At 47.3% G+C, this 430,945-nt stretch overlaps 5 protein-coding genes, 6 non-coding genes and 1 pseudogene across 22 annotated transcripts; 3 read left to right on the top strand and 9 right to left on the bottom strand.

Moving 5' to 3' along the window:
- Nucleotides 1–589: 589 nt before the first annotated feature.
- On the bottom strand, nt 590–3,746 carry RPS8 (ribosomal protein S8). Of its 2 annotated transcripts, none has more exons than XM_007978996.3 (6): nt 3,651–3,746; nt 3,115–3,221; nt 2,484–2,583; nt 1,512–1,687; nt 1,173–1,302; nt 590–754 (listed from the first exon to the last, which is right to left on the bottom strand). In XM_007978996.3, the coding sequence occupies exons 1-6, from the start codon at nt 3,652–3,654 to the stop codon at nt 645–647; spliced, it is 627 nt and encodes a 208-aa protein (XP_007977187.1). In that variant the 5' UTR covers nt 3,655–3,746; the 3' UTR covers nt 590–644. The 2 variants fall into 2 exon arrangements, with proteins under 2 accessions (XP_007977187.1, XP_007977188.1); XM_007978997.3 differs by having other exon boundaries at nt 1,150–1,302.
- LOC119626447 (small nucleolar RNA SNORD38) lies at nt 872–940 on the bottom strand. Its single transcript, XR_005242611.1, has one exon. It is a non-coding gene; the product is annotated as a small nucleolar RNA SNORD38 (small nucleolar RNA).
- Nucleotides 1,390–1,458, bottom strand: LOC119626448 (small nucleolar RNA SNORD38). The gene has a single exon (XR_005242612.1). It is a non-coding gene; the product is annotated as a small nucleolar RNA SNORD38 (small nucleolar RNA).
- LOC119626449 (small nucleolar RNA SNORD46) lies at nt 2,665–2,768 on the bottom strand. Its single transcript, XR_005242613.1, has one exon. It is a non-coding gene; the product is annotated as a small nucleolar RNA SNORD46 (small nucleolar RNA).
- LOC119626437 (small nucleolar RNA SNORD55/SNORD39) lies at nt 3,308–3,387 on the bottom strand. The gene has a single exon (XR_005242591.1). It is a non-coding gene; the product is annotated as a small nucleolar RNA SNORD55/SNORD39 (small nucleolar RNA).
- A 9,868-nt stretch (nt 3,747–13,614) lies between the features above and the next one.
- Nucleotides 13,615–41,706, bottom strand: KIF2C (kinesin family member 2C). Of its 2 annotated transcripts, XM_007978998.3 has the most exons (21): nt 41,509–41,706; nt 40,496–40,590; nt 34,527–34,628; nt 34,312–34,360; nt 31,455–31,577; nt 28,665–28,787; nt 27,784–27,884; nt 26,741–26,836; nt 25,607–25,661; nt 25,353–25,515; nt 23,974–24,064; nt 23,650–23,713; nt 23,480–23,571; nt 21,991–22,133; nt 20,820–21,024; nt 20,602–20,712; nt 18,998–19,065; nt 18,530–18,635; nt 18,323–18,436; nt 13,876–13,999; nt 13,615–13,727 (listed from the first exon to the last, which is right to left on the bottom strand). In XM_007978998.3, the coding sequence occupies exons 1-21, from the start codon at nt 41,576–41,578 to the stop codon at nt 13,645–13,647; spliced, it is 2,178 nt and encodes a 725-aa protein (XP_007977189.1). In that variant the 5' UTR covers nt 41,579–41,706; the 3' UTR covers nt 13,615–13,644. The 2 variants fall into 2 exon arrangements, with proteins under 2 accessions (XP_007977189.1, XP_007977190.1); XM_007978999.3 differs by lacking the exon at nt 28,665–28,787.
- Nucleotides 41,707–49,469: 7,763 nt separating this feature from the next.
- Nucleotides 49,470–49,585, top strand: LOC119626543 (U5 spliceosomal RNA). The gene has a single exon (XR_005242695.2). It is a non-coding gene; the product is annotated as a U5 spliceosomal RNA (small nuclear RNA).
- A 5,715-nt stretch (nt 49,586–55,300) lies between these two features.
- ARMH1 (armadillo like helical domain containing 1) lies at nt 55,301–107,287 on the bottom strand. Of its 4 annotated transcripts, XM_007979007.3 has the most exons (13): nt 107,105–107,287; nt 91,311–91,434; nt 89,714–89,941; nt 82,648–82,716; nt 81,585–81,751; nt 77,753–77,949; nt 74,700–74,784; nt 56,797–56,919; nt 56,649–56,721; nt 56,369–56,498; nt 56,198–56,275; nt 55,840–55,921; nt 55,302–55,766 (listed from the first exon to the last, which is right to left on the bottom strand). In XM_007979007.3, exons 3-13 carry the CDS (start codon nt 89,917–89,919, stop codon nt 55,651–55,653), a joined length of 1,326 nt encoding a protein of 441 aa, XP_007977198.1. In that variant the 5' UTR covers nt 89,920–89,941; nt 91,311–91,434; nt 107,105–107,287; the 3' UTR covers nt 55,302–55,650. The 4 variants fall into 4 exon arrangements, with proteins under 4 accessions (XP_072863475.1, XP_007977197.1, XP_072863474.1 ...); XM_073007374.1 differs by having other exon boundaries at nt 55,301–55,766; nt 55,840–56,275; XM_007979006.3 differs by having other exon boundaries at nt 55,301–55,766; nt 56,649–56,919.
- Nucleotides 59,066–59,182, top strand: LOC119626544 (U5 spliceosomal RNA). The gene has a single exon (XR_005242696.1). It is a non-coding gene; the product is annotated as a U5 spliceosomal RNA (small nuclear RNA).
- Nucleotides 107,288–107,456: 169 nt separating the features above from the next.
- Nucleotides 107,457–127,886, top strand: TMEM53 (transmembrane protein 53). Of its 4 annotated transcripts, none has more exons than XM_007979002.3 (3): nt 107,457–107,647; nt 121,768–121,889; nt 127,179–127,886. In XM_007979002.3, the coding sequence occupies exons 1-3, from the start codon at nt 107,587–107,589 to the stop codon at nt 127,827–127,829; spliced, it is 834 nt and encodes a 277-aa protein (XP_007977193.3). In that variant the 5' UTR covers nt 107,457–107,586; the 3' UTR covers nt 127,830–127,886. The 4 variants fall into 4 exon arrangements, with proteins under 4 accessions (XP_007977193.3, XP_037854529.2, XP_007977194.3 ...); XM_007979003.3 differs by lacking the exon at nt 107,457–107,647 and adding an exon at nt 107,804–108,233; XM_037998597.2 differs by lacking the exon at nt 107,457–107,647 and adding an exon at nt 108,278–108,664.
- A 2,733-nt stretch (nt 127,887–130,619) lies between these two features.
- On the bottom strand, nt 130,620–377,849 carry RNF220 (ring finger protein 220). Of its 4 annotated transcripts, none has more exons than XM_007979016.3 (14): nt 377,107–377,849; nt 167,975–168,107; nt 159,516–159,561; nt 155,891–155,992; nt 150,215–150,257; nt 147,017–147,060; nt 146,445–146,577; nt 137,570–137,666; nt 137,284–137,370; nt 137,089–137,144; nt 136,877–136,955; nt 132,591–132,699; nt 132,371–132,445; nt 130,620–131,637 (listed from the first exon to the last, which is right to left on the bottom strand). In XM_007979016.3, the coding sequence occupies exons 1-14, from the start codon at nt 377,729–377,731 to the stop codon at nt 131,566–131,568; spliced, it is 1,701 nt and encodes a 566-aa protein (XP_007977207.1). In that variant the 5' UTR covers nt 377,732–377,849; the 3' UTR covers nt 130,620–131,565. The 4 variants fall into 4 exon arrangements, with proteins under 4 accessions (XP_007977207.1, XP_007977206.1, XP_072863477.1 ...); XM_007979015.3 differs by having other exon boundaries at nt 146,939–147,060; XM_073007376.1 differs by lacking the exon at nt 377,107–377,849 and adding an exon at nt 365,675–365,814 and having other exon boundaries at nt 146,939–147,060.
- A 20,768-nt stretch (nt 377,850–398,617) lies between these two features.
- LOC119626285 (U6 spliceosomal RNA) lies at nt 398,618–398,718 on the bottom strand (annotated as a pseudogene).
- Nucleotides 398,719–430,945: the final 32,227 nt, after the last annotated feature.

A 430,945-nucleotide genomic window follows, 5' to 3' on the forward strand; every position in this document is an offset into this window, starting at 1 on the left:
CTCAGCTACTTGGGAGGCTGAGGCAGTATTACCTGAGCCCCAATGTCAAGGCTGCAGTGAACCATGATCATGCCACTGCACTCCAGCCTGGGTGATGGAGATCTCAAAAAAAAAAAAAAAATTCTAAGTGCAGATGTCAAGCAGGTCAAGACTAAAGGTAAGCATTTGACAGGACAAGTTTAAGTCAAAGTGACCCTAGGAAACCAAGTAAGGCAGAAATCACTGTTAATCTTACAGTGGATGCAGGATCCTTACAACTTTTTAGAAGCAATATAGCCTGAGATTCTAATCATGACTCAGTCAGCACAACAATATTGCCGAACCCCAAGGTTGGGATACCCCCCTCATAGCCTCTGCCACATCCCTATCCCCACCAAAACGTGGAGAAATGTTCCCACTATAGACACAGCCCACGTAATAAATCTAGCCTTCAGGGACATGGAGTTGAGAACAGGGACTTTACAGTGTGGTGAGTCTGGATCAGGACAGTAGGAGGTAGAGGTAAGGCAATGGGTTGCAGCCACCCACCCATATCAGTTTTGCAGGGCAAGGACATAAAGCAGACAGTCAAATATTCAGGCAACACAAATAGGGGAACAGAACAACAAACACCTTTATTACACGGGTGAAGACAAAACGAGGATTTATTTGCCTTTCCGGGCCTTGATTTTCCTAAGATAGAACTCCAACTCTTTGCCCTCTAGCACATAGCCATCTGCTCGGCCACACTGTCCCGGCCTGGAAGCAATGCACGCTGGAAGAGAGTAGGTGATCCTTAGCACCATGACAAGGTGGCCCCACCCAAACCTCTCCACCCCCTTAAGAATCTCTGTGGGTTTAGGTAACCTAGGGGCAAGCATGAAGCCAGCTGTCTCCTCAGACACACTTTATCGTCACTTACTGTCAGTAGCAGAACTGGACAAAGTTTTCATCACTGAGACAGCCCCCTCAGCCTGGGAAGGGACTTCCCCAAATACTAAAACTCCAAGCATGGACCTATGCAGACTCTTCTACCCAATGCTTTCCATTTCAACCTCACATGAATAGGACGGTGAAATGTTCCCCTTTTTGCTCACAGCCTGTTATTGGTGAACCCTTTAGACCGCATGGCTGGCAAAGGACTTAGACAAGGGAAAAGTGACTCCCCACCTCCAACACAACAGCCTTCTCACCAAGAAGCTTGCCCTGCTGGAACTGCTCCTCCAGGAGACTACTGATTTTGGCATTCTTTTTCCTTTCATCATATTTCTTCTGAATTTTTTTAGATCGTTTTTTGTTTAAAATCTCTTCTTCCTCAGGAGTCTGAAAAGGGGATACAAATTTATGAGCTCAAGGAAGGCAGGCAGGCCTTGGGAGCCTTTTCGAACCCTGCACACCCCAGTGCTGGCCTTCCTCAGCCTAAAGGCTCTCATCTCTCTCCCTTCAGTAGCAGAACTGGACAGAGTTTTCATCACGAGAAGGCTGGAGTCAGGCTGCCCTTCCCACAACCCCTACAGAGAAGTAACACGCACCAGCTTGGCTCCCTTCTTGCGGCCCAGGGGCAGTGCGTAGTGGGACTCGTACCACTGTCGGTACGGTGTGCTGTCAATAAGCACGATGCAATTCTTCACCAGAGTCTTGGTACGGACCAGCTCATTATTAGATGCATTGTAGACAACATCGATGATCCTTGTTTTACGAGTACAACCTGCTCACAGGAGAAATTTGGCATCAAGTAAACTGGAGGACAAATGGCTCTGGCACACTCCTCCAGGTTCTTCAGCCCCATGAGGCCTTAAGAAGAAATAAGGGAACGCCCAGCCTTTACAAGCCATGGGGCATCAGTTCGTCTTCCATAAACCCCTAACCCACGTTTCTAGTGATGTTTGGCAACCAGTCTTTATCAGCCCCAATCTCTCAGGCTGCAGAGTTGAGAGATCACAGCAAGTCGGGCACAGTGGCTCACACGAAGCCAAGAATTTGAGACCAGCCTGGCCAACATGGTGAAACTCCTTCTCTACTAAAAATACAGAAGTAGCCGGGTGTGATAGCGCATGCCTGTAATCCCAGTTATTTGGGAGGTTGAGGTAGGAGAATCACTTGAACCCAGGAGGCGGAAGTTGCAGTGAGGCAAGATCATACCACTGGCACTCCAGCCTGGGCAACAGAGACCCAGTCTCAAAAAAAGAGATTGGAGGAGGACAGCCTGGGTGGAGAGAACTTCTCCAGCTACCTTAAGATCTTTCAGCAAGAAGAAACTTCAAATGCCTTGGTCTAAGCCACAGACTACCTGCTAAAAGCACTTGAATCTTTTTTTTTTTTCCTGAGAGGCTCACTCTGTTGCCCAGGCTGGACTCGAACTCCTGACCTCAGGTGATCCGCCCGCCTCGACCTTCCAAAGTGCTGGGCTTACAGGCACCAGAGCCACCGCGCCAGGCCCACTTGGTAAATCTTAAGAAGGTTTAGGTGCATTTTCCCACCCACTCCCAAAGGGCCTCACTTACACTCTGAGCCCCAGGAGAAATTCCCTACGTCCAGCCTCAGGGCACGGTATTTCTTGTTACCTCCCCGCACACGGACTGTGTGGATGCGGCGCGGGCCAATCTGGAAAACACAAGGTTACAGGAACTAGGTTACCAAGGAGAGCAAGGCAGGAAAGGGAGAGGGACCGCGGCAGGAAGGAGGCAACAGTCAGTGTAACTATGACAAGTCCTTGCATTGGCAAGTGGCACACAGGTGACCAAGACGGCCACAACCACGCCTAAGGATTCTTTTTCATCACCTTACTTGCCTCCAAGAGGAAAGCCTGACCCCAAATGCTGAAAATTAAGCCTCTGTTAAAAAAAATCCAAAAGACTAGGATTCTATTAGCCGAGGTGCCACCCTCTCCAGAAGCTCAAGTCCCCCACACAGTATCCTTCTGAGACCCTAAGCTCCAGGGTTGGGGGCCTGAGGCAGCATTCCCTCTTTTGTACTTACTTACCCGACAGGTAAAGGGGGAAGGACACCCAGGCCCTAGTACAGAGAAATCAGAGCCCGAGAAAGAACGCACAACTGTCACACGGAGAGGCCCGAGCACGCTGGAGAGCCGGGGAAGGCGACCTCCCGGGCAGACAGGCCCACGCTCGCACCCACCTTGGTGTTGGCAGCCGGGCGCCCCAACTCATACTTCCGCTTCTTGTGGTAGGGCTTTCTCTTGCCCCCGGTTTTGCGGCGCTTGTGCCAGTTGTCCCGAGAAATGCCTGCATGTGGAAGCGGGGAAGGAAGCTTAAGCCACTGTGACTCGGTGGTAGCGACTCGCCAGCTCCCGACCCCCGCGCCGGCAGGCCGCACGCTCAGCTCTCCAAGGTTGGCTTCCCCACCGCGCACTCGGGAGTATGCAGCATTACTGAGTCGTCATCATACACGTGCGGCCCGGCCGGGGCCTCCTCCGCGCGGCAGCCATGTTAGCGCCGCTTGGAGCCTACAGCCCGCGGCCCGGAACCCGGAGTCCAGAGCCTTCGCAGCCCCCAGAGAGGGGCTCGGCGGCCGAAACCCGAGGGCCACCACTCCTTGTGGCTGTCCCTGGCCGGGGGTCGGGGCGCCTGGACTCCTCAGTAGGCTGTGAAGCAGGATGGGGCCTGATTGAGCTCAACCCCCCATCACGCGCCTAAACGCAGAGCGACACTCACCCATCGCTCGGCGCTGGCTGGAAAGAGAAATCGCAAAGATTCACGGTACGGTTTGTAAAACGCTGCCCCGCCCCTTTACTTTACGCTGTTTCTGAGCGCCGAAACAACGTCGGGCGACTAGACTTACGTGTTTGCTGCCGCGCCTAGAGCCACGAGTCTGGGAGGCTCCCGCAGGCTGCCTTCATCCGCAGACCCTAACCGACCCGCCTCCGACCTTGGGTTGGGGGAAGGGGGTCTGCGGCGTCGGCAGATCCGGGCGTGTTGAGACTAGTTTCAGAGGCTGCTGTGGTCGTTTAGGATGAGATGTGGGTGCGGCTGCGTTGAAAAAGGGTGGAAGGCAATGGAGTTGGAAACGACTGTGGACTTGGGTTTTGTTTTGAAGGGTTTGGTGGTAGATTGGACATGGGGATTGAGGGAGAGGGTGATGTCAAGGATTCCTAAGATTCTCACTTGATCAATTGAATAAATATTGGAGCCACTTACTGAGATGGGGTAGGCTCCTAAGGTAGGAGCTGTTCTGGAGACGTTCATTTTGAGATCTTGCTAAGTCATGTAAGTGGGAATGACAGGTAGGAAGCTGGTCATCCTTATAAGGGACCTGCACTGAAGATGTTTTGGGAATCGTTGGTTTATAAATACCACCAGAATGAACGGAACTTAGTATAAAGAAGGCATCAGCTAACTTTTCTGAGCTAGAAGAATATATATATGTTTTTTTTTTTTTGAGACGAAGTCTCGCTCTGTCGCCCAGGCTGGAGTGAGTGGCGCTATCTCGGCTCACTGCAAGCTCCGCCGCCTCCCGGGTTCAAGCCATTCTCCTGCCTCAGGCTCCCGAGAAGCTGGAACTACAGGCGCCCGCCACCACGCCCGGCTCATTTTTTTTTTTTTTTTTTTTTTTTTTTTTTTAGTATTTTTAGTAGAGACGGGGTTTCACCGTGTTCGCCAGGATGTTCTCGATCTCCTGACCTCTTGATCCGTCCGCCTCGGCCTCCCAAAGTGCTGGGATTACAGGCGTGAGCCACCGCGCCCGGCCGGATATATATTTTTTAATTAAAAAAAAAAAAAATTTAGGCCTGGCGCGGTGGCTCACGCCTGTAATCTCAGCATTTTTGGGAGGCGGAGGCGGGCGGATCACGAGGTCAGGAGTTTGAGACCAGCCTGGCCAACATGGTGAAACCACGTCTCTACCAAAAAAATACAAAATTTAGCTGAGCATGGTGGCGCTCACCTGTAGTCCCAGCTACTCAGGGAGGCTGAGGCAAGAGAATCACTTGAACCCGGGAGGCGGAGTCCAGCCTGGGCAACAGAGCGAGACTCCATCTCGAAAAAAATTTTTTTAAAATTTTTGTGGGTACATAGTAGGTATATATATTTATGGGGTACATGAGATATTTTGTTTCAAGCATGCAGTGTGAAGTAAGCACATCATGGAGAATGGGGTATCCATCCCCTCAAGCATTTATCCTATGAGTTACAAACAATCCAATTAATCCTAGCACTTTGGGAGGCTGAGGCGGGCAGATCACTTGAGGCCAGCAGTTCGAGACAAGCCTGGCCAACATGGCTAAATCCCGTCTCTCCTAAAAATACAAAAGTTAGCTGGGCGTGGTGGCAGGTACCTCTAATTCCAGCTACTTAGGAGGCTGAGACATAAGAATTGCTTGAACCCAGGCGGGGCGTGCTGGCTCACGCCTTTAATCCCAGCACTTTGGTAGGTCGAGGTGGGCAGATCACCTGAGATCAGGAGTTCGAGACCATCCTAGCTAACATGATGAAGTCCTGTCTCTACTAAAAATACAAAAATTAGCTGGGCATGGTGGTGCTTACTTGTAATCCCAGCTACTATGGAGGCTGAGGCAGGAGAATCGCTTTAACCAGAGAGTTGGAGGTTGCAGTGAGCTGAGATCGCACCACTGCACTCCGTCCTGGTGAGAGTGAAACTCCGTCTCAAACAAAACAAAAAAAATTAGCCGGGCGTGGTGGTGGGCACCTGTAATCCCAGCAACTCGGTTGGGAGGCTGAGGAAGGAGCATCGCTTGAATGGGGAAGTGGAGGTTCCAGTGAGCTGAGATGGCACCAGTGCACTCACTCCAGCCTGGGTGATGGAGTAAGACTGTGTCTCAAAAAAATAAAATACACAATTAAGTTATTATTTATTATAGTCACCCTGTTTTGCTATCAAATAGTAGGTCTTATTTATTCTGATATTTTATTTTTGTATCCATTAGAGATCCCCACTCCCCCCCACCCTCCCACTAACTTTTCTAGCCTCTGGTAACCATCCTTCTACTCTCTAGAGGTCCATGAGTTCAATTGTTTTGATTTTTAGATCCCACAAATAAGTGAGAACATGCGATTCTCTTTGCATGCATGTGTTTCTGTGCCCAGCTTATTTCACTTAACATAATGACCTCCAGTTCAACCCATGATGTTGCAAATGACAGGATCTCATTCTTTTTTATGGCTGAATAGTAATCCATTGTGTATATGTACCGCATTTTATCCATTCATCTTTTTTTTCTTCTTTTTGAGATGGAGTCTTGCTCTGTCACCCAGGCTGCAGTGCAGTGGCATGATCTCAGCTCACTGCAACCTCTGCCTCCCAGGTTCAAGGAATTCTGCCTCTTGAGTAGTTGGGATTACAGGCATGCGCCACCATGCTTGGCAAAATTTTTGTATTTTTAGTAGAAACAGGGTTTCACCATGTTAGCCAGGCTTGTCTCGAACTCCTGACCTCAGGTGATCTGCCCAACTCGGGCTCGGCCTCCCAAAGTGCTAGGATTACAGGTGTGAGCAACCATGCCCAGCCCCATTCATCTTTTTTAACTTTAATTTTTTTTGAGACAGTCTTGCTCTGTCACCCAGGCTGGAGTGCAGTGGTGCGACGTTGGCTTGCTGCAACCTTCATCTCTCGGGTTCAAACTATTCTCCTGCCTCAGCTTGCCAAGTAGCTGGGGTTACAGGTATGGGCCACCATGCCCAGCAAATTTTTGTATTTGTAGTAGAGATGGGGTTTCACCGTGTTGGCCAGGCTGGTCTTGAACTCTTGACCTCAAGTGATCTGCCCGCGTAGGCCTCCCAAAGTGCTGAGATTACAGGCATGAGTCACTGTGCCCAGCCTGATTTCCTTTATTTTGAGCATATACCCAGCAGTGTAGGAATCTCCAAACTATTCTCCATAGTGGTTGTACTAATTTACATTCCCAACAACAGTGTAGGAGGGTTCCCTTTCCTCCACATCCTCGCCAGCATTTGTGATTGCCTGTGTTTTAGAAATAAGCCATTTGAACTGGGGTGAGATGATATCTCATGGTAGTTTTGATTTGCATTTTTCTGATGATCAATGATGTTAAGTACCTTACCTATGCCTGTTTGCCATCTGTATGTCTTCTTTTGAGAAATGTCTATTCAAATCTTTTGCCCATTTTTTGATTGGATTATTAGTTTTTTCCTGTAGAGTTGAGCTCCTTATATATTCTAGTTATTAATCCCTTACAGATGGGTAGTTTGCAAATATTTTCTCCCGTTTTGTGGGTTGTCTCTTTACTTTGTTGATAGTATCCTTTGGTGTGCAGAAGCTTTTTAACTTGATGTGATCCCATTTGTCCATTTTTGCTTTGGTTGCCTGTGTTTATGGGGTATTGCTCAAGGAATTTTTGCCCAGACCAATATCCTGGAGATTTCCCCCAATTTTTTTTTTGTAGTAGTTTCATAGTTTGAGGTCTTAGATTTAAGTCTTTAATCCATTTTGATTTGATTTTTGTACACATTCAGAGAAACTTTCCTAGCAACAAACTATAGTGTAGTCTTTAAAGTGTAGTCTTTAACATTTCTTAAAAAGAATATATAGGAGGCCAGGGGCGGTGGCTCACACCTGTAATGGCACCCTGTCGGGAGGCTGAGGCAGGTGGATCACGAGGTCAAGAGATCAAGACAATCTTTGCCAACATGATGAAACCCCGTCTCTATTAAAAATACAAAAATTAGCTGGCCGTGGTGGCGTGCATCTGTAGTCCCAGCTACTTGGGAGGCTGAGGCAGGAGAATCACTTGAACCCAGGAGGCAGAGGTTGCAGTGAGCCAAGATCACGCCATTGCACTCCAGTCTGGCGACAGAGCAAGACTCCGTCTCAAAAAAGATAAAAATAAAAAAATGTAGCAGCCAGGCATGGTGGTATGCGCCTGTAGTCCTAGCTACTTGGGAGACTGAGGCTGTAGGATTACTTGAGCCAGCAATTCAAGGTTACAGTGAGCTATGATCATGCCACTGCACTCCAGCCTAGGCAACAGAGCAAGATCCTGTCTCAAAAAAAAAAAAAAAAAAAAAAAAAGAGGCCGGGCGCGGTGGCTCAAGCCTGTAATCCCAGCACTTTGGGAGGCCGAGATGGGCGGATCACGAGGTCAGGAGATCGAGACCATCCTGGCAAACACGGTGAAACCCCGTCTCTACTAAAAATACAAAAAATTAGCCGGGCGAGGTGGCGGGCGCCTGTAGTCCCAGCTACTCGGGAGGCTGAGGCAGGAGAATGGCGTAAATCCGGGAGGCGGAGCTTGCAGTGAGCTGAGATCCGGCCACTGCACTCCAGCCTGGGCCACAGAGTGAGACTCCGCCTCAAAAAAAAAAAAAAAAAAAAAAGAAAAGAATTGACCTAAGCAGCCTCTCCAGCTGCCTTTAAAAAAAAGTAATAATAAAATAATAAAAAATAAAAGAAATACAAGAAAAAAGCATAGGTCCAAGGCTTTAGGAATGTCTACATTCCGGCCGGGCGTGGTGGCTCATGACTGTAATCCCAGCACTTTGGGAAGCCAAGGTGGGCAGATCACCTGAGGTCAGGAGTTGGAGACCTGCCTGACCAACATGGCGAAACCCTGTCTCTACTGAAAATACAAAATTAGCCAGGTGTGGTGGCACACGCCTATAATCCCAGCAACTCAGGAGGCTGAGGCAGGAGAATTGCTTGAACCCAGGAGGCAGAGGTTGCAGTGAGCTGAGATCGCACCATTGTACTCCAGCCTGGACAACAGCAGCAAAACTCCATCTCAAAAAAAAAAAAAAAAAGGAATGTTGTCATTTCAAGGCCAGATAGAGAAAAACAGCTGGTAAAGGACACAGAAAGAGAAATTAGAGTGGCTAGAGGAAAGCCAGCACAGGGTGCTGCCATAGCTTAATGCTGCTGTTAAATGAGGACTAAAAAGTGATTATTAGGCTGGGTGCGGTGGCTCACGCCTGTAATCCAGCACTTGGGGATGCCGAGCGGGTGGATCACCTGAGGTTAGGAGTTCGAGACCAGCCTGGCTAACATGGTGAAACCCCATCTCTACTAAAAATACAAAAATTACTCGAGTGTGGTGGTGGACGCCTATAGTCCCAGCTACTCTGGAGGCTGAGGCGGGAGAATCGCTTGAACCTGGGGGGCAGAGGTTGCAGTGAGCCGAGGTCACTTCACTGCACTCTAGCCTGGACGACAAGAGCGAAACTCCGTCTCAAAGGAAAAAAAAAAAAGGTAATTATTGGATTTAGTAACCTGAAAGTCCTTGGTGATATTGGCGAGAGCAGTTTCTGTGTAGTACAGTGGGAAAAATCTTGAAATAGACTGGGAAGTTAAAAAATCCAATGTATGTAGACGATTCTCTTGAGAGGTATGACTTTAAAGGGGAAAGAGAGAATTAGGTTGTTGACTGGAAAGGAATGTAGAGCAGAAGGGTAGTTTTTTAAGGGAGTAAACTGATGAGTAGCTTCTACTACACTTGGCTGCAGATCCTGTGGAAGAAATTCTCTTAACGTTATCCCTTCTTTTTTTTATGTGATGGAATTTTGCTCTTGTTCCCCAGGCTGGACTGCAATGGCGTGATGTTGGCTCACTGCAACCTCCGCCTCCCGGATTCAAGTGATTCTCCTGTCTCAGCTTCCTGAGTAGCTGGGATTATAGGCGCACACCACCATGCCCAGATAATTTTTGTATTTTTAGTAGAGACAGGGTTTCACCATATTGGCCTGGCTGGTCTTGAACTCCTGACCTCAAGTGATCCACCCACCTCAGCCTCCTAAAGTGCTAGCAGTACAGGCATGAGTGACAGTGCCCGGCCTATCCCTTCTTTCTTGTATCTTCAACCTTAAATCTAAATTCCTTACTTGGGCCTAGACAACCCCAGTGTTAGGCCTCTGCTTATCTCTTTGCTTATTTCCTACCTCTCCAATCTCTCGCACGGCCCTGCTGGTCCTGCCTTAAACCTTCAGGCTGTGCCTCAGGCCTTCTTGCTCTGGCAGGAAATGCTCTTCACCCAGGTCTTAGCATGGCTCCCTCCTTCAATTCATTCAAGTCTGCTCAAAATGTCACCCCTCTACACACACTGGGAGGCCTTTTCTGAGCCTGTTTTTTGTTTTGTTTTGAGACGGAGTTTTGCTCTTGTTGCCCAGGCTGGAGTGCAATGGTGCAATCTCGGCTCACCACAACCTCTGCCTCCCAGATTCAAGTGATTCTTCTGCCGCAGCCTCCCGAGCAGCTGGGATTACAGGCATGCACCACCATGCCCGGCTAATTTTTTTTTTTTTTTTTTTTTTAGTAGAGATGGGGTTTCTGCATGTTGGTCAGGCTGGTCTTGAACTCCTGACCTCAGGTGATCTGCCTGCCTCAGCCTCCCAAAGTGCTGGGATTACAGGTGTGAGCCACCATGCCTGGCCTTTTTTTTTTTTTTTTTTTTTTTTTTTTTTAAATTTTAGACACAGGGTCTCATTATACTGCTCAGGCCAGAGTTCTGAGTCTGCTTTCTAAAGTAGCGACACTCTCATCTTTCTCTACCCACTTACTACCTATCATTTGTTTACATGCACATTATCTGTTTTCTCCACTGAAATACAATGTACACAAGGGTAGAAACTTATTCACTGCCATATTTCTAACACCTATACATAGAATCATGCTTGCTATTTAATAAGTCCTCAATACTTTTTTTTTGTTTTGGAGACGGAGTCTCAGTCTGCCTCCCAATCTGGAGTGCAGTGGCGCGATCTCGGCTCACTGCAAGCTCCGCCTCCTGGGTTCATGCCATTCTTCTGCCTCAGCCTCCCTAGTAGCTGGGACTAAAGGCACCCACCACCACGCCCAGCAAATTTTGTGTGTGTGTATGTGTATTTTTAGCAGAGATGGGGTTTCACCATGTTAGCCAGGATGGCCTCGATCTCCTGACCTTGTGATCTGCCCGCCTCAGCCTCCCAAAGTGCTGGGATGGCATGAGTCACCGCGCCCGACCTTTTTTTGTTTTTGATACGGGGACTGGCTCTGTCGCCCAGGCTGGAGTGCAATGGTGCAATCTCAGCTCATTGTAACCTCTGCCTCCCAGGCATAAGCCATCCTCCCACCTTACCCTCCCAATGAGTTGGGACCACAGGCACATGCCACCACGCCTGGCTCATTTTTGTATTTTCTGTAGAGATTGGTTTTTGTTTTTTTTTTTTTTTTTTTTTTTTTTTTTTTTTTGAGACAGCCTCGCTCTACTGCCCAGGCAGGAGTGCAGTGGTGCGACCTCAGCTCACTGCAGCCTCTGCCTCCCAGGTTCAAGCAATTCTTCTGCCTCAGCCTCCCGAGTAGCTGGAATTATAAGTGTGCGCCACCACATCCAGCTCATTTTTGTAGAGACAGGGTTTCACCAGGTTGGCCAGGCTGGTCTCCAACTCCTGGCCTCGTTTTCCGCTCATCTTGGCCTCCCAGAGTGCTGGGATTATAGGCGTGAGCCACAGCACCCAGCCAAGACTGGGTCTCATTTTGTTGCCCAGGATGGTCTTGAACTCCTGAGCTCAAGCAATCTGCCCACCTCGGCCTCCCAAAGTACAGCACTCAATAAATATTTAAATCTACTCACATTGTATTTACTTGGTTTTCCCAGGTTTAATATAGCATATTAATGGAGTAAAGGAAGAAACAAAACCACATGATCACTTCAAAACACAGAAAAGGCATTTGACAAAATCCAATACCCTTTGGCGATTTTTTAAAAGACTCAACAAACTAGAAATAAAAGTAAACTCCTGGCGTAGTGCCGTGGCTCATGCCTGTAATCCCAGCACTTTGGGAGGCTGAGGCGGGCAGATCACCTGACATCGGGAGTTCAAGACCAGCCTGACCAATATGGAGAAACCCTGTCTCTACTAAAAATACAAAATTAGCTGGGCGTGGTGACACATGCCTGTAATCCTAGGAGGCGGAGGTTGTGGTGAGCGAAGATCACGCCATTGCACTCCAGCTCAGGCAACAAGAGCAAAACTCCATCTCAAAAAAAAAAAAAAGAAAAAGAAGGTACCCTATTATAGTCAGCCCAGGGCCTGTTAGATTCTGTGAGGTTGAGGCAAGGAGTCTCCCTGACTGAGGGCTCCCTAAACACACATTTGGTTATATGGTTCCTAGCCTTAAACCTTTTAGCGATGCCTCATTACCATTCATACAAAGGCTGAATAAAGCACTTAACTTGCTGGACAGGGAAGGATCCAAAGGGAAACACCAATTTGGTCTTGAAGAAAAAGTCTGCCCAGTGGACTGAAGGCCCAGTCACAGGGCATGAACAGTTTAGGAACCGGAGAACTCTATAATCCATGTCATGGAACATGGATTATCGGAATGGTAATGAGGTTGTTTCTGTTTTTTGAGACGAGTCTTGCTCTTGTTCCCCAGGCTGGAGTGCGATGGCACAATCTCAGCTCACTGCAACCTCCGCCTCCTGGGTTCAAGCAGTTCTCCTGCCTCAGCCTCCTGAGTCGCTGGGATTACAGGCACCTGCCACCACAGCCGGCTAATTTTTTGGATTTTTAGTAGAGACGGGGTTTTACCATGTTGGTCACAAACTCCTGACCTCAGGTGATCCGCCCACCTCAGCCTCCCAAAGTGCTGGGATTACAGGTGTGTGCCACCACGCCTGGCCTTTTTTTTTTTTTGAGACAGAGTCTTGCTCTGTTGCCCAGGCTGGAGTGCTGTGGCAGTCTCGGCTCACTGCAGCCTCCACCTCCCAGGTTCAAGCAATTCTCCTGCCTCAGCCTCCTGAATAGCTAGAACTATAGGTGCGTGCCACCATGCACTATACCCGGCTAATTTTTGTATTTTTAGTAGAGATGGGGTTTCGCCACGTTGGCCAGGCTGATCTCGAACTCCTTACCTCGAGATCTGCCCGCCTTAGCCTTCCAAAGTGCTGGGATTATAGGCGTGGGCCATCACGCCTGGCAGCCATCTTCCTTCTACTTAAGAGTTCCTGTTCCCAGGCCTAGTAAGCATCTCATAGACATCAAACAAGTCACAGGAGTCTTCAGCTTGTCATTGGAATTGTAGGCGTGGATATGGCCTCCTGGAAGTACCGAATTAGTACTACCCAGAGGCCAAAGGTAGTCATGTCCTTAGTCCCAGAAGGCTCAGACACATCCCAGGCCCTTTCCACACACTTAAACAGCTAATTTATTTTCTTCTCTTTATTGTTACATACAATGTATAAACACATAAAACGGAAAACAGTAGGGATCCTCTTGGATCTCTAGGAAGACAGTAAGGTAGAAAGTCATCTCAGAAACATTTTTTTGAAGTACAAGACATTCAGTGCTCGGACCAAAGAAGGTTTAGAGCCAGCAGATAGCTGGACTAAAGGCTCCCTCTCTCTCCCCAGAGCCAGGACAACCCCAGGGAGCTCTCCATTAGCAGCCAGTCCACACAGGCAGGATGCTGTGGAGAAAGCTCTATGCTGAAAACATTCCCCTTGATGGGAAGAAGGGCAACACAAAAGGGTAACTAAGAGCTCCTTCCTCCCACGAGGGCGACAACTGAGGAAAAGAAAAGGAGTGTTCCATGTCACTCGGACCCCTCCCCAGCTGCCTTGGGCCCAGATGCCCCCATATGTGGCGTTTACCAGAACCTGTCCCAGCTCAGACCCTGCCTAGACCCACCAGGTGCCCAAAATTCTCTGGGGAGGGCCAGGGAAGAGGCTGGGTGTCAAAGCAAACAGATCTTTATTTGCAGTCATCACTGGGGCCGTTTCTTGCTGCTTATTTGTCTGCTAGCCTGCTCTTCCAGCTGCATGGCCAGGCGCAAGGCCTTGATGACATCTGGAAGAAAGGGGTAGTGGTATATATGGGGTTAGTGAGCGTCTGAGGAGCCCCCATTCACTCAAGGCAGAGCTGCTATCACTTGCAGCTGCCCAAGAGCCAGCAGAGGCCACCATCGTCCACCTGCACCCCATCCAGCCACACTCACCTCGCAGGGCCGAGAAATGCTTGGCTTGCTGGGCCAGAGCAAATTCCGCTTTGTTCACAAAGGTCTCTAGGTCATAGTCCGGCTGCTCAGTCATCTCAGAGAGCTCAAGCCAGTCTGGTCCTTGCTACAACACAGGGAGGACCTTGTCAGTTCAATAACCATTTAGCAAATCATTCCTAGGGTCCTAACAACTGCAATGCAGACACCTGAGCAAGATGCCTTACCTCTGGTCCATGACCCATACCCTGCCTGTGCACCCTCTTCCCAAGGAAATCTTTAGCTTGAATTCACCCTCTTCCTACCCCAAGCTTCTTTTTTCTTTTTTTTTTTTTGAGACGGAGTTTCGCTCTTGTTGCCCAGACTGGAGTGCAATGGCGCAATCTTGGATCACCACAACCTCCACTCCCCGACTTTAAGGGATTCTCCTGCCTCAGCCTCCCAAGTAGCTGGGATTACAGGCATGTGCCACCACGCCCAGCTAATTTTATATTTTTAGTTGAGACGGGGTTTCTCCATGTTGGCCAGGCTGGTCTTGAACTCCTGATCTCAGGTGATCCACCAGCCTCAGCCTCCCATAGTGCTGGGATTACAGGCCTGAGGAACCATTCCCGGCCTCCTACCCCAAGCTTATCCCCATCTCTTATATCAAACGAATAACATCATTGGTCCTGATGCCCAAGCTAGAAATTTGAGTGATTTTATTTTTATTTTTTTTGAGATGGAGTCTCACTTTGTCACCTAGGCTAGAGTGAAGTAGCGTGCAATCCTGGCTCACTGCAACCTCCGCCTCCCAAGTTTAAGCGATTCTCCTATCTCAGCCTCCTGAATAGCTGGGACTGCAGGTGCACGCCACCACACCTAGCTAATTTTTTTTTTTTCTTTGAGACGGAGTCTTGCTCTGTCACCAGGCTGGAGTGCAGTGGTGCGAACTCGGCTAATTGCAAGCTCCGCCTCCTGGGTTCAAGCGATTCCCCTGCCTCAGCCTCCCAAGTAGCTGGGACTATAGGTGTGTGCCACCACGCCCAGCTAATTTTATTTTAGTAGAGATGGGGTTTCACCATGTTGGCCAGGATGGTCTTGATCTCCTGACCTTGTGATCCATCCGCCTTGGCCTCCTAAAGTGCTGGGATTACAGGCATAAGCCACCATGCCCAGTCCAAGTGACTTTATTCTTTCACTCTACTTGTCACCAAATCCTCCCCAATTCTGCTCCCTAAATGGTTCTTTTTATTACATTTTTTGCTGCTCACACCACCTTTGGGATATTTATTTATTTTTATTTTTTGTAGAGATGGGGCCATGTTGCCCAGGCTGGTCTCGAACTCCTGGGCTCAAGTGATCTTCCTTCCTTGACCTCCCAAAGTGTTGAGATTACAGGCATGACCCACTGCACCTGGCCAAATGATTATTTTATTTTTGAGACAATCTTGCTCTGTCACCCAGGCCGGAGTGCAGTGACACTATCTCAGCTCACTACAACCTTTGCCTCCCAGGCTCAAGTGATTCTTCTGCCTCAGCCTCCCAAGTAGCTGGGATTACACGCACCTGCCACCATGCCTGGCTAATTTTTGTATTTTTAGTAGAGACGGGGTTTCACCATGTTGGCCAGGCTGGTCTCGAACACTTGACCTCAGGTGATTGCCTGCCTGATCACCTGATTCCTTTTTTTTTTTTTTTTTTTTTTGAGACGGAGTCTCGCTCTGTCGCCCAGGCTGGAGTGCAGTGGCCGGATCTCAGCTCACTGCAAGCTCCGCCTCCCAGGTTCACGCCATTCTCCTGCCTCAGCCTCCCGAGTAGCTGGGACTACAGGCGCCCGCCACCTCGCCCGGCTAGTTTTCTGTATTTTTTAGTAGAGACGGGGTTTCACCGGGTTAGCCAGGATGGTCTCGATCTCCTGACCTCATGATCCGCCCGTCTCGGCCTCCCAAAGTGCTGGGATTACAGGCTTGAGCCACCGCGCCCGGCCCTGATTCTTTTTAAATAATAAATATACGGCCGGGAGTGGTGGCTCACGCCTGTAATCCCAGCACTTTGGGAGGTCAAGGCGGGTGGATCACCTGAGGTTGGGAGTTTGAGACCAGCCCGACCAACATGGAGAAACCCTGTCTCTACTAAAAATACAAAATTAGCTGGGCATGGTGGCGCATGCCTGTAATCCCAGTTATTTGGGAGGCTGAGGCAGGAGAATTGTTTGAACCTGGGAGGCGGAGGTTGCCGTGAGCCATGATCGTGCCATTGCATTCCACCCCCAACCCCAAAACAAGCAAACATAAAACAACCAGTTAATAGGCTGAGCATGGTGGCTCACACTCATAATCCCAGCACTTTGGGAGACTGAGGCAGCCAGATCACTTGAAGTCAGGAGTTCAAGACCAGCCTGGCCAACATGATAAAACCCCATCTCTACTAAAAATACGAAAAATGGCCGGGCACAGTGGCTCAAGCCTGTAATCCCAGCACTTTGGGAGGCCGAGACGGGCAGATCACGAGGTCAGGAGATCGAGACCATCCTGGCTAACATGGTGAAACCCCGTCTCTACTAAAAAATACAAAAAATTAGCTGGGCGTGGTGGCGGGTGCCTGTAGTCCCAGCTACTCGGGAGGCTAAGGCAGGAGAATGGTGTGAACCCGGGAGGCGGAGCTTGCAGTGAGCTGAGATCCGGCCACTGCACTCCAGCCTGGGCGACAGAGCGAGACTCCATCTCAAAAAAAAAAAAAAAAAAAAAAAGGAAAAAGAAAAATTAGACGGGCATGGTGGCAAGCACCTCTAATCCCAGGTACTCAGGAGGCTGAGGCAGGAGAATTGCTGGAACCCAGGAGGCGGAGGCTGCAGTGAGCCAAGATTGCACCACTAAACTCCAGTCTGGGTGACAGAGTGAGATTCTCTCAAAAACAAAAACATATATAGAGAGAGTACACATTTTGGGGGGTACCTTTTAAGATTTTGATGCTTGTATATCTAAATGGTTCGTGAATCTCATGCCCTCATTCCAGTCCCATGAACACGGACACAGCTTGGTCTAGGCACTAGTTTTTCTCTCTTTTTTTTTTTTTTCCCGAGATGGGAGACAATCTTGCTCTGTCACCCAGGTCGGAGTGCAGTGGCACTATCTCAACTCACTACAACCTTCGCCTCCCAGGCTCAAGTGATTCTTCTGCCTCAGACTCCCAAGTAGCTGGGATTACAGGCACCTGCCACCACGCCTGGCTAATTTTTGTATTTTTAGTAGACACAGGGTTTCGCCATGTTGGCCGGGCTGGTTTCGAACTCCTGACCTCATGATCCACCTGCCTTGGCCTCCCAAGGTGTTGGGATTACAAGCATGAGCCACGTGCCTGGCTGGCACTAGTTTTTCTTGAACCCTTTCCAACAATCTCCTAACTGCCTCTACTTTTGCTTTTCCCAAGCATCCAAACCAGGTTCCACATGGTGACCATATGATATATCTAAAGCTCTGACATGCCCATGTCACCACTCTGCTTAACACCCTCCAAAGGCTTCCACTGTCCTCATGATGCAGTCCAGGCCTGTGACCATCTAGAAGGCTCTTTAGCATCAGATCCCTGCTGACCTGTCCATAGCCTTAATTACCCTCCATCACCTGTTCATTCCTTTTGCTTTGACCACAGTAAGCCTCTCATTCATCCTGAAAGTGCCATGTGCTTACAAAACTCTGTACCCCTGAGCACTCCAGGAAGGGGAGGACAGGCCTGAGCACTTACTCTTCACAGTCCCTCCTCGGTTACACCTGCCCCAAGTTCTTCCTTCCTGCTCTGCAATCCTCTGAGCGCCCCACCATTAGGACGTAAATTCCTGCTCCCGGTCACTTCCTCTTCCACAGTAGGGATTACAGTAGCAGGGGCACCTACCACTTACTAAACCCTGGCCACACACTGGGTACTGTGCTGATGCTTTATAAGCATATTACTGAACCCTCAAATACAACCATCCTACCTTGACCATTTCAGAGATGCAAAAACTGAGGCCCAGTGAAGCTAAATGACTTTCACAAGGAAATCAGCTTGTTAATGGAAGAGATAGGATTGATCTCAAGTCACACCCTTAGGGCCTATTACCTATACTTCATGTTTTTTGGCTCTTGGATCCAGCACAAGAGTTGCAACATTCACCAAAAAAAACAAGAGAAGATCCCTGCATATGGATCACCCTTCAAATCCTCTATCAGGAGCATGGAGGAGAGACTAGCTCTGGTTAGCGTGATGTCAGAAAGCCTACGTGTGCCAACCTGCAGAAGGGGTTGTGATAATTAGAAGAACAGCTGGGTTAATAGGCAAAGCATTAAAGAGTGCTGGTGTAGAGGGCTGCTTCTTGCTACCCTAATGTGAACACCTGTGGGAACAAGACCCAGGTCATGTTCTGGGAATGGTACGGAACACACTGAGGGCCGTGCTGCATCCAGTTCTCTGGCCAGGGCCAGCTGCCTACCTGTATGATCTCCTTGAGCTCTTCCACAGCCCTCTCCTCCAGCTCCCTGATCTGAGTCATGGCTTCATTAAAGCTGGACATCTGGGAAGACAGTTCCTCCTCTTCCTTGGATAACTGAGAGGGTCAAAAAGAAAGACAATTGTGTGGCCAGTTGCCACCTCAGCAGGCCACACTTTCTGTCTTGCTTGGCCCCATCCTGGTCCTTACATTGCCTGGAATCAGCGCCCCGTTGGAGCAGGCTTCCATCTCTTCTGTTTCCATTTGAATCAACTGCTCTCCACTGGGCCCACTGTGGGGGCTCAGCTCCTTGACCCTGAGGAAACAAGGAGGTCTCAGATCCCACAGCAGCCCCCTTGGTACTCACCACAGGAGCACGGTACCACCCAGACTTCGAGGCTTGAGGCTCCAAGGGAATGGAATGGCAACCTTGCCTTCAGCCAGGAGAGAGTAAACTAAAGCTGGACTGGAAAAGCCCCTCACCCTGCTGACTCCCCAGCAGGGCCCAGAGAGGACTGGGACAGACCTAGCTTCATGGCTGAACTCCCAAGTCCCAGGTTCAGCATCACAGAGGAGTATACAGTAGGCCCCGAGGCCCCAGAGCCTCCTCCCCTCTCATCACTGCTCTTCCCTTGCCCAGTCCTGTTCCCCATCCCACCTAGTTGTAGGTACTAGTACCTGTCTGCATATCTCAGTGTGTTTAAAGTATATTCACAGGAGCTTATGCCCGGTGAGATCGTGGCAATCTGCAAAAGAGGGATGGGTGATTAAAGGCTGAGAGGCACAGTGAGGATGCTAGATAGCCTGCCCCCGAAGGGCCTCCACTCGGAGAGTTTCTTCAAGCTTCGGAGACCCACATGGTATTGATGGGAGGACTCATTTAGCACCGTGCTGTGCTAGGCCACTTGCCTCATGGGCATTGCAAATTAAGATGCCTCAGACTTTGGTTTCCTACTTTCAAAGACACATCTAATTATATTTCACTTCATTATTCCTTTACTGAGACAGTCTTGCTACCAAGGTCCTATCTTTTCTTTTTTTTTTTTTTTTTTGAGACAGAGTCTCACTCTGTTGCCCAGACCAGAGTGCAGTGGTGCGATCTTGGCTCACTGCAAGCTCCGCCTTCCGGGTCCATGCCATTCTCCTGCCTCAGCCTCCTGAGTAGCTGGGACTACAGGTGCCTGCCACCACACCCAGCTAATTTTTGTATTTTTTAGTAGAGACGGGGTTTCACATTAGCCAGGATGGTTGTCTCAATCTCCTGACCTTGTGATCCTCCCGCCTCGGCCTCCCAAAGTGCTGGGATTACAGGCATGAGCCACCGCGCCCAGCCCAAGGTCCTATCTTTTTTTTTTTTTTTTTTTTTTGAGACGGAGTCTCGCTCTGTCGCCCAGGCTGGAGTGCAGTGGCCGGATCTCGGCTCTCTGTAAGCTCCGCCTCCTGAGTTCACGCCATTCTCCTGCCTCAGCCTCCCGAGTAGCTGGGACTACAGGCGCCCGCCACCTCGCCCGGCTAGTTTTCTTTTTGTATTTTTTAGTAGAGACGGGGTTTCACCGTGTTAGCCAGGATGGTCTCAATCTCCTGACCTCATGATCCGCCCGTCTTGGCCTCCCAAAGTGCTGGGATTACAGGCGTGAGCCACCGCGCCCAGCCCAAGGTCCTATCTTAAAGCTCTGTGGCTTCTGCTGGAAACTTCAGTTCCCTTAGGCCGAGGGATAATGCCTTAGGTCCAGGGTTTAGAGCTTAGTCAGAAAATCCTACCTTCCTTATGAAAAAGGCCCCTACCCAAAGGGTAGGGGAGAATATTCTCGAGGGAAAGGATGGCAGATCTCACATACAAGGGTTTGGGGATAAAACAGGGAAGAGGAAGTCATTCAAGAACACAGCTTTATGATCCAGGCTATTTCTATTTTCTAGGCTGGGAGCCAATAAACCTGAGGGAAGCCATGGAAGAAACAAGGACTTCCCTTTCCTGCTGACCCAAAGGCCCATCTTCTGAATTCTGGAACCCCTTTTTCATCCAGTAATGGAGGAATGACCCCTCCCAAAGCAAGAGCTGCATCTACACATCTTAAAGGGAATAGATCCCTTCCTCCCCGCTTGGTTAGGCCACAAGGAGGCTGGTGCATTAAAGCAGGATCTGGAAGCTTAGTCACAGTAGAGCCTGGAAACACAGGCAGCCGGCAGTGCTGAGCTTCCTGCCCAGGGACAGGACTAAGTGTCTCTATGGAAGGCAACTCTGTCTCCTCTCGCACCATCACCTTCAAAGTGAACCTACTCACCATGCAAGTCCTAGAGTTCTCCCCAATGAAGGAGTCCCTCAGCACCTGTGTCAGCTTGCTCTCACGGAACGGGGTGTGAGCCTTGTTCTGTCCCAGGGCCCTGATGCACTCCTGTGGGGGCAGCAGTAACAACTGAGGTCCCTTCTTTCCTTGCACTGACCCCTCCCCATCCCTTCCCAGCAGCTCTCCCGGCCAACCAGCTCTAGCTGCCCCACTACCTTCAGGGCTAAGAGACTCTTGTTGATTTCTGCGCCCTCCATGCGGGTCTGCCGGTCAGCACTGGAAGTGTCTGCACCTCGCTCATTCCCTGCCAGATCTACCAAAGAGAACTTGCCATGCATTTTCCCTTTAGCTCGAAGAAGAATCTGGAAGCAGGCGTGGGAGCGGGAGGAATTGGAGTTGGCAAATGTCTGCCCAGAGGTTCTGTGGTAAAGAAAGGTTATGAGATTCTGTGGTCACCAGCCCCTAAGGCACCCAAGTCCACAGAAGTTCTCTAGGAAGGGCAGGACACAGGTTAGGAGGCGAAGAAATCCTGTGTCTTCCTGTCCCAGGCTTCCATCTTGCTCTCCCTGGGTAGCAATTCTCCCTCCAGCTCTGGACCTAATACATTTTCCTGGCAGCCAAATTAGTACTGGATTCTGGACTAGGGAATCTTGCTACCAAGATCCTATCTTTTCTTTTTTTTTTTTTCTCCTTTGCCAGACCTGGAGCCCTAGAAGTGGGAGGATAAATTGCCTCTGCTACAAAGGGCCCACAGGGAAGGGGGAAGCTGTCATGAACCACCTGCCAGAACTTGAGGACCCTGTAGAGGGCAGCCCCCTCCCTGGGCCTCCATATCTGCCTAGCGCTCCACTGTACCAATATCCACAGCCCTAGTGGAAAAGTGCTCCCCTACTTCTGTGCAGAGGGGGTATGAACCCATTACTCCCAGCCCAGAACAGACCCAGAGCTCCTGACTTCCACCACAAAGGGAGGGAAGAGCAAGGAGGAACCCAGAGAAGCCAGGAAGCATGACTTTGGGGTAACGCTTTGACTTGTTCTTTTTATTTTTTTGAGAGTCTCGCTCTGCCATGCAGACTGGAGTGCAGTGGTGCGATCATAGCTCACTGCAACCTCGAACTCCTGGCCTGAAGTGATCCTCTTGCTTCATTTTCCCAAACTGCTGAGATTATAGGTGTGAGCCACTGTACCCGACCTGACTTGGTTCTGATTAGCCTCTGGCCCTGGGGTCATATGTCTTATAGAGACCCTATAAAGCAGAGGCCTTCGCAGCCCTTACCAAACTGGGCAAAGCAGCACTCTGTGTAAACAGAAATGTGCTCAGAGTTAGACTTTACTCATGAACCAGACATGAGACGGTCGCTCCTTCCCCAGCACCAGGACTCTGACCTGCAGGCGCTGCCCATGTCGATCATCTTAATGACGTCATCAGCAGAGTTAACCAGGTGCTCCTGCAGCCCCACCACTTGCACCTGTTGCTTGCCGTCCTCCAGCACGCGCAGCTTGGCCTTCTTGTTGAGCAGGTCAAACAGCTGTGCCAGGCAGGGGGAATGAGGCTAAGGCCACTGGGCACCAGGCACCCTACCCGACTGCTCCCTCCTACAGAGCCTGCCCAGCTCAGACAAGAGCCAGCAGCAGGAAAGGCAGAGAACATGAGATGATGGATGTCAGCCTAGCAGAGGGCAATATACTTGGGATCTAAGCCGAACTGCCTCAGTTTACTGTGACTCTGGTACCTTACTAGCTGTGTGAGCCTGGGCAAGTTAATAACCACTCTAGCCTTGCGTCTCATCTGTAAAGCCGAGACAGATAGCGCTTAGAATAGCACATAGCTCCTAACATCTTTTTTTTTTTTTGAGACGGAGTCTGGCTCTGTGGCCCAGGCTGGAGTGCAGTGGCCGGATCTCAGCTCACTGCAAGCTCTGCCTCCCGGGTTTACGCCATTCTCCTGCCTCAGCCTCCCTAGTAGCTGGGACTACAGGTGCCCACCATCTCACCTGGCTAGTTTTTTGTATTTTTTTTGGTAGAGAGGAGGTTTCACTGGGTTAGCCAGAATGGTCTCGATCTCCTTACCTCGTGATCCGCCCGTCTCGGCCTCCCAAAGTGCTGGAATTACAGGCTTGAGCCACCGTGCCCAGCCTAATATCTTCTTATTATTATTTTGAGACAGAGTTTAGCTCTTGTCACCCAGGCTGGAGTGCAATGGCACAAGCTCTGCCTCCTGGGTTCAAGCGATTCTCCTGCCTCAGCTTCCTGAGTAGCTGGGATTACAGGTGCCCACAACCATGCCCAGCTAATTTGTTGTGTGTTTTTAGTAGAGATGGGGTTTCACCATGTTAGCCAGGCTGGTCTCGAACTCCTGACCTTAGGTGACTTGCCTGCCACAGCCTCCCAAACTGCTGGGATTATAGGCGTGAGTCACCACGCCCAGTCCCTAATATCTTATTAATGATAAATATTAGCTATTTTTATTATCTAGATCCCACTCTAGGGAAAGCAACTCTGTAGAAGCACACAGTGCATACAGAGAGGGGTGGAAAGAGATATATGGGGGTGCGGAAAGGGAAAGAATGAATATGAGACTGAATGTGCACAATCAGGGAAGACAGGATGAAGGAAATAGGCTGAGGGAGGTCAGGACACACACAGGCAAACCTGGCACCTGAGAGGGGGCCCTGAGGAGTATTCTTGCCATATTTGTTCAACTTAGGCGCCATCTCACCATCAGATGAAACCCCCTACATGTGCATGCCAGGGCAGAGTGGCCCATCAGTGGCTTGACAGCTAATAGGTTTTTGGCTTCAACTTCTAGCCAACTTCAAGGTTTTAAAATGTGCTGGGTCCCAACAGTGTAAACAAGGGGCTTCCCACCAGCTACCTTCCCATTGTAGATCTCGAAGAATGTCACATAGACTTCCAAGCCCAATTTCCGGTAGCAGGGTTGATTCTTCAGGAGGAAGACGTCCCGGGCTGAGGGAGAGAACCTTGCTAAGCAAACAACATGCCTTTTTGCTGCCCAACCCTGAAGCAGCAGTACACAGTACTTACAGGCCATGGCATAAATCCCTTTGGATGCATTCTGGGCTTTCCCAGAGAGGTCTCCGCCCATAGTCTGCAAAGGGAAGGGGTAGACGACCATGGAAAAGGGCCGTTGGCCTAGGGCAGAGCACTACTGGCCCATCACCACAGTGGGCCACAACAAAGCCAGAAGGCTGGACCTAAAGCCCCTCCCTGTGTCTGACATGGCAAGGCCATCTGGTGATGGGGCATCTGCAACAAGGGGCCTTTCTTAAGAAACTCATGGTCTCCTCTTACAGGGAGCCAGGGATGCACAATGGAAAGGCTCTTTCCCTGCCAGGCCTCAATACTCACATGTGTCTTGCCACTTCCTGTCTGGCCATATGCAAAACAAGTTGCTTTTCCACCTTCAAAGATTGTCTGTACCAGTGGCCTTGCTGTGAACCTAGAAGAGGGATAGAGTATTTGTATCTGTTCCCAAAATGTGCTCCTTGGAACATGTCCTGCCACGCTTTCACTGCAGAGTTCTCAGGGTCGATTCCTCCTTCTAAGAATAGCACTCCTCTCTTGCCTCAGTGATCCCACCTGACCCCAACCCCACTTACAAATCTAAATACTCTTAGCAAACTGGCAGTGGGATGGGGGTTGGGGGATCCCTGGGCTGACTACCCAGGAGCAAGCTGATGGCCCATACTCTAAGTCATCCAACCTTTCCTCTGACCCTGGAGACACAGGATGAAAGCCTAAGCTCAGCATCCAACTTCCAGCAGAAGAGACACTACTGGCTGGGCATGGTGGCTCACGCCTGTAATCCCAGAACTTTGGGAGGCCGAAGTGTGTGGATCACCTGAGCTCAGGAGTTTTGAGACCAGCCTGACCAACATGGTGAAACTATCTGTACTAAAAATACAAAAAATTAGCCAGGTGTGGTGGTGCATGCCTGTAATCCCAGCTACTTAGGAGGCTGGGGCAGGAGAATTGCTTAAACCTGGGAGGCGGGGGTTGCAGTGAGCTGAGATCTCACCACTGCACTCCAGCCTGGGTGACAGACTGACTGAGACCCCGTCTCAAAAAAATAAATAAATAAATAAAAATAAAATAAATATCCCTATGAGGGTACTGGGTGCTGTATTAGAAAGAGCAGATCCGGGGCCGGGCGCAGTGGCTCATACCTTTAATTGCAGCACTTTGGGAGGCCAAGGCGAACAGATCACCTGAGGTCAGGAGTTCGAGACCAGCCTGACCAACAGGGCGAAACCCTGTCTTTACTAAAAACACAAAATTAGCCAGGTGTGATGGTGGGCACCTGTAATCCCAGCTACTCAGGAGGCTGAGGCAGGAGAATTGCTGGAACCTGGGAGGCGGAGGTTGCAGTGAGCCGAGATTGTGCCCCTGCACTCTAGTCTGGGCAACAAGAGTGAAATTCTTTCTCAAAAAAAAAAAAAAAGCAGCAGAGCAGATCCCAGTGGACAATGAGATGGCTGCATAAGGCACAGGAAGAACCCCTGGAGCCTGGCCAACCCTGCCTCAGCATATAATGGGTAATACCTCATTATTCAGGATCCACTCAAGGATGGGCGACTAAGCTGCCAAAGGGTATGACGCAAAGAAAACACAGAAGCGAGGAAGAGCCTCAGAATTCAGCATGTCTGTGAGTAGCGTTACCACCATGTCCCACAACAAAAAGGGTATGGAAGGGCACAAGGAGGGAAAAATGGATGCAAGGGACTAACCTGTAGACAACTTCATTTGAAGCTGTTTCATCAAATGCAAAGTCAAAGCAGAATGCTTGGTTCTCCAGATACTTTGTTAAGTCCACTTTCAACTTGGGTTCATGTACCAAGAGGAGACACTTGCTAGGAATGGAAATCACATCAATTTCCTTCTTGGCCAGTTCTGCAGAAGGAGAGTATTTCAGGGGGTGCTCCCTGGAAACAGAAGGCCCCTTAGTCAGTCTGAAGCCTCTTCCTGACTGAACAGGACTTACCTTGCTTATTCAGTGGGCGTTTCCTAACACAGACACATATTCTGTGCTCTTCGATCTGCAAGTGGATGAGAGGAGGCAACCAACAGCAAAGGGTCAGAGCAATTTCAAAAGCAAGCTTGTCCAGAACTTCCACCCCTTCCAATCCCATGTCTGGCCCAGTCAGAGGACAAGGTCTAACACTAGGACCCCTGCATCCTCCATTAGATACTCCAGAGCACAAGATGAGAGCACTGGATTTTGTTCCCATTTTTCTCACTCTGCTGTCTACAGGAGTTTCAGCGCTGCTTTCATGATTCTTACTAATGCAGGAATCTAGCCAACCTACGGTAGTGGGAGTGGAACCCAGTTTATAAAGATCAGACCCCTCCCATGCGGGCCTCCCTAGCTTCAGCCCACCAAAGGATATTAAAAAATAACCTCGGCTGGACATATTGGCTCACGCCTGTAATTCCAGAACTTTGGGAGGCCAAGGTGGGCAGATCATGAGGTCAGGAGTTCGAAACCAGCCTGGCCAACATGGTGAAACCCCATCTCTACTAAAAATACAAAAATTAGCTGGACTTGGTGGCACATGCCTGTAATCCCAGCTAATGGGGAGGCTGAGGCAGGAGAATTGCTTGAACCTGGGAGGCAGAGGCTGCAGTGAGCCAAGATCATGCCATTGTACTCCAGCCTGGGCGACAGAGTGAGACTCCGTCTCAAAAAATAAAATAAAATAGCCTCTGCCAGGCACGGTGGCTTACACCTGTAATCCCAGCACTTTGGGAAGTCGAGGCGGGCAGATCGCTTGAACCCAGAAGTTCGAGATTGGCCTGGGCAACGTGGTGAAACCCCCATCTGCCAAAAATACAAAAAATCAGCAGGGTGCGGTGGAATGCATCTGTGGTCCCAGCCACCTGGGAGGCTGAGGTAGGGAGGATCACTCAAGCCCAGGGAAGTGGAGGTTGCAGTGATCCAAGATCGCACCACTGCACTCCAGCCTGCGTGACAGAGTGAGACCCCATCTCAAAAAAAAAAATAAAACGCTCAAAGGTGAGTAAAGATTCCTGCATGCCCTCATTCCTGTGAAGAGAAGTTGTCTATCCCTCAATTGTACACTTATTCAAGAAAGAGAAGTTCTTTAGATGTACTTACAGGATCAGTCATAGTAAGCGGATGACATTCCAAAGTAGCCCGAAATTCTTTAATCATTCGGGCAAATTCCCAGTTTGGAAAACTACTGTCATACTCCTGGTTTGAGACGAGAGTGAAAAAGGGCAGACTGTTAAGATATAAGTGCTCTCAGACCCCTATGCGGCAGCAGCAATCGCTCTTTGCTCACCACCCTTCACAGTTGTCAAAGTCCCCGCCCTGGCTGTAGGTTGAGAAGCCAGGTACAAAGCACTGGGGAAGAGACTGGCAGAGGGGCCTAAGCATACACCAAAGCATGCTAGAAACTGGGACTAGGGCCAGTTCCACATTTTAGGAGGCACAGCAGCAGACTGGGCTACCTAGAAGCAATGAACCCAAATAAGGGGACTATACTGCAGTCCCTGCCCTCCAAATGCGTACAACTCGGGGGAGGGTGGGAGAAAGCAGACCAATTATGCCCTACAGCTCCTCTGGCCATCCTGCCATGTGAGCATGTGATGGGCTTGCTTACTAGACAATCAGCATGAAATATTCCTCATCTAAGGACCTTCAGAAACATTTCTGAATTACTTGTTCTCTGAATCCTGATAAACCAGTTAAATTTCCTGGATATCAGAATTGGAGCCTCAGAGGCCAGATGCAATGGCTTATGCCTACAATCCCGGCACTTTAGAAGGCCAAGAGTTCCAGACCAGCCTGGGCAAAATAGCGAAACTCTGTCTCTACTAAAAATACAAAAAAGTAGCTGGCACACGCCTGTAATCCCAGCTACTTGGGAGGCTGAGGCACAAGAATCACTTGAACTCAGAGGTGGAGGTTGCAGTGAGCCGAGATCACACCACTGCACTCCAGCCTGGGCAACAGAGTAAGACTCTGTCTCAAAAAAAAAAAAAAAAAAAAAAAAAAAAAAACAAAAAACAGGTTTGGGGCCTCAAGAACTGGAGCCTCAGAAATGCTGGGGCCCAACTGTATCTCGGCTGCGTGTAGGGTTTCGGTTAAGGACAACTGTCCAAAAACCCTTGCCCTAGGCCTCCCAAGAAAGGTACCTGAGCTCGTTTCATTCTCATTTCAGAGTTCTGGGCCTTCTTCTCTTCTCGCTTGTTCTTCATTTTTTCCACTTCCTTCACAATACATGATTTCCTCCGAACTACAAAAACATTAAAAAAAAAAAAAAGGAAGCCCACTGTTACCAGTCTAAGCCAGCCTGCTTTTTTCTGAGTACTGGGCCTTTCCCAGGGAGAGGCCTTCTCTAGATCCTTACTCTTAAATCACTATATGCAAAAAGAAGTAATAGATGTGACTCTTGGGATGGACAAGTCCACAAAGTAGTGGCCTGGCCAGTGTGAAGTCAAATAGTGATAACTGTACTCCAGTTCTAACCCAAGCTTTCCCTAAGCATCTTAGCTACTTTCTCAACAACCACAGAGGTGAGACAGTTCTTGTTTTTTTGTTTTGTTTTTTTTCTTTTTTTTGAGACGGAGTCTCTGTCGCGTAGGCTGGAGTGCAGTGGCCGGATCTCAGCTCACTGCAAGCTCCGCCTCCCGGGTTCATGCCATTCTCTTGCCTCAGCCTCCCGAGTAGCTGGGACTACAGGCGCCCGCCACCTCGCCCGGCTAGTTTTTTGTATTTTTTAGTAGAGACGGGGTTTCACCGTGTTAGCCAGGATGGTCTTGATCTCCTGACCTCGTGATCTGCCCATCTCGGCCTCCCAAAGTGCTGGGATTACAGGCTTGAGCCACCGCGCCCGGCCAGACAGTTCTTGTTTTGTCTTGATAATGAAAGACTGATTCCATGGCCAAAGGAAAACATGCCCCCATGTGACAAACAGGGCTTGAACTCAGGTGCCAAGGTAAGCCAGGTTTAGGACGGGATGTTAACTATCTGTGCCTCACTAGAAACAGAACAGCAGACAGCTCAGTGTGTCTACCTGAGTTCACAGGGTTTGTAGAAGAGCTGCCTCGGATGGAATGGACTTGCTCTTCCACCTCCTCGCTGACCATCCTCAATGGTATTTCAGCCACTGCGGGGCAGGAAGGCCTAGGGTGGGCAGCTGTAGGGGAACAAGAGTCACTGGAGAAGCAGGTAGGTATACCACAGGCATCTCACCTGAGCCCACGGCCCTGGTTATGGGCCGGGAGAGTGACCTGCGTGCTCAGCAAGGCTCTTACAGTATGTGCAGAGCTTGTACTTTTCCCTTCAGCTCAGCCCACACTCTCACCCTGACCACGTTTTCCGCAAGGGCTGGCTCCTAGGGTCAAAATATCTTAAAAGGTATGTGAACAGTTCAGTATGGGCTTTGACATGAAGGGAAAAGCCTCTGAGGACATGAACTCTTTAGACTTCACCCAAGCATGGGTTCTCAGGTCAGGCCAGGTCTGGTCTTAGGGAGAAAAGTCAGGCCTTTCTGACTTCTCCCAAGCCTCAGGAACCCAGGTGGTTAACAGGAGCAAAGACTGAAAAGCTAGGGTGACGGGGAACTGGGGAAACAACTAACCAGATTGATTCAATACAGAAAGGTCCAATCCACAACACCTCATTACTTCCCATACTTGGTCATGACCCATTCATTTACTTTCATCCTATTAGAGCTAAATTTGATATATGTAAAGTGTAATGGTTGTGTGTCTTACAAAATTTGCATCTGCTTTATATAATCTATTAAAGACTGACAAACAATTCACATTAAAAATTTTTGTTTATATTTACTAATTTTCCACACCTCATCTGACTCACTTAAAAAATTTTAAAATTGTGCGAACCCGGGAGGCAGATCTTGCAGTGAGCCGAGATCACGCCACTGCATTCCAGCCTGGGCAACAGAGACTCCGTCTCAAAAAAAAAAATTTTAAATTTAATTTATATAGGCTGGGTGTGGTGGCTCGCTCACACCTGTAATCCCAGCTGGGAGGCCGAGGTGGGTGGATCACGAGGTCAGGAGATTGAGACCATCCTGGCTAACACTGTGAAACCCCATCTCTACTAAAGAAATACAGAAAAATTAGCCGGGCATGGTGGTGGGTGCCTGTAGTCCCAGCTACTCAGGAGGCTGAAGCAGGAGAATGGCATGAACCCGGGAGGCGGAGCTCACAGTAAGCTGAGATCGCGCCACTGCACTCCAGCCTAGGTGACAGAGCGAGACTCCGTCTCAAAAAAAAAAAAAAAAAATTCAATTTATATAAAGTACAAAAAAGGGCCGGGCGCAGTGGCTTATGCCTGTAATCCCAGCACTTTGCGAGGCAGAGGCGGGCAGATCACGAGGTCAGGAGTTTGAGATCAGCCTGGCCAATGTGATGAAACCCTGTCTCTACTAAAAATACAAAAATTAGCTGGGTGTGGTGGTGTGCACCTGTAGTCCTAGCTAGTCGGGAGGCTGAGCCAAGATAATCACTTGAACCTGGGAGGCAGAGGTTGCAGTGAGCCGAGATCAAGCCATAGCACTCCAGCCTGGGTGATGGAGCGAGACTCTGTCTCAAAAAAAAGAAAAAAAAAGTATAAAAAGAGGGCCAGGTGCGGTAGCTCACACCTGTAATCCCAGAACTTTGGGAGGCCAAGGCAGGCGGATCACATGAGGTCGGGTGTTTGAGACCAGCCTGACCAACATGGAGAAATCCTGTCTCTACTAAAAAGACAAAATTAGCCGGGCATGGTGGCACATGCCTGTAATCCCAGCTACTTGGGAGGCTGAGGCAGGAGAATTGCTGGAACCCAGGAGGCGGAGATTGAGGTGAGCCAAGATTGAGTATTGCACTCCAGCCTGGGCAACAAGAGCAAAACTCCATCTCAAAAGAAAAACAAAGTACAAAAAGAAGGCTGAGCACGGTGGCTCACGCCTGTAATCGCAGCACTTTAGGAGGCCAAGGTGGGCGGATCACTTGAGGCCAGGAGTTCGAGACCAGCCTGGCCAACATGGCAATACCCCATCTCTACTAGAAATACAAAAATTAGCCGGGCATAGTGGCACATGCCTGTAATCCCAGCTACTCAGGAGGCTGAGGCGGGAGAATTGGTTGAACCTAGGAGGCGGAAGTTGTGGTAAGCCAAGATCATGCCATTGCACTCCAGCCTGGGTGACAGAGTGAGACTCCGTCTCAATAAATAAATAAATAAATACAGAAAGAAAAAAAGCTAATTAATGCTATTAGAAGTCAGGATTATAGGTACCCTTGAGGGGATTAGGAGCTGGAAATGTGCCCAACAGGGACTTTTGAAGTTCTGGTAATGCTCTGATCATATTAGTTATGAGTGAGTTCTGTTTATGAAAATTCACTGAACTTAATGCTATGTGTACTTAGACCTTAGACTCCTCAACTATGTCAGAGGGCTTCTGCCCAGTCTTTCACCACTTGTGAAAGACTGATTCCATGGCCACAGGAAAACATGCCCGCATGTGAGAAACAAGGCTTGAACTCAGGTGCTTTGAAGTACTGGTAATGCTCTGATCATGTTAGATACATAAGTGTGTTCAGTTTACGAAAATTCACAGAACTATGTACTCAATGCTATGTGTACATGTCTGGGTGTATGTGTGTGTAATGTTTCAATTAAGTTTTTCAAAAAAGAGATGATTTCCAAATAAGCAAGCCGTGTTGGTAGGGAAGGAGCAGACCAGTTCTGAAGCTGGGGGAATAGATGAATCTCAGGATATTCTAGCACAGGGACCAAGCAATGTGCTTCAGGGCCTCAAACATGGCAGGTGTGGGGCACTTTCGTTACTCACGAGGAACTGAAAACTGCTTGCGGGTGTTTGCAGCTGCAGGCAGCTCCACCTCCATGTCATTCTCCTGAGCAGTGACGCGAAGCTCCGAGACAGTGGACATGCGAGCGGAGCGAGTTCGAAGACCTGGAGAACCGAGAGCAGTAGCCAGTCAGTGCTGCATGATCTGGAGGGTGGTCAGGGGCAAACCTCCAAGTTTTGTACAAGGTGAAATTGGTCCCAGCCACCAGGAAAGGGGCTCACCAACTTCCCATATTCCTTAGAAAGGAAAAATTAGACCAAGTACCAGTACCCCCAAATTGTGCAAATTTTGTCCACATTGTGCAAATCCAGGAGCTCCTGAGGGCAAGGATATCTCCCACAAAGAGCATCTGTCTTGAGTAAGTACAGGGACCTATAGCTATCTTGAAAACATTTCTGGAGAGAGAGAGACCTAATCTAAGTCCTTGAGAAAAAGTATTATTATTACTATTTTATTTATTTATTTTTTTTTTTGAGGAGTTTCGCTCTTGTTGCCCAGGCTGGAATGCAATCTCGGCTCACTACAACCTCTGCCTCCCGGGTTCAAGCAATTCCCCTGCCTCAGCCTCCCGAGTAGCTGGGACTACAGGCATGTGCCACCACATCCAGCTAATTTTTGTATTTTTTTTTTTAGTAGAGACGGGGTTTCACCATGTTGGCCAGGATGGTCTTGATCTCTTGACCTTGTGATCCACCCGCCTCAGCCTCCCAAAGTGCTGGGATTACGGGCGTGAACCACCGCGCCCAGCCCATCTTTTTCTTGAGACAGAGTCTTACACTGTCAGCCAGGCTGGAGTGCAGTGATGCAATCTTGGCTCACTGCAACCTCTGCCAAAACCAGCTTCTACCGAGTTTCTGAGTATTGCAAGTTCAAGCTGATGGCTATATATAATCCATATCTTGAATTTTTACAATCTTCCTGTTTCCCTAATGATTTTATTTTTTATTTTTATAATAAGATTGGGTCTTGCTATGTTGCCCAGGCTGGTCTCAAACTCCTAGGTTAAGCCATCTTCCTGCCTCAACCTCCCAAAGCACTGGACTTACAGGTGTGAGCCATTACATCTAGCCCCAAATGATCTGTAATTTTTTTTTTTTAAGACCGAGTCTCGCTCTGTCGCCCAGGCTGCAGTACAGTAGCACAATCTCCGCTCACTGCAACCTCCACCCCCTGGGCTCAAAGAATTATCTTGCCTCAGCTTCCTGAGTAGCTGGGATTATAGGTGCCCGTCACCACGCCTGGCTAATTTTTGTATTTTTAGGAGAGACAGGGGTTTCACCATGTTGGCCAGGCTGGTCTCAAACTCCTGACCTCAGGTGATCCACCTGCCTAGGCCTCCTAAAGTGCTGGGATTACAGGCGTGAGCCACACCGCGCCTGGCCAGTTTTTTATATTTTTAATAGAGACAGGGTTTCACCATGTTGACCAGGCTGGTCTGGAACACCTGACCTTAGGTTATCTGCCCACCTTGGCCCCCCAAAGTGCTGGGATTACAGGCATGAGCCACCTCTCAGGGCCTTAAAGACTTTTTTTTTCTATTAAAATGAGCTGTGTAGCTGGGCATGGTGGTGTGTGCCTGTAGTCCCAGCACTTTGGGAGGCTGAGGCAGGAGGACTGCTTGAAGCTAGGAGTTCAAGACCAGCTTAGGCAACAAAGTGAGACCCCCCATCCTAAAAAAAAAAAAAAAAAAGCTATTGGCTGGGCATGGTGGCTCACGCCTGCAATCCTGGCACTTTGGGAGGCTGAAGCAGGAGGATCCCTTGAGGCCAGGAGTTTGAGACTAGCCCAGGCAACATAGTGAGACCTTGTCTCTACAAAAAAAAAAAAAAAAAAAAAAAATTAGCCAGCTGTGATGAGGCACACCTGTAGTCCCAGCTACATGGGAGGCTGAGGTGGGAGGACTGCCTGAGCCCAGGAGTTCAAGGCTACAGTGAGCTATGATCATATCATGGTATTCTAGCATGGACAACCAAGTGAGACCCTGCCTTTGAAAAATAAAAAACAAAAAGCTGTGGCAATATCCTTTGAGGACATGAACACGGAATGGGACTGCTGCGAGTCCCAACTCTCCTGCATTCCCTTGTGGTACACCCAGCAAGAAAGGGCCAGCACCACAACAGTCAGGCCCAAGCTTGCAATGGCCTCCACCCAGGGCCCCCAGAACCTGAAGCTCCAGCCACGTATTCTGGGAGTCCCTGAGGTAGCTGGATCCTTTTGCGGCAATGATGACCCCTAGACCTGGAGAGCTGTGCAGGTCACCAGCCTTCAAGGTACAACTGGCTTTAAGCTGGATCTTTTGGGAAGCTTACCCCCTAGAGTCACAGTCTATCATGTCGTCAAAGTAGGTTTTCACAGACTACTTCTGCAGAGAGAGCCCAACCGCCTAAATCACCAGGCAATGCTGTTATTCTCTCCAGCCCCAGCCATCCCTCTCTATAGTGCCACCAACTGTACTTCTAAACAACCCACAGACCTAGTGTCTCCCTTTTTCAAAGCCTCTTTCCAGGGCATACTGTTCCCCTGAGGAGGCTGAGCCCTGAGGGAAGAAAACAGGCCTACCAATGGCTGATTCCCACTCTCCTTAGCATCAGGCTCTGGATTATACAGAAAAGGTTTCCAGGCCAGGCAGCATATTTCCTAAATGCACCAGGTCTCTTAAAGGTTGGCCTGATAGCTGTAGGTTGGATTCTTCCTCATAGAGAAAGAAGCTTGGAACATAGGCAGGACTCAGCCTACATAGAAACCACCTGCAAAAGAGGAGCTTCCACAACTCTGAGTCCTAGAAACATAATTCCTGACACAAATTCGATGACAGTAAGCTAGTAGAAATCCACTTACTTTCTTTTGGAGCAGGAATTTTGGAGTTGACGGATCTCCGTTTTTGTTTCTGAAAAACAAATCAAATTGTCACAATATATGGCTCTTATCAATTCTCAAGGGCCTATCCTGGGCCCATGTATTATGCTAAAATGCCAGACAATCAATCAGCAAAGAGCCAATAAGCAAAGTGAATCCTCTGGGGCACTGGCTGCAGCCAGATGACAGGCACCTACCTGGATTGTTACATTTTCCTGCAGGGGCAGATTGTCCTTTGGATGTAAGGGAAGAAGCTGTAAGAGTTCTGGGTTTATTGCAGCCACATCATCAAAATCAATCTGCAAGGAGCAAGTAAAAGTTTCAATGAAACAACATTGTTCAATCCAAATACATTTCTTTTTTCTTTTCTTTTTTTCTGAGACAGAGTATCGCTCTGTCACCCAGGCTGGAGGGCAGTGGCATGATTTCGGTTCAACGCAACCTCCGCCTCCTGGGTCCAAGCAATTCTCCTGCCTTAGCCTCCCGAGTAGCTGGGACTATAGGCGTGTGCCACCAAGCCCAGATAATTTTTGTAGTTTTAGTAGAGACCGGGTTTCACCATGTTGGCCAGGATGGTCTCAACCTCCTGGCCTCAGGTGATCTCCCCACCTCGGCCTCCTAAAGTGCTGGGATTACAGGTGTGAGACACTGTGCCTGGTCCCCCCAGGCTGAGGTGGGAGAATCGCTGGAATCCAGGAGGTGGAGGTTGCATTGAGTTGAGATTGTGCCACTGCCCTCCAGCCTGGGCGACAGAGTGAGACTCTGTCTCAAAAAAACACAAACACATTAAAAAAAAAAAAAAAAAAAAAAAAAAAAGTCGATAGACAGGGCTACCCCTAAATTCAAACTTTACCAGCTTTAAGTTCCACTAAGTATGAATAGCTATAAAACAAATAGTTACTCCTTAATAATGGTTTACCATCTAGATGGATATGGGTTTCTGATTTCCAAGCCAATGGTAGACGTCAGTGATGAGAATGAGGTGAAGAGGAGGGCAGACAGGCAGGCAAACTGTTGGGTACTCCACAGCAGATCTAGGCCACTTGGCTCCCCTGCTGTTTTGCTAGGCAGTGAGGTCCTGCTGGGCACAGCCCCCTAAGCACCTCTTGCTGGCTGACACGGAGGAGGAAACAAGTTCTAACTGTCTGGTGAGAGTCCAGTGGAGGCCCTTTAGGATCTTATGGGCAGGGGCAAGTTCCCGACAGCTGCTACCTAACCCTAAGACTACCTACATTTTCTTCTGGGCCCAGAAACTTCTTCCCCAGTTATGGCTTCCTGCCCATGCCTTACCTATTTCCTGTTGATGCCTGCAATGAGGTCACAATTCTAAGTTTACATCATCAGAGTCCTGCAATCCTCCAGGAACAACTCAAACTTCACCAGGATAACTTTACAACAGGTTCAGACATATCAAATTTGTCCCAACTTGTTATTTGTATTTTAAAATGTGACAGAGCTGAAGCATGTACTCCAGGGTGAGGGCTTTACCGCCTAGATACGAAACCTGCAGTTATTAGCTGCCTATTCAAGCATTTGTTAGGCACCACGAAGACAGCAGCCTGCAGGGGGAAAGTAGTCAAAGATGAATTACGACATATGTAGGCTGGGCACAGTGGCTCACGCCTGTAATCCCAGCACTTTTGGAGGCTGAGGCGGGCAGATCACCTGAGGTTGGGAGTTCGAAACCAGCCTCACCAACATGGAAAAACCCCGTCTCTACTAAAATTACAAAATTAGCCAGCTGTGGCGCACGCCTGTAATCCCAGCTACTCAGGAGGCTGAGACAGAAGAATCGCTTGAACCCGGGAGGCGGAGGCTGCAGTGAGCCGTGATAGCGCCATTGCACTCCAGAGCAACAAAAGCAAAGCTGTCTCAAAAAAAAAAAGCCAGGCACGGTGGCTCATGCTCATAATCCCAGCACTTTGGGAGGCCGAGGCAGGTGGATCACGAGGTCAGGAGATCAAGACCATCCTGGCTAACACAGTGAAACCCCGTCTCTACTAAAAATACAAAAAATTAGCCAGGTGTGGTGGCAGGCGCCTGTAGTCCCAGCTACTCGGGAGGCTGAGGCAGGAGAATAGCGTGAACTTGGGAGGCAGAGCATGCAGTGAGCCAAGATCGCGCCACTGCGCTCTAGCCTGGGCAACAAAGCGAGACTCCACCTCATTAAAAAAAAAAAAAAGGGATAGAATCACTAAACGCAAAAGCTGGCAAGCACTTCAGTAATCACACTTCTATCCACATTTCTGGGACAGCCACAGACTATTGGTACACATCTCCCCCATTTCCAACCCCTAAACTACAGAGAGCATAAACAACAAAGAAAACCAGTTTTTTGTTTTTTTTGTTTTTTGAAACAGAGTTTCACTCTTAGCACCCATGCTGGAATGCAGTGGCGTGATCTCAGCTCACTGCAACCTCCACCTCCCGGGTTCAAGTGATCATCCTGCCTCAGCCTCCCGAGTAGCTGGGATTATAGGCATGCGGCACTATGCCCAGCTAATTTTGTATTTTTAGTAGAGACGGGATTTCACCACGTTGGCCAGGCTGGTCTTGCGCTCCTGACCTCAGGTGATCCATCCGCCTCGGCCTCCCAAAGTGCTGGGATTACAGGCGTGAATCACTGTGTCCAGCTTTTTTTAGACGGAATCTCACTCTGTTACCCAGGCTGCTGGAGTGCAATAGCGCAATCTCAGCTTGCTGCAACCTCCACCTCCCGGGTTCAAGCGATTCTTCTGCCTCAGCCTCCTGAGTAGCTGGGACTACAGGTGCCTACCACCATGCCCGGCTAATTTTTTTGATTTTTAGTAGAGACGCAGTTTCACCGTATTGGCCAGGTTGGTCTTGAATTCCTGACCTCGTGATCCGCCCACCTCAGCCTCCCAAAGTGCTGGGATTACAGGCATGAGCCACTGCACCCCACAAAAAACAGAGTTTTAAGCCTTGCTCTGACAATCAGCTGGTTCTCATGTTGATAATTCAGGGTGAACATCCCAGGAGAAAGGAATAAGCGTGTAAGGGCAGCAGGGAATTAGGCACAGTCACAGAGCAGTAAACCATCTCATTTGCCAGGTGATAGGATATGTGGAAGAAGAGTGTGTGGTACAAAGAAAAAGGGTGATTGGAATCAGAGCTCAAGCCAGGCGCGGTGGCTCACGCCTGTAATCCCAGCACTTTAGGAGGCCAAGACGGCCAGATCACTTGAGGTCAGGAGTTTGAGACCAGCCTGGTTAACATGGTGAAACCCTGTCTCTACTAAAAATACAAAAACTAGATGGGTGTGGTGGCAGGTGCCTGTAATCCCAGCTTCTTGGGAGACTAAGGCAGGAGAATCGCTTGAACCTGGGGGATGGAGGTTGTAGTGATTGGCTCACTGAGGGAGATCGTACCACTGCACTCCAGCCTGGTGACAGAGTGAGACTTCGTCTCAAAAGAAAAAAAAATCAGAGCTTGAAAAGGCCTGAATGTACCATTAAGAAGTTTGGATCTTATTCCAAAAGCAGTATTTGATCTGAGGTAAGACAAGGGATATATTTCTGAACAAACAACAAAAACAAAAAACGAATCACAAAGGACTGATAATAGCTGGCTGAAAGGAATTTTAGGAACCTCTTGATTCTTTAGCGGCAGATAATGGAAAGTATTCAATCCTTTTATTTCTCAAATATACCACCTAAATATCTACGTACTATGCTAAGCAAACTTTTTACATGTTTTATCTTTTTTACTCATTTTTTTTTGAGACAGGGTCTCACTCTGTCACGCAGGCTGGAGTGTTGTGGCTCACTGTAGCCTTGAACTCCTGGGCTCAAGCAATCCTCCTGTCTTAGCCTCTGGAGTAGCTGGGACCACAGGCGCAAGCCACTATGACTAGCTAATTGTTTTTTATTTTTAGTAGAGATGAGGTCTTGCTGTATTTGCCCAGGCTGGGCTCAAACTCTTGGCTTCAAGAGGTCCCCCTGCCTCAGCCTCCCAAAGTGCTGAGATTACAGGTACTGTGCCCAGCTACATGTATTATTTTATTACGCTCCATGGAAGAGGGTCCAAGAGTCTGTCTCCTTCACCTCTGTATCCCTAGCACCCCATAAGTGTCCAGCATTTTGGAAGCAGTCCAAAATATCTGCTGAGTAAATCCTCACAACAACCCTGTGAGGTAGACATTATCATCATCCTCACTTTATAGATGGGGAAACTAAACTTCGAAGAGGGGCAGAAACATGCCCAAGAACACAAAGCAGTGGCAGAGCCAGACTAGAATCCAGGTTTTCATACTCCTGGCCCAGTGACCTTTTCACTACACCACAATGCCGCTAGAACAGAAGTGTCTTAGTCACGGTGCTCTCCTCAAAATCCCCACTGCCTACAGAAGAAAACCTAACCAGCTCAGTGCCAGACATGAAGACCTTTGTCTCCTTTTTCAGCTGTTTTGCTGCTGCCAAGCATCCTGGGCCCTGCACTGCTTGTGGCCGGCTTCTTCATGGTCCCTATGTGTGCCATCTTGCTGCTTCAGCTAAGCCTTCACACTCCACTCTCCAAGCCCAGCCCATTCTCAGAAAGTTTCCACCTCTGAGCTGCTCTAGCAATGCTCATCTGGGCCATTCGTCACAAGTTGCCTTTTGTTATTTGGTGATTCAGAAACGTATTTTTGTCTCCTCAACCAGGTTATTGATTTCATTCACCTAAGTGATATCACAGATAGTGTACATGCAGAACCTAGCTTGGGCAAGCAAAGTTTTCTAAAACCTAAAATTTTGTGCAGTTTGCTTTTTCTTTTTTTTTTGAGATGGAGTTTCACTCTGTTGCCCAGGCTGGAATGCAGTGGCGTGATCTCAGCTCACTGCAACCTCTGCTTCCCGAGTTCAAGTGATTCTCCTGCCCCAGCCTCCCAAGTAGCTGGGATTACAGCCCTGTGCCACCATGCCCAGCTAATTTTTGTATTTTTAGTAGACATGGGGGTTTCACTGTGTTGGCCAGGCTGGTCTCAAACTCCTGATCTCAAGTGATCCGCCCACCTCGGCCTCCCAAAGTGCTGGGATTACAGGTGTGAGCCACCATACCAGGCTACAGTTTGCAGTTTGCTTTCTACAGACATACTAGAAAACGATTGATTGCTTCAATTTAGAATGGACCAGACTAAATAAAATCCCAATGCATCTGGAAGGGGACCATTCTTTTGACAAGTCCTTATTCTGTCACCCAGGAGGCTGGAGAGCAGTGGCACAATTTCAGCTCACTGAAACCTGTGCTTTCCCAGACTCAAGCAATTCTCCAGCCTCAGCCTCCAGAGTAGCTGGGACCACAGGCATGCACCACCATGCCCGGCTAATGTTTTTTTGTATTTTTTGTAGAAATGCGGTTTTGCCATGTTGCCCAGCCTGGTCTTGAACTCCTCAGCTCAAAGCGATCTGCCCGCCTGGACCTGCCAAAGTGCTGGGATTATAGATGTGAGCCACTGTGCCCAGCCAAGAAGACCAATTATTTTTTTTGAGGAAAGTTCTCACTCTGTCGTCCAGGTCAGAGTGCAGTGGCTCGATCATGGTTCACTGCAGCCTCAACCTCCCAGGCTAAATCGATCCTCCCACCTCAGCTTTCCGAGTAGCTGGAACCACAGACGCAACCAACCACACCCTGCTAATTTTTTATTTTTTGTAGAGACAAGGTCTCAACATTTTTCCCAGGCTGGTTTCGAACTCCTGGGCTCAAGCAATCCTCCAGATGAGGCCTCTCAAAGTGCCGGGATTACAGGCAAGAGCCACCGCACCCAGCCAATTTTTTTTTTTTTTTTTTTTTTTGAGTCAGATTCTCACTCTGTCGCTCAGGCTGGAGTGCAGTGGCACAGTTTCGGCTCACTGCAACCTCCGCCTCCTGGGTTCAAGCAATTTTCCTGCCTCAGACTCCCGAATAGCTGGGATTACAGGCTAGCACCACCATGACCCGCTAATTTTTGTATTTTCAGTAGAGACAGGTTTCGCCATGTTGGCCAGGATGGTCTCGAACCCCTGACCTCAGATGATCCACTCGCCTCAGCCTCCCAAAGTGCTAGGATTACAGGCATGAGTGAGAAGAGCACAGCATCAGAAACTAGGCTCTCACAGATTCCACTTCTGCACAGATCCTTTATGTAGGAAGGCATTAAATGTGGTAGAGGAATTCTCATAGAACCTACCTCTTTGCCCTTTGTGGCACCTCCTTCTGCCCATTCCACTGAAACACAGGATTTCTCCAAGTTCACAGTCCTTACATTGGCACTGTGAATTAAACCTATAAAGTATGAAAAAACCAGAGTTACCCTCTCTTTCCTGAGAGCTTCACTTTTAGGATTCCACAGAGATTCCCAAAGTGGAGTTAACCTGAAGGAACAGGCAGCTGCCTTTAAAAAACAAACAAACAAAACTAAGAGAAATAAATCTCCTGAGCTTCACCTTTAGAATATCCACAGTGAGGTGGGTAGGGGACAGGTTTTTAAATTGAGCTGCATGGGATAGGGATTCACCCCTACTCAAAAGAGAGCCTACAAAAAAAAAGAGAGCGGGAGCCTACAGAAGAGAACACACAAAAGTATGTTTGAGCAGAGGATTCCCTAAAGCCCTTAGATGAACTTTTCCTCAACATAGCATTAAGGATCTGGCCCTCTTGGGGTTTTCCTAACTCACTTCTGGCGGTCATATCTGTCCATTTCCCTAATGACACGGGTGTTAGACGTGCCAGAAGTGCGGTAGCTGCTTAAGCAAAAGAGAGAACGACTACAAGCTGCTCAAGAGCAGGGATCTTGTCTGTCCCGTTAACCCTAAGTCCCAGTGCCTGACATACTGCAACTGTGCAATATTATTCCAGAGTAGAGGGGCCAGGAGACAGAGGTCCCCATAAGAGCAGGGCATTTTCCGGGGAGAATTTTGGAAGGGAAGTGAATTTAGAAGCCCCAACTTCCCTGGGTCTACCAGCCTTGGAGAAGGTCCGCCCACTCCCGGAGGACAGCGAAAGGGACCCACGTCCGGCGCAGACTCTCACCCCTGTGTAGGGAAGAATGACTGCCAGTGCAGAGACCAGGAGTTAGTGCGTGTGAAAAGGAGGGAGGGAGAGAAAGAGAGTGAGAGCCCATTTGTGTGTCTGGGGAGGGGCAGTAATTTCAGTCGTCTCACCGCTCACGAGTCCCCTTGACCTAGGGACCCCGCTCCTCACCATTACTGCGTTGGATCTTGATGGCGAGACCGGGAAACAGGCGGGCCTGAAGCGACGAGTCCATGGCCATTCGGAGGGTCAGCAAGGAAAAGAAACGCGCAATGCCAAGAAACCTCAATTCCGCTAACCCTAGGAAGTCTTAACGCCGCGTAAACCGCCGCAGTTTAAATCCCGCGCGCAAGCGTCCTTAAAACGTCATCCCGCTGTCCCCGCCCTCGCTTCCGCCGGTCAGCGGCGCCCTGCGGAGCCTTGGGGGATACGCAGTTCCGAATCGTCTTCCGACGCCCGGCACCGCCCATGCGTCTGGCCACACCCCCGAGCGCTGTGCCTCCTGGGAACTTTGGCGCTCCGCGGGGTCTGGGGCTCCCGCTTCTTGGTATTGTGTTTGGTCATCTTGTACAGCCGGGTTCCCGAAAACTGGGAAACTTCGGTATGTATTTCAGAGTGAGGGCTCTGGAATCCTACAGATATGGGTTCGAATCCTAGCTTCTTCAGTTGCTAGTTCAATGACCTCGAGCAAATTGGAGACTTGGCCGGGCGTGGTGGCTCACTCCTGTAATCCCTACACTTAGGAAGGCAGAGGTGGGAGTGATCGCTCGAGATCAGAAGTTCGAGACCAGCCAGGGCAACGTAGCCAAGACCCTGTTCTCTAAGCAAAATAAAACCACAGGTTAGAAACTTGACTTAGTTTTTCTTATTGCACAGTGGAGAAGCATGTTTCCTCATTCAAGGAGTTACGTATAAATTTCCAGGAAGACACGATTCACCAGATATTTATTGAGTGAATGTCTACCACGTGCTAGGCATGGTACTAGGAAATGGAGATAATAGTAGTCAACTAGACACACAGTTCCTGTCCTCTTTTTTTTTTTTTAATTAGAGACAGTGTTCTTGCTGTGTTGCCCAGGCTAGTCTTGAATTCCTGGGCTCAAAGATCCTCCCTCCTTCGCCCCCCAAACTGCTAGGATTACATATGTGAACCACGAATTCCAGCCTCCTGTTCTTGACGATCTGCCTGCCTCAGCCTCCCAAAGTGCTGGGATTACAGGTGTGAACCACTGTGCCTGACCAGGAAAGGTCTTGTTTGAAGAACTGATGGCTGGAAGGCAGTGGGGGAGAGGAACATCAGAAGAAGTTGAAGAGGTGGGCAGGGGCAAAATTATTGAGCATCTTGTGGCCTGTAGTAGTAATTTTGGCTTTTATGCTAATAAGAAGTCATTGAAAAGTTTTAAGCAGGGGACTAAGAAGATCTGATTTACATTTTACTTTTTTTTTTTCTTTTGAGACAGAATTTCACTCTTGTTTCCCAGGCTGGAGTGCAGTGGCGTGATCTCGGCTCACCTCGACCTCCACTTCCCGGGTTCAAGCAATTCTCCTGCCTCAGCCTCCAAAGTAGCTGGGATTACAGGGATGCGCCACCATGCCTGGCTAATTTGGTATCTTTAGTAGAGATGGGGTTTCACCGTGTTGGTCAAGCTGGTCTTGAACTCCCGACCTCAGGTGATCCACCCACCTCTGCCTCCCAAAGTGCTGGGATTACAGGTGTGAGCCACCGTGCCCAGCCTACATTTTACTTTTATGTCAGTCAAACTTGCTGTTGTGTGGAGAGTAGAGTTGAAAGGGGCAAGACAGAGTGCAGAGAGCACTTAGTAGGCAAGAGATTATGCTGGCATAGGCCAGGGTAGTGATACTGGATTGGAAGTTCGGCTGAGAGAATTGATTCAAGATACCCCATGTTTGGGAAGTGAAGTGAATGGATTTTGCTGATGGATGTGAATGACAGGGGTGGTCATGGATGACTCCTGGTTTCTGGCTAGAGCACCTGGCTGGATGATGGACCATATACTGAAAAGGGAGAGTGGGATTGTGAAGGAATGAGTTGGGGGTTAAGTCCAGGGTTTCATTTTGTTCATTTTGAATTTGAGATGTCTACAGGACATCTGAGTGTAGGTGTCAACTAAGCAGTTGGATGTACAAACTGGGAGCTAAGGTAGAGGTCAAAGTGAGAGATTGAGATTTGGCAGTCTGCGTTATGTAGATGATATTTGGAGTCATGAGCTGAATACTATCTAGGAAAAGAGCATAGATGGAGATGAGAAGAACATGTATACTTAAGCCGTGGGACTTGCCAATATTTTGAGGTAGGGCAGGGGAGGAGGAGCCAGCAAAGGAGATGGGATTAGGGTGGTTTGAAGGGATGAAGAAAACAAAAGAGTTGGGGGCAGTTCCTTAGAAGTCAACCGATGGAATGAAGAAGGTGAAAGTAACTCTGGAGAGCTACTCAGAGGCCAAATAAGATGAGGACATTTTAGTATCCTTTGGATTTATTAGCACCTAAGTCATTGCTGACCTTTTGCAGTCTTGGTGAACTATTGAGGGTGAGAACCAGACTAGAGAGACAAGAATAGATGGAATATTGTTTAGGGATATGCTGTGGTTTGAATGAGTCCCCCAAATTTCATGTGCTGGAAACTTAATCCCCCAATTCATATATTGATGGCATTTGGAGGTGGGGCCTTTGGGAGGTAATTAGGGTTAATAAAGTCATCAGGATGGGGCCCCACGATGGAATGGTAGCTTTATAAGAAGAAGAGGGACTTGAGCTGACATGCTCTTGCCCTGTCATGATGTTACACTGTCTGCCATGTTATAATGTAGCAAAAAGGCCCTCACAAGATCCAAGCACCATGCTCTTAGACTTCTCAGCCTCCAGAACCACGGATGAAATAAATTTATGTTCATTATAAATTACCCAGTCTCCAGTATTTTGTTGTAGCAACAGAAAATGGACTAAGCTGGATGCAGTGGCTCATACCTGTAATCCCAGCACTTTGGGAGGCCAAGACAGGCAGATTGCTTGAGCTCAGCAGATCCAGACCACCATGGGTGACACAGTGAGACCCCTATCTCTGCAAAAAATACAAAAATTAGCTGGGTGTCGTGGCACGTGCCTGTAGTCCCAGCTACTCAGGAGGCTGAGGTGGGAGGATCACCTGAGCCTGGGGAGTTCGAGGCCACAGTGTGCTGTGATCGTGCAACTGCACTTCAGCCTGGGGAACAGAACGAGACCCTGTTTCAAACAAAAAAAAGAAGGTGGGCCAGCCGTGGTGATTCACACCTGTAATCCCAGCACTTGGGGAGGCTGAGGCAAGAGAATCACTTGAGGCCAGGAGTTCAAGACCAGTCTGGCCAACATAGCGAGACCCTATCTCTACTAAAAATACAAAAATTAGCTGGGTGTGATGGCACACGTCTGTAATCCCAGCTACTCAGGAGGTTGAGGCACAGGAATCGCTTGAACCCAGAAGGCGGGAGTTGCCAGTTGCAGTGAGCTGAGATTGCACCACTGCACTACAGGCTGGGCGACAGAGACTCTATCCCAAAAACAAAACAAAACAAAAAAACAGAAAAAAGGCCGGGCGCGGTGGCTCACGCCTGTAATCCCAGCACTTTGGGAGGCTGAGGCGGGTGGATCCCGAGGTCAGGAGATCCTGGCTAACACAGTGAAACCCCGTCTGTAATAAAAATCCAAAAATTAGCCGGGTGTGGTGGCACATGCCTATAGTCCCAGCTACTTGGGGACTGAGGCAGGAGAATTGCTTGAACCTGGGAGGGGGAGGGTGCAGTGAACTGAGATTGCGCCACTGCACTCCAGCCTGGGCGACAGAGTGAGACTCTGTCTCAAAAGAAAAAGAAGGTGGCCAGGAGCCAGTTGTGGGGAGCCTGTGACTGCAGCCAGAGTGGAAGAGGGTCAGATACCCTGACATGCGGGGGAGGCTGAGGGAGAGCTCTTTAGTGGTGCTCACCATTGACCCTTCCTCCACATGCCACTCTTACCCCTCAAGGCCCTTGTGGGTCATTAACTGCCCCATTGCCACTATGAGGCAGAAAACCAGCAGCACTGTCTCAGCGCCCTAGCCTGGCCAGGTAGGAACAGACCTGACTTTAAACATAATCCAGTACCTCCTCCTATACTATGTATCCTGGGTTCTGGGCTATAGTTTTCCCCTGTCACAATCACTGATGCCCCCAAGGTGATGTGAAGTCAAAGGGGGACACATTTGCAATAATAGGAAAACGACAAACTGAGAAACTAATTTTTTTTTTTTTTTTTTGGGACAGAGTCTCGTTCTGTCACCCAGGCTGGAGTGCAGTGGCGTGATCTCAGCTCACTGCAAGCTCTGCCTCCCAGGTTCAAATGATTCTCCTGCCTCAGCCTCCCAAAATGCTGGGATTTTTGTTTTTGTTTTTTTTTGAGGCGGAGTGTTTTTTTGAGCTGGAGTGCAGTGATACGATCTTGGCTCACTGCAACCTCCGCCTGCTGGGTTCAAGCGTTTCTCTTGCCTCAGAATCCTGAGTAGCTGGGACTATAGGTGCCCACCACCACACCTGGCTAATTTTTTTTTTTTTTTTTTTTTTTTTGAGATAGAGTCTTGCTCTGTCGCTCAGGATGGAGTGCAGTGGTGCAAACTCGGCTCACTGCAAGCTCCGCCTCCCAGGTTCACACCATTCTCCTGCCTCAGCCTCCCGAGTAGCTGGGACTACAGGTGCCCACCATCACACTTGGCTAATTTTTTTTTGTATTTTTTAGTAGAGACGGGTTTTCACCGTGTTAGCCAGGATGGTCTCGATCTCCTGACCTCATGATCCGCCTGCCTTGGCCTCCCAAAGTGCTGGGATTACAGATATGAGCCACTGTGCCCGGCCTAATTTTTGTATTTTCAGTAGAGATGGGGTTTTGCCATGTTGGCCAGGCCTGTCTCAATATCCTGACCTCAGGTGATCCGCCTGCCTCAGCCTCCCAAAATGCTGGGATTACAGGCCTGAGTCACCACATCTGGCCAGAAACTGGTATTACAGGAAGCAGAATTAATAGATCTGACAGTCTGAAATAAGCATAATGGGCTGGGCATGGTGGCTCATGCCTGTAATCCCAGCACTTTGGGAGGCTGAGGCAGGCAGGTCACTTGATCTGGCCAACGTTGCGAAATCCCGTCTCTACTAAAAATGCAAAAAATTAGCCGGGCGTGGTGGCGGGCGGGCGCCTAATAGTCCCAGCTACTTGAGAGAGACTGAGGCAGGAGGATGGCGTGAACCCGGTAGGCAGAGCTTGCAGTGAGCCGAGATCGCGCCACTGCACTCCAGCCTGGGCAACTGAGCGAGACGGTGTCTCAAAAAAAAAAAAAATCTGGTGGAGTTTGTAGTCCCCATCTCACTTGACCATTCATTTGACATAGGTGACCAGTACTTTCTTTTTTTCTTTATTTTTTTTTTAGTAGTCCCAGCTACTCGGAAGGCTGAGGCGGGAGAATGGCCTAAACCCGGGAGGTGGAGCTTGCAGTGAGCTGAGATCCAGCCACTGCACTCCAGCCTGGGCGACAGAGCGAGACTCTGTCTCAAAAAAAAAAAAGAGAGTCTTCTGCCTCAGCTTCCTGAGTGTCTGGGACTACAGGCGCACGCCACCATGCCTGCCTAAGTTTTGTACTTTTAGTAGAGGTGGGGTTTCACCATATTGACCAGGCCGGTCTGGAACTCCTGACCTGGTGATCCGCCTGCCTCGTCCTCCCAAAGTGCTGAGATTACAGGCGTGAACCACCACACCCAGGCTTTTTTTTTTTTTTTTTTTTTTTTTTTTTTGAGACAGAGTCATATTCTGTCGCCCAGGCTGGAGTGTGGCGGCACGATCTTGGCTGATTGCAACCTCTGCCTTTTGAGTTCAAGGGATTCTCCTGCCTCAGCCTCCCGAGTAGCTGGGATTACACACGCCCGCTACCACGCCCGGGTAATTTTTGTAGTTTTAGTAGAGATGGAGTTTCACCATTTTGGCCAGGCTAGTCTCGAACTCCGGACCTCAGGTGATCTGCCTGCCTTGGCCTCCCAAAGTGCTGGGATTTTAGGCACCTGGCCTGACCAGCCCCTTCTTGCAACTTTTTTTTTTTTTTTTTTTTTGAGATGGAGTCTCGCTCTGTCACCCAGCCACAACGCCCGGCTAATTTTTTGTATTTTTAGTAGAGACGGGGTTTCACTGTGTTAGCCAGGATGGTCTTGATCTCCTGACCTTGTGATCCGCCCACCTCAGCCTCCCAAAGTGCTGGGATTACAGGCGTGAGCCACCGCATCTGGCCCCTTCTTGCAACTTCTTTCTGCCCTTGGTTTGTGCGCTGGTTTCCCTCCTGCCTTCCTCTTCTCCTTCACATGCTCCTTCTGCTGCACCTCTTCTTTATGTCCCTTTTCTCTTGGACCTAGCCTAGATTTTTTTCTTTCCTTCCTGAGTCATCTGGTCTGGAGTGGGGTCTCATAATTTGCATTTCTAAGAAGTACCCAGGTGCAATAGGTGTCTTTGCTAGGGATCCCTGAACAAAGTGCCACAAAACCGGTGGCTTACACGACAGAAACTTGTTGTCTTGCAGTTCTAGAGCCCTCATCTTAATATATTACATCTGCAATGATCCTTTTCCAAACAAAGTCACATTCTGAGGTGATGGGAATTAGGACTTCAATATATGAATTTTGGGGGTGGGGTGGAGGTGGGGGACACAATTCACCTGTAACAGGAACTGATGCTGATGATGCTTTAAAACACTAATCTGGTCAGGCGCAATGAGTGGCTCACGCCTGTAATCCCAGCACTTTGGGAGGCTGAGGCATGAGGATCACTTGAGCTCAGGAGTTCTAGAGCAGCCTGGGCCACACAGCAAAAACTTGTCCATATAAAAAATACAAAAATTAGCTGGGCGTGAAGACACATACCTGTAGTCCTAGCTAGTTGGGAGACTGAGGTGGGAGGATCACCTGAACCTGAGCCTGGAGATCGAGGCTGTGGTGAGCCATGATCCCACCACTGCCATCCAACCTGGGTGACAGAGTGAGACCCTGTCTCCAAAAAAAAACCACACCAAACAAACAAAAAAAGCACTAATCTGATCATATTCTCCTTTAAAGCTTTTCAGTGACTCCTCATTGTCCTTAAGGTAAATCCAAGTTAGCTTGGTATGGAAGGTCCATCAAGATGTGGTCCCTGTCATTTAGCCACTTGCCCTGTCACCACTTGGCTCACACTGCTTAGGGTGTCCCTCTGCCTAGAATGTTATCACCACCCTACTTCTTTGGATCCTTTCATGCTTGGCACGTGTCACTCACTGAACATTCTATTATCAGCGCTCATCACACGTGCCTGTCTCCTAGCACAGGATTTCCTAGTACTCAATAAATTTTTGGTAAATGACTGTGTGAACACAATTATTTTAAGGCTCTTTTTTTTTTTTTTTTTTTTTTTACTTTAAGTGCCAATTATAAAATAAGGTCACTTTTTTTTTTGACAGAGTTTCGCTCTTGTTGCCCAAGCTGGAGTGCAGTGGTGCAACCTCGGTTCACTGCAACCTTCACCCCCTGGGTTCAAGCAATATCTCCTGCCTCAGCCTCCCAAGTAGCTGGGATTGCAGTCATGCACCACCACGCCCGGCTCATTTTGTACTTATTTTTTTTTTTTTTTTTTTTTTTTTTTTTTTTTTTTAGTAGAGACGGGGTTTCTCCATGTCAGTCAGGCCGGTCCTGTGCTCCCGACCTCAGGTGATCCGCCCAAAATAGTCACTTTCTAGTTAGACCAGGTATCTATAGTTCTGAAAATCTGGCTTCTGCTCTGTCCCCTGGTGGTGGCCCAACGCCTAGAAAAAGTAACGAACTATTTAGGGTATTTCTGGAAACCGGGGGGGGGGGGGGGGGGGGGGGGGTGGTGACTCAGCGTCATTTACATACCCACAATGCATTGCACACAGAACACGTCCTACTTTAGAAGGAGATTCTCCCTTTTTTCCCCTTTTTCCTTTATCATAAAAACGAAGCTCCTTTCACACAATTGTCTGAGATAAAAACAGAAGTCGCTAGCTCCTTTGGGTTAATAGTAACCATTGCTAATCTAGTAGTGACCGTCACCCGAGGACTGTGTGCAACAATGGCCGGGTATACTCTGGTTTCTCTTCAAATCGTATAAATCTTTCGCCTTTTACTAAAGATTTCCGTGGAGAGGAACAATTCCGAGTCTTAAACTAATTTTTTGAGGTCCCACGTTTGTGGGACTAACTAAGAATGTTCAAAAGTCAGACAAAGACCTATTTGTATACTATAACATTCTTGAACCTGTTTACTCGTTGTTGTGTATGAAGTGGCATTTCGTTTTTTCATTAACGTTAGACCGTAGTGTTATTCGAGGTGTCACTTATTTTTTTGTAAATGTAGTTTTACTCTTATTATCTAGGGTGGAGAACAGTGACTAATCTCTGCCTCCTGGATTAAAGAGATTTTCCTTCCTTAGTATCCTTACCACATTGGCCAGGCTTGGCCTCCCAAAGTGCTAGGATTACAAGCAGGAGCCACCTTGCCAAGATTTAGTGTTTTTGTTTTGTTTTGTTTTTAATTAATTCTAGAAACAGGGTCTCACTGTGTCATTCAGTCTGGAGTGCAGTGGCACGATCATAGCTCACTGCAGCCTTAGAACTCCTGGCCTCAACTGATTCAAGCACCTCGGCCTCCCGTGAGCCACTGCTTCCCGCTTGGCCAGTTTAGTTTTTAAAGGTTTTTTATTTAAAAAAATTTTTTAAAAAAGTTATGATCACTTTAGCCCAGTGGTTCCTAGATTTTTGGATTTCCCAATTATTAAAATTTCCAGAAAAATTCCGGGGTACTATTTTTTACCATTATACAAAAGAAAACATTTCAAGACTAAAAACTAAAACCAAATGACAAAAAAAAAGAAAGAAAAAGAAAAAAAAAAGACTAAAAACTGAAAATGACTTGATCGCAACGTAAAGGACAGGAAATCCAGCCTGACACGGTGGCTCACACCTGTAATCCCAGCACTTTGGGAGGCCAAGGCGGGTGGATCACTTGAGGTTAGGAGTTCAAGACCAGCCTGGCCAACATGGTGATACCCCGTCTCTACTAAAAATACAAAAGTTAGCTGGGCGTGGGCACGGTGGCAGGCGCCTGTAATCCCAGCTACTAGGGAGGCTGAAGCAGAATAATCGCTTGAACCCGGGAGGCGGAGGTTGCAGTGCGCTGAGATTGCGACATTGCACTCCAGCCTGGGCGACAGAGAGACTCTGTCAAAAAAGTAAAATAGGCCGGGCGCGGTGGTTCTTGCCTGTAATCCCAGCACTTTGGGAGGCCAAGGCGGGCGGATCACGAGGTCAGGAGATCAAGACCATCCTGGCTAACACGGTGAAACCCCGTCTCTATTAAAAATACAAAAAAATTAGCAGGGCAAGGTGGCGGGCACCTGTAGTCCCAGCTACTCGGGAGGCTGAGGCGGGAGAATGGCATGAACCTGGGAGGCGTAGCTTGCAGTAAACCGAGATAAAAAATTAGCCAGGCGTGGTGGCGCGTGCCTGTAGTCCCAGTTACAGGAGAATCGCTTGAACCCAGGAGGCGGAGGTTGCAGTGAGCCAAGACCACGCCACTGCACTCCAGCCTGGGAACAGAGTGAGACTCCGTCTCAAAATAAATAAATAAATAAATAAATAAATAAATAAATAAATAAATAAATAAAGGAAATCCATTTAACTTTAAAGAAAACATAACAATGAAACATATATATGTATAGTTAACTCTTCTCTCCTCTGTAGGTACAAAAAAAGGAAAGCTGAGGCTTAAAATAAGTTCGGGGAAAGCAGAACTGCCTTAGACTAACAATGTCAGGGCTGGTGATGCCCTCTTGTGGCATCCTGGAGAATTACTGCCATCTGACTTCATTTCCTCGGACTTGGAGGGACTATTCCCTCACAATACCTCAGTCACTGATTCATGCATGCCAGGCATTGTCCTAACAGTATCCCTGTCCTCGTGGAGTTTACAGTCAGGTGGAGGACATACAATTAATAAACATAATAAGGTAATGCTGTGGAAAAAAATAACAGAGTAAGATGGGAAGGGAGATGATGAGTGTAGAGAGTTGTAGTGTGCATTGCAATTTAAAAAGAGTAGGCCTTCTTGTAGAGTTGAAGAGAGGTAGGGGAGTGAGCCATGTGGATATATGGGGTGAAGTTCTAGGCAGAGTGAACAGTCAGTACAATAGCCTTGAGACAAGAGCTTGTTTGCCAATTTTTTTTTTTTTTTTGAGACAGAGTCTTCCTCTGTCACCCAGGCTGGAGGGCAGTGGCCTGATCTCGGCTCACTCCAAGCTCCGCCTCCCGGGCTCATGCCATTCTCCTGCCTCAGCCTCCCGAGTAGCTGGGACTAGAGGCGCCCGTCACCACGCTCGGCTAATTTTTTGTATTTTTAGTAGAGACGGGGTTTCACTGTGTTAGCCAGGATGGTCTCGATCTTCTGACCTCATGATCCGCCCGCCTTGGCCTCCCAAAGTGTTGGGATTACAGGCGTGAGCCACCGTGCCCAGCCTGTTTGCCAATTGCAAAAAAAAAAAAAAAAAAAAAAAAACAGCAAGGGAGTCCATTGTGCCTGGAGCAGAGTGAAGGAGAGACAGAGGCAGAAGAGGGAAACCTGAGCACCCAGGGCCTTCATTCAGCAAAGTGGGGAGCCCTGCAAGGTTTCAGCACAGTGACAGAATCTGAAGCTTAAAAGGATAACCCTGGCTGTCATATTAAAAAGAGAACAGGTATTGACCAGGCACGGTGGTTCACGCCTGTAATCCCAGCACTTTGGGAGGCCAAGGTGGGCAGATTACTTGAGCCCAGGCGTTCGAGACCACCCTGGGCAACATAGTGAAACCCTATCTCTAAAGTAATAAAAATAATAATAGGCTGGGCCTGGTGGCTCATGCCTGTAATCCCAGTACTTTGGGAGGCTGAAGTGAGTGGATAATTTGAGGTCAGGAGTTCGAGACTACCTTGGCCAACATGGTGAAACCCCGTCTCTACTAAAAATACAAAAATTAGCTAGGCGTGGTGGCAGGAGCCTGTAATCCTAACTACTTGGGAGGCTGAGGCAGGAGACCTGCTTGAGCCCAGGAGGTGGTGAGTGCCAGTGTGCCTAGATCATACCACTGCACTCCAGCCTGGGTGACAGAGTGACATTTCATCTTAAAAAAAGAAAAGAGAAGAGGAAGAGGGAGAAAAGCAGAATAACGTTGCAGAGAGATGATAGTGGCTCAGCCCAGAATATTAGCAATAGAGGTAGTGAGATATGGTTGGATTCTGGATGTATTTGGAAGATAAAGCCAACAGATCTAATAGATATGGATGCTAAAGACAGACATCAAAAAGCACTCCACTATTTTGTTTTGTTTTATAGGAAGGATGAGTTGCCATGAGTTGAATGGGGGAAAGTGGCGCAAGATTAGGAGTTCAGTTTTAGACACAATGAGGTGGAAATATTTTGCTGGAAATAGAAATGTAGGAGTCATTGGCCTATAATGATACTTAAAGTTCTGAGACAGGATGAAATCAGCAGGGTGTAAAGCCAGATAGAAAAGAGACTCCAGACCAGGAGCCCTGCCTCACTCCAACTTGAATGAGACTGAATTGAAGAGGAGAAATCTTCAAAAGAAAAAACAAGACTATGCACACTCAAGCCAGGCACAGTGGCTCATGCCTACAATCCCAGCACTTTGGGAGGCCAAGGCAGGAGGATCACTTGAGCCCAGGAGTTGGAGACCACCCTGGACAACATAGTGAGACCTCATCTCTACAAAAAAAGAAAAAAAAAAATTAGCTGAGTGTGGTGGTGGCACACACATGTAGTCCCAGCTACTCCGGAGGCTGAGGCATGAGAATTGCTTGAGCCTGGGAAGCAGAGGTTGCAGTGAGTCGAGATTGCACCCCTGCACTCCAGCCTGAGCAACAGAGTGAGACCCTGTCAAAAAAAAAAAGAAAAAAAAGGCTGGGTGTGGTGGCTCAGGCCTATCATCCCAGCACTTTGGGAGGCCGAGGCAGGCAGATCATGAGGTCAGGAGTTCGTGACCAGTCTGGCTAAGATGGTGAAACCCCATCTCTACTAAAAATACAAAAATTAGCTGGGCATGGTAGTGCGCGCCTGTAGTCCCAGCTACTCGGGAGGCCGAGGTTGCAGTGAGCTGAGATGGTGCCACTGCACTCCAGCCTAGCGATACAGCAAGACTCTGCCTCAAAACAAAAAAACCCAAAAAAACAAAAAACAAAAAAACAAAGACTATGCACACTCCAGCCCCTCCTGGAAGAACCTACCTTTTTCCAGAAATCCTCAACCCAGTCTCCACCTACCTGCCCTAAGAACCCTTAAGATCTCCCCTTTACCAGGCCCCTCCCCCTGGGAGAAGGTGCTTGGAGCATTAGCTCCCCTTCTCCATTCCTATGATTCAAGATTTTCTTCTTGGTGACTTTGCAAGCTGGGGACCTCCGGCTAGCAATGCCCTACCAGGTCTCACTCGCCAGGTTACCTGCTGCAGGACATGGCCTTTACTTGCTGCAGGAGACGACCCACCCACTCAGCCCACTTGGCGGAGTCTAGCTTAAGCACTGGTTCTGGAGTTCTCATCCCACGAGCCCAAGAAGAATGAGGAGGCACTGACAATTGAAGAGTGAGCAAGGTGGGGTTTTACCGAGTGATAAAACAGCTTTTGGTGGCCTTGGGGGGTGGTCCCCCTACCTGAAAGTGGGAAAGTTCCCCTAATATGGCTGAGTCCAGTGCTTCTATGGGCTCAGAATGGGGGAAGGGCAGGCCATAGGTAGTACTGGAAAAGGCAACATTCAGTTGGTTAAAAGACATTATTCAAAAAGAATCAATCAGGAAAGGGTAGACAAAAAGAAACAGAAGTTCTCATTCTGGATTGTGGGTTTCATCCAGGACCAGCAATTGGTCTTTCAGACTTCAGGCTGTTTTTGACTTGAAGGTGGGGTTTCACTGGGCACCCACCCCTATCTGCCTAGGCATTCGGCCTCCTCCTGTTGCTGTCTCCTAGATCAATGAATAAAGCTTCTGCTGTGCTTTATGGAACCTGGCCTTGTTCTGTTGGTGCAAATGGTACCAGGCATGGAAAGGACCCGTTAGGATCAAATGACCCCCTTTAATTTAACAGCCGGAGAAAAACCAGGTGGGCAGGGTGTTCTGGAGGGACCCAGGGAGTGGAGGGGAGGCCCTCTATTCAGGCTATGCCCTTGAACCTTCCAGGGTGTTGGTGGCCCTTCCCTCTGGATCTGCTTTTTTTTTTTGAGAAGAAGTCTCGCCCTGTCGCCCAGGCAGGAGTGCAATAGTGTATCTTGGCTCACTGCAGCCTCTACCTCCCGGGTTGAAGTGATCTTCCAGCCTCCTGAGTAGCTGCGATTACAGGTGTGTGCCACCACACCCGGCTAATTTTTTATTTCTTTTTTCTTTTTTTTTTTTTTTTGAGACGGAGTCTCGCTCTGTCGCCCAGGTTGGAGTGCTGTGGCCGGATCTCAGCTCACTGCAAGCTCCGCCTCCCAGGTTTACACCATTCTCCTGCCTCAGCCTCCCGAGTAGCTGGGACTACAGGCGCCCGCCACCGCGCCCGGCTAGTTTTTTGTATTTTTTTTAGTAGAGACGGGGTTTCACCATGTTAGCCAGGATGGTCTCGATCTCCTGACCTTGTGATCCACCTGTCTCAGCCTCCCAAAGTGCTGGGATTACAGGCTTGAGCCACCGCGCCCGGCCTTATTTTTAATTTTTTTAGTAGAGACGGAGTTTGACCATGTTGGCCAGGCTGGTCTCGAACTCCTGACCTCAGGTGATCCACCTGCCTCAGCCTCCCAAAGTGCCAGGATTACAGGCGTGAGCCACTGTGCCTGGCCTGTTTTTGAGATGGGGTCTTGCTTTGTTGTCCATGCTGGCTTCCAACTCCCGGCCTCAAGAGATCCTCTTCCTTCAGCCTGCAGAGTAGCTAGGATTACAGGTGCAAGCCACTGTCCTAAACTTGGACGTGCTTTTTAACTTGAGGAGCACAGGCACCACCACCTGTCATCATAGCTCTCACTTGACCTCCCTCCCCCTCCACACACACAAAGAACAGACAGGTATCAAGGCTGTTTATTGACTCTTCACAGCCAGCGGTTCTCCCTCTGCCCTTCTGGGGTGCCTAATCCCCGTCTCCCCCCCTGGAGCCAAGTGGAGTGGCTCTGAGCTTGACCCCAGATGCCTTCCTCTTGCCAGGCTTCCCTGCCCCGCAGCCTTGGCCTTCCTGGTTTGCCACAGGGGCTGTTACTCCTTTGATTCCACATCCTCCTTCTCGAAGTGTGTGAGGTAGGCCATCTGAGCCGAATCATGCGAGCCATAGAAAATGTTCATGTTGTAGGAGCTGCCATGGAGGCGCAGGGCTGCAGGCAAGAAAGGCGGACATGAGGCTGTGCAGGCGGCGCCTGCGCCCCGCTTCCTTCGTCCCACACTCACCTTTGGTAACATTGACTTTGTTGGCCGCCAAGATGTCTGCCTGAATGCTGTCTAATTTCATGTACAAGTCCTCAGCGTTGCTCTGAGGACAGGAGCAAGGGGGACCCGGCTGGGGTGCCAGGGCAGTCTGGACTTGGAGTTGGGCTTGGCAGAGGGATGTTGCAGGTGGGGGGCGAGTTGGCAGCCTGACCGAAAGGGCAGGAAAGGGAACAGGAAGGTGGCGGGTGGAGGAGCCTAGGCCAGAGCAGTCCCTCCTGCAGCTGGTGGCCAGGTCCACTCTGCATGTGGAACGTTCCAGGATGGGGACTGTGTGAAGGGGCACCACACTGTCCGAGTCGCCGTCTGAGGGCGCACTTACCAGGAAGAGCTGGTAGAGTTCCTCTCCCATGCCCTTGCGCACGTGCTCCGCCACCAACGGGAACATCTGCACGAAGCACTGCGCCGCGCGGGCGGGGCGGCGTGACTGCGGGGGCGGCGGGACGGTGGCTGCCGCCGCCCTTCCCGCCCCCTCGCTAGCCGCAGTGCGCACCTCCAGCGTGAGGCTGGCCAGCCGCTGGCTGTTGCTGTGGTCCATGTTGCCCATGGCGGCCATTAGGCCGTGCACCACGTGCAGGTACAGCAGCTCCTCGGCGATGCTCATGTCGTTGCGTGCCAGGACCCTGGGCCGGGGGATTCGGGCTGGGCAGATGCCCTGGGCTCACCCGGCGCACACCCCCGCCCACCCGGCGCACAGCGTCCTGAGCGCTCCCGGGGCCCGCGGGCAGCGCCAAACCAGGCTTGTGGCCACCCACTACCCTCTGCCCGCTTACCCGATGGCCTTGGCGGCCGCGGCCTGCTGCAAAAACATCGGCAGGCTGGGGGCGAGCTGGAGAACCGAGGGGTCTGAGGAGGGGGCGGCCGTGAGGCAGGAGACCCCCCTCCCTTGGCCCAGGCAGCCCCATCTGAGCAGGTCCCTACCACTGAGGATCTTGGCCTGCAATTTGGAGGTCTCCTTGACCGACGGTATCAGCAGCGCCACGAGGCCCTTGAGCAGCGCCTGGCGCACATCGTAACCCACCAGGTCCTTGATCAACTCGATGGCTGGGGAAGGGCAGAGGTGCTGGTGAGAGGCCCCAGGCCCCTCCGCCACCGAGGAAGCAAAGAACCCCGTGAACCAAGTCGCCACTCGTCACTGTCCTCCTCTCGACCTTTTACTGACCAGCACTGTGCAGGGCGTGGGGAAGCTGGGAGAGCGAACCTCAGTTGAAGAGCAGGAGGCGGGGGCTGAAGGGGGAGGAGGAAGGGTTGTATGGTGAGTCCACCTGTCAAGGCGGCCTAGGATGTCAGCGCTGGAGGCTGAGAGGCCCCAGAGAGGTGGACCTTCGCCTTGGAGGAATCCAGGTTCCATGGAGGAGGGAAGTGCTGGGTCTTTATAGGAAGACAAGATGGAGAAAGACAAGGGGTGAGAGGGAGACAGAGAAAGTGGGTGAGAGACTTGTGGCAGGAAATGAGAAAGGGGACGCAAGGTAGGCACTCCTTCTAACTATCGTCGAGCCCTCTCCACCAGGCACGCTGCCAGGCTTCCCATACAGCATCCATGGAAGCTCTCCAGAACCAGATGAGGTTCACTTCCCCGTTTTACCTTTGCCAAAATTAGGCACAGAGAGGTAAACCACTTTGCCTAAGCTACACAGCTAGGAAATGGTGGAAGCAGAAGGAGGGGAGGATTTGGTTAGGAAGGAGAAAGGGACTAGAATTTATGGAGGGCATTTCCTGCAGGCTTTCCTGTAGATATTTTACAGGCGTTCATTCAGTCCAGCATTCACTCAGCCTTTTGGCACGGCTGCATGTGAATGCCTATCGTGCCAGGCGCGGCATTGGGTGTTGAAGATACAGACTGAATTCATTCATTCGACCAACCCTCCGTAAGCATGCACAAACAGGCAGCGATGATATGGTGACAGGTGCTGTGGAAGGAGTCAGTGGTTGGGCTGTGGGAGCACCAGAGAAAATCGGCAAGGATTGAATGTTTTTGTAAAGAAGAGAAAGGAACTACAGAGGTAGAGGGGGCAGGAGGAGATGCTAAGGCAATGGCACACCAGCGTAAATGCTACCCTTTTTTTTTTTTTTTTTTTTTTGAGACGGAGTCTCACTCTGTCGCTCAGGCTGGAGTGCAGTGGCACGATCTTGGCTCATTGCAACCTCCACTTCCTGGGTTCGAGAGATTCTCCTGCCTCAGTCTCCCGAGTAGCTGGGATTACAGACGCCCGCCACCATGCCTGGCTAATTTTTTTTGTAGTTTTGGTAGACACAAGGTTTCACCATCTTGGCCAGGCTGGTCTTGAACTCCTGACCTCGTGATCCACCCTCCTCGGCCTCCCAAAGTGCTGGGATTGCAGGCATGAGCCACCGCACCTGGCAGGTAAATGCTACTTTTTTTTTTTTTTTTTTTTTTTTTTTGAGACAGAGTTTCACTCTTGTCACTCAGGCTGGAGTGCAATCCCTCACTGCAACCTCTGCCTCCCAGGTTCAAGCGATACTTCTGCCTCAGCCTCCCAAGTAGCTGGGATTACAGGCGTCTGCCACCACGCCCTGCTAATTTTTGTATTTTTAGTAGAGACAGGGTTTCACCATGTTGGCAAGGCTGGGCTTGAACTCCTGACCTCAGGTGATCCACCTGCCTCGGCCTCTCAGAGTGCTGGGATTACAGGCATGAGCCACTTCGCTGGCCTTTTTTTATTATTATTATTTAAATTTTACTTTTTTTCTGAGACAAGGTCTTACTATGTTGTCCAGGCTGGTCTTGAACTCCTGGGCTCAAGTGATCCTCCTACCTCTGCCTCCTAAAGTGCAGGATTATAGGTGTGAGTCACTGTGCACCCGCCACTGCTACTCTGAACACATGTGGCAGCTACATGGAAGATAGAACTTGACTACCAGCTCAGTAGTCAAGTGCCTCTCTCTCTCCATTTACCAGTAAGATAGAGGGTTTAGGGGAAGTCCTTGTTCCCCACTCAGCTCATTTGCATCCCAGAATGCAATGTAGATATGATAATTATTACCAGGGTTATCTGCTTGAATAATAATATTTAAAAATTTTTTTCTTTGTCAGGAGATTTTACCCAGTGAGAAATGTTTAGGACAATTTTCTAGAGTGGAAGAAAAGCTTCTGTCTGCGGGTCCAAAGGCACCGTAACTGTAGAGGGATCAGTCAATATCAGGGATGCCAGGCACCAGGGTAGTAGCTATGCTCTGGTTTCTCTTCATAACGAATAAATCTTTCGCCTTTTACTAAAGATTTCCGTGGAGAGAAACAATTGTGAGTTTGCTGCTAAATTTTTTGAAGCCCTGTTTAGGCAGGGCTAAGTATCTAGTTTGATAAAAACAGGCATCTGAATGTGGTGTTTTATGCTTCTTGGTCTTTGCATTCTGGGAGGATGGAGTGGACCTACTAAAATCTAATTTAGTGTGTTGGCGGTACAGCCAATCCTAGTTACTTGCAGTTCTGGGGTAGGTTAAGGGTTTCACTATGTTGGTCAGGCTGGTCTCGAACTCCTGACCTCAAGTGATCCACCTACCTCAGCCTCCTAAAGTGCTGAGATTACAGGCATGAGCCACTATGCCCGGCATGCTTTGCCTTTTGATGCTGTTAGTTGCTTCGGGATCAGCAAACGGCCTCAACTTTGAGGGCTGGCTTACCTTTCTGGGTTCTCAGCTTCCCCTGGATTTTGGTATGATAATTCTTCATTGTACTGCTCTCCAATGCTATTAATAAGACTACATTTTTTTTTTTTTTTTGTAGATATTTTAGTAGTTCCAGGAGGGATATTTGTTGAAATTGCCCAGCCCACTATGATCAGAAAGATAAGTCTTCTTTTTTTTTCCTGGAGATGGAGTTTCACTCTTGTTGCCCAGGCTGGAGTGCTATGGTGCGATCTTGGCTCACCACAACCTCCGCCTCCCAGGTTCAAGCGATTCTCCTGCCTCAGCCTCCCGACCAGCTGGGATTACAGGCATGCACCACCACGCCCAGCTAATTTTTTGTACTTTTAGTAGAGACAGGTTTCTCCATGGTGGTCAGGCTGGTGTCTAACTCCCAACCTTAGGTGATCCACCCACCTCCGCCTCTCAAAGTGCTGGGATTACAGGTGTGAGCCACCATGCCCGGTCCAGAAACGCTTCGTATGACCAACCAGCCACTGCCGTTGGGCTGCCTCTTTCTTCCAGGTCTTCCAGGGTAGCCCTCGCAATCCCATCTGCCCATCCTCTGCAGCCTCTGGTTGCCCAGATGTGGTCCTATTTTGGAATCAAAGGCCCAGCAACATTGTGGAGGGAAAGGGACAAGCCCCGGGAAGGTGCAAAGCACTCAAGCTTCCCTGGCTTCCCCCAAACACTCTGATCTGAATAGAATGGCAGACTGGACAACTCTGGCTGCGTGGCAGCCGCAGCCTGCACTGGCTGGTGCCTGAAAGTGTTTCTCACTTGTTCTACTATTTGGTTTCTTCCCTCTTCTTGAATTGGTGCAGCTCATTTTTTTGGAGCCAAGTGGCCTGGCCCCTCATGCATCTGATGACACTTGGCTTTGTTGCCTGCAGCACATCCCTCATTAGTAGTTGGGCTCTTTCCAGACACAAGCTGGCAGCATGTAATGCCAGGACATCCTGGGCAAATGTCTGCCTATGCCCAAGAGCTCTTCCTGCAGCGAGACATGACTTGGTGGACATTCAGGGTAGAAACGAATGGGTGAAGATATTTTTATGAAAATTTCCTGACCACAAATAGCATTTTCTGCCCATGTAGAACCAAATACTCCAGGAGACAAACGTCTAGTTCTGACTATTCGATTTACACTAAATGCTTAATCTTTTGCTAATTATGTATTTGTAACACTTGGAGCTACTTGGAAAAATGAAGATTTATTCACTGAATCGTTTTTGACTGAGTTTTAAAATTCACAGCTGTGACTGTTTATACCCAAAGTGAAAGTACTGGTCTCTGCCCAAATGTCTTCACAGGAACCACAGCCAGCTACAACTCTTCATCTATCGTGCCAGTTACTACGAAGGGCAATTCCTTCAGAAAGCAAAGGACAACAAAAGACTATCTTTGGCAGCTTTGCCTAAAGCCTGTGGTGCTGATAACACCCAAATGTCCTAAAGCTGAGCAATCACTGATTTATTCATTGATTCATTCATTTAACAAAATTCTCATTGAGCATCTTGTCTGTGCCAGGCCTCTGGGCTTGGGCTATGAAGAGGACTAAGATCTAATCACTGGCCTTAGGGACATCACAGCTGAGTGGGGGACACCAATAGGGAGACTGGCATTTATGATGCAGTGTTATCAGGGCCATGGGAACACAAAGGAAGCCAGGCTGGTTGATGGAGTGGAGATGATAGGGGATGGAGAATCAGGAGAAGGATTCCTTGGAGAAGGTGATGCTTGAATTGGCAAAACCATGGGGAGAAGGGAGGGGCTGGATTGTAGAATGTGGCAAGTGCCATGTTGGATAGTGCCATGTCACACTTGTGGCCAGGCAAGGGAGATCTGGTTGGGAAATAGGGATGCTGGGCCATGCATCAGAGCTAAGCCTGTGGAGGTGGGCCAGCTCCATCTTCTGAGGGGCTTTGCATGTGCCAACAACCCAATACAGCAGGTATTTTTCTCATCTTTCATTTCAGAGAAAAGGAAGGCTCAAAAAAGTTGGGTAGCTCGCCCAGGATGAGATAGCTAATAAGAATAGTTTTGATTCCAGGCCAGGCGCGGTGGCTCATGCCTGTAATCCCAGCACTTTGGGAGGCTGTGGCGGGTGGATCACAAGGTCAGGAGTTCAAGACCAGCCTGGCCAAGATGGTGAAACCCCGTCTCTACTAAAACTACAAAAATTAGCCAGGTGCAGTGGCAGGCGCCTGTAATCCCAGCTACTTGGGAGGCTGAGGCAGAAGAATCTCTTGAACCCAGGCGGCAGAGGTTGCAGTGAGCCGAGACTGCGTCACTGCACTCTAGTCGGGGTGACAGAGTGAGACACTATCTCAAAAAAAAAAAAAAAAAAAAAAAAAAGTTCTGATTCCAAAGCCCACATTCTTCACCACTAAGCTCTACTGCCTCCACTCTGGTGGTGGACTAGGAAAATGAACCATGTGTGGGTGCCGTACTGGAGAGATGAAGATTGGTGTAGAGGCCAGTGCAGGTGAACAGTATGAAGACCTGAATTACAGCAGTGGAGACAGAATAGAGAAGAGGGAACAGATCTGAATATTGAGGAGTTAGAATTGACTGGTCTTGTTAGAAGTTGGTTGAAGGTGGGAAGCAAAAAGACATAACAATTACCAATATTTCTAGCCTGGGTAGATATTTCACTGAGCTGCCAAGGATATTTCACTCAATATTTCACTGAGATTGGGACCTTGGAGAAGAAAGGCTTTGAAACTGGAATATCAGAAGTCCACTGGTGACATCTGAGGGGAGGTGTTCTGAAGGCAAATGGACACACGGGTCTAGAGCTATAGAGAGGTCACTCAGCTACTCTGTCCTCCACCCATAAAATGGGGAAAGTAATAGTGTCCACCTCCTTGGCTTGTTGTGAGGGGTAAGTGAGTAAAGATCAAGGGCAGTACCCAGCATAGAGTTAACACTCTATAAAGGTTAGCGACTATTGTTTCTGTCATCAAGGTGGTAGGTGGTAGGTGGTAATTAAAGTTGTGGGGTGGACGAAGTGCCACAGACAGCAAAGAAGGAGAAGAGGACCTGGGGTTGAATGCTGGAAAAAAAAAAATTGACACCTAGGGGACTGGTAGAGGAATGGGAATGTATAAAAGACCAAGAAGCAGTTTCTAGAGCCATAGGAGGAAGCCAGGAGAGTACGGGTTCGGGAGGGATGAGAGTATTCAAGGAGGAGGTATCATCAGGAGGGTTTGAATGTTTGAGAGTTCAGGCCCCATGAAGCTGAGGGGATACTCTGTGGGGCCCATGCTCATGCATTTGACAAACAGGGATTGAGCTTGTGCTAGGTGCAGTGCTGGTGCTGATGAAACAGCAGTAAATGAAACAGATGTGACTGGGTGCAGTGGCTCATGCCTGTAATCCTAGCACTTTGGGAAGCTGAAGCAAGCGGATCACTTGAGGCCAGGAGTTCAAGACCAGCCTGGCCAACATGGTGTAACCCTGTCTCTGCTAAAAATACAAAAATTAACCAAGTGTGATAGCAGGCGCTTGTAATCCCAGCTACTCAGGAGGCTGAGGCAGGAAAATCGCTTGAACCCGGGAGGTAGAGGTTGCAGTGAGCCAAGATTGTGCCACTGCACTCCAGCCTGGGCAACGGAGTGAGACTCCATCTCAAGAAAACAAAAGACAGGTGTGAGGTGCTCGCCACTCACACTCCATGGAAACTTTATTGGTGCAAGAGACACATTCATTCCTCCAATCCAAAGAGGAACTTTGGAATCCTCAGCCTATCAGCATCAGAGGAAACCTCAGCAATCAGTTGTCTGATCATCTCATTGAATAGATGAAGAAACCAAGAATAAATGACTTGCCCAGGAAACCACAGGGAACAAGAGACAGGGCTGTAGCAGCAGGCTTAGTATTCCTTTGGCAGAAGGAGCCACAGAAATGGCATTGTATCTGGGAACTGTGGATATTCCATGCAGCCATTTCCAGGGTGCTAACAGCACTGATGTTTTATAATTCTTTGCTCCCAGAGCCTTGCAAAACCAGGGTTCCGGGTCTTTCTCTGCAGGTCCAGACAAGACTGCCACCTACTGGACACCTATGAGAAATGCGCTTCCTTATAGAGGTTTTGGTTTTTTTTTTTGTTTTTTTTTTTTTGAGACGGAGTCTTGCTCTGTCGCCCAGGCTGGAGTGCAGTGGCCAGATCTCGGCTCACTGCAAGCTCAGCCTCCCGGGTTCACGCCATTCTCCTGCCTCAGCCTCCCGAGTAGCTGGGACTACAGGCACCCGCCACCTCGCCCGGCTAGTTTTTTGTAATATTTAGTAGAGACGGGGTTTCACCGTGTTAGCCAGGATGGTCTCGATCTCCTGACCTCGTGATCCACCCGTCTCCGCCTCCCAAAGTGCTGGGATTACAGGCTTGAGCCACCGCGCCCGGCCCCTTATAGAGGTTTGCTTCCTTTTCCAGCAGGGCACTAGCATGAACGTGTTTGGCATGTTGCACTGCTGTAAGAAACAGACCAGTCAGGCGTGGTGGCTCATGCCTGCAATCCCAACACTTTAAGAGGCTGAGGCGGGAGGATCGCTTGAGCCCAAGAGTTTGAGGCTGCAGTGAGCTGTCAAGCCACTCAACCCCAGTCTGGGAAACAGTAAAACTGTTTCCAAAAAAAATAAAATAAAATAAGGCCGGGGGCAGTCAAATCAGCTTGGGCCACATCGTGAGATCCCATCTCTAAAAAAAAATTTAAAAAATTAGCCAGGCATAGTGGCATGTGCCTGTAGTCCCAGCTGCTTACTTGAGCTCAGGAGGTTGAGGCCGCAATGAGCTGTGCATGCGCACTGCACTCAAGCCTGGGTGACAGAGTAAGGCTCTGTCTCAAAAAAAAAAAAAAGGAAGAGACCAGTGTCAGGCATCTTCCTGACATTCTGTAATTAATTCTGTCTCTGTCTCTGATTTCTGTATACCCTTCTACTTTTTTTGAGGCGGAGTTTTGCTCTTGTTGCCCAGGCTGGAGTGCAATGGCACGATCTCAGCTCATTGCAACCTCTGCCTCCCGGGTTCAAGCGATTCTCCTGCCTCAGCCTCCTGAGTAGCTGGGATTACAGGCATGCGCCACCGTGCCTGGCTAATTTTTTATTTTTAGTAGAGATGGGGGTTTCTCCATGTTGGTCAGGGTGTTCTCGAACTTCCGGCCTCAGGTGATCGGCCTGCCTTGGCCTCCCAAAGTACTGAGATTACAGGCGTAAGCCACCATACCTGGCCCCTGTTACCTCTTCCCCCTCTCTCGCGGAGACGGAGCCTTACTCTGTCACTCAGGCTGGAGTGCAGTGGCACGATCTCGGCTCACTGCAAGCTCCGCCTCCCAGGTTCATACCATTCTCCTGCATCAGCCTCCCAAATAGCTGGGACTACAGGTGCCCGCCACCACGTCCAGCTAATTTTTTTGTATTTTCAGTAGAGACGCGGTTTCACCGTGTTAGCCAGGATGGTCTCGATCTCCTGACCTCGTGATCCGCCGGCCTCGGCCTCCCAAAGTGCTGGGATTACAGCGTGAGTCACCGCGCCCGGCCCCCTGCTACCTCTTTAACTACAACATGTTCAAAGCCCAATGTTGAAACAATAAAAATATCTTTTATGCACACCTTTTGTTTTTAAAGTCAGGCAACAAAGTAACTAATGTATGTGCTATGGTGGTATTTTTATTGCTGGATCAAGAATTACTATGGTGCGGCCGGGCGCAGTGTCAGAGCCTTCTGACTGCTGTTCAGTGAAGCTGTACAGGACAGGTGGCCTCTTATACAGCAGGAAAGGCTAAAATTACTGCCCATGTCAGCTGAGAAGTACAAAGCAGGGCCAGGTGCAGTGACTCACGCCTGTAATCCCAGCACTTTGGGAGCCTCGGGCGGGTGGATAGCTTGAGCCCAGGAGTTGGACACCAGCCTGGCCAACATGGTGAAACCCCATCCCCACTAAAAATATGAAAATTACCCAGGCGTGGTACCATGTGCTTGTGGTTCCAGCTACTTAGGAGGCTGAGGCACAAGAATCTCTTGAGTCCCGGAGGTGTAGGTTGCAGTGAGCCAAGATCACGCCACTGCACTTCAGCCTGGGTGACAAAGAAAGACTGTCTCAAAAAAAAAAAAGGCCAGGGTCAGTGGCTCTTGCCATTGCACTCCAGCCTGGGTGACAGAGTAAGACTCCATCTAAAAAAAAAAAAAAAAAAAAAAAAAGTGTAAAGCAAAGGCATCATGTTCTATAAGGCAAAAATACTAGTTTTAAAACGAGATCCAGATGGTGTGGTGGCTCACGCCTGTAATCCCAGCACTTTAGGAGGCTGAGGCGGGTATATCACCTAGGGTTAGGAGTTCGAGACCAGCCTGACCAACGTGGTGAAACCCTGTCTCTACTAAAAATACAAAAATTAGCTGGGTGTGGTGGCACATGCCCGTAATCCCAGCTTCTAGCTTCTTGGGAGGCTGAGGCAGGAGAATTACTTGAACCTGGGAGGCAGAGGTTCCAGTGAGCCAAGATCACACCACTGTACTCCAGCCTGGGTGACAGAGCAAGACTCCATCTCAAAAAAAAAAAAAAAAAAAAGAGAGAGAGATCCTGATGTATTTGCTTAACCATGTGAGGGGTATGAAGCTAAGAAAATATAATTTTAAAAATATGGTTTACTGTAATCTTAATAATGTTGTCTTTTTTTTTTTTTTTTTTTTTTTTTCGTGGTTCCCAGTAGCTGGGACCACAGGTGTGAGCCACCATGCCCAGCCAATCTTTGTAGTTTTGGTAGAGACAGAGACAGGGTTTCATGGAGTTTCACTCCTGTTGCCCACACTGAAGTGCTGTGGCGCGATCTTGGCTCACTGCAACCTCTGCCTCCCAGGTTCAAGCAATTCTCCTGCCTCAGCCTCCTGAGTAGCTGGGATTACAGGCTCCTGCCACATGTCCGGATAAGTTTTGTATTTTTAGTAGAGAGAGGATTTCACTATGTTGGCTGAGCTGGTGTCCAACTCCTGGCCTCAGGTGATCTGCCCGCCTTGGCTTCCCAAAGTTCTGCCTTTGGGATTACAGGTGTGAGCCCCTGCACCCAGCCAGGTCTCAAACTCTTGGCCTCAAGTGATCTGCCCGCCTCGGCCTCCCAAAGTTCTGGGACTACAAGGGTGTCCTTGGGTTTTTATTAGATTCTCAAAGCTGGTAAAAATAAGGCAAGTCTTGTTCTCCTCATACTGAAGACAGAACAGTGTGGTGGTGAGGGGATGGGTGCAGGAGGCAGACTGCCTGGGTTCCATCTACAGCTTTCTCACTTATCATTTTGAGACTGTGGACAGGTTATTTAATTGCTTTGTGCCTCAGTTCCCTCATCTGTAAACTGGGGATGAAAATAGTACCTACTTCACAGAGTTGTTCTGAGGAATAGATGAGATCATAAAAGAGCTTAGAACGATGCTGGGCACACAGTCATTGTTGGTCACTAGTAGTAGTTATGAGTTAACATCACCATTAGTATTACTGTTGCAACAAAGCTCTGTGAGAAAAAGGACTTGTTTCATTTGTCACTATACACTCAGTGCCCACCCCAGCCAGTGCCATTCTTTTTGAATAAGTAAATGAATAAATGAGAAACTTAAATCATTGAAAATGAAAACAACAAAGGACATTATCAAGAAGGTGAAAAGAACCTACAGAATGGGAGAAACCATATATTTGAAGAGCACAGAAACTAGAATATATAAAGAACTCTTACAAACCAACAACCAAAAGACAACCCAATCTTAAAAATGGAAAAAAGACCTGAAACGACATTTCTCCAAAGAAGAAATACAAATGGCCAACAGGTCTATGAAACAAGTCTATGGTCAACATCCGTATTCATTAGGAAAATGCGCTTCACATCCACTAAGATGGCTATAACTAAAGAATCTCCAGAATAACAAGTGTTGGTGAGGATGTGCAGAAATTGGAATGCTCACATATTGCTGCTGGGAATGTAAAATAGTACAACTACTGTGGAAAACAGTTTAGTGGGCTCCTCAATGAGTTAAACAGAATTACCATATGATCCAGCAATTCCACTCCTAGGTATATACCCCAAAGAACTGAAAACAGGTACTCAAACAATTACATGTATGTGGATGTTCATAGAAGCACTGGTTCACAATAGCCAAAAGCTGGAAATAGCCCAAATGTCTAATAATGAATGAATGGATAAACAAATTGTGGTATATACATACAATGGAATATTATTCAGCCATGACAAGGAATGAAGTACTGATACATGTTACAATGTGGGTGAACCTTGAAAATATTATGCTAAGTGAAAGAAGCCAGACATAAAGTCATGTATTGTATGATTCCATTTATGTGAAATATATGGAATAGGTAAATCTATAGAGACAGAATGAAGATTGGGGCTTGCCAGGGACTGAAGGGAGTGGAAGGGGAACAGATGCTCGCTGAATTCAGGGTTTCCTTGTGCGGGGATGAAAACGTTTTGGAACTAGAGATGGCGGTTGTACAACACTGTTAATGTATACTAAATGCCACTGAATTGTTCATTTTAAAATGGTTAACTTTGTTATGTGAATGTCATCTCAGTTAAAAAATGTGCTTTTATGAAGAAGAAAGAAGTAAACCAAATCTCTGATTAATTTCTAGATCAATCATACCTCTTAGAATTAGAATTAGCTATTCTCCTGCCTCAGCCTCCTGTGTCGGTGGGACTACAGGCACATACCACTACCTAAGTAACTTTACACAGCCAAGAACTGAAGGAAATTAACAATGAGGTTCTTGCCACCACCAGTCTCTCCAGGTTTCAGGGGGCCAGGGGAGGAGGTGTCACACAGTCAAAGCCTTGTCTATGTCTGTTCGGTTCGGTCAGTTATGGCCACTGTTTCCCTGCACTAGCATCTCTAGAGGATTCCACTGTGTTAGTGCAGTAGTTTGCTCAGCTACAAGCCCCACTGTTGTACTTTGGGGCTGAAGAACCATACTTTCAACTTTGATATTAATATATGAAATGATAATTTTATTAGCAAGTCAAGTTAATTCCAGGTTCTAGGTCAAGTAGACAAAAATTGTATTCTACAAATGACCACTTTCCAAATTTGTAAACAGTTCAATTTTACTATTAACTTATTTCTTATACATATTTGTTAGCATATTTTCAGCAATTTTTTTTTTTTTTTTTTTTGAGATGGAGTCTCCCTCTGTCACCCAGACTGGAGTGCAGTGGCATGATCTTGGCTCACTGCAACCTCTGCCTCCTGGGTCAAGCAATTCTCCTGCCTCAGCCTTCCTGAGTAGCTGGGACTACAGGTGCGCACCACCACACCCAGATAATTTTTTTTTTTTTTTTTTTTTTTGAGACAGAGTCTTGCTCTGTTGCCAGGCTGGAGTGAAATGGCATGATCTCAGCTCACTGCAACCTCTGCCTCCTGGGTTCAAGCTATTCTCCTGCCTCAGCCTCCTGTGTAGGTGGGACTACAGGCACATACCACTACGCCTGGCTAATTTTTTGTATTTTTAGTGGAGACGGGGTTTCACTGTGTTAGCCAGGATGGTCTCGATCTCCTGACCTCGTGATCTGACTGCCTCTGCCTCCCAAAGTGCTGGGATTAAAGGCGTGAGCCACAGTGGCTGGCCGAGATAGAGAAAACAGGAAGGACAAGCTTTGGGAAGAAAATCAAGAATTCTGGCCATAAATTTAAGATGTCTGTTAGACATCCACATGGGAAGCCACTTAGGGAAAAAGTATACAGAGATGAGAAGGAAGAGGGTGACCTAACAGTCTTATAGGGAAATAGGAGAAACAAGCAAAGGAGACTAAGGCAAAACCAGACAGTGGGAGGAAAACTTCTATCACAGAAGCTAACAAAAGAAAGCGAGGGAGTGATCAACAGGGTTGAAAGCAACTGGGAGGTAAAGTAGGAAGGAAATGGTAAAGAAATGAATAGCTGGGGGGCAACTTGGGGTCAAGGAGGGAGGTACATCCCTAAATGCTATAATTTTACCTTTTTTTTTTTTGGTACATGTCTTTTAAATCTCTCTCTCTTTTTTTTTTTTTTTTTGAGACAGAGTCTCGCTCTGTCGCCCAGGCTGGAGTGCAGTGGTGCGATCTCGGCTCACTGCAAGCTCCGCCTCCCGGGTTCCCACCATTCTCCTGCCTCAGCCTCCCAAGTAGCTGGGACTACAGGCGCCCACCATCTCGCCCGGCTAGTTTTTTCTATTTTTTAGTAGAGACGGGGTTCCACCATGTTAGCCAGGATGGTCTCGATCTCCTGACCTTGTGATCCGCCCATCTCGGCCTCCCAAAGTGCTGGGATTACAGGCTTGAGCCACCGCGCCCAGCCTTTTAAATCTCTTTTAATCCATAAATTCCCAAAGAGGGGCTCTTTTAAAAATGGAAGATAGAAAGCATATTTGCACGTCAATGGAGATGGTCCAGCAGAGAAAAAGGGAGAGGTGAGCTACAGAAGGGAAGTGTTTGAGGGAATGTGCTTCAGAGAATAAGCAGAAGAGGCGGCCTGTGATAGGAACTGGGGACACTTTCATAATGGGAAGGAGAGTAGAGGATGTGGCTAACCTGACTCACCGGTCAGGCAGGTTGGTAGATGTGGTGGGGGAAGGTGGCGTTCTTCATGAAAAAGGAGGTGAGGCCACCAGCAGCTTCCTCCACCACTGACACCCACTGCAAGATAAACAATCGCCAGGCCCCCTAAGCCTCTCCGCCTCCTGTTGTCAGTGGACACTGCCCTCAGGATGCCACTTCCCCTGTAGCTTTCTCAGGGGAAGGATGCCAATAACCCTCCACTCTGCCCCACACACATGCCACATGGGAGTGGAGTGGGCACCCCCGACCCTTCTCCTTCCAAGACATTCAGTTTTCTCCTTCTCAATGCAGACAAGCAAACGCAAACAAAACCCCAGTGTCTGGCACAGTTCTTGGCACATCACAGATAAACAGTAAATATTTGTTTAAAGAAACAAACCAAGGCCGGGCGCGGTGGCTCACCCCTGTAATCCCAGCACTTTGGGAGGCCGAGGCGGGCGGATCACAAGGTCAGGAGATCGAGACCATGGTGAAACCCCGTCTCTACTAAAAATAGAAAAAATTAGCCGGGCGCAGTGGCGGGCGCCTGTAGTCTCAGCTACTCGGGAGGCTGAGGCAGGAGAATGGCGTGAACCCGGGAGGCGGAGCTTGCAGTGAGCCGAGATTGCGCCACTGCACTCCAGCCTGGGCGACAGAGCGAGACTCCGTCTCAAAAAAAAAAAAAAAAAAAAAAAAAAAAAAGAAACAAACCAATCCTGCCCTTTTGAGATCAGTCCCTGTCACCCACTAAACTCTTCTCCCCGCAGTCACTCAGGCTCCTCTTGGACACAGGCTGCTTCTCCGTGCTGACTGCTGTCAGCATCCTGGGGCTTCACTCTGGTTTTGCAATTTGGTATACGCAAACTCAAAGAAATTACTCTCTAATCCTTCCCGGTCACCCACTGTTTAGGATCACATGGAGGACCCCGTGGAAACTTTCCTTCCCTCCCTCGGGCAGAGTTTCATTGGAAACTGAAGGCGTGCGAATTTCTTCTCTCTCTCAACTTCCGGTCTACGCGGACCATATGAAACAGTGCCCTCTAGTGGGCAATTATTGCATACGCATTCTCTACATTTGGAGTTATATGAAGACTATTTTGAAGCGCCTGGTTAAAATAATAATAATAATAATACATTCATTCAACAGACTTTTTTTTGTGCGCATCTGTTATGAGTCTGGCATATCTGAAATGACCTTGAGGCACGTAGTTTCACTGTTATCACATGATCCTATAACAAACCAAATGCAGTCACAGAGTCGCGTTCCCACTGCCTCTTGCACACTGTTAGCTGTTACTGAATAAATGCAGAAGGACTGGAACTTAGGCCGATATTGGAAGAAGCTGTGGCCGGTTACAACTCCGGAGGACTTCATCAGCATAAGAGGTTTTGTTTTGGTCGGGTGCAGTGGCTTGCGCTTGTGATCCCAGCCCTTTGGGATGTGGAGGCAGGAGGATCACTTGAGCCTGGGAGTTTGAGGGCAGCCTGGGCAACAGAGGGAGACCCCATCTCTACAAATAATTAACTGGGCATGGTGATCTGTGCCTGTGGTCCCAGCTACTTGGGAGGCCTAGGTGGGAGGATGACCTGAGCCTAGGAGGTTGAGGCTGGAGTGAGGCATGACTATGCTACTGTGCTCCCACCTGGGCAACAGAGGGTGAAACCCTGTCTCAAAAAAGAACAAAGATTTTTTTTTTTTTTTTCACAGACTTCTACTGAGCACCCATTATGTTCCAGGTCCTGAGTTGGAATAAGATGAATCAGACCCAGTACCTGCCTTGGAGTTGCTGGGAGGTCTGGAGGAGAAAGGCATAGAGGCGAGTAATGACTAATGCAGTGCATATGTGCAGTACTCACTCACTTGCTCACTCATTCACTCAACAAACATGCAATGAGGACCTAACACGCTAGGGCTGTGCTGAGGATATAAGGATAAAAACCATGATGGTTGAGCTGAAACTGCACACAGCCTATGTAAGGGGAAGGTACCATTTTAGAGAACACAGCTCTGATGGAAGGGGGCTAAAGGGGGGGGCAGAGTGGTTCAAAGGAAGAAGGGCTGACATTTGGGCAGGGATTGAAGCCAGGGTCAGGGAAGGGCTTAGAGAGGCAATGCTTAAGCTGAGAAGTGATGGATGGATGAGGAGGAGAGGGCATGTTTGCCACACAGAGGTGGGTTGGGGAGAGGAAGGTCTCAGTGCTACCCAATCTAGTCTTTGGGATCGTTTGATTAAGCTTCCTAACATGATTCTACTACCAGGTCATCCCCTTGCTCCAATGCCAGTGACAACCCTCTGGTGCAGGGTCTGACTATTACTTAGGTCCCTGTACCACTCCACCCCTTCACTGGCAACTCCTCTCCAGCCAGGACACTCTGCTCCAGCTGCTAACAGATTTTAGCATAGCATTATTTCTCAACATACAAGGCCCACATATGCACACAGAGCTTTCAGGGGTCAAAATATACAAAACTGACAATGTTACTGAAGGAATAATATGCCTGACATTCAGTTTAAGCACTGCTGCCCCAAAATAACCTAGGTTGGAAGTGGCCTCCAGAGCTTTGTTGATCTTCCCCAGGATCTCACTTGTGTACCTGAACCTCAGTGCCTGGCTGCTCCTCATGCTCTCCTCCCCAGGCTTCCTGAACCTAGGGCTCAGCCTGTCATCCTAGACACAGGAGTCCCTATCCCTATACTAATGCCCAGACCATTCCTGATTACTGGGCCTGTCTGTCCTGGTCTCTTGGGCCCCGCCCACTCCGACATCCAAACGCTACCTCATTCTCCTCACCAGGCAGTTCCCTGTGCTGTCCATGCTCTCTTCCTGGGGCTATGTACCCAGCTGGACCAGCACATTCTTCTTTTGTCATTTGAACCACCCCAAATGCCTCCTAATTGGCCTCCAGCCTCAAGTGGCTCCCTGTGGCTCTGGCTCACCTGGCATAGCACCACCCAGGCCATCTTCGGAGGCACTGCACTCCCTCAGCCCTCACCTGTGCACAGCTCACTTTTCAGTGGCTCCACGCTGCCTGCTGGAGAGACTGCCACCTACCCACATGGCATTCAAGGTCCCCCTCCATTGCTCCTAGCCTACCTTTCCTAGACCTTTACCATCCCTTTTCTAAGTGACCTACCCATTATTCCCAGGACACACCTTGCACTTCCCTGTCTGCCTTCCTTTCTACCATCCCCCTTTCCTGAACGACCTCCTCTCCTCCTTTCGACCTTCCCAAATCCTCCCTATTGTCCACAGCTCAGTTCAAACACCACCGTCTCGGTGAACCCTTCTTTAATCTCCTCCTGTTGAAAATAGAATCTCCTTCCTCTGAACCACTATAGGAAAAGGGAAGGAAATTGTATCGTTTAAATATCTGCCATGCGCTATATGTTAAAAGCATAAACTTTAGAGTCAGGCAGATCCGGCTAGAATCCAATAGCTGTGTAACCTTGGGAGGCATACTTAATCTCTCTGGGCTTTATTGCTGTATCTTGAAAAACATAAAACTACATATCTTTACCATTCATTCATGGAAACATTTGAATACCTAGTATGTACCAGGTTTTGTACTCTTCTGGTTATTTTGTTGTTACTGTTGTTGTTTTGTTGTTGTTGTTTTGAGACAGAATCTTGCTCTGTCGCCCAGGCTGGAGTGCAGTGGCGAGATCTCGGCTCAATGTAACCTCCACCTCCTGGGTTCAAGTGATACTTGTGCCTCGGCCACTCTAGTAGCTGGGATTACAGGCACATGCCACCACCCCCAGCTAATTTTTTTGTATTCTTAGTAGAGACGGGGTTTGCTGCGTTGGCTGGGCTGGTCTCAAACTCCTGGCCTCAGGTGATCTGCCTGCCTTGGCCTCCCAAAATGGTGGGGCTACAGGCGTGAGCCACCATGCCTGGCCTCTTATGGTTATTTTGAGAAGTAAATGAGGTGATGTATGGAAAGTGGCGGGCACACAGAGGTTCTCAATAAATAGGCCGGGTGCGGTGGCTCATGCCTGTAATCCCAGCACTTTGGGAGGCTGAGGTGAGAGGATCGCTTGAGGCCTGGAGTTCAAGACCAGCCTGGGCAACATAGTGAGACCTCGTTTCTGCAAAAAATTAAAAAGTTAGATGGACGTAGTGGTGCACACCTGTGGTCCTAGCTACTTGGGAGGTTGAGGAGGGAGGATCTCTTGAGCCTAGGAGTTTGAGGCCACAGTGAGCTATGATGGCACCACTGCACTCCAGCCTGAGGAGCAAAGCAAGACCCTGTCTCAAAAAAAACCCAGGAAAAACAACCAACCAAATTAATACTATGACTATTCAGTTTAGTTTCTTAGAAGAAGGACATTCCTCAGGGTGATTTCTGTTTAACCAGGAAGCACCACATAAGACTGGGAGCCAGAGTCAGCTCTGGACCTAGGCAGGTTCTTGCAACCATTCAGGCACCCTAGGCACCCTGTGGCTGACGCAAGGCATAGGTGTGACTGACATTTTCTGAACCAGCGTCTTCCATCTGCCAAGGCTGTCCCAGACACTCCACATCAAGGCTCTTTGTGACTAAGAGAAAGCTTTTGAGAGCTGTTACGCCTGGCTCTCGGTACCCCTTTCTGCAATCTGGAGTAGCCTCCCTACCTTCATACTGGACTTCCAGGTGCATCGTGCCCAGCACCTTCAGCACGCAGTCCACGATGCTGGGGTGTGTGGTCCCAATGATTGACTGACCAGACAGACAACAGGACAAGGTGGTTAGTCTTTTTTTTTTTTTTTAAGATGGATTCTTGGCCGGGCACGGTGGCTCACACCTGTAATCCCAGCACTTTGGGAGGCCAAGGCAGGCGGATCATGAGGTCAGGAGATCGAGACCATCCTGGCTAACAAAGTGAAACCCCGTCTCTACTAAAAATGCAAAAAATTAGCCAGGCGTGGTGACGGTTGCCTGTAGTCCCAGCTACTCCGGAGGCTGAGGCAGGAGAATGGCGTGAATCCGGGAGGCGGAGCTTGCAGTGAGCTGAGATCGCCCCACTGCACAGCAGCCTGGACGACAGAGCCATTTCAAAAAAAAAAGATAGATTCCCACTCTGTCACCAGGGCTGGAGTGCAGTGGTGCGATCTTGGCTCACTGCAACCTCTGCCTGCCGGGCTCAAGCGATTCTCCTGCTTCAGCCTCTGAGTAGCTGGGATTACAGGTGCCCGCCACCACGCCCGGCTAATTTTATTTTTTTAAGTAGAGTCGGGGTTTCACCATGTTGACCAGGCTGGTCTCGAACTCCTGACCTCAAGTGATCCACCCATCTCGGCCTCCCAAAGTGCTGGGATTACAAGCGTGAGCCTGTGCCCACCCAAGCTGGTTCGTCTTTAGATCTTGTCTGCCTGGAAGAAAGGAACTTCCAAACAGACTTCCAAACAGCCAGGCGCCTGGGTGAATGGGGGAGAGGAAGGGAGGGCAGTGGTGAGTCACTGGGCCTAGGCTGAGGCTGCCACTGAACTCTCTAACTCAGGAGGCATTAAATGAGGCTACCTGCCAGAGGTGCAGGAACAAAGCTGGCTACTCTGACTGGGGGAGAGAGGACACAGGGCAAGGAGAATGGAACTCATCCAAGATCCTAAAATCTTCTCTTCCTCAGGAACCTCATCCCATCAGACAGCCCCTTTTTTCTCTCTCTTCAAACTTTACCCATGCATTGGTTCTTTTCTTTTAGCATTAAACATCCTCAAGCTCATCCATATTTAACATCGTCCTTCAACTCTGTCTTCTCCTTTGCTATTGCTCTTTTTTCCCTTTACATCTAAGCTTCCCAAGAGAAGCCACTTCTTCATCCCCTATTCATCCTTTGACAGGCTGCTGTGATTTAATTTTTCCTGCCATAGGCAGTCTCCTAATTCACCAAAACTTTTCCTGCTGGGACCATCTTTCTATTCTACCCTTACCAAAGCTCCCTTTGTTGCATCTGACCCAGCTGATCATGTCCTCCTTATGGAAACTCTTTTCCCTTGATTTTCCAGCCCCATTTTTTCTGTTTTCCATCTATCACTGTCATTGCCCTTTTTCTTTTCTTTTCTTTCTTTCTTTCTTTCTTTCTTTTTCTTTTTTTTTTTTTTTGAGATGGAGTCTCGTGCCAGGCTGGATTGCAGTGGCGTGATCTCAGCTCACTGCAACCTCCGCCTCCTGGGTTCAAGCAATTCTCCTGCCTCAGCCTCCCGAGTAGCTGGGATTACAGGCACACACCACCATGCCTAGCTAATTTTTGTATTTTTAGTAGAGATGGGGTTTCACCATGCTGGCCAGGCTGATCTCGAACTCTTGAACTCATGATCCGCCTGCCTCGGTCTCCCAAAGTGCTGGGGTTACAGGCCTAAGCCACTGCACCCGGCCCTATCATTGCTCTTTTTCAAAGAGGCAGAGTGGTATGTGGAAAGAGTAAGGACTTAGGAGAGGGCGGATTTAAATTCTCGCTTGGTAAACACCTTTTATTTATCATGTGGCCTTGGATAAGTCACTTAACACACTTTCCTGAGCTCAGTTCCACCATCTTTGAAAAAAGGGAGAATAGTATCTGCCTTCATCAGGTATAGTGAAGACTAAGAGAGAGGGTGTAGCTACGCCCCTAACACAGTGGCTGGCATGTATGAGGCACTTAAGAAATGGGAACTGCGGAAATAAGATAATAATGATAATCTGATCTGTTTTTAAAATTGTTTTAGAGACAGGATCTCACTCTATCACTCAGGCTGCAGTACAGTGGTGCCATCATAGCTCATTGCAGCCTCAAACTCCTGGGCTCAAGCGATCCTCCCACCACAGCCTCCTGAGCAGCTGGGACTATAAGCACATGCCATGGCAGCCAGTTATTATTATTTTTGAATTTGTCTTTTTTTTTTTTTTGGGACAGATCTCACTTTTTTGTCCAGGGAATACAGTGGCATGATCTTGGCTCACTGTAACCTCTGCCTCTCAGGCTAAACGATCCTCTGAACTCAACCTCCCAAGTAGCTGGGATTACAGGCGTGTGCCACCACGCCCAGCTAATTTTTGTACTTTTAGTAGAGACGGGGTTTCACCATGTTGGCCAGGTTGGTCTCAAACTCCTGACCTCAAGTGACCCGCCCGCTGCAGTCTCCCAAAGTGCTGGGATTACAGGCCTGAGCCACTGCACCCAGCCTGATGGTTCATCTTAAAGCCACTTTTTAAGCCTCTATCCCCTCTTTACTAGGCACAATGTCTTCATATGCTCACCATGCCCCAAATTTGGTTTCACTTGCATCCAAGGGTACTGTCTGAGAGAAGGGCAAAAGCCAACAAGGAAAAAAAAAAGCCTTCCCCAGCACTGGAGATCTGGCCTCTTCACTTACATGCTGTCTACAAATGCACCATTATTCTTCCCCTATCAAATCGACTCCTTTAATCTTTTCTACAGCCCTTTCATCATCCTTGTTGCTTGTCTCAACCACTTTTAAGTCTGCCAACATCTTTCTGATCCTTAAGTAAACAGGACAAATCACTCTGCTGGGAGGCATGAACTCTCTGCCCTACCTTGGCCTTCTGGAAGTAACACTGATTGAACAACAGACATGCAGTGGGAGGCTGAGCTCCGTTTCTCATGCCTGTGTGGAGCGCAACTGCGGAAGGTAATTGTAAGATTATTGTATCTGAATCAGAACCACAGGAGCATGCAGCCTTGGCTCACCTGGGCAGTCCTGAGAGTCTGCAGGGACAGCTGCTGGGCTTTGGGGGACTCGCAGGGCAGCAAAGCTATTAGACCTTTATACACTTGATTTTGGTACTTGGGATTGCCGTGGACCAAAGAATCCAGCAGAACCTGCACTTCCTCCTGGGTCTCTTCTGACTTAGACTTTGCCAAAAATTCTGCTATGGATCGTACACCTGAGCAAAGAAGAGAGGAAATTCTAAATTGGAAGGGCTTTATGAAAATAATCCCCACCCAAGATTACATAATATGAATAGGATTAATAGCTCTTCAACTAAGCCTGTTCACCCAAAGCAAAACTGAGGCTTGGTTCTGATGTTGCATCACTGTCTTGTTTACCTTAAAGCTATGTGGCTTTCAGCATAGGCATGTCAAAATCTGTGTTTTAAAGTTTAAAATGGCTCTGCACAATTTACAAATAAAACGTGCATTTTTTATTGCTATATGATAACCCTTTTTTTTTTGAGCTGGAGTCTCTCTCTGTTGCCTAGGCTGGAGTGCGGTGGTGCGATCTTGAATCACTGCAACCTCTGCCTCCTGGGTTCAAGCGATTCTCTTGCCTCAGCCTTCCAAGTAGCTAGGACTACAGGCGTGTACCACCAGGCCCGGCTAATTTTTGTATTTTTTTTTTTTTTTTGAGACGGAGTCTCGCTCTGTCGCCCAGGCTGGAGTGCAGTGGCGCGATCTGGGCTCACTGCAAGCTCCGCCTCCCGGGTTCACGCCATCCTCCTGCCTCAGCCTCCCGAGTACCTGGGACTACAGGCGCCTGCCACCTCGCCTGGCTAGTTTTTTGTATTTTTTTTTAGTAGAGACGGGGTTTCACCGTGTTAGCCAGGATGGTCTCGATCTCCTGACCCAGTGATCCGCCCGTCTCGGCCTCCCAAAGTGCTGGGATTACAGGCTTGAGCCACCGCGCCTGGCCAATTTTTGTATTTTTAATAGAGACAGGATTTCACCGTGTTAGCCAGGATGGTCTCGATCTCCTGACCTCGTGTTCCGCCCACCTTGGCCTCCCAAAGTGCTGGGATTACAGGTGTGAGCCACAGCGCCTGGCCATGATAACACTTGTATAGCACTCAGCAGTTTGCAAAATGGTTTTATGAATACTAACTCACTTAATCCCAGAAACCATACCAAGAGGAAGGTGTTACTCCCACTTTATGGATGAAGACACTGAGGCTTTGAGAGGCCATGGGGTAGACAGCCAGGAGAACCTTGATGAGAATGCAGGGTGGGAAGTGCTTTGGAAAAGGGAGATGTGAGTCGGGTGCGGTGGCTCACGCCTGTGATCCCAGCACTATGGGAGGCCAAGGCAGGTAGATGGCTTGAGTTCAGGAGTTCGAGATCAGCCTGGCCAACATGGTGAAACCCCGTCTGTATTAAAAATACAAAAATTAGCTGGGTCTGGTGGCACATACCTATAGTCTCAGCTACTGGGGAGGCTGAGGCAGGAGAATCACTTGAACCCAGGAAGTGGAGCTTGCAGTGAGCCAAGACTGTGCCACTGCACCCCAGCCTGAGCTACAGAGTGAGACTCCAACTCAAAAAAAAAAAAAAAAAAAAGAAAAATAAAAAGGAATATATAGGGGGTGGTATCTCTTTTACATGCCTCACTTGGAGCACTTCATAGATTATATTACAATTATTGAGCCGGGTGTGGTGGCTCATGCCTATAATTCCAGCACTTTGGGAGGCAAAGTTGGGTGGATCGCTTGAGCTCATGAATTCGAGACCAACCATGGTTAACATGGCGAAACCCTGTCTCTACTAAAAATAACAAAGATTAGCCAGGCATGGTGGTGCTTGCCTGCAATTCCAGCTACATGGGAGGCTATGGCATGAGAACTGCTTGAACCTAGGAGGCAGAGGTTGCAGTGAGCTGATATTGCGCCACTGCACTCCAGTCTGGGCGATAGAGTGAGACTCTGTCTCAAAAAAGAAGAAAAAAAAAAAACTAGATTATTTACTTTTCTCACCAGACTCTAAACTCTCTGAGGACAGGGACTATATTGTATTCATTTCTGTATCCCTAGCACTTGGCATATATCTACCACACAGTAGGTATTCAATAATTTTATTTCAATTTTTTTTTTCCTTTTTTTTTTTTTTTTTTTTTTTCTGAGACGGAGTCTCGCTCTGTCACCCAGGCTGGAGTGCAGTGGCGCAATCTCGGCTCACTGCAAGCTCCGCCTCCCGGGTTCACGCCATTCTCCTGCCTCAGCCTCCCGAGTAGCTGGGACTACAGGCGCCGGCCACCGCGCCCGGCTAATTTTTTGTATTTTTAGTAGAGACGGGGTTTCACCGTGTTGACCAGGATGGTCTCGATCTCCTGACCTCGTGATCCTCCCACCTTGGCCTCCCAAAGTGCTGGGATTACAGGCGTGAGCCATAGCGCCCGGCCTCCTTTTTTTTTTTTTTGAGACAAAGTCTTGCTCTGTAGCCCAGGCTGGAGTGCAATGGCGCGATCTCAGCTCACTGCAACGTCCAGCTTTGGGGTTCAGGCGACTCTCCCGCCTTAGCCTCCTGAGTAGCTGCCATTATAAGCACCCAGCTAATTTTTTTTGTATTTTTAGTAGAGAGGGGGTTTCACCGTGTTAGCCAGGGTGGTCTCGATTTCCTGACCTCGTGATACGACTGCCTCTGCCTCCCAAAGTGCTGAGATTACAGGCGTGAGCCACTGCGCCTGGCCTAATTTTTGTATTTTTAGTAGAGAGGGGTTTTTGCCACATTGGCCAGGCTGGTCTCAAATTCCTGACCTCAGGTGATCCACCCGCCTTGGCCTCCCAAAGTGCTGGGATTACAGGTGTGAAGCACTGCACCTGGCCTTCCATTTTATTTCTTGAGTTATTCATAATTCAATTTCTTTTTTCTTTTTTTTTTTTTGAGATGGAGTTTCACTTTTGTTGCCCAGGCTGGAGTGCAATGGTGAGATCTTAACTCACTGCAACCTCCGCCTCCTGGGTTCAAGCAATTCTCCTGCCTCAGCCTCCCAAGCAGCTGGGATTACAGGTCCCCGCCACCGCACATGGCTAATTTTGTGTGTGTGTGTGTGTGTATATATGTGTATATATATATATATATTTTTTTTTTTTTTTTTTGAGGCAGAGTCTGGCTCTCTTGCCCAGGCTGGAGTGCAGTGGCCGGATCTCAGCTCACTGCAAGCTCCGCCTCCTGGGTTCACGCCATTCTCCTGCCTCAGCCTCCCAAGTAGCTGGGACTACAGGTGCCCGCCACCTCGCCCAGCTAGTTTTTTGTATTTTTTAGTAGAGACGGGGTTTCACTGTGTTAGCCAGGATGGTCTCGATCTCCTGACCTCATGATCTGCCCATCTCGGCCTCCCAAAGTGCTGGGATTACAGGCTTGAGCCACTGCGCCCGGCCTTTTTTGTATTTTTAGTAGAGACGGGGTTTCTCCATGTTGGTCAGGCTGGTCTCAAACTCCCGACCTCATGATCTTCCCCCTTCGGCGTCCCAAAGTGCTAGGATTACAGGTGTGAGCCACCGCGCCCGGCCTCATAACTCAATTTCACAAAAGATATTGGGCCACAGCTCAATAAATCTTTGAATGGATGCCTGAAACAGGATATATTTAAAAAGGAGAAGTATTTCTAAAACCACTACTGAAAAATGTGACCAAATGATGAATCAGGAGAATCATAAATCTGGGTTTTCTAGTGGTGACATGAACAGGAGCACAAAAAGCTTCCTGTTCAACCAGTTCTATGATGTGTTTTTCCTATAGCAGTGGTGGGTTCTGCCACCATTTCATTGAGGTCCCTAGGGAAACACATCTTGTCATACACAGTACCCACCATAGCTTTCACAAATGAGCTCCTTGTACGTCCTGCCAGAGTTTGCAATAACCTGAAGTAGTCTGACAGATTCCTTCTTGGCCTCCTCCTTGATCTTCTCCAGCCCAAGTATTTCCAAGAGTGTCAGGACACCTCCAACCTCAAGAAATTCTATAAGGTACCGATTACTGTCCAGAGGGATAGAAAAGTAGAAATAAGGCTCTTGTCAAGTTCCTTTGCACTGAGCTTTCAAAGAGATCCCAAGGTCCCCTTTCACATACTTTGCCCTCCTATCCAGGAAATGTCCATAGGTCAAGTGACACAAGAGTGTGGAAATTCTTCCTTCCAGCAGGAAATGCTGGAATTCTATACTAGGGACAGTTTTTGGTTTTGCCATTCCAGCATCTCTTCTCCTTCTTCTTGTAATACCACCTCAACTGTCACTTGGGGAATCACCCCTCTGCCTCTCATGGGCCATGTAGTTTTGGTGGGGTGAGGAGGTGACAGGGTATGTCACCCTTCTGACTGCAGAAGTTGGTTTGCGGCTGGGCATGGGACCTAAATTGATCCAATGAGGCTCAGAGCCTGGGACTTTCTTGGGAAGCTGTGGAAAGGATCTGCTCTGTTTTTGGTGTGTCTAGAGCTCCTGAGGACCACGGCACACAGAGGTCTATGAACACAGAGGAGAAGATACAGAAATGGGGAAAAAGACAGAGAGGGAGGCCAAGTACTGATGACATTGTTTGAGGCTTGGATCTAGTCAGGGCTGAAATGTGTATTTCTACCCTCTGGGCTTTTCCAGTTAAGTGAGCCAATAATTTTTCTTTTTCTAAGTCCAATCTGAGGTGGTTTTCTGCAGTTGACAACCAAGAGAGTGCTGTCTAGTGAAGCGCCACTGGAGAGCACGGGATGGGGGAGCAACTAGAGCAGGAGCCCTGTGGACATTACCTCTGGGCCCATCTCGAGAGCTACGAGGAACCCACTGCTAACAGGAATCCGTGGCCCTGGGTGATGTGAATGCCAAGGACATCATGAGCCTGAAATGCCACTGAGACCCCCAGAATCACGCTAGAACAGAACTCACCTGCTTACAGCTGATAAGAAGATGCCAATGGACCTGAGAAGCTTTTCTAAACATGAGTCAGTGACATAGCTGTATGACACGTTAAAGAGTGACTTTCAGGGTGGTTTTTCACACAGAAGCCAGAGTCTGTGCCTAATTTCTGGTACCACCCAGGGTTCAGGGTGGCCAAGTAGCTGAACTGTGCCCCTTTACCCTGAGAGGGGCTACCAGCTGAAGGGGAAGTGGCAATACACACAGGATGCGGGGGAAGGGGGTGCTGGCTGTTCACTGTTCTCCAGGAAGCTCCTCTGTGGCCGTTCAGCCACCTTGGCTCTTATAGGCTCTCTAGGGAACAAGGAGGCTCTGATGAATTAAGGACCCTTGGAGAAGGCTGGGAGTCAATATCCCAAACCTCTCTAAGCCGTGCCCGTTGCAGCCTTGGTCTCAGCATAGTTCATGACTTTGTGCCTCATTCTTAGATTTCCCTAAAAAGAACCAGCTTCATCATTAATTCTCAATTTTTGTACTTGTTCAAAGTTTTACACTGGAGGTCACTATCCTTATGAAGAATTGGCTTCCTAATAAGAATAATAGGAGATGGTGGAAAAATTAAACTCTGATTTAAACCAACCTCAGTATTTAATGTTATTTTTTAATGTGAGTCTTTGCAAAAAGCCTCATTATAATCAAGTATCCAAAGCACGCATCAGCTCGGATACAAGGTATGAAATCAAGCCACAACAGAATAGGAACCAGTCAACAATTACTAGGCTCATAACACATCAGAGGCTCTTAGAACACTTAAGAAATTAGCTGAAATTATTGCAGCTCATGGAGGATGACTGAGAGCTTCCAAGGCTGATAAAGGCTAATGTAATGGGTTGGAGGTAATGGTGCTTTGTTTGGGCGGGGGGTGTGTGAAGCAAATTATCTCTGCTGCACCCTGGTTCCCAGGATGCCAATAGAAGTAGAGACAGATTGGCTCATTAGGAAAGGCTCTTTACTGCAAAAATAGTGTTTGCTCTGGAGCCAGGCTCCCCTGCCTGTTGCCGCCATAGCTGGGGCCAGGCATCAGCCCACGTGGTGGTCTTTTTATTCCTACATTGTCCCCACCTTGCTTCTTCAACCTCTGCCCCGTTCCTGCCTCAGTGCATTTTCCCCTTTTTCTTCAGGCTAGGCTGACAAACTTTTGTTTTTGTCACCTTCTGTTTCCTCTGTCCTGGGCTACTCTTTTTTTTTTTTTTTTTTTTTTTGAGAGCGGGTCTCACTCTGTTGCCCAGGCTGGAGCACAGTGGTGCAATCACGGCTCACTGTAGACTTGAACTCCTGGGCCCAGGAAGTCCTCCTGTCTCAATCTCCTGAGTAGCTGGGACTACAGGTACGTGCCACCACGCCCCGCTATTTTTTTTCTGTATTTTTTGTAGAGACATGGGTCTCACTATGTTGCCCAGACTGGTTTCAAACTCCTGGATTCAAGCAATCCTCCTGCTTCAGCCTTCCAAAGTGTTGGGATTACAGGCATGAGCCAGCATGCCAGCTTTATTTTTTGTTTGTTTTTTTCTTCCTTTTTGTGGAGAATGGAGTTTTGCTATGTTGCCCAGGCTGGTTTTGAACTCCTGGGCTCAAGCAATCCTCCTGTGTCTGCCTCCCGTAAGTATTGAGATTACTGGCGTGAGCCACCACACCCAACTAGTCTTGTTTTCATAGTCACTCACTGTACATATTTCTGGTCTACTATTTCCAGGAATTGGTTCCAGAACATATTGTTTGAGTCCTGGATCTAGAGAACAGGGGATGAAGGAGCAATGTTGGGGCCACAAGGTCAACAGTAGCTAACAAGTACCAGCTCCTATTGTGTGCGGGGCACTGTGCTAACTGCTTTGCTTGCATTGTCTCATATAATCCTCACCATGGCCCTCCAGTGGGTGCTATTAGCATTTCCATTTACTTACTGAGTAACATGAGGTAACAATCTCAGGTCAATAACTTGTACAAGGTCCCACAGTGAACTGCTGGAACCGGGATTTGAACCTAGACAGTCTGACTCCGATTCTAACTCTTACTATTAGGCTTTCTGGCTTGTAGACAAATGGATGGAGGGGGCTTTGCAGATGAACTCCCAGTGTGGTGTCGCAGGTGGAGCTGTGGTCTGCATGGTTCACTGAGTAGGAGACACGATGGTGTATAGGCTTTCGGACAGACACCGGGTTCTAACCTTATCTCTACCATTTGCTAGTAAATTACTCGACCTTTTCAAGGCTCATCTTTCTTATCTATAAAATAGAATAATACCAATCACCTATTAGGCTGGGTGTTAGGCCCAAATGAGATAATATTTGCACAGTATATAATTTCAGTGCCTAGAACATAAGAAGACTCAATAGGGTGGGCCCAGTGGCTCGTGCCTGTAATCCCAGCACTTTGGGATCCCAGCACTGAGGAGGGTGAATCACTTGAGGTCAGGAGTTCAAGACCAGCCTGGACCACATGGTGAAACCCCATCTCTACTAAAAATATAAAAATTAGCTGGGCATGGTGGCGCATGCCTGTAATCCCAGCTACTCAGGAGGCTGAGGAAAGAGAATCACTTGAACTCGGGAGGTGGAGGTTGCAGTGAGCCGAGATTGTGCCACTGCACTCCAGCCTGGGCAACAGAGTGAGATTTTGTCTCCAAAAAAACAAAACAAAACAAAACAAAAGAGACTCAAAAAATGGTAACTAATTTTATCATTTAATATGCAAATCCTTAGTTTTACTGATCTATTCTGAAAGTTCAAGGTTGGGAAAAGGGTTTAGGCTTATATGGGACTTTGTGGTAGTCAATTTTGCAAAAAATAATGATGCTATGATGCTATTATATTGACTTGTTTTCCTCCAAAATCCACCGTAACTGGAGGGCTGAGTAGGAGAAGTCGGTTTATTAATTCAAAACACTGTTATCACCTCAGGCAGTCTATTTTTTCTGTTGTATGACAAGGTTGCAAAAGGTTAGGGAATTATGAATAATTCTAGGTGTAGAACACTGATTCTACAACTGTTTAGTAAAAGCATGGTTCATTCATTTAGTAAGCACTGACTGAGTACCCACTAAATGTTAGGCACTATGATTGGCACTTGAGAAGTGAAGAAGAATGATGTAATGCCTAATGTAATAAGTGCAATGACCAAGTAAGAAAAACACAGAATGCTCAGACACACTGACATTTCAGTGGGGGATTGGAGTGGGAGAGATCCTGCAATAGCAACTGAGAAATAGCGGGAGAAGGTAGAAGAGAGGACAGCTGAAGAGGAGGCAGTGGTCAAGCAAGGCCAGGACTAGGGTGAGGTGAGGGAGACACTTGCCTGGGGTCTGAAATTTAAAGGGGCACCAAAAAACTCAGTTATCAAATGATATTTCAATGCGCTATTTAAAATAATCAAATTAATATTAAGAAGTCCATGCAGCCGGGCGCGGTGGCTCAAGCCTGTAATCCCAGCACTTTGAGAGGTCAAGGTGGGAGGGTCGCTTGAGCACAGGAGTTTGAGACCAGCCTGGGAAACAGCAACAGCAAGATCCTGTCTCTACAAAAAATAATAAAATTAGTTGGGGGTGTGGTGGTGCATGCCTGTAGTCCCAGCCACTTGGGAGGTTGAGGTGGGAGGATGGCTTGAGCCCGGGAGGTTGAGGCTGCAGTGAGCTGTGATGGCACCACTGTGCTCCAGCCTGGGTGACAGAGTGAGAGTGAGACTCTGTCTCAAACAACAACAACAAATCCATGATGAGATGAATAAGACATCACAGTGTTAAACAGACAGGATCTGACCCTGCACCTGTACGACCCTGCCTTGCTTGTCTCACCCTGTGTGACCCTGCCTTCCTCATCCCACCCTGTACAACCCCTAGTCATTTCACCCTGTGGCCAAATGGAAAATATTGTCCCGTAAGACAGGGAAGAAAAAAAGTCTTGGCAACAAAGCTAGGGCCTTGGTTAGGGTAGTGTCATGGGTTGTGGGGACAGGAGCCAGGTTATAGGCAGCAATGTTTCTCAAAGCATAACCCGTGGGCCACTGGCACTCGAGCCACACAGAGTACTTGTTAGAAATAAGGGTCTGGGGTTCCACCCTCAATCTACTAAAGCAGAACCTTGGGGGTGTGGGTGGATAGGTAACTGGTAATCTGCATTTTAAACCTCTTTTATGCACAATAATATCTGAGAACAGACTAGGTATGATGGCTCACACCTATAGTCCCAGCACTTTGGGAGGCTGAAGTGGGAAGATCACATGAGGCCAGGAGTTTGAGACCAGCTTGGGCAACATAGCAAGACCCCATGTCTACAAAAATTTTAAAAACAGAAAAATTGGCCGGGCGCAGTGACTCAAGCCTGTAATCCCAGCACTTTGGGAGGCCGAGACGGGCAGATAACGAGGTCAGGAGATCAAGACCATCCTGGCTAACACGGTGAAACCCCATCTCTACTACAAAAAAATACAAAAAAACTAGCCGGGCAAGGTGGCAGTTTTAGAGAATGGTTCACACCATTCTCCTACCTCAGCCTCCCGAGTAGCTGGGACTACAGGCACCCGCCACCGCACCTGGCTAATTTTTTGTGTTTTTTAGTAGAGACGGGGTTTCACCATGTTAGCCAGGATGGTCTCAATCTCCTGACCTCGTGATCCGCCCACCTCAGCCTCCCAAAGTGCTGGGATTACAGGCATGAGCCCGCGCCTGGCCTATTTATTTATTTTTATAGAGATGAGATCTTGCTCTGTTGCCCAGGATGGAGCACAGTGGTGTGATCATAGCTTACTGCAGCTTCAAACTCTAAGGCCCAAGCGATCCTCCCTCCTCAGCCTCCCAAGTAGCTGGGATTATAGGTGTAAGCCACTGTGCATGGGTCAAGGAGGGGGTTTAGAGAAGGTGAGAGGGTTCAGGCAAGGAGAGAAATATACAATAAAAGGGTCTGAGATAAATCCGTAGACTGCCACGGGCACACAGAGCAGGAATATCCTCAAATCTACCTATAACTTGAAGTATCACCTTGATGGTGACCAGATCTGTCTCTAGCCTTGACCTGCCTCCAGGGATCCTCAGCACAGACATCTCAAACTCAACATGTCCCAAAACAAGCTTATCTACCCTCAAACTTACTCCTCTTCTTATGTTCTCTTCCACATAATGGCACTCTATTCCCCTAGTTTACTAAGCCAGATATGTGACACTCATCTTGTGGCATATGAGTGAAGATGGATATATGGGTATGGAATAGTTGGATATATAGGTATGGAACTCTGATTCAAGAGAGAAATTTGGGCAGGGATACTTATTTGAAAGCCCTCATACAAGTGTGGTGTTGAATCTTGACAACGAGCTAGTCTCTCAGGGAGAATCTGAGAGTGAGTACAGAAGAGGGATGACAATGGAATCCCAAGGAACAGCATTTAAGGGGTGGCTGAAGAAGGGCGGGAAATGCATAGAAACCAAGATAATCGGTATCACAGAAACCAGGAGTGTTTTGAGAAGTGGGAAAGGTTGACTGACAAATGCCACTGAGAGGTCACATAAAAGGACTGAGGATGCAGTCCCTGGGTTTTGCAACTGGAAAAACGTGGGTAATCTTAGCAAGACCTGCATCAATAGAGTGGGAGGCACGGAAGTCAGATGGCAGTGAGTGGAGAAAAGGGAGGAGAGGAAGTGGAGACAGAGAGACTCAACAACCTTTATTTTTGTAATTTAAAAAAAATGTTTTGAGATGGAGTCTGTCTCTGCGGCCCACGCTGGAGTGCAATGGCGTGATCTTGGCTCACTGCAAACTCTGCCTCCCAGGTTCAAATGATTCTCCTGCCTCAGCCTCCTGGGTAGCTGGGATTACAGGCGTGTGCCACCGTGCCCTGCTAAGTTTTGTATTTGTAGTAGAGACAGGGTTTCCCATGTTGGCCACGCTGGTCTCAAACTCCTGACCTCAGGTGATTGCCCACCTCCGCCTTGCAAAGTGTTGGGGTTACAGGCATGAGTCACTGCACCCGGCCCCTCAGCAATCTTTTCAAGAAGCTTCATTGGGTGCGGTGGCTCATGCCTGTACTCCCAGCACTTTGAGGTCAGGAGTTTGAGACCAGCCTGGCCAACATGGTGAAACCCTGTCTCTACTAAAAATACAAAAATTAGCCAGGTGTGGTGGTACATGGCTGTAGTCTCAGCTATTCGGGAGGCTGAGGCAGGAGAATCGCTTGAACCGGGGAGGTGGAGGTTGTGGTGAGCTGAGATTGAGCCATTGCACTCCAGCCTGGGCCACAGAGAGAGACTCTGTTTCAAACAAACAAACAAACAAACAAAAAAAGAAGCTTCGCCATGAAGGGCAGAAACTGGGGTTGGGTGGAATATAGATTTGAAATAGGGATTCAATTTTACTTTTTAAAGTAGAAGATATTTCAGCATATATAAATGCTGAAAAAATGCTGGTTATGAGGCAAAGGTGAAAGCTATAGGAGAGAAAGAATAAGGAGATAGGAAGGGGTTCAAGTGCAGTACAAATAGAGGATTAGCCCTAGACAGAAGGTATACCTACTTCAACTCTGATGGTAGCAAAAGAGGTTAGGGGTGAGAAAGAAGATACAATCGTAGGTTGGGAAGACAGGAAGCTGAGAGAGTTCTTGACTCTAAGGATTTTTTTAATCACCTTTTTTTAACACCAGATGTCCTGTTCTAAAATATTAGAATCAAGAGAAAACTCCTTTGACAATCTCCTCTCCTTTTCATTTTTGAAGGTTGCCTAATTTTTTTTTTTTTTTTTTTTTGAGACAGAGTCTCACTCTGTCACCCAGGCTGGAGGGCAGTGGCGTGATCTCGGCTCACTGCAACCTCTGCCTCCCGGGTTCAAGTGATTCTCCTGCCTCAGCCTCTTGAGTAGCTGGGATTACAGGCACCTGCCACCATGCCCGGCTAATTTTTGTATTTTTAGCAGAGACAGGGTTTCACCATGTTGGTTAGGCTGGTCTCGAACTCCCTGACCTTGTGATCTGCCCACCTCAGTCTCCCAAAGTGCTGGGATTACAGGCGTGAGCCACTGTGCCCGGTGCCTAATTTTTTTTTCTGTTCGGCAAAGGATACGTGATTCTAAGTGAGGTGGTCAAGCGTACCAGGAACAAACTGGCTCCCTGGGAAAACTCCTGCTCCAGTTCAGGGGCAGTCTTGCCTTGGTTGGTTTCAATAAATTTGTCAAGGATGTGACTCCTTGCGACTTTGCCAGCATTGTCCCACTCCTGTAAAAAACTTAAGAGCCTGCTAATTGCTGCCTGTTCCTTTATAGAAGTCATGATCAATCAGTCCTGAAGTTGGCTACAGAGGGAGGGAAAACAGAGAGGTTACCAGAATATTTAGAATCACACAACTCCATTATTTTTCTAGCAATCAACTGAAGGCAGGGTGTGGCTCTATCATACACATGAGTGTAGTTATGTGCAAAATATACTCTAGGACTGGACATCTGCTGGTTGAACAGGGAGGCTCTAGCTGGAGATTCTTAATGGGATTAAGAATATCAATGTGCTAAATGTCTGCTCTTTAAGAACTAAAATTTTAGCTCTTTGGCTTCTCTACTGATGCCAGCAACTAAAAGACCACAGCATCCAGCTGAGATAAAAGTGCTTGCTAAGGCTGGGCGTGGTGATTCATGCCTGTAATTCCAGCATTTTGGAAGGCCCAGGAGGGCAGATCACCTGAGGTCAGGAGTTTGAGATCAGCCTGGCCAACATGGCGAAACCTCGTCTCTACTAAAAATATAAAAAATTAGCTGGGCGTGGTGGCAGGCACCTGTAATCCCAGCTACTTGGGAGGCTGAAGCAGGAGAAATCGCTTGAACCCGGGGGGCAGGTTGCAGTGAGCCGAGATCGCACCACTGCACTCCAGCCTGGGCGACAGAGTGAGACTGTGTTTAAAAAAACCCAAAAAACAAAAAACAAAACAAAACAAAAAACCCAAAAAAACAAAATCTGGGCCTCTCTTGTGGCTTACTTCATACAGGGTCAGAGGCTTGAGGTCTTGAGAGACATGGCCTCCCTCTTACGCCAATCACCTAAGTTAAAGTGCTCCTTAACCTTGTACCTCGGGCTTTTACACTAACTCTTAAAAACAACTTTAAAAAAAGTTAGTGGGAAGAAAACGTTCCCATTCCATAGTTGGATTAATGGGCTGTGGTTTGTAGGAGTCTGTGTCCTTGGGAGAGTGTTTTCAGTGGGGGAGGGAAGGTTTAAGATAAACCCGTTTTCCAAAAATAGTTGTGATTGAAAGTGTTATTATCCATAACAAATGTTAGTGCTGATGGGAGAGAGGCATGTGCGATTCTTTTGTCTAACAGACAAGTGAAAGTCATATTTCACATTATCATGGGGTTTTCTGTGATTTACAGAATATTTGTGAAACATTACTTGCAGGGGCCATGATTGATATGGAGAGAACAGCTTGTGTGTAGGAGAGATGTGTATTTCACGAAGACTGTTCAACATGAAATTTACAGTCCCATAAAGTGCTTCTACATCTTCGCCAGAGATCTAGTTAAAAGGACTTTACAGTCTGAAACATCCTAAAATTGATTCTAAATTAACGTTTGCTCACATGTATTTGAGATATTGATGGGGCCCAGCTATCAGAATTTTATTAGGAAGCAATAATCTGAGGCATGCGGAGACAGACATACATACACACCAACCTCTACTGCTCCCCAGAGGACATGGGATGTGTGCTTCCAGAAGGGCGTCCACACAGCCTCTGGGATGGAGACAACCACGAAATCTAGCTGGACTTAAGAACCAGGTGAATGACTGCAGACCAACCTAAACACAAAAATGAACAAAGCCCCTCATGGGATCATGCATCAATCACTGTGAATGCCATTGCAGTCCTAAGTCTTAGAATAACTTAGGGAGCTCTGGCTGCCTTCAACGGCCAAACTGACACGAAGAAAATGGGGTGAATATCTGTTCTAGACCCCAGGGAGGTGGGCTTGAGACACCACCACTAGCTTTATCAGGCAGGAAAGCATCCTGTGCCCCTACCCTGCCTTAAATGGACCATTTCTAGTATCAAAACTCAATGTGCTATTAGAGATGCACCCAGTGATTCCAGGACACCAAAGGCAGGGAACTCTAAGCAGGGCACTCCACATTATGGCTCCTCCATGTTTCCTTGGACCTCAGTCTCCCCTATCTTCTTTGAAGACAGGAAAAGAAGCATCAACAAATGGCAGCTTTAAAAGTCACTGTGATGCAGCTGTAAATCTTATGTATGTGCTGAAGGCCCATCATACGGCTCTGTGTAAGGTACCATGGGAGACGCAGAGATGAATACGGCACTGCAGGGCCCTGGAGGAGCTCCTACGCTTGGGGGAGAGTGGAAGAACATGAGATGTGGAGTCAGACTGGGTTCAAGGCTCAGCTCTGCCACTTGCTATTTTGAAAAAATCAAATAGTAATAGCACCTGCCTCACCCTTTGCTGCCCTCCAGTCTCTCCTCACAGAGGCCACTTTAAACTCTTTTGGCTATTTCTTCTGCTGTTTACCCTTGTATTTCCAAATAACGAGCTTACACTACTTGTTATGGGCTGAACTGTGTTTTCCCCAAATTCCTATGTTGAAGTCCTAACCACCAGTACCTCAGGATGTGGTTGTAACTGCAGCTATGGTCTTTAAAGAGGAAATTAGGCTTAAACTATGTCATTAGGGTGGGCCCTTATCCAGTATGACTGGTGTCCTTATAAGTGGTGATTAGGATACAGACACACAGAGAGAAAACCAGGTGAAGACACAGGGAAAAGATGGCCATCTGCAAGCCAAGGAAAGAGGCCTCAGAGAAAATCAACCCTGTGACAACTTGATCTTAGCTTTCCGGCCTCCAGAACTGTGAGATGATGAATTTCTGTCATTTAAGTTATCTAGTCTATAACACTTTGTTATGGCAGTTCTAGCAAACTAATACACTGCTATCATTCGATGTATCAACCTTAGGTAATATTTATGTATTTATCATTCTGGCAGTGGAGGAATTAGGTCTTCATTTTTTTTTTTTTTTTTTTTTGAGATGGGGTCTCACTATGTTGCCTGGCCTGGAGTGCGATGGCTATTCACAGGTATGATCATAGCATACTGCATGCAGCCTCAAACTTCTGGCCTCAAGCAGTCCTCCTGCCTCAGCCTCCTGAGTAGCTGGGGCTACAGGTGCATGCCACCTTGCCCAGCAGAGGAATCAGTTTGATTGCTCCACTCTAGCTCCCATTTTTTCTCTTTCTATCCTCTAACATAATTTGCCACACTTTACAGTTCAATCAGTAGGGTTTACATTATTATGATTACTATTTTATGAGATGCAGTCTCACTCTGTCACCCAGGCTGGAGTGCAGTGGCATGATCTCGGCTCACTGCAGGCTCTGCCTCCCAGGTTCCTGCGATGCTCCTGCCTCAGCCTCCTGAGTAGCTGGGACTACAGGCATGTGTCACCACGCCTGGCTAATTTTTGTATTTTTAGTAGAGATCGGATTTTGCTCTGCTGGCCAGGCTGGTCTCAAAATCCTGAGCTCAAGTGATCTGCCTGCCTCAGTCTCCCAAAGTGCTGGGATTACAGGTGTGAGCTGCCACGCCCGGCATATTAACATGATTGATCAAGTAAATAAACTCTTCACTCAAGTAGCAAACTACTATTACATTTTTTTCTTACAGTTTGGTTTCATCTGGAGTTAATAATTGTCATTTTGTTTTTTCTATTGTTTGGTTTGAAGTACCAAGGGCTATTTTCTTCCAAATGTTCCAAATATGTAGTGATTAGTCTTCCAAATGTTCAATTCGTAACTGATTAATTCCATCTTTTCCTGGAAACCTCTGTCCCACAGATCTCTTTCTACTATAGTTTAGACTGGTTGCTCACTAAGGCTGGTATGTAAATGTCGTCCTGGGATTTCCTCTTGCCGAGTTTTTCGATGGATGCCCATTTCCTGGCTCTCACATCTTCTTCCTTCTTTGTGTACTCCCTCGTTTTGTCCTGGAAGGTCTAAAAATATCGTTTTTGACATGTTGGATTGGCTGGGTATATAACTCCGTATTAGAAATAAGCTATCTGGTCTGGGTGCGGTGGCTCACGCCTGTAATCCCAGCACTTTGGGAGGCTGAGGCAGGCAGATCATGAGGTCAAGAGATTGAGACCATCCTGGCCAACATGGTGAAACCCCATCTCTACTAAAAATACAAAAATTAGCCAGGCGTGGTGGCACGCAACTGTAGTCCCAGCTACTTGGGAGGCTGAGGCAGGAGAATCCCTTGAACCCGGGAAGTGGAAGTTGTAGTGAACCAGATTGTGCCACTGAACTCTCTGGCACTCTAGCCTGGTGACAGAGTGAGACTCTGTCTCAAAAAAAAAAAAAAAAAAAAAAAAAAGAAAAGCTATCTAGCCAGATGTGGTGGCTCATGTCTATAATTCCAGTATGTTGGGAGGCTGAGGCAGGAGGATCACTTGAGCCCAGGAGTTTGAGACCAGCCTGGGCAACACAGTGAGACCTCCATCCCTCCACCCCCAAATTAGCCTGGTACAATGGCACACACTTGTACTTTCAGATACTTGGGAGGCTAAGGTGGCTGAGGTGGAAGGATCAAATGAGACCAGGATGTTGGGGCTATAGTGATCTGTGATCCCAACACTGCACCCCAGCCTGGGCAACAGAGCAAGACTGTGTCTCAAAATAAATAAATAAATAAATAAATAAATAAAAGCCTCCCTCAGGTTCACCCTCCCCAGTTGCTGTTGCTGATGAGAAATGTGAAGTCATTCTGATTCCTGTGCCTTTGTCTATTTTTTTTCACTCCTGATGATTTTGAAATCTTTCTGAAGTTGTATGATGATATGCTTTGGTGAAGGTCTTTTTTCATTCACTATAGTAAGCCCTTGGTGGGCTCTTTAAATCACTGTATCCTTCAGTGTTTGGATATTTATTAGGCAACTAGTCTTCTCACTGGGGAATTCATAAACATCAGCCAGTGGAGGGTCTTTTTTTTAACCCCCTCATAGAGATATCAGGGTCTCTGGAGAAGACCTTCCTACTTTCCCAGGGAGGGTGAGAGAGTAGGGGTGCTATGACAGACACCTTGCCATGGCATGTTGGGAGTCAGGTGGGGGAAGGGCTCACGCAATGCTGTGTGTAGACCTTCCCTCTGCTGATCAGTTTTCCACTCGATGTCTCATTCCTGCCCTTCAAACTCTGCCTGAGGTCCCTGTGCAAGGAGGCCTACAGAGCCCAACTTCCTTCCTCTTCATGCAGCAAGAGAGTTGAGAGTCATTTCTTTCTCGGCGGTTGAGGCTCTGGAGTGCGGGCGAAGTGCTCTGCACACAGAGGTCAGGGAATTCCCCTAGGCTGGGCTCCATACCTCATTTCTGACCTTCGGTGGTAATTTGTACTTTCAATCATTAAGCCTCTTAGAGCTCAAACTGGCTGAAATGGCTGGTTTCTTGTTGGTAAGCTCCTCTTTTTGGCACTTGCTTGCAATTTCCTCTGCTTCAAGTCGGTTAACCTCCCTGCGCCTGCCTTCTACCTTCCAAATATTTGTTGAATTCTTTCATCTCCTGTTGCCTTCTTCTGTGAACTTTTGTGACTGAATGCCTTTTTATATTTCTTCAGCGGGGTTATGTCACTGAGGTTTTTGAGAAGTAGGGGGAGATAAAAGACATTAAGTATATTTAGTTAAGAGCCTCCAGCCATGTATTATTTATCTCAACTTTTCTTTAATAGTAAGCTTGATGAGGGTAAAAAAAAAAAAGACCCATTAACTACCATTTAAAAAAATAATTAATGAGATGAAAACAATGGAAAAAAGAGCAAAATGTGTCAATTTCAAGAGTCAGTTGCTGGGATAAATTTTGTATGTAAACTTGTTGACTGCTAAGGAAAAAGGGATGTTAGCTGTTTTTCCTGGTGAAGGGAGAAGGAATGAAGGCAGGGAGAAGAAACTGACATTTTTTGAGTACTGATTAAGAGCTATCCATACACCATACTCTCTCTCTTTCTCTCTCTCTCTGTGGTTGTTTTTGTTTATAGAGATAGGGTCTCTCTGTGTTGCCTAGGCTGATCTCAAACTCCTGGCCTCAAGCTATCTTCCCACCTTGGCCTCCCAAACTGCTGGAATTACAGGTGTGAGTCACCACACCCGGCCTATATTCTTTGTTTTAATCCTCTTAAGATCCTCATGAGGTCATCATTATCCACAATTTTCAGATGAAGAAACTAAGGTTTAGAAGGGTTTGCTCATTTATTGAAGGTCTCAAAGCTAAATAGGGATAGGAATGGGATCTGTATATAACTCCAAAGTCCAGGGTTTCCCCCACTAAGCCAAGGGCATGGATCCTGTTCTCCTCTGTGCTCCAAGGTGTCACCAATAATCTCTTGTTGTCAAATTTAGTGGTTAGCTCACCGTCCCACCATGCTCGGTCTCTGATGGATTGTGAATGACTCTGACTCTTCTCAGAACTCTTTCCCTAACCCCAGTCTCCCCTGGTTCTACTCCACACTCTCTGAATCCTCAGTTGCCTTTGCAGGATACTGCCTTTGCAGGTCGTTTTCCCATTCTCAGTTCTCTTGTCATGCTTTGTAATCCCTGGATGACCTCATTCACCCCATCACTTCAAATTACATCTCTAGGCACACGACTCTCAAATCCGTCTCCTCAGTCTGGGCCTCCCAACTGAGTTCCAGATCTCTTTATGTACTTAAGTGACTGGCAGACTCTTCACTGGTATGTGTCACAGGCTCCTCAAGTCAATGGGTCCCAAACTGAGCTCATCAACTCACACCTGCCCCTTGCCCTGTGTTGGTCCTATTTCAGTGCTTGGGTCACCACCCTCCTAGCCAGCCAAAAGTTGTCTTTGACTTATTCCTCTCCCTTGCCCTCATCTGAACTGTTGCCAGCTCCTGCCAACTATATGTCCTAAATCTCCCTGAAATCAGTCTATCTATCTTCACCTCCACTGCCACTATTTTAGTTTCACACCGTTGTTCCTCATATGGATTACTGCAACAGCCTCCTACTGGTCTTCAGGCTTGCCCCAGCCTAAACTCCATGGTGATGTGAGTTTTTTTTATTTTTATTTTTATTTTTTTGAGACAGGGCCTTGCTCTGTCACCCAGGCTGGAATGCAGTGGCATGATCATAACTCACTGCAGCCTCAACCTCCTGGGCTCGAGTGATCCTCCCACCTCAGCCTCCTGAGTAGCTGGGACTACAGGTGCATGCCACCATGCCCACCTAATTTTTATATTTGTTTATTTTTTGTAGAGGTGGGGTCTTGCTTTGTTGCCCAGGCTGGTATCAAACTCCTGGGCTCAAGCAATCCTCCTGCCTCAGCCTCCCAAAGTATTGGGATTACAGGTGTGAGCCACCAGGCCAGACTTTGATGTGAGATTTTTAAAAGTACAAATCTGACAGATTACCCTGCTTCAAACTCTTCAATGGTTCCTTACTACCTGAGGATACAATTTCAAATATTTCAGGCCAAAGAATTTCCATCTAAATTCGGCCCCAAGTGAAACTTGACACCCCACCCCACCCTTTCCCTTAACCCATGCTGCTGCTTCTAAATCGGGAAGGGGGCTGCCCACTATCCTACACCACAAACACCATTCTCTAAATCCCTACTACTGTTCCTGAACCCTTCCTCCTCCTCTGAGGTCAGGCCGTCTGTCTTTCCCTTTCTACCTTGCCTCAGTGCTGATCAATGACTTCGACACGTAAGCCTTCCTGCTTCCTGTTTACTCAAGAGCCACTAGGCAATTTCAACATCAGTGTGCTCCATCTTTGTAATTTGGGTGGCTAGCATGGTCTCTGGCAAATCACGGGCACTCAATAAGTGTTATTTAAACTGACATCCAACACACTGTGCTCAGAATGTGCACTTTAATTTCCTTAGCTCTGCACATTAATTAATTAAACAGATTCCCTGGTGCCAACTCTGAGCCAAGCACTGGGCTTGGGATTGGCTAATGTGACAAACATAGACCTTGCCCTCAGGTGCTTACAGACTGCCAGGGGAGAGAGACAAGCAAAAAGGTGATTTTAATGAACAGTGGAGAGCGCTTTGATGGGATATATCCCAGGTTCTGTCGGCGCACAGAGGACAGACATGGAATGCAGACTCCAGCGACCTCCAGCTTTCACCTCCAACCAATGCAGCTTTCACACCCAAGACCCACACCCCAAATCTGTGACTGGCTAGCACCATCCCACCGGTGAAGTCTACAATTCCAAGCTCCTTACCTTCCCACCTCTTCCATCTATTCTCAGATGACCTACTTTTGGGTTTAACAAAGAAAGTTACAGGCCATTAGGTAAGAATGCCGTCATACTCCTCTTCTTTCTTCATCTCTATTCACACCCATCCTTCTCCTCTCCTCTAGCCGTCTACCAGAGCTCTGCATCCATCATCCACCCTGCCTCCTCAGGGCCCTCATTCTACTCATTACTCCTGCCTCCCTTGTATCCTCAACCCCTCTATTTAGGCATTTTTCTTGTTAGCCTTGATTTTTATCTATCTTTATTATTATTTATTTGTTTATCAATGTATTTATTTGAGATAGGGGCTCACTCTGTCACCCAGGCTGGAGTGCACAGCACCATCATAGCTCAGTGCAGTCTTGAACTACTGGGCTCAAGCGATCCTCCTGCCTCAGCCTCCTGAGTAGCTAGGACTAAGGGTGTACACCACCATGCCTGGCTAACTTAACAAATTTTTTAGAAACGGAGCCTCACGGCCAGGAACAGTGGCTCACGCCTGTAATTCCAGCACTTTGGGAGGCCGAGGCGGTTGGATCATGAGGTCAGGAGATCGAGACCATCTTGGCTAACATGGTGAAACCCCATCTCTAGTAAAAAATACAAAAAATTAGCCAGGTGTGGTGGCAGACGCCTGTAGTCCCAGCTACTCCGGAGGCTGAGGCAGGAGAATGGCGTGAACCCAAGAGGTGGAGCTTGCAGTGAGCCGAGATTACGCCACTGCACTCCAGCCTGGGCAACAGAGCGAGACTCCGTCTCAAAAAAAAAAGAAACGGAGCCTCACTATGTTGCCCAGGCTGGTTTGGAACCTCTAGCCTCAAGCAATCCTCCCACCCTAGCCTCCCAAAGTGCTGGGATTTGGGGATTATAGGTGTGAGCCACCCACTGTGCCTGGCCTAAGTTTTGCCTATCTTTAAACAAAAATAAGCAAAAACGAAGACAAAAACCTCAACCTCACATTCTCTTCATCATCTCTCTGGTTTTCTGACTTCACAGCAAAGCTTCTGAAAAACAGTGTTCATACTCTTTTCTGTTTCCCCACTGACCATTCTCTCCTCAACCTACCACAGCTGGGCTTCTGCCCCGCCACCTCCCTTCCATCACGTTAGCCAACGTCTCCGGTAACCTCTGAATTGCCCAGTTCAGCGAGGATGTCTTAGTACTTTGCTTATTTGTTCCTCTTACTGCAACAACTAATATCATTGACCATTCCTCTTACTCAAAATGCTTTCTTGCTTGACACCTCTTTACCATGGCATCTTCTCTTGGTTTGCCTAAGTCTCTGACTGCTACCTCCCTGCATTATTTGAGTCTCTGGTGTCACATTATATTCTAAGTCCTCAGTAAGTTGCCTCATTAAGACATTCAGACATGACTAGGAATCCCTCTGCCCCACCTCCAACCTCACTAAATTCAACAAATAGTGACAAGTATGTCCCATGCCTTATCCTAGGCCTTTGGGGATAAATGTAAAAAAGACACAGTCCCTGCCCGCAAGTATACAGTTTGAGGGTGGCATAGAGCCTTGTAAAGAGGTGATTTCAATTCCAATAGCGTGGCAAGTGCTGTGATGGAGTAGGTACAAGACACTCGAGAATGAGAGAGAGGGACACCTAACCTGGCCTTGGTTTGGGTGCTGGCTGCAGTGAAGGGCTTTCCAGAGGAGATGGCATCCAGGCTGAAAAGCAATTTGCAGCTATGGAAGAGGTGAGGAAAGTGTCTTTTAGGTAGAGGGAATCAAATCTGCAATGGCTCAGAGGTGGGAGTGTAGGACACAAAGAATTGCAAGTGGGAGGCAGTAGAGACAGTGGTTAGGAACACAGACTGGTTTTGGATGATCTTCCACTTCCTGGCTATGTGACCTTAGGCAAATTACTTAACCTCTTTAGGCTTCGGTTTCCTTACTTGTGAAGAGGTGGTAATGTTTCATAAGGGTCAATAAACTATCTAACATGTCGAAAACCCTCAGTAAAACTTAGCTCTTATTTTTATTATTGAGGTTGCTCAGAATAGCTGGAGCACAGTATGAAGATGGAAGCAGCAGGAGGTGAGGCTGGAAAATCAGGCAGAGGCCAGAGAATGAAGGGCCTCATATGCTGGCTGCAGGGTTCACACTCCACCCTGAGGGCAATGAACAGGTCCTGAAGGGTTAAAGCGAGAGGGACAAGAAAAGACTTTGTTTTACAAATATCTTGACTATAGTGTAGAAAGGGGATCGGAAGGGGGCAAGCTGGAGGGGGGCACCAGTTAGGAAGTCATTCCTACGGCCTTGCCAAAGATGCTGATGATATTAGGGTTAGAGAGAAGTAGAAATGTCACACAGTTTGAACAAACAGGACCTGGTGACTGACTGGCTGTGGCAGATGAAAGACGGGAGGAATCAAGGAGGATGCCTGGATAACTTTGCTTCCAACTTCACAGAGAATATAGGGACCAACAAGCACAACCCTCTCCTCTTAACATCATCATATCAGCACCCACCCTCTCCGTGTGCGCTAGATTCTGCCCCATCTTCAATCTTCCCATCTTCCCTGATTCCTCTTAAACACTTGCTCAATTCCCACCAACTCAAATAAATATACAAACAAAGCCATCCCCTAACTACTTTTTCCTTAAGCTTCTACCCTTCCTACTTGCTTCACTCCCAAATTTCTCCATTAGCTCACTGTGGCCTACTAGATAAAGTCTAAACTCAATATGACACTCAGGGCCCTTCAAAACTTGGCCCCAGCTGGGTGCTGTGGCTCACGCCGATAATCTCAGCACTTTAGGAGGCTGAAGTGGGTGGATCATGAGGTCAGGAGTTCAAGACCAGCCTGGCCAACATAGTGAAACCCCATCTCTACAAAAAATATGAAAATAAGCCGGGTGTGGTGGCATGCACCTGTAGTCTCAGCTACTCAGGAGGCTGAGGCGCGAGAATCACTTGAACCTGGGAGGCTAAGGTTGCAGTGAGCCGAGACCGTGCCATTGACCTCCAGCCTGGGTGACAGAGTGAGACTCTGTCTCAAAACAACAAACAAACAAACAAACAAACTTGGGCCCAGTCTAACTTCATCTCTAGTCACTTCCACATTACAACAACCTTGCACTCTCAACTCCCCAGGCCCTTCCAGGGCCCTCTGCATCTCAGTGTTGCTCTGCAATCAGGAATGGCCAGGTTCCTTTGGGGTTTGCAGTTCTGGTCCCATCCATGCCACCTCTTCCTCTACTATGCTGTAAAACTTACCCATCCTTCCCACTAGAGTGTGAGTTCCTCAAGGGCAGGAGTTGGTCTTCCCTGTCTCTGTGTCCTTAGGGCCTGGCATAATGCTTGGCACAAAATAGATGTTGAATAAAGGCTCACTGAGTGAATGTGTGAAGAAATCAGCCAGCTCCTGTTGAGATGGTTAGATCTGAATGTCCATGATATGCAGGTCCATAAAACTACCAACTTCCCAAAGCTGCCATGTGCGGAGTGGCAGAATCTCCATCCAAGAAGGCCAGTGCAAAGTCTATGAGGTGTTTTACAGCTATGACAGGAAATAGCAATGTCAGCAGCGGTGTCATCTTTGGACACTAAGGACAGGGATTCAGTGCCATGAACGGTCAGTTAAATTGTAATTGGAGTGAACTGTTCTTCTGCAAACCATAATGTTATTTAGCTGCAGCCAAATGGCATTCAAGGAGGGGAGAAATTTTTTTGAAATGTCAAAGAAATTATTTCCAATTTGGTGCTCACAACCAGAGACTCTAATGATCAGTAGAAATGAGAAGCAAACAAATTAGCACTAATGGAAAATGGCTTTTGGAAAAGAGGATTTAATTTATAGTCAACTGATCATGGCATGCAGCATGCAGTAAAAGTCAGCTTCACCAGCTTGGTCATAAGAACTGGAGCACACATGGAATGCCAGAGAAAAATATATGTATGCCATCATGCTTATTGGGATCTCTCTGTAAGTGGCAGCCAATTAAAATAGTCATTATTTTACCTCAGAGAGAAAATGGTGTGAAAAATCAAGCACGCAAAATTAAAAATCCAGATTAGGAACCTCAGTCCAAATTGGTTTGTTCGTGGCCTTCTAACCTTGGCAACGTCTTCTGCAAGGATGACAGACCTACTTTGTCTTCAGCCCAGACTGGACTCTTTGTTTTTAATTTCCTCTCCATCTTCAGAGGTGATTAATAAATCTGGACTCATCCATAAATCATTTCTATAGTGGCCAAATGGTTCTTCTTCATGCAAAGAAACTAAAATCACACAATCTCAAAAGCCCCAGCTCTCACGCTAAGCCAAAGGTCCTTAGCAACAAGCGAAGGGGAGGTATTAAAAATCAAGAGGTCAATAGGCCTTGTTTCTAAATAAAATTTCCCAGAGGGCTTCCCCAACCCCCTGAAATCAAAAGACACCTTCTGAACGCAAGAGGCCTCCAAGGCATGGGTTGCCAGCCTGGCTCACTGTCCCCAGATGGCCTTGGAGACAACAAGCGAGTCACTGTCTCCTATTCCTGTAGGTTTCACATGCAGAATGAGACAGGCCTTCTCCTTGGGCTCCCATCCCTGACTCCTCACTCTCAGTTCTCCATTCAGAGACAGGGAGAGAGAAACATTATCTCCTCAAACTTCCAAACAAGGTGTCCTTACTTCTCTCCCAGGGGCATATGCACTTCAATTTGTCACTTCCTTCTCACGGACCCTCTTCTGCTCCCCACTCATACCCTGACAGACACCCCTACCCCTGCTACCCATCACTTCCTGGTAGACTCCAATCTGCCCCCATATTTTCGTTTGTTTTTTTTTTTTTTTTTTTTTTTGAGACGGAGTCTCGCTCTGTCGCCCAGGCTGGAGTGCAGTGGCCGGATCTCAGCTCACTGCAAGCTCCGCCTCCCGGGTTCACGCCATTCTCCTGCCTCAGCCTCCCGAGCAGCTGGGACTACAGGCGCCCGCCACCGCGCCCGGCTAGTTTTTTGTATTTTTTAGTAGAGACGGGGTTTCACCATGTTAGCCAGGATGGTCTCGATCTCCTGACCTCGTGATCCGCCCGTCTCGGCCTCCCAAAGTGCTAGGATTACAGGCTTGAGCCACCGCGCCCGGCAGCCCCCATATTTTCCCCACATCTTTCCATTTTCTCCATCCTCTCCCCACAGGAACTCCTTTCCCCCATCTCCTTCCTATAAAATCCTCTGCCTTCATCTTCTCCCCACTTGCTTCATCCCTACCCACAGCCCCTACTCTTCTCCCCAGACTCACTTCTGCCTCCAACCCCGCTCCACAGACCTTCATCATCTCTCATCCTCTCTCCACAACATGTAACTGGCGAGGTCAACCACACTCTCCTTGCCCCTTCACTGCTCTATGCTTCATCTTCCTTGACCCATTTCGCAGCCTTCCTTCCCTTCCCAACCTTTTTACTCTGCTCTTGAAAACCCTTCTTCCCAATCAGCTAAGTCTTCTCCATTCTCAGCCTCTCCAGTCACCCGCCCACCTCCAGCCTGCATCCAAAGCTGGCTCTACCCCAGGGCTCCCCTTCTGCAAGGCCCTCCTGGTAGAAGCTGTTTAGACTCTTAAACCCCCAGGATTTCACGGTTAGGAGGGGGCCTCATGTCTCCTTGCCAAAGCCCAACTCAGTTCCTTATTCCACCTCCTTCTTGTAAAAGACCTTACTACTTCAAGGGTCATACCATTTAGCTGTCTCAGCCTTTGCCCCTCCTCATGCTGTCACCTAGAGACTCCAGAAAACCTTGCTCTACCCATCAAAGACTGGTACCTAGCTCACAGGCATCCTCTTCCCTTCCCTCCCCTCAAGTCTTCCTATCATCCAGGGGGAGTTCAGTGGCCACGTCAGCATCCTGACTGTCTCCTGTACTCCACTTTGGCCCCTGACTCCCACGGCCACACCCTGGACCTTGTCATCACTGGAAACTACTCAAACTTCATTCTTCCACTTTCTGATCACAACTTTCTCATTCAGTGATCTCAGATATGGATTCTCTGACTTCACTGGGACCTCTAGTCCATACATTCTTTTTCACTCTCCTATCCAGTTTAGATACTAAGGTCCTTCATTTCAATCACTGTTTTGCCACAATCTTCAACTTCCTTGTCCTTTGTCCTTCCTTCCATCTATCCACCCGGTAAAACTCAAACCTAGATCAATTAAACTAACCTCTCTGTACCCACCACTAGGTGGTTGAATGTTGTTGACGGAAAAATGCATATTACACAACCTTGCAGACCGCTGCTCTTGAAAATTGACGGTCACTAACCTCAACAGGGCCATCATAACTGCCCAGAAATCTGTTTGCTACCTTAGTCATCTCACTGCCACTCCCCACTGCGGATATTTCAATCTTTCTCTGCTCTTTTCAATCTCGCACACTATCTCCAATCCCACTCTCACTGGCTGATGTCATGTTCTTATTTGACAGAGAAAATGGAAACCATCAAAGAAGAATTCCCTCAACTTCCTGTCACCAAACCTACCAATTAACCTCAACATAATGCTTCCCTTCTGCCACAAAACAAATATTCCTCCACCCTTCTAAGTGAATTTCTTCACCAACACTTTGGTGAAGCCTTTTTTTCAGGGGCACCATTCTCAGTTATCTTCTTTCCCTTATAATTTTATCTTTTCCCCTCTTGCTGGATCCACACCAACATTTCTCCCATCCGAATAAAAACCTGCGTTTCCTTCTGGCTATTGCCTTCTTTTTTCTTCTAAATAGCCAAGCTTTCTGAAAATGTATCTTACATGAATCTTCACTTCCTCAATCCCATCTGCTTCTCAAACCGCTGTAATCTGACCTCTGCTCCTATCACTCCACTGAAACTGTACTTGCAAAGGTCACCAACAACTTCCTTGTTTCTACATCCAGTGGATTCTTTCAGGCCTCATTTTACTTGATTAGTCATAAGCCTTCAACATTTTCCTTCCTTGGCTTCTGAAACACCACATTCTACTACTGATCTTCTTACCATTTTGGACACTTCATCTTGATTACCTTTGCAGGTTCCTCTTCCTTTGCCAGACCCTCAAACTTGGGTGTTTCTCAGGGCTCTGTCCTAGGTCTCTGCTGACTCTACACTTACTCCCTGGGCAAGCTCAACAAATCTATTGGTGTGGCTGGCATCTATAAGGTCCCAAAGACTCCCACATTGCAACTTCCAGTTAGACTTATCTGGCAAACTCCAGTTAGGCATATCCAGTGGCCTTCTGGATACCTCCACTTGGATGTTCCATTGGCACCTCAAGCTCACCATGCCCAGAGCTGACCCTCTCCTAAAAACCCTGCTTCCTCTCCTTCCTGTTTGCCCAAACCAGGAATCTAGAAGTCATCCTTCATTTCCCTTACTTCCCCACACCCAATCAGTAACCAAGTCCAGTTTTTTCTTGCTGTAGGTGTCTAAGGAATTCATTCTGCCCTTTCCATTTCAGCTGCCACTCCATGCTTTATGCTACCATAATCCTTCCCCACTACTGAAACAACCTCCTAACTGGTCTCCCTCCTTCTCCCAATCCCCAATTCAGTTCCTGCACTAATCTTTCTTTTTTTTGAGAGGGAGTCTCGGTCTGTTGCCCAGGCTGGAGCGCAGTGGTGCGATTTTGGCTCACTGCAACCTCCGCCTCCTGGATTCAAGCGATTCTCCTGCTTCAGCCTCCCGAGTAGCTGGGATTACAGGCACCCGCCACCATGTCCAGGTAATTTTTGTATTTTCAGTAGAGACGGGGGTTCACCATGTTGGCCAGGCTGGTCTCAAACTCCCGACCTCAGGTGATCTGCCTGCCTCGGCCTCCCAAAGTGGTGGGATTGCAGGCATGAGCCACCTTGCCTGGCCCCCTGCACTAATCTTTCTAGACACAAATCTGATTGTTACTCCCCTGCTTAAAGCCCTGCAATGACTCCCTGCCGTCTTAGTGATAAAGTCTAAGCCCTTGTGCTCATGGGTGTAAAATGCATTGGAAAATTTTTACCATCAGCAAGATCTACCTGTAAGCACAAAGCTGAGCTTGGCATCAAAGACTCTCCAGGATCTGGGTCTATTTTTCCAAGGTTCCCCTCACATGAGTCTCTAGCCTGGCTAGAGGATGCTTCATGTAATTTCTGGCACATTCACCTCTTTGAGCTCCCGAAGGGAGTCTTTTTTTGTTTTTGAGATGGAGTCTCATTCCGTCACCCAGGCTGGAGTGCAGTGGCGCAATCTCGGCTCACTGCCACCTCTATCTCCCGGGTTCAAGCTATTCTCCTGCCTCAGCCTCCCAAGTAGCTGGGATTACAGGTGCCCACCACCATGCCTGGCTAATTTTTGTATTTTTAGTAGAGATGGGGTTTTGCCATGTTGGCCAGGCTGGTCTTGAACTCCTGACCTGAAGTGATCCGCCCACCTCAGCCTCCCAAAGTGCTGGGATTACAGGCGTGAGCCACCACACCGGACTCTTTGTTTTGTTTTTTGAGACAGGGTCTCACTCTGTCACCCAAGCTGGAGTGCAGTGGCACAATCATGGCTCACTGCAGCTTTGACCTCCCCGACTCAAGTGATCCTCCCACCTCAGCTTTCCAAGTAGCTGGGACTTCAGGCATGAGCTACCATGCCTGGCTAATTTAAAAAATTTTTATTTTGTAGAGATGAAGGTCTCACTATGTTGCCCAGGCTGGTCTTGAACTCCTTCAAGCCATTCTCCCGTCTTGGGCTTCCAAAGTGCTGGGATTACGAGTTTGAGCCACCGCGCCTGGCATACAGAGTCTTTCCCCCTCCCTATCTCTAAAAGTCTTTCAAGACCCAGCTGAAGAGCCAATCACACTGCCAGAAATGCCCCTTCTCTGATTACGAGCTCCTCAAATCCTTACTCTTCTGTAGTATTTATCTCACATGCAGAATCAGAGTTGCTTCGTGCATGGTTTCTCTCCCTCTCCCGTTAAGATATGGGAGAGAGAGGGCCAAAGCTTGATCCTCACTAGGGTCTAAGGAACCTTATTTAGCCCACCCAGTCTCTGGCACATAGTATGTAAATATACTGGCACACAGTATGTAAATATAGATAAATGCAAGAAAGTTGCACTCCCAGCTCCTCGGTGGATCCTATCAACAGGGCATTCTCTGAAGTCATCAACTGAAGACTGCCTCCCATCCATCCATCCATCCAACCAGAATATGCCTCGACCCCACTGGGTGGAGGTTGGGTCGGCACGCGCCCCCTAGGCCGTTTTGTACGGTTTTCTACCTCCAGCCCTCGGAGCTGCGGCTGGTAGAGGATGGCAGAGGTAGCTAGACGATGCAAGTCAAAGGGCACACGCTTCCGCCGCGTAGGACAGGACTCTGTTCGGACGAGTGACTCTGCCCATTCCCAGAATACAGCAAGTCTCCAGCCTCCTCTTACCTACATAAGAGGGTGCGGACTTTTCCTGACCGGCGCCCCGGCTGACCAATACCTAATCCAGATCAAGCGAGTTAGCCAATGGCTGCGGGCCAGTAATAGGGGCGGGGCACGGTTGCTAGGGCCGAGCTAGTGGGGTGAGGCGAGAGGCTCTAGAAGAGACTTGGTGGTTGCTAAGGCGGGAGGTCACAGAGCGCGGCGCAGGGATTGGGCCGTGTCGGGGGAGGTGTGTGGTGATTGGGCGGCGCCCAGGAGGCGCCCGGGTGAGGCAAGGGTGCGCAAGCTAGAGTTCCGGCTGGAGGCCCGTGCTCGGGGCCGGCGCCTTCACCATGGGCTCGGCAGAGCTGGACTACACCATCGAGATCCCAGATCAACCCTGCTGGAGCCAGAGTATGGAATGAGGGTTGGGTCCGGGCGCGGGGAGGTGACCTCATGAATCCGTGGGTTGCGAGCGCAGCTGTAGCCCCGCCCCCCATGCGGCCCCGCCCTCCCGCGGGCCGCCCCCTCATAGGGTCCGGCAGGTCCTAGTCTTAGAGAGGCTCAGAGAGCCCCGCCCCTCATAAGCCCCGCCCCAGAGTGTTCCTCCCTGGCGAGCCCCGCCTCTGCCCCGAGTCAGCTGCTCGCTTGGGACCCCTTTTTTTTTGTCTTTCCTGTCCGGGGTGCTCAGGTCCATGCCCTTTAATCACTTATCATAGCTGAAGGCTGCCGAAAGCTGGATCCCTTCTGATTCCTTTGTTTGGGATTGGGCTTCCCACATCTAGCCTTTCTTCGGCGGTTATGGCTATCACTTATTATTTTCCCGAAGGCGTGGAAGGGGGGCCTCGCGGGGTCACCGATCCTCGCAGAAGCCCGGGACTCAGAACCCTTAGCCGTCCCTCTCCACTCTTCTTGGCAGTGGTTAACAGTGCAGTCTCTGACGTCAGGTAGAACTCGACAGAAATCCTGACTCCTTCCTTTAGGAGCTGGATGACCTTTGGTAAGCTACCTTCTCTAAACTTCAGTTTCCGCCTCTGCAAAACGGGGATAGGGATAGTAACTTTCCTCATAGGGCTGTTGGGGCCATCTGGAGATTGTGTAAAGGGCCTGGCATGGAGTGAGTTCAATAATTGGCATTTACCATCAGCATTGTTTCTCTCCTTACGTTAAAGAAAGACATGTAGGAGGCTCCACAAAATTAGTAGACTTGACAGCAGGCCCGCGTCCATGACAGTGTGAGTAGATCGGGGCCCAGAGAGTGGAAAGTTTGGTTTCTGTGGGAATTCTAGCAGAAGGGCCTTGAAGTATGATCAGCCTGAGGCCAGCGTATCCCTCACCTGCATTAGTCCAGCATCGCCTTCACGCCTCCTGTCTGACTGCCTGCAGCCCAGCCTCCTAAATTGCTACCACAGTGATCTTCCTAATGCAAAGGTTTGATCTTATGCTCTGCTCTCCATAAAATTTAGCTCCTTCAGACCTTCCCAGACCCCTCCTGTAGCATCTCATGTTCTTTGGTTGGAGTCTAGGAGAGGGCAGCCCTTAGGCTCCCACAGAACAGATGGCCCCAGACCAGCTGTTTTCCCCTAGAGCTGGAGCTGTTGGCTTAGCACTTTTGGGTTTATAGATGTAAAAATACTTAAGACATGTTTTGGCGTCAACAAGCCATGAAGTCAGTTAATATTATTTCCTTTGGAGCACTTTCGGCAGCGAAGGGCTGGAGCTGCCTTCTGCACGGCCAGGAGGGCAGCCTGGTGGTCCTGGTTCGCATTTCAGCTCCACGTCCTACTAGTTATATGTCTTTGGCAAGTTGTTGAACCTGTCCGAGCCTCAGATTCCTCCACCGTGAAATGGGAACAGCACTAGTGCCTGCCTCCTCGTTGGATTGCAAGGGTTACGAGGTAGCGTTTGGATGTGTGTCCCTGGCACAGTGCAGGTGCTACTATTGCATTGCTTCCCCTATGGTTCCCCCTCCGCCCCCCTTTCTTTTTTTTTTTTAAGAGATGGAATCTCCCCTGTCACCCAGGCCTGAGTGCAGTGGTGTGATCCTATGTCTCCCTTTGCTGTTCCAGGAGGCTGGGTCTTAGAATTGGAAGAAATCTCAGGGACTGTTTTGTCCTGCATCCCTCTGTTGGCATGAGTGCATTCCACTGCTAGCCGATCGTTCCCTGAGGGGATGCTTCTGCCCAAACATCCTAGCCTGTTGGAGGCAGCTGGGATTGTTAGAAAGCACTTCCCTTTCTTGAGCCACTGTAGGCCTTCCTGTCATTTCCGCTCTCAGTTCAGCATTTGCTGTGTCCTGGCCGTGGGATTGTTGTTGGCGCCTCAGAAGTGGCTCACATGCCCAAGGAGCTGAGGTTTTGGGGAGTGGAGTGAATTTATAAGCAGGTGGTTTCAAAATGATGTGCTGACTGCAGGGCTAGAGCATTGTGGTGGGAACGATACAGAGCAAGGAATCTCGCTTCCTCTCTTCAAGAGGACGGCTTTGTGCCTTCACATTTCCTCCAAGAGAAACACTTCCAATGCCTTCAGTTGTTTCTTCTCCATATTGCTCCTCCTGACTGGCTTTAATTCATCGTCCTTGCCTCTCACAGTGCATGCTCCAGAGGTGAGCTAGAGGCTGTCAAACCCCTCAGAAGGAGATCACGACACTGTGGTCCCCTGCATCCGTTTGCTTCCTATCTGTAGAGCTTCCCTCCAGGCCAACATGGCCTCATAGAGTGATAGTCTTTTGGAGCCCAGAGATCGTCTGTCTTTAGCAATTACTGTTTAATGGTGGAGAATTGTGTAGGACAGTCATATTTCGTTTTTGAAATTACTTTTTAAAAACTTTTTTTGTTTTTGAGATGAGTCTCCCTCTGTCACCCAGGCTGGAATGCAGTGGCGCCGTCTCAGCTCACTGCAACCTTCGCCTCCCAAGTGCAAGCAATTCTCCTGTCTCAGCCTCCCAAGTAGCTGGGACTACAGGCACACGCCACCCTGCCTGGCTAATTTTTGTAGTTTTAGTAGAGACGGGGTTTCACCATACTGGTTAGGCTGGTCTTGAACTCCTGACCTCAGGTGATCCACCCACCTCAGCCTCCCAAAGTGCTGGGATTACAGGCATGAGCCACTGTGCCCAGCCTTTAAAAACTTTTTTTTTTTTCAGTTTAAAAAAATTTTTCATTTTCGTATAGGGAGACAGAGTCTTACTAGGTTGCCCAGACCGGTTTGAAACTCCTGGGCTCAAGCAAGTCCTCCTATCGCAGCCTCCCAAAGTGCTACGATTACAGGTATGAGCCACTGCGCCTGGCCTGAAATTACTTTTCCCCTGTATTTGAAAATCAAAACCACAGAGCCCATCACTGCTGTGAGCTGACAGAGAAGCTGATGCTGGCACATTAGCTAGCTGGAAGGCAGCTGCAGATCTGGGGTCATTCAGAGCCCTGGGCCTTGTAGGTCAGGCTTGGCAGCCCAAAATCCTCCTGCTGGGAATCCTACCAGCCAGTACCTATGGCTGCCCATGCTGATGGTCGTCTGCCCAGGCCTTTGCTAAAGCTGGTGCTTTGACCCAGAATCTGCCTTCCCTCTCTTTTTCTCAGGCCAGTGATCCCCTCACTCTCTCAATACCCTCTCTTACTTCATTTCATTTGGAAAGGGTCTCTCCTGGGGCTCCCATAAGCACTATATATTCCTGTTGTCGTGTTTTTGATGGCTTCACTCACTGTCACTGGGGCCTGGGAGGGATGAGGTGCCAAGTGAGCTGAATGGAATCACTTGGCAGCACCGTAGGCCCAAGCCAGAGCTGCTCTGACATCCCAGGCCCAGGCCGTGCCACCCCTCCTCCCATCCAGAAAATGGTCAGCCAAGTCCCACCTAGATCCCTTCTGTGACTTGCTCGTAGGCCGGCAGCCTTCTAAAGGCACCATGTGGCTCTCATGTTCAGTAAACATAAAAACATAATTCATTCGTAGAATTAATGGGGCTGGGGCCCGGGCCTGGGACAAACATTTTGCTCTTAGAGTAAACAGAAGGCCTTTTTTTTTTTTTTTTTTTTGAGACGGAGTCTTGGTCTGTCGCCCGCGCTGGAGTGCAGTGGCCGGATCTCAGCTCACTGCAAACTCCGCCTCCCGGGTTTACGCCGTTCTCCTGCCTCAGCCTCCCGAGTAGCTGGGACTACAGGCGCCCGCCACCTCGCCCGGCTAGTTTTTTGTATTTTTTAGTAGAGACAGGGTTTCACTGTGTTAGCCAGGATGGTCTCGATCTCCTGACCTCGTGATCCGCCCATCTCGGCCTCCCAAAGTGCTAGGATTACAGGCTTGAGCCACCATGCCCGGCCAAACAGAAGGTCTTAAGGGGATCACAGAGAGCGGACGTGAGGGGACTTTTGCTCCCCAGGTTTTACTGTGTGCCTTTTTTGCTCACCACTGACTGAGATCAAAGAAATATAGACATCATCTTAACCCTCAGGAAGTCGTCACGGGCACCCAAGAAACAGTGCTAAAGGGTCTGGACCACTATGGTGGGCCCTGTGGTCGGGGAGGCTTCCTGGAGAAGAGCAGCCCAAGCTGGACCTGAAGCTTCAGGAGGGCTCACAGACCCCCGGTGAGCAGCAGAAAGTGCCAAAGTCAAGTCCACGGCCATACCACCTTGAACATGCTGATCCAGAAGCTAAGCAGTGTTAGGTCTGCTTGGAACTTAGATGGGAGAAAGTCCAGAAGTAAAGCCCTGAGGGGGGACAGCAAGTGGCTGGAGGGAAAAGGGGCCTGGCAGGAGGCTGCGCTGTGCTTTTATGGGTGGAGAATGAGATGAAAACCTGAAGAACTGTCATGACGGACAGACGTCAAAGACCCAGGCAAAGTCATTTGGGATTTGATCCTTGGCTTGTCTGCAAGGACCCCAAAGGCCTTTTTTTTTTTTTTTTTTTTTTTTTTAAAATACAGAGGAGTTGTGTTTATTTTTGGAATCATTATCTCTTTTCTTTCACCTCTAGATAAGAACACTTTCTGGCCAGGCGTGGTGGGTCATGCCTGTAATCCCAGCACCTTGGGAGGCCGAGGTGGGCGGATCACTTGAGATCAGAAGTTGGAGACCAGCCTGACCCATATGGAGAAACCCCGTCTCTACTAAAAATACAAAATTAGCCAAGTGTGGTGGTACATACCTGTAATCCCAGCTACTCAGGAGGCTGAGGCAGGAGAATCGCTTGAACCCGGGAGGCGGAGGTTGTGGTGAGCCAAGATTGTGCCATTGCACTTCAGCCTGGGCAACAAGAGCAAAACTTTGTCTCAAAAAAAAAAAAAAAAAAAAAAGAACCAAGTGTCTGCTGTATGCCAGGTGCCAGTGCTGTACTAGACTCTGGATTTGAGATTCAGGCCTCTTCGCAGGCCTCTTTCTCTCCGAGTGTCTGTGGTACTCACACTGTTAACCATGTTCTATCCACATGCCAGGCCCACCAGGAGCTCCTTTCATTATTTTATTCATCCTCACAACCACCTTGTGAAGTAGGGAGAACCCTTAATCCTGTTTTACAGATGAAGAACAGACGCTCGTGGGGAGGTAAAGTGTCTTGCCCAAAGTAATTCCAGATCTCAGCTTAAGAGCCTTACTCCAGAGCTTGTGCCTGTCGAGATTTCAGTTGCCATTAGGAGGGGCTGCCTGAATATGATGCCATTTCTAGGAAACAATTAGGGACATGCACAAAGAAAGGAGTGTCCATTAAAGTATTTTTATAACAGCAAAAAATTGGAAACAGCATCATATCCAATAATGGGAGATTTGGTCACCATAAATTATGAAACATTCTATAGCCTCTCTGAAGCCACTAAAAGTAATGGTGTAGAAATATATAAACTGACAGGGAAAAATGTTCACAATATATTGCCGAACAGAGGAAAGCAGATTACAAACAATATGATTCCAATTTTATTAGATACTCATTTTCTACTTTTTCTACAGTGAGTATGCATTACTCGTGAAGTAATAATAATTTCAATTTATTGAACTCTTTCCTTCTGCCAGGCACCATGCTAAACCCTCTATAGCTATTATCCTATTTAATTCTTTGTATCATTATCCCCATTTCACAGATAAGGAAATTGAAGCTTAGAGAACTTGATTAAAGTCTGTGTCATAGTTATTAAGTGGCAGAGGCAGAGATTTGAACTGAGATATGATTTTGTACAGTATGTACTCTTAGATACTATGCTACTCTGCTCTGCTCTTCTTTTAAAAAGTAAATAAAAAATAAAGTAATTTGGCTGGGTACAGTGGCTCACGCCTGTAATTCCAACACTTTGGGAGGCTGAGGAGGGTGGATTGCTTGAGCCCAAGAGTTTAAGACTAGCCCGGGCAACATGGCCAAACCCTGCCTCTGCAAAATAATACAAAAATTAGCTGAGCATAGTGGTGCTTGCCTATAGTCCCAGCTACTTGGGAGGCTGAGGTAAGAGGATTACCTGAGCCTGAAAGGTTGAGGCTGCAGTCAGTCGTGACTGTGCCATTGCCCTCCAGCCTGGGCAACACAGAAAGACCTTGTCTCAGAGAAGAAAAAAAATTTGGTTTAAATATAGGAACTATGAGACACTAGAAAGTATTTCTGGGTAGAGAAATACCCAGTAGAGAAAATTAAGAATCTTTTAATTTTTTGTGTTTTATTTTATTTTTATTTTTATTTTATTTTTGAGAGGGAATCTTGTTCTGTCGCCCAGGCTGGAGTGCAGTGGCGCAGTCTCAGCTCACTGCAAGCTCTGCCTCCCGGGTTCACGCCATTCTCCTGCCTCAGCCTCCGGAGTAGCTGGGACTACAGGCGCCCACCACCTCGCCTGGCTAATTTTTTGTGTTTTTGGTAGAGACGGGATTTCAGTGTTCGCCAGGATGGTCTCCTGACCTTGTGATCCGCCCGCCTCGGCCTCCCAAAGTGCTGGGATTGCAGGCGTGAGCCACGGTGCCCAGCTTTTTTGCATTTTGAAAAGATAACATAGTTTCTATTTTCATTCCGGCTTCCAAATAAAAAAGTACATGTTGTGCAGCAGACCCTTAAGCCTTATCAGCCCTTTCCTTTGTCTTCCCCGCATGCCCCTGGGATATACACAATCTAATTTGTGCTTGAGTTTTATGACTTGAACTGTTGTACAATATATGTATTTGTAATTCTTGCACTATCTGTGTCAGTGTTATTTGTTGAGAAATTCTAGAGGACAGGGAGCTTGTGAGATTAAATTGTTTTGTGGGGTACTCGAGAAGTGCAAGGGTTGAAAAGAATCCTTCCACATTGCTGAGGGGCTTCTGGGCATCCCTGGCCTTTTTGACTTCCCAACTGCTTTTGACTCTGCTGGACCACCTACCCTGTTGTTTGAGATAATATTTTAACTCTCATTGCAGAAGTTATACATACTGATTTTAGAAAACAGGAAAAAAAATCATGAAAAAGAAATTGCCTCTAATCCCAGAAATAATTGCTATTAATATTTGATGTATTTTTTTCTGTGCATAAAAAAATATGTGGCTGGGCGCGGTGACTCACGCCTGTAATTCCAGCACTTTGAGAGGCTGAGGTGGGCAGATCACCTGAAGTCAGGAGTTCAAGACCAGCGTGGCCAGCATGGTGAAACCCTGTTTCTACTAAAACTACAAAAATTAGCCAGGTGTGATAGTGGGCGCCTGTAATCCCAGCTACTAGGGAGGCTGAGGCAGGATAATCGCTTGAACCTGGACGACAGAGGTTGTAGTGAGCCATGGTGGCACCACTGCACTCCAACCTGGGTGACAGAGTGAGACTGTCAAAAACAACAACAAAAAAAGTGTGTGTTTGTGTAGTATGTGTGTGTATGGGGTATTCTGTTATGATATTGCTTTATAACTTGTGTTTTCATTTAATGTATTACTATTATTTTTTAAAATAATAGCATTATTGAGAAATACTTTATATACCATAAAATCCACCCTTTAAAAATGTGCGCTTCTGGCCAGGCGCAGTGGCTCATGCCTGTAATCCCAGTACTTTGGGAGGCTGAGGTGGGAGGATTGCTTGAGCCCAGGAGTTCAAGACCAGCCTGGGCAGCATAGTAAGACCCTGTCTCTACAAAAAATAAAAAATTAGCCAGGCGTGGTACCGTGTGCCTGTAGTCTTACCACTCAGGAGGCTGTGGTGGGAGGATTGCTTGAGCCTGGGAGGTTGAGGCTGTAGTGAGCCGTGACCTCACTACTGCATTCCAGCCTGGGTGACAGAGCGAGACCCTGTCTCAAAAAAAAAAACCAAAAAAACAAAAAAACAATTCACTGGCTTTTGGAATATTCACAGAATTGTAAGAGTATCACTGCCATCTAATTCCAAAACATTTTCATCATCTGAAAAAGAAACCCCATTCCTGTTAGTAGTCACTGTCCATTCCCTCCTCCTCCCAGCCCTTGGCAACCACTAATCTTTCATTCTCTATGGATTTGCCTATTCTTGATATTTTATATAAATGAAGTCATATAATATGTGGCCCTTTGTATCTGACTTATTTCACTTAGAATGATGTTTTCAAGGTTCATGCATGCTATCACATGTATTAGTACTTCATTCCTTTTTATGACTGAATAGTATTTAATTGTATGGATGTATCACATTTTGTTTATCTATTCACAGATGATAGGAGAAATGTTTCCACCTTTTGGTTATTATGACTGCTATGAACATTCATGGGCAAGTTTTCATGTGGATGTATGTTTTTAGTTCTCTTGGATATATCCCTAGGAGTGAAATTGTGGGGTCATGTGGTAACTCTACATTTAACTTTTTTGAGGATCTGCCATACTGTTTTCCAAAGTGGCTGCACCATTATGCATTTCCACCAGCAGTGTATGAGGGTCCTGGTTTCATCCACAACCAACACTTGTTTATTATCTGACTTTTTAATTATAACCATCCTGGGTATAAAGAGATACCTCATAGTGGTTTTGATTTTGGTTTGCCTAATGGCTATGATGTTGAGCATCTTTTCATGTGCTTATTGGCCACTTGTAAATCTTCTTTGGAGAAAGACCTGCTTAATATATTCAGGTCCTTTGCCCATTTTTGAGTTGGGTTTACTTTTTGCTGTTGAGTTTTAAGAGTTTTCTCTATATTCTGGATATTACTCCCTTATAAGATACATGATTTGCAAATATTTTCTCCATGCTATGGGATTTTTCTTTTTTTCACTTTTTTTTGGATTATGTCCTTTGAAGTAGAAAGTTTTTATTTTGATGAAGTCTCAGTTTATCTCTTTTGTTTGTTTGTTCCTTGTACTTTTGGTGGCATGTCTATGAAACTGCTACCTAATCCAAAGATTCACTCCTATGTTCTCTTCTAACGGTTTTGTAGTTTCAGCTCTTACATTTATATCTGTGATCTGCTTAATGTATTATTGAATACTTCTCTATGATTTAACATTTTTCTTTCTTATAAGTGGAATTACCAAGTCAAAGATTGCATGTTTTTTTTTTGTTTGTTTGTTTGTTTGTTTTTTTGTTTTTGAGATGGAGTTTTGCTCTTGTTGACCTGGCTGGAGTGCAGTGGCGCAATCTCTGCTCACTGCAACCTCCGCCCCCTGGGTTCAAGTGATTCTCTGCCTCAGCCTCCCGAGTAACTGGGATTACAGGCACACACCACCTTGCCCATCTAATTTTTTGTATTTAGTAGAGACGGGGTTTCACCACGTTGGTCAGGCTGGTCCTGAACTCCTGACCTCAGGTGATCCACCTGCCTCAGCCTCCGAAAGTGCTGGGATTATAGGCTTGTGCCACCGTGCCGGCAAAGATTGCGTGTTTTTGAGACTTCTTGTGACTGTTTCCTCCTGTCATTTCTACCCCTCCCTATCTGTCTCTCCACTGCTCTGGTTCAGGCCTTCGGCATCTCTTGCGTTGAATTTTATGGTAGCCTTCCACCCGTTCCTGATGAACCACTGTCAGTGCAGCGTGTGTTAAGTGTACTGGTGTGGTGGTGGGTGCTGTGACAGTACAGAGGAGGGGCACCTCTCTCAGTCTGATGGTTTGGGGTAGGGGGTGGTGAGAAGGGGTTGGGGAGGGCATCAAGGAAGGCTTCCTGAAAGTAAGCAGTGAGCTGACTCTGTAGGTGGAATGGGCATTAGCACAGCATGAACATGGAGCATCAGCATTGTGGGCTGGAGAGCAGAGAGCATGCGCAAGGTCGCGGTGGTGGAGGCGGCAGAGCACACTGGTCTGGAGAGTGGGCGCTGCCTCTGCTGCTTCCTGGCTGTGTGCTCTTGGGGGAAAGGGACTTCCCGTCTCTGTGTTTTAGTTTTCTCATCTGTAAAATGGGGATAGTAATAGTAGCTAACTCCTAGGATGGTTGCAAGACCAAATGATGCAGCATATATTGAAGTTGTGGCTGGGAGAAGCAGGCAGATGAGGTCATTTTGGGGTGTCTTGATGTACAGGAGGCAGCCGTGTATGCAGGTTTGGAGCTGAGGTGATAGAGATGGTTTTGTTAGCTAGAGGGCTGGCTAGAGTAGCGGATACAAGCTGGTCTTTAGAGTCAGACCACCTGAGTTTGGATTTCAGCTTCACTGCTTGTTAGTTATGTGACCTTGAGCAAGCCATTTCCTGTGTGCCTCAGGTTTTTGTCTGTAAAATGAGAATTCTTGCTCATAAGAGTATTGCAATTTTTTTTGTTTTTGTTTTTGTTTTTAAAGATGGAGTTTTGCTCTTGTTGCCCAGGCTGGAGTGCAATGGTGCGATCTCGGCTCACTGCAACCTCTCCTCAACCGGGTTCAAGTGATTATCCTGCCTCAGCCTCCGGAGTAGCTGGGACTACAGGCATGCGCCACCACGCCTGGCTAATTTTTGTATTTTTAGTAGAGATTAGGTTTCTCCATGTTGGTCAGGCTGGTCTCGAACTCCTGACCTCAGGTGATCAGCCTGCCTTGGCCTCCCAAATTGCTGGGATTACAGGTATGAGCCACTGCACCTGGCCTTTTTTTTTTTTTTTTTCCTTCATAATAGGGTCTCATTCTGTCACCCAGGCTGGAGTGCAGTGGCATGATCTTGGTTCACTGCAGCCTTGATATCCTGGGCTTAAGCTATCCTCCTGCCTCAGCACCCTGAGGAGCTGGGACTATAGGCATGTGCCACCTTGCCAAGCTAATTTTTGTAGAGATGAAGTTTCGCCATGTTGCCTAACCTGGTCTTGAACTCTTAGACTCAAGTGATCTGCCTGCTTTGGCCTCCCAAAGTGCTGGGATTACAGGTGTGTTGTGAATAATAAATGAGTTGATATGTAAAATGCTTAGAATAGTGCCTGACCTATCATGCTGTGTGTGTTAGCACTTTTTGCTGGAGAAGTTTGTAATGGTTTAGGAACAAGGTATATTTGATTGGTTGTACAGGATTCTGTTAAGTCTGAATAGAGTGGGAGATCCAGCCAGGGGCCAAAGTTTTCAGTGCCTCAAAGTTAGCTGCCAGAGGCCTGGAGATGTCAGCAGCAGGATGGGAAGAGGGTGATATCGCCAGTAGAATAAGTTAAAAAAAGGGGAGGAGTTTGTACAAGAGGGTGGAAGAATCATGATCCTGATGTGGCAGTAAATAACAATAGCAACAGCAATTACTTTTGACCAGGCGCGGTGGCTCACGCCTGTAATCTAGCACTTTGGGAGGCTGAGGCGGGTGGATTGCCTGAGCTCAGGTGTTTGAGACCAGCCTGGTCAATGTGGCGAAACCCCGTCGCTACTGAAAATAAAAAAATTAGCAAGGTGTAGTGGGCACCTATAATCCCAGCTACTCAGGAGGCTGAGGCAGGGGAATCGCTTGAACCCGGGGGGCGGAGGTTGCAGTGAGCCAAGATGGCGCCACTCACTCCAGTCTGGGCAACAGAGTGAAACTCCTTCTCAAACAACAACAACAAAAGCGTTTTTAAATGAGCAGGGCATGGTGGCGTGTGCCTGTGGTCCCAGCTACCCAGAAGGCAGAGGTAGAAGGATCGCTTGCGCCCAAGGAGAGTGAGGCTGCAGTGAGCTGTGATTGTGCCACTGCACTCCAGCTTGGGCAACAAAGCGAGACCATGTCTCCAAAAATAAAGAAATCAATAAAGAATATTACAGAAAGCTTGGGCTATGGGAGTAGGCAGTCTGTCCAGGGTGCCAGTATTCTGAGGGTTTCTTCACCTTCATGGAGGATGAAGAGTCATTCCTGCCTGAGTTGGTAAAGCCAAGGTTGCCAGCAAAACGGAGTTACAAATCCCAGCCTCAGGAGGAGGGGCAATTGGGAGGCCCAGCAGCAGCTGTTTGACTCCCAGCTCTGGCAATTGGGAGTGCACCATCTCAGCTGGTGGGGGCTGGCCTTGACATCCCGTGGCCGCCAGGGGGGATGTGACCTCCTTTGGTTGCTTTCTCTGTATTGGCGATAAATCCCAAAGCCCTTTGCTGGTGTCTCGGTGGTGGCACGTGGGAGAAACCCTGTAGGCAGGGGAAGGGGAATCTGTTCTCAGAGGGCTGCAGAGGTAAGGGAGCCTCCCAGAACAGGGTCTTGGAAATCGAGTTACTGGGTCTTGGAGATGGAAAAGCAGGTTCAGACGGTAGCTGCTGATTACCCTCCCTGAGACCGCCACAGCCCAAGCCTCGTGGGCAGATCATACCCAGCAAGGTTGGGCTGGGACCCCACTGAGGCCCAGGGCCTTTCCACCAGAAAGGCCAGTGCAGGTGAAAAGCCATCTGGCAGAAGATGGGGACACTAGGCTGAGAAAAGTGGTGAGAATATTTGGAGCTGCTTGAGATAGACCTGTGGGACTGTCCCTCATCAGAGGCCGAGCCAGCAGCCATGGAGGCCGGGAGGGCTGGCAGGTGTCAGCAGGGGACTGAGGCTTTGGCAGCTTCTGCTCCAGGCTGAGTTGCAACCAGGCCTGGGACCCCCACCGCTGCGGGCAGTTAATCTCCGAAGGCCGGAGTCACCACCACTAGAGAGCAGGAACATTGAACTTTTCAATCACATTAATTTCCACAGGAAATTGTTGTCTTCCTTTTGTCCAAAGGTTAGTGATTTATATTTACCATCCTCTTAACTAGCCTTGAAATTTACTGTTGCCAGGTCACCACCGGCATCCATAAATTTCAGGGTGGCAGCTGAGCATATCCAAGTGGCTTGGTCCTTGGAAGGGTGCATGCCGGCCCTTTTGGGAAGGCAGATTAACTGGCTACAGACGGTCCTTGTACAGAAGTCCCCCTGACGGGGTGGGTATTCACTTGGCAGGGGAAATGAGATGAGGTCTGTTTGACAAGGTTTCAGGGAGGCTTCGTTAAAGGCAGCCCTGGTGGTGGTGGCGGCTGGCTTGTGCCTCTTAGCATATCACCAGCTGTGGATGGGGTGGCAGCACAGATGGTGCTGGAGTAGTTTAGGGTGGGGAGCAGGGACCAGATTCCCAGCCCTACACTTTGCTTAGACAAGTACCTTAACCTCACTCTGCCTCAGTTTCTTCATCTGTAATAAGAGGACCTGCCTTAGAGTATTGTTATAAGGGTTAAGCCTCAATAAATATAGGCTGTTGTTATTCTCTGGCAGGACAGGGTAGATGGCTTGGTACAGGTCAGAGTCAGTCAGCCTCATGTCCCTGCCTGCACTGTCCCATCCATTTCTCCTTTTAAGACTTTCTTCTTCCCAGGAGGCTGAGGTGGGCAGATCACTTGAGGTCAGGAGTTCAAGACCAGCCTGGCCAACATGGCAAAACTCCTTCTCTACTCTAAAAAAAAAAAAAAAAAAAAAGGCTGCACGTGGTGGTGGGCACCTGTAATCCCCCAGCTACTCAGGAGGCCGAGGCAGGAGAATTGCTTGAACCCGGGAGATGGAGGTTGCCCTGAGCTGAAATCGTGCCACTGCCCTCCAGCCTGGGTGACAGAGCAAGACTCCATCTCAAAAAAGACCCTCTTCTTCCATCTGCTCGTGGAATTAGAACAGGGGCTGGCAAACTTTTTCTGTAAAGAGCCAGTCAATATTTTAGGCTGTGCGAGTCACCTGATCTTGTTGTAACTACTCCACTCTGCTGCTCTTAGTGTAAAAGTAGCCATAGACCCTAAGTAAATAATAAGTGTGGCATGTTTCAATAAAACTTTATTTGTGGACACTGAAATTTAAATTCCATATAATTTTCATGGGTCACAAAATATTCTTTTGATTTTTTTTAACCATTTAAAAATGTGAAAATTATTTTAGCTCGCAGGCCATCCAAAAATAGACAGTGGACTCAGTTTGACCCTGGGGTTGTAGTTCGCTGAACCCTGGATCAGAAGGTGAAAGGGCATGGAGAAGGTATTTACTTTCCTCACTTGGGCTGTCTTCAAGTCTCTAAAGAAAGGTGCTCTTGTGTTGGTTTGTCCGGTGACCCCACGGTGCCTCCTGAGAGGCCGACAGAAAGGAGCTGGAGCAGCATGGGGTGGGAGCTGGTGCACATGTGTTGGCAGGATGCCTGGGCCTGGCACCCGTTGGTTCCCTGCCTGCAGCAGCCAGAGTGCTGCTAGCTCTGGATTGGGCAGTCACCCCTGCCCCCACCCCAGCTCTGGTGTTGACAGTCCACATCTGTGTTTCAGAGAACATCCCCAGCCCAGGTGGGAAGGAGGCAGAAACTCGGCAGCCTGTGGTGATTCTCTTGGGCTGGGGTGGCTGCAAGGACAAGAACCTTGCCAAGTACAGTGCCATCTACCACAAAAGGGTGAGTACTCTGGTGCCCTCACCCCTGAGCTGCCGTGAGGGCTGACCACCTTTGAGGCAGGCCTGGGAATGGCTTTAAGAAGAGCCTGTGGAGATCGAGACCAGCCTGGCCAACATGGTCAAACCTCGTTTCTACTAAAAATACAAAAATTAGCTGGCATGGTGGTGCGTGCCTGTAATCCCAGCTACTTGGGAGGCTGAGGCAGGAGAATCGCTTGAGCCTGGGAGGTGGAGGTTGCAGTGAGCAGAGATTGTGCCATTGCAGTCCAGCCTGGGCGACAGAGACTCCGTCTCAAAAAAAAAAAAAAAAAAAAAAGAAAAAAAACTGTGAGGAAGGCCATGGGGTTATAGGGACTTGGTGGGATTATCCCCACTTGGCTGCCAGCTCTGTGGCCTGGTGTGACCCCTTTGGTCTCCTGATGGCTTCCCCTTCCTTCATCCCTGCATCCCACAGTGGGCAGCCCACACTTGATGTGCCTCACAGTTGTGGAGTTGGCCCAGGCTCCCGTCCCTGTTAACTGGCTAGTGCCTCTGCGGGCAGCAGGAGCTGGGACTGGGTGTCTGGGCATAGCTTGTACTCCCAGGACCTCCTCCTTTCCCACCAGGTGAGTTTCTGTCTTGTGACTGCCCACGGCACCTTTCACATTCCCAGACTAGTAGGGCCTCTTGGAAAAGAGATGATGCTGCTTCTCATCCAACCAAGAGTTGCATATAGAGACTGTGGTAACTGCAGAGGGCCTTAGCAGGACCTGGTTATATTTTGGAAGCCTCTCTCACATCTTGGGCCTCCAACTCCACCCTCCCCTCCCCAGATCTCTCCCCAAAACAGCCTCCTGCCCGGGTACCCATACAGACAGCTCTGACTGCCAGCTGGAAGCCCTGGACTGAGCAGTGGGGGGCACCTGGGAGAAAGGCCAGCTGAGCCCCCTTCCTCTTGGCATCCCTCCACTCACTCATGTCCACATCCCACCTGCCCGAGGTGTGTGGTGGCCCTGGAATGGGAGAGGGATTGGGGGAAAATGTAGTTCTGGGCTTGAAGCCTCTCCCCAGCTCCGAGGCTGGGGCTCTGGTGTACCTTTTACAGACAGCCTCACTCTGCGGGCAGTTTCAGCTGCTTCTGAGTCCTGCTCACTGGGCTCGGCCTGTCTGGCTTCTTCATTAGCCTGAGATCCTTGAGGGCAGGCAGGGGACCAGGAATAGTCAAGTGTGGCTGGGATGAAGAATGAAGGGACAGGTACCCGGCAAGAGGTGGGGCTTGGAGGGGGTCCTCAGGGGATTTAAGCAGGGATGTGATGTTAGATTCGTGAATCAGAAAGTCTCTCTTGGCCTGGCGCAGTTGCTCACGTCTGTAATCCCAGCACTTTGGAAGGCTGAGGCAGGCAGATCACTTGAAGTTAGGAGTTACAGACCAGCCTGGCCAACATGGTGAAACCCCGTCTCTACTAAAAATACAAAAATTAGCCGGGCGTGGTGGGGCACACCTGTAGTCTCAGCTACCAGGGAGGCTGAGGTGGTAGGGATCGCCTGAACCCGGGAGGTGGAGGTTGCAGTGAGCCAAAATCGCACCACTGCACTCCAGCCTGGTCAACAAAGCGAGACCCTGTCTCAAAACAAACCAAGTCCCTTGCTGCAGAGTAGCGGGGAGATTGGAGGGCTGGAGCTGGAAGCCAGAAATGAGTTCAGAGGGGCTTGCCATGATCCAGGGACAGAGGGTAGTCAGGACCTCGGGGCTGGGAGTGTCAGTAGAGGTAAGGTGATGGACTGAGGAGCTTGTCAGGAGGTAGAATGGTAATTTAATGAGAGACTGGGCATGGGCACAGGGATAGGGAGATTCCCAGGTTCGCCAGGTTTCTGGCTGGGTACCTCCTGGGAGTGTGTTTTTTGAGACAGGAACACTAGAAGAGAATCCATAGGCTCTGGAGTGGATGAGATCCCCCAGGGAGTGTGTAGAGGGACAGAAGAGGGACCTAGGACAGTCGTGAGGAACCCAAACTTAATGGAGTGGAAGATGAAGAGGGTCCTATGAGGAAAGGAGGAGTGGCTAGAGATGGATCTGAAAACCCAGGAAGGTGTGACAGAATCTGCAGAAAGAGTCTTTGGGAAATGGGTCATTGTACAGGGCGGGAGTAAAGATGCTATTTGGGCAGAAGGCACGAGGGAGAAATTAGATGGAGTAAGATCCCAGAGAAGGCAGATGTGTTGAGGTTGCAGGGTTGGGGGAGGGGTAGTCTTGGAAAGGAAGACTTTCCAATAGGGAGGACAGGATGAATGTAGAGAAAAAAAAAGTCCAATCCAAAACTCTAATATTTTATTATTTAAAAGAAAACAGGGTGGATGCTGTGACTCATGCCTGTAATCCCAGCACTTTGGGAGGCTGAGACAGGAGGATCACTTGAGCCCAGGAGTTTGAGACCAGCCTGGGCAGCATGGTGAAACCTGATCTCCACAAAAAAATTAAAAAAATTAGCCAGGCACGGTGGTGCATGTCTGTAGTCTTAACTATTCGGCAGTGTGAGGTGGGAGGATCACCTGAGCCTGGAAAGTTGAGGCTGCAGTGAGCTGTGATTGTGCCACTGGACTCCAGCCTGGGTGACAGAGTGAGACCCTGTCTCAAACAAAACAAGCAAAACAAAACAAAATGAAAACACCATGTTCCAGCACCTAGAGATGATCTCTATTTACACTTAGTGTATATCCTTCCAGCTTTTTTTGGGGAGTATATATTTTCTTTACCTACATGAGACCTATTGAATGTACTGCTTTGTATCCTGCTTTTTTCAGATCATGATCTCTACTTTCTTGTTTCATCTCATGTAGTTTCCAGTCCATATTCAGATTCCCTAATTGTCCCCAAAGCATCCTTTACAGTGGATGTGCCCAAACCAGGATCCAATCTAAGATCATACATTGCATTTAGTTATTTTGTTTCTTCTTAAGGCTCTTTTAAATCCAGAACTGTTCCCCTCCCCACCTGATTTTAGATTAAATGTCTTGCTCTGTCACCCAGGCTGGAGTGCAGTGGTGCAGTCATAGCTCACTGCAGCCTCAACTCTTGGGCTCAAGTAATCATCCTGCCTCCAGCCTCCCAAGTAGCTGGGACTGCAAGCATGCACCACCACGCCAAGCTAGTATTTTTTCTTTTCTTCTTTTTTTTTTTTTTTTTTTTTTGAAATGGAGTCTTGCTTTGTCACCCAGGCTGGAGTGCAATGGCGTGATCTCGGCTCACTGCAACCTCTGCCTCCCGGGTTCAAGCAATTCTCCTGCCTCAGCCTCCCAAGTATCTGGGATTACAGGCGTGTGCCACTACACCTGGCTAATTTTTCTATTTCTAGTAGAGATGGGGTTTCATCATGTTGGTCAGGCTGGTCTCAAACTCCTGACTTCATCATCTGCCCACCTCGGCCTCCCAAAGTCTTGGGATAACAGGCGTGAGCCACTGTGCCCGACCATTTTTTTTTTTTCTTTTTTAGAGATGGGGTCTCACTATGTTGTCCAGGCTGTAGAACAGCCCCTTTTTTTCATGTTACTGACTTGAAGAGACTGGGCTGCAAGATATTTCTACAAGTGTGTGATTCCAGATGCTGCCAGGGAGAAACATACAATGGGGACTGAAAGGCCTCTGTCGGATTTGAGCATTTGGGAGAATGTGGGTAGCCTTAAGCAACCTCCTCTTCAGAGTCTTGGGAGGGATGCTTAGGCACTCCAGGGCTAGGAGGTCAGGCGACTGATGGCAAGGTACCTCTGCTGACCATCCCTGTTTAGCCATGGGTCATTTAACTACTGTGGGCATACGATTTTCTCCTTGTTACTACCACGTCACTAATTACTGCTGCTATTGGTTGAGAGTTTACTTTGTGTCAGGTGCTGCTTTGGTCATTTGAGATACATTTTTTTTTTCCATCTAATTTTACCCATAACCTTATGAGATGGGTGTTATCCCAGTTTCACTGTAATCTTATAGATGGGGACCCAGACTCAGAAAGTAGTAAGCCAGCCGGGCGCGGTGGCTCAAGCCTGTAATCCCAGCACTTTGGGAGGCCGAGACGGGTGGATCACGAGGTCAGGAGATCGAGACCATCCTGGCTAACACAGTGAAACCCCGTCTCTACTAAAAAAATACAAAAAACTAGCCAGGCGAGATGGCGAGCGCCTATAGTCCCAGCTACTTGGGAGGCTGAGGCAGGAGAATGGCGTAAACCCGGGAGGCGGGGCTTGCAGTGAGCTGAGATCCGGCCACTGCACTCCAGCCTGGGCGACAGAGTGAAACTCCGTCTCAAAAAAAAAAAAAAAAAAAAAGAAAAAGTAGTAAGCTGTTCCTTGTTCTTACTATTGATACATAGTGGTGCCAGGAGTTGAACCCAGACCTGTCTGACCCCAGCACTCTCCAAAGTCACATTCCCCCTACAAAGGGTCCTTTGTCTCTGGAACAGGAGGATGAGAGGGGATTAGGAGCCAGGCATGGTGGCTTTTCTAACTGACCTAGAAGGGGACCTGTGTGGAGACTGTGGCACCCTTGGCCCAGGCATGAGGAGCATAGAAGCCTACAGGGAGTTTGGGCCCAGATTTTAGAATTTGGGGAACAAGTGTTTACTGTATTTGGAATTTCAGAACAAGTATGAGGAGTGATCCCAGGCCTAGGAACCAGAGACATTTGGGTGTCAGGTCCCTGAGTCCAGAGAGTATGGACCCTGTTCTTAGGAGTCTGGGAGAGAGGGAAGGTGACAGTGACCAGTGATGACAATGATGTGGGTCTAGCTCAGAAGTGGCCTCTGGTGGTCAGGGCTGGGGCCTGCAGGCCACCTCTCGGGTACTGGTCTCATGGGGGTACTACTTGTGTCTGGGAGGCAGGGACAGTACAGATCTGAGGTGCTGAGGCAGGGTATAGCCAAGCAGTGAGGCCCCGCCCCAAATGTGCAAGGCTTAGGATGGGAGGGTGGGGTGCAGACAGGAGGGAACCAGAGTAAAGACACTTCCTCTTGTCAGCCCAGATGTCTCCAGTACATGCTTCGGGCTCTGGGCCTCAAATACCACTACAGGTCAAGAAGGCTTGGCCAGCATAAAGCAATTAGTCCAAAAATGGGCCTTGAGTCTACCTTCCCCACCCAGAAGGCACCTGTGTCTGTGGGCGGCGAGCTGGCGGGCTCAAGCTGAAGCAGGACCCAGAGCATTGCTGACTCTGTGGGCCCATGGCTTATGTCCTGCAGGCTGGGGTTGCTGGGCCCCTCTGACCTTAGCTTGTACCCACTACCCCCACCTCATCTGTGAGGACTGACCGGGCCTCTCTCCCCAGGGCTGCATTGTAATCCGATACACAGCCCCGTGGCACATGGTCTTCTTCTCCGAGTCGCTGGGCATCCCTTCACTTCGTGTTTTGGCCCAGAAGCTGCTCGAGCTGCTCTTTGATTATGAGATTGAGAAGGAGCCCCTGCTCTTCCATGTCTTCAGCAACGGTGGCGTCATGCTGTACCGCTACGTGCTGGAGCTCCTGCAGACCCGTCGCTTCTGTCACCTGCGTGTGGTGGGCACCATCTTTGACAGCGCTCCTGGTGACAGCAACCTGGTAGGGGCTCTGCGGGCCCTGGCAGCCATCCTGGAGCGCCGGGCTGCCATGCTGCGCCTGTTGCTGCTGGTGGCCTTTGCCCTGGTGGTTGTCCTGTTCCACGTCCTGCTTGCTCCCATCACAGCCCTCTTCCACACCCACTTCTATGACAGGCTACAGGACGCGGGCTCTCGCTGGCCTGAACTTTACCTCTACTCAAGGGCTGACGAAGTAGTCCCGGCCAGAGACGTAGAACGCATGGTGGAGGCACGCCTGGCACGTCGGGTCCTGGCACGTTCTGTGGACTTCGTGTCATCTGCACACGTCAGCCACCTCCGTGACTACCCTACTTACTACACAAGCCTCTGTGTCGACTTCATGCGCAACTGTGTCCACTGCTGAGGTCATTGCTCCACCTTACCTCTGCTCCAGAAATAAATGTCTGACGCCTCCCCACAACCTGCATCTGTGGGGCACTCTTCTGGTTCAACTCTCTGTAGCCCTTTGGGACTTTGCAGTCCCCTAAGTAGAAAATTCCTATGGGCCTGTCTCCTGGGGGCCTCCGTCTGCTGGTGGTCTGCTTACCACAGAATCCTAAAGGGCAGGAGTGCCTGGGCATGTGTCTGTGGGAGCCCTGTAGTCATTTGTCTTTGGACGAGCGCAACAGTCAGGCTGCCGATTCCTGTGGCATGCAGGCTGGAAAGGTTGACAAACGGAGGGGGTTGTTGAGGGTGAGCCCTAGTTGATTTTTTAAAATTTAAACTGTGGTAAGAACATTTAACATGAGACCTACTCTCTTTTTTTCTTTACTTACTTATTTATCTATTTATTTCGAGACAGAGTCTCACTCTTGTCACCCAGGCTGAGGTCCAGTGGTGCAATCTCGGCTCACTGCAGCCTCAACCTCCCAGGTTCAAGCGATCCTCCCACCTCAGCCTCCCAAAGTGCTAGGATTACAGGTGTGAGTCACCACGCCTGGCCAAGATCTTCCTTCTTAACAAAATTGTGTGTACGATACTTAAAATTTAAGAGACTGTGTGCACAGCAGACCTCTAGAACTGAATAGTCTTGCATCTTGCATAATTCAGAACTTCATCTTGCGTAACTGAAACTTTGTGCCTGTTGCCAGAGTTGAGTTTTGATTCCTTGAATGGAAGGTGAGCTTTGTGGGGAGATGTCAGAGGGAAGGTATCTCGGTCAGGGGTAGCGTCAGGCTGCGGATAGGGGCTGCGGTCTTTGCTCCAGCAGGGCGAAGCCCTACAGTGTGAAGTACCATCCACATGGGTCCCACTTGGCAGTTCGCTCAGAGTCTGAGGTAGAAGCCAGATGAGGAGCTAAGGATGCAGAGGTTAAGGGCCTGCCTGGCTCTACCACACTTTGCTAGGAAGCTGCTGGATCTGGGAAAGTTGCAAGCTGAAAGTTGCCAGAGAGTGGGGGGCGGGAAGGCAGCAGCACTGTAACAGGAGTTGGGACGAGCTAACTCCCAAGCCCTAAAGACCAGAACCAGGGTAAGGGGATTTGGGGCTGAAATAGCAAACTCCTTCATCTCCTGGAAGGGAGACCCACTTAGATACTCTCTAGGCAGGAGAGGTGAATTCAGCCTGATAGTTCAGTATCATTTATCAGTCTAGAAGTCACTACTGCACAATGTTGCCATGTAGTAGGTGTTCAATAAATATTTGTTGATTGAGCTTACCGTGGTGATCAAGGGGCTTAGGCGGTAGTGAAGGAGATGGCTAGAAAAGCTCTGGATGGGAGCTGACTCCTGATATTCTCAGGGATGATGGACCCTCTGTCCCCAGAGCCACGTTCTGTCTGCATCCCATCAGTCCTTGGTGAGTCCCCACTATGGTGGTGGCAGGGATTCCCATGCTGTGTGGCTGCATTCCTAGCCATGGCCAACAGGTGGCAGTGCAGCCTGTGCCATGAGACAGCTCAAGGCTCCCACAGCAGGGCGGGCTTCAGCGGAATGCCCTCACTCTGGGTTAATGGCCTCCTTTAGAGACCATATGGCCCCCAGGGTGGTGGTAACCAGCCATCAAGGACCTACTGAGTCCAAACCTGTGGGAGGGGAGAGTAAAGACATCAAAGAAGTCGGCCTGACAGGAACTGGGCATTAAGAGCCTCCTCTTCATCTCTCTGTTGCCCTCACCTACCCACTCTTCTCTTCCAAACCTGTTTCTTTCCCAAACCCTCAGCCATCGCTTGACAGAGGCTGTGTACATTCCTGGGATCCCAGGATCCCTGTGTTCAGGATATTGGGTGCCATCAAACTGGGTGAGGGGCTGTGAAGGGCCTTTGCTGTGCTTCATCTGGGTGCAAGGGGTGGCAGAAGCTACCAACTGGACCCAATTCTGAGGAATTCACTGTGGGTATCCCAGAGAAAATGGGCAACTAAGGCTGGGGATTTGGGCAGATGGGCCTGGTGAGCAAGGTGTCAAAGCAAGTCTGGAGTCATGGGGTTACTCTGGGGCCTTGACTGTTTTTCTCCAAACAGCTTTCTGTTGTGGGTGAGGACTTACATGTAGCTTTGAGCACATCTGAGCACATTTGAAGCTGAGCTACCTCACTGGCAGTTGGGAGCTGTGGGGGTCAAAGTGCCATCTCTCCAGTGCTAGCTGCCCAGCCTCGGTTCTGTGAGCACACGGGAGACTGAAGGTCCATCCTGGATGATAGGGTTTCCATTCTTTCCATTTGAGAATCTAGGCAGTAGCTACGCTGGGATGATGGTCACTAGAGATACATTTGGAGAATAGAACAAAAGCCTGAGAGGCAGATAGGGTGATCCCACTGTGGTCTCTGGTATGTTTTAGGGGACTAGAAAGGGATAGAGGCCTGGGGCTTGTTTGTACCAAGCTTGTGGCCACTCCTGCCCTAGGTTGGGGGATAGAACTTGCATCCCCTCTGTACCCCCAAGCTCTGACCTCTTCTGTGATTAATGAGCTGACGATTCTGCATCAATAAAGAATTAACCTAGAGCCCCTACCCATCAATAGTCAGGAGCCCAGATCCCCAGCCCCACCCCCATCCAAACCAAATGCTGCAGGGCCCCAGAGCAGACCAACCTTGCAGTGTCATACACCTATAGCTAGGTCCTTTCCCCCATCCTGCCGCTAGGAATTAACCCCCTAACTGCCTCAGCCCACCTCCCCTAATTAGCTCCCCCACCTCCCCACACAACACACAGGCAGCAACTGTTTATACTGGTTTAATCCATGTCAAATGTAGTTTACAAAGGGAAAGGACAAGTACCTTTGTATAGAATATACAGACACAGCATCACACCATAGGGCCCACGGGAGGGTCGGGGAGACGACACTTTTTCCCTGGGAAGGGCAGCTCTAATCCCAGAAATGGTTCTCAGCAGAGGCTGGGTGGCCAGGAGCACTGTCTTCCAGTCCCCCATCTCAGCCTCTGCTTCAGCTCGGTTCCCGTTTCCTGCTTCTACCCCCCAACTCCTTATAAAGAGTCCCATGAGCTAAGACTAAGGAGAGGATCATGTCCCTTGGGGCATGTGCCCCACGTCTGGGAGAAGAAATATACACCACTGAACACCGAGCACGTGGGAGAGGGAAGGGACACCACGGGAGAGGGAGAGGCAGGTACCCCAAGAGGTGGATGAGCCGAGCCCCCAGCCAACCCTGAAGGAGGCACTGCTTCCAGGGGTTCTTAAAAAAGAAGAAAATCATACAACCAAAGGGGGAGGGGACAGGTAGAGGGCGAGGAGTTGTCCCATTTATACACAACATTGTAAACATACACGGTCTATATTACATGTGCTTCAGTCTGGTGTTTGCATGTCTGTCTGTCCGTCTGTCAGTCTGGGGGCTGCATCTCAGGAGCCATGCCCCACTACTCCCCCAACCCCCACCTCCCTGCCCTACCCTGGGAACAGAGCTGGAACAGGTATGGCCCCCAAACCATAGGTGGGAGCCAGCAGGTAGTGCCTGGGCCACAGCCTCTACTCTGGCTCCAGAGTCCTGCGTGTGTAAATGTGTGTGTGTACGCATGTGTGAGTATGTGCATGTATGTACATGGGGAACCTGTGTGCAAGTATGTACAAAGGGAAAGGGTCACTGTCACAGAGGCTGGGGGCAGGTGGGGCTGCTGGAGGCGAGGCCTGCCTGGGGCAGATAGCTCACAAGTAGATCCTCCGCAGGTCTCCGGGCGCTGTGATCGTGTTGCACTGAGGGCAGAGCTTCTTGGCACCCTGCAGGGAGAACAGGGAGGGCTCTGGTCTACACAATGTGCCACGTGTGCGCATGCGAGCACCTGGGCCTGCAGCCATGTCTCTCTGCACCAGTGTGTGCTGGGACCTTGGTCCTGTCAGCACAGGCTGGGGATGCATAGGCAGCTTCTGTGAGCAGGCAGGCACGCTCCTGTGTTGGGGGGATGCCAGGATCAAACCGCCTGGCCAGCCCCGCAGCAGGAGCCCCGGTAATGAGAACAAGGCTGGGTCCAGCTGTGGCAGCCGCAGCCCTAACGAGATTACACGCGGCCTTTGATCAGGACACAGAGCCCACGTCCGAGCCTTTTATTGCTGTCTCCGGGCGACATTTTAATGGCTGCTCCTGAGCGAAGAACAGGGGCAGGAGCAGAAGGAGCTTAGTAATGGGAGGGGGAGGGGCCAAGGCCCTGGTCCTGTTTACCTACAGCCAGCCTCCTCCTGACCCTGGGCCTCACCAGTCTGTGTGATGCAGTGGACCTTCGGGGGGCAGGGGGAGGGGAAGGGAGAATGCAGTGAACTCATGGAGGGGGAGAAGTTCCTAAACCTGCAGTGGGGGAGGAGGCAGCGAGCCTGGGGGTAAATATCCTGGGGGTAAATATCCTGTTCTCCTTTGCCCCATGCTCCCCACTCCCCCCAGGCAGGCTCAGGCATAAGCACGGACATCTGGGCAGTGCCCGGAACGGCCTCCCATTCCCCGACCCCCATGCCACCTCACCAGGGTCCGCAGCCAGCACTCCTCGCAGTGCACGTGCCAACACTGGATGGACGTCAGGGGCATCGAGTACGAGTCCTAGGGAGGAGGGGGCAGACAAGGGGTCACTCTGAGGCAGGTCCACCCTCCGAAGAGCCCAGAGCACAGTGCGGAGACCCTCTTCAACTCCCCCAGAGGGCGCAGAAGCCTGACCAACGGAACCCCTAGGTTCTTTTCTACTCACCATGCAGATGAGGCATTTGTAACGGTCCCCACGAGATAGCTGCCGTTCAAGTTCTCTGACCCGAGCCTTCAGAGCCTCAAACGTGGTCACAGCTGAATCTTCGGTGATTCTGTAAAAAGGCAGGCATGGGTGGGTGGCAGGCGGGCATCTCCCATTCGCACCTCCAGCCTACACCTCCCTTGAATTCCAGAACCAAATACATAAATGTCCCCTAGGCATCCCTGTCTGCCCCCTTCCTCTGATAGCCCGAATCTGCAAATTCCACATTCCAGAACTAAACTCCTCACGCTCTCTGTTCCTCCATTCCCATCCGGATGAATTTTTACACCACAGATACCAGGGAACCGTTTCCAACCACTCCTTCGCAGTCTTCCCAACAACCCAAATCTGTCCTCTTTCCTGGTATCTCCAGTGTCTCTCCACTTCTTTCGCCCCTCACCACCACTGGTCCAGGCTCTCAGATGTCTTGCACCAATTCCTCCACTAACTTTTTCCAGACAGCCTCTCTGCCTCCAGGCCCCTCATCTCCATTCCACTCTCCCAGCACCTAGAAGAATTTATGTTCTCAAAGCGAATCTCTCGTGGTGTGACTTCCAACATTCCAATGTCCCCCTCAGAGTAGAGCTCCACCACACCCCTTGGTCCAGTTCCAGCCCGCCGCACCCCTGAGGACCTTGCCATGCATTTTATGCTCGACTGCTACGTGTCACCACCCATGCCACCTTTTTCACTGCCTTGGCCTCTGCACTGTGATCCCTCTGCACCCCCTCGCCTGACTCACTAGCTCTGCCTCATCATTCAGACCTAGTTTTGTTCTCATGCCCTCCCAGAAGCCTTTTCTAGACCCCCGAGCCAGCACTGCACAGTGGCTCTCACAGCCCGGTGTGAACTCCACCACAGCAGTGTAAAGTTCCTGAGTGTGGGTTCCCTGAGGGTGCGCTGCTCACTCCACCAATACTACGGCCAAGAGCCCCACCTCAAGCACGGGGCACGAGCAAACACCTGCTGAAGAAAGGGCCCGTCCAACCTCCAGGGAGTGGGGGAGAGATGCAGGGACTGGGCGGGTCCCACATGATCTAGGTCCCTTTGCCACAGGCTGGGCCTGCCTCCAGGGCTCCTTGTTACTTTCTAGGCATATCAGATGCCCTGGTAGTCCTGTCTGTGGGCCAAGCCCTGCACCAGAAGGTCCCTCCTGCATGTCCAGGACTCCTTGGGCTGCACTGCTGAACAGGGAATAGCTAGGACTCTCTCAAGGAACCTTCCCGCCCTCCTAAAACAAGTGAACAGGACCCAGGGGAGCTCACAGAGGGAGGAGAATGCTTCCTGGAAGACTAGAAAAGATGGTGTAGGAGATTGGCCTTAGGGAATAATAATGATAATACAAATAAAATAGCTAAAATTTATTAAGCACTTACTAAATGCCAGGGATTGTACTGAGGGATTGATAATTATTATCTTATTTACACCTCACAAAAACCCCATGAGAAGATTCTAATATCTCCGATTTATATACAAAGAAACTAAAGCACAGAAAGATTAAGTAGCTTGCTCAAGGTCCCCACAGAGTCAGGGAGATGGGATTCAAACCTGGCAGACTGATTCCATGATCAACTAATACCTGTGTGACTGACCATGACTGTACCGGCTACACCCAGGAGGAGGGGCTTCCAGGCCAAGAGAACAGCAGAAACAGAGGCCAAGAGGCCCAAGATTCCAGTCTGGCTAGAAGGCCCGTGTGTAGGCAAAGTGCTACAGTGAGAAAGGAGATGGCATGCAGGAGGACCTGAAATGCCACACCTGAAGGAGCTGAAGTTTATCTCACGGACAGCAGGAAGCTGCTGAGGATGCTGGAAGAGTGGGGTATGAACAGCTCAGGTTTCACAGATGTTCTCAATCAGGAAGCAGAGGCTGGACTGAGAGCAGGGGGAATCATAAGGGAGGTGGACTTTGGGCAAGGACAGTCTCCTGGGGGCACCTGTTCTGCAGTTTAGGGGAGACAATCAGCTCAGGAAGCTTGAGAGCTTACAGGTGGTCTGTCATTGCTGGATGTGAGTGGTAATGGGAGTGCAGGGAGGGTAGTGGTCACATTTCATGGGCAATAACAAACTTCAATCTCTGGCCTTTTTCCTCTGGGGAGCTAGCAGCAACACAGAGCATGACTCCTTAGTGGCTGTGTCCCTGTATCAGGGACACTTAAATCCATCACCCTAGGGTCCATGATTCCCTCTGCCTTGCCTCTTCCCACAGATGCCAAGAAAGGCTCTGACTCGTTCCTCCTGGAACTGGCTGATTCCCTGGGGGCTTCCATTTATCCCTCTCGTTCTGGAGGTCTTTACTACCCCTTCTCTCGTCACAAGCCCTCAAACAGCAGGCTCCTTCCCTGGCATTTTGCACAATGTCATATGTGCCATCCCCATCTGGATTACAGGTAAATTCCTGATAAGGAGACAAGGATTTGTAGCTGTGCTCCCTTCCACTCCAAGGACTAAGCTGAGAATTTGCCTAGTCCTATATGGTTATGTCAAAGATGGGGAAACTAAGGCCTGCAGCTGGGGGCAGCCTACCCCAGAATGGAGAACTAACTCCCAAACCTCAAATCAGAGAACTGGAGCTGGAATGGCAAAACGGATGAGGCCAGGAGAGAACGAAGTCATTTCCCATGCCATCTCCAAAAGCTACAAGGCCACACTGAAGGCCAACAGCCAACTCCAGAGCCTGCCTATCCTGGGTGTGCTCAGCACACACCTGCCCTCCAATCTTGGCTCTGGCGAAATACCCAAGCCTCCAACCCCTGGTCCAGGCTGGCTGTGAGCTATTCCTGAGCCCCTCCAGGGCACGGGGGGTGGGGAGATTCTTGGCGGAGCCATGGCATCCTACCATTCCTTTTCCCTGCGTAGTAAAACAGATCTAGGGCAAGAAATAGAGAAATCTTGGGGACTGACGGGCCCCAGTCTCAGCAGACCCAGAGCCAGTGGAGAGCTCTGCACGTGACTGAGCCAGTCTCCCACCTCATCATAGAGATCCCTGCCTATGGGTGCCTGTGCTCACACAGGTGGGACAGAAATCCTGGCTGCCCCCAGCCTTGGGTGGGTTGTACCTTCATGGAAGCCACTGGCTCTGCCCCCACCTCCCCCTTGGGCGCCATCCCTGATTAATGATCGTGTCTTTCTGATTTATGAGCAGCCCCTCCAGACGAGGGTGGGTGCCCCTTACAACCCCGCCCGCCCCGCTCAGCTGGAGTAGGAGAGAATTATTAAATAAACATCCATACGTCATTCCTCCCCCCCACAAGCTGGTTGCACCGAACCCGTACGGCCCGCTCCGGCGCTGACACGGAGCAGCTGCGGTGATTCATGGGCAGCCGGGCCCTGCGCCGCGGCCCATACATCATGCCAGCAGCACTCGCAGCCCCGGCCGAGATAAACTGATCAACCACAACGGGCTGGAATGAATTTATGACAACACAAAATGGAGGGAAACAAATGGGAGGTGACCCTGGGCCACCGACCCGGCCCTGCACCGGCCTGCAATCCACTCTCCTGGCAGGAGGCAAAGATGGAACACTGGCCCTGGAATGAAGAGGCTGCCTTTTAACCCCAGGCAACCTAGCCTGCAGTCAGAAGGTGGAGTGGGTACTGGAGTTAGGCAATGACCAATGGCAGCAGCACCAAGCAGCCCAGACTGGACAATGCCATCTCCTGAGGCCAGAACTGGCTTTCCTTGGGCTTCTGGGAAGTCAGGGAGATGCCCAGCTGATACTAAATCTTTGTGGTTCCCGGGGATCCGGGCCAGGGATTGCCCAGCGCTGGGCGAAGTGCTAATGGATCCCTTTTCCTCTGCCAGAGAACCCAGGCCAAAAATTCCTACCAGAAGTGATGAGACCCAATGTTCCTGCCTAAAACCCACTGCGAGTGCCACCCGGGACAAGAAAAATGAAACCAATTTAGCTCCCGATTAAGAAACAGAAACTGGAGATGAATCAAGTGCGCCGGCTGGGCTGGGCGGCCATACATCACATTCCCCGGGTGGAGGCCGCCACAGCGGGCAGGCAGGCGGGCGGACTGCTCCTCCCTCCGCCAAGGCTCCCGGGGCCGTGGCCCAGCGATCAATTCACAGAGTCACGCTTAGCACCAGCTGGGCTCCACTGCCGGCTGTGTGCCCAGGGCAGCAGCACTGAGCTGCACTTGGGAGGGCCAGAAGCCCTGGCAGCAGGCCTTCCTGCTAGCAAAGGGCCCCTCCTCCCACTGAACTGCGGTCCCAGGGCCCCCTCCTGGCCAAACACTTACTTCTCGATGTCGCTGTTCTTGCAGGTCTTCTGCATGGCCTCCTGCTTGCTGCTTTCACCATTGCTGGTGGATGGCATCTCTGCTGGGACAGAGGGGCAACTCATACTCCGGCCAGACTGGGCAGCACAGGTGAGGGGTTGGGCTTGAGTCAGTCACCACCATCCAGGGATACCCCGTCTCCCCCATTACTCCTAACCTGGGGCAGGACTTACCGTCATTGGCCCATTTAGAGAACTCAGGCGTGATGCGTGTGCTGGGAGGGCCGCCACTGGAGGAAAGGAGGGAGGAAGAACAAAGTGAGGCCTGAAGGCGGGCAGGACAGCCCTGAGGGTCAGTACTGGGTTGACCCCTGCCTCAGGGCTTCTTCTCTCTCTGCTCCACCCACCCAAGCCTGTGCCCACACTTGCTTTAGGACTGCACCCCGGAGTGCCTCTCTCTCCTTGGCTTCACCAGGCTCCTCGCCTGTGCAGGGGATGACATCAGCCTCTGTATATCTGGCATGGTGGTCAAGGACAATGGATCCTAGTTTGCAGCAGGCCATGCGGGTTGAATCCTCAGGAGAGCATGCCCCTCCTGGCCAAAGCTGACTCTGGCCGGGGGGGTGGTGCAGGTGAATACCACAGGAGCTACTTTTCTTATTCCCTGTGGCCTGCCGCATAAGCCCCACCAGCACCCACAGTGCTCCAAGGATACTGTGGCTTCCCATACTCCAAAGTGTCATCCCCATCCACATCCAAGTCCGCATCACTGTCCGGGTTCTCTTTGCCGCTGCACATGATGAAGCCAGAGCCTGTGGGAAGCAGGGTGTGAGGAGGGCCTGCGGACAACAAGACTAGGCCGAGGGTGCCCCTCCTGTTGCCTGCAGGTAGTGGTTAGGCTTCGGACCTGTTAAGGCCCAGAGGGAAACCTGGGCCTGGAATATATAGAGCCAGATACTTCAGTGCCCCTGACCCTGACATTTCAGGCCCTTCACTCTGCAAACCTCATCTTTCTCTGCCACTGCATGCTGCTCCAAGTGGTCTCTGCTCATAAACTAGCCCGTTCATACATTATGTCACGTCCTTGGGGGACGCTCAGCCCCAGGCCTGCTGTCCACCTATCTTCCAGGTCTAGGAAGAACAGGAAGAGGACAGAAAAATTCAAGTCTAGGAATTTCACAGGAAAGGAGTGGGGCCTCCCCCTATGCCCCATTATCCAGCCTGACAAGTCCATCGGAGGAAAGAACGGGCTGGCTAAGGCCAATCAGAGCCACAGAGTGGGACCCCCCGGCCAACATCCTGATTTTGGCCGCGAGGTCCTTGCCAGCAAAAACACCAGGCAGCTGTTCAAATATTTGGTGTCTGAAGCGCCTGACATTAATTATTCATCTCCACCTCACTCAGCCCAGATTCCTGGACAAGTGCAGTTATAAAGGGATTAAGAAGGGACAGACGAGGGAGGACAGGCATGCACACCTACTTCTCAAAGCAGTCCATGAAGGCAACCAGGCTGAGTGGAAGCCAGGCCATGGGCCAGGCAGGCGGCTGACCCCTGAGGTGCATCTGGCAAGCCACGGGTGGACTCTCAGCTCAGGGGGAGGGGCGAGCTGCTGGGGCTACACCAGGCCTGCTCACCTGCCAGGTGATCTCTCTGTCATCCAGGACCACCCTTCCTGATAGCCCAGGGTCAAGTGCTATAGAGTTGTTCCCCCAGCTCCCCACTTCCTCCCAGTGGGTCTCAGACCACACCTCACTAGCCAGCACAGCCCTGCAGGGACAAAAGAATGTGAGACTCTGTGGCTACTGGGATCAGCAAAGAAATACTTAAAGAAGTGAGGAAGCAGCTCAGTGTCTGCCCGATGATTTCAGACATTTCAGCTTGTCCATTCTTTCCTCTCAGGTCCTTATACTCTCATTAGGATATGTCTTGTAGGGAGTCCTCAGGCCTCTTATCTGTTCCCTCATCCTGCTTACCACTGAGTTCTGACCACCTTTCCTCCTGCTCCAAAACCATCGATGGCTCCCCACTGCATGCACAACCAAGCCCAGGCTCCTCAGCCAGATCCATGAAGATCTGGGTCCATCTATGTCTTTACTCTTGCTCTCTACTAATTCACTCTGTAAAACCCATGCATGTAGACACACAGGCTGCTCACCAAACCCCAAACATACCCTGTATATCCCACTCTTAAGACCCCTGCTCATGCTATTCACTCCATCTGGAATGTTCTCCATTTTTTAAGCCCTGAAAAACACTGAGTCTTTATCTTTCTCCCTTCTACCCCACCAGTCTCTGGTCTCACAAAGATACCACCAAAGGTAAGCAGCACCGCGAAGGAAAGACGCCGGGCACAGCCTGGACTCCACCTCTCCCTGACAGTCCTCATTTGCCCTCTACCCTGAGGCACTGACACACTTGAGGCAACAAGCAGGTCAGCCGCAGGGCCATTAAGCTGAGAAAACACCAAGTTACAGCTCTGTCTCCTGTTCACAGCCAGGTGTCCTGACAAGCAATTCCCGCCTTGTGGGTGAGTGGCACCTCTATAAACCCTCTGACAGTTTGGGAGACAAACTCCACCATCAATCAGAATGTAGCTATCAGGTTCACTTACAGCTTGCGGCACCCAAGCCCTGCCAACCCCGCTTCCCCAAGTACACGCAGCTCAGCAGCTGGCCTCACATCCTCTGCTCGGTCTGGCCCTGCCTAGCCCTGCCTTATAAGTGGAAAGCAGAGAACCCTGGCACCACATGTGAGCCCGATACGGCTCCATGGCAAAGCAGAGAAAACAGGGTACCCCAGGCCGGGCACGGAGGCTCACGCCTGTAATCCCAGCACTTTGGGAGGTCGAGGTGGGCGGATCACAAGGTCAGGAGAGCGAGACCATCCTGGCTAACACGGTGAAACCCTGTCTCTACTAAAAATACAAAAAGAAATTAGCCGGGTGTGGTGGCCCGCGCCTGTAGTCCCAGCTACTCGGGAGGCCGAGGCAGGAGAATGGCGTGAACCCGGGAAGTGGAGCTTGCAGTGAGCCGAAATTGTGCCACTGCACTCCAGCCTCGGCGACAGAGTGAGACTCTGTCTCAAAAAAAAAAAAAGAAAACAGGGTACCCCAAAGCTGCCAGGAAAAGCTCCAGCTTCTCAACACAGAAAGTAGCCCTGTGGCCTGAAGTCCTTTTCTCTGCAGTCTTACTGCCCACCATGCCTGGCCCAGAACTCATACTCTAACAGAGCTACTGTGGTCTCCCAAATCCTCTGTGCTTTCTCATGCCCCCATGCCTCCACACCTCCTGCTCTCTGCCTAGAACTTTCTCCCTCCTGGTCTGCAATACACAGGCCTGCTCCTTTGGCAAGTCTGACTCAGCCCAGCCATGCCTCCTACCATCAACTCAGTGCCCACACAGAGCAGCTGCTTTCTGAATCCCTGCTAAAGGAAAGAACTCACACCTCAACGCCATTCTTTCAACCTTTATTGGGCTTATCCTCTGGTTGGCTCCATGTTGAGAACAGAGAGCTTCAGGACCTGATCCCTGTCCTCACGGTGCTCTGCGTGGTAGATGGGGCTTCCCAGCTTCTTATACACAGGTGGCCCTTCCCTGGTGTCCACCCAGACTCCTGTGTAACTCCAGAATCATATTTATCACCACATATTGTCACTGTCCCTCACCAGACTGGAAGCTGCAAGGGTCCCAAGTGTGACTCACTGTTGTGATCTCAGCAGCACCCAGCAGAGCTGGCTGGGCTGATGGCTGGTGCCACACAGCACATCCCAGCAGTACTGGCTAAACACTGGTGACACTGCTGTATTAGGTACTAGTTAGCTGGTGGCCTGGAGAAATCTCTCAGGATACAACTTTCCTTATCAGATCCCAGGTCCCAGCCGGGCAGCAGCTTTCTGTTCCTCTGGCCAGTCAGGCAGGATGGACAGCACGACACACTTTCTTTGCCAAAGAAAAGGCCTCTGCCTCTGGTCTGAGCCATTCACTCTGACCCTGACCCCATCCTCCAGCTAAGACAGATGTTGGGAACCTCTCCCTACCCCCACAGGTGTTCAGAACAGGCTGCTGCCAATTTCACTCTTATGCTGCCCCAGCCTGCTCCAACCTCTTTCCCAGCACATTAAACTTTATTTTCTTAATGAAATGTCACTTGCTGACTTCTGGCAGAATCATAATAAAAAGAAACGGCCATAAAGCCGTTTTATGCAGACAGCACCCCCGCCAGCTTGCCCCCCCCCCCCCCACTTGGAGAGGAAGGCTCCACAGTCGTTTGATGTTCTCAGCTGCTGGAATATCCCAAGCCAGTACTCAGAGGCAAGATGGCACAGACAGCTCCTTTCCAAGTCTCTGGCTCCTCTTCCATGTAGCTCCAGGGATAACAGGCAAGCTGCCACTCCTACTGCTGCTATCCAGGGAAGGAACTCAGCACCCAGGACCTCCAAGATGGCCCAGAGTACCCTTCAGTCACCAGGGAGGGCCCCTTGCTACGGTTCTGCCCCACCTTAAAGTGGTATAAAGGCCTGAGCCCCCACCCATAGGCAACCTAAGCCTGATGGTCAATGATACCCAGCAGGGTGGTGCCAGAGTTGCCCATTCCTGGCAGGGTGGGCAGTGCAAAAAAAAAAATCCTTCTCCTCACAGTGAAAACTTAGCAACAAAGAGGGAGAGAGTTAAGTGCAGAAATGAAACACAGGTCTACATTTTATAAAAACAACCCTTCTCCCATAAACTCATTTCTTCCTGGGTTATTGAGAAGGGAGAAAAAAAAAATCAGTGTTAATTTAATCAATTGATCAGATGATCGATTGAGAAACTGGAGATGCCCGTTTACCGGGGATAGTATCATCCTGGAACCTGAAACCACAAAAAAGGAGGCATCGATTTCCTCACCTGCTGCTCCCAACAAAACCAGAGCCCAGGGAGAAAGGAAAGTCTCGGGGCCCTCCAGAGGCCTGCGCTCTCCAACACGGAGGGCAGGGGCAGCAGCTTCCGGCGAGTTTTACACTGGAATTAGTTACAGATGCAGTTACGGTGTCTTGTGTAAACGCCATCGATTGGGGAGCTGACAGTCTGGGGAGCTGCGATGCGGGACAATCAATCGGCCTGCAGTGTCACCTGCCACCTCGCTGAACAGTTGACAATGCAATTATCCAGTGTGGAGGCAGGGAGTTGGCGTGTGTCAAACGCACTTAGCCACTTTCCGGGCCTCCTCGATAACGCGTTTCACTGCCTCACGTCAGGAGAGACGCAGAGAGACAGACGCCGTTTAAAACCATTGATACTTGCTCCTTCTGCCTGTACTCCCTCTGTCCTAGCTTAACAATTATGTTCCAAAAGGCGATTAAATCCCGTCAGTTGCCACAGGGGACAGAAGGTGCCTTGCTCCTTGCCACGTCTCCTCACCCCTCCCAACAGGCGACAGAGATAACTAAAGGTGGTGGGGAGTCACAAGGCAGCAGCACAACCCTCTCCACTCCAAGACCGCCTCCAGCAGTGTGCTGTTCCAACACCTGTCACTGACTGGACCAGGAGCAGAGCTGCACTGGGGGACATTTTTAGCACCTGGGGCTCCTTTCTTTTGAGAACCAGCACACCGAAGGAGGCAGCAGCTAGGGCAAGGCCTATGTGCCCATGCCCTGGGGCTTACAACACCTCTTACCCCCTTGCCCCATACTTCTGGCGCTGAAATTTTATCAAGAAATAGCCAGATAAAAGATTTGTGCCAGGCTGGGTGTGGTGCCTCATACCTGTAATCCCAGGAGGTCGAGGTGGGCGGATCACCTGAGGTTTCAGGAGTTCAAGACCAGCCTGGCCAACACGGTGAAACCCCGTCTCTACTAAAAATACAAAAATTAGCCGGGTGTGGTGGCACACGCCTGTAATCCCAGCTACTCGGGAGGGAGGCTGAGGCAGGAGAATCTCTCGAACCCAGAAGGTGGAGGTTGCAGTGAGCCAAAATTGTGCCACTGCACTCTAGTCTCCAGCCTGGGTGACAAAGTGAGACTTTGTCTCAAAAAAAGAAAAGATTTGTGCCACAGCTGCTCTGCCTGTTTGCTTCACGACTTCTCATCCAGCTACTTGGAACCGGCTTAAATGTAAGGAACTCATGAAAGATAAGAAACGCCGCAGGACAGAGACCGTGCACTGCTGACTGTCTTAACACCCTTCTTCTCCCTACCCACTCCACCTGTTTGGTTCAAAGGGGCTTCATGCTGGATTTTAGCAATGCATTCACCTCCAGGGCTTAAAAGATAGCTGCAGCCTTCCATTTCCTGTGATGCTTCCTGGGAAATTCCTCTATCTCACCACTCTTGTGACCACATCATTGCCACCTTATTTGAAACCAATCATTCCCATGTCCTCCTTCCAGCATGTCCCTTCCAGATATGAGGAGCTCTGGGCTCCCCAATGCAGTTGGGTGAACTCTCACTGGCAACCAACACACAGGAGGGACCACAGCTCACCACTGTAGGTCTCTTCTCCAGGATCCAGGAGCTGGATGGAGGACAGGAGAGGAAAGGCATGGCTCCTTAGTCACACACCTCCATAGACTACAGGTGGAAGCAGGCTTGTCTTAAGGGCTGTATAGTTAGGTTCCCCTGTAGTCTGCTTCTCTAGCCTAGAAGCCCCTTGCTTGGCCCAGGTTTGGCATGGTACCCAAGAAAAACATCTTTTCTCCCTAACTGCGGATCTCTTTTAATGGAATGTTCATGGCGCACTAGGTTCTGTGTGCTGCCCTTTATGTAAAGAGCAGTAGCAGGTTAGAAAATCTGTGGTTCTGAAAGGACAATCAACAGCTTAGGCACACAGCTTAAGTACTTCTTCTAGAATTGGGAAGGTCAGAGTGCCTCCTAGGCAGCAAAAATTCCTTCCAACTTACTTGAAGTAATACCTATTTCCTTTAGTCTTTTCAAAAATCTATTTCCAGTGGGACCTACCTCAGTGCTCGCCTGCTCTGTCTGGTTATTTTGTCCTAAAATACCAATCCGAGCACTCCCAGGCCTGAGATATCTGGGAGCTCCTCCTCAGTAACCACAGGTCCCCATCTCTAAGGCCTGTTGCCCTCAGCCAAGTGTCTCCACCGAAACTCTTGCCTGTTCCCTGCTTCCCACAGCAGATTACATTTGAGGTAACTGATCTGATCCATAAGACCAACCCCCAGGGGCCTGGTGGGAAGCTTTGCTGAGGATGACCAAGGGGCCCTAGTCTGGGAGGAGGGATGGGGGTGATCGGATACAGGAACTTATCTGCAATTCTTCACTTCTTTCATATCTAACAAGGACAGCAATCTCTGTTCTGTCAGCACGCACAGCGCTGTTTAAATGGGCCTCGCCACTCGCCTGCTCATCCTGCCTCTGCCTCCCTCTCTCTGAAGTCGGCTGGGCAGCTTCTTCAGCTGGCGTTATCACTCCCTCTAACCGGTCTTGGCAGGCAATCTAATTCCTCCTGAAAAGGTCACCGCCATTTTAACTGCCTTTCAATCACATTAAGCACGCGCTGCCCGGCTTGCGGCCCGGCCCGCCCGGCGGGCGATCAATGCGCTGCACTGACACCAGCCCGCCTGGCGGGGCCACACCCAACCCCCCAAGAGTTGGGGCCTCTCGGTCCTGGCCAGGGAGGGTAGGCTGACAGATGGCCAGCTTTTGCAGACAGGGTTTTGGGGGCAGAGGCAGTAGGGATCAGCCAGGGCCTCCCTTTGATAGTCCCCCCACCGAGGAGCCTCAGCCTCCTCCGCTCCACTGCGCCCCGCTCTCTGCCTCATGGACCCCGCTGATCTCGCTGTAAAACAGCCTTTCAAGTCTGCCTGTCTTTTGACTGCACTAAGCTGTTTAAGAGGCGGCAGCAGCTTCTATCAGGAAAGCTGGAGCAATTCTCTGCAGATAAAGGCACCTCCGGCCCCTGTTCCCTCTTCAAGTCTCACTCTCATTCTCGCTCTCCAAATCGCTCAAAGAAAAGCCCCCTTTGAACTCCCCTCAGGAATTCTTGAAAGGAACAACCTCACAGTGTAAACACTCAGGGAAAACGGATACCCGCCCAGGGCCTAAGAGCCCCTCACACTGCTCTGCAAGTGCATCCCGGCACAGGGGAAATACTCTTGTCAAATCAGCAGGCCCTTCGCAGCTTTATCCTCCGTAAGCCCTGTCTGGTGCCCAGAAGCCATCAGGTCCAGGTCTGTGCCAAGGAACCTAAGAAGTTGCCACAGCAATGGAGGACATGAGCAGCTGCAGCTGCCAACAGCGCTAACCAGAGCGGCATGCTGGAACTGACCCTATGTGGCTGCCACCGAACACCCATGTGTCCAACTCACAGGACAGACAATCGTCAGCTCTGCTGCTCACTCTTCTAGGGCCTCAGACACTCTAAGGCTCCAGTACAGGATGAGTGAAATGGCAAACTCACACTCTCCAGCTCCGGTTCAGGGAGACAGTTTGATCTGACTAACCTTCCTGATTTATGTTTTGGCTTGCCCCCAAACACCTGGGTAATGTGAGAGACGCCCAGAGGCATAATGTCCCATCTGGGCTCTTAGCCCCTTCGTGGAACCAGTCTGCACTGGACGGCCCTGCAGAGACCACTCCTCAGCATCTGCCCAGGTAGCGTGGCCCCATGGAGGCAGAGAACTTCTTCCCAGCTGCTGTGAGATTCCCCAGGGACCATACACAGCAGTACTCCCAAAGGTGTTGCCCAGAGAATGAGAGGCAGACGGGAAGCAGATTGGCTCACTTAATGACCACAAGCTGCAGTACCAGCTGTGCTCGTGCACAGAGAGAAGAACTGGAGGCCAAGAGGCAGACAGCTCCCCTTTTCCCCTGCCCAAGGCTGGGGAGTTTAACAAGTCACTGACCCTGGGCACCCAACCAATTCTGCTGTCTGACCTGGTCGGGGGTGCCAAGCCTTGCTCCTCCAAGGAGCTGGGAGGGCACTGGAGATGGGCAGGGCCCTGCATACTCCTTTGCAGCAACTGGGGAGAGCCCAGGGGAAGGAGGGAGCAGCTGGGCCCAGGCCCCTCTTGCTTCAGGGCAGAGGGCGCCCAGGGAGAAGGGATGGGATCAGAGCTAAAATTAGATTCACCAATGAAGCTCATGGGAGGTCAAATTTTGCCATAACTCACTCTCTCCTCTGTAACTGATTTCCCTGACATAGGGCTGAAGAGGAGGAGGAAAATCCAATGTGTTTGCCTGGAAGCCCTCAGGGCCCCCAGTGCTGGAGGTGTACAGCAGGTTGCTGGATTCTCATTTATCAGCCTTAAGAGGGATGGAGTGATAAATGCATAACCGTCCCTTTAATATTTTATGCAGGTGCTAACGCGGCTTGGCTGTCACCTTCAATGCATCACCCGAGGCTGAGAGCCCCCCTCGTCATTCCTAGCTTGCAGCCTCACAATTCCATTTCCCCACCCAAATACATCCATTTTAATATGCACATCACAGGCAGGCAGCACGGTCACAAAGGAGCCCCACCAGCAGCAGTCCCCACGTGGTGGAACGGATGGATGACCAGCCACCAGCCTCGGCCTCTTGGCTCCCAACAGATGGATACCCAGCAGAGGCCTGGCACCAGAGTGCCACTGTCTATGTGTCAGCTGCTTGTACCTCGGAAGCCACCTTCCAGAAGAGTGGTGGCCCGTATCCGCTTCTGCCCACACCATTCATACTCCTCAAAGCGGTTGTTGTTCTCATGCTCGATGTCCACAGCATCATCCTCAGCCATGCAGGAGCCTTCCCTCTGTGAAGAGCAGAGCAGGATCATGCTGGGCCCAGGCCATCCCCACCTGCTCCCCACAGTCTGCGACGAAGGCACAGCTCTAGCCCCAGCTGTGGTGCGCCAAGTGGGCCCTCAGCTCTAGGGCTCCTCTGAAGCAAACCAATTTAGAGGTCAAAGACCTGGGCCTCTTCCCAAATTTTCCACTGGAGCCCAAGGAGGGAATGAGTGAGAGTGAAAGCAAAGGGAGAGAGCAGTGGACAGAAGTGAAGAAGCTGCTGAGACCACATGGAGACCCCAAGAGCCCACAGATTCAGGGGTAGTCTGCAGCTAGTGTCAGGGGAAGGGAGTGGGGAAGGAAGGTGGGTGGTGATGGCCCCTCTACCTTAGAAAGGCAATGCTCCACATGCCTACTCATCTCCTGCTCCGATCCTGCCAGGGGGCGGTTGCACAGGGGACATACCTGCCCTTCATCTTGCTTCCTCCGTTTCATTTTCCCAATCCGAGCTGCACGGGGGAACCGAAAACAAAGCACAGAACAAGCAGACGGTCACTGCAGCCCCCAAGGTCCCAGTGGAGCTGACACATCCTGACCTCTTGCCAAGCACTAGCGTTTTTATTCAGTGCCTGATCTGGCCCTCATCTTGAAGTACCTCCTGCTCCTTTGGGGACTGGGCTTTGCCAAGAGCACCTGGGGAGGAGACTGGTGCTAACTAAGCCAGTGAGTAAGTCTACTCTTTGGCCACAGCTGGTGCAAGGTCTACCCATACCTTTACTTGCAGTGTTTAGTAAGAGTCCAATGAGCAAAGACACTCCATGTTGCTAGGTATCTCTCCAGAAAGCCAAGACCATGAACTCTTTTGGTGTCGGGAAATACAACTCTAAAGAGTATCTCTTGGCTAGAACCTAACCCCTCCAGTGGCCTGACTTGGCCTGCTGTTCACTCATCAGCTAAATCCTCTTTTGTTCCTGTGCCAAGAGCCCTGAGGTACAGCTCCTAGCATCCCACCTAGAATCTTAACAGGAAGAATTTCTCTGAGGTCCACTAATCCCATTTCACAGAAGAGGAGACTGAGGCCCAGTCACAAAGGTAAGAGGGTCTGGGTCAGACTTTTGGCAGCCAGGTCAGAAGGCTCAGGGAACCCTGAGAAGGCAGCCCTTATTGTGCCCACCCGAACCTGTTCCATCATTTCTAATCAGTACAGAGGGGCTGGCAGGCCCTAGAGGCAGAGGGCTGCCTGCCATGTTGTCCCGCAGGGGGCTCAGTTCCAAAGTGCACACTGCAAGCCCACAGCACTGCTAATTAATGCTGAGCGATGCAATCATTTCTAATTAGCTCAGTAATCCCTCTCTGTAGCCCTCCTGTCACTGAAGCAGGAAGGGGTCAAAACAAGAAACTCTGTTCCCTCTAGTCCCTTCCAGAATGCCACAGCAGGATCAGAGATGGCTACTCTGGGACCAAACTGATGGGGAGGCGGGAGAGCCAGCCAAGGAGGGAAAGGTTCCCCAATGCAGGGCCAGGAAGAACTTTCTCATGGACAGTGACCCTGACAGGAAGTTCATGAATGCAATCTAGGAGGGGGACACAGGTGAGAGCTGCTATGTTACAATTTAGAGCTTCTACTGTGTGTCAGGCTCATAGCCAAGTACGTTACCCAAGGTAGCTCATTTACTACCTCTTGCTGAAGCTAGATTGCATTATCCCATTTTAACAGATGAAGAAACCCGAAGCTTAGATCAAGGCACGTGTCCAAGTAGCTAAAAAGTGGCAAAGGCAAGATAGGAAACCAGGCTTGACTTCATAACCTAGAATGCCCTTCTGTTCCAAGGGGACCCCCTAACTGAGCAGCATCAACAAAGACTGGTCCCAGTGAGTGTGCTAGAGCTCCAGCTCCTGCCTGTTGTGAGCCTGAGGCAGGGAGCTACTCCAACTCCAAAACAGAGCGACCCCAGAAAGACCCAAACCAAAAGGAAAGCTACCATCCTGCCAGAACTGGGCATGGAGTTTGAGAAAACTTGGTCTGTAGCCCAGTCCATCTCTTCAATTTCCTGTGTTTTCACTATAGGTGACATGACTGTGTCCTAGTGCCCCACTTGACTTTATGCACAAAGATTGAGAACTCTTCACTTTGGCTGCCCTAACTCTTGGAATCTCAAACTTAGGTAGCCTTGACACCGTAGAGCCAGGGCTGGGATGGACAATGGACGTGAAATCTCAGAAAGGCATAGAGCAAAGGACCCTGAGAGTTTTAGAAGTGTAGTATGGAGCAGTGTGCCAACACAAAGCTTCCTCCCTACCATGCCTACACCAAGAGAATGCCTCCCTGGGTAAGAAGGTGCTGATGATACCACAATGTTCGATGATTAAGGAAACGAATCTCATGGAATGGTCAAGAAAAGCACGATACTGGACGTGCTCCTTGCTCAGGACACACAGGCCAGCAGATGATCCCTTGTAGTCCCTGGAAAGCACCCTGATGGACTGGGCTTCATCTGGAAATTCTCAGAGAAGGCAGGCAGGTTTGGTTTTCACCTTCCCATTCATCTTCTAAATCCTGAACTAAGCTTACCAAAGTGTAGTAGGGAAAGTTCTGTTCTCTATCCAGAGGCTACGTATGAGTAGGAAGAATCAAAGCATTTGCCAAGGAGGTAGCATGGTGTGGTTGGAGAAACACGGGCTTTGGCGGGAAACAAACTTCAAATGAATCATGGCTCAGTTACATCCCAGCTGTGTACTTTTAAACAAACCACTTTCACCTCTCAGAGCCTGTTTTCTTATTCACAAAAGGTGTGTAATACTCCTCTCAGAGGTGTTGTGAGAATGGTGCTTAACATGGCGCCAGCTCATCATGAATGTTCTCCCTTTTCCAGACCAGGGCTCAGCCTGGCAGCAGAACCCACGTGGTAAGAGCTGGGGATCTTGAACTCCATGGCCTCTCTCACTTACCAGCTGGTCCAGAGACCCTAAACCCCTTACAGTCACCCCCCAGATACCACACCCCAGTAAGCACAAAAAGCTAGGATCGTTCAATTGTATTCAGCAAACAGGAATGCTCTAGAGGTTTGCATCCAAAAGGGGGGCTGCTAGGTAGTGCATACATGGCCTGCTTTCAGAGAAGGCCTCTAAGAGCTGTCGAGCCCACGCTGATCACCTTTGTGAAATGTGGGCCGACTGATAACTCAAAGAGCCCTGGGATGAGTTAGTTCCTGTTGCCGTGGGAACTCCAGATCTCACTGTATTGTCAAGTCTCAGCAGAGAGGCTGTATTCACACTACTGGGCACTGATTAAAAACTGGAAGAAAAACATTCTCAGCGCCCTGCAGGTTTGTATAGTGAGGTCCCAGCAGTTTGCAAATTCAAAGCTGAGCTCCCGAGTAGAATTGTGTAGCTCGTTCCTCATTCTCCGGCACTTATTGCCCGCCCCCCAGGGCTCTTCAGGGCCTTTAGAGAGGTTTGGGCAAGGGCTGGGAGCCATACCTCCATTAGACAGACGGGGAAACTGAGAGCGGCAGCTTTGGTTTGCACATACTCAGGCGCCGTGACTGCGAAGAAGCCAATGGGCCCCAAAGTCGAAGAGACCCAGGCAAGCCAGGAGCGGCAGGCAGTGAGGGAGGGAGGAGGCCGGGGGTGGGGCGGAGGGAGGGGCCGGGCAGGACTCACCATTCAGTCGGGTCTGCCGGTTGGCTCGTACTCGCAGAAAGGTCTGGGAGAAGATCGCGGGCAGATGCAAGAAAAGAAAAGAGAGCGTCAGGCGCGGCCTGGAGTCCTGACCCCCGCCCCAGCACCGGACCCCCAACCAAGCCTGCTCCGCCCCAAACAGCCCGTAAACAAACCTACTTCCTCCCTCCCGCCGGCCCCTCTGCTCCTCCGGCCGCTCCGGGCTCTCGGCATAGCCGCCGGGCGCTGCTCTAACGGGAACCCGTGGCCGCTGCGCGGTGCCGCCCCAGCCCCGGCCTCCGGCGCTCTGGGCCCCACGGCCGCCCGGCCGGCGAGGGCGGCGATGCGGGCGGATTCCCCCCGGCTGCCCGGCGGCGGCGGCACCTCAGCTCCCAGCGGCGGCGGCGGCCATGTTGGCCCTGATCACGTGATCTGCCGCCGTCGCGCGCTGGGGGTGAAAGTTCACTATGCGTTGCGGGGCGGCCGGACAGAGACCAGGAAGCTGCCGTTTGTAGTCCGGTAGCAACCGGCAGAAGCCTCCCCAGGGTCCCTCCCACCGCCCGTGAAGCCTACCAACCCCAGCTTTAGCGGCTGCAAAGTCCTTCCACCCCCCCCTCCACGCCCCCTCCCGCTGCGGGGCTCCTTTCGCCCCACCGCCGGGCCCCAGCTCCCACCTCCTGTGCCTGCCTTCCGCGCGGCTGCCCTTAGGGCAGAGGCATCGCGTTGGGCGCTTTGCAGGGGACAAGGCGTCGGAATTCCCGATCGTCCGTGGGCGATCCCCGCCCAACCCCTAGGCCACCCAGTTTTGTTATCAGACGACTCCCGACATGTCAGCTGTCTGCTGCACGGCCCCTGGAGCTCCCATAGGCGCTGCATACCGACATGGCCAACATTAAACTCAGTATCCTCCAAACAGAGGCCTTTCTTTTGGGTTCCCTATTCAAAAGAGGAAGCCATCATCTACTCAGGTGTGCCCACGGAGTAAAGTTGAGAGTCGCCCTTGACCCCACCTTCTCCATCCCTCACACTCAGTCCTTTTCTAGATCCTCAAAGTCTACTTTGAAAGGTCTCTAATTTTCTCATCTCCACCTCTGTATCTCCTACTCATCCTTCCTGGTCTGTAACTGAAAAATAGCTTTGCCTCGTGTAAGAGTACATTCATCTCTGCACCATTATCATAGCTTGTGTAGGTTTTTATCAGTGGACTGACCACTTCAGGGTTGGGGCCATGTGTGAGTTATTTGGGTGAACCCAGAGCCCAGCATGGTGCTGGGCATGGGCAAGTCAGCCCTGAGTTTTTTTCCATGGTTGTACCTACCTTGGTTGTCGTTGTGCTCCAGTCATACATAATCTTAGGAGCTTTCTAAATTTGCAGCTGTTTCCCGTCTCATCTTTTGGTCTCCAGCTTCTCTCTCTGCAACCCATCCTCCACACTACACACAATGTGATCCTTCTATTGGACAAAATGAACCCTCTCTTTCTTTAAATCCTTCAGTGGTTCTCCACCAAGATCTGCAACCTGGCATATAGGCCTGCCCTGTCTGCCTCGCCAGACTCTTCTCCCACTCCTATTCTCTCCCTTTACACTCCTGCCACTCAGCTTTGCAGAGCTAACTGTAGCTCTTTGAGCACTCCATGCTCTGGACTCCAGGCCAGAGAGCCTCCATGGCCTCCAGTATCCCCTGCTTGGTTAACTGTTGTTCATCCTTCAGGACTCTGGTAAGACTTAGTTCTGTCCCCCAAGCCTGGGTTTGATGCCTCCTCTGAGTTTTCGCAGTTCCACTGCTTCTCTTTGATCATGTATATTTTGACTGTTCGTTTACATATCTGTCCCTTGTACTTGGGAGGTCATCTCTAGCCATTTACCCAGCACAGTGTCTTGCATGAAAGAGACATCAGTGGGAAGGGGAGAAAGACTTTATAAGCCCTGAGCCCAGTGATGGGTTGGGAAACAATCTCGGATTTAGGGCCAAACAGACTCAAGTTCAAGTCCTAATTCTGTTACTTGCAATTTATATGTTCTTAGAAAAGTCACTTCTTTCTAGGCCTGTTTCCTTGGTAATAGATTGGGGATGATGAATACAGTTGCTATGAGGTTTAAGTGAGGTAATGATAAAGAGGGTTAGTCAGTCAGCAGGGGCTAAGTAAATGAGAATTCAAACTGGAAACCAAGGCTGGGCACGATGGCTCATGCCTTTAATCTTAGCACTTTGGGAGGCCAATGCAGGAGGATTGCTTGAGCCCAGGAGTTCAAGACCAGCCTGGGCAATATAGTGAGAACCTGTCTCTATAAAAAACAAAACAAAAACCCAGAAACCAGTACCCCCTGCTTTCAAGGCCTAGCTCAGTGACTTTAAAAATCCAACATAGCTGAACAACTACTACATGCCAGGCCTTGTGTAAAGAGCAAGGGACAGGATACCCAGCTAGTCCCTGGATTGCTTTCCAGCTTCATCTACTAACTTTCCTTGCATTCTACTTTCTAACAAAACCAAACTACTGGTAGGTCCCCAGATATATCATTCTGTTACACCTCTATGTTCTCTGTACATAGTGTTGCCTTTATATCTGGAGTAACCTTTCTTCCTTGTCTGCCAAGTGAACTTCTATTCCTTCTCTGAGTCCATTTTCAGTCATTATCTCCTGTGTGAAGCTTGCTCTGATTTTCCCTTCCTTCTACTGTAGTATCCTAGAAACTTATTCTTTATTATTAATTTTTTTAAAATTTTATATTTTTAGTAGAGACAGGGTTTTGCCATGTTGCCCAGGCTGGTCTTGAACTCCTGGCCTCAAGCAATTCACCTGCCTTGGCCTCCCAAAGTGCTGGGATTACAAGCATGAGCCACTGTGCCTGGCCCCTAGAAACTTATTTATACTCCTGTCATAGCACTCAAAACACTGGACCGTAATTATCTATCTGCAAATCTAACCCCTTGAAGGCAAGGACACAAAGCTGAGCATGAGTGAGTACTAGATAAATGTTTGAGTAAAGGAAGGATAAGACAAGGTCCTTGCCTTGGAGAAACTCCAAGTCTAGTGGAGTCAAATTCATTGTGAACGATTAAATACGGCCAGAATTATTTGCATCTTCTCCTATCAAGAGCTGCCTTTCCTCATCCCTTGATTATGGGCTAGCTTTGTGACTTGCTTTGCTTAATAGAAAGTGGTAGAAGTGATGTGTGAGTTCCAGATTCTAGGCCTCAAGAGGCCTTGTAGCTTTGGAATTTACCTTCTTGGTGTGACACTGCCCTGAGATTGCTAAGAAAGAAAGCTATTGAATGTACTGGAGGATGGGAGGCCACATGGAAGAGAGCCAAGACACCCAATCTCCCAAACATGTGGTGAGGCCATTTTGGACTTTCCAGCCCAGCCTGTCCTCTAGGATGAATGAGCTCCATGAGTGAGGAAATGCCCACTCAACCCACAGCATCATAAATAATGAGTTGTGTTAAGCCACTAAATTTTGGGATGTTTTGTAGATAACGGAAACATACCTAAACAGGTGATCACAATGTAGGGTGACAGGGGCAATAACCAGGACACACAAGGGTCATGAGATAGCTCATCCAGAAAGGCTTCCTGGAGGAGATGATATTTGGGCAGGATTTGGAAGGATAAATAGAAATTTGATGGAGTGGGGTAAAACAGTTATGTTAGAAGAAATAGCATGTGAAAAGATACAGAGGCAAGAAAGGAATGTGTCATCCAGGGAGTGGTCAGCGTTAGTTCAGTGAGCATAGCCCATAGGATTCATGGACAATATTTGGAATAGAAGCTGGACATATAGGTTGAATCCGTATCACAGAAGGCCTTGCTGCCATGATAAGGAGCTTCAGCTTTATCTTGTAGAATACAACGTAGTTTGATTTGTCCTTTAAGATGTGTGCTTAGAGTCTACAACAGGGTCTTGGGTCTTAACCTGGGCTTCAGAGATCTCTAATTGGTACTGGGATGGGCTCTAGAGCTTTCCTAACCTCCTGAAATTGTATATATAATACTGCATGTGTGTGTGCCTGTGTGGTATATAAAAACACATGTGTATGTTTTTAGGCAAGAGAGTCCATAGCTTTCCTCATAGTCTCTAGGAGATAAAAGAAATACTGACATTTGTGGGGAGGAAGGTGGGTCAGGGAGTTGAGGCATTATTGCCTGGTGGATACTCTTCCTGGTTGAACAGATGGCAAGGTGCATGCCATGAGTGCAGTACAGAGGACAGGCCTCTGAAGGTGGGGCTCTGTCTGTTCCTCCGGACCAGAATGCTCTGGAACAAAGCCTTGTCTCTGTTCCCTCTCAGATCAGAATTCCCTGGGGTCTGGTCATTTCTCTGCCTTGAACCAGGGTTGTCTGGATTGGGGCAATGTCTCCCAGGGGCTTATTGGGCTTCCTCTCTGAAACTGGGGTTCCTTTAGAGAGAGCAGGGATCCCTTCCCAGGGCTTGCACTTGGGCTCTGCAGTTTGAGTCCCATGTGAAGGCATTCGGTGGAGTCTGTCCAGCCGTGCTGGGCACTCTACTCTCCAAGCTCTGCACCCTGTGCCAGGCCAGGCTGTGTCAGCTGTAAGGAAGGGGTGCAGAGAGAACACCTTTCTGTAATTCCCATTAGGGGTCAGGTGTGCCAGCAGGGCCCCTGGTTCTCTACCCCAGCTTACAGGTCCCTGCAGCCCTGTTTTTCCACATCAGATCAGGGCTCTTCTTCCCTTCTCACACTGCGCCTCCCTGAGAAGCCCTGGTGCCATTTGGACAAATGTTCCTTGGAACAGGAACTGTTTTTTTTCATCGAACGGCTCTGGGGGTCTGAAAGACAGGGCTCTGCCTCTCCTTAGACAAAAGTTTTGGGGGAAGTTCTTTGTCCTTCCTACTCCAGAGAAGGTCCATCTATAGCTAAGATGCTACCCTTAGGCCCCTCTGCTATGATCTTGTAGGACTGTGTGATGACTCCCTTCCTATTTGCCCAAGACGCTCATAGGCAGTGTCCAGGGTTGGCGGAATTGAATGGCTATTTGCTTAAGGTATCATGCTATTTCTTTTTTGTTTTTGTTTTTTGAGACGGAGCCTTGCTCTGTCACCCAGGCTGGAGTGCAGTGGTGTAGTCTCAGCTCACTGCAACCTCCGCCTCCCGGGTTCCAGTGATTCACCTGCCTTAGCCTCCAGAGTAGCTGGGATTATAGGCACCTGCCACCATGCCTGGCTAATTTTTGTATTTTTAGTAGAGACGGGGTTTCACCACGTTGGCTTGGATGGTCTCGAACTGCTGACCTCATGATCTGCCTGCCTTGGACTCCCAAAGTGCTGAGATTACAGGCCTGAGCCACTGAGCCCGGCCAGTATCATGCTTTTGAAGTCTGAAATCTTCAGGTGATTCTGGGCTGTGTATCTGGGTCTCTTATGAAACCAAACCCCATAGGATACTTCCTGATGGATGGAATGATTCAGAGGTGCTCAGAACCCATGGAGCCCATGTGACCTTGGCATCTCTCCCTAAAATCCATCTATTTAAGGCCTATTCCCTGACACCTATGCCTCCTGAGTTCATTTAGGGGCACTGGACACAGAGGGAACCAAACCCAGTTCAGGCCTCTCCTGTGGCCTGCGGAGGAGAGGAGGAGTTAGCACCAGGTAGGCTCTTGAAACCTTCCCCCAGGTGAGCTTGCTTCTCATGGCCACCCACCACCCCTCCTCACCTGGTATCTGTCTGAGTGGTGGAGGTCATCGGTGGCAGATGAGTGGGGTGATGCCGTTGGAGACTCTCCTTCCCTCTTGATGGAAGCAGACAACAGGAGGGACTGGAAGAAGAAAAAGGACATGTGGCCTCAGGCCGAATGAGACCTACAGTCAGTCTCTAGAGTTCCCAGTTCTGTGGCATTTTGGGGAGCGAGGCAAAGAGAAGGAGGCTGAGGGACAGAAAGACCACTCTTGAGATTCTAAAGGCATGGGGTCAAGTCCTGGGAGTGTAGTTGTGGGAGAGCATGGCTTGGTTTTAGGGATGGGTGGAGACCCCCTGAGGGACCCTGCTTAGGCTAATCTCTGCCCCAGTGGAGCGAGACTCCCAGTCCACTCCCAGTAGGCTGAGACTGTATATGTTTTGTTTTCCCTTGGAGAGCAGAGACTCTGGGATACCCATGAAGCGTTGGGGGTAAAGCCATATACCTGCTACCCTGCCTGCCCTTAATACAGGCTGATGGCAGCCCCACAATAGAGACAGTAAATTAAATAGCATGTGAGTTTCCCACGTGCAGCTAGGGATGTACACTGGTCCACTTATCCTGGTGCTACAGTGATGATCCCAGCAAAAACCCCAGCAAAACTAATCCCCCCATGTCAATCTTGTATGGCCTCTTCTACATACGCCTGCAGTTTAGATTAATAAACTGTCTGCTTGAAATTGTGTGCAAGCACCACAATTTGAAATACCACATGGCACATTCTGCCTGAGAGCCAGCTCTTGCCAAGGCCTGTTCAGCTGCAAACTGGGGGCCTGGAGGCCTGAAAGCAATCCATACTTCCTCCCCCCACCTTCTCCAGCCTGTACAGCTCTGAGCCGGAAGCACACAATTCCCTAGGAGTCCTCCCCAGCTTAGAAAACCACGCCAAATCGCCAGTGACAGCCCAAAGAAAGCAATTTGGGAAAGATGGAGCAGCCATTTATCCTTCATCTCCGGCTGAGCCTTAGGATGTGACCCGCATGCGGTGGCCATGCTGCGCATCCTTAGGCTTGGACTGGAAAGGGCCCTGGAAAGGGAAGGGACAGCTGCTGGTCTGGCAGGGCTCCCTGACTTGCCTGTACCCCAGGAGCTGGAGGAGAGAAGAGGCTGGAAAGGGCCTGTGCAGGATTCTCTGCAACGTGGAGCTCCTTCTTCACCCACCCAAGCCCGGTGGGAGGCCTCGTGGGTGACCCAGCCCTCAGCTCAGAGAGGAGGTGCTCTCAGGCAATGTTCTTCTCCTTCTCTGGTCCCAAGGAAGATGCTAAGGAGGGGGAACAGTGTGGGTCACCCCGACCTTCGGCCCATGAAAAAGCCCCTGTTTGTGCGCCTTCTCTCTCTCTCTCTCTCTCTAGGTTAGAAGCCCTGAGAGGCCTCGGCGTTACACCTGGGGCAAGCGGAATAAAAAAAGGTCACTGGCGCTTTTTAAACATGGACCAAAAAGCAGTAAAATGTGTTTTGAAAAAAAAATCCCGGCATTAAATCATGACTTTTTGCCTGGTTCTTCGCCTCATTAAAAGTGGCCTTTTGGAAGGTAAAATTATCATTGTAAGCGATAAGATCTTTAAGAAAATAATTCACGGCTTCTTCACCCTTTAATATGATAGCCGCCACCGGCTAATTTTTTTCTTAATGGCAACGAGGCCATCAATCTTGTCTAAGGCCCCCTCGTCCTCTCCTCCTCCTCCCTCCCTCCTTCTCCCTGTCCTTTCAGTCTCTTGTTTGAACCTTCTCTCTCTTGCCTCTTCCACTCATGACCTGCTTCCCTAAAGCCTAGGTCAAGGCAGAGAATAGACCCTGAACTGTTCAGCTTTGGGGGTGTGGGCATATATCTGGAAGTGGGTGAGCAAGTGTCCCTTGTCTCTGTGTCTGATGGTCAGTATGCCTGTGTCTGTAGTTTCAGGACACATGTTTAAGACTTCCTATGTCTGTATTGTGACCTGAGTGTGTGTGGGTCTGCATATGTGGGGAGCTAGGGACGGAGGTAGATGGTGTCTGCCAGGGGTTTGTCCTTAGAACACAGGCCTCACTGATGTCCAAGTCCCCAACCCTGCCAGCCATGCTCAGGTGTCAGCTGTCACCTGTGGTAGCCGACTTGGAAGCTTGTCTCTGACTTTCCTGAGCCACACCATTACATGCTGCAGGCTGGTAACCACACCATTACATGCTGCAGCTACCTCACAGAGGTAGCTCCCTACCTCTGTGAGTCTGCAGCTGCCTGGCACCCCTAGCCTCCCCTTTCTCTTTGGGGCTTTGCCTCCTTGGCCAAGGCTTACACCCACCCAAGGCTGGGCTAGGCGCTCTGCTCCTCCTCTCCCAGCTTGCTCAGGTGAGCAGTTTTCTAAACGAAGGTACACGATCCATTCCTATACCTTTGAAAGGCTTGCAGGGTATTTGGGCCTACCCCATGGAGGTGATACTTGTCACTCTTTCTCCTTTCCCAAAACTGCCCTTTTAGAGGTCACCAGTCACTGCCAGACTTCTAAATACAACAGCCCCCTTCTCCAGTCTTTCCCCATTTGACTGCTGACCACCTGATACATTTAGAAACTTTCTTCCTTAGGATCCTGAGATAACACACTCTCCTGTGCCCCTCTTAACTCACTGAGCTTTCCTCCTCTGTCTCCTTCCCTGCTTCCTAGACCTTATCTTGATACCAAGTGCAGGAGTCCCCCAGATTCTCACCTTTGCCTTTGCTCTAATCTCTCCAAACACTCTCCTTCACTGATTCCACCCTTCCCAAATCTTCCATAGTCATTCCTCACTTCCTATAAAATGGGCTAGGGGGTGGCCTCCCATTCTGAATAATTGTGGGAGAAAGGATGCAGCCTTCTACTGAGGAATGGGGAAGGGGATACTCAGTGAGTGAGGGTTTGGTTCTCCCCATATATCCATCCCCTCAAAACCACCTTTGGGTAAGTAGTACCCACGGTGTCTGTGGCCATCTTTGGGGAGTTCTTGGTACAAATTTCATTGTGCAAAGGCCTCTTGGCCCCTCCTTTAAGCCAGATTCTTGCTCTTCATTTTCCCTTTCTCCATCTGATGCTTTCAAGTCTTTCTCCCACAGGGTTTGTTCAGAGAGGCAGACTGGTTCCCCAGATGAGTCCAGCCTCTTCCTTGGCTCCTTGTTGCCCTCAGGACAAAGTACACACAAACACACACACACGCACACACACACACACCTGCACACTCATACACCCCTGTGCCCCCATAGTCTGGCATCTAGGGCCCTGCACTATCTTGACCTGCATTTCTTTATTTTTCTTCGTCTGCTATAGCTCACTTTCTTCCTTTGAGTCTTCCCACCCTTAGTGTCTGGGTCACCCACATCTCCCAGGCCATTCTTGGCTCTGACCCCTCTCCCGGCTGGAAGAGGAGCAAGTCAGATGAGCACACTCTCCCTCATGCACAGACCACACACACTTAGACACACGCGGCGCAGCCCTAGGCCTCAGGATGATGTTCAAGACCTGGAGATTGTTGAGGATATTAGAAAAGCTGGAGATAGTTGAGGATACTAGAAAAGCTCCTTTTTCTCAGGAGGAACCAGTTCTGGATAGGCCTAGGTTAGTATGGGCAGGAGGAAAACATGTAATTGGCCACCTACCTTGGGGGTGCCTGGAGCCATGGCATCCTTCAGAAGGGAATTCTTGCTGCCAAGAAAGAAGAGAACAGGGTAACCATTCTACCTGCCGCCCAGGGCATGCAACGGTAGAGTAGCAAGAAGACCCCAGAGACAGAGAAGGCATAGCCAGCCTAGCCCAGCCCAGCTCCGCCAAGCTCCACCCAGTCCTTTCAACTCCCGTGGCCTAGCCTAGCTCAGCCTCTCTCATGGGCCAAGGGCTAGTGGTGGCCCCTGGGAGGGAGACACAGACACTAGGCATGGTAGACTTCCCAGTGGATCTGAAGAAAGGGACTTTACCTGACTCCTTGTATCAGCCCTGAAGATTCTGCCTGTCCCCTTCTCTCCACCCCCGTCCCTAGCCCGCTCTTAGCTCCTGTGGGATTGGGGTGATGGAGCTGACATGGCTCTTGTCAATTCTCCCTCCAACATGCTGCAAACTGTGTTAGGCCAGGAATGATCTCCCCCTGATTCAATTTGTCAGCCCCAGGCCCTCCGGCATCGGGCGCGGCAGGCAGGCAGGAGCTGGGCCCTGAAATATGGTGGGCGGCTCAGAGCAGGCGGGGGCTGGGGTGGGAGGTGATGGATGGGCTGTGGGGGAGGCGAGGACTGTGTTTAATAACAAAATTGGTATGCAAGGCCACATCCCGCGCTAAGCATGAGTGATCCAGAGCCACAAAGTATTACAAATCCCCACTAAACAGATGCTGACAATGGAACAAGACGTATCAAATCAGATCCACTTCAGAAACATTAATATCCCTGTTCCTGTCCCTCCCTGCCTGCTGCCCCCACTACGCTCACCACATCTGTGCTCGCACATTCATGTGCGTGCACTCACACACACACACGCTCACAGAAGTGCTGGCTGATGAATGCACGGAGGCAGACGCAGCCCATTCACATAGGGTCCCCGTACAGACACACATATGAGCTATAACGTACAGCACACCCGCAGATATACCCAGAACGCACAAGAACACACAGACACACATCCAAGGCAGAATGCACGGGGCACATAGGGACTTAACGAATGTAGACATAAGGAACATGCACAGATGAGCTTAGACACCCACAGACATACCGGACATGCCAGCAAAAGCACAGTCAGATTTGGATGCAGCAGTGACTCTCAATGGGGGACAGGGGAGAAGGGGAAGGGATGTTTGCCTGCCCAGGGAACATCCGGCAATGTCTGGAGACATTTTTGATTGTCAAAACTTGAGTGGAGTGGGGGAGGTTGCTACTGGCATGTGGAAGGTAGAGGATGTTAAACAGCCTACAGTGTACTGGACAGCCCCTCACAGCAAAGAATTATCTGACCCCAAATGTCAACTGTGCCGAGGTTGAGAAACCCTAGTATAAAGGTGCACACATATACATACCCACAGACTTCCTATAATTCTGCCAACAGGCACAGATACAACCAGTCACACCTGGAGACTCAAACACACATACAGATGCACAGGGCCACAGAGGCGTATTCCCAGACACATGTCCATACAGATTCATGGTCCGGCACAGTGGCTCATGCCTGTAATCCCAGCACTTTGTGAGACCGAGGCTGGTGGATCGCCTGAAGTCAGGAGTTTGAGACCAGCCTGGCCACCATGGTGAAACCCTGTCTCTACTAAAAATACAAAAATCAGCTGGGCGTGGTGGCAGGTGCCTGTAATCCCAGTTACTTGGGAGGCTGAGGCAGGAGAATCGCTTGAATCCAGGAGGGAGAAGTTGGAGTGAGCCGAGATTGCGTCACTGTACTCCAGCCTGGGCGACAAGAGTGAGACTGTGTCTCAAAAAAAAAAAAAAAAAAAAAAAAAAAAAAAGATTTACAACAGCCACACAGATTAGATGATAGCTGCTCATGTGCACAAGTCCAATAAACACATGCATAGATATGGACACCTGTGTGTACCAACACACACCCAGATGCACATGTACCCACAAATGTAGACACATATGCACACACACACATAACATATGTACATCCCAGTGCAGGGGCCACCAGGCCCAGCAGCAGAGTGAGGCCAAGGTCTGAGTGTAGAAACATAGCTGTCACCCAGTCTAATCACACAGTGGGGGCATCACAGACCAGGAAGGCCAGCTACAACAGGTTCCATTCAATTATGTTTTGCTCATAAATGGTTCATGCCAGCCCTGATGTAGGCACTGGGGATTCAAGGAGGACACGGAACTGCTTTTGAGAAGCAACTAGTTTTTGAGTCTATGGCTTTTATCATTTGTTCACTCCTTCATTCACTCAGTAAACAAATACTACCATCACCATTTCTGGTACGGAAATGAGGCATCTATTGTACAACATCATGCTTGCTCTGCCCTGGCCTAGGATATGAGTATTATCTCCAGTTGGATCAGGTGACAGCAGAAAAGGAAGGAATGAACAATGATTGTGCACCCACTGTATGTGACAGGGGCAGGCCTTAATATATGTTATCTCATTGAAACTTCGCAAAATCTCTACAAAATTGACTACCAGGTCAAATGACATTTATATGGTCACACAGTCCGTGGAGGGTTTGGGATTTGAGGTGGTGTCTGGCCAAGCCCACAATGCTGGCTTTTAAATGACCATGCTGCCTCCATAAAGACACCCAGGGCTTAGAATAGAGGACAGAATCCAGTTATTTTTCTTTGCTTGCTGTGTGACTTTGGGGAGGGAACTGCTGACTCTGGGCTTCAGTTTGCTCTGCTGGTGAACAGAAACGGCGACATTCAGGGTCAGAATGTCCAGCCTGTCACTTGGTGATCCACTCCTCTGGATCTTTTCCTAGCAACACTCTTTGCTGTCCCTTGCATTGGATTGGTACTAGCTGAGGCTCCTTGCCTCTCTCTGAGCAAGGGACCCCTCCCTATCTTCCCTCCAACAACCTGATTACCTCCCAGTGTGCTTGGCCACCCAGAGGCTGAGCAGTCTGCTGAAGGGCCTGCCTCATAGAAGAGAGGTCTGAGGCCAGCAGCTGTAGGCAGCCTGGCTCCCGCCCAGCCCATCAGCTCTGCTTTCGTCCCTCCCTATTTCCACAGCCCGCCCCCAACGATTTCCTCCCTTGCTCAGTCACTCGCTGCCTAGTGATCCATGGGTTTTAAATTATAACTGGGACCCAGGAAACGCGTTCCTAAGTACAATATTCATGGGCTGGGCTGACACTTTTAATTAAGGTGATTTACACTGAATTATCCTTGGAAATAAAGAAACGGTGTGCTGCCCGGGAATAAACCATCATCACCAGCCGCCTTTGTAAGTTACACTTCGTTTTAATCTATTTGGGGAATTGTTTATCTAGTTCATTACCCAACCAAACACCGAGGCCGGCCTTAAATAAGGCTTAAGTGGGGGTGGGGGCACTGCCATCTCCACACCCCGCCTCTCCTCTAGAGTCACCCAGCCTCCCTCTGGCTTCTTTCAGGCCTTTTAAAGTGCTGGCCAGAGAGCTGGTTTCCCAGCTCAGAGGCCAGATCTTGAGTGGCTCCAGAAACCTCCCAGAGAATATCTCTAAGTTCAGGCCCCACCAAGCCAAGCCCCACTTTTGTGCTATCTCTCCATGCCCAAGGCTCCTTCATCTCTCTGGGTGGAAACTCCTGCCTGAGGGCCACTGGGAAGTCTGGGGGCCAACTCCTTCCTCCGCCCCCACCCTTCAACCTCCAGCCCCCATCTATTTATGTCCCTGTCTGTCTCTCCACACATCCAGTCCCTCCCCCATCACCACCCCAGAGACATCTTAGGCTGAGCTTGCCCAACATCCCTTCCTTCCCTCAGACACTTGCTTCTCTGCTACCATCACTCTCGCAATCATCCAAGTTAGAAAGCTTCCTCCCAGTAAGCACCCCAACTAAGTCCTGTGGCTTTTTCCTCCACCCGGTCTCTCGTCATTCCCTCTTCTGCATCCCCACTGCCCTGGGTCAGCCTCACCAACTTTCCCCTGGACCCCAGCCAACCTCCTCCCTTGCCTCCTGCTTCTACCCCCAATCCACACTCCACACTGGCCTCACAACCATGCCCCTCCCACTTGTCTCTCTCTGACGGAGCTTCACCCTGGCTCCTGAATGTTCAGCTTACTCTCCACCCCATCAAGGACGTCCTCCAGCATTGAAAGCCCTCCACAATCTGTACTCCATCTAACTTCGCCCTCCTTGTTCTACCTGGCCAAGTTCTGGGGTCTAATGGAGCCCCTGTGAAGAGGCTGAGAAGGGGAAAGATAAAGGATGGGGTGAGGGAGAGAGTGTTGGCACAGCCTCTGATCTCAAATGGAAAAGTGTTTGGAAAAGTGTAAAGACTTTGCCAAAGGAAGTTCTGACTACTCTTCCTGTAAGTGTCTGTGCGCCCATGTACCTATGTACCCATGTACATATGGGAATGACATCCATGGGACAAGACTTCTTTCAGGGTGTGTGTGTGGGCACATCTCTGTGTTGGAATGGGTGTGTGTGTGCACTTGCGTGTCCTGTATATGTTTGTGCCTGTGTCTGAAGCACAGCCAGCCCTGGCTCTGGAGCTGGAAGGTCCCTGCTTCTCTCTGTGAGCCCCTGAGTGTGTCTGAAATAGCAGCCTGCTCCTAGTGGGGTGTGCTTTGTGTTGTTGGGCAAAGGGAGGCAGGAGGCAGAACACCAGGCCAGTCTGAAGAGCCCCTTAGGAAGCAGTCAAGTGGAGGGGGAACATGTCCAGGTTGATGGAAGGCACTTGGCGGCAGCATCCACAGACTCAGGAGCTGGCTAAGCTGAGGAAGGCCAGGGAGGGCGAAAGAGGCAATGGAGGCAAAGGCAGGGTAGGAGAGGAAAGGGGACGGTTGGAAGCCAGAAGAGGGAGGAGCCAGTAGGGGAAAGAAGGGCTGGGGCAGAGAGGAGATGAGAGGGGAGGAGGGAGAGCTGGGGAGGAGGCCTCCAACCATGTGCCTTTGGTCGATGGGGCTGCCTCATGTGGGCTCTGCCAGGACCCTGGAAGTGAGGTACACACAGGCTCTGCCCTCCTACGGGCCTCAGTTTCCCCATCTGTGAAATGCCTGGTTTCAGGCCCCTCTGCTCAGGGAGCTGATGGTGGGGAGTGGAGAGGGGTCTCAGGAACCCGTGTGCCAACTTTTCCCAACCTCCTCTGCTGTCTTGGCTTCCCTAGAGCGGGTAGGGGCGGGGCAAGGGCAGCCAAGGCTGGGGCCCTCCCCGCGCTCCCCGCTGCGCGGCCGTCAGCCCGGAGGGAGCTGACACGCTCCTTGGGAATTTATCACACACCCAATTACAATGTTAATTGGCAAGTTCCTGAAATCAATTAATTCGCAAATTTTTTCCAATTAAAAATCCAGATAAATCACGAGGGCGGCGGCGGGCCGGTCCAGCCCGCAGTCCGGTGGGCGCAGCGGCCGCAGGGAGGGCGGGCGAGAGAAGCGAGGGGAGGGGGCGCGGGCGCGGCTGCCCTTGAACGCCTTTGCCGGCCGGTCCGACTGTCAGCGCGCCGGGCGCGGCGGGGCCGAGACAGATAAAACCATCGACCCGTCGCCGCCAGCGCTTCGGCTTTATCGATCCGACGGGAATTTCACTTGCTGTGCAGATCCCGCTGTCCGGCTGTCAGACACCCGGTTGGAGGGGGGCGCGTGCCGGGGGTGCAGGGCGTGCACAGACGGAGGGGGCATGGGCGTAGGGGTGCTGGGCTGGGCCGCGACGTGAGGGGTACAGATGTGGGGATGCAAGACATAGCGCGAGAAGCATGGAGCTCGGGGTAGGGAAATGGACACACGGATGCTCTGGGAGGATGTGGGGGATGAGGGGCTTGTGCAGGGTCGTGGGTGGGTGTGTGGAACAAGGAAGGCTGTTGGCAGAAGTGCATGCCCTGGACATTGCAGGTGTGGAGCACCTGGGACTGCGCTGTAATGTGGCCCTCACCGAGGAGGCAGACAGAGAGCTGGGGGCCCCCATTCTCCAGGCCCTTAGGGGGCACACTGCTTTTATAAGGCTGGGCAGGCTCCTCTATCCTCTGCTTCCATTCTCTGACCCTGTTAGGAGAAGTCCTCCTCTGGGAGCAAATTACACAGGACCCCTCCTGGACAGTCAAAACATGGAACTCAACTGCAGAAGGATTTTTTTTCCCCCACTTTCTGCCACTGGCAGGCCAATCCCAGGCGTATGTGGGAAGTGGTGGGGATAGGAGTGATTAAGAGCATGGGTACTGAAGTCAGATTACTTTAGGTTTGAATCTTATCTTCATCACTTACTAGCTGTGCAACCTTAGAGATGTCACTTAACTCCTCTGCACCTCAGTTTCTTCCTCTGTAAAAAGGGAGCAATTATTATCACCTACTTCAGAGGGTTGTTGTGAAGATTAAATAAATTAATGCAATGTAAAATACTCGGTGCATAGTGAGTGTTCAACAAGGATTACTATTATTATCACTAGTATAGTCTTCTATGCCCATGGATTCTTGGATACTCCTCCCTTCAAGGGATAGAGCTTCTAGAGCTTAATTCTTCTCCCCTGAGAATAAGCTGGACTTGACTACTTGCTCCTAGTGAATAGAATAGAATAGAATAGAATAGAATAGAATAGAACAGAACAGAAGCAACACTGTGTGATTTCCCAGACTATATTATAAGAGTCACTGTGGCATCCTCCTCAGTCCTCTCTTGGACTACATGCTCTGTGGGAAGTCAGCTGCCATGTCATAGGGAAATTCAAGCTGTCCTATGGAGAGACCCACATGTGGGGGAATTGAGGCCTCCTGCCAACAGCCATGTGAATGAGCATCTTGGAAGCAGATCCTGCAGTCCCAGTCAGATCTTCAGATGACTGTTGCCTTGGTTCACATCTTGACTGCAGCTTCATGAGAGATTCCCAGCCAGTAGCCTCTACTACCCACAACCATCCAGCTAAGCTGTTCCTGAATTGATGACCACAGAAACTGAGATAATAAATGTGTGTTGTTTTAGCCGCTAGGTTTTAGGATAATTTGTAGCACAGCGATAGATGACTAAATATTTCTTCCTTCAAAATTCAGCTCAGGCCTCACCTTCCTGAGGAAACCTTCTGTGCTCTGTGCTGGGTTTGGTGGCTCCTTGACACCCCCCAGCTCCAGTTCTTCCCGTAGAGCAGTCTCCATCCCTCCGGGTTTGTACTGCCCGACCCTCCCAACCCTCATGCTATGAACTTTCAAGGTCAGGGACCATTCTGATTCACTATGGGATCCCCTGCACCCTGCATGGGGATTCGGTTAGAAGGTAGAAGGAAGGAGGATCAGTCAAGTCTGATGACTTAAACTGAATAAGGGTTGGACTAGGAGGAGCGGGGCAGGATGTCCCTCAGTAGCAGATTATATTGTCCAAAGACGGCTGCAACCATATCTTCCATCCCACATATGTTTCTACAATGTGACCTTGCCAGTCCTCCCATCAAAAGGGGGGTGTATGTCCCCTCCCTTTGAATTCTGGGTGGTCTAATACTGCCTCGATAAATAGAATACAATGGAAGTGAGACTCAATGACTTTCAGGCTAGGTTATAAAAAGTGATCCAGCTTCCATCTCATTGGCTGGAACATTTGCTTCTGGAGCCCAAAGCTGCCATGCAAGAATTCCAACCATCCCGAGGTTGGCAAGCTATGAGGAAGCCGAGGCCACATGGAGAAGCCCTATGTACGTGCTTTGAGTCTAGCTTCAGCTGAGGTCCCAGCTGATAGCCAGCATCAACCCCCAGACATGTGAGGGAAGCAGCCTCCACATGACCCAGCTCCCAGCCACCCAGTCTTCCCAGCTAAGGCCCCAGACATCACGGAGCAGACATCAGCCATCTCCTCTGTGCCCTGTCTGAATTCCTGACCTCACAGATTCCATGAGCACAATGAAATGGTTGCTTTAAACTGCTAAGATTTTAGGTAATTTGTCACACCTCTCCTCTACTCTTTTTGATAACCTGGCTCCTCCACCAGGCCTTGAGGAGGCTCAGCCCAGTCCTTCAGGCAGGGACAAGGGAGGGAGGCTGGGGGTGAGGTGGGGTGGGACAGTAGGGGACACACCTGAGCACATTCTCCAGATTGTCATCTTTCAGACACTGAGATTCATAGAGAAGGTAGTGCCCACTCCCCTGGAGGGAGTAGGCTGTACTTCTGAGGGGCCTGCCAGGCCTAGGACCTGCTGCTTTTATTCTGCTGTGAGGCTCAACATGGCAGTGCTGGGCCTGTGGCAGTGGCTCACCCCTGTCTAGCTCCTCTCATGTTCTCTTTTGAGGCTGGGGACTGCAGGGTCACTCTCCTCACATCTCCAAAAATAGAGCAAGAAGAGGAAAGTGGCTTCATTCAGCGGAAAGATCTGAGGATTGAAACAGAGTTGTGGAGAAGGGTGGCAGGGTCCTGTCTTCTCCCGAGGGGCTGGGGTATGGGCCAGGCGGCTGCTGCTGGGATCCGGGGGCCAGAACCTTGCCTCCAGCAGGCAGGCTCCCTGGCAGGTGGCTTACCTCGAGGGCAGTTGGGCTAGCTGCTCCAGTTCCTGCTCCATATGCTCCTGCAGCTCACTGGGCCTCAGCAGGACCTGGCAGATGGGGCAAATTGGGGCCTGGCTGTCGAACAGTGCTGCTGCTTTCTTTTTACCTGGTGAGGGGAGAAGAACAGACAGACACGTAAGCTGGGCTAGTCCAGGACGCAGACCCAGCATCTCAGTCCTGAAACCCGAGCCTGCTGCTGTCTTCTAGGGCTTCTAAGGGTTTCAGAACCCACCAGCACCCCTCTTCCTTGCAGCTCCAGAGGCTGTGCCCATGAATGGTACCTCCTCAGCCAGCCACCCCTCTCAGAAATCTATTAGGACACATCCCCCATGGGATGTCTATTTTTTTTCTTTTTTAAATTAATTAATTAATTTGAGACAGAGTATTGGTCTGTTGCCCAGGCTGGAGTGCAGTGGTGTGATCTTGGCTCACTGCAACCTCTGCCTTCTGGGTTCAAGTGATTCTCCTGCCTCAGCCTCCTGAGTAGTTGGGATTACAGGCGTATGCTATCATGCTTGGCTAATTTTTGTATTTTTTGTAGAGATGGAGTTTCATCTTGGTCAGTCTGGTCTCAAACTCCTGGCCTCAAGTGATCTGCCAGCCTCGGTCTCCCAAAGTGCTGGGATTACTGTGCCTGGCCTTATTATTATTATTATTTTTAATAGAGATGGGTGTCACTATTTTGGCCAGGCTGATCTCGAATCCTGGCCTCAAGTGATCCTCTCATCTTGGCCTCCCAAAGTGCTAGGATTACAGGCATGAGCCACTGCTCCTGGCTGGCTGGGATGTTTAAACGCCTCTCTTGCCACTCCTGGGGACAGGCAATGCTCTGTAGCCTCTGCTTACAGGTGTGAGGTTGAGGAGCCCTATTAATTTAGAAACATCCCTGCATATCCATGGATGCTCTGACTGCACAAAGGACTTTAGTTTGAGCCCAGATCTTCCTTCCTTCTTCTTCTTCTTCCCACCAGTTCCTGGAGGGGGTCAAAATCAGCTTTCGGAAAGATAAAGGCCATGCCAGTGATGAGCAAGATGGTTGCCTAAGTAGGGTTGCCAAATTCCACACAGGATGCCCAGTTGAATTTGAATTTCAGATAATGAAATTTTTTTTTAGTATAAGTATGTCCCAAGTATTACATGGGACATACTTATTCTAAAAGTTATTTATCATTTTTCTAGAATTCAAATTTACCTGGATGTCCCATGTTTTTATATGCTAAATCTAGCAACCTTGTACTTGAGGAAGCCTCAAGTTCAGGCTGAGCACAAAATCCACCTCCCTTTGACACCAGACTGAGGATGATTACGGCTCCCCTGGATGCCCAGATAAGAGGCACCTGAGGGCTCAAAGGAAGAAGGAATTCATTTTGGGTGTGTGTTTTGAGGACTGGAAAAAAGAGAAGGCTTAACCAAAGAAGTGAAATTTAAGCTGTACCTTAGAAGTATATCAGGCAAATGAATGAGTTAGTGAATAAGTTGTGAGTTCCTTGTGGGACAGACCATTTCTTATTTATCTTTATATTTATAGACAATTTATATCAGGTCTGGCATAGCCTAGATGCTCCATGATGAAGCAAGAGAGAGGAAAAGAGAAAAGGGGAGAAGAAAGTTGGGAACAAAGAACAGACTGTCCTAGAAGCCAGATAACCTTCACAGGGCTGGGACAGCAGCTCCAGCCATCCAGGAGGCTCCAGCCTGTGTGGCAAGGTCTCTGAGGAGGGGAGGAAGTCCTACTGATCAGGTGGCTGTGCCTCGGATGCTCAGGGGACAGCTGGAGGGAAGCTGTGAGTAACAGCAGCAGATGTGGCCCAGGTGTGGGAGGTGGGAGACGAGGCGTCCAGTCTCAGCTCTGCTTCTACCTTCAGTTAGCCAGAGAATCTCACAGGTGAACAAGACCCTAGACATTCTCCAGGCCATTATCTTTACAGCTAGGGCAACTGAGGCTCAGAATGGGACACAGACATTTGTACTCAGCTTTTGATCTCATTACTTTATTCACTCAGCAAACATGTAACAATTATTCTGTCAGGTATTATTCTAGGAGAAACTGGAGCTCAGAGATAAATATAATGCATCCTTGGCCTTGAGGAGAACACAAATTAGTAGGAAAGGCAAAAAGAGAGCCCATGACTGCAGTCAGTGCTGGTGAGAACTATGAGGAGGACATGAAGGATTCGTGGGAAGGTGGGAAGGGGCCAGCAAGGTTGGCAGGATCTGTGGGCAAGGTGACGCTCAGCGGGAGGCACAAGGAGTGAGTTAGGGAGTTGATTGGTTGTTGGAACAGATAATTGAGGCAGGGGCTGGGGTCTGAAGGGGGCAATGGTAAGAGAGGAGAATGGAGAAAGAGGTGGATCCCAGACATGGGGTCTGAGCTGAGCTGGACATATCAGGGGTTCAGCCCCCGTTAGCCTGGTATACCAAGTCTGGCTCTTAGGGGTTCCTGGAGCCCAGATGTCTCACTCCAGGCCTGGGGACCAGGTGTCAGCATTCCCACATACCTGTACTCAGTTCATCTGCTTTGCTGCCACAGGGACATTCTACTTTACTGAGCTTGGCCCCAGTTTTCCTGTCAGGGACAACAGGCCCTCTTCCTGCCTCCAAGCTTCAGGAATAGCACTGGCAGGGATCAGCAGAGGGACTCTGCAGCCTCTGCCCTCCAGCCCACCCCCATTTTCTCAGGGGTTAGAGTGGCAGGTGTCAGCATGGCCATGGGCCCCCTGTGTCCCTTCCCCCGCTGTGTTCTCTATAATTTTATATTGAGACCTGTGGTCATGACGTGGGTTTTACTGCACTAACGACATGGCCTGCCCAGGTTTAATGACAAAATCCATACTCTGGCCCTGGGCCTGCTCCTCGTTTGCATAATTCCCAGAATACAGCTCCCTGAAGCTTTTGACCTGGGCCATTACAGTGGCCATAAAACGGGCCATAAAACCGCTGGGGATGGCCAAGAGGAGGGGGCTGTGGTCTTGCTGGGGTGGAAATGAAGCCCTCAACCCCATACTCTTCCTACGCTTGGGAGGAAGCATCCTTTGGCTCTTCCTTTCCACAGCTCCCAGAATCTGGAAGTCCTTTTCAGGCTGGCGGGGCCCCTGGAATCCTTAGTCCAGCTGCCCATCGGACGCAGGAATCCCTTTTCCAACACTGCTGGCAGCACCACAGGTGGGCAGACCAAGCCCACCAGAGGCAGGCTGTCAGCAGGCGTCCTCTCGAGTGTTCCTCTCTCCAGCTGATGACACCCCCAACCCCCAAAAGCCAGCCAAACCCTTTTGCCACAGGTAGGTCTAGGTCATGTAGGCCTCGGTTGAATCCTGTCCCTCCTCAGGAGGCTTTGCTCCCTCAGGAGGTCAGGAGCCGGGCTGAGCAGCATAGTGGGGAGATGCAGGAAGCACAAGGGGATGGGGATGGGGACAGGGACTGGGATGGGCTGTCAGTGCTAAAGATGATGAATGGGGGAGGTGACACGGGAGGCCCAGTGTTATCAGCAGAGGATGGCGGGTGCGGGCGCTCGCCGTTCCTGCTAATCCCCGGGCGCTGCCTCAGCCCTTGCACTGATAACGAGGAAATGGGACTGACAACAATTTTTAGCTGAGAGATTCTTCACCAAAATGCCAGGCGGCCGGAGGTCTGACAGCGCCTGATTGAGTGTGTGAGTGTGTGGGGGGAATGCCCGCAGCCCCCTCCCTCCCATGCAAAGATGGATCGCTCATTCCGCCTCCCGTCCACATTCATTACCGCACCTCCCTCCCCACCGCCCCAGCCACGGAGTGCCTGCCACCTCCACTTCTCTGCTTGCCGCAGGTATCCCCACAAGCAGGAGGAGGGCACGGAGGGGAGGGGCGCTGACCCCATCCTCAGCCTTATACAGGGCAACTCCAGCTCCAAGAGCGGAGAGGCGACTCTGTAGAGGCAGGGGCTGGGAGTCAGGGGAATCAGGTCCCAGCCTGGAGGCTCCCTAAGTTGTATGACCTCCAGAGAGTCCCTTTTCCTTGCTGAGCTGCTAGAATAGCTTTCCTGCTGGACAACAGTGAGGCTCCAACAGGGAGTGACTGACGGTAAGCTGCAAAGGACAGGCCTGTTGAGGAGGAGAGGAGAGGTCATGCCAAGGCAGCCCTCTTCCTAGCTTGGACCAGGCTCCAGCCGGCCCAGCCCTCTCACCTCGAAATGAGGCCTCAGATACCTGGGGTCCTAGATCAGCCCTCTGCTGCCCCCCTCTGTTGGGAATGGTTGACCGTTGGGAACAGGCAACTCAAGGGCCGGCACAGCCTGCTCCTTCCCGGCCATCTTCCACAGCGAAGCCTGGTGAAGAACTGGACATATAGAGGCCGGGGATCTCGTTCAAAGGGAAAGCCCTCCCCTCCTTGACCACTCACCCACATCTGGCCTTGCAGTTCCCCACCGTGTGATTGCCTCTCTGGCTTGGCCTGTTTGGTTTTGCCCAGTTCTGCTGCATGAGAGTTCCGTTCTCACCTCTCTGCTTGTCCAAGCAACAAATCCCATCTCTATTATCTTTTCTCTACAGACCACAAAAAGCATGGCTTGACTGCCTGGTGTCTGATAGGGATGAGGAGGGTTGAAATGAGGGTGAGGGTGACTGTAATGACAGATGGCCATGGAGGCTGGGGCTTTTAAGAGTATGTGTGTGGGCATATGTGTGTGTTTATCTGTACACATGTGTGTCCTACTCCTACCCCTTCAATGGAAGGGCTTCCATTTCCTAGTGAACAGGAAACAGGAACTTCAAGCAGAATTCAACAGAGCTGCCTCTTGCTAGCTGTGTGACCTTGGGCAAATCACTTAATGTTATTGAGCTTCATTTCTCCTTGTGTGAAATGGGGAGAATGATATCTAACTCCCAGGACTTCTGTGAAGATCCAGTGAAATCAGGGCTATGTACAAGGGAGGAGTCATTAGTGCCTCCAGTAACACACTGGCAAAGTTTGTTGTTTGTGCCAATATCCGCCCCATCCTGACACCTGCCCTGCCTTGCCTGTATCTGGCCTTCTTCCCTTCTATGATCCAGATCTTTTACCATTCAGTAGGTGCCCTGGTCCTAGCTCCTCTGGCCCCCATGGAGTTCCTTCTTCCTATCCATCATTACCCATATATCTGTTTATTGGTTTATATGTCGGTGTATCCATCTGTCCATCCAACTATCATCTATCCATTATCTGTCCATTTTTAATAATAACTGTCTATCAAGTATCATTATATATTTGACTGTAGGTCAGTACTACACATGCTTTACTTCATTAATCCTTACAGCGGTTCCGTGAGGTAGGTGTTACTGTCTCTATCACACTGATGAGGAAAATGGGGCTCAGAACAATGTGGTGACAGCTAGAAAGTTCAGAGCAGGGATTTAAATCCAGGTCTGAGTCCATATCTGAACAATACCCAACTACCTACCTACCTACCCACTCACCTAGCCAATGATTAAATATGACTCCACAGATGTTTACTGGATGCCCACTAGGGGTCGCTATAGCACAGATGCCAGACAATGAAGACAGGCACAATCTCTGCCCTCAGGGAGCTTAGGACCTAACTATGGATGGAAACATGAAACAATTGTCCCCAGAGTGGTCTTAGGAAAAGAAAAGTACATGGGGCTGTTGTGGTGGCTCAAACCTGTAATCCTAGCACTTCGAGAGGCTGAGGTGGGAGGATTGTTTAAGGCCAGGAGTTTGGTCAGCCTGGGCAACACGGTTTGACCCTGTCTCTACAAAAAAATTAAAATATTAGCCAGCTGTGGCGGCATGTGCCTGTAGTCCCAGCTACTTGGGAGGCTGAGGCAGGAGGATCGCTTGAGCCCAGGAGTTTGAGGTTGCAGTGAGCTATGATCGCACCACTGCACTCTGGCCTGGGCTACAGAGTGAGACCCTGTCTTTAAAAAAAAAAAAAAAAGTACACAGAACTAGGGGAGTATATCATCTGGTCTGGAAGGTGAGGGAAGTGACATTCAACGAAGGCTGAAGGATGCGTGGGAACCAGTCAAACAGTGATTGTGGGAAGTGGAGCTCTAGATAGAAAACAGCACATTTGGCTGGGGGCAGTGGCTCACACCTGTAACCCCAGCAATTTGTGAGGCTGAGGTGAGCAGATCACAAGGTCAGGAGACCGAAATCATCCTGGCTAACGCGGTGAAACCCTGTTTCTACTAAAAAAAAAAATAGCCAGGTGTGGTGGCAGGCACCTGTAGTCCCAGCTACTTGGGAGGCTGAGGCAAGGAGAATGGCGTGAACCTGGGAGGCGAAGCTTGTAGTGAGCCAGGATTGCGCCACTGCACTCCAGCCTGGGTGACAGAGCAAGACTCCGTCTCAAAAAAAAAAAAAAAAAAAAGAAAACAAAAAGAAAACAGCACATTAGAGCACATTAGAAGGTACACAGGAGAAAGAGCCTAAGTGAGGAATCAGAAAAAGTCCAATGTGGCTGGAGCAGACACAGTGAGTGAGGGGCAGAGTGCTGAGGTATGATGATAGAGAGGGCACATCCTGGAGGACTTTTAAACTACATTAGTGATTTTGGTTATTATTTTTTTAACATACAATGAGAAGCCATCAGAGAGTTTTAAACAGGGGAGTGATATATCAGACTTGCATTTTAAAAAGATTATTCTAACTGCAAAGTAGCCAGTGGTCTAAGGGGCAAGAGCAAGTGCAGGAAGGCTATGTAGGAGGTTATCTCACTAACTCAGGGGAGAGACGATGGCAGCTTGCTCTAGCATGACGATGCTGGAGATGAATAGAGGCAGATGGATTGGACATGGAAGTTAAGGGACAGAAAAGAGTTAAGGATGACTCCCAGGTTTCTGGCTTGAGCAACTTCTAGATGGTAGACCATTGACCAACTTATGGAATGGGAGGAGGAGCAGCAGGCTTGATAAGGAAGAACATGAGTTGAGTTTTGGATGTACTTAGTTTGAGAAACTATTAGACATCCATGTGAAAATGCTGAGTAGGCGCTGTATGGGAGCTAGAGCTAGAGTTCTAGACCCGGGAGACACTGACATAGAGAACCAGAGCTCACCACTGTGTCCTCTGCCTGGAACAATGTCTGGCATATGGTAAATACTCAACAAATATTTATGGAATACATAAATGAATGAAGTTCAGAGTAGGCAAGATCACCTAGGGAGAGAAAATACACTAGGAAGAGTATCTGGAATAGAACCTTGGTTTACAGTTAGAGGAAGTTTAAAGCATCAAGGACTAAGAAAGAAGAGCCAAGAGGTAGAATGAAAACAAGGAAAATGTGATATCATTGAAGCCAAGAAAGGAAGAGTTTCAAGGACTCTACTGTCCTCAGTAAGGTCAAATGCTGTTGAGAGGTCAAGAACACAAGGCATGAAAAGTGGTCCATCCACTCATCTTATCCATAGCACAACCATCTACCCTCCAGTTCATCCACCTGTCATCCATCCAAACCACCTAATTACTCATCCACTCTCCCCTCACTCAGTCCCTTCCTCCTTCTCTTAAAACTATGATTGGCGCTTCTGCTGAGTATGGGACAGCAAGAGTTAACATGCTGACAGATGGCATTTTTTACCTTCAGTCAATATGAACGAGGCCCCAAGACTATGATTCCAAACATCTGGATTTCATCAATATGTGATCTGTCATCGTATATTGGCATTCCCCAGTCTCCGGGCCAGAGCAATGTGGCTGGTTTTATTAATACGTCAAATACATTATCCGTGTAATACACTTGTCTGGCTGGGGCCTCCCGCTGGGGCGGGGCGGCGGATTTGAATGTATGATGAATCAGTTTGCATTACATGTTCGTAAGTCATCATTTGTCAGGATTAATAGGCATCCCTGGTTGAGGAGGTGGGGGTAGGGCGGGCAGGGGAGAGATATGTATTTAGCTGTGGCCCATGCTTTCCTCTGGTGCCCAGGGATGTCCTGGGAACAGCTGTGCACCCTCTTGCCCAGACCCCAGCGTAGTTGCCGGTGCTTAAGGGGCAGATGTGACATTTTCAGCAGTTCCAGAGTCACTTGGAACCCAATAGGCCTATTTGTTTCTGCTTTGGGCTTGCTAAACAACCAAAAAGGATAGGACAGGGGTTAGTTGCACAAGCTGGCTAACTCTTCCTCATCCTTTAGGATTCAACCTAGAGTTCCTTCCTCCACATGGCCTTCCCGGACTCCCCCAGACTGTATTGGGTGCCTCCTCTGTGTTCCCGAAGCCTCTTGTGCTACTTCTATCACAGCACTTGTCACAGTTTTATTGTTGCCTGTTATGATTCTGAGGGCAAAAATTAACTTGTTCCCTGCTATAGCCCCAGCATCTAGCAGAGGGCATAGCCCAAAGTGAGAGAATAGTCAGAGTAATAGTAGAAATCAATAAATATTGTTTGAATTAATGAGTAAGTGATCACTGACCTTGCTAAATCCCCAAAGAGGCAGATGCCAGCTGGGAGATGCCATGGAGTTCTTCTCTCATTCCTTGTCCTACCCTGACTCTGGTCTAGTCTGCTCATCCACCCTTCTACATATGCTTTTCTTTTCTTTTCTTTTCTTTTTTTTTTGAGATGGAGTCTCACTCTGTCGCAGGCTGGAGTGCAGTGGCATGATCTCAGCTCACTGCAACCTCTGCCTCCTGGGTTCAAGTGATTATCCCACCTCAGTCTCCCGAGAAGCTGGGACTACAAGTGCCCACCACCACGCTCAGGTAATTTTTGTATCTCTAGTAGAGATGAGGTTTCACCATGTTGGCCAGGATGGTCTCCATTCCTGACCTCGTGATCCACTGCCTCAGCCTCCCAAAGTGCTGAGATTACAGGCATGAGCCACCGTGCCCGGCCCCTATATATGCTTTTCTTTATCTGCTCTTCTTCTTTCTATAAGACATGTATAGACCCTCTGACACAGCATGAGGTCCCTTACATGTGACACACATACCTAGATATAATATACAGGTGTGAAACATTCATACCTACGTACCCTTGCCATCTTTCCTTCTCCCTCCATTCTTCCTGCAGAAGCTCCGACTGGCACTGCCCATTCCACATGGCCTCCTGCCAGCTCCAGGTACAAGAGCCTGATTCCTATTGTAACGCATGCTATTTACTGTCTCTAGCAATAGAGGGTGCCTGGATTGAGCCAGACATGGCTCCTGGGTGGCCAGTGGCAAACATCTGCAAGACAGCCAGGTGAGGTCAGTCTGTGGACAGGTTTAGGCTCAGACTTGGGCTCGAGCTGGAGCCAGAGGCTCCAGGCCAAGGCACAAGCAAGCTCACTGAGTCTTGGTCATAGAAGCTAAACCCTTGGCCCCACGAGCCTTTGTTCCAGCCAAAGGCACCAGTCAACCTGTTCAGAGACTGGAGGGGCTTCAGGGGCCACAGCTGTTTCACACCCATGACCTTGGCTATTTCAAACATAACCACAGCCTCTCTCCTCTTGCGGAGCTACAATTCAGTTTCCCTCCTTCTTTAGCTAATAACTTCCAGACAGCTCCCTGGGCTGGGCTGGGCCAGTGGTGGGTGGGGCAGGCAGGGCCTCGCAGAGTTCCCTGGGATCAGGCTTCAGAGACTACAGTCAAGGGCCTGATTCTGGAAAATATCCGCATGTGGACCTGCACATGCATCCTCTCAAGTGTCTGGACACATGCCTGTGCTGGCACTGGCACACACAGGTGCTCACACGGTGTGGGTATTTTTTTGCATTTAGACAAACACCTGAGCACCTATGCATATGTTCAGGTGTGGACCCACTATACCTGCCTATTCTCCCTAGCCTGCCCACACACTCCACTCTCTCCCATGCCTTCCTTGCCATGCAGCCCAAATGCTAAGACTGTACTGTTTAAAGGAAAGTAACTTCAAGTGTGCTTTACCCCCTGCTGGTTCTGACGATGGGCTTATAAAAATGAAGTGGGAACCTCCGCAGCTGTGGGCAATAAATCCTGAGCTGCCAAGGAGGGCAGTGTTACCTGCTTTCCAGGCTGATGGGTGGACCGTGGGGGCACCGATTACAAGTGCCTGCAGGGCTGGATGGGCAATGGGCCAGCTGCTGGCCTCAGGCACTGCCTGCTAGCACATCCCAGGCCAGCTGCCTCCCTCACACCTGAGGGGTTAAGAGACCCAGAACCCTAGGGAGGGAACAAGGACTATGAGAGCAGCAGAGGGAGGTAGAGGAAGAGAAGGGCTGGATGGGGAGAGTGAACAGCCAGCCACGTGCTGCTAAGGCTGAGGGGAGCCCTCGCATCTGGAGATCAATTAGCATCAATTACTGACTTCATTTAATTGTCGTCCAAGATGAATTTGTCATTTTTAGCTGGGAATTAATGGGAGACCTTCACCTCTCCCTGGCAGCAGCGGCGGAGCCAACAACGGTCACCTCAGCCTCCCAGGAGCTCTGAATCCTGCTTGGGTCTGGGGCCAGACTTGGGCAGGCAAATAGTGGGGCTTCTGCTCCCTGGGCGAGCTCTGGCCTGGCCCACTGTAGCCTGGGGCCAAGGTGGGGGCCGTGGGTCCTGGGTAGCAGTTCTTTGCAGCCTCTGGCTTCAGCCAGAAATTAATTTGTTGGGCTGAGCATGTTTACCTTTTCCCAGCAAAAGCGAGACAGTAAACAGCGGACCGGCGGCTGAAATTGAATTGATAACTGCATCAACGTGCCAGATAACGCCTAAAATAATACGCCGATAAGGAAATTCGATTTGATTTGCTGCTGCGCATCAGATTGGCCCCATCTGTAGCTGCCTGTAATCATTTTCAATTGCGTTGGGAAACCTTATTTGTCCTTAAATATTTCTGTCATTTTTCATTGCTGGCGACAGATCCTTGGGCAGGTGGCAGGGTGCGCTGCCTCTGTGGGCGCAGGGCGGCGGCCCGAGGAGGAGGGGTGGTGTGGACTCGGAGAGAAGGAGGCAGGGAGCAGGCAGCCGGGCGGTGACAGCTGTTCCTCCAATCAATCACGCTGTCGACAGGGAGGGACGACTGGCTGGCAGAAATTGAGTTTGCCTCACAGGGGACGATTGAGCAAATTAATAGCCCATTAGCCAAGCAGTGACCTGAGAAATGAAGGTGCAGGGGTTCCTGCTCACTCAGGCCGGATGGGGTGGGGCAGGGCAGGGGAAGGGTCTGGGGAGGGGAGAACTAAGGAGGAGTGTGGGAAGAAGAGGAATGGATGGATGGATGGGATGAGCGGTATGTGTGTTGGGGGTGGATGAGATGAGCAGTATGTGTGTGTGAGGTGGAGTCAGGAGTCAGTGAAGGAGGAGAGACATCAAGTTGGGGAAGGCAGGCTAGAGATGCAGGCAGTTCTGGGAGGGATGCGGTGGACAGAGGGTAGTGGTGGAGATGGCTCCGACTGATGTCTCTCCACTACCTTCCCAGCATGACCTCTGGGACACAGGACCATGCCAATAAACTCCTCTCCATCTGCAGTCTCTAGATATTCCCTTTACTTCCTCTACTCATTTTCCCCGGAACCTGGAGATGCTGCCACTCACTTGCGGTCCTCTCCGGTGCAGGCTTTTTATTCTCTCAACCCCATGCTCCTCAGGCCAGAAGGTGGGCTCAGTGTCTTCCAGCTCATTGCCTCTCCACCTTCTGGACTCTTTGAGGTCAGTTACCTACCATTTTCTACACTCACCCAGGACTTTCACACTTGCCTCTCTCCCACAAGCCCATCACTGTCCTGACCTCCTCAGCTCCTATCATTTTTTCATGTACTTGATTTCCTCCTGGAAATCCTTGTCATCAACCTAAATAGGACCTGTGATGGAACTCCCTCTCCCCTAAGCCCTCTCAAAGCCTTGTACCCATTAAACTTGCTCCTCCCTCTTCCCTTCTCCCAACTCCCAAGCCACCACATACTCATGGATGCTAGCCCAGGCCTGTTGTGCACCTTCAACACCATCTTGCCAACACACTCAACTTCTTACTTCCTTTGCCTTCTCCACAACCCAACTATTCTCCTTTTTGTCTCAGACACGCAGGCGGCTAAGCACAGTTGGGGAAAATCACAAAACCACGCGGATATGTGCCAATAAAAATTCACAGTTTCCAATCTCAGCACCACTAAGCAATCCTTTTACATGCTGTTGGTCAGCTCCGTCTCCTCTTTCCCAGAGACAATTCAATAATATTTTACTATCTTGAGCCGCCTCTCCATCTCCTGTCCCCCTCTCTCTGCTAGGTGGCCTTGCTTCCTCCTTCACTCTGAAATTTAGTCCTTAGGCATGAATTTCCTCAGCTTATGGATCTACTCTCACCTCCTTGCTCCCTCCAGTTTCAGTGGAAGAGGCATCCTCCTACTTTAGCCTAATCTCTTCTCCTGGGCTTCGATCCCAATCCTGCCTATGTTCCCTGGGAAAGCCGCCAAGTTCTCCCTCTCTACTGCATCTTCTCCTTCCCTTCCTCATGCTTCCCTCCATCAGCATATCAACTCCCGCATCTCTCCCATATTACAGCAACATCAGCCTCAACAACCCAGCTCTCTCTTCCATATGGCACCCTTTTACTAATGGCCTTTTCTTCTCCTTCTCTTCTCACCTAAGATGTTCCAAAGACTTGCTTGCTGTCCATACTCTTTTACCTCCTAACCACTTCTTAAATCATCACAGCCTGAGTTTCATCCCCACCATTCTATGGAAACTACTCTCAATGAGGTCCTTGGTGATCATCCACAATAGATACTCCAGTTATATTTATACATTAGTCCAATAAATATTTGTTGAGTGCCTTCCATGTGCTAGGCAATATACTGGGGTCTAGGGATACAATGAGATCCATGTCCTTATGGAGCTCACAGTCTAGTGAGAGAACAGATGCAATAAAATACTTGTACAATTGTAAAATTGCAATTGTGCCAAAAAGAGGTCGACATTGCTGCGGGAGCCTGTAATATGGAGATTTGCCTTGTTCAGAGAAACCTAGACAGGCTTCCCTGAGGAAGAGTACACAAGCTGAGGTGTGATAGATAAGTACTTGTTGAAGAGATGAGGAAGAAGGGAAGTGGTAACACTAATCAAATGCTTACTCTGTGCCAAGCACTATACTTTTTATTTATTTTTTTGAGACAGAGTCTTGTTCTTGTCGCCCAGGCTGGAGTGCAATGGTGTGATCTCGGCTCACTGCAACCTCTACCTCCCGGGTTCAAGTGATTCTCCTGCCTCAGCCTCCCGAGGAGCTGGGACTACAGGTGTGTGCCACCACACCTGGCTAATTTTTGTATTTTTAGTAGAGATGGGGTTTCGCCATGTTGGCCAGACTGGTCTTGAACTCCTGACCTCAGGTGATCCATCCACCTCGGCCTCCCAAAGTGCTGGGATTACAGGCATGAACCACCACGCCCGGCCTAATCCCTATTTTGTAAGTAAGGGAACAGAGGCATAGAGAAGTTCTTAGCTTGCCCATGGTTACGAGGTAAGTGGCCGTGTGGGACTTATGTAGTACCACAGCCCCATGCATGCTCTTAATCACGCTATTCTGCTGCCTCTGATGTTAGCTATTGCCCTTGTCATCATTCACTTCTCCCTCTCTCCGCATTCTATGTGTGATCTCTGAAACTCTGGTTTCATTCCCTCAGCCTGTACCTCCAATCTGAGCCACGTACAACACTGCGTAGAAGATGCTCTGCTTGGATGTCCCAAAGGATCTTTAAGCTCAACACGTCTGAGATGGGACTTACCTTCCTCTAGGCCTGTCCTCCTCCTGCTTTTGGTTTCAGTGAACGGTACCACTATCCAGAGACCTCCCTAAATTGAGGTCTTAACTTTTACTCTTTACTCCAGTCTCTACATCCAGTAAGTCAACATCTTACCTGTTTTTTACCTCCTAAGTACTGGTCAGAACCATCTTCTTTTCTTCATTGCCCTAGTTCAAGCATCTTCATATTCAGTCCCTACTCTTAGGTCTCCTTATGTATTTCTCTCCCCGCTAATCTATTCCATCCCTACAGTTACAAGGATCTTCCTAAAACACAAATCAGATCATATCATTCAGCTGCTTAAGATCCTTCCCTGGCTCCCAAAGCCACAGCATACATTCTGAACTCTTTATCTTACAAGCCCCTCTCCAGCCTCCTATCCCATCCTGTAATAGTGTGTGCTCTGCCTGGACAAAATGTAGCTCTTCATCTGGCATTCTCACTGCCAATAATGCTCATGCCCATGCCATCATCTCCCTGTGGGCAACTTTTAACTGTGATTTATTCCTTTTTTATTTTGAGACTGGGTCTCACTGTGTTGCCCATGCTGGAGTGCAGTAGCGCAATTACAGCTCACTGCAGTCTCCACTGCTAGGCTCAGTGATCCTCTCACCTCAGCCTCCTGGGTAGCTGGGACTACAGGCACATACCACTACACCCAGCTAACTTTTTGTAGAGATAGGGTTGGGTCATGTTGCCCAGGCTGGTCTTGAACTCTTGAGCTCAAGCAATCCATCCACCTTGGTCTCCCAAAGTGCTGGGATTACAGGCGTGAGCCACCGTGCCCAGCCGTATTTATTCTTGAAGAGCACACTCAGACAATGCTTCCTCTTTGAAGCCTTCCCTGATAGTTAATTACTCTCTTTTTCGTGCTATGTTCCGCATATGTCTATATGTCTATTATTGCATACATCATATAATATTGCAATTATTTGTTTATTCATCTGTCTTGTCTGGGAGATTCTGAGCTCTTTGTTTTATTTATTTATTTTTTACTGCTCCTTGTGGAGCAGGGCTACCCCGTAGGCAGTGTGCCCAGAGTAGCTGATACTGAGCTTTTTGAGGGCAGACAGATTCTCTGATTCATCCTGGGACACTCAGGACCCTAGGCATAGGGTCTGGCATAGGGTGGGTATTAGTAACTGTTGAATGATTCAGGGATTAAGTGAATGGGAGTGAAGGGCCTGCAGGAGAATGCCTGGAAAAAAAGAGAGGTGGGGTGGGGGAAGTGTGAGGGTGAGAGAGATGGGAACAGGGGAAGGAAGGCAATTGAGGCAATGCTGAAAACTTCTTTTGCTTAAATGAAGCCTTGCTTCATGGTCAGTAAGAGTCAGAGGCCCCAAGAGTGTCAAAGTGTAGAAGCTCTCAAAAGACAGAAGCTCCAGAACCGCTCTCCTTACCAAAATATTAAGTGTTCATAGACCCGGTGGGAAATGGGTGGGCAGTGACCGTGTGAACATAACCAGACAGCAAAATCCCATGCCTAGAAACACTGACAGACATGCACACGAGGACAGACGGCCAGTCACATGCTCCTAGAGGGTCCCCAGCAGCTCCCCTATCCCAGAGCCCTCTGCAGGCCTCTCGGTGGGCCCGTGCCCCACCCGGAACCCCTGGGCTGCACGCTTTCTCTCTCTCGCTCAGCAATTTCCCTACCCAAGAAAGCTCTAAGGGTTTCAATTACCGGCGTGTGGGATTTAGTGCCCTGGGCTTCTCTGACTGGAGGAGATTTATTTGAAGGTTTAGTGTCGTGGAGAATTCACGTCTTCACTCCCAGGAGCCCAGCTTCCGTCCTGAGCCCCTAAATCAGGAACCAAGATGGGCTATTGTCACTTACCGCATTAGCCTCGTTAGCGGACCAGGAGGGGTGATTAATAGCAATGCACACACAGCCATCCTGCTCGCTTGCAGCTCCTGCTGCTGCTCATGACCTGGGGAGGGGTGGGGACGAGCTGAACCTACTCCAGAATAACTGAGGACTCTGGGCTTAGCCCCCTCCCTGTTTCCCCCTCCCCATCACCAGGCAGGAAAGTCCACAGGACCATTCAAGATCTGGAGACAGTTCAAAGATTAGCAAGTCTAGCCAGAGAGAGCACATCTGGAGGCCTGACTCTTGGAGCAGGTGGGCAGGGGGCGTGAGGGGGCTGGTTTCAGGATACGTCCCAAAGTGTACACCTGTGTTCGAGAGAGAACGAGAGAGAGAGGTGGGTGGGGTGGGGTGTGAGGAGACAGTGGGGGGTTGTACGTGAAGGAGGCAGACAAGTGTACGTTTATTTCATTTCCCAAACACTCTTTGAGACTGGAGATAGCGCACTGAGGAAGACAGACAAGGGCACTGGGAAGAGGAGGTGTGTACATGAGAGAAAGAGGTCCATGTAAGTCTGAGAAAGACCAAGAAGTGTGCAAGGAGAAATAAAAAAGTGTGGCTGAGAGAGGGGTGAATATGTGCGTGTGAGAGGCTTCTATGAGACAGAGAGGTGCGTGTGTGCCGGAGCCATCTGGGAGATGTTCATGAGAAACGGTGTGTGTGCAAGAGTGGGTGTGGGAGAGGGGATGAGAGAAAGGGGTGCGCCACAGACGTGTTGTGTATGAAAAGAATGTGAGAGGTGTGGATGAGAGGGAGGGGCACAGCGTGAGAGAGGGAGGTGAGAGAGGTTCGTGTGTGTGTGTGTGAGAGAGAGAGAGAAGGGCGTGTATGTATGTTGAGACAGAGAAGGATGTGCATTTTCTGTCTTGTTTTCCTTTGTCTCTTCAAATTGTCCCCTCCTTACCCCTTTCCCCCTCAAAGTTTTTGAAGCCATGCTAACCTGGGTTTGAATTTCAGTTCTGGCTACTTCATTCATTTATTTATCTACTCATTCACAAAATTATTACTGAGCATCTGCTAGCTTTTACCTTCCTGTGCCTCCTTTTTCTTTTTTTTTTTTTTTGAGACGGAGTCTCGCTCTGTCGCCCAGGCTGGAGTGCAGTGGCCGGATCTCAGCTCACTGCAAGCTCCGCCTCCCGCGTTCACGCCATTCTCCTGCCTCAGCCTCCCGAGTAGCTGGGACTACAGGCGCCCGCCACCTCACCCGGCTAGTTTTTTGTATTTTTTTAGTAGAGACGGGGTTTCACCGGGTTAGCCAGGATGGTCTCGATCTCCTGACCTCGTGATCCGCCCGTCTCGGCCTCCCAAAGTGCTGGGATTACAGGCTTGAGCCACCGTGCCCGGCCTCTTTTTCTTACCTATAAAAAGAAGATAATAATTATACTTGCCTAACGGGGTGATTAGGATACCTTGGTGGTATAACTTACATAAAATGTCTCGAAAGGGCACAGAATTTGGAGCTAGATGCACTCTACAGCATAGCGTCTGGCATGCGGGTCAGGAAATGGTAGCTACAGAGCTGCGGCTCCTCTGCCAATCCCTTTCTCTCTTCTTTTTCCATCTCCCTTACCCTCCTTCCTCCCTCTCTCCCACGCTCTTGTTCTCTCTCAATCACAGCTGAGCCACAGTATTAATTATTAGAACCAATTGACTGTTTAGACTCTGATGTTTTAACTAATCACCACTAATGGCAGACACTGGTGGGCAATCACATTCATTTAGTTCTTGGGCAAACTCCTCATAGTTGAGAGCAGACTAGAGGGAGGGGATCCAGCAATAACTGGCATTTGGCAATGATGGGAGGGGAGGCTCACTGCTGCCCAGAAAGAGTCCCTTCTCTCCTCCCCGGGCCAGCCAGGCCACTTGGGATGGGTCTGCTGAGCCTTGCCTTGGAAGTGCGTCGGCTTCTTTCCCTATCTTTTTTTTTTTTTTTTTTTTTTTTTTGAGACTGAGGGAAGTGGTAACACTAATCAAATGCTTACTCTGTGCAAAGCACTGTACTGTTTGTTTGTTTGTTTGTTTGTTTTGAGACAGAGTCTTGCTTTTGTCCCCCAGGTTGGAGTGCAATGGCATGATGGCTCACTACAACCTCTGCCTCCCGAGTTCAAGCGATTCTCCTGCCTCAGCCTCCCGAGTAGCTGGGATTACAGGTGCCTGTCACCACACCCAGGTAATTATTGTATTTTTAGTAGAGACAAGGTTTCACCATATTGGCCAGGCTGGTCTCCTGACCTCAGGTGATCCACCCGCCTCAGCCTCCCAAAGTGCTGGCATTACAGGGATGAGCCACCGCACCCAGCCCCTTCTCTATCTTTTTACTTCTCTGCCCTTTGGCCTCAGTCTCCCCTTTTGACTTAGAATTCTTTTATGGGAGTCTCCAGCAACCACCACAGTGGAAATATCCTACCTGCTCCCCTTCCTTGAGTTGCTTTTTAGTTGTTGTCCTTCCTAAAAGTCCATTTCCAGGAAGAGTCATGTAGACAGAGGTTCAAAAATCTTTGCTCCTTGGCCGGGCGCGGTGGCTCACGCCTGTAATCCCAGCACTTTGGGAGGCCGAGACGGGCCGATCACGAGGTCAGGAGATCGAGACCATCCTGACTAACATGGCGAAACCCTGTCTCTACTAAAAATACAGAAAAATTAGCCAGGCGTAGTGGTGGGCGTCTGTAGTCCCAGCTACTTGGGAGGCTGAGGCAGGAGAATGGCATGAACCCGGGAGGTGGAGCTTGCAATGAGCCGAGATTGCGCCACTGCACTCCAGCCTGGGCGACAGAGCAAGACCCTGTCTCAAAAAAAAAAATAAATAAATAAATAAAATCTTTGCTCCTCACAGGGCATCTGCTCGATGCTGGTTGAAATGGGAAGCTGTACCCTGTCCATTCTGGCTGAGGGTTTCAGTGAAGAGAGCAGACAAACACATGCTCAGTACTGCTGAGCCTGGGGAGAACGCTAGGGCTGGGGATGTGACCTGAGCATCATGCCCCTGAGAAAACACCTGCTTACTGATCCTGCCTTCTTCACACTGAGGCCGCAGAGCCCCAGTCTGCACACAGCCCTGCTCTGCACTGAGTCCTGGCCCATCCTGTACCTGCTCCGCTAGACTGTCCCAGGGAGCCAGATTCCCAGAACTCAGGAATGCCAGCTTCAGGGTGCAGGACAGGCTGGGCCAGATGGACCACAGGGCTTGGGCGCCCTGGAGGAGGTGATCTAGGTGCCTGTGGCCAGTAGGTGTCGCTGTGGCTCCAGCACTGGGAGGGGGTGTTAGGCAGGGGCCCCGGAGCCGGTTGAGGTGCTGGGTGCCCCTTGGCCTCCCACTCCTACCTCAGGCCTTCCTTCAGGCAGAGCCTTCACCAGGCTTCTCACACTTTAAGTGTGCGTGGAACACTTGGAGGTTAATCTAAAACACAGAGTCTGATTCAGCAGCTCTAGCGTGGATCCAAGATTTTGCATTTCTACCAAGCTCCTAGGTGAAACCAGTGCTGCAGGTCTGTGGATGCTCTTTGAGTAGCAAGGTCCTAACTAAACAGCCCCATAGTGGGGAGGCACTGGCTCTGCTGTCCTCCAAAGCCCATCTTCACCCTCACTCCTATGTCTTTAAATAAGGCCCCGAATCAGAGGCCAAGGGTAGAGCCCCTCTTTTTTTCTGGAGATGAGCTTAGCTAGACCAGCATGAGTTGGGCAGTTTCTAGAGAAGCTCTGAACCTAAACCTAACCCCAGTACTTTGAGCCAACCCAGCCCTACCTCCTAGCCCAAGCCCTAAACTTCAATCCAGTCCAATCCAAATTCCCCAATTAACCCCAGTTCCCAACGGGCTGTTGATTGCTTCAGTCCTGCCCAAGACCGAACGCCCCCTTAGCCTCTCGACAACCTTCCTAGTCCTCTACCATACTTTCTTCTGGATACCAGCCTGAGCCAGGGCAGTGGGGTATTAGGGTGTGGGGACACATGCCTGGATCAGGCTCTTAGAGGACTCAGCAAGGGAGCTCAGGGATTGCCCCAGACAAAGGAAAAGAGCAATTTGGCAGTCTAGTTGAGAATAGGCATTCCCCAGACTCTCCCTGTAAGGCCATTTCTGTCGGGGAAAGGAGTTCTGTCCCTGCCTTACCCCATGTGGCTCTGCTCTGCCTGATGGGCTCCATTTCCTGGGATGTGGGGAAGGCTGGGAGGAAGCATGTCCATTAGCCCAGCCCCAAGTGCAGGTGAAGGGGGTAGGATGGAGGGAGCGAAGGGAGGAGGAAGGAATGAAGTAACAAGGAGGGAGGGGGGCAGGCAAAGTGCCTTCCAGGGCTTTTCTTTTCAAATCAAAGTTTCTCTTGGGGGTCTTTCACCTTCCTTTTTCTGTCCGCTGCCTGGCCCTGCTGGGTAGTGCAGAAGCGGATTCCTGCAGGGGTGGTAGGTTATTCAAACTGGACTTTAAGAGTTTATCCCTTTTTTTTTTTTTTGAGATGGGGTCTCACTCTGCTGCCCAGGCTGGAGTGCAGTGGCGTCATCTCAGCTTACTGCAACCTCTGCCTCCCAGGCTCAAGTGATTCTCCTGCCTCAGCCTCCCAAGTAGCTGGGATTACAGGTGTCCACCACCATGCCTGGCTAATTTTTGTATTTTTAGTAGAGACAGGGTTTTGCCATGTTGGCCAGGCTGGTCTCAAACTCCTGACCTCAAATGATCCACCTATGCCTCGAAAGTGCTGGGATTATAAGCATAAGCCACCATGCCCGGCCAAGAGTTTATCCCTTTTAAGTCTCATATTTTGTGATTTTTAAGTAAGAGTGCAATTATTTTATTTTATATCATTTAAAAAATTTTTTGAGACAGGGTCTCACTCTGTCACCCAGGCTGGAGTGCAGTAGCGATCCTAGCTCACTGAACCCTCGAACTCTCGAGCTCAAATGATCATCTTACCTCAGCCTCCTGAGGAGCTGGGATACAGGTTTGTGCCACCATGCTCAGGTAGTTTTTATTTTTTGTAGAGATAGGCTCTCATAATGTTGCCCAGGCTGGTCTTCAGCTCTTGGGCTCCAGTGATCCTCCTGCCTTGGCCTCCCAAAATGCTGGGATTACAGGCATGAGGCACCACCCCTGGCCTGTTATTATTATTGATATCTTGTGATATTTAGCACTTTAGATATGAAACATTTCTTTAGATAGGGAAAGGTAAAACTTGACTGAGGTCACGTTGGTAGAAAGCTTAAAAATGAAACTTTGGGCTCCTAATAGTCCAATGCTGTGTTCTGACTCCTACACTGAAAACATCTGGTCAAAGTAATCCTTCTCAGGACTGTGATAGGACAGTGAGTCTCATCTCTTCCTGCCCTCTGCAGTCTAGGGCACGGGATGGTACAGGGAATAGGGCTTTGCCAAACAAACTGGTGGGTCCCTGTGGGCTGGCTCAGGCTTGGGTCTGTGTTGGGAGAGAAGGTTGGGTACAGTCTGCTCCTGGATCTGTTCTGTGCTGCCTACTGGGCTTCTGTGACCAAAAGAGAAAGGTAGAGACACCATGGCAGCTCTGGGCCCATCCCCCCATCAAAAACACCTTCCTCTCTCCTCAAGCTTGTATCCTCATTTCTCTCCACATGGCATCCCCCTCTACTCCCACTCCCTGCGTCCTATCCTTGTGGCTCCATCATAGGCAGAATGCCAGGGCCAGGGCTGGGCTGACATAGGGAACAGGAGTTAGGCAAGGAGCCTGGGAGGGCAGAACATGAGCTTTGGCATCAGGAAAACCTGGTCTTGAAAGCACCTGGAAGCATGGCTAGCCATCTGTCTTTGGGCAAATGGTGTAACCCATCTGACTCTTCTTTTCCCCACCTAGAGACTGAGGATGACAATACTCACCTCCCCCTTGCTTTAACAAATGGGTGAGAGGAGGGTGCACCACCTGAAGCACAGGGACTTGCAGAGTGGCTCTCAGCATGCCTTCCTGCCCTGGGTGGGGAATCACAGAGCAGCTAAGGGCCTGCGAGTGCAGGGGGCCTGGGCTGCCAATCTGGGAGCCTGGGGGAGGCTTTGCCCACAGGCTCTCAAGTTCCTCCTTCCAGGAAGGCCTGGCCCTTCCCCAGGCACAGTGGTCAGTGGCCAGCAGGACAACACAGGCCTGTGTCATAAGGAAGGCAGCTGCGTAGGGGGTTGGGCTGGATGTTGTGTGCAATAAGGGCCTGAGACAGAGGGGCAGCTGGGAGGCCTGGCCAGGCACAGCCTGTTACCAGCTGCGCAATGGGCCTCTCTGCCCTGCCACCACCAGCTCCCCCTAGCTGAAAGGTGCCAGTCCCAGGCTCCCTTGCTCTCCTAGCTCTTGGTTCTAAGCACAGAGCGGGGCTGCAGGAAGGAATTCGGGGAAGTATACCACGACTGAGGCTGGGTCGGCTCGAGGCAGCGCCTTCTCTCCGCCCTCTCTCCCTCTGTCTGTTGGTCTGTTTCTCCCTTCCTTCTTCTCTCATTCCTTTCATTTTTATCATATCCTCTTCCAAACGTAGTCCTGGAACACACTCAAAGATTGTGGGCCAGTACTCTGGGGGTGTGGAGGAAGGAGTGAAGCCCAGGCTCAGAAGCTCACAGGATGGCGGATGGCTTGAGTACCTAAGATACTACTGTGAGCCTGACGTGAGGAGTAAGGAGGAGGAGTAAGGAGGAGTAAGTCAGGGCTCGGAGGTGGAGAGGGCGTCCTGGAGGAGAGAAGTCTGGAGTGTCAGATGGCAAGAGAAGGAAGAGTGGAGTGAAAATTAAGACAAAGGCCAAGAGGCAGCCCAGCAGGGCTAGTGTGGCTGGAGGAGGAGGACAGAGGAGTGAGAGGGTCCAGGCTCTAAAGGTCAGTGGGGCCTCCCATGGGCCTTCTTTCTGCGGGCGTTTCGGAGCTGGGAGGACTAAGAGACCATGTTGTTGTCCCCTCCATATTTAGACAGGAAATTGTGGCTTGTGACTAGAATATTCCTTTGCAGAAGGACACGCTCTGGCCATGCCTCTAACCACACCCTAATAAGCCAGGGACTGGCCCAGCACAAAGCAGCTGCATCCTTAGACATGGCAGATATAGCTGGAATTACTGACCTCACTTAATAAGAATAAAACCGAGACTCAGAGAAGTCAAGCAAAAGATACCTGAAGTCCCACTGCAAGTGCATAATGGCTCTGGGACTTGAAAGGGCTTAGATTCCTTAGCAAGGCCTGCAAGGGCATTGTGCGTGGACCATGGGTGACTTGCCAGCCTCCTCTCTTGCTGCCTCTCACCTTGCACACCACTGTCCTGGTCCCACTGAATTCTTTTGGTTTCTCAAATGGGCCTTTAAACATGTTGTTCCTGGCCGGGTGCGGTGGCTCATGCCTGTAATCCCAGCACTTTGGGAGGCCGAGGTGGGCGGATCATCTGAGGTCAGGAGTTCGAGACCTACCTGGCCAACATGGTGAAACCTTGTCTCTACCAAAAATACAAAAATTAGCTGGGTGTGGTGGCGGGCGCCTGTAATCCCAGTTACTTGGGAGGCTGAGGCAGGAGAATCGCTTGAACCCAGGAGGCGGAGGTTGCAGTGAGCTGAGGTTGTGCCACTGCACTCCAGCCTGGGTGATAAGAGCGAAACTCCATCTCAAAGAAAAACCAAAAAGCAAAACAAAACAAAAACCATGTTGTTCCCTCTGCCTGGAAAACTATCTTCCAGGGCTCAGCTTCAAGGTTAACTCTTCTAGGAGGCAGTACTATTAGAAGAGTCTGGCTAGACTGTGTGCCCTCCAGCCCCCAAGACTTCCCTAATTGTGATTACACTTTTACTTGTCTATTTCTTCAGCAGGGCCTGGCACAGTGAGTGACGTCAAATGAATGAATGAGTGGAAGGTGAATGAATCCTCCCCAGCCCCCCGCTTCCTACTCATCATTTCTGGTATCAGCAGCATCCACTCCCCATGGCCTCCTGAGTAACAGCACTGGGCATGGAGCTGGGCTGAAAGAACAGAGTCTGCAGGGGCAAACACTCCGGGGAGGGGGCACCGGACACAGCAGAGACTCACCCAAGTTTAGTTCAATGCAAGACCTAGCCTAAAGCAGGATGTATTCAGGGCCCTACATATAAGGCCACTGTTGAACCGTGAGAGCTCTGAGGAAGCATGGGGCTCCTGCAGGCTGGGAAAGTACCACTGAGAGGAAGCCCCTTGACGGATGGAGAATACTCAGACCATAGAGAGCACAGGACCATAAGCTTGGGAGCAAGGACACACAGTAGCAGCAAAGTTGGACGCAGGAAGGATTTCAGCGCCTCCCTGGACTTTCCTTGCCCAGCAGGGCCTGGGCTGCCCAGCTCACCAAAGGGCCTCATGTGAGTGATTGCCTGGAAGGCTGGTCCTTCTAACATGCTGAGTGAATGAGCTGGGATGTCCTAAACCACACCTGTGAATCTTGGTACCAGCCTGCTCCCTGGCTCAGGGATCATCACAGAAAATGCCTTCTCTGAAGACTATACCTGGGCCAGCATCCGCACTGCCACGGAGCCACACACATCAGCCCTGCTGTGCTCTGTCCATCCCTGGCAGTGCCTCTGTCCCCATATCTGGCTTTGCCTTGGGCCCATGACCTTCACCCATTTTTCCTATAGCGTTTTGCATCTTAATTTGCATAGGGCCCAGAGCCTTCTCACCTCCCGTGCAGCCTTAACTTAAACCAGCTGATTGTGTGCACCCCTTCTCCCTGCCTTATACCCCCAGACCACGAGCACACGGAGTCAAGGAATCATATTCTTTGTAGTCCCAGCTTAGGTGTTGTTTAAAATATATATTAACTATTGATAGAGACAGAGAAATATAAGACACAGGGGATGAGGGTTTTGCCTCTTTAAGCCAGTTTTTCCATGTAAAATGGAGACAGTAATTCCTACGACCTGGGAATCCTGTGAAACCTAAGTGAGGTCAAGACTGTCATGACTCCACCTTTAGGAGGTGGATAGTCTTGTTATCCCTATTTCACAGGTAAGAACTCTGGGGCTCAGGGAAGCACGGCGACTTGCCAAAGGTTGCACAGCTGGGAAATCGAAGGTTGGGATTCAAATGAATGCTTCTGGCACTGTCTCACTGTACAGCTTCCTGGGGAAAGTGAAGTTTGGTGGAAGGTGTAAGTCATGTCTAGAAGACAGATATGGCTTCTCATCTGACCAGCTGGGTTTAGAGTTCACCCTGCAGCTCACAGCTGAGCAGGGCAAGTCAGAAAGGAGAAACAGTGGGAAGGGGCATGCCCCAGCACCAGAGGGCCCCTCAGGGAGAAGATGCAGCCCTGCCCTGGGAAGCCTGATCAATTCTAGGAGAGGAGGCCGGCCTCAGGCCCATGACAGGCAGGGTGAGGGTTGGCAGAGAAGTACTTCATGGCAGGAGAGGCCTGAGATGGCGGAGTCCGAAGGTGGGAGAGTCACCAGAAACTACGGCAGGAAGGAGTTCACCCCGGCCCGGGTAGTCACTCCCTGAACCCCAGGTAGGGGTGGGGTGTGGTCACCTGCCACCCTCTTCACACCTGGGCTGGGGCCCTGCTCACAGGCAGCCCTGAGCTCCAGCCACCTCTGTCCCCTGGCCCAGCAGTTGGCCCAGCTGGCTCACCTTCTCAATCAATACCGTGCTCTTAATGGGCCCAGCTACCAGCACCAACCAGGGGCATTAAATGTTAATTATATCTATTTGGATTTGAAAAATTTTATTACTCGAGTTAATTATGGTTGGAGTCATAAAAAGGTTTCAGAGTGAAAGGGCTGCCTTATTGGGGCCACTTTCCCCAAGACAGATTGGAAAGGCAAAGAAGAAATAAAAGCATCTGGCTGAGAGGGCGGCCGCTCCACATCCACCAGGCTGCGCGCGCTGGGCTGAGGACTCCGAAGCCTCCAAGGGAAAGGCCTGAAGAGCAGCTTGCCTACTGGCCGTGCTGGTGCCCGGGATGCAGGACAGGCCTGTCCTGGCAAGGCAGGTCTGCCGCTTGGCAGCCCCAGCAGGAGTGATGCGGTCAAGTAGAGAAGGGCTCCCTGCCAGCGAGCCTCCGTGGAAGCTGCAGTCCTGCTGGGAACAGCCTGGCTCCCAGAGACCAGGATTGCAGGATATGCCCAGGGCTCCTCTCCAAGTGGTCCAAATACTGGGACCTCCTCCTGCCCAGCTCCACCCAGCCCTGCCTGATTGCTTCCTGCCAGCTCCGCTTATGATTCATGGGCCCGACCTTGGGCTATAAAGTATTCACTCTAGCGCGTATAGAGGCAGGATTTACAGCCTCGGGGTCAGTGGTAGGCAATGACACACACAATAGCTGACTCACAAGGGTGCCCCATCCCCAGCCCACACATAACTCTCCCTTGCACACACAGGTACACACACACATCTGGACATAGCCACAAATGCACACTCATGTCACGAGCTATCTCACGCACGCATCTGGTAATGGGAGTTCATTTGTAGAGCAAGCACTGTGTCTAAGGTGCTTTTCAAGCATTTGTCTAATCCTTTTTTTTTTTTTTTTTTTTTTTGAGGCAGAGTCTCGCTCTGTCGCCCAGGCTGGAGTGCAGTGGCCGGATCTCGGCTCACTGCAAGCTCCGCCTTCCGGGTTTACGCCATTCTCCTGCCTCAGCCTCCTGAGTAGCTGGGACTACAGGCGCCCGCCACCTCGCCCGGCTAGTTTTTTGTATTTTTTAGTAGAGACGGGGTTCCACTGTGTTAGCCAGGATGGTCTCGATCTCCTGACCTCGTGATCCGCCCGTCTCGGCCTCCCAAAGTGCTGGGATTACAGGCTTGAGCCACCGCGCCCGGCCGCATTTGTCTAATCCTTAACGCTGCTCCTGTAAGGCTGGTCCAAGCCAGAGCTACTCATTTTATAGAAGAGAAAACAAAGGCTCAAGCAGGTTAAGTCATCTGAACACATGAGCCCTAGAAGAGAATCAGCCCTACAGAGAACCCTGATACCCATCTGTTGGCCAGGGAAACTAATACCACCAAAGAGCTAGACTACAGCAGCCCGCAGGGCAAGACAGACCATTCCACACCCCCTCCCTCTTCCCTGTCAAAGGAGCCGAGGCTAGCACAGAGGGGGTGGGAATGCTCCCCATCCTTGCCACCCCCTCCTTGCCACAAGGTGATGAAGAGAAGGGGGAAAATGCCTTAAAGAAGATACAACAGTGGCCGGGCACAGTGGCTCATGCCTGTAATCCCAGCAATTTGGGAGGCTAAGGTGGGCAGATCACCTGAGGTCAGGAGTCTGAGACCAGCCTGGCCAACATGGCGACACTCTGTCTCCACTAAAGATATAAAAATTAGCCAGGTGTGGTGGCGGGTGCCTGTAATCCCAGCTACTAGGGAGGCTGAGGCAGGAGAATCACTTGAACCTGGGAGGCAGAGGTTGCCGTGAGCCAAGATCGCGCCACTGCACTCTAGCTTGGGTGACAGAGCAAGACTCCGTCTCAACAGAAAAAAAAAAGAAGAAGATACAACAGTGGAATTTCAAACTACACCAACTTTAAAAACAACAGAAGGAACTGCGAATTGGGGGGAATTTGCCCATGTTGTTAAGGGATGAACTACCCATCCAAGGGCAGTTGAGGTGTCGCTGGTAGAGACTGGAGGGGGACAGTATTTCATATATAAACTTTTAATCATCATTGTTATGATGCAGTTACTGGGAACACCATGTAAAAGGAGTTAGCCACTCCTCTCTTCAGCTTAATATCCATTGCCTCCACTTGATTTTCCATCTTCCCTCAATTTTCAGAACTTTTGTCTTTTCTCCAAAACCAGTGCCTACTGTCCCTCAGAGTCACTTCTCTCCATCCTCAGTAGGGACCCTCCCCTCGCGGTATTCCTCTCGCTCTTGCATTTTTGCCGCGAGAGTGGTCCTTTCTCCTCTTTGTGTGCAACTGTCTCCTAAAAGGGCCAACCCTTCCCTGGACCTTGCCGCTTCCTCTATCTCCTTCCTTCCTTCTGCTTCTAGTCTGCCTCCGAGAACAAGAACCTGCACCTGTCGCCTCATCTCCTTCCCCACTGTCTGGGATGGAGCTCTTGTTGCTGTCCTGGCATCATCCTCAGTAGTTCCTTGGGTCCCTGGAGCTGTGACCCCCTCCTCAGGCATCTGGGGCTCTTCCCCGGCGCTCCTGTCCTCCTTTCCACGCCACCGTCTATCCTCACCTTGTCCCTCATGTCTCTTCCACTGACCTGATGCAGGGACCTTGTCACTCCTGTGCTCTTTGCTCTTAAAGAATTTATCTTTTTACCCTCTTGAACGTCAACTTTCCAGGACTCCCAAACCTGCCTCCAATTTGATGTCTCCCCTGAAAGCCCATACTGAATTGTCAACTGCCCAAAGGACATGTCCATTTGGACTCTCCACTGTCACCTCCAGTGAAACATGTTAAGTCAGAAATAATTATCTTCTCTTCAAAACAGCTCCCTCTCCACCACCTCATTTCTTCTCATTAAATAACTATTCTGGTCACCTAGACTCCCCAAACACAGAACTACTGATTAAATTATTACATTAAACAAATGTTTTCCAGGTAACTACCCTATGCAAAGTCCAAATAGCACAGGGCAATGGGGGTAGAGGTGGGAGGCAGGAAGAACAGGGAGGCAGCCTGATGACAACAGAGAGTGAAGGTTTTGGAGTCAGGTAGATTTGGATTGACAGCCTGGTCTGCTGCTTGCCAGTGTATGATGTTGGGCAAATTGCCTAAACCAAACATAGCCAGAGCACCTACTGTGTACCATGCTGTGACCTCAAGGTCAGACAATCTCACAACAATCTTCCCAACGGTGCTATGATTATCCCATTTTAGAGATCAGAAAAAGAGAGAAGTTAAGGAACTTGCCCAAGGTCACACAGCAGAGCCAAGGTATGAACCCAGGTGGGCTGGTGGAGGCTGTGCTTATGGCCACTGTACTATGTTTAACTTCTCGGAGTCTCTGCTTTGTTCTATTTTGCTTACTCTTATGTCACCAGCCCCTAGGATCCCATTAAATATCTGTTGAGTAAGAGATGACACACAAACACATGACTGAAATGCATCTATTGGATTTGACAGTTTGAAATTGTTGCTGACCTTGGCAAACGCAGGGTCAAGAGAGAGGTGAGGACTTAGGTGGAACAGCCTGGTTAAAGGAGTGATGGGAGGGAAACAGTGCAGACAGATGTCAAGCATGGACACCGTTCCAGAAGTTGGAGGGAGGAAAGAGAGGGATTGGCGTTCTCAGGAAGCACAGGGTCTGGATAAGGATTATCATGTGTTTTTCTTTTTGGTGTATGGAAGAGAGCTGGAGCTCCAGGAGGGAGTATCGCTGCTGGAGTCAGGCTTCAGAGGGACATAAGGAAATGGGATCCCAAGTGCTAGGAGAGGGAACAGTTCCTGCTCGTGAGGGACATTAGTCTACTGGAGAGAGAGATGGGTTAAACAGACCTGGGGACGAGAGGCGCTTTAGGAAACCCCCAGGAGCTGGGGATTCAGGAGACGGGAGAGCCAGGTGACCTGGTGGGTAGACATTTGGGCTTCTCTCCTCTGCCTTTCCCCAGGATGCATGGTGACAGCTCAGGCAACCAGATTAGAAATGCTACTTCTGGGCTGGGCATGGTGGCTCACGCCTGTAATCCCAGCACTTTGGGAGGCTGAGGTGGGCAGATCACTTGAGATCAGGAGTTCAAGACCAGCCTGGCCAACATGGTGAAACCCTGTCTCTACTAAAAATACAAAAAGTAGCCAGGCATGGTGGTAGGCACCTGTAATCCCAGCTACTTGGGAGGCTGAGGCAGGAGAATCGCTTGAACCCTGGAGGTGGAGGTTGCAGTGAGCACAGACCGCGCCACTGCACTCCAGCCTGGGCGACAGAGTGAGACTCAGTCTCAAAAGAAACAAAACAAACAAAAAAAAGCAAAAAGAAATGTTACTTCTGGCTGTGTCAAGACAAGCTTGGGGAGCAATTATTGCGCTACATATACCCGAGCCCCAAGTTCCAGTACTTGCAACTACTGAGGGACAGCCAGCTAGGGTCTCCCCACCATCCTGACAACCTTCAGGGGAGCCAACTCCTATTTCCAGAGCTGGAGCCAGCTAAGCTTTCCTGAGTGAAGCAATAAAAGGGGAAAATCAACATCCCAATGATCTTGTTTATGGTGCTAAGTAAGCTGTACAGCTTAATCCCTACGAGGTTAATGAATTTACGACTTGCTTTGGAATTTGACAAGGGCTGTAAAAGAGGAATGAACCACGCTCTGGACAGCTCCTTCCCAGCGGCTGCTAGGGTTGGACTAGCTTGACCTGCCCTGATAAAGGAGGGGCGAAGACATAAGTGGTGGGTTCATGGCCAGTTGTCTGGGTTCTGAATTGAGTGAACCAAAGGAAGGACAATCCAAGGGCCAAAGGACATTTCCTGTAGCCCTCTGGCTAGGTCAAGTTGAGCAGCCTGGGCTGCTTGAGTTGGAGTTCCCAGGTTTTCAGGTGACCTTGGTGTCTTGGGCAAGTCATTTAACCTCTCTGAGGTTGTTTCCTCATCTGGAAGAGACATGATGCTATGGTGTAGCTGTGAGAATGTGAGAGAATGCATGTAAAGGAACTAGCATTGGGTTTGTATATAGTAAGTCCTCAATAAATGTTAGTGGTGGTAATTATCATTTTGTTCTATCTTAAATCATAATTTGCTGTCTACCTGCCCATACCCCCACCATTTATCCATCCATTCAGAAATTCAATAAATCTTTACTGAGAAATTAGACTGCATGCCAGGCCCTGTGTCAGATACAATTTGGAGTGAGAGGCACACACCTTAAAACACATTAAAAAGAAAGGAGATCGGTGCTGGGAAGGAAGGACGTACAGGTTACCCTGAATGCACAATGAAAGAAGTGGCTGAGCCTGCCTCTCTAGTCTAAGCCAGTTTTGAATAATGTCTTCTACTGATAGAGCACTTGGCACATCACAGAACTGATGTGCTTTGATTCTTGAAATAATCCAGTAATGACCACATTTTCTAAATCAAAAATTAGAATCCAGTGTGACTACATGGTATGGCAATAGGTCAAAACCTTTGGAATAGGCACAGGTTAGAAAAGCTGGGACAGGCCGAGACGGGCGGATCACGAGGTCAGGAGATCAAGACCATCCTGGCTAACCCGGTGAAACCCCGTCTCTACTAAAAAATACAAAAATCTAGCCGGGCGAGGTGGCGGGCGCCTGTAGTCCCAGCTACTCGGGAGGCTGAGGCAGGAGAATGGCGTGAACCCGGGAGGCGGAGCTTGCAGTGAGCTGAGATTCGGCCACTGCACTCCAGCCTGGGCGACAGAGCGAAACTCCGCCTCAAAAAAAAAAAAAAAAAAAAAAAAAAAAAGAAAAGCTGGGACATGCTGAACTTCATAAACAGAGAGGGCAGGGATTTATCTCTGTTTGAACAGCTATGAAAATGAAGCTACAATTGTCAGTGGGAGAAGTGAGGCTTCATCCCATTCATTCACTGATTACTCTGTGAGCAGCCAAGGGCAAGGACTGTGCTGCTTATTTCTGGGTACATGGAGCCTAGCACAGAACCTGCAGAGATTAGGGCCTCAATAAATGTTTCTCACATGAATAATGAATCTTTGTATAAGTATATATATATCTGCTTCTGGGAGCAAAATTCCTCAAAAGAGAAACTGATATTCATCATTCTCTCTTTTTCCCCTCCCATATTCTCTTGAAAGTGTTCTGCCTGGGATTGCCAAGGGTTCCCTTTTTGCCAGTTCTGATGGTTAAGTCTCAGTAATCCTCATCGGACTCCATGGGCAGTGACTTGAGCTCAGTAGATCACTCCCTTCTTCTTCTTCTTTTGAGACGGAGTTTCACTCTTGTTGCCCAGGCTGGAGTGCAATGGCATGATCCAGACTCACTGTAACCTCCGCCTCCCAGGTTCAAGCGATTCTCCTATCTCAGCCTCCTGAATAGCTGGGATTACAGGCGCCTGCCACTATATCTGGCTAATTTTTGGTATTTTTAGTAGAGATGGGGTTTCACCATGTTGGCCAGGCTGGTCTCGAACTCCTGACCTCAGGTGATCCACCCGCCTTGGCCTCCCAAAGTGCCTTTTTTTTTTTTTTCCTGAGATATAGTCTCGCTATGTTGGCCAGGCTGGAGTGCAGTAACGCAATCTTTGCTCACTGCAATCTCTGCCTTCTGGATTCAACCAATTCTCCTGCCTCAGCCTCCTGAGTAGCTGGGATTAGAGGCACCCACCACCATGCCCAGCTAATTTTTGTATTTTTAGTAGAGACAGGGTTTCACCGTATTGGCCAGGCTGGTCTCAAACTCCTCACCTCAAGTGATCCACCTGCCTTGGCCTCCCAAGGTGCTGGGATTACTCAATGATCCGCGCCTGGCATCACTCGCTTCTTCTTGAATTTTTTACTGGGCCTTGGGCACATCAGTCCCCTGTTTCTTCCTGCATCGCTGGGCACTCGTTATTTTCTTTGCTGGAGGGCCCTTCTTTTCCCATCCTTTAAATACTGGACGGCAAGAACAGACATATAAGAGGGGTGCATGGGTGTGGGAGTGAATCCACACTGCCGCTCAGGAGCAGGACCCCCGCTTTTGTGGGCTGCCAGTTTCTCAGCCTTTGCCTTAGGGTGCATCTCTTTCCCGTTCCCCTCATCCAAGCTTACTGGCTTCTTGGTTTCCAGCTCTAGTGTTTTCAAAGTCTTCTCTCTTCCTTTGACTGTCCTCGTTCTTCCACTCTGCAACTAGAGTTCTTCTGTGATCTGGTCACTCCCATCAAACAAACCAAGAGCCCAAGGATCTGAGAAGCAGCTCCGTTTAGCTGGTAAGGAAGTAACTTCCCAGGGTGAGTGCTGGCCAGGCCGCATGTGGAAAGTCGGGCAGGCATAGATGCTGGTGCTGGCGGGCCCTTCTCTTGGCCACACCAACACCAGCATTGACACATAATGCCCATTCCCATGGCCCTGGCTAGTGGGCACAGCTGCTTCACACCTAGAGATGAAACCCGAGCACACAAAGAACATGAGAATGGAGCAAGAAGACCAGGCTTGAGTCCTAGCTTTACCAAAGAGGAAGGAATAGAGAACACCAGCAGATCCCAGGTTCCAGTCAGGTCCCCAGAGGAAGGCCCAGGATCCTGCCCACCCCTGCCCCCCAGGCCTCTTTCTTCCCTCATGTCCTTTGCCACCTCTTTGCATCCACCGTGTCCCTCAGCTCTCTCTCCAGAGTCCCTCAAATATCCCTCTCTGCCAAAGAATGATCGTCTTAGGAAAAACACTGAGGGTTTGGTCCGGACTTTCCGTATCCCATGCAGACCTGAAAGCCATGGTTGCCTGGCCAGGGGTCTCATTTTTTCTGGAGACCACCCTTCCCTACTCCCCAGGCATGTGTGGGAAAGAGCTTGGCCAAAGTAGGAATTCCCTGGTCAGCACCCTGGGGAGGCCCTTTGCTCTCCAGGGAGGGTCCCTGCAGGCTCTACCTGTCCAACTGGCCCCACTGCAGGGGACAAGCAGCTGGGACCCATCCTGCAGGCGGAGAGGCTGAAACAGGCTAATGAATCCTGATGGGAGAAGTGACCTTTTCCAAATGCCACATGTCATTGGATTTTATATCACACAAGGACAATGTGCCATGGGTATTAAAATCGTTTTTCCAATAGTTATATATGTGTGTGAGTGTGGTGTAGAGTCCGTATGACGAGAGGAAAATCCTAATGAAGATGTCATCAAATGAACCTTCTCCAATTAGCACCAGACAGGCAGTCCTTTAGGACACTCCCTTTCTCAGCCAAGGCTTGGCCAAACCTCAGCTCTTAAGCACAGATGAGCCTTTCTCCCACGAAGTTTCCCTGGACCAGACTCTGGCTCTGGGCCAGGCCTTGACTCCACTTCCTGCTCTAGGAAGCTCTATTCAACATCAAGGGAAGAGCAAGGCCTGGAGAAGGCAGCCACACAGCAAATGGAGGTCCTGCTGCACACAGGCCCTAGGCATGCTGCTCTTCACTCCTCAGTCTCATGGAGAAGCTGGAGGATGCTTTGGGAAGGAGGGACACACAACCAGCAGAGCAGGTCAGGCGGCAGGTGTGGCGCTCAGCAGCTTCCAGAGCTCTGAAGGCTGGGAGAGGCTGGGATTGGAGCCCAGAACCCCAGACTGTTCTCTATAAAGCCTCAAAGGGTCTCATGGTCTAGCCTGTCTTCACAGTCTTCCTAATAGGTGGCCTGCCCAAACACCTCCAAGGCCAGGAGGCTCCAGACATCCTCGGGCGGCTTTGCTGCTCTGGGGAGCTTCGGCTGTTTAGAAAGTTCACACACAGCTTGAGCTAAAATCTATTTCCCTGGAAGTTCCACCCACTGGTCTGTGTTTAAACTCTTGGGCTCAGACAAAAAAGGTTTGATCTCTGTCCCACACAATAGCCTTTTGGAAATCTAAAAACAACAATAATGTCCCCTGGAGTCTTCTTTTCTCTAAGTTGAACATTTCTAGTCCATTCAATGATTTCCAACATGACCCGATTTCAAATATCCTGACCCACAGGCACTCCAGTTCTATTCCGCTGAGAATGTTAGGCCCGTTTTCCATTGTCATGGTGGGAAAAGGGGAAAAAAGCACAGCATCTGGAGTTGGAGGCCCAAGGTTCAAAATCCCAGCTTCATTATGTAATAGCAACGTGAATTTGAGTAAGTTTCTTCATCTTTTTGAGATTCAGTTTCTTTATCCTAACACTAGATGAAGGGACAACCTTCTCCATGGAACAATTTCTTCTTCCTTTCTTTCTTTGTTTTACTTTTATTCTTTTTTTTTTTGAGACGGAGTCTTGCTCTGTTGCCCTGGCTGGAGTGCAGTGGCATGACATGGCTCACTGCAACCTCCGCCTCCTAGGCTCAAGTGATCCTCTCACCTTCGCTTCCCAGTAGGTGGGACTACAGACGCACACCACCACACCTGGCTAATTTTTTGGTATTTTTTATAGAGATGGATTCTCACCATGTTGCCCAGGCTGGTCTCAAACTCCTGGACTCAAGCTATCTACCCACCTTGGCCTCCCAAAGGCTTCAGCCACCATGCCTGGCCTGGAACAACTTCTTTAGGGCATGGTCCAAAGATAGGTCAGGACCTCAGTGGGGACTTACTTAAGCAGAGGAGGTCAGCAGAAGTCACAGTATGAGGAGAGGAGCAGAAAGAATAAACGATATCCACAAATAGCTGGTTGTCTCAGATGAGTGTCCAGAACCAACTGTCCCAAAGTCCTAGCAAATAGCTTTAAGTACACAGTTTTCCCCATTCTTGCCCTTTACATATAGACAAACAGGCTCAAATGTAAGAGGTTGCTTGCCTCAGTGATGGAGCCACTCCGTTCTTAGGCCCCATGGCGCCAGAACTCAAGTGTCAAAGCTCAGACTGGGGGTCCAAGTCCAGGGAGAGATTAAGATCTAGCACTGCAGCACTTACTAAAGCAACTAGTGTTGATTTGTTGATTTCCATCAAGCCTCCCTATCCTTTCCTTGCTCAGACTCCTCAGTAGTCTGGGTCTGAGTCTTGGTCCTACTGCTCAGTGACTGTGTGATCTTGGTCAAGTTACTTAAGCCCCTCTGCCTGCTTCTTCATTTGAAATATGCAGTTAGGCTACCCATCTCTGGGTTGTTACGAGGATTGCATGATTTTCTTTCTTTCTTTTTTTTTTTCCGAGACGGAGTCTCGCTCTGTCGCCCAGGCTGGAGTGCAGTGGCGCGATCTCGGCTCACTACAACCACTGCCTCCTGGGTTCAAGCGATTCCCCTGCCTCAGCCTCCCGCCCAGCTAGTTCTTTTGTATTTTTAGTGGAGACGGGGTTTCACCGTATTAGCCAGGATGGTCTCGATCTCCTGACCTCGTCATCTGCCCGCCTTGGCCTCCCAAAGTGCTGGGATTACAGGCTTGAGCCACTGCACTCGGCCTGAAGATTGCATGATTTTCTACGTGGAAAACAGAACAAAGAATGTTGGACACACTGTGAGCACTCAATAAATATTAGCTACTGTTGTTATTCCACTCTCAGGACATTTGTGAAGATCAGGGATGCTAAACAATAGACACGTGTCATTCTTGGCAAACTATCAGGGTCTGTGGTCTACGGGAGTGATTAGAGTTGTTGATCAGTGTCTGTTCTCCCAAATTGGACATTGTCCTCTAGGTGGATCTACCGCTAGCCTGACAAGTGCAGAGTGGAACAGAACTCTCTATCCCCTGAAGTGTTCTGGGATCCGAATAATAGTAGATGCATGGGGGCCCATAGCACCTGCTGACTTCTTCTAAATTTACTATCAAATAACTCCCAGAGCTTCTCTTCAGCTTAGCCTTCCTTCCCTTGGCATGGACTCAAATTCAAATATTTATCCCACTGGCCAGGCGTGGTGGCTCATGCCTGTAATCCCAGCACTTTGGGAGGCAGAGGTGGGTGGATCACTTGAGGCCAGGAGTTTGAGACCAGTCTGGCCAATATGGCGAAACCCCATCTCTACTAGAAATACAAAAAATTATCTGGGCGTGGTGGCCCACGCCTGTAATCCCAGCTACTTGGGAGGCTGAGGTAAGAGAATTGCTTGAACCCAGGAGGTGGAGGTTGCAGTGAGCTGAGATTGCACCACTGCACTCCAGCCTGGGAGACAGAGCATGACTCTGTCAAAAAAAACCCCAGAAAAACAAAAAAACAAAAAACCCAGTTGCATTAATCTGGTTGGAAGATTCTACCCATTGTCTGAGCCACTTTGGGAGGCTGAGGTGGGAGGGTTGTTTGAGCCCAGGAATTCAAGACCAGCCTGGACAACATGGTGAGGCCCTGTCTACAAAAAATCTAAAAATTAGCTAGGAGTGGAGACTGAGGTGAGAGGATCACTGCAGTGAGCTGTGTTCACGCCACTGCACTCCAGCCTGGGGGACAGAGTGAGACCCTGTCTCAAAAAAAAAAAAAAAAAAAAGAAAAGAAAACAGAAAAAAAAAGGCATTTGACAGAACATTTCAAACCCAGGTGTTGGTGAAGATGTAGATAAACTGCGACCCTCACTGTTTGTTACTGGGAATGTAAAATGGTACCGTCTCTTTAGAAAACAGTTTGGCAGTTCCTAAAAATATTAAATGTAGAGTTACCATATGGCCCAACAGCAATTCCACTCCTAGGTATAAATCCAAGAGAACTGAAAACATACATCCACACAAAAATGTATATGTGAATGTTCATTGCAGCATTATTCATCATAACCAAAAAGCGAAAACAGCCCAAAGGCCCTTCAACCAACGAATGATAAATAAATTGTGGTAGATCCATACAATAGAATATTATGGTCATAAAAAGGAGTGAAGGAATGACACATGCTCCAGCATGGATAAACCTTGAGCAAATGCTAAATGAGAGAAGCTAGTCACAAAAAACCCACATATTGTAGGGTTTCATTTATATAAATGTCCAGAAGAGGCAATTTATAGAGACAGTAGATTAGTGGTTGCCAGGGGCTGTGGAGGGGAGGATGAGGACTCACTGCTAATGGGGTTTCTTTCAGGGGGATAAAAATGTTCTAAAATTAGATTATGGGTATGGTTGCACAGCCCTGTGAATATACTAAACACACAACACACACATACACACACACACACACACCATCAATTATACAGTGTATGAATGATACCTTAATAAGGCTGTTAAATTCTTTTAATCAGGCATCTACTACATGCTAGACAGTAGCAGTGGGTCTAGAGGCTTGGGAGAAAGACTAGGGAAGGGAATGTTCCCTAAAATGAATGATTCTTGAGCTTAGTCCTTATGGATGAGAAAAACTGGGCAAAGAAACAGAGGTAAAGGATGCTCAAGAGAGAAACCACAGAGCAAAAATCATGAGCTCTGGAGTCCGTTGGCCTGGATTCCAGTCCTAAATATCACTTACTAGTTGTGTGACCATGGCAATTTACCTAGCCTCTCTGTGCCTCATTTCTTCATCTGTAAAATGGGATAGTTATAGGATAGTATGTATAGTTAGAGAGTGGTATAATGTAGCACGATGAAGTGAACCAACATATGTAAAGTGCTGAGAATAGAGGCAGATGCATAATAAGGTCTTGCTAAATGCTGGTTATATTGTTTATAAGGTACTGCTACAGCACAATTAGCATGATGAAGTGAACCAACATATGTAAAGTGCTGAGAATAGAGGCAGATGCATAATAAGGTCTCGATAAATGCTGGTTATGTTGTTTATAAGGTACTGCTACAGCACAATTCGGGGTTCATAAAGGATAAGACACAGCACAAAGAGAGCTGAAGATGGAAAGATAGATGGTTATCAGATCATAGGGTGACTTATACGGGGGCAGAGAAGCCTGGCCCTGAACAAGAGGAGGTAGACCACCAGGAAAGAGAGAAGAGGAGAAGAAAGGGTTTGGATGGAACTAAAGGGATAAGGCTCAAAGTTGGGGGGTGTCACATACCGTGGTTTTCTAGATAGGGCAGGAGATGCGAGTGAAGGAATAGAAGATGGTCGACACCAAGACACAGATGATTTGGAGGACAGGCATCTGCAGTGGGACTGGTCTGCAGCGTCTTGTGATTTTGTTCAACAGCTCTCAGCTATGCACATGGAAGTAGATAATAGCCATGCTACAGAGTCAGGGCGTTGCCAATTAGTATTCTAGAAGGACAGGTACAGAGGAGTTGAGAAATATTAGTAAGACAGTTCAGGGTGACAATCATGGGGCTGAGTCTAGGTACAGAAATAAGTGAGCAGGGTATGCTGATATACTGGGAGAAAATGTTAGAACTGGGTACTGGTGGTTTTGATGAGGTCAAAGAGGAGGCGTTAACTATGTATTAATTTATTCGATTATTCGTTCTCCCGTGAAAACAACATTTATTGGAAAGCATGTGCCAGGGATACGGGGAGGGGGAAACCTGACAGAGACTGCCCTCGCCTGCTCTGGTGGGAGGGGTAGGAAATGTGGTGGGAACACGCATGTGAGAGAAAGGAAAGCTGAGGATGCTAGTGAAATTCTCAGCAGGACAGTTTTCACCAATGACTTCAACACTTTTTTTTTGAGATGAAGTCTCATTCGTCACCAGGCTGGAGTGCAGTGGTGTGATTTTGGCTCACTGCAACCTCTCCCTCCCGGGTTCAAGTGATTCTTCTGCCTCAGCCTCCCAAGTAGCTGGGACTACAGGCGCCCACCACCATGCCCAGCTAATTTTTGTATTTTAGTAGAGCTTGGGTTCCACCATGTTGGCCAGGATGGTCTCGATCTCTTGACTTTGTGATGCACCCACCTCGGCCACCCAACGTGCTGGGATTACAGGCGTGAGCCACCACTCCCAGCCCGACTTAAACATTTTAAATAGCTTCCTGTTGTATTCAGAGTATATCTAAACTTCTCGCAATAGGCTCGAAGGCCCCGCCTGTTCTGGCTCTTTCCTGCCTCTCTGACTTTCTCTTGTGCTGCTTTCCCCTTATTGCATTCTAGCTACTCTGGCCTCCTTGTCAGGTCCTTAATCACTCCTGAGGTTTTCATGTCTTGGGACCCTTCATGGCATGTTTGACTCCATCTCGTCCATGAGTTCTCAGCTCAAATGTAACATCAGGGAGCCTTTCTGCGATCATCCTACGTAAAGTAGTCTGTCCTACCACAGATTTTTTTTTTTTTTTTTTTTTTGAAATGGAGTTTTGCTCCTGTTGCCCAGGCTGGAGTGCAATGGTGTGGTCTCGGCTCACTGCAATGTCAGTTTCCCAGGTTCAAGCAATTCTCCTGCCTCAGCCTCCCGAGTAGCTGGGATTACAGGCGCCCACCAAGACGTCCAGCTAATTTTTGTATTTTTAGTAGAGATGGGGTTTCATCACGTTGGCCAGGCGGGTCTCAAACTCCTGACCTCAGGTGATCCACCCGCCTCGGCCTCCCAGAGTGCTGGGATTACAGGCGTGAGCCACCGTGCCCAGCCCCACAACTCTATCTTACCATGCTATTTATTTCCTTTGTGGTACTGATCACTCCCTTAACTATCTTGTATCGTTTCATGGTCTGTTTCCCACTTCTAAAGCAAAAGCTCCTTGGTAACAGGGTTTTGTTCGTCACTCTCAAGTGTTGAGAACACAGAGTAGGTGCCTACTAAATATGTGTCAAATGAATGAATGACATAGGATCAGGGATGGACACATAAAGTGGTGATAAAGGTCACTAAAGTTGAGGTGGTCAAGACCTGAGAATCTGCTTTAGATGGCAGAGGGGAAAAGCTGCAAGGAGAGGTGGCAGTGGGGAGAGGGGAGAAGCTGGGATGAGAGGTGGCAGCAGGTAAGGAGGGGGTGCATTGCCGTTTGGGGCTGAAAATACTGGAGAAGGCTGCAGGGGCTTGTACTTGGGCAGTGGCCGAAGATGGCTGGGATGTGAAACCTGGTAGGAAGACAGTCCTAGGGTTTCACGTGTAACTTTGGTATCAAGATTATTGCAATGTAGAGCGAACTTGCCTATGAGAGCCAGAGTGGGGGTATCTGAGCCAATGTTGGACAGATTGTCTTGACTATTTGAATCTGCTGTATCAGCCTCTGCTCTGTGTTCTAACAAGACCTTGGATATACCTCTATATATACTTGGCAAATGCTCAATTCCTTACCCTCCTGTCGGCTCCTGGAGCCTGTCCCCACTTGTCTGCAGTTTCCATCTTTGACCCCTTTCCCAGAAGTGAGCCTAGAGTAGAGAAGGCAAAGTGAGTTGAGTTGAGGTGAGAAGAGAGGAGATGAGGTAAGGAAGATCACGGAGACTTCAGCTTGGCCCAGTTTAACCAAGCTAGCCTGGCCCAGCCCAACCAGACCCACAGTCAGCACAGCAATTGTCCGGCTGAAATAACAAGTCAGAGACGAAAAAACTGGCTGTCCCTCTTTGTTTACTCAGCTTTTTTCCCCCCTTTTTCTTTGGACAATGCCCTGCTGGGCTGGGGCTGTCCTGCTGGGTGGTTGCTGGGCTCCCCTGCCAAGATGGAGCCCAGCTGCTCAGCTGTTTACAAGGCAAATCCGGTTTACACTGAGGCCCATCCTGTCCTGGCTGCACTGGGGAGCTTCAGTCACAGCCCAGCCACTGGCTGCTCCTCGCCCAGGGCTCCCCAGTCTTAGGCTGGGGGCACTAGAATTGGGAGGGAATCCTACATGCCAGGGAAAGCATCAGCCTCAAGATGGAGTGAAAACAGTGTAAGATCTGGTCCCGCACCCAAACTTCTGCCCTCAGGAGCCCCAGAGAAAGGAGAACTGCTGGAATCCCATGGTTTCCATCTCTGTTCTTTCAAGTGGTGAACTTATGACAACAAAGTTCACCAACAAATTTCACTCCTCCTGGCCACCCCCTATTCTCCCTGGTAACTAAGGTCTGGGAACTAATCTCTGCTTTATCTACCACTATCCCCTACAAACTGCTATAAGCATCAAAGAAAATTAAGTGTATGCACAGACTTGGAAAGCATTTGTTGCTCTGATGAAATAATGTATGCTAGTTCACCCAAGTGATCTATGGTAGTTCACCTGAGTGAAGTGGTAGATCACCCAAGTGATCTCTACGGATGAGGATCAAGTGGCTAGACTGGCAGTTGCTCAAGGGCAGGGACCATGTCCTTGTCGACTTGGTGGTCCCAGGGCCCATTATGGAGCATGTCGCTCAGTGGAACACAATTATTTCATTTACTAAACAAATGTTTCTTAAAAAGCTTGCAGACTAGTGGGAGAGCAGGCAATAAAAGCACAATGATCCCTTTGATATACTGATTTTTTCCCTTTGGATAAATATCCAGTAGTGGGATTGTTGAATTGCAAGGTAGTTCTATTTTTAGTTTTTTGAGAATCTCCATATCATTTTCCATAACGTCTGTACTAATTTACATTCCCACCAACTGTGTGTAAGAGTTCCCTTTTCTCCACATTCTTGCCAGCATCTGTTACTTTTTGTCTTTTTAATAATAGCCATTCTGACTGGGTAAGATGGTATCTCATTGTGGTTTTGGTTTGCATTTCCCTGGTGATTAGTGATGTTGAGCATTTTTTCATGTACCTGTTGGCCATTTGTACATCTTATTTTGAGAAATGTCTGTTCATGTCCTTTGCCCACTGTAATTGACACCCATGTTTATTGCAGCACTAATCACAACAGCACAGATACGGAATCAACCTGAGTGTACACCAACAAATGAATGAATAAAGAAAATGTGGTATATTATTTAGCCTTAAAAAGAATGAAATCCTGTCGTTTCCAGCAACATGGATGGAACTGGAGATCACTGTTTAAGTGGAATAAACCAGGCACAGAAAGACCAATACTGCATGTGCTCACTGATATGTGGGAGCTAAAAAAGTTGATCTCATGGAGGTAGAGAATAGAATGATAGTTACCAGAGGCTGGGCAGGGAGTGCGTGTGATGAAGAGAGGTTGGTTAATGGGTATAAATATACAGTTAGATGGAAGGAATAAGTTCTAATGTTTGATAGCAGAGTAGGGTGACTATAGTTAACAATGATGTATATTTCAAAATAGTTGGAAGAGAGGACTTGAAATGTTTCCAGTACATAGAAATGACAAATACTCAAGGTGATGGAAACCCTAAATACCCTGATTTGATAATTGCACATTCTATGCATGTAATAAAATGTCACATGTGATCTGTAAATATGTACAAATATTATGAGTCAATAAAAAATTAAAAAAAAAAAAACAACGCAAAACAACAACAAAACCACAGCGAAAGCAACAATCCCATAGGGGTCAGCACAGGAGGCTGAGGAAGCACAGAGGAATCACCTCACCCGGGCTGGAGGTCAGGGAAGGTTTCTCAAAGGCAGTGACATCTAAGACACAGTAAACACACAGGTGCTTATTAAACAAAGGAGGAATGAACGTGCAGAATCCCCTAATGGCAGCGCAGGGGCAGGCTGACCTGGGTGCTCTCTCTTACTCCTTTACCCTCACAAAATAGTACTGAAGGGACATGGATGCAGCTGGAAACCATCATTCTCAGCAAACTATTGCAAGAACAGAAAACTAAATTCCGCATGTTCTCACTCATAGGTGGGAACTGAACAATGAGATCACTTGGACACAGGAAGGAGATCATCACACACCGGGTCCTATTGTGTGGGGGTGGGGAGGGATAGCATTAGGAGATATACCTAATGTAAATGACCAGTTAATGGGTGCAGCACACCAACATGGCACATGTATACATATGTAACAAACCTGCACATTGTGCACACATACCCTAGAACTTAAAGTATGTATAAAAAAAAATAGTACTGAAGGGTCAGGCTTTAGGCTCTTCGGCTTTGGGGCTGGTGAACTGTCTGGGTCTGGCTTCTCTTAGTAAATGTATTAAAGACTCACAGTGAAGCCCTGAGAGGCTTTTTCTATGTTACCCAGTCTTCTTAAACTGGAGCACAGAAGGGTGTAAGAAGGTATACTTATAAGTTGCAGGAAGCACAGGATAAACACGTGTTCTAGACTTTCTCAAGGGGAAGACATTTAAAGCTTAATTTAAAAATATGACCTGAAGGACAAGTAAGAGTTAGCCAAGTGAAGTGGGATAGGGCAGAGGTCATTCCAAACGGAGGGCAGAGTTTAGAAAAAGGCCCGCCAGAGGGCAAGACCTGTAGGAAGAAGAGCATGGCCCAGCTGGGAAATCTGAGTATTATAGTATTTTTAATTCATTCATTCATTCATTCATTCATTCGTTCGTTCATTCATTCATCCATCCATTCATTTATTTAGAGACAGGGTCTCACTCTGTTGCTCAGGCTGGAGTCCAGTGGCATGATAGCCTTGACCTCCCTGGGCTCAGGTGATCCTCCCACCTCAGCCTCCTGAGTAGCTGGGACTATAGGTGTGCATCATCACATCCAGCTCATTTTTTTGGGTATTTTTTGTAAAGATGGGGTTGTGCCATGTTGCACAGGCTGGTCTCGAACTCCTGGGCTCAAGTGATCCACCTGCCTTGGACTTCCAAAGTGCTGGGATTACAGGTAGGTGTGAGCCACCACACCCAGCCCTGAGTATTACAGTATGATGAGAGGGAAAATAATTCTGAGGGGACATAGGGATGATTCCAGAGAGGTAAGCAAGGGTTAGATGATGTAGGGCCTAGAAAGCTCAGATTTTTGTCCTGTTGGAGACATACTTCCATGAAATCAACTACCATCTATAGTTTATTAGTTCCAAAATTTCTTTTTTTTTTTTTTTTGAGACAGAGTCTCGCTTTGTCGCCCAGACTGGAGTGCAGTGGCCGGATCTCAGCTCACTGCAAGCTCCGCCTCCCGGGTTCACACCATTCTCCTGCCTCAGCCTCCCGAGTAGCTGGGACTACAGACGCCCGCCACCTCGCCCGGCTAGGTTTTTTTTGTATTTTTTAGTAGAGACGGGGTTTCACTGTGTTAGCCAGGATGGTCTCGATCTCCTGACCTCGTGATCCGCCCGTCTCGGCCTCCCAAAGTGCTGGGATTACAGGCTTGAGCCACTGCGCCCGGCCTAATTCCAAAATTTCTATCTCTACCCTTGAGCCTCTCTTGAGAGTATCAGACCCCTCTATCCAACCGTCAGTGTATGTAAACTCATTAAACTCAAGCTATCTGATATGAACTCTCCTGATTTCCTTCTAGGCTTGCTCCTGATCCTCCTTCAGGCCTCTGCTCCACTCCAGGTCTGCTTTCCATGATGCCCACTGCTAGGTTTCCTTCTGTAGGTTCTGATCTCTTCTCTTCTTTCTGGCCTGGTGTCCTCATGGACTGATAGCTCAGTCACAACCCCTGGGCTGTCCTGATCCTGACATCTCTCTTTTCTGGATGCAGCATCCCATGGGCAGGGCCCAGGCAAATCTGACCATGCAACTCTCCTTCAAAGCCTTCAATGAATCCCCATTATCCTCAAGATAAACAAGAAGTAGTTCAAACTCCTTGGCACCCAACGCATAGTGTTCTAGTGAAGGGTAAATGAGATAATGCATGTGAAGCAGCTGGCACATCGCCTGGGACATTTTAGGCATTCAATTAATAATAGCCATTATTACTCTTATAATAATTATATAATTTATATCATATCATTTTCATATTATAATTATATTATAAGCTCCCCCTACCCTGTACCACATTCTGGCACCTGTCTTTCTCTTCAGTTCTCCTATGTGCTTTCTTCCTTGAGGGTCTTGAGAACTTCTCTTTCAGCTCTCCACATCTTTATCCATTTCATTCTACGTGATTTCCACCTGGAGGATCCTTCCCTTCATGGTTTACTTGGTGAACAACATCCTTCCTCATGGGTATCTCTCCCCAAGTAGAGTAACAGTACAAAAATGTAGAGATAAACACTTCTCTTAGACAACAATGGTTACTTGTATCGAAGAGAAGAGACACAAGCATGACCTGAATCCTTAGCGGCAGCAGCTGATGGCAGATATCAAAAGCTACCCTTGAGGCAGTGAGTCACAGACACTGGGAGAGCTGAGAAGAGGCTGGGCCAGAGAAGACCTGCCTAGGGGAATGGCTGGTTTTGCTGCTACAAAGGCCAACAGGTCAGAAGGAGGTAGAAGAAGCAGTAAATAGGATATTGCAATGTACAGAGAGAGATTCACTTTGTCATTGAGTTCACAAAACATTATTCAGCACCCAATTTGTGCTGAGCTTTAATTATGAAAGAGGGGCTTTTCACTTAGCGAAGACTCAGATGAGTAAACAGGAATTACAGAATCACATGATGAATATCATAAGAGCAGTGGCGGGGTGCCATCGAGGCTGGGTTTCAAAGAGTCCCTTCCCTCGTGAATTTCAGGGTACAATCACATGCAATAAACATTCAAGAGCACTTGCTCTGTGCCAGGCACTGTGCTGGGTGCTGAGGACACAGAGGCTATGAAGATGAATGAGATGATTTCTGCCACCTAGTGGGAGGAGACAGCTATGTTTTAAAATGCCACAAAGGTAGTCAAATATCACATGTCCCCAGACTGCCTCCTCTTCCATTTAATGTGACAGGAGTCGTTATCATCCAATTCCTCAACTAGAAGCCTGGATATTATCTCTGACTCCAGGATTTATGTTCTAAATTAACCATAAGACATCCTGTAGAGAACGGACTGGAGGCAGGGAGACCTGCTGGAGGCTGTCCCAGCCACTGGGGTGAGAGATGGCATTGTGGCCTGGACCAGGCTAGGGCCTTGGAAATGGAGGGAAGTGGACTGATCTGAGAGCTCTTTACGGGTAGGATGAACAGAATTTAGGGATTGATTAGATGGAGGTCTGAGAAAGGAAGAGGAGTAATAATCCCAGGTTTCTGGATTGGGTATTTAAGATTGTGGTGTCATTTAATGAAATAGGAGCTAAAGAAGGGAGAAAAAAGTTATGTTCCATGTTGGACATATGTGTGTTAGACATACGACACACGGGGAGATGTCCTGTAGGTGGCTGCAAAGTGAGTTGGAAGCTCAGGAGATTGATTCGGATTGAAGTTAAGATTTAGAAGCTGCTGGCATATGGTGTAGCATTTACATGGAAGATCGTAAGATCACCGCGATAGAACATGTGCAGACAAAAGCAGAGCAAAAACTCGTTCATTTATTCAAGAAATGTATTGAGCACCTACCATGTTCCAGGCACTAGAAATCTAACAGTGAATGTAGAATTTACCTTCTACTGCTGGAGTAGACAACCAGCAAATAAAGACACAGCGGTATGTCAGGTAGGCACAGGAAAAATGAAGGAAAATGAAGCCGGGTAAAGAGATGCTGAGAGGGATAGCAGGTGCCAGGAAAGGCCTCTCTGAAGAAGTGCCATTTGAGCAGATATTTGAGTGAAATGAAGAAAAGAGTCATGAGAATCTGCGAGGGAGAAGTGTTTCAGGTAGAGGAAATAAGTTCAAAGGCTCTGATGGGGAAGGTACTCAGTGTATTCAAGGAACGATGGGGACAATGTGGTTGTGGTAGAGAGGCCAGGTGGAAGAGGGGCCAGACTGTAGGGTCTTGTAGGTTGGGAGGAGGACACTGGATTTTATTCTGTGTGATAGAAATGTCTGGAAAAGTTTGGAGCAGAGCAGTAATATAATCTGATTTATCTTTTTTTTTTTTTTTTTTTTTTTGAGATGGAGTCTCTCTCTGTCACCCAGGTGGTAGGGCAGTGGTGTGATCTTGGCTCACTGCAACCTCCGCCTCCTGGGTTCAAGCAATTCTCCTGCCTCAGCCTCCTAGGAGAGTAGCTGGGATTACAGGTGCACACCACCATGCCCAGCTAACTTTTGTATTTTTAGCAGAGAGGGGGTTTCACGATGTTGGCCAGGCTGGTCTCGAACTCCTGGCCTCAAATGATCCACCCGCCTTGGTCTCCCAAAGTGCTGGGATTACAGGTATGAGCCACCGCACTCGGCCTGATTGATCTTTTAAAGGTTTATTTTGGCTGCCGTGCAAAGAACAGATCGGGGGAGGGCCAGAAAGGAAGGAGGAAGACTGCAATAGCACAAGTGTGGGATGACAGTGACCTGCATCGAGACATGAGCGTGAAGGTGGGAGAAGTCTGGACACCTTCCCATTCCTGATACATTGGATTGGTAAAGTAAAAAGAGGTGCCAAGACTCAGAGGTGAAATAGAAAGGAGGAGACTTCGGCTTTAGCCTGTTCTCATCTAACCACATAGTCTCGGGGACATTATCTGACCCCTCTGTACTTTACTTTCCTTAATCCAACATTAGTCTGTAACACGTGGCGTGCCTCCTGTGTGGTGGACATTCAGCACCAAATGGAACGGACACACGGCTAAATTCTAGTAGGGGAGAAAACAAGCAATTTTAAGAAGAAATGTTACCAAAGATCCCCCATGATACTGTCATAGAAAAGTGGACAAGGGAAGGGGACAGTGCTGGGTGAGGTATGTAAGAAAAGCCCCAGTAAAGGCATCACGGAAGGTGAGTCAGGAACAGGACCTGCACCCTCGCCAGATCTGCCTCTTAGCTTTGCTGCTGTTCACTGAGACGAGGGATGGAAAAGCACAGGGACTACAGCAGTGACAAAGGATTGGACTGTCTGAACTTCGCTCAGCTCTCCTCTCCATTACCCAAAATATATACCCATCGCTTCCATTCGGACCTGAAAAACAGCAACTCCTTCCTTTGTGCTGTGAAGGTCTTTAGGGGCACCACCGTCTCTGGCACCTGTCTCTAGCGGTCTTCACAGGATGGTCCCAAGGGTGCCCAATCTTCTAGGAGCTCACAGCATCTAGAACCACTGCCAAGTGTAATACTACACACCATCATAGACCTGCTACCCCTTTCAGACTACAGACCCCCGCTGGGGCCCAGGACAATGCAGGTAGAGAGCGTCTAAGCAAATGACTATTGAAGGAATGGTCTAGAAAGAAATGCCCCTTTTGTCTCCTTTTCTCAGCTCCCCATGGCCTTCCTTCTCCCTTCCTCCTTATTCCTCCTCAGCAGCCCCACACCCCTTCCCACCAGGCCCCGGCTGCCTCAGCAGGTAGTACAGAGATCCTGGTTCCACCAGGGTGGGGTCTGAGTCGGTGCCTAAGTCAGCAGGCTTTGCCCACAGCCCCACCCTGACAGGCGGTGCCTCTGGCAGCAAAGTCATGGCCCTGATTCCTCTGTCTCCACATTTAAGAACATCTCTAACTGCTCCTTGGATAGCTCAATTAGTAAAGTGAATATATTATATAAAGTCTAAAAGATTAAACTATCATCGTCAGCCCATAATTTCATGAAGAAGTCAGGGGACCGTATCCCTCTTATTAACTCTATAACAAATGTGATGAAAATGTTCAAATAGAATGTTAATGCAATGTTACGTGTAATTTTCCCAGGCGATTTTCTGCTGAAATATTTCTTTATTAATAGTAATTGAGGGTATAAATTATGAATGAGGCGATTTTCTCCTTTCAGTAGGAAAGACGTACTAATGGCAATAATTCTTTATAATAATTTTTGGGGATAGTGGGGCAGGGAGAGAGGCTAGTCTAAAAACAGACAAAAGCCCCTTTCCAAAGTCTCCCTTGGGGGAGACAGTGCATTTGCCACAGACAACCTCTTGTTAGCTTCCACACACCTCAGACTGTCCGCAAGCGAAGTCTTTGTTCTTCATCAGTTTTCCAAAAACCTCAAGGTCTGTTTAAAGGGCTGGAAGGAAGTTTTTGCCTCTAAGTTCTGAAACGGACCAAGTTCTGAAGCCAAACTTTTCGGCTTAGAAACAGCACTGCCAACAAGACCAAAGCTAGGCTCCTTTGCTGAGCTCCCAGACCCAGTCTGTCTGGACCCAAACCATCTTTTGTAGTATCCTAGAATATTCAAGGAAGAATAGCCTCCAAAGCCTTCCCATGGAATCCTCCATCCCATCCCATAAATGAAAGAATAAAAGGGCACAGAGATAATGAGTTCTTTTTTTTTTTTTTTTTTGAGACAGAGTCTTGCTCTGTTGGCCAGGCTGGAGTGCAGTGGCCGGATCTCAGCTCACTGCAAGCTCCGCCTCCCAGGTTCATGCCATTCTCCTGCGTCAGCCTCCCGAGTAGCTGGGACTACAGGCGCCCGCCACCATGCCTGGCTAACTTTTTTTTTTTTGTATTTTTAGTAGAGACGGGGTTTCACCGTGTTAGCCAGGATGGTCTCGATCTCCTGACCTTGTGATCCACCCGTCTCAGCCTCCCAAAGTGCTGGGATTACAGGCTTGAGCCACCGCGCCCGGCCTATGAGTTCTAAGCCATACAATGTGGTGTCAGTGGGAGAGCTCGGGCTCCACCCAGGCGACCTTCTGCATGCCTCCCAGCCTGTCCTGAACAGGCTGCCACTCTCCTGCCTTTGCAGCTCCATCCCCACTGGTTCCTGGCCTGGGCATCTGGAGAGTGCTTCAGGATGGCAAGGGCTACAGAGAAACGCCTTTCAAATTCTGCAGAGGAGTTAGACTAGTACATTTCTCTAGGGTCTTCTTCATTCAGGGATATCCCAGCTGGCATTTGCCCATTCGTTTATTTGGCAGACATTAAACAAACATTTACCATGTGGCTAGGCACTGTGCTAGGGACGGGGGTTACAAAGATGAATTTATCCAACAAGAATTAAGACAAATTCAGGGTGCTCAAGGTCACAGGTGGGAAAGACAAGCATTGGTGCACAGATACCTATGTGAGATAATACATGGGAGTCATATCATTAGAATGCTTGGGAAGCTGCCACGCGGCCAGTGTGGCTGGAGCAGAGTGAGGTGGGGATGAGTGCAGGGAGGCTGAGGGAGGCAGATCCAGCAGGGCCTTGTGGCCACAGTAAGGATTTTACCTTGACTGGGAAGGCTCATTACTGGAAGATTCTCAGCAGAGGAGTGGCATAGTGTCACCTACATTGTTGAAAAGGACACTCTGATGGATTTCTAGTTGGATGTGGAGATTGAAGAAGAGGGACTCCAGGAGGAACCAGAATTCCAGTAGGTGGTGACACAGCACTGATTCTCTGTGTGCCATTCACTGAGTTAGGGACGCTCACTGGGGAACAGAATCAGAGGCATGATCACGAAGTTCAGCTTTGGACAAGTTGAGTCTGAGGAGCCTGAGGGTCAATGGGAACCTCCAGGAGTCCGGGTGGAGTCTGGAGCTGCAGGGGGAAATGGGGCTTCCCAGGCAGGTTTTCAGCAGGGACTCGCACAGTCTCTGGGTTTGCACGGCGCCTGGTACACTGAGTTTCATGTCTGTTCAGAAGTCTTTCTCCCTAGTAGATGTGAGCTCCATGAGCTCCAGTGAGAGTGCAGAGTGAGCAATGAATGAATGAGTGAAGGGAAGAAGAGAGAACAATGACTTAGGCAGTGTGAGGCTATCCCTAGGGTCTTGGTGGCCACTTCAGAATCTGTCTTGATTGCTCCTGAACAGTCTGTTTCCCTCACCCTCCCACCCCTGCCCCAGGAAGGGTAGGCTCTCTCCAACTCTCCTGATTTTGAGAAGCGATCCATCCGCTCAAGATCACTTGAGAAGTGCGAGAAGTGCTACCGATGACCTCAACAGGCATTCTTGGTGCCACTCACGGGGCTTCTCAGCCGGTCACTGCTGAGTGCTCGGCCCCTTCCCTGGAGCAGGAGAAAAGGTCCACTTCAGATCTGAGACACTGGCGGGGGCTATGTGGCCAACTCTTCTCCCTGTCACAGGATCATACACAGCTGGGAATCTCACCACATGGCCCTCCCTTCACCCTCTTGCTATGTCCTGATCTCCAACAGCTGTGTCAGAAATGGGGTCACTGTCATAGGCAAGCCTTGTTTTGCTCAAAATAACACTCTTCCAAGTCTTCTGTTTGGACTCTTCCTGGTTCCCTAACCAGAGTCCATGAGCAAGAACATCCCACCTCCCGCACCCCGATAAGGAACACGGACGCCTCCACTCGGTCCCATTCCCAAGAACTCAGATTTCAGGAGAGAAGCCTGATAAGTGCCTTATGGATGCATTAAAGGAGTGATTCTCCATTCAGTCTTCTCTTCCCTTCACCATCTCTAGCTTTTCCTCCTCTTTAGACACAAGAACCTTAGCAGGACTATTCCAGGAATCCTTGGCAGGGGCAAGGGCCTGGGCCGGTATAGCCAGGCTGGCTCAGCTTTCTGCCCCTGAAAATCGTAGGGGGATGGGATAGGAAATGGAGCTATGTTAGTGGTGATCTCTGAGTGGCCATGGTGACCTCTTGACCACAGGTCACTGGGGTGACCTCCAAGGGCATTTCTGTGTCTCCCCCAGCAGGGCCCAGCTTCCAGAGGTCTTTCTTCTCTCCTTTAGGGAAATCCATCCATTAGCAGCCGCCCTCCAAATTAGGGTAATGTGTGTGTGCTCCTGCGCCAGGCCCCCTACTGTCTAACAGCTGGCCCTAGGGCTTCTCCAGCTTCTGTTTCAGATCCATACCACTTGTCTGGAGAAACCCCATCCCAGTCTCAGACTTCCATCCCCCTTTCAATCCTAGGTCATTTCTAGAAAAGGAAAGCTCACGGCTTGCCTGAGGCAGCCTTGATGGGGAGGGCTAGAGGGACTCTGACAGCCAGGATGGAGACCCCCAGCTCCAGAGCCTTTTGGTCTCTTCCATGCTCCATAGGCTAGGGTGCTGGATACAGGCAGGCTTAGCCAGAGAGGGGCTGGGGACTTCATTCACTCCCTCCCTCCACACTTAGTCTTGGCTCCCCTGGGTACCCACCTCCCACCTCAGCCCCCTTCCTTGTTGAACCAACAGCTCGATCTTGATCTCTTGAACTGGAAGGTCGACCCCAGAGGGACCCTCTCTGAAAGCCAATGCTAATCCAGTTAGGGGCTGGGCTGGGCACTGCACTCCCTCTGCAGGACCAAGTGCAAGTGAAAAAATGCCAATTACCAGATGACAAAAAGGGTCCCTGCCCCTGGGGAAGGGCAAGCTGGGGGAGGGATGGGAGGGGCAGAGTAACTGAACACCTTGCCGGAAATAGCTCCTATCAGTCCACTTAGGGAGCCATCAGCCCCAGCAGATTTATGGGCAGCGTGTGCCCCTCTGATAGATTGGACTATTTAAAGGCAGCCGAAGCCTTCATTTATATCAATGTGGAGCAGAGAGGGAGGGCGAGAGGCTGAGGTGGGGAGTGAGAAGCAGCAGTGGGGGCCAGCCATGAGGTGGGATTCAAGACTTAGCAAATTGGCTTCCGAGGACAGGTAAGACTGTGGCAGGAGGACTGGGTTGCAGGATGGGGATGGGAGTCTCCAGATCCAGTCCCATTGGCACCCAGGGAGGGGCAGGGAAGGTGGTGGTTCACTGATGTTCCAGCAGCATCTCTTTAGCCCAGCCTCTATGCAAACCCCTCCAGCTAAAATGGGTAGCTCAGGCTAATACTAAAGTGGAACTCCTGATTGGATTTCCAGCCATGCCCCCCACCCTCCCCAGCTGCGGGGCATGCTTGCCCTCCATGCAACCTCCCCCTTGCCTGGGCTGAGGGAGAAGGAAGGGGTAATTGTGTTAGGCTGGGGGCATTAGCGCTGAGGAATGGGCCCGCTGCCTCCTGCCTGCTGTCCCCAGCCTGCACTTCCTGGGGGCAGATTAAGCGGCTCCTGCGGCTCTCTCTGGCTCTGCCTGGGCCCTTCCTCCCTAACTCCATTACTCCCTGGCTGAGGTGCTTGCCCGACCCATGGTGGTCCCTCTGATAATTCACCTCTCAGGAAACTCTGCCTTTCTGACCTCTCACTGCCTCCTTCTTCCCTCCCTCCCTCCCTCCTTCCCTGCATTTTCCCCAGGCTTCCAGATCGGTACCCAACTGGCCTTATTCTCTTGATTCAGTGGTGAACTGCTATAATTCACCAACATATTCCTAGGCACAGAACCAACATCTGTCTCTCAGTTTGTTGGTTACTGGTTGATCAATTCGTTCACTCACTCATTCATTTATTCATGGAGGGCTGACCAAGCATTTTCTAAGGCCAGGCTCGTGCTATGTGCAGAGGATGGAGTTGATTCAGGCCAGGCCCATACTATACGCTGGGGATAGAGCTGATTCAGGCCAGGCCCATGCTATGCGCAGGGGATGGAGTTGATTCAGGCCAGGCCCATACTGTGTCCTAGGGATAGAGTTGATTCAGGTATCATCCCACTTCTGGAGGAACTTACAATCTAAGAGGCAGACAAGCAAGGGAACGACACGACCAGACTTGTGTTTTATAAGATTCTCCCTGAGCACATGTTTTGTGGAGAACAGATTAGTGAGGATGAGAACAGAGGCAGGAAAACAGAATAGTGGTTCTTTTTTCTTTTTCTGAGACGGAGTCTTGCTCTGTTGCCCAGGCTGGAGTGTAGTAGTACAATCTCTGCTCACTGCAAGCTCTGCCTGCCAGGTTCAAGGGATTCTCCTGTCTCAGCCTCCCAAGTAAATGGGATTACAGGTGCGCGCCACCATGCCTGCGTAATTTTTGCATTTTTAGTAGAGACGGGGTTTTTCACCATGTTGGCCAGGCTGGTCTCGAACTCCTGACCTCAGGTGATCCACCCACCTCAGCCTCCCAAAGTGCTGGGATTACAGGTGTGAGCCACTGCACCCAGCCAAAATAGTGGTTCTCAACCTTGGTTGTATAATAGAATTAACTGGGGTGCTTTAAAAATGGTGATTCCCAGGCCACGCTGAGATCAATTATGTCAGAATTTCTGGGGAGAGATCCAGGCTTCGGAGTTTTTAAAAAGACCCACCTAACTAGGGGAGTCCAATGTTCAGCCCACTTTGAAAACCACTGAATTAGAAGGTGATTACAATGGTCCAGGCAAGAGATGGCAGCGATCTGAATAAGGTTGGCAGTGACAAGGTGGAAGGGAGGGGGGAATTTGAGGAACATTTCTCTGATAGCTATTTTTAACAGTTACCACTCTCTGGTCCCCCATTCATCCCCTACTCCCACCACTCTTAGCAGATGACCTCAATTCCAACTTCACAGAAGAAACTGGGGCCACTGGGTAAAACTACAGGATTCCAAGTCCTTGAAGGCAGGCAAGGGGGCCAGTGGCATTCTCACAGGATAGGTATCTAATAAATGTTGAATTGAATTGAATCTATATTCAATTCAATTGAATCTATGGGCAGTTGTAAGTGTGGGTCTCTAACTCAGGAGAGAGCTATGAAGAGAAGATAGAGATGTAAGAGATGTCAGCTCTGGGAAACCTTAAGGGGCTCATGCAAGAAAAGGAGCCCAGGAACAGGACTGGAGGGAGCAGTCACAGAGGTTAAGAAAGGTAGGGGTGGAAGAAGAACACAGACGTAAGGCTTTCCTGGATACTTCACAGTCATCATCTCACTTGAGCAGCACAACCACCTGTGAAATAGGGACTATTATCTCTGTTTTTTAGATGGTGAAACAGGTTCAGAGAGGGCAACTTGCCTAAGATGTCATCAGGGATTCAAATTCAGGAGCTAGGATTTGAAACTATATCTGTCCAGCTCTATGGTGTCTTTGCACTGTCATACATACTACAGGACACACTAGTGTCACAGAACCCAGAGGCAGAGAATTTCAAGAACGAGGGAGGAGTCCACGGCGGCAAATGCAGCAGCTGCCCCTCTTCCTGTTCACCTGGCCCCAACTCCCTGGATGGCCTTGAAACAGGTAACATCAGGGTGAAGGGAGGGAAGCGGGGCCCCCTCAAGTCCTCAGCTGTTGTGGATGGAGCCCCTTTCTACCAGAGTTACGGTGCCACTTCAGCCACCTCCTGCAGCAGGGGGGCCACCAGCACACGGGCCCTGCCTCAGCATCAGCTCAGAGCAGTTAGAGCCAGCCCAGCCTTGCCCCTGAGGACCTAGGACCTCACCAGGAAAAAGGGGCTGCCTTCCCTCTGCCCAGCCCACACAAATCCTCATTCAACAAGGCCCAGGCCCACTGTCACCTTCTTGGAGAAATATTCCCCAGCTTCTCCCCACTCCCTTGGCTTCATAAGTGCGTCCCCCTCTGGGTTCCCACCATAGCACTTCATTCGTGCCCATGAGAACTTTTATTACCATGTTTTTGGGTTTCAGGGTAGTACCTATCGTTCCCAGCCCCGTTCAGGTCCACAGCTCCCCCAAGGCTGAGAGCAAGTATAATTCTTGACTGTATTTCCAACATTCGTCTGTGATGGCACTGGATAAATACATAGTGATCAATGAAGCAGGAGAGCAAAACTCTTGGACAGGGATGGAAGAGGATACTTCAGGGAGAGGAGAAGAAGAAAGAAGTGAGGCCTGCTTTGATTTCTAATGACCCAGGCAGTGAAAATGGCTCCAGCCTTCCCAGCGACAATTTCCAAAGAGCCCTCGAGGGCATACAGGGAGCTATGCCTGGCTTTTTGAGGTTCCTTGAGCTAAGCATGCTCCAATTTCCTTCAGGCACCACCCCCGCAACCCCGACTTAGCCCCTGCAGCTATCTGGGACCTGCTCAGGCTGAGGCAGACACTGAAATGGTGGCAGCAACAACATGGCTAGAGAGACTGAAGGCGCTCCTATATCTTTGCTCAGGAAATGGCCTCATAAAAGTGACAGGGAGACGCACCTATGGATGCTTGTTAAAGTTTTATTACTAATCACCTCCTAAGTCAGCGAGGCAGAGGGAGGGAGCTGGAAAATGGAGTCATCAAGGCCTGGGAGCAGGTGTCGGCAGCCTCAGCATCACAGGAAGGCCCTGCCACATGGGTTTAAGCAGCCACGGCTCTCTGCAGGGCCCTGGACTCCCCGCACTGCTCCAGGTCCCCCTGGACAAGGCATTCTGTGCCCTCTCCCCTCCTTGTGAAATGGACACCTTCTGGTTGGCTTCCCATATCTAGCAGGGCGCCAAACTACGTTCAGACCTCATGCTGGGCCATCTGGTCCCCTCCTTCCTAGTGCTGCTGCTCTAGTCAGATGGCACCATCTCTCATTTGGACCACTGAGACGGCCCCTCTAGATAAGCCCTCTTCCGCACTGCCGCTGAAGTGGTCTTTTCCCTTCACTGACCCTCCAGGAGCTTTTAGAATGGGTCTAACTCCTTAATGTAGCTGGGAAATTCCTTTGGGATTTGGTCCTGCCTAGCTCTCTCCTCTCTCTCTCTCTCTCTCTCTCTCTCTCTGAGACAGGGTCTCCCTTTGTCAACCAGGCTGGAGTGTAGAGGTGTGAACACTGCTCACCGTAGCCTCAGCCTCCTGAGTTCGAGTGATCCTCCTGCCTCACTCTCCCTAGTAGCTAGGATTACAGGTGTGCACCACCACGCCCAGCTAATTGTCCAGGCCGGTCTCAAACTCCTGGCCTCAAGCAATCCTCCTCCCTCAGCCTCCCAAAGTGCTGGGATTACAGGCATGAGCTGCTGCACCTGGCTCACTAACACTATTTTCCACCATTCTTTTTTCATGGCTGACCTGTTTGAATTTCCCTCAAATCCACCTCTCCTGGCCTAGAAATTCCTTCTCCCTGAATGTTTAGCAAACATATGTTCTTTTTTTTTTTTTGCTCTGTGGCCCAGACTGGAGCACAGTGGCGCGATCTCAGCTCACTGCAACCTTTGCCTCCCGGGTTCAAGCAATTCTCTGCCTCAGCCTTCCGAGCAGCTGGGATTACAGGCGCCAGCCACTATACCCAGCTAATTTTTGTATTTTTAGTAGAGACGGGGTTTCACCATGTTGACCAGGCTGGTCTTGAACCCCTGACCTAGTGATCCATCCATCTCAGCCTCTCAAAGTGCTGGGATTACAGACGTGAGCCACCGTATCCGGCTACATATGTTCTTTTAAGATTCAGTTCATACATCTTCAGGAAGCCTTGCCTAACCTCTCAGGCACTTAGGGGTTAGCTCAGTATCTTTATCACACTGTTTCTAATCATCCATTTACTTGTACAGGTACCTCCCAGACTGTAAACTCCTCTAGGGCAGGATGCCTGTCTGATTCATTTCTCCATCCCCAGAAGTCCAGCTTGGCATCACTGTTTGCTGAATGAAAGAATTAATGAAGAATTGTTATGATGTTTACCTTCCATGAGGCGATTTGCTACACAAGGGTGGGACAGTGTTGGTTTCACTCACTGAGGTTGTAGTGCGTGTACAGGTCTGGCAGGAAGTAGGAGGTCAGCAACTACTGGCTGAAGGCCGGGCGTGGGGACTCGCGTCTGTAATCCCAGCACTTTGGGAGGCCAAGGTGGGCGGATCACTTGAGGTCAGGCTTTCAAGACCAGCCTGGCCAACATGGTGAAACCTCATCTGTATTAAAAATACAAAAATCAGCTGGGCATGGTGGCGCACACCTGTAATCCCAGCCACTTGGGTGACTGAGGCAGGAGAATCACTTGAACCAGGGAGGCTGAGGTTGCAGTGAGCAGAGATCGCACCATTGCACTCCAGCCTGGGCAACAGAGCGAGACTGTCTCAGAAAACACAAACAAACAAACAAAAAACCCCCATCCACTGGCTGAATCAATGACTGCCAATTAAATGAGATCCTGTGAAAATGCTCTGAAACTCTAAAGATACTGTTGTTCTGTTCACACAGTTTCCAGCCGGCATCCTTATTTTTGTCCATTTGGTCACCACAGTCTCTACCTCCAGGAGCCAAACGGATGATGGCAAGAAAGACCCTGAAGATACTGGAAAATCTTGTGGCTTTTTTTTCCTGTTTGGGAAACTGCACCTGCCCCTCCAGTCACACCACGGTTCTTTCCTCTTCCGACATCTGAACTGGGGAGAGCAGCAGAATTTTCACTCACTCCATCAGCCACCATCTAGAGCTAATCAATAAGAAGTCTTCCGTGGGCCAGGCTCTACGTTACTGCCGGGGACATGGATGATTTAGACCCAGTTCCCCACTCACTGGGAGTCCTCCCCACATCGCAGGAGGGGACACCGTCATCAAGTAGCTGCAGCTTTTTCAAGGCCTCCCCACTCCAGAGCTCGCTGGGGTTGCCTGCCTGATGGGCACTGAGGGCAGAAGCCAGGGAGCCGGGAGGTGCTGAAGGAGCTGCGACTCCTCCTGGGCTGAGGGGGGCCCTATGGCAAGGCTCAGCTCACATCCCAGGAAAAGCCCTTCCTGGGGGAGCTCAGAGCTCAGGAAGCAGTCACCCTCTTGCCTTCAGAGTGGGCAAATAAACTGGGTCAAAGTTCTTCAGAAACTATGTTCCTGGGACAAAGACAGCAACATCGATGGAGAGAAGTAGGCATTCTCTAAAGTGGGCCAAGTCCTCTCTCTCTGCTGCCCCACAGAGCTAGCTAGCGCTGACAGCTTCCAAAGCTCCCTGGCGCACTGCGCAGGCCCCCTTCCTTCAGCTCTGGCCTCCCGGAGTCAGGGCCGTGGCCCCCTCTTCCTAACAGGCCTGCTCATCTGCCCCAGCCCCACTCCCCTTCCTCCCGGGGCTAGACCGAAGTCTCCCTCGGGACACCCCCTGCATCGCCGCTGGAGTGCAGCCTGATCCTGCGGTGCCGCCGCCCTCCCTTCCTCCTTCTCATCTCTATATATCTGTCTAATGAACATTTCAATAAGCCGAGCACAGCTTTTTCCACTTAATAAGCAGAGTGCTGACTTCATTGCGGGTTTGCTCTTCACTTATCTGTTCAGGGCCTTAAATCATTCCCAGGAAAAAGCTTAGCACAGGGAAACCTGGCATCCTGGCTATTGGCTGCTCCTGTCAGCACCTGCCCTGCTGGGGACGAGGGGAAGCCCTGCTTCCACAGAACCGTGTGGCAGTGTGAATAAAACTCCTGGGACACCCAAGAGTCTGGAAGGCTGGGACTGGGGCTGGGGGATGTTGGAGCCATCACCACTGAAAGAAGTTCTGGAGGCAAGGTGGAAATGGCAGGGGAGTAGGGGAGGACTGGAAAGCAAGTGAGGTTCTGGAGGGAGAAGGCAAGTTTAATGAGCACTTACTATGTGTTAGGCACTGGGCTAGGCGCTAGGGACAAAACACTGAACGAAACTATCATTGTCTCTGCCCTCACAGAGTTGCTTTCTAGCAGGAAAGGAACACATTACACAAACAATTTCTAAACAACCGCTGTTAGGGAAAGAACTGGCTTTATGGGAATGCATCATGGGGAATGGAGAAAGCTTCCCTTAGCAAATGAGCTTTAAGCTAAGGTCTGAAAAAGTTAGGTTGAGACAGGTGACAGGTAACCTAGAAGAGACCAGAACAGTCCAATAACTGATCTCTTTCACCGGGGCTATAACATGTGATATTGATTGTTATATGTTGAGATCATGTAAGGTAGTGGTAAAAAACACAGGCTTTGGAGTAAGACACACCAGGGTCTGAATTCTAGCTCCTTAAACTTTCTAGCTGCATGATCTTGGGGAGGTTGTTTAACCTCTCTGTGCCTCCATTTATCAAATGGAGTAAAAATCCTCACCTTGCAGGCGGTTGTAAGGATTACAGTTGATACTCAATAAAAAGGATGTATATAAAGCGTCCAGCATACAGGACATGCTTAATATGCAGTAGATGCCACCACTAATGGTACTATCATATGTGTCTATTTCTTCCCCAAGCCTACTAGGAGGTCCTTGAAGGTTTAGACAAAGTCTTATACATTTTGAATTAGACAGGAGCAATGGAAAAGATTCTGATATTTCACCAGGTGCCAGAAAAGAGCCCTAGGCACCCAGCCAAATGTATGGCCCTTGGTGTGCATACGCATATACGGTGGGGGCCGGGCCACAGAAGCTATTCTCCGGCATCCTTTTGGATTTAGTTGGCAGGATGATTTCAGGGCAAAAGGGTACAGACTCAATTAAATGTGGGCAAGTGCAAGGCAATGCCTTTTGTGATGAACACATCAAAACCCCCTCTCCAGTGCTCGACTCTGCATGGTCAGCCACGGTGCTGGCAAAGCAGCTAGAAATCCTTCTTCATTTAGACAGTTCCCTGAGGCTGTTGGCCAAAAGGCTAAGAGAACTGTGAATAAGATGTGATGGAAGAAGGAGAACATGCTTCTCGAGGTGCCAAGCTGGAGCAGTCCTACCTGCAGGGCTCAGCCATGGCACTCTGTCCCACCTGGAGAAGATGCAGGGTGTGCAAAAGCTCCTCAGTAGGGAAGAGTCGATGACTCACCCCCCAGGCTGGAAGTGAGAAGGCTGGTGGGGGATGTGAAAGAAATCACAAATCACAAATGGTGTAGAGTAGGTGACTAGAAACTTATTCACAAGATCCTGAAACTGTAGGCAAAATGGGTTTGCTTTGAAATTCGAACACATTTGGGATGAATAAAGGTGATTTTGTACCATGGCCAGTGAACTTAAGAAATTCATTCTCCCAACTGGTGGGTCTAGAAGAAAACATAAATGAATTTAAACGTATTTGGACAAATTTATGAGACACAGTCATGTACATCCCTTAATCAGTTTGCTCAGTGAATGAATGAATGAAGGAATGAATGTGGATGATCCTGGTTTTCTTTTTTTTTTTTTTTTTTGAGAGGGAGTCTCGCGCTGTCGCCCAGGCTGGAGTGCAGTGGCCGGATCTCAGCTCACTGCAAGCTCCGCCTCCCGGGTTTACGCCATTCTCCTGCCTCAGCCTCCCGAGTAGCTGGGACTATAGGCGCCCGCCACCTCGCCCGGCTAGTTTTTTGTATTTTTTAGTAGAGACGGGGTTTCACTGTGTTAGCCAGGATGGTCTCGATCTCCTGACCTCGTGATCCACCTGTCTCGGCCTCCCAAAGTGCTGGGATTACAGGCTTGAGCCACCGCGCCTGGCCAATCCTGGTTTTCAAGGTATTTCAGTTCAGAGTGCCTACTATGAGCAAAGCATTGTGCAAGGTGTGAAAATGAAGAGTTCCTTCCTTCCTTCCTTCCTTCCTTCCTTCCTTCCTTCCTTCCTTCCTTCCTTCCTTCCCTCCCTCCCTCCCTCCCTCCCTCTCTCCCTTCTTTCTTTCTCTTTTTTCTTCTCTTTTCTCTTTTCTTTTCTTTTCTTTCTTTCTTTCCTTTTTTCCTTTCTTTCTTCCCTTTCTTTCTTCCTTCCTTCCTTTCTTTCTTTCTTTCCTTTCTTTCTTCCTTCCTTCCTTTCTTTCTTTCCTTTCTTTCTTCCTTTCCCTCCCTTCCTTCCTTCTTTCCTTCCTTCCTTCCTTCCTTCCTTCCTTCCTTCCTTCCTTCCTTCCTTCCTTCCTTCCTCTCTCTCTCTCTCTCTCTTTTTCTTTCTTTCTTTCTGACAGGGTCTCACTATGTTGCCCACCTGGGCTCAATATATCCTCCCACCTCGGCCTCCCAAAAAGTGCTGGGATTATAGGTGTGTGTCACCTTGCCCAGCCAACACAGTTTCTATCAAGAAGCTTATATATATACATATATATATATACACACATATATATATATATATTTTTTTTTTTTGGTTTTTTTCCCCCCCTTTTTGTGGAGAATGGGGTCTCGCTATATTACCTAGGCAGGTCTCGAACTCCTGGGCTCAAGCTATCCTCCCGCCTCTGCCTTCCTGAGAGCTGGGATTACAGGCGTGAGCCATCGCGCCCGGCCAAGAAGCTTATATTTTTTTAAGGGGATTAGAAAGAACACTGTCGGCTGGTGCAGTGGCTCAAGCCTGTAATCCCAGCCCTTTGGGAGGCTGAGGCAGGTGGATCACCTGAGGTCAGGAGTTTGAGACCAGCCTGGCCAAGTAGTGAAATCCCATCTCTACTAAAAATACAAAAACTAGCCAGGCGTGGTCGCTCTTGCCTGTAATCCCAGCTACTTGGGAGGCTGAGGCAGGAGAATCACTTCAACCAGGGAGGCGGACATTGCAGTGGGCCAAGATCGTGCTACCACACTCCAGCCTGGGAGACAGAACGAGACTCCATCCCCACCCCGCAAAAAAAGAACACTGTCAACACACGGCAGACATAGTGAGTGCTGCAAGAAAAACGCAGATTTTTCAGAGAAAGTGATGTTTGTAATGGGCCTTGATGAACAAGTTGTTTTTTAGCAGGTGGAAAAGGAAATAAAGGCATCCTATTAAATAGAAGAGAGAATGACAACTCTCAAGATGGAAGTTGGGGGTGTTGAAAATAAAGGACATGTTTAGGTACGGATAATAGAACAGCAAAGAGAGAGGGGAGGGCGAAGGGGAGGTAGAAGAGAAGACAGTAATGTCAAACGAGCAGGAAAAGGGAATCTGGTCACCCTATGGGCAGTAAAAGCAGGGTCAGGATTCCCAAGGCAAGACCCTCATGATCCTATGACAATTAGACCCTGAGAGGGAAAGGGGCAGACAGATTCTAGTAGCTCTCAAATTTAAGACTCAAAGTAACTGTGGATTTCAGAGTGATTGAGAAAGAACCTCCTTCAACTCAGCCCCTAGAGAGATGCAGAATGAGGGCCCAGGGTCTCCTATTAATGGAGGGATTGTTTTAGCTATGTCTGCCCACCTGGGGTTCTCACTGGGAAAAGACATTCAGCTCAGTGATATAGTGAGCACCATGGGTTCCCCTCCCTGTATAGCAACATCTGTAAAGAGGAGAACTTTGCTTAAAAATGAACAGGAAGAGCAGCCAGGAAAAGACAAGAGAGGGAAGGAGATACCCTAAATAGGTCCAGCCAGTCTAAGGGAGTTGCATTAAAAAGAGGGCAGGTTTACCAGAGGACAGCAGGTAGAGAGGGGCGTCATTTATTCATTCAGGCCATCATTCATTGACTAGGGAGCATGTTTTATGTGCCAGGCACTGTGCTGAAGCTAAGGAAATACAGTACCTTTCTTTAAGAAGCACATAGGGCTGGGTGTGGTGGCTCACACCTGTAACCTCAGCACTTTGGGAAGCTGAGGCTGGTGGATCACTTGAAGTCAGGAGTTCGAGACTTCAATCACCAGCCTGGCCCAATTGGTGAAACCTGTCTCTAGTAAAAATACGAAAATTAGCCAGGTGTGGTGATTCACGCCTGTAACCCCAGCTACTTGTGAGGCTGAGGTACAAGAATTGCTTGAACCTGGGAGGCAGAGGTTACAGTGAGCCGAGATTGTGCCACTGCACTCCAGCCTGGGCGACACAGCGAGATTCTGTCTTACACACACACAAAAAAGAAGCACATAGTCTTGTGGGGGAGAAAAACATGTGGACAGATAATCAGAAAATGATGTGGTGATAGAAATACATTCTGGGTAGGGACACCAAGGAGGAGATGATTAGCAACATCAAGGAAGGCTTCAAGGAGGGTGTATCACTTTAGCTGGATCTTGAAAGATGAGTAGGAGTTCAATGGACAGAAGAAGGGATAGAAGACATTCTAACCAAAGGGAAAGCTATATGACCAGTCACAGAGGTAAAAATAAATCAGTACGTTCAGTATAGCTGGAATTTAGGGTACGCATAGAGGCCACAGGAGCTGAGACTGGGCAGGTAGGTGGGGTCAGATCATACAAAGTTGAAGTCCGGGTGCAGTGGCTCACCCCTGTAATCCCAGCACTTTGGGAGGTCAAGGCAGGAGAATCGCTGAAGTCCAGGAGTTCGAGACATTCCTGAGCAACAAAGTGAGATCCTGTCTCTATAAAATGTCAAAAAATTAGCTGGTGTGGTGTTGTGTGCCTGTGGTTCCAGCCACACAGGAGGCTGACGTGGGAGGATGGCCTGAGCCCAGGAGGTTGAGGCTGCAGTGAGTTGTGATTATGCCACTGCACTCCAGCCTGGGCAACAGAGTGAGACCTTGTCTCAAAAAAGAGTTTGAGTGCTATGCTAAGGAGACTGGAGTTGATCCTATAGGCAAAAATGGGCCATTGAAGAAAGTTAAGGAAGGAGTAAGACATGACTGGATTTACAGACTAGAAATCTCACTCTTGAAACAGTGTGAAGGGGGAATTAAGGAATCAGAACTGTGGGCAGGGAGACTAGCAAGGAAGCTATTGCAGCAATCTATGAGGAGGGACAAAGACAGGTCTGAACTAGAACAATGAAGCCGTGGAGATAAACAGGAAGAGACCAAAAAACGAGTGAAAAGGTAGGTGGGGAAGGTGAGCTGGGAGGGCCGTTGCCTTCCACCTGCTTGCTATGAAATTCCAGCTGGGACTCAGACTGGCTCCCCACCTGGCTGCATGCAAGGAACTGCTCTGATGCAGGGCACTGGGTCCCCAAGCCCCACAGGTTTGCTTCAGATGATTACTAGGGAAAGGGTAGATCTTCCTGACTCTCCATTCTCTTCTCAGCTGATTCTAAGCCCCAGATCAATGGGATCCCCTTCAGCCCAACTGTTTCCTGTCCTTGGGTCTGACATTGGAGCTTTTTGCTCTATACACACTAAAGATGCTATTGGCAGGTTCTCAGATCTCCAGGACAGAGAGATTTGTTGAGTATGAATTGATCAGAGAGTACAATCTTGAAATTCCTGCCTGGATTCCTATTCTATCTCAGCTTGGGACCCAGTGCTATGCTAGGGGAGTAAGATGGCAAAGGAGTAAGGGTAGGCGAGAAGGACATGTCCTAAGCAGTGGCAAACATTCCTCAATTTTTTTGCCCAAGTCCCTCCTCAACGCCCGCCAGGCTGCCAGCTCCCCAAATTCTTGGCTTTGCCTCTTTAACGGCTCTTGTTCTTTGTCCCGGGTGAAGCCTGAGTGGATGAGAAGACCCAGCCCTCCTCATCTCCATCCTTCCTCCATGCCCGGGGGCAGGGGCCAGAGAGATATCTGTTTGCTCCTGCAGATCCACACATCACCCTTCTCCACTCTGTTCTGTGCCCTGGAAGCTGATTTCCGTCTTCTGGCCCACCAACCAAGCTTGCTCGCCTTCAGGATTCCTATGGGGTTTGACACATGGAGGACATTAGCGAACAGGAGGAGAGAAGCAGTTAGGGTGAGTATTGCCCTGGCTCCTTCTCTGCCAGCCAAGGGTTAGCATTCCTTTCCTGAAAGTCACAGCTCCTCCTGCAGCCCTGGCCATAGCCACAGTTCTTCCTGGGCGCTGGTATATGCTCCTTCAGTCCCCGGGGTGGTAACAGCTCCCCTGTTGTTGCGAGCTCTGAAGAACTTCACCTTCTCTTTGTAAATGATCCTTTCCTTAAACTTTCCTTTCTTACCCCACTTGTGGGCCTCTGTTTCTTGCTAGAACACTGACTAGTACAGCAGGCATTCTCAAGAGATGGGACACTAACTGGACCATATATTTATTCCAGAAAGTTTTCATCAGTCCTATCCTACTTTGTCTACCATGAGTCTTTCAGTACTAAGTGCCTCCTCCTGTTGGGTTGATGGGCAGAGTGTAGAGAAACCAAACAGAAATTGAATCCTGTGCCCTTGGCCTAGGCAGCTTCTCATAGCTACTAGGGGTTCATTCCTACAGTTTTGCAGAGAGTACAACAAAGAGAGAGAGTTGTCTCATTTTTAGTGAGAGAGAAACTGAGACTCTGAGAATGTCAGGACTGGTTAGCTGGATGCCATGAAGCATTCATTCATTCATTCATTCATTCATTCATTCTTATACTCAGCAAATATTTGTGGGGCACTTATCATGTTCAAGATACTATGCTAGGAACCGTGGATACCACGAGCAATAAACAAAATATAATCCTGGTGTCACTAAGCACACAATTTTGTTGGAGAGACAGACAAGCAGATAGGCAATTATAAGAAGATAACCTTATTAGAAGAGTGGGTATGAGGAGCCGGGCGCTGTGGCTCACACCTGTAATCCCAGCAATTTGGGAGGCCGAGGTGGGCAGATCACCTGAGGTCAGGAGTTCGAGACTAGCCTGACCAGCATGGAGAAACCCCGTTTCTACTAAAAATATATAAAAAAAAATTAGCCAGGCGTGGTGACCCATGCCTGTAATCCCAGCTACTCGGGAGGCTGAGGCAGGAGAATTGCTTGAACCTGGGAGGCGTAGGTTGTGGTGAGTTGAGATCGCGCCATTCTGGGCAACAAGAGCAAAACTCCATCTCAAAAAAAAAAAAAGAAGAGTGGGTATGAGGAGTGCTGTGGAAATACACAAAAGTGGCACCTATCCTAATCTTGGGGGTGGACAGAGGAAGGCTTCCCAGAGAAAGTGAGTCTAAGCGAAGATCTGAAGGAAATCTTGGAGTTGACAGGGGGAGGGAGAGATAGGGAGGAGAAGGAAACAGTACTTGCAGAGAGGGCAGCTGGAAGATGGTGCCTTGGGAAAAGGAAAGTAACTCAGCACAACTGAAATTTGTAGCTCAAGGTGGGGCATGGTGAGAGATTAGGCTGCAAAAGTGGTAGAGATCAGATGACATGTGGTCTTCTAGGCTGCCTTAAGAAGTTTAGAATAGCAGGGAACCATTGGTCGGTTTTTGTTGTCATTGTTATTGTTGTTTGTTTGTTTTTTGAGACAAGGTATTGCTTTGTTGCCCAGGCTGGAGTGTAGTGGCATGATCATGGCTCACTGCATCACTTCCCAGGCTCCTAGCTCGCCTGCCGAGTAGCTGGGACTCCTACCTCAGCCTGCCAAGTATCTGGGACTACAGGTATGTGCTGCCACATCTGGCTAGCTTTTTCTATTTTTTTGTAGAGGTGGGGTCTCACTATGTTGCCCAGGCTGGTCTTGAACTCCTAGGCTCAAGCAATCCTCCCAAAGTGCTGGGCTTACAGGCACGAGCCACCACACCCAGCAGGAGTCTCATTTTCATTCGTGATGGACACATCTGAGACAGTCTAAATGAGGCCATTGCGAGGATCTGGAGTGTTCATGCTCACAAGTTCTGAGCCTGCTTCGGAGCCTTTTTGAAATAGTCTTAGATGAGGCTTATGGGACCCAACCAAGTAGCCTCTGTACTCCAGTTCCAGTAGCCTGCTGTCCACAGTTTGGTGGCATATCCCAGGCGCTAGAGGGGCAATGGCTTCCACTGGCACACATCAAATGACTTCCAGCTTGGAGTCAGACCCTCAGAGGAGGTGGCTGCCAACCATGCCCCATAAGGAGGTAAAAATGGAGGTATGTGTTAGGAGGAGACTAGATCTAAGGCACAGCTTGTGGGAATGGGAGCTTGAGGTGTTCAGTTTATGCAGTAGGCAAGTTGGGAAGCAGAGGTGAAGGATTCTCAGTGAAGAAGTACGTGGTGAAACCTCAGTCTTAGGATGTTTAACCTGGTGATGATTAATAAGGTGAGTTGGAGGTGGGGAGACCAATGGGAGGTTGCTACCATAATGCAGAAAGATTTTTTTCCCCTTTGGCTAATCAAATTAGTAAAGATTTAAAAATTGATAATGTGGATGATGGGTTAAGAAAATGGGTGTAATCATTCACTGATGATGAGATTGTGAATTGGTATAACCTTTCTAGAAAGCAGTCTATCAATATGTATCAACAGCTTTTTAAAACTTTATACCTTTTGACCGAATAATTTCTTTTCTAGGACCCTAACCTAAGGAAATTATCAGACATTCTCAAAAATATGAATGCTCATCAGTGCTATTAATAATAACAACAACAAAAAAATGGCCGGGCACGGTGGCTCACGCCTGTAATCCCAGCACTTTAGGAGGCCGAGGCAGGTGTATCATATGAGATCGGGAGTTCGAGACCAGCCTGGCCAACATGGTGAAACGCTGTCTCTACTAAAAATACAAAAATTAGCCAGGTGTGGTGGCCCGTGACTGTAATCCCATCTACTAAGGAAGCTGAGGCAAGAGAACCACTTGAATCCAGAAGGCAAAGATTGCAGTGAGCCAGGATCGCACCATTGCACTCCAGCCTGGGTGACAGAGCGCCTCAAAAAAAAAAAAAAAAAAAAAAAAAAAAAGGCAAGAAGTGAAGATGACAGTAAACTTGGGTGCCACTTCCAGATGTACAAAGGATAGGAGAGGGGCCAATGTTGGCAGGGTTTAGGGGGAAGACAATGACTTTAGTTTCTGCTCTGCTGTGATGGAGGTGCTAGGAGATATCCAAATCCCCTGAATGCCTGAGTGATGGATCTGGGCTCTGGAAAGCATGGTTCAAGTGTGTCATGTGACATTAGGAGGCCACACACATGGGGGTGGTGAGTGAAATGAACAGGGGATCCAACCTGGCCATGGAGAAGCATTGCAGGGACTAGAACAGACCCAAAAATGCCCTGAGCATCTCCACTGAGTTGCTGCTGAAGCTACACATACACCCAGAACTAAAAGGGCTGGAAACCTTCATTCAAAGCCTAGCTATGTTATACTTTGGTACAGCTCCTGTGGCTCAACCTTAGGCTGGGACAAGGTAAGGTATGAATGTGGGGCCAGCTCTGAGCTGCCATGATTTTGTTTTGTGGAGAGGTTCCTATTCGTAAAGATGGAAAGCAACCGTTCTGCATCTCTTCAAGGTATCTTGCTCTCTGATTCCCTGTTTCTTATTCCTCCTATCAGCCCGTCACTGCTGAGAAGGCTGCAGATTCTCCCACACATCCAGGGGAGGAGATCTGCTCTGTTGCCCCTGATTTCAGGGAACTGAATGCTGTCCAGAACTCTGCAAAACCAAAACCAGCTGCATGGCACTCAACAGCCTTCCCAGCTAATGTGCACCCCGAGAGACACAGCAGCTCCTCCAAGGGGATGTCTCCATAACCCCAAGCTTCCCCACCCAACACCTGCCTCTCTTGGTTGCAGTAGAGAGGTCAAATCTGGGTCATCTGGGCTTCGTCTTGAGCCTTCTTGGCCCACTTCTCCAAAACCCCCTGGCCCTCCTGGCTTTGCCAAGGGGACTGTGGAGGGACACCAGTCAGGACTCAGGAGGGCTCAGGTCTACACTCATGCTATCTTTTTGGCCTATTTGCTCTCTTTCTATCCCTTCGGGCAATTGAAGCTTAGGGTCTGAAATGTTCCCAGGCTTCTACCCTACAGAGGACAAACTCCTAACTTTGCTTGGTTCTAGGTCCTCGCAGAGCCGCAGGCTGAGGACAGGGCTTCTCTGGTGGCTTGGAGCCCTTGCTGCTTCACTTTTTGGAGACAGGACAGATGGAGCCCAGGCGTAGGATAAATAAACCAATGAAATCTGAGAAAACAATGTCCTGCTACTTCTCTTCAGAGCTACTGCCCACCCCCTAATCAGGGCGAAGGTGGGTCTGTCTGCCAGCTAAGAGGCTGGGGTGGGATTCTCCCCGTTCCTGGCTGGAGACCCCTCCTTCAGGCGGCCCCTGCAGCTTGGCATGTTTACCTAACGTGGTGAACACATGCTCTCTCTGGAGGATCATTGTTTTCCCTCTGAGGCCCTTCAGTCACACTGGAGTCCCCCAGTGAAGAGGCAGGGGGAGGAAGGGGAGGAAGGGGTCACTAGAATGGGGAAGCAGAACTGGGAGGAAGAGACATCAGGCTGATCATGCTGGGCAAGGAGGGAAGACAGAGAGGGAGTTCCAAGACTTTAGGACCTCCTGGCTGGTGAACACCTCTTACTGTTGGAAACACCAGTATTCTAGGAATGATGGATTGCGAGCAAGAGACTATCCTCTTGGAATTCACCCCTTTTGAGAATCACAGAAAAGGTGGAGAGAGAAAAATTCCCCTTGGCGATAAAAGTTCCTCCTGTGTGCTCTGCCTCCTTCACTTAAACTTGACCTTCACTTAGCAATCGTTCAGAGAGCCTCCTATATGCAAGGCATTGTGCTAGGGGCTGGGGCTAATGAAATGAATAGTTGGGGAAGATGGCCTTGTATATCAACATTGCAATGCTACATCATAGCGGTTGTTGTTGTTTTTTTTTTTTTTCCTGAGACAGTCTCTCACTCTGTTGCCCAGGCTGGAGTGCACTGGTGTGATCTCGGCTCACTGCAGCCTCCGTCTCCTAGGTTCAAGCAATTCTCGTGCCTCAGCCTCCTGAGTACCTGGAATTATAGGCATGTGCCACCATACCTGGTTAATTTTTGTATTTTTAGTAGAGACAGAGTTTCACCACATTGCCCAGGCTGGTCTGGAACTGATCTGCCTGCCTTGGCCTCCCAAAGTGCTGGGATTACAAGTACGAGTCACCACGCGCGGCCAATCATAGCTGTTTTGAGGGTGTCATGAACAAAGTACAGTAGTTGCTTACTAGAAAGGGTTTCCACTTATCTCTGGAGGGGTTGGGGAAGACAGCATCTCTGAGCTGGGTTTTAAGGAATGAGGCTAGTCGGACGTGGCGGCTTACGCCTGTAATCCCAGCACTTTGGGAGGCTGAGATGGCAGATCACAAGGTCAGGAGATAGAGACCATCCTGGCTAACATGGTGAAACCCCGTCTCTACTAAAAAATACAAAAAATTAGCCAGGCATGGTGGCGGGCGCCTGTAGTCCCAGCTACTCAGGAGGCTGAGGCAGGAGAATGGAGTGAACCCGGAAAGTGGAAGTTGCAGTGAGCTGAGATCGCGCCACTGCACTCTAGCCTGGGCGACAGAGCGAGACTCTATCTCAATATCAAAAAAGGAATGAGGCTGGGTGCAGTGGTTCACGCCTGTAATCCCAGCACTTTGGGAGGCTGAAGTAGGAGGATTGCTTGAGGCCAGGAGTTCGAGACCAGCCTGGGCAACACAGCAAGACCCTGTCTCTACAAAAATAATTTTTAAAAATTAAGCCAGATGTGGTGGTACCTGTAGTCCTAGCTACAATGGAGGCTGAGGTGAGAGGATCGTTTGAGCCCTGGAGGTCGAGGCTGTAGTGAGTTGCAATCATACCACTGCACTCCAGCCTCAGTGACAGAGTGAGACCTTGTCTCAAAACAAACAAGCAAACAAACAAAAAAACAAAGAAAAGAAGAATTGGGAGAGTACCAGAGGCTGAATGAAGGGGTCAAAGTGGGCAGCCTAGAAGAAGGAAGCATTCCAGGTAAAAGAAATCTTGTGTGCAAATGCTAGGAGGTATTAGAGAGCTCTGATGTAATCCTGGGAGCAATGGGGAGCTGTTGGAGGGTTTTAGGCAGGTGTTAGAGTCGCTTTTAGCAAGATCGTGTGAGCAGCAGTGGGGAGAATGGACGGTAGGGAGAAAGACTGAATGGTGAACACTGGTCAGAAGGATGTTTTAGACAATTTAAGTGAGCTACAGGGAGGTCCTGAACTAAGTCAGTAGCAGGGGCTAGAGGTAAGGGGACATATATAAGGGACGAGAAGGAATCCACAGGATTTCGTGACTAATGAGACATGGGGGATGTGAGGCCAAGACAGAAGACAGTGAGGTTGCCTAGGATTCTGGCTTAAGGGCCTGGGAGAACAGCGGTGCTGTTCGTGGTAGGGAGAAAATGAAGGAAAGAGAACAAGTTGCGAGTTGATGTGTGTGTGTGCTGGGGGTCATAAGGCTGTGTTAAGAGTCTGGGTGGAGATACTCAGTATGCAGTAGGTAGATGGGCCTAGAGCATCTATACCAAAGACCACTTCAAGATCTCATGACTAGGTAACTGAGAGGATGACAATGTCATCAACAGAAATAATGACTGCTGAAGGTGAATTATCATGGCAGTTGGGACTAGATGGCAGATTCAATTTTGAGATGTCTATGGGACACAGCGCTGAAGATATTCACCAGGCAGTTGGAAAAATGGGACCAGAGCAGCACGAGGTCAGATTTGGAGCTTTATATTCAGGAGTCCTCTAAATAAAGATGATAGCTGCAGCTGCAGGAATGGATGAGCTCATCAGATTAAAGTGTGCACTGAGAGAAGAGGGTCAGGAGAGGCAGAACACTGGGAAACACCTACTTTTATTTAGGGTGGCAGGAGGGCAAAGAGCCAGAGAAAGCTGTCTGCAAGGAGAACCAGGAGGTGGTACGAGAGACGCTGAGAGAGAAAAGGGTTTCAGGAGGGTGACCACAGGGTTAGGCGAAGAGATGTTAAGAAGGGTGAGCACCAACATGGACTTGGAGATTTGGATGAATAATCTTTAGGAGAACAGATCCACCAAAGAGGTAAGGATAGTGGCAGAAATGAGCCAGTGGAGAATGGAAGTGGTTACATATAAATGAGCCTTTGAGCAGTGAGGCAGTGACGGGGACAGAAGCTCAACGAGTGAGGAGGGTTTAAAGAATGTGTTTTTTAAAATGGGGAAGGCTTGGTCCAGTTGCATTTTTGTGATGCACACAAGGGGACATCTCTACTTCAGCTCTGTCTCGCAGGGCTGTTGGCAATGCCTTTTCCCATTCTGGGGGTTCTTGTGTTCACAGATTCCCAGGGCCTTGTGTGCCAGGCACAATGGAGGAAGCATCCCTCTCAATGTGTGACACGCATGAACACCTTGGTTTCTTCTCCCTCCTTTCTGCCCTGCTTCCTTCTCTTCCTTTGCTTATTTACTTGCTGAACCCCTCCTTTGTGTCATCTGCCTTAAGGGGTATGACTCTGGGACTGGGGCAGGTGAGAGAGGACTGCCAGGAGGTGCCTGGAGAGGCTGCTGTAGCAATGCAGTTGTCCATAGCAGGTGGGCTGGAGAGGAGCATGGATTTGGGAGAGGTGTCTGAGATACATCCTCCAGGGATTTGAAACTAACCAGACATGGGTGGAGGGGAATGCAGGGGCAGAGCTGGCTCAGAAGTCCCAGCTTTGGGGTGCCAGCGAGGGGTCAGGAGTGATGCCCGAGGTCTTTTTTCAGAGCCAGAGCTCTGTGCATCAATGACTCTGAAGCAAGCACTCCATCTCGGGGTAACATGATCCTGTAACGCAGGGCTCCTCTGATGTGGGCTGCTTGCCTTTTACAGCATTAGGGGAGCAACATTTCATGGAAAATTCAATAAATCCCCCTGTACAGCCAGACGTCTGTAAACAATGGCTTCCAAATTCAATCAGGCTGGGGACCCGCAGCAGCATTTATGAGCTCTAACGTGGAATATTATATAGGGGAGTGAGTAGCAGGGGGCTGGGGGAAGGGACTTCCTGGAAGAAGAAAGCTCTTGTGTGGCTCCTGCTCTCAGATGTTGCAGTGGAGGTGATTCTCCAGGTAGACGTCCTGGCCATGGGACCACTTAGGCTGGTCCTGAGGGCCACTAAGCCATGGCTCTGGGCTTGGGGAGGAGGACAGGGATCTGGCCTTCTGGTACTGGCCATGAGGAGGCTGGGTGGTTGGAACAACCGGGGCTGAGGGTGAGCTCCCCAGCTTCTCCTCCCATGCCCTGCAGCCCATGCCCACCTGGCAAGCAGCGTGAGTTGTCTCGGGTGCTTAATGTCTTTGTCACACCTTCCACCCTCCCTTTATAAACCTTCTACCCACTTTGGTTCTATGGTCTGGTGATGATTTTCAGAGAACTAGCCCCTTTCTCTCTCAGGTTCAGAATGCCCCTCACTCAGTTCAGAAAGGTTTGCAATGAGGTAGGAGACCATGCAAGAAAGGGTTTCTCCCTGTCTCTACAACTAATACAAAATTAGCTGAACATGGTGGCACATGCCTGTAATCCCAGCTACTCAGGAGCCAGAGGCAAGAGAATTGCTTGAACCCAGGAGGTGGAGTTTGCAGTGAGCCAAGTCTATGCCATTGCACTCCAGCCTGGGCAACAAGAGTGAAACTCCATCTCAAAAAAAAAAAAAAAGGTTTCTGATGAAGAAGTTGCAGTATGCTGTTTTAGGGAGGCTCAGAGGTCTCACCCATCTTAAGGCCCCCTAGATATCTCCTCTCCTTGGCCCTGTGAACCCCTCTACACTCTGGTCAGCTCTCCTAGCCTCTGCACCCCCACCCCCGCTGTTGCTCTTGCACCCTCTGCCAGGCTTTCTCCTGCAAACCACATGGAGCATGATTGGGCAAAGGGAAAAACAAAAGCTCTGGATTCAAATCTAGTTCTTCCCATTTCCCTGCTATGGATCTTGGAACAGTCACTTCCTCCTCTGAATCTCAAGGTGGGAATAATGTGAACTGCCTTGCCAAGTGCCTGTGAGGATGAAATTAGACAATGTATGCAAAGTGCCTGAAAGTTATGGCATGGAATCAGCATGGAATACACAGTAGCTTTCTTCTCCACAATTCTTCTCCTTTCAAACCTCCCTTCAATAAAGCTTCTTTTAGTCCTCAGAAATTGCCCTCCCTCCAGCCGAAGGTACCAGATGTCCTGTCAGCTCTTCTCTCTGTCCTGCACATCTCCCGAGCTCCCTTTGTGACTGGCTCTTCTGTGAGGCCTGATCTGAATCCAACAGGAAGAGCACAGAAGATCACAACGGACCATGGCCACACTGCAAAGCACATGGAAGGGGTGGAGGCAACGCTGAGGTGTCCCGCTTGCCTTCCTAAAGAACTACGGCATAAGCTCCTCAAGTGCAGGGATTTTCACCTGCTTCGTTTGTGGCTCTATTCCCAGGGTCTAGAGCCTTGCTTGACGCTTGGTACATGCTCAGTGAGTATTTCCTGGTTGCATTAATTCATTCAGCGTCTTCTCACCATTTTCCTGTGGTTTTTCTCTGTACCCAGAGGGAGAATGGAGAACTTGCATTCTAGGACACACAATAACCGCCCCCCGCCCTGGAAGTCAGAAATCCTCTCTTTCCTCTAAATGTCCTTGGAACACCGGCCAGGCATCCGCCGTGGAGTGGGCATGGAGCAGAATCACAGCCACAGGCTTCTCCTTGCAGCCCACTGCTAGAAACAGACATAAGCCTTGGAAGGCAAAGTTCCACAAGGCTTTAGGCTAATCCATGCCCAGCCTTTGGAGACTGAAAAGATAACTTGCAGAAAGGTGAACTAGATATGCGCTTCCCTCCTTCTCCGGAGGACAGTTCTATAGAGCCCCCAGTCAATCTTAAAACACAGGGCGACAGGGAGGAAAGGGTTGGCTAGCTCCAGAGCAGTGCTGAGTGGCATTTATAAACGATTTATCGTGTGCCAGACTCTGCACTCAGCACTTAAATGCATGAACTCATTAAAACCTCATGCTGGCTAGTACCGGCATTAGTCCCATTTTACCTCTAAGGAAACTGAGGCTCAGAGAGGTTAAATAGCATGCCAAGATCACAGAGCCAAGAACAAGAGGAACAGGGTGATCCCAGGTCTGTCTGACTCCAGAGCACAAGTGACTACCCATTAAAATCTACAGCCTCAGCAGACGGGGGATGGAGAGCAGTTCCTGGCTCAGATGGTTCTGGGGCCCCGGCAGAGATCAAGCATTTTCCCGTCTGCTCTTGCTCTGTTCCTCTCCCACCCCCGCTCCAGTTCACAGCGGGTAACTGAGATCATTGTTTGGGAGCGGTTGTCTCCTGTGGTCCTCCTGACCTCCTGCTGGGGATTCCCTGAGGACGAGGAGGAAGATGGGACAGGGTCAGGGGAGAGGTGCTGCTCCCTGACCCCAGCTCCAGAGGCCAGTGAGATGCTCTGCTGTCCAGCTGGGACCAGTTCCAGGCAACTGGGGATAATGCAAGAGTCCTCACCCCGGGCCCAGGCTGGAGATAGGGTGCTTGCTCCACCACTTGCCACTGCCCAGTAATCCCACTCGCCTGGAGGAAGGAGGTTCTTCGGGATCAGAGCTGGTGTTGACCTTTTGGTTTTTCCATTTGGCAGGAGAGGGGAGGGGTTCAAGAGGGCAGATCCCAGAGATATCTCCCCCCACAGCCAGATACCTAGCTTTCGGGGTTCTGGGATTTACTGCTGAGGTCGTTACATATGAAATGCTTGCGTGTGTTTTTTTTAATGCCCAAAACATGATGCAATGTTCCCGGTACACCCCGGTCACGTACTCTTGTCCACGCACACACGGCTTCCACGCTGACTTCTGTGACTAGCCTGTTCCGTGCTCTGGCTTGCTTTTTCTCTCTCTACTCCCCCCTCCCTCTCTCTCTCATTCTCCCTGCTAGCTGCTGTAAGGATCAGTCCCCAAAGAAAAATGCCCAATTTGTCATGTCATGTCCAGCTGTTAACCTCCCGTCGGTAAGCCATGGGGAAGACTTACTTTCTCCTATTTATTTATTTGCCACTTGGACAATAGAAGGCCCCAGGCCTGCTGAGTTCTCCATAATAAAGCCACCAACGATCTCCCCCGTCACCCCCTCCCCTCCCCCCAGCCCCATGTCAACAACACTAGCCAACCTGCAGGTGTCACTGGGCATTAACCCCAGGCTTAACTCTGGCTCTGCTCAACCGGAGGGAAGGGGGAGGGGGTAGCTGGCGAAGGTGGGGGGTCTGACGGGGAGGTCTCTGCACAAAGAGGAAGGCCTGGGGATGGGCTGGCTCAGAACCATCCCTCCGGAAAGCTCACTGTGCTGAGGCTGGGGGAGGGAGGGAGGGATCAACCAAATAATGCAGCTCCTTCTTCCCAGCTCCCCGATGGTCTCCAGGCAGAGCCTTGGCCAGCCGGTGGCAGGCGCCTGGGCTCACCGCACCTAGCAACACTGCCGAGAGACAGGGCCCTTCAGGAATGAGGCCCAGTGCGGCTGGCCCTGGAGTGGGCCTGGGAGGGGCTGGGGCAGGGAGGGAAGGCGCAGACCCTCCAGCCCCCAGGCCCACTCAAGGTACCCACTCCTTTCTCCAGCACTGCCTTTCTCCCCTCTCCAGCCTTCTTTGGTCAGCCCAATTTGCTATAGGAGAACTCAGGGGTTCAGGGGAAGCTGCTAGCAACGTCCCAAGGCTGGGGTCCCTGTCTCCCTGTGGATTAAATGAGAGGTGGGGGGTAGGGGCCTGGGCAGCCCTTCCTTCTGTTCAGATGTCAGAGTGAGTTACGGATCACACTGAGGTGCAGCCCCCATGGCCTTTCATCTGGGGCTCCCAGCCCCTTGTTGTCAAGAACACCATCCTCTTTTCCTGGAACCCTAGCTCCCCACTGGGGACATGCTGTGGAGGGAAAGCACAGATTAGGATTAGCTGGGATTATGCGCCTGAGCCTGGTTCCCCAGCCATCCCTATGGTAGTTCCTTACTTCCTGCTACACTCCCTATATCCCCCTCCCTCCCCCATAGGACATCCTAAAGTACAGGGGCACGGGCAGGGCGTTTTCCAAGACTAGTCACTCGAGGCTCAGCGTGTAACCCTCCGCTGACTGTCCTCAGTGAGGCCACAGCCTTGGACTCACGCCACCCAGATACAGATGAAAGACTTGGTCAGCTCCTGCCCACTGAGGTTTCTTGTGCATCTTTCTTTACTGTCTGATTGACAGTAGGAAGTCACTGCTCAATGGAAAAGGAAAAATGATGGTCACTATAAAGCTCCCTTGTGAGGGTCCACTGGGTCTGCACTGGTACCCCCTCTATTCTTGGCCCAGTGCTGGCATCATGTGAAGCAGCTGGAGAAACTAGAGAGCCTACAGGACCAGTGTACAGGAACAGAGGTCCAGGATCACACAGGCCAGGCAGAAAAGGACCCCACAGGCTTAGTTAGGTCAAGCCCAGGCTCTGCCACAGCATGGGTCCCGATTGTCACAGTGAGGGAAGCAAAGGTCTTGCTCCACCCAGGGGCATTCTAAAGTTAAAATTTTTCTTAAGAGGAATCTCTCAAGATTTAATTTTATAAAATTACTACATCCAGGAGACACATGGGAAGAAGAAAGCTGATAGTTGCAATATTCCAGAGCAAGGTGACCAAATGGGAAAGCACCTGACCAAACAGGAGAGGCCCAGATGACCGCTCAGTGTGCAAAGGACTTATGGCTGTCTACTGCTCTGCAGCGCCCTGGGCTGCCTCGAGAAGCAGCACCTTCCAACAGGAACATGGTGATGACCATCCAGAACAGAAAAGGGAAAGCTCCTACAGTGGACAGAAGATGGGACTGTGAAGTAAGTCTCTGAGGAACCTTCTAGTTCGTGCTCAGAAGTTATGATTTTAGAGATATCATGATCTAGTTTAGGAGACAATGTGGTACGGGGATAAATACTGACAGTGTTGTGAGATGAACCTGGATTTGATTCCCAGTTCTGTTGGTTACTAGCTGCGTGACTTTTTTTTGTTGTTGTGGTAGTTTTTTGGGGTTTTTTTTGGGTTTTTTTTTTTTGAGATGGAGTCTCACTGTGTCACCCAGACTGGAGTGCAGTGGCACGATCTCAGCTCACTGCAACCTCTGCTTCCCAAGTTCAAGTAATTCTCCCATCTCAGCCTCCCAAGGAGCTGGGACTACAGGTGTGCGCCACCACACCTGGCTAATTTTCATATTTTTAGTAGAGATGGGGTTTTGCTATGTTGGCCAGGATGGTCTCGAACTCCTGGCCTCAAGTGATCCACTCACTTCGGCCTCCCGAAGTGCTGGGATTACAGGCATGAGCCACCGCTCAAAGCCTACTAGCTGTCTGACTTTGGGTAAGTTACCTGACTTTTCTGAGGTTCAGTTTCCTCTTCCATAAAATAAGCATAAGGATACCTACCTCTCAGTTATTGGGAAGATTAAGTGAAAGAATCTAAGGGAAAACACCTAGAGTTATGCCTGGCAGATGGCAAACACCATAACAAATGTTAATTACTGTCTCTTTTCCTTGTCTGAAACTTACTTGGTTCGTCTCTGCCTCAACAAACGAGGAAATCAACTTGCTGTACCTAGTGGCCTCCACACCAGGGAGACCTGACTCGTGCTCTCAGAGAGTTTGGTCTTTCTTGGTCCCTTCTTGTACATCTCCCTTGGTTCTGGACAGAGACGTTAGAGTGGCTGCTTTGCGTGGGAGGCATCTACACATTTCTTGTCTGGCCTGAATAGCAGGCATTAAAATGCATTTTGGTTCACCCAGGACAATAAAGAAAAAAAAGGAAGCTTTAAGTCACTAATAAAAATCAAATGTAGGCAGTTTGCAGGAGTGATCAGCTCAGAGCTTTGCTGTTCTCTTGTTAAGGGTCTGGAGCCATAAATAACTTCCCCATAGAAGGCAGAGGCGAGGGGGAGTGAGTGAGAGGGAACGCAACAACACAAAATTTTTCATTTTTCTCCATAAATCATTTCAGCGTGCGATAATATTTGTTTTTTCTAATGAGTCTCTTGTGATCCATTCCAGGAGCTAACATCAGGGCCTGTCAGGGGGTGATGTGTGGTACAGTTCAACGCTTTACAAAAACTGCCTGCTACACAGATTTTTTTTCTCTCTTCCTTATGCTAAGTATTCATGAAGCCCATTATTCTGTGCTCATGCTTTACAGATTCTTCCTTTCTGATCTTCTCCTTCGGGCAGCAGCCGTCCTGTTCTCTCCTCTGTCTGCCTGTGCTGTGGGGTCTTGCTGCAGCCTGGGGAAGAGATATGGGCAGTGGACGAGGAAGGCTGCTCACAGGTACCCTGGGGAGACCAGGCATAGACTTTGAGCTTGGCTGCATAAGGGGAGCATTCTTCAAAGTTCAGCTGAAGCCAGTGTGGAAGAATGCCTTTAAATGCTGGATTTTTCATGGCCCAGTGATGGATCCTATCACAGTGGGCAAGAACACCTGCCAAGCAAAAGGCTCTCAAAGACAGCTGGCAGGCTAGACAGAGGTCAGGTTAGTAAGAGACAGTATTCATACCATGCTGAAGAGTGTGGAGTTTGTCCTAATAGGCAAAAGAGGTCAATCAAGAATTTTACAAAGAATCAGATTTGCATTTTAGAAAGACCTTGCTGCATCATCAGTGCAAAGAACAGATTGGGGGAGAGGTGCAGGTTAGAGGAAGCAAAGAGTAGGATGGGAATCAGAAAATTCTCGAAGAGTGTTGCACTAATATGGATGAAAAATGATGAGGTAATGGATTCAGAAATGAGAGATTTTGGGGAGAGCTCAGTAAACCCTACTCATCCTTTAAGACTGACTTTAGTGTTACCTTTTCCGTGAAATCATTTCCACACTCTCCAGGTTGGCTCACTAGTTCCTCTCGGCTCCTGTAATGTCCTTCCATACTCTCCTCTCTGCACACACTCATCACATTGCATTATGAGGATTAGCCTGAGCTCCTTGAAGGTGGACTCCAGGCTACGTGAATTCTTGTGTCTTGCTCTCTCATATGCATAGCATGTAGAGTGGCTCAGTGGTATTTATTCATATTTTGAATGAAAAAAATGAATAAAAGGAGGGAGGACAGAACTATAAGTAGAAAGCTGGGGCATTTGGGGGCAAGTGAAAGAAGAGGACTCACCCAAGGAGACTGAGGGGATGCTCAGAGAGTCAGGAAAGACCTGGGAGAGTGATGTCAGGGTTCACGGTGAACCACAGGAATAGAGCATTTATTTATTTATTTATTTATTTATTTATTTATTTATTTATTTATTTTAGCTGGAGTCTCGCTCTGTCACCCAGGCTAGAGTGCAATGGTGCAATCTTGGCTCACTGCAACCTTCGTATCCCATGTTCAAGTGATTCTCCTGCCTCAGCCTCCCAAATAGTTGGGATTGCAGGTGCCTACCACCACACGTGGCTAATTTTTGTATTTTTGGTAGAGACGGGGTTTCGCCATGTTGGTCAGGCTGGTCTCCAACTCCTGACCTCAGGTGATCCGCCTGCCTCAGCCTCCCAAAGTGCTGGGATTATAGGCATGAGCCACCGTGCCCAGCCTTTTTTTTTTCCTAGATGGAGTCTCACTCTGTCACCCAAGCTGGAGTGTAGCGGCATGATCTCAGCTCACTGTGGCCTCCACCTCTTGGGTTTAAGTCATTCCCCTGCCTCAGCCTCCCGAGTAGGTAGGATCACAGGTGCCCGCCACCACGCCCAGCCAATTTTTTAGTTTTAGTACAGATGGGATTTTGCTATGTTGGCCAGACTGGTCTTGAACTCCTGGCCTCAGGTGATCCACCTGCGTCGGCCTCCCAAAGAGCTGGGATTACAGGCATGAGCCACTACGCTTGACCAGAATACACCTTTTAAAGAGGGCAATGATTTTTGGTGCCAAATGCAAAAGTGAAATTAAGACAGACAAAGACAGAAACACGTCCACAGAATTTGGCAATTCCGAGGTTGTTAACTGCTGTTTGAGAGAGGAGTTTACTTGCAGTAGTGAGGGCAGAAGCCATACCAGCCAGCTCACTTCTGGATGAGATGTGAGGAAGTGTAGACTGATCTTTCAAGAAACACAGCTAAGAAGAAAATGACAAAAATAGGAGTAGCTTAAGGGGAAATACAGGATCAAGGGGATCCTTTCAAGAAGGGGCAGGGATTAAAAAAACATTTATAGGGTAAATCAGACAGAAAAGAGATGACAAGAGAGAAAACACTGGAGAAAGGTAAGTAGATACAGAGATGGCTGGATAACCACACCCAAAGAATATTGATGAGAGTTTGAAAACGAGGTCTCCCAGTGACATATGACCAGATTTGTCCTTTGTCCTGTTCAGCATTTTTATCAACAACTTGAAGGCATGAACAGCATGGCTAACACATTTATAGTCAGATAAGGCTAGGGACAGCCAACAAGATGAAGTACAGGATCAGTATTCAAAAATCACTTCTGCCAGTAGGCATACGGGTGAGATTTAACAGAGGAAAGTAACTATTCTACATGTAGGCTAAAGATAGAATTTCTGGAAGTATAGGTTTGAGAAGTTATGCCTTGAGAAGGGTTCATGGGAAGAAGATCCAGGAATTCTGGTTGAATTTACATTTGCCAAAAGACTTCTGAAGACTCCGGCCACATCGGCAGAGGCGCAGTGCACAGAACAAAGGTGGGCTGGTCACACCACAAACACACTGGGAACATTCTGCACTTTGCTGGGCTTCGTACCACTCAGGTGATAGATGACTAGGGCCAGGTGGATCAGGATGGAAAGATGTCTTGGAACCCTGACTTGTGGTCATTGGTTGGGGAAGTTGGGGAAAGAATTTGAGAAATGTGACAGGAATCCTTAAGTATTTGCCGGTTTATCATATAGTAAAGAGAATAGACTCCCTCTGAAGAGATTCAAAGGGCAGAGCTTTACTCCTAGGGTAAAGAAAGGCAAATTTTGGCTTAATATGAGGTCCCCCTCTATGCATGGGTTTAGGGTCCCTAAAATGGAATATAAAATGTTGTGTAAATGTTAATATACGTTTTTTTCTTTTTGTAGAAGGGGTTCATGGCTTTCAATGCATTCTTAAAGGAGTCTGTGACACACACACACACATTAAGAACCACAGAAAAAGGGAGAATTTTCTTTCAATTATGGTAATTGGAATGGAACTACGGCTTCCAGAAGGAGCAGGATTCCTATCACTGGATATGTTCAAACAGGGGCAGAAAGACCTAGTGAACGCTATCAAGTTTAGAGGTCTGACACAAGAAGGGGTTGGTTGTAGACCATGCAAAGGAAGGTGTGTGTGCGTGTGTGTTTGCGTGTGTGTGTGTATGCAGGGGGTAGAAGAGGGGGAGAGAGAAAGAAGAAGGCAAGACAGAGGTAGTGAGATAAACACTGTCATGGGCCGTTTCCATCATGTACTCACAAGAGCATAATAAAGCCCTTGTAATATACTAGAACTTGTGTGGTCCCGGGGCCTAATTTGCATACTAATTACTGAGTGCAAATGGGACCGAGGGGTAGGGAGGGAGGGTGGGGGAGGCATGCAGGGAGCGAGGGGCCTGGACTGTTTGCTCTGCCATTTCATATCATGCTAACAAGCTAATCCGGCGTGCAGTTAGCTCCTGATATATAACTGCTCATTAGTATTATAATAAAGTACATGAAACAACCATAAAACGTTATATACTGCACAAGTGTTGTTTTCTTGCCAATTATCTGCAGGCGGATTTATCACCACAGTTGTTTCGAATTCCCCTTGGTGAGGTTTGGGCGGAATAAAGAAAGGTGTTGGTGGCGGCAGCAGCAGAGGGGGGCCTTTTCAAGGGGCAGACCATGTGTTTTCTTAAGTAGCACTTACTGATGCGCCATTTCATGAGAGTGAAGCAAAGAGATCCGTCCTTCCTCAGCTCCGCAGTCCCGGAGGAAAGCGACAAGGGTGAGAGCCGAGAAAGGCTGCAGGCCCACGTTCCAGGGCCCTGGGGACACAGGGCCCACAGCCTGCTGGACAGCCCAGAACCTCTGAGTATAAAGGGCTGTATCAATCCCACGGGCTGTTTAACGGGGTCTTGTAAATCTGCACCACTTGCTGCTCTCCAGCCTTCCAAGCTTGCTGCTCAGGTAGCCCAGCTCAAAGCACTGTTTCACCCCCACTGCCTTATTCCTAAAGCACTAACTGAATGAGTTCTAGCGAAGGCAGCCTTGTGTTGAGAAGATGTTCTGGAGATGCGTGGTTCTTGCAAAGAGTCCGTTTCTGCCTCTGTGCTCTCAAGGGACTCTCACATCACAGCCACCCACTCAGTGTTCTGGGAGAAGTATGGAGGGAAGCTCTGACTTTCCCAGACAGCCTGGAGGGCCCAAGTCACACCTCCTAAGGTCACCCTACTCCATCATCACCAGTGAATACGGAAGGCCCTGGAATTGGGAAGTAGAGAAGGCCCCCTTCTCAGTTTTACTATATTAGATTAGAAAAGAGCACCCTTGCCTAGTAGTGAGTTGGGATGAGGCTTCAGGGCCCTGTTACACTTCATCCTTTCTCACTGCTCCCTAGGCTGAAGGAAAATTTGCAGAGTTCTCATATATTCTAGGAAGGCCTCTTGAACTGCCCGGACCCACAGCACGTAGCCAGCTCCGAACAGCCTCACTGTTGGGAATGGACCACAGCTTTGAAGAAGCCAGTTCTTCAAAGGTCTGCTCACTGACCAGAAGTCCCAACCAGGCTCCGTACATTCTCCCAGACCTCTACTAAGTAGACATCAGCTTCAGTAGTCACCCAGGAGCTGTGCAGAAGGACGGCGGATCAGTCCCACTTTGTCTGTGCTGTGCTGGTGTATTGAAGGACTGATGTGGATATCAGGAAATGCATATTAACTTCAAAGACTGACGTGAACAGTCACATTTCCTTTAGAGATCCATAGTGGATGTGCTAATTCACAAACTACATTCAAATTGTGAACACATCTGGCCTGGGCTCTGGGCTCCTCCCAAAGAACCCTAATAGTAAACAAGGTAAGGAACATCAGTGGGAGTTCTCACAAATTTATCAGAAGAAGCTGCCTCCTGGCTGGGCACGGTGACTCATGCCTGTAATCCCAGCAGTTTGGGAGGCCGAGGCGGGTGGATCACAAGGTCAGGAGTTCAAGAACAGCCTGGCCAATATGGTGAAACCCTGTTTCTACTAAAAATACAAAAATTAACTGGGCGTGGTGACATGTGCCTGTAATCCCAGCCACTTGGGAGGTTCAGCCAGGAGAATCACTGAACCCAGGGAGGTGGAGGTTGTAGTGAGCGAAAATCATGCCACTGCACTCCAGCCTGGGTGACCAAGTGAGACTCTGTCTCAAAAAAAAAAAAAAAAAAAGAAGAAGCTGCCTCCTGAAGCCCCTCCTCACACAGAAGGAAATGTAATGTTGTACCCCAATTCCCAGCCCCTAGCCCCCAGGAAGCCAGAAAGCTTTACTCCTCCTATCCAGAGAAACAGTAACTTGCTTCCTGGTCACATGGAGTCTGGACAACTCAATAGCTCCCCCTTTCCCCCTCTGAATAGCATCTCCACTTGAAGAGCTTAAAAACATTTAGTAAATTTCTGTTCCAGGTATGTTCTTTGTTGTTTTAGTTCTCTCCAATCTTTAAATGTCTGTCCGCATCAGATAACAAATGGCTAGAGAGGTAATGGTTTGACTGTTTTCTAATGCCAGAGGCGTGCTTTGATGTATCACAGACTTGAGGTTCACGAACTGGAGGATCACCTTTCTCTCCCATATACAATTCTAGGTTTCATAATTCGGCTATGATGACGGCAACCATGATGATGATGATGGCAGTGATGATAAAGCAATGACCACCTCATTCTGATACTTGATAATCCCCAAAACTAAGGAAAGAACAATGGGCTGAAGGGCTATTAACGTCTCCAAACCAGATTAAATGCCAGTGCTTTGTCAGAGTCCAGCAGTGAAGAAGTGATATTTGGTATTTAGATGCAATCGTAATTTGAATTGACTAAAGAATCAAGTTGAGGCCAGGTGCAATGCCTCACACCTGTAATCCCAACACTTTGGGAGGCTGAGGCGGGAGGATTGCTTGAGCTCAGGAGTTCGAGACCAGCCTGGCCAACATGGCAAAACCCAATTTCCACGCACAAAAAGTAAAAAAATTAGCCGGACATGGTGGCCATGCCTATAATCCCAGCTACTCAGGTGGCTAAGGCACAGGAATCACTTAGACAGGGGAGGCCAAGGTGTAGTAAGTTGAGATCGTGCTACTGCATTCTAGCCTGGGCAACAGAGCAAGAGTCTGTCTCAATAAAAATAATCAAGTTCAGGCCGGGCGTGGTGGCTCAAGCCTGTAATCCCAGCACTTTGGGAGGCCAAGACGGGCGGATCACGAGGTCAGGAGATCGAGACTATCCTGGCTAACCCGGTGAAACCCTGTCTCTACTAAAAAATACAAGAAACGAGCCGGGCGAGGTGGCGGGCGCCTGTAGTCCCAGCTACTCGGGAGGCTGAGGCAGGAGAATGGCGTGAACCCAGGAGGCAGAGCTTGCAGTGAGCTGAGAACCGGCCACTGCACTCCAGCCTGGGTGACTGAGCTAGACTCCGTCTCAAAAAAAAAAAAAAAAAAAAAATCAAGTTCAGACTCTTCGGCTGATCTTCCATGAAGTGGCACCCACCTCCTTCTTCAGCTCATCTCCTAGGCCCTACCTTTATGTTCTTGCAATGCTGACTTGGGTCAAATTTCCCCTAAAAATGGATGCTTTCTTTTACCTCTCTGCTTTTGCTCATTCGGATCCCTCTGTCTAGAATGCTTACCCACTTCTTTCCAGGGCCAACTCCTCCTAACTTGGGTCAGGTGTTATCTCCTGCAGAAGTCTTTTCTGACAGTCCATCCCTCATCTGATCTAGGTGACCCTTTGTGTGCTGGAAGCACCCCGTACTTCTCCTATCTCATGTCAATCAAGAGCTTTTGAACCTCTTCAGGACAGGTGTCTTATTCTTTGTGGTTCTTGCACCTCAGTATGAAGTACTGGCCCAAAGCAAGTACTTAATACATGTTTGTATCTATTACATAGCTTGGGAGAACCAACCAGGACTAAAACTTTATTTCTTTTTATTTTTCTGAGACAGGATCTCACTCTGCTGCCCAGGCTGGAGTTCAGTGATGCCATCAGGGCTCACTGCAGCCCTCCCACAGGCTCAAGCAATCCTCCTGCCTCAGCCTCCCAAGTAGCTAGGACTACAGGCATGCACTGCTATGCTCAGCTCATTTTTCTGATATTTTTTAGAGATGAGGTCTCACTACACTGCCCAGGCTGGTCTCAAACACCTGGGCTCAAGTGACCACCCCCCCACTTTGGTCTCCCAAAGTGCTGGGATTACAGGCGTGAGCCACCATGCCCAGCCTGGACTTAAAGCTTTCAACTCACACCAATATGCTGACCTAGAGCCTTCAGTAGACTTTAGCTTATTCTCCCTTCAGGACTCAAAGCTGGGCAATACCTTCCAAGACCAAAGAGAACAGGCAAACCCTCATGTCTGTAACATTGAAAGTCCTCTATTTTATTGCCATCTATTTCCTCCTTCCTTTCAGTCTGGTCTTTACAGGTGCAAGCAGAGACTGACCAGGTCCAGCGACTCAGTGGTCCAATCCTACAGAGCAACGCCACTGCACCCCAACTTCCCCTAGGGAGCTGGAGCTCCCCTCTTCCTCCCATGCTGTGACAGGAAGGTCTTCAGGGGCAGGACCATTCAGCAGAAAGCCTCAGCATACCCTTCTGCTGTGAGCTGTTCCCATTTCCAGGAGACATAGGTGGATAGCAAGTAGATTACTGATGTTTTTCATAAGATTGTTGTGGGGATTAACCGAGATGATGAATGCAATGCTCCTATCACTGCATCAGTCATACAACAAGCACTCAAGTCATACTGTTCTGCTCCTCCTTCCCCTTTGAAAGGCACACTGTTATAATTCAAACAAAACAGAACAAAGCAAGGCTTTGAAGTCAGAAAACAATTCTGCTTCTTATAAGCTATTCAACTTTGCAGAAGTTGTTTCCCTTTCTTAACTTCAGCTTTCCCACCTGCAAAATGAACTCATAATGCTCACCCATAGTTTTAATAAGGAATAAACTATGTGATAAAAGATGCCAAAATACCCGTATGTCTAAAGTGTCCACCTCTGGTATATAGTGGGGACTCAATAAATAGTAGAAGTAAGGATGACAATAAATGTAAGAGTCTGAATTTGTATCTAAAAACCCAACAGCATAAGGACAGGATGAAAGAGACATGACTCAGCAGTGAAACAAGGTAGGGGTTTTAGTTGATAAGGTCAGTATGAGTCAGCAGCTAATGTGACATCCAGCCGCATTCATAAGGTGGTGACAGGCTCACCCTGTTGTGTCCTGGTTTGGCCACCTTGGACAGGGCAGGTCTGGGCACCATTCTTTGTGAGCTCAAAATAATCATAAATGTATGCGAAGGCCCACTGTAAACCGTAAAGCACGTACATATGTAAAACATCATTCTGAATCGTCAGCAGTAGAGTGTTAATTGAGAGAGATCATTTGCACTGACTTTAGAGGGAGAAAGCAGTACAGTAGAGGGGGGAGTGAGACTCAGCACTTTAGAAAAAAGGGGGACATAAAGAGAAGGCTTAGAAAGGGGTGACACAGGCAGAGGAAGCTGATTCTTATATGTCCTCTATGAGCCAAGCCAAGAACAGTTGGTGAAAGTTAAAGCTAATTTAGACTCTTTTTAAGAAAGTATTTTCTAACAATCAGAGTACTGCTTTGAAGAATAATGAGCTGCCCCTCATAAGAGGTATTCAAGCAGTGACTGGATGATAATTGGTCCTAATGGAGGGAATTCAAACATGGAAGACGAGACCAGATCATCTTGAAGGACTCTTCTGACCCTGAAGTGTCGTGGCTTTGGGGGCTGTCTCTCTCCTGTTCTCTCTCATCATAGGGGAAGGGAAAAGTCAGAAATCTTCAATGTAATCACTGATCTGATATTCATCAAACACCCACTACATGCCAGGCATTGTGCTAGCTGCTGAGAAAATAAGCAAAAATAAGGAAAAGACTTTGGCCTCTGCGCTCTTACAGTCTAATGGGGTTAACTGGCAAAGAGCTTTGGACACACATCAGAGAGAGCAACTAAATGCTTGGAACGGAGTGAGTCCACTAGGGAGATGATACTGGAGCTGAGTTTTGAATAAATAATCTTCCTAGATGGAAAAGGGAAATAACAGGACAACAGGTAGAAAGGACAAGACCTCCAAAGTCACAGAATCAGGCAAAAGCAGGGAAAGTTTAGGGGAAGATGAGCTGCGTGAGAAATGGGACAGAAGAAACAGTCTGGGCTGGATTGTGAAGCACTTAGTGAAACTTCTGGAGGAGCCCGGATTTACCTTGAGGATTACAGGAAGCAAGGGAGGAATCTATGAAGAGCAGCCCAGTCACACCTGTGTTTTAAAAGGGTTTGGATCATAATTCGGAAAGACACAATCCCGAATGCCATAATTCTAAATGTTGACATCCCAAAAGATCAAAATCCTTAAACGTAAATCTCGAACGTCCAAAATCTCCAAGATCACAATCACAGGTTAGTTTTCTTTCACTATTTTATTCTATTCTATTTTATTTATTTAAGATGGAGTCTTGTCCTGTCACCCAGGCTGGAGTGCAATGTCGCAATCTCGGCTCACTGCAACCTCTGCCTCCTGGGTTCAAACGATTCTCTTGCTCAGCCTCCCGAGTAGCTGGGATTACAGGAATGCACCACCATGCCCGGCTAATTTTGTATTTTTAGTAGAGACGGGGTTTTACCATGTTGGTCAGGCTGGTCTTGAACTCCTGACCTTGTGATCTGCCCGCCTCGGCCTCCCAAAGTGCTGGGATTACAGGTGTGAGCCGCCGCGCATGGCCAGCTCTTTCACTGTTTTAAATTGTCAGCATTATTTGTTATAATTGGCTATGCTATGTATTTCATCTTTGCGTCATTTCCAATACTGGAGGTATAAATTGTGTAGAGACTTTTAAGAGAGTTGTAATTCTTTTCATGCCTTTTTTTTTTTTTTTTTTTGCAAATTTGACTCCATGAAAGTGAATTATCACAACGCTGATTTTGTGTATAAGCATCGTGCATCTACGTAAAAATGTTGAAACATCCTCAGTAAATGACAAGATATCCTTTTTGTGCATCTGCATTTGTGAAAGACAAAAATTCTTGAGATCTCTGCTCTTCGGTGACTGCATATGTGGTGGTGACCCATGGTGGTGACCCATTGTAGTTTTTGCTCCATCTTGTCAAAAGACTTAGGTTGTTCATCATGGTATTTCAGATAACCCCAGTTACAAAGCTGATTGCACACAATTACAAACTATAGTGAAATGTGTTTATATGTTTCCCTCTTTGACCTATTTCTTTATGAATATGGTTCATCTGATCATAAATGCTATACTCATGCAACTTTTGTTAGTATACCTAAATGTTTATGCTTACAAAAATAATGTATGCTATTGTTGCTTATTATTTTTTAATTTTAATTTTTGGTTTTTTTTTTGAGACAGAGTCTCACTGTGTCACCCAGGCTGGAGTGCAGTGGCACGATCTCAGCTCACTGCAACCTCCACCTCCCTGGTTCAAGTGATTCTCCTGCCTCAGCCTCCCATATAGCTGGGTGTACAGGCGCCCACCACCATACCCAGCTAAATTTTTTTGTATTTTTAGTAGAGATGGGGTTTCATCATATTGCCCAGGCTGATCTAAATTCCTGAGCTCAGGCAATCTGCCCACCTTGGCCTCCCAAAATGCTGGGATTATAGCACTATTACCGGCCTATTGTTGCTTATTTTCTTGTATAAAGTGGCCTATGAAGTGTTCTGCTGGTTTTTTTTTGTTTGTTTGTTTGTTTTTCCCCGAGACAGAGTCTCGCTCTGTCGCCCAGGCTGGAGTGCAGTGGCGCGATCTCGGCTCACTGCAAACTCCACCTCCTGGGTTCACGCCATTCTCCTGCCTCAGCCTCCCAAGTAGCTGGGACTATAGGACTACAGGCGCCCACCACCACGCCCGGCTAATTTTTGTATTTTTAGTAGAGATTTCGGGGTTTCACTGTGTTAGCCAGGATGGTCTTGATCTCCTGACCTTGTGATCCGCCCACCTCGGCCTCCCAAAGTGCTGGGATTACAGGTGTGCGTCACTGCGCCCGGCCTCTGCTGTTTTTTTATGTTTTTCAAATAAATCTCCTTTTTATTTTTATTTTTTATTATTTTATTTATTTTATTTATTTATTTTTTTGAGACGGAGTCTTGCTCTGTCGCCCAGGCTGGAGTGCAGTGGCTGGATCTCAGCTCACTGCTGCAAGCTCCGCCTCCCGGGTTCACGCCATTCTCCTGCCTCAGCCTCCCGACTAGCTGGGACTACAGGCGCCTGCCACCTCAACTGGCTAGTGTTTTGTATTTTTTAGTAGAGACGGGGTTTCACCGTGTTAGCCAAGATGGTCTCGATCTCCTGACCTCGTGATCTGCCCGTCTCGGCCTCCCAAAGTGCTGGGATTACAGGCTTGAGCCACTGTGCCCGGCCAAATCTCCTTTTTAAAATGTAAATAAATATCTGGCCAGCCATTGTGGCTCACGCCTGTAATCCCAGCACTTTGGGAGGCCGAGGCAGGTGGATTAGTTGAGGCCAGGAGTTCGAGACCAGCCTGGACAACATAGTGAGACTCCATCTCTACTAGAAAATACAAAAAGTAACTGGGTGTGGTGGCACGTGCCTGTAGTTCCAGGTACTCGAGTGGCTGGGGCAGGAGAATCACTGGAACCTGGGAGGTGGAGGCTGCAGTGAGCCGGGATTGTGCCACCGCAGCACTCCATCCTGGGTGACATAGCGAGACTGTCTAAAAATATGTGTGTTTGTGTGTGTGTGTGTGTATGTGTAATTCCTTTTTTTTTTTTCCCATGCATAGTTTTACTTAACATTATTTTAGGATCTCTGCTGAAATATTCTTCAAAAATATGTTTTTAAATGGCTAAACAGTATTTTATCATATGATTGTACTATAACTTATTTAACCATTTTATTGTTGTGGAACATTAGGTTGTTTTCAGATTTTCTGTGCTACAAATAATACTGAAATGATGATCCTTATGCATAAATCTTTGACCACATTTCCAATTATTTTCTTAGAATAAATTCCAAGAAGGGAATTAGTAAAATAAAGGATATGAATATTTTAAGGATTTTGCTACACATTACAAAATTGCTTCTAGAAAGGTTATACAAATGTGTGCTTTTACCAATAGTATATAAGAATGCCTGCCTAACTCTACCCTTATTAACACTGAACTTTATAATATTAAAAGTTGCCAGTTCTGGCCAAGTATGGTGGCTCATGCCTGTAATCCCAGCACTTTGGGAGGCTGAGGTAGGTGGATCGCCTGAGGTCAGGAGTTAAAGACCAGCCTGACCAGCATGGTGAAACCCCATCTCTACTAAAAATACAAAATTAGCCAGGTGTGGTGGCATATGCCTGTAATCCCAGCTACTTGGGAGGCTGAGGCAGGAGAATCACTTAAACCCAGGAGACAGAGGTTGCAGTGAGCCAAAATTGCACCACTGCACTCCAGCTTGGGCAATAGAGTAAGACTCTGTCTCAAAAAAAAAAAAAAAAAAAATTGACAATTTGTATAAGCAAAATATCACCTCATTGAATTTACATGAACTATATCAATATGAAGGTTCATATTTCTTTTAGTAACTGGTTGTTCATGACTTAGTCCATTTTACATTCAGCTATTAGTGCTTTTTATTGATTTGTAAGCACTCTTTACATATTAAGGACATCAAATGTTCTGCTATACTTACTGCAAATCTTTGTTTTTCAGGTGGCATTTGCCTTTTATTTTTGTTTATGGTGGGGCTTTTGTTGTTGTATAGTAATTTAAAATTTTTGGTGACTTCATTGCATTCACACTATGAAAGTTCTTTCCAGATACACAGCTATATCTAATACAGATCCAGCTGTGATTTTTACCCTTTGCATTTAACTTTTTTTTTTTTTGGTGATGTAGTCTTGCTCTGTCACCCAGGCTGGAGTGCAGTGGTGCGATCTCAGCTTACTGTAACTTTCATCTCCTGAGTCAAAGTGATTCCCCTGCCTCAGCCTCTCAAGTAGCTGGGACTACGGGCGCCTGCTACCATGCCTGGCTAATTTTTGTATTTTTAGTAGAGTCGGGGTTTCACCATGTTGGCCAGGCTGGTCTTGAACTCCTGACCTCAGATGATCTGCCCACCTCGGCCTCCCAAAGTGCTAGGATTACAGGCTTGAGCCACCGCACCCAGCCCTGCATTTAACTTTTTAATTCATCTATTTGACGGGTTATTAAAAAAAAAAAAAAGACAGGGTCTCGTTATGTTGTCTGGGCTGGTCTTGAACTCCTGGACTCAAGCGATTCTCTCATCTCAGTATCTCGAGTGGCTGAGATTACAGGTGTACATCATAGTGCCTGGCTTAATTCATTAATTTCGATATAAGGTACAAGGCAAGAAACTCACTTCTCTCCTGTTTTACTTATGTAAGTAAAATAAGTTTTACTTATTTACTCCCTCCCTCCCTTCCTTCCTTCCTTCCTTTCCTCCTTCCTTTGGAGAAAGAGGACAGATAAGGGGTAAAGAAAAACAGAAGACTCTAGGTCAAACTACGTTTCTGCTTGTGTGGTTAGACGGTGCCAACGGATCATTTAAGTTGCAGGCTTGGAAGAATATAATGATGTCAGTATTAAATATGTTGAGTCTGAAGGTGCTCTGCAAGGATTCAAGGAGAGATAGTGAGTTGGCAGCTGGAATATGGGCATGAAGCTCAGGAGAGAGGTTGAGGCTGAAGTTGCAGCCATGGTAGTCATCAGTGTTTAGATGGGACGTGAAACGACAGGCATGATGAGCTCACCCCAGGAAGATGCGTAAGTAAGAAGAGAAGTGAAGCAGTGTACTCCGGGCAGCAGCAATACGGAAGGGGCACATCAAGGAGAAGCTAGGGAAGGAGAATGAGCAGGAGTAGAAGTAGATAAGATCCAAAGAGATGAGTCAGAGAAGCTAAGGGAAGAGCGCCTTTGAAGAAAGAAGAGGTGATCAGAATGTCAGTGAAGAAGTGGGATAGAGCTCAATGAGTGAATGGGCTGACTGAATGGGAGGTGGGGAAGTGGAGGCAATGTGAGTGAGACGTCTTTTGAACAAGTTTATCCGTAAAGGGAAAGAGGAAGAGGGGACAGTAATGTGCTTGGAAGTTAAGATTAAAAGAAGATTGAAAGGGGAGATTTGAGGGTGTGTGAAGGCAGAGAGAAAGGCATTGGTAGGAAGAGGGATATTTAAAATGTGAGAGAATAGATGGTGGTGCCAGGTTGAAGGAGGAGGAGTGATGGGCCCAGGTGGAAGGATGAGTACTGAGTTAGGACACAAGTACTGAATAGTACTGAGTTAGGACAAAAGTGCTGAGTAGTACTGAGTCAGGACACAAGTAATGAGTAGTACTGAGTTAGGACACAACTCGGTGAAGATGGCCTCCAAGGTGAGGCCAAGGTTAGGGAGGGAGAAAAGTTGAGACTGTTCGGCCATTATTCTCTCTGAAAAGCAGGAAATGAAGTCATCTACAGAGAATGAGGTAAACAGAGGCAGTGAAGAGAAATATTTTGAGAGAGGGAAGGGTTTACAACAACTGCTGTGGGAAATGGGAAATCATTATGGGCAAGTACACAGACTGTTGAGACTTAGGGTCTGCTAATGGTGACACCAGTTGAAATGGTGACACCAGCTTTTCTCCCCGGAGCATCACAGACCAGAAATAGAGGAGAAAGTAAATGCTTTCATGGATTTGGGATCTGAGGTAGGCAAACAGGTGGGACAGAAAGGCAAAAGGGTGAGGGAATGGCAGGAAGAAATTCTTTAAAGATATTGATCAAAGGGTCAAGGTTGGGTAGGAAAGAAAGTGAAGCTAGGAGGGGAATGGTGGGCTTGTTAAATTAGGAATGGTCCAGGGATTGAAGGTCTAAATGAGGTCAAAAAACGGATTCAGTGGGAGTGAGGAAGGAGAACAGACGTTAAGGATAGCAGACGCAGCTGATTCAGAGTTCATTATTTTTGAGACGAAGAAACTGGGAGATGGTCAGACTGAGGGCGGGGCTGTTTCCATGGAATCTGCTGTAGGAGTGCAGGATGCTGCAGCAGAGGATCCCAGGATGTATACAGTCCATGTGCGTGCTGAAATTCACAGGAGGAAGGCAGAATAGGGGTGAGCAGGGAGATACTGAGTGCCAACGTCCCTGCTGAATAGAGGGAAGATGTCATCAGCAGATGACAGTGACAAGAAAGTAGAGAGGATCGCATGGCCTCAAAAGAGCAAGGATGTTTCTATGAGGGTGAAGGAACACGTGTGGACAGTGGTATCAGCAAAGGTCACTTGCTACAGTAGTAGGGGGGTAAACAGGTACCTGGCACAGTTAGGCAGACCAAAGCGGGGCAGCAGTTTCAAGGTTCTCTGTTATTTGTGTGTGTGTTTGTTGGTTGGTTCATTCAACCATTCATTCAAAAAGGATTTGATGAGATGTGTCTGCTGAGCCCTGAGCACTGTGCTAGGCGTGCAGGACGCTGCCTCTTCCACAGAAATGCACCCAGCCAGCAGCCTTTCCCCGTTTTGCCAAAGGTGGCCCCCCTCTCGCTCAGCAAGTCCCCCACACCAAAGTCCTGGCACCAAAGCCAAGCAGGCCCTGACACGGCTGGTGACCAGTAGGGGATCTTCTTGTTACAGCTTTTTCCCCAGAGATAAATAGGCCACAGTAAAAAAGATTGCTACATCCTTTCAATAAAGATTTTTTTTCTTTTCCAGACAGCTTGAGAAATGTTTTAAAAGCTTCTCACATTTCCAGTGAAACCCACAGAGAAGAATTTTGCTTGTTATCAGCCCTGGAAGCCTCTGATAGACGGGTGACATTTTTTTTTTTCTTTTTCTTTCTCTTTTTCTCTTTTCCTTTTTTTCACCAGCTGAAGAGAGAGTCACAGTGTGTTTTATAACTGGCTCTCTGCATTTCAAAAGCTCAACGAGAGCTCTCTGCTAACCCCGATAAGCCTTGGGCTCTTAGCGTCTTAAATACCTCTGACAAGCTATACATTACAGCGCTAATAATTTGCCAAATTTGCGCCCATAATATGATATCTGTAAAACGTCAAGGGCAGTAATGCGATTAGCGGTCTCAAATGAAATATCGAACATTCAGCGTTTAGGTCCTGAATAGGGGGAGAAAGGAAAGGAAATCAATTTCAAAAGCAGGAGGGAAAAAGGCGATAAGCGTGTAATAAAAATAGAGAGAGACAGAGGAGAGATGCGGAGGAAGAGACGGGCAGAGCAAGACGCAGGGAGAGATAGACCAGCCTGCCTTCGTGTTTGAGGCAGGTAAGAGATGTAAAAAACTTTTACAAAGCAGTTCCAACACGAAGCTGGGAAATAACATTTGGTCACCACAGCAACTGGGTTTGGGTGGAAGGAGGGAGGTGGGGGCTGGGAGCCGAGGAAGGGGTTGGCCAAGCCTAGGGACCGGCCTTTCACTCTCTGCCCCCAACAGCCTGCTTCCATAAAACACAGGAAGTTGAATTACAAGGAGTCTGAGGGTGGGCTCTCACCCTGCCCCCACCCACCCGAGGTGGGAGAGTCGTAATGGACTAATTATCTGGCCAGCAGAGGCGGTGGCGGCGGCAGTTCGCAGGAGAGAGGGCCCGGGCTGTCACATACCAGGCTCTAGACTAAATAACAACATCTCACACCTGCAGCTTTACGAGCCCTTGCTGAGAGGAGCCAGTGCAAGCCCTCCCCTCCCTTTGCCCCCATCCAGCGTCCCCCCCATTCACATTTGGGCCCCCACTCTAGCCAGGCTGCTGCTGGGGCACCAGAGTGGCGGGAGGAGTCTCCCCCCGCTGAAGCCAGGACCCATCACTCAATCCTTACAACTTGCAGGTATCCCTACTCGCAATGCCCCTGCTCTTGGGTCCTCCAGGTAACTCCCCAGGGACCTCAGCAAGGGCGAGGGGACTAAGCCATTAAAATACCCCATGCCAGAGGTCAGGGGCGAGCAGGTTTGTCTGCACCTGCAGTTATCTGTCTCAGGCTCGGGACGGACCAGGATGGGACTGCGCTGGATGCTGGATTGTGAGCGCAGACATGACCAGTGGATCCTCTTGGGCCCTGGGGGATAGCAGAGGCGGGAGCCCTCTGAGCCACCTCAGCACATTTCTCTGCTTTCTCCTTTCATACCTCTCCATAACACCATGCGAAGCAGGTTCTTTCAAAACATGGTGTTCCTGCCCCTTCTGCACCACTTGGTCTTGGACCTGACCCCAAAACCGTTAGCCTCATTTTGTAAAGAGATGAGGTTTTGGCAGAGCTGCTTCAAGAGAAGAAGGCAAACAATGACAGATGCAGGAGCCTGTGCCTTAGCAAGGGGATGGCAGTCAGGAGGCACAGGACCAAGTCCTATCCCCACTCTTAATATCCAAGGCCTCTAGTCCCACTGTCTCCCCCCAGTTGGAGGCTCCCAACTAGGGTTCAGGCCAGCTCACCTAGGCAAAGAGGAGGTGAAAGGTGCTGGTTGGCCTGGGGTGGGAGGAAAGCAAAGAGGCTGTCTGGGGCCTGCCCAGACCCTTCACTGGGGCAGCCTGGAATGGCCATTACTGGGCCACTTCTTGCGGCACCACGAGCCATTAAAGCAGGAGTGCTCGGGGAGCCATCAGCCCAGTGCAGATGACTTCCCCAGATGTGGCAGTAGGCAGGATGTGGAAGCCCCCAGCCCCAACTCTACAGACAAAACATTCCCGCACTCACCATCCTCGGAAACCCCACAGCCCAAAGCCCCTCTTACAGATGCTTTCTAGACCATTTAGCAGGAGGCAGTGTTTATTTTTGAACATATGTTCTTCCCCATCTCTCGCCTTCCTTCTCCCTTACTAGTCCTTCCAGACCCAAAGCTACCCTCTGGATGTGCTGCTGTTGGTTGTGACTGCCAAGCTCCAAGGCCAGTGTGGGTAGGATGCTTTGTTTTGGCTTTGTGAGTGCTTAAGCATGTGCATGCACACACAATCCTACTTGCTTTAACCTCCATTAGTGGCATGTATGTACCACACCAGCTCCAGGAGGGCAGGGCCTCAGAGGTTATCTAAGTTTGTGAGCAAACCATAAACTAAGATGGAGTTTCCCCACTTTCCAAAATGGGTATACTAGTCAGAGATGGTCCCCCAGCATTGCATTCCTTTTGGGAAGGTGACATCAAGCAAGAAGGTCCCCCCCAGGAACCTTGAAGCTCAGACTGGTCTCTACTTGGTTCTCTCTGTCCATGCATAGAGCCCAGCCCAGCACTGTGCTCAATTATTGTCTACCCCCCTCAATTAAGGTCTCTCTCTCTTTTCTTCAATAAAGTAGAATCCTCCAGTCCTTAAGTGACCAGTTTGACTTTTACCCTCTTCAGGAAGTCTTCTGTAACTCAAATGCTCCAAGTTCTGCTTCTTCTAATAGGTAGGGGGCCTCACATGTATTGGGTGCCTACTGTGTGCCAGGCACCATGTTAGGCATTTTACATGTCATTCCATTTAGCTTTCAGGACTCTGGATATTATTAGTTCCACTTTATGGGTAGGAAAAGAGGCTCTCAGAAGTTCAGTGATTTGACAATTCAGTGAACACGTGATAGAGCTGGAATTCAAACCATGTCCATCTGATTCCAGTCCCACATCCTTCCATCATGCGACGGAGCTTCCCACATGGACATGTTTTGCAAACATGTGTCACGGTGTTTTCTAAAGTGTGGCACCCAGGAAAGAAAACAACACGGTAGGTTTAGTCTGGTCAGGGCAGACTAGAGACAAGATGTTTCTTAACAAATCCTAAAGTTGCGGCCATCTTGCTTTGTTGTTTCATGCATAGTTGGCAGTTGACCAAACACTCAGATTTTCTGAGACACTCAGTCTCCCCTTCACTGTGTGACACATTGGTCTTTGGTGCTTGTTGTCTCTGCTTGGAATACACACTTCATTCATTCATTCATTCATTCATTCATTCATTCATTCAGTAGACATCAATTGAGAGCCTATTACATGCTAGGTACTGTACCAGGCAGTGGAAATACACTGATGAGCACAGGGACAGGTCTCTTCACCACGCATACAGTCGAGTGGGGGCTTTGGGCATTGATCAAGTCATGGCAGAAATAAACATGAACCTGCAGGAGCAATCCATGTGGCCACAGAAGATGTGACCTCTTCAGAGAAGTCAGGGAAGACTTGCCTAAGGAAGTAATGATAACAGTGCTGAAAACGCTATCTCACCCCTACCCCAACCCCCCCCACACACATACAAAGCCCCAACCCTAGAGTTTTCTAGACTCTGCCTAGAAAACTCCAGCAGTCTTTCAGGTCAGCTCATAGATCACTTCCTCATAGAGTGCTTCTTTACGGTCCTGACCAGGTGAGGTCTCCACTGGACTCTACATTGTTCTCTACAGCATTTTACTTATATTTGGTTACTTGTTTAAAATTTGTCATCCCATTTGTAAACTCCATGAGGGCAAAGAATGTGTTTCCCTGGTTTCCTGCTTTATGTCCTGTGTCAAGCACAGTACCTAGCAGGTGCTTGATAGTCCACAGATGTTTGCTGAATAGATATCTTGCTCTCCTTTCCTGTATTGGGGCAGCTAAAGTTTTAGATCCAGGTGTAGGAATTCACATTTATTGAATTTCACCTTAAGTGGTGGCTCATGTCTGTCATCCCAGCACTTTGGGAGCCCAAGGTGGGAGGATCACTTGAGCCCAGGAGTTCCAGATGATCCTGGGCAAAATGGTGAGATCCTGTCTCTACAAAAAAATTAATAAAACTAGTTGGGCATGGTGGCGCACACCTGCAGTCCTAGCTACTTGGTAGGCTGAAGTGGGAGGATCCTCTGAGCCCAGGGGTTTGAGGTTACAGCTAGCTATGATTGCGCCACTGCACTCCAGCCTGGGCGACAGAGTGAGACCTCATCTCAAAACAAAAACAAAAACAAATCACATTATTAGATCATCCCAGTTTATTAGCATTCCCATAAATTCCAATCCAGTACGCACTGGGTATCTACTGTTTGCCATGAACCATACCTGATGTTGGGGGTACAAAGAAGCTTGTACAGTCTTAGCCTTCAAGGAGTATATGATCTAGTTTAGGAAACAGATGAAAAAAACAGTAATTATAATGTAGTTGTTATGTCCAGAATGACATAGCAGCCTAGAGAATGAAACTGGTCAGTCTGTCTGGGGGAAGAGGAGTAGGGAAGGCTGGAAGTTGAAGTTTTACTTCAAGATGGGCAAGACGCAGGGAGGACTCTTCGAGCAGAGGAGGCAAAATGTATCAGGGGAACCCAAGGCAGGAGAGGCAGAGGGCAGGGAATTAAGATGTCCATGAAGGTCAGAACTGAGACTCATGTAGTTTCTTTTTGTTTTCTTTTTTTTTTTTTTTGAGATGGAGTCTCGCTCTGTCGCCCAGGCTGGAGTGCAGTGGCGCAAACTCGGCTCACTGCATGCTGCGCCTCCCGGGTTCATGCCATTCTCCTGCCTCAGCCTCCCAAGTAGCTGGGATTACAGGCGCCCGCCACCACACCCGGTTAAATTTTTTGTATTTTTAGTAGAGACGGGGTTTCACTATGTTAGCCAGGACGGTCTCCGTCTCCTGACCTTGTGATCCGCCCGCCTTAGCCTCCCAAAGTCCTGGGATTACAGGCGTGAGCCACTGCGCCCGGCCAAGACTCATGTAGTTTCCTACAATCTCTCTCTCTCTCTCTCTCTCTCTCTCTCTCTCTCTCTCACACACACACACACACACACACACACACACACACAAAATATTGGACTTCAGCATCCTCATACCATTGTTTTTTTTTTCCAATCTGAAGAATGTCTTCTTGACAGAAAATGCAGTCGCTTCTGGTCATGTCCCTGCTAATCCATTTTTCACACTAGCCCTGAGTTATCTTTCTAATATATGGATCTGCTCATGTCACTACCACCAGCCTTCCCAATTAAAACCTTTCAGTGGTTACCAACTGCCCCTAGAAGTCACATTCCATTATGGCAGACAAGGCTCTTAACAATGTGGTCCAAGGTTATAATTTCAACCCTACTTTCTCCTCACTTTCCCCTCACACACACTCCTGTGAGTCGCAGTGACTGACTAACACCTGCACTTGACTTTCCGTGCAGTCTATTCTTCTCTCTACATGGAGAGATGGAGGGAAGGGTGTCAAGGAGGTTCACGACTTGGGCCTCTTACTACTGTCCATGGAGCACCTTGAGCTCAACACTGGATTCCCATATTGCTGAACCATCTGGAGTTCTCTGAATACTTTTCTTTCTTTTGCTGCTGGGCTTTTGCACATGCGACTTCCTTTGCTTCGAACACCCTTTCTCTGGCTTTCAGTCTGGCTAGCACCTACTTCCTCCACTCCTCAGGATGCAACTGAGGTGTTACTTTCCCCAGGAAGTCTTGCAGTCTCTGCTTCTGAAGCCCCACACACAGCACCCTGTGCTTGCTTTGGTAATGGCATGAGCCACTCTGCATTTTAATAGGTGTTTCTTATCCATTTCCCTTTCTTGACTTTGTCTGATTATCATACATTCAGTGCCTAGCGTAGTGCTTGACATATACTAAGCTTTAAATAGATATTTGTTGATTAATGACTAAATAAATAAATGACTGAATGAATAAACTTCTCATTGTTCTCAAAACACAACACGCTTATTGACAACTGTGCCTTTCTCTGCATGTCATTCTAAAACTAAACTCTTTCTTCATTTCTCCCCACCCCTCCCCACCCAGCCAACAAATCTGCTCTTCCTTTCCCTCATCTACCTCAGTGAATAGTGCCTCTGCCCATTTTTCAAATTAGAAACCTGTGAGTTTCTCATGGTTCATTTGTTCATTCATTCATTATTTATTGAGCACCTACCCTGTGCCAGGCACTTTACTAAACAATGAAGACATGGCCTCTAGCTGCAAAGAGTTCACCTCCTAATCAGGATTAAGTTTTTTTTTTTTTGAGACAGAGTCTTGCTCTGTCACCCAGCCTGGAGTGCAGTGGCGAGTCTTGCTCTGTCACCCAGGCTGGAGTGCAGTGGCGCGATCTTGGCTCACTGCAAGCTCTGCCTCCCGGGTTCACGCCATTCTCCTGCCTCAGCCGCGTGCCGCCCCCCCGCCCCACACCGCCCCCAACCAGTAGCTGGGACTGCAGGCGACCGCCACCATGCCCAGCTAATTTTTTGTATTTTTAATAGAGACGGGGTTTCACTGTGTTAGCCAGGATGGTCTCGATCTCCTGACCTCATGATCTGCCCGCCTTGGCCTCCCAAAGTGCTGGGATTACAGGCATGAGTCACCGCGCCTGGCCAAGAATTAAGTTTCTAAAGGCTCTCTGTCTCTTCTCGGAAACAAACTCCAGGAATACCATGCACTGCCTGATGGCCCGTGTTGGATTTTCCCCCCACTGCAAGCCTGAGACAGAGGAAAGATCATGGGCTTTGGCATCAGGAAGAGGTGGGTTTATTTTTGTATTTTTAGAGACAGGATCTCACCCTGTCACCCAGACTGGAGTGCAGTGGGGTGATCATAGCTCACTGCAGCCTCCAACTCCTGAGCTCAAGCGATCCTCCTGCCTCAGATTCCTGAGCAGCTGGGCCTAGAAGTGTTCACCACTGCTCTGGCTAATTTTTAAATTTTTTATAGAGATGGAATCTTGCTATGTTGCCCAGGCTGTTCCCAAACTCCTGGCCTGAAGCAATCCTCCCACCTTGGCCTCTCAAAATGCTGGGATTACAGGTGTGAGCCACCACACCCAGCCTAGAGGTGGATTTATTTATATTTTATTTTTAGACAGAGTCTTGCTCTGTCCCAGGCTGGAGTGCAGTGGCACAATCTCTACTCAATGCAACCTCCACCTCCCGGGTTCAAGTGGTTCTCCTGCCTCAGCCTCCCAAGTAGCTGGAATTATGGGTGCCATCACTATGCCCAGCTAATTTTTGTATTTTTAGTAGAGAAAGGGTTTTGCCATGTTGGCCAGGCTAGTCTTGAATTCCTGACCTCAGGTGATCCAACCGCCTTGGCCTCCCAAAGTGCTGGGATTACAGGTGTGGACCACCGTACCTGGCCCTAGAGGTGGATTTAAATCCAAGCTCTTCTTTATCCTGAATACATTCAATTTAATATTCCTTTTTAACAAAAATATGTAATGCATTAAAATATAACATTTGAGTGCCTCCTCTCTGCTCAGTGCTGTGCACAGTGTTGATGATTCTGGATGACAGAGCAAGACCCTGGTCTCTAAAAATATAAAGAGAAACAGTGCTGCCCTCACAGAGCTTACACTTAGTGAACGAGACAGACATGAAACAACTACACATGCAAATAAATGTCTAACTACATTTGCCAAACACACTTGAAGACACTGGATAAGAAATAGAAAAGTCGATGATGACAACAGTCAAAGGCCAGGTTAAAAGAAAAAAGAAAGAAAGAAAAAAACAAGTGAAATCTTTTTTACACTGGGAAGAGTTCTCCGAGGAAATGGCATTGAAGCTAAGATCTGAAGGATGAGGGGAAGCAGTGGTGTAAGGAGGCTGGGGAGAAGAAACCAGGCAGGATGAAAGACCCCGAGGACAGATGGGGGTCAGGGCAGACCGGGAGCAGGTCTTGCCGCGTTAAGGATTATGGGCTTGACTCTAGGGGTCATGCCTCTTAGAAAGATTCCTCAGCTGCCAGGTGGAGAGGCTGGAATGGGAAGTGGCAAGGATAGAAGACAGAAATCAAATAGAAGACAGTTCCAGCAGTGATAGAGGACAGATGCTGATGCTGGGACTTTGGGGGGTGCCAGGCAAGCTGGGGAGAAGGGAATGCATTTGAGATAGGATTTAGAGGTAGACTGAGGGGCTGAGGAACAGGGAAACGCTGAAGAGTGATTCCCAGGTTTCTGACTTGGGCAAGTGGATGGGGAGGTGCCATGGGAAAAGGGGAGAGGGAGCAGTTTTGGTGGGAAAAATGATGAGCAGCATTCTGGACTGGTGAGGCAGAATGTCTGTTAGAGATCCACGTGGTGGTGGTAAATAGGCAGTGTGAAGCTTCAAAGAAAGGTCTGAGGTAGGGTTAGCATGAGAATGGGGACAGGAGAGGACGAAAAGGTGAAGTCAGGTGAAGAAATGACTCATCTTTCTGAACCACATTGTCTTAATGTAGGAAATGAAAATAATATGAAATGAGATCATGTAAAACCACATGGCACATAATAGACACTCAATAAATATTGGTTTCCTTCCCCTTCTCTTCTTTCTTCCCTTCACTTTCTTCCCATCTTCCTTTCTCTTGGTGGTTCTTCAAGCCCTTTCTTTTTCTCACCATCCTTATATGCTGCACACAACTGTCACAAAATGAGGACAGTGAATTTCTTAGAAGCTGCTAAACATATTAAGGAACAAGGGGTCAGGAATAGTTGGCTTAAAATTCACACATTCAACTATCATGCCACATCCTTCGCTGGGAACACCTTTCCTGTGCTCTTTGGCTGCGTAGCAAACTTCTTAAAGATTCATTTTAAGCTTTGCTAATTCTGTGAAGTCTTCCTTAAGGTCTCTGGTTGATTTAGGTGTTTGCTTCTTCGAGGAGGTGCTGCATCTTACATCTCTCTTAGCACTTCTCATAGTATTTTGACATTACCTCTTTGGCTGGCCTGTCTCCTCGGTAGACTATGAATTCCTTTAAAGGCGAACTGTTTTTAAACCTCTGTATTTCCAACACTTAACTTAGACGAGGCAGTTTATTTAAAAATATGTGGCATCATCTCCAAGGCTCTGAGATTGCATAATTTTAAGCAAAAAGTTTAGATGAGTGAAAAAGCAAACAACATCCATATCAACTTTGCTATCCTTTTAGAAGGAGATGGTGTAGCAGCTAAGATCACATCCAAGGGAGGCAGCTCTGAAGGTTTTAGCATCTCATCTTCAGATTCGCATTAACTAGCAAGCCAAGTGTTACCCAGAGGCACCTGCAGCCAAGTCATTATTTCAGGTCCTGGTGCAAGGACTGTATTTTAGGAAAATGCATGTAATTTACAATTTTAATATTCCTACACCGAGGTAGAAGATAAGGACAAGGTTGCCATCTCTGTGCTAAATGCCAAAGGAGGAAATTTCTGTAAGCTGCTGCTGTTTCCTAGACTCTTGGAGCATCTACAGAGCTTGGAGAACCCTGAGATTACCAAGAGAGCCTTCTCATACTGTGTGATTTTCATGGATGGAATGTTAGCCATTTTTCCCTATACTCGCACTCTCAATTCATCATACAAAGGGAAAATAAAAGGGAAGTGACTCAAATTAAATCGTAGGTCTGAAGAGCTTTGACTCAGCACGATGCCTGGAATACAGCAGGCATCCTATAAATGTCAGGACAAATAAATGGTTCTGAAACCCCAAATGCCTCAGTTTTTCTTTAAGAACCTGTATTCTCACCATAAGCAATGACTTCTTCATTCCTAGAGCATGCCAATCCTGTGGATCATTTACAACTTTATCTGCTATTACTGTACTTAACACAATAATCAGCACATGAGCTACACCTATATTATTCGAGAACCATCTACTCAGTTGTGTTGACCTCAGTTGATCTCAGCAACTGCCACAGCTCTAAGAGCCCCATTTCCATGTGATTCTATACCCTGCTACCCTTCTCCCATCCCCAGCGACATCCCCCCGTGTTCTGGATTCCCCTAGTGGTCTTGAAACCTCCTGGTTTGTCTGGGCTGAGATTTTCTTCAAACATTGAGGCAAAATGGGAAGGGTACAGACTGTTGACTTGGCCCCTGCTGCTGATAGCTATACATTCCCTTTCAACACCAGCCTCCTGGACTTGCCTTTCAGAACTTATTTCCAGTCTTCATAGCCACTCCCTGGCACAGTCTTGCTAGGTCTTCCCTTTCTGTGTTTGTTCCCCTACGACTGACCCATTTTCAAGGACTGGTCCTTGTCCAGCCCAGCTCCTAGCCCCTTTGCTTCTTGACTTTAAACTTTGCCTTCCCTGCTGGACGTGCCAATCTTTGCATCTGGAGCATGAGAGGTTACTGTAGAGGTTATGCACACAACTAGTAAAGCATAGACTTCAGAACCTCCAAAGCCACTCCCCAATCTGCGGTTCTGTGACTCTGGTACTTCCCTTGAGCTCACGTGAATAAAACATTCAACTTTGTTTCATTTATGGGTCTTTTATCAAGTTAGCCAAAAGATATATCTTTTTTAAAAAAAAATCTAAAAAGTAGCCCAATAGCCGGCTAGTTCTTAGCTTAGTCCATAGAGAATGCCTAAATCCCAAGTAAAACAGGGAGCAGCAGGACATTCTGCAGGCCAGAAGAGGAGATCGTTTCAACACTAGCATGGTCATTAGCATTAAAGAGTCAGTTGGGGTTTGACTGTAGAGCCACTAGTGAAGCTCACAATGGAGGAAGCCTAAACCATTCTGAACCAGGGATGAACACCTAATATTCTAGCTTCACTGCCACCTCTGAAGTCTTCCTCTCAGGCCACATTTCCAACACGCAATGAAGAATCAATATCTGAATATTCTAGTATTGTCTAGATACACAAAAGTCTGATTGATCAGCATTTTATACTCAGGGAAGGCACGGGCTTCCAACATAGCAGCTGTCCCTACGTAATTCCATTATTTTAGGTCACTCGTTTAACAAATCCTGGAAGCCTGCTACGTGGGAGGTACTGGGCTAGGTGCTGAGATTATGGCACTTAACAAGAGAAACAGGGTCCTGCACTCAAAGAGCTCACAGTTTGGAGTGGGAGTCAGCCACTAAACAATATAACTACTTGATCTATTACTTGGTTATATTTAGGACTAAGTGATACAAGGATAAATACAAGATGCTACACGACTGTATGTTGAATCCAAACAAGCTCTGCTGTGGTGAGACTACGAAGGGTGGCCTGATCTATTACTCGAATGGTTCTTTTCTCTCTTCTCTTATGCTGTTTCTGCTTCCTGAAGGGAAACTTCCAAAGCTAACAAACGCCTCTATTCCAGGAAGAGTGGAAGTAGAAGACATTGGCAATGTGGCATAAGATGCCCATATACCTGGGGAGACAGCCGCACGGGCATGTGTGCACACACACACACAGACACACGCGCACACACGCAGAGGATGACCCATGAAACATGCCCTGGGGGGAAGAAGAGGAAGAAAAAAAATGAAATCCAAACAGTCTTTTTCACCCCGAAAACATGTAATTTTGTGTAAATTTTTACTTTAAACATCTCTCTTTTCCTGAGCTGTGATATGGGCCCTGTCAAATCCAGGGCCAATTACTGCCATTAGGTTCCCATCATGTCACCGCTTCTCCCCCCGTCTGGAAGGCCCTCGCCTCACAGGCCTATAATCTGCACTCACTTTCGCTCCATCACTTTCAGAAGGAACAAAATTGTTTTGTGTGTTTTTTTTAAAAGGGCCTTTATTTGGCCCCTGTCAACTCTGAAAAGAAGAGAGTGAAAGAGAGAGAGGGGGAGAGAGAAAAGAGGAGAAAGAAAGATTGTTTAAGTGTTTAACCATGAGATTGCCAACAGCAAGCCTGCGGGAGGCAGCCTGGCTGGCCCCCAGGGGCCGGGCTTGGGATCCCAGGGATGCCACACCCTGGGCCTTGCCACTTGCTTCCCCTTTTGGGGCAGTTATTTCCACTCCCAGAAGAGCTCCTTGCACAGGTTCTGATCTCATAGCCTTGGAATAATCTATCTGAAGACATCATCAAATAACAGCCAGGTTCTGAATTGCCAAACCAGCTACTACGAATGTCTATCACAGGCCAGAAAGCGGGGGAACCTTTTTGGACTCCAGATCCCTTGAGGTATTGGCTGCAGTGGGGGCAGAGGGTCAGAGAAGACCCTTGGGAACGCTGAGGATGCTGTTAGCAAAAGGCAAATGAAAGCTGGTCTGTTGGGACAGTGCCTGGCCCATTGGGTGGGTTGGCCTGGTCCCTCTCTTGGCTCAGTCGGGATGTTCCCAACCCTTGCTCTCTCTTCCTCAGGTCAACTGGCTGCTCCAGGAGCCGCCGAGCTCACTGTTGGGAAACTCGCCCTTCGGTTCTTCCCGCGCCGAAGGCTGAGGGCCTGGTGCCACCTGAGCAGCCACTCTTCTTCCACTGTAGTTACACCTTCCTAAAATCTGCAGACGGTTATCACACCCCTCTGCTTGGCCAGGCTGCCCAGCATGCCTCTCCACTCCCGCCGCCTCCGTCGTCACTTAGCCAAGCTAAACAGATTTAGCTCCTTTAATCTTTCCTCATTAGCTGGCAATCTGGAAAGGAAACAAATGCTCACCCCATACAGGTTCAAGCTGTTGCTTTAACCTTGTAAAAGTGTGTAGGGCGCTGGGGCTGTGGAGTCAGTTAGGATCATTACCATGAGGAGCCACTCCCTCTCAGCTAACCCCCTTAGGGGCCGTCCCCATTCTTTTTGAAACCACCCCAGTGTGTCACCTCCCTTCTAGGTCCCAGAGCTCCATCCACATCCAAATTGTGTGCATGCAATCCCCAAAGCAAGGCAGCTTCCAGGGCCTTCCTATGGCTCTTTTTGGATGAGCAGAGATTTCCCCCCAAATATGTTCATTTGTTTCAACCTACCGCCTCCCCCCAGAATTAGGTGTTCATGTGGTTGTTGACTTCTTCAGGTTCCTGAATTGTTCCTCAGCCACACCTACCTATCAGCTTCTTCAGTTACATGCAGCTTTCTCCCCATCCAAAATGAGACCGTGTTAAATTGGCTCAGAATACTCTGTTCATCCAGAGAGTGTCCCTCTCCCTGAATGATTCCCTGCCATCGGTTTTTCTTTACTGTGCAGTTTTCATTTACATACCTACAACCATGGCGAAAACCTGAACCTGTTTTAACAACAGCCACTTGTGGCACGCCCATTACAGCACATCTGTTTTTCTGTTTCCAGTGTGACCACTTAGCGCTGTTCTGTTTGGTGTGGTTTGGCCCTTAGGCATACTAAACACACACACACACACACACTCACACACACACTCTTCTCAATTTTATTTTACTCCCCTAGATGACAGATTTTCCCCCCTTTCATTGTATCTAGTTCCAAACTGACTGGATGGACATTTTTAGGCTTGTTGTACCATGTTTTAGAAGACAGGAGTCACATCCGTTTCACTTCTCCAGCCTCCTGATGGCCCCTTTTACTTTCTATGATTTTCCAGACATAATTATAAGTGGTTCAATCAGCGCCCCGCTTAGCATGTTCCCAGAACACTAGCCTTAATACCTCATGATGGATGTCATCCTGGCTTGCTGATTTGTGAAACCTTTACATTTTCTGAGTATTCTCCTACCTGCTTTCTATCAGGAACGATTTTTGCACAGTCTGCATTTACTTCCTAATTATCCAAATTCCTTTTTGTCATTTTTCTTCTTAAAGACTGATCTAAAAAATGAGCTGAGCATCTCTGCCCTGTAGGAGGTAAGATGAATCTCCCACTTCTCTTCATTTATTAGCAGTCTACATGCTCGCTGGTCTGTCCCCCACCTTTCCTTTCCCCTCACCCTCAATACATTGCTAAACATGTTTATTCCCTTTAACCCTTCGCCAGTGAAAGTTTCTCTCTGGGGTTCAACTTCCTGCCCACAGGTCCTGGGATCTATCTTCTGGTGGCTCCTGTAGCCAATCCCTTTATTTTGTAGAAAACTAGGGTGACCTTACCCAAAGGTATTTCAGCAGGCAAAGCCTTTTCTTTTCCCTTATTCATTATTAGAATTGGTTGCAGTCTTTAGTGCTCTCCTTCTAGCCTTCTCTTTCTCAGGGCTCCAAAAACAGACTGGCATCTTTGAAAAATAAGGAGAAAGCTGAAGTGGGCTGCATGCTTTCTTTGCCTGGCCAAAAGGGCCTCAAACATCACTCTTCCTCATCCCCCCACTGCAAGAGTGTTCTCTGCACCATTCAGGCCAACTGGCCTCCATTTTGGGGGCCTAAAGAAATTTCTTAGACCTCGAAGCAACAACCCTTTCTCATCTTTACCTCTGGGAAATCTTGGTTTTCACTTTGCTCGTTTTCTCTGTGAGTTACTACCTTTCCCTTTTCTCCTTTCATTCATTCATTCATTTACCGTATTAAGCCCCTTAGTGCCTCCCAGAAGCACTGGGAATAGAGTAGTGAACAAAATAGTAGGATACCTGTGCTCCCAGTGTGAAACAACTGGTAGGGGAGAGATGGTGACTACTGTCCCACCTCAATGTGTCACTAGAAACCACGGTACCTTACATTCCAGAAGGATAGAATGCTATGAGAAAGTATAACCGGAGGACCAAATGTACATTGAGACAGAAAGGCTTCTTTGAGCAGTAAAATTCACTGAGACAGGAAGGAGGGGTAAGAGTCAGGTGAGGGTGACGCTAATGTCCTGAAAAGCAAAGACTGCATATTAGACAAACTGAAGGGAAAGCAGTTTGGCTGAACTTAGCCCAGGAAGAGGAGAGTGTCCCAAGCTGAGGCTAGAGAGCAGTGTCCTTAACTGAGCGTGAAACACAAGGAACAGGTTTGGGGAGGAAGGTGCTGCTCCACTGTGCCCTGGGGTAGCTGAGGGAGCAGCTCATGTCATTTCTTTCCTTCCTCCCTCCCTCCCTCTTTCCTTCCCTCCCTCCCTCTCTCCCTCACTTCTCTCTCTCTTTCTTTCCTTTTTTTTTTTTTTCAGGGTCTCACTCTGTCACCCAGGCTGGAGTGCAGTGGCGTGATCTCCGTTCACTGCTGCCTTGACCTCCTGGGCTCAAGCGATCCTCTCACCTCAGCTTCCTGAGTAGCTGGGACTATAGGTGCACACCACTATGCCTGACTAATTGTTTTATTTTTTTTATTTTTTAATTTTTTTTATTATACTTTAAGTTCTAGGGTACATGTGCACAACGTGCAGGTTTGTTACATATGTATACATGTGCCATGTTGGTGTGCTGCACCCATTAACTCGTCATTTACATTAGGTATATCTTCTAATGCTATCCCTCCTCCCACCTCCCGGTGTGTGATGTTCCCCTTCCCGTGTCCAAGTGATCTCATTGTTCAATTCCCACCTATGAGTGAGAACATGGGGTGTTTGGTTTTCTGTTCTTGCTGAGAATGATGGTTTCCAGCTGCATCCATGTCCATAAAAGGACACGAACTCATCCTTTTTTATGGCTGCATAGTATTCCATGGTGTACATGTGCCACATTTTCTTAATCCAGTCTGTCACTGATGGACATTTGGGTTGATTCCAAGTCTTTGCTATTGTGAATAGTGCCGCAATAAACATACGTGTGCATGTGTCTTTATAGCAGCATGACTTATAATCCTTTGGGTATATCCCCAGTAATGGGATGGCTGGGTCAAATGGTATTTCTAGTTCTAGATCCTTGAGGAATCGCCACACTGTTTTCCACAATGGTTGAACTAATTGTTTTATTTTTTAACAGAGACAGAGTCTTACCATGTAGCTAGCTCAGGCTGGTCTCAAACTCCTGGGCTCAAGCGATCCTACCGCCTTGGCCTCCCAAAGTGTTGGGGTAACAGGTATTGAACCTGTAATCATTCTATGCTGATTTTCTTTCCTTCCTTCCTTCCTTCCTTCCTTCCTTCCTTCCTTCCTTCCTTCCTTCCTTCCTTCCTTCCTTCTCTCTCTCTCTCTTTCTTTCTTTCCTTTCTCTCTCTCTCTCTCTCTCTCCCTCTCTCTTTCTTTCTCTCTTTTTTTGACAGGGTCTCGCTCTGTCGCCCAGGCTGGAGTACCGTGGCACAATCTCGGCTCACTGCAGCCTCTGACTCCCAGATTCAAGCAATTCTTGTGCCTTAGCCTCCAAGTCGCTGGGATGACAGGTGTGTGCCACCACACCCGGCTAATTTTGTATTTTTGGTAGAGGTGGCGTTTTGCCATGTTGGCCAGGCTGGTCTTGAACTCCTGGCCTCAAGTGATCCACCTGCTTTGGGCTACCAAAGTGCTCGGATCACAGGTGTGAGCCAGCGCACCCAGCCTATGCTACTTTCTAATACCATCCTCCTTGTTGCTTGGATAAACACCGGGACTGGTGAAAACCCAAATGAAACCATTGGCTGTATTACCTCTTTTGCCTCAGCTCACTTGAGTAGCCTTCCTGAGTCTTCACACCCATAAATGGGACTGTCTGTATTTAGCTAAAGAAAAACGCAAAAGATATAATTGCATTAAGGAACCCTACTCTGGGGTGAAGGTAGGGGCAGGAGGAGTGAGGACCATGGAATCTCTGGGTGGGATGGACAATTGAAAAAGGCCCCTCGGTGATGCTGCTGTGCCCTCCAGGGGATGCCCCATTTTTCAAAATTAATCTCTCTTGAGTCCCAGTCTCTTCATCATAAAAAAGGGCTTACTCCTTTCCATCTATCCCCACAGATTAAAAGAAGACTCTAATGAGTTCTTTGCAACTACAGAGTGTTCTTCAGGTATGAACAATCATCATGGTGACAGAAGTTTTCCACCATGAGGGACTAAAGAAGAGGTGAAAATCCTCTTCTGGTCGCTATGGGGAGTGAGAAAGAGATCAGAGAGGGGTGAGGAGGACCTGCTCCCAGTTCCCAGGGAAGATGGAGAAGGCCAGGGCATGCGGCAACAAGATGTGAGAAGGATACACACTGGACTCTGACTCTGATTTCTGGTTGTGTTACGTTCCACGGTGCCAATGAGACAGTAATGGAAAGGTCTTTAGAGCAAATGCCACCTACAGCAGAATCCCTTCTACAGATGTTCTTCCATCTTTTGGGGCACCCAGCCCAGGAGCAGAAACTAAGATGCAGGCGTTCCTGAGGAGCAGAAGGGAAGATGGGTAAAGAAAGGGGGCAGCCTTTGAGGGAGGGGTGAAAAAGATTTCCATCGCTCAGCAGGGAGCCTTCATCCACCTTCATCCACCTGCTGACCCCACACAACTTGCCCATCTCTCCTTACGCCGAACACCCTGGAGATGCACTAGCAAACCCTCCCTCTACAGAGATGGCACCTCAGGGGCCAAGGACACCAAGAGCTTCCGGAATATTCACCAGGAGAGGGTCCCCCGCCTAGCCTGAGGAAACAGTTCCTCTGCTCCCCACCCCCGCCCAACCCTGCCTGGGGAAAGAAAGGTCATTCCCTCCTCCTCTGCTCCTCAGCAGCTTTTCAAAGGTTAAATTCAACCAGCCTGCTCCACCACCCCTGCACGCCCACCCCCAAACAGGAGAGGAAAAGTTAATTGAAAATGCTGTTTAATTTTTCAGCTCCAGTGGATCCTACCCCAGCACAGATGGCTCCCCCAGGACTGTCTGTCCCGAGCCCATCTCCACCACTCCATCGCCTCCCGCCCCAAGCATGGGGGCAGAGGCACAGCCAGCAGTGGCTCAAAGGGAGAAAAAAGAAGGGGGAGTGTGGTGGTGGCGGGTGGGGGCACCTCCACACAAAAGAGCATTCTGAGCCCTTGGTTCCCTGGCCAGAGAACAATGCTACCGACTTGATCCTTTTATAAAGAGAGTTTCTGGTGTCAGGAGACAGCCGCCCAGCGCCCAAGCCGCCTGCACCGGCCACTTCACTGCCCACCACCAACTGCTGTGCTGGCGGGGCTTCATTCCGCACCCCCCTCTGCGTCCAGCTGGAAGTGAGTGTGGTACCAACCCCCACACCACTCCAAGCCTGCCCGCTACTTGTTGCCCCCTAAAGGCTCTGACAGGGCCCCCGAGAGGCTGGCCAGCTGAGATGAAAGGCTGGGACTCTAACTGGATTACCCCGACCAGCCCCAGGACTGAAGAGGCCAAGAAGCCCTAATTAAAGCCATCCCCTCTTCCCCCTTCACCCCACCCCCAATCACCGCAGCATTTCTCCTTTCATCCCAGGTTCTCCACTTTGTTCAAATTTCCGCTATTGATGAGTTACTAGGCTCTGGAGAGATGGGGTAAGTGGAGAGACACACAAATCCCTTCAGCCTCCTGTAGCTTAAAGCCACTGGCTGTCAACTTGCTTGGACTTCGTTGTCCCCTCCATTGTAGCCAAGGAGAAGCCCTAGAGGAAGAAGCGGAGGAATGGCAAGAGAAAGGGCCAAAGCAGAAGAAGGGGTTGTGGCTGGAGGGCGGGAAGAGATCCGGCTGCTAGGAGAAGGCATTCCTCTAAGGTGGGGTACAGCCTGTGGTCTGCCCTGATGCCTGCCCCATGGAGGAGAGCAACACTGGTTTTCTGCTCCAGTGGGACTGGGACTGGAGGGTCCCTGCCTCCTTCTTCTCCTCATCATTGTACCACCCCAAGTGCCCCTCCAGTCCCACTTCCTTCTTGTCCTTACCCAGAAATAGTCACTGGCCTTTGGCCTGAGGGTATGATGGGTTATTTGAGACTCCATGATCAACAATCTATGCTTGGTTCTGGAGTCTGTATTCACTCATTAGCTACTTTTGATCTTCCTAATAATCCCATAAAGCAGGGATTTTTGCCCTCATTTTACAGATGAAACGAAGACAGAACGTTTCCAAGGAACTTCTGTGTCAACGAGTTTACCACACCGGGCAAGTCAGTGGGGAAGCTGAAACAAAAGCACATAACTCCTGGCTCCTACTCCAGTGTTCGTGCTTTGGCCAAGCTCTCTGAACATCAAAGAAGCCCAAGGTCAGTCAGAGCGCCCGCTTTGGGAGATGCTGGACCTGCTCTGTGCTAGAGGGGAGAGGTTTCACCTGGCTTGGGCCATCCAGCCTGCAGGGTATTGCTGGAGGCCGGTAGATGATCCCCAGGGGCAAACAGAAGAAGGCCAGGAGGATCCACTTCTGGCAAAGCAAAAGGCTGCCCCAAGCAGAGAGGCCCTCACCCCACCCCTGCCCTCGCTCCACTCCTATGCAGACAAGGGAAATATGTGTATGGCACATGGCGGCCAGTGCCAGTGGCCTTCCTGCCTTGGTGTGATGGACCCAAGAGAAGAGGAAGAGTCCCCCTGGCCACTGATGACCATCGCTGTCTCCCACTATCAGGAAGGAGCTGGCAGACTCTGCCCCCTTCACCCTTCCACACCTGCCACCAGCAACCCTGCCACCCTCCCGAGTCCTTCTGCACAGCCAGCCCTCTCTGACCACTATGATGCTGGGCACCGGAGGCTGGGCACTGGCCAGGACACCGCCTCCTTGTAAGAAACGTAAGGGACAATAACTTCTGGGCCAATGTGCCTGGGCATTGCTTGGGCACTGGGTCCATGAAAAGAAGGCATCTTTTATGTGTTTATCCTTTTGTTTTGTCTTGTTTGCTGCCCAGAGAAGAGGTAAGGAATAGGAATGCTCTATTAACCTAATTTTCAACAAAAGGAAATAAGGGGGTAAGATGGGCTACCTTCTAGAGGTGTCAAGGATGGGGGAGAATGATTCTCCCAACCAGAGGAGGGCGGAGACTGGGGCAGGGCATGGGGGGAGGGGAGCAGAGAGGATTGGAGGGAGGTCAAGGGAGAAACGAAGAAAGAAGAAAAAAGAAAAACCCAGCAGTGCGCCATGTCGCATTGTTCATGCTCAGCCCTTCAATTTGCTCTCTGCATTCTCCTGCCGTGGGGAGAATGTTACGCTGGCTTAAGGGACAAATCAGACACAAAATAAAGACCAACACTCAGCAGTAAAGCAATTATCGCAACATTTTATGCCAGGACTGTTCCTTTTGAAGGCAGCCTGGTGCTACCCGCATGTACCTTAACCCGTTCCTAATAACCATAAAGTTACCATTATTTACGGTACAAGACATTAAATAAATAATGCAAACTCAGGCAAGCGAGCAGTCCGTGCAGAGCTAGGCAAGAGGGCTTCCCTGCTGTGGGCCAGCCGCAGGGGTTAACGCGTGATGGAACGGATGCTGACTGCAACCTGTCCAGAGGCCTGGTGGCTTCACTCTGCCTTCTCCCTCAGGAGCCCACGTAGAGCCAAGGAGGCGGAGAGGCCAGCTGGCCAGGAGAAATCAGGGAGGGCCTGACCAGAGTCTAACCAAGAGGGAATCCAGCCAGGACCTACAAAGCTTGTGGACTTGGCTAGAGTCCTGTTTCCTTGGGGTTGCCTGGGAGGGAGCCAGGACCTAGAGGATCTCTCCTGACACAGTGTGGTAAAGAGAAGCAAACATGTGCTCTGAAGTCAGGCAGATCTGGGTTCAAATCCTGACTGCCACTTAGAAGCTGTGTGATGCTGCACGAGGGACAAACTCTCCCAACTCCAGTTTCCTTACTTATAAAATGGGGGAAATAACATATAACGTATGGGGTTGCCGTCAGGATAAATGAGAAGCATCATGGAAAGCGAGGTGCACACTGCCTGGCCATTTCATGTCTACTTCATGATAGTTTTTCTTCCTCTCTGAAAGGAATTCTTAGCCTTTACTTTTTACAGGTCAGAACCAGTGATGTGGTTGCATCAATCTGAAATGGCCCTGAGGACACCACATGCTTCTAGCTCCAGGCGAAAGGGAACATTGGGAGAGGGAAGAGAGGCCAGAGACAAATTTGAAAAAAAAAAAGGATAGATGCCAGCTTCTTAAGACAGATATGGTCACGTGCTTTTGGCAAGAGAATTTTCCAAAAAGAGGTTCTCAGTCTGTGCCAAAAAAGACACTGATGCCAGTGAGATGCAGGTGCTGGGATCTTGTCCCTGAGGTGTCAGAAGCTGCTTACAAAATCAGATATGGAAGAGGAGACTTTGCTCTCCCTCACTGCCCTTTCCAATTCTAACCATCCATTCATTATACCTGCCCACCCAGAAACTCCGGACAGCCCAATCGTGTCATGTGCTGTCACAAGCCCGGATTCCTGAGAGGACTCTCAAAGGGACCTGCCATACTGGATCAGCCCCTACAACTTCTGCCAGGCCCCATGCTCTGAATATGAGCACAGGGGGCCAGTCAAGGCTCAGAAGGGTCAGGGCCCAGGTTCCCCAGATAATGGGGTCCTTAAAGCATCTGTGTCCCAGCCATTCATGTCCATATCCTTGGGCAGATTAGACCAAGAACTAACCAAAAGATTTAGGTGCTGGGCTGGATTGGCCACCATTGGCCCCTTGACTCTACCACAGCAAATTATTTTTGAAGTGCGTCAGGAAGATCTAACCAAGGGTAGCAGTGTTGATCAGCATGCCTAGAACTTCATGGAGCATCAGAATGATCTGAGAGCCTGTTAAAACACGGATGGCGGCCGGGCGCGGTGGCTCACGCCTGTAATCCCAGTACTTTGGGAGGCCGAGGCAGGCAGATCACGAGGTCAGGAGATCAAGACCATCCTGGCTAACACGGTGAAACACCGTTTCTACTAAAAATACAAAAAATTAGCTGGGCATGGTGGCACGCACCTGTAGTCCCAGCTACTCGGGAGGCTGAATCAGGAGAATCACTTGAACCCGAGAAGTGGAGGTTGCAGTGAGCTGAGATTGCACCACTGCACCCCAGCCTGGCCAACAGCAGACTCTGTATAAAAAAAAAAAAAAAAATCACGGATGGCTGGGCCGCACACCCAGAGCTTCCAGTTCAGTAGGCCTAGGGTGGGGCCTGAGGATTTGCATTTCTAAATTCCCAAGTGACTTTGATGTTGTTGGTCCAGGCTTTGAAAACACTGGCCTAAAATTCTCTTCCTCGGATTAACTTTCTCAATGCTTTCTCTTCACCTCAGATCTGGCCTTGAAAGAGGAACAGAATGGCCTGGGATAGCTGTTTCTCTCCTGGGGGAGGCGGTGTGGCAGAGGGTGGAACAGGAGGTGTCTGAGATTATATTCAGCTGCAAATCAGACGGAGAAGTAAACTAGCAAAATACTTTTAATGTGGTATTGGATGAGGGCAGCGTGGGCATGGAGGTCTCCCCAGCACACTAATTTGTGTGCACACATGGACATTCTCCTCCTTCTTCCCTTGGCCTGCATTTGGAGTCCAATCCTCTTTCTTGCTTGGTGGGACACATTTTCACATCCAGAATGCTTTCCTTGGTAAACACTTCTTTTTTTTTTTTATTTTTTTTTGACAGAATCTGGCTCTGTCGCCCAGGCTGGAGTGCAACGGTGCAATCTCAGCTCACTGCAACCTCACCTCCCAGGTTCAAGCGATTCTGGTGCCTCAGCCTCCCAAGTAGTTGGGACTACAGGAGTGTGCCACCACACCAGGCTAATTTTTGTATTCTTAGTAGAGACGGGGTTTCACCATGTTGCCCAGGCTGGTCTTCAACTCCTGACCTCGGGCGATTGGCCCGCCTCTGCCTCCAAAAGTGTTGGGATTACAGATGTGAGCCACTGCGCCCAGCCCTTTTTTTTTTTTTGACACAGAGTCTCACTCTGTCGCCCAGGCTGGAGTGTAGTGGCACAATCTCGGTTCACTGCAACCTCTGCCTCCCAGGTTCAAGTGATTCTCCTGCCTCAGCCTCCCAAATAAATAGCTGGGATTACAGGCATGTACCACCACACCCAGTTAATTTTTGTATTTTCGGCAGAGACGGGGGTTTCACCATGTTGGCCAGGCTCGTCTTGAACTCCTGACCTCAAATGATCTGCCCACCTTGGCCTCCCAAAGTGCTGGGATTATAGGTGTGAGCCACCGCACCTGGCCCTTGGTAAACACTTCAAATGCACCAAACATTAAAGTAAAAATATGAATGAAATCTTAAAAAATGCAGCCTGGGCAACATAGCAAGACCTCACCTCTCCAAAAATAAAAGTAGAAAAAATTAGTCAGGCATGATGATGTGCTTCTGTAGTCCCAGCTACTGGAGAGGCTGAAGCAGGAGGATCGCTTGAGCACAGGAAGTCAAGGCTGTGATGAGATATGATCTCACCACTGCATACCAGCCCGGGCGACTGAGTTAGCACTCTGTTTCTAAAATAATAATTTAATAATAAGAAGAATAAAAATTCACACGTTTTTCTGTAGTAGTCTCTTGTCAAATGAAGTTAAATGGCATGTATGTTACAATGTATTGTGTGGCTTGTGTGATAATATTATCTCATTGGATTAGAATTATTTGTTATCCATTTGCTTTTCTGTTTAAGAATAAGCTCCTTCAGGGCAGGGACAGTTCTTATTTCCTCTGTGTCTCCTAGGGCCTGGCACAATGTCTAACACAGGGAATGCTGAGCAAATATTTAATGCATGAATATTTGCTCCATGAAGATGAGGCCTAACACCATGCATGTCAAAATAAGAATAATCCCATTTTTATATTCTCTTTCCCTCTTCCTCTGATCTTTCTCCTCTCAAATATTTTCAGGCTGGAATTCAGGGATTGGTTCTGGAGTTATCATTACGGTTGTAGAACCCCTAGAACTGAGAACACATGTGGTGCCATTTAGCGGCAGCCTTAGCCAGGAGCCTCATAAAGTGTATGCGTGTGTGTGAGTGTGTATAGTGTGTATGTGAGAGAGACAAAGGATCATGCTGCAGCCAGGAGCCTTATGAAGTGTGTGTGTGTGTGTGTGTGTGTGTGTGTGTGTGTGCGCTTCACTGGTGTGAAGTCAGCTGCGGAATGCCAGGTGCCCACTCCCCAACTTGGAATTGCAGATCTCTAGCCTGCTGCGTGGCTGTAGCTCCCTTCCTCCTTCCTCTTTTTCTCCCAACATTGAGAAAGCAGTATGCTGCCTATTTCAAAGACTACAATAGCTCCACATTTTTATGCTTCTTTTTGGAGCAGTTAGAATGCAGAGGAGGGTCAGCAGAGGGCAAGAGCAGGGAAAACAGCTGATTCCTGGGCACCCTGCCCCCCTCTCCTGCACCAACCAAGCCTGCACTTGTCACAAAGTCAGTCCTGGCAAGTGCTCCGCCGCCGCTGTGCTTGGGTGGAGGAGAAACGGAGGGGAGAGAGGGAGGGAACTTCATTCTTTCCTGGCTTAAAAAGTCAAAGGCTCTGTAAGGCATGCAAAAGGAAGAAAGAAACTGTCCTGCTTGGCCGCATTGCTTTCCTTTCTTGACCAGTTCTCCTGCTCACACCCAATAACCCCACGCTTCTCTGCCGGCTTTCCTCCACCTGGGCCCGGGAAGCAAAATGGGATGCCTCCTGCTCCTCCGCTCACCCATCCCCAGCCTTTCTGCCAGCCTGGGTGTCCCACAGCTGACCGGCCAGCAAACAGGACTCTATCTGCAGAATCCACCCCCTCCCCCTCAACTCTAGCATTAACCTTTTTCTTTCTTTCAACAAAAGCCAAACTCTTTCAAAGCCAACCTGATTGAAATTCAAAAACTTTCCAGGGCCTCTGCACCACTCTCTACTCCTCCCCATACTGACAGCCGCTGGCCACCCCCCACACCCTTCCCTCCCCCCACCCCCACCCCCAGCAATGTAGCAAATAGCAGGACAAAGGGCTCTCCCCACCCCCTCCCCCAAGCACAAGACTCTCCCTTTGTGTCACTGTGTCACTGGGCTGGTGGAAAGGGAGAGCTGGCTCTGGGCTCTCCTATTGTCTCCCGATACCCCCACCCCCACGGCCTTCTGTGGCCTGGAGGCCTTGTGCTGGGTCCCACTCAGTTGACCAAATCGAGGGGAGTCGGGGCCTCTATGGGGCCTCCAGGCCCACTCTCTGACAGGAGAGAAGAGCCAAGGGCCTATGTATGCCGAAGGGTGCCCGGTCCCGGGCTCCCGAGCCCCGCGCTGTGGACTCCAGGGTGGACCTGGAGCCGCAGACCAAGGCTGGTTCCCTTATTTTCCTGGACACCAGATGGAGCTCCTCCCTCCCTCCTCTCTCTTTAGAGACTCCCTCCCTTGGCAGCAGCGGCAATTAGAATGGTCTGGCAGGCTCTGGGGAGGGGGGTGCCCAGGTGGTGGCCAGGAGGCTATTAGAGAATGGAGACAGGCAGCCTGGAACACCTCCTCGTACAGAGCTGCAGCCACTGGGGAGGAAAGACCTAAACACTCTTCCATTAATTAATTAATTCAACAAGTACTCATTGAGCACCTATCTTATGTGCTTATTGGGGAAACAGCAGTGAACAGAATAAAGTTTTCCTCGCAGCGCTTACATTCCAGTGGGTGAGACAGACAACCAGCAAATCAATACATATTTCAGGCACAAGTCCACCCAGAAAAAGAGAGCAAGACAAGGAGCCAGACAGTGCCCGGTGGGGAGTATGTGAGATGTGGGTGGCAGCGGGGGTGTGTTAGGGAAGTCTCCAGACACAGGCAGAATTTAGACATAGGCCTGGCGAAGGAGCTTCTGGGAAACGAGACTTCCAGCCCAAGGGAACAGCAAGAGCAAAGGCTCCAAGCTGTTGATTAAGAAACTAAAAGGCTAAGGTGGAAACCCAAGGGCATCGTGTGTAGCCTGTGAGCCCAGAGGGGCAGGGAGGCCTCAGAGGGTAGGTCTCTCATGCCTGTAGAGGGGTTTGGATCTTACTCTGAATGAATGGCAAGCCAGAGGAGTCACAGAATTTGATTTATGTGTTAAAAGGGCCAGAACAAGGGTAGAAGCAGGAAAACCTTAGGACTCTGTTGAAATTGTCTAGGTGAGAGATAGTGGTGGCTTGGTCCAGGGCCATGTGATAGAGATGGCGAGAAGCTGTCAGATTTGGGAACCAACAGGATTTGCTGACAGGCAGTATGAATGGTGTGGGAGAACAGAGTCCAGGATAACTTCCATCTTTTGGCCTGATCCAACTGGAAGACTGGAGTGGCCACTGACAGGCAGGGTAGAGATAAAGGACATAATTATTGATGCTGTGCAGTTAGAATAAGGAGTTCAGTTTTGGACTTAAAATTTGAGCTGCTTCTTAGACATCCAACTGGAGATGTCCTGTAAACAATGGGGTTGGTGAATTTGTAGTTCAGGGGAGAGGTCTAGGCTAGACATATAAATCTGGGAGTCACTGTAGAGCTGGTATGAAGCTGTGAAACTGGAGGGATCACCTGGGAAGGTAGTGTAGATAAAGGAGAGGGGAAATCTGAGGACCAAGTCAGGGGTACTCCAAAGTTTAGCATCACTGAGAAGAGGAGGAACCAGCAAGAGGCACAAGCAGTGAGGAAGAAGGAGAACCAACAGAGGGCGTGTCCCAGAAGCGGAGTGAAGAAAGTGTTTCTAGAAGGCAGGAGAGACAGATTGATTATCATATGCACTGAGGATTGGCTGTTGGATTTGGCAATAGGGAAGTCACTAGTGACTTGGACAAAAGCCATTTCACAGGAAGGATGAGGAGAAATCTGACTAGCAAGGGTTCACCTGAGAATGAAAGGAGAGGGGGTGACCTAAAGGGAAACAGAGAAATGGAGAGGTAGCTACAGGGGGAAATGGAAGGCTTTTAAAAAAGATGGTAAATATTTTTGCATGTTTGTGTGCTCACAGGAATGAACCAGCAGAAAGGGAAGCTGTGATAGTGAGATTTGGGGACACAATTACTGGAAGATAATCTAAGCTACATTAGGAGAGAAGTTAGGTGAGATGGAGTGGGGCACATGAAAGGCAGGCAGGGTCAATAGAGTGCAGTCCCTCCCATTGGAGTTGGAATTGGGTCACTACCAGGAGTAAATTGGCAGTTGGAGAGCAGGTTGTTTAAGCTGGTTATTAGGAAGGGGTACAATTACTGGTAATGACAAGATTTCAGGGATGAACATCAGAGTCTGACTGAGGTGGGGCAGAGGACAAGTTTATTGGGGAAGAGAAGGTCAAGGAACCGAAGGAGCAGGATATTGAGAACGATTCTCTGAGTGTGGCCCTTGGAAGAGCAGCACCATCAACACCACTTGGGAACTTCTCAGAAATGGGCACCCTTGGGGGTCTTTAGACCTACGGAATTCTGGGCGTGGGGCCCAGCGACCCGTATTTTAACAAGCCCTGTTGAAAGACTTGATGATAGTAAGTTTGAGAATCCCTGGTATACAGGGTTTTGATGGGTTGTGGCAGTTGAGGAGGGGCCAGACACAGGGTCAGATGAGGGCAGCGGGTCTCAACCACGGCTGCACAACATTAGGATCACCAGTAAAACAAAAACTCCTAGTGCTGAGCCTGTGCTTCAGAATCAATTTCCTTATGATCTGGCAGGGAGGGGGACCTTAAGGATATCAGTATTTTTGAGTTTACTTAGTGGTTCCAATACGCAGGCAAGGTTGAGAACCACTAGATAATGGGGTATACAGAGCCCTACAGGAACGAAGGCTTCCTGGGAGTCAGGGAGCTTCTGTAGTGACGGAAGCAAATGGAGAGCTTGATGACATTGGTCCTGGTATGCTCTCGGGCAGAATTGGGTGGCAAGGCTGTGTGCGCTGGAGCTTAGGGTAGGACAGTATTATCAGGAGCATGTGGACCTGTGGAGTTACCACCTGCCAATGGTTCTTTCTTTTCTAGGAACCCAGAAAAAAGTGTAGATGGAAGAATGAATCTATAAATGAAAGAAATAGGGTCGAACCTTCGCCACTCACCAAATATATCCCATAGTAAATGTTGGTTTCCTTCTGGCACACCAGGGTCTCGGGAAGCAACCACTGTCAGAGCTCGGTCTGGGCCAGGCCATTGCTGATCCACGGCTCCAGCCAGCAGCCTCCTTGGCCAGGCCAGGCTTTTCCCCACTGGTTTTTGCTTAACGTGGAAGCACAAGTAGCTTTCCAAGTATCAAGCACCTTTGCCTTTGGGGCCAGTACAGGTCCCTTGGGAGTTCAGATGAGAAGAATTATAATTACCTTTGCAGAAAGATTTATCCTAACAATTAGGAAGCAACTTCCAGCAGAAAGAGGGGAGACATGAGAAAAGGGGTGCTTGCAGCAGTATAGTAGGTGCTCAGTAAAGTGGCTGGTAAATGGAGCAGGGACGAGGGGAATTGTTGAGCTTGGGGGAATGTTGGGGGAATGGAGAGATTTGCATGCACCAAGGAAAGGGATGGGGATGATCATATACTCACGAGGTCTGACCTTAATACAGGAAGACCTGGTTGGATAGATTGTCTCATACAATAAGACAGTATTAAGGCTGGAGACAAGGATTATCACATGGTGGTGATGGGACAAGAAGGGATTGTCACCCACAGGCAGATGAAAGGAACAGGCACACACTGGGGGCTGATCACACCCTGATGAGACCTGATGTTCCCTCAAGACTTGAGGATATTATTCCACACTGGTGGTTGAGACTCCCAGGGATTTTTATACAGGAAACCGTGGTCTCTAAGCACAGAGTGATCAGGTATTGACAATGCAATACTTTGTGTGTGTGTGTGTGTGTGTGTGTCAGGGAAGGGAAGATTATCATATAGATACGTGCCAAGAACCAAGAAGACCCTTAAGAAAGTATCTGGACTGTGGGTAGGGGAGGCACAATTGGAAAGGATGAGACAAACATATCAAATATATCTGTCATGATGGCATTGTTTTAACAGGACCTCTAGAGATGCCTTGGGAATTCTAGGCTCGAAGGCCCGGAATTTATTGGAAAGGGGACACTAGTGTAACCGTTGCTTAGCATCTAGGGAAAAAGGCAGAACTGGCCAGAGGAGAAACTCTCCCAGGGGTCCTACCCCATCCCTAGGCCAGTGTCATAGAGGAGACATCACAGGCCAGGACTCTTCACCTTTGAGGCAATCGCCAAGCCAGCAGGAGGCAGGCAGCACCGTTTTCCCATCCAACAGGAGTTTGGAGGAGGACCACGAGAAGGTGGCGGTGCCTCCTGCAGCTCTCACACTGTCTGCCCCAGCCTCCTGCAGCTCTCACACTGTCTGCCCCAGCCTCCTGCAGCTCTCACACTGTCTGCCCCAGCAGTTTCCTGCTCTCTGGGGTGGGCTGCAAAATTATTCAGCAGGCCGGGCGCGGTGGCTCACGCCTGTAATCCCAGCACTTTGGGAGGCGGAGGTGGGCGGATCACAAGGTCAGGAGATCGAGACCATGGTGAAACCCCGTCTCTACTAAAAACAGAAAAAATTAGCCGGGCGCAGTGGCGGGCGCCTGTAGTCCCAGCTACTCGGGAGGCTGAGGCAGGAGAATGGCGTGATCCCGGGAGGCGGAGCTTGCAGTGAGCCGAGATTGCGCCACTGCACTCCAGCCTGGGCGACAGAGCCAGACTCCGTCTCAAAAAAAAAAAAAAAAGGCCGGGCGCGGTGGCTCAAGCCTGTAATCCCAGCACTTTGGGAGGTCGAGACGGGCGGATCACGAGGTCAGGAGATCGAGACCAGCCTGGCTAACATGGTGAAACCCCGTCTCTACTAAAAAATACAAAAAAACTAGCCGGGCGAGGTGGCGGGCGCCTGTAGTCCCAGCTACTCGGGAGGCTGAGGCAGGAGAATGGCGTAAACCCGGGAGGCGGAGCTTGCAGTGAGCTGAGATCCGGCCACTGCACCCCAGCCTGGGCCACAGAGCCAGACTCAGACTCCCTCTCAAAAAAAAAAAAAAAATTATTCAGCATCCTCAAGTGAGCTGGCTTGATTAAGTTTTAATTTTAGCAACTTGCTAGGTGGACAGAGGAGGCTGTTTCAGTGTTGCGGGGAGGGAAGAACTAGATAAGAGCTGTGCTCTGGGCTGTCAGCCCACGCCACATGAATCTGCTAAGCAGCAGCACCACACTGGACTAGAAAACCATGCCACTGTGAAGGTGGCCAGGGGCAGGGGTGAAAAGTAGGACCTGCTGAAGTGGCAAGTCACCCTTTCCCACTCTGGGGCATGTGGCTTTCTCCCCTTGGACTCGGCTCTGCGGCATGGGATTGAGAGGGAGCAGTGGTTCATTAATTTAAGTCTTCCCCTTTTTTCCTTAGCATTAATCATTCCTCAGGTCTTAGGATAGCCAAAGCTGTTCAGAGCAGGGCTTTGCATTTCATTAATTCATGCATTCATTCCTTCTCATGCCTGTCCATCCCTCTTCCAGAGATACCTCATTCACTCCCACAGCTTCGGTTATCATAAACATTAGTGACTCTGACTCTCTATCACCAGCCCAGATCTCTCTGATTTCCATCCTCACGAAACTCTCTGTATCCCCACCTTCATCGGGATTTCCCACAGGCACCTGAAATTCAGTTTGTCAAAAGCTGAACTCATTCTCCCCTTCAAATGGATTTGTCCTTACACCTTGGAGGACGGTCCCCTGTCCACCCCATCACCTGGGGTATCCCTCAGCTACTCTTTATTCTCCACTTTGCAGTTACACAGCTCCTTCTAAAACACAGATCTGAGCACGTTCTGCCCCTCTTCAGTAGCTTCCCATAGTCTTTAGGATTCAGTGCAAGCTTCTTAGCAAGGCATATATGTAAAAGCCCCACACGAACTGACCCTTGTCTACCTTTCCAGCATCATCCCTTGTCACTGTTTCATCCATCCATCCATCCATCCATCCATCCATCCATCCATCCATCCAATAAGCATATGCTGAGTGGTTACTAATGTGCTTGACACTACTCTAAATGCTGGGATACAGCAGGGAGCAAAACAGATGTCTGTCTTCCCAGAGCTATAGCTCTCCTGATCTATTTTCTGTTACCCTCTTACCTCTGGGCCAGTATATACAAAGTTTATTCTGCTAGAAAGCTCTTTATCGTGCCAGGCGCTGTGGCTAACGTCTGTAATCCCAGCACTTTGGGAGGCCGAGGCGAGCAGATCATGAGGTCAGGAGTTTCAGACCAGCCTGGTCAACATGGTGAAACCCTGCCTCTATTAAAAATACAAAAATTAGCTGGGCGTGGTGGCGCACCTGTAATCCCTGGCTAACTTTTGTTCATTCTTTAGGCCTCCCGCACTCTCCTAACTAAATTAGGTTACGTTCCCTTACTAACTACATGCTTCCAAAGCAATTTGTACCAGCCCTATTTCATTGTAACTACTTTTTAAGTTGTCTGTATTCCATTACTCTATCTGTTCCTTGAAAGCAGTCTTAGAGATCATCTTGTTGTAACCTTGGTGCCTAGCACTACTGAATTAATTAAGTAGATATTTAACTACCAACTGCTCTGTGCCAAGCACTGTTGTAGTCTAAAAATATTTATCTTGCCAGTCAAATCTATTCTTTTTTTTTTTTTTTTGTATCTTTTGTTTCTGGTTTATTTGTTTTTTGAGACAGGGTCTCACTCTGTTTTCCAGGTTGGAGTGCAGTGGCATGATCACGGCTCACTGTAGCCTTAACCTCCCAGCCTCAAGTGATCCTCCCACCTCAGCCTCCGGAGTAGCCGGGACTGCAGGCGTGTGTCACCACACCCAGCTAATTTTAAAATTTTTGGTAGAGATGAGGTCTTGTGATGTTGTTGCCCAGGGTGGTCTTTTTTTTTTTTTTTTTTTTTTTTTTGAGACGGAGTCTCGCTCTGTCGCCCAGGCTGGAGTGCAGTGGCCAGATCTCAGCTCACTGCAAGCTCTGCCTCCCGGGTTTACGCCATTCTCCTGCCTCAGCCTCCCGAGTAGCTGGGACCACAGGCGCCCGCCACCTCACTCGGCTAATTTTTTGTATTTTTTAGTAGAGACGGGGTTTCACCGTGTTAGCCAGGATGGTCTCGATCTCCTGACCTCGTGATCCGCCCGTCTCAGCCTCCCAAAGTGCTGGGATTACAGGCTTGAGCCACCGCGCCCGGCCCCAGGGTGGTCTCGAACTCCTGGGCTCAAGCAATCTTCCTGCCTCAGCCTCCCAAAGTGTTGGGATTATAGGCGTGAGCCACTGTGCTCCGCCTGTTTCTGTTAATGGTGCTATTCATTATTCCCAGGCACCCATAGAAATTTCATTATGAAGTGATTCCTTTTTTTTAAAGACAAGTTAGAGATTTATTTTTATTAAATTCTATCTACTTTTTTGATAGGTAATAATACATTGACACGATTCAAAATTCAAAAGGTACCAAAAGAAAGAGTGAAAGTCTTCTTTCTACCCAGCCCCTGGAGTTTGCCTCCCAAGAAATAATTTTATCGTTTCTTTTGCAGAGACTTTTTTCACATGCAAACAAATACATTTCCACAAAAGGAGGCATATTAAATCTAGTGTTCTGTATCTTGTTTTGTTTTGTTTTTTAACAGTATGTCTTGGAGGTCACTGCATATTAGTAATCTAAACAGCTGCCTCATTCATTTTGGTGGCTGCGTGGTGCTCCATGGCATGCATGTACTATAATTTTTTAACCTGTTCCCTAGAGAGGAACATTTAGATTGTCTCAAACTTTTGCTGTTTCAAACAATGCTGCAAATGCTATTTCATGCATGTCTGAGAATATCTCTAGTTGAATTAATTTCTTTTTCTCGCTTGTACATCAATCAATTTTTAGCAAGTCTAATAGATTGTCTAGCCCTGTAATCTCTCTTAAGTTTAACCCTTCATCCCTTCTCCACCATCCCCACTATTACTGTTCCAATTCAAGTCCTCATGATTCATTTTGTTTTTCTTTTTTCTTCTTTTTCTTTTTTTTTTGACAGAGTTTCTGCTCTTGTTGTCCAGGCTGGAGTGCAATGGCGTGATCTCGGCTCACTGCAACCTCCGCCTCCCAAGTTCAAGCAATTTTCCTGCTTCAGCCTCCCAAGTAGCTGACCTCAAAGTCATCCACCAGCCTTGGCCTCCTAAAATGCTGGGATTACAGGCATGAGCCACAGTGCCTGGCCCTTTTTTTCTTTTTTTATAGATACCTTTATTAACATATAATTCATATGCCATACAGAGACCCATATGAAGCATAAAATTCAGTAATTTTATTTGAGTTCTTGCTTTTTTTTGAGGTGGGGGAATCTCACTATGTTGCCCAGGCTGGTCTCAAACTCCTGGGCTTAAATGATCCTCCAACATTAGCTTCCTGAGTAGCTGGAACTACAGGTGCACGCCACTGTGTCCAGCTAAAATTCAGTAGTTTTACTACAGGTTCCATATCCTTTATCCGAAATGCTTAGGATCAGCAGTGTTTTTGGATCTGGGATTTTGGAATATTTACATATACATAATGAGATATCTTGGGGATAGGATCCAAATCTAAACACAAAATTTATTTATTTATTTATTTATTTAATTTATTTTTTGAGACGGAGTCTTGCTCTTGTCACCCATGCTGGAGTGCAATGGCACGATCTCAGCTCACCACAACCTCCATCTCCTGGGTTCAAGCGATTCTCCTGCCTCAGCCTCTCGAGAAGCTGGGATTACAGGCGCCCGCCACCATGCCTGGCTAATTTTTGTATTTTTAGTAGAGACGGGGTTTCACCATGTTGGCCAGGCTGGCCTCGAACTCCTGACCTCTTGATCCATCCACCTTGGCCTCCCAAAGTACCGGGATTATAGGTGTAAGCTACCGCTCCCGGCCTATTTATGTTTTACATATACCTTACACACACAGCCTGAAGGTAATTTTACACAACATTTTAAATAATTTTGTGCATGAAAAGGAAGTTTTCACTGTGTTTTGATTATGAACCATCACATGAGGTCAGTATGGAGTTTTCCACTTGTGGTGTCGTGCTGGTGCTCAAAAATTTTGGAAAGCCAGGGAAGGTAGTATGCATCTGTAGTCCCAGCTACTCAGGAAGCTGAGGCAAGAGGAATGCTTGGGCCCAGGAGTGTGAATCCGGCCTCAGAAACATAATGAGACCTCGTCTGTATTAAAAAAAAAAACAAACAGATTTTGGAGCATTTCAGATTTTGGATTTTTACAGTAGGTATGCTCAACCTGTACATTAAAAGAGTTGGCTAGCCATCACCACAAATGGCTTTTAGAGCATTTTCATCCCCCCTGAAATCCATACCTTTAAATGGTCACCCCCAATCCTCCCCTCACCCCAGCCCTAGGCAACTACTCATCTACTTTCTGTCTATAAATTTGCCTATTCTGAATATTTCATATAAATGGAATCATGTAATACATGGCCTTTTGTATCTGATGTCTTATAATTAGCATGATGTATTCAAGGTTCTTCCATGTTATAGCATGTAACAGTATTTTATTCCTTTTATGGCTAAAAACATCCCATTGTATGAATAAATCACGTTTGTGTTTATCCATTCATCAGCTGATGGCTATTTGGGTTGCTTCCACCTTTTGGCTATCACAAATAATACTTCTATGCACATTGTGTATAAGTTTTTGTGTGGACCTATATTTCAGTTCTTTTGGGTGCACACCTAGGAGTGGAATTGCTGGAACAAATGGCAACTCTATCTTCAGCTTTTTTTTTTTTTTGAGACAGAGTCTCACTCTGTCACCCTGGCTGGAGTGCAGTGGCCAGATCTCAGCTCACTGCAAGCTCCGCCTCCCGGGTTCACGCCATTCTCCTGCCTCAGCCTTGTGGCACCCGCCACCTCGCCTGGCTAGTTTTTTTGGGTTTTGTTTTTTTGTTTTTTGAGACGGAATCTCGCTCTGTCACCCAGGCTGGAGTGCAGTGGCCAGATCTCAGCTCACTGCAAGCTCCGCCTCCCGGGTTTACGCCATTCTCCTGCCTCAGCCTCCCAAGTAGCTGGGACTACAGGCGCCCGCCACCTCGCCCGGCTAGTTTTTTTGTATTTTTTGGTAGAGACGGGGTTTCATCGTGTTAGCCAGGATGGTCTCGATCTCCTGGCCTCGTGATCCGCCTGTCTTGGCCTCCCAAAGTGCTGGGATTACAGGCTTGAGCCACTGCGCCCAGCCTATCTTCAGCTTTTTGAGGAACTGCCAGACTGTTTTCCAAAGTGGTTACACTATTTTACATCCCCACCAGGAGCATATGGTTCTTCAAATTTCTATACATTTTTTATCAGCACTTGCTATTATCTGACTTTTTGATTATATCCATTCTAACGGGTGTAAAGCAGACTCTCATTGTGGATTTGATTTGCATCTCCCTGATGACTAAAGACATTGAATATGTTTCATGGGTTTGCCGAGTATTCGTACATCTTCTTTAGATAAATACAATTCAGATTCTTTGCCCATTTTAAAATTGAGTCATTCTTTTTATTATTGACTTTACTTCTGTCTTTCCAATCTGATGACTGTTATTTTCTTGCCTAACTGCCCTAGCTAAAACCTCCAGTACCATACTGAATACAAATAGTAAGAGTGGACAGCCAGCCAGGCACAGTGGCTCACACCTGTAATTCTAGCACTCTGGGAGGCGGAAGTGGGTGGATCACTTGAGACCAGGAGTTCAAGCCCAGCCTGGCCAACAAGGCAAAACCTCATCTCCACTAAAAATACAATAATCAGCCGGGCGTGGTGGTGTGCACCTGTGGTCCCAGCTACTCAGGAGGCTGAGGCACGAGAATTGCTTGAACCCAAGAGACAGAGTTTACAGTGAGCTGAGATCATGCCATTGCACTCCAACCTGGACAACAGAGTGAGACCTTGTCTCAAAAGAAAAAAAAAAAAAAAAAAGAGTGGACATCCTTGTCTTGTTCCTGATCTTAGGGAGGAAGCATCCAATCTTTCCCCATTGAGCATGGAGGAAGGCCCCTTCTATTCCTAGTTTGTTGAACGTTTTTATCACGAAGTGGTGCTGAATTTTGTCAGATGCTTTTTTTGCATCTATTGAGATGATCATATAGCTTTTATTCTCTCTTGTATTAATATGGTATATTACATTGATTTATTTCATATGTTACACCAACGTTGCATTCCTGGAGTTAATCCCATGTGCTTACAGTACATAATCCTTTTTTTTTTTGAGACAGAGTCTCACTCTGTCGCCCAGGTTGGAGTGCAGTGGCGTAATCTCGGCTCACTGCAAGTTCCACCTCCCAAGTTCACGCCATTCTCCTGCCTCAGCCTCCCGAGTAGCTGGGACTACAGGTGCCCACCACCATGCCTGGCTAGTTTTTTGTATTTTTAGTAGAGACGGGGTTTCACTGTGTTAGCCAGGATGGTCTCGATCTCCTGACCTCATGATCCACCCGCCTCGGCATCCCAAAGCGCTGGGATTACAGGCGTGAGACACCGTGCCCGGCCTACATAATCCTTTTTATATGTCACTGGATTTGGTTCACTAGAATTTTGTTGTGGACTTATATATTAAAAATATATAAATATATAAATATTTAATATATTTTAAATATTTTTATATAAATATATAAATAATTATTTAAAGATATTAAATATTTTATATAAAATATGTATAAATATATATTAAATATTTATATATAAATATATAAATAAATATTTTATATATTAAATATTTATATATATATTCATAAGTTATTGGTCTAAAGTTTTACTTTTTTGTGTGATGTGTTTGCCTGGTTTTGGTATCAGAGTAATAGTGGCCTCATGAAATCATTTGGAAAAGGTTCCCTCTTCTTGTATTCTTTGGAAGACTTGGTGAAGAATTGGTATTAATTGTTCTCTAAAATGTTTGGTAGAATTTACCAGTGAAGTAATCTGGGCTTGGACTTTTCTTTGTGGGAAATGTTAAAATTACTAACTCAATTTCCTTAATTGTTATAGGTCTATACAGATTTTCCTTCTTCTTGAGTCAGTTTCAGCAGTTTGTGCTTTCTAGAAATTTGTCCATTTTATCTGATTTATCTAACTTTTCGGCATATATTTGCTCATAATATTCTCTTATAATGCTTTTATATTTCTGTAAGTCTGGTAGTGATGTCTCCTTTTCCATTCTTGATTTAGTAATTTGAGTCCTCTCTCTTGTTCTTATTCATTCTAGCTAATGGTTTTTCAATTTATTGATCTTTCCAAAGAACCAATTTTTGGGTGTGTTGATTTTCTTCTTTGTCTTTCAATTCTGTATTTCATTTATTTATGATCTCGTCTTTATTTCCTTTTTTCTGCTTGCTTTGGGTTTAGTTTGCCCTTTTTTCAGTTTTTAAATTGGAAGGTTAAGTTATTGATATAACATCTTTCTTCTTTCTAAAGTATAGGCATTTACAGCTATAAATTTCCCTCTGAGTGCTGTTGTGGCTAGATCTCATAAGTTTTGGTGTTGTGTTTTCATTTTGATCTATTTAAAGGTACTTACCAATTTCTGTTGTGATTCTTCCTTTGATACATTATTATTTCTTATCTTTAACTATCCTTAAGAAACATATCCAGTATTTCTCTTTCTAGTTGATTTAATATTTTGCTACTCAACTGGTCTTATGAAGAACGGTTTAGTTTAATAATACAGGTTGATAAATTCAAAGATAGAATTACTTGTAAAACAAAAAAGAATATAGAAAAGAAAGTAATTAGCTCTAACAAAGTACATTTTACAACAGGGATAATGACTGAGCAGGGTTTATAAGGACAAAGAGTAACACACCAGCTAGGCACAGAGATGACAGACCATTTCCCAGGCGGTGGAAACAGCATGAGTAAAGACTTAGAGCTGTGAGACAAAAGGAGATATTCAAGACTACCCTTTCCCCTATTTCAGCCAATGGGACTCTGGTGAAGCGGATTCTGCCCCTCCATTCAACTGCGGGGTCATGAATGTGACCCAGGCATTACACAGTTGAAGCATGACTTCTCCCTGGCCTCAATGATTGGTTCAGGAATGGGCGTGAATCAAAGCCAAAGGGATGCGCCAGGACTTTCCCTGAGATTTTGAGAAAAAGACTTTTGCTTTTTGTGCTGAAAAATGCGCAACAGGCAGCTGAAAATCTAAGTCATCCTCATGTAGTTTTAACCAGGTAGATGGATGACAGCCAAGGGCGAGTGCCTGCCACATAGTGGGAACTCAATGCATATTCACTAAATACATGAATGCATAAACACTTGTATAACAGAATCCCCAGGAATACCAGGAGCTCCCAGCTGAAAGCCATCTCCCTTTCCTCTGAACTCCCAAGACAGCTTATAAGAATTGTTCTTACAGTGTTGACCATCTTCTGCTTCATAGTATGTATAGTTACATGGAAATGTGTATTATCTCTTAGTATTGAATGCTTGTCTGATGCTACTTATTTGTAGTCTATATAAGATTTTATATCATGTGGCCCCTTACCTACCTCTTCAGTACTTCTTTTGCTCCAGCAGTGTTTTAGAACTTGCTGTACCCTGAACATGCCATGTTCACTTGTTCCTTTTCCTCCAGAATACAAGAACGCTTCAACTCAATTACTAACCAAGTGCCTTTTACTTGCAAAGTGAGATCCATTATTGAAGGATGATGTCAACCTAGAGTGGTAATGAACGCTTTTTAATTAAATACAATAGAACAGAGCCAGGAGGGGTGGCTCATGCCTGCAATCCCAGTACTTCAGGAGGCCAAGGCTGGCAGATCACTTGAGGCCAGGAGTTAGAGACCAGCCTGGCCAACATAGCGAAACCCCATCTCTACTAAAAACAGGAAAACTTAGCTGGGTATGGTGGCATGTGCCTGTGGTCCCAGCTGCTTGGGAGGCTGAGGCAGGACAATTGCTTGAACCTGGGAGGTGGAGGTTAGAGTGAGTCCAAGAGCACCACTGCACTCCAGTGACACAGTGAGACTCCATCTCAAAAAAAAAAAAAAAGAAAGAAAGAAAGAAATGCAATAGAACAGAACAGGGACATAGAACATGGCAGAATATATCACATAAAGGAAGGCTAAGTACTATTTTTGTGAAACTTCTGTTTCACTTGGTCGTGTGTACTGAGTCATGATGTAAAACATATTTCTTACTGCAGAGCACAGTGCAGGCTGGGCATGGTGGCTCACGCCTGCAATCTCAGCACTTTGGGAAGCTGAGGCAGGAGGATCATTTGAGCTCAGGAGTTCAAGACCAGCCTGGGAAACACAGCAATACCCCATCTCTAGTAAAAATAAAAAATTATGACATGGCGAAACCCTGTCTCTACTGAGAATATAAAAATTAGCAGGGCATAGTGGTGCTTGCCTGTAGTCCCAGCTACTCAGGAGGCTGAGACAGAAGGATCACCTGAGCCTTGGGAGGTCGAGGCTGCAGTGGGCCGTGAACATGCCACTGCACTCCAGCCTGGGTGAAAGGACAAAACTCTGTCTCAAAAAAAAAAAAAAAAAAATCACAATGCCAAAAGGCCACCACTCTTAGACACTCCTGTTACTAAAGTGAGCAGTTCCCTATTTATTTTTATATTTATTTACTTATTTTTTTGATACAGAGTCTCACTCCATCACCCAGGCTGGAGTGCAGTGGTGCAATCTCGGCTCACTGCAACCTCCACCTCCCAGGTTCAAGCGATTCTCCTGCCTCAGTCTCCTGAGTAGCTGGGATTACAGGTGTGTGCCACCATGCTCAGCTAATTTTTGTATTATTCTTATTATTTTTTAGTAGAGATGGGGTTTCACCATGTTGACCAGGCTGGTCTTGAACTCCTGACCTCAAGTGATCCACCCTCCTCAGCCTCCCAAAGTGTTGGGATTACAGGCGGGAGCCACCATGCTCGGCCCAGGTTCCTACTTTATAACTCAAACAAATAAGAATGCCCAGGGGCTTCTCTCCCTGTATCTCCATCCTAAATTTTGAGACTTTACCCTCAAAGCCCAAATTCTGCAAAAGGGTCACAAATCAGGGTATAGTCCTTACTTCTGTTGCAGCAACCACAATTTTATTTTATTTTTTAAAATTATTTATTTATTTTTGAGACAGAGTCTCGCTCTGTCACCCAGGCTGGAGCACAGTAGCACAATCTCAGCTCACTGCAACTTCTCCCTCCCGGGTTCAAGCGATTCTCCTGCTTCAGCCTCTCAAGCAGCTGAGACTACAGGCATGCACCACCATGCCTGGCTAATTTTTAGTAGAGGCAGGGTTTCGCCATGTTGACCAGGCTGGTCTCGAGCTTCTGATCTCAGGTGATCTGCCCACCACGGCCTCCCAGAGTGCTGGGCTTACAGGCGTGAGCCACCACACCTGCATGACAATTTTTAAACCATCCTAACTCTAACACACAACCTGGGCCAAAGCAGTTTGCTGCTGTTAACTGTGTTACTTATAATAATAGTTAACATTTGAGGCCGGGCGCGGTGGCTCAAGCCTGTAATCCCAGCACTTTGGGAGGCCGAGACGGGTGGATCACGAGGTCAGGAGATCGAGACCATCCTGGCTAACACGGTGAAACCCCATCTCTACTAAAAAATACAAAAAACTAGCTGGGCGAGGTGGCGGGCGCCTGTAGTCCCAGCTACTTGGGAGGCTGAGGCAGGAGAATGGCGTAAACCCGGGAGGCGGAGCTTGCAGTGAGCTGAGATCTGGCCACTGCACCCCAGCCTGGGCACAGAGCCAGACTCCGTCTCAAAAAGAAACAATAATAATAGTTAACATTTATTGAGCACTTGCTGTTTGCCAGGCATTGTTCTAGGCTTTTTGCATGGATTATCTTATTTATTCCTTAGAACAACCCTAGAGGTGGATAATATTATTGCCAATTTCATTGGTTAGATTGTGAAGATTGAATCCTGGAGATATTGGCTCAGCTTCCCAAGTCCACACAGCTAGGAGGTGGTGGAGCTAAGATTTGAACCCATGCAGTCGAGCTTCCCAGCCCACTCTTAGCCATGAAGCTCCATGGCTTCCTAGGTGGGCTTTACTGTTGAACAGACACATGGATGTGTCATGAACAGCTCTTCTGGAATGGCCCTAGGGAGATACTGCTGAAGACGATTCTACACTGTGATGCTTACTTTTCCTAACCAACCATTTTGATAAAAAAACCAGCGTGATTTATTTGGCCCTGGGTCCGTAGTTCAATGTTAATCTGCATGTTGGTTTAAGCTCTCACTAGTAACCTTGGAGAGAGAGAAAAGAAGAAGAAAAATGAGGCCAAAATTCATTTTAAATTTTAAAGTTATTTTTAAAAAGAAAGATGATGGGGGAAGAGAACATATGTCTGACTCTTGAAAGGAATGAGCCTCTGTCTGTTGCCCATGATTTTCTCCGACTTTGAAGCTCTGGCCCCTGCTGGAGCCTCTGAGCTCTCTCAGCCTATGTGCTCCTGTTAAAGGTGATGAGGACAAAATTGGGACAGGTCGCCAAAAAGACCCCCCCCGCCACTTTGTTCTGGGCGAATGCTCTGTCTTTCTGAACATTCTCAGCTTTAGCTAAGCAAAGAAAGGGCAGCCCCTCTTTCATAAGAAGAAAGCGAGAGGGTCTGGGAGACTGTTCCTTCCCCAAGTATTCAGAGAGTTGCTGAATAACAGGGAGAAAAGAGTCAGAGAAAGGACAAAAAAATAAAAAAGTAAAAATAAATAAAAAATAAAATGACACAGCAGAGCTCTAAGCCCTCTCCTATCAGGTTTTACAGAGGGGCAATAGATTTTCTTCATTGCCAGTCCTGACTTATCACAGCCTTGTTTTTAATGAGGTATAATAAGGGGAACATTTTGTAACAACACGGTTCCCCTATTTTATCCCGCAAACAGCTGTGTCATGCTTGTGGCTAGAAGAATGAATCATATCTCTGCCTGCATATGCTAACTCCCATGTAATTACCCCAGCATCTTAAATAAAGCAGGCCCTAAACCTGTCGCTCATATTACAAGCAAACGGTGCAGACCTCGTAACTGGGGCCTCTATTATTACAATTAATTTATCACAGAAGCGACTGAGATTAGAGGCTAGAATTAAAACCCAGAGCATGGAGAGTCACCGCAGTGACACTGAAAAACAGGCTCTTGAGAGGTGGCTGGCTCCAGCGGCTGCCTGACTAATGCCTTTCCTGGGGAAAAACGACCTTAGTTGGATTTTGTTTTCTTTACGTTTTTCCCACTCGAAGATTTTACTAAAGTGATTTCGGTGCCTCTCTTGATTCAAAATGATGTTGGAAAAATTCTACCTGCTACTTAACCAGAACCCTGAGCAGGAGTCACCATTTTCTCATTCTTAAACGACCACTGTCTCTCCATAGGAACAGTCCCAGGAGACCTCCCATTTGTTTTTGTTATTAGAAAGGAATTTCTCACGACATCAGTTTGTTTCCTTTCAGGGCACAGGAGATTGGGGGGAGGGAGAGAATAGTCTAGAGCATTTGCCTCAAATATGAAATGCTGTTTGTTTGTATCTCTTCAGGCAGGGGTTTCTCAGCCAGGGTTCCTCAACTGAGCCACAAAGACAGAAGAATTACCTGAGCACTATTTTCTTTCTTTCTTTTCTTTTCTTTTTTTTTTTTTTTGAGAAGGAGTCTCGATCTCTTGCCCAGGCTGGAGTGCAGTGGCACCATCTCAGCTCACTGCAACCTTCACCTCCCAGGTTCAGCCTCCCAAGTAGCTGGGACTACAGGTGCGTGCCACCACGCCCAGCTAATTTTTTGTATTTTTAATAGAGATGCGGTTTCATCATGTTAGCCAGGATGGTCTCCATCTCCTGACCTTGTGATGCACCTGCCTTGGCCTCCCAAAGTGCTGGGATTACAGGCGTGAGCCACCGTGCCCGGCCATCAGAGCAACTATTTTCTTGGTTCTCCCAAGGACAGTACAACTTGTACATCTAGACTGTACATTCCAGATGCGTAGGAGAGAAATTCATTAATTACAGTCAATGGCTTAGGGCATTTGTGGTTACCATGGTTGAAAAAGGTTGAAGAGAGACAATCAGATTGACCCAGTTACAGCAATACTGAGGGACCCACCCGATAACTCTCCTCCAGATGTGAGTCAGCTCCCATTCTGTTCCAAACAGTTCTTACTCAGCCCCTGGTGCCCAGGCTCCTTTCGTCCATGGAGTGGCCTCTGCCAGTCCTCCCACCTACAGCCCTAAATATGGGCTATGTCTCCAGACACGGGCACAGGGGGATCCTGTGGCTGTTGCCCTCATACTTGCTGGTGCTCAGCAGTCTACTGTCTTTGTGAGTTCTACCCGCTGTGCAGCAGAGTGTACTATGTGCTCAATGAAACCCGTTTCCTCCTCTTCCTGGGCACACAGCTTGATTGCATTCCCAGCCTCCTGCGCAGTTAGATAGGAATTCCCCTCACTGGATCGTAGGTGGAGGTGATGTAAGCCATTTCCCCTGGGCCAATACAAATCTCCTACTTGACCCTTCATGCTCTTTCTTTTCTCCTGTGCCAGTTAGAGCATCCAGCAGGGGGATCCTGAACCCTAGTGGACGGCTCAACCTGGATTCCAAAGGCACTGCTATGTGACTGCCTTCTAAAAAGGATTTGTTGGATGTAGTCATTAGCCTACCCTGACTAATAAACCCTGAAAATGAGATGCCTCGACCCCACCTCAGGAGGCTCTACAGCTTGTGAAGAACAAGGAAGGAAGCAGAAGCAGCCCAAGGCTGGGAAACAGTTGTCCCCAGATTTTGGAGACATTTCACTGCTTGCCTAGGAAAAGCAAGGGTACGGGGTTTAGGAGGGCCAAGGCTAGCAGTGGGCCCAGACTCCTGGAAATGGGGCTCACAGCCTCAGGGGTTTCTCACACATCTGACAAGCTGCATTCTGATAGGTTTTGGAAGGCTCAAGACAGAAAAGAGCATAAGAGGGAAGGCTATGAACATCTGATTTAAACAAAATAAAGTATGCAAAAGCAAACTATAAATCATAAATCAGATCAAGTTGCACCACTGCTTATACTCTTTGGCCCTCTCTGATCTGACCCCTTATCTAGCCTGCCACTGCTATGTTCTCACAGCTCCTCAGACATATCTTCATTGAACGCCTCTTCAGGGTAACCTGCTGGCCCACTAGCTCGGGAGTTCTTGAAGGTCTGGAGAAGAGCCTCATTTACCTTCATATCCCTTTAGCCAGCTCCAGGCCTGGAACCCGGTACTAGCTCAGTATCTGCTAAATGAATGAGCACAAAGCACTGTACATGTTAGTATGATGAGTATATTTTCTGATATGGGCATGGCACTTCTCCCTTTCCTGACTCCATTGTTGAGATGCTTTCTAAAATAGTACTGTGAGCCTGGACATATTTCTTCCACATATTTTCATTTTGTTTCCCTTCTGATGTAGAACAGTATTTAAAAGCTGGGCTTCTGACATCGATCAGGGTAGAATAGGGCTAACTGGCTGCAAAGAGATGGAACTCATCCTTGTGAAAGGTGTGTATTAATACCATGCTTGGGCTGGGCGTGGTAGTTCATGCCTGTAATCCTGGTGCTTTGGGAGGCTAAGTCGGGAGGATGGCTTGAACCCAGGAGTTTGAGACCAGCCTGGGCAATAAGGTAAGACCCTGTCTCTACCAAACATAGAAAAAGTAGCCAGGCGTGATGGCGTGCACCTGTAGTTCTAGCTATTCCGGAGGCTGAGGCAGGAGGATTGCTTGAATCCTGCAGTTTGAGGCTGCAGTGAGCCATGATCTTGCCACTGTGCTCCAGCCTGGGCTACAGAGCAATATCCCATCTGGACAGAAAAAAAAAAAAAAAAAAATGGCTGGGTATGGTGGCTCACTCTTACAATCCCAGCACTTTGGAAGGCCGAGGCAGGCAGATCACTTGAGGTCAGGAGTTTGAGACCATCCTGGCCAACATGGTGAAACCCTGTCTCTACTAAAAATACAAAAATTGGCCAGGTATGATGGTGCATGCCTGTAATCCCAGCTACTCAGTAGGCTGAGGCAAGAGAATCGTTGGAATCTGAGAGGCAGAGGTTTCAGTGAGCTGAGATTGCACCACTGCACTCCAGCCTGGGTGACAGAGCGAGACTCTGTCTTTAAAAAAAAAAAAAAAAAAAAATTTACTGAATTACCCTAGACTATACCAAGGATAAATGTGAAGAATCCTGTTTCAGATCCCCTAGAACTCAAATGCCTCATGACAACCAGAGCATAGCTCCTTTCTTCCTACAGAAAGATTTCTAGCTCCACTGAAGCTATTCATTGCTCACTGAGAGAAGGAACACAAAAATTCTTTGAAAATTATGCAGCATCTAAAAGGCAAACAGACTGGAGTTAGTATCAGTCTTCTCTCCCCACTTCCTTCAAATGTCTTCACCACAGCAACTGCCCCCAACCCCTCCTGCTCCCCTGAGAAGCGAGCCCCAGGGATCCAGACTAGACCGGGTCTGGTCTGCAGGCCGTGTATTCTTAGTTCTGTCTGATGTTTTGAACATTATTTCTCTATGGAAAAATGAATCCGTTTGGAATAGAAATCAAATGTGGGTTCAGGATCAGATGCATGGGGTTTAAATCCCAGTTCTGCTACCTGTAAGTTGAGAAACGTTAGGAAAATTTTTAAACTTTTAAGCTTCTCTTTTCTTGTCTGTAAAATGGGAATGAAATAAAACCAAAGTCAAGGGGCCCAAGTACCACATGCAGAACTCGTGGCGCAATGCCTGACACAGAGCAGGCACCCAGGAAAAGCGGGTGCGCATTGTTTTGGCTTCTTATCTCTGAATTAACTTCATCTGCTCCCTGTTCTCTTCTGTTACAACTGAGAGAATGGCCCTCTTACTAATGAAGTCTAATCCCTCACACGTGGTCTGGATTCCATCCCTTCTTGTCTTTTAAAACTGCTTCATCATCTCTGTTTCTTGACTGTCAATCTTTTTCTTTGCCTGGATCACTTCCATCAGTACACACACACACATGCACTGGTATCTTCTCTCAAGAACAAAAAAAGTTTCCTCTCTTGATTCCACATCCTTTCCACTTGCCATCATATTTTTCTGCTCTTCTTTTTTTCCCCCTTTATTTCTTCTAAAGAAAAACAAATTTAAAAAAAAGGGATACATGTGCAGAACACGCAAGTTTGTTCCATAGGTATACGTGTGCCATGGTGGTTTCTGCTCCTATTGACCTGTCCTCTAAGTACCCCGCTCAACCCCCAGCCCCCAGCAGGCCCTGTGTGCGTGTTGTTCCCTTCTCTGAGTCCATGTGTTCTCATTGTTCAACTCTCAGTTATGAGTAAGAATATGCGGTGTTTGGTTTTCTGTTCTTGTGTTAGTTTGCTGAGGATGATGGCCAGCCCAGGATGGAGTGCAGCAGCACGACCACAGCTCACTGCAGCCTCGAATTCCTGAGCTCAGTGATTCCCCCTGCCTCAGCCTCCCAAGTAGCTGGGACTACAGGTGCATGTCATCAAGCCCAGCTAATTTTTAAAATTCTTTTGCAGAGACGGAGTCTCACTATGTTTCCCAAGCTGGTCTTGAATTCCCGGGCTCATGCAATCCTCCCACCTCGGCCTCTCAAAGTGCTGGGATTATAGGCGTGTGACACCGCGCGCAGTCTTCTGCTTTTCTTTACTCCAGACACCTCCAAGTTGCTGTCTACATCTGCTGCATACCTTTTCTCACCCCCTATTGGCTCTTCAATTCATGTCAACTTGAATTTGCCCTGTCATTCCACTAAACTGTTCTCAAAGTTACCCATTGCCCTCCATATTGACAAATCCTGAAGACACGTATGTCTCTGTCCTCGATCTCCCAGGAGCATTTGACATAGCTCATCATTTTCTCATCATTTTCTATTTTATTTTATTTCATTTTATTTTACTTTTTGAGACAGAGTCTCACTCTGTTGACCAGGCTGGAGTGCAGTGTTACAACCTCAGCTCACTGCAAACTCTGCCTCCCATGTTCCAGCAATTTTTCTGCCTTAGCCTCCCAAGCAGCGGGGACTGCAGGCGCATCCCACCAAGCCAAGCTAATTTTTGTAGTTTTAATAGAGACGGGGTTTCACCATGTTGACCGGGCTGGTCTTGAACTCCTGACCTCAAGTGATCCCAAAGTGCTGGCATTACAGGCGTGAGCCACTGCACCCGGCCCATTTTCTCTTTTAAAACACTCCCTTTTCCTCCTTGGTTTTACGAACTCTATCGTCCATTCCTTCTCAGACTCCTTTCTTCTTTTCCTCTACTACATCTTTAAATGTTAGAGTTATCCAACGCTCGGGTCTGTGCCCTTTTATTTTCTCTCTTTACACCACTCTTTTGATTTCATATTTTGCAGTCACTTAATTAATTAATTAATTTTTGAGACAGGGTCACTTTGTTGCCCAGGCTGGAGTGCAGTGGCATGAGGGCTCACTGCAGCCTTCACCTCCCGGGCTCAAGCAATCCTGCCACCTTAGCCCCCCAAGTAGCTGGGACTGCAGGTATGTGCCATCACACCGGCTAATTTTTTTTGTATTATTAGTAGAGATGGCATTTTGCCATGTTGGCCAGGCTGGTCTCGAACTCCTGGACTCGAGTGATCCACTTGCCTTGGCCTCCCAAAGTGCTGGGAGTTGACGTGAGCTACTGTGCCCTGCCTTTGCAGTCATTTTAAATAGCAAGGTGCTGTTATAACTAGAACAACAAAACACAAAGATATGTGACATTGGCTTTGGGACTAGGCAAGTGGGCAGCAAGGAAGCTGATCTAAAAGCCGGGAATAATAGCAACTTGTATTATTTAGTGGTAAACATGTGACTAAACTACAATAATCTGGAAGGCAGGAAATGTATCTTATAAACTAGCGAAGTTGAAGGAGGGGATCTTAAGGCAAAATATTGCAAGCATGAGCTGGCTGCTTTTAGCTGTATTTGATGAGGCACTAACAAGAAAGTGATAAACTCAGAAAAGAACTGGCTAGTGTGCAAGCAGGATTCAGTGGGAATATAGAGAACCCAGAACTTGTGGGGTTGAAAAATAAAACTTTCTCATCTCCAATCTCTCTAGTAAGAGATTTTCAAATTAAGATCCATCCTGGAGCTAAAGACCTAATTCAGAGAGTGCTGCAAGAATGATATTGTTCCAGGGTGAAGTCAAAATCAAGAGTATTAAGCTTTGAAGGAAATCAGAGGGCATCTAATAGCCTCTTGCAGCTGAAAATGAAGCTTCTAGAAAACTTAAGAGCAAGGTTCTACAGCAGCCTGACATTCCCAGTACTTAAGTCTGAGTAGATTCTGTCTTGTAAAAATTGTGGATGTGGCTTGTGGTACCTAGAGTTGATGAGTATGAAACACTAAAAATCCACAAAGTTGGTTGGGCACGGTGGCTCACACCCGTAATCCCAGCACTTTGGAGGCCGAGGTGGGCAGATCACGAGGTCAGGAGATCGAGACCATCCCAGCTAACATGGTGAAACCCCGTCTCTACTAAAAATATAAAAAATTAGCCAGGCATGGTGGCGGGCGCCTGTAGTCCTAGTTACTTGGGAGGCTGAGGCAGGAGAATGGCGTGAACCTGGGGGGCGGAGGTTGCAGTGAGCCGAGATCGCGCCACTGCACTCCAGCCTGGGCGACACAGCGAGACTCTGTCTCAAAAACAAAAAACAAAAAACCACAAAGTTTGTGAAAGAGCTGTATTGGCAAAAGACTGACAACTCCAACTGAAAGAGACAGAGACTATTCAAGAAGTAAAAAGATTTCTGGGGCCCCAAATTTCTACATGTAGGCAGTAGGCTGAAAAAAACAGCTCAGCCACAAAAATTATTTAATATCTTTTTCAGAAGTGTCCATGGGTGATGTCCAAGGATGATGGAAAAGGAAGGTCTTCCAGAGGACTGGACCAAGAGCTATGGAGAACAATGGATGGGAGAGCCAGAATCAGAGCCTAATTGGAGAGCATTCTCAACCCCTAGGACTGCGGGGCCTGTCCACATTTGCCCAGCAGAATTTCAGAACTGCAATGGACTGGTGATTTCTGATTTCATTTCTCTCTCTCTCTTTTTTAGAGACAGAGTCTCACTCTGTCACCCAGGCTGGAGTGCAGTGGTATGATTATAGCTCACTGCAGTCTCAAACTCCTGGGGTCATATGATCCTCCTGCCTCAGCCTCCCTCATAGCTAGAACTACAGGCATGCATCAACATGCCCAGCTAAGTTTTTAAAAAATGTTTTGTAGAGATGGGATCCTGCTGTGTTGCCCAGGCTGTTCTCAAACCTCTGCACTCAAGCAATTCTTCTGCCTCAGCCTTGCAAAGCACCGGGATCATAAGCATGAACCATGGTGCCTGGTCAGGACTGGTGATTTCTATGTGCTTCTAGTTCTTCTTTTTTTCGTTGTTTGTTTTTTGAGAGAGTCTCGCTCTGTTGCCCGGGCTGGAGTCCAGTGGCACGATCTCAGCTTACTGCAACCTCCGCCTCTCAGGTTCAAGCGACTCTCTTGCCTCAGCCTTCTTAGTAGCTGGGACTACAGGCATGTGCCACCATGCCCAGCTAATTTTTGTATTTTTAGTAGAGACGGGGTTTCACCATGTCGGCCAGACTGGTCTTGAGCTCCTGACCTCAGGTGATCCACCGGCCTTGGCCTCCCAAAGTGCTGGGATTACAGGTAGGAGCCATCACGCTCGGCAGTTCTTTCCTTTTTTTTTTTTTTTTAATGGAATAATGTATTGCTACTATCCTGTATTCTGCCACTGTATATTGAATGGGATGGGGGATGGGGAGTTGCAATGATTTATTTTTTTAAGTTCTTAGGTCTTCAGATCAAGAGAAACCATATTTAGGCCTGATATACAGATGATAAGATCCCGGATCTTAAGCCAAGTACCACAATTTGAGTGAAAATTGGGGGAGGTTGGGGACAGTGGCTCACACCTATAATCCCAGCACTTTGGGAGGCTGAGGCGGGGAGATTACTTGAGGTCAGGAGTTCGAGACCAGCCTGGCTAACATTGTGAAACCCCGTCTCTACTAAAAATATAAAAATTAGCTGGGTGTGGTGGGGCATACCTTATAATCCCAGCTACTTTGGAGGCTGAGACGGGAGAATTGCTTGAACCCAGGAGGCAGAGGCTGCAGTGAGCCAAGATTGTGCCATTGTACTCCAGCCTGGGTGACAGAGTGAGACTCTGTCTCAATAAATGAATAAAATACAAGCTGGGGGAGTCTTGGGATTGTGGGTGAATGTATTTTGCAGGTGGGAGGGATGTGAATATTCACAAAGAGATGCACTGTTGTAGATTAGATTATTGTTCAAAAACATTCACTTCCCAACTACCTCCATGGCGAATTTTACCTGCTTCTTGACTTTTGACTCAGTTTTGTGATTGTTTTGGCTAATGGCACATTAGCAGATGTGACCTAAGCGAGTACTTGTATGCTTGGTCCTCCTGGAGAGAAGAGCTCTCACCAAGTAGCTGCTGTCTTTTCAGCCTAAGCTGCAGAATGAACATCTTTGGATCAGACCTACTACAAGGAGCAGAGATTCCTGGCCAAGCTGAGCTTAGATCAGATCACCTACAGATGCATGAGAAATAAGTGCTATTGTATGCAAAGGGTGTGGTTGCTTGTTATGTAGTAATAGCTGATTGGTTCTTTCTCATTCTTCAAATGCAAACAAGCATTTTCCTGCCTCAGGACCATTAAAATACTCGTTCCTTCTTTTTGAACTGTCCTCCTTGCTCATTGCAGGCCTTAACTGCAGATCTTAATTTAAATGCATTTCATCAGAGGCCACTCTTGATAAATCACCCTATTATTCTAGATAGTTGTGAGATTTATTTCACAGCACTCATCCGCATTTGTAACAACAAATAATTATTTGTTTCCTTCTTTTCCCCACTTGACTACAAGCCTTACAAGGGAAGGGACCATGTTCATTTATTCACCAATGCATTCTCAAAGTGTAGGATTAAGACTGGTGCATAGTGGACTGCTAGTAAATATTTACTGAATAAAAGAATTTTTTAAGTCAGTGAATGAACTTCATATGCATGTTAGGAAACACAGCCTACTCTTTGAGCAGCTTTAGAAAATGTAATTCAATTCCTTTCTATTCCTCTTCTTATTTTTAATAAGAACTATTTTGTTCCCTTCTTAATGAGCTGTGCTTCCCGAGGAATTAGGTTGCCTGCTTGGTAGCTGCACCAACCAATTTGGCCAAAACACATAACTGATGGGCTCTTTGCTTACATTTTCCCTGCTTGCTTCTGGACCAGCATTAGGACTCTGGGTCAAAGATGCAGCTCAGGCCATCTGCTATTTCTGCCAAGGCCAGAGCAAACTTTTTCATAAAGTTTGATTAGTCTATCCACCCAGAAAACACAAGCCCGCTCACAAAAATCCCATACACACACAGCTTGCCTCAAGGCTGTGACAGAACCCTGAAGCCCAAGGCTATCTCTAACCTGATGGTTCCAAGTCCACAGCCCGGTGACGCTAACATCTGCCTTCCCTAGGTGCTCTCGAGCTTCCTCCCTGTAGCATTTGCTGCCCTAACTACAAGGTCCCAATAACAGTCTTCGCAATGTTTCTAGGGCCACAGACCACACACTGTGAGAGAAAGAGGGCCTGGGAAGCCTGGAGATCTTCTCCTAAGGACGGGGTAGAAACAGCAGTCAGGGCATGGATCCCGGTACAAGTACCCAGCTAAGCTCATTGTTTCTGGAGGTTTGGCTTTCTGGCTTTTCTAACTCTAAATTTCTTCAAGTCAAGATCTTTGACTTTAATCTCCATACTTTTCTATTTTCTTTTCCTTCTTCAAGGCATTAAACTTTTATTAAACATTATATATGAGTTATGTGAAAGTTATGAAGCCCAATAAAATGAACATTTGTGAACCACCATCCCACTTAAGAAAGAGAACATGACTACTCACAGTTGGCATCTCTGATGTGCTCCTTCTGGACCCCAAGTCCATACTTCCCCATCCCACCCACAGAACTAGCATCTCAGATTTTTCTTCCCCTCAGGTCCCTATTTTCTTTATAGCTTACCAAATATATATATGTTCTTAAGCAATATATTGCTTAGTTTTGCTTGTTTTGGAACTTTATAAGCATGTATATCATACTGTATGTATTCTTCTGCAACTGATTTTCTTTCTCTTTCTTTCCTTTCCTTCCTTCCTTCCTTCCTTCCTTCCTTCCTTCCTTCCTTCCTTCCTTCCTTCCTTCCTTCCTTCCTTCCTTCCTTCCTTCCTTCCTTCCTTCCTTCCTTCCTTCCTTCCTTCCTTCCTTCCTTCCTTCCTTCCTTCCTTCCTTCCTTCCTTCCTTTCTTTCTTTCTTTCTTTCTTTCTTTCTTTCTTTCTTTCTTTCTTTCTTTCTTTCTTTCTTTCTTTCTTTCTTTCTTTCTTTCTTTCTTATGCAGTCTCACTCTGTCGCCAGGCTGGAGTGCAGTGGTGTGATCTTAGCTCACTGCAACCTCTGCCTCCCGGGTTCAAGTGATTCTCCTGCCTCAGCCTCCCGAGTAGCTGGGACTACAGGTGTATGCCACCACACCCAGCCAATTTTTGTATTTTTAATAGAGACGGGGTTTCACCATGTTGGCCAGCCTGGTCTTGATCTCTTGACCTCGTGATCCACCTACTTTGGCCTCCCAAAGTGCTGGGATTACAGGTGTGAGCCACTGCGCTCAGCCTCTGTAGACATTAATACACTCAATAATGGTACCCAATAGATGATAAATCCTATTACAGAGAAACTCTCTTATTCAATGCATTGGATGATTAATCTGAAAAGTCCTGTATATCATTAAACAGAGATATATACTTACCTTGAACATTTTATTTTAACTTAAAAAAATATAAATACAGATTCATTCTCCAAGTTTTTGATGTAGGGCCAAAGGTATGTGTCTGCTGACTGGCTTTTCAGATCTTTCCTGCATAAATCACACCCATAACACATTGTCTACAATTTTAGTTTTTAGTGGAACAAGAACTTAAAGCAATTAGAGTGCAGATTCCTAGACTGTTGTGATTTTTTTTTCCTCAGTCTTACCCACATATCTTTCAATAGCAATTATTTCAGAGATTCACCATAGTTTTCAACTTAGCTTTCATAGAAAAAATAAAATATCCAATTTTATATCATTGGGTTTACAAAATACAGTTGTCCCTTCATATCCACGGTGGATTAGTTCCAGGAACCCCTCCAGATACCAAAACACTTGGATGCTCAATTCCCTTATATAAGATGGCATAGTATTTTCATATGACCTTCACATATCCTTTCGTACATTTTAAATAATCTCTAGATACTTATAACACCTAATATAATGCAAATGCTATGTAAATAGTTCTTATATTTATTTTTTATTTGTATTATTTTTTATTGTTGTGTTGTTTTTATTTTTATTTTTTTGGAGACAGGGTCTCGCCTTGTCACCCGGGCTGGAGTGCAGTGGTGTGATCATAGCTCACTGCAGCCTGGAACTCGTGGGCTTAAGTGACATTCCTGCCTCAGCTTCCCAAGTAGCTGGGACTTTAGGTGCATGCCACCACACACAGTTAATTTTTAAATTTTCTGTAGAGACAGGGTCTTGCTGTGTAGCCCATGCTGGTCTTGAATTCCTGGCCTCAAGCGATTCTCCCTCCTTGGCCTCCCAAAGTGTTGGTATTACAGGTGTGAGCCATGCCACTCCCAGCCTATTATTATTATTATTATTATTATTATTATTATTATTATTTTGGAGACGGAGTCTCGCTCTGTCACCCAGGCTTGAATGCAATGGTGTGATGTCAGCTTACTGCAACCTCCGCCTCCTGGGTTCAAGCGATTCTCCTGCCTCAGCCTCCCAGGTAGCTGGGATTGCAGGCACACACCACTAGGCCCAGCTAATTTTTGTATTTTTAGTAGAGACAGGGTTTCACCATGTTGGCCAGGCTGGTCTTGAACTCCTGACCTCAAGTGACCCACCCGCCTCAGCCTCCCAAAGTGCTGGGATTATAGGCATGAGCTACTGCACCCGGCCTATTATTTTTTTATTGTGTTTTTTTTCTTGAATATTTTTGATCCGTGGTTGGTAGAATCTGTGGATGAGGAACCTGTGAATACAGAGGGCTGACTGTACTTAATGAAATTAGGTAATTGCAATAATAACTAGCACTGGTATAAAGAGGCTTAGAAACAAGTACAGCTGAGTTCTGGTAAGCACACAAGACAACGTGTGGGAATGACAGTAAGTGGCCAAGATGGTACACTAGCAAAACCATCAGCCGACATACGGTAGTATGTCGTGGGCATCAGTTAGAATGTTATATACAGGATATAAAGAGTGTCGGTTAACCGGGTGTGTAAGTTAAGTGGAAGTCGGTTGAGATAGCTATGATATTATTATTCTCTCTGTTTCTACCATTGACCTAGTTACAGGACCCGATTATCTTCTCAGCTGACCCCTCTGAAGGAAATTATCTTCAATCAGTCTGGTTCATTGTTGAGGTCTGCCCCTGGCCAGAAAGGAACAGAGGAACACACAGACTCCCTAAGAAATGAAGCCTAGTAAGTTGGAAGAGATTTTAAAATATTTAGTTTTCAAAGGGTTACTCCCGATTTCTGAGTCCCCATCCCTGATGAGCTGGGATGGGGAGAAAAGTTCCACCTCTCTACACTGTCCTGTGATGGGCACAGCATTGTGGAGAGGAAGGTCTGACTTTAATTAGTCAGACCATCACCCTACTAAACTCCACTGAAACCAAAACAAACCAGGCAGTCCCATATGTCATAAGAATTAAAGGCATGGTTCCCACTTCCTAACGATGCTTTTACAGAAACCGTTCCACTGTAAAACTTTATGATTTGAATCTTTATAGCCGCCAGCAGAGCACATGTTCACTGCCTTAAATTATAACTTAATCACAATAGAAACTGACTTTCCAGCCCTTTGCAGTCAAGACGGGAGAGGGAAGGGGCCTCCAGAACAAACGGCTGCTATTCCTCTGCCCACCTGCCTCCTCCTGCCCTGCCTAGTGTCGTCCCAGGAAAGCAGAGGATGCGGGGAAACACATACCTCACAGCCCAGGAAAACTTCAAAGCCAGAACCTTCTAGTATGGTCTAGAGACATGAATATCGTCCTGTCCAGGACTTACGTGGCCTAGTTACGGCGAAGTGAGTGCTGCCGAGAAGCAAAAGGCAAGAAGGATCAGAGGGAGAAAGGCAAGGCGGCAGGGAGCTGCAGGCATGTGCACCCATCTCATCACCCTGCTCTGTTCCTTAACTTTGGTTGACATACTCTATTGTTGCAGACTAGTTTGACAAAAAAAGGAAACAAAAGCAAAATATCCCCACCTCTCCTCAGTTCAACACAGCTGAAACAGAAAGTGTGGGAAGGAGAGTGACAGAAGCTGTTGGACCGGAAGGCTGAGGCCAGATCCTGAAGGGCCTTGTGTGGCACACTCAGAAATGTTTATTTTATCCTGTAGGCAATTAGGAATAATTCAAAATTTTCAGTACCGAAGCAACCTGATGAGATTGCCTTTCAAAAAGATTCTACATTCAAAGAAGATACACAAATGGCCCCCAAATGAAAAGATACTCAGTATCATCCGTCACTAGGAAAATGCAAATCGAAACCACAGTGAGATACTGCTTCACACCCACTAGGATGGCTGTTTTTTAAAAGCCCAAACAAAACATAACAAAAAAACCAAACCAGAAAATAAGTGGCACCCAGGATGTGGGAAAACTGGACCCCTCATGCAGGGCTGATGGGAATGGTATAAATGGTGCAGTGGCTATGGAAAGGAGTTTGGCAGTTTCTTAAAACGTTAAACATACAGTTATCACATGACCCAGCAATTCCACTCCTAGATATATGCCCAAGAGAATTGAAAACACATGTCGACACAAAAACTTGTATAGCAATGTGCATAGCAACATTATTATAATAGCCAAAATGTGGAAATGAGATCAATTCCATCAACTAATGAATGGCTAAACAAAATATGGTATATCCATACAATGGAATACTATTAAGCCATAAAAAGGAATGAAGCACTGAAACATGCTACAATAGTGGTAAAACTTGAAAACATTATATTAAGGGAAACAAGCTAGACACAAAAGGCCACATATTTTATGATTTTATTTATGTGCAATGTCTAGAATAGGTAAAATCACAGAGATGGTAAGCAGATTAGTGGTTGCCAGGAGATGGAGAAGAGGGGGAATTCAGAAGTACAGGGCTTCTTGTTTTTGTTTTTGTTTTTGTTTTTTTTGAGGCGGAGTCTCGCTCTGTCGCCCAGGCTGGAGTGCAGTGGCCGGATCTCAGCTCACTGCAAGCTCCGCCTCCCGGGTTCACGCCATTCTCCTGCCTCAAGACTCCCAAGTAGCTGGGACTACAGGCGCCCGCCACCTCGCCCAGCTAGATTTTTGTATTTTTAGTAGAGACGGGGTTTCACCGGGTTAGCCAGGATGGTCTTGATCTCCTGACCTCGTGATCCGCCCGTCTCGGCCTCCCAAAGTGCTGGGATTACAGGCTTGAGCCACCGCGCCCGGCCTTGTTTTTGTTTTTTGAGACAGAGTTTTGTTCTCGTTGCCCAAGCTGGAGTGCAATGGTGCAATCTCCGCTCGGCCTCCGCCTCCCGGGTTCAAGTGATTCTCCTGCCTCAGGCTGCCAAGAAGCTGGGATTACAGGCATGTGCTACCAAGCCTGGCTACTTTTTTATATTTTAGTAGAAACAGGGTTTCACCACGTTAGCCAGGCTGGTCTCGAATTCCTGACCTCAGGTGATCCTCCCACCTTGGCCTCCCAAAGTGCTGGGATTACAGGCATGAGCCACGGTGCCTGGCCAGTACAGGGATTCTTTAGAGCATGATGAAAATGTTTCAGAGTTAGGGGGTGGTGATAGTTGAATGAAATTGTGATTATACCAAAAACCACTGACTTGTACACTTTATTTTATTTTATTTTGAGATGGAGTATCGCTCTGTTGCCCAGGCTGGGAGTGCAGTGGCACGATCTTGGCTCACTGCAACCTCCGCCTCCCAGGTTCAAGTGATTCTCCTGCCTCAGCCTCCTGAGTAGCTGGGATTATGGGCACCCAACACTTCGCCTGGCTAATTTTTGTATTTTTAGTAGAGACAGGGTTTCAGCATGTTGGCTGGGCTGGTCTCGAACTCCTGACCTCAGGTGATCCACCAGCCTTGGACTCCCAAAGTGCTAGGATTATAGGCGTGAGCCACTGCACTCAGCCAATGACTTGTACACTTCAAAATGATTAAAATGGTGAATTTTATCTTTTTTTTTTTTGAGATAGGGTCTCACTCTGTCACACAGGATGGAGTGCAGCAGCATGGTCACTGCTCACTGCAGCCTCAAATGCCTGAGCTCAAGTGATCCCCCGCCTCAGCCTTGGTGGAGATGGAGGTCAATGCTGAAGTCCAGTGGGTTGGGAATGAATGGGAGACAAAGAAGAGGAGAAGGTCACCTCTCAAGTATTCATTGAATGTCTCCTATGTGTCAGGCCACAATAGAGAGGAAATCCTTCCAGAAAGCTTTGGAAATAATAGGAAGGGAAGAAATAGGAAAGTAAATGAGGAGGATGCAGGAAGAGGACGGGAGGGAAATGAGAGAGCCAAAAGGACAGGAGGGTCCAGTTAGAAAACAAGAAGTTTAAGGTTGATGAGTTCTTAGTGATGAGACTCACAGTGTGGCCATGGGACTGGACAGTGAAATGGAGTGGTGGTAAAGGTCTGTAGAAATTAACAGGCCAAGAAACTATACATGTGAGGGATCAGATCATTCCATCCAACAAATGAGGAGTGGAGACTGTCAGAGAACAGACAATGACAGAAGTGAGAAGACAATAGAATAGTGGAACAGCAAGGGTCTCAAAGAAGGGGGAATTGTGTGTATCCTTTTTATTTTTCTTTTATACAAATAAGTAAACCTGCATATTCCACTACTAGCTACTTAGTAGACACTCCATAAATAAATGTTGCCAACTGACTGATGTGTGCTCTCAAAAGCATCTCATAGCTGGCATGTTCTCAACTGAACTGTGATTCCCTTCCAAACTTAGTTCTCTTCCATTGTTATCTGTCTCACCTATTCCATTGCACATGCCAAAATCTTAGGAAGCATTATTGACATATTTCCTTCCTCTTTGCCACTCTTGAGATGGAACCCATCATCAAGTCTTACCAATTTTACTTCCTAAACATCTCTCACATATGTCCGCATTGCTCTACATGCTCGTCTAAGCACCCATCATCTCCTGTCTACTTTATCTGCCTCCTTACTCACCTCTGCACATCTGCTCTTGTCTCCCTGCAATCCATTCTCTACTCTGCAGGCAGAGTCATAGTTTCAGAATCTGAATCTGATCAGGATGTGTCCTTTACCCCTGCATCCCGTTTAAACCCTTTAAGGGATTCCCACTGTTCTTAGAGTAAGAACCCCTTAATGTCAGACTCTGCAACCTCACCTCGTACCACACTTTCATACTATTTTCCGTCTTTTCCAACCTAGTGCTTGTCGTGATCCCTCCTGGTAGGGCCTTTGCACCTGCGATTGCCTCTGCCTAGTGTTCTTCCTCTCTGTTGCCTAAATGCCTATTCATCCTAATCAGTTCAACTTTCCTAAAATTTTTGTCTGGGTCATATCATACTCGGGCTGTCATAGCACTGCATAATTCTTCTTCATAGTGCCTGCTACAGTTGCAATTTTGCATTTGATTAATGCCTGTTTCCATAAGGACAGGGACGGTGCCTCACACATAGAAGGAACTCAGTAAATATTTAGTGAATGAGTGAATAATATACCAATAAACTTGCTCAGTGGTGTTAAGTGGCAGATCTGAGACTGTGTCCCAAGAGGAAATGTATTAGCAGGGAGGTTTGAAAAATGAACTCCAAGATCCCTTCCATTTCTGAGATTTGTGCTTACTAGGTGAACTTCTATTATTTTCCTTCCCTTCCTTTTCTTAGGTTGGCTTGCCTGGCCTTATCTATACACCGCCATTGGGTACCATAAAGAATTAAACACCTAAGGATTGGAAGGAATTAGTTCCCTCAGATGTTGGAAACCTTTCCTTTATCAGATGATTGAAAGAAACTCCTTAACAACAACCTTAATAATGGGTCATTTATTCTCTACTTAAACACATCTAATAATAGAGTTCAATTCTTCTCCAAAGGATTCCCTGTGAGTTTTCTTTCCTTTAATAATACATAAGTTAGGCATCTTTTTTCATATGATTATTGGCCATTTGTATTTCTTTCTAAAACGAGTTTTCATATCCTTTACCCTCTTCTGTTAATTTTTTAGACTGATTTATAAACTCTCTGCAAAGAAATTAGCCCTTTATCATATTATGTTGTAAATGTGTTTTCCAGTTTGTTGTTGATCTTCTGATATTGTTTTTGGCATCTAAACAATTCTATTTTTTTTTTTTTTTTTTTTGAGATGGAGTCTCACTCTGTTGCCCAGGCTGGAGTGCAGTGGTATGATCTTGGCTCACTGCAACCTCTCCCTCCCAGGCTCAAGCAAGTCTTGTGCCTCAGCCTCCCAAGTAGCTGGGATCACAGGTGTGTGCCACCATGCCCGGCTAATTTTTTGTATTTTTTTGTAGAGACCGAGTTTCACTATGATGGCCAGGCTGGTCTCAAACTCCTGACTTCAAGCAATCCACCCGCCTCAGCCTCCCACAGTGCTGAAATTATAGGCATGAGCCACTGCACCTGGCCTAAACAATTCTATTCTACATGGAACAAAATTTAAAAGATACAAAAGATTATATAAGGACAAATAAATCTTCCTTCACTCTTGTTTTCCAGCTCAATTCCCCTCCCCAAACGTAAGTACTATTAAAGTTTCTTGTATATCTTCCCAGGGCTTGCCTAAGCAATAACAACTTACATATATAGCTGTTTATCTTCCTACGACACACACAAAAGGTAATAATGCACTCCGCTTCCACATCTTGCATTTTCACTTACGACACAAGATATATCAGAGACCTTTCCATATCAGTACAGGAAGAACTGACTGATACTGCCAAATTGCCCTCCATAGAGGTTGAACCAATTTGCACTCTCATTAGCAATATATGCGAATGTCTCTTTCCACATCTTTCACTGGTACAGGCATATCTTGTTTTATTGCACTTTGTAGACATTATGTTTTTTACAAATTGAAGGTTTGTGGCAACCCTGTGTTCAGCAAACCTATCAGTGCCATTTTTTTCAACAGCCTGTGCTCACTTTGTGTCTGTGTCACATTTTGGTAATTCTTGATCTTTGATGTTACTATTGTAATTGATCTGGGGTGCCATGAACCACACTCATATCAGATGGCACACTTAATAAATGTTGTGTGTGTTCTGGCTGCTCCACCAACTGGCTATTTCCCTATCTCTTTCCTTGGGCCTCCCTATTCTCTGAGACACAACCATATTGAAATTAGGCCAATTAATAACCCTACAAAGAGCTCTCAATATTCAAGTGAAAGGAAGAGCCACACATCTCTCACTTTAATCAAAAGCTGGAAATGACTACGCTTAGTACAGACGGCATGTCAAAAGCTGAGACAGGCTGAGAGCCAGGCCTCTCGTGCTGAACAGTTAGCCAAGTTGTGAATGCAAAGAAAAAGTTCTTAAAAGAAATAAAAAATGCTATGCTAGTGAACACATGAATTATAAGAAATGAAACAGTCTTATTGCTGACAGAAAGTTTTAGTGGTCTGGATAGAAGATCAGCCACAACATTCCCTGAAGCCAAAGCCTAATCCAGACCAAGGCCCTAACTCTCTTCAATTCTATGAAGGCTGAGAGATGGGAGGAAGCTGCAGAAGAAAGGTTTGAAGCAGCCGGGCGCGGTGGCTCACGCCTGTAATCCCAGCACTTTGGGAGGCCAAGGCAGGCCCGGTGGCCCACGCCTGTAATCCCAGCACTTTGGGAGGCCAAGGTGGGTGGATCACCTGAGGAGGAGTTTGAGACCAGCCTGACCAACGTGGAGAAACCCTGTCTCTACTAAAAATACAAAATTAGCTAGGCATGGTGGCGCATGCCTGTAATCCCAGCTACTCGGAAGGCTGAGGCAGGAGAATTGCTTGAACCTGGGAGGCGGAAGGTGCAGTAAACTGAGATTGTGCCACTGCACTCCAGCCTGGGCAACAAGAGCGAAATTCCATCTCAAAAGAAAAGAGGAAAAAAAAAGAAAAAGTTTGAAGCTAGCAGAGGTTGCCTCATGACGTTTAAGGAAAGAAAGTATCTCTATAACAGAAAATTACAAGGTGCAGTAGCAAGTGTTGATGGAGAAGCTGCAAGTTATCCAGAAGATCTAACTAAGATAATTGAAGAAGGTGGCTGCACTAAACAATGGATTTTCAATGTAGGTGAAACTGCCTTATATTGGAAGGTGCCATCCAGAGCTTTGAAAGCTTGAGAGAAGAAGTCAATGCCTCAAAGCTTCAAAGGACAGGTTGACCGTGTTAGGTGCATAATGCACTTGGTGACTTAAAGTTGAAGCCAGTGCTCATTTGCCATTCCAAAAATCCTAGGGCCCTTAAGAATTAAATCTATTCTGCCTGTGCTCTATAAATAGAACAACAAAGCCATGATGACAGCACATCTGTTTATAGCATGGTTTACATAATATTTTAGGCCCATTGTTGAGATCTACTGCTAAAATAAAAATATTCCTATCAAAATATTTCTGCTCATTGACAATGTGCCTGGTCACCCATGCGCTCTGATGGAGATGTACAAGAATATGAATGTTGTTTTCATGCCTGCTAACACAACATCCATTCTACAGCCCATGGATCATGGAGTAATTTCAACTTTCAAGTCTTATTACTTAACAAATACATTTTGTAAAGCTATATCTGCTATAGATAGTAATTCCTCTGATGGATCTGGGCAAAGTAAATTGAAAATCTTCTGGAAAGGATTCATCATTTTAGATTCCATTAAGAAGAGTCATGATTCATGGGAGGGGGCCAAAATATCAATATTAACAAGAATTTGGAAGAAGTTAATTCCAGCCCTTATGGGTGACTTTGAGGGTTTCAAGACCTTAGTGGAGAAAGTAACTGTGAATGTGGTCAAAATAGTGAGAATTACAATAAGTGGAGCCTGAAGATGTAATTGAATTGCTACAATCTCATAAGAAAACCTGACTGGATGAGGAGTTGCTTCTTATGGATGAGCAAACGAAGTAGTTTCTTAAAATAGAATCCACTTCCTGGTGAAGATGTTGTGAACACTGCTGAAATGACAACAAAGAACTTAGAATCTTACATAAACTTAGTTGATAAAGTAGCTGCAGGGTTTGAGAGGATTGACTACAATTTTGAAAGAAGTTCTACCGTGAGTAAAATGCTATCAAATAGCATCACATGCGACAGAGAAATCTTTCATAAAAACAGAGTCAATGTGGCAAACATCATTGTTGTCTCATTTTAAGAAATTGCTACAGCTACGCCAACCTTAAGCAACCACTGTGATCAGTCAGCAGTCATCAACACTAAGGCAAAACTCTCCACTAGCAAAAATATGATTTGCTGAAGGCTCAGATGATCTTTAGCATTTGTTAGCAATGAAATATTTTAAAATTAAGGTGAGTACATTGTTTTTTAGACATAATGCTATTGCACATTTAATAGACCACAACATAGCATAAATGTAACTTTTATATGCACTGGAAAACCAAAAGTTCATGTGACTCGCTTTGATGTGATATTTGCCTTATTGTGGTGGTCTGGAACTGGATCTTCAACATCTCTAAGGTACACGTGTGCACTATTAAAATCTTTTTGATCTCTGCCAATCTGATAGGTAAAAAATGGCATATCACAGCCAGGTATAGTGGTGCATGCCTATAATCTCAGCTACGCAGGAAGCTGAGGCAGAAGGATCACCCTCAACCCAGGAGTTTGAGGCCAGCTTCTGAAATATAGTGAGGGTCCATTTAAAAAAAAACGGCACATGGATTTATCTAAGAGTAAAGTTGAGCATCTTTTTATATATTTAATACATTTATGGCCATTAAAATTTTTTATGGCTTCTAGGCCTTTCCATTTTAGAGGAATTAGGATTGGGAAGGATTATTGTGATTATAGGAGAAGGAATCTTTAGTTAATCTAGATTTAGTAACCTGCTTTTCCACTGGTGTCACAGTGGGAGGGTTTGAGCTCTATCCTTATTTTTATCAGCAACACATCTGTGACTAAAGATATATTATGATAGTGTAGAAACAGTATGGGTTTTCAGGTCAAGCAGACTTGAACTGAAACCCCATCTCCTTTCTTTGATTCTTTCTTTTCATATTAATTTATTGAAGTTGTACTACGTGTCAGACCCTGTGTAAGGTGCTGGAGATTCAAAGGTAAATAAAACACAGTTCTTGCCATCCAGAAACTCTCAGTATAATGAAGGAGCCAGGCACATAAACCAGTAAGTATAATGCAAAATAGGTAACAATAATGATGATGTGGATGCTGATGAGATACCGATAATAGCTGGCAGCTCTGTGGATGATGAATCAGGAAAGGACGACACCAGAGACAAGGAGAGCAGTTAGTAGGCTGTAGCGGCAATCTAGGCAAGCAATGTAGTAAGAATGAAGAAGAGAAATCAGATTCTAGATGGAATGAGGCAGTCAGTAAGAGAATGATTTTGGTAAGAGTGGGGAGTGAGGATAGGTTTCCGTGGGTTGAGGACTGACAGGGAAATGAGGGAAGTTGCTGTTTCTTTGATATGATAGCTATTGTGGCATATTAGTTCATCAAATATCCATTCCCTTCATTCCTCCACCTCCCATCTTCTCTGCCACACAGATGTGCTTTGCTCATATGACTTGCTTAGTCTTCAAAGCAGGATGAAGTGACATTCCTACCCTCTGACTTTGGGCTTGGCCATCGATTTCCTTTAACCACTGGAATGTTAGCAGATATAATGCAAGTAGAGATTTTAGATATGCACAAAAAAAGAAAAAGAAAAAGATGCGCATGCAAAGTCGGCCTTGGTCTCTTGGGCTCCTGCCTCCCACCATGAGAAGAACATGCCTCTGGTAGCTGCTGGTTCAAGAACATTAAAGGACACATAGAACAGACCTGGACCTAACCCACAGCTTAGAGTCAGGCCCATCTGAGCTCAGCCTAGACTAGCTGACTCTCAGGTGATCTATACAACTGTACACTCAAGAAATATATATCCATCATGTATGACACTGAATTCTGAGTAAGTTTGTTATACAATGTTGTTGTGGCAAGAGCTGCTGATATAGGCCTCTAAAAGTGGTATCTTTTCTCTAGGTTAAATATCCCTATTTTCTGCAACTGTTCATAGTATGCCCCCTCCTTTCTTACTTCTGTCAGATTTCTCTGCAAGATATACCAACTGAACCAATTAGGAGGCACCCCTCCAAAGAATCACCAAATTAGAATTGTGCACACATGCGACCCTCTTCCTCTCCTCTTCAACTGTCTCCATTCTAGAGGTCACCCTATGGAAAAAAGAAGGAATCTGTCCCTGGAGCCTGGGCTCAGGGTGAGTCTAGAATGAGGAGTCTTGGGAAGATTAAAGATCAAACTCCACGAGTGAATTAGAAGGGAGCGGTTCTCAGCTCCTGGTTAATTCTGGAAACTCAAGTTATTCTACAAACAAAGACAGAGGTCAAGAGACATCTAAAATGTCTACATGGAAGCCAATTACACACCAATTGTCTACAGTTTGGACTCAAAAGATGATACTGCTTCACATCCCAAACCGCCTAAAGCCAGGCAGATAAGGGGGATATAGCGCAGATTCCCATTCTGTGGCATCCGAAGCTTAGCATATACCACTTTGAGGACCTTTTAAAAAAAAAAGAAACAAAATTACAAATATAAAATTAGGTTCAAAAGTGAGTATTTATTAGAATGACAAATCATTTCACAACAATTACAAAGTTTTAAAGGTTGAGGAAAATGAGAACCATCACAGAAATATTCCAATAACATAATTTTAAATTAATTGATATACTTCTAAGTGCTTATTTCCTATATTTTCTCTTTTTTTCTTTCTTTCCTTTTTCTTTTCTTTTCTTTTCTTTTTTTTTTTTTTTTTTTTTTGAGACAGAGTTTTGCTCTTGTTGCCCAGGCTGGAGTACAATGGCGCAATCTCAGCTCACCGCAACTTCTGCCTCCCGGGTTCAAACGATTCTCCTGCCTCAGCCTCCCAAGAGCTGGGATTGCAGGCATGTGCCACCATGCCTGGCTAATTTTTTATTTTTAGTAGAGACGTGGTTTCTCCACGTTGGTCAGGCTAGTCTCAAACTCCCGACCTCAGGTGATCTGCCCGCCACACCTTTCTTGTATTTTCTTTTTTTGTTTTTTGAGACAGAGTCTTGCTCTGTCGTCTAGGCTGGAGTGTAGTGGTGCAATCTTGGCTCACTGCAACTTCCGCCTCCTGGGTTCACGCCATTCTCCTGCCTCAGCCTCCTGAGTAGCTGGGACTACAGGCGCCCACCACCACGCCCGGCTAATTTTTTGTATTTTCAGTAGAGACGGGGTTTCACTGTGTTAGCCAGGATGGTCTCGATCTCCTGACCTTGTGATCCGCCGGCCTTGGCCTCCTAAAGCGCTGGGATTGCAGGCGTGAGCCACTGCATCCGGCCTTTCTTGTATTTTCTAAGCTATGGACTCTGACTCTTCATATGAACAATTCTGAAGTATCTATACTTCATTTTTCTATAAAGAAAATAGAAAATCTTGTCTTTCTTCTACCAAAATTTGTTTATAACTGATAGCTTAGAGAATTTCTTTCCACCTCAAAACTCCTTACTAGTACTGTTAAATAATGTTAAGGATTGTGAAATTTGGGGAAACCTCTATTAAGTTTCTTTCATATAGGAGTTGTAAGATTTCATGGCCTTTGGAATTTTCCTTAATATTCTCGGACTTTATTGCTACTCTTTCACAGTTTATTATTGGTGTCCTGGTTACAGTGACATAATTATGAGTTTTCTGTTACCTTTGGTGATGTCAATATCTTGGAGATGTGTATATAACTTCACATAAGAATGCACTCATTGTTAGTAGTATTGCTACAGGCTCAGGCACCATAAACACAGGAATTTTAATAAATCCCATTTCACGTGATTCCCATTTATATTTATATACACACACACACACACACACACACACACACACACACACACCAGGTATGGTGGCTCACACCTGTAATCCCAGCACTTTGGGAGGCCAAGGCAAGCAGATCACTTGAGCAGGAGTTTGAGATGAGCCTGGCCAACATGGTGATACCCTGTCTCTACTAAAAATACAAGAAAAAAAAATTAGCTGGGCATGATGGTGCACACCTGTAATCCCAGCTACTTGGGAGGCTGAGGCAGGAGAATAGCTTGAACCTGGGAGACGAAGGTCACAGTGAGCCAAGATTGCACCACTGCACTCCACCCTGGGCAACAGAGCAAGACTCTGGCTCAAAAAAAAAAAGGAAAGAAAAAGGAAAAAGAAAAAAAAATGATACATTTACAATTGTATATACTGCATTAAGATGTACTCCTGACAGGTGCGACGTTTTGTTTTGACCAGCCATTAATAAAAACCAAAATTTCCACTTACAATTTTACATATCTGAGGACTAGTTTCTGGATCCATACATTTTAAGCCTTGTTTCTCTTCCATTGCAGAGCATCATAGGACACATTCATGTCCCCTGACAAGCTCTGATCATGCACCTTCATGACCTGACCCAGTTAATTAGCAGAGTGGGCAGCAGCAGTACTCCTGAAGTCATTTATACACCAGGACAGCCAACAGTAAGTTAACTGCACAGAAGAGACTGCAAACCACATAAACAGATGCATAAACTAAATATAAAATATACTCAAATAAACTAAATATAAAATATACTCCCAACTCAGCTTCTCCTGAAACAGATCACTAAAACATCCATGGCCACTCCAACGCCACTCCAGGAGGGGAAGTATGAACTTGAAGGGAAAACAGTAGTCTCAGTTTTGATTAAAGTATTTTATTTTTGCAAAGTGAAAAAATATAACCATGTAAAAATATTGCTAAGGCCTCCTCCAGGGTCTTGAAAGGAGTTCATGCAAGTAAGGGACCTGGAAGTTTAAATTCATTAACTGCATAAAAAATCCACTTCTAGAAGGATAAAAATCCTGGTTTTATCTTTTTCTTGGTGTAGGCACCATCAATAGACAGCATTACCTGTTGCTGGGTATTTTGGCATTAAATATGCAATATTTATTGAGTACTGACTAGGTACCAGACACTAGGGATACAGTAGTGCTGAAATGAACACCATCCCTGCCCCCGTGAGCTTAAGCTTTATCTAAGAGAGAGACATCAAAGAGTTATATTTAGATGAATGTCCCAGGAAGGTTCCTTCTAGGGGGCAGGTCTGTTAAACCCAAACCAAACCTATTATTCCGATGTGCTGACAGGGGAGGGGGAAGGCCAGGAATGCAAGGAGTCCCTCAGCAGCGTCAGACCCCTCAGAAGGTCTCCTCTGACCCTGTGGTTCCCCTAGGGTTCAGAATCTAGCCACCGTCTTCCACATGTGTCCCCATCTACTCTGCAGCTACATTCAAGCTATTCCTCTGGCACTTCAGGTTTAGAATTGCTAGCATGTGAGGCTGTACCAGCAGGGCCTCTTTAGCTGGGGAACCCAGGACTCAAAGTCTAGCAGAGGAAACACTGGGCACTAGTCTGGGGAAGCTAAAAGAGGATCCTGAAGTTAGAAGTGGTTAGTGCAGCCGACCTCCTCTCCCCTAACTAAAAACAGGGAAGTGTTGTGAGAACCCTCAACGAACAGCACCGGGAGGCTCCGATCTCCCGTTTTACCCCTTCGCAGAGTCAGCCTACTGACGTATCTTTTATCTTATTTTTTCCGCCAAACATCTTGAAATAGTTACCTACATCCATTTCCTCCACTTCTCACTTCCAATTTCCTACTGCTCCACAGCAGTCTAGCTTCTGCCAGTGAAACCGCAGGTACCAGGTGTTAGAGGATGTCACTGCTCTACCAGTATCCCCTGCCCTGACTACTTCAGTGAAGCCCAGGCTTCCAGCTGCTGGTACCTGCATTCATTCGCCTGAGGGATTTCTCTCACAGCCGGGGTCTGTTCTCCTGCCCAAGCAGCAGGCTGGAAATGTCAGTGAATTAGTGCCCTCTAAGAACAGCCCTCAACCAGTGACCTGAAAGAGCTCCCTCACCGCATGAGAGAGGAACGATGAGGTGGGTGTTCTGCATGACTTCCAGGGCTTTCCCCATGGATTAAGCTGTAACTGCCCACGGTGGCTGCTGGCTTGATTCACCCTTTACCGGCCGTCCCCTCCCTGTTCATCCCCCTCTCCCACACACACCAGTGTTCTTCATCTTTCAAACAGACTAATGGTCTCAGGGCCCACTTTTAGGAAAACTCAAACTAAGCACCAAGATCATCAATGACGTCCTGACTGTTGCAGTCTTGGTGAGTCCATCAGTTAGCAAGTATGCACTGAGAACCTACTAGGTGCTAGGCATTGTCTAATCTGACCTCACCTCTTTAACACACTTGACATCCATAACCACTCCTTCTTGAAGCTCTCCTTCCTTGGATTCAGGCTTCCTTGCATGTGGATATTCCCTCTTTCATCGGCAGTTCCGCTCCACCTACCCCTTACACAGTGGTGTTCCCAGAGTTCACAGCCCAGCTCTTGTTCTTCCTACTCTACATGCCCTTCTTTGGCCATGTGGCCCACCTGCACAGGATCAAATCCCATTTTTTTGTTGAAGATTCATAGATTCCTTTATCTACCCTTACTTTGTTTCCTGGGTTTCAGATTTTGTGTCCAACTACCTTTTAGACATTTTAACCCAGAAGCTACAAAGTTATCGCAAATGCAGCATACCCAGTTTTGGGGGGTTTATTAGCTGGGTTCTGTGTAAAGACAAGTGTGTAAGGAAATTGGGTGGAAGACACTGGCAAGAGAGCATTTAAAAGTGATGGATCATGAGATGTAGGCTCAGTAGGAAAGGAAGTAATTCTGGGAGAAGGCTGAGAGATTAGGAAGAAATAGAAGTGTCAAAGGCGGTGCTGGATTACTCAATAGATAAACACATTCTTCGGGCATCCAAAAAGCAAAGTGAACCCTCCCCCACAACATCTTTTTAGAAAAACCTTAAAATTAAAAAAAAAAAAAAATCACCAAAAGAATCACCATGGTAAAAGTCAGAAATTTATTGAACTTCCTTACACTTATTTTACAAGTTAGTATTGTTTTCATTTTAAATTACATAAGGGAACATTCTCTTTTTTGGTGCTTGGGGACATTAAAGGTCTGACTTGGGTCTAGGCAGTCAATGAGATGAAAGCACAGTTATAACGGGAGCAAGGGAGAGAGGAAGCCGGAAGGTAGAGGCTATTGTCCAAGAGTGGATGCTCTCTTACCCAGCCTCTTCCCTACCGACCTACTGGGTTAACTCAAACTTTCCATTCCTGCTGTAATACATTCTAGTTAATGGACACGGTGCTCTGAATGTTCCTGGCTGGCAGGCCACTCTCTTCCACACACATATACTACTTCACTACTTCCATATTTACCAGCTGAGTGTAAGTCATTGTGATTGTTTCAAAATTTCTTTATTCCTGTGGTAGTAGTTATTGTGTTTACATAATTTAATTAAACATTATGTAAACCAATGGTGCAAAAAGAAAGACAACTGTTGTTTCTAAGAACACTAAATCAGATACTTTGGGAAGTTCCATAAAGGTAAATCTGTTTTTTAAATGCTATTGAATTGGGTGTGGGTAAGACAACTAGAAAACAGTTAACATTTATTGAATGTTTACTACATGTCAGACAGTACATTAAGGCTTTGTATACAATAGTTATCTCATCCTCACAATAACTCTCTGAAGTGGTTACTGAGGAAACTGAGGCACAAAAAGGCTAAGCAACTTACCCAAGTTAGGGAATGGTACATCCAGGATTTGAACCCAGGCGGTCTGGCTTAAGAAACTGTCCTAACCATTATGGTATCACGTAAAAAAAAAACTGGAAAAAATCATAACAGTGAGTCTGTGCAGAGGCTCTTTCATAAGAATATTTAAGTTTCTCGTTCTATTTTTTTCTAAGAGACGGTGTCTCACTCTGCTGCTCAGGCTGGGAGTACAGTGGTGTGATTATAGCTCACTGTAACGCCTGGGTTCAAGTGATCCTACCACCTCAGCCTCCTGAGTGGCTGTAACTACAGGTGCGTACACCATGCCCAGTTAACTTTTTCATTTTTTATTTTTTATTTTGTGTAGAGGGAGGGTCTTGCTATGTTGCCCAGGCTGGTCTCAAACTCCTAAGCTCAAGCGATCCTCCCACTTCAGCCTCCCAAAGCACTGGGATTACAGGCGTGAGCCATCACACCTGGTTTTCTTGTTCTACTGTAAAGAAGCTGAAGCCAAAATCCATAGACAAGTCGATATGGATATGGTTGTTCAAGAATCAAGAACTCCACACTTGATAAAAGGCCCTGACACTCTACCCAAAGACTAGCAAGTGGTTGTGCATTTCTATCGTCTAAGTTAGAATGCAATGTTGAAAGTATATATGTGGCATATGTGGTACTTTTTATGATGTACCACTTTAACTGGCTTTGATTAATCAACCTAGTAGCAATGCTGAATGAGAAGGACTTCTCTGTTTCAGAATTTAAAATTTCAGACATGGAACAGCCCTAGATGAAGAATCAGCTATCTTCCTAAAACACAGATCTAAATATAACACTTCCTTGCTTAAATACTTTTAATTTCCACCATCGACCCCTACTCTCAACCAGAAAAAAAAAAATCCAAGGTTATAAGTAGTATCCCGCCTACCTTTACCATCTGATTGTAAAGGAGCCAGTCCCTCTTGCCCGTATTTCTAGTCATCTGCCAGTTACTTCATTCATGCTTCAGTATCTTTGACTGTCATTTTCTTTGCCTGGAATTATCTTCACTCCCTCTCTAATTGGAGAAATCTTACTCATAATTTTGTTCATTCATTTTTTCATTCATTCAACAAATAGTTCTGGGCACCTATTGAGTGAAGAATGAACTAATATATATCTATAATATATAAAAATGATGTTTCCCTATTGAAATGTTATGATAAGCTATTCTTTTCCTTTGAAGCATTTATCTCAATTTACTATTTTATATTTATTTTTGTGTTTATTTGTTTAGTGTTCAAGGGAAGGGGCAGAGAAGAGGAGGAAGAGGAGACAGGAAGGTAGGGTGTTGGGAGGGTGTTGGGAGAGTATATATAGTTTGCAGGGAAGAGGAAACAGTTGGGAAAAGTCTGAGGAATTAACATTGGAGCTACAGCTGAAGGATAAGTGGGTGTAACTGGGCAAGACTGGTGGCAGTTGGGGATAGGTAGGAGCAGGAGGGGCTGGGGGCACATGTGTTCCAGATCCAGGGAACAGCAGATGCTAAGACACTGGGACAGGAGGCGGGGCGACATGATGGAGGAACTGAAAGAAGTCCAGTGTAGTGGGATTGCAGAGTGTCCCACCCCAGATGGAAGAGACAGAGGGGTATGAGACCAGAGAGGGAGAGGGTCAGACCCTGCAGGACTCTGCAGGCCATGGCAATACGACTTCGATCTTCATCAGAAAAGCAAAAGGGAGCCATTGGTGAGACCTAAGCAAGGGAATAACGTTTTCAGGTTTGTGATTTTAGAAATCTTCTGGCTGCCACGTAGACCACAGATCGGAAGTGCAGCAAATGTCACTCCTTTCTTAAGCCTTCCTTGACCCCATGTGCTCCCACCAAAACTTAGGAAGCTCCTCAAGGACAAGGACTTGGTATGTTTTGTTCACTGCTGTATTTCCAGTGCCTAAAACAGTTCCCAGTGCTTAGTAGGTCCTTAATAAACATTTCTTAAATAGTGCAACTTTTTAGTGTCATTTCTCACATGACACTTATATAGTATCTCAACTCCATGGACTTTCCAGCACTCTGAGAAGTGAATGACCTTTCTTGTAATGGAAGGACTAAAGTCATAGTTAATGTAATGTTAAAGCTGTGCACAAAATTCATATAATCTGAAGGGAAAAGACATCTGTCCTGCCACCACTTTTTCCTTCTCTGACAACATGCAGTTACCTTACTTCATAATAGGAACATTGGACCCTTGGTAACCAAATAATTCCATGAATTCTTCAGTGGAAAGGAACTTCTTTCTTTCCTAAATTAAACACCTCCAGAGACTAATGGTAATTGTCTTGGCTTGGATTACCTGATAGCTTTTTGTATTCTTTCCCCTTGCAGGTCTTAGGGCCTTTCTCCAAATTAAGAGAATCCTTTTTCTAGGAATATGACACTCTAGCAATATTTTCACAAGAATCACAAGATCTGAAAGCTAGAGGGCTCTTTGGGGGCATTTAATCTAACCCTTACTCCCACCCCAAAGCTTCCACTCCCTCAGTACCACTCCTTCCTCATCACTTGGCTGTCTGGCCCCAGGGTGTTCTGAGATGGCTCAGGTGCCAATGAGGGACAGAAGGCATGTGCCAGAGCTAGAGAACTCAGACGGTCACCCTTGATCTTCACAAAGTTCCCATGTTTATTCCAAAACAATCTGTGTTATATTTATATAGTTTTATGACTAGTTGATTATCTCCAGTGCCAACCCCTCTTCTTATTCCAGACCATTAAATTAGTTTTTAGGATTCTTCTTCTCGCTCAACTTATTCATCTTTCCACGTGATTTTCAATGTTTTTACTGTCTCCAGTTCATGCCTTTGCAGTTCTAACAAACTTGTTTCTTATAACCTACTTAAAATACCAAGCTCCTTAATGAATTAATCAATCAGTTAATCGAATAGTATTAAATCCCTACCACATTTTTTCCATCCCATAAGTTTTTCTTTGAGAGCCCCATGAGCCCCCAGGAGACTGGCAACAAGACTATTAGAAAGTCTCACGGCTAGCTCTATGCACTCACCACTCCCTTCCCACGCATAATTTTACTTTCATTTCTTTTCTTCCCCCTCTTTTGTTCTCCATTTTCCTCTTTCTTATTTTTCTCCTCTCCCTCCTATGACTCCATTTTCCCATCCTGTCACTGAGGTGTCCTTCCTGGCATTTTGTGCTTGAGGCATTTTGGTGTATACTACGCCTTCACTAAAGGGAATCATAGTAAGGAGTCTAAACTCACATCCCAAAAACAGAGATTTGACAGAAGCAAAGGAAAGAGCAAAACAAATAGTAAGCAAATCCAGTTAACAGAGAATGACAGGAAAATGGCTTGGCAATTTCTCATAAATTTAAACTTATACTTACCATTTAACCCAGGAATTCTGCTCATTGTTCTTTACTCAAGGATAAAGAAAACTTATGTTTGCACATAAACTTGTTCGCAAAGATTTATAGTAGCCTTATTCATAACTGCCTCAAACTGGAAACAATCTAAATGTCTTTGACTGGTGAATGCATAAACAAATGGTGGTATATCCATATAATGGAATACTACTCAGAAATAAAAAGAAAGAGACTACCAAAACAGGAAACAAGATGCCAGGAGCTGGGGATCAGAGAAGAGGCTGACTACAAAGGGGAATGAAGGAATTTTTGAGGGTGGTAGAACCCTTCTATGCCCTGACTATGGTGGTAGTTAAATGATTATATGCGTTTGTCAAAACTCACAGAACTATACACTGTAAAGGGTAAGTTTTACTATATAAAAATTATACCTCAATAAATCTGACTTTAAAAAATAAACCCACCAAAATAAATGAATTAGTATAGACTGAAAAACAAACAAAAAACAATAAACTTGAGTAATCATACCAAAAAATGTTCTTTAAAACACAATAACACACAGCAATAAAATAGTTAAACCTAAGGCAAATCCAAATGAGAATAAAAGAGAAAACACACAGGTAAACAGTATTAGAAGGAAAAAAAAGGGAGATTTAATTTTCAATAGAAAATCTAAAAACTGTAATGTAAGCATGACTTTATTCTTAAAAAAATGAAAATCTACATGAAATTCCACGATTTTCCAGGTATACATAAATTTACAAATTGACCCAAGAAGAGATACAAAACCTGAGTAGACCATTAACTGTAGCGGAAATGGATATACCATTCCAAAAACCATCAGTTTCAAATAATTTACAGATGAGGTCTACCTTCAACACATACATAATTTCTATGCTACTTATTTTAGTACATAGGAAGAATGCTAAACTCATTTTGCCATATCAGCAGATCTCAGATTGTAGGCTAGGGATATGTGAAGATCTCTGAGACTTATCTGGGAGTCTACACACCCAAAACTATTTTGATAATGATACTAAGATGTTTTGACCCTTTCCCTCATTCTCTCATACAAGTGTACAGTGTTTTCCAGAGGCTAATGGAATACCATGTGATGATGCATTGCTCTGGCAACTATTAATAACAAAATGCATGCTTGTATATTCTTGTTTTAAAATTTTCTCCATTTTAATTTCTAACATTGATAGGTAACCGACATAAACAAAGTTCTCTGTGGATCCTCAATAATTTTTAAGATGACAAATGGGTCCTGAGACCAAAAGTTTGAGAACCACTGCACTAAACTAATATTGCTCCAATATAAAAGATAGCATAAATAAAGAAGACTATTAGCTTACTTAAGAACATAAATGCAAATATCTTAGACTTAACTGTTCTTAAAAAACAATTTTCATGACTAGATAAAATTTATCTAGTAATGCAGGGGATGGTTCTGTATTTAGATATCTATTAATATAATACATTACACTAACAGTTTACAGGAGGTAAAATCTCATGATCACCATGAAAAGATCCTTCAAAAAGTTACATATTTTAATATTCATTCCTGATTTTAAGAGGCAAGCAGGCAAACAAATGAAAAACAAAATTAAAAAATGTAAAACTCTCACAAAACCAGTAATAGAAGAAAATTTATTTAATTTGTTAAGAATATTCACCATACCTATCGAAGTCAGGAACAAGATAAAGATGGCTGTTTTCATTGTTATAGTTGCAACTACTAAATATGGCACTGGAAGTCCTAACTAGAGCAATAAGACAAGAAAAAGAAAGAAGACCATCACAAAGAAATACATAAAACCATCAGTATTTACAAGTGATTTAATTTTCAACTTAGAAAATCTAAGAACTGTAAAATTTAAAACTAATACTATATTTTTGTAAAGGCTTGATAAAAGATCAGCCACAAAAATTAATCCTTTTCCTATACACTAACTATAACCAAATAGAAAGATGTGGTAGAAGATGTACAATAGCAAGCAAACTGTAAAATACATGTGACTAAACTCACCAATATGTCCAAGATTTATAGGAAGAAATTGTAAACTTTATTGAAAGACATTAAAAGAAGACAAACATAAATGAGGAACACATCACGTTCCTGGATGAAACTCAAATTAAACTATAAATTTAATGAGTTTCTGATCAAAATACTTATATTTTATGGAACTGACAAATTTATTCTAAAGTTAACCTGGGAGAAGAAATGTAAAAAAGCAGTCAAGAAAATTATGAGGACAAAAACTACTGAGACAAAGAAAAAGGAAAGGTAATAAGAAGGTAGAGGCTGGACGCAGTAGATTATGCCTGTAATCGCAGCACTTTGGAAGGCCAAGGCAGGCGGATCACGAGGTCAGGAGATCGAGACCATCCTGGCTAACAAAGTGAAACCCCGTCTCTACTAAAAAAATACAAAAAAATTAGCCAGGCGTGGTGGTGGGCACCTGTAGTCCCAGCTACTCGGGAGGCTGAGGCAGGAGAATGGAGTGAACCTGGGAGGTGGAGCTTGCAGCGAGCCAAGATGCACCACTGCACTCCAGCCCAGGCAACAGAGTGAGACTCTGTCTCCAAAAAAAAAAAAAAAAAAAAACAAACCCAAAGGAGTAGAATAGAGTTTAGAAACAAACCCATGTACAACCTGGCATTTTAAATCAGTAGGAAAAGGATTATGGACTATTTAATTGTGTTGGGACTACTGGAAATTCTCTTAAAGTTATAAACCTAATTCACACTATGTACTATCAAATTATTGAAAGGAAAATTTAAAACATATAACATCTTCTAGGGAGTAGGAATACCCTTCCTAAGCAAAACACAAACTCTGGAAGCCATAACAGAAAAGACTGACAGAAGAATTAAGGCTGGGCGCAGTGGCTCATGTCTGTAATCCCAGCACTTTGGGAGGCACAGGCGGGCGGATAACGAGGTCAGGAGTTTGAGACCAGCCTGGCCAACATAGTGAAACCCCATCTGTACTAAAAATACAAAAAGTAGCTGGGCATGGTGGCCCATGCCTGTAATCCCAGCTACTTGGGAGGCTGAGACAGGAGAATCACTTGAGCCAAGGAGGCTGAGGTTGCAGCGAGCCGATCACGCCATTGCAATCCAGCCTCAGCGACAAGAGCCAGACTCGGTCTAAAAATAAACAAATAAATAAATAAAAAATAAACAAAAATTAAAACCTTATGTATGATGTAAGACAACGTAAAGACCAGCAATAGACCAGGAAAAAATATTTGCAACACATATCACAGAGAAAAAATTTATATCATAATGTAATGGAGAGAATCTTCAAACTAAAAAGAATAAGACAACCTAACAGAGAAACAGACAAATAATATAAACAGGTAATTCACAGAACAAATAATCTATAAATATATGAAAGCATGCTCAATTTCACTAGTAGTCACAGAAAATCTATAAAAGAACAATATACATTTTTTATTAATTAGATTTGCAAAAATTAAAGGAACTGATAATATCCAGTGTTGGTGAGATGTGTAATGAATATTCTCATTATGTAAATGAATATTCTCATTCTCTATCAGATGGGAATGTAAACAAGTACAATCTTTTTTTTTGTTGTTGTTGTTGAGACAGAGTCTCACTTTGTCGCCCAGGCTGGAGTGCAGTGGCGCAATCTTGGCTCACTGCAACCTCTGCCTCCCAGGTTCACACCATTCTCCTGCCTCAGCCTCCTGAGTAGCTGGGACTATAGGCGCCCGCCACCACGCCCGGCTAATTTTTTGTATTTTTAGTAGAGACGGGGTTTCACCATGTTAGCCAGGATGGTCTCGATCTCCTGATCTTGTGATCTTCCCGCCTCGGCCTCCCAAAGTGCTGGGATTACAGGCATGAGCCACCGCGCCAGGCCAAGTACAGTCTTTTTTAAGGGTAAGTTAGCATAGTGTCACAAAAACACCTCTTAACTCAGTACTTCCACTTCTAGAAACTTACTTGCAGAAATAACTAAAACCTATGTGCCAAAAGTTCACTGCAGCATTGATTGCAATTACAAAAAACTGGAAGTAAATTACAACACGTTCAACAGGAAAATAACTAAATAAATTATGGTAGTTCCAAAACACGGAATACCATTTAGGAGTTAAAAAGAATAAGGTAATTCTATTATGTATTGACACGGAAAAATTGAAAACACACATGATTAAGTGAGAAAAGCAAGAAGCACGTTTATGGTATAATCCCATTTGTATAAAAACTATTTCTATCTACATAAATATACATAAATGTATACATGTATAAATAGAAAAGGTCTTCAAGGGTACCTATTAAACAGTAAACAGTCCAGTTATTTATGTTTATGGAAAGGAGTAGGATTAAAGAGGTGGAGTAAGAGGCTTTTACTTTTTAATTATTTCTGTAATTTTTTTTTTTTTTGCAATGGGCATGAATTTATGTTTTACCTATACATTTCAACACCAATAAAAAAACCCAACTTCCTGCTATATCTACAGTAAGAGGCAATGCAGGCTTCAGCAAGGGCACTGGTTTCGAAAAGAGGACGGGAAATCTCTTTCAGACTTTTTTTTTTTTTTTTGACACGGAGTTTCTCTCTTGTTGCCCAGGCTGGAGTGCAATGGCGCAATCTCGGCTTACTGCATCCTCTACCTCCCAGGTTCAAATGATTCTCCTGCCTCAGCCTCCCGAGTAGCTGGGATTACAGGCGTGCGTCACCATGCCTGGCTAATTTTGTATTTTTAGTAGAAACAGGGTCTCTCTATATTGGTCAGGCTGGTCTCGAACTCCCAACCTCAGGTGACGCCTCAGCCTCCCAAAGTGCTGGGATTACAGGCATGAGACACTGCGCCTGGTTCAGACTTTATTTATTTATTTATTTATTTTTAACATACTTTGTGTATCTCCATTATGTGGATCATCTGAAGTCTGCAGGTACATATGTATTTGCTTCTACAGACACAGAGACTGGTAAGCATTCATCTCTGTGTCTTCAGTGCCTAGCAATGTGTTAGGCATTTGGTAGATTGCACATAAGTGTATGTTGAATGAATCATAATCTGAGACAAAATAAAAAGGTAGAATAGGAGGGGCACCATGGCCCACGTCCTAATCCCAGCACTTTGGGAGGCCTGGGGGGGCAGACCATATGAGTCTAGGAGTTAGAGGCCAGCCTGGACAACATGACAAAACCCTGTCTCTACAAAAAATAAAACAATTAGCTGGGCGTGGTGGCACATGCCTGTAGTCCCAGCTACTTAGAAGGCTGAGGTAGGAGGATCACCGGACCCCAGGAGTTTGAAGCTGTGGTAAGCCATAATAGCACCATCACACTCCAGCCTGGGTGACAGGGTGAATAAAAAAGGTAGAATATACAGTTTTTGCTAACTCTTTAGCTGAGATGGAGTGAAGAAGAGGGTTCGAGTGGATAATGGTATCATTACCAGATAGGAAAAATTGGAAGTTTGGGGGCAATTTTGGATGATAATAGCTAACATTTAATGATTACTGCCTGTGTGTAGGTATTGTGTTGAATGTGCTGTGTCTGCTATCTCATCAAATCCCAAGAGTAAACCTCTATTTCCTCACACAAAGAAAGAACAGTTCAGAGCCTTTCCCCAGGTCATTCAGCTAGCTAGAGCTGTGACTGAAACCAATATTCCAGACTCCACGCTCCTAACTTTGAGGTTATGCTGCCTCTTCAAACATGGAAAGTTAATACACTCAGTTTTGACATGCTGAGTTTGAAGTGCTGGTGGAAGATTCCTTGAGGTGTGACTGTTCAGTGAGTAGCTAAATATCCTAAGTCTGCAGCTTCTTGGAGAGGACAGAGCTAGAGTCAAGCCAATGAGAGAGCAGTGTCTCGGAGGCCAATACTCAATAACCATTCAACAAATATTTGTCAAGCTTCCACATAAAAGTCAGGCTCAGGTATATCAAGCATTCACTTGAAACCCATTTGGATACACAGAATGTTTACTATGTGAAAGTACTGTAATCCGGTATTTTCAATTGTGGGTCTTATAAAACCTCTAATGTTCTCAATGACATTTGAAGCATCTTGAGGGCAAGGGCAAGACACTAAATTTCTTTGTATTCCCCTTGTTATAGGTCTCAAAACATGTTTGTTGATTAAATGCTTGAGAAGTTTCCTAAATCTCAAGGAAACTAAGTGTAGACAGTTTTCGTTTCTGTTACTATCTAAAAGTCTATAAAAGCATCCAGGTTTCAAATCAAATACGATTTTTCATCAGTGTCATCAAGGTTAATTGTAGGCATCAGAAAGTTGCAGCTTGGAGCAGCAGGTTGGCTGCAAGAAGGCTTGTGCCACATGATATTGCCCTTGTCAAATTTATCAAAGACCAGAGTCTGGCCCTCAGCCTTGCTAGTCCAGAGACTCAATCCTGTCAGAGTCCAGAGAACCCAGGCAGGCACATGCATGCTAGGTTCTAAAAAAACCTAAGTATAAAACTAGAATGTCAGTTTATTTTATTTATTTATTTATTTATTTATTTATTTATTTATTTATTGAGACGGAGTCTTGCTCTGTCACTCAGGCTGCAGTGCAGGCACACTGCAACCTCTGCCTCGCAGGTTCAAGCGATTCTCGTGCCTCAGCCTCCCAAGTAGCTGGGATCACAAGTGCGCACCACCACACCCAGCTAATTTTTGTATTTTTAGTAGGACAGAGTTTTGCCATGTTGGCCAGGCTGGTCTTGAACTCCTGACCTCAAGTGATCCGCCCACCTTGGCCTCCCAAAGTGCTGGGATTACAGGCGTGACACTGCCTGGCCAATGTCAGTTTATTAATATACTAAAAGGAATGTGACTGTCAGGAAAATCAGATATTTGCATCCACCATCATCTCCCTGTAGCTAAGTGATGTGCAAAGCTGTTACCAGGAGACCACACAGTAAGCCCAGAAGGCAGGGACTTAGTAATAGGATTAGAATGCTGAACAGCACAGGCAGCATGAAGCAGGGGCAGAGCATCCGCTTTGGAACCAGAGAGGGCTGGTCACACATAGAATTATTCATGTCCCAGCAGAGTGGCAGTAGGCAAGTCACTCACCATCTCTAAACTCCAGTTTTTAAAGGGTGAATGATACTTCACTGGCTTATGGTGAAGATTAAATGAGATAATGCATAAAATGCTAAACCAGTCCCTATCATGTGATACATATTCATCTCCATACCACACATTCATCCACAGCGGCTACATATTCATCTCCATACCAGGGAGACACCTGTTAGTGGTTCAAGTCAGCTTTCACAATATCCTTTGCTCTGAACAAAACTAGGGCAGGCAAGACTGGAAGCAGAAGACCATTTAGAAGGCTGCTAAATAATCCAGAACATAGATGCTAGTGACTTAAAATAGGGCTGTAGCGGGGGGAACAGAGATATGTATATAGATTTGAAAGGTATTTAGGGAGTAGGTATTATCTTGGCTATTTTACATAATTATTTATTGTCCTGACAGCAATTTGTAAAGTAGGTAGCCTATTTTTTAGATGAAAGTCAGAGATATTAAGCAACTAACTCAGGATCACAGGGCAATGACTGAACTGCTATATGAATCACAGCTGGAGTGACTCCAAAGCCTTTCTTCTTTCTACAAACAAAATACACCGCTGTACATACTGTTCTCAACCAAGATGTCAATTGTCAGGAATACAGTAATTTCTTAACACTAATAATTAAAGTATTGAAACTTTAGAAAAATGATTTGCTTTTTAGGAAATAAAATGTGGAGCAGATCAAGGTTATCACTACAATAATTAATTTCACTATTGCTTACTTCCATTACAATACATTTTCTTAAGGGAGAGACAAAAATAAGTGGAGGTAGAGCTCATGGACCAGAAATTATGCATCACTGCAGGTTTGTCTATGAGACAGTGTTACCTGCGTAACTTCGCCCATTATGCCTTATTGAAAACAGTTTAAGAATGGTTACTCCAGCTGGGTACGGTGGCTCATGCCTGTAATCCCAGTACTTTGGGAGGCCAAGGTGAGCGGATCACAAGGTCAGGAGTTCGAGACCAGACTGGCCAGCATGGTGAAACCCCATCTCTACTAAAAATACAAAAATTAGCTGGGTGTGGTGGCATGTGCCTATAATCCCAGCTACTCGGGAGGGTGAGGCAGGAGAATTGCTTGAACCCGGGAGGCAGAGGTTGCAGTGAGCTGAGATCACGCCACTGCACTCCAGCTTGGGTGACAGAGCGAGACTCGTCTCAAAAAAAAAAAAAAAAAGGCCAGGCGCGGTGGCTCAAGCCTGTAATCCCAGCACTTTGGGAGGCCGAGACAGGCGGATCACGAGGTCAAGAGATTGAGACCATCTTGGCTAACACGGTGAAACCCCGTCTCTACTAAAAAATACAAAAAAACTAGCCAGGCGAGGTGGCGGGTGTCTGTAGTCCCAGCTACTCGGGAGGCTGAGGCAGGAGAATGGTGTAAACCTGGGAGGGGGAGCTTGCAGTGAGCTGAGATTCGGCCACTGCACTCCAGCCTGGGCGACAGAGCGAGACTCCGTCTCAAAAAAAAAAAAAAAAAAAAAAAGAATGGTTACTCCATGGAACGGCCTGGGCCCTCTTTTTGAGCAAAGATAGTCTTAGCTGAAACATCTACAAGATTTGACTGTAACAGTGACAAGCTCTTCAGACTGCAGACATAGGTGCTAAGCAAATCATAATCTTTCCAGCACTGTGTTCTTTAGATTTTCATTTTCCTAGTCACGTTCACACACAAATTACAGTTCACCACAAAAACTTAATTTTTTAGATGAAAGACAATACCATATAACAGATTTGAGCTTCTTTTCTACACGAACTGACAAGTTAGGCTTTTCTCACTTTTACCCCTTACTTTTTAAACGAAGCATAAAACATTATGTTTGTTCTTATAAAATTTTACTTTGAATTAGTTTGAGCCTAAGATTTCATCCTCATGAGATGGATGTAAACCAGCTTTTTTTTCTCTGCAAAGTTAATACTCATGTTTCCATGTTCCTACTCCAAATACTGCTTAAAGCAATTGTTCTTTTCAGAAGTTTTTCATAAGTTATTAATTCACTAGACAAATGTTACCACATGCCAACCAAGTACCAGGCTCCTCAAGGAATTTACAGTCTAATAAGGAAAACGGATTGGCACCCAATCGTACCCAATACCAGTAATAACATTAATAACAATTACTCCTATTTATCATATCCTGCTCTGTGCCAGACACTGTGCTAGGCCACGAGAACAAAAAGATGGTGAAGCAATTCGTCTACCTTCAAGGAGCTTCCCATGGCTTGAAAGGACTTATGTAGAATATGATGGAAGAGGCAGGCATATTAACCAATAAATGCAATAAACAGGTGCCTTGCTAGAAATAAAGACAGTGTGTTTGGTAGAATACAAGATGGAGGGATAAGAAGAAGAGCTGGTAAAGGTTTTATAGAGGAGCTGAGCTTTGAGTTGAGTTTCAAAAGGTGAGTAGGTATTCTCCCAATTAAGAGCAAAGGGAAGAAAAAGGGTAACCGTGGCAAATGCAAGTGTAAAACAATTTTATGTGTTTAAGGAACAGCACGCAGTTTGGTAGAGATGGGGGTTACAGTAAAGAAACAGGAGGGAGTTGAGAGGATCCAGCGAGAGACGGAGTAGGAAATGAGAGAGCATATGATGAAGGATCTCACAGCCCATGTTGTTCTTCGCTTAACTTCAAGGGCAATGGAGAGTCATTGAAGAGTTTTAGGGATGGGAATTACAACAACAGGGTTTCTCTTAGAACTCTGAGAGCTATGAAGATGATGGAATAAAAGTGTTTGAGACTGGAGATACAGAGATCAGTTAGAATATATATTTATAGGAGATATTAATAAGTTGTAATAGTTGAATAGGAGAAATACAAAGCCTACATGAAGAAATTAAGAAAGACACAACCCAACAGAAAAATGAACAAAACATTGAACAGGCACTTCACCAAAGAGAACATTCAAATGGCCAATAAACATATGAAAACGTGTTCCACCTTATCAGTAACCACGGAAATGTAGACAAAAACTAAATTGAGAAATCATTCTATATCCAGAAAGATGATTAAAAATTAAAAGGTCTGACAACATCAAGTACTAGTGGGAACATGAAACAACAGAAATTCTTATATACTCTGCTACAAATACAACAAATTGGTAGAACGTCTTCAGAATACAGTTTGACATTAGCTAGTAAAGTTGAAGAAGCACTTTCCCCAGGCGGCAGCAATTCTACTCTTGGGTCTCTACCCTCCGAAAACTCAGGCCCCGTACACCAGGATACATATACAAATGTTTATAGCAGCATTTTTCATAAGAACCAAAGAATTAGAAATAACCCAAATGTATATCACTATTAGAATGGATATAGAAATCAGGGTAGGCATAGCATGGTGGCTCACTCCTGTAATCCCAGCACTTTGGGAGGCTGAGGCAGGAAAATTGCTTGAGTCCAGGAGTTTGAGACCAGCCTGACCAACATGGTGAAATCCTGTCTCTACAAAAAATATAAAAATTAGCTTGGTGTGGTAGTGCGTGCCTGTAGTCCCAGCTACTCAGGAGGCTGAGGACAGAGGATCGCTTAAGCCTGGGAGATGGAGGTTGCAGTGAGCTGAGACTGCACCACCGCACTCCAGTTGAGCAACAGAGACCCCCATTTCAAAAAAACAAAAAAGAAAGAAAGAAAAGAAAAGAAAAGAAATTAGGGTATTACACAGCAATAAAAATGAAATAACTCTATATGGATGAATCTCACAAACCTAGTGATTAACAGAAAGAACAAAACACAAACAGTACAAAAAAAGCATGATTTCTCTCATTTGAATATCCCAAAATACAAAACTATATTGTTTGGGGATGTTTACATGTGTGATAAAATTATTTTAAAAAGCAAAAAAGTAATCATCATAAAAGTCAAACTAGTGATTACCTAAGTAAGAGAGGATGGGTTATAATCAAGGAGAAACATACGAGAGGCTTCTCACATGCTGGAAATGTTCTATTTCTTTCTTTCTTTTTTTTTTTTTTTTGAGATGGAGTCTTGCTCTGTTGCCCAGGTTGGAGTGCAGTGGCACCATCTCAGCTCACTGCAACCTCTGCCTCCCGGGTTCAAGCAATTCTCCTGCCTCAGCCTCCTCAGTAGCTGCGATTACAGGCATGCGCCAACATGTCCAGCTAATTTTTGTATTTTTAGTAGGGATGGGGTTTCACCATGTTGGCCAGGCTGGTCTCGAACTTCTGACTTCAGGCGATTCGCCCACCTCGGCCTCCCAAAGCGCTGGGATTACAGGCATGAGCCACCACGCCCGGCTAATGTTCTATTTCTTGAGCTGGATGTGGTTTCATGAGTGTCCATCATATAATTTTTTAACTGTACACATATGTCTTGTGCACCTTTCTGTATGTATGTAACATTTCAAAATATGAAAGAAAAAAATTAATGTACTTGGGGAAAAAGTCAAAACACTCATTAACAGCTACATACTGCAAGATATGCTTGTAAATGAAAAGCTAAGAGGAGAATGGTAAGAAAAGAGCCTGGAACGGGAGGCTGAAGAATTGCGGACTTTTTTGCGATAGGAATGAGGAGTGTTAGGTAGGCAGGTGACACGAATAAGTCTGCATGTTAGCAAGACCTTTATCAGTAGGGTATACGGAATGAACTGGAAGAGAGCAGACACTAACGCCAGAGCATGTTAGGAGCCTACTGCAACAGTGTGCTAACACAGCAGGAGAGCATGAACTATGGGAAAAGAAGTAGGGACAGATGGAGGTATTTATTAAGCAGAATTGTTAGGCCATGAAAATTGATTAGTTATAAGGGGTGAGGTAATGGAGGGATCCTGTTTCTAATTTGAATAACATTAGCATGATAAATCAAAACGGCAATACAAGGGGAGATACAGGTTTAGTGGGAGAAGACGGTAAATCTGGTTGTGGTCCTGCTGAGTATTCAGTGCCCGCATGACATCCAAGAATAAAAGTCTAGAAGGCAGTCAGATACACATGAGTGAAGCTCAGCAGCAGAGGTATTTGTTCTGGATTCTGATGATTCAAAATCTAGGTCTCGAAATTGTGAAATGGTTCAATGTGGTTTGGGCCACGACCAGTTGTTTGAGAAGTCTTATTTCCACTGGGCATGAGGGTGGAGTAAGAGGGCCCTTGGGTACGAGAGTGGAGAGCAAACAGGGAGGGTTCCTAACTTTTCAGCCAAAGCAATTGGGTAAACAACAGTGCTGTCATCTGAGATGGGGAGGCCTCATAAAGAAGCAAGATTATTTCTGGCTTTGTTTATTTTTAAAGAGGGGCAGGCTAGGTACGGCGGCTCATGCTTGTAATCTCAGCACTTGGGGAGGCCTAGATGGACAGATCACTCGAGCCCAGGAGTTCAAGACCAACCTGGGCAACATGGTAAAATCCTGTCTCTACTAAAAACACAAAAAAATTAGCTGAGCACGGTGGTGCATGCCTGTAGCTCCAGCTACTCAGGAGGCTGAGGTGGGAGAATTGCTTGAACCTGGGAAGTCAAAGCTGCAGTGAGCCAAGACTGCATCATTGCACTCCAGCCTCGGCAGCAGGAAGACCCCGTCTCAAAATAAAAAAAAAAAGAAAAAAGAGTGTGGGTAGTGTGGCAGTGGGGCAAGGAATCAAGAGCTCTCCTTTGGACTCTTTTTTAGATAGTATGCTTGAAACATCTTTTCAGGCTGGGCATGGTGGCTCACATCCGTAATCCTAGCACTTTAGGAGGCTGAGGAGAATCGATTGCTTGAGCCCAAGAGTTGGAGACCAGCCTGGGAAACATGGCAAAATCCCATCTCTACTAAAAATACAAAAATTAACCAGGCATGGTGGCGCACGCCTGAAGTCCCAGCTACTCATGAAGCTGAGGTGGGAGGATCACCCAAGCCTAGGGAGTTTGAGGAAGGGAGGCCGAGGCTGCAGTGAGCCATGAGCATGCCATGAACTCCAGCCTAGGTGACAAAGCAAGATGCTGTGTCAAAAAAAAAAAGAAACAAAAAAAGAAATGTCTTTTTGACATCCAACTGGGGACATCAGGTAGGCAACTGTGTGCACCAGTGTGGAGCTTAGAGGACAAGGTAAAGGTTAAGAGTTATAATTTTGGGTTTCATTAGTATAAAGATAGTATTTAAGGGTTTCCTGACCTAATAATTCTAGGCTGGGTGCTACTCCTGTGAACTACACCATATACTTATTCCTCTTAAAATGTGAACCTCAATGTCACGTATTTGGCTGTTTCCATATCTGTGTTCCCCGTAAGAACTGTAAGCTGCTTGAAGATAGAAGTTGGGTCTTCTTTACATTGGATTCTTATGATCTAATGGCTCCTAGCACATAGTAGGTAGTCAATAAATTTGTGGAATGAATGAATGAATGATGAAATGCTGCTGACTCCCCTTATCATGTCTTGGGTATTCTCTGCACTACATTTAACAGAGATCACAAACCTTCTTCATCCACTAAGTTTCCAACTGCTCCTCAATTCTTTCCTCCCCAGTTCTCCACAAATGTTTCCTACTTTCAAGGCAGAGGCCACTAGCATCTCCCTCCTCATCCATTTAAAATGTTCTCTTCTTTCAGAATATTGCTTAGCTCCAAGGCTAATCCTCCTCCCTATCAAGTTGACTGCGTCTTTTACTTCTTCCTTAGATTTACGCCATTTATTATTCCTGTTCTGTATGATCATGCATTTTATCTTCCCACGTAGCCATTCGTTCATGCCAGCTTAGAGAATGTGAAGATACCGTATTTACCCTAGAAAATACTAGATCTTGAATTTAGGGAGACTGACTAATGTAGAGTTCACATTCAGATGGTAATGTTCTCTTTAACATCCTGCCAGGCATGACTTTCCTAGCTCAGAAAAATGCCTGGAGCTGTGACAGCAAATTAAAAGCCTCAGGCCCTATGGCTGCTTAGGGGTGGGGAGGCAAGGCCTGACACACTCTTCTCTCAACTGCTGGACAAGATGGGATTGCACTAGGGCAAGGATTTCCCCCTTTAACTGGGGATCAGCATTCTTTCTTTCCAATGATAGTATCCTGGAAGTGGCCATCACAACAGGTTCTAGGTGAGGGGATGAGCCAAGTCACATATTCTGACATCCAGGGGTCTCCCTTGACAGGCTTCACATGGGACTCCACAGGGCAGCGGCTCTCCTTGGCAATGCAGTCCTGATCTGAGGGTTAGCACCTGGGAAGAGCTCATCCTTGAATCTGGCTAATGTCAAGGCCTCTGGAGCACCTGGAGGAGTTTTTCTTTGAGACTCAGGGAACAGGAGGCACAGCTCCAAAGAAAGCTCTGCTCTAAGCTCTTTTACTTCCATGCTGGGTCCCAAGCTCACCCATGATTAATACTGCCTCAACAGAAAAAGCATCAAGTTGAGAAGGTGTCTGTTCTTAGTCAGAATTCTTTCCATCCTGATCTAAGAGATCACTGGGTAGAGCTTTCTGAAGTCTGCTGGAGTGACAAAAGGGGAAGAGCACAGATTTTTGGCATCAGACAGGTCTGTCTTTGAATCCCAGCTCTGCCACTAACTAGCTGTATATTGGTCAAATGTCTTAAATTCTCTGAGTCTCAGCTGCATTATATAAAATGGAGACAATGTCTACCTGCAGGGTTGTTAGACAGTAAATTTTAAATTTATTTCCTCTCTACTTTCTCTGTAACAGCAACTGGCTAGGAACATTAGCCCCAGTGCCAGGGTCAGCTTTGACTAAGTCCCTCCATTCTTTGCTATGTCCTCTTCATCTTTTGCCACTCTCCACCCTTGCATACTGCATACCTGCCAGAGTGAACCCTTTTCAGTTCCCTGAATGCATCAAGCTCTTTCTGGACAGAGCTGTCCAACAGAACTCTCCGCAATGATGAAAAAGTTCAGTACCTGCTCTGTCCAATATAACAGCCACTAGTCATATGTGGGTAGTCAGCCTTTGAGCTGCAGCTGATGGTACTGATGAAATAAAAATTTAATTTAATTTAATTTTAATTAATTTAGATGTAAACATACCCACACGGCCAGTGGCTACCATGACTTATAGTTCTAGACTGTAAGTCTTTGCATTTGCTACTTCCCTGCATGAAATGTATTTCCCCACTCTTCACCTAGCTAACTTCTACTCAGTCATAAAACCTTAACCTGAGCATGTGTTCCTCCAGGATGCATATCCTCTGTCCCTGGATCAGTTAGGTTTCCCTTTTGCTCCCGTCTATAGCATCTACACTTCTCCTATCTCATGTATCACATTTTATTTCAATGATTGGTCTGTCTGTATTTTCCACTAGTTGTAAACCCTATGGCTCTCCCCTCTCAGGTCTGGGTACCTCTCATCTTCCCTTTGAGTGGACATCCACAGGAACTTAGGATCTAGATTTTTTTTTCCCAAACTGGGGACTATCTTTGAGATAACTACTGCTCATTTGAATAGCTTTAGGGATTATTAGAAGTGATCTTACAGCTGTCTAAGGATAAGCCAAAAGGGGAAAAAAATGATAAAATGCCTTGTTAAAAAGTAAAAACTTAAGGCTATTCTGGGCACACTGCCTATGGGGTAGCCCTGCTCCACAAGACATAAAACTAAATAAAATAAAAATAAATAAAAGCAAACAACAACAACAAAAAGCTCCACCATCCGAAAGTACCCAGACAAATGATAAACTGAAAAAAAATGCAACAAATATTATAGATTAAAAAAGATTAATATCCTTCCTATAAAAAAGAGCTCTTAAAATCAATTAGAAAAAGATGGAAACCCCGAAAAGGACATGGATAAGTAATTCAAAAAAGAAGATAAACTAATCCCAAATAAACGTTTTTAAAAACGTTTAGCTTCACTAGTAATAAAGAAATACAGATTAAATAAATAAGAAACCATTTTGTCTATTAAATTGGCAAAGATTAAAAATATTTACCATAATGTGTTGATAACAGCATAAAGAAAAAGGTAATCTGCAGTTGGCATAAAGATTTAAATATTCCTATCTTTTTATCCAACATTTCTACTTTCGGGAATATATCCTAAGAAAATGATCAGACACTTGACAAAGGTAAATTCACAAAGATGTTCTCTGCAGTGTTGTTTCTAATATTGAAAAGCTGGAAACATCCTAATTAGATAACCAGAGATTGGTTAAATAAAATGTAACGCATCCGTGCAATGGAATACTAAGCTTTTAAGAGTAGTGATAGTGATGGAGATTTATGTTCACCTAGAGTAGTAACTGTAGTAAATGAGTAAGTGAAAAAGAAAGTAACAAACCAGCATTTGGTATGCCCCTACTTATACCAAAACACACTGATCTACGTGTCTATCTACTCATTAAAAGGAAGCTGGAATGATATATACCAAAATACTAATGATTTTTGTCTGTGTGTTTTATTCTCTTTCTCCACTAAAAATCATGGCAGATAGCCAGCGGGAGGTTCTCCATAGGATTCTGTGGTATAAGGTTTTTGTCTCCTTAAATGGGTCACAGGCCACCTAAGAAACATCCAGTACTAGGTTCCCTGGCTGATGTAGCTGTAAGCTCAATGGGAGCCTAGACTTTACCTGTATTATTCATAACTGTATCCGGAGGGCCCAAAATTGCCTGGCACATAGTAGGTATTCAATAAGTACTTGAATTAATGAATGATATCAGCGTACCAATTTTACATAATGACAGGCATATTAAAACATTACTTTGACAAAGTAAAACTGAAATACAGACCGGACGCAGAGGCTTACTCCTGTAATCCCAGCACTTTGGGAGGTCAAGGTGGGAGGATCACTTGAGCTCAGGAGTTTTGAGACTAGCATGGGCAACATTGTGAGACTCCATCTCTACAAAGAAAAAATTTTTTAACTAGCCGGGTGTAGGGGTATGTGCCTGTAGTCCCAGCTACTTGGGAGGCTGAGGTGTGAGGATCACTTGAGCCCAGAAGACTGAGGCCACAGTGAGCCACAATCACAACATTGCCCTCCAGCCTGGGTGACTGAGCAAAATGCTATCTCAAAAACAAAAAAACAAACTAAAGTACAAAATTTACCAAAATTGAAGCTAAAAACAAGACTTCCAAATAGTTGATCCTCTCTATACACTATTGCAATGCAGGAGGGCAGAAGTAAGTTTTCTTCCATATGTGTATTTTCCCAGAAGAGTCTGAGAAACAGTAAGTAGTGCCTTTGTAAGGCCTTTCCCAACCCCTCATGAGGCCAGGTATTACAATCTTTAATCTACAGATGAGAAAATGAAAGTTCAGTGGTTGCAAGGTCACACAGTTACACAGCAGATTGAATCAGGATTCAAATCTAGGCCTGTCTGCCTCCAGAACTCATCTGTGGTTTTGAGAGGTTGAAAGAAAGACAATGAAAAGGACATTGCAGATCATGACAGCTACTGTCTGCACTTCCTAACAAGTCACCATCCCTTACCCCTGAGCTCCCAGGTCTAAGAGGTGCTTTTCCTTAACCCTTGGAGAATCCAGAGGACGATTTGTCACCAGGGTTATTAGCATTTCTCCCTGGATATCGACAGCTTGTCTTTCCTCCCTCCAACCAGTGACTGATTTCTTCAAATGCTCGCCAAATACAGTCCAAGTCACCATGGTAAACGTATTGACAGAATCATATTAACAGCTACTGAGCATTTACAGGGTTGTAAGTTATGCAGGGGTTGGGGGGTGGGGGAAGATAAGAAAAAACACAGGGAAATAAAACAGGTTCAATCAGCAGTGACAATTATTTATTTAAAAGCTGCTGGTTGGAACAGTTTTTAGAATATATTTTAATTGCTAATTATGGTTTCTAACAGGAGAGTGGCCTCAATCAGAGTTGCTCCTCCTTAAAGCTAATCATTAATATTTTAGCGGCTTGGCTCAGAAACTGTGCTTATATGCAGTTGGCCCACCCACAGCTGTGTCTATGCAGTCGACTTTAGCTTTAGCCGCTCACTTGGAAACAGAAAGTCTACCGCATTGCTTGGTTTGCTGTACCACTCCCAAAGTGTGCTATTCCATTTGCCATAAGGCAGTAGTAGTCTTCTAAATCCTGACTTCTCTGAAGATTGAGGCTGGTTCAATAAGCAAAATTGTGCTCTAAGCCACCCAAACAACTGTCAGTTTTTCAAAGGAATGACCTATCTTTTCTAAGTTAATTTACACCTTTTACTGGGGGACATAAGTGTTGCCTTATGAAGATAGAGAATCCTGAAGAGTTTGTTTTCAGTTTCTAATTCCCTGGGCACTTCTATGTGAACCTCATAGCAAATAAGGTCAGCCTCCAGGCCCAGGGAGGTGTCGGGGGTAAACAGGCGAGAGTCGCTCCGGGGTCCCAAGAGTGTGAGTGTTTTGGCATAGCCCCATCTCCCAAGTTTCCAACTTCACATGCTTCTTAAGGAGAATCTAATCCTCAGGGGAGAATTTAATCTGTTCATTTGCACGCATCTCATCAGCACCCTGCTTTGTTGAGGACTGTTTGATGTCCTAAGGAAAAGACTTCGAAGTCTTTTAAAGCCTTTTTGATGTGAACCAGAAAATCACGTTTTGTCAAGAGTGCACTCAACTTGAACCTCAAAAGGTTCAGGACTCAGAAACCACACGGTTCAAGTGGGATTTAAACCGGGCAAAATCACTTCCTTGCCTTTCCCTGCAAGTCCCTCCCCGGCCTCTGTGCTAGCAGTTTCTGTACACTGTTGGGCCTTTTCCTCTTTCTTTTTATTCTCTTTTGCTCACACATGTGTATGCGCGCACACACACGATCTCGACAAGAAAACCTAGGGAAAAAGAAAAATATATTACCCCCCAAAAAGTGGCTGTCTTTCCACTAAGAGTAAAAGCAGTCTCCAGCTCCACTCTGTCCTCACAGATTCAGAATGGTCATTGCTGGGCCCCCCAGAGGCCCGGGCTGCTTTAGCTGAGGGTCAAATGATTTACAGAGCCAAACAACTATGATTACATCCTTAATCGAGGCATTTAACTAGGTACAAGACAAGAGCTCCCTGTGCTCCAGGGAGCTTTTGCAGAAAAAAGTGGAAACTTGCTTCAGGGACTTGTGTGTCAAGGAGGCACATACCTTAGGATGGTTCTGTTAAACTTGGAAATGGAAGAAGAGATTTGACTCCTCCTAAAATCAGAGGGAAGAACTGAGTAGACAGAGAGGATTCTAACCCTAACCTATCCAAAGGTTTCTTCTTTTTTTTTCCTCTTTTTTCTTTTCTTTTCTTTTTTCTTTTTTCTTTTTTTTTTTTTGAGATGGAGTCTCACTCTGTCACCCAGGATAGAGTGCAATGGCACGATCTTGGCTCACTGCAACCTCTGGTTCAAGTGATTCTCCTGCCTCAGCCTCCTGAGTAGCTGGGATTTCAGGCGCCTGCCACCACGCCCGGCTAATTTTTGTATTTTTAGTAGAGAGGGGGTTTCACCATGTTGGCCAGGCTGGTCTCAAACTCCTGACCTCAAGTGATCCGTCTACCTCAGCCTCCCAAAGTGTTGGGATTACAGGCGTGAGCCCCAGTGCCCAGCCTTTTTTTCTCTTTAGACTTGAAAATCCAGTTATTCAGAAGACAGCACAAGTTCAGATTCAGAAGACAGAGTCTCCATCATGCAAAGGTCCCAAGTGTTCCTCTTTATTCTAAGGAACTCTGGTGCCATGTTCCCCATGACTGTAATCACACTGAAGTTGCACTGACCACAATCTCAAGGTATCCTCATGTCCTGCTAACTGTAATAGTCACTATTTACTGACTGGCTACCATAAATCAGGCACCATGTTATAAATACATTATCTCATTTAATTTGTTCATTAAAACAAAACAGTGAGTCATCTTATTCCCATTGTGCAGCCATGGAAGCCCCAAGGCTCTGAGAGTTTAAATTACTTGCCCCAAAGCAACATAGCTAAGAAGTACCAGAAATGCAATTAAAGCCCAATTTGTTGCACTCCAAAGTCAACGTTCTTGGACTAGCACCATGTTGCTCAGCATGTTACGCTCCGTCGCAGATTTTTTGGTGTTTTTTTAGTCACTTCACGTTTTATAAATTTATTTATTTGGCATTTTTTGAGTACCTACTATGGGAAAAGTACTGTAGATATTTCAAAAACTATAAGACATTACTCCTTCCTTGTCTTTTTTTTTTTTTTTTTTAAGAGACAGGATCTTGCTGTGTTGCCCAAGCTAGAGTGCAATGGTGCAATCATAGCTCACTGCAGCCTTGAACTACTAGGCTCAAGTGATCCTCCCACTCAGCCTCCTGAGTAGCTGGGACTATAGGTGTGTGCTACCACATCCAGCTAATTTTTAATTTTTTTTTTTTTTTTTTTTAGCAATGGGGTCTTGCTGTGTTGCCCAGGTGGTTTCAAACTCCTGTGTGATGGCCTTTTCACAAGTCTTCTGTTACACTTTTCCCACATCAATCTGTTAGTCATGCAGTAGCCAAAGTAACCTTTTTTTTTTTTTTTTTTTTTTAAATACAGAGTCTCGCTCTGTCACCCAGGCTGGAGTGCAGTGGCATGATCTCTGCTCACTGCAAGCTCCGCTTCCTGGGTCCATGCCATTCTGCCTCAGCCTCCCCAGTAGCTGGGACTACAGGTGCCCACCACCACGCCTGGCTAATTTTTTTTTTTTTTTTTTTTTTTTTTTTTTTAGTAGAGATGGAGTTTCACCGAGTTAGCCAGGATAGTCTTGATCTCCTGACTTCATGGTCCACCCACCTCAGCCTCCCAAAGTGCTGGGATTACAGGCATAAGCCACCACGCCCAGCCCAAAGTAATCTTTTAAAGTGATAAATCACAACATGGTGATTTATATTTAAAACACTCTGTGGCTTCCTGATGAACCCAAAATAAAATCCAACTCTCCATGGCCTAAAAGATTTACAGAGGTCTGGCTCCTCTCCAACTCATCTCCTACCATATTCTCCCAAATTCATTCTGTCCCAGCCCTCAGGCCTTCTCTCTGCTCCTCAAACATTCCAAGACCCCCTATTCCCAAACCCTTACATAGTTGTGCCCGGCTCGTCATTTCATATTTCAATTCAAACATTATTCCAAGGGCATACGGAACATATTTGACACAGCAGGTCATTTTTTAAATGACAAATAACTAATCATGTAATAATCAGCCATAATAATTTTCTTGATTCTTTCATTTTAATATAAGCAGTTAATGATTTAAAAAATACATTTTATTTTATTTTATTTTTTGAGACAAAGTCTTGCTCTGTCACCCAGGCTGGAGTATAGTGGCACAATCTCGGCTCACTACAATCTCTGCCTCCCAGGCTCAAACAATTCTTGTGCCTCAGCTTCCGGAGTAGCTGGGACTACAGACAGGCACCACTGCACCAGCTAATTTTTGTATTTTTAGTAGAGATGGGGTTTCACCATGCTGGCCAGGCTGGTCTTGAACTCCTGGCCTCAGGCGGCCTCAGCCTCCCAAAGTGCTGGGATTACAGGCATGAGCCACCACACCTGGCCATTATGTTTTATTTTTAAAGATGTTCAAATTTAGTAAACTATTTACTAGGCAAACTAAAATTTGCACACACCAAACAAAAATATTACACCCTGCAGTTCATAGTTTATTTCACTGTTTTAAAACTTAAAAACATGTAAGAACTCCAAGTGGTCACAAAGAACTGCAGAATTGAAAAACCTCCAATTGTCGTGTCTTTATCTTTTACAGTTCATGTGCTGTCATTGTCTATTTTGAATACACTGCATAAATGCAGGAAGGAATATGCTGTGTCATGGGAGTTGGAGACACAAACTGTGTCCTATGGAAGTTCAACTGATTCTGAACTGTTACATACTTATTCCCAAATCAAGCTGAATTTGCAGATGTCAGGAGCCCACAGTACAACTGGAAGTTCTCCAAATTCTCCGTTATAGATGACGATGTTCATTAAAGGACAAATAATTAAAAAGTGCTAATTTGGCTGGGCATGGTGGCTCACACCTGTAATCCCAGCACTTTGGGAGGCTGAGGCAGGTGGATTACTTGAGGTCAAGAGTTCGAGACCAGCATGGTGAAACCCCATCTCTACAAAAAATACAAAAATTAGCCAGGTGTAGTGACGCACACCTGTAGTCCCAGCTACTTGGGAGGCTGAGGCAGGAGAATCACCTGAACCCCGGAGGCGGAGGTTGTAGTGAGCTGAGATCGCATCATTGCACTCCTCAGTACAATGCCTGGGCAACAGAGCGAGACTCAAAATTAAGACTGAGCAACAGAGCAAGACTCAAAAAAAAAAAAGTGAATTTGAAACTTACATACATATCAAAACTCAAGAGTAACCACAGCGTTTTTTTCAAACTTATACCAACAAAGTATTTTTGTGGGGAGAAATATTTTCCAGCTGACATTGTTTAAAATTGCCAGCACACGATGATATTAAAAAGCAGACCCAGAGCCTTTTGTGGTGGTGCACACCTGTAGTCCCAGCTACTGCTAAGGCTAATGCAGGAAGATCACTTGAGCCCAGGGGTTTGAGGTTGTAGTGCACTATAATCACACCTGTAAGAGCCACTGCACTCCAGCCTGGGCAACATAGCAAGACCCCGCTTCTAAACAAACAAACAGGCTGGGCATGGTGGCTCACGTCTGTAATCCCAGCACTTTGGGAGGCCAAGCAGGTGGATCATTTGAGGTCAGGAATTTGAAAGAGCCTGACCAACATGGTGAAACCCTGTCTCTACTAAAAATACAAAAATTAGCCGGGCATGGTGGTGGGCACCTGTAATCCCTGATACTTAGGAGGCTGAGACACAAGAATCACTTGAACCTGGGGGGGTGGAGCTTGCAGTGAGCCGAGATCACACCATTGCACTCCAGCCTGGGCAACAGAGCAAGAATCCATCTCAAAAAATAAATAAAACAAACAAACAAAAGCAGATCAACTTTTAGTTGATTATTGTTTTAAAATGCTTCTACAGAGTAGCAGGATCCTGTTCCCCACCTCAACACATACTTTATCACAATAAAAAAAATTCAAAGTGCTTTAACATGGGAAAACACAGGGTATTATTTAACACGGGGAAACACAGCTGTCTTATTTCATTTTTAAACTACCTTCACTATGTAGCTCCTAGACCAGTCTGTGCTTTTTGGACGGTAAAACTAAAATAATCATCAGTTAACCTTTTTACAAACTAACTCAGAAGAAAAAAGAAATTCAGAAAAGAAAACTGATTTTGTAAACACATACACAAATCAGACACTTTTCCAGCAATTTTGACTATAACCTATCCACTTGACCACTTAGAAGAAACAGAACCAAGTAGTAATTATAGAACGAGAGGAATTATTCAATTTTATCAATTCACCTCGCCAAGATTCAGTCATAAATGCTAGGTTATGAGTCTGTCCCATAATATAGTCTTCCGAATCATCTTTTAAAAATAAACTTTTGGCAGCCAGGCACAGTGGCTCACGCCTGTAATTCTAGCACTTTGGGAGGCCGAGGTGGGCGGATCACGAGGTCAGGAGTTCAAGACCAGCCTGGCCAAGATGGTGAAACCCCATCTCTACTAAAAATACAAAAAAATTAGCTGGGCTTGGTGGCAGGTGCCTATAATCCCAGCTACTCGGGAGGCTGAGGCAGATAATTGCTTGAACCCGGGAGGCAGAGGTTGCAGAGAGCCGAGATGGTGCCATTGCACTCCAGCCTGGGTGACAAAACGAGACTCAGTCTCAAAAAATAAAAACATAAATAAAAATAAACTTTTATTTTGGAATAGTTTCTAGATTTATGGAAAAATTGCAAAGATAGAAGAGGGTTTCCATATACTCTTCATCCAGTTGTCCCTATTACTAATATATTAGTAATATGGTAGATTTATCACAACTAATGAACCAATATTGATACATTATTAACTATATTTAGATTTCCTTAGTTTTTTTCCTAATATCCTTTTTTGTTTCAGTGTCTCCAAATTAACTTTTTAAAATCATAAACTAAATTTTTTAGTTATATGAATAATACATCACATGTTAACTATTCAAATACTGCAGAAGAGCATACAAGAAAAAGTATTACTCGCTTCTTCCTACCTAGTCATACTTCCCAGGGGAAACTAGCATGAACAGTTCCATATGTATCCCTCCAATGTTTTATATACATATACAAAGATAGACATGAATGTATGTTTTTTTCGATACAAAGAGGTTGTTTTTTCTCTGTACCTTGTTTTACAAATAAGCACTTATGGCTCTAACTCATTTTTTTAACCACTATGTAGTATTCTATAATATAGATATATCATTATTTATTTTACCAATTCCCTATCAGCGTACATTTAGATTGTTTCTGTTTTTTTTCCACATTACAAACAATATTATAAAGAACATACATCTTTTTTTTTTTTTTTTTTTTTTTTTTTTTGAGACGGAGTCTTGCTCTGTCGCCCAGGCTGGAGTGCAGTGGCCGGATCTCAGCTCACTGCAAGCTCCGCCTCCCAGGTTCACGCCATTCTCCTGGCTCAGCCTCCCGAGTAGCTGGGACTACAGGCGCCTGCCACCTCGCCCAGCTACTTTTTTTGTACTTTTTAGTAGAGACGGGGTTTCACCGTGTTCGCCAGGATGGTCTCGATCTCCTGACCTCGTGATCCGCCCGTCTCGGCCTCCTAAAGTGCTGGGATTACAGGCTTAAGCCACCGCGCCCGGCCAAGAACATACATCTTTAAGTACTTAACCCAACATATGTAGGATAAATTCTTAAGTCGAATCCCATCAAAGGATATTTGTATTTAAATTTTTTGTAGACAGACATTGCTGAAAGGCCCTCCAAAGAGCCTCTGCTGCCTTATAAGCCTACCAACCACACATCCAGGCCCTGTTTCCCCACTCCTTCATCAACAACTGTATGCCATCAAACAAATTACTCACAATTCCTTGAAATGCTTCACATTTTCCATCTTCCGACCTCCATCTCACGTTTTCCCTCCTTCTTTTTAGCTCTCTGGCTACTTTTGATTTTCTTCCCACCTTCCCTGTGAAGGTTGTCCTGTACTTTTTTCTACACTTAAACTCTTGACTCCCCTCCTCACTTCTCTAACATCATTCTTCCTGCTCACGAATGTCCCTTACAGTTTCTCTGCCGCTCAGCATGACTGAATAAAGAACAGACACTTCCTCTGCTCTCCCAGCCTGCTGGCCCTCCTGAACCAAGAGAGAATGTTAATAGGGACACCTGAAAATCCTTAATCTGGGTCAATATATTCAACTTGGTGTAATGCTAGAAGAAAACATCTGGAAGAATCTGCATTGTTTCCTTTGTTAAAATCTTATCTGTTATTTTTTTTCTATATTCCACACCTGGATAGGATTCCTTTCTTTAAAACGATAGCTCAAAATTGTTATTCATTATTCCCCCCAGCTTTTTTATTTAAGCTAGTGTTGGAGTGGAGGCAAAAGTAGAGGTGGAAGGAAAGAAAAAAAAAAATCCACAAGTGGCAGACTGAAGAGTAGGAATGAAAGTGCAGGGAGGGAAGAGGTGAGGAGGCAAAAGACAGTTTTGGGGAAAATGTCAACCTCTTAAGTCCTCTAAGAGTTCTTTACTTAATTTCATCACCACTTCCTTCATTCTAAAGCTCTAAAAACACAATCGGGGCAGGAGTGGGTTGGAGGGTGGGGCACAGTGGAAGGGGGAGTGAAAGTATCCAATTCCTCCAACTGCAACTTTCCCCCACCCCAACTTCTTATCCAGCAAAGCTCTATCCACCACCAGGAATCAGCTTAATAGAATAAACCACTTAGGGCTAAGGCTCAGAGGAACTCAAAGACCCCACAATCTCCTTGCCTATTAAGCCTCTTAGAAGTTAGAATGCTGCTAAAGAAAAGTGATATTATGGCCGAGCTCCTTAGAAAGAACACAAGGATGCGAAGTCGGAAAAGAGGGAGGCCAGTTTGGAGGTTTATGAGCATCCATCGTTAACTAAAGATGATGGGGCGGGGCGGGATAGTGGAGTGGGAGCGAAAGCAGCCAGCTGTGAGAACAGTGCTTGGAAGTCTTCAAGTTGAGATTTAGGAGAAGAGTATTTGTAGAATGTACAAATGTGATGAGCTCTAAATAAAGCCAAAGCCATTTTTTCCCCTTAAAGGGGAAAACACAGTCTTAAGCATTATGTAAGTAATTAGAAAATTGGAAAAATAAAGCAGCCTGCAATGGTTCCTTCCCAGCTCAAATTTCCCAATGATTCTAAGCATTCTATCACTTCCTCATCCTCTCCTCAAAATAGCTGGTAAAGAGTAAATGGTCCACAGACTTGCTATCTGAGTTGGCTGACCAGGCAGAGGCATAGAACAGGATTCATCAAGCCCTTTACTAAACCCAGAAAAAGTCCTTCTGGCTTACTGTCCTTCCTCGGGTGGGAGTTTAGTGTAGAATTCTAGTTCTTTCCACTCTGTGCCTTTTCGGGTATTTTAAAAAGGGGGTCATTGGGTGAGTGCTAAACTCATCCTTGCTCCAGCCCCCATATAACTGAAACCAAGAAGGAAAGACAACATTATAGATATCAACTCCTGAATATCAACTGGAAGATTTTTCAGCCGTAGGAAGACTTGTCATAAACTGCACAAACTTGTGAGAGTTCAGGGCTTGCTGAAGTCACTGTCCCCATAATGCAGTTAGGAGTAGAGGTAAGAGTTGGAGGAACCCAGTTTAAGAGACCTCAAATCTGTGCCCAAACCCTTATGTTAATTATACCTAACATTTATTGAAGGCGTACTTTGTGCCAGGCACTGTTCCTAGGACTTTATTTGTATTTTCTATTAACTCATTTAATCCTTATAACACCCCTAAGAGATTGATACTAGTGTTCATCCCACTTTACCCTGAGGAAATGGAGGCACAGAAAGAGTAGGTGCATCTGTCTCGTCTCACAGATTTAGCTCTTCTTAAACTACTATGTCTGTAAAGCGCAATGGGCATTAGCAGATACTAAATCATCCTCCTCCATCCCACCAAAGGGTACGTTTGACAAATTTTTTTTCTTAGATCATAACTAGTAAGTTCCAGGCAATGAACTGGGTACTGGGAACAGAGATCTTAGAATAGGACACAGCTCCTACCTCAAGGAACTCACAGTGCAGGGAGGGTGAAAAGGGCTTGTGAATGGGCCAAAATAAATTGTGCCTAAGGGCTGCCACACTGCAAAAGGCTCCTATCAATTTTTCAAGTATGGATACAGCCTGACATACATATATGAAGTGCTCAGAACAGTGTCTGGCACACAGTGAACAAATACAAGTATTATTCTTGTTACCTCGTGAATCTGACCCATAGGTCTCCCTCTCCTGGAGTGTCCTTCCTTCTCATTGACTCTGGAGTTAGACTGCCTGGGATCTGAACCTCTTCTCTCACACTTGTTTGTGTGACAATGGGCATACTGCTTAAACACTGTGCATCAGTTTCCTCATCTGTAAAATGGAGACAAACAACACCTATCTCATAGGGATTTTATGAGGATTAAATAAATTATTACCTGTAAAGCATTCAGAATAGTGCCTGACACATACAAAGTGCTCGAAGTGTCAGTTATTATTATTAGGAGTGATACTATGTTCTTCTCTTTGCCTGCAGTCATTTATTTCACTTGCAATAAAAAGACTGAATTTAAATGCATCTGGCTTGGTTAGTTTAAGGAGGATAGGAAGTCTCTGGGACTAAATGGGAGAACAGGACCCCTGGGAACTTGGAGGAATAACCCTGGAACTTGTTAATTAAGATCTTGTTAATGAATCTGCTTGTTAATGGTCTATTAAATAATCACACAATGAAGTTTACCGCACAAGTAAAGTCTTTTTCTTTCTTTCTTTTCCTTTTTTTTTTTTTTTTTTTTTGAGACAGAGTCTTGCTGTGTTACCCAGGCTCAAGTGCAGTGGCACAATCTGGCTCACTGCAACCTCTGTCTCTCCAGTTCAAGCAATTCTCCAGCCTTAGCCTCCCAGGTAGCTGGGATTACAGGCGTGTGCCACCATGCCCAACTAATTTTTGTATTTTTTAGTAGAGATGGGGTTTTGCCACGTTGCCCAGGCTGGTCTCGAACTCCTGACCTCAGGTGATCCGCCTGCGTTGGCCTCCCGAAGTGCTGGGATTACAGGAGTGAGCCACTACACCCAGCCTAGTAAAGCCTTTTTCAAATTCTTGCTCTTGCCAATCCTCGTGGCCCAGCTTTAACTTCTAAAGATCTCGCCCAAGGGGCGAACCCTTCCAAATCTGACAGGGACCTCTTCATCTTGTCATACTGGCCGACAGAGCATGGCTATTCTTGCAGCCTAGGAAAGGTCTCTAGGGCAGAAAGCCCTCTTCGTCTTGATTCTGCCTATCATCCCTCAGGCCAAAGCACTGTGCCTCTGAGCCAAAACATCTCCCTCCCCAAAATAGGAACAGAGTCACTGGCCCTGGAAACGGAAAAATAAAGATGCTCTGAGCTTTGCTGAGAAGAAGGCAAAGGGTAAACTTCTTTCAGTGGGAATTTAGCAGACAAAATTTCAGCTGAGATGTCACAGATCTGTATAGAAAATGGCCTGCCAACTTACATTCATAAAAAGTCTACAAGAATTGGGTAACTTCTGCCCCCAAACACCTAGAAAAATAGTGCTGCAGCCGGTCTCAGGGAATGCAGACTGTCTTCTGTAGCTCAACTTCAAGGAGGGAATGGCATGTCAGAGGGCTCCCTCTAGGTTGAACACTCAGGCATTTCATAAACTATTTTAGCCCCCGGAAGACCATGTTGCTCTTCAGACAGACGTAGACAGACATATTGCAAGTACCTATGTGTATGTGAGGGTATGGCATCTATACGGTTACTTTTAGATTACAAAACACATCTGGATTATTTACTTACTCAGCAACCCTGTAGGGTAGGGGAGGGATTGTCTGCCATCTCCCATTTTACATATGAGGAGCTGGAGCTCAGAGAAACAGAGACTTACCCAGTGTTACACGGCTAGTAAATGACAGGCCCGGAGCTTCTGATTGTGCTCTTGCCCTATCACTGAACCGTTCCTCTATTTCTAGTCATCACCTCCCACTTGTAAACGTGCCAGGAGGTGCCCAGTGTTATGGTGGATCCTGTGTGGCCCTTCAGACTATGTCCAAGTGCGTACAGCCAGCTGGCAACTCTGCAAACTCAACAGAAGAACAGTGATCCTGGGTTCATTCACTTTAACAACAAATATTTACCAAGTCGGGCACTACATGAGGGGACACGCTAGATGGAGTCACAGAAGGAGACAGACATGCACCCATGGGAGAGGCATAAGTAAGCAAATAGTTACAATTTAACGTGATGAGTGTTTTTAAAGGGGGAATTATGTTGGGGGAAAAAATGCCATCCCCAACTCCAGAAGCAAGGTTGACGACAGCATCCCCTCCTGCGCAGGTACCCAAAGCCCCTGAACCTCTCAGAGCAAGCCCCTAGTCACGGCTCACTGAACCTTCTACCTGGTGGCAGCTGCCCCTGGAAGGGTTAAAGCTTAAAGCAGAAAGCCAATCTGCAGGTGTTGGTGACTAATTCTGCCACTGAGAGATTCCTCTAACGCTCCAACTTTTATTTCTTTACAAATGAGCATTTGAAAGCTCAAGGGCTGTGGAATAGGAGAGAGGAGGCTGGCAAAACACACACACCAAACCCTCTCCAGCCCCTTCTTGGCAGAACAACAGCAGTGAGAAGATAAGCTGGCTGGAGCCCAAGGAGCACCGCAGCGCACAGTGGCCTCCTTTGCATCTGGCTAAGCACCTCCAGCCCCTCCGCTGGGCTACCTCATCATAATATTGCACCAAGAAGGGGAGGCCTGGGTACATACAGTCAGTTGATCAGCAATAAGACAGGCAGAGGGAGGCAATCCGAGGAGGAGCAGTGGCAGAGGGGGAGCTGGGACAGGTGGACAGATCCTCCCCGAGACAGGAGACTGGATGAGAAAGGTACTGTTTGTGAGCAGATCCCTGGGTCTTCACCCTTCCCCTGCCTGCCTAGACTCCTCAGTGGCCTTCCATCCTCTTCTTTCTTCACCCCCCAAGTCCTCACTCCCCTTTCTGCAAGGCCAAACACCTCGGCGAAACCTTCCCCTGAGACTTTCACCCTAGAAGAGTGATTCCTAAACCTTAAGGAGCACAAGATTCACCTGGGATGGCTGCTTGCTAAATATACAGTTTCTAAGCTGCATTCCTTATGATTGTGAATACGAAGTGTAGTGTGGGCCCTGGGAATGTGCATTATAAATAACATTCTTCACCCCACCCCCATCCCTGTCCCCATCCTCTACTACCACCACCACAAGTGATCTGAAGCAGACAGTCCTTAGATCACATTTTAGGAAAGCCAGCCTCAGGGATGACTCTCTTTTGAAATCCTAGTGCCCTTCCTGTCATTTTACACTATCATTTCTTTTTCATATATACAGTTTAGCTACTCACCTTAACTATAAGGTCGTCAAGAAGAGGAAGTATTATCTCCTACTTCTTTGATTCCCCTGCAAACAGCACCGAGCACAACGCTCTACACACAGGAGCTCAGGAAATGTTCGTGGATGTAGAGCGATGATGAAGATAAGAGGCCAGGGAAGGAAAACCACAGTGGGGATGGTGGAGTCCAGAGGCCCCGGCTAGAAGGAACTGTTTTTAGCATGCCGACGTGTGCCAGGCTGGAACAACGGTCTGCTTCGCCTTCTTTTTTCCCTTCCTCAATACTCTTGGCACGACACGCCTAACCTCCCTTGTGAAAGTCAAGCCTGAGCAATGCACCTCCCAGAGGAAACTTTGCCAAGAAACTCTGCCAAGAATCCCGGGTGCTGTGTGGCTCAGTTTAACGGCCAAGCGAGTACTCTAGGCCCTGAGACCTGTCATGTTTCCGGGTAGGGCAAAGGATACAGCTAAGCCTGAACTTTAGTAAAAGGATGAGGGCCCTTAATCTACCTCACTAAACATCAGCAGGGCAATGGCCCTCCTTCACTCAGCAAGTATTTCCTGAGTATCCACACAGTGCCAAGCACGGTTCTGGGTGCTCACGGGTCCTCTGGTGGTTAAGATAGCATATGTCATCAGAAAGCATTTTTCTAGTGACATATCTTTAGAAAGTTACTTTAAAAGCAGAACCCTAGATGATGGTGAGCCTCAGAGCCACATAAGCACCGAATGGACATTCTCAAGAATTCCTGGTTAAAGGATGAAGCGCTACAGACATCCAAGATCAGGTCTCAGGTCCTGGCAGGGAACAATTCTATTCTCACTTCATTGTGACAAATCCTTGGCAGTTCTGGAGTTCTTTCTTCCACTCTCAGATACTATAGTTTGTCCAAAAAAAGCAAACTGCTACTCCTAGCTCCTTTGAATAAACAACTCCTTCTTGATTTTCAGATATCAGCTTAAAGGTCACTTGCTCCAGAAAGCTATCCCTGACTCTTACACAAGATGAGATGCTCCAACGTCTAAGTCTCATGGCATGTTATATTTACCCTATGATGCAGTTTTCGCAGCATCCTGCAATTGCTAACTAAACTTTGAAGTCCAGTAAGGCAGGGACTATAATCTGTCTTGCGCATCAGTCTATTCCCAGTACCCAGAATGGTGCCTGGAACAATGTAGGCATGCAGTAAATACAGCTGAATGATTCAACGAACTAATGACTGCATCATATTTGACCAATGATACGGCAACTGAGTCATGTCTCACATACTCTGCCACAGTTTTATCCACTGCCACCAACAAATAGCTAAGATGAAGCAGTATTATTCCTTCTGTGGGACCAGTATCTTATGGAGGTAAAACTGGAGCTCACAGCGACACCCCAATACAAACTCCAGTAGGCACTTCTTATGGGATCAAAGATGGATTCAATACTACAGAGTCAATATAGTGTCATCAAGAGCCTGAGAGCTATTCTGGCCATGAGCCACAGACTTAGTTTCTCACAAGTCACTCAACTTCTCACAGGCTCAGCTTTCTCATGAAGAGGACAGTAGGCACTTTAGCAGCAGGTACTCTCTTTAAATAAAGAAGAAATGACAATAAAGATCTCCCCACACCATGATGGTAAGTTGGAAGGAGGCAGCATTTGCAGTGAAGCCTCGCTGTGGTTAGGAAAGGGTTAAACCCATGTCTGGGTTCTTTTCCCCCGTAAATCAGCCTTGACTGCTGCTCGGTCTGAATGAAGCCCCACCAGGTTGGCCTGTCAGGAAGGAAGCCCATGCGTCCAGACTTTTGTTGTTCTAAGGATTTTTTTTTTTTAATTTTACTGCTCAGGAAGGAAGCTGAAGCCTAGGCCCTAACTGCAGTCCTGCTGATTCCTCAGCTGAGCATGCACCACTGCCCTTACCGCTCCAGCTACCTCTCAGGCTCCGCTCCTTTTCTAGAATTCCTTCTGAACCATGATTTTGGCATTTGGACCTAAATCCCAGACTTTCCCCTTTTTTAAGAACCAAAAATTAAGAACATTCAGCATTTCCCTTCCTACCTAGCACACACCTTTGTGACCATATGTGGGAAAGGCTGAGGACAGACAGGGAGCAGAATTGGGTGCTCCATGACCTTCAGAGACACTTTACTTCGAAAGGCGAGCTGAACCCTTCCTTTAAATGGAGCCATGAAGGAGTTGATAGAGACTGAGGTATCAGATGACTGGCCTCCAACAGCTATTTCTGTTACAAACATGTGTGGACATGAGGCTCTTCAAACATGAGCTACTCTATTTAAATAACAGACTCAAATCCGAAGTCCTCAGGCACAGAGTCAGTCTTCCCCACTCCCATCCTTCTACTCCCCACCTCTCCCACTGACATGCAGAGTCATTCTCTGGTATTCCCAAGTCCCATGGGGCTTTTTTTCTACAAAGAGAAAAACACTGAGTTTATTTGTGCCTTCAGGGTAATGGACAGCCCTCTTTTAGTCCTAGGAGAATGCACATAGACACTATGCCCCGCCCAACCCTGCCCTCCCCTTCCCCCTGCTAATCCCTCCCCAGGCAGCACCCCCATCTCAGTCCTGCTGCTGTATTTCTCTTCTGACCTACAAGGCCCCTTCAAGCCCTGTCCTAAGCCTCCCCCAAGCAGAAACAATCCATCATGCTGTGGGACTGTGACACACACAGATGGGGGAAGGTTCACAGATCTGTCTCACATAGGCAAGAGGGTAAAAGTGTCCGTATAACTTAAAATCTAAGGACACACGAGAAACCCAGGGATTGTGAATTCAAATACTGGTCAAATACTATTACAGCAAATCTCATTACATGTAGTCCGAATCTCTATCACACACAAATTCTAATAACCCATTGATTTCAAACAATATCCAGTAATATAAAATTTCAGAATAAGAAAATACCGTGAGATTTGGCTTTTTTAACCCAGGCCACTGCCTAGATATCCAACCCTAGTCAAGTCCTCTCCCGACTCCCAGACTCAGTTTCTCTAACTCGACTACTACCTTGCTTCTAAATAAAACAAGGGAGAAAGAGGTCAGGAGGACACCAGGGCTAATCCTGGTGGATGGTTAATAATGAAGGGAGGAGAAGTAGCTAGCCATCACAGAAATGGGCTTTCAAGCCTTTCTCCCTCCCTCTTTCCACATTGCCATAAGGCATGAGTATGTGAAAGGACCCTACATACATTGCTAGTTGTTAATGACCCTGTGTTTGGCTACATCGGTGCTTCTAACAAGGAAGGTTATACCACCAGATTGTCCTTGAAATAATAATAGTAACTAAGTATTGAACACTTAGTATGTGTGAGAAACTGTTCCAAGCATTATCTGTGTATTTAATCTCATTAGTCCTTCCCAACAACCCTTTAAGTTTGTGTAATTCCCATTTTGCAGGTAAGAATACTGAGGCCCAGAGAGATTAGGTAACCTGCCCGGTATCAGAAGGCAAGTAAGCTAACAGGTCAGGACTTAACTCCAGAGGCCAAACTCATAATGACTATGTTATATTGCCTCCCCGCCTTTGATCTGAAACACCTTCAAGTTGAGGCTCAAAGGGGCAAATATAGCTTTTATTCCTCTAACAGGTATTTATTATGCTAGGCCTCTCTGACTTGCTTTAAATCAAACCCCCAGAAGCAAGGTCAAATGAGAGCGATATAGGATTAGCTGGCACCTAAATGGGAATCATATACCTGAAAATAAAGCGAAGGCCTCTCCAGGGCTGGCCCTTGCCACTTCCCTACAGCTTTCTGTCTCTGCAGCACTAAGATGGATGTAAAGCCATAAGTCTAGTCTGCAAATGAATTTCGGTGGAAAAAGACGACTCTTGCCTGGTAAGTCACACTCAAACTTACTGGGCTTGATTTCCCATAAGACTGTACAAAAGGTTCCTTCTTCACTCACATAGCTCCAGATTTTCCTAAAGCTTCAGATCTGTTGACAGAATGTACTGGACACAGCACCATGTCTCCCCACCAAAAGCACAACTTTCATTTCTTCTAGGTTGTCTTCAACCAGAACGCATTCCACAGAGAAAACTGACAGCCACATATCCGAATTGCCAGATGGTTACATGTGTCTACAAAACCTCCACATCATTGACTGTTTCCAACTTCGGCCAGGATCTAGGTAGAAACTTTTTTCTAAAATACACACCAAAAGCAGATCCGTATGTGTGAACTCCACGATAGGGGATGTAATGCTGTGGGAAAACATTTGGAGAGGGGATAGACTCCAATCTCACGTTTCTAAGGGTTAGGAGAAATAAGTAGATTTAAATTTTTGTTAAGTTATAAACAATTTTGTATTAACAGTATCCCAAGTAATAAAATAAGTCTATATTTGAGAAAGGTTATTTCACAAACTCTTGGAAAACTCCCTCCCTACCTTTGTAATCATGACACCTCAAGGCATAAATAAGTCCTTCCTTTATTTCCTCAAACCTCTATGCCTTTGGGATAGCATAGTCCTACACATACTGTTCTGTGCAATGCTGAAGAGTGGTAAGATAATGAAAACTTAAAAGTAAAAACTAGATTATAATCACCACCCTTAAGGTATTCAATATGCAATGAACCCCTTTATATGACTGGTACCTGGCAAAAAATAGTAATTTTTTTAAACACTAAAACTAAAGTAGTGTGATTAAGATAACAGAAAGGTCCAATCCATTGGGTAAGGCTGGAAGATGATAAATTCCTTCTGTTTACTTAGCATCTACCAGGTGTTCTGATTCATACCACAGCCTATGATTTCTCCAGGCCCAACATGTAGTCCCAGTCCAGGATCTTTTCCTGGAAAAGGCGTAAGAAAGTTCTTTCGCAGAAGATTCTCCTTCTTGCTGCAAAGAAAGAGATACTTACAAATTCCTACCGTGTAGCACACATGTGAAGTTACAAAGGATAGCAACACATTCTGTTCAACCATACATGCCACAATTTAAATAATACTTAAAAAAAAATTTAAAGGCATTTTAGTTGATATATAGCAATAAATTATCCTTCAGTCTGCAGTTCATCTCTCTTTAAGACGGGATAAAACGGTGCTGGGAAATGCTGTTAAACTCTTAGGAGCAAATATGCAAGTCCAAACTATATTGCTATTTTGGTGTTTAAAAATACTGTGGATTTTACAATGAAATGTACCATCACTCCAAATCTCAAGTATTTATAAAGAGCACGTCCCAACGTGTGCTTTGATATTTATTAACCACATGAATGTGGTTAATAAGTGGTTAATAAGAGTTAAAAATAAGAAAACCTATTATAAAAATATAACTCTATTAAATATGTTGTCACTTCAAATCTCAATTATTTACAAAGAATACATTTCAATGTGTGCTAACATTTATTAACCAGATGGATATAGTTAATAAGGGTTAAAAATAAGAAAACCAATATAAAAGTATAATTCTATTTTCCAGTTTCCTCTTCCCTGCCTAATGAGGAAAGGGGATGGGGAGGGACAGCAACTTTTGTTATTTGGATACAATGTGTGTTTTTTTTTTGTTTTCAAACAAAAAAGGGCCACAAAATAATCAACCTGGGGCCGCTGACCGGAAGGCAGCCCCGGAAAACTTCCCGTGGGAAGAGTTCCAGAAATTGCCCGGACTTTAACAAGTCCCGCTGTGCTGGCTGCGAGCCTCAGACCGTCAGAGGCCACCGCGACTCGCCTTGCCCGAATGCCAGCAATCCCGCCGAAGCACGGAGCCCTGGACTTAGGAAACATTCCCCGGAACATTTTTACAGATTTGAAAAGCAGGAAGGGAAAAACATTTCGAGCCGAAAGGAGAAATCTCAGAGTCCTGGGGGCACCGAGGGGCCAGCGAGGTCCCCAGGCACTGTACACACGTCCAACCTCCCTCCTCCACGCGCCCTGCTCCCCCACCCTCTTCCCATCCCTCCTCCCCCAGGCAGAACCCTCCCCACGCAGTGGCCATCCCCACGCCCGCGCTGTGTCCCCTTCACGCCCCGTGCACCCACTAGCGCCTCCTGCGCGCTCCCATGCACCCCGACGTCGCGTGGGCGCCCCCCCTTATCCCTCACCCCGGTCCCCACTCTCTTCTGCTCAGACGGCGTAGAGGAAACCGATCGGGGACTGGGTTCTTAGTGCGACTTGGGGGCGCGGGGACGTGGAGGGCGAGGCGGGGCAGGGCGGGGGGCGCGACGGGCTCTCGTGTGTGCGGCCGCGGGCTGGGCGCTCCCGGCTCTCCAGGCGGCGCGCGGAGTCCTCCCGCGGCCTCCAAGTGCGGCAGAGCGACGGCGAGATCACCAACATTTCCGAAACCACTTGCAAGCCGCCTCGGTGGCGGAGGCTGGGGGGGGTCCCTTGCAAGTGAGCGAACGGGGCCCACTTCGTGGCCTGGTCTCCCCGGGGCCCGTTCTCGAGCCTCTCCGCGCCCCCTCCCCCAGACGATCAATTACCAGCCACCCTTCTGCCGGGAGCGGCGAGGGGCTGGCGGGCGGCCGCGAGGATACGGCAGCCCGGATCACTTCTGCATGACAATTGATGGGAGGGAGGGCGCGGGGCGAGGAAGGAGGACGGCTGCGGTGTCCGTTTTCTCACCATGGTGATTAGGCATTCCGGCCGTAAGAGGAGGCAGCCGGCGCACAGAGCGGCGCGGCGTGGAGCGAGGGCAGGGGAAGAGCGGGAGCACAGCTAAAGCGAGCCCAGCCGCCGGGCGAGCGGCGCACCGAGCCAAGCCAAGCCAGGCCAGATGGCTCTGCAGCCATCAGGGACCGCTCCCGTCCAGCCCGGCTCCACTTTAGCTGTGCAAACATTTCTTTATCCCAACAAGACAATTAAACCCAGCAGCATGAAAAAGAGTCTCCATGACTGTGTGGGGAGTGAACAACCAGAAACAACCACACACATCACAGGAGTTCTTGCCCCCGGGGAGTGGGGGAGAACCCGGGAGCAGCTGAGGGAGAGTCAGGCTAGGTCTGGGCAGTCAGGACAGAGGGAAGCATCTGACCCAGCTCTTCTGGCGATTTGCCGGCCCTTTCCCAGTGGTCATCTGTCCCAGCTGCAACCCAGAGGTGCAGCCTGGCCACCTGGCATGCCCCAAACATTCTCCCTAGCAAGAGCAACTCTCCTAAAAGCCCAGAGTGGAGTCCCTGCCCACTCCACTCCCAGAGCCCTTGGAAAGTATCCCCTTCACCCCAGCCCTCCCCATTCCAGGCTGCCTTTGGCCTAGATGGGCTCAGCTGATTTGACTGTTAGAACACAGGGTCTTCAATGATACACGCCTTTATAAAGACACAGAGTACAAAATACCATCTCCTACTCAGGGCTTTTGGGACCCAAGAATGGCTGCCCAAGTACATCAAAGATGAGAGCAAAGCGGAACATCCAGGAGCTGCTGTGAGCCATCAGGTTTCCTGCCTCCCTGTGACTCTGCCTGACCACAGTGAAGGTCAAGGAAAGAGGGCAAAGTCAAGCCACTTATGGTCAGTGCCCAGTGTCCATCCCTGGGGTAAAGCCAGAAGGCAGGGCCAGTCACCGCTCCACGTGGGCAGTTCTGGGCCCTCTCGGCCCTGTGGTGAGCATGTACACTTTGCCAACTCCAATCTGGGCTGAGTGGATAGGCTGGCAGGCTGGCCAAAGGCTGTGTCACACAGGCAGGAATCTGGGCACAGGGGCAGCCTGAAGAGAACCATCAGGAAATGCACACGACAGGAGTCAGAATACTAAGGGGGTAATAAATGTACAGATTCTAACACAAGACAGCAGACAATACTTATCTTCCCTTTTGTTGTAAAGTTTCCTTAATGAGGAAATGTTTATTTTAAAGGCCCTAGGAAACATCGCTGTAGACACTTCATATGTAAGGCACACGTGAACTATTTGTAATTGGTCCATAAATTTTAGCATTATTTCCCTGGACAACAAGCCTTGGGGACTGGTTCGGGGAGTGACAATAAACAGGAGTTACCTCAGTCCCCTTCCTGGGGAATTACGCATCCTCCATGAATGGCTTCTCACAAAACGCTTCTCCCATTTTCCAGGGCAAGTCAGTCAGTCCTGTAGAGTAAAGGCTGCTTGTTTCCCATAGAGCCCAACACCTCCCTCAGGAATCACCTGTGAAGCCAGGTGGCTGGACAGGCGAGCAAACCAGAATCACCTACCAGGAAAGATGATGTTTGACCCAAATAGCTATGTTTCTGTCTACAAAAATGCGTGTTTAATCACAAAAGAAATCCTGCCTACCACTACCCAGATTTAAGAAAGAACATGTGTGCATTACACCATGTCTGCAGGCCTCTCTTTCCAGTGGGCTCGCAAGTGGACATATCTGCATATTGATGCAGTGTGTGAGCAGGGGGTGGCTGCAACAGTAAAAACTGTCAGTGTTTCCATTATACAACTGATTTCTTAATGACCTAAAACTCAGTCATAAAAACTTCTGCTCTAAGTAAAGGACACACATCCCCATTCTCACCCCCCGCCCCCACCCACCAACAAAACTCTAAAGCTAAATGCTTACTTCGGAGTTTGACTGCTGCATTTAATTAAAATGTTTAAAAAATATTTTATGAAAAGATATTTACATGAAGAGAACTGAAAAACGAGTCAACCAAATCAGCAATTAACTCTAAATTTTAAGAATAAATATATATACATATATACACATATATGTGTGTGTATATATTAACCATATATGGTTAATTTGGGCAATCTGGCAAAAGCACTGTGTCCTATCACTCTGCTGGTCTGAACACTTTTTATCCTCTGTCTTTTCATATCCCCATCCCCCGTCACCGCCCCCATCTGCCCCTGAAGCTCTCTCTCCCTTTGGAAGCAGTCTTGTATACTGTCACTCGATTATCTGAGAAATATTACTTATTTCAAAACGGTTCTGTAGGGAGGACCTGAAAGGCATCTAGTGGGAATAATCAGGCCTTCTAACGGCCCTTAAATATGTATTTACATAAAGCAGACCATAAATATTCCGACACACGTCGGCATATGACAGGAGCCAAGAAAGCTGCTGCAGACTTTGTCTTAGTGCCTCTTCAACCCTTCCTTACAGAAAAATACTTCTCCTGCCTTCCAAAAATTCGCAATCAAAAGCACAAATGCTATCCAGTGTGACCCAGTGAGGGATGTGCTAACCACCTAAGGTAAGGAAGGGAAGAAAGAGCACAAATCCAGGGTGACCACAGGGTAGCACAGCCTCCTTTTCACTTTACACCTCTGTTTCTTATTAAAGATTAGTCACAAATGCAACTCTGGATAATAACGTGGGTGTACAAACACCCTCCCCTCACAGACACTCCTATAGGTTTTATGCTTGTGTACAAGGAAAAAAGGAGAACACAAGGTACTCTATAAGGGAAGAATATTTTAAATGAAAGAAGAAAAGGACTCCAATTTCTATAACACTACATTGGAAATAAAGAAGTTTCCCCAGCCTTCTGATCAGAATCTCATTAATTTCAAGGTCAGAATTCCATTTCACTTTGGGAGACAGACTCATTTAATTTTTCTCCACCCAGGCGTATTCCTGTGTGAGGGATCCATCTCCATGGGGGATGCCACCACCACACAATGCAAACCAGGCAAACAGAAGAGTTATGGCTTTGACACTCAGAGAGGAATGGATATCCACATCTATGAGTTCTGACTTGACTAACAAGCTTCCTCCTGCTCTGGAGTCTGATACAGGTTTGGGCTAAAAAGATAGAAAAATGGAGACAAGCTGGATCTGTTAGGTAAGAAGAGAGGGATCTCAATCTCCAGATGTTACTTTGTGGCATATTAGTTATGAGAGGATTTAATTTTCAACTTGTATTTGGAGGGAAAAAAAAGGGTAGAACCTGTCATACCCTAACACAAGGCAGTTTTAGCTGGAGGTCACATTACAACTAGCCTTGATCACTTACACATCACCGGACAAGCAAAAACTAAACTAAAATAAAATAAAATTGACCAACACAATGCCGATACCTGTTCAGCAGGTATATCCAAGAAGCAGGATCACAAGACACACAAGTCAACAGAAAGTGAAAAGGTGAAAGAGAGCCAAAGCCAAAGTGAGAGGACAACACTAGCAGTGGTGCTGTCAGCCAGCAGCCTTCTCCCTTAAGTGGGGAGGTCTCCGGCTTACAGACGCTGACATAAAAGACACACTTGCAACATATTTCAAAACCAAAGAGCGATGGATTTACAAGGCAGGTTGATTTTATGATGACTTTTATTGAAAAGGTACGCTGGGTTTAGGCAGATGCCTTTTAGCGCAGGAAAGTTAACACAGTGCCTAATTCAAGGAGACAGCCTGAGGAAGCAGTGGCGACAGGGGAGAGAGCTGCAATGTCTCTATTACTCTCCTCGGCATCATAAAGAGGAGGGAAAAAATGGTATTCGTGTTGGTGGTTATAGAGAGGACGGGAGCATGAAAAAATAGAGAAAAGGGGAAGGCAAACCTCAGATGTAGTTTTCTTAAGAAAATAAAATGAAGCAAATCTGAGAACAAAGGGTTGGGTGGAAAAAACACCCTCAGTTCATAAATTCTCACCAGGCTTGAAGAAAACTGCTCTGTCTACCCACAGCCCAAAAGCTTCAAAACACAATTATTTTCTGATTATATTAGAGCAAAAGATTGCAGGGTTCAGCACTCCTAGTCTACAAGTTCCAAATAAAGGTTTAGTTCCAGCTATGAGTAAGTGTAGCCAGAGCCCAACAAGGCACTTGGAGAACATGAGAAAAAACTGTTTCATAAGCAGAAATTAATAATAGTTGTGAACATCAAATATGGAGCAGTCCCACAGGTCAACCGTGTCTAGTCCTAAAAGTGAGCCCCAGGATAAGCATCCAGCAAACCTGTGAAATCCCAAGAGAAGTCGGCTTTCTAGCCTTGCGATCGCAAGGAAAACACAGCTGTTTGAAATGCTTTATGGTGATTGACGACACCTTTGTCCTTCTCTGAAAAATAGCCTGATGTGGACAAGGGCTGAGAGTTGTGAAAATAGAATCACGTAGAGTCTGCTGGATGTGATACAATGGAAAAGCTAAAAAATAACACTAAGATCAGACAAACATAATGAGGACAGCAAAGAGAGGAGGGGTGGACATGTTTCTTTAGGCCCCCTAAATTCCCTAGGAGCCGACACTTCTTAATGAAATGACATTTACTCCACTACATCAGTGGTACCCCTCTTCACTCCAGTCCTCAGAGAATAAGCCCACCATGACCCGGAGAGAAAGGCTGTGCTGGGGCCACCTTGCCTCTGGCTACTTTCAGAAAAACATTTCAAGAACTATCAGTGCTCACTGATGAGAGACAAGCAAAGGTTAGCACTCCACAGCTAGCGAAAGGGAAGTAGTTGGCCCTTCCCGTTACTAGGAGCATGCAAAACGCCACCGACCTGTTGAACATCACAGTGAGGCAGGGCTTACTGCGGGTAAGGGAGGGCTCGAACCAAAGTACTTACATCTGTCATTCCGATCCTCTGGGCTAGATGATGCTTCCCGATCAGAAATGAGGCCAGAGACAGCAAAAATCTTCTTCCCAGTGTCATCAACCTTTAGTGAACCGGGGGAGCTAGATGGCAGCTGTGTCCCAAAGTCATATTCCTTGCCATCTGCATCTGAGAAGCGTAAGTGGGGAGATTCTGTGTCATGGCAGTTCTTAAGTCGCTTGGCCGGCGTAAAGGCTGACTGATAGCTCTCCCGGTCCTCGGTGGAGGCAAAGGGCCGGAAAGCCCCCACACCACTATGATTCAGCATACTGATTGGGGTGCAATCTAGATTTGGGGGAGCAAATTGAGGATGGAGGTGTAGTAGAGAAGGGGGGAAATCACGATTGGCAAAAGTGCCTGGCACCCCACCTTGCCGATGGTACATAGAGGCAAAGGTATAGGAACCGTTGGTGAAAGGAATATGCACGTCCTTGTCAACTGAGACAGGTACACCAAAGGGTCGTGGCTGCTGACAAGGGATGGAAGCATCACGGCTGGCCTCAGCCGTGGATGCCAGGACCATCAGTGCTGGGGATGCCAGAGGGTTGGGAAGGTAGGATGAGTTCTCCATCTTGAAGGCTGCCCGGTGTAAGTCCATCGGAGTCTCTTTCTGTGGCCGGCGTTACACAAGAAGCAGTCTTCCCTGGGAGGGAGGCCAAGCGGCACCTTGGGTTAGGGCAGGGAATATTACTGGGGAATCATTCCCTTCTAAGACCTGTAGAAACAGCAAAGAGAAAAAAAGAAGAGGGAGGAAAGTCAGGGGGAGGAAAAAAAGGGAAACCCCCAAGTGATCGAAACACCATCCTTCTGGCTTACAGATGCTCGGGCAAGAGACACCACAGGCTTTAGGAGCCAGTGGGCAGCAGCATCAGACCATTTTCATTCAGGAAAATCAATAGACAACTTACTGTGATGTACGCGTAGCTGACTTTGGTCCCTACACATTCCGGGTGAAATGCGCCTGAGCCCAGCAAAGAAAAAAATATCATAAAACCTCCAAATACGATATTCCCTGAACAAATGAGCTTTGGAAGGCCAAGCCATCCAGTAGATTAAGTGGGGGTCTATGTTTTAAAGTGCTTCCACCTGCATCCACAGGCCACTCATGGCAGGCCTGATGTTCAGAGACCACATTCTACATATACGATTCCCCACATATGCATCCTCTCTTCATCTCCCCTAACAACTCCCTGATACTGAAATATCCCTAATTCAAGTTCATCCAGACCAGGAGCACTTGTACATATTAGTTAGTACAAAGTATACACATGGATAAATGATACACATTGGCACATACATACACACACACTCACACATCTTCATGTATCATCTGTTTCCAGAAAAAAGTGCTATGTGAACAAACAGCATTAACATTTATTTTGATGCACACCCCTCTCTAATCACATGGGCTTTCTATTTCTCTTTTCTGAGAAGGAACAAAACCTTCATCAATAAAATGCCTGGCGTCTCTGACAATATTTAAAACCATAATGGGTGCCTTTGGCATACGCTCTCTAGAAGCGTCTGTCTTCTAAGGGCAGCAAAGAACGGATCGGTAATTTTAGTTACTAATGCACTCACTCTTAAGTAGATTTGTAAACTGCCTTGGATTTGCCATTAACATTTAGAACAAAATGTTAACAAAATTTCTGACTTATTTTGCTCTGCTTATTGGCCCAGTTAGAGCTGATGTCCAATAAAGGCCCTCGGAACAAATTGGAGTTCGGAGAGACTTCTTTCAGTTTCCCTTGTAAATTTAGGTTGTACATTTTCATAGTCGCTGGTTCCATTCCAAAGTGTATTTTGAGTGGGGGCTGGGAGAAGGGCTATATATCAAAAGCTAGGACAACATAAAGATGAATACCAGGACTTATTACATCAAAAATATACATGAAATAGAAACTTAATGAAACTCAAAGCATAACCAAAAATCACCGTCTGCTACAAATTACAGCCTTTAAATGGAGAGTCATATCAGAAATAAAATCTACCTCCTTCCTTTTAAAAAGCCCACCTGGAGTATCTTTGGTATTCCCTCAAATGGAGAAACCTCAGTTAAACGGTAGCTGAATCCTCCTGGCTTAATGCAGTGCAAAGAGAGTATTTCCTTCTCCCATCCTGTAGCAGACGTGTCAATGACTGTTATTAATTGGGAAGATGAGTGGACACCATCAGACTGCTTCCTCATTTGGCATCTTTCCTTATAGACATCATTGCTAAATTACCAGATTATGTATCTCACATTAACGGATTTTTCTCTCTTCCAAATTTTAAATAACTTTCCTGTCAAGTTATAGCAGTGCAGGGAATGATCTGCCAAGGACAGCCAGTTAGCCTGACAAGTCTGGGAATCCTGTTCTTGGCTGTTCTCTAGTCAGATTAATGGTCATACAACATGGACGCTCTGAAAGTGGGTCTAGGGCTGTTCCAAGGGTTCCAAGCAGCTCTTCACAACAGAAATAGCTACTTGTCTATGAACAAGCAATATTATATGAGGCAAACTAGAGAAAAGGACAAACATAACACACTGAGTGTGAAGGGAGGAATGTTTCCCCCTCACAATACGACCTCCCCCTGCCCCAGGATTCACTTGCTATTTTTACTTCCTAGATCACCTCATTATCTTAAATGAGTTTCATAAATTAGGAATCTGGTGACAGCACCGGACACTCCAACAGAACCCGGTGAATCACTCAACCCTGGTTATTCATTTGAAAACTTCATTACACTGAAAATAAATCAACAATATTTTTCCAGGCCACATCTCTCTTACTCCACTGCGTGGGCGTGTTGGTCTCCATGGGGGAGGGGGAGTGCTTTTTTCTTTTCCCTTTTCTTTCTTACCCTCTCCTCACATTAACAACTTGTATAGATGAGGCTTCAGCCGACCACAGTCATTATGAAAATCTATAGTTAATACACTCCCAATGTCAAAATGTCATGGGTTTAAACACAGAACCCAAAATAAGAAAACTAACTGACCCTCTTAATTAAAAAAATATGGATTGTAAGATAATCAGCTTGATGGAGCATTTGGGTGACTGTGAAGAACTGGGCAAAGGGAAAGTAAGTAACTGTTACTTTTCTGACTCTATGCTGATTTTTTTTAATTTAGCACTTCGTGCAAATCCAGATTAAAATAACTCCAGCTATTGATCTGAGCAGTGGAATTGACATTAATTTTAGTTCACTTCTCACTTTGCAAAGGGATCAATAGGAAGTAATAACAGCTGACATCCCCGCTGAAAGGAGGAGAAAGAAGGGCTGAAGACAGAAATCGAAAAGCAACCAAATAAATCATCAGCTACTTTTCCACGGCATCAGACAAACTCCAAACAGATTGCAAAAAGTCTTTGTTGAATTAACTAAACAAGGAGGAGGGATCAATCCACGAAGCTAAATAAATTGTCTGGCAGGCAGTGAGGCTGGACGGAGGGACCAACAAATATTGAGTTAAAAAAAATTTCAAATCCTTGACGTAATGGGTTTGGTTCAGTTCCGTATCTGTGGGAGTTTGTTTGTTTCTTAAATCACACTCCCGATCCTGCTTTAAAGTGATTACAAAACGCCAGCTATCTGAATAATTAGTGAGATTACTAATTGCGTGGTTAAACATGCCAGAACCAAGACAAATGAAACGAAGACGCCCGCGTTTGGAACGTGAAAATGTCTGAGGCTGGGCTGATGCGCAGCGCTCCGCGCTCTGCGGAGCGAACTAGCCACTTTCGCACAGAAAAACCGAAAGCCCAAGACAAAGTCTCAGAGAGTAGGTAATCTCCCATCCCATCCTCTGCCCATCCCGGTCCAGGGTCTGGGCTTCCTGACCTGCGCCCGGGATCGGCGTAGAAGGAAGCGGTGGCTGCTGCCGCTGCCTCTGCCGTAGCTGAGAGCCAAATCCATTTGCAAATGACTGCCACAAAGAAAGCTGCAAAGGGCTCTTTCCCGGAGCCGAGCTCAGGGCGCCCACCAAACTATGGCTCTGCTGGCAATTAAAATGCACACACAACACTCCTCTGCTTATTACAACAGGTGACATTTTTGTGGTCTCTGAACCGTTTCCAAAAGCCAGGAATTAAAATAATAGAACAAATTAAACGATATTTTTCCTTTGCATAAATAAACTTTTAAAAAATTAACAGGGAACTTAAAAAGCAAAGAACAATGGGAAATGAGGCAGAGTAGTGGGGGGTTGTTAAGAACGCAGGAAAGAATTTTTTTTTTTTTTAAGTTCACAGACTTCGCTTGAAGAGAATTCCCGCACACCAAATGCCCAGGGGGTATTTGGAAACACCGCTCTAACAGAAATTTTACCACCATATGCGACAGCTCAGGGAACATAAGGCCAACACAGTTCCCGGGCTAGGGCCGACGCCTGTGCTTCAGGCACGGCCGGGTATCGGTCCCAGATTTGGACCCGGATTCAGGCCCAGCTTGGCCAAAGGGTGCGAATCCGAGACAGCCCGGGCCAGTCCGAGAGTGCGGGATCGCTGGGATACGGGCTTAGCGAGAGGGTGCATTATTCAGGTCGGAAGAGTCTCGACTGGGAAAAAATCAACTCTTTCAGGAGAAACGGGGGAAGAGAGGTGAAGGCGAAACCTACATAAACTTGGGGCCAACGCGGAGCCAAGCCCACTACTCTTTGGCCTGACCTCTCCCTCCGGCTCTCGGTTGCCTTTGTATATAGAATACTCTAGGTCCCAACAACCTCTGCACGAAACGGTCTGCGCCTAACTTTGGGCAACCAAGGCGCCAGTCCGGGAAGAACCGACACGTGCAAGGGCCCCTGGTCCGCAGCCGCGCGGGGCCTGCGGGGCAGGGGCTCAGAGCTGCCAGCCTTCGACCAAAGTCCAAGGACCTCCAGCCCCCGAGCAGCCCCGCCCTGGGGGTCACCCGGGTCCCGCCGCCGCACGCCACCGCTTCAGCGGGCAGCCGCGGACTCCTCCACTCCGGCTCTCCTGCAAATGCGGACCGGCGCGGGGCTGCCGGGCCCTTCCAGCTCCTGGACTGCGGATGCGCGGTGCGGAAGGGAGGGTTCTGCGGTCCGCACGGCGGCCGTCCGGCCGCGGCACACGGCGCGGCTCGCAGAACAGGTGTGTGTCCCCGCTCGTTCCGCGCCCGGCCCCGGCCCCGTCGGCCACCAGCGGCGCGACGCGTCGCCGCCCCTTCTTCGGCCTTCCCCAACCTCGCCCCGAAGCGCAGAGAGCGAACTCACGCCACTTTTGCCGGGTCTCTGAGGGCCAGGAGGGATCGGCACGGAAGACGCCAGCACCGCTTTTCCTCGACGCTCTTTCTGCCTTTCCCCCCTCTGTTCATTCCCCTTTGCAGGAAGAGCCCGCGAGACGGAAAGAGGAGGAGGCCAGGCAAGGCAAAGGCCCCCTGCCCACTCTGCTCCCCCTAGTCTCCTCGCTGCTTCCTCACTGACGCCCTTTTTTCTCTTTATTTTTCCTTTCTCTCCCCTTTGCCCCTCAAGCCGAGTCCGGAGCGGAGGCGAGAGGCAAGACGTGGCTGCTGGGCGTCGTGGGCAGCGAGCGCCGTGCTCTCCCCCTCAGCGGCTCCCGAGACAGGGGGCCGGCGCAGGCAGGAGACCCCAGACGACCCGGGCCAGCCAGGCAGGGCTGTGCCCCCACACCTATGGCCCGGGCCCCATGCACCCACCCAGTGCGACGCGCACCCGGCTCAGGGCCGGAACACGGGCTCTCCGCTGGAGCTGCATTCAAGACCCGAGAATGCAGAGTGTTAACGGGAAGCGAGAGCTCTTCCCCTGCCTCCTGACTGCCCTAGTTCCCGCTACTTCGGGACTCCTGCGCGCCCTCGCCAGCTTGGGTCGACCTGGGCCGCGAGCTCTCGGAGAGGCTCCTGGAGCGGGGGACGAACCGGGCATCCCCTTGGATGGCCTCACCACCGTGGGCGGCCTCGCCCGGGGGGCCACACGGAAGCTCTCCGCCCAAGTTTGTTGTGCCCTGGAAGAAAAGGCTTTCTCTTACAAAGCACAAAGGCGAAACGCCCAGGCCGAGCCCTGAAAAGCCCCGGGTTGGGGGGCGGGGGTAGGGTGGGGGAGGCCGGAGTCTCCGGAGCGCGGTGGCGGGGCTGGGCTCCGGGCAGAGAAGGTCGCTCGGCCCGGGCTGACAAGCGCGGCGGCAGTGGCCGCAGGACAGCAGCGACCGGCGTGCTCACTAAAAAGTTTTGTTCTCAAGTCAGAAGAGAAATTGTTACTCAGTTTAAGGCAGGTCTAAGATAAAAATAAAACTACAAACAGAGTAAGGCGCCCTTGTCTCCACGATCGTCCTCCCGCCTTGCTCAGTAGAACCGATGGGAGAGGGGGTCCCGACCCCGAAAATCCCGGGAGATCCCACGTGTCGGGCTGCTCTACGGCCAGGCCGGTCCAACCCACCGGAGTGGGGAGTTTACCGGTGGCATTTAGAATGATCCGCCTCTATGCTAGCACCTGCCTCCTTTCTGCCGGCAGAGGATCCCTCTATCCCACCCCACCTCCCTCCCTCCACACCCTTCACACCCGCCCGGGCTAGGAAAAAGTCAGCCGAGCACCCGGGGTTCCGGGCTAAACAGTCACTCCCCGGGTACCCCGCGGAGCCGGCTGTGTGTGGGGTGGAGGCTGTAGGGGTCGTTTCTCATTCGGATCGCCCCTTCTCCATCCGCCCGCCGCCTCGGGCTCCCCACTGAGTACCACCCAGCCCTGGCCTCGCCGGAAATCAACGCGGGGTACACAGGGGAGCCCGGAAATCACCGGGGGGTGCACCAGGGAGCCTGGCGAGAAGGCATTCTCGCGATCGACCCGAACAAAGTGGGAATGGGGCTTATTGAAAGATGGAGAAAAGAAGTCCTGCTCCCTTTCCCTTGCAGTGCCCTAACCCTCCCTACTTGTCCAATTCCCGCGTCTGGTCCCTCCCCCTTGCACCTCCCCCCCCCCTCCCCAAATAAAACACATTAAGGAAAACTCAAGACGGAAAGTTTGAGCGAGGCAGCGCACGGAGCGCGCAGGGCGCCGATGCCGAGAGGCTCCGTCGCGATGATCCAAGACGCGCCAGTCCCAGTCCCAGCCCCTGCCTCCGTCCGGGGGGAACCGCCCGAATCCCTAGGAAACGGACCCGGAAAGTTAGCCAGGTTCCTGAACAAGCCGGCTGCCCTCGAACCCACCCCTCTTGGGTACGCACACACGTCCACACCCCTTTCTGCTCTCCATACTTGCCGTGGAAATTCCTTGGGAGAACGGTCGCACTTTTCAGGACACGGAGGGAAGCGGGCGGAGAGTGTGGTGCATGAAAAGTCCCGGGTGCGCAGAGCTGGCGGAGGCAGCGGCGGCGGCGGCGGCGGCAGCGGCAGCGGCAGCAGCAGCAGTAGGCGGCTGGCCCCGGGTTTGTGTTCGCGAGCTGCCTGGGATTGCATGTACAGATCAAAAGACTCGGTTGGCGTGAGAGAAGGAGCAGTGCTGCCTCTCAGCGCTGGCTCTAATCAGTGAATGAGCCTCCACTCTCCCAGGGACTCGGAGACACACACACGCGCGCACACACACACGCACGCACACATTCTCTCACACTCACACACATACAGGCACTCTGAGCACTGAATACATTAGGGCACTAAGGGACTCTGGGAAATGAAGTCCAGACCCAGGGCACTCCTGGAGAACAGACCTACTGGCCCTCACCAAAGAGCTTGGAAGTCTTGGGGTCGCCAGCCATTGTAAACTAAAGAGAGCGTTGACTTTTGTTTACATCCCTCCTCCCCAACCCGCAAAGGTCTCAGTGAATGGTTTGGTGCTTGTTCTTCTTCCTTTCCTGAACCAAAAGGGACCAAGAGTAAATGGGCAAAGCTTGAAGACTGACATCCACTGCTGCTTAAATGACCCCCAAATCCTGGCTCCCTCAAAATCTCTACCTTTTTCCAGAAAAATCTTACCTGCTGCTTTGTTCCTGGAATGCTTCTCTGGGTCTTTGACGATAATAATAAAATAATAAATGAATATTAATAAAACTGTACCTTTTGGATGAGGTGAAGGCCTAGTTTAGCATCCAGATGTGAGAATAAACTTTTTATTGGTGTTTTATTGATGTTTATATTACAGTTCTTTTCAAATCACTTCATATCATCCTATAATTCATCAAACAGAAAGATAAATAGGGGAAACGGATAGAGAACTAACATTCCTGAGTGCTTTCTAGGAGCCCGGTTATGGGACTAAATGCCTTTACATAATCTCATTTACTCCTAAGATTAATTCTGGAGATAATATTACCACTAGTTTATGAGAGGAAACTGAGGTTGAAAGGGTTTTGTAATTTGCCCATGAGAACGTGGTTAACAAGTCTTGGATAGCAGGTAGTTCTAGTTCTGAAAGCAAAGTTCAACCAAAATCAAATCCTAGTTTAAGAAGTCATTCCTGGCCGGGCGCGGTGGCTCACGCCTGTAATGCCAACACTTCGGGAGGCCGAGGCGGGTGGAACAAGAGGTCAGGAGTTCGAGACCAGCCTGACCAACATGGTGAAACCCCATCTCTACTAAAAATACAAAAAGTAGCCAGGCATGGTGGCACATGCCTGTAATCCTAGCTACTCAGGAGGCCAAGGCAGGAGAATCGCTTGAACCTGGGAGGTGGAGGTTGCAGTGAGCCGAGATCATGTCTGGGAGCCAAAAAAAAAAAAAAAAGGTCATTCCTTTGTTTCGTGGTTCAGTGTCTAAAACCTCAGATTTCTCGTCTGGAAAAAAAAGGGAGGGTGAGGAGGAATGGAGTACACACTGATAATCCACTTTGCAGAGAACCACATAGGATTATAAATTGTCTAAAAAGAATGAGACTCAGAATCTCATTCTTGCTATTATTTCATTGTCCTTTTTACTCATGTTTAATATTAAGGTAGCATCTAAATATTAAGCATGTTTACATATATGTGTGCTATTTGTATTTTAAAATTTTAATTGGCAACTCTAAATAAATTGTTAATTTGATCACTTAGAGTTCTACACTTATGACTATTTGTGTAATTCATGGTATCAGGATTGTTTGTTGAGGAACTTTATTTTTATTTATTTATTTATTTATTTATTTTTGAGATGGAGTCTCACTCTCTCACCCAGGCTGGAGTACAGTGGTGTGATCTCGGCTTACTGCAACCTCTGCCTCCCGAGTTCAAGCGATTCTTTTACCTCAGCCTCCTGAATAGCTGGGATTACAGGCATGCCCCTCCACGCCCAAATAATTTTTAGTAGAAATAGGGTTTCACCATGTTGGCCAGGCTGGTCTCAAACTCCTGACTTCAAGTGATCCACTTGCCTCGGCCTCCCAAAGTGCTGGGATTATAGGGGTGAGCCACCACGCCTGGCCTGTTGAGGAACTTCTAATCCATGTTTAATTGTTCATTCATACACCAACATTTATTATGTTAGGCTCTATTCTTTCCACTAAATTATTACTTCCTGCTGGATTGTAAACTTCATGATGTCAAGAACCATGTTTGTTTGTTGCATTCTACATCATACCCTAAGCACCTAACAGCATCAGTCTCTTAGTTGAATGAATAAACGAGGATGTAAAAATGAACTCCTATCCTCAAAGAGCTCACCATCTAGTAGAGGAAACAAAGAAAGAGTTAGAAATCAATTTGATAATTACTATAATAAGGATGACCTTAGAATTTATTGATCTAACTGAGATAAGTTTGATGATAAAAAAAGGGACACCTTTAATAATTACACTGGGATGACAAATGTGAATAAGGGCCATCCTGGCCCAAGCAGGTCAAATGGTCACCCTAGCTACATAAGGTATTTCATTCATTCATTTAACAAGCATTTATTGAAAATTCTCTTGTGTAGTGTGTTAAAGGAATTATAAGCCACTGATTTCCCTAGAAATTGAAGTATGAAACATTGAGCAGCAAGAGATAGGCAGGAGAAGTGGGTCAAATCACAAAAGGCTTTGTATACTAAGCTAAGGAAAGTGGACGTTATCCTATAGATGATGAGAAACCCCTAGAGGGTTTTAGGGGTGTGGCATGGTAGGATTTCTGTTTTAAAACAAGCACTAGTTGCTGGGTGGGCAAGGTGGAGGTTAGACAAGAGGCAGTGAGGCCAATTAAAAAGTCTATCTCAGGTAATTCAGTTGAGATACAGTAAAGCCTGAACCAAGGTACTGGGGCAGAGTGAGTGGAGAGGAGGGGACACATTACAGTGAGATCTAAAAGGTAGCATCAACAAGATTTAGCCATTTTAGTATGGTAGATGAAAGCAGAAGGAAGACTCTATATAAATCCTAAATAAGATTTTATTATTTATAGCACAAGATGATGTCAGTACTTTAATGTTCATCAGTAGTAAAAGGCTCCCTCAAATTAACTTAGAGAGCTCCCATAGGTCCAGTGCCCATTCTCACAGATAGATGATACAGACAAGAAGGCCTGTTCAATCATCAAGCCAAATATTTTTAGCTGCTACTACACGCAGTGGTCCTCACTACGATGCAAGTACTTAGAAACCAGAAGAACTAATCACTGTCTATAACAGCAATCTAAATGAAAAAAATAAATGCAAATCCCTCATAAAACCAGAGCAAAATTATATAATGCAAAATTGAATATGTAATACCTCACTAATTCACAGGTCATACGTCCAGCAACCTCAGCTATCCAAAACACAATGAAGCAGGAAATAAGCAAAAAGGGTCCCAGAATAGCCAAAATAAACATTACAAAGTCCATGCACTAAAGTTAACACATTTCCCTCCTAGGAGAATTACACAAGCCTTCATTCAGAGCCGATTTATTCTTTCTTAGGTACAATTCTAATAAGCTTGATTATTTGGCTTTCCCATTCACAGCTGATTAAGATTGTCAAATTAAAAGGGGGCAGCCATTAAAAAGAATGATATAGACTAAGATGTACTGACATAGAGGGATACCTATTATATATTGTCGGGTGAGAAAAGCAAGTCATATAACAGTATGTATAATATGATTTGATATTTGTCCGTATACATGTACACATACATTGACAGAAAAAGGCCTGTAGGGATACATTAAACTGTTAACAATGGTTATGGCTAGGGAGTGTGAGTGTGGACGTGACACAGTTGGGGGTTAGAGAGAAATGAAGGGAGGACTTTGACTTTTTACTCCATAGACTTCTGTTTGTTTTCAGTGAACATACATTAGTTTTGTAATTTTAATATCCATTGAAACGTATATAAAAAGAGCAAAGGGTAGTGTTGTTAGAGCAAGAACACTGACAATGAGAAATGGTGACCGAACTATAAGAAGCAAGCACCATAACTCAAAAACTACAAGAAAATGGGGTTATTTGGTGTGAAGGCAAAAAGCCCTATACCATCAGTGGTCCCAGCGGATGTCATGAATTCCAACCAAACATACCCTGATACTTTTGGGGATAGGTCATCAAGGAACACATTACGCTTAGTATATTTTACTTACGAGAGCTAGCACACGTGTGAAAATACAGAAAAATAAATTCCTACCAACATGATTTAAACAGAAGATTTTGATACTTTAAGAAGTAAATTTCAGTTGTCTGGAAAATATACTTTTGTGGAACACATCATTCCCTGAAGATGAGAAGTAAAGGAGATATCCCTTTATATAAGAGCAGAGGTGATGCAGAGTAAGGAATGGTCCACAAATTCAACAGACATTTATTGAGTGTCTACCAAGTGCCAGTCACTAAGAATAGAAAGATAAATAATAGTGCCTGCCCTAGAGAGGTTTATAGTCCAGTAGCAGAGATGGATAGGAAAGCAAATATATATGGTACAATGTGAGCAGTGCTATAATGGAAATTCTGAGTATAGGGTGGTAGAAATACAAAAGAAGGAGGTGCTGAGTTATGGAGCTATTAGGAAAGGAGGCAGGGACACAAGTGGGTGTTTAAAAAATAACTATCATATGGGATGACATTTAAGCTTCGTTAAAAATGACTGTTATATGGAATGACGCTTAAGTTGGGCTTTGAAGGATAAGTAGAGTTTATCAAGGGAGAAAAATGGGAAGAGCACTCCAGGATGAGCAAATAGCAAAATAGCATATGCAAAGGCATATGAAATTTCCTGCCGTATTCCGATAGTACATCCGAAATTTTTCCACAAGAAAGAGGTGGTACAGATGGTGGTGTCTAAGGGCAAGCCTAAAATGGCTTGCCACTAGCTTGAAATGTATGTATCCTGTTTTATCTTGAAAAATGAATGGAAATTTTGCCTTCAACTCCACAAATATATTAAGCTTTAATATAAAACCATGTTTTAAATTACTTATCATTTGATAGAACTGATGCTCCAAAAAGATGCACCACATTTATTTGGTGCTTTCTCAAATCCAAAGCACAACACTAAATAATCCAGGGGCATTCGTTCCTAATTTGAAAAACATTCAGAAATTGGCTGGGAGCTGAAAAAAAAAAAGGTGTAGAAGATACACGGGGAGACTGGAAAAATAGATTAATGGACTATGAAAGATCTTGTTTGTCACATTAAGGAACCAACTGGACACTCCCAGTGTCTAACCAACTCCTATTTATACTTCAAGACTTTGCTTAGGATGGTCTCTTCCAGGAAACCACCCTGCCCACCAGCCTCTCTTCTCCTCAAACCTGATTATCATAGCAGTCTATGCATGCAGCTATTCACTTATCACATTATACTGGAATTATCTATTGTTTTCAGGTTCCTCTACTAGATTCTGATGTGCTTAAAGCAGAATTCTGTCTTAGTTGTTTTGCATGGTACTTAGCACAACAGATACTGGTGTCTATTGGACTAAACTGATTTAGATAAAAGAACAAGATTCAGAAAGTACTACCTGGTCTAGATTCTAAAGCTTCTTGAATGTAGGGCCTGCTTGCGTACCACTGCATCCCAAACACTTCATACTCACTGGAAACATCCCAGTAAGTGATTGATAAAATGTGTACAATGAATGAATGAGAATTCTCAAAACAGGAATGACATGATCAGATAGGGGTTTAGAAAAATAAAATTGGAGGCAATTTTAAATGTAGCCTGGAGAGGAGTAAGACTGGAGACAAAGAAATTAGTGAGAAAAAATGCAAAAGAAACACAGGACATATTGGTAAAAGATTGCCTTTTCTTAAAAATGTTTTTCTAATTGGCTAAGTTGATTAGATGTTTATATTTATCTTACAAGACTGGTCTTTTTATTCTCTTAGTATTTCCTGACGGAGGATATTCAGTTGCCTTGTTCCCTGACCCCAGCCCCTTCAGGCTGGTGTCTTCTTGTACATCTGGAGGTCATTGAGGGCAGTGACTATGTCTTATTCATCTTAGTATCTCCAATGCCTAGGACATGCCTGCTCAATAAATGTTTGCTGAATGAATGAACACATAAATTGATCTATTAGTATACTGTACTCAAGCTCCGACCAAGACACAGAGGACCTAATGATCCCCAGTGTGTGGGTTTCTGGATACAGGAAACAGAACAAATAAAGCAAGACTGGATACAAATGCACACCTATTCCACAGGTAACACAGGGTAAATTTCTCTCTCTGACCCCTCCATCCTCATTCTGAAGAATAACTCTCATTGAGTGAAAATCAATAAAAGTCATTTTAAGGGAAGTAGGTTTAGAAAAAGGCCCTGAAGGAGGAGAAAGGAGGAGGGGAACTTCAAGTTCGAGCAATTTGGACTTTTAAAATATATATATAAGGACTTGTAAGCTTCAAAAAACCTCTACAAAATAAAAAGTCTGCTTTTCCACACTCACTTTCAAAAGGAATCTCCCCCACCAATGCCCAACACACAAACCAGGAGTCTTTTTGAGATTTCTAGTTTTATCACCCAAAAAGAAAAAATAAATTTACAGCAGAAATAATAAATCCTCCATTTTTCATATTGACTCCAACCAGAAACTTTCTGAAGTAGTTGCAGGCAGCTCCCAAAGACATTAGACCAATATCAATGCCAAGATTGACCATCTGGCAATCTAGCAACAAATATTTACTGACCACTTACTATGTATGAATCAAGGCAGTAGGAAGAAACTGTAAAAGATGCCCACCCCATCTCCCCAAAAAGGCAGAAAATGCACCTCCTATCCCCTAAGAAGCTTGTAGAATTGTAGCATTAACTCATAATCAAAAGAAAGGTTAAATAAACCCAAACTCAATTTTATAATGTAGATAAAATATATCAAATGGGTAATACAGGCAAACTGCTGTAGGTTTTCAAAAGCCAGAGAAACCATCATGGTTTGAGATGTCCTTAAGTGTTTCGGACAAAGATAAGATTTAAGTAGGACATTAAAAGATATAAAGTTGAATATTGAAGAATGGAAAATATTACAAGAATAATGCCCATGGTATGTCAGGGAACAATTTACTCAAGAGTTGTGTCATAAAGAGTATTTGCAGTGATAAGAGTTATTAAAATTTCATGGAAATAAAGCATCATAGTTAAGAGCAACTGAAGGCAGATCTGGGTTTGAATCCTATTTCTACTGCTTATTTGTTGAACGACCTTGTCACATTTACCTTCTCTGAAGCTCTGTTTCCACAAGCTTAAAATGGAGACATGTTAACTTTATGAACTTGATATGAAGATTAAATAAAAGGTATTCACCATGGTTATTGGCAAATAGTAAGGGTTCAATAGGTGTGACTTGAAACTTGTAGAAATTGAAAAGGATTTTGTTTTTAAGCATAGATCAGAATAAACCTGTATAGAATGGATAGCCAGCCATTTTGCTTTCACCTTATCCAATAGAGCAGCTATTCCCTGCTGATTTCCATTTGGAGCAAGATTTTAGCATCCTTATTGTTTGATTTGGAAACATCCTTCTTCCTCTTCCTAAAAGTACTCTGAATCTTGCTCACCTTCACTGTCATCCCCAAGCTTTTCTAGACAATAGAATGCTTCTGAAGGAAAAGAGGGAAGTGTGCAGATTTCAGATTCATGTTATTTGCTCGTATTCATTTATCGATTCAATAAATATTTATTGAGCAACTATTTTTGAAAGATTAAAAGCTGTCAAGTGGAAATGACTTCACCTTCACACCCCTTACTTGCACCTGTCCCCTCTTTCCTTGTTCTCTCCTGTTATAGAGAGGGAAGAAGCCCTCCTCCAATAAAAGGCTGGACAACTCCACCTGTGCTTTGGAGCCCTGGTCTTCTTTGGGGGCCTTTGCACCTGTAGCACCTTTTTCATGTTTCCAATCTCGTCCTCTTTAATAATTCTTTCTATTCAGCACTTAAACACACTCAAGCATTTCTCATTCAAAAGAGAGAGGGAGAGAGATTTTTTAAAAAAGAAATAAAAATCCTCCTTAGTCCTTCATCCACATCCTTCTCCAGCTCTAATGCTATCTCCTCCCTCTTCCCAGTCAAGCTTGTGAAAGTGTTGCTCAGACCCCATCTTTACTTTTTCACCTCCCACCTACTCTTCAAGCTCATCAATCTGGATTTTGTGTCTGCCATTCCTCAAAAATATGACTCTCAGTAAGGTCATCAATTTTTATTTCCCATTTTACCTGACATTCCTTCCTTGAAATGCTTTCTTCCCTTGACTTTGGGGACATCACACCTTTCTGATTTTCTTTTTACCTCACTAGTAGCTCATTCTTGCCCATTTTTGACACCTCTTTATGGGACCATTCAATGTTTTTAGGGTTCTGTTGAATGTATGCTTCTTTTCCCACTTTGAGTTTTTCCTGAGGTAAATGTATTTGCTCCTATGGCTTTCTTACCATGGATATACCTAAAGGTCTTCAATCTGTAGCTTCAGACCCTCATACCCAAAAGCCTACCTAACCTGAATATTTCACTGGCACCTCAAACTCTGCATATCCAAATCTGGACTCATCATCTTCATTCCCAAACCGTCTCTCCTCCTTTGGTGTTCCTCAACTCAGTAAATAACAGTACCAGATAACCAGTGGTTCAAGGCAGAAATCTGAGAGTCATCCTTGACTACTCCTTCTCCCCCATCCATACCAAATCAATTACTAATTTTGCCTTTTTTTTTTTTCTTTTTTTGAGACAGAGTTTTGATCTTGTTGTCCAGGCTGGAGTGCAATGGTGCAATCTCAGTTCACTGCAACCTCTACCTCCCAGGTTCAAGCAATTCTGCCTCAGCCTGCCGAATAGCTGGGATTATAGGGATGCACCACTACGCCCGGCTAATTTTGTATTTTTAGTAGAGATGGAGTTTCTCCATGTTGGTCACGCTGGTCTCGAACTCCCGACCTCAGGTTATCTGCCTGCCTCAGCCTCCCAAAGTGCTGGAATTACAGGCGTGAGCCACCACACCTGGCCACTAATTTGCCATTAGACCTTCTAGATATTTCTAAAAACCATCAATTCCTCCATTTTTTTTAAACCAATATCACCTGTTGTCCAAGCTATTGCAACAGCCTCCTTTTTAAAAGAGCAAATCTGTATATCACTTTTAATGCTTAAATTATGGCTTCCCTCATGCCTGTAATCCCAGCACTTTGGGAGGCTGAGGCAGGCGGATCATGAGGTCAGGAGATGGAGACCATCCTAGCTAACACAGCGAAACCCCATCTCTACTAAAATTACAAAAAATTAGCTGGGCGCGGGGGCGGGCGCCTGTAGTCCCAGCTACTTGGGAGGCTGAGGCAGGAGAATGGTGTGAACCCGGGATGTGGAGCTTGCAGTGAGCGGAGATGGCGCCACTGCACTCCAGCCTGGGTGACTGAGCTAGACTCCGTCCTAAATAAATAAATAAATAAATAAAAAGGCTTCCCACTGACCTTTGGATAAATTCCTAAAATCTTTAATGTGATCCACAAGGTCTTGTATTTTCTGACATCTACCTGCATTTCCACTTCTCTCTGCTCTCCAGCCATACTGGTCTTCTCTCAGTGCTTCAGTGCTTTGCATGCTCTCACCTTAAGACTTTGCTCTCTCCCTCTTCTATCAATCCCTACCTCCACCTATTTTAATAGCTACCTAGCTAATCCCAGTCATCTTTTCAGGTTTCAGCTTAACTGTTCTAGAACTGGAAGCAGAGTTGGCTAGTTCCCTCTTTGTATGTTCACAGGATGCCTCATCCTTTCTTCTCCTTTTTAACACCCTTTGCTTTTATACTGTCTGTCTTCCCTAATAGTCTATAAACTCCAGAGAGACAGGACCCATGCCTATCTTGCTTATCAGTGTATTCCTGGTACATAACATAGTATCTAGCATATAGTAGGTAATAACATGTTTATTACTTCATACAATCAGCTACAGGTAGAGTTTGTCTTTATTTCTGCAAAACCTTCCTGGAACCACCCCAAGCAGAGTTGATAACTTCCATGTTAGCATCACCAATATACCAAAGACTCTCTTTTTGCACTTACCCTGTATTGTAATTATTTCTTTACACGTTTAACTCTCTTTCTCTTTTTTCTCTTCCTTCTTTCCTTCCTTCCTTCCTTTCTTTCTCCTTCCTCCTTTCCTTTCCTTTTCCTTCCTTCTTTTTCTCTTTCTCTCTCTCTCTTTCTTTCTTTCTTTCTTTCTCTCTTTCTCTCTTTCTTTCTTTTCTTTGAAATAAGGTCTCACTTTGTTGCCCAGGCTGGAATGCAGTGGCTCGATCTTGGTTCACTGCAACCTCCACCTACGGGGTTCAAGTGATCCTCCCACCTCAGCCTCCCAAAGTTGGATTATATCTTATTTGTAGTTTTACCCCAGCACTTCACTTGGTATCTGGCACAAAGTAAATGCTCAATAAAGACTTATAGAATTAAATAAACAAACTGCCAAGTGACTGGATATGAGACTTGAAGGAATATGGAAAATCAGATAAACTCTGAAGTGTGGTCTAGTCTTTGATGGAAATGGAGAAGTTGGTGAAGGAGACTGGGTGGTTTAGAAAGTAAACATATGCAGTTCCAAGCATAGGTACTGGTGGTGGTAATGACAAAGGGGAAAATGTATACTCAACGAGGAGGTTAGAAAAGAAATGGGGTCCTGAAAAGGGCGCCGTGAAAGTAATTCCAAGGTAGAAAGCAGAGTCTACTGTAGTCAGGAGAGGGCTGATAGGCTACATTCTAATTTGCCTAAGACAGTCCCAATTTACACCTGTTGTCTTAACATAATAATTGATGGTGCCTGCCCCTTTACACTCTCAAAGTGTCCAGATAAGTTACATGGCTGGCCTACAAGAAGATTACATGAATTTGGAAAATTTGAGTAAATTATGGGCAATAACATTTAATACAAGAGCATGGCAAGGAATTAAAGTGAGTTCACGTTGAAGGGATGTACTGAACTGAATTTTTTTTCTTTTTTTTTTGAGATAGAGTCTCGCTCTTGTTGCCCAGGCTAGAGCGCAATGGTGCAATCTTGTCTCATGGCAACCTCCACCTCCCAGGTTCAAGCAATTCTCCTGCCTCAGCCTCCTGAGTACCTGGGATTACAGGCACGCACCACCTTGCCTGGCTAATTTTGTATTTTTAGTAGAGATGGGGTTTTTCTATGTTGGTCAGGCTGGTCTTGAACTCCCAACCTGAGGTGATCCACCCGCCTCGGCCTCCCAGAGTGTTGAGATTAAGGCGTGAGCCCGGCCTGAACTGAACAGTGCCTGGCCTGAACTGAATAATATTTTATGCAGAGCCAACTATAAAATGAAGCAGGTATTCCACTAGCCACTTTTAAGTAAGTAGTGTCACTTAATTTTCACCAAAAAACCCTGATAGGTAGGCATTTTCATCCATATTTCACAGATAAAATAGTTGAAACTCAGATCAAGGAACCTTCTCAAAAAGTTAACATGGCTAAAAAAGCAAAACTAATTAACTAAATGTAAAGAAATAATTGAAAAAGGAAGATCTGGCCAGGCGCAGTGGCTCACGCCTGTAATCCCAGTACTTTGGGAGGCCAAGATGGGCGGATCACCTGAGGACAAGAGATCGAGACCATCCTGGCCAACATAGTGAAACCCTGTCTCTAATTTAAAAAAAAAAAAAAAAAAAAAAGAAATACAAAAAAAATTAGCTGGGCATAGTGGCACATGCCTGTAATCCCAGCTACTCGGGAGGCTGAGGGAGGAGAATCGCTTGAACTCGGGAGGCGGAAGTTGCAGTGAACTGAGATTGAGCCACTGCACTCCAGCCTGGCGATGGAGCAAGACTCCGTCTCAAAAAAAAAAAAAAAAAAAAGATATCATTGCAACAAAAATAAAAGCAGGAAAGGGGTAACCTAACCTAAGGAGAGCCCAGAAATCAATATGTAGAAATGTAGAAGTGAAAATTCCTCCAAAAGTCGAATAGAAGCTAAGCAACGGAGTGGCACGAAAGAGAAATTGCAGAGGAACCACGTGAAATAAAGAAATAGAAACACTTCATGGGAATGACTTAAAGGTTCTAAGTTGGAAAATGGGTTGACTCTTGTGATGATTCCTTCAAAGTTCGTGAAAATTGCATTTTTGCAGTAAATATCCTTCAATCTTTCCCAAGAGCTAAATAAGGTGCTCTTTATTATGCAATAATACTAGTTTCACTTTTTACTGCCCTCCTCATTGAACGACACCTAATAAGCATTATACTTCAGCTCTGTCGTATCTTTTCCATGCCTTTCTTTTGAAGACTAGAAAGAAATGAATGCAGCAGCACATATGCAGTTAGAATTTCACTTGATGGCAATCACTTTTTAAAAATACTCTGCAAAAACGGGTTGCATTTAAGAAGGCATTTTGTATATCTGCCTTTCCATGGAACAACAGAGTCTAGTAAAAAGAACAAGTATTACAAGCAAGAAGCCAAGACATTGACTAGTTGTAGAACTCAGGTAAATCATATACTTTTTCTCTTCTAACAGATTTTTCTTCCTATGTTACAGGAATTTTTTTGTGTGTGACAAATTTTACATAAAAGTAAGGTAGGTATCATTATGGAATGCCTTTTAAATATTAAATCCATTTTTAAATATTATAAAAGAAGGCAAATAATTACATTTTCTTTATTTGTTTCCTTTTTTTTTTAAATGGAGTCTCGCTCTGTTGCCCAGGCTGGAGTACAGTGGCATGATCTTGGCTCACGGCAACCTCTGCCACCCAGGTTCAAGCAATTCTCCTGCCTCAGCCTCCCAAGTAGCTGGGATTACAGGAATTTGCCACCACGTCCGGCTAATTTTGTATTTTTAGTAGAGGTTTTGCCATGTTGGCCAGGCTGGTCTTGAACTCCTGACTTCAGGTGATCCACCCACCTCAGCCTCCCAAAGTGCTGGGATTACAGGCATGAGCCACCACGCCTGGCCTGTTTCCTCTTTTTTGAGATAATCTCACATTTTATTGAATTAAAAACTTATGAACCTTAAGAGTTCGAGGATGTGCTAGAAGTCAGGTTAACATTTGTATTTAAGTAATAATTCGAATTATATGACCTCTTCTTAATGTACATATAATCAACCAATAAACAAACATTTGTTCAGTGCTTACTGTGTGTTGGGAATTATACTAGGCTGTTTGGGGGAGTGATACAAAGTACTATATGTTATCAAATCAAAGATAGTTTAGATTATAAGATGCATCCCCATTTCAGAGCTGTTAAAATGGGGAAAAATAGGCATCTTAAACTGATTATATGTAGGTAAAAAACAAAGAGCTTCCACAGAGAGAAAAGAATGGAATATATCCACAAAAATTACCAAGTGAGTATTAGAGACAAAAAGGTTCTCAGAAATTCAGTGAAGCAAGAAGTTACAAGGAGCTAAGGGTGGTGAGGAAAGTGCACTGTGTATGATACTGGCCTCGTTCTGCTAATGTATTTTCTATTGATTCTATAAGGTGTTGGCAAGGAAAGGACAAATTAAAAACTAAGCTTTATACTTTACCTCCTGAAATGTGACAACTTTCAGTTTTGTTAAGACTTCTGAATTCTATCACTATACCAACTCAAAACCAATTTTTAGTGTTGACATTAACTTAATAAAAATAATTACTTAAATTAAAAATTAAGCAAATATAGAATATGCTAAAATAAGAGTGAAATTTGGGGGAAACGGCCCAAATAATTAAATATTTAACCTGTAAGAACAAGTGCAAATATTTAAAAATAATAGTTTAGATGTTATTTCTATACTTGAGGAGTAAAAATAAAACTTGTAATATAACAGATACATGAAGTTCTAAACTATATCTGTACCTATAGATCTAGGAGCAAGAAAAGGCCATTCTTTGGCCAGGCGTGGTGGCTCATGCCTGTAATCCCAGCACTTTGGGAGGCTGAGGCAGGAGTTCAAGACCAGCCTGGCCAATATGGTGAAACCCTATCTCTACTAAAAAATACAAAAAAAAATTAGCTGGGCATCGTGGAGCATGCCTGTAATCCCAGCTACTCGTGAGGCTGAGGCAGGAGAATTGCTTGACCTGGGAGGCAGAGGTTGCAGTGAGTCAAGATTGTGCCACTGCACTCCAGCCTGGGCTACAGAGCAAGACTTCGTCTCAAAAAAAAAAAAAAAGAAAGAAAGAAAGAAAAGGCCTTTTTTTTTTTTTTTTTTTTTTTTTTAATATGAAAGGCTTCACAAATGTTTGTGTCATTCTTGTGCAGGGGGCCATGCTAATCTCTGTATCATTCCAATTTTAGTGTATGTGCTGCTGAAGCACTCCTGGGCCACTCTTCAGTCCCTTTCACACCTACCCTGTCCCAAGCTACAAACATCAAGACCTCCAAGCCTTGATTAAACAGGGTACCAGTGAATCCTGGGTCTAATCCAATCTTCTTAGAGCCACTGTTCATCCCTCTCCTTAAAGAACCTTGAACTTCAAGTTTTTTGTTCTCTACTATTAACCTCTGCTGCATCTCCTGTGACTAATCATATCTTTGTGTGAAAATAAATGTTTGCAGGACTTTCCAGACCACAGCTGACTTTTGTTAAGCCCTTGTGTCCACTCTTCTCTGAGGACTAGGTGAGACTAAACCTATCAAGTTTCATTCCTATTTTCATAGGTCAAAACTCCAAATATAGATACCTTGTCTCTTCCCATATTTGTCCTATATGAACTATCATTCCTAAAATGCTACATACTTCCTTAAGTGTGGAAGTATCCAATCCCTCTCTTCTCTCCCTGCCAAAACCTTCCATTTGCCCTTTGGAGTTTAAACTCTCCTATGCCCTCAAACACTTTTCTCTGAATGTTCCTTCCACCTGATGCTTTATCTAAACCTGGTTGATAAAACCTGGTTCTCTCTACACCGCTTACCCTGCAGCTCCCTCAAGAGAGATCCGCTCATATTCTCACACCTATGTACTGTCAGGAGATGAGGATGCTTCCCAGGGCTACTCAGAGTCCACGGCTTTTCCACCCTTTCATGAAAACCCCTGCTACTCTCTCTGTGATTGGTAACTGTAATCTTCCTACCTCACGGAAGACAGTGGCACTTGGCTTACTGTCTTCTCTTGTGCCATGAGTACTGCCATCATCCTAAGTGACTTCAGAGTCCTCGAGAGAGATCCACAGTATCTCCCATGTCCTCCTACAATGCTATCCAACCACCCATCCTCACAGTCACTCCCTCGATCTTGTCATCATGACCTAAAACTCTCTCTACTTCTAAAATCACTAATTCAGATAGTCTACTTTCTGACCACAAACACCTATGCTTCCAGTTAATTATGTTTTTATTTTTTATTTTATTTTATTTTATTTTTTTGAGATGGATTCTCACTCTGTCACCCAGGCTGGAGTGCAGTGGCACGAGCTCGGCTCACTGCAAGCTCCGCCTCCCTGGTTCACGCCATTCTCCTGCCTCAGCCTCCCAAGTAGCTGGGACTACAGGTGCCCACCACCATGTCTGGCTAATTTTTTGTATTTTTTTAGTAGAGATGGGGTTTCACCATGTTAGCCAGAATGGTCTCGATCTCCTGACCTCGTGATCCGCCCACCTCAACCTCCCAAAGTGCTGGGATTACAGGTGTGAGCCACCGCGCCTGGTCCCAGCTCATTATTAAGCTAGTCCAACTGCAACTATTCTTCACTTTCATTTGAATAGAAGTTTATTGACCCTTTCTTTCTATTACTCCCTGTTTGTCTTCACTTCCCCATTTGTCAAGCTTACAGTTCATGGCCCATCATTTCATTTGCTCTGCTAGAATTACCCTGAACTCTCTCCTTAATTATTCTTTTTCCGGTCTTCTAAAACACCACACTCTCCCAATTCCTCTTATTTCTCTGGCTGCCCTTTTGCAAACATTTTTACTGACTCCTCCTTCATGTTCTATTAAACCTTTAAGTAGGAGAGTTTTTCAGGGATCTGTCCTAGGAGTGCTTCTCTTTTCATTCAATATCCCTTCCTGAAGTAATTTTAACTTTTCCTATGGCTTCAGTTACTATCAACATGCATATGCTCCTCAAACTTATACCTTGTTGTTGGAGTTCTGGACTGATACATCTAACTGCTTACCTGACTTCTTCAAATGGATATCTCCAAGGTACCTTCAACTCAGCCTGTTCAAAAGTAAACTCATCAATATTCCATTAAATCTATCTCTGCCAGAAATCTGAGCCATCTTTGACATTTCCTGCTCTCATATCTCGCCATATTTAAATAATCATGAAGACCTGTTAATTCTGTCTTCAAGTTATTTCTCAAATTTTTTCACTTTTTTCCATCTCTACTGCCACCCCTCCCAAGCTCCGTTCAAGTCACCATCATTTTTCATGGACAAGTTTCATTCCACTTGTTACCTACTATGTGCCATACACAGTAAGGTGTTAGAATACAGAGCTTCAAAGGAGCCTCTTGCCTGGATGACATAAATAATGGGTCTTCTGCAATCATTCTTTCCCCAATTGCAACGGTTAATTTTATATGTCAACTTGACTGGGCTAAGGGATGCTCAGATAGCTGGTAAAACATTATTTCTGGGTATGAGACTGTTTCTGGAAGAGATTAGCATTTGAATCAGTAGACTGAGTAAAGATTATCTACCCTCACCAATGTAGGCTGGCATCATCCAATCATTGAGGGCTCAGATGGAACGAAAAGGTGGAGGAAGGGTGGATTCACTTTCTTTCTTCTTGACTGGAACACCTACCTTCTCCTGCCCTCAGACATCAGAGTTCTAGATTCTTGGGCCTTCTGACTCCAGGACTTACACCATTGGCTCTCTCAGTTCTCGGACCTTGAACTCAGATATATTACACCACCAGCTTCCTAGGATCTACAGCTTGTGGGGGGCATGTTGTGGGACTTCCTGGCTTCCATAATTGCATCAGCTGATTCCCATAATAAATCCCCTGTTATCTATCTATCTATACCCTGCCAATCTATTTTCTCCATTAAAGACAAAATCTGCACGTGTGTGCTATAAATGAAAATCTTGTTTTGTCACCACTTGATGTAAAGATTAAACTAGATTAGGTATGCAGAGGATTTAGTAAGTGTCTGGCGCATGATAAATAATCACTAAATGTTATCAGTGGAGATACATTGAATAATTCAGCAGATGATTTAGGAATAACTGGCCAGTCATTTGGAAAAAAATAAAGCTGCATCCCTACCTCACTCTTTAGACCTAGAGAAAAACATAAAACCATAAAAATACTTGAAGAAAACATGGGCAAGTATTTGCATAGTCTTGGAGGTGAAGAAGGTCTTTCAAAACATATCCCAAAACCCAGAAGCCATAAAGGGAAAATATTAACTACATACAAATATGTATATTCTGCCTAGCAAGAAAGACCATAAATAAGACTGAAAGACAAATAACAAATAGAGAAAATATTTATAATATTTAATTTAAAAGAGCTAATAACATATATCCAATGTGATCATAAATGAACAAGAAAAAACTAACAACCCAATAGAAAATGGTGAAATTGCATGACGGACAATTCCCAAATTAAGAACTACAAATGGCTAATAGCCTAAAGAAAAAATATAAATAAAACAATGAACTATCATATTTTACTTATAGGTTGGAGAAGACTAGGAAGATTGACCGAATCCACTGTAGGTGAGGAAAATGAGGACTCACCTGCCCTTTTGTTGAGAGTATAAGTGTGAACCACCTTTCTACAAATAGTTTGGCTATGGGTAACATAATATAAACTGTGTGTACCTCTTGACACAGTAATCCTACTTCCAGCAATGTACTCTAAAGAGATCATTTAAGGCCGGGCATGGTGGCTCATGCCTGTAATCCCAGCACTTTGGGAGGCCGAGGTGGGCAGATCACGAGGTCAGGAGATCGAGGCCATCCTGGCTAATACAGCGAAACCCTGTCTCTAGTGAAAAATACAAAAAATTAGCCGGGTGTGGTAGTGGGCACCTGTAGTCCCAGCTTCTTGGGAGGCTGAGGTAGGAGAATGTTTTAATATATAACAGAAGAACTTTTCTGATGTGAAGAACCATGGAGAACTGAATCTCTACATTAAAAAAATATACTGTGCTCCAAGAAAAACAGATAATGCATAATTGAAACCAAGATCTATCCTGATTAAGTTATTCAGCTTTAAGAATGAAAAAGGAACTCCTCAGTCATCTGAGCAGAAAAAGCAAGTCACCTAAAAGAAGGAAGAATCAGGTTGGCCCTCAGACTTCACAGCAACATTCAATGACTGCAGTTTCAGGAGACATGGAGTGAGCCCAAGAATACTATATCTGGTCAAGTTGTCATTTATGTATACAAGCCAAAGACAGACATTCTCAAACAAGTGAGAATGTAGGGAATAAAGGGCATAAGATCCTTTTCTGGGGGAAAAAAATACTTAAGTTGAACCAACCGAGATGAATGAAGCTACTGGGGTAAAAGAATGAAAGCAACGTCCAAAAAACAACAGGACAATGACTTGGAAGTTCTGAGAGGAAGAAAATAAAGTCTATGAATTTTGTTCTTACCCAAATTGCCCTTCAAATACAATAGCAAGAGGCGTAGTCTGATAAATGCTCCAAAAGAAGCTGTACCAAGGTATATCCCATTAGCAGTATTTGAAAATATCTGTTTCCCCACACCCTCATCAATTGTATTAAAAACATGATCAATTTTTCACTTGAATAGCAGTGACACACCTCTCTGTTATGGAGTGAATGTTTATGTAGCCTTCAGATTCATATGTTGAAATTCAAACCGCCAACGTGAGGGTATCGCGAGGTAGGGCCTTCAGGAGTTAATTAGGTCATTTGCAAAAGAGACCCTAGAGAGCTCTCTTGTCCTCTTTCAACCAAGTGAGGATATAAGAAGTCCGCTGTCTGCAACCCAGAAGAGCTGGCTGTGTGCAACTGTGTTGTCTGCAAGCCCTCACCAGAACCGCGATCTCAGGCTTCCAGCCTCCAGATCTTTGAGAAATAAATTCCTGTTGTTTATAAGCCACACAGTCTATGGTACTTTGTTACAGCAGACCAAACTAAGATACCCTGTCATATATCTTTTTAAAATTGCATCAATCTTGTGGAAGGGGCATATCACTGCTAATTTAATTTCATTTCTTTAGTTAAAAGTGAACTTGAACTATTTTTCAAATGTTTATTAGATATATTAATATCGAACATATTTTCTGTGACTTTTCTAATTTATATCCTTTGCCTGTTTTTCTTTCAGGTTGGCCTTTCCTTATTCATTATTAGGTTCTTTTTATATATTATAGTTATTAATCCTTTATTTATTATGTATGTTGCAAATGTATGATCCCAGTCTATCATGTCTTTCAAATTTGTTTATAGTGTTTTTTATTATATAGTTTTAAATTTTAATTTTTTTCCTCTACAGCTTCTAGATTTTATGTCCTACTTAAAAGAAGCATTTCAACCACAAGATTTAAAAAATGTTCTATATTTTCTCTTGGTCCATAATTACATCTTTTTCACTAACACCTTTACTTAACTATCAGATTCACATAAACTGAGGTTATGAGACTTAGATAATCTGACTCACAAAGAATAAATTCAAAAGTGTAAACCAGAGTACCAGCTGATTAAGTCACAATGGAGATATAATTTTCCATTGACCAGAATGTATGACACCTTAGCAGAGGCACCTCACCTCAGTCTGTGGGTACCTGGAAGGTAGAATTAGTAAACTAGTAAGTACCCTCATGGCATTCTCACAACTCATAATAAAAAGAGAGTATTTCATCCAGAGGATCAAAGATGAGAAGAATGTTAAGTATCTTAACCAGATAAATAGAACAGACATAAAGCAGGACCTCTCACCAGCCAGAAGAAACAAATAGCCCTGAAGGAATAGGTTCCCCTATTTCCAATATCTTTGTCCCAAGATAATGTTGGGTGCTTCCAGCTAAAGTTTACCTCTCTGGCTTTCCTCTATTACAAGTTGCATTGCAGACCACATCTTTCTTTCCTTAGATATGTTAATACTACTCATTAGTAGTCAAGAAGCTGTTCCCAAGAGCCTCAGAGAGGTTGGACTCCTTTCATCACCTGTTGATTAAGTTAAATTCTCTCAAAGGCAACCTTATCTATAAGTTCTAAGTACTAACTATAACAGTTTCAGCTGAGACAAGAAGACTAACTGGAATAAAAATTACTGGATAATATAAGATGGTATATAGCAAATGAAGAGGTGATAGCACAAGAGAGGTATTGAAGGTTTTCAGGCATGGGAATGAATGATGAAAATGATGAAGAAGACTGGTTTGTCAGTCACATGATGGTGGAAGCTGGAGCCAGGGAATAGTGAGGGATAATGTAGGCAGGGAGACTAGGCAGGAAGCTGGTTATAGTCATCTAAACTAAGCCAGCTCCAGATTCTAGTCTCCAGAGTCTATGACAAATTCATCTCTCTATCCTCAGCACTTAGCCTAAAGCCCAGGGTGGTGGTTTTCAACGAATGGCAAGTGGTCAATTTTCATCAGCATAGCAATTTTCAACTGAGTTGGTACTTTCAAGGCACTTAAAAAAATGTTGTGCCAAAATGTTGTTTATCTTATTAATTTTTTAATCCTATTATTTCTGCTCAGCAATATCTTTATGTGTAATAATATAGCCACTTATTAAGGGCCCACAATGTGGCAGACATTTAAAATTTTTAGTGTAATTCTTATAACAACCCTATAATGATCTATAGTTATAGCAAAGCAGAGTTCAGATAATTTTAAGAAACTTGTATAAGTTTTCATAGTTAAAAAATGACAGCGCAGACTCAATATCAGCTAATGTGTTATGGTACAATATATGCTTAGGGTGGAATTCATTATAATGTATGTATATCAATGTTTCAAATACTTTTCTTAATCATTTCAAAAAGTTTTTGCTGATTTCTTGTCAGATCTGATTAGCTTATAATTGCCTATATCTGATCATCTGGCTAACAGCTCCTACTAGGAGTAGAAGTGATGGCTTGTGTTTGAATTTTTGTATTATTTTCAAGTCATGTTTTCTTTGCAAAAATCTTTTCTTTTCTTTTCTTTTTTTTTTAAGATGGAGTTTCCCTCTTGTTGCTCAGGCTGGGGTGCAATGGTGCAATCTTGGCTCACTGCAACCTCTGCCTCCCAGGTTCAAGCAATTCTCCTGCCTCAGCCTCCCGAGTAGCTGAGATTACAGGCGCCCGCCACCATACCAGGCTAATTTTTGTATTTTTATTAGAGACGAGGTTTCACCATGCTGGCCAGGCTGGTCTCGAACTCCTGACCTCAGGTGATCCACCCGCCTCAGCCTCCCAAAGTGGTAGGATTATAGGTGTGAGCCACCATGCCCGATCTGCAGGAATCTTTTTAAACCATTGGTTCATTCTATGAACATGTTTAGCTAAAACTGGTTAACATAATCAGCAAATCGCTTAACTAGGCACAGGTTAACTGCAACATATCATAGTCACCACTGTCAACCCTTATATTGTTGAGGTCTCCAACTGCCTTCAGTGTGCGTCATGTCCCCTATATGACAGGTGACCAAATGACTTAACAAGTGAAGATGCCCATCTCAATGTTCATGTAAAATATCAGCAAAGCTCATTATTTTAACATTAAAACTACACATAAATTGTAGTTCTACTATTTTCTTCCTGACCTAAGGAATCACCTTTGAAGACCTCTAGGCAAGAGGATTGCCTCAAATAATAAGGTGAGAAGTTTTCTCATTGGCTTTCTAATTCTTAATCTAGAGTCTTCCTGAAAATGCTGTTCCAAGGAGGAAATACATACCTTCTTGGCTGGGCAGATCCTCTGGGTCTTTTTGCACCTGGTGAATGAGCTTACTCTGAGTCTGGAGTGTAGGAGGGGGCGCTGGGGCTTGGAGTGATCATCTTAGTTTTAAGATTGGGCCTAGAAGAGTCATAGCAAAACCCTAGAATGCAGCTCTGCTCTCTCATTTTCCTGGTGGTCACCACAAGAAGACACAGAATCATAAATGAACTTGTGGATGAAAGAGGCTTTCAGAGGAACTCTGTGAGAGCCTCTTGTTTCACTGAAGAGGGAGATATGGCACTACATGCCCCAGGACCTTCAGCCTGTGGGCCTGGGACTCATCAGGGACCAGGTTTCCTTGCATGCCTGGCTCATTTCTACTCCATTTCCCCACTGGGTCAGGGCCAGGAACCTAGATGTCCCCTCCCTTGGTGAAGCCACTGTTTCAAAGTCTCTAGGAGGCAGAGAGCCTGGAGGGCAGTGAGGGTGGGCAGGAGGAGTAGGGCCCTCCAGTCCAGCTGACCTGAGGGGGGCTGTGTCCTGGACTAGAGAGAGTCTCCCAGACTATGCCTGGAAAAGCAAGAGGATGCTTCATTTTCCTTACTACCGTTCGGTGCAACATCTAGTCCAGCCAAAGGGGTTGTTGGGGAGCCCCCAATCCCCAAACTTGAGGCACACAGAAAGACTGAGGGTCTTTGATCACCTGGAACACAGCCCTTTCCCCTCCAAGACCCCTTTAGAGGTGGAATTCTCTGGACCTTACTAGGAGGCTCCTCAATACCCCTGTTAGCCTAAATCTTAGGCTAACACACCCCTGTTAGCCTAAATCTTGAATCTGTCTCCCTATCTCCTTCACTTTGAATGACTTGGAAATTTACTCCCAAATACCAGACCCTTCCAAGTCTCTCCCAATAAATAATAACAGCTAACTCTTAATGAGCACTTACCACATGCTAAATGGCTTATGTGGATTAACTTACTTAATCCTAACGGCAAGTCTGATGCAGACACTACAGTTATCCACATTTTATAGATGAGGAGATTGAGGCACAAAGAAGCTAAAGCCCTTGCCTGAAGTCACCTAGCTGGTTAATGATGAAGGTGGCATTTGAAACCAAGCAATCCACCTCTTGATTCTGCTCTTAACCACTATACTATGCACTATGATATACTTCATGTTAAAAATGGATGTTTTCTCAGCTTCCATAAAGTATGACTAAAAACATGTTAGGAAACATTTAATCTGTATCATATGAGCTATACAAATGCAGCTTCAGGGTACATCTCTCCAGCTGCCTTCCAGCCAAATGGCTGCTGCCCCAAAGATGCTCCTACATTAAAATTCTAGAACTACTGCTGCAAATGCCCTTCGTTTTAATCCTCCTTGAGGCCCTTGGTATCCTCATGGATACCTTCATTGGTGGTCTTATGTGCTGTCAGTGATATTCCTTTCCACTCAAGGGAACACCTGCAGTGCTCACTAGCTGACTGTTTACTCCTCTTTCTGGGAGGAAGATGAAAGCAAGCAAGGAGAGCTGGGTACACACACATCCATCAACTGGGCTTTGATCTCTCTGCCTGGGAAGCAGATTTCACACTCAAGCCAACTGCAACAAGTTTTACTAGTGTGGTCTCCTATGAAATCCCATCCAGTCTGGAACTGAATCTGCACAGTAGTGAGTCTCCTCAATGCCATGCTCCCCAAGGACCCAGGACCCGCTCTCATGTGGGTAAAGTGAGTACTCAACAAATGAACTGAGGCAGGATGTGCAGTCAGTTCTTGCGGAGTTCGAGCAACAGCAGGTCCAAAACTCAGAGCCCCTACATAGTAGAGCCCCTACTGTGTGTAGAGTCCATCACGCGTCCACACCTGCAGCCACAACTAGCGGAACAGGAGAGAGGCTTGCTGGGCACCAAGACCCACCCCACCCATGGCTGCTGCCCTTGAGCCCTTTCATTCTGATGCAGGATCAGGTAGGTAACATGGCACAAGTGAAGGCACTGTCTCATGGCTCTCTGAGGTAAAAGGGATTCAGTGAACAGATGAAGGAGCTGCAAGGAGGAGACGCCAAGCAGCAGCTGGAGAAGAAAAGCAGTCAGTGAAGACAAGAAGGGCAGGGGACCAGCTGTGGAGAGGCCAGACAGCTGGCTGGCCAGAAGAAACCCTTTAGGATGTCGTTCAGGGCCTGAAACGCACCCTCAGCAGCGTAAGTTATTGCAACGCCCTTGCAAATATAAAGTGCTGTACAAACACTAAATCTAGAATGGCTAATAATTTTGTTATGTTAAAGCATTCGTGTCAGGTAATTAATGTACTCATTGTGATCATTTAATTTTATGGCAGGTAGTGTAGGGCTGGACAGAAATAGGGCTCTTTGGCCCAGTCCTCTCATTTCTCATTAGATAAGCCAACAACGCGGCCTCCCTGGTCTGCAGCGCCAAGGTGTTGCTGGAGAGAACTGCTGCAGGGGGCTCAGAACCTGGACTTGGGGCCTCCACGAAAGGGGATTTCATTTTCCTTGGCCCCTGGTGCCTAGAGGCCCTAGTGCCCCCTGGTGGTGCCTGAGGCACCATTTCCTCAAAGGAAATTCAAAACTGAGTTCGTGGGGGACGAGACAATTGGTTGCCTGGATAAAAACTTCTCCCTTGACAAGTGTGCCTCAAAGTCACAGGTGCTGTGCACAGTAAAGGTGGATTCGGCACAGCTGTGTGGTGCTCCTTGTGCGGGCAGGCTGAATAGAAGGCTTTGTCACAGTTGGAGCACCTGGAGGGAACTAGGAGGCCTGGCCATATTGCCCCAGAAAGCCCTGAAGGGAAGCTGTTCAGGCTCCTGCCCACAGCGCAGGCCACTACAGTGATCTGGTGGAAAAGGGATGTCTCCTTGTTCCTTGCCCAGTCTACTGAGGGCTCAGCTTGCAGCAGGGACTCCATCTTCCCTTGGTTCTCTCTATTCCTTCCCAGTGCCTATCACCCCTCCAACCCCTCCATACACCCCAAACCAAGGCAGGTACTCCTATTCCTTTCCCCAAACCTTCCTGTCATCTCCTCCATTGTGAGCCCTTCCTGACTAAGTAGGTCCCAAAGAAGAGCCTCACCTTCCATCTGGTCTCAGTCCCAGTTTGTATGTCAGCCTGAAGAGGGGCTCAAGAAGGTATAGGGCTAGGGCTTGCCCCGGCACTGAGTGAGCCCCCAGCCTCACACATGTCTATATTCATGTAAATGCACAAACATCTGTCTCTGTCTCAACCTTCTCATTGATCCTTTTGTGCCTAGAAGTGGTGACCAGTCGGCTTCTCCATGCTGGATATATTAAGGTTGACTTGCATAGAAACTGAGTTATGACTTACAGAATCCTTGACTATGGTCATTGCCCCCGCCTCCCTCTCTCTCCATACTCTGCCTGGATACCACCTCACTTCAGATTAAGGCTATAGCACCGGGTTGACCAGTAACTAAGATATTTATTATGGACCCAGAAAGGTTTGGGTCCTAATATCTTTCTTTGTTAAACTCAGCAATGGTTGTCTGGATGACCCATAAACTCCAGGTTACTTATAACCTGGTGGGTGAGGGCACAGGGAAGACAGTGGGTCTGCTAGTGACAATGGCCCTGCACATCTCAGAATTGTTGTGTCCTTAGGAAGCTCTCTGCATAGTATGATGACTAGTGTCATCCAGACTAGTATTTGGCCTAGAGGTCCATGTTCATCAGCACGAGTCTCACAAAAATAATAGCACTGGCACTACTATCCATTGAGATGCCACCATGTGCCAGGAATGCAGAAAAGTACTTTGTGTATTGTCTCATGTAATGCACCCAACACTCTTATGATGTTGGTGCCATTTGTGGCCTCATTTACAGGCATAAGAACTAAGTGTCAGATAAGTTAAGTAGCTTACTTAAGGTCATATGGTTGCTAGGTGGCAGAGCTGGAATTTGAACTCAAGCAGTCTATGACAAGAATCCACATGCATAGCCACTACTCTACGTTGCTTCTTTCTGTGCTATGCTGTCTGGACACACTGGCCTACTATTCCAAAATAATTATTTTAGTCTACTGTGTCCCAGGGACTGTGCTGGGCCCTTGAGAGAGGAGGATTCTATACAGGATTGATGGATTTACTGATATTTCCTATTTGCCAATCACTGTGCTAAGCTGTACTGGAGAGGAATCTATTATCTGATGAGTAGCTGCTACATCTACAGCTGTTGACCAAGAGGAGGGGCCCTGGGTGCTTCCTCATGTATAGGTGACCATATGTGGTGTTAAGCGACTTTACCGCCCTGGCCACAGCAAACTGGATGAAGGATGAAGACCTGGCTGGGTGCAGTGGGTCGCACCTGTAATCCCAGCACTTTGGGAGGCCAAGGTGGGCGCATCACCTGAGGTCAGGAGGTCAAGACCAGCCTGGCCAACATGTTGAAACCAGAATTGGTATGTCTCTACTAAAAATACAAAAAAATTAGCTGGGCGTGCTGGTGCGCACCTGTAGTCCCCAGATGCTTGGGAGGCTGAAGCAGGAGAATCACTTGAACCTGGGAGGCGAAGACTTCAGTGAGCCAAGATCGCGCCATTGCACTCCAGCCTGGGTAACAAGAGCAAAACTTTGTCTCAAACAAAAACAAAAACAAAAAAGATGAAGATTAGACCCAATGACAGCCAATCTATTGGCTGACCAAGAATCCCCGGTGTGGCTCAACAAGAAATCTCTGACCTATAGAGTTAGTGACTAGGGTGTGGTCAAACCAGTAAGATCTTTTTCCTTGGAAAGATAAACTCATATTGACTGGAAGTGTTGGCATAGAAGCAAGGACAGAGTACTATGTGACCATAACAGTGAAACATAAGAGTAGAGATCAACAAATGCCCAATTTGGAGGCAGCAATGAAGCCACCTAATTTCTAGAACTATGCTGTATCCTGAACCAGTTCTAGTTCTCTAAGGGTTTTTTTTGTTTTGTTTTGTTTTTTAATCTCTGCGAAGTCTGTGTGGCTATATATCTTGACTTGACTTTCTTATTTCTGTCTATATCCTCACAAAGATCCCCTATAATCAACATAATTTCAGTGTGTCCTCATGGAGCTCACAATTGAGCACACAACACAGATGATAATGAAGCAATTATTTACCACAGATAAGTGCTACTACAGGGGAAGCCCAAGAGGCTCTGAGAGTACAGAGGAGGCACCTAATCTAACCAGAGACAGTCAGGGAGGGCTTCCTGGAGAAGGATGAATAGTATACAGTTCTCATTTTATTCAAAGCAAAATCCATCATCTTTAAAATGGCCCATAGTCTTTAAAATAGCCTACACAGTCTGGGCGTGGTGGCTGAGGCCTGTAATCCCAGCGCTTTGGGAGGCCAAGGCGGGCGGATCACCTGAGGTTGGGAGTTCGAGACCAGCCTGACCAACATGGAGAAACCCTATCTCCACTAAAAATACAAAATTAGCCAGGCATGGTGGCACATGCCTGTAATTCCAGCTACTCAAGAGGCTGAGGCAGGAGAATCGCTTGAACCCAAGAGGCAGAGGTTGCCATGAGCAGGGATTGTGCCATTGCACTCCAGCCTGGGCAACAAGAGTGAAACTCCATCTCAAAAAAAAAAAAAAGTCGCCTACACAATCTGACACTCCCAATTCCCATATTCCCTCTCTAATTTCTATTCCTATCACTGTATTCCCCTTCTTGCTCACTCTACTCCAGCCTCATTGGCCTGCTGGGTGCCCCTGAAACACACTGACTCCTGCCTTAGGGTTTGTGCTCTCGCTTTTCTCTTTACCTATAATGTCTCCAGATACCCACTTGTTCAATTCTCTCATCTCTTTTAAATTTTGCTCAAATATTATTTTCTCAGTGAGGTATAGCTTGACCTCTGATTTAATACTGCATCCTGTCTACCACTGCCTACTCCTATGCCCAGACACTCTTGATCTTACCCTACTCTACTTTTTTCTCTTTTTCTTAGAACTTATCTTCTAACATATCTAATGATTTACTTATTTATTATACTTGTGGTTTTTGTCTGGCTCTCCATGTTTAGAAAGTAAGCTAAACATGGACAGAAACTGTCTTAGTCTATTTGGGCTGCTATAACAAAATACCATAGACCAGATGGCTTATAAACAATGGAAATTTATTTCTCATAATCGTGGAGACTGAGAAGGCCAAGATCCAGGTGCTGGAGGGTTCAGGTTCTGGTGAGGCCCCATTTCCTGGTTTATAGAGGGACAGCCATCTTTCACCGTGTCCTCAGATGGTAGAAGAGGCAAGGGATCTCTCCAGCTTTTTGTTTTTTATTTTTATCTTTTTTTTCCCACCCTGTCTTACGGTGTGGATGGGGTTTCTTTTATAGGGCACTAATCACATTCCTTGAGCCTTCATGATCTAATCACTCCCCAAAGGCCCTACCTCCAAGTACTCTCACACTGGAGACTAGATTTCCACGTATACATTTTGGGGGGTGGGCCACAGACATTCAGACCATAGCAATGATTTTATTTTGTTTACTGACTGTCATAGGTTGTGTTACCCAGGAAGTAGATTCTGAGACAAAGTTTAGCGTGCAAGTGGTTTTTAAAGAGTGTTCTTGGGATCAACACCAACGGAAGTGAGGGAGGCAGTACTGGTGCAGAGGGAGAAGTTGAGCTGTGATGCAGTCCCAACAAAGGCCTCAACCAATCCTACAGGAAGCTCTGGAGCTGGGGTGGTCTTTCAAAATTATTTGAATTGGGGTGAGGGAGCTGGGATCTTTCTATCCTAGTGTTGATTGGCCCCTAGAAGGAGAAAGGATGCTAGCCAAAGAAGTTTTTCTGCAACTACGGCAGTCCCTCAACAAGGCTAACACAGTTGAGGCCTAGCTGTAAGCAGCGCTCCCAGCGACTGGTAAAATAATTCCTTTTTTCCTGAAGGTGGATCTAGTCAATAGACCACAGCGACTACTGCAATTTACCCTGGTGCCACTTGGATTTACTTCTTTTTTTTTTTTCTGAGATGGAGCCGCCCAGGCTGGAGTGCAGTGGCATGATCTCGGCTCACTGCAACCTCCACCTCCCCGGATTCAAGTAATTCTCCTGCCTCAGCCTCCTGAGTAGCTGGGATTACAGGAGTGTGCCACCGCACCTAGCTAATTTTGTATTTTTAGTAGAGATGGGGTTTCACCATATTGGCCAGGCTGGGATCAAACTCCTGACCTCAAGTGATCCACCTGCCTCGGCCTCCCAAAGTGCTGGGATTACAGGCGTGAGCCACCACGGCTGGCCGGATTCACTTCTTTATATAAGTTCCTAGAACATCTCCTCAAGGATTTTGGTAGTCCTCTCTTCCTAAGAAAAATTTAGAAGAGAAAGATTTTCAGAATAGACTATAGATCCCACTGTTACAGCTAGTCTTAGGGCTGCAACTTATTCTATTCCCTTTCTACTAACAATTCTAGGCTCCCCTTACCCTCAGGTAATGCATTTGTTGATCTTGGTAGCTTAAGTTGTGGCATGACCCAGACTCTCATCACTGAGGGATCTCTGGCTGGTCACCATGCCCTTCTCAAACTGCAGTTGTTGCACTTGTCCATATATCATCAAAATAGGAAGGCAGTATCAATAAATGCTCAAGTACCAAGTGGATCACTCTTGGTTCCCTCCATTGTGTAATGACAACCCTACTGCCTTCCAATGATTAGAATCAATTACCTCCGCCAAGATAGGGTGACTTTTCTTCTTGCCTCTTGGTCCCCTAGCATGAAGAACGTGATTGAAGAACGCAGGCAGCAACCATATTATATAGATCAATGTGAATTTGACTGTGTCTCCCAACAGAAGTGTTTCCCCTTGGGCAACCAGCTCCTCTAAATTTGCAAAGACCATAATTTCCACAAGTGGATCATTAGGAGTAATGGTAAATGGGGATATTCCTGCTTCTATCCCTTGGTTTCCAGACCCAATTGCAGACACATCGCCATATAAAGGTCTTTGATTTAAGGTATATACTGTGTCCTAGAACAGAGTTTCTCAACTTTTGCGCTATTGATATTTTGGACTGGATGATTCCTTGTTGGGAGGTGCTGTTCTATGTGTAGGATGCACACCCATGGGCTCTACCTACTAGATGCTAGTAGTATTACCTTTCCTCTCTGTCCCCACCCCCCAGTTGTGACAATAAAACAGGTGTCTCCATTTTCTTTCTTTGTTTTTTTGAGATGGAGTTTCGCTTTTGTCACCCAGGATGGAGTGCAATGGTGCAATCTCAGTTCACTACAACCTCTGCCTCCTGGGTTCAGGAGATTCTCCTTCCTCAGCCTCCTGAGTAGCTGGGATTACAGGTGTGCACCACCACATCTGGCTAGTTTTTTGTATTTTCAGTAGAGACGGAGTTTCACCATGTCAGCCAGGCTGGTCTTGAACTCCTGAACTCAGGTGATCCACCCGCCTCAGCCTTCCAAAGTGCTGGGATTATAGGGATAAGCCACCACATCTGGCCTTTTTTTTTTTTTTTTTTTTTTTTGAGATGGAGTCTTATACTGTCGCCCAGGCTGGATTGCAGTGGCACAATCTTTGCTCACTGCAACCTCCACCTCCCAGGTTCACGCCATTCTCCTGCCTCAGCCTCCTGAGTAGCTGGGATTACAGGTGTGCATCACCACACCTGGCCACTGTTTTTATATTTTTAGTAGAGACAGGATTTCACTATATTGGCCAGGCTGGTCTCGAACTCCTGACCTTGTGATCTGCCTGCCTTGGCCTCCCAAAGTGCTGGGATTACAGACATGAGCTACCACACTTGGCTGTGTCTCCGTTTTCTCAGTGACAAAGCTCAGAGAGGGAAAAAAAAATGTCTCCAGACATCGCCAGACATTGCCAAGTCTATACAATTGGATTTGGAAAAATGGAAGGCACAATTGCCTCCATTTGAGAGACAGTATCCAAGAAATGGTGCCCCATTTTCATAAAATATCACATCTTAGCTGGCGTTTCAGCTGTGCCAACAGAACATTTCATTTCTCTGTTGGGCTGGCAGTTTCTGGGTTCTGTAGTATGTGATACATACAATCAATGGATCCCATTATGGGCTCACTTTTGCACCTTCTTTGCTGTAAAGTAGGTCCTTTTTTCTGATGTGGTGGATACTATATGAGATCCTATGCTGGTGGATTAAACACTCTGTATAAGCCTTCAGTAAGTGGTGTTGGCTAAAGCCCTGCAAAGCAGAAAAGGCAAACTCAGAGTATGGTCTATTCCTGTCAAAATGAATTTCTGCTCCTTCCAGGATGTAAAGGGTCCAAAATAATCAACTTGCCGGCCGGGCGCGGTGGCTCAAGCCTGTAATCCCAGCACTTTGGGAGGCCGAGACGGGCGGATCACGAGGTCAGGAGATCGAGACCATCCTGGCTAACACGGTGAAACCCAGTCTCTACTAAAAAATACAAAAAAACTAGCCGGGCGTGGTGGCGGCGCCTGTAGTCCCAGCTACTGGGGAGGCTGAGGCAGGAGAATGGCGTAAACCCGGGAGGCGGAGCTTGCAGTGAGCTGAGATCCGGCAACTGCACTCCAGCCTGGGTGACAGAGCCAGACTCCGTCTCAAAAAAAAAAAAAAAAAATAATCAACTTGCCAACAAGTGGCCAATTGACCTCCTCAATGGACATTGCCATCTTGGGGCCTTAGCATTGGTAGGTTGGACATTCTGCAGTGGCAGTAGCTAGATCAACTTTGGTAACTGGGAACCTGTGTTAGTGGGCCCATGCATAACTTCCTTCCATCCCTGCCATCATGGCTACTTCATCTATGCATTCATTGCACCAACATCAGGGCAGCCAATGACAGAGGCTGGCTGATATCAACTGGCTGAGTCATTTTGTTTACTTGATGGTTTAGTGCCTCTTCCATGGTGGATGCTCTCTGGTGGGCATTAACAGGTGGTATAAAGATCTTCACACTTTGTACTCATCCTTATATGTCCATTCACCTGCTACTACCCCAGATTGTCTTGTCTGTGGTCCTCCAATCTTGCGTCCAGGCCCTGGTCAGTCATCCCAATCATTGTCCACTCCCCATGAGTCCATATATTCTAACCTTGAATTACTTCTCTTTCCACACAAAGTAGATGACCAGTGCTTTATTCACTGGGAGGATTTTCCCTCACCTCTTTCAGTGCAGTCACTGTCCATTTTCAGCTTGTACCCACATACTGGGTAAACCCATCCATCAAAGTAGGGCTTTACCCTCCTCTTCCCTGATCATAAGGCACTTCTTCACACAACCTGTGTGTGAGCAGAGGAGAGGCACTGATGCCATGTGGTAGACGACATGGGGGCTGGGATACCTGCTCTGCAGCTTGCTTGTGTCTTCTAGTCCTGTTCATGCTCAATCTCACCATGTGTCTCTTCCATCTTAGAATGAATTGTTACTTGGCCTGCCTAATCTTATGACTTGGTAGGTCTCAGAACCCAGTTTGTTATTGTTATTTTTGTAGAGACAGGGTTTGGCTATGTTGCTCAGGCTGGTCTTGAACTCCTGGCCTTAAGTAATCCTCCTGCCTCAGCCTCCCAAAGTTTTGGGATTACAGGTGTGAGCCACTGTGCCCAGCCCAGAACCCAGTTTTTATTAAAGAATAGAGTTAAAGGACCTGCATTAAAAAATCATGCAGGGGCAGAGAGAACACAGGCCCACAGAGAAGGTTTGAAAGGACAGTGGAGACAAGTGGAGAATTCAAATATCTCCTGTTTTCATTTTACTGATCCTGCTTTATGTAGAACAGTTACTTTCTGTGTGGTAGGTATTCTTCTAGGCTCTTTGCATGTATTATTGATGTAATCTACACAACCTATGAAGTAGGTATCATTATACCCATTTTACAGAGAAGGAAACTGATTTAGGCAGGTTAAGTAACTTCCTTAGGAGTATAATTTGGTGAGTAGTAGAACAAAGTCTGAATCCCAGGACTGTCTAACTCCAAAGTTTCTTTAAATAGATATACTACTATCCATTCGCTTAACACCAGCTGCCATGAGATAAAATGATGAAAGAGGTGCGTGTGTATGTATGTGTGTATGCAATGGGGAGTAGAGAAAACTTTTCTAGCTGTGGCTGTGCTGTGCTATGCTGAAGAGCTTCCAGATTCTTACTAGTTCATTCAGTACTACATCCAGCAAACGTTCACTGAATACCTCTCTGATACAGAATAAAAAGGACTGAGACAGATGTTTTGCTACTATACCCTTGCGACTTCCCTTAGGGAGGGCTTTCCTACAAGGGGAGGGTTGCTACTCACATTTTGAGTAGAGAAAGGAAGGCCTCTGTAGAAAAGGAGGTATTCACTTGCTCAGGATAGCTCTAAGGGCTGGAGGAAGGATAAGAAGGCTTAGCCATCTGGCCATAAGACGCAAACTGCTCTCCTTCCCTGCTTCCAAGAGCAGCCCCTGCAGGTCCTGGGCAGAGGTGTTGACAGTCTGGTCCTCAGAGGTCTCCGGTCCCTGATGTCTCAGCAGTACCCTGTTACACCTCATCATTAGAGCTATTGATGACTTTCTGCCTCATGCACCTGAGCTTCTACTTATTAAATAGCCACCTGTCTACTCAATCTTCTGCCACTCCCTGCGTGCATTTGGAGCTGCAGTCAGACCTCTGGCCCAGGTTTTAAAATTCAGCCTGGGAATATTGACCACCACAATAATAATCACTTACATTTAGGCTGGGCATGGTGGCTCATGCCTGTAATCCCAGCACTTTGGGAGGCTGTAGCAGGCGGATCACCTGAGGTCAGGAGTTCAAGACCAGCCTGGCCAACATGGTGAAACCCCATCTCTACTAAAAAATAAAAAAAAATTTAAAAAATTAACCGGGCGTGGTGGCGTGCTCCTGTAGTCCCAGCTACTCAGGAGGTTGAGGCAGCAGAATTGCTTGAACCTGGGAGACAAAGGTTGCAGTGAGCCAAGATCACACCACTGCACTCCAGCCTGGACAACAGAGCCAGACTTTGTCAAAACAAAACAAAACAAAACAAAACAAAACTACTTACATTTAGTCGGCACTTACTGTATGCCAGGCCTTGTGTCAAACCCTATACAGGAACAATTTTCTTTCATCCTTGGGGCAACCCTCTAATGGAGGCCCTGCGCTAGCGCTGGAGGTGGAGAATGCAGTTGGCATGCAGCATCAGCTCTTTCGGGAAGGATTCTGCTGCCCCTTGGCTCCCCCAGCCTCACTTGTCCTGCACAGCCAGACCACTGCAGGACCTGCTGCTCTGGCCTGCCTGCAGCTTTGGGCTGGTTTCCCTTGCCAGGCATCTCCACCATGTCAGCTCCTTTCCCTCGGCTTCCCTTGTTCTTTTCCTGGCCTTGGCTCATGCCGTTCCTTCTGCCCAGAATCCCCCTTTCCCCTTGTCTGCCTGGCGAAATCCATACTTACCAAGCCTTGCTTTAATGTCATCCTGACCTCCCTGCCCTCCCCTGTCAGGATTAATTGCTCCCTCCTTTGTGTTGCTGAACAGCACTTATCACAGAGAACTGTAGTTACTTGTTTCACCACTCAGTCTGGGAGAAGAGATGGCAGAGACTGGTCTGATTCACTTCCTTGTCTCTAGGGCTCGGGGGCTGCCCTGTGTTTGATGAAGCCCATTGGGATTGGAGCGGGGGCTGTGAAGTTTGATTGCGGACATCTTTGGGATGGGACCTTGGTTCTTCCTGCATTCCTGATCTCTAACTTCTCTCTCCGTGGCTTTGCCAAAACTGGATTTCAGAGACTAAGACAGGATCTCCCCCTCAGCTGGAATATGTTGACTGTCTCTCCCCCCAGATGAATCTCTTTCTTTGGTGGCCAACTTGCCGCCTGTGTCCTGCCTGGTATCCCCTCCAGCCTTGGTGCTCCCAGCTCTCCCCCATTTAGCAGCATCTGCAGATTTCATTAACTCGCTACTTAACCCCTCTTGCTCAGATCAGCTGTGAAGATGATAAATCAGGCCCAGGGCTCATCCCTGTAGTGGCCCTCTTCTCCACACCCCTCTCTAACAAGTCTCTGGCTGCCCCTATTCATCACTAGCTGCCCTCTCTTTCTCTTGCAGTTTCATGGCACCCCTCATTCCCCTCCACCACAGACCATGTCAGGGTTACAGTCCAGCCACTTTGGATTGAATCCTGGAACCACATTTGGAGACAGACGCTGGAGCTGCACCCAGGGGCGGCAGGAGGTCGTAGGCCCTGGCTGGGAAAGGATGGGGAGGGCTAAGGGAGCACTGGATCCCCTTTCTAGCCATGGGACCAGGTTCAATTGTGTTTAAGGGGTGGGGCCGGGGTTAGATTGAACTGTATTCTCACTCCCTTACTCAAGACCTCACCGAATCTGCTATTCTGCTGACCGGGAGGGCCACCTGGACCTCCCTCTGTGGAGTACCGAAGTTAGGTCAGTGTGGCAAGCAGTGTGGTTTGTCAGGGACTTAGCAGAATGGCTCTTTTCCCTCCCCCCCTCCAACCCGGCTCCTTTCCTAAATTCTGCCTAGAGCCTGACTCCAATTTTCCTTCTTCCATGTGTTACCTTACCCTCTGCTCTTCTAGGCTCCAGGTCTCTTCTCTTGACTTCTTTCTCTTTCCTTTCCATGCCTCATCTCCTATTCCCTTCTCTTAATTTTTTTCTAGGTATAAACTCCCTAGAAGGAACCATCCTAGATGTCAGGGGCCTAACCTTTTTGTAGTTCTGAGCAGGGCTCTTCTGCTCTTTTCCTTCCCCAAGAGATCCCTCCTTTCCTGGGTCCCCTTTATTTCTACATCTGCCCCCACTCTTGCTCTCCTTTTATCCCCCAATTCCTCACCTTCATTCTCAGCCTTCACAGGAGACAATGTCAGAGAAGGTGGAGCATCCTGCCTGGGCTCACACAGGATCTTGAAAAACATTAATTAAGCCCAGATTGGAGTTTCCCCACCTTTGTTTCTTCCCTGTCCCTTCCCAGGCTATGGATGATTCTCCACCCTCCCTGCTTGTAAGCGGGAGGCCCCTCCACTGGCACCCTGCTTCTGTCCAGTGAGGGGCAGGGGCGCCCAGGCCACTGGAAACTCATTCAGCCCCTCCCCGCATATGCACTTTTGTCAGGTGCTATTTCTACAATGTCTTCATTACCTCCTAATTGGCCAAATCTCTTTTCTTTATTTTTCTTGTTAAAGACAGATTTAAAGAACGAGTTCAGTAGCTCAGCCATTTTCAGACCATCATTAATTTCCCACCTTCTTATTTATTAATGGGGCAACTTCCTTGCTGGTATTTCTTATTCCCCGGATATCTCTGTAAAAGCCTGCTTTGCTCACACAACCCCTGGGACCAGTGCTAACTCACTCTGACTTTGTGCTGCCCTCAGCTGCTCTGGCATTCCCTCCACAGCCCCACTGCGCTCACAGTCCTACCACCCACAGTTTGCAGCGAGGAGAGTCTAGAACGCCCCCTGCTTTCTAGGCACAGAGGCTTCCTTCCTCTGCACAGAGTGGAACGAGACTCCCAGTTCTCTCCTCCACCCCTTATCTCCTTCCACTGTGTTCCTGGTCCTACACTAAGCTGAACATGTACAGTCTCATTCACTCAAGACCTTAAGGAACAAAAGGGGAAACAGAAGCTCAGGGAGCAGCAATGATTTGCCCAGAGTCACTTTGCTCAGAAGAGGAGGAATCACGATGTAAGCCCAGGATTAGCCTGGCTCCCTGGCTTGAAGTTTACCTCTATGCCGGCCCATCTCAGGGAAGAGGTTATGGCTAGGATAAGTCTTGGTACAGAAAGAGAAACAAGGACCAGTAAGACAGCAGCAGCACTGTGGGAAATAGCAGTTGGTGACCTGAGGATTAGCAGGACTGCAGTCAGCAAACTGTGTTGGGTGACCTGTCTCTCCCTTTTGTATCTTCACCTCTGTGGGTTCCACAGTTAAGGGACTCATGTTTTAATGGTGATATTACTAACACTCAGGAGCAGTTACCTGCAAACCCTCTGCATCCTCTGAAGGATAAGCCTGTACACACAGCTCCCACGGAATCCTCCCAAATGGGTTCTCAGTAGTTGCCTTTTAATTCTGGTTCTCCAGCAGCCTCAGCCCATTTCTCCAGGTGAGTGGATTCACCTGCTGCTGTCTGTGCATGGGTGTAGGTGAGAGTCGGTAAACACTGGACTCCTTGAGCTGACAGCTACTGCCATAGAGCCCAGGTCTGGGTCTGAGCACATGCTTACTCCACTGATGGTTCCTAAACCTTTGCTAATATGAGTGACAAGGACTTGTGGTGTGGCCTTGTTAGGATTCCTCCTTGGCTCTTTCTATAATCAGAAATACTCTTCTTATCCCTAGGCGCTGAGTCCAGACTCCAGGTGAGGGCTATTTTGCCCAGGGCCGGGTGGCTAAGGCTGCAGCTACCTCCACATTGCTGGTGAGTGGTGAGACGATGAGGAGGACAGTGACCCCTAGTCAGGGTACAGGCCTAACACAAAGACAGCCTGGAGGCCTCATGGCTGCCTCCAAATGACAAGTCATTGCTCTTCTTGTTGGAAATGGAAGCTTTGGGCAGGTCCTTAGGAGGCTCAAGGGAAGAGAGAAGAGAGAGAACTCAGAGCAGAATCTTCCTGCCCAATCTGGAACCTCAGTGGCCCCCCAGCAGCAGTAGCCCAGGAGCAGCAGCAGTGCCAAGAAGAAGTCCCCTGGGACCAAGCCCTGAAGCTGTGTTTTTACACTAAAAGACCTTGTTTCTTGTCTCGTCCTGGTCATAACCCTGCTTAATAAGACATTAAGATGAATGATTGAAGCTGCCTCTCACTGCAGCTGGAAGGAGGGTAGCCTGGGTGACCCTGGACTGAGTGGACACTATGGGGATGGGGTTGAGGTGGGAAGGGATCTGCAAAGCATCCCCCCTCCAACACTGAGCCTCAGCTTTGGAAGCTGAAACCTCTTGTTCCATAAGAGCTTTCTGAAGGCTGCCTTATCCAGCAGGGCGTCTTTCTGGGTTGAACATCTCCGGCTGTGTTCTGCCTCCCCAGCATCAGGGAGGGGATGATACAAGTAGGAAAAGCCATAGGTGTATAAGGGACAGCAGTGACTTTTACATATACAGGCTTTCAAAGAGCTTTGATAAGCTTCCATGCACACAGCTTTTCATGAAAACAACAGATAACAGTGACTGGGTGTTTCCTGTGCATTTCAAAGGCTGTGCTTTATCTGCACTGTTGTATCTGATCATCACCACAGCCCCATGGTACAGGCCAAAGTACTGTCCCCAATTTACAGATGAGAAGACTGAAGCTTAGAGAAGTTAAGCCACTTGCCCAAGTTCACTCAGCTTAATAAGTAGTGGAGTTGGGCTATGAACCCAAGCAGTCTGATTTCAGAGCCCATACGCGTAACCATTGTCATCGTTCGCGGCCTCTGGTTTTACAAATTGACCTAGCTTGGAATTGGGAGGAGGGTAGAGGAGGACTGAGGTTTTGTATCAGACAGGGAATTGATTTAGAGGTCAGAGACAATAGTTAGGGATAAACAGGCTCATCTCTGGATGGGGCTGCAGAAGTGGTGGGACCCCAGGGAGCACCGCTGAGACAGGCCTCATTTAGCATGTTTATGACAGGTCTGGCAGAGGGCAGCTCAGGAAAAGCTGCCCCTTCAGAGATCGAGATGACACCAAACACTTTTGGGCAGGAAAATGTCTTGCTTTTTATCTTCCTCCAGCCTCCCACCCCCACCCCTTACCCGATACCTTGCTGGATATGGAACAAATATTCAATAAACGGCTTCTAAAATATAGATGCTAAAAAAAAAAGTAAGAGTCACAGTAGTCTTAAACCAGACTGAGCAGAAAGAAAAATGCTCTGTGCCTGCTGATGTGAGTGGACATGTTTGGGGAAGGTGGGAAGGTGGGAAGGTGGGGAAAGTAGACCAGAGAGATAGCGCTACTAAAGTAGGATGATGGTGCCCTCAAAACCTTGCTACTCAAGGTGTGGTCTGAAGAGCAGCAGCACAAGCCTCCCCAGGAAACTTGGTAGAAATGCAGAGTCAAGGCCTTTTCCAGACCCCCATAATCACAATTTACATTATAACAAGATGCCCAGGTGACTGGAATGCCCATTAAAGTTTGAGAAGCACTGCCCTAACACAGAAGCTCCAGTAGCGGTTCTCGTTACCCTCAAGACCAAGTCCAAACACCTTAAGAACTCTCAGAAGACTATGCAGGATCTAACTCTTGTCTATGTCTTTAAACTCCTCTTTCATCACTCCCTTTGCACACGTTCTGTTCCAGTCCTACTAAGTTTCTTTCCATCTTCACGTGGGCCATTTCTTTGCTTAGTGCCTTTGCTCATGTTACTCTCTTCTACTGGAATGCTCTCCCTTCTTCAATCCCTTCTCCCCTTCTTGGTCTAAGAAATTCCTACTCAACCTTTAAGACTTGACTTAGAGCCAGGCGCGGTGGCTCAAGCCTGTAATCCCAGCACTTTGGGAGGCCGAGACGGGCGGATCATGAGGTCAGGAGATCGAGACCATCCTGGCTAACATGGTGAAACCCCGTCTCTACTAAAAAATACAAAAAACCTAGCCAGGGGAGGTGGCGGGCGCCTGCAGTCCCAGCTACTCGGGAGGCTGAGGCAGGAGAATGGCATAAACCCAGGAGGCGGAGCTTGCAGTGAGCTGAGATCCGGCCACTGCACTCCAGCCCGGGCGACAGAGCAAGACTCCGTTTCAAAAAAAAAAAAAAAAAAAAAAAAGACTTGACTTAAATGTCACTTGTTCTAGGAGGGCTTTCCAGGCTGTAAGGGATGCCTCATCTTTAAATCCTTATTGCAACTGCTCTTTATAATCACAGTTGTCACTCTGAATGACAATTATTTCTTTACCAGTATGTCTTCTTCATTAGAATGTAAGCTCTATGAGGGCGGGGACCGTGTCTCTCGTTCATGTTCCTGTTCTGTGCTTTTTCATGGAACATGGCACAACATAAGTATTCAAAGAATGTTTGTTGAATATTGAAAAAGTATATACTTGGCAAACAATGGGTTCAAGGTCTTAGGACTCTGCTGGGGTTGCTAGAAGAGATGCTCTGAAGGCTTCAGATGCCTTCCTAAAAGCCCTCTAGAACTCTTCAGGTCTTGGGGCTGTGGTTAGACACTGGTTAGACATTAAGATTGCTCAGCAAGTCCCTTCCCTGTGAATTAGAGAGTGCTGTTCAGGGCAGAAGATGCAGGAAGGGCTTGGGGCACTCAGAAGACGGGAAGGAACAGCCACTAAGGAAATGCTTCTTGGAGCAGGGCATCATTCTCCAGGAATTCAACAGGTAGAGATAGGACTGTGGTAGGCACTCCCTTTGAGAGAACAATGCCAGCAAAGGCTTGGAGGCTGAAAAGTGCAAAGTACCCTGATGAGTAGTAATTTGTCCCTTGGGCCTGGAAGACAAGAGGAGTCAAAAGAATGACTAGAAAATAAGGCTAGAAGCAGAGGCTGGAACCTGAGGATAGAGGATCTGACTGCCAAATCAGAACCAGGAAGGAGGACCTGTGAAACCACAAGGAGTCCAGTATAATGAAGAGGCCCCACTAATCTGGGAAGCCAGGGAAAGGTGACTGGCAGTAAAAGCAGCTTATTCACTAAATCCTAGGGGAAACATGTAGTATAATGGAGTCCTAGTAGGTTTGCAGCTGATACTTGGCTACATCCAGTGTGGGGAGGGAGGCAACATTGTCTGACCCAAATATCTATTTGAATGCACTAATTTACATGGGGACTGAAAAGCCTCTCAGAGCAAAGCAAGTAAATTTGAACCAAGCCCATAACCTGATCAGGTATATACCAGCACAAGTAGAGTAAGGGTACATGGTTAAACCAATGGACACCAAATTGCTGGAAGGACGGCAGAGCTCCAGCAAGTGACTTAATGATAGAGGAGGGTAGAGACTGGCAGAGTGAGCCAGTTTCCACAGGATTAAAGGTTGAAAAGCGTTTTTCGCTGCCTCTGGTTCAGCATTACGGCTCTAAATAAACGCATCCTACCTTGGCCACTCTGGTGTTAGTAGAGGTGCACCATGAGAAGAAAAAGGGCTGTTAGAATATGTGGAAACAGCTATCTCTGAAAGAATGAAGAGCTCGAACAACCCTGCTGTGGGGCTCCACATCTTCCACCTGTAATGTGGAGGGAGTTGTCTTCTTTGCAGGAGAGTGCCATGTTCTCATGCTGTCATGGTACCAGAAGAATTGAGCCCATTAAGCAGAAACTTCAAGTACAGCATCCACAATGCACCTAGTGGTAGAAGCCAGTAGAGCATAATACCTTGAGTCAATGGGTACAATTGAGAATTTGTGGGGAGCATTGCTAGGGATTTTTTGTTTTTGTTTTTGAGATGGAGTTTTGCTCCTGTTGCCCAGGCTGGAGTGCAATGGTACAATCTCAGCTCACTGCAACCTCCGCCTCCCGATTTCAAGCGATTCTCCTGCCTCAGCCTCCTGAGTAGCTGGGATTACAGGCATGTGCCACCATATCCAGCTAATTTTGTATTTTTAGTAGAGATAGGGTTTCTCCATGTTGGTCAGGCTGGTCTTGAGCTCCTGGCCTCAGGTGATCCGCCCACCTCAGCCTCCCAAAGTGCTGGGGTTACAGGCATGAGCCACTGCGCCCGGTCCTGGATTGGTGTTTTTATAGGAACAGGTGGGTGCCTAGAATTAGCAAGACTGGTATATGAATATAAATGTAAACACATTTGTACTACAAGCCAGTATAGACTATTGGCCTGAGAATATCTGCATTGCTACAGATGAACTAACATGGCAGTCTAGGGAATCGGACTTTTGACTAGAAACAGAGCCACCAGGAGGCAGCAGTTTCTGAGTGGGTTTGGAAAGATAAAGAGAGCCTGGCCTGGAGAAGAGAAGTCAGCACCACTCCAAAGGGACCCGGGTGAATGCTGGCCTCTGATCAGTGATGCGAAAGCCCTAGCAGACAAGAAGAGAGAGCTGAACTTGAAGCTGAGGTGGGAACAGGCGAAAAGTAGGAGTGCTCATGGTTGACGACCAAACTCGAAGGAAAATTGATGAAGGAAACTTTACTCACTAAGTACCTACCTTATGTTGGGTGGGCACTCTCTTCACTATATTGGTGAGAGAGGCATTATCTCCATTTTACAATTGAGGAAACAGGCTCAGAGAAGCTGTCTTCAGTTATTCATCAACTATATGCACATGGAATATGAAGATGAGACACAGTCCTGTTCCTTGAGGATCTCAGAATATTGTAGGAGAGAGACACAGAGGCAAACCACTTTATTACTGTGCTCCCCAGACAAGAGTAGATGTAAGGAGAAGGTGCAATAAAACCACAAAGAGATTTCCCAAGTCACAGAGTCAGTAGGTGTCAGAGCCAGGATTCAAATCCTGGACCATCTGGGTCCAGACCTCAGCATCTTCCACCATTCTGGCAGACCCTTAAGTCATAGTCTGAGTTCTGAGGAAGGGCAGTAGTAGCCTTTGCTACTAGCAGGGATTTTTTTTTTTTTTTTTTTTTGAGACAGAGTCTTGCTCTGTCGCCAGGCTGGAGTACAGTGGCACAATCTCGGCTCACTGCAACCTCTGCCTCCTGGGTTCAAGCGAGTGCCCTGCCTCAGCCTCCCGAGTAGCTGGGACTACAGGTACACGCCACCACGCCCGGCTAATTTTTTGTATTTTAGTAGAGACGGGGTTTCACCATGTTGGCCAGGCTGGTCTTGAACTTCTGACCTCGTGACCCACCCACCTTAGGCTCCCAAAGTGCTGGGATTAGGAAGGCGTGAGCCACCGTGCTCGGCCTAGCAGAGAATGTTTAAAAAACAAGGAGAGGACATTGGGAATTGGGATGCGGCTCACAAATGTGATGCAGCTGCACATCAGACCCAGAAAGGATGATGGTGCCCTCAGGATTACCAGGTGTGGGTCGGGTGGGGTGGCTCATGCCTATAATCCTAGCATTTTGGGAGGCTGAGGCAGGAAGGTCACTTGAGCGTAGGAGTTTGAGACCAGCCTGGGCAACATGGTAAAACCCTGTCTCTACAAAAAAACACAAACAAACAAACAAAAAGTAGTCAGGTGAAGTTGCACAAACCCATAGTCCCAGCTACTCGAGAGGCTGAGGTTGAAAGATCGCTTGAGCCTGGGAGTGGGCCATGATTGTGCCACTGCACTCCAGCCTAAGTGACAGAGTGAGACCCTGTCTCAAAAAAAGATTACCAGGCATGGAGACCCTCTGCTGGGACAGGACTGATTCAGAGCCTAGAAGTGGCAGTGAATGGTTCTAGCTACGGGACCCCTGGGGCACCAGAGAGTGCTGGCTGGTCCTTAGGCAAATTGGGGCCAGAAAGAGGAGCTTCAAAAATCAAGCTGTGATTGAGAGGAGGGGGACCCATATTGGGAGTAGCACTGGGGCTACGAGAATGAAATCGGAAAATTCTTGGGCTGGAAGGAGAGCTTGCCCGCTGTCTAGGATCACGGTCTCCTTTTTACTTCCGTTGAGTTCAACACATCCTGACAGGATCATCTGCCTCTTTGAAAGCAACTCCTTTGCTTTCAAACTTTGCTTTTTCCTCCCTTTTGAGCACCAGATAGGGAAGAAATCTGGGGCCCTAATCTTTTCTAGGGCTGCTTTGCCTCTGACTAGTGGCTGGATAGCCCAATCAGATTTTGTACAGTTGGGACAAAGCTGTGGGATTCATGACATTTGTGAGCCACACCTCTGGAGTATGTGAATCATGACTCTCCCTGTGCCCGGGGGCAAATCAGGGTGGAGTCACAGGATTTGAGGTAAGGACACTGGGACTAGAGAGGGGACAGAGAGTAGGCAGAGAGTGGCGCAGCCTAAGGAAGAGAACCTCCCTGGGCAGGTGGCTCCATTTGATTTCCGATTTAAAGGGGAGGCTTAGATAGCCAAGAAGAAAAAGGCTAATAAGAAAAATATTAAACTGCAGTGTGTGTGTCCCCAGGGACTTTCTGTTGCCATGACTGACCTCCCGGAGAGCGCCATTCGTTCCCGAGCATGGCAGCTTTATAGGCACTTGTAGGCCTGCAAAGAACACCAATTTGCTGCTGCAGTTTGTTTTGATAACTGAAACTTTCAATAAATCTATATTAAAATCAAAAGGAAAATTAACTAGGCCCTAGTGAGGGGCACGGAGATAAGGGAGCACATTACCACCCTGGCCTCAGCCACCCCACATCCATCTCTTAGTTCAGATTCAGGTCACCAGGGAGATGAATGGCTCAGGCTCTTGGGGAACAGCTCTGGGGAAAAGCAGGAAGAAAGCGGCATGGCCAGATCCAGCCCTGACTCCTCCCAGAGCGGCAGAAGACTGCTGGGGGGTTGGGTTGGGGAGAAGAGGAGGTGGGGTGGTGGTGGTCATGATGGGAAGAGGGGTAGGAGAAAGGGGTAGGGAAGGGTGAGAATAGTAGTAATAGCCACTATTTACTGAACTCTTTATTCTAGGTAGTGCTAAGCAGTTGCGTATTTAATTCCAGTAACAGGTAGATACGAGTATTATCTACATTCTAGAGATGAAGAAACTGAACTTCAGAGAGGTATGTGACTTGCCGAAGGTCACAGATGGAGCCAGGACTCAAATCTGAACAGGTTCTCTCTCAGTCCACCCTTCTATGCTGTCTTATATAGCTTACAGGGACTACGATGGCAGTAGCAGTTCTTCCAGTTGCCTCATAAAATGGTTTCAGACACAGTCTGGGTTCTCTCAGCTGTGCCAAGGTTTGGGGGCTGCCATGCATTATCCTTGGGTCCTGCATTCTCTGTGCTTTGACTGCTGGTTAAGGTCCTAGCTTTGATGGCCACCTTGCTGCTTTTCCTGGTAGTTTGACAGGCCATAAGAAGACCTAACTGACCGGGCGCGGTGGCTCATGCCTGTAATCCCAACACTTTGGGAGGCCGAGGCGGGCGAATCACCTGAGGTAGGGAGTTTGAGACCAACCGGACCAACATGCAGAAGTCCTGTCTCTACTAAAAATACAAAAATTAGCTGGGCGTGGTGGTGCATGCCTGTAATCCCAGCTACTCGGGAGGCTGATGCAGAAGAATCGCTTGAACCCGGGAGGTGGAGGTTGCAGTGAGTTGAAATCGCGCCATTGCACTCCAGCCTGGGCAACAAGAGTGAAACTCCATCTCAAAAAAAAAAAAGAAGACTTAACTTGGTCCTGTCTTGTGTTCTTGCTCTCAGTGTTCACTTTAGCTCAGTCGCTTAATCCAGCAGCCAGGATGTCTGTGTGTCTGTGTACTGGACTCAGTTCATCTGCCTCCCCAAATTCACTTGCCCTTGCCTTGTGTGCACCCTTGACTCTGGCCATTGGCCACTTGTTCATTGGACAACCCACCTGCCACTCCCACCTCATTTACTAACACCTCTGGTTATCTTCGTTTCCCTTGGGATGAGGGTTAGGTTTGGACACAGCCTCCAATGTGCCCACTGTGGCGGGACTGCAGTTGGACCTGATCTGACCCAACCAGAGGCTTTGATTCCTCTCACCATTTCTAGTCTCAAATGAATGACTATACTTCAGGGTGTGGAATCTGGCACCCCCTGTGGCTACTGCATTGGTGGGGTAACACAACCCTTCCTTCTCCCTGTCACACAGGATGGTTCTACATACCTTGTACGACAGAGCAACGAGTTGTATTTTCTTTGAGGAACTGGCCAACTTCTCAGTAAGACACTATCTGGTACTTTCTTTCTCTCCTTCCCTGCTTCACTTCCCCCTTTCCCCTACTCTTTTATTTGTTTATTTAAGACACGGAGTCTTGCCATGTTGCCCAGGCTAGCCTTGAACTCCTGACTTCAAACGATCCTCCTGCCTCAGTCTCCTGCCTCCTGAGTAGCTGGGACTACTACATGTGTCACCTTACCCGGCTCCCCTCACTCTTGATGCCTTGGGATTGTACTCCCCAATTAAATTTGAACACATAAGTTTTTCCTCAGGCTCCGTTTCCTTTTTTTTTTTCTTTTTCCTTTTATAGAGATGGGATCTTGCTATGTTGACCAGTCTGGTCATGAACCCCTGGGCTCAAGCAATCCTTCCACCTTGTCATGCTAAAGTGTTGGGATTTCAAGCACGAGCCACTGTACCTGGCTCAGGCTCTGTTTTCTAGGGAACGAGACAGCACACAACAGAGCCACAGCCTGAGAAATCCAAGTGCTGTGTTAGGCAGCAGTGTAAGGTACCAAGTGTATACTGAGCTGTCAAACTGTTCTATTATTTGAATCAATTTGCCTGGTCTTTGTACAAAAAGAGCTTACAGTGTGGTGAAGTCCTGGAAGCTGTACAGTTGAGCCCTGGTGCACCAAGGAGGAAAGAACACATTCTGGGGAAGTCAAGGGGACCATTGAAGGCTCCACACAGGATGTTGGGGCTGGGCATTAAATAAAGCCTTGAATCCAGATAGTATAGATTTACTTCATTCTTACAGCCAAGAAGATTGGCTGTGCCTACTCTTAGGCTATAACTCAGTATATAACAAAGCTATCTCACTGCCTCTTGTCTTATTTTTGTATTTGCTTATTTTATTATCTATCCTTCCTCCTACAGCCCCTCTCCAATTTATTTATTATGGCTTTCTATAGCCTTGTCCTCCCAGGCTCCAGTGATCCTCCCACCTCAGCCTCCTGAGTACCTGGGACTACAAGCACGTGCCACCATGCCTGGCTTATTTTTAAATTTTTTGTAGAGATGAAAATCTCATTATGTTGCCCAAGCTGGTCTTGAACTCCTGGTCTCAAAGGATCCTCCTGTCTCAGCCT

The sequence above is a fragment of the Chlorocebus sabaeus genome, chromosome 20 (assembly GCF_047675955.1).
Source record: "Chlorocebus sabaeus isolate Y175 chromosome 20, mChlSab1.0.hap1, whole genome shotgun sequence".
In the NCBI taxonomy this organism is placed as follows: domain Eukaryota; kingdom Metazoa; phylum Chordata; class Mammalia; order Primates; family Cercopithecidae; genus Chlorocebus; species Chlorocebus sabaeus.

Bases quoted from the DNA above. Each gene is read 5' to 3' on its own strand.
- RPS8 (XM_007978996.3), bottom strand. The intron at 1,303-1,511 runs GTGCGTGTTACT...TCCCCTTTTCAG, and splicing joins GCAAGAAGGGAGCCAAGCTG to ACTCCTGAGGAAGAAGAGAT. The intron at 755-1,172 runs GTGAGAAGGCTG...ACTCTCTTCCAG, and splicing joins CCAGCAGGGCAAGCTTCTTG to CGTGCATTGCTTCCAGGCCG.
- KIF2C (XM_007978998.3), bottom strand. From the start codon at position 41,578: ATGGCCATGGACTCGTCGCTTCAGGCCCGCCTGTTTCCCGGTCTCGCC. The intron at 34,361-34,526 runs GTAGGTGCCTGT...TTTGTTTTTCAG, and splicing joins AGGAAAATGTAACAATCCAG to AAACAAAAACGGAGATCCGT. The intron at 18,636-18,997 runs GTACTAGTACCT...TTGTTTCCTCAG, and splicing joins ACACTGAGATATGCAGACAG to GGTCAAGGAGCTGAGCCCCC.
- ARMH1 (XM_073007373.1), bottom strand. From the start codon at position 89,919: ATGACTTCTATAAAGGAACAGGCAGCAATTAGCAGGCTCTTAAGTTTT. The intron at 82,717-89,713 runs GTATCCTTTGCC...CGTGTCATACAG, and splicing joins ACCACCTCACTTAGAATCAC to CTATGTCACTGACTCATGTT. The intron at 74,785-77,752 runs GTGAGCCAAGGC...CTGTCTGGTCAG, and splicing joins AGACTCTCAGGACTGCCCAG to TCAATCATTGGGACCACACA.
- TMEM53 (XM_007979002.3), top strand. From the start codon at position 107,587: ATGGGCTCGGCAGAGCTGGACTACACCATCGAGATCCCAGATCAACCC. The intron at 107,648-121,767 runs GTATGGAATGAG...TCTGTGTTTCAG, and splicing joins TCAACCCTGCTGGAGCCAGA to AGAACATCCCCAGCCCAGGT. The intron at 121,890-127,178 runs GTGAGTACTCTG...CTCTCTCCCCAG, and splicing joins GTGCCATCTACCACAAAAGG to GGCTGCATTGTAATCCGATA.
- RNF220 (XM_007979015.3), bottom strand. From the start codon at position 377,731: ATGGACTTACACCGGGCAGCCTTCAAGATGGAGAACTCATCCTACCTT. The intron at 132,700-136,876 runs GTAAGTGTTTGG...GCCTTTTTACAG, and splicing joins AAGAACAGCGACATCGAGAA to AATCACCGAAGATTCAGCTG. The intron at 132,446-132,590 runs GTGAGTAGAAAA...CCTCCTCCCTAG, and splicing joins ACAAATGCCTCATCTGCATG to GACTCGTACTCGATGCCCCT.